We start from the raw sequence: 528496 nt of genomic DNA, 5'->3' as shown, positions 1-528496 counted from the left end.
AACCACAGGGTATTAGCGCCTCGGTTTAACAAAGCCCAGCTACAAACCAGCTGACACGCTGCTGTCAGCACACTCCTCACACTTCAGAGGGGGAAGCACAGTTATTTTTGTAGAATAAAAACCATACAACATACTATGGATAGACTTGAGTGAGGACTGAAGATAAAAAGAGGACTACAGCTTAAGGGAAGCTGGCACCCAGCTGGGGAGCAGCCTGGACCTTCCTGCCATGCTCCACCACCACGACACAGCTCAGCATCTCACGGGGTTGGATTTGTGTCCATAGAATCCCACACTGGTTTGGGTTGGAAGGGATCTTAAAGCCCATCCAGTCCCACCCCCTGCCATGGGCAGGGACACCTTCCACCAGCCCAGGTTGCTCCAAGCCCCGTCCAACCTGGCCTTGGACACTTCCAGGGATCCAGGGGCAGCCACAGCTTCTCTGGGCAACCTGTGCCAGGGCCTCCCCACCCTCAGAGTCAAGAATTCCTTCCCAATATCCCATCCAATCCCACCCTCTGGCAGTTTAAAAACATCACCCCTTGTCACTATCTGCCGGTTTACTTTGGAAACACTACAAGTTGAAACCTCCTGTTAACATTCCAAGCTCACACACCATCCCCTCCCATAGGCCCAAATTCTTCACACAGATCGGTCTGTGCTTGTTCTCACCTTGTTTGCCCCACAGGTGCCACTATCTTTGTTCTCCTTCACTATGTCCCTCCTCTTTTAGCCAGTTTATTCAAAGCTTTAGTTAAACAGTGTCACATAGAACCATCAAATCACCAAGGTTGGGAAAGACCTCCATGATCATCAAGTTCATGCCTTGAGGAGAACAGGTCATCTCCTATGCCAAGGTGCCTTGAATTCAGAACTGCCAATGAAGCATTGCCAGAAGCCACTTCAGAAAGGTTTTCCCTGTGGAAAGATGTTTTCTTCTCCACTGAGATCAGCCTAAGTGTTCTGGTCCAGAACAACAATTCCCACCTGGAAAGAGGCTTCCTTTCCAGGTTTCAAATCCCAAGTCAGGGCTGTTCAACTAGTCCTGAAAGAGAACCAATCCCTTTTTGTCTCCACCTGTACTGCCCCCAGCATCCCCTTGCAATGTAACACCAGAGTAGATTCTCTGCTTTCCTTATCCTCTGCCTTCCTTAGAAATCCAATTAAAGTTTTTCTTTGTACATCCCAGGAACAGCAAATGAAAGTCACAACAAATCTGTATGAGCAACCACTTGCATTTCCTTCTAATCCTTTGTTTTATTCTGAGCCTTGTGGAGGACACGTGTCACCAGATGGACACCACTGCCCAAACAGCTTGTCCAGCTGGCAGCAGGGCCTCCCTCACAGCTCCCCAGGAGAAGAGTGAAAACATCTCAAATCCCTTCCACTTCAGCACATTAACGCTTTCTGCTATGCTAAACATTTACACTTGGTAGGAGAGAGGAATCCAGGTGGGAATCCTGCACAAACACAGGACAGGAGTTCCCCAGCACTTCAGCTGTGAGCTCAAGGAGGAGCAAGAGGCAGAGCCCAGACTGGAAGCAAGTTCTTGTATTTTGTCACTGTCATAGCCACTAAAAACTAAACCTGCTGACACCCAGCAGAGCAGTGTCCCAGCTCCTCCAGTATGCCACTGGCTCAAGTCATTCCACCAAAAGCAGTTATTTGTTATTACTACTAGAGAGTGCCAAAACAGACTAAAGAGCTTGGTAGAGTTGTCATATCCATGTGCTCTGGCTCAAGTGAGGAGCTCAGTCTCCTATGGAAAAACACATTAAGACTGACAGCTCGTTCCTATTCACAGGAAGAGATCCAACTTAAATCCTAAGAACTGAGTTTACTGACACAGGCTACAACAGATCCAGCTACTGCCTGTGCTAAAGTACAAATTCATTGGGTATGATCAGTGCTGAGCACAGGATGGCCAGAACAGAGCTTGGCTTTCCCCTTTATTCCTCCCCTTCTTTCCTCACCTTATTTTCCCCCTATAGGCACATACCAGAGTCCCACTGAACACTCCATTCCCCTTCTGCAGGCTAAGGGATCGTGGCCAATGTATAATAGGGAAAGGCTTTCGTGTCTAAAAGCAGATTAAAAGTCTCTCCTTCTCTCTGGCTTGGGCACACCACTAATCAGAGCTCACTGTCCCTGCCTCGTTTATTAACCATTAGTGCCAGCTTGGCCACCATTACTTATAACAATTCAGGCCCATAAAAGTTAAAAAAAGGGTTTATGCTTGCCTGGGTGCAGAGGTTAAGTGATACAGTACTGAGCCCTGCTCACAACACATCTGACACAGGGCTTAAAAGTATTTCAGCACTGAACTCCAAATCTGAGCTGTGCCAGTGCTGGCCAAATCCTCCTAAGCCAGCTGGAAGTCAGTCTCTAGGTTTAGCAAAGGGTTAGTGAGGCTTCACAAAATAATGGCCATAAGTTTAACTGAACAAAACATATGGACTTAAAAAACCAGCACAAAATAATCCAATAATTACATCCCAGCAGGGAAAGATGTAATTTAATTCTGTTTGCACTGTTGAGAAATGAAAGCCTCAGCCTTTCTTGTTGACCTGATGATTCTGATTTAAAATCCACTTACTGAATACAATTAGTGAGACTACTGGGCACACTGGATGAGGTTTGATCAATACTTGCAACTTGTAATCAAGTGCTTGTACCCAGTTACTGGGGCCAATTCAATGATATGCCTGATACCACATTGTCAGCTAAGGAAAATTATTTGGTATTTAGACAAAAAATCTAAGAGCTGGGAGCCATTTGGGCTATAGTGCAATGGAGCACCTGCTCTGGTTGGGTTCATGGTGCTCATTGCAGGTATGGACACGTGTCACTTCAGTGCCTAAAGGGGCTCCAGGAGAGCTGGAGAGGGACTGGGACAAGGGCCTGGAGGGACAGGACAAGGGGGAATGGCTTCCCACTGACAAACAGGATATTGGGAAGGAATTCTTGACTGTGAGGGTGGGGAGGGGCTGGGATGGAATTCCCAGAGGAGCTGTGGCTGCCCCATCCCTGCAAGTGTCCAAGGCCAGGCTGGAGCAACCTGGGCTAGTGGAAGGTGTCCCTGCTTATAGCAGGGAGTGGTACTGGGTGATCTTTAAGGTCCCTTCCAACCCAAACCATCCTGTGATTCTCTAAGCACAGTAACTGCATGCTGTGCAACCTGATTAAAGTGCAGCTGCTTTTGCTGACAAATCCTGTACCTCAGCTCACAAATGCTGTGTATTTCTTATTTTTGTAAGTCTCTTGTTTAGATATATAGCTTAAGGATAATGCTTTTTGTTGAAGGATTTATTCTGAGCTCATCTTTCCTATTCTCAGTTAAAGAAAAAAATACTCCCGTAATTCTAATTGAGCTACATTAACCTCAAATTTTAAACTGCTTCAGATCACTATTCCTCAACAAGCATGTCATTAACACAGAGGCAACATGAGACTTTTCCATGGGATCATAGATTGGCTTGGTTTGGAAGGGACCTTAAAGCCCATCTCATTCCACCCCCTGCCATGGGCAGGGACACCTTCCCCTTTTGTTTTCTGTCAGCTGAAAAAAGCCCTACTCAGTTAAATTATGTTGTAAACCTTTCCCAAAAAGGTTTAATAATTTTTGAGAGCAAGAGGAAGCAAATAACAAACCTACCCTATCTTAGTCTAGGTTTACACACTTATCCTGCTTCAAAACCAACTCACCTCCGGGGAGCAAATCCCTGGGAATGGAGCAAGACCTAATTTTCAAATTCACTCCATCAGCAGCTTCTGTTCTGCGCTCGTAAAACAGAAACAGTTTTGGGGCAAAATAGATACCCAAGCTCCTTAGTATTTCAATGATTTCTGAGTAGCACTTGCAGACTCATCAGCTGGGTGCCATATGAATTGCAAATGACTGGGGGAAGGTGAGGAGGGAGGAATATAAATCCTGTTTCAAAGGTGTTCAGCCCCAATCCCCACTGAAGGCTTACAAAAATTGTTTGATTCAGCTGCACATGACCTATTTAATATGTTAATATTTGGGACCAGAATGGAGGTGGTATCACAGCTGATATAACACCCCTTTATCCTAAATATGAAGGGGGCTCTTCAGATGCTTAAAACAAAGTTTCTTTTCTGTATTTTACATCAGGCAAAAGCAGGGATTACAAAAATAGTAAGGCCAGGTTGTTCTCTGTGGTTGAAATCTCATGTAGAAAGGCAAAGATACTCCCTCCATGCCAAGGCAGTACCTGAGCACTTCCTGGGAAAGTGACCACACAGTAAGGAATTTTCCTGACACACATTCCCAGGAAGGTTCAGCTTTGAAGTGCAGCCTCCTTGCTGCAGAGATGCTGATGGATGACTATGTTAGTGAGGACCACAGAGCACACACCAGGCAACAGAGACACGAGGAGACACAGGCCTGACTCAAACTCCTCACCCTGCAGAAAAGGAACTTTGTGCAAACACAGATGTGGAAGAGCCATTCCAGCCCACAGTGACCAGCTGTCCAGGAACAACTGGGGAGGACTCACAGAACCATCATCTCCAACACAAGCACAGCAGACACAGACAGACCTAGGACACGCATAAAATCAGGCCACCCAGGTTCTCTCCCTAATGCTAGAAGTCCCCATGGAGCCTTACCTTCCCAGTTATTTCACTGCAAACCGCCACACTCATATTCCAGATATTTAAGTCATGCCAACACTGATTACGTTGGACCACCAGCTTCTTCCTGAAAGAAACCTGCAGGAAGTTTTAGATCCTAAGAAAGCAATCAAGGCAAACATTGCGACTGTGGAGATATAACTGCATCACTTCCATAGGGAAGGCATCCAGGAATAATTTCCCCAGGTCAGAAAGGTGCAGTCCTGCAGCTGCACACTATTACACTGATATCAACTACAGCAACATGCAATTAAGAGGAGAAGAGGTAAAAAAAAAAAAAGCTCTTGCTTAATAGGTTCACACCGATATTATTTACAAGTTATGTGGAAAGTTTATAAAAATAACTTGTATAAGTGAATTTGGGAAAGCTTGATCCTCTTACTGGAGGCAGGAGGTGGAATGATGACAAACAGCAGGATGCAAGGAACAAAATGAGCACAAGTGCAAAGCCAACAGCTGTTTGTTTCTTGCTCCTCTCCCCAGGACAGAAAATCGAGCTCATACCGTAAACAGAAAATGCTGAATGACAGAAAGGAGCACCACAGGCTGGAGCCCTATCCCAGGACAGCTGACCAGAACAGCCAGGCCCCTGCAATCACTCCAGCATTCCCAATCCTCTCTGAAGGCAGTGCTGTTCATAGCATAGCGTTTACTACAGCAAATATGTTGTGGGAAGGCTGCTGTTGAAATCAAGTCTTCAGTCTCAGAGGGAACAGACAAATGATTGTTTGGGAGATGCTATCTACCCCCTCTTCCCACCAGTTTCACCCTTGGGTGAAAAAAATTCCTTTTTCCCTCGGCTTGAGCCCACCAGTGAGTGGATCATCTGGTGTTAAATAGCTGCTGTTCTCTGCCACTCCCACACAGACTGACAATCACAGCGCAGAAAAGTCACCGCGGAACCTGTGACTGTCCCACCACTGGCAGAACACCCAGTCCTCAAAGCCAGAGATGAACAGAGATAATCCCTTCTCCGAGAAAAGGACACGGAACCGCAGGTGCCAGGTGCTCGCACAGGCTCAGAGCGCTCTTCACCTGAAAGGCGCTGTTTGAGTCACTTCTGGTAACCAGCTGTAATTAATTGTGGCCAATACAGACCCCGGCGAGTGTAAATGAGCCCTCCTAGCAGCATTTCACACTTCAGACCGGTAGCTTAGCAACAGGGGTAGAAGAGGAGTGAAAAACCGGAGATTATTGGTTTATTCAAGTATTGGGGAAGAGCCTCACGTGTTAACTGGTTGTTAACTGGGGAAAAAAAATAAACTCTGTCCTCATAGTTTCTAAATGGGGAGTGGGGGCAAAAATTTAGTTTGTTATTATGCTACTCTGTTTTTAATTGGCAATAAATTAATATTCCCCAAGGCAAGTCTGTTTTGCCCATGACTGATGGGTGAGGGATCTCCCTGCTCTTATCTGGACCCACAAGGTTTTTCACCTTGTTTTTTCTCCCCTGTCCTGCTCAGGGCAGAGAGTGACTGGCTTGGTGGGCACCCGGTGGCCAGCCAGGGTTCATCCAGCCCTGGTGAAAAGGAGGCTGCAGCAGATCAGAAACCAGATATTTTGCCTGGTACATTGGTTTATCAGCAAAATGGGCACTACTCCTACATCTGTAAGGGATTACCTGCCTCTCCTCAAAGGGCAGCTCATTGCACAAGAGAAGAGTTCGGCTAAAGATAAAAAAGCAGCTGCTTCCCCAGCCCTGGGGCAAGTCCTTGGCTGTGTTGGCAGCTCAGCATCCTACAGGGCTCATCTCCTGCAAGATTTGTACAGGAGATGCTGGGTTAGCAAAGTGCAGAGCTGTGCTGTGCCAACAGGGACAGACCAGCTGTGTGTGTCTCCCGGGGCAGAATCCCACACTGGGAAGCAAGTCTCAAAAAAAATGAAAATGATTAAAAGGAAAGGATAAAGGTATTTAAGCCCTGCTGTTTCATTTATAACAGACAAAAATCAGGGTACAGGGAAGATGGAAAACAGAGAGTAACTGGCCTGGCAAGGGTAAAATGCAGGAAAATAGTGTGCAAGGATCCCTGGCTATCAACTACCCTGCTCCAAACAGCCACCAGGACACTGAGCTTGGGACTTGCATGTCATTATCTGCCTGGTGCCTGAGCTGAGAATAAAAACTTACCAAAAATGCTCAGCTGCAGCCAAGTCTGAGCAAAGCCACTGCCCTGGCAGTGCAGTGTCAGAGCAATTCCATGTGTTTGTGAGGAGCCCTTTGTCCTCTTCACAGCCAGTTTCACCCTTTGTGCAGAGCAGTGAACCAAAGCCCACAGACAAATTTAATGCAGGACGAAAACGTGTTTGCCTGCGTGGTTTAGTCAGACTTCATTGCATCGTGTTTGGTTCCACTGGAGACAGAAGGATGCACTTGAGCTCCATCCAGTGTCTTCAGTTTTGCTAAATTTGGGAATACATGGCAAGAGTAGCATTTGTGCATCAGCACAAGCAAAAACCCAGAGATTCATTTTTCCTGAAACAGCTTGCATTGGTACAATATGTGCCACGAAAATACAGAAGGATGAAAATAATCTTAATTCCAGGAATTGTGCTACTCAGAAAGCCTTTCTCAGGCAATGTGCAATCACCCATCATACAGTCCTTGCTGCACGAGGTCTTGCCAAGTGGGTGCCTTTCCTCTTTGAGCTTATTTCCTCAGCCAGGGACCTCTGGGACTGATTTCCTCTGCTATCACCAGGGCAGCAAGGGCAAGCACTGCTGTTTTAGTGTTTTAGCATTTAGACAGCCTTCAGGGTTATTTTGTTGTCTCTACAATGCAGTCCAACTCTCTGAAAACACCTTAAAAAGAAATGCACACCCAGTGACAAAGCAGAGGATCTGTCACAAAACTGTTAGAGCAGGGGAGTCAGGCACGTAGTAAGTTATGAGTAAACATCCTGGAGCAAAAGGAAACCAACCACCCAACACAAACACTTTTGAATTGTGAACCAGCTTTAATGATACCTAAGTTATTCTGCTTCCAAACTTCCATCTGCAAGCAACTGGATGCTACAGTGCTCAGCACACTCAGCCATCAGTAGCTCTTCATCCACATCATCTGTGTTCAAGTTTCCAGTGCTACAAACCCTCACACTTTTTACAGCAAAAGATTCAAAACCTTTTGTTGCCCCTCTGGGGTCATGACCTGTTTGTGAAAGTAATTAATACAAAGGTCATCTCCAGAGATGTTTTGTCCTCTTAGGGTAAATTAGATTTTTGGAAGTGCCCCAGCAAAGCTACTGGAGGGGGGAAGGAATTGCAAAGTCACTACTCCTGTGTGCACAGTGAGGTGCCAACACTGAACTGAACCTCCATCCTTTCAACAACAGGATTCCTGACCAGTCCTTTCTTTCCTGACCAGCACACACTAAGCACCTCGAAACACACACTGGGACCAAAACACTCCTACAAGTCCTTCAGCCTGTTTGTCAGTACCACAGAAGCCCAGAACTGGGTTGGAAGGGGCCTTAAAAGATCTTCCAGTCCCACCCTGCCATGGGCAGGGACACCTTCCACTAGCCCAGATTGCTCCAAGCCCCATCCAACCTGGCCTTGGACACTTCCAGGGATCCAGGGGCAGCCACAGCTTCTCTGGACAACCTGTGCCAGGGCCTCACCACCCTCCCAGGGAAGGATTTCTTCCCAATAACCCATCTAAATCTACCCTTCTTCAGCTTGAAGCTATTCCTCCTTGTCCTACCATGATGCCCAATGCATTTCTGCACCAGCAAATTTTGCAAGCATGATGAGGATCATTAAATACCTTACCACAAGCAACCAGTGTAATTCCCAGAATATTGACTGGATGATGAAGTAGCATTATTACAGGAGACCTTAAACACAGGAAAATTAAAACATTGGACGGCTGTGAGAGACTCCTGTCATTAAAGGGCTTAGCAAGAACATCTATAGCACTTCTAAAATATGCTTACATGCCATAAATCACTGCCCCACAATGATACATGCACATTATATTCATAACAGCATAATTACAAGGCAATTACCATACAGCAGTAATTAAGGGGAAACCCTGTGTGCCATCCAAGGCAGCTACTTTGAAAGGGACTAAATATACAAGGAAAATATAATTAAGCAACAGAAGGTGAGTTGTTTCCTGATGATAATTACATTACTGGCTGTATTTTCAAGTAGGTCACTTCTAAAACAGACCAGTTCAGGGGAAGCTGAACTTGGGCAGGATTTTGACAGCCACATGAATCCTGGGGCCCAGGTGGTCATGGACTTACCAATCTCATTTGTTAAAAGCTTTAATGGCAAGTAGGTTTTGCCCCTTGGCAGACTTTTGGGCAGCTGCCTAATTTCTGTAATGGCCTAACACAGACCTCAGCCAAAAGCAGGACTCATTCCACATGGCTGAAGAGAACATCCAGCCCAGCAGAGTTGAACAGTACATGTAATTTTTTTCAGCTGAAGCAAAAGCTAATAGAGGTGAGAGGTGGCTACCTTTCTACACCTGACAATAAAACACACCTCAAATAAAATGTATTGAGGAGTAACCCATCAGCAGTGAGAGGAGAGGAGGGGTAGGGAAGTGTGTGTGCAGGGCTCAGGGTGGGTTTACACACAGCTCGAGCTGTGAGGATCTGCTCACTGGGGACACAGAGCCTGCCTGGGGACCACAGCTGAGCTCTCCAGCACTGGCATCAGAGGCACTGAAGAATTTAAGGACTTCACTTGGGACAACTCTCTTAAATGCCTTGGACTCCACCGAGCCTGGAGGTGGGGGAATGCAGTAATGAACCTGATTTCTCAGGTCATTCCTGTTACAGAAGCATTTTAACCTCTTTGGAGAAGCTGCAGCAACTGGTGAACTCCAAAGCTGAGCCTACAGCTCTATGGCTGGAGAGGGCTGACTGCTATTTTTATACTTGTTTTCCTGGGAAAAGCCATCATTTCACAAACAAGTTCAGCTAGAGCAATCATTGTATATTCATTCCCTGCTCCCTCAGAGGACACAGCTTCCAGGATCCTTCCCAAGAACAGCTCCAGCAAAGCACAGATGGGTGGCTCTGGAGTTACCCTTCCCCAGGCTGTCCAAGGCAGTGAGTTATCAAACACTAGTTGTTCTCTTCACTGTTATCACCTGATGGGTCACAGATGGCACAAAACATTATGGCATCCTGAATTTTGTGTGCCTTCATGCTGTTGTTTGTTCAAAAAAATTAATCTCAAAGGCTGCCAACCCCTGTCTTGCTCAGAATCACCTTTTCACCTTCTCACCATCTGCTGTCAGACCTCGAGGGCGAGTCCCAGTCTCAGCTGCAACTCACTGGGTTGCATCAAATTCGAAATCCTCCAGCACAAAATGTACCTCATTGCCACTGACACCTCCAGGAGAGGCAGCTCTTCACTGTCCTACCCACCACTTCCAGGAACATTGCAAAGAGAACATATTGCAGAGGTCTGTGTCCCTGGCCTGAGTCCACCTGCCATAAAGCCCAATCCATTAAAGTCTTTAAATTACAGTGGAAAATGTCCATTATCACCTGCATGTTCCACCCAGCCTGCCCTTGTTTGCTTTCCATGGCATCACAGGAATACAAAGCCACAAGAAATATCCCAAACATCCAGTCCAGACTCACCTGATCCACTGGCTCCCGAAAAGCTCATCAGGCAAGCTCAATCATTCCCCATTTCTCATTTAGTACCTCTTTGCTAGCACAGAAGACCCATCTCATTTATTTTGGGCCTCTGCAACTTGAAGAGCCACTTCAAATTCCCCTCTAGCCTCCAATACTTTTTTCATGCCAGTTAGACCAAAAAGAAACATTTATTGCATGCTAAATCAACAGAAAAAGGGGTGAAAGAAGAGATCTCAGCCCAGATTTCAGCACTGAACATGTCTTACATGGCCTTTTCTGTACAAAAAGCCCAGATAAACCCAAAAATCTGATTATGTAGATTATTCTCTCACGTCACACTCTCATACTCTTATGCATTTTAAGGCTTCCAACGTGCCTTTCAGAGAGCAAGGCTTGCATGAGTCCCTTGAGGGAGAGCTAGGAAGGAGGGGGGGAAAAAAACATGGATTTATCCTATCATTCATCAACCACCACAACCCCAGCAGGAAGCTGGGGGAGCCTGGCATTCTGCCACAAGACAGAGCCCAAAGAAAGCTGCTCTGCTTTTAAGCCAGCCACGTGGAAATTAAGCCTGAAACTGCAGTATGGTGAAAGCTGCTCTCTCAGCCCTGTTGCTCTGCTCTTAGAGCAGACCTGCTACACCGGGCTCCGAGGGGCCGGGGCACAGCTGGGGGGGGGCTCCTTGTGCCTGCTGAGAAATCACCCTGAACAGCAAGTCTGCCTGAAAATAGAGCTGATCACCCAAAAGGGAAACATGTGAAGCTGCAGCCAGACTAAGCAGCAGTATCACCTCCCCTGGATCCTGCAGGTGACACCTGAAGGACGGGGCCAGCCGGGAGCACCCGGACAAGCTCCAGTGGTGGGTCCATGGGAATCTCAGGAGGTTTAATGAGGCCAAGTGCTGGTGCTGAACCTGGGTCAGGACAACCCCTGGGATTAATCCAGGCTGGGGATGAACAGATGGAGAGCAGCCCTGAGGAGAAGGACTTGGGGGTACTGGTAGGTGAGAGGACAAGGACAGTTTGACAGAGGGCAGGGTTAGATGGGATAGTGGGAAGGAATTCTTCCCTGGGAGGGTGGGGAGGCCCTGGCACAGGTTGCCCAGAGAAGCTGTGGCTGCCCCTGGATCCCTGGAAGTGTCCAAGGCCAGGTTGGACGGGGCTTGGAGCAACTTGGGCTAGTGGAAGGTGTCCCTGTCCATGGCAGGGGGTTGGAATGGGATGGGTTTTAAGGTCCCTCCCAACCCAAACCATCTGTGATTACATGTGTGCTCCTCACTGTTCTCCAGCTGGCAGCTTCCCTGGTCTGTATTCAAGCTCCCAGGACCAGCTCTTAGAGCCTTCTCAGGTCTTACCAACTGGTCATTAGTACCCTTGGGACAGCTGAAAAGCCAGGTCCCTTCTCCCAAAGTGATGTGACACTCAGCAGCTTCACCAACACAGCAAAGGCCCAGTACCCTTGGACTTATAAGCATCGGCCTTGACTTTCTCCAGCCCTCAGTAAAAATATGGGAAACTGGTTTAGCCCTTTCTTACTAAGGACTTAGCAGTACTTGGCTGGCAGAATGAAATTCAGAGGCACATGAAATTCTGAGAATCCTTGGAAGAAAAATTTGTCTTTTCTAACGAGTCACTGGTCTGTTACCATTGCCAAAGGAAAGAAAGGGTGAGCCAAGTGCTGCTGTTACCCAGGACTACCCAAACAGCCCTGGGTTTGTAACCAAGGGGAGATCCAGCTGCACTGGAGGGGCTGCACTGCAGCACAGCAAAACCCAGCCCTGTCTGAACAACCACTCAGCCCCAGCCCCATTAGCACCTCAAATCTCAGGTAAAAGCCATGTCTCTGTGGTTAGGTGCTGGCTGGGGCACAGGACCCCACATTGGGAACCTACTTCAAGCACTGTGGAAAAGCTGAGCCAGGCATTTCTGTGCTCCACCTTCTTGTGGTTCAAGAGGGGGGAGAAATAACTCCCTTCCTGGAAGGTGAGAGCCATTAGCAACTGCAGGGACTGACTGCACCCACAGCAGTGTGACAGAGTGGGACTGCAGAGTACCTACTGCACTACCCTAATAGACATGAACAACGTTTCCCCCCATTTTTCTATACTTTTGTTCACACTTTGAACTCCCTCCAATCCTTCAAAGTTGCAGTTGAGTCACTTGTAGCAGTGAAAAAGTGACCTGAGCCTGAACACTTCTGCGCAGTGCCTTTAAGACTGATTTGTTTACCTGAAGCTGCCTTAAACTATGCAGGGTTCAACTTCAATTTGTTAGACTTGGCTAAAAGCCACCCTGTTCGCTATTGAAAGCAGGAGTGCTATAGAAAGTAAATGCCATCCTATTGTCTCCAGGGCTCTGCTAATCTCTTACCGAAAAAAAAAAAAGTTAAATAAGGAAAGAAATTGTATTTGCCAGTTACCTTCATACAGTGACATACTGTAACACCCGGGCTGCACTAAGGATTAAAACACTATTGCCAGGGACAATTTAGAGCACCACTGCACAATCAAAATAGGAGCACGGTGAAATAGGAGGATCGTGCCTAGAGGATTCTCACACACCTGTTTATTACTCTTTGTTTCCTGCAAAGGGAGGAGATCTCAGGGTGTCCTCCGGGTTTCACAGCCCCTCGTTTATGAAAGGCTCATGCTTTAAGCGGCATTTGGCACTGATTTCACTCGCTTCCTCCTCGTCCCCCTTGCCTTTTCCCTTGGATTGTTACTGCAGACTGAAAGGAGCGCAATCCCTGCCTTTTCCCAGAGCGTGTTCGCTGTTCAGACTGCCCGGCCCTCCCCCCTACTCAGCCCTTGCTCCGCGGAGCATCCCCCGCACCGCGATCCAAGCGCCGGGCTCTTTGCTGCTGCTTTCTCATCTTCCCACGCCGCGGGCTGCTATTGCATCTCCCCGGCCGGCTCCTCCTCTCCTCTTCTCACTCCCGTCCCTCTTTAAATTCACTTCAAGGCCAGCTTCCCTTCCTCGCTGCTGGGCTCACACAGCTGGGAGTGCAGTAAAGCAGGGGGAGGGAGCGGAGCAGGGAGCTTTTATTCAGCGATGCTTCCTTAACCAAGCAGCTGCTTTGAAGCCCCAAGGTCCAATTTCAGCTGCTGAAGTTGCCAGTAATAAAAAAACAGCTAAATATAACACTGCTTTCAGCTGGCAGGTTTGAGATAGGGGACTCCACGGTTAAAGCTCTTCAGCTGAAACCTGATCGGAATCTGTAAACACGTAACTCGGATGGAATAGTCAATAAGCACTTGCTGGGACACAGATTAGCAAGAAATTCGAGACCCCCGAGGAATCCCCCTCCTCTCCCTGGGGTACTCCAAGCCCTGTGCAAGGTGCCGTGGGTGGAGCCCAGGTGAGCAGCAGGGAGAGGGACACGGCTCGGAGCACCCTCAGCTCTGCTCCCCAGTGCCTGCTGGGTGTTCTGAGGGCTCACACACCTCCTGAGGGCAACATGGGGCATTTCAGAGAATCCCAGACTGCTTTGGGTTGGAAGGATCCCAAAGCTCAGCTCATTCTACCCCCTGCCATGGGCAGGGACACCTCCCACTAGCCCAGGTTGCTCCAAGCCCCGTCCAGCCTGACCTTGGACACTTCCAGGGATCCAGGGGCAGCCACAGCTTCTCTGAGCAACCTGTGCCAGGGCCTCCCCACCCTGTTCTGATGGGGAAAAATACAGCGGTACTGACTCCCCCAAGGCTTTTTAAAACCTAATCCCCCTTTTCCTCAGGTCTGTGAGCTCTCAGATGCTCTATACTAGGGTTTGGTCACAGGTCTGAGTTGGGGTAAAGGGTCAGGTAAAGTCCTTCCCCCAAAGACCTGGCTGTGGGTCTTGTGAAATGCAACTCTGCAAAGAAAGTTTGAGTGCCATGTCTTTGACAGCTATCAAAAAAAAACCCCAAAAAACAAACACCACACCTCCAGGTCACTACAGGCAAAATATCCCACTGAGATAAAAAACTAAACAGGAATAACAACTCTAAAAATAGCAATATTCAAGTTTACACTGTTGAACAACAGTATTTTCCACCCATTTAGGCAGAACAAATTCCCACCCTATCCAGTGTCCGAATTTACAGTTCCTGGTGGCCATTGATTCATCCAGCACTCCTCTTCCCTACTGCCTTCTCCTGGCCATTTCCTCGGAAAACAAATGTATTCTGCCCTGCTACAGCCCATCACTGGAACACACCACTCACAAAACATGCACTCAGTAGTTTCCTCTCTCCCTCTCTTTGCATGCACTCTCCTGACATGAGAAGGCTCTTTATGCATTAAAATGTTCTTAACACCATATCCAAGCTGCTTTGCAAACAATGCTTTTTATATAACTGGGGCTTGTCTTTTTTTCCTTGTTATTCCTAATGACTGCCGTGGTTGTAACTGGAAGGTACCATTTCATTCCTTTTCTGAAGAGACTGAAGGAGGCAGAGGGAGCTGATCCTTCCTCTCTGTTCAGTACCAGTGAGGCTACATCTGGAGAACTATTGGCTGTGGGCTCCCCTGTGCAAGATGCAGGTTAATGGGAGTAAATCCAGTTCAGGGCCAAAAAAATAAGGGAGGGACACGAGCATGTCTCGTATGAGAAGAGGCAGAGAGAGCTGGGGCAGGAGGGAACAGCTGGCAAACCTCACCCAAGCCCTCACCCAGCCCTCTCTGGGGCTGGAAATGCCAATAACATGGAGTTTATCTCCTCCTCCTCACTGGACTGGAATGCTGATTATCTGCAGCTTGTGATGTGCATTTCTCAGAGCTCCAACACATCCCTCCCCAAAGAGCTGGGGGAAAGGGATAAGTCAGCTTGCCTTGAGCAGCATCTGGATCAGCTCTGGACACGTGTGTGTGGGCAGAGATGATGCTGCACACTGGCTCAATTCATAAAGAAATGTGATTTAAATGACCTGAAAAGATGCTGGCCATAAACACGCCCTCGTTTGAAGGGGGAAGATTTGATGTGTCTGAAGGACAAATCCTTTCTCATTCCTGTTCCTTTCCAAATGCTGCCTGTGGCTGGTTCAGCTCTCCAGCTCAGCAGTGCTGGACCTGTGCCAGGTGTCACAGCAAGTGAGCTCAGCACCTGACCCAACTGCAGCTTCCTTCACTGCCTGGTGCAGGGGACACCATCTGAGCCTTCCACACGGTCTGGCTTGGCTTCATCAGTCTTATCTTACAGGTCCTGACCAGTAGCTTTGACCATTCAAGTGCTGCATTCTCACACCAGTCACTGCACTCCTGGAGCCAGTAGAGCTCACTAAGCTCTTTTTTTAAAGCTGAATAGAAGCAGCACAAAAAATATCCCCTTTTACTGGGAGTTGAAATTAAAGGTGTTCATCACATAGTCACGAAACGCAGTCAACTGACTGACAGTCGAGTGAAAAAATAAAATCAGTTTGGCTTTAAATCACAATTTAAAACCACTTTTTACCTAGGAGAGGTTTGAAAACACAAAAATTGGACTAATGTTACATCAGGAACCCCCATGATAAACAAAAGTTTAATTATGAAGAACAGAAAAAAATTGACTGTTGCTACTGCCAGATGCCACCCTTCCCAGTGCGTGACCAAACCAAAGGCCTGACAGCACCAACCTGCCATGAGAGATGATTCCTCTTCACAACTCTTATGATAAATCCAAATTATTAATTTCATCCAGAATGTAACACTGAGGGTTGTAAAGCATTGGAACACACTGCCCTCTGGGCAACAGCAGAATGGGTTAAGTACCAAGTGAATGTCCCAACAAGGATGGATTATTCAGCAAGGACCAAGTTAAACCTCTATTCACAGACTCCCCAACCCACAGCAGTTGAACTCAAATACATAAGAGCTCCAGCTGTCCCTTTAGGACATGACAACATCTCCTTGCTGGGAAAGGATGGCAAGCCCACCTTCCCTCAAACTGCAAGCAGTAGCCAGTCTTAAAGCCCCAATATGCTGCTGACCCTGGAAATAGGAGAGTCAGCTTGTCTTCTGTTCTGCCTGTTGCTGCACAGAGCTTGGAAGATTTATTCTCCGCAATAATGAACACAAACACAGCCCTCACTGCTTTCTTGGCAGCTTTATTAAAGCATTGCATGATTAAGTTAAACCATTTCATGTCAAGATTTACACCAACCCTAAAATAAGTAGTTTTGCTATGTATGACTTTTACCAAGCTTGGGGGAAACGTTCCCTAACCTGTAAACACAACTGCAGTTCAGAGCTCAGCGCTCACAGCCTCTGAACAGCAGAGGCTTGGCACCCCCGGGAGAGGGCTCTGCTTGGGGGTCTGGAAAAGCCATGTCCTAACAGATTGATTTCCAGAAGGGTTGTCTGACAGCTTCCCAACTCGGCTGTCCAGCTGAGTCCTTCTCCCCGCTCCTTCCTGCCCAGCTGCACTCTGGGCAGCAGTGACCGTGTGGCAACACCACAGCCCCTGGACCCGCTCGACGTTCTTGCCTCCAAGATGTCCATTTCTAGTCACAGAAATCCAAATCCAACCCAGGGTTTTTTTGGCCTCAGGATGATCCTGGAAGTCTTTGTTAGACTAACTTGAGCTTAGTTCCTAAGGCAAGCTCTAATGGGACATTCCAGGTACCCAAAAGCCAAGCAATGCCAGCTGGCACCTGGTTCTTCTCTGCGTCAAAAGAACCAGCCAAGTGAAAAACCAATGGCCAAGGCAAAGACAGGTTATTAGACCTTGTTAGATTATTGCACTGCCAGTCCCTTGAGTTCCCATGTGATTATTTTACAAGCTGAAACATCCAGGCACCAATAATTCTCCAAAAACAATTAGAGAGGCCTAGACTCAGCAGGAGGAAGTGACTTGTTTTCTTAAGCAGTTTTTAAAGGTACAGTCCATCTCTCGCAGGGATCTTTTCCCCTCCCTGTAGCTCAGAAGCTCAAGCTGCCCTTACAGATATCTCTGCTCAAGACTTTTCAGGTTACTTTACACATGGCAAGATTTTGCTCCTGCCACAGACAAGGAAACCAAACTTTGAGGTTACAGGTGAAAAACACCGGTTAAAGACACACCTCAAACTTTACTGAGCAAAAAAACTTCCAATAAGGAAAGGAAAAATCACAAATACTAGTCAGTGATTACCTGATTCAAAGGACGAAGGAACTTTGTTTGCCTGTGGAGAATATTCCAGAGCAAGAAACGTAAGGAGCTTATATTGGTCCCTTCTCACTGTGCAATGCCAGCAGAACAACCCTCACAAATGAGGCTGAACCCCCTCTCACCATCATTTCCAAATTACACACATGGCAAAGCAATGGGTAATTAATTAACTTATGTTTCAGAAACAGAAAATCCACCATGGCACCTACATCCAACTTCTTACCTCGGTGCGCTGATTAAAGAGCTGAGAGCTGTTTCCATCAGGTGTTTCATCATTCCAGCAATGCCATACTAGTGGTGTACGGGGAGGTGGAAAAGCTGATGGATCACAGGAGAAGGAAAACACAGCTCCCGGTGCTGTGGCCAAGTTCCCCAGGTTCCAATGCTGCAGGAGGTGCAGTGCCTCTTCCAGGAGGGCATTCCTGGCCAAAGCAGGCAAAACCAAGCAGACTTCAACAAAACAGGCTAAACCCTTCCAAGGCACTGAGCAGTCTTGCAGCTCTGAGGCTCAGAACGAGACACAAACCTGCCTTCCCGTCTGCACACTCCAGGCTGAATCAGAAATATCAAAGCAACTTCCAGTAGGGTCACTGGATCACCCCAAGAGCCTGGAGCCCTTCAGCACAGAGACCAAGGGAGCCCAGTATCTGGCCAGGGATGCCTCCAGCAGCATCCTGGAACAGCAGGCACAGGAAACCCATCCTCAGGCTCCTGTGCAGCACAGGAGGCAAACAAAGACATCAAACGGCCACATCCAGGTTTCAGGATGAGTAGCCCCCACTCCCCCCTTCATATCCCTGCCCAGATCTCAGCCCCATGCACCCTCTCAGCCCTATTTGATAGCCCTGCAGGGAGCCAGGCCCAGCTGGGGCAGAGCTGTGTCCTCAGAGCTGTGTCCTCAGAGCTGCCTTCCCCAGGGAGCTGTATCAGGAGCATCCCCCCAGGAGCACCAAGAGCCATCAGGTTCACTCTGGCTCCAGCAGGGAAGTGCCAAGAGAATATGGGAGCTGGATAAGCATAGCACCCACCACAACCATGGCAAGGGGACCTGGGGCAACCTTAGGTGGGTTGTTTCATTGGAGCATCTGGTTCCCAGCTTTGGAATAGTCTAACAGCAGTGCAGGGGCTGAGGGGACAGCTGGAGCTGTGTTGGGGGGGTTAGGTTGGGTATCAGGGAAAGGTTCTTCCCCCAGAGGGTGGTTGGCACTGACCAGGCTCCCCAGGGTTTGGTCACGGCCCCAAGGCTGCCAGAGCTCCAGGAGGGTTTGGACAACACCCTCAGGGACAGGGTGGGATTGTTGGGATGTCCTGGGCAGGGCCAGGAGCTGGACTGGTGATCCTTGTGGGTCCCTTCAGCTCAGGATATTCTGTGATTCCCTGATTCATTGACATATGAGCTTTGTGAGCAAAAAACAAATCAGTGCTCAGCACCCAAACTCCGTCATAAAAAAAGTGAAAATACAATTCTGCCTTTCAGATCTAATCTGCTCTTAACACAACCACTTCCTAACTTAATATTTGATAGCTTATGTTCCAAGAGAAGGACATGAAGAATCCTTGGGATTACACTGAGCTACGGTAATAACTTTTATTTAATAAATTCCCAATGAGCAACCCTACTGCAAGGTTCTTTTTATAGTTGTTGGCATTAAACATGTATGACCTGTCACCTCTGCAGTCAGTCTCAGTGTTATCTCTTTGCAGAGAAACACAATGGAGAACAACAACATTCCCTCTTCCACAGCCAAATAATTTTTAATCACCTTATCCGCAGGACCCCCATTGGTAATCTGTCCTCTGGGCCCTCCTGGTTCTTAAAGCAGAAGCTGATAGAGAATTCAATTAAAGTGCCCCCTAAGGATAACACATTCAATCACACTAAGTGAGGACAAGCATGCTCAGATGAAAAAGAAATTCCAGCCCCAAACTTCCAGTGGAAAGCCTTTGTCCTGGTGAGCAGAATACCACCAGTCTCATGAAGGAAAGAAAGGCTTTGGGTCTGGCCTTGGCAACAAAAAGCTGCGTTTGCAGGGCTTTGTTGTTGCTGAGTTTTCTTCCTTTTAGGATGACCTGCCACCTTAATCCAGGGAAGCCCAAAGGAGTCCTCGGGGTCAAACCTGCAGAAGATCAGTGCTGGGTCTGTTGCGCTGATTTGGTTTTCACCATCTGCTGAAGAATATGTAAATCCTGTATTCCACCACTTCCACTGCTCAGCTGCATCAAACATCATCCAGTTAGCACAGAAAAAAGCGTGGATTAAATTCCAACCCCTTTCGAAGGGCAAAATTCTCAAAGGAAAACTGTATTCAGACTAAGGCAAGTTGGGATTTTCTACTGTAGTAAGGCATTTATCATGGGGTCATAGAACATCCTGAGCTGGAAGGGACCAACAAGGATCATCCAGTCCAGCTCCTGGCCCTGCCCAGGACACCCCAGCAATCCCACTCTGTCCCTGAGGATGTTGTCCAAACACTCCTGGAGCTCTGGCAGCCTTGGAGCCGTGACCAAACCCTGGGGAGCCTGGTCAGTGCCAACCACCCTCTGGGGGAAGAACCTTTTCCTAATATCTACCCTAAACCTGCCCTGACACAGCTCCAGCCATTCAGCTCAGCTTCACCACTTCATCCTCAAGCACACGTTTAAAATACATTTTATCCTGTCACACCAACCTAAAATATGCAGGTGCTGGGTTAGAAACCCATCTTCCCAGACCATCGTGCTGTCAGCAGCTTCCATGCTGCATAAACACACCCAGGGACAACTGCTGAGTCACAGCAGCAGCATGAGATTATCCAAGGTTTGAGAAATCTGGATTTCAGAAGAGAAACCACTGCCTTGCTGTCAGTTATCAGGGGAAACAAAACACAGCATTGAGGGGAAAAAAAAAAAAAAGACAACAAAGCTAAACTGTTGGCTATGTTGGGTAACTTTTCCAGTCTTCCCAGCTTGTGATAGTGGCAGATGGCCCAGTCTGTAAATTAGCAGCTACCAGATGGGCCCCTTAAGTAGCTTTACTGCAGTAAATTGATTTGTTCGTGGATTTGGTATTAAAATGTCCTTCACTGTCTGGGTACTGTTTGGCCACAGAGCTGCAATTTCCACTTGACTGCAGGGAAGGCCAGAACCCCAAACACTCCTACTGGGCAGCTGCTTCTGCTCCATGTGGTGGCTGCTGGTGAGTCCCAGGCACCAGCTGGGTGAAGGTACTGGAGGTACTTGGGTGTGCCAGCAAGAGCCAGCACAGGCCAGAGAGGGCACAGGAGCTGGACTTGATGATCCTTGTGAGTCCCTTCCAGCTCAGATATTCTGTGATTCTACCACTTAATTCTGGCCACGGATGACAAATACAGACAACTTTGCAGTGAGGAGCTGGGGAAGGACACCCTGACCTGTTGGGGAAATGTCTGTTGGGTGGACACAACTATTTCAGGACAAAGTACTCATCGTTGTGGCTGAAAATGGGGGAGGAATTCAGCTTATCAGATACTTCAGGGCCACCCTTCTGTCTCTCTCCTTCTCCCCTCTATACCTTTCGCCTCTCCTCCGGCTATTTTCATGGAATCCCAAAATAGTTGGGGTTGGAAGGGACCTCTGGAGATCACCCAGTCCAACCCCCTGCCCAGGCAGGGGCACCTGGAGCAGGTGACACGTGTCCAGGTGGGTTTGGGATGTCTCCAGAGAGGGAGACTGCACACCCTCCCTGGGCAGCTGTTCCAGGGCTCTGCCACCTCCATGGGAAGAAGTTCTGCCTCGTGTTGAGGTGGAATTTGTTGTGTTTTAGTTTATGGCCACTGGTCCTCATCCTGTCACACTGGGCCACACGGAAAAGAGTCTGGCACCATCCTCTGATACCCCTTGGAGATATTTGTATGGATTGATGGATCCCCTCTTGGTCTTCCCTTCTCCAGACTAACCAGGCCCAGCTCCCTCAGTCTCTCCTCATAGAAGAGATGCTCCAGTCCCTCAACCATCTTGTGGCCTTTGTTGGACCCTCTCCAGTAGCTCCTTGTCTTTCCTGAGCTGTGCAGACCAGAACTGAACACAACACTGCAGATGTGGCCCCAGAGCCTTTGCTGAAGGTGCTTATGAACAGCATTTGCAGAGTTTTGACCTCTACTGTCTGTTTTGCTTTCACTTGTGTAGGGAGCACCCTGTGGCAGTATGTGCTGCCTCATTATTTGGGGTGAACTTTGCGCCCTGAAAGATGCCTTTATTTTGTACAACTAACCAGGATTTCTGCTTCTGTGTCAATATCTCAAAGATGATGGAATGACTGGAAAGAAAAGAAGGTCAATATGTGATTTTCCTCCATTTCATGACAGAGGCTGATAGCCAACATTTTCTAGGTTGGTTGTTATCCTTCCAGACCTCTGCTCAAGTAAGAGGAAATTGTCTCAGCAGTAGTGAGCCAGAAGCTAGAGACTGACATTTATTGAAATGAAATATTCCACATTCCTTACATTTCTTAATAAAACCACAAGCACTTCCATCTTCCTAGAGCTCCTTTGGCATGTCTTGGCATGATATCCTGTAAGACTCAGTCCCAAAAGCCTTTGCATACATTTTAGTTTGTGTCAAAGACTGGCAAACCATGACTTAATCCTCCCAATGGCCCTCTGCATCTGCAAGGGCTATAAAGTCACCAGGGAGGAGTGACAAGCAAAAAGAAATTACATTTCTGCAAGAGTACTGTCACCTGATGGTTTATAGTTCTAATATCTAGATATTATATATATAGCTGGCAAAAGAAACCAAAGTTTTCCTTCTCGAGCCTGGATAGTTAAATCATTTGTCAGCCTGAACGCTCAGCTTTCCTCAAGTTGCATTGCTGACAACAAGCAATGGAGGACATTGTTCCATCTCCCTTTTCCCTCCCTTTCCATTTCTCTTATTGTTTCAAAATAACTGCAAGTTAGATCTCCTGCCAAAGGTATGAGCAAATATTATTGTTCTTAATTATTATTAAATTCACTCAAACATCTTCACATGCCGTCCTCGGTCCTTAGTCCAACACTTACTGGTCAAACCCCTGAAAACACATGGAGGGAGCATCGATGTTGGGCATCAATGTCCACAAGATAGTTTTTGTTTTAGTGCCTGTGAATACATTTATAACCGAGGCAGGCAGCATCCAAACCCACTGCTGTGCTACAGACCATTACTGCTGGATTTTGTGTTTTTCTGCTGGAAGTGAGGCAAAAAGGTCATTTCTGAACAAGGTTTTTCCACGGGAATGTGCGGTGTAAAGGGCTTTGCACTCCAGCTGACGAGACCATTCAAATTCAGTGAGTCATGACTATTATACCCAAGCTAACACACAACTATTGCTCTCCAAAAAAGCCAGGTTTACAGCAAGATCAGTCCAAGGAAACCACGGGGTGCAAAGCCTGCTACATCAAGAGATGGAGGAAGTAAACCTTGGGCTCAGGGGAGCTCTGGGAATGACAAACAGCTCTCTCCCTTTTCTTCTTCAGCACTTCACCCAGTGTCTGCATATCTGGCACGTCACATCTTCCCCAGAGAACCAGTTGTTTTCTTTATTATCCCAGCAAATGGAGTTCTACCCTGAGAACCAAGACAGCTATTCCTACTGGAATGCAAAACAATCTGGCATTTTTCAGGATAAGGTTTATTGTTGGAGCTTCATTTCCTGTTGGTTATCCTGTTGGTTCCTTCTCCAGCTTTCCTCCTCTGATTCTCAGTTTGTCTTCAGCTTTTACCCATGACCTGGGCTGACCTGCCTTCTAACCCCTGTCTCTCAAACTGCTTGATAGTCGTGTCCTCCCGCTCACAAAGCTCAGGTCTCTTGGCAATGAAGCACACCAATTTGCATTTAACAATTTAAATAGCAGGAACAGAAGTCCGTGTTCCAGGAAATCTGTCTCTGCTGCTTGGGGCCCTGTCCCTGTCCTCATACAGACGAGTTTCTGCCTGCACTGCTCCTCCAGCGACAGCTCAGCTTTCTGCTGCCTTCCAGACCATCAATGCCTTTGCCACGGGAGCCTAAACTGATTTTTCTAGATACTTTTGTCAGCCAAGTGGCTTATCTGTGTGCTCTTACCCATCAGCTCACATGCCCAGGAGCTGCAGAGGGCAAGAAGTGGAGGGACGTGTTCCAGTCCCTCTTCATTGAAATAAAATACTGTATATGAGTAAATAAGTAACTGATATGCAGTGAAATAATCAATTATTGTTCAAAAAGGAAAGACTGCCCTTTAAACCTGACCAGTGCTCGTTATCCCACCTCACTGACAGCAACTGCCTATTCCTTCCTCCCCTTTCCCAGACACCAAAACCCCAGAATGCCCTTTTAGATGTTTTCAGAGCCAATAATTCTTCCCAATTCAAATCCTTCCTGAAGAGATAGAAGCAAAACCCTGCTGATAAGATTGCAGTCCAACCTGAGCACTCAGCTTAATCTCATTTGGGGATGCTCCCTCCATTTACCATCCACTCCACTTTGTTAGTGGGACGGTGACCTCCCCTTCCTGGGCCATGATTGAGATCATGGCTAGTCTGTCTTGAGAGCAAGGACAATACATTTATTCTTCTGTTCCCTGTTTTATTCTTGTCAAAACCCTTTCCCTCTGCATGCTGCACCATACAGGACTGTGGGACTTTGGTCCCTGGCAGTGTTTTCACTGGGAATCCACAAGGGCAATCCTTTATACACATTCCCAGTTTGCACAGACTTGGATTGGAAAGCCTACTTCACCCTTTGTTGCACTTTGAAGTGCAAGTAGCAAAAGGTACCCATGGAAGTGTTCTCTTCTTTATACCTCATCCTCCTGCAGCAGGTACAAAGTGTTGGAAAGCAGGCTTTGGCTTTTTCTGGTTTTGTGAATATTCTTTCTTTCTTCTTCTCATTTCCAGGCAGGTCAAACAGCTGAACAGCTTCTGGATTGTTATTTGTGCCAGGAGCAAGGGCTGTATGGACTCCTGCAGTTCATATACTGGACTGTTAAAGTGCATCACGAGAGCATGTTACACAAGCACACCTAGAAAGCCACTGATTGTGCACAGACAGGAGATAAAACCAGCCTGCACAGTGGGGCTGTGAACTGTGCCGGCGGGGTCACCCCACCCTGAACTGTGCAGCTTCTCTGAACCCCCAATGCCTGACCACCCTTTCCAGGAAGACATTGGCTTGAGGTGGTTTCCTCCTGTCCCTTGTTCCCTGGGAGCAGAGCCCAACCCTCCCTGGCTCCCCTCTCCTGTCAGGGAGTTGGGGAGAGTGAGAAGGTCCCCCCTGAGCCTCCTTTTCTCCAGATTTTCTTTCACCCTGGCTGAAGCCAGTGGTGCCTGTGGGGCTGGAAGCTGCACACCACATCCTAACCTTTGGCACAGCTTTGTCCTGTATGGCATTAGTGTCACTTGCACTAGTGAGAATGCTGGAGCTTGTGCAGAATTATCCATAAACTAATGCAGAATTGATCCCTGTTAAGTATCAACTCACAGCATTTAGGAGTATACAAAAAAATAAAGCACAATAGCCAAGTCACTTATTCTTCTCCTGCATAACCTACAAACTGCTTGATTCTGCTCTCCCAATGCCAAAGAAAGAGAAAATGTGTATCAGTGCATCTCCCCTCTGCAGAGGGAAGGGACAAAACATGAGCTATGAAAGTTATTATGAAGTTTGTAGTGTACTGAGCACTCCAGCTAAATAGCTCAACTGTTCAGTTACATTTCAACCCATTTTACTGCACTTTTTTCCCTTTTTTTTTTTTGAACAGTGAAGCAATCAAGGCTTCAATAAGGCCTGGTCCCACCCTGAACTGATTCCCAGAGCCCAAGTATTTGGTTCACTCCTAGGCCAGGCCTGGGTTTGGCTCTGAGCTGTCAGAGGGCACTCAGAGCTGTGTCCCAGCCTCCAGCTGCAGGGGTAGGAGCTCTGTCCACCCGTGGCACACACACAGCACTGCAGAAAGAGGCCTTTCCGTGGAAAAGAGAAGGAAGCTGCTGTGGGAGAGCAAAGGAAGAGCAAAGAGAAGCCCATGCAGAGAGGTGGTGGTGATGGATGATCACAGAAGCAGAACAGAGCACGGCTCTGTCACGTTACCAATAAGCTACGACTGTGAGAAGGCTGGTTCTCTTTGCATGTTCCAGCTGCAGATCACTTGGGGACCCTTGGGTTCAGAAGCCTTAGTCACTCAGCTTTGCACTGCAAAGCTTACTACTGGTAATCGAGAAAAAACTTACTTAAAACTCTTGTTCTGTTCACCAAAGTGACATTTTCACGCCGGCTTTGCCTTTGGAGAAGGAAGTTTTCCTCACTGACCTTCCCTCAGACTGCAAACCTGCAACCAAGAGTCCAAAAGTTGAGCTGAGAGCAGAGTAAGTGCTAACCCTTAGTCATGAACACACGGCAGGTCCTGTTCAGAGCAAGGAAAAGCACCTTCATGTGAGGATCAGGGAGTGTGGGACACTTTAAAAACTTCAAGATAACAGTCTTGTGGTTAAATCAATACTCCCAAGCCTGGTGCACTGATAGTCACCTCTGCCAAGAAGACTATTCAAAGTTCTGCAAGATACTCAAATAGTAACCCTCGAGAAACATTGCACACCTTCAGGGGCTCACATTCTATTCAGTCACGAGTCTTCCATTTTTTCAAGGAGCCCCTCCAGGTCAGACATGTAGGGCAGAGCTGCACAGCCAGGATTACACAAGGGCACTAAAGGTTTACACTGCCCAGTCCAAGTAGGGTAAACTTATTACACCAGCTCAGGTGTTCCAGGAAAAATGCTGCAAAACATACACTGACTTCAACCAGCAACCTCTGCCACAGAGGGGGTCTTGACTCTCATGATTTGGCTGGAAGCAGCAAGGAGGCTTTACTTGGTAACTAGTTATTGGCATCCATTAACCAGTTTTTAGTCATATTCTTTATCCAGTTTAGCTTCTGTGCATGCTTAGAAAAAAGCTCAGAGTGAAACCCTGAGTCAGTCCCCTTCTAGTCGAAAATATTCTTTCCATACTGGTTTTTTCCATCCTACAAATAGTTAAGGTCCAGTTTTAGTATGTTGCCCTTACCACCTGAAGTGCTGCTTTGGCTTCTGGAGAGCCCAGGGTGTTGTCAGCTAAGCAAACAACACCCTCTCTCCCTCAGTGTGTTGGGGAAGGGTTCAGCCAGTGCTCTGTTGCACCATACACCATCTTCTTCCACAGCATTTGAAAACTGAAAAGCTTCTGCAGGGTAAAAAGAGACAAACCTCTGACTAAACTTCCAGTTCCAACTAAAAAAGGAGAAAAAGCACATAAAAGTGTGGAATAGTAAAGAAGAATCAAAAAGAAGCATCAAAAGCAGTGTGGGCAGAGGGCAGGGGGGGATTCTGCTCCTCTGCCCTGCTCAGGTGAGACCCCCCTGCAGAGCTGACTCCAACCCTGGGGAACAGCACAGGAGGGACATGGAGCTGCTGGAGAGAGTCCAGAGGAGACACCAAGATGAGCAGAGGGCTGGAGCAGCTCTGCTGGGAGGAGAGGCTGGGAGAGTTGGGATTGTTCAGGCTGGAGAAGGGAAACTTTGGGGTCACCTAATTGGGGCCTTCCAGTGCCTGAAAGAGCTGACAAGAAAGATGGAGAGAGACTATTGACAAGGGCCTGGAGGGACAGGACAAGGGGTAATGGCTTCAAACTGCCAGAGGGCAGGGATAGATGAGATATTGGGAAGGAAGTATCCCCTGGGAGGGTGGGGAGGCCCTGGCACAGGTTGCCCAGAGAAGCTGTGGCTGCCCCATCCCTGGAAGTGTCCAAGACCAGGTTGGACAGGGCTTGGAGCAACCTGGGACAGTGGAAGGTGTCTCTACCCATGGCAGAGGGGTGGAAGGAGATGAGCTTTCATATCCCTTCCAGCCCAAACCATTGTAGGATTCTATGGTTCTATGATTTCTGGAGGCATAAGACTGTCTGTAATATAAATGCTCAGTATCATATAAAGCCAACAAGTTACTCAAGCTCCCAGGCATTTATCACCAGATTTTTTATCCCTGCTGGGTACTAGTTCCAAAACATCAGCTGTCACTCCAGGGCTGCTCCCCGAGACTGACTGATAACCAGGCAGTTGCCCTTTAGCCATATCCATATTCCTCTGTTGACAAGGAACAGCAGGCAAGAGAGGAGCTCTTGACACTCGTGCCCTGACTCCTCCTGCTTTGCACAACTCCTCCTGCTTTGCATAAATCTGTGTATCACACAGATGGGAGGGGCAGCAGCCTGGAAGCTGTGACAGGACAGATTTTGGAACCTGCTGTATATCCACTTTCACTTAAAGCTTGAAGTTCTCAGGGCAAATAATGGGAGCTCCTTAGAGGTCACACTGAGTCGTTTCTCCCCTGCAGAAGACAGCTAAAGCATGGGTTTATGTTTAGTGACATTCTGTTTTTCATTAAAACCCAAATGAGTCTTAGTTTTCTTCTGTCAGATTGGGTAAGAAATACTCCCTGCTTCTTCCAGGCAAAGTAGTCATGCTGCCAGATTTAAGCCTTTCTTAATCTTCTCTGGGAATGAATTATACTGAGGAACCACTTGAACTCCTCTGAAACTACAATTTCCTTGCGTGGCAAGCAGCCCAATTCTATAAAAAGTATCAGTGTAAAGACAAATGCATTTGATGAAGGCTCCTGCTGATGTCAACGTGAGACACCAGCAAGGCTGACGGGTAAAAACCTGCCTGTGCAGCTGGAAATAAAGCCAGTTCTGTGTGGGATGAGTGTACAAAACCATGAAATACTGCCAGCTCCTCAGTGCTGTTTGCATCAGTTTAGTTTTCCACATAAGGCATTGACATTCTTCGTTTCAAAGTGATTTATAGCAGCATTAAGAATTTTTTTCACTGCTCTGTTTTGTTTGGAGCTTTTTGTTATCAGGGTTGGCACAGGATGCTTTCTGTGGGCTGGCAGACTTCTCCTCGCATTTAGGAGACGGAAACGCTTGGGAACACCTGGGAACAAGTTTCCTCTAGTCTTGAAAGAAAGAAGCATCATTTGGAGTGGTTTTAGGTAGATAAATGACGGTTTGGAGCCTTATTTCTCAGGCTGACCATCAGAGCATGTTTTGTCTGGAGTCAGGGACCCATCAGTGCAGGAATCACATCAGGGTCTGCCTGTGACAAGGCTTGTTGGTGGCAGTCTGTGCTTCCAGCTAACCTTTCAGCTGTGAAAGCATCTGCAGCTCCACTTCTCCCTCTCAGTAATGTGAGACTGATCTTCTCTTCATTCTCACACACATTTAAGGTAGCACATAGTCTGCAGTCCACGCCAAAACCAAAATAAATCTGTCAAAAAAATGGATGCCTTACAGCCCAGCAGTCTGGGTTTTCAGACTCTGATCAACATTCCAGTGAATCCCATTGCAAATGGAGATGTTAGCATTGGAATACTCAGGTTCCTGAACCACATTTTGAGAGGTTTGGTGGCACAAAACTCTGCAGGGCAGGGTTTAGCTGAACTGCTGTGGTTTTCATGAATCACGGTGCTGCCTCACCAACCAAGAATTCGAGCCAACCTCAGCTTCCCAAAGGGTTGCTAAAATGCTGGTTAGCATATTTAATAAAAGAAAAATACACCCTCAGGGGTCCTGAGCAACAGTCAATAACACCCACTGACAGTAACTGAGTGGCATTAGAGATCTTTTGGTCAAGGAACTCAACTAATGGCATTGACCACAGCAGGCAGAGGCTGCTGGGAGCTGCATTTGAGGGGAGCCTGGTAATGGAATCTTCAATGATTCTGCAATTGCTAAGGAAACACAAGCACTGAGTGATAAACCCTCTGAACTGAGTCAGTGTTTATGGCTCCCTGTACGAGAGAAAAAAGGACACACAGGAAATAGCCCTTATTTTGATAATAATGAAGGGTACAGTGGCATCCTAAACCTTACAAGAAGTCCAATGTGTTTCTTGACTTCAGCTTCAGGTAGAAGGGTTTCTGTACCTGAGGGTACCAGTGCAATTAAAGAAAATCTAGTTTGAAACTCTTTTGGCCATGACCTCCAGCAACTATGAACTCAAGCATGGTGATGTTGCACCACGTGAAAATAACTTGTTGCACCTTGTGAAACAACTTGTTCCGTCCAGTAAAACAACAATTAATATTACTGGAAGTGAAAACTCAGCTTTCTTGATATGCTGGCACTGAAAGCTGCTCTAGAAGGGCAGCATGTCATGGAGGCAATGCTTGACCTTAGAGCCTTCCTCTGAGTCAAACCTCACTGAGAAAAAAAGCCTGCAGAAGGCACAGATACACACACACACATAGAAGGAGGGTGCTAAAACCAGAATTAAGATGGCAGTTTTGCTCATTCAGAAATGCTGCCCAGGCTTGGTCCTTCCTTTCCCTCATTTCTCTCTGTCTCTCATCCCCCCTCCTTTGCCCATTCCGAGGGGCATTGTCAGCCTTGGGACAGCACTGACCATCCCCTCCACTGAGCTGCAGCTGCCACTCCCAGGCTACCTGGGGGCATTCCAGCAGCCACGGAGCCACATCCACACCAGGAGCTCCAGCTGCAGGAAGGGGTTCCAGCTTCCTTCCACACGACTTTCTGCAGAGACATCCTTGCTCCAGCAGCCCCGTGGCTGTGGTGGAAATCAGGGAGGGCTCTGCGTGGCCATAAACCCAATAAAATCCATCTGGGCATAAGTTCATATTTATTAGCATATCCAGAGCACAGTGGTACTTTAATTCCCTGATGGCTCCCAGGCTGCTGCATCTCACTGATGCATAAGCAGGCTTTCTGCTGCTATTATAAAACAAATTACCTCATGCATGAGCGGCCTTAATATCAGTTCACGCTCCAAGCTGTTCTGCTGTGCTGACATATGTACCCCCCTTCACCCTGCCTGCAAAAGGCACGCTGCCTTCGGAGGCCAGGGATCTGATAAAGCAGGAAAGGGATGACAAAACAGAGTGTACAACTTCAGCACTGATACATTGCCCATATTCTGCTCCCTTTGCTGTGGGAAACCCTGGTGTAAAAGGGGTTACTGGGCAAGCAAAAAGGCTTCAGTATCCCTCCTCCTGCTTTCCCATCCCACCCTCACATGGCAGGTGTTCCTCTGAGGCTGCATAGCTCTCTTCCCATTAAGACAGTTGTATCTGCAGAGGTAAATTTTGACCTGAGCAGCACTGGACACCTCAGCCAGTAAATAACCATGTCACAGAAGCACCAGCCACTGAAAGGGGAATATTATAAATAGAAATATTCCCTATAAGCGGCTTGTGACTAAGCTCACTTTTGAGCTAATAACTTCCCATGGAGATGAACTCTGCAGGAAAGCTCACAGAGCTATAAATACTCAGAATTCATTAACAGATCTTTTTTGTTGCAAACGTTCTTTTCTGGCTGTACATCGTGACACTGGTGCTCCCGACCCCTTCTCTCTTCAAAAGCTGCAATTGTCTAACCCCCACATCCGGCTGCTCTCCGAAATCCACGGGAAGAAAACATTGGGGCAGTTTGGAATATTAAGACCTTGTTCGAGCGCCAAAAAGAGGGAGAAAAAGAAAAATATGACAAGGAACAGATATTACGTCATGAGCATGTCTAAAGTTTCACACTCTTCATAAGTTTTCATATTTTCCTAATCTATGAAGGAAAAGGAATATGTTTTAAGGACCTGTGATTTTATTCTATAGGTTCTGAGGTAATGAGAACTGTGGATTTGTATTCCATTCCTGTCCCTACTGCCTGCCCAGATCCATTTCCCAGCACTGCTGAAGAGTCTGAGTGCTGACCAACGGGGATCATGGCAGGGGCAGATCCTACATGGAGATATTTTTGCTTCCAGGTGGTTACCCAGCATCAGGGATGCACATCAACGTTTAAATTTTTATTTAAATCACAGCAATATTTGCAACAGAATAGGCTCTCACTTGCAGGTATTCTCTTGCATCCCACACAGTGATGCTCCCTTGAGCAAGAGTTTGGCTTATCCTAGGCCAGCTTAAATCCTTTTAATTTTGTTACATAGGCATGACTCACAAGATCCTAAGATTTATTTTCTTATATTGTAAAAGCAGAGCAGGCCAATATCTTTTCCCCTGGCTGTCCAACCACTGTTCAAAATCACAAAGCAGTTTCTTCTGTCCCTGTTTATTTTTTTAATTCACTTCACTTACTGAAGGCTGGCAATGAGACCCATCCCTGCTGCCCCTGTTGCCATGTAGGTGTTTGGCAACAGCTCCCACACAGGGATTGTGGTATAATATTAATGAGCCCTTTATCATTCAGCTATAAAATCAGGGGCTTCGTGGTTGCTTGATAGCAGGGCAAATTTATGGACTCATGGAATGGTTTGGGTTGGGAGGGACATTAAAGCCCATCTTGTTCCACCCCTTGCCATGGGCAGGGGCACTTCCACTGGCCCAGGTTGCTCCAAGCCCCGAATTCTGCTCTTGCTTCACCCCTAAGAATAGTGCTGGTACAAAGGGAGGGCAGGAGTTCAGCTGTGCAATCCAAACTACTCAGGAGTCTCGTGGCATCCTAATATCTGCCCTTTTGCCGCACAGCATAATGTTTCCTACAGCTGTCTGCTCCAGACAAGACCAGCAGCTGTGGCTTGGCCATTTTCTCAGCTCAGGGAAACAACCTCCAGCCTGTCTTGTCCCTGACTCTGTTCCCAGTCAGCTGGGCTTTTCCCAGCCAGCTCCATCCCTGACTTGTAAATTTTAGTTCAGAAGTGCCAGTGCCACAGAATTTTAATTTGATCAGGCAGCACTTCAGCGCAGCCTGCTAGCACCTAAAGGTAAGGACAAGCTGCCAGATATCAGGCTAATTTTCAGGCATCTTTACTCTTGCTAAATAGGACACGTGTCGTAACATGAGCTTTAAGACTGGAATTCTTGGGATGTAAATGCATTAGCCAGTCCCAGGGCTGACAACCAGGGGTAAATCATGGTGAGGAGAGTCAGCAGCACGCTCTGAGCTGCTGCTTTGTTGAGCTATTACCCACCAAGGGAAGAGCATAATTATTTTTCCAGGCTTTCATGAAGCGAAGGCTGGATTTTTCCACCTTATCTAAAGGCTCATGCCTGTACTGTAACACGAACACAGGAACTACCAGACCTCTGTGTCCTGTGAGGCCTCTTCCTTTCATATATGTGACTTATTTCAGGACTGTAGGTGATGAGTGCTGCCCATGTTTGCCTGTCACTGTGTGTGTGAGCACAACAGGCAACTCACCAGGTAGCACTCACCCTCTTCTCTCTCTTTGCTTTGCAAAATCTACTTTTGCTTTCCAACCTGCTCATCGAATTTCAAATTTTAATTTAATTTCAAGCTCCTGCCATGGTTTGCACCCTCCTGCCATTGCCCAGGCTCGTAGCACTTGTGCACAGGGCAGGCACCTTGGCAGCTACAGCCCTGCAATTTGCCACAGATTGTCCTCCAGCCTCTAACCTGCCCTGGCATCTTTGAATACAACCAGCTTTTCCTCCTCCTGGAAAAAAAAAAAAAAAAAGGTCTGTGCAAACAATCTGCTCTTGGAACAGCTAATTTTCAACACTACTCTGGAACAGCTCTACAAAATTATCTTGGGCTCATGTGCCTCTTTGTGTCACCTACAATTATATTTATATTCCTTTTATATCCTCTCCTCATCAGCATCCAGTTGGTGGTACAGCACCCGTGGTTATCCTGATGTTTTCTGGTGATTCTTTCAGCAAATGTATCTCAAGTAAAGGCTGCCAGTTTGGAGGTGCTGTGATTTCATCTGGGACACACAGTCCCTCCTCACATGCTGAGCTGTTTTGTTTGCATCGTTCCACCCGCTCAGCACACAAACCAAGGTTCAAAATCAGTGGGGGACAGTAGAGAGTTGGTTGTCTCAGCTGCTAAAGGTGGGAGGTTTTCCCTAAAATCTGATCAAGTGCAGGTAGGGGCACTTGCAAGACCACCAAGGTCATTTTTAGAAGCATTGTGCAAGTACCCACCTAGCAAAGCTTTGGGTAAAGCTCGTGGCTGAACTCCTGCTCACTGGTTTACAACTCCCAGGGTGGTGAGTTAGGCAAGCTCACACCATCCCACTTTATTCCCTATTCTTTTTGGCCCTTGGCTTAAGTTATGGAAGTGCCATTACCTGAATACTGGTTTTACTAAAAACTCCTCCCAGTTCCAGCAGCTCTTCAGCTCTCAGCCTGTGCCTCCCTCCAGCTCCTGGCAGCCTCTCCGTGGTAAATTCAATTTGTCTGCGCCTTTCAGATGCTCAGGATTTCACTTCTCAAATCGTGCTCAGCACTGAGGATAAGAGGATGTTACAGACATTTCTCACTGAAGGTTTAACTTCAACAAAAGACTCGCTTCTATCCGTCTCTAATCAGGTTTTTGAAAACTATCTTTCAGGAGCGAGAAGCAGCTCTTTGAATTATCTTTTTTACAGTGGGAAGTTAATGAAAGTCCAAAATGTTCCCACTCATTTCATTATAGGAGCCTTCATTTGCATTCCATTGAGCTGAATCATAACTGAGCCTTACCCCCACACTGGGCATGCAGCCTACACAATTTACATGTGTGTTGGTAAAAGGCAAAAAAACCTTTGCCAGGCAAGTTTCCCAATTCATTTCTCATAATCTCTTCCTCAAGCGTCCAGTTTTTTCTGTGGCAGGTTAAAGGTAAAGGCTAATTTAGAATTACAGCTCACAAAGGCACAGGTTAAGGCAGTCAAACCTGGCTTTTTAAATTATTATTAGGTTTTAATGGGGAAAATAGGCATAATTACCCTCTACAGTTGTTCAGCCACACGTGGAAATGCTTTGCAAAAGTGGATGTCTAACTCTGCATGCAATTATACACTTAAATTTCCTCCAGTAATAATCACAGAATCATGGAATCACTGATTTGGGTTGGAAGGGACCTTAAAGCTCATCTTGTCCATGGGCAGGGACACCTTCCACCAGCCCAGGTTGCTCCAAGCCCCATCCAGCCTGGCCTTGGACACTTCCAGGGATCCAGGGGCAGCCACAGCTTCTCTGGGCAACCTGTGCCAGGGCCTCCCCACCCTCCCAGGGAAGAATCCCTTCCCAATATCCCACCTAACCCTGCCCCCCTTCATCTTAAGCCCATTCCAACAGGGCAATGATTGCTCAGCTCCAGGCTTCCTACCCAGTTTGAGGACCTGAAATGTTTAGCTGCGACTCCCAGCTCTGCACACGCTGTCTCAGATCCAATACTCCAAATTCTAATCCTTGTATAAATATCCATGGGCAGCAGCCAACTGGATTGTCACAGGAACAGACAGTGATGGAGGTGAGCCAGTTTTGAGATGTACCTGTGCCCGTACAGTCCAAGAGAAATCTTGAAAGATTTCTCTGGAGATGTTATTGATGCATCACAGAAAAAGTGATTCCAATTGTACAGCTTGAGCATCCCATAACCTGGTTTGGAAAATGACAGTTCTTGAAAATATATGTTGGGGAAGGACTTCAATGTCTCCATTTTTGAGCTCAGTCATGCAAAGCAGATACATGTAGAAATTTGTCAGGGCAATAAGCAGGTTTTGTAGGGGCTTTCAAGGATCTGTTTATGGATCTGGATTAGAAGCAGGTGCTTGTCACAGCCAATACTTAAATCTCAGCAGGTCAAACTTCCCTTTTTCCTTCCGAGTTTAGCAATGTTCCCCAAGGAAACAGAAGCATGACCCACACCCAAAGGCAGGATCCCTCTGTGACACATTAAGTGAGAAAATGAAGCAGGCTGTGATTTCTGGCTCCTGGAAGTACTGCCCATCTTCCCAAGTTAGGCATCATTGCACTAAAGATTCAGCTGTCAACAATGGTTAAACACTGAGAAAGAATTTGATCTTCTACAGCGGCTTTCACTTTTTACTGTTAATTATCAGCCTTTCTAATAATTGCCCCCCCCCCCCCCCAATAAGAGCATCTTCCCCCTCAGCCATACACAAAGCTTCCCACACCCAGGTCTGGAGAGCCCTTTCAGTCAGGGCTGGCCCTCTGGACCACTTATAATTTACAAGCTGCTGATGCCTCGTGGAGGGGTTACTAGAGGCCATCTGCCTAAAGAATTCCTGTTTATATTCCTCTTGCTTTATCCTTAGGAAAAACAGTTGCATAGAGGCAGAGGTATTTAAAGCTTGACCCATCCTCCCTCGTCCTGCTGGGAGCCATAATCTGTCTGTGCTATCTCAACTGATATTTGTGTAGCTGATTATGTCGTCCAAACAAGGGATTAGGGCCCTGGTTTGGGGAGGGAGCAGCACGAACAGAGGGTGTCTGAAGGGACAAGCTTTTTTTTGTTCCCAGTCAAATTCCCTGAACAAAAGGGAGAGAGAAGAAATGCATCTTGTATAAAGGGCAATTGTTTCCCAATGGAACATTTCATGTTTTTCCATTAAGCCTGAGCTGCTCTGGTTGTTATGGAATATTTTATGCACAGGTCCGTTAATGCCATGCCCAGCTCCAGCACTGTCTGCTCCAGGGAAACAAAGCCAGCACAGGCCAACCTTCTGGGGTTTGATCTTCTCCTTTCTCACACACAGGATGAGTCAGAATATTATCTTTTAGTTTTTATGGCTAATTTTGTGGAATATTCCCGTGTCTCTTGCCTGAAAGACAATTTCTCATATGAACTCCTTCAAATAAAGGGTGAAATGTGCCAGGCTTGGCTTCCTGGGCACTGACCCAAGGAATACCCTTTGGTCCATGACATAACCTTTGTCACACAACTTTAAAGTCTTTGGAAGACCAGACAGATTCAGGGAAAATATTATCTGACCCTATGGAGAAGGTAGGACAGGAAACATGCTCGTGGTCCACAAAGTCCCATGTGGCATTTAGGGTATTTATGGGAGGCAGAAGGGCCTCCCAGGAAACAAGCAGCTCCCATGAAAACTGGAGGTGGCAGCTGGCACAGCGCAGACGAGCTGCAGAACACTTTGCTCCAAAATGATGGGCAACAGAAGTTTTTATGTTCAAAAAAAGGCCACGGATAAATTCGTAGAAGAGAATTAGGACATGAAGGGCTTCTGAAGACAGACCTGTACATCTGGTTCAGGAATAGGACAATCCAAGGTTACTGCAGGGCAGGAGGGACCTTTGGAGGCCACCTGGGCCAAGGAGCCTCGCTCCCTGCCCAAGGCCAGGCCAGTTTCCAAGTTAGATTGAATTACTCAGGACTTGATCTGGTTTGAATTCTGAGCATCTCCAAGGATGGAGATTTCAGAGCCTCTCTCAGAAACTGACTGGGGCTTTGACCACTCCCTTTAGGAAGAACTCGTTTCTTTTTCCTATCCTTGTGGTCTTTGTACTCTCCAGCTGGCCAATGTCCTGGGGAGCTCTAGCACCCTTGATTTAACAAGAAGGCCATCCCAGTGTTCCTAACTATTGGAATTTCTGAGGCACTACACCATTTCAGTCATGTACCTCTGTTTCCTCCCAGGAAAGGATAAAATATGGGCTGTAGTTAATTCAGATTTGACTTAGGTAGTAATGCCAGAAGATTTCGTGCTGGAGTCTTTTAATGCCCTGTGTATACTGGCAAGTTATTCCAAATACTTGCTGCAGGAAGAAGTGAAACAAGAGATTTTTGACTCTTTAGGTCTGTTCAGCAAATTCAGTGGTGCAAGTTTGCCTGACAAAGCTGAAGTGGGATTCTCACTTACAAAGCATTTCTCTCGAGGTTCACATTACATGATAGCTGATACCACAAGTATTAGAGAATAAAAGCTGTGTTTTAGAAGTAATGATTTTTTGCCTTGAATGTTAATTAGTCCTGTTGTAGACACTGTAGCTCCAAGCAGAGTCTGTCTCCAACAGGATCCAGTGCAAACTCCCAGTTTGTCTCCAGAGTCAGCTGCTGGAATTGCTGCCCCAATGCTTGGAGTCCCAGTGCTTGGGGCATTATCACAACCCCCAAAGTATCAGCTCTGGCTACAAAACCTATTTTTCACGGCTTCTTAATCTACAGCTCTGGGTCAGAGAGGAGAGAAGCCAAGCCATTTCTCAGCTCTGCAAATGGACTGATTTAGGTCTATTTGAAGGCCTGCTGTGATTCTAAGAGGGACCAAATCCATTTCAAATTTAACCTTGCTGAAGCTGAAGTCCTTTTGGCCCAGAGTAGAGCTACCAGAGGGGGTTGTGGACTGTCCTGCTGAAATAGATAAGAAGGAAAATGAATGATGCTGTTTGGTAAGATATATTTTTAATTCCTTCTGAGTCCAAAACTACACAGTTGAAATGCAAGAAAATAATTTGAAAGAATGAAAAATTCAAGGCCAGGTTGGACGGGGCTTGGAGCAACCTGGGACAGTGGGAGGTGTCCCTGCCCATGGCAGGGGGTGGAATGAGATGGTCTTCAAGGTCCCTTACAACCCAAACTATTTTGTGCCTCTGTTGTTCTAATATTTGATCTCAGTCTTAGGTGGCTACAGCACGCTGAGAGAGGTTGGACTCCTCATGTTTTTTCTGGCATCAGGATCCCATAATGTTTTGCTCAGGATGGAGGTGTTATTTAACAGGACTGTGTGCCCTGCTGCTCTTTTCAAGGACAACAGCAGAACACAAGGCGAGTGAGGCATTATTGATGGTGTAAATCTTTATACAATCTGCAGATATTAAAACATCTACTTCCCACCAAGGAATTATAAAGTTCTTTTTTTACAATGCTGAGCTGCAACCAATTTAAGGCTCACCATAACAAGCTTGAATAATTAATTTCTTGCACACATCTCTAATGGGATGTTGCAAGTCTCAGATACACAGTTCACTATATCCCAGTAAGAAGGGCAAACAGGGAAAGTCATGGCAAGCCATTGCCCAAATCCATTGCATTAGTCACCACCGGTACCTAAATTTTAGGAAACCCAGGCTAATTGGGGTGGAACCAGTGCTGCTGTTACTGCCAACCCCCTCTGGCTTCATCTGCTCTAGGGTTTTTTTCTGGTTTTTAATCAATCAGTTGCGCAACAATCTCAAAGAAGCTGCACAATTTTGTGTTGCCCTCAGCTAAATGCACCTCCATGAGCTGTGTATCCTCAGAGCTGAGCTGACTGTGTCTCTGCTGCTGAGAAACCACTTGCAATCCTGAGCTTCCTGTGCTAATGCAACAGGCATGGTCCTGTAATTAAAAGGACATGCTGTCCAAAAACCAAATTACAGTGTGTTTGAGCTGTACTATTAGAAAACTCAGCAAGCCATTTGCACTGGAGATTAAAAACATTGCAGTTGTGGGAAAAAAAGCGTCCCAAAATGTATATTTGCCTGGAGATTTGAGATTCTGCCTTGTGCAGAATCAGCATCAGCATAATCCACCTAAACACAGTGAGCTCACCACTGGAAGTATCAACTCTCCACCACACAGTATTAACCCAGTGCCTGGAAATCTTATCAAATTAATTGCAAATCCACTGCTACACCACTGTATTTCCTCTCTTTTTAGACTTTCCCATGTTCTTGATTTCACAGGATTTGTCTAATGCTCTTGTGTTATGCTTCAGTCTCACAGAATTGCAACAGAATAATTCACTGGCAGCCAGATCCAACCACCAGATAAAGTCAATGCCAAGGAAGTATAAAGGTTTCTTTAGCAAACAGTTTCTGGTGAAGGGTCTTGGCTCTAATCGAGGCTTGAATCGGTTCTCCTTGCCTTTTAAGAGCCAGTCCGTTTTAGTCTAGAACAAATGCTTTCTTCGTCTTTGAGCTCAAACAACCACACAACAGAGAGGCAAGAGTGGAGCAGAGGCCAGTGTTACACTTGTGAAGGTACTTTGGGCACCAGGGTTGATTATATTATGAAAAACACAGTAACACGTTCAACCAAGTGCAGTGAAGTGACATTTATGTCACACAGGCTTTAGGCTGCCCCCACAGCCACTGGACCATGACTTCCCATGGCTGAGGAAGCCCCTTTTATAGGGAAAAGCAATGCCTTGGCACTGTATCTAATCAGGTGGGAAAGAGGCATGTGAAAGTTCTGCCTGCCAAAGTGGGAGAGGAGCCTGCAGGGAACGCTAAGAGACAGGTTGGCAAAGCACAGGGAGGGACTTGTTTGGCCTTGTGCTGCACCATCTGCTCAGCCTCCCAGAATAACAAAAAATCAGCTGCTCCTTTTCAGCCAGCAGTGTTCCCTCAGGTCACACTTCAGGTGTCACCTCAGCCACCTTTCCTACAGGAAAAGAGGTGCTCTGGTGTAACTGCAGAAAGCAGGCTCTGCACAGCAGCCAATAAAGGCATTGTGCAGCTTTGTCAGAAACCTCCCAGCCTGGCCACAGTAAATCCAGCACTTCAGTTATCACAGGGTTCAATTTAGCAATTACAGTCAGTGCAGCTGAAAAGGTTTGAGCAGATATGATTGTGCTTTTCCACTCCAAACACCAAAGTCAGGGAAACAGGGGAAGCCTTTAGTGAATGCTCAGCACTGAAAAATACTGGTTCTGCTCCCCAGGCAAACCTGCTCCTGCTCCATGGACTTGAATTTGGAATATGAACCCAAGTAAACATTTCACCACATCACTGTTTGCAAGGAAAAGCAGGGCAGAGACTGTGTATCTTCTTTTAAATGATTTCACTGGCAAAGGATGAGCAGTAGATTGGAAGATGTACCAAGTATGTGGCTGCAGCAGCCTTGAGTGGGAATCCCTGGAGCTCAGAGAAGGGAAGGGAATCCCCTGTTAGATGGGACCAAGCTGCAGTGCACAAACACAGCTGCAATGGCAGCTTATTGCACCTTCTGTCCAAAGAATGGAACGAGCTGAAAACTTCCTGATATGACCAAGTCAAATCATGAACATCTGAACCACCACTCCTAATTCTGTGTCTGATGGATCAAGTCTGTCCTGCTCCTACCTGACATTTATTCCAGTCACTTAGCTAAGACTAACCTTTCAGAAGCAGAACCATCCCAAATAGCAGACAATTACAGAAGAGGTTGTTTATACTGATTAGCAAAATATAACAACACACATCTTATAAGAATGAGCAGCCATCCAGCCTTTTCAGCAATAGAAATAATCACTGATTTGTGACTGAGCTGGCTTTGATGCTTCATTAACATATATGTGCCAGCTATGCATTTAATAGTTACTATAGAAGAGATAAGAAAAGCTGGTGGCTTTTTTGCAGTGAAGTGAAGGCTTTACTCACCAGAAAGATGTCACACTTGTACAGAAGCAAGTCTTGTCCTTCAAATACATTTAAATCAAAGTTAAAAGTTAAAGATTTTTTTTTTCTTGTTGCAATTCCATCACATCTATCCTCAGCTTTATCAGCTTATTTACCTTCATTACCCTGGGGCCACATACAGGTCAAACTCCTGGAGCCTGTGAAAGTACTGGAACAGACTTGTCAGGCATAAAAAGTTTGCAGTCTGCACTACCACAGCAGGACACCTGGAAAGGAGTATCCTGAGAGTGTCCAGCAAGGTGAAGTCACTCCCTGCTAGGGCACCAAGCTGCCTTCCTCACCTGCACAGTCCTCACAGATCTGCTCTGGCTTTACTTTATATTAAATTGTATTGTCTCTCTCATCTACTTCTCCTGCTTGTTGCTCCCTTAGTTTTAACACACATAATTCCTGCATCTTCCCAACTCACAACTGGGCCTTCTTGAAGGTTGCCCAGGGAAGCTGTGGCTGCCCCATCCCTGGAAGTGTCCAAGGCCAGGTTGGACGGGGCTTGGAGCAATCTGGGCTGGTGGAAGGTGTCCCTGCCCATGGCAGGGGGTGGCACTGGATGGGCTTTAAGGTCCTTCCAACCCAAACCAGTCTGGGATTCTGTGAGTCTATGAAGTCCCAAGGATCTGTGTGCAGACAACGTGCTTCATCCTGGTACCACTTCCATGATTAGGCAGTCCTGAGGATCAGGGGAAGGGGGGTGGCAAAGCTCACATCCTGCTTCCCAAAACCTGCTCTGCAGAGTCAGCAGCACCTCCAACTCGGAGGGAAACTGCCACAGTTGTGTTATCCAGCTTGGTGCCATGGTACATGAGTTTGTTGTATTGTAGCAGTGGCACCAGGGGAGGTGGAAAACGCAGCATTGCCATGAGGAGCCAACCGCCACATCCCACGAGCTCACGGGATCCTCTCCCATGCAGAAGGCAGGAAGGAGTGGGCAGAGGAATTTATGATGACGGATGACACTGAACAACTTCGAGTTGTTTCGAGTATGTTGCCTTTCCAAGTCCCCAAAGTGGCTGCACCTCCTACAGCTTCCCCGAGCCGGAATGCTGGGGTTCAGGAGTTCTTAGAAAATAGCAGTATTTGTGACAATCAGTCATATTAAATAAAAATACAACACCTGCATACATCTGCTTTTTAAGCACCACTCATAAGATCAAAGTGAATGGATGTTTCTGGTATGCCAGTTTTTCCATATGGAGATGGACAGTATATTCCTTTTAATTAAGCCTCGGGAGAAAAGCTGGTGAGGAACTCTGAGCACAGCTGAAGAGCAGCACTGCTATTTCGCTTCTAAAATCATCATCCATCACGCTGTTGCTCCATGTAAAAGCATTATGCTTAGCCATAGCTAAACTCATAAAATCCTTAATGGAATCTGCACAAAACGCCTTGTGCCTTTGAGAGAGTTCCTTTTTCAGTCTAATCAGTTTGGTTTGCTTATCCTTAAATTCAAATTTCAGTAACACGTTTATATTATATTTCTTCATGCATTTGAATCTGGCTCTAAAATATCATGCTCAGAAGTTTGCAAAGCTCATTGACATCAAATAGTAAATAAATCTTATTATACAGAGACAAATTAGTGTTGCTTTTCCCTAGCCAACACCAGCTTGGGGGGGAGTCTGCAATAGCTCAGTCCATTATTTCCAGAGTTCAGAGAGGACATCGAAGGTACAACACACCTACTATGTAAAATATTCTTAGAAACCTCTTGCTGCCACCACAGCTCCCACTATGAGGATATTCCTTTCATGTACATCCAGCAGGTAACACCAACAGTTGGTCTAAGCTTGACCTGAAAACATGCACGTGGAAATAAATATTAAGGGGAGTTGGTGTGAGAGAGTGGAAGAAAATACGGGCTGAGTCAGTCATTACAAAATTATTTGAGCTTTGTGGCATTTCCCCACATCAGCTCTAAACTCGTCAGTCAGGGTGGGATAATGCAAATTTGGAAGAAGGGCTCTCCCAGTGTGAGGGTCCCATAACAAACACATGCCTGATGGGATAAAAATATTGACTTCTCTCTGCCTCAAGCCTCTGCTGGAGTGGCTGAAGCTCAGCTGCTGCAGTGTTCTGGTGCTGCCTCTCGAGAATGAGATGCAGCCACATGAAATCAGGCAGCAACAGACCCAGGGGACTGTGCTGCACTTCACTTCCCAAATTGGGACCACCATCACCAAAATTATGCAGCAGTTTCCATCATTTATCACAGACAGGCATCTTCCTGGTTGTGTCAGAGGCTCATTGCAGTTTTCTTCTTCCTCGTGTTCTGGCCTTTCAGTCAGTGAATTTCTCAGAAAGGAGCTCGTGTGTTTTCTGCTGATGTAACAAATCCGTGGCAGTGGTATTTGCTGGGATAGTACATGGCAGGTTCTCAGCTGCCTGTGAGAAGGAAAGCCCCCCCGAGAATAGAGGTTAAATCCTCATGACAACCATATGGTTGTGGGAAATGACTTAAAAGTGTCTGAAGAGCAGGGGAGAGGTTTCACAGGCAGGGCTGTCAGCTGTGACAGTCCCATTCAGAGAGAGAAGAGTCACTGATTCCCAGACAAATAAATAGACAATACCCAGCATTTCAGGGGGAAACGGCCAGAAAAGACAGAATTTCTTCAATTCCTCAGTCCACCAAGACTCGGCCCATTTCATTCAAAAAGTGTCCTTTGAACTGTGATCGAAAGAGTCTGAGTGAAATTGTGACTAAATAAGTGATTGCTATGAATGGCTGCTTTGGTGTACAGTTAGACTGAAGCTGGCAGGTCCATTCCCAACAGAGTTTGTTAGAAATGGGTATTGCCAACATCCAGAAGAAAAAGGCAACTGCACTCAGGCAGAGTGGCCCCTGATGTGGATGACAGGTGTGCTCTTGAAACACGGTCATTTCTCATAAAGTTTTGAGTGCATGAATATACCCTGAGTAGCTTTACTTGTTAATCTGTCTTTAAAAGTGAGAGAAACTAGCCCTGCTTAGGAGACAGGCCTGCCAGCCAGGTTTAAGCCATGCTGACCACACCACAGCATTCCCATACGGCACATCAGACCCTGCTCACACCTCTCAAGCATCTTTATGGAACACAACACTGTTTCCTGACTCCCAAGAATAAACATTACTTCACTTAAATTAATAGATTCCTGTCTCCCTTTGAAGCCAGGGCAGACCTCTACTTGGGATATTCTATATGCATTGACTATTTAGAAATGAATTTCTGGGGTCCCCCCAGCAGGAAAGTCTCTCCTTCTGAAAAGGCACCAGCTGCACCATAAGTCAGCCCTTCCAGGGAACACAACAGCAGTCAAAACTCAGCTAAATGCAAACTAGACACCTAAAGAGAATGGAAACAAGGAGCAGGGTCAGAGGCTGAAGGAAGAGGTTTCCTTGTTCTGTAAGGACAGGGGAGTGGTTGTGCTTGAACAGTGAAAAGCAATTTTGAGCATAGCATGAAAGCTGATCAGCTGTTTTTTTTCCAGCACGCAGTATCCCATTCCATCTTCCAATCTGATGCTTCAGCAAACATAACTGGTGCTCCTAAATGTGTGGAAGTTTGTGCTTTACTGCTTCCCTACGTGGATGATCCACCCCAGGGGCAATCCTCTGGTGCCAATCAGATCTCTGATGTTCACATGCAGTAATGCAGCACGCCTAAATTTTCCTCAGGAATGCTGCAAAGGGCACAGGCACAGAGTAGTCTGGGATTCATGGGAGCATCCCTGCCCAGGGTGAGAGGTTGGAGTAAGGTGATCTTTAAAGATGGGCCCCTCCCAACCCCAACCATTCCATGATTCCATGATGATTCTCTGATCTTTCCTGCATCTGCAGTAGGCCATGGTGCAGTTTCAGCTGTGACATCCCAAGGCTGGGCACAGCAAACCCCTGACAGAGCACATCCAGATTTTGCTGATGGGCTCAGTGTGGGTAACAATCCCAGCTACATCAAAGGAATGTCATACCCAGGTTTCTCTCTGCAGCACTGCAGGTCACGCCCCACATTAGGGATCAGGATGAGCTCCATCGTGCTCTCTCAGTGTGGCAGATGGCTTTTTGGGAAGTGCTGGCGAGCTGCTTCTCTGTGAGAGCCAGCATCACAAACTAGTACCAGCTTTCCTTCCCTCTTTGTGAACAGCTTTTTAAGATTCTGCTTGGTAGCAAGTGTTAAATCACACCCTGTATGAATTTCCATAGGTCTGATGTGAGCAACTGCTCTGAGCCACAAGCTTGTTACCCGTCATATGTCTGCAGTGCCATTGCCTCCTGCTCCATCATATTGTGCCAAATGCCAGGGCTCAGTCCAAACACAACACCTTTCAGGCAGAGCAGTGTGGACTACGCTGGTTTTTGTCCTGGAAAGCCTTTCCCCAGCAGTCACCTTTTGAATTTCACATACTGTGACTCAAGTCAGGGCTTGGTGGAGTCTGTCAGAAGCAGAAACTAAGCCCTGAGCAGAACTGCAACAGGCACACGGCACAGGGAAACATATTGGGGAAGTCTGGTGTTTGCTCTCACACCTAAAAAACACTTCTTCATGCACCAGATTGGTGAAGAGTTACATCAACAGCAGAACTGGGAGGGAGAGGGGTGAGACAAAGAGTGGCACAGCTATGAGGATACACCCGTTTTTCTCCACACTTGCATTCCTAATGGAGTGTGACTGTGCCTTAATTTTGAGTCTTATGATTTTTCTGAACTCTCCTTCTGTTTTGCTCTTAAGTCCAAGAGCATGTATATGAGTACAAGATGTGTGCTTACAGCTGGCATTCACACTAATCTGTTCGAGTGTTTAATTGCTCCTGTGCTACTTCCACAGCCTCAGCCACCTTCATATTATGTTCATCAACTTGGAAACTGTTCGTCACTGTCATCTTGGACAGGGGTACTTTTTACTTTTCCAGGAGATATAGCCTTGAAAAACCTCCAAGTCTGTTGGATATACGATCAATAACCACCAGGCAATCTGGGCAGATTGCACCCATGATAAAGGATGAAATGTTAAGACATCTTGCAGTCAGGGTCTTGAAAAATGAACCTGGCATTTGTCTGGCTGTCTAGACAGCTGGGACAAAAAGGAGGAAAAAAAGAAAAGATTATCCCTTTGCATACAGCAAATCCTCCGTCTCCTCTTTGCATTTAGCCGTCCTTTGCGAGCTGATAATGGCCAAGGTGCTGGATAAATGGGACTTTATTACTGCCCTGCTTTCTCACTTCGGGGGTTCAGCTTTCACAGCCGTTGGCACAATGGGGCTCTGACACCGCGGGGTGAGGAGCTGCACCGAGCGCTCGGGGCTCGCTCCGGGCTGCCCGTGGAGACAGGGTGGTGGTGACAGGGACCTGCAACTGTAGCTATCAATTACTGATGAGGTTTCTGCTCACTTTTTGTCATGCTCATTTAGACCGGAGAGTGGAGGACCTGGATCATCTTACAAGGTACAGATGACTTGATTAATCCCCCGGCAGACTCGTGCAAACATTTTGCAGCACTCTGGCGTTCCTGTTCCTCTCCCAAGGCTGTGTCCTTACATTATCACACTTTTTGTCAGAGCAGCGGGGAGCTCACTGCATTCCTGGACATCACTGCATTCAGTCATTCACCCAGCTTGGATAATGATTTAGCTGTCCCAGTCAAAAAAGAACGAGGTGTGTAGGAACCAGAGTCCCAGTTCTTGCAGAGACCTGAGGAAAGAGCGGGTGTGTTTCTCAAAGGACAGCACCTAATTAAACTCCCGTGGAGATCCTCGTGTCCAGCGCACTGTTTGCCCGGGGACCTGTGTTTGGAAGCAGGTTATTAAGCTGAGGCACCTCTCAGTGAGGCAGGAAGGGCCGAGTACTGCTCCTTCTCAGAGTTTGCTCTTACCTGTGCTGAGCCCACTGCCTCCTGCAAGCCAGGCAGTCTCATTAAATGACATGCAGTGTTTGGTTAAGCACAAAAGCCACACGGCACTTCCCACGTTCAGGGCAGTGTAACTTAGATCAGGAGCAAGTCAGGGAACCTTCTAGAAGCAGCTCCACAGTCCGGTTGGCAGGATCCAGGCAGGTGCCCTCTGAAGGGGCAGAGTCACACGGCGTGTTAAGGACTGCAGTCAGCTCCTGGCCTTGTGGCACAGGGGAATCCTTGCTCCAGTACTGACACTAAATCCCACTCAAGAGAGCCATGGGAAGGGGTGGCAGCTTTACAGAACCTGGGTATCAGTTTGGAAAAGGCACCTGGGGTGGATTAAAGTACCACAAAGCATCAACATCTCTGGAGGGATTCAACAGAAGGACAGATTTTTCTGTACAAATCCCAGGCCATCCAGCACACGGAAAGGATGAGTCATTCTGACCTCCTACCCAGCATATTAAATATGTTCAGCCAGAGAATGAAAGCTCATTTCTTTTATCCATTCACCCCTCCAACTGACAAGGTCAGTCAAATGTCACTGTATGCTTCATCAGACAGAATGAGTTTAGCACAGTGCTGGAGTCCAAGTGTATATTTTTTATGTAGTGCATGCTTTTCTCTTTGGATGAGTTTAGAGTTCTGTTTTCAGCAAATTAGTACATCCTCCTGATTAGTGATGGCAAGCTGCATGTTGTAAAGCTTTAAACAGGCAAGGCTGTCCATTCTCTTGACCAATCCAAATTAATCAGCACCCAGCTTAACACTAAGACTGAGGAATAGTCATTGTCTTACAATGCCTTGGACATGCTCAGCAGCATTTCACTGCAACACCCACCACCTGGCCAGATCACAGAAAAGGTTAGTTCAGCCTAACAGCCTGCTTTGGTATGGCCAAAAGAAGTTGTCTAGCTAAGGGCACAAAAAGAATCACATCATGACAGCCCCAGCCACAACCAGCTTCAATTTATATACAGTTTTTGTTGGTATTTAGTGATTTACCTAAGAAATCTATGTGTGAAACAGCAACAAAAAAAGAAGCAGATCTACAGCTTTGCTTATCCTTCTTCTGAGCCCTTTCCATTCCTGCCATTGGATAGACATGTGATATTCAAATGTCCATGGACTCTGGATTTATGCAAAGCAGCACAGTATTTTGTTCAATTCCCTTTTCATGCTTGGTTGTCAGAGAGCTCACGTTTCCATAGAACTGCCCAACAGCTCATTTCAGGAGGCTAAATTGTCTGAAGGGAGCTCATTACATGAGAAGATTAAGAGCAGGTAAAGAAAGGAGGTGACCACACCAACAGATTGACCATGATTAGTGTAGGTTCAGCCTAATTGCCCACACGAACCAATTTTACCTATTTTCTAACGAAAACATTGGAATTTCTTCAGTTACTTGGCAGGAAATTTGCAACTGGGCTGCAGCACCAGGACTGCCAGTGCTAAGCAGACAAATGTAATGCCTGGTTAAAACCAACCAGAGCCTTCACTGACTAAGTTTAGGCCATGTTTAGAGAAAACTTTCTCTGGCAAAGTTTCAACAGTCTCCAAATCCACTGCTTTCAGGCTTAAAATTGTGTCCTCCCAACAGACTTTCCTGCAACAAAATCTACCTGTAAAAAAGCACCTGAGCATGTGGAACTCTCAAATAGCTTCTCCAGTTATTTTATTTCCTTTTTCATCCTTGCAAGGATATTGTACACCAGCTACCTGCAAGCAGTTTGCATGAGACGAGAAACTGTCCCAGAGCAAGAGCTCATGTGAAATACTGGGATGTTTTCTTTCTTTCAGCTGAGAGAGTTGAAGTCTAAAGTCTAATTCACCCAGATAAGGACTGGCCTGCAGGAGTTCATCATTAGCTTGTTTAGACCTGAGCCAGTCAACTTTTAACACATTTTTATGGTTTATTCTGACCAGTCAAATGCTGAAGTGAATGTCACCCCCCCGACTCTCCAGAAGATGCACCAGTGAAGCTTCTGCTGGGATTGGTCATACCCACTGGCACTAAGAACTCGAGTGTATTCTTTCTTCAAACAGCAGGTTAAAATGATGGAAAGAGGGTGGTGAGACACAGAAGCTGCTCTTCCATCATATGCATTGTGCCAAACTATTACAAATTTTCAGATGATTAATGAAGCCTGAGATCTGTGACCAACCCATAATTCTGTTACATCTTATTACATCATGGATAGGCAGGACTAAAAGTAGACCATTACTTTATGTCAGCATCAGTCATTCCCCAATATCTCTGTTAACCTCTGCTGCCAAATGACCTCTTCCTGGAAAATTAACCTCTTTGGAGCAAAAAGTCTTGTTCAGCCACATGCACAGTGAATTGTTCCCTGCCTCACACTTCTTTGGCCCCTCCTTTTCCCTTGCATGCCTTGCAAAGCACAGTTTGGCCATTGCTGGGACAGTGTCCTTTGTATCAATGCCCTGTTTCTGGTGCTGTTACACAGGTGCTTTGGAGCAGCTGAGGGAAGCTCAGAGCCCTTTTAGCAGGTTCAGAACAGTTCAGCAACAGGTCAAATGCACTTCTATACCACAGACGTCTCGAGTTTGGCTTTCCTTACACACAAAACATTTTACAGTGTTTTCCCTTTTTACATAGGGAAAACCCTGCTGTTACCCAGCAGTCCAGCAAAAGAAGACAACTCATCTTCCAGAATGAGACAACTCATCTTCCAGAGCCCAGTGCTCTGTGCCAGTGGCCATAACAGGCCAGACTCCCATGTGCCAGGTGATCCATAGCCTTGTGCAATGCAGGTTCCTAACCACTGGAATGCTGCAAGTTCATGTGTGCCGTGTTTTGTCCTTGCAAGCCCCAAACTGACCAATTTATGGCACAGCTTTGTCCTGAACACTTCCCAGAAACATCTGAAGTCCCTTTGAAAGGCTTCTATGCAGTTTAGAGGAACCAACAACTCCACTACATCTTTGTTTTAGTTACTGAAATAAGGGAACTCCAAGTCACCCCAAGACTGCTCACTCTTGCTTTCATAAATGAATTCACTGTTACAGAGGGACATTTTTCTGGGAAGTGACTCTTCCCTGTATTTCTTTGAAATGCTGTAATGCTGTTTTGATAATGGAGTTGCTTCACTTACTAAGTCCTTCCCAGTTGTTTCCCCATTTTCACTTAGAGGCACACTTCCTCTTGGTCTTGTTTTCACAAGATTTGAGATGCTACACTGTGCTTTCTGCTTCAGATTAGGCACCCAAAAAAGATCCGGCTGCCCTGACTACTGTACCATTTGAGGGATCCCACCCACAACCCTAGAGAAAAGGTTAGATCCTTCACTCTGCCCTGAACAGTCCATTTATCCACAGAATGCAGAACTCATGTGCAGTTGTTATCACTGCTGAGGCTGCTGATCCCTACATGCACCAGCCCAGCTAGAACTTTGGCCCCTGTCCCCCAAAGGTGGGCTCTCAGGACAGGAAAGCAATTTTTTCCATCCATGTAGGTTGTTCAGGTTGGCATCAGACAACCAAGTTTATGGGCAGGACTCGTACACCCTGGGAGCATGTTCTTAACTGAACTCACAAGTTTATTTGGACGTGAGAGCCATGAAGCAAAGCTCTCGATATGTGCAATTTAGCTTGGCATTGATAACCAGCATCCTGAAGGCCTTTTGCTTGAGATTTTACCTCTGTTAATTCCAACAACCCATGACTTGCACCTACATGATTTACACCGTTCCTAAAACCCAGTAATATTTATGTTCTTTAGAGCAAGATGCTTCTAACAAAACTACTGTCTTCCAATTAAACCTGTCTCTCTTCAGGAACAAAGTACAAAGATGAAATTAGCTTTTGAGGCTTCTGCCAAGTATTTCACGTTAGATAACCATTCCCCATCCATATTTCATGTTCTGCAAGGCAAAAGCAATTCCAGGTCTGTTTGGCATGCACAGCTCCAGCAGATGTGGACATGTGTTTGTCAGCTGTACGAGGAATGAGATTTCTTTCCTGTTTTCCAGGCTAAGACACAGAACTGCTGCTGCAATAGTTTATCTCAGCTTTCAGAGTACTCTGCCCCAATAGATACTTAACACTACAGGCCCCCCAAATTCTTCAGGGAATATTTAAAAGTCTGCTACACCTTTTTTTTATATCCAGTAGTGAAGAGATAAAACACAAATAAGCATTTACAGTTCTCAAGACAGTACATCTGAAGTGGTGCTACTGGAGACCACAGCAGAATGTTTTTCAATTCCTTTATTAGATTTTATGGTGGTTGATTTGACTTTAAACCTTTTTGGTGCAACCAGGAGTCTGCAGCCTTGTCTGGAGCAGGGAGGAGTCTGCAGTGGCAGCTTTAAACACTTCCCACACAGGTCATCAAAATTCAGCTGAGGGCCCAAGGGCAGTGAGGGTCGTACTTGTGACAGCTCAGATGGTTGAAAAGGAGCAAGGAAGAATCCATGCCTTACTTTCATCTTACTGCATCCAGCCCACTCTTTGGAAAACTAGTGCCAAACTCCCCTGTTTTTTGACCCTTCAGATCTGGGCTGTTGCATTCTGGATTGAACTGAGGCCCAAGGGCAGGGACTTGCCTCCATCCCAGCTCCCTGCCTGCAAAATGCAGCTCCACCATGCCTGTACTCTCCTCAAGTCGGTTGAGTTCAAGGAGACCTCAGTGTACATTTTATCTTGCATTTCAAAGTAGCGACACAAGTTGAAACTGTGGGCAGAGCTGAGGCTGAGCTTTGAGGCGTTGGGGCTTTGCAGGCTTTGAAAGCAGAGCATTCTGCACTGCAGACACGTGGTGGTTCCCTGCCTCAGGAACACTGTCAGGGACACGGGAGCTGTCCTGAAAGTGAGAACTTGGCGTTCTTTGAAGAGTGTTGCACCTCAGACTTCGACTTTAAATGAAGTGTTGTGCTTAAAATACCCAAGGCCTCTTCTGAAAGCTACTGAACCGCACTTGACCTCTTTTTTTTCACACTGTCCACCTTCAGATGTTGGCCAAGGGACCAGCTCGTCCCTCTCCAGGTGTCAGGAAAGCTGTAACAAATAACTCAAGGGCAGCAGGAGGGATGTAAGCAGCCTCTGCAAAGCAGAGGAAATCTTTTTCCGTCAGATAAAATACATCTGAGCCCATACATCTGAGTCCTGACACCAGTCTACAGATGCTTATTTTGGGAAAAAAATATATTAATCTTTGGTAACAGAAGGCTTTAAAATCTCATCCTCCAGCTTGCTTCAATGGTTGCACATGAGCTGATGAACAACAAGGATGCTGCTGAGAGGTCAGAACTGGGTGTAAATGACTTTATGCATTGGGTTTTGAAGAGAAGGATATAAATTATGCAGGGCAGGATCCATTGTAACTTCCAGCCACTTACATCCATGTGAAGAAGTGCTGTTTGCACAGAATTTCTGGCCTTTGCCAGAATGCCAATTCATTGTGGGTTGAATTAGTCTTCAGTGACATCAGACCTACACCTCAGGCTGAGCACCTTGACTAGGAGCATCCTACCCTCCCCAGACTGCAGCATGTCAGGAAGGCCCTCCTCACTCACCAGGGCAGGTGCCCAGCAGCTCCCAGCCTGAGCTCTCCCTACACCAGCTCGTGGCCTCAGCTCCACATTTCCCAGTGAGCTGGAAACAAGTGCAGCTGACACAGATCGGTCCAGGAAATCCCAAAGGAACCAGCACAGCAACTGCCATGCCAGAAGGAGGTTCCTCTACAGTTCACGTACTCAGTAGCTAATTTAAGCACATGAATATTTGTTCCAGGGGAACTCAAACCTCTTGTTTTTTCATAAAACAGTGAAATCAATAGGTTTTACAGCAGCCTCCTGCTCTCTCTCTGCTAAAGATGTGTGATTTAGGTACCCTTGGTTCAACCAAAGGTTGCCTCTTTGTTAGTGCTGACAATTCTCCCTGTCTCTAATAATTGCTGAACACTCTCCCAGAGCCTCACGGTGTTCAAAATATTACTGGGCATCAAGTTTCATTTCATGACACTTGTTCTCAAATTCTTCTTTTGCAAGTGATGGAAAGTTACACTGGAATGAAAAATCACACCCAGCTTAGTAAAAACAATCCCTAAAAAGCTTCGTTTTGTTCTGTGATAATGGGTCTGCAATGGGTACACAGGAAGGAGATTTTCCAGCTCAGTCTGCACTCAGAAGCAGGCAGCTGATGAGCAGGGTCCCATGGTGCCCTCGTGCTATGGAATACAAGTCTCGCCACCATAAGAAGATTGTTCAAAGCTTAGAATCCCAGAGAACATGTTTTTTTTATGTTAATGTTATGATACATAGCTGGTGAAGGGCTTTTGAACTGCAATTAATTACTGCAGAGGGAATAGCCTGGCTTTAGCAGCTGGGAATGTTTCCAGGACTCCACCATTAAGCCCAGTTTATGAACAGAACTAGGTCAGACAAACCTGGTCAAACCGTAAGCAAATGCGATGGTGGAAATGTGCCAGGAGCCCTTCCTCGTCTCCAGACAAAGAGCCCATGGGGTTTTATTACATTTTTATGAGGAAGCCGAAGCTACAGAAAGGGGGCATGCAAGGTGATGCACACGAGCAGTGAGTAGCAGGGCCTTTCCAGGGAATTCTTCCTGGGCTGTTGGCACAGCCTGCGCTGCAGCGGGGCCCTGCCTCTGCCGCGCTCCTCCAGCTGCACAAACGTGCCTTGTTATCAACCAGCTGTTAAGCAGCTCAAAGAACTGACACAGACACACAGTAAATCCCACCAGTTTCTATGGTGACCGTGTCCTAGATGTCCCCTTTGGGGACCCCCTTCTGACACAGCCATCAGGAATACTGCCCGCTGGGGACAAGGGGCTGATGGTGCTGCAAGTCATGCCAGGGGGAATTCCTCACTTGGGAAATCTGAGGGCATGGAGTTACTGCACCAGGTAAATCCCACCGATTTTGAAGCTAAAAGTTCCAAAGGAAAGCAAACTTGGGTGGTGCTGATGTCAAACACACGCAGGGAAATGCACCTTCAATAGAACTGCTGCCTTTGGTGTCCGGCGTGTCCGGCCAGGCCTGTTTGTAAGAAGGAGCAGGGCTGTGCTCCAGGTGTTCCTGCTGGGAGCCCGAGGGAACAGGCACTAAAGTGAGCAATTCTACATAGCCACAGAATTTGGTGATGCCTGGCAGCACTTTTCTTCTTGGACAGGCTGCCTATTGCACAGCTACAGTCAGTGCCAGCTGTTCTCTTCTCTGTAGCCAACAGGACCAGGGAAGTGATTGTCCCACTGCTGAGGCCCCTCCAGGGCTGTGTCCAGTTCTGGGCCCTCATGACAAGGACACGGAGGGGCTGGAGCATGTCCAGAGAAGGGAAGGGAGCTGGGAAGGGGCTGGAGCAGCAGGAGCAGCTGAGGGAGCTGGGGGGGCTCAGCCTGGAGCAAAGGAGGCTCAGGGGGGACCTTCTGGCTCTGCAACCCCCTGACAGGAGGGGGGAGCCAGGGGGGGTCGGGCTCTGCTGCCAGGGAACAAGGGACAGGAGGAGAGGGAACGGCCTCCAGCTGTGCTGGGGGGTTTAGATTGGATATCAGGAGGAATTTCTCCCTGGAAAGGGTGGTCAGGCCTTGGCAGGAGCTGCCCAGGGAGGTTTGGAGTGCTCATCCCTGGAGGTGTCCAAGGAAGGCCTGGCCGTGGCACTCAGTGCTCTGGGCTGGGGGACGAGGTGGGGATGGGGCACAGGTTGGACTTGATGATCCTGGAGGGCTTTTCCAACCTCAGTGATTCTGTGGCTCAGTGATTCTCCAGCTGCAGTCTGGCTGTGTTTCTGATGCACACACACACACATAAGTGCCAAGGGCAAAAGGAACAGGATTTCTCATCTGAAATGTAGGAAAGTACCATGATCAGCCGTGACTACCATCCTCAGCTTTGTTTCCAAGCTCTTTTACATCCCTTCACTGATTAGGAGTGGTTCACACCCCTCCTAACACCAAAGAAAACATTTTGCTTTCTTACCAGACAAATGATTTCAAGTTGCTATTTAAACTGTGCAATCTGTCACCAAAAATTCACTTTTTAGGGGATGCTGAGTTAGACAATTGTACAATGTCGTGCTCCTAAAATAAGTCACATGGGATCTTCACCAGCAAAGGTTTTCCCAACTGAGTTGTTTCGAGGTTACTGTGTCAATTTCTTGTCCTGTTTCCTCCTTCCTTGTCACTGGATGTCATAGCATACAACAGTGTTATTAGACATTAAGGTAATTGTTCTAAAGATGAGTTTGAATTAATCCAGAGTGACCTCCCCTGTGGCTTTTCTGCATTAAATCAATACCTCATGCCTGAAAGTTCAAAGGTAAGAATTGAGCCTACAATTTTCCATAACTTTTCAAGCCCTGTCAGCGTGCCACAGCTGAAGTGAGACCTGAGCTTAACATGGAATTATGTGGTGAATCAAATATTGATTCTCCGTCAAGAAGGTGACAACGGCAACAAGCTTAGAGACACCTTGAGTGTAATCATATTTAGCCATGATAAGAGCTCAATAAAGTGCTGAGTACCTTGGAACTGGCATATGAAGCTGTCACTGGATTTGCTCTGCTATAAAATTCAGGATGTTACTGAGCCCTGACTCAGGGGTACCAACTGAACAGGTCTTTTTAGTGTATATGAGTCGAGCCTTTGCTGCTATGAACCTGTCTGAGCCTTGGATAGCTTGGATAGAACTTAGGTCCTAAAACCGTCATCTGAAGGCGTTTATTTTAATTGTAAACGCTTTAAGTCTCTGCTTTAAAGTTAGCACACAGACTGTTATCAGCCTGAGCAAAGCCACAGCACAACTCCAGACCTGAACAATGACTTTGGTTTAATGCAAATCTGTCAGTATCGTAAATGGTTTTACAGTGGAACTTAGATCAACAAGGAGCCAAAACTTGGGCAGTTCGAGAGGTGGTTCATTTGAACATTTCAGAAAGTTTCTGGTTAGTGGAAATTCAAGTCCCTGGGGCTAGAATTGAGAAGTGACTCTAGGATTCCTTTCCCCATATGGTGAACACATAGTTACTGCTGGCTCACTGCTCTGCAGCACGGTGCCAGTATGTACCTCACTTCTGATTAGAAGACCCTCAAAGTAGGATAATTTGACCTTGCAAGGGATTTGATCTGTGCTCCCACCTCCAGAAAAGCAGGTTGCTTTTGCCATGCCACCTTTTTTTGAGCAGGTTTGGTGCAGAGCAGCATTTTCCCAGTTCTGACAGGAGCACTGGGGAATGAGCTCCAGCTTCCACAGCCGCTTGTTGTTGTGAGTCCATAATTAGTATTGTTTGAACTAGTTGGCATTTCTCCTAGAACAGATTTCACACTCCCTGAATGAGGTTAATTCATTAGTTACATTTGTTTCAAAGCCTCTTGAGCAATCTAATCACTCTGTAATAGTAACTGACTGACCCAAATATTTACCCAGTAAAATAACAGAATTTCATCCCAATTTGTTACAAGGGGAAGCTTAACCTATTTAAGTTTTTATATTCTCTACAGAGTATGGTAAAGATAATTCAGGAAAACTCGATGTTTCCATATGGGTTTGATTTCAGTTTTTATGGCAATATCAGTATTAGTAGGCACAAAGATGCATCTCTAACACTCTCTCTCCTGTATTTTTCCAGACACTCCCTGCATATTAAACAAAGCACTGCTCACACCAACAGTAATCACAGGAACAGCCAGGCCTTGGGACTGTGAACAGATACAGGAGCAGTCCCAGTTAAGTGAATTGTTGCTCACAACCATCAGCTATACTTCTCTTTTAACTTCCCCTGGATGGTTCAGGAGTCCTTATGTCCTCAGTTTTCCCAGTTAACCCCTTTCCTGTTAGGTCTCCAAATGAGCCCATGTGTTAAACTGCCTGTGATGTTTAATTTATATTAAATCCAGGCACAGATTGATGTGTGAATATTCAAGGATGCTTGAATATTTATTTTATTTCCCCCCCCCCTTCAACATTTCAGCTACTGGACTGGTAATTAAAGCTAGTGCTGCCTAATTCAGCTGAACATTTCATTCAGCCTTCCCATTCCAGCAATCAGGAAACAAGCTCCACTGTGTCCTACCACAGCATTAGAGGAAGGTACAGTGAGTGTTTAAATAGAATTCCATGAGAGTTCTCCATTCCCAAGACCTGTGCTTATGCATCACCTTAATGGATTGTGAACCCCGCCCTCAACTTCTCTGTGGAACTTTTGTACAGTCATATTTCCAGTAAGGTCAAACTCTGCTGCTTGTTTTCACTGACCCAGTTCCAAAAGCAGGATGTAATGGTCCATATGCCTTGAGTCCAAGTGCATCAATTGAGACTCCTCAGAATTCCTTCTGTAGAGTTTGGTGGGCAGACTGGGAATAGCGGGAAGAGGATAAGCCCTGTCATCTGATGGGAGCTAGGGCTGCTCAAGATGCTGATTCAGTGCTGCCTTCCAGTCACTGATACCTTCAAGGAACAGAGCACTGAAAGCAGAGGGAACCCATCCAGACTGGCTTTCTGTAGTCATGGCAGTGAGAGGATTTGCCAGCTGGGGAGGAGGAGGAGGAGGAAGCAGCACAGATGGAACTTGGCTACAGACCTGAGCACAGAACCAACCGCACAGGATCGTGCTGGGAACCTTCACCCTGGAAAGCTCAGAGAGGCAAACCAGTGACAGGAGGCTGTGTGGCACTGGGACCACTCTGTGCTTTACTGGAAGCCCATCAGCCCTTCCATCCTTGTGAAGCTGTCTGAGTTTCACGACCTCTCCAGATGAGCAGCAGTTTCGGCGTTCCCCTGGGCAGTGCCTGAGGTACCCATGTCCCAGACCAAAGAAAAACAAATCCAAATTCCTTACTGCTCACAGTAAAAGCCATTCCCTGCCAGTTCACATTAAGGCTGATGGAACACTTCAGATGCCAGACTCTCCTGAACAGAGTTTGAGAGCAAAGAGGTGTATCCAGCACTGCTCTGCACACCACCAGCAGCATTTCAGGCTAATCTCAGCTGCAAGCACAGCAAAATGCCACTTACTGTTACAGACTTATACGAGAATTCTACGTGAGCTGCAACAGTAGCTCATATTTGGCTGTGATTTTACAGAGCTTACATGAAAACTATTATGCAACAAAAAATCGGGGTAGAAAAAGCTTCACAGGAGGATGATAGATCAAAATATTACAAAAAGGCTTTATATTAATACAGGGGTTTAATGCTTCAGTTACTTGTGTGCTAGTAGGTGCATTCATTTGCAGTTGAGGCTACTCTGTGAGCTATTTTCCATGAATGTTAGAGCTGGAAGAACACAAAGCATATGGCAGCAGTGGAAACAATCAGCCCCACATACAGCAGAGGCTGCTGCCTGACTCTTGGCTCTGCTGCTCACTTTGGCATTTTCTGAAAAGAGAAGTAATATGAGATAGTGCCTCTGCTCCAGATCAGGATAGAGGGAGGAAAAGGGGAGAATTACACCTTTCATCCAGCTTTCTGCATATCTTTAGCTTATCCAAACAGTTTAGGTAAATGAAAGCAAAAATCCTCTTACGTTTCATAAATTTTTGTCATCAACATTAACACCCTAAATAGCACTTGCTAGTGGAAGCAGGGACTATATTATTCCTGCTATTTTTTTCCTTTATCCACTCAAGAGTTTCCTACCAGAATTAGAAAATAAAAATGAGAAAGCTAATACAAATTATACCAATTCCTGATGGGAAGGAAGAGGGAAGAAGACACAGGTATCTATGACCATGTCACCCTGAACTGTTTGAATGAGCAGAAGACAACTCTTGCAGAAGACAGCGTCCAGCACTGAGGAAGCTTCAGTCCCTCAGCTGGAATTAAACACTTCCCTGTCTGATGATCAGAATGGGAAGGTTTGCACTGATTATCTAGGGGAAAGTAAGCTCCTTTTGGTACCTCAAACAATCAGCTCCACTTTTGCTGGTTGCAGCTCTCCCCCCTGCAAGGGGAATTCCCCCTGAGGCCACCCCACACTGCTGACGCCCTGGGCTTGTGGTGACAGGATACTGTGTCGTGTCCTCCTTCCCCTCTGCTGTGTTCCACTGCCAAGGGCAGGGACACCTTCCCCTAGCCCAGGTTGTTCCAAGCCCTGTCCAGCCTGGCCTTGGACACTTTCAGGAAGAAGCTTAATGTCTGAGTGTCACTGGGACTATTTAAATATCAGGTACGAGTCACTGTGTGTTGCGTACACTGGCAGAAGCTGCTTCCCTCAGGCATAATGGCCCATGGAACACATGACAGAATTCTCTGGAGGTGACCAGTGGACACAGAACCACAGCCATTAACTGAGGGACCTGCCTGCAGCCTCCATTCAGCTCTGTTGGGTCACCATGGGCTTGCAAGGAAGACCTGGAACAGAGCATCAGCAGACGAGCCAGGGAGCAAGAGACCCCAAGTGCTGTTGCTCATGGCACAGTTAAGCAGTGTTTTTCATGATACTCCCGTTCTTCCTCTCCCCACCAAGCTGTTTAGGTTCAGTCATAGTTACCAGTTATAGCAGCAGAGCAGCTGTTTCCACCCTGGAGATCACATGATGGCATCACTCGCATTCCCAGACCTTCTTAAATAGAAACAAAACAAAGCCGTTCGGATTTTTTAATACAGATCAATGAATTTGATAATCACAGAATACCAGAATGGTTTGGGTTGGGAGGGACCTGAAAGCCCATCTCATTCCACCCCCTGCCACGGCCAGGGACACCTTTCACTAGCTCAGGTTGCTCCAAGCCCTGTCCAGCCTGGCCTTGGACACTTCCAGAGATTCCAGGGGCAGCCACAGCTTCTCTGGGCAACCTGTGCCAGGGCTCCCCTACCCTCACAGCCAGGAATTCCTTCCCAATATCCCATCTAAATCTACCCTCCTTCAGCTTAAAGCCATCCCCCCTGTCCTGTCCTGATGCCCAATTGCATTAAGTTTCCAAAAAGCTTTCCTACCCCTTCTGTCCTTCCCATCATTTCCAAGTAGCCAAGACTCAAGAAAAAGTACTCAAAATGATAAAATATTTTAAATCCACAAAAATGTAGTTAAGATAACATCAAATAAACAATTGAACTGAGAAAGGAGTGCAGTTGGTTGTCAGCCCTATCAGGCCAGAGCTCTATATCCAGTTAGGGATATCCAGCTGGGGGGGGAAATTATTGAAAGTATTGCATTCCTTGCTGTGCTGTCTGTCAGTAGAATGGGTGGATGCAGTTTTCCTGAGGCTGTCTTGGATCAAGCTGTTGCTATGCTGTTTGCTATATCGAAGTTTGCTCCACGTTTTACAGCTTGGGAGGTTAAATCCATAAAATATCGATCCTAAAGACGGGTTAATGGAGGTCAGTGCCTGACTCTGTGCACAGCTGGCTTGCAAAGGATACATCAACCCTGGCTCGTGCAATGACAAAAGTGCTTCTTACACCATGAGATAAACGAGGTATTTCTGACAATTTATGGAATTACAGCCTGGTTTGTGTTGGAAGGGACCTCAAAGATCATGCAATTCCAACCCCCCCTGCCATGGGCAGGGACACCTCCCACTAGCCCAGGTTGCTCAGAGCCCTCTCCAACCTGGCTTTGGACACTTCCAGGGATGGGGTGTCCATTCCAGGTATGGATAGCACACTTTGGGCACAATTCTCCTCACAGGGTCACTCACAGGGCTCCAGTGGACCCTGAGGGGGTAGATTCAGATGCTGCTTTCTCAGTGCAGTTGTTTATTTGATATTACCTGTAACCACATTTGATATTACCTGTAACCACATTTGATATTACCTGTAACCAACTGCACTCCTTTCTCAGTTCAATTGTTTATTTGATGTTATCTTAACTACGTTTTTGTGGGTTTAAAATATTTTATCATTTTGAGTACTTTTTCTTGAGTCTTGGCTACTTGGAAATGATGGGAAGGACAGAAGGGGTAGGAAAGCTTTTTGGAAACTTAATGCAATTGGGCATCAGGACAGGACAGGGGGGATGGCTTTAAGCTGAAGGAGGGTAGATTTAGATGGGATATTGGGAAGGAATTCTTGGCTGTGAGGGTAGGGGAGCCCTGGCACAGGTTGCCCAGAGAAGCTGTGGCTGCCCCTGGAATCTCTGGAAGTGTCCCAGGCCAGGTTGGACGGGGCTTGGAGCAACCTGGGCTGGTGGAAGGTGTCCCTGCCCATGGCAGGGGGTGGAATGAGATGAGCTTTCAGGTCCCTCCTAACCCAAACCATTCTGGGATTCCGTGATTATCAAATTCATTGGTCCGTATTAAAAAATCCGAACGGCTTTGTTTTGCTTCTGTTTAAGAAGGTCCTGCCGTCCCCTGGGGTTCCCCGGGGCGGGGTCGGTGTTTCCCACCCCGCCCCGCTCCTCTCCGAGACTACATTTCCCGGCGTGCCGCGGGCCTTGCGCGGTGACGTCACCTGGCGGTGGCGGGGGGCGTGGCCCGCGCGAGCGTGGAGCGGGGCGAGCGGGGAAGGACGCGGGGCGAGCGCGCGGGGGGCGCGAGGCCGAGGGGGGGCCCGGCCGGGCGGGGGGAGCGGGAGCGGGACCGGGAACGGGAACGGGACAGGGACAGGGACAGGGACGGGGAGCCGCGGGGGGCTGAGGAGGCGGCGGCCAGAGCTGGAGCGGGCGCGGGTCCGGGAGTGCGTCCTCGCTCCGTCCATGGGGCGGGGGGCGGCCGTGCCCCGCCCCGCCGGGCAGTGACAGCGGGCGGCGAGGCCGGGCCGCCGGGGCGGGGGGGTCCGGGCTCGCCCCCGGCCGCGGAGGGGCCGCGGCGGCCGCGCCATGAACTACCAGCAGCAGCTGGCGAACTCGGCCGCCATCCGCGCCGAGATCCAGCGCTTCGAGTCCGTGCACCCCAACATCTACTCCATCTACGAGCTGCTGGAGCGCGTGGAGGAGCCCGTGCTGCAGAACCAGATCCGCGAGCATGTCATCGCCATCGAAGGTGAGACGCGCCGGGGACGGGGGGCGAGCGGCGGGGGGTGCGCTGTGCCCCCCAAACCTTCCCCAGCCCGTGGGTCTGTTCCCCCAAACCTTCCCCAGCCCGTGGGTCTGTTCCCCCAAACCTCCCCCAGCCCGTGGGTCTGTTCCCCCAAACCTCCCCCAGCCCGTGGGTCTGTTCCCCCAAACCTCCCCCAGCCCGTGGGTCTGTTCCCCCAAACCTTCCCCAGCCCGTGGGTCTGTTCCCCCAAACCTTCCCCAGCCCGTGGGTCTGTTCCCCCAAACCTTCCCCAGCCCGTGGGTCTGTTCCCCCAAACCTTCCCCAGCCCGTGGGTCTGTCCCTTCCCAAACCTCTCCCAGTTCATGGTTCTGTCCCTTCCCAAACCTCTCCCAGTTCATGGTTCTGTCCCTTCCCAAACCTCTCCCAGTTCATGGTTCTGTCCCTTCCCAAACCTCTCCCAGCCCGTGGTTCTGTCCCTTCCCGAACCTCCCCCAGCCCGTGGTTCTGTCCCTTCCCGAACCTCTCCCAGCCCGTGGTTCTGTCCCTTCCCGAACCTCTCCCAGCCCGTGGTTCTGTCCCTTCCCGAACCTCTCCCAGCCCGTGGTTCTGTCCCTTCCCGAACCTCTCCCAGCCCATGGTTCTGTCCCTTCCCGAACCTCCCCCAGCCCGTGGTTCTGTTCCCCCCAAACCTTCCCCGGCCCGTGGTTCTGTTCCCCCCAAACCTTCCTCGGCCCGTGGTTCTGTTCCCCCCAAACCTCCCCCAGCCCGTGGTTCTGTTCCCCCCAAACCTCCCCCAGCCCGTGGTTCTGTTCCCCAAAACCTCCTCAAACAGCCCCTGGTTCTGTTACTTCCAAAGCCTCCCCCCACCCCATGGCCCTGCTCCCCCCCAGACCTTTCCCAGCCCCATGGCCCTTCTCCCCCCCGAAACCTCCTGCAGCCCGTGACCCTGCAACCCCCCAAACCTCCTCCAGCCCAAGGCTCTGCTCCCCCCTTCCCCACTATGTTCCTGCTTCTTCCCAGCCCACGGTTCTGTTTCTCCCCAAAACCTCCCCCAGCACATGTTCCCTGCACCCCTCTAAACCTCCCCCAGCCTGTGGTTCTGTGCCCCCCCAACCCCTTCCCAGCCCGTGGTTCTGTTCCCCCCCCAAACCCTTCCCAGCCCGTGGTTCTGTGTCCCCCCAAACCCTTCCCAGCCCGTGGTTCTGTGTCCCCCCAAACCCTTCCCAGCCCGTGGTTCTGTGTCCCCCCAAACCCTTCCCAGCCCGTGGTTCTGTGTCCCCCCAAACCCTTCCCAGCCCGTGGTTCTGTGTCCCCCCAAACCCTTCCCAGCCCGTGGTTCTGTGTCCCCCCAAACCCTTCCCAGCCCGTGGTTCTGTGTCCCCCCAAACCCTTCCCAGCCCGTGGTTCTGTGTCCCCCCAAACCCTTCCCAGCCCGTGGTTCTGTGTCCCCCCAAACCCTTCCCAGCCCGTGGTTCTGTGTCCCCCCAAGCCCTTCCCAGCCCGTGGTTCTGTGTCCCCCCAAACCCTTCCCAGCCCGTGGTTCTGTGTCCCCCCAAACCCTTCCCAGCCCGTGGTTCTGTGTCCCCCCAAGCCCTTCCCAGCCCGTGGTTCTGTGTCCCCCCAACCCCTTCCCAGCCCGTGGTTCTGTTCCCCTCCAAGCCCCCCGGGCCCGTGGCTCTGCTCTCTCCCCCGACCCCCTCGTTGGGAGCAGCCCCCGCTCGGGGCCACCCTCCCTTCCTCCACCCCCGTGGATTTTTCGGGGCCCGGGGGCTGTCTGAGCTCGGTGCCGTCGTTTCCCCGGCGCTGAATGCCCGGCGTGGCCCCTGGGTTGGGCTTTGCGGGATGCAGGAGTTGTGTTGGTACTTGCCCGCTGCCGCCGTGCGGGAGAGCCCTGGGCTGCTCCGAGCCGGGGCACGGGGAGAGAGAGGGTCGATGCTGGCTTTGCCTGCGGGAGGGCTCGGGAAAAGGCGGTTCTCCTCGGTGCTCCCTGCGGCATGTGATGGAGACGGCGTGGGTTGTGGCTCAGGGGTGTGCGGTGGGTAAACACGACGTGCAGCTGGGTTACAGAGCCCTGGCGGTGTGTGCAGTGGTGTAAAAACAGCTCGGGAGGCAAGATGGAGATAACAGCCTGTGAGCTCGGATTTATGAGCATCTATCCCCGCAGGAGCACCACGGAGGCTTGAACGGCTTAGGATGTGCAAAACGAGGGGAAAACCATCCGTGTAGGGGACTCTGCAGATATTTATCCTTAACTGTCGGTGCAGTTGAAAAGGGCAAACAGTATTGGCCAAGAACATGTGCTTTAAGGAGAAATTTCAGAGTTATTTTGCACGATAGCTCGCTGAGGTTCACATCGTGTGCTTTCCCAGTCGGAATATCCTGCTGCTGTTTTGGAAGGGATTCAGGGCAGCAGAGTACGAGGTACAGCAGCTGAAACAGAGCTGCCTAAACCATCTTGCGTTGGTGGCCTGGCTGGTCCTTAAATTATACGTAATCAAAAAGCCCTGATGGAAAAGCTGCTATGGAGATGTTTACTTGAAAGATTTGTTTGTGTGCCTCTTGAGCAGTGCAGCTTGAATAGACAGACAGCATGTTTATTGCTGGTAACATTTTGGGTTCAGTGTGTTTGTGGCGAGTCACTGAGGCTGGCAGTGCCTGTCACTTATTAAAGAACACAGTCCCCAGCTAAGCATCCACATCTGATCAAGTGTGGGGTAGAGATTTGTGCATGTTCTCTGTTTTAGTAGTCCCTACTGGAATTATGGTGTATGGGGTTTGGGAGAGTGCTTTGCCTTTTCTCCCTTCTTCTAAAGAGATAAAAACTTATGAATATGTATTGTGGCACGGGCACTGTACCTGTCTCTGTGCTGCTAGTGTTTGGATTTCTGCAGGATAGATGATGCCTTCAGCAGGACATTTTTTAAAGTGGTAATTGATACATGTTCATGTGGTAAAAATATGTTTCTTGAATAAGATGCTTGGGCTGTAGTGATGTGCCAAGTTTGTGTGGCAGTGGGAGGAGGATGTGAAGCACTGTATGTAGTTATCTCCTTAGCATGTGACTTGTGTTAGTCTTTCCATGTAGTGATGATTTCTGTTACCTAACTGTGGCTCAGCTCATTTATCAATCACAAAGACTTGAAAACCAAAATAGCAGCCTGCAAATGTTTCAAAAGCAGAACTGATGAGTAAAATCTTCACAGACAATTTGCTGTCTAACTTACATTGGACACTGAGTCGTGAGAGCAGGAGGAGCTCTGATTGATGGCAAAGATTTATCTAGAAAAGGAGTATATATTATGTCTTTTCTGTTCTGAGGGTTCTTCAACTAGCTCTTAAATATTAAAAGCTGCATGTAGTAAAAGCAACAACTCCTCATTCCTTTAGATTATAACTCCACCAGGTTGTATTTTTGATAAACCTCCTTTATCCAACTGTTTCTCACTGATGGCAGCTTTTAAATCTGTGTGCTAGTGCTGTTTAGTAAAAACAGACATTTGCTTAGCGGTGGTTGCATTCCGATTCTGCTGCAAAGAATTTAGTGTTGTTCTCACTCTCCCCAAATCACAAAACCTCTTGGACTCAAGGTGATTTAGGTTCCCTGGCAGGGAGGAATCACGGTGTGATTGGTGTGTGGCTGGTGTGAGAAAATATGGAGTAAGTTTTTGCTGAAATAGCTCCTTCCAGCACAAGGAGAGCTGTGCCCTGCAAAGAACAGAATGTAGTCTTGTTAGTTCAGGCTGCTTAAAACCCAAACTCCAACCAACACGTGCTCCTTGATCAGCTCACATTTAGCTCTCCTGCTTAGGAGAGGTTTGACAGCTCTGGAGAAGAACATGCTTGGAATCTAAAGAAATTTGGGACTCTTTCAGTGAAGGAGAGATGCTATTAATGCTTCTCAGAATTTTCTTTCCAGTGCAGAGTGGCACTCTCTTCCCGGCACTTTGGATTTTAATGGCCAGGAAAACCCTCTTTAGGTCTGGAATTCTGCTATAGCAGTGTCTGGACACCCTTGCTGGACCAATGAATATTAAAATAATGTGAAATTAAAACTCCCCTTTCAGCAGCAGCAGCAGTTCTTTATGTTCAAGTACACGAGTTCTGTCTAATCTGAAGAGAGCAACTGCTAAATTGGGTCTTAAATTGACATGTCGATATTTATTGCACAGAAGTTGCTTGCCTTGTATTCTTCTAATTTTCCTGTGATACTGGGTGAAACAGTTCTGGGTGATATTTTACTTCAGTAGTTTTTCCTCAGTGAATAAAAATGCTAAAAATCAGTTACTTTCAGGTTCTTGTCTGTCAGAGTTGCAAAGTCAGCAGTTTAAAAGCATATACTTCTGTGCTGTATTTTTTTATATGAAATTCATACTAAGTAGCCAAGCAGTTTTAGATGCTGTTATTCAGACTGTTATATTGGTTTTAGAACAGAGTAACTAATGTTACTAGTCTGTTGTACAGCCTTAACTGCAGTAAAATCTACCTTCACGTGGTCTGTTGTTCACAACATCAGTACTTCATCAACACAAAACATTGCTTATATCAAGTGTGTTGTGTGCTTAGGAACAGGGAGTGGAAAATAAGAATTGCTTTCAGTGGTTTTTAAGTTGGTGAAAGTATCTTGGGGTTTCCAGGTGTGATGGTCTGTAAGGGGAGGTAAAAGTCAGTTCCAGATTCTGTCATCCAGGCTGAGACCAGCACTGTATTGTTATGAAACTTTAAGAGTGATGGAAGACCAAGGAAAAAGGGTGAAAAAATTTAATTTTTAGTCCTTCATGAAAGGATTTTAAAACACTTTAGCCAAGATGACATCGACATTATTAGCAGTCTGTACTAATATACTTATTGCTAACATGCTGGTGCAGCAGGTGTTGAGCATCTGAAGTAGTTTGCTGTCCTCCACAGTGGCAAGCCCATCAAAATGGGAAATATCTTGGATCCTCTATGAGTAAAATAAAGTTTAAACAATCAGACTTAAGATACTGGCTTCATTTTGCCTTGTGAGCAATTTGAAGATGTTTCCTGTAGTGTCTGTGGGTCATTTTTATTCCCCCTCTCTAAATGAATAGGAAATCCGATTGTATGTATTTATTTATTAATTTAAGGGGAGGTTGTTGCTTTAATTGCTCTACCAGACATCCTGTAGTTGTGAGTTGCTGTGTGCATTTTGTGATTTTTGTACTTGTTCTTCTGTTAATAAAAAAAGGGTGTTGTAAATGGTAGTTTGAATTTTGAAATGATGATTATTAAGTGGGACTCAAGAAATAATCTAAGTCTTAGGGAAAATAAGGGATTGTACATTTGGAAGGTATTGCTCAGGGCGGTGCAAAGGTGCACTGGGGGAGTGGGTGGGTGGGAGAAAATGGCAGAAGGTACAAAGTGATTCTCCAAACATCCCTCTTGTTTCAGATTTCGGGAAGAGCACAACAGAACATGAGAATGTGCTTTTTTTTTTTTGTTTGTTTGTTTTTATGTTGGTTTACTGGGGGATTAAATTTGTGTGATTCAGACATAGGGAATCTGGCCACATTCCTGGAGCATCAGTGGCTAATATCAAAATGGAAAGACATTTCCTTTTAACTGGGAAGACAGTGTGTGAGTAAGCACCAAGACTCAAATGCTTGAGATTAACTGTTCTTGCACATTAAACTAAAAGTTCGGTTGGATAGTTGTGTCTTCTTACTTTTATCTTACCCAAGTTGAAGTGACTGTGCTTTCTGGCTTTAACTTATGTGTTTTGTTGCTATTTCTGCAAAAGCTGCAGGATAAAGTATCAGATGCTTTTGAGTGAGCGCATGAGAGTTACAGCTCAAGAGGAAAGCCTTGAGCCCTTAACTTCTGAGGAGAACAACTAATTCCCCCAGGCAAAGAAGGAGACCTGCTGTGGATCAGCTGATGTTGTTGGAACAACTGTGTTGTGAGGCTTTAGGTTTTCCAGGGAGTGTGCCGGGCTTCTCCCGGCGTTTGCTTTGGGGGATTAGCTGAGAGCAGCAATGCTGATCCCAGAGCCCAGGCTGCTGTGTATACACACCACTGCTCTGGTTTCTCTTCCAACTGGCAAATGGGTCTTACTCCCCAGGAAGAGGGGGCACTTGGCAATCCAGTGGATTGGCCCCTGGATTTGCTTTGGCTCAGCTCAGGCACTTGGGAGAAGGAAACACTTTGGAACACGGGTTACTGTGTTCATGTTGTGTGTTGTCCTGAGCTAAGTACAAGGTGGCAGTTGTGGCTTCTGGAAGGTGGTGCTCGAGCTGAGCGTCTTCACAAGACCTATTTTCCAGTTAGGTATCTTATCCAGCACTGGAGGTAGACCTGGTCTCAGTCTCAACTTGCCACCTGAAGGAAGAGATTTGTGTCTTGGATCATGTTGTGAAAACTGATATGGGAATATGAGATATGTCATTAATAGCTAATATTTAAGGGATGAACTTTTAACTGTCAGGCTCCAGGATGCTTGTAAGTGAAATAAAAAAAAAAAAAACCCACTTCTTTTTTGGCTAATGATAGGGGTTTGGAGTAATGCCAGGCAGTTGAACAGCTTCTCCCCAGACCTCAGGAATACTCTGTTCTCCACTGCATCACCGCTGGGAGTTGGATTTGTCCTTACCAATAAGCAAGGTGAATGGCAGTGCTGATATTTTTGGCAAGTCTTTGAAGAAAAGATAATGTAAGCTACAAAAAATCTCAGAACTCAGTTGCATCTCAACTGTGTGACCTTTTGCTGACAGTGCATTTCAGACCTCTCTTTCTGCAGTTGTTAGTTTTTGTGTGAAGGGTTTCCTTCGTGACCTTCGTACGCACGGCTTTCCATCGCTTGTGGAACAAATCTGAAATGATTGCTTAGTAATCTGCAGTGGATAAAGTTTTCTGTCCTGAGAGAGAAAGCATTGTATTAAATAGTTTTGGTAATCCTGACGTCTGTGGGAGTAAGAGATTTGTCTTCTGTTATTAGTTTTTGTCCTTGACTGCCTCCAAGCACTGTTTGTACTTCATGTCACCTGTGCTGGAGGGCAGCTGTGGCTCAACTTCTCTTTTGTATTACTGGTCCTCACACCATGAAATAGTTGAGCACAGACAGTGCCAGATATGGACAAGTGGAGATGCTGCTGATGTTGGATGTACAGACTTTTGTGATTTCTGTACCCTCAGGATTTAAATTCAGTTTCCTGGGTATCATCTCTGTGTGGAGAGAGAGGTACTCGTGGAGCACTGTGGGGAGGGTGAGCAGGTACCCTGCCCGAGCCAGGAGAACAGAGGGTGAAGGGCAAAGATCCCAAGCACTGGAGCACTGTCTCGAAGTCTCAGTTTGGTTTGGGAGTGGTGTGGTGGTACTGGGAGCATCCCTTTCCCAGCTGAGAGCACTGGTGTGATGAGTTGTACCTCTCTGGGAGAGCAGCTTGGCCTAGGTTCCTCCCCCTGTGCCTGGCCTTCACGGGGTGTAGATTTTTTTATTTGTTCTGGTTTTGTTTTCCTTTCTAAAGTCTAAATTCCTCCCTGGCACTGGTGAGGGCACCCGAAGTGCTCTGTGCAGCCCTGGGCTCCCCAGGACAAGGGAGACATGGGCATAGTTGAGAGAGCCCAACAGAGAGTCAAAACAAGAGTGGTTTGAACTTGGGGTTCTCTTATGTCTGTAAGGAAAGACTTTTCAACTACTTCTTAGTCCTCTGGACAGAGCTTTGGATCCGAAGTTGTTTGCAATTAATTTGTGCTGCTGTTGCAATAGTGACAAGGCTATAAATGCTGCATGAATCTTGTGACACACATTAGCAATCAGGTAACAGTGCTGTCTATGATTTCTTAGAAAGTTTGTCTTAAATTCCTAGTTCCAAGGTGGAAACAGCGAGGTTGTCAGGTTTCCTTGTTGGTAGCAAGTCTATTGTGGGCAACTGGCAGTTCCAAAGCCCTCTGGAAGTATTTAATATCTTTTTTTTTTTAAGTGGATGGAAGCAGATGTGTTACTTAATCAGTATGTGCACATTCAACCTCATTAATGCCATTTCAGGGTTCTGACTAATATATTTGGAGCCTGTGTAATGGTACAGATGAAAGGCTGTTAAGATGGCAGTGCATTTCTAAGCCAGGGAATGACTTGTTCTTTCACTTTTCTTTTTTATTGCTTAAAGAAGCTTCATTTAACCACTTCAGGAAGCAAGTACTAAAACCACAGGGTTGATGTGTGTGAAATGTGTAAATTTCAGTGTCTCCTCTAGTAACTTCATTAGTTTACATATTTGGATAAAGAATGTAAACGTTATGTTTAGACAGCTATTTTGTTTGGTAATTTCCCCTTCTGTGTGAAGAAAGATCCAGGCAAGCAAAGGGCCTCTGGAGGACACTGGATTTGAATGTGTAGCTTTAGCTGTATTGCTTTGTATTTGTGTTTGTCTGTGAGAAGCTTAAATATTTGATTTTTTTTGTTGTTGTTGTTATTTGTAAAGGGATTGAAGACCTGTTCATAGCCCAGACCAAATCAGTGCTCAACACAATTTAACTTGAAGCCTTGACTTGAACTCGGTAGTGCTTACATTTTCTATTAAACTAAAGCTGCAGGTGAAGTTCTTCCTGTTAGTAAATCTTCTGTTAATTTATGCCACTGTTTCTGTACTTTGCAACTGTATTTTTCAGTGACATAACCAGAAGAGCACAGACACAGCAAGCAGTCACTGGTGTGGGGTTTTATAGCATCACTGCTTTGTTACACAGATACAATGGGTTCCAATGTGAGATATCCAATCTCTTACAGTTCCAGCTTCCTGTGCTCAGGAGAGCAGCCAGGAATCCTGTCTTTGAGGTATCACAGCAACTGTGCTCTCCAGAGGAAATATGCTGAAAGCCTGGCAGGGGGGTGCCCAGGCAGCACTGGGGTAAATGGATCCCATTAACCTGGGAAGTGCTGGTGTGCCCAAGTTAACGCCTTGGGAACCAGGAGCTTTCTGCAGCCCTTGGTCCAACACCCAGGACAGGTGTCCCAGGGCCTTCCACCAGGAGGTGGCTGGCGTGGGAATTTGTAGGAACATGGAAAGCAAGCATAGCAGGATGATGGATTAGATGTTAGACTGCAGCTGCCTGTCTGAATAACTGGCTTTGCATATTTATGGATCTTACGAAATGTTTCATATTTGAAAGATAACTTGCACACAGAATATAGAATCATCAATATGCTTCTGTATTTTGTGCTGTCAGAGCCTGTTCCTCTCCATGGAGTCAGAGTTAGGTGGAGTGCAAGCCTTGAGGCCTGGAATAGTTAACAGGCATCTCTGATCAAACCTGCTTTGCTGGGATAATGAAGTTGATGAACTGAAGATACCCTCATTGATATGTATGTACCCAAAGGATGGAGTGGGGATGGCCAGTGTGTGGACAGATGGGGAATTTTGTGCCTGCTTAGAGTAATCTGGTTTTGGACTTGAAAGTTTCAGTGTGCATGTTGAAGAGATGTTATATATTTTCCTTTTTTTTTTTTTACCCCAGGATCCATGGAACCCTTTGTTACAGCTTCTCTGACAGCATGGAGCTGTGCCAGGGCAGGGTTAGGCTGGGTAGCATGGAAAGGTTCTTCCCCCAGAGTGTGGTTGGCACTGACCAGGCTCCTCAGGGTTTGGTCATTGCCCCAAGGCTGCCAGAGCTCCAGGAGCATTTGGACAACATCCTCAGGGACAGGATGGGATTGTTGGGGTGTCCTGGGCAGGGCCAGGAGTTGGACTGGATGGTCCCTTCCAGCTCAAGATATTCTGTGGTTCAGGAGGGTGACCTTGCTGCAAATGATCAGTGTTTTGATAGCTGCCATTTTTCATCCAGCAGTGAATTTCCTCAGAGATACCAGGCAAACTCAGGGAAACTCTCCTTAACTGAGGAAGTGTGGAAAGAGATTGAAATATCTGAGGCTGTGAAAAACACGACGTTGAAATACATCTCCAGGTCCAGGAAAGAATCTTAAATATACTTGCCCAGATCCTTAGTGAGCGAAATGTTGGAGCTTCGTAACTCCACAATGGAAAGGATCTAAGAGTCTTCTCAAAGCATAGAAACAATTGTGGCTTTACAGCTTAGATCTGCTGCTTTGAACTGGGTTAGCAGGTGCAAGTTGATGGAATGGCCCTTTTTCTGCCTGCCCTCTACACTGTTACAGCCAGGGTTAGTCATTCAGGGAAATTCCTGGAGGTGGTTTGAAGCTTGATGGTAATTTTAATGTCACAAAGGCAAAAATCAGGTCATCCATCAGCCTTCAAGTGGCAGCTGTAACACCAATGCAGTGAAGACAACCAACTATTGCAGTAGGAACTGATGGCACTTCTTGCCATGGACTAGGCTTAACAAATTACCTGTGTTGCCTGAAGAAGTTGAGCTGACTGCAGGATGCAAAGGATCTTGGCAACTAAGCCTTTAGTAGTGCTGGAATGGTAAGAAGGAGCAGTTGAGCTGCCACTGGATTCTTAGGTTTGAATATTGATGTCTTGTCTTTTGTAAACTTAATGTAATGGTATGAGTTTGGCTCCAGTTACCAAGTGCTTTGTGATGAGGAGAGAGGAGATAATAACTGATGCTTATGTCCTGTTAAACTTATGGTCGTTGTACAGCTCATCTGTAGAGCTTGAAGATGTTTATAATCAGGTAGAGGTGACAGGACATGACAAATTTAACCGGATAAGAACTAAGCAAAAGTCAGAGATGGGAGCAGTGCACGATCACTCAAGTGACACAGGGCTCAATATCTGCTGCTGTGGCTGCGGGGGGAGCTGGGTTATAAAGCAGGTGTGGAGATTTGAGAGAAAGATGGGCTCTGTATCTCTGGTTTGGATCACTCTTCAGCACTAAAACCAGAATGATAGAGTGGAAAATCCTAACAGATGCGGGCATTTGATTGTGAGAATTGTGATAAAACAGCTACAAATCATTTTGTTATGAATTGTACCATCTCTGTGTCTGGCCAGATGATGTTATTGGTTGTACTGCCAAGGGTACAATTGTCAACTATCAAAGCTAATAAATAATGACAGTGAAGGAAAATAATGTTCCTTTGCTGTCATGAACATAAAATCGATGATATAGTAGAGTTTAAAAATGCTTTTGTAGTAAAGCTTTGTTAGTATTTTCAATACACGCTAAAGAATTAATAGGATTATTTTCTTTCTACTGTGGATAAAGCTGAGTAATAGTTTTCCTTCAGCAAATTTGGTTTGGATTGCTGTTCAGGCTTGGGGTTGAAAGACTTCTGTGGGTTCCTGGGCCAGCTTCTGAGCCCCTGCACAGGGTGGTGACACGAACGATGGATGATGAAACTGTAAGAATGGACAGTGCTGCTGGTGTGCTCCGAATCCCACAAGGATCTGTGGCCGCGGGATCTATGGCCGCAGGATCTGCGGTGCAGCCTGAGTGCACGTGGGGCTTTGCTACTGTCCTTTATCACTTTTCCGTTCCCTGAACGTGAATCCCTCGTTTCACCCTTGGAGCTGACGAAATGCAAGCAGGGAGGAGCCCAAACAAGCCGTGGAGAACGATCCCTATACCCCGAGGCGACTCATCTATTTAGTCCCATTTCGTTACTTTTCTCATGCAAAATAAGAGGCTAATTTTAACCTGCATTAATTAAGCTTCAAAAGTGCCTCACCGCTCTGAGGTGTCAGCATTTAAGAGCACAGAGATGTGTATCAGTACGTGAGTTTATGGGTGGAGGGACCTGGCTGTTGACCTACCTTGAAAAATGACTTTAAGTAGGGATGTCGGTTGGTATGGGGGTGACAGTGGCAGCCAGGTGGCCAATATTTACAGCAGACGACTACCTTGATAACTACTTAATGCACATTAAAACTGGTATTTTAGCTGAGGGCAGGAGCCCTATGTCACTTCCAAAAAGACGTTACTTCTCTGGGAATATTTTCCTTACTGGAACATCTTTCTTGCTGCATAATAGGATTCAGTCAGAGGGTTGCTGGTTTGATTTATGATGCTAATTGGTGTGGTAGTTGATGTGAACTGCATGTACTAATTGCTCACTTGCTAATCCCCTCCAACTTATCTGACAAAAGCTTTTAACATGGAGCATTATATGTGTTTTAAAACAAACAACTGGAGGCCCCTCTTTAAGTGCCTAATCCAAGTGCCTGTCCATTTCAGTCACTGAAACGTTAAAGGGAAAATTCAGTGGCTTTCATGTAGTCTCATTGTTGTTCTTTTTGGTGTTTAAACAACTGCTGGAAAAATATTTTTCCAGAGCATGCTTTTTTTTTCCCCCCCTTAAGCTGGAAAATTACCGTTATCTATATGGTAATAATTTTTACATTGCTGTTTTCTATATGTGTGATAGTTGTCTGTGCAGTTTTAGATAATGAAAGACTTGCTGTGCCATTTGAATTGGTGTTGGTGGGAGTGCGGCAGAAACTACAGTGGGAAAACATAGGGAAAATAAAATAGGGACAATTCTTGCAGTGATGCTGAGATAATAATAAAGGTATTTTTACTGTCTGTGATCCTGGTAAAGGAAATGAGCATTGAGTATTTTACTTACTGTGCAAACCAATGAACTTTAATGTAAACCAGAGGGCTTTTATTTCTGGGCTGATAGGAAAAATCCTAATGTTAGATTATGGAATGCAATAGCCTAAAGAGATGACGTTTACCTTTCCTTAAATAAGGCAAGAGCTGTTCCAGGAGGAAGCTGATTATTCAGTTGTGCAGGCTCTGTGTGAGTGGGGAGGTTCTCTTTGCTTCTGTAACATTACATTAGACAAAATGAACATTAATCTATCTCCAAGTTAATATTTCAAGGTGATTTAGACCCTTTAATCATATCAGGTTTTCCAATTTGAGCCTTACTGGTTTACTTTCACAGCAAGTGCTGAAATGAGACTACAGACAGCTGAAAGAAATTAGTCAATTTGGAAGAAAAAACCCATTTAAATACAGGTGTTTGGCTGTGATTTGAACGTAGGCTGTCAACAGCAAGAGGCAAAATACCTCAGTGACCTAAAAAGTGCAAGTATGTCCCTTTAGGGATTACTTGATGTTAGGTAATGACACGCTATTAAAATTAAAGCTCACATCTATATCCCTTGATTTGCTAACTAGGCCAGAAGCTTTTTAAAAACTCGGCAGATAAATGGGGAAAATGAATTTTGCCAGAATTTATAGGGAGCAAGGTAGCCTACTGGTGGTGTTTCAGGTTATTGTTGTTTAAATTGGTATGTTAATAAGGTGTTGTACTCAGGCTGAGCCAGCTACCTGCTAGAAACTTGAGTACAAATATCATCGTCTCGGAAGAAAGCAACGCTGAAGCATCTTAGAAGTTGTCTGGTATCCCTTAATTCCAGTGCAAGGTGCAGTCAGAGGAGCCCTGTGCAGTGCTGAGCTGTTTGCCCTGGGCTCTCTGCCATTCTGCAGCTGCTCTGGGGTGGTTTTCATCCTGTTTCCCTCCTCAGCACAGGGGAACATTGCCTGCAAGGTGAGTGGTGATATTTGATAAAAGCTGTTGAGTGATGACACGTCAGGTGAATGAAACATGGATAAATAGTTCCAATTACAAACAGGGTAGATCTTTTGAAAACAAGACCATTGAGGCTGTAATTAAAAAAAAAACACAACCAAAAACAATTACCTGCTACAAACAGGTGTGGAATAGCTGTATAAATCTGTTTTTTGTGAATAATATGAGCTGTCTTACTGCCTCAGCACCAGTCTGTTTGCCTCTGTGAATATGTTGATCACATCAATCAAAAGGCTGTTCCTAAGTAGGTATGTGAGCTGAGACAGGACATTTATTGTCCTCGGGGGAACATATTCCCTGGACAGTGGTTTAGATGCAGGTTTCACTGGGAATAGTGTGTGGAGAACACTGCAGGGTGCCAGGAAAGCCCTCTGCTACCCTGTGACTCTGTGTAGTCAGGCTGATTCTTTTGTCCTTGGGGTGTCTGTTGGCTAATTCTAGTCCAGTCTTTTAAAGCAGAACATGAAATCTGGTCTTAGAAGATAGTGCAGAAGATAGTGCAACATCTGGAAGATGTTGCCTCTGCACTAGTGCTCGTGGCTCATTTGTTGGCATCCAGGGTGGGGTTTGTGTGTTGGATGCTGTGGCCAAGCTATTGCAGAAGCCATTCTACATCACATAGAGTGAGCTGAGAGCTCAGTGTGGTTGCTGCTGGTGCTGCAGTTAAATCAGTTACTAAACCAGTTTATATCCAGTGGGCTTGTCCTGAGCACAAAAAGCCAGAGTGGTTCCATTCCCAGGTGGAATTTGAATACATGGGAGCAGTCTGTGACAGAACTGTATTAGGTTTCATCCTCTCCTTGGGAAGGTGGACAAGCAGGAGCTTTGCTGATGAGTGATGTGAGATGCAAAATCATCACCTTGGGACAGAGTGTGGGATTTGGTTTTTAACCGTAACAGCTTGTAAGTAGTTCCTGTGAAGCTGTAAAAATGGATTTTAACGGTCAAGATAGCTACATACACTTGAGGTGAGGGGTAGTCAGGGGTTTCCTTACTTGCAAGAACCATTTTGTGCTGTGTTTGCCTCCAAGCAGCCCAAACAGGCCATTGAAACATTAGAATATAAAGGCTTCAGTGTACTTTGCTCTTATTCTAATAAACTTCTGGAGTGGTTGCAGGCTGTTGGCTTTTGGAAGTAAAAAGAAGCCAAATTCTCATAATACTCAAAGACCAGCAGCTGTTCTGGGAGACTTTGAGATATCTACTAAAGTGACATAACTGGAGAGAATTTTGAAGGCTTCTGGATTATCACTTCCATCTGCTGGGATGGGCTTTGATGCTGGACCTGGTTCTGCTTCTTGTTCTCTGTGACTGCCAATTTTCAGGCTGATTTCTGTATTTAGGCAGTTCTCTGAACTCTGTTAATAATGAGCAGCTGATTTAAAAGCAGAGATTTTTAACTACAAGTAAACTATGGCACTTGTTTGTGTCTTCCATCCACTTGTCAGGAAACGTATGAATTTGCAGTGAACTTTTAAGTGTTTAAATTAACAAGTAATGTATTTTCTGAAAAGAACCGTAAATCAAGTTATTTGTATTTATGTTGCAGTCAAGTGACAGGGGAGTATTTATTAGAAGGAATAGGTAAAGTACCTTGCTAATGACAAATTGTGATGTAAGATGAAATAACTGAGGTACAAAATCAGATCTGTAACATGGTGTTTCTCATGCAGTGTCTCAACTAGCTTGCATAAAAGGAAACAAACTGCTGTAACTTGTGCTGTGTGTTTACTCTTCAGGAGATGAGAGCTTTATGTTGACAAAGGACACAGGATTTGCTGTCATCTTCTAACATGTGGCTGATTACTAATCTTATGGAAATGATGTATGGAGCAGATGAGACCTGATTAATAATAAATAAAGTTGCTGCGGAGTCTTTTTGGGGAACAAAACTAAGCTTTTATTTGAATTCTCTTTAAACCCCTGCAGAGTAAAGCCTCCAAGTTAGTCAGGTAAGCAAAGCCTGTAACCTGAGGGTTATATTTCTCTGCTTCTTTGTGCCTCAGAATTACTGCAAACTCCATTCAACTGGAATTCAAAATGAGGTGATGTGCTGCTTGATTCCCAGGTTGGATTTAGCTGAAAATAGTACTAGAAAGTGAAAGGCTTGTGATAAAATGGAGCCACAGAGTATAAACTTGCTAAAAACAGGTTTAGATCTTGATGATCTTCTGAGAGTGTAGCTTTGGAGTGGGTGAGTCTGTGAGACTGCATGTGCTGTTGCAAAGCTGGTAGGTGTTGGAGGGCTGTTGGCTCCAGTCAGAGAGTTGCTGTCTTACACCTAAACCTCCTTTTCCTTAAGGAACAGCAGAAAGGTGGGAGGATGCACGGGAGCTCTTGCTCCTGAACTGCTCAACAGGCTATCAAATAACTTGCAGGCTCTAACAAACCTGAACCAGTTTCTCTGGGAGGGGTGTGTGTGTTCCCTTTATCTGCAGCTAATGCTGAAATGGAGTTGCTTGTGTGATCAGCAGTGGAAGGTTTTAATTCACCTTGCCAAAATGCTCTTATGTATCGTCTTTATGGCAGCTTTTCCTTTCTGTGCAAGTCCCAGCACCATTAGGGTTGTACTGCACACAAGGCCTGCAGCTCAACACCACTTTTGTTTTCAGCAGGAAGAAATTTATCATGCAAGAAAGTGCTGAATGAGGACACAGCACGGTCTGTTTGGTCTGGTTGGACGTGTGGGGGTCTGAGCTGAGCACAGTGGGGCACAGTTGCAGGTACTGCTCACTGCAGTGTCTGTGGCTTCCATAAGTATCCGTTGGTGTCTGCAGTTACTCAAAGGGAAAAGCAAGTTGGAGGTTGACTTTTGGGAAGGGTATATAGTGATAGGACAAGGGGGGATGGTATTAAAGAGGGTAGCTTTAGTTTTAAGGAAGAAGTTTTTTTACAGTGAGGGTGGGGAGGCCCTGGCACAGGTTGCCCAGAGAAGCTGTGGCTGCCCCTGGATCCCTGGAAGTGTCCAAGGCCAGGTTGGACGGGGCTTGGAGCAACCTGGGCTGGTGGAAGGTGTCCCTGCCCATGGCAGGGGGTGGAACGGGATGATGTTTTAAGATTCCCTCCAACCAAAACCATTCTGTGATATTAAGGAAAGGAAATCTGGTCTTCATTCTGATCTTGTGATTGACTCTCCAGAGTTGTTTCTTTTTTGGAAGATGGTGAAGTTGTCTGTTGGAGACTTGAGTGAAAGGGACAGTTTGTTGCAACTCGAGCCCCACTATAGTGGAGAATGAGGAATTTGTATAACTTGGTAAATATGAACTGTGTCCTAGGCTCGAGAGAAATGAGACAGACTTTGCTGAAGTCAAATTGTTTTATGCTGTTTGGTGTTGGCCACTTTGTATGGTATAATGTAAGTAATTTTACAATTAACGAATGACTGTGGCAATCTCTTTATGTTGAGATAATTGCAGCACTTACAGGAGCAATTTCTGGGGAAAGCATTCAATTAAGTTTTGCATTGGACAGTTGGCATTTTCTGGAAAAACAGTTCCTTTATCCCAGAGTTCAGGAGCGCTTGAGTCCCAAGTACATTTGACTGGGTCTCCCTCCCTGCACTCAATCCCTCCTCCCCTTGTTTGTCTGCACTACAAAATCCAACTGCTCTCTGTCTGCTGCTTTGCATCAGTGAGTGTGGAAAACCACACTGTGCTATGGAGAGGAGAATTCTGCCAACATAAACTTTCAATGGAGACATTTATCAGGAAATTTCATTGAATGAAAAAATAAGCTAATGGGGCAGCAGAGATCAGCCTTCTCATGTTGTCCTAATGCTTCCTTTTCCCTGGCTGCCCTGATGCCCAAGTGTTTGGGTAGTCTGATAACTGATGGCTGCAGATATGTTCCAATTAGAGCAGTAACCCTGCTCCAAACATACTCTTAAGGTTTTAGGAAATGTGATCTTGTATGTCAGTGAATAACACAGGATTTATATTTTCCGGTTTTCAGTACAAGTTAAATTTGCATCACAACTTGAAGCATTAAGTGCTTGTGAACAGAACGTGAGCAGAATGTCCAGTCAATAGGATGGCAGGGTAAATCCATGGGTTTTCTTTGCTGTAAAGGTAGTGGTGCTTAGAAGTTTGATTTTTACCTTATTCTCTCAATATTCAGGGTTCAAATCACTGAGTTTTTTTTTTAACTGTAAAAGTGCTCAGTGGAGATAAATGGTATAACTAACTGTAATATGCCTGCTCCAAATACTGTGCTGCATTTCTGTGAAGTCTCTTTCCATCTGGTTGTCTGGCTTTAGCCCTCGTAAAACTGGTGGTTTTCATGTTGTACTCTAAAATTCTAAATTCTAAACTCTCAGACAAATGTTGCAATGGTGAAAGACTTGTAAATTTTGACCAGAGTTCTCTGTGTTGCCAAACACAAGGTAATCTCATCTCTGACGTGGTGCTGTTGGATATTCAGAGTGTGCAAACAGGAGGAAGTTTTCTCTTGCAGAGTTTGTGTCCCTTGGAGCGTGAGTGACATCTGAGACAGATCTGTGGATACGATGTTATTGACTTTCTTCCGGGTAGCTGTTTAGTGTTTTGTTTTGTTGGGGGTTTTTTGAGAGCTGCTGTGGCTGTACCAGTTTTAAAAGCAGCTTTCAAGTTGTTCATTTAGATTTTCTGGCTTATATTGGTACTTTTTGCCTAGTACCTTCTGGAAATGGAAAACTGGCTTGGAGGTGTGAGTGGAACACCACGTGTGCTGCTTTGACAGTGCTGGGGAAGCCTCACTAAAGCAGTAACTTCATCAGTCTGTGTGTATCTTGAGTGATGAGCGTTGTTAGACATCAGTATCACTCCTCAGCAGTTCAGTAAAAAATGCTCTTCCCTATTAAATTTAACCGTCATCCAGAAGACTTAGGTGAGGTTTAATGAGAACACACTCTGACTTGCTGCTGGGGAGTGCTGGCCTTTTTTAAATGCATGCTGCTAGCAGCTCCTGCTAATTTTAGATCGCGTGTTCTTGAAATGCCAGTAGTAGCTGCATACTTACTAACACTGAAAATAAAGGGACTTTTCACTCCCTGGAAGATGTGTAAAAGCCATGGTATTATGCAGAAGTTCTGTGTTGAATTCTACCGTGGTCAAGGCTCAGGAATTCTTGACTGACTTGCCCTTGGGTTCAGTTTCAGTAACTGCCCAGGCTGTGCAAACTTCCAGCAGTGTAGCTGTGCCTGAATGTGTATTAAATGCAGCTCCTAATCCCGTGGGACAAGGGATCAGCACGTCAGAAGTGAACTCTGTGCTGGCATCCAGATGAAAATGTAGTGGGAATTAGTCTAACAAGTGAGTACGTCCTGGAAGTTGAACCATCTCACTGAAAGCTTATTTCAGGTCACAATAACTCACTGTTTGCCTGAAAGAATTTAGACTTTCATTTGTCTTGAACCACAGTGAAGAATTACATAGCAGGTTGCTATTGGTTTATGTCTGAAAAGAATTTTGAATGATTCCTGCTTGGGTGATGACACTGTTAGTGTGTAATGTGGCTAAAACAACTGTTGTCCGCATTACTACAGTTGCAGAACTTGACAGCTTTGCAGGGGGAGTATTTAATTTTTTTATTTTGTTTTTAGTGGAGACTTCTATTTCAAGACTGATAGTGAACAGGAAAGGATTGATGTCAAGAACAGAGCCACTGATAATGTCACTGAATAATTTGAAAGGGTGACAACAAGACAAGCTTGGTGAAAGGCCAACACAGTGGATTTGGAGCGTGTTTGCATGTCTTTTAGATCTCTTAATTCTGTGAGCTTGAGATGATACCAGGATGAACCCCTGCTCTGCTGTCCTGCAGGGGATAAGCAGCTGTGCACTCAAGGCTTGATCTTGATGGCAAGATCAAGAGCAGCTCAGTGCTACAACACCAGGTGACCATCATCTCTGGCACATGTATCAGTGTGACCTTGATAAGGGGAAGCCTTCTGGGGCTTTATACTGGAAGAGAGTAGGTTTAGATTGGATATTAGGAAGGAATTCTTGCCTGTGATAGGGTGCTGAGGCCCTAGCACAGGTTGCCCAGAGAAGCTGTGGCTACCCCATCCCTGGAAGTGTTCAAGGCCAGGTTGGACGGGGCTTGGAGCAACCTGGGCTAGTGGAAGGTGTCCCTGCCCATGGCAGAGGGGTGAAACTGGATGGGCTTTAAGGTCCCTTCCAACCCAAACCATTCTAGGATTAAGGTTTGCTCATCCCTATAATTGTGCTGTCTTCATTTGCCTTAAGGGGTCTCTGTGCTGGGCTTGTGGTAGGCCCAGGCTGTTTGCATGGGGGCAATGCCTGGAACCCCTCACCTTTCTCCAAGCTGAGCATTAAAGCCTTTATTAAACAAAAAACAAAAGCAAAAACTTGGAGCTGTTTTCAAAGGTTTTCTGCAAAGTGGGGATAATGCTCATAATCTTTATCTTGTGTGACAGAAATGTACCTGCTTGAAAAAGGAACTTGCTGCCTGTGTGGGGACGAGAAACGGGGGTAGCTGGGCTGCTTTCAGGAAGCCTTGGAAATTACGTTGTTCTCCTCATGGCAGGAGCTGAAGTGTCACTGTTTCTCCTGGTTTAAGTGGGATGTGGGTGGCAGCCCAGGCTGTTTGAGGACAGGGTGGGTAGGGCAGAGTGCTGCTCCTCAGAGCCAGGGCTGCAGCTGGGGGCCACTGCCTCTGATAATAGTCCTTATTTGTCACAGCGTTTAAGGTAAAGCTTTTCCTCAAGTTACATAAAAAGAAACACTTGCTGTTCAGAACTGTTTTTTATTCTTTTCTGTCCAGGACACAACAGAAGATTATCACCAGGTGTTTGTAAATAGACAGGCAGTGTGTACTGAATGCCTAAGTCTGATCAAGTGCTTGATCCTGTAATCACTTGCTGTGATTATCTTTACAAACAAATCTGCCAAATACCACGTTATTTCCTAGAAATACATAGCAAGCTATTGTGCTGGGCTGATGCTTGTTTGTCAACAGGAAAGGAAGTGTTTTCTCGTGGAAATATTTGATTTGGGCTGGAGGCCTGGTTGGGTTTGGTTGGTCTGTGGGCTTAGCCAGGTAGTCAGGGCACAGGAAGAGCTCTGGCTCATGTTCTGGCTGAGCTCTAGCACTGCAGAAGGCACCGTGTGTGGCTCAGGGCTGGAGCCGAGTTGGACACCTCCAGAAGCCTGTTGAGAAGGCAGAGGGGGCTCTGAGCTGTGTGTGCTGATCAGGGCAGCCATCGATCTCCCTCGGCTGCTGCTGCTACTCCGAGCTCATCTTTGTCTCCTCAGGTTTTGTGGATCTGCAGAATTCCTTCGCTCTTGAGCCATGTCTGAGATCGATTGTGACTGAGTCGCTTGGAGAAGGGTTTAAGCCAAACAGTGGTACTTCTTAGGACTTGGTCAGATGCCTGCTTGGCTGTAACTGTTGCAAGATGATAACTGCAATAATAAATATTTCAAAGAAACTGGATCTTACTGCGTTCTCTGAGCAGTTGTTATGAGAATGACTTAATTAGATTTCTGGGAATGAGATGACTTTGAGCAATTGAAGTGAAATATAATAAGTCACAATATCAGGAAAGTCCTGTACTGCTGTAACTGACTGGACTCGGAGGGGTTTATTTGTTTGTGTACCTTTCAGGAACGACAGAATCAGGCTAATATTTATTAAACCTTGGCCTAAGAGCAGTGGGAAGTACTATGGAAGAATGTCAGATGCATCCTTTAAACACTGGTTAATGCAATATAAGAAATGAGCCACGGGGCTGATACTCATATCTGAGTTAGTGTTTTCAGCTTATGCTTAGTATTAAAAAAGGAGTAACTGAGTGCCACTACCTTAATGATTGCTCTTTCCTGCTTGGAGGAACCTTCTAATGAGTTGCCTACCTCCTTAGCACTAATGGCTACTGATGGAGATGGACTGAGGTTCTCCAAAAGATCTCGAGGATGTTTTGGGCTTTTATTAGTGTTTATTTGCATGGAAGGGCAGATGATGAGCAGAGGACTCAAGTGGAGGTGGGTGGCTGTCCAAGCTAATAAACACACTTGGGAAAGTCATTAGGGTTTGTATGGGAGGGGGAAAGTGGGGTGCATCTGCAGCCACTGGCTAAGGAGTTTATTTAGTGTGAGAGATTAATTATTGAAGACAGATGTTCTTAGAGCATTGCAGCTCTATGCTAATGGAACAGGGGATGATTAACGTTTGTGTGTGGGTGGGGAGGAAATGCAAAAAACATCTTAAACTACTGGGAATTGTTGCTCCTGAGAGTAGGTTCCAGTGAGGGGAGCCTTCAGTTCAGCTTCAGTTTACCTTAAATTGAACAACCCAGTTGAATTCAGCCTTTGCTCGTCTTTTTGTGCCTCTCCTGCCTTTTTTTTGTTAGTGAATTTGTCATTCCTAACTAGAGACATCATGGAGTTGATCCAATATCTTCTCCAGATATGAACTCTGTTACAGGGAATTCCCCACGTTAGGATGGGGGAAGCACTATGAGGCGTGGGCTGTGGAAGCTATAATTGGCTGTGCTGAATTGAATATGGACCAATTAATCAAATACAATAATTTCACGAATTTCCAAATCCTTTCTCTGGCAAATTCCTGAATTTTGCATTTTGGTAGGTTTTGGAAATAGCAGCATTTATTATATTTCATAATAAACTAGATCTATCTCACTAGTTTGTTCTCATATTAAAAAACCAAAATGATATAAACTCCTTTTTGGATATCTCTTTATTCATGTTGGGGGTGAATTTCTTTGACAGGCTGCTTTGAGTGAGATGTGCTCTGGCAGGCAACTTCAAAAATAGAGCTCTGCTAACACCCAGGTTTTAGCATAACAATGGCTGATGGATGAGGACTGTGGTGAAACATTGACATGAAGCATAAGCCAGGATGGTGAGGAAAGAATCTATAGCATGTATAGATGTAAAGCAAGGGGGTTTAAGATGTAAAGAAAAATAATACAATTTCATGGAATCGTAGAATGTGAAGGGCTTGGAAGGGACCTTAAAGTTCATGCAGTGCCACCCCCTGCCATGGGCAGGGACACCTCTCACTAGCCCAGGTTGCCCCAAGCCCTGTGCAGCCTGGCCTTGGACGCTTCCAGGGCTGGGGCAACCACAGCTTCTCTGGGCAACCTGTGTTGTGTTGTGTGTGGAATAACACACAAGGAGATATCTATCTGTATATCTGCTATACCTGCTAAGCTTTTAGAAGGTCAGATGGGAGCTTTGGTAGTAAAAAGATAAAGACACAAAGTGAATTGTGTTGAGCAGTAGCCTAAGGCCCACAGGGACAGGGGCTCTGGAGGTTGCTCATTTTTGCCAGTGTGGTTGATTTAGGTCACTGTGAAAACCTGCAGTATTTTGAGGAGAAGCTGCCCAGTTCATGGCTGTGCGTTCTGTGGTTTGCCTCATATCCAAGGCCTCTGTGGGAATGAGGGTTGGAGATGTTGGCTACAAAAGCACTTGGAAAGTAGATCTCCAGACAAGCCCGTGGTTTCACTTTCACTCTGACTGATCTTTGGGGCTATAATGGCCCAGTGCAGCTACCTGTTCACTTGAACTGTGTGTTGTTTGAGCAGTGGGGGCACAGTTGATGTGAAAAAGCAAGATAATTTAAAATTTGAAATAGTTCATCCAGAATTCTTTCCTCGGAGGCCCTGGCACATGTTACCCAGAGAAGCTGTGGCTGCCCCTGGATCCCTGGAAGTGTCCAAGGCCAGGTTGGACAGGGCTTGGAGCAACCTGGGCTAGTGGAAGGTGTCCCTGCCCATGGCAGGGTGGGGGGAGCTTTAAGGTCCCTTCCAGTCCAAACCATTCGGGGATTCTGTGATAAATTGTCTGTCATAATTTGTGTGCTGAAAATGGAACAGAAAGCTTTGCTGTGAGGTGGGGAATGGGGAAGAACTGAAGCTGTTGCTCAAGGATTAGCCCTGCAGGTGTTTTCCTGTTGCTTAAACTGATCATCTGCTGCATCACCAACACTCAGCAAGCAGCCAAAGCAGTTAATATGCAATGCTGAGTAATAGATGAATTACATTTATCACATTAGAATAACGGGAAAACCTTTTAAGTAATGATGAAGACTTAATTCCATTGGGTTGGTTGAGAGCATAATGTTGGAACTATCAGCTATAAAATAATTCCAGCACGTAGGAATTAACTTCCTTAACTGATAATTAGTAACTAATGCTGGGAGAAATCGCTGTCTCATGCTTGCAAAAGTACAAATGGTTTACTTAAGTACTTAACAGATATAACTGAAAAAAATGTGTAGAGTGTTTAGACCTAGACCTCAAACAATTGTAAACTCTTCCATAGTTGATCATGACTATTTAAAATACATTAAGCTACATACTCATGGTGTTGCTAAACCCTTGCTAAAGGGTTCAAAGTTAACCAAATGGTGATAATTGTAGAGTAAATTGAAAATCCTCAAGTGGGTGAAAACACAGCATTTGCAGAACAGTTTCATCTGGAAATAGGTAGTAGCTCTGAGTCAATAAATATATTGACATGACTCTTATACTGCAGAAACTAAAAAGCCAAACTTGAACTATTAACCCTTGAATAAGGAGAAACTGAATGAGAGGGAAAAGGCTGTAGAATTATGTTAAGCTTATCTTCTTCTGTAAGTTGGCATATTCAGTGTCATCTGATTTATTTAACAAATATAGGTGTTCTGTACTTAAAGCTTCAGAAATGGCAGGCAATAAGAGTATTTCTTGGCTGGTATATTTTTTAAAAAACATGTAAATAGAGACTGCAGTCAGTCGTTGTGGAGTGGTACTGGATAATGTTGGTTATGCTGAAAAGAATCTGTGAGGCATTTGTAATCTGAGGAGTAAGTAAACAGAAGGCTAAACTCTGTGGGATCTCTGTATTAATTTTCTGATTGCAACAGGTAGATAACTTATAGCCTTGTGCAGTTGTAAGTAACTGAGGTCCAATTTTACCTTCTTGCTGTATATTACAGAATTAGTTCATAAAGTAGGATGCATGCATTTTCAAACTGAGCTCAAATCCCCACGAGCATCGTGCTGAGAATTAGAGGGAGAAGGGAATAGAAGAAAGCACCTAGGTAAGAGATTTTTGTAAGAAATAATAGAATATGGCTTTTGCTTTAGGTTATGTTGTGCTTTTAATGCTTTGCAGTTAGTCCTGTTTCTGGTCCCCTGTGTTCCACTTCAGAACATCTCAGGCATGCATAGGTTAAGCCCAGAAAGATGGAAGGAGCAATCAAGTTCTCTCCATGAGGAAGGACAAAGTGCAGGTGGTAAAAGTAGAGAAAATGCAATTCAGGAAGAGACTTGGCTTGATCTGCATTTTGCAGCCAAACCAATTAGTGCTGAATGTTAATGAAGCATCCCTGTTAACATCAATACAGTGTGGCTGATGCACAGTGAGCCTCAGTGATCCTGACTTTAGTAGCTGCTTCCATTTGCTCTTCAGAAAACTGGAAGACCCGGGCTTGGCTTGCCTGTTAGAGCTTTGGAAATGTGAGACTTTGCAAATATCAGTGGCTGTTCCAGTAAGGAGGAGGCTGTAATTACTTGAATGAAACTTGACCGACATATGAAGAAGAAGTGTCTGTTGAGGGCCTGTTGCCAAGTGTGGATTTGTACTTAAGCGGATATAATTACGTGGACTTTGTACTGGATTGTTTGACAGATTAAATTTCTATGATAGCGCGAGATAACAGGAGGTCACAGTCCAAGAATAAGGTTCTGGAGAATATGTATTCACAGCTGGGGTGCTAATCTGATTAATTGAAAGCAGACTCCATTCATGACAAATTCATGTTGTTGGATACAAGTGTCAGTGCCAGTTGTGAAGGCGGTGTGAGGTCTGTGCACTGAGAATGGTCTTTCGCAGCGGTGCTGGGAAAACTGAGTGGGGTCTCCACTTCCCAACATGCTTGGCTGCTTCTCCAAGCCTGAAACAGCCTCCTCAGTGTCTGATGGAGCCACAGCTGCCATGCAGTGTTTGGCTCAGGGGTTTGTGTGGGATTCTTTCCCCCTGTTATCGGGCTGAGAGCTCCATTGATCCCCGCAGCCCTTGGGCAGAGATGGAGTGCGGTGTAAATCTGTCTGGCCATGGCATTAAGGAAATAGGAGGTCTCACACGTGGGCTGTGGTCAGTGGTGCTGGGTATGGAGCACATGGACTCCCAGAGCAGCTGGTGTTCTATTTTCAGAAGCCCTGAGGAGCCGTGATCCCAAAGTGTTGATCTGCTGCCTCTTAGGTCAGCTCATGGGAGAACCCGGCGTGGGCACGGGGCAGCTGCAGCCTCTTCCTGCACACTGTGTGGAAACTCTGGCAACTGGGAGTTGTGCCTGTTATGTAAGAGGAACAAATGACTGCCTGGGATGATGTAAAAGGAGCTGTGTGTCTCGGGATGGCTGAAGGAGTCACCTCCAAGAGCTCCGCTCCTCTCTGACCCGAGTCCTGACGATGTGTTTGGACCAGCATCGATACATATAAGTGATTCCTGCACTTTGCTTTTTTGGAAAGGATGTTATTTGCTGCAAAGGAACTGGAAGGAGATGGCATTTCAGAAATAGGTATGATGATGTTTTCCAGCTTTCAGTGCAGTTTCTGTTCTGGAATAATGTCTTCGAGTGCTTTACCTATTTAGGAACAGGCATCTTATGACTGATTTTTAAGTAAGGCACTAATGAGGGATTGCTTGCAACACAAACAAGTCAATCTTGTCAGAATTATTCAGACAGGTACCTTGCAGCTGTATCTGAAGAAAATTCAGTCCTCTCTGTAGGTATTCAGCTCATGCCATTTGAAAGGGAGAAGTGTTTGGCGGAAAGAGATTTAATTTAAGAAACCTCATTAAGTGTATTGTGGGGTAGATGCAGTAATTCAATAAGCTGAAGTGATTCATGTGCATTCCTGATAATTTTTAAGAAGCTCTTGATGCAGTGCATGTAATTTTTTTTGTGTATAAGGTTTTGCTTGTGTAATTGATAACCTGGGGATGTGGCTGACGTGCAGACTGGACTCAGAGGCTTTCTGAAAAGCTTCAATGAGTATTGCTTTAGGTTGTGCACAAAGCAGTAGGGTTCTGTAAAGTCTTCTGAAAGCCTGGATAAGCAAACACTATTATAGTTATAGAGAAGCTCTGGAATGAAAACCCTGGAGGAACAGACTAATTTTCTATTAAAAACATCTGAAGGAAGGTAATGATCTGTAGAAGTGGAGTGTTTGGAAACAGTTAATTTAATTAATTAATGTGTCCTCTTTGCTCATCTGAAAAAAGCTTTTAGAAAGGACTGCAGACATCTGCAGTGCTTTTTAATATTTGATGGGCTGTACAGTTCCTTACAGAAAATTCATGACCCGCTCTATTTCTGTGAGGCTGATTCGGGGAGAGCATCAGTGAAAGAAGTCGGGTGGATTCCTTATCTTCCTATTACAATAGAGATACTGAAAGATTAGATCTGCTGCAGATTTACTTACTGTTTTCTTCTCATGTCTGTGAGCTCTGCATCAACAGATAATTTTTGGGGCTCTGGAACTGAATCATTGTTACCCAGGATGATTGTTCTGCTTATGTCTGGAATAAACACACTGGTAAGGCAGAGATTCACTGCTTGATGCCCTTGGGATTCCTGTTGCCAAAGGAAATATTGTAGGCCTTTAGCAAACATCCGAGGAGCAGCTCAGCATGACTTGTATATACAGGAAGAATTTCAGTGCAAGCAGATGCAACAAAATGAGTGCTGAATCTGGAAGATGCTTCAAAACAGGCTGCTTTCAGTTTGAGATGATCCTGGCAACCTGACCTTGTCTCAGTCCCTGGGTCCTGTAAGCTGCCCAGTTCCCTTGCCTTTCCTTGCCCTCTGGCAAAGGGGTCTTTATTAACAGTTGGTTTGTCCTCCTCACATTGACAAAACTACTTAGAAAAAGGTCAGATTCGAGTGGTGGCAGGGAGCTGTAGGAGCCCCCTGAAGACACTGTGATACGCTTTGGAAAAAAGAGAACACGCATTACCTGCTGAAATGTTTAAAAAAAGCTGTTTGTCCATGGAATTTTTTTTTCCCCTGAGTGAATATTAAGTTTCCACAGTAAAATCCTCACTTCTCAAAGCTGCTTAGTTGTTTTTGGTCCCCTGTTTATGGGTCTCTTGTGTAAACTGCTGTCACAAGATGCAATAAAGTTTTAGTTGTGGGGAATGTGAATTTTTGGCATTTCACATGACTGTGATATATCCTAGCTCAGTATATGGAGCTGTATTTCACTATTTTAAACTACCCAAAATCTTGTTAGTTTTAATTGTGTAGCTGGTGATGTCAGTTTTCCAATGCCTAACCAGTTGTCCATAGTCAGTTATGGAGAGTCATGAAAATGGGTTGTTTCTCCTCAGGCTGAGGTTTGGGAACATCAGCTGAGCATTCCTGGAGTTGTTCTGGTGAAGGTGTTCACAGAGCCATTGCAGAACTGCAGGATGGATTGCATTGGAAGGGACCTTACAGCCCATCCAGTCCCACCCCCTGCCATGGGCAGGAACACCTGCCACTATCCCAGGTTGCTCCAGCCTGGCCTTGGACACTCCCAGGGATCCAGGGGCAGTCACAGCTGCTCTGGGGAACCTGGGCCAGGGCCTCCCCACCCTCATGGGGAAGAATTCCTTCCCAGTATCCCATCCCATCCTGTTCCCTTTGTCCTGTCCCTCCATCCCTTTTCCAAAGTCCCTCTCCAGCTCTCTTGGAACCCCTTTAGGCACTGGAAGGGGCTCTGAGGTCACCCTGGAGCCTTCTCTTCTCCAGGCTGAACACCCCAATTCTGTAAGAAATCCTTGGAAGCTAAGTGTATGGATTCATGGCACAGCTGTAATGGCAGCAGCTTCTTCCCCTGACAGAGCCAAAATGAGCACATGGAATAGATCAGAATCTGGTAAACATATTTTTTTAGAGGAGAGGGGGTTACCAAAGTTTAGCAGGTTAAAGAACTGTGTTTGCAATGAAGAGTTCAAGCCCTGGTGTTACTCGTATGGTCTAAATGACTCTGAATTCAATTAATATCCTTATATTTTGCCATTAGGTAGGTAGGAAACAGCAAATCAAAACACTCTGCTGGCAGAACTGAGTGCTGGGGTTTCACTGTTCCTTCTCATGGAGTCAGTAAGGTTGGAAAAGACCTCCAAGACCATCAAGTCCAGTGTTTGGACCAAACACCACCTTGTCAGCTAGACCAGAGCATGAAGTGCCACGTCCAGAGGCAGTCTGACAAACTGGCATCAGTTTGAGCTTCTGTTTAGAAATCTTCTGTATGGAAAATGTCTGAAAATATAGTGGCAATAGTTAAGACTCTGTAATGCCTGAATGTTTGCTTAAATTAGTGGATAATAATGAAGATGAGATGTGATAGAAAGTTTGACATTAATGATGAATAAACTCCATCTTATATAATGAAAAAAACTGATGTCTCTGCTCTTGAGCATCTTAACTTGAGGTTTTTTCCTTTATGGAGTATCCACATTAAGAAATTGCATTTTTTGGGAGTTCAGATGTGTTGTAAGCCTCAGGCATATTGTTGTTATCTCAGGAGCAATGGGTGGAAATAAATGCAAGGGTGGTGATAATGAGCAGTGCTTGCTGTCTGCTGAGGGAGCTGATAATACACAAAATTCACCATTTGCTTCAAGTAGTCTCTTTGTGAAGACAAAGACATGGAAAGCTTTTATAAAACCAAAACAACAGCAGCAACAACTATTAAATAAATCTTACCCCCAGACTGCTCCATTTTCTGCTCTTGGCATTAAGCACTAATTAACTTCTGCACAATGTTAACTCAGCTGAGCTTGGTACCAGTCAAAACATGTTAGTTGTGTATCATTAATAACGTAAGAAAAAATTAGGCTCTTGGTAAATATAAATACATGCTGATAGCACTTCCTGTGTTTGGAAACACAGCCAATGTGATCCAGTGTCAGCTTTTATAAAAGTATGAGATATGGGGCTGGAGGATTTGCCTGATGCTCACCAGCTTCTTGTCAGTAAATGGAGCATTTTGTTTTTGCAGGGACTTTGGGGATTAACTGGAAGTGCTCATGTGCTGAGAACTGTGCATTAAGCTAAAGAAAGAGGAGGAGCTCTTCAATGAGAGAAACCACCTTCCAGTTTCATCAGTGTTTTTAATAAGCATGCTTAATGTTTAAAAGAAAATATAATTCTCATTGCTTGCGTGAATATAGAGGAAACTGCATACTTAGGGATGGAGCAGGATTGTTTCTACTGTGATTAGCAATATTCATAATGCTCTTACAAGGAGACTGGCAAGTGATTGATGGATTGATGGATATTTTCCTTCACCTGGACAGTATTTCTGTGAGCAGTGTCCATTGGCAGAACAGAGCAGTGAGATAAACACTGTGCAGTGGGCAGGTCATTCTGGATTAGTCGGTTCTACCTGTGCAGGGGAGAAGATGTAGATGTTGTTCAGGATCTCTAAAGGTGAAATGTTGATTCCTGTTTTGAATCATCTCCTTACCTGAGGGATAATGATGTCAGTTTGAGGATCTTTGCCTAAAGAGCATTTACCCCTGCTGCTCTCAGGACCTGAGCTAATAACGTGTTAAGAAAGTGAACACTTGGCCTTATTCTGTGTTCATTTTCAGTTGATCATGTGGGGTTTTACCTTTGCAGTACCCTCAGGTATGACCTTCTGTAAACAGGGATATGGCAAGTTAATGAACATTCACAGCTCGTGTACCAATAAAGGCAGGTTTGGGCGGTACATGAGGACTTCAAACTCCAATAATTCTGGTGACTTTTGGAAGCAGAAGGATGTTGAGGTGGGAGTTTGCTGTGCCACGTGTAAAAGGGAAGAAAAATCCATCTGAGTCCTGATTGTGAACTCCCAGCATGTTAAAAATGTGGGGTTTTGGGGAAAAAATGTGTACTTTAGTCAGAAGATGATGGCCATGTTGGTACTTTGATAAATGAAGAAATGGAAGCTGTTGAGTTGTGTTTAAAGTGAAGCAGATATTCCATGTATCTACAGATGAGGGGCTACTTCAGCTAAAAATCAAGCCATAATTCAGCAGCCAATTAATATATGACTGTAGAAATAATTACATCTTCAATTTATTTTAGAATAAGATAAATTGAAAGCTTTATTTTATTAATAAGCACCCACCTTCTAAATTTTCAGACTGCGTGAATGTTTTGCTTAAAGCAGCTTCTGCACAGGAAATGCATTTCTGGGAAAACCTCTGAGAGGGATCATACACATCCAAAACAGAGCTGTTTGATCTTGGTTCATGAGCTTTTTGATCTTGGTTCATGAGCTTTTTGCTGTGTGAGCTTTGATTCCCTAAAATAGCTGCATAATTAGTCGGCACTAAAGGGCAGCTTATCTGGACATACTGGAAAAAATGTGACACATCGTGTCCCCAACTCTTGGTATTTGTGAGTTGGTATAAAAGTGCAGTTTGTACTCAGTTTCCTCCGAGATTAGTGGGGATAAATCAGCCTGGGACTGAATATTTCAACCAGTATTAGTAAATCGGTGCGGCCTTTCCACTTCTTCTATGACTTTACTTTTTTCTCCTTTTTTTTTTTTGATTATGTTCCTCTTGTGAAATTTTTAATTTTTTCTTTGAGTGAATCTTAATTGTGAAGTAAAATTTCGTTTTTGTTTTTTTTTTTTAATGTCATACCTTGAAAATATTTTACTGCGTTTTAAAACTCAAATGCATCTGTGAAACGGGGGGGAATTTTAGAGACATCAGCCTGACTTACACAGTAAGTACTTAGTTCTCACAGAAACTGGGCTTAAATTTTGGAAAATCCTGATACTCGTCACATCCTCGCACCCAGATCAATCCAAGCTGGAAATATTTCCTTTTTTTTCGTTTGTTTGTTTTGTTTGGGTTTTTTTTTTGTTTGCTTGTTTTGGTTTTGCTTGGGTTTTGTTTGTTTGTTTTTGTTTAAATGCAGCCTGTTGGCATCCACATAAGGAAACTCAGACCTCTCTGGGGAATCCCAGGTTTCACTGACAACATTCAGATTTTCTCTTGAAAGCGGATTTCCATGATGGTAACGTTTCCCTCCGCTCCCCAAATTAAAAAACACAATTCAAAAGCCAGAGGAGCAGTTTGCCATGGTTCTCCACAGTGTTGTTCTGGATGTTGTTCAGTCCTGAGGCATCACTGCACCAGCAGTGTCTCAGAGAATTTTGTGGTGAACAGTGAACTGTCTTGGCTGGATCAGAGCATGTTTCCCTTGCTGGATTTCGAAGAACAGCTAAACCCCTGTTATTTATCATGAGATGAAAAGGTTTTGCATTTCATTTTGCCTTTAATGTCCAAGTTAAGTATGTTGCATGGAAAAAATAAGCTTATTCTGGGGCAGCTGTGCAAACTGAGTCAAATTTTGGAACTCAGTATGGTAAATCATCTGAAAATGCTTCAGAAAAGGTGTGATTTCTAAATTCAGTGCATGAAACACTGGAAGTTAACAGTAGTGTTTGTTCAGTTGTGTTCAGACTGAACCTTCATAGCACCACACCACAGAGAAATACTTGATTCACTGCTTACAAAAAGTGTTCTCATCAAATCACTCGTGGAAATCCTTGAAGCTGTAAGTTGAAAGAAGAAATGGAAATCTGCCTTGTAATATTACAAGTGAGGAGCTTTGAGACAACGTGGTGATTCTGAGTTGGTAAGAGTAAACATGTCAAGTAGCTCAGCATTGGCACTTGGTAAAATTGGTGGTGTTTTGCATACGATTTAAAATGTTGCCCCCTTCTGGTTACTGACAATTCTGAGAGCTGGGTATGGGGAGGACCACACTAAATTACATAAAAAGGACTACAAAAAAATACATAAATTACTGGGGAAAAAAGGAAGCATGGATTTTATTTTGCATTAGAATATAGTTTTGATGTCTTAAAATAATGTAATACTTTAAAAAGAAGAGCTGAATATAAGGGAAGTTTCCAGGCACATATAAAGATGACACCTAGTAAGAATTAATGTGGGGAAAGCAAGATTTAGGAGACTACCAGCTTCATTTAGTATTAAACATGTATTTTAATTTGTCTGACTTGTAGTGGGTTGTTTATTTTGTTGTTAACTTCTTTTAAAGGACTGTTTTGCAGGAGGAGTTGTGGCCGTGTGCAGGAATAGAGGCTGTGAGTGTGCTCCTGAGAGCTGGGATGCTGGTGCCAGTCCCGGAATTTTTTGAAATGGAAGCTGTTATTGCTCCTCTTACTGTTCTGCCCAATCCCTGGAAATGTCCAAGGCCAGGTTGGACAGGGCTTGGAGCAACCTGGTCTAGTGGAAGGTGTCCCTGCCCATGGCAGGGGGTGGAATGAGGTGGTTTGGGTCCTTCCAACCCAAACCAATCTGTGATTCCATGATTCTCCATAGGTAGCACTTGGCATTAAGTGTGTTCCTAGCCAGTGCTGGTTGTTGATGAAAATGTAAAGCTTTGCCTCACAGTCTACCCTAATACACATCTAGGATTGAGTGGAAATATCCAGCATAGTAAGGAAGGTGCCTGAACAGCTGTTCACAGCCAGACCCGGGCTTTGAATTAAGCAAGATAAATAAGGTGATGCTTGCTTGCAGATTATTAAAAAAATATATATATTTTGCAATAGCTCGTTTTTATGTCATAGCTTTTATGTTATAGCTGTAAAACTGCCTATGATTTCAGTTCCCAGGCAGAGAACTCCCAGCTGTAATTGGCAGTGCTGACATGGAGCTACACTGACTGGGTATCCCTACTCGGCAGTAGCAGCACCAGCAGCTTGGCAGGCTGGGGTTCATTTAGTGGGCTTTGGTCCTCACTTTGGGAAATGCAGCATCCAGAATTAAAAGGCCTAAGTCCTGAGTAAGGTCAGTAACATAAACTATATGTGCATTAGCAGGTAAGAACTTTGAAGGCTAATTGTGCTTTCCTGTTGGAAAATGAATGGAGGCTTAAGTGGTAAGAGAAGCTGTGGCTGCCCCTGGATCCTTGGAAGTGTCCAAGGCCAGGTTGGACGGGGCTTGGAACAACCTGGGCTAGTGGGAGGTGTCCCTGCCCGTGGCAGGGAGTGGAATGAGATGGGCTTTAAGGTCCCTTCCAACCCAAACCACTGTGATTCCATGATTTTATGTCCACTGTGTTACCACTAAAGGCTGAGGAGCCTCATATGAAATCACACTGATCTCTTAAGCTGATCTCTTACACTAAAAGCAAGTAGGAGAAGGTACCTCAGGCAGACTCCTGCTGTTAAGTTTCAATCCAAAGATAAATTTCATACACTGATAGGGAGGAATAAACTGTGGACATCAGGAAATAGTGGTGTGAGGTCTATAATGTGGTCAGTACCTTCAGCTGTTTGGAGTTGAATTGTTTGTGTTCTCTCACTTACTTAAATACCAATATTTCTGAAATTAACTTCTTTTAAAAAATGCTAATGAACGTGAAGTAGGTATGGAGGGTTTTCACATACAAGCAGCAGCTCTTGCCAGTAGATGGAGGTAATGAGATACACAACTCCAGATTCTCCAGTCCTTTGAAGGGGAGATAAAAGCCAAGTGATCCGCAGCAGAAGGAACAACTTGTAGTTTGCTTTTGCATTTTGTGGGACTTGTAGAAGAGATTAAGAAAGCCTGTTTCTAACAGGACCTGAACTCAGAAAACTACTGTGCAAGTATTCCTGCATCAGAGGGATTTTTCTGTTCTTTCTCCATTCTCTGCATGGTTTATGCGAGTAATTAGTATTCTTTCTAGAAGAGTGTTTTGGGGCTCTTCTAACAGTATGAGTCGTGATGAGAATTGATTCTCTCACAGCAGTTTTCTAGTTTACCTTTTGGTTTATAACATTTCATCCTGGTTTTTTAAATTAGATGAAGGAAGCTGGTTTGACTGAATCCAGGCTCCTGGTGTGCATGTCTGAGATTTGTGAGGGTCGATCTTGTGGGACAAGACTCAGAGACTTCTTTGCTGTGTCAAATCCTCCTGTTAACCTCAGAACCTACAAATTATAACCCCCTTTTGATAGCTGGCCATTATTAATCTAGCAAATGATAGTATTTGCAGGAGCATAGTGCTGCCCTTTGTCTACAGAGTATTACACTGTTTTTAAAGTCGGTTTTGAGAATGCCCCTATAAATTAAGTTTGCATGTTGCCATTCCCATGGCTGCTTTATATCCAAGAACATACTTGCAATCAGTTCTGTAACTGAAGAATTTTAAGTTGCATAGTTTTAGGAAGGCTTTCAAAGGGACCATAAGGCAACCTGATGCATAACAACTCTTCCATGTGCTGCACTGCTGGTTTTGGATTGGAAACCCTGAGATAATTCCACACTCACCTTGTCTTGCTACTGCACGGGATGAAACTTGAGCTTCTGAATCTCTCAGCCACTCGTTTTAATTAGAAAATTGCCCAGAGGTGTCAGAAATAGTGGTATTGAGTAAGTACCTGTTGCAGGACTTTAGCTTTGTGCTGTGTGAATGCGGTGGAGAGAGAGCTCAGATCCCTGTGCTCCAACTTTTAAACATCTCCATGAGAAGAACTGTGGAAGGTGTGGCTGACACTTAAAGCTTGCAGGCCAAGGTTGAACAAAACCAAAACAGAAACCCAGAGCTGGGAGATTTCAGGCAGCACCAGTGCAGTATGTTTGAACATTCCCAGCATGTTTTTGCTTAGTGAGATATGTGTGAGTTCAGAGGGCCTTTCTTAAAGGAAAAGTGCCTGGCTAAGGAAGTGTCATTTTTCCTGGAACTGTCACAAATTTCAGAGATGTTGGCACTAATTCTTTTTTCCTTATGTGCAAAAGTAGAACTTGCAGTAAACTCACTGTCATAGGGCCTTGTGGAAAGTTAGGACTCAAGGTGAACTGTTTCATGGCAATTATGCACTGCCTGTGGAATAAATGAACTTAATATAAGCAGTTTATGGGTCTGTATTTCTCCTATCCTCCTGTTTCCCATCAGTGGAAATAACTGTGAGCTTTCCAGAAGCTTGTTTGTGCAGAGCCATATGGAAAACAATGCCCTGGAAGGAGTGCTTGCTGATATGGAAATAGCATCTGGAGTCATTAGTTTGTGTGAGTAACTTTAACCCAGCAGGAAAAGATGTAATTGTGACTTGAGGATGCTGCTCTCTTGTCCTCTGTGTGTGTGTCAGGATGCTGGTGATGCTCGTGTTCTGTGGGTGTCTGGGGTTGCTGAAGCAAAGATACCTGTCTGACTTGCCTCTTTACATCAAAACCCAGAGCTGAAATGGATATTGTCAAAATAACCTCAGCTTCTGTATTTTGGGCTTGTTCCAGCTTCAGACATTCTATGAACAGCAATTTCATCCGCAAGACTTGTGTGCTTACAGTACCTATTAAACTTGTGAATTTGCAGTGATGAATTAGAAATGCAGAGTGTGTTGCCCATTGGTCTGAGACTGGCTAAGCCTGGTAGCAAATTGTATTTCTCGTGGCTGCTGAACAGTGCTGAGAAGCTCGTTGAAACGGCCCCTTGAATTTTAAACCCACGCTCTTTGATTCACACAAGGCCAGCAGTGAACTGCAAAGATCCAGCCCTGGACAGATGCAGGAGCTGAGCTCAATGGTTCTCTTCTCCTGCCTGGAGAGCGACAGGCAGCGTGTGCCATGGGAACAGTTGTGCCAATGTACCTTCCAGATCCGGCATTCCAGCCCCTGGTGTGTGCCAGGATTGTCAGCCGGATGTGCTGGGTCCTTTCTCCTCGGATTTGGGGGGGGAAGCTTGGAGAAGACAAATGGTGGCTGTTTGCAGGAGAGGATGTAATAGAACAGTCTCAAGGGAAGGGTCTTTGGCACACTGGTTTTAAAGGAAACCTGGTGTTTGGGGATGTGCTCAAGGATGTAAATGGTGGGAATGGGAAGATTTGGAAGACAGAAGGCAAAAAGGGGGAAGATTTGGGTTATGGCATTGGTTTCAAGTGCACTCCTGGTTTTTGGTGGCAGAGCAGGGACCTTGGCTTCTTTTGCATTTGCACCAACAGTTTTAAAAACGTTGTTTTGCTTATGTTTGCAAACTAATTTTCTTTGTGGCTGCTTGGCATGTGAATGCATATTTGAGTGATTTAGGGGACAACAGATCTCAGCTCCAATAAACCTGGAAAGTGAGCTGGCAGGGGTCAGTGCTGGTTTGCTCCCAGGTGCCAGCACTGTTGTGCTCACTGCAGACAGGAGGTAACCCCAGCTGTTATTCCCTGGCTATATCCTATTTCCCTTTGGCTGATATTTCCAGCCTGTATGTAGCTTTTCAGAAGGGCTGGTGGACATCAAATCCCAGTGCTTTTCAGAGATCCCCTGTGAGAAGTGTAGTTTGGTGGTTAAAATTACCAGTGTAGGATGTTTACAGATCCCTGGAGGACACGTTTTTGTTTCTTGTTGGCCTGGTAACTGCTCCTTGCTGGTTCTGGTTATAAATATCTCCAGGTTGGTGAGAGACAGGTGCTGTAAACAGATGTTCCTCCTTAACCATGGTTAAACAACCTTTACCTTCTCCCTCTAAAAAAAACCCCACTGTGTGTTTGCTGTGAAGAACAATGGGAAGAAATGTAAATATGCACTGAATGTATCGAAATTCTTCCTGAGGTGGAGTTGTGCTTTAAAATAGGCCTTGGGAGCAGAGCTGCTCTTTGTGTATATTAGATGTGTGATTCCTACCTTCAGGTCAGTGCTTGTTGATTAAAAAAGGGATAAGGACTTGGAGCACAAGGAAGAAGAATTCCCTGTATAGCAGGGCATAAGGGTTCATGCTGTATATATGAGAATAAAGAGATAAAAAATTGTGCAAAGAGTAGTTGCCTCCAAACCCTAGGTTTTGAGGCAAGAGATACTGTCCTGTGTCTAAGGGCTGGTTGTAATTTATTTTATTTGTTGCAGTAACTTCAGAAATTTCCGTAACTTTCAGTCAACTCAGATGTGTGAAAACTCCCTTGTGGTACCTTAAATCAGCTTATGAAGGGATGGGAATGAGCACCCCAATATTGGTGTGATAATCCTTATCCATTTTCCATCAGGAATGTCTTGTCTTCTGCGTCCTTGGGTTGGTGTTCAGTATTTGTAACCAGTGTTACAAATACTCCTGTTACCTGAAAATAATTCTATAGACACTTAAGGCTGGATTTAATACTAAAATGGAAAATACCATCTGCCTGCTTGGCAGGCACCTTCCTGGCTGTTGTGGGCATCAGTGTGAAGACACCTGTTGAGTTTGATGTTACTGACACTGGAGTATGAAATGGATCTTTGTTATGGTGTGGTGTTAGAGAAGGAGCAAGAGAGGTTTCACTCAGTTTTGATGAAGCTGTGGTTTCATCACTCAGGGCTGCTTTCTGTGGGGGAAGAAGGAGAAGAGATGGGGGAACCCCCCCTGCTGCAGTTTGGATGCTGCAGTTGGTGTGTTTGTCCAGGTGGGTGTTGGGTTTCCTGTTGCAGTCCCACTGCAGAGGACAGAAACAGGTCCAAAGCAGATGGGCATGGCAGGACTGTGTTCTGCTGTCCTTGTGTCTCCCATGTGCTGTCACTCAGGAACTCAAATGGGGATTAAGACCAAGAATTTTCTTTTCTGTCAGTGTGTCAAAAGAAAAGGAAGAAAAATGCCTGTATTCTCCAGGCTGTTACCATTTACCTTCAGGTTGTGTTGAAAGCATCTGTGTGCTATTACATGTGATGGGCAAACTTAGCAGCCAAGAGCTGCATCTTGTCCTGTGCAATGAGTGTTAGATTCGAGCTCAGTTCCTGCCTTTGTTTCCATGTGGTGGTTTTAAAACTGGGGCACAGATGCACCTTCAGCACATAATGCATATGCATAATCAAAAGCACTGGTTTGCAGTAAATAATTCATGTCAGCTGGGCCACTTGGTTCTGATAATGAGATCTCAGGGGCTCGGCTCTTTCCAGATGATATATGAAATATTTGCTGTTAGTCATTCACACTGACAACTACTTAGTTGCTAAAAGGATTTGTGTGTTGAAGGGAAGGAAATTCCTTAAGTTTTCTAGTTGTTTCTGTACTTTCTTGATGTCTCTTTTCCCTGTCTGCCTGAGCTCTGAGCAGCTCTGACTGGTAAGACTTGGAAGGATGAATGACTGCCACCCCTGAGTGAAAATCTCTAGGAACTGACACAGGTAGGGATATAAATCTAAATCATGCTGTTATTGACAACCTGCTCCTTACAAAATCCTTTTGGAAATCGTCTTTGAGAGGGAGGAAAGTTGATAGATATGTGGAAGGATGTTGGTATTTCATTACTTTCAGAGGGTCACAGAAATTTTGATGGAAAAACATGTGTTTACACACCCATTGAACCTTTTAGCAATATGGAGATTTGGTTAACTTTGTTCTTCCCTTTAGGCAAACTTCAGCAGGACAAATAAAGTCATGTGTGTGGGTCCCTTCCAACCCAGACCATCACAGAATTCTGCCCTAAGCCAGGATGGACTGGGTTGACCACTGCTACTGCTGCCTTGCACAATGAATGTCAGATTCTGTGGGTAGAATAGCAAACAGAACTGCTGTAGGTGCCCCACCCTATTATTTTGGTCACTAAAAATGCTATATTTTTATCAAAAGCTGTTATTAGTCAAAAATCTTCCTTAATGATGTGTTTTCTGGCACCCTTCCTTAGTGCACAGTGCTGCAGGAATCCTGACAGCTTCTGTAATTAATAGCAAATTAGCATATGACAGTGCGTTCTGCTGAACCTTAAACCATCTGCTCATGGCTCTTGGCTTGTCAGTCTCCTGTGCAGGGATCTGGGAGGGCATTCCAGAGGAGTTCTGTGGTTTTCCCTTCCAAAATGTTTAAAATTTACACCTCGTGAGGGGGCAGGGAGGTCAGTGTGGGGAAACCAGCTCTGGGGTTTGACCTGATAAGCAAAGGTGAGGTTCTGGAGGCTTCAAAGGTGGAGAGAACAAAACTGGTTTTGTTACAGATGCCAAGAGAGGTTGAGGATGTTCCATCCCTGGAAGTGTCCAAGGCCAGGTTGGACAGGGCTTGGAGCAACCTGGGCTAGTGGGAGGTGTCCCTGCCCGTGGCAGGGGGTGGAAAGAGATGGTCTTTAAGGTCCTTTCCAACCCAAACCGTTCTAGGGTTCTGTGACGTGCAGGATATTTGAGGGGACTCTGCTCAGCACCTGTAACTTGAAGGAGAAAAGCTGAAAACACACTTGATATGTCAGATTCACCTGTGCTGTAAAAAGATAAATTGCTTTTCTTGAATTTGGACATACCTTATGAGCTCCTCTGCTGCTTGTGTGCAGGTGGCTGCGTGGTTTGGCTTTTATAATGGTAAAAAATGAGCTGGAGGAGGGGTTGCTTCAGGAATAAAGACAAAGCTGGATGTGAAGGGGTAGCTCAATATATGTAAATATCTCATCTTTATTCTCGTAATTCAGTTAACTTGATAAGCTTCCATATTCTCCAAAGCCTTTATCAGTATTCCATATGTATGCTGATGATTATTCACTGTAAGTGTTGCTTTTGCAGCAGAGTAAGCCTGGTGGGAATGGTACAGGCACTGCTGCTAGAGAGAGGATTTTATCTGTGCTTCTGGCTTGAAAAAATTCCTGATTTTTATTTTCTTTTATTCCACATTCTTCCATTAAGACCTGTGCTATGGTAATTTCTGTATGAAAAATAATAATCCTTTAAAATACCTATATTTTTTTTACCAGAGCGAACTCTGGTGAGCGTGTACAGCAAGTGAAGCAAATTCAAAATCCCTCTGGTTCAGCTGTTTCCTACAGAGAATAAATTAAGAGAATAGGAACATGTTCTGTTTTCATGTGAGCTTAACATGGAGTGGTCATATGGGTTCCTGCAGAAGTGGGTCAAAGCTATTTTTGCTCTTTGCCTCCAGCCATTAAGAGAAAATATTGGACACCTGGCTCTGCAGTAGGCCAGGCATTCTCTGTCCATTTTAGTGTGCCTTCACCACCAGAAAATAAAAGCCCTTTCAGCTGCTGTCCTCATCTTGGAAGGACTGCAGCTTTAAAAACTGACGGACATGTTTGCACAAGCTGGTTTCTGCTTCAGTTAATGATGAAAATAAATTTTACTCCTAAGAGATAAGTGATAATTGAATTCATGGGTATTTTAGCTAAGGCTAAAAAAACATTCTAGGGATTTGGAAGTGGTATTTAGATTTAACATACAGCTGTGCTTACAGAGCAGGCACCCTGTGGAATATGCACACGACCTCAGAGCAGAACTAGGAGAACCTGAGCAAAATCATGTCAAGACTGTGACAGGAGCTCAATTGAGTTTTGTTAACATAACTTAAAATACAGCACAAGGCACTTGACTTCTGGCCATTCAGACTGGAACCAGACTCATCACCATGGAGGTCACCTGTGGTTTGGAAAGGGGCTGAGGGGTAACAGCACTTCAGCAGGAAATTTAAATGAAGACCACAGGCTTGCATGATGAGTATCCGAAGGGAATCTCCCAGATGGTTTTTGTTCTCTTTCCCCCCGCTGTTGGAATGATCCCTCAGCTTTGCATGGTTACACAGCCCATGTGCTGCAGCCATGTGGAGTCAGGGAATCGTTAAGGTTGGAAAAGCCCTCTAAGATCATCCAGGCCAACCCCTAACCCAGCACTGCCAAGGCCACCGCTGAGCCCTGTCCCCAAGAGCCACATCCACACGGCTTTGAAATCCCTCCAGGAGATTTAGGGCCTGTTGTTTCCCCCAGGAAATATGGTAACAATAGCGCATCCTACCTCAGAGGTAAATTCTGTTAGGAAGCAAATAGGTGTTAGTTTTTTTAATAACTCAAGCCTGTGGGATGAAACGACAGACCTGTGTTGTCTGATCCCTGCTTGGCCGTTCCCTGACCCTCTCCTGCAAGCACAATCTCCCACCATCTCTTACACTGACTTATTTGAACTCTGTTCACCTCCTGAGGTGCTCTGTGTGTTCCTTTGGATTGAATGCTCCTTTTCCACTGGTGTGGGCTGTTTAGGCTTGTTTTCCAAAAGCATAAAAATACAGAGAGTGTAAGTAATGTGGGAGGCTTACAAGCAGCACTGATAAATTGTATTATTCTTAACTTGTAAAGTTATAGTTGAATTCATGTGTAATTTTCAGAGGTTTTTGTACTTCTGTTGCTATGAAAGAACTATCAAGATGTAATTGCAATAAAAGCATTTATATTATCTTTAAGTACTGTCCACTTCAGGAGGTCAGCTGCTCATAGCAGTAATATTAGTCTGAAATAACTGGTTTAAAATCCAAGCTGTGCTGTGCTGCGCTGCTTTGCTTCCAAGCGTGTGTTCTCCAAGACACAGTGGATGTTTTATTTCACACATGACCCTCTGCATCCTGTCAGTGAATGTTCTATTCTGCCTCTATAGGAAAAGGGCTTGGATTTTCCAGATCTGGTTTTTCAGTTGATGTTTATTTCCCTTGATAGTCCTTTTCCTTTTGATAAGGTCATACACAGGGGTAATTTTTATTACAAAAAGTAGTTCTGTGGTGGTTCAGCTCTTGGGCCTCATGTTTTGTTTCTGAGGCACCTGTAGTTTGCCTCACTGACCTTCCAAACCTCAAGGTACCTTTTCGTTTCTTTTCTGTGGCAAGTAGTAAGACCTGTAGCAAACAAATCGGGAGTTCCTGGCACAGGGAGTCAGCTTTTGACCTTTGCAAGGTCGTGGTGATTCTTATTCAACTGAACAGATAGGACTGGAATTTTGTAGGGCCCCTGAAGTCTCCCTGGTTTGCAGTGGGTGATAGCAACTGCTTGGACCCAGAAAGGGAAAGTTACTCTTTATTCAGATGCCTGTGGGAAGATGTACATGTTAAATAAAAAGTGTGTTGATGCTCCCTGTACAGTTTTAATTTTACATTTTATATCCCGGGTTGAATTAAGGAGGGATTTTGGGTTTTGCTGGTTTTTTTGGAGTGACTATCCTGTGTTTTCTGTGTGACTATGGTTGTGTGGTTTTTTACATTTGAAGTCATTTCAGGAAGGAATTGGTCTGAACCACGTTTCCTTTGTTCTGTAGCAGGTATTAATTCCTGCATTATTCCACACTGGCAAATGCTTTAGTGGTATTAGGATGGGGGGAATGTTGTATTTAAATCCCATCTGGTGCTGAGCCGAGTGTGGCGAGGAAGGTCATTTTAGGTAACCCAAGGCACACATCCTACGCAGGATAAATGGTGCTGGTGACATGTTTTTTCCTTGTTGATGGTACTGTATCCTGGAAAGATGATAGCGGGTTTTATTTGGAAAGGGAAAGCACAGAAATGGCCGAGGTCCAAGGACAATTACAGCTGCAGAGGCATTTTAGTCTGCCAGTGGAATGAAATATTAGGAAGTCACGTTTGTTCTGGGAGCTGACCCCAGTTTGTTGGGGTGAGGAGTGTGTCTGCTCCGAGGGGGCTGGCAGGGGTGGGACTCACGCCCAGCACGGTGTCCACGGTGCAATTATTGCAGGTGTAAAGGCACGGGTTTGAAGGACTGGCTTTGATAATTGATGTTTTTAGCTCTTCAGTCTCTGGTGGCTCTGTGTAAACAGTGATTTGTCACAGTGCTGGGAGAAAATCCAGAGCAAAGCGTGAAGGCTGGGTCCTTCCCAGGCTGCTGTTGATATCCCAGCATGGATCAGCTGAACCTGACGGGGGGCTGGCAAAGTGTCTGGGCCACTGTGAATCAGAGCTTTGGAAGTAATCAGCTTTTCCTTACCTAGAAAACAGTGAAAAGTGTGAAATACAGCCTTTTCATGAGCCCAAATGTAGGCTTTCCAAAGCAGGAGCCCACATTCTCTTGGAACATACCTCCAAGTGTTGCACCACGCACTTTGGGCAGTTGTATTGCATTTAACTACGGTTTGGCCTGAATTTTACATGAACTGCTGTTGTTTCAGTGCAGAGGGGTTTTGGAGTCTGTCTGTTATTTGAGGCTATTTATTATTTGACAGTGACTTCTGAAACACAGGGTTCTATCTCCCCTCTCTAAGTGCACGTGCTTGGTTTGCCCATAATGCCCCCAATGTTAATGCTGCCCGTGTTTACAGCAGGGTGTTGGGGGAGTGTAAATAATTTTGAAGCAGCAGGAGTGACCTACTTCTTAGAAGCATTTGCCTTCTGGCTGTTTTGTGGGGTCTGTGGATTCCTAGATCCCTTCCATGGAAAGGCAATCTTCTTTCAGGTTTAATGCTGTACAAATGTAAAGAGAAGCGTAATTTCAAATGTTACGCAACTAAAATGCCGCTTGTTGGTACAGTTATTATTGTACAGAAGCAAGTGTGGCCTGAGTAATAACTGTGTAAACTGTGGGAATTACTTCTGTGAGCACAGGGAATAATTATAACCAAAATCTTTGTAGGGTAATATTTTCTTTACTGCTGCATTAGGTCACCACCATTTCTGTTTAAGAAAAGTGAGTTTCTATTTATTGCTTATTTGATGATATCTTTGCCAACACTATATTTCATGGCACAGACTTAGGACTTGCCTGGGCTGGATTATCAGAAAACACAGTTTTGGGTGGAGGTGATGTGTGATTCCCAGTTCTGTCAAAGCTCTGCTCTTCTTTCCCTCCATTAGTTCTTGCTTATCATCACTTCTTCCTGAGTTCATGCCATCGTTTCTGGGGATACTTTGCTATTTCATGTTTTAATGTGACTTTAGGTATGTTGTTCCTGGTGGGTTTAAGTGCGTAAGAAATTCCTGGGGTAGTCACCCATCCCTTCCACAACATTGTGGTCTGACAATGTGGATATTTGGTGAGTTTAAGAAGCTTGTATTTTAATAAGGATAACATTTTTTTTAAGAATGTAATTTACCAGGTTAAACTAGTGTAAGGGATGGAATGAGGACAGAATGAGGTGTTTGTCTAATGTAAAGCAATGGGGTTGAGGTACAAATTCCTGGTGTGTTAGAGGTTTAATTATATAGTAAAGAGATGGATAACGCTCAGTACACCTCAGAGTGCTGAGGTACATGGCTGAAATTGTGAAGTTGCCCTGAACAGGTCTCAAAGGGATAATTGTTTTTACTTGGATGAAACCTCAAACCATTAGCTCAAAGCAGGAGACAAGGTGAAGAGACTTTGTTAGCAAATCAGCCCCATGGGAGCAAGTCTTTGGCTTGGCTGTGGTTAGAATGATTTTCATTGCTGGGCATTAGAGACCATCTCCTTCCAGAAGGTGATGGGGTGGATGTCTTTGTCCAGGATGTGTTCAGGAAAGGGAAGGTCCCGATCTGGGTGTGCTGCCGCCATCCCTGCCATCTACTTTGTTCCCTGGGACCGTGGGGATTGCTGTGCTGCAGACCTGTGACACTCCAGCGCTGCTCCGGAGAGGGATGGGCTCCTTTCCAAGCTCGTTAGAGGAGCAGTACAGCTCTGCTCAGCTCTGCTCAGCTCTGCTCATTGAGGAGTCATATCCTTTCACCAGGACTCCCAGGAGGATGAAATCCTTCGAGACAGGGAAGCTCCCTGGATTACGATGATGCTTCTGATCTTTGAAATGGTGTGTTCCTGTACTCTTCAATATCTTAAATGGGTTTGAAGTGGGTCTGTTGACTCAATTTGCTTCTGAAAAATGGATCCCGTTTGTACCTTGTCTCCTCACAGTGACACCTCAGAAGGCACTGCAGCCTCAGCAGTGGGCAGGGGAACAAGGACATGACTTTGCATTCCTTCCAGGAGCAGAGTCTGAGGGCAGTTTTGTGGCATGACCTCTGTGCTGAGTCTGCCCCTGTGCCTGCTCTCTGTCTGTGGGTGTTCAGGGGGGTTGTTAAAGGTGATCTTTATGAGTCTCTTCAGATCTTTGGGCACAGGAGGCCAATCTTATCAGCCCTTGTTTTGCTTCCTTCCCTCCTGGCCCTCCCTCCAGTGCTGACCCAGGGCCTCCCAGCAGCAGCTCCTCCTTGTTTTCCCAGACTGGTGCATTTGTAATTGAATGTCTGAAGCAGAATTATGTGTTGCTCTGCTTTGCAATTGCTCCAGTATCATTTTCCTCTTGTTTTTCTCTAGTAAACAGTAAGAAAATCCATTTTTCTCAGTTTTTGGTGCCAGCTGTCTCCTGGTGGCTCAAAACTGTACTTGGAATTTATCTGGTTTGTGTATTGTCACGTAATTTTAACACTTAGATCTTTGCTATGCAGCACATCTCAAATCCTGGAATGCATCCTGGCCTAATAAATTGTTCCCTCAGTGATGTAGGAATATCTGGGACCCTTAACCATTGTTCATCACCTCATCTTGACATCTGTGTGTGGCCACGGGCACAGGGGAATATTTATTTTGGCCGACAGATCCTCAGATTTGCCTCCCAGCAAGTGCATGGCTTGGGCAAGCTTTTTATTCCTGATCAGTGTTTATCAACAGACATCAAATTCAATTGTCTTGCCTGTAGACAATGGAAGTGTCACTTTTGTCCCTTGTGGCTGAAGGAAGAGCCTTTCTGGAGGTACTGGAACGAATTAAAGAAACCCACCCAACTTCTGTTTGTTTGGTTTTTTTTTTTCCTACTTGAACATTTTGAGGATTTTATATCTTTAAGAAAGAACCATGATATTTTCCCTGCAGTTTGTTTTCTGCCTCTGCAAATACTTTAAAAATTAGCTTCGGACAGTGGGGATGTAGGTCTTGGAAAAAAAATAATTGCGGTGTTAGGTGACCATTTCTCTTCTGTCTGTGGGTATTATGAACAAAATGGGAAGCCAATCCATTAACCTTCAGTTAATGTTAGTTAAATTAGTTTAGTTATGGGAAGGGGAACCTGCAGAAATTAACTGTAGTAGAAAAGGCTTCTGAAGGGCTGGCTGGAAGGACAGGAAAAAAAATCGTTAATTTAGCTTAAAGTAGTTAAAATACCTGAAAATGAAATGAATGCTCCTGGACTTGGAAGTGGATAAGGAAGTGAAGAATTGGTTTCTGTTTGAACAATGGACAAGTAACTGAGGAAGTAATTTTATGGAGCTGATCTGTTCATCTGGCCTTGGTGGCTGTGGAATATTGTCACAAAATACCTGTGGGTGGGGAGGTCACAGTGCTCGTTGGTATTCCAGCAGGCACCTCAGTGCATCTGCCCTGCCCCTCACGTTGGCTGTAGCAGTGTTGGAACTGGAGGAGAATCTCAATTACTGTGCTGTTCTGGCATTGCAAAAACCTGCCTGGAAGGGGCTGATGGCGCAAAATGAAATACAAATCACTTTTACTGCCTGCTTTAAAAAAAATCCCGTAAGACTGGAAGTATTCCACTGTACCTGTGACCAAGTGATGCACTGGAACACGGTCCGGGGGGTGCTGGGTAAAATCATGGAATATTGCCAAAGAAATGAGGGTCGGATGGCAGGAGGTGCTGTAACAACCTTGGCAAGGATGGTTTAATGGGTGTTACCGTAGGGAAATAGTGAACAGAGGAAAACACGGGGGTCGGTGTTGCCCTGAGGAGGTAGTTTGAGTCACTTGGGAAATAGATTTTTCCATCTTTAACCAAACAGTCATATTTTGTTGTATACATTGCCTGGGAAAGTGGACCAGCAGTCGTTGTACCACTGATATAAATTGCTCCCAGTCATAGCAATCTTTGCTGCTTTAGAGTCTCTGATGCCTAAATTGAAAAACATAAACTAGAGGAATTTTTGCCTCAGCAGGTATATTACCAATTTGAAGGAAATAGATGCTTGGGTTGAAGCAGTTCCTTGCTAAGAGGCTTTTCTGTGTATCAAATACTGGAAACAAATACTTCCTGCAGTGGATTTCCTGGGAGACGAGCACGGTTCGATGTCACTGTGCTTGCACAGGGGTTTGACTTTACAGATGGATGTTTGGAGGGAGAGCACACAGAATACCTGCAGTATCTGTAGACATGCAGCTCTACAGCAGTGCTGGGTTAATGGCTGGGATCAGTCTGAGAGGTCTTTTCCAACCTTAATGATTCCAGGATTACAGAAGTACCTCGTGTAAAGCTTGGAAGGGGATTTTCAAGTGATGTCTTTTTCAGATAAATATAAACCGTGTTCTTGTGCTTTTCTGTGCTAAATATTGGTCAGAAATACTTAACTGTGATTATAGCTTTTCAGCAAGGTCAAGGTACACGATTTACACTCCACATGGGGGTTCAGTTGGTCTCTCTTGCTGCCTCAGCCAATCATTTTATTATCAGGGACCTGAAGCTGCTCACCAGGCAGTTGAGACACACTTGTCAGGTAAGTAAGGTCATCGTTCCTTAGTGTGACAGTGCAGCTTCCCAATATCCTGTTAATGAGGTGTTTCTGGAAAGGTTTGAGCCAACCCATGTCCTGCCCTGGGGGATTGATACAGCCTGAAGCTGCCATGCTCTGGCTGAAGACAGTCAAAAACCAGAACACGGCTGAAGCTTTTGGGTACATTTCTCCCAGTGATCACAGTGCTGTTGACAGTGTTAACAATGTGTGTCCAAAGCCTGTGTAACGCTGGTGGTTGCCCCCAAAATTCTGTGTGTGAGCAAACAAGTCTTACCTAGAAGCTGTCCAGTGCTATAGGGCTCCCATTTTCCTCTAAAAAGCTACAGGTGTTAGTGAGCCCCAGTAGTAAATATGATACAAGTGGTTTATGTTCCTGTCATGCCTTTGCCTCAACCCTTACATTCCTTTTTGTTTAATAATACTGCTTCTGCTGAGAACTTCAATAGCTTAGTCTTTCCAGCTCAGCCTGGGGAAAAAAGGTGCTTGAGGTATTTTGGTTTGCTTTCTGTCAATTATATTAATATCACTAATATCATCATACCAGAGAAGCTGTGGCTGCCCCATCCCTGGAAGTGCCCAAGGCCAGGTTGGACAGGGCTTGGAGCAGCCTGGGCTGGTGGAAGGTGTCCCTGCCCATGGCAGGGGGTGGAACTGGATGGGCTTCAACGTCCCTTCCAGCCCAAATCATTATTAATACTGTATTTTTTTTTAATTTATATATATCTGTGTATATATATACACATATGTATGTGTGTGTATATATATTTATATATATAAAAACTAATATTAATACTGACACAGATCATGTTTGATCTGGATCACTTGTTTAATTTTGGAACAACCAAAACATATTAATAGATTGGGCTGAAAGCAAGATTTGCCCAAATAAAACTCCAGCAGGAGTAGTGTGAACCCAGGGTTGCTTTGTTTTAGCCAGTAAAATTGCACGTTCTTCTTATGAGACATGAGGATGTGTTTTGTGTTGCCTTAAACATTTTTATGTGTCATACTGCAGCCATGTCATGAATCCTTGAATATTCCAAGTCAGCAGCTTTTTAACAAATGGTATCAGGCTTTTTGTAACACCTTACTTTCTCTTATATTTTAAATAAACCTGCAAATAGTTTTCCTTTTGAAGGAACTTGGGTTTTGCCCTCTTCACACACACTGTCTTGGTGAAGGGCTCTTCTGCCCTGCTGGGTTGCAGAGTAGCTTAAAAATGTCTTAGGACATGCTGGAGCCACAGAGGGATTTAGGACTGGTTTAGAGGGTATCCCGTCGTTAGCAGGATCTGGCTTTAATATGAAAACCCCTAAATGAATATCTAATCCTCTTCTTTTGGGGGATAGATGTTTTATCCTCGTTTTGAAACCCAGCCTCCCGCTATTGCAAATAACTGGGAAGTGATTTGCATGTGGAGCTGGATGCCTGCCAGGCATGGATCCAGGGATATACATTTCATTTTGGCAATTGGAAAACGCTGAGCTGGAGCCAGAGGGAACTTCCGAGTGCTTGGAGTTAGCAACGTGTGTTCTGATAATGTTAGTGTGGGTTTGCCTAAGTGAGGTCTTTTATTGTTAGTTCTCATGCTGAGTGAAACAAGATCTGCCAAGTACAAGAGGTTACATTCAGCAGCATAAAGGAAAATTCTCCTGGAAACAGGAAGTGTCTGTGGTCCCTCACCTCAGCCTGGGATTGCTCCTTCCTAGTGGCTGTGAGAACTGAAAGGCATGATTTCATTACTGCCAGAGGGCAGGTTAGATGGGATATTGGGAAGGAATTCTTCCCTGTGAGGGTGGGGAGGCCCTGGCACAGGTTGCCCAGAGAAACTGTGGCTGCCCCATCCCTGGAAGTGTCCAGAGGCAGGTTGGACGGGGCTTGGAGCAACCTGGGATTGTGGAAGGTTGCTCCGTGGCAGGGGGGTGGGACTAAATGATCTTTAAGGTCTCTTCCAACCCAAACCAGTTTCGGAAGTGATTCCTTTTCTGAAGGAAGACTGAAGGAGGCAGAGGAAGCTGATCCATCCTTCCTCTCTCCCCAGTACTAATGAGGCCACATCTGGAGTCCTGCCATTAATTGTGGGCTGCTTTGTGCAAGGGAGATATGGATTTCCTGGGACGGATTTGGTGCAGGACCAAAAGATGATGAAGAGAATGGAGCATCTTTCATGTGAGGAAAGGCTGAGAATGCTGAGACTGCTCAGCCTGGAGGAGAGAAGGCTTGGATTAGGAAACTCATCCACTTTAAGTTTCATTTACCTGTGAAATGTTCTGCTGGTTAGAAGCCAGAGTAAGTGTTCTGTTTATCACTTAAGCTTAAACACCTCAATGTATTTTTGACTAATAAAAGTTTATTTTGAAGCTTGTCACAAGAATCATGTGTTGATAGGAAGTGTGTATGTTTAGTTAATGCTCACCTCAGTGCTTGGGCACGTTAGGAGTGCCTTGAGTGCTTTCCAGTGTTATGTGCTACAGCCCTCAGAGTTGGTGTTTCTCCTCTGTACACAGTTAAACTGGAGGCTGATTCACAGTTTTTCCCAGATGGATAAGTGTGGTGGGAAATTCTGTGGGCTGGAGCAGATTGGAAAGATAAACTTCCTGGGTATCTCCTCTTGAGAAAAGTTTCCTTCTAAGTGAACATCTGTTCCCTGTCTCAACATTAACCTTTAGCATTGTATTTGCTGAGCAGTTAAATCATGAATAAGTCAAAACTACAAGATTTTTTCAGTCTTTCCATTGTGAATATAAATACTTAAAGCAATAGATGAACAAGGTTATAATTTGCTGTGAAGTAGGAATGTATATATTCAGTAACATTTTAGGCTCGATCTCTATATCTTGGAAAACACATGAGCTCTTGAAAGGAGCAGTGAACACTTCATCAGGTGTTTTTAAGCACCTGTGTAAAACCCTTCATGAATCAGCATTTTCAATACAGGAGAACTGCCAGTTGTGAGCCTCAGCTTTCACTCTGTCAGCAGGTCATTGAGGCCTGTGTGAAGAACAAACTCTGTGTTAAGCAACTGAAAGAATGTAAATATTTAGACAAATCACTTATTTTGCGTCCAGTTCTGTGGGCTCACAAAAATCTTCACGTTCTCAAGTTGGAGAGCAGTTTCACTTCCTGAAATTCCACTACCAAATGCGTGAAGTTGGGGAATCTCCATACTTAGAGATGTTTCAGACTGGAGGGAGTGTGGCCCGGGCCAGGCTGCCATGGTTGGAGCTGCTTGGAGCAGGGAAGGAGGTTTGATGGTGTTCAGAGGTCCTGTCCAACCTCACCTTCTCTGACTGTGTCAGAGGGGAGATGGTGGGCACAGCTTGTCTTTTAACTGGCTGGATCATGATATATTCTGCCAGGTGTCTTTAAAATTTTGGATATCAAGCCAGCAAGACTTAATGGCTTAATAAACAAAAGGTTAATTGGTATTAAGATGGCCCTTTGCCAACATAGCTGTGTGAAAACTTGTGGCACAGGGATTTGATGGTAATATTAGATCAACAGTTTTAGGTCTGATTAGGTAAATTTTTAGGAGTAACTCTGAGTTTATTCTGGGAATTGTCTTTGGGGTCTGTAGTGCTGATTGGAATAAGTGTTAGAAAATCCTAAGTCGATCTGTTTTTAAAATGAAACGGTCTTGTGGCATCCTCACAAAATAATGGTGCACAAGGGGAGTGACCTGGAAGTGCTGGTAGTTGTATGAACCTGATTTTTCTTGTGACTCACAGTCACAATTCATGTTTTACTTGGAAAGTACTTGAAACTTCAACTAGTTAAGGAAAGCTGTCGTGGAACTTGTTGCAGGGATACAAGCTTGGCAGTCCCTGAGGTTGCAGTGTTGGGGATGATCAATACCTTAGGTTTATTAATTTTGCTAATGGATGAGTTATGTCTTGGAATTACTCCTTGTGTGATACAACTGAAACTGCTTTTTGTGGAAGGATGACTCTTTTACGTGGTTCTGTTCCCTAGTGATTAAACAAGCCAGTGCATCACAGGGGAGTGTCCAAGCTTTTTCACAGTAGGAACTGGTTTTCTTTGCAGAAAATGGTGCAGCTGAGTAATTAGGATTTTTCTGTGGGCAAATAGAAGAGAGTAAAGGGGGTAGGCTGCTTTGAAGCATGAGGGCATACCTGTGTTACATGTTCAGTCAAACCCAGGCGTGGTGTCCCTGCTCCAGAGCTGGTCTAACACTTGTGTTTTCTGGGGAGAAATGGAGAGAGATCAGGCACAGAGGGGGACGAGAGAAGTACTCCGTGAAAACTGGAACAGTTTGGGGGTTACCTGTAGCCAAAACACTCGGTACTGGTGTTCCAAAGCTAAGGGATGCAAGTTCTCCCTTTCTCAGTGCTTTGCTCACTGGGAGGTGCTGGGAACTCAACCCAGGAGCCTTTCACATGGGGAGCACATGGAGTGACCTCTGATTCCACACAGTAATATCTGGGGTTTGATGTAAAGCCCCTTTAGTTCTGCTACCCAGCAGTTGTTTGTTTTTGCTTCCAAAATATTTAAAGAAGACGGTTCAGTGTCTTTTAAGAATGTTATTTTGAACATGGTTCTTCTCCTCTGTAAGTGATATTCCAGTATAAAATATGATTTAGGCTTATTAATGTATGATTACTTGTATCAGGAGGCATTGTTTAAATATCACTACGGCTTCAATGGGATTTTTTTCATGTAACATTAATATGTTATGAATAGTCCTGTTTTGTTTTCTTAAGCTTGAACCTTCATCCAGTGTGGCCTTGTTATGAGGGGGAAAGTCTCTCCAATTGCTTTATTCTCTTTGGAAGATTTTGCACTTTGTTGTACCACAGAGAATGTTAAGAAGGGGGCAGGTACGAGTTTCTTTTCCTTATATAAATACTCAAATTTTGAGGCATTTTCATTTGATATGAAACTTAGAATAGCAAAACTATATTTGACCAATTCTGAAACCTTCACCTGCACAGGAAGATTCAGGTAGGGGAGCCTGCAGGAGGTTATCTAGTGTAGCCTCCTGCACAAGGCAAGGTCAGGCCGAAACCTGTGTAAAACCTGTGCTATTTGTGACCTACAGCTGGAAAAAACCCCTGAGTCATCTTTGACACAGTTTTCTGGAATTGATTTTCCACCCTCTAGCCTTCCTCTGCTCTCACCCCATCCCTGGTGTTTTGCAAGCAGAAAGCTGCTTCAGGTTTTCCCTCCCATGCATAAACAGGGATCTCCATGAAAACTGAGGCTGGAGGAGGAATGAAACCCCCGTGAGGTCCAGCTGGCCCAGGCAGGAGCTGGAGACTGAGCTGTAGGTTTGACACTGAAGGACTGCCAAGGTACCTCTCCCTGTCTGTTTTCCTGACTCCTTTGAATGGGATCCTTATCTCCCCTGAGAGCAGCTGGAGGCAAGGAAGGGGGGATTGCTGGGGATTTCCCAGCCTTTTCTGCCTCGGCCACCAGGTGCTTCTTCCCAGTTGCTCCAGGAAAAGCCCCATCTGTCAGTGGGGGGTCAGAGGTGACAGGTCCAGGGTGACAGCAAAGCCTGTGACTCCCCACACCCACTGAGCATCTTGGCAACTCGGACCTGCCAAATTCAGTCAAAGACTGGGCAGGGATTGTTTTCCCAATACTCCCAAGTACTACCTGGCTTTTCACCAAGGCTGAAGGTCCCTGGATTTGTTACTGTCTCCATTTCTGAGGGCCAGTCTTTGCCCACCTGATGTTTTGGCCTCTGCCTGGCAGATGAGTCCCTACATCTCTTGCTGAGCAGAACATCTGCTGCAGGTGACTGTCTGCCTTCAGCGTGATCTCCCCCCTCTGCTTCCAACCAAACTCACCTCAAAGACGAATTTTCACCTTAAAAAATGCCAAATACACTGTGTGGTTTGGGTAATCTCAGCAGCAGCTTATTGAATCCTGATTAATCAGTCCTGCTTTTTGTGCTCTTTAGCTCCTCCAGTCAGAGGAGCTGCAGCCACCAACCTGGCTGTAAAATCCAAATTTTAGATCACCCTCTTGAGAGCACATAATGTTTTTCTTTGGTATTAATTGCAAAGACAGGTTTGCTTCAGGTTCTTCACGTTAAGGACATTGTGGCTGGTGAAGAAATACCAGGGAAACTAATGTGGTTAAAGCAGTTTTGCACAGAAAAATTGCTTCTTACCAAGGTGCAGTCGGCAGCCTTCTGTATCCTCACTCTTTTTTGGACAGAAGGACATAATTCAGTCAATTTTCTTTCCATTACATGAAACCAGAATTGTTTTAACTTGTAAAATATCCCAAATCCAGTTGGAACTCTTCACCTGGCAGTTTCCTCCTTGATGTGCAGCTGTCACAGTCTTTCTCTCCTGAGAATATTCCTCATGGTATTGCCTTCCCAGTTCCAGTGAACAAGGAAAAGGCACAGGTCAGAATTATTTATGCCAACTGTTCAAACTGAGTGTTCTGGAACTCAATATTTCTTCAGAAGATCTATGTCTCCTACTTTAATACTAATTCCCCTAGTCCACTGAATTTCAGATCACGTCCCAGTTTGAATTAAGAAGAGTTTTTGACAGGTAAAACATGCTTTTAAATATACCTCTGCTTGATAACCTTTCTTAGGGCATTTGGGTCTCAAACATTATTCAAAAGCATTCTGATCATAGAACTCGTAACTTTGCAAGTTAATTGAAATACCAAACATCTTTAAGTGTCCAAATAGAAGAAACTGATAAATCTTCAAACAAATTTACCCAGTTAATCTATTTTTCACTGAGCTAGTGAAGACTGGTGATATATTTTTTCTTCTTTTTTTTTTCCTTCCTAGAAATCTTGTTTTGAATACTTTTTTTTAGATACTTGCAATTAGGAAGGGAAAAGGGGAAGTTTTATCAGTGCTTCCCCATTCTGGCTGTGCATACAGCCCAAATCTGAGACTTGATAATATTTCATAGGGAATCTTAGAATTCCAGAAAGGTCTGAGTGGAAAGGGACCTGAAAGCTCATCCAGTTCTACCCCCTGCCACGGGCAGGGACACCTTCCCCTGTCCCAGGGTGCTCCAAGCCCTGTCCAGCCTGGCCTTGGACACTTCCAGGGATCCAGGGGCAGCCACAGCTTCTCTGGGCAACCTGTGCCAGGGCCTCAGCACCCTCACAGCCAGCAGTTCCTTCCCAATATCCCATCTAACTCTGCCCTCTGGCAGTGAGAAGCCATTCCCCCTTGTCCTGTCCCTCCCTCCCTTGTCCCCAGTCCCTCTCCAGCTCTCCTGGAGCCCCTTTAGGCCCTGGAAGGGGCTCTCAGCTCTCCCTGGAGCCTTCTCTTCTCCAGGTGAACCCCCCCAGCTCTCCCAGCCTGGCTCCAGAGCAGAGGGGCTCCAGCCCTGGGAGCATCTCCAGGGCCTCCTCTGGACTCTCCAGCAGCTCCACATCCCTGTAATGCTGGAGGTCAGCACTGCAGGTGGGGCCTTCAACACGTTTTACAGTCTCTGCTGTTAACACAGCTCTCTGTACTAAGCACCCTGAATAAGCTGGCATAACCTATGAACTATTAATGCAGCGTGAGATGAGTCTGAGAGTGACTGTAGAAGGCATGGAGAGGAGTGTGCTGCATATTTGGGTCAGAAGTAGTTACTGACTGTCTCTCGTGGCATTCCCTGGTGAAGTAACAGCATCTAATGTTCATGTGCTAAACTTCTGCCTGCCTAGTTGTAAGGTATAATCCTGGGAAGTTGGGCTGTATAATAAAAAATGGGAATCGTAGTGCAAGCAGTTGTGTGTGATTTAACATTTCTACAGAATGGTTATTGGGATCAAGAGGGTATAAATAGTCCAATTAAGAATTTCCTCTGGCAGTCATTAGCTGCCAGTATTTGGTTTCACATGTGCCAAGACCCAGCTATTTGACTTGGACATGAAAGCCATTGTAGAATTTGAAGGAGCATACTCAAAAATCCCTTTCTGATAAGAAAGGAAGGGAAAATAAAGCCATTCATTGTATTGCAAGGTGGACACGACTTGAATCTCTGAATAAATTTTTGACCCAGTGCATTCTCTCTGCTCAGGAAGGCAAACACATCATCTGTTCAGCTTTCATCTGTTATGACTAATCTTAATTTTTAAAGCAGCCTTTTAATCTTCAGCTTCAAAACCTGTGTTCTCTTTGTTTTCTCATACTTGCAGGATCTTCAGGACTCAGGTTCACAAAGCTTGTTCCACACTGAGGTCATTAATTCAAGAGACTGTAAGACAGAATTAATTTCTGCTAAATAATCCAAATCATTAGCAAATGCTGTGACTTCAAGCTGAAAGAAGAGTTCAAAATAGGAGCAGCAGAGTATTTCAGTTTTCCACAATTCTTTGTTTTGATAAGAAATTTCCTCCACCCCCCTGTCTTGGGGTATAAATGGAAGGATGCACTGGTAGCATCATCCTCATGCAGAGATTTGTATAAGCCAGTCTTCAAATATACATTGAGGGCAGTGGTCTGAGGCACCAAATATAGATAGTGGTGGTCATTAGCATGTTTTTCTAATCATAGTGGAATCACAGCATCATTTAAGGTTGGAAAAGTGCTCTAAGGTCAGGGTTGGTTCTGTACAACCCTGTCCTCCAGCAAGTAGGAACCAACAGGTAACACAGACTAAACTGGCCTTTACTGGGAACTGAGACATCATTCAATAGTTAGATGCTCACTAAATCTGAAGGAACATTCCTTTGTTTCTGTGGCATTTGCTGGAACGGAGTTTGGATATGGCACTGCTTTTTCACTCAAGGGTTTTTGCATCATCAGCTTTACCTCTGCCTGGTCTGTGTCAGGACTTACAGGCAGTGCTGGGAGAACCATTCCAGCTATAATTCAGTTTACATGGCAGAATTTCAAAGTTCTATTAAATCAAAGTATTTGTCACATGGAATTACAGAATTTCCACATAAAACCAGAGGTGTTCTGGGAAATTTCCTCATCGTGGCTGTAGGGGAGAGCCTGGAGCAGCTGTAGGAACTCTGGCATTGTCAAATTGTTCATCACTGTCAGCTGACTGAGAGAAACCTCCATGGTATTCAAGTATTTACAACAAAATAGGCTGAAGTTGCCCTTTAAAATAGTCAGTGTATTTTGTGTGTTGTCAGCAGATGTGTCAGTAAAAGAATCCAGGATGAAATCAGTCACAAAATGAGTAGGCTTTGCTATTTGGAAGTAATCTTTAACTACAGCCTTTCCTTCTCCTCATTTGGTCTGGAATAGATACAATATCTAGAGAACAGTACTGTTATGTCAGGTGTTAATAACAAAAAATAGCTCCTGGCTTCCTGTTGGAATTCCTCTAATTCGGTTCCTTTCTGTGTGATTTCTTCTTTTTGGAGTGATTTTGATGGTGTGCCCGAGGCCTGAGGGATGGGGCTGAGCAGTGTCTGTAAGGGCCGCTCATTGCTGGGCTGTTTGCAGCATGTGAGACTTTGACAGCAACCTCGATTGATTCTTCCATGTTCAATAATGTGTTCATTCCAATGGTATTTCCTGAGCAGCTGGGCTTGCTTAGCTTTGGAGCTAAAACAGCAACAGCAAGGAAGTGAATTTTCCAGCCCCTTTCCCCCCCCCTTTATTTTTTTTTGCGTGTTAGAAAATTATGTTAATTTTTTTCTGTTCTGTTAATGGAATGGCATGGAAACCATTGGAATAACAGGGGAGGGCAGGAGCAGAAGTGGAGGACAGAGAGGAAACGGCACGTTTTGTACTCCTGTGTGTGGTGAAAGGGCTGGTTTCCGGAATTAGCTTCTCCTTTCAGAACCAGTCTAATCAAAATTCATATAGAGCTGCGTTTCCTGCTGGTCTCTGAGTTAATAAGTGCTTCTGTTTCAGGCAGATCTCCTCAAGTGGCAAAGGATGAGTTTTCTGCCTTAGAACTATTGGGTAGTTCTTCAGATAAGAGCCACACTGTCCATTGAAATGCTCCTTAACAGAAATGTGATGTAAAAAATGTATGTGAGATGGTGTATCTGTAAGGGAGGATTTGTGTGCTGTCTTAGTGCATTCAGACAAACCTACAGATTTCAAAAGGTGCTGTAGGAAATGTCTTCCATCAATGGAAAATGCTGTTCTTCAGATTTAAATCATGTGTTCAAGTAGTGTCTTTGTCAATTGATTAGAGACAGGCTGAACATACAGAAGTTTGGCACATGGAAGGAATCCTTCCCTGGGAGGGTGGGGAGGCCCTGGCACAGGTTGCCCAGAGAAGCTGTGGCTGCCCCTGGATCCCTGGAAGTGTCCAAGGCCAGGTTGGACGGGGCTTGGAGCAACCTGGGCTGGTGGAAGGTGTCCCTGTCCATGGCAGGGGATGAGACTGGATGAGATTTAAGGTCCCTTCCAATGCAAACCAGTCTGGGATTCTGTGATTCTAAATCTGTCCTGAGTGCTGGTATTTAATATCATTTCCCAGCTGATCAAAACTGGTGGTTTGGATCTGTGCCTCCTGCACCCATCACCTGCTTAACAGTCCTGCAGAAATGGGGGGAAAGAGCTGAGCCCCTGCACCTTCCCTGACTGCTGTCTCCTGTTGCACCTTGGTAGTTGCTTGTACATCCAAGTAGCAGTAATCTGCAACAGGAATTAATTTCTGGTCTAATTCCAGCCTCCCCTTCTCTTCCCTTCTTCCCCATGCACGGTGGTGCATCCATTCTGCAGGCAGGTGTGCAGGTGTAGCTGTTGGGTGAAGACAGGCTGGAGCAACCTGGGTAGGAACTGAACCTGTTTGGGTTTGCTGCTTTACAGGGTTTGTTTTACTGTTTGTCCTTAGTGCCCCTTGGGTCAGTATGTTGTTTGCAGGAAAGTAACTACCCAAAACTAAGGTCTTTATATTCGTTAAGCTTTTTTGGCTTCTTATCTTGAGGATGACTTGAAAACACTGAATAGTTTTTCACATCACATCATCTTTACTCCTGTACTGCGTTTTTGAAGAGAGAAGCTTTAAGAAGTTTGGGTGTTGCTTAAAAGCTTTTACAGACGTCAGGATTTGTTCAGTTCCAAAGGCACTGAGCAGCCTTTCAATGCAAGGATTGCATAAGATGGGGGGGCTTATTGAGTGCAGCACCTGGGGGGCAGAGCTCGGAGCAGTTTCCATCTGCTTTGTGCTGAATCAGAAATGCTTGTGTAACTCCAGACAAAGTCAGAGGCCTGGCATGACCTTGATTTATACCTGCAAAACACACCATAGAGATGGTCTGTGTAACTGGAGAGAGAAATAGTTCTGGAGATTATCACAGAATCTCAGCCTGGTTTGAATGGGAAAGAACCCCAGAGCTCATCCTGTTCCACCCCCTGCCATGGGCAGGGACACCTTCCACTAACCCAGGTTGCTCCAAGCCCTGTCCAGCCTGGCCTTGGACACTTCCAGGGATCCAGGGGCAGCCACAGCTTCTCTGGGTGACCTGTGCCAGGGCCTCCCCACCCTCCCAGCGAAGGAATTCCTTCCCAATATCCCATCTAACCCTGCCCTCTGGCAGTGGGAAGCCATTCCCCCTTGTCCCGTCACTCCAGGCCCTTGTCCCAAGTCCCTCTCCAGCTTTCCTAAAGCCCCTTTAGGCACTGGAAGGGGCTCTCAGATATCCCTGGAGCCTTCTTATGTTTGAGTGAAAGGAGCTCTCCCTTTCTGAAGCTGTAAAAGGGAGTGGAAATCTGTACCGCAGGCTTCTCTTCCCTGGGGTATGTTCAGTGTGGGACTGTGGAACGCTGTGTCCAGGACAGTACCTGCAGTCAAACACCAGAGCTGAGAGTCGTCCATCTGTTATCCACCTCTAGATGAGAGCACACCATCCTCCCCTTTCTGTCCCTGTTCCTTCCTTCCTTCATTTTCTTGCCTGCAGGTAAAAACTCAAACACATGATCCATGTCATGACACCTGCCTTTGCAGAGCAGTGCTGAAGTGAGGCACACCCTGGTGCAGTGTGTGTCACTGGCCAGCACTGCAGCACTGCTCACTTCATAGATGGCTGTGGCAGTACCAGAGGTCATGGCACATCCCTCTTTCTTACGCTGGTGGGCTGAAGTTCATGCTTTTACAGTAGTCCATAAAGACATAAACCTCTGAATCCACAGCACTCCAGCGTGCCCAGGCTGGGTGCAGATTGTACCCTGACCGTAAACACTCACCCGGGTTTTGTTAATGACAAACTCACAGCCCTCCAGTATTTGTGAGCTGAAAGTTTAGCCCAAAGTGGGGGTTTCTTTTGAGCTCTGATGTGCTGTTTGCCTCACTGCAGTGCAGTCTCTTCCAGTGTGTAAGTGATCTGAGGTGAAAAACAACCTGCCTAAAAATGAGGAACGCTGGGAGAGCTGTCAGGCATCTGGGAATCTTCCTGCTTGGGGGGTGCTGAAATACTGTAGGTAATGAGCAAAATCCTGAGGCTGAGGGACTGGAAGTGTGTATTTGTGCTGCCTGTCAGAGTATTTTACTGTGCACGAGAAGGGGATTAATGGAAATGTGCGATAGCCTGAGTTAGAGAGCACTTAGCTTGTAGAAAAAAAGGAAAAATATCCAAAATGAGGATTTCTTGAAACTTGTCCTGCTTCCTATCAAGACAAACATGGCTTTATGTTACTATTATTATACACATATTTATTATTTATTAATAAGTATGTGTATTTAAAATGAGATTCTGAAGTGCCATTGTATACAAACTGAAGTGACACAATATACAGACTTAGTCCCCTTCACTTAAAATGGGAAGATTAATCTCACAGACTTAATACTCTGGATTCCTCTTTGTTTAGTGAGAAGAAAACTTAGGACAGTTCTGGTAATTGAGTAGAAATTCAGCTGCAGTCAGGTGTGTTGTTTTGTTTTTAAGGTTAGGAGCACATATTATATTAATTTTAACAGCTCCATCAGCTTGGGAGCAGAAATCAAAAGGATGATCTTAGTCACACAGAAAAACTCAAGACTTTCTATGCTCTTTCCCTTTAAAATATGGGGTTTGTTCTGTTCTTTAAATTGCAGTGATGAAATCTGCTATGCTTGGGCATCAGAAATATGTTGTTAATTATATGCAACTTGGAATTTGCTTGAAGTTGTCCAGTAAGAGAATTTTTTTAAAATAGTGTTTTAGGCATGTATTAGGGTACAAAAAAATCATAATTGATTGAAGTCTGATTTTACCATTTGCTGTTCACTCATCTCTAATGAATGGATATGAGTCAAAAGGTATTTCATTCTTGTATTTATATTCTAAAATAATATATCCTCATGAAATGAGAGCCTTATAGGCTATGAAGGACATAACTGATGTGAAAGGAAGGACTGTAATCTGTGCTTAGAAATGAAAGTATTGTGAACTGAACTATCCCATGTGCTGTAAAATATCCCTGGCACTAAGGCACGTGGCCTTCCTGGAGCAGCAATGCCAACCTTTGGAGGCATAATCTTTAAGGTCCCCTCCAACCCAACCCATCCTGTGCTTCTGTGGGGATATTTCAGTGTTAGGGGCTTTGACTGACCTGTCTGTGACCTCATTTCCCCCTGACGTGTAAATATTTTGTATCTCTCCCGGTGAAAGAAAAACAAACAATTGAGTTGCATGTTTACTACACATCCCATCGCCCTCATTCCCTTCCTGCTCGGCATCCAGTGGTTTTAGGACAGGAGTGTGATTTCCTTGTGCTGACAGTAAGATCATTATTGATGGCAAATGCTGACTTCTTGCTGGTAGCCCCTATTCTGTGCTTTGTTGTGAGATGTCTTAGCAAAGATTTGCCTGCAGTGAATTCAGGCCTGTGTAATGGACGAGTGCAGAGTGACAGAAGAACACAGATCAGTGGCTTAATGCAAACCCCGTGGCTTGAGAGAGCCCTGGAGTTTGGGCTCTGTGTTGCTGGTCCCCTCCAGCACAATGTTGTTCTGGTCCAGATGCCTTCCCTTGTTTGCTGGTTGAACACTGATGTGTGATGACAAACAGCGGATGGAGCTCGGTCTCTCTGGTAGGGAAAAGTGAAATCACGTCCAAAGTGCTGTAAGAATCGCTCAGGTGACCTGGTTTTGTCTTCCACAATCAGTTTGTCAAAGGCACAACTACTTGGAGTGATACTGTGTGTCTGGAATTCAACCTGCAGTGACTTTAAGGTCTGCTTTTCTTACAGAGGAAAAAAAAAAAAGACATCGAGGGCAGTGAAGATTTGAGTGACTTGTTGTCAGGTAAAAACCCAAACAGGAATTGTGTGCCCCTAAAGGTTTTGGCAAACCTGTCTAGGCTGTCTCAGGATGGAAATTTTAATGCTGAGATGCGACTGATGTATTTGAGGCATTTCATAGAATTTTTAAGGTCGGAAAAGACCTTTAAGATTATCAAGTCCTCCTTGTCTGGGCTTTTATATTTGAATAGTGACCATGTTGGATCTGCTGGTGAAATGTGAAACTCTGCCAAGGAATTAAGAAACAGGAATTAAAGAATTATTGAAGAGTCTTTTTGCAAAGAGTTCTTGGGAAAAGAGAAAATGCAAAGCCTTTTTTTTCCATCACTTGGAACGACAGAAATAGCCTTTGCTCTATTAAATCAGTACCAGTAATATCAGTGGCTCACAGTGACCTTGCTTTAAAGTTGTTGGAGGGCAGGAATGTTTTCTCCGCCAGCGTGGCCATTTCTGCAGTTGTTCACATTGAGCAGGCAGTGCTGTGTGCTGGGGATGTGTCAGCAGTGATGTGAAACTCAGCTCAAGAACATCACTCAGGATGGGCATCAGTGAATGTTGCACTTGCTGGGCTCCCTGTGCACTTGTTCTGTTCATATGAGTTTTGCTTGAAGCATTTTAAAGATGTATTTGAGACGCCCGTGTTTCACCGTGTTGATTAAATGATGGGGTTCATTGCTGAGAATTGTGAGCCTCTAAATTTTCGTAGAGGGCTTTTCCTGTGTGGAATGTCTGTGCATTTTCAGGCATCAGGCTGGGTTGTGCTAGTTTGCTGGCAGCGTTGAGCTCCCTGCGTGAAAAATCAAAATGCTACATTCCAAAAATCAAAATATTTTATTCCACATATTGAATTGGCTTTACGTTGTCTCTAGAGGTGCACTGGGATCTGGTTTGTTGCTGATGAAGGTCTTCCAAGTAGTGTAAATAGGCTTGACCTCGGCAGTGGAGTAAAAAGTGGCAAGTCTGACCCTTTAATGGCCACGTGGATGGAGGATTTCCATGGTTCCACTTTTCAGTGTGGCTGCCTCGGAGGGACAGTAAGACTTTGTCAAGGAAAATACTTTGGGGGCATTTCATGCACCTGGCAGAAGTCACAGAGCACTGAGCAGTTCTGGAGGTGGGGGGGATGAGTGGAGGGTATAACCTGTGTCAGAGCCTTTCAGGGCCCCGTATTTATTGTGCACGGGTGTCCTGCTCTGCCTCCAGTGCCTGCGGAGTGAAAGGTGAGCGGGAGCCGCTGCCGAGGGCCCTTCAGGACACATGGCGTGGGCTTGGAGCCAAAGGACTTGTTTGGGTTGGCTGCCGTGGCTTCTGGCTGCTCTTGTCCCAGGGCCTGAGGGACTTCTCCTGTTCTGGGAGCGGATCTGTGCTAATTGCAGGACGGGAGGAGCGGCCGGGCCGGAGGGAGCTGCTGGATCCTTGGATCCCAGCCCGGCCGGGGTGGGCGCAGTCGAGCGATGCTGCCCTGGGCTGCGGGCACAGCCCCGGCAGCTCAGGAATTCCACGGGCATCTGGGAGCTCTGAGGGAACACTAAACACCGCATCCCTTACTGCGAGTTCTGTCCCTGCTCCGAGATAACCCGGGGTTATTTGAACAACGAACGGCAGGTTTGGTTTCTTAGGGCTGGTGTAGCTCCTCTGTCCAGGAGTGAAGAGGGGTGGCCTTTGGACCACCAGGGGATGATGGTCTTTGGACCACCAGGGGATGATGGTCTTTGGACCACCAGGGGATGATGGTCTTTGGACCGGGAGCACAGGCGGCTGCGTTACAACCAGTCCCCTTCACAAGAAGCCCGAGAAGAAGTTGCAGGGTGGTAAGCTGTGCTGAGTAGCAGCAGAGCGACCTCGGAGCCCGCCTTGCTCCCCGCAGGAGAGCTGCTGCAGCATCTGGAGGCGGTGCCGGGTGTCCGCGCTCCCAGCGCGGCGTGAGCGGGGCGGGATGCGGGCAAGGGGGTGGGATGCTCCAGAGAGGGCCGGAGGAATGTGCCGGCGATTTGTCTGCGCTTAAAAGTGGCTCCTCTGGAGGGGTCTGTCATCCCGGGAGGATGAAAAATGGTTGATCCCGCTCCGGGTGAGGAGCCTGCGCTCCCCGCGCGGCGCGCTGGAAAGCGCGGCCTGGATCGGGATGCGGGATGCGATCGGCGAGCCCGCGCACCGCCCTGCCTGTGGGGGCCGAGGGCTGCTGGGTTTGCGGATTTGACTCTTAGGAATAAATTGTTGTTCCTGTTATCCTCATTAGACTCTTTTTTGATAACAAATCTTCCCTCCCGCCCTCCCTTTCCCCCCTGCCTCCCCTTTGGAAATACCTATTGGAAACTACCTTTTGCATGTGAGAGGAATGGAAAAATCTGCTAACATTCTGTGATAGGAAACAAGCATTTAGAAAGAGCTGGAAGCTGTTTTCAGGATGGTCAGGTGAGACCTCGTAGAATCCCAGACTGATTTGGGTTGGAAGGGCCATTAAAGATCATGTCATTCCATCCCCCTGCCATAGGCAGGGACACCTTCCACTAGAACATGTTGTTCCAAGCTCTGTGTTCTTAAGACTTTCTCTCCAGAGCTGGCCTTGGTCAGGTATGTGCTGGAGATACATGTACAAATCCATTCCATGATGAATAGAGTAATGATGAATAATCAATGTTAATTAGTCGGTGTTAAAGACAACAGCATCTGTCATCTGGAGGAATGAGTTAAATCGGGAATTCCCGGTGTTCCAACTGGTAATGGAACAGTGGTGTGTGTCGTGGGAATCCAGTGTCATCAGCCAACTAATGTGTGTAGGGGCTGGCACCCAGAGCATCCTTCCTGTGAGAGTACAACCTCCCACCTGGAAATGCTCCTGAGGGCATGTCCTGCCCAGCTCATGGTCTGGAGCTGTTCTTCTCTGGAGGGCTGGCCAGTCCCTGGCACAGCTGCCCAGGGCAGTGGTGGAGTCACCAGCCCTGGGGGATTTCAAACATGTAGATGTGGCACTTGGGGCCATGGGTTAGTGGTGGCCTTGGCAGTGCTTTCCTTTTTACCCCTTTATTGCTTCTGGCCCTCACTGGCACTGTTGGAGGGTGTTTGCCTGTAGGCTTGGAAGGGGTGTGCGAGGCAGCCGAAGGGAGTTTTTGAATCTTGACTTTGAAAAGGATGTTACGTGTGGAAACTACAAACCTTATTCCTAATGTTGCTTGACTTCTGTCTGCCATCCTGGCTTACAAATGACTTTATTTTAGTGGACATTTACTGGTTGATCACTACCTGAGCATCCCTGGAACTGGCCTGTAGAGAACTGGCAAGCTGGGTGTGATAGGAGTGTGTGTCACACCCTCTTCCAGCTGTGTACAAGAGCCAGGTTCTGATGAAACCACTGCTTGGGAAGGGTACAGCAGGTTGGTTTTTGCATGACTAACCATGTACTAATGTGGCTTTTTAATTGTGCAAGGTGTTTGTGGTGAAAACAGTTGTTAAGGATGGTCACAGACCAAAAAATGAATCAATTCTGGGTAATTTTGACTATTTTTAAGGAGGGAGTGTGACCTCAGTTCATCCTGCATGCAGAATCTGAGCCTCAAACCCCAGGTTGGTCTGAGTCTTGGTCCGAGTTGGTGGGCACTGTGTGCTTTGCCTGTTTGTGGGTCTGGATCAATCCTGGATCTTGTTAGTGCATATAAATACCTCAGAGAGGTCAGAGGATGGTGCCAGACTCTTTTCTGTGGGGCCCAGTGATAGGACGAGGAGCAATGGCCATAAACTAAAACACAAAAAGTTCCACCTCAACAGGAGGAAGAACTTCTTTCCATGGAGGTGGCAAAGCCCTGGAACAGCTTTCCCACGGAGAGTGTGGAGTCTCCTCTCTGGAGACATCCCAAACCCACCTGGACATGCTCCGGCGCCACCTGCTCCAGGTGTCCCTGCCTTGGCAGGGGCATTGATGATCTCCAGAGGTCCCTTCCAGCCGTATCGGTTCTGTGGCTGCGCTGCTGCGGGGCAGGGCGAGGTGCTGCTGCGGGGCAGGGCGAGGTGCTGCTGCGGGGCAGGGCGAGGTGCAGCCCCAGCGCTGCCCCTCAGCCGGTGGATGCAGCAGAGGGACTCCGCGGGCGCCTTTTCCCGGTGCCGGGAGCGCGCCCTCCTCCCGCTCCCGGCGGGCGGGACTCCAGTCCGGCGCTTGGGCGGTCCCGGCTGGCGCGGCCGAGCCGAGCCCCGCCGAGCCGAGCTGAGCCGAGCCGATCCGCGCTGGCCGCCCCGGGGCGTGCGCCGGGCGCTCGGGCACCGCCGGCACCGCTGCGAGCGGACCTGCCCGCCCGGCCCGGGCTGCTGGGAACGGCGCCGATGGGAATCGGATTTACCCGGCGGAGCGGCGAGCACCAGGAGGCGAGATCCGCAGCCGAGCCGCCGCGCCGTAAACAATGAGCTCGGCGGCGGCGGCTGCGGCTCCCGTGCCGTGAGCGCCGAGCCGGGACCCGCGGGCGGAGGATGCGCGCCTGGATGGGAGCCGTGCCCGGGAGGGCGCTGCCAGGGGCGCCGGCCGGCGGGGAGCGCAGCCGGAGCCCGGCCTGACCCCGCCGCAGAGCGGGGTGTGACACCGGAGCGTCTTTTATTTATTTATTTTATTATTTTTTAATCGGGTTGCAGTGGTTGGTGGCTCCGCGTTCCCAGCCGCCTGCGTCTCTCCATCCATCCGCCCCTCCATTCATCCATCCGTCCGCCCATCCATCCCTGCGGTGATGCCCGCGGTGGCCGCCGCCGCCTGAAGGGCAGAGCCATGTACCTCCTGGACAGCAACGAGCCGCCGGCCGCCGCCTCCTCCCCCGAGAGGATGCAGCGGGGCACCCCGCAGAGGAAGACGGTGTACCGCATCTCCGTGACCATGGTGAAGAAGGAGCTGCTGGGGCCGGAGAGCGGCCGCGCCGGCCCCGAGCTGCCCCGGCGCGGGAGGAGCCGCCCGCCCGGCTCCTCCAGCCTCACCAGGGCCGGGCTGCTGCTGCTGGAGGAGGAGGAGGACGAGGAGGAGGAGGGCGGCGAGGAGCGCGACAGGGTCCCGAGCCCCTGCGGCTTCCGCACCTTCCGGACGCTGAGCACGGGGCAGCTGGAGCTGGGCCGGCTCAAGGTGCCGCGGAGAGCGGGGCCGCCCGTGCCCGGGGGACCGCCTGTGCTCGGGGGCCCGCGGGGCAGCGCCGCGCCCGGAGCAGCCGCGGCCGCATCCCCCGGCGGGCAGCAGCAGCAGCAGCAGGAGGAGGAGGAGGGCGAGAAGGACGGGCGGCCCGGGGAGAAGGCGGCGGGGGAGCGGGGGCACAGCCCGCGGCGGCAGCCGGGGCTGCTGCGGCGGAGCTTCAGCTTCAGGCACTGGAGCGGCGCGGGGGAGCCGGCCCGGGTGCGGCGGCACAGCAGCTCCGGGAGCCTGCCCGGGCCGCCGCCGCCCTCCCCGCCCGCCGCGCTGCCCGCAGAGCCCCCCGAGAAGCGCAACACGCTGGACGTGGGCGAGGTGCTGAGCCAGGGGGACCCGCTGTCCCGGCTGGAGCGCTGGGAGCGCAGCAAGAGCAAGAACCGGACCCTGGATAACAGCGACCTGCAGCGGCTCTCGGAGCGCCTGGGCCGGGAGGGCCCGGCCGCCGGCACCGAGCACCGGCTCCTGCGCTTCTTCAGCGGCATCTTCGCCCGCAGGGACGGCCCCGCCGCGCTCTTCGGCAGCCCCCACGGCCGCTCCCCCCGCAGCAGCTTCTCCCGGTCCAGGGCTTACTTTAGCAGCCTCAGGAGAGCCGCCGTGGACATGCAGTCCAGCTCCGAGAGCATCAACGGGTCCCCCCACAAAGGTGCCCGTCCCTGTCTCACCTGGGTGGTTGGGCAGCTCGGGGAGTGGGTGATGGGGTCAAGGGGCCGTGGTGTGAGAGGAGAGGGAGGGAGATGCACTAGGGTATGTGAGGGTGGGGAGGCCTTGGCACAGGTTGCCCAGAGAAGCTGTGGCTGCCCCTGGATCCCTGGAAGTGTCCAAGGCCAGGTTGGACGGGGCTTGGAGCAACCTGGGCTAGTGGAAGGTGTCCCTGCCCATGGCAGGGGGTGGAACGGGATGCGCTTTCAGGTTCCTTCCCACCCAAAACATTCCATGATTCTATGGCTTTATGGGCACAATGTGTTTTGGAGCCCATGGTAGCGCAGCTCTGCTGAGGGCAGATCAGGCTGTGTGAGCCTCCTGGACCAAAAATCCTTCTCTGGGTTATTGAGTGTGTGTTCCAGGACAGCTGAGTGAGACAAGTGTAGCTCTCTTAATTACAGAATAGAAGCTGAACTCCAGTGCTGCTGTATATATAGGTCACTGGGTGGCCCAGTGCAGCGCAGCACTGAGACCTTCTCCTTTTGGAAAGACTTCTGTAATCCAAAAAATGGGTTATGTTGGTCTGAAATGTGCCTGCTGGAGAAGTAAGTGACTACTGGTGTAAATGTCTTATGAATTGTAAACCTTTATTGCAGCAAAAGAGCTTAAACTGAGTTTGATATTTTTAAAAAAGCACAAAAACCTAGAAGCCACGGTCTTGGAGTTATTTTATTATTTGAGTTATCTTATGTAGCTGTGAACTGATCTTTGACTAGCCAAGGCATTGCTAGTGCAAGGTGGGAATCAGACTGGGAATTCTAGGGTTTGTGAATCCCTCAGACACAAGAAAAACTTGAAAAATAACCTTACTGTGGGCTGGAAGTGAAGAGCTGACGAGCTGCTTTCTGTAAGGATGTGGAAGGATCACGGTATCGCTGACTGGGACGTGTCAAACCAGAAATGCTGGTTGTGGAGCTCCAGTGAGAGACGGCGCTTTCTCGTAGCTGTGCTTTCACATCTTTAATAGGCATCTGTGATGAAACGTTTAACTGGCAATTACAGTCGCCTTTGAGCACCCAGCGCTTATCAGGTGGCAAATGATCTGTAAGTCGCTGCTTTTCTAAAAATACAGCTCTCAATTAGAAAGATTAAGCTTTTCTGAAGGCACAGGTAGAGCCGAGGATGGTGTGGAGCTGGGCCCAGGTGGTTTGCTGGAGGAAGCAGAAGCCAGCCCCTGACAGATCCAGGGCTCCTGCTGCGAGTGGAGCGTGCCCGGAGTTTGAGGCACAAGGAGCAGAGCCAAATATTTAGCCCTGGTAACTGAGGACTGGAAGGTTTTATTGATGCAGAGGCATTCATGTGGGCTTATAATAATCTTGACGGAAATTGTGGTCTGACCTTGGGTAAAGTTCAAGGTAACCACAACAGAGAATTACTTCACAGGACTCCTTATGCCTGTCCTGTGCCAACTCAGACTGTTCCTCTCCTCCAAGAGCACCAGGTCAGGTACTCACACAGTATCCCCCAGTCCTATCAGCCTGGGAGGAGGCTTCAGTTAATCAGTAACTGTTGGTACACAGCAGTAAGATGGGCCTGAGAGGTTCTTTCTGTACATGGCAGTACCAAATTTGTCTGGTGCAAGGAAGCTTTGAGGCTTGTGTTCCAGAAAATGCCTGCTGGGACCAGCAGTGTGGCTGCAGGTTGACAGCAGCGTTGCAGGCTTGTGTTCTGGGTTAGCAGGCCTGGCTGCTCTGCTTCCTTCTCCTTTTCTGCAGAAAATCACGGCTTAGAAAAATGCCTGTGCACAGTTCCAGCTGCTGCTCGTTGGTGACCTTCACAAAGCCAACCTTAAACTAATTTAATTTCTTCTATTATGTCTTAAGAAAAAAGTTTAATTAGATAATCACAGGCACACAGGTGGAACCTTACCTTCATCATGTTGAACAGTTTCACCTGTGTAACCAGATGAAAAAAGATTTGCTACTTGAAGCTCCCCCTGAGCTGGTGAGGCCCTGGCACAGGTTGCCCGGAGAAGCTGTGGCTGCCCCATCCCTGGAAGAGTTCAAGGCCAGGTTAGATGGGGCTTGGAGCAACCTGGGCTAGTGGAAGGTGTCCCTGCCCATGGCAGGGGGTGGAATGAGATGAGTTTTAAGGTTTCTTCCAACCCAAATCATCAGTGATTCTGAACTTATTTCCCTTCTGCTGTTGGTATTCTGCATGTTTGGTGCTCTGCACGAGTTACTTGAGTTTGTACTTTACATATAAAACCTGCCCAAAGTCTGCAGAGAAAGTAGAAGTTTTAAAAAATGTAGCTTATTGCCTTTTCAACTTGAAACATTCACCCAGATATTGCAGTATCTGCTTGTGTGATATTTCCTGAAAAGGAAATACCTACCCCAGTCAGGTGCAGTATACTTTTGAACAAGCTGAAGTTACGGGGCTTTTAAGCAGATGAGTAAGAATTTTTCAACCTACATGTTTTTGATGTTACTGAATTTGACTTGGACTGTGAAGTGGGTGAAGGTTGATTTGGGGTGGAATTATTCCTCATACTGTCTAGTAAACCACCTCTGGTCATCAGGCATTTTCCTTTTCCACTTGCAAAGCCCATTTGCTCTGGCCTTGTTGTCTTGAGTCCCTTGCAAGCAGCAGTTCCCAAAAGCTTTGCAAGGGGAAGCAAGGGATTCATCTATTTGAATGAAGAAAGTTTTTCTATATCCGCCGCCATCATCCCCAAAGGCAAAAAGAGAAATTTCCATAAAATTCAAGTCAGAGAAGATTTTTGCCTTAAACTGTTTAGGAGAACTCGTCAAGGGAATTGTTGTTCCTCATCTAGACTCTTTTCTCCTCCAAGTCTTTGTGATTCTTTCATGGTGAGAGGAACTCTTGGTGCTCTGGAAGAAGAGGAGGAGGATGTCTTTGGGCTGGTGGGATGTGTTAAAATAGTTTCTTTTTCAGTGGTTCTCAGTTGTTGCTTTTGTTTTGAGATAAGTTTGTATGAATAACCCCTCTTTAGGATATACTAAGCAGATCTGGGTATCAAAACTGTTGACTACCAAAAGAGTATCATCATCATATGATAAACTCCTCTTTTGAGGTTTTTTCCCCTGAGGTTTTAGAGGAGTTGGTTTTAAGCTCTTATCTCAAATTCTTTGCAGCTCAGAGCTGTGGGAAGCAGGGGGAAGCTGCTGAGTGATCTCTGTTGGAGGCCTCCAGCCTTCCCTTGCAAAGCTTCGCTTGAGATAATTCCTGTTAGTTCTGTGTCATCTGCCCTGGTCACTGCTGTGCTCCTGGCATTCCCAGGGCAGCCCAGGAAGCTTGCTGTGCACTCATGTGGACGAGTGGGCACAGACTTGGAGCACATGGAACTGGAGCAGTAAGATGCAAATGTGTTGGAACTGGTCCTGTGGGGTTCCCTGTTCGGTAGCTGAAGGTTTTATCATGAGAAGAGTTGGAAGAGTCTCTTTCAACACTGGAGAGTCCCTTTTTTTCATGGACTGAAAACGGGCTAGGACTTGTTTAGCCCTTGCAACTGTTGTGAGTGTTGTCCAGAGGTTGTTATGAAGATAAAACCTAGCAGATAAATAGATTGCAGTTGGGGTTAAGCATTTTCAAGCATTGTCTAAGAGGGTTTTTTACCATTATTTATTGGGTAGGTCTTGTGTCAAGCCAAATGAATGCCAGCTGTACTCACAGAGCCAGATGATTAAGATCTGCACTGGTATTAAGGTCACTGGCTGAATTAGAGAATGAGATGGATTAATGTTTGCACAATATTGAAGTGTGTGCCAGCTGCCAGCAGCCGGGGTCTTTGTTGTTCTCTTAAAATTGAAAAGAAATGTAGAATTTTAATGTTTCTATAAAATTGACAGTTAAATGCCTGATGGCAGTAATGGGTAACTTCCTTGGGAAGTATCACTGAATACTTCTGTGGAGTGTTGTGCGGGCGTTCATCTCCATTGCCTCTCAAACTAAACTCTGTAAATTAAATTAGTTTACTCTTGTTTTGCCAGAGTTACTGGGTTTACCACTGGGGTAACGATGTGTTTATCTAATGAGGCTTATGCAGATGACCAAGGCAGGAGTGGAGCCAGGTGGGGGTCTGCTCCCAGGGAACAAGGGACAGGAGGAGAGGGAATGGCCTCAAGCTGTGCCGAGGGAGGTCAGGTTGGACATCAGGAAGAATTTCTCTCTGGAAAGGGTGGTCAGGCCTTGGCAGGGGCTGCCCAGGGAGGTTTGGAGTCCCCATCCCTGGAGGTGTCCAAGGAAGGACTGGACATAGCACTCAGTACCCTGGGCTGGGGGATGAGGTGGGCACTGGGCACAGGTTGATCTTGGAGGTCTTTTCCAACCTTAATCGTTCTGCAATTCTAAGAAGGACAGAATTACTCTGGAATTGTTTCCTAATCCTGGTGAGTCTAGAGTTAATGATGGAGCAGCATCTGGTTTCCCAGAGGTGGAGTCTGTATGTGGTGTGGGAGATGAGCTTTTTCCTCAGACCAAAGGAAGATTTTAAGTTGCTCATAGCTGCTGCATGACTTTACTGCGCTTCTTTACTGGATGTAGTGGTCACTTTGCCCTAGAAAATAAAATCACTGGCACCAGATACTGAACTCTTACTCTTTCTAGTAGTTAAGGAGCCAGAACTTGTTGTCACTGTATTTCACAAAGCACAATTTCCAAGCAGCATAAGCTCGTTAGCAGGGCTGCATCCAGACCTTGGATTCCTGGATCACCTCTGAGGAACCACTTGGGTGTATTTGCATGAGCAGTTTGGCTCTTTGCTGCAGAGCAGGGCTGATTTCAATACTACAGCTCTGGTGACCACCAGTAGTGGAGCACTGATTGCCCAAGTGCAACTCTGCAGTTGCCAAATGAGGGGTGTGAAATGCTGGTGAAATGGCGTGTGCTGGGGTTTGCTTTGGCACGGCCAGAACCTTAGAAATCGATACTTGGAAAGCAGAGAACACGTGTTTTAAATGCCTGCATATTCCTTTCCACTTGGAGCTGCATAGGATTTAACAAGAAATCATTAATGCAGACTGTGAACGTCCTGGTGTTGCTTTTGATAAGTGGTGTTGGGATTTCCCCATGGCAACTGCAGTAAACACACAGTGACAGGCGGTGTCTGCCAGGAACCACAGAATGGCTTGTTTCATGTGCGAGGAGAAAGAAATGTCAGGATATTGAACTGTGCAACTGTCATCTATTTTGTTCATGAAAAGCATCCAACATAAAGCTATTATTTTGATGGAAGTTGAAAATGGGGCGTTTGATGATTTTGATGTTTCAGGCTGGAACGTAATGACAGTGTGTGACAAATACTGGTGCTTTATTGACAAAATAATACCAAATGTTTCCTTACAGCAATGCAGGCGACTGATGCCAGCACGAGAATCAGCAGACAGTGCACTGCAGCTTCTCATAATCTTTCTTTTACTAATCACAGAAGACATTAATGGTGGGCCTTGCTATTTGTTGTTCTTCATTGGTTCCCTCTGGGGATAAGGAGGGAGGCGAGGCAGAGGGACCTGTGCTGCAGCTGTTGGGCTGCAGGAACAGCTGGAATGGCTTTGGAAGGGGCGGGAGGGACTCAGGGACATGTTTGTCCTGAGAGTCAGTTTGTGCATCAGTTTGCAAACCTCCATGGGAGTCGTTTGGAGGGATATTTATGCAGTGGGTTCACTTACATCAATGTTTAACCCCATGGTACTTGTTCTCCCGTGTTCTGGGTTACTCTGGGGCTGCCCAGACGAAGATGTAAAGGTCACTTGTCTGAAGTGATAACCCAGAGTAAATCTCTCTGTGCATTGAGATGTTACAGCAAAGCCCTTGTGAGGATCTGGCTGTAATGTCAGATACAGTCCCTGGGATTTATGAGGTAGGCACAGCTGTATTTCCTGGCTGTAAATGTTCCATGTGGGTGGTATCCAAAGTGTATCTCATTGCTTTAAGGGATGTTACATCTAAATTATCTGAGACCCATTATTTGTACCTTCATTTTCGCGAGCTTATAGATAGAATTATTAAATTAAATATAAAGACTCAGCAATGTCAGTTCTAGTAACTTTGTTTTTTAGATGAGTTGATGTCGTCTCTCAACTCCTGAGCTTGGGGAGGTTCATTTCAGCCCTAGAGACACTTGTTAAGAAATAAATTCGAAGTTCCTTGGGAAGGTCCCAGTGTTAGCAAAGGGTTCTTGTTCTTCACAGCTCCCATTTTGTGAATGAAGCCTCACAGCAGAGGCTTCCTCCTTGGAAGTGTTAGATGCTCATGTTTTGCAATATAGATATGAGGGGAGCTGAAATACTGTGCTGACTGCTGCCAGCTCCTGGTGCTTCCGAGTTATTTATAATCCCTCTTTATTTGTTTGCATGTATTTGTCAGCTTGTCTGGCTGGTTTGATAGAGAATCTGGCTTCCTAAAAAGACTGTTTTGCTTGTGTTGGACTTGGTGTGTACATAAATATACATGTGTGGGGTTTGAGAAGAGGATTCTTCATCTTACTGCCATGTATTAAACATGAGGGAAAACTCTCCTAGAAGTGGGTGCTGAACCACTCGGTGCAGTTGTATTGCATTTTACTTATAGGGATGTGTAAGGCATCTATGGAGCTACCTCACTCCTGAGTCTCTCTGCTGCTTCTGTGGGTGCAGGTGTTGTTTGGGTGTTGAAGTCAATGAGTTACTCTTTCACTACTAAGTGGCACTGCTTTTTTTGGAGGTTGAACCCTGAAAAGTCAGCAGGGGCCCTTAACCCTGCTAAATGCTGCTGTTAGGAGCATTCTTGCAGAGGTGATGCTCTCCCTCCTCCCCACACTAAAGGCTCCCAAAGCCTTCTTTGGGATGAGCATTGGAATGACACAGTGCCTGAAGCATCTCCTGCTCTTCCAGGGCTGGTGCTGGGTTTGTGTCCGGGGTGAATTGCCTGGGAAACTGGGATGTTGACCCAACTGTTCCTGAAGCAGCATCCTAATTCAGAAGCTCCTCTGTTCAGAGATACAGAAATATTTGTGTTGGCAAGGCAACAGCTTTTCTGTCTCGACCTCTGCGTCCTGCAGGGAAAAATCTGATTTTGTGCTTGCAGAGGATACAAGGTTTAACTTTTCTGCAGTCTTAATTTCTGTAGCTCTTAAGATTGACTGTGCATGCTCTTCACAGTTTTCAGGGGATTTTGCTTAGGCCTTGGAGAGAAATTTTAATTTTATTTTTTCTTCCTAACCCTATTTGGGGTGAATAATCACCTATTTTGCCACGTCCTTGGCTGCAGATTGTTGGTATCCTTGCTCAGGCTGCTCTTTCTTTTGGTCCAGTATGGCAGGTCCTTACTGGCTGTCACTGGTATCCTTCTCACTGTGAGGATCCTCTTGTCCCCTCCTCTTTGGCTGGCCCGTGTCTCCATTAAAGTGCTTACTTATGATTCCTGTCTTAAAGTTTACTTCTGGTTTTCTTTCTAGTCCTTTACAGAGGACCTTGTCGTCCCAAGTATTGCCATGGTAGAACATAAATAGAGAAAGTAATTTTTTCCAGCCATTCCCATGATTTTGTACACTGACTCACATTTCCATTCCTTGAAGATGAAAGTGTTGTTTCTCACTAAACAGCTGAAGGAACCAAAGTCTTGTTATCCAGTGACAATGCTCAGGAAGGGACAGCAGGTTGTCCTACCTGTTTCTGGAGGTGCTTCAAGTTTCAGTGACTCCAAATCTGTCCAACCTGGCCTTGGACACTTCCAGGGATGGGGCAGCCACAGCTTCTTGGGGCAACCTGTGCCAGGGCCTCCTGACCCTCCCAGGGAAGGATTCCTTCCCAGTATCCAATGGAAATCTCTCCTGTTTCCGTTTAAAACTGTTCCCTCTTGTCCCATCACACTCTACCCACGTAAAAAGTTACTCTCCCTTTTTTTGTAAGCCCCCTTTAAATACTGAAAGGCTGCAATGAGGTATCCCCAGACCCTTCTTTCATCCTTGCTTGTTCAATTTGTCAGTGAAGACTTTGTTTTAATAAGATGCTGTTCATTTCTGCCCTCAGTAGAAGGTGTTATTGTTGGTTCTGTGGCGTTGGCCACGAAGTTCCTCAGATTCCCAGCATGGTGTTGGGCAGACTTGCACTATTCAGGAGTTAACTAGAGGAGTTTCCAATTCCACCTGGGGTTATGCAGGGTTGTTTCCCAAGGGTCAAAGGAAGAAGAAAACACTAAAAGACTCTTTCTGAAAAACGTGTTTTAAAAACTGTGGTTGAAAGTCCCGGGGAGTGAAGGGCCTCTTTCAGCTTCTCAGTGCACTGTCTCTGTGGGGTCACCTGGGTGTCACTGAAATGCTTTTAAATGCGAGCAGTTCTGGCCAAAATATGTTATTTTTGTACCTGATTTTAATCTCTGAAAAGTATCTGAGCATGTCTTGTGTCTGCAAAATTCTGAGCTGTTTTTGAGTTAGCTGAAAAGTCAGTGTTTAGGGCAGATGATGGTATTTGAGATTAGAATGTGTCTTTGGATGAAGAGCTGAACCTCAGGTTCTGGGTGAGGTGGGGATGGGGCCTTTAGGAGGGGACTGAAGTTCTCTGAAAAAAATCCTGATTTTCACTTTAGATACCTGCAGAGCTTCCTGGGTGATTCAGGGTGAGGTTATTTGAGCATGATAGGCTCTGAAAAGAGCAGGTCGAGATCAGATTAGGGAGATCTATGTTTGACTGTGTGTGAGGATGTGTAAGCAGCTTGATTCTTGCTGTACTGTACCAGAGGCATGGAAGTGCTGGGGGTGTGTTCAGCTGCACTGAGAACTTGTGGGAATCCTTCCCTTTTGCCCCTTCTTATCTCCTGGTCTTGTGAACATAAAGGGTGGGGAGTGAAAAGCGAAATCCTGGAGTTGATTTGCTTTATGTTCAGACTTAAACATTCCTGAGATTATTGCTACCTTTTAGTATTTCCACCTGCTTTACCTCTTCACTCCCTGCAGAGCCTCAGGTGTGCCTTGGACTGCTGTCTGAGAGTGAATCACCTGCTAATGCAGTTGACCTCCAGCCCTTTGAACTCACTCTATTTTTAACCTGAAGCAGGAGGAGAATTCATGCTAAGCAGAGGCTGATCAGACAGTTGTCTAAAGACTTGTTTGTCTAACAGCTCTCTTCCTTCAGGAGCTGATACCGTGGAAGGGCTCCTTCTGAAAAGCACTGCCAGAGATTGCCAATTAAAAAATTAAATATTTATGTATATTGTGTGTATGTATATATTATATTCATGTATATAGTCATGGAATCTAAATTTTTTTTGGCTCAGTTGTGCCTGTCACATAAAAGCGCAGTGGCTGCTGGTTTATAATGATGCTGTAAAACTGTATATTTTCTAGTTTGACAGGTGGCTTCCCTCAGTTTAACTGTGATTTAGCTATCAGAGGTCCTGGACAGACGTGCTGCTTCTGTCCTAAGTTGGCTGTGCTGTGTCTCCTTGCCCTCAGTTCTGTGTGTTTCTGCCTCAATGGCCAAGTTACACTTCAGTGGTTGAGCTAAAATCAAGAGATCTCTGCAGGGGTTCTCTCAGTCCATGTAAGGCCAGTTCATAACCCCACATGCCCTTCCCAGCCTCACAGCTTACTGGCAGAAACAAATAATCTGCCCTTCAAGGGCAGTGGGGATTAAAGTACAGGCCTGTGTTTGTGAGCATCTTTCAGTAGGTGCTTCTTGATGTGCATAGAGGTTTCTTAGACTCAGAGCATTCCTGAGCCAGATCCTCTTGGGCAGATAAGCAGGATGCCAGTACCACTCATGATTTTTTTTCCAGATTCTCCCAGCAAGTGTAGCAGCAATATTTTTATTGTCCTTTATTTAAGGAGAGAACCTTTCTGTTGGATGTCTTTCACCGAGCTGTCCGTGGGCAGTGTTCAGCTGATCCATTTGGAACCCATCCTGATTTGGATGTGGTGAAACAGCAGTGCTTGACTGGAGGGACCTTTGTGTCCTTCTGAATCCAGTCTGAGGGTTTACAGGGAATGAGGAGCTGCTGATGTTTGCCTGGAGACTGGACAACCTGTTAGTTCTGTTTATTATCCCTTTCCTTCCACTTCTTCCCAGCCCAGTTCCATAACTGAGCTGTCCATCCCTGTTGGCAGCAGGAAGAAGGTGATGCTGATGTCCCTGCCTCACACAACCACTGCAACATCTGCAGAACACACGTGACTGTTCCTCACTGCCCTCAGGGCTCCTGGTGGTACATGGGAACATCTGGGAAGCAGGACTTCTCTGGGATCAGTTGGTAGGGGGAATGTAGAGCTGCATTTAAAATGAGAGGCTCCTGAACAAAGTGGGATTTAGTTGCTGTGTTAATTACAGTTTTGCTCTGGGTAACTGCTAAGTGATGCTCTGTCAACTCCTTTCTATGATTCTTTATGATTCTGTCTCTTCTTTCTTTGTGCCTTTTCTCATCAAAATGGAGGTGCCATTGTGCTTGTGGATCACAGACTTCCAGTCACAGGTGTTGGTATTTCACACTGGATCACTGCAACATTACTGGGTCAGCATTAAATCCCTGCAGGCCCTGCATGTGCCTGTGGGCACATTGTGGGCTGTCACCTGGAATCCTTTAGTTCAGGTGACTTGGAAGAGAAATGAGCACACTGAAGGAAATGGTTCTTGGAGTCTCTCCTGGAAGTTTCTTTAGCAGGAGCACAGGCCACGCATGTTGGGGATGGCTGTAGTAACCAAGAAGGGGTGTTGGGGTGAAGCCCCTCTTCTTTCTACTTGGAGTGTGCTCCTGTCACAGCTTGCCTTAACCTCTACCCTTGCAAAGTATGTAAGGAATTGACTGATAACAAATCCCTTTCCATCCCCAAATAAAGAAGAAATCGAGTGTGATCTGAGTGTGCAGGCTCTAGCTTGTATTTTTCGGGTGCCCAGGTTAAGGATCAGTTGTAGTCAGTGCAGTGTTGCCTATATATAGTCCAGATGAAGTGTGGAGACACACTGGTTTTGTGTGGAAGTACTGCTGATGGAAAACTGCTTTGGTGTTGGGGATTTGACAGCGTGTGGTGGTGATGGAGCTGGTTACTGTGTAGTGGTGACCTGCAGGATGTGTGTGATGCTGTTTGCACGAGCACAAGGCCTCAGACCCCTTTGCTGTGCTGTGGTTTCCCCCAGGCCGGTGTCTGTCCCCGAACGCTGCGCTGCTGGTGAGGTTGTGCTGCAGGGGTGTGCTGGGGCTCCTGACTGGGCTCTGAGTGTCTCCTACTCCCTCTCGGCTTCTCCAGCCCTATCTGTGTCCAGCCTCCTTCACCAGCCCACTCAGGGCTGCCACTGCTGCAGCTGGGGAATAAAACAAGAGGAGTTTAACTCTTCCTTCCCTCGGGCAGCAGAGAGAGGGATGCGTTGCCAGCCACGCCCGAGTGAGCTCTGCAGACCCTGTGACAGCAGGGTTACGTGGCTCAGGCTCCAAATAAAAAGCTCATTTCTCTCTGGACTCGATCCGAGTTCCTTTCCTGCAGAATAATCCCAGGAATGTGTCACTGCAGTCGTCACAAACGCTGCTGGCCTTTGCTGTTTACATGTGCTGGCCCCTGTCCTCCAGCTCCAGCAGCACCATCGGCCCTCGGGGGAGGAGGCTGGGAGGGTTTCTTGCAGTAAAAACTGAGCAGAAATCACAGCAAAACCATGAAATATATATTTTCCCTATTAAAGTTAATAAAAATGGAATGCTGTATATTTTTTTCAGTCATTCACAGGGTGAGCTTTAATAAAGGCTTGACTAACAAGCTGTGGGTGCTGGGAGGGAGCTCAAGGAGCTTCATGTAACCTCCACATGGGGCTTCCCAGGTACACCAGGGCTCACACTACTGTAGTTTAGCTTATCTTGTCAGCTCTTTACAGCCAACCTCAGAGGATGTTTTTTAGTGAATTCCCTTTTTTCAATGTTCTGGCATTTTTGGGGGGGTTACGTATGATTTACTTACATATATATTAGAACGTAGTTTTTATATGATGTATAAATACATTAAAATGAAGTCTGGTTGTAGTGTCTTTGTTTCAGGCACATTCCTGTGCGTATTTAATAATTTTATGGATGTGTCTGGGCTGGTGAGCTGTGTGATAGGAGTTCAGAATCAGGCTGTGCCCTCTCTCTCTCTCTCTCTCTCTGGGCTGGGTAGATTTGAGTTAAAAAAGCGCTTGTGTTTAATTCCAACTCATGAAATCACTTACAGTGAATTTCACCACCTTTATTTCTTAATGTTTGCTTAGTGGAATATGCACCCAGCAGGCCAAACCTAGGAAAATGTGATTGCAGAAGCAATAAGATCAGCTGGGTGTTGGAATAAGCAGCCTTGTAGCACACTCACTTCTTTTTCACTTTAATGTCTTGTTTTTTCCAGTGTATGACTTGTGCTCAAAACCTTGGGCCTCAAGTGGTTGTGAGGCTTTTGCTGTTTTGTTGGGGGTTTCAGGAGTGTCTCTGGGATGCTGCAACTGGGATGTGAGCTGGAGACTGTTTGTGTAAATGCAGTTGGAATGGCAGACCTGCTTTTGAAGTCTTTGAGTTTCTGGTCACCTGAATTTTCAGGAATGAATTAGGATTGTTCAGCCTGGAGAGGAGAAGGCTTCAGGGAGACCTGAGAGTCCCTTCCAGTGCCTAAAGGGGCTCCAAGAGAGCTGGAGAGGGACTGGGGACAAGGGATGGAGAGACAGGACAAGGGGGAATGGCTTCCCACTGCCAGAGGGCAGGGATAGATGGGATAGTGGGAAGGAATTCTTCCCTGGGAGGGTGGGGAGGCCCTGGCACAGGTTGCCCAGAGAAGCTGTGGCTGCCCCTGGATCCCTGGAAGTGTCCAAGGCCAGGCTGGACAGGGCTTGGAGCAACCTGGGATGATGGGAGGTGTCCCTGCCCATGGCAGGGGGTGGGACTGGGTGTTCTTTAAGGTCCCTTTAAGGTGCTTTCTGCAGCTCCAGGAGGTTTCCAGCCCTGTGGGGGCTTCCCACTAATTGACATCCCAGCCATCTCACTGGAGCTGTACAGATGTGTCCAGCATGTTCTAGCCCTGCTCTTAGGACAGCAAATGTGAAGAAGGAAACCCAAAATTCAAGTTCTCAGTAGACTCTTGAGCTGTTTGTAGTTTTTCTACCTCAGCATGCTATGAATCACTTCTGGGAATAATTTGGGAATTACTGAGAAGAACTTCAACAGCCCTGAAATTGCTGCAAGGAGAAAACATACTGTGCTGAAGGAGCCTTGAAAGAATGGCATCGTGTTTCTCATTTATTGGTGCTGTGTTTGGGGGAAGGTGGGGGATTTTGTGGTGTGTTGTTCCTCAGCTCAGGTTTAGGTATTGCTCAAGAATCTGCTGTAACAGCTCCAGGGGCTCGCTCTGACTGGGATTTTCTGGCCTGGGACTTTTCCTGCAGCGTTATGGCATCTTTAATGTGAGTGTTTGTCCATAATGCCAGAAGATGTTCATGTTTTGGGATGGATGGTCAACTTTGTGAGGATCTCATTGACAAATGCTTCATGGTAACTTCAATATGCTTAATGCTCACTGTGTATCTCTGTTAGGTGTGACACTAATTACAGGGTTTTGAATGCAGTGTCTGCATCAAAGTGTTGGAGACTTCTATTGCTTGTTCTTTGGCTTATGCAGAAAATCTTGTAATTGCTAATCTGATTCATCTTGGACATTTTATTCCCCAAAGTTCCAATTCTTAAACTGTGATTTCCAACAGTTCCTTTTGAAATTCAGCAGAAAACTTCATTTTAAAAAAAATATTAAGGACTGTAGTGACTTTTCTATATAATTTAAACGATGAAGTGCCTGACTCTGCAGAGTTTAGCTGTCTGAATTCAGCTTTCAACTTCAATATGGTTTCTTTTTTCTCCAGGTGGAAACTCTCCCTTCTTTAGTTGCATCAGCTGCCCTTGGGCTGCAGGTCTCCCATCATTCTGGAGGCAAATTTTTCTTGTAGCATCCTTTTAGATGCATGGGAACATGGTGGCAGAACTGGAGTTTTTGTGTTGTTTGTTGTTTTCTCTCCCTGTCTTCTGTCATAACTTCCACTCATATTTCTCTGGGCTTCATGAGCAGTGAAGGTGCAAGTCCAGGCCTGATGGGCAGCAGGAGATGGTGAGGCCTGAAGGTACCAGGAGAGCACAGTGATCTGTATTTACCAGTGTCCTGTGTGCTGCCATGCTCAGGGCATTCCCCCAGGGAGCTGTTGGTGCAGGAACAGGAGCCTTGGTGGTGGTGGGAACGAGCACAACAGGTGGGGAATGCTTGGGAAGGACGGAGGGACAGGCTTTGGGAACCAGGGCATCTGAAGAGATGATCAAACCTGGGGGTACTTGAAGGGCAGATGAAACCCTGGTGGGCAGGCAAGTCAGATATTTTAAGGTTTCAGTGCTACAGCACTTGGAGTGGTCAGAGATTTTCAGTTCTTGGTGTTAGGTGTGACCTTGAGGTGTTTAATTCAGAGGTGCAATTTTCAGCATGAAATCCATGGTGGGTTTCTTATGGCATTTATCTCAGGCTTTTCCTTTGTGGAGACTGCTCTGGACAGAGATTTTTTCATTCAGTAATTCTTTAAGAGCCCTCTTAGTGCCTCCTGGCTTTTTTAGTGGGCAAAAGCTCATCTAAAAAACCCATAATGTAACTCTTCCCAAGATAATTTTGTTATTCTTCTTGTGTATCACGATGCCTAAAGCCATTTAATAGTTAACATAGTTTGAGTTATTTCTTTTCCAGCATAGCCTTGGTATAATTTCCCATGATAATTGCTTGGCTGTTACAGAGGACAGACACGTCTGGTTGTAAATAGACACCTTGCTTAGCTGGGTAGGGTAGGGTTGGATGGCATCTTGGAGGTCTTTTCCAATGGTTCTGTGATTCCAGCAGCTCTGCAGGCATTTGGTGACGTGTCTTCAGGGGGTTTGGGGTGGAACAGGGCTCGCTGAACGTGCCCAGGTGTGATGCTGAGCAGGGTCAGTTGGGAGTCACCCTACAAGAAGCACCTGGGCAGTGTTGGCCTCCGGCTGGGGAGGCAGCATTTCGGGGGCCTGGAGGCAGCAGGGATGCAAGGGCTGCATGGAGGAGGGCAGCTTGATCCCAGGAAAGGTAATGATTCCAGTTCTTTCATGAAAACATCTGTTTTCTTTTATGAAAGTGATGTTTTCTTCTATAAAAGCTTGTGTTCGGACTTTAATTTTGTAATGCAAGCTGGCAAGGTGGGTCCTGTGTCAGACTGCTGTGAGCCATTTCACCCTGTTCTTGGCCTCATATGGGTTCTGTAGGTGCTCCCAGAGGGAAGGGCAGCATGGTGTGATATCCTTATTCCATTAGGTTTCCCAATGAATGCACCAGTCCCAAGTGATATGTAAATGCTGTGCCCTTGCACTGGAGGCTGGCACAAGGCAGATAAAGTGAGCAAATAGTCCTGGGATATTCATCTTACTGTCTGAGTAAGAGGAAAATGAATTGGACAATAGGGATTATCTGAAATCCATATTCTTTTACCTTTTTCATTGTATGTTTTGGAGGAATAGTTTGGGTGGGGCTCTGAGCAACCTGGACTGGTGGAAGGTGTCCCTGCCCCTGGCAGGGGCTTGGAATTGGTTGATCTTTAAGGTCCTTTGCAACACAAAAATAACTGGAAGTTGTTAAGCTGGAACTGTGTTTTTAGATAAATAAGAGCTCCTAGAACTATTCATCCTGCTGTTACTTTATAGTGGATATTCTGTTGTATACTCAGGTGGACCTTGTCAGATCCTTAACTGTGCTCTCCAATTTGCACGATGTGGTGGAACCCCTTGGGTGAGTCAGCAGAGATGTGGGTGGTTCTGGGCCTGGGAGGAGACACTTCCACAGGTGATAAAGGTGAAGTGTTAGTTGGAGGCAGCTGATTTGTATCAGGAGTTACCTCTGGCCTGCATTACATGGGCTGGAGACTTGGATTTCAGGTGTTGGGGATCACCCAAATCACCTATTACAGAACGAGTTGGGTTTTCTTGGCTGCCTTTTGTTGGTTTTTAGGATATTAAATGTTTTATTTATCTATAAATGTGGAAAAGCATTACAGTGTTGTGGAATAGGGAGATTTCACTGCTGGGAATACCTTAATTCTGCCATATACAAAGGTCTGTCCCCTTATTCTCCTGCATATAATAAGCACATCTGCTTAATCTGAAGATTTCTGTATTAAACTGGCTTTGGATTTCCCTAAACACAATATACAGAGCAAGAGACACCTCAGTTTCCCAGCTCTGCTCTCCCTGAGGAACAATTTGATGCCATTTTGCTAATCCTGGGCTTAGATGACTTGAGCACTAGAGGAGAAGGAAATCTGGAATGTGGTTGGAACAGCGTTACAGGCGTGATCTTGGACTGAGTTTCAAGCAGGAACTTGTTGGCTTCTTAGAAAAGCAGTGAACTCTCACCAGGGAAGTGAGATTTTCATACCTTTGAGAACACGGTTTCCTAGAGCAAGGTGAAGACAGTTAACTTGGAAATACTTGTTTTTCTTTTGGCTTCAGACCCTTTCCCTTTCCCCTGTGTCTGTCCCTGCTAAGTTCCAGCTTTTATTTTATAAACAGTATTATTTGTTGACAGGTAAACCCCCCTCACCAAGTGGAAAGGTCAGCAGAGGCTGGTTAAAATGAGCCAGGTTTATTAAAATAAGATACATCTATTGAAGCTGTTCCATCCCTGGAAGTGTCCAAGGCCAGGTTGGACGGGGCTTGGAGCAACCTGGGCTATGGAAGGTGTCCCTGCCCATGGCAGGGGGTGGGATGAGATGGGCTTTAAGGTCCCTTCCAACCCCCAAACCAGTCTGTGGTGACTGTGAAAATTCACTGGCTGCTCAACAGGGAATGAAAACCTTGGTCATGGAATAGAAATTCCAGTGTTGCTGAGATTTCATTTATGCAAATGTCCTGTGATATTTCAAATAAAGTTATGCAAAGAAACCCCCTTCCTGGACAGAGCTTATAATGATGCTTTAAGGGTAGTTGGTTTTCCTTGCTCGGCCTCAGTACAAATGTTGGAAGGACTGAGGGCTAAAAATACCTTGTTAACCCACAGCAGTGGCTTGTGTTGGCCTTCCTGGAGCAACGAATCCCTTTAATTAGTAAGACACTGAAGTTTATTTTGGGGTTTGCTTTGTTTTCACTCTGGGATGTGAACTCTTATGTACTGTAGCTTAAAAAAATTCAAATCCTGTAGCTCTGCCGGGGTTGGCTCCAGCTGTTGGCAGCAGCTGCAGCCTGCACTGGGAAAAGCTAAAGCCCTTTAAACGGGGAGGAGGAGCCAGGAATTGTTTTGATGTGCAGCAGTAGCTGCCTCGATGTGCTGGCCACACGTCTGTGTATGTGGGATCCCAAAGGCAGCTCGAGTTCCCCTCGGAGAGCAGCTTTTGGGAGCACCGTGGGAGGTGGGACAGGAATTGTCAGCCTTGTTTTCACAGTGAAAAATCAGCAGAAAATTGGGGTCAATATGCTGAGCCCAATGTCATCGTTGCTGTGCCTGACAGAAAGGGTGGTCAAAATATTGGACACCCCTGATCTCAAATTGCTGTGGTTTAAGCTCTCCTGTGCCCTGCTCTGCTCTGCCAGAGGGTGGTGTGGGGGGACCCCAGGGCGTTTTCACAGCACAGGTGTGGTTTGCAGAATCTGAGGGAAGTCTCCAGGTGGAAAAAATGGAGAAATTGCCATTTTTGCACCCAGAAGATGAAGCTTGCAGCGTGTCTGGTTGGTTGGCACGGCCATGGCCATCACAAGGCTCCAAAGAACAGCTTCACACGGGGGCAGAGCTGATCAGGGGATAACTGGCCTCTAGAATTCCTTTCTCACCTTGTGAAAAGGCAGTAGGAGGTTATGGCATTAAAAGGGAACAGGATTTGAAGAGAGAGAAATTCTTTAAGTGTTTAGATGCAGGGATTTAGCAGGAGTCTGTTTTCAGCCTGGCTTCTAGAGTATGTTGTAGGTCAGGATGCACAAGAGAACTTGTGCAAAAATAGATTATTCCTTTCCAAATTCTCCTTTAATAAGGGTAATTTGCATGTTGTACAGTAGTGAGTGCAACAAGCATCAGAGCCAGGACTGTAGGAAAGAGGTGCTGGTCTCTTAGGTGAGCAAAATAGTTTTCTGATTCTTGAGCTGTGCGTGGGCTTCTCTAAAGATACCATTTCTAGTGCAGTGCTTTGAGTGTAAAGTACGTGCCTGAGGTGATGGGAACCTGATGAAGCTTGGAAAACACACTTAAGTTTCTTGGCTTGTCCCAGGAAACACAAATAAGAACGTAGCCAGAGGGCAGGATTTTTGCAGAGACCCACAACAGTTTGATTCCTGAATGAGTGTTTTTAAAAAATGTTGTATTACCAGTTTTAGCAAAGCTAAAGGTTCAGCTTTATAAGCCTCAAATGGAGAAGGATTAGTAAGGTGGTGCTTGCAATGGTTCTGTCTCGATTTAGATCTCAGATGTTGCACTGATTGTTGAGGGGGTGTAGGATGGACTGTGAGGCCTCTCCAGGAGGGTGGAGGGTGAGCTGGGACACACTTCCAGGAGGGCAAAGGTGAAGGAGCGAGAGCTGCCGCACCTTGGGATCCCAGAGGTTGATTTCCTCACTTCTGGCTTCCTACAAACTTGCAGCTTTATCTGCCAGTGAGAGTTGTTGAAAGAGGCTTTGTGTTACAGTCACTGAGTCTAAAGTTCATCTGACCAATATTTTGAGTTTCCAAAATAAATACTTGCACGGGTCCAGTGTTTTTTGAAATGCCTGGTGATAGCAGGTGCTTTTTAAATAGGAAGTTGGGGAAGGAAACTCTTTGCTAATGGAGCATTTAGTCACACATTACCTTTATGAACTGTTATGTTTTAGGCAGTTTTCATGTAAAAGGTGCTGCCAGCCCTGAGCCCTTCCCTCCTTGCTTGACTTTCTCTCAGCTCCAGGACCTGGTCCCTTGCTCAGCTGTGCAGTGATAATTCCCAGGTTTTTAGGGGTGCTCTAATGGATCTGTGATGGTTTAATGTTTTGATGGATAACACTCTCTTAAGCAGCGTGTTCAATCCTTATTACAGGAAACTAAAAACTAATTGGGCAGGTGAAGCACCTGAGCTGAGTGTCTGCACTGTTTTGTGTGCTGCCAAAGCTGAGTCTGGGCATTCCCATGGGGAAGGAGACAGGGCAGGGAGAGCATCCAGGGCATCTACCTGTACTGGGAAGTGCCAGGGGACCCTCTCCTCACCCGTGAGGTCAGAGAGACAGTCCCATCCACACAGACACAGAGCAGGTGTTCCCAGGACCTGCTCCCACCCCAGTTTCCCGCTCCAGGTTCTCCATCTTGGCCCCCAGGGAATAAACCTTTCTCTCTTAGCAGGTCTGTGCACCCTGGAAATAAAGTGGGGCCCCTTTGCAGTGTTTCCTTGTTGCTGTAACCAAGGCTTGTGTGTTGGTTGCAGCTCAGCATTAATTCCCTTGGAGAGCAAGCCTTGGATTGCAGGAACTTTTTTTTGACGTTTGACAAAAGCCTTGTTTAAACAAGTTAGATGTGCATCAGGCTAATAAATATAAACCTTCTCAGATTATTCCTGCTGGGCCGTTCTCTGGAGAACAGTGTCTCATTTGTGTGTTTTCCACTGATCATCTCCAAATCTTGCATGGGTGATATCAAGTTAGGGAAAGTGGATTTAGGATTGCATATGGTATAGTCAGGGAAAAAGAGGCTCTGTTTTGACAACCAGCATAGCAATCTGGGAGACATGACTCCAGTTCTAAAAAATGTTTTCAGAAATGTGTTGCATAAACAAGTCATCATTTCCCTTGTGGAGAGGGGAGCTGTTTTTGGAGATGTACTTCTGTACAAACACGCTGGGCCCGCTCTCTGGAGCCTCAAATAAAAGCCCATCTGAATGATCAGATGATGCCAGAGCACAGCTTTTGGTGGACAAGCAAGGAAGTTAGGCCACGAGTGGATGTGTAAGTCACTGAAGTTGGATACTGTCTGTTTTGGCACCTGTGTGCTGTGGCTGCACCACATGGTCCAGGGCAGCAAGGAATAAAGAATCCTCAGTCACACCATCACCTGTGGTCTCATGCGCAGGTTCCCTGAGAAGGGAGAGCATTTAGGGATGGGGAGAGTATGGGTTTAACTGAGTTACTGGATCACACCCATTAAACTGCACTGACTTCATCGTGGCTGCTGGGGTGTGATGAGAGGCAGAGTTTGCCTCTGTCCACATTAATCACACTCAGAGTGTGCAAGCACCAAGCTGGAATGGAGAGTAATAATCCCCATCTGTAGATGGATGGGTAAATGAGGCACTGAGGAAGGGCAGGCTCTGCTTTTATGGGGGAAATCATACCTCTTGTTTAATGGAGTTCTGTAGGGGAAATCTGTTCATTTTGGTGACTGCGAGAATTTCTCTACCTGAAGACTTGAGCTGAGCTGCCATCAGATAAGAGGGAGGGTCCTCTTGTGTATAAAACCTTTTTAAAATAAGAAAATCATATATAGGAATAAATGATTTTTCCCATTGAAAAAAACCCCAGCAGCAAACCTTGGAGGAATCTGCTGCAGCCTCTTCAGGTTAAGATATTGATAAATGCCCTGGGAAACTGAAAAGCAGATTGTGCAGAGCTCCAGGCGAACCTTAGGGTGGTTGGTGATGGATATCCTGGAGGATTGAACTTGCTGGGGGTGGCTGGGGAGGGTGGCACGGGCAGAGGACAGGCCTGACTCGTGTCACAGCTCTGAATGAGCTGTAAGTGTGGGCAGAGATCTTGGCTCTGCAGGGCTCAAAGCAGAGAGGAGAGAACAGAGTGAGTTGTCCTGTCTCTTAGTGCTCTGATCTAGTTGACAAGGAGGTGATCAGTCAAAGGTTGGACTTGGTGATCTAAGAGGTCTTTTCCAAACTAAAGGATTCTGTGATCCTGTTTCCATTAAAAAGGCCTAGTGTGGCCATCTCAGGAGGCTTTGGGGGGTGATGGTGGACCTCACATCTGGAAATAAGTATAGGAGAGCAAAAAGGGGTGTTAGAAAGACAGTGTTTGGTCCAGGCAGGAGCCTCCCACTGAGCAGTGGGGCAGCCTGGGGAGGGAAAGGCGAGAGGGGTCATCGTGAGAGAGGAGGAGAAGGTAAAGATGGAGTCACTCTGGTTTATCCCTTCCTGCCTAAGGATTAAGAAGTGTGTTGTGAAACTAGTAAGAGGCAGATTGAAACCCAGCCCAATAGTTTTCCCCTTTGTTATAATCCGAAAGACAACTGAGCTGTGAGTCCCTGCAGGACCCTGGCAGTGTGAGCCCTGAGCAGGGAGCACAGCAGGGAGTGCAGTACTGGGGGGTTGTGTCTGTGGGGAAGGGCTGCTCCTGCCTGAACTGAACTGCTTGTTCACTCACAGCGTGGTTGGACTTGGAAGGGACCTTAAAGCTCATCTCATTCCACCCTCCTGCCGTGGGCAGGGACACCTTCCACCAGCCCAGGTTGCTCCAAGCCCCATCCAGTGTGGCCCTGGACACTTCCAGGGATGGGGCAGCCACAGCTTCTCTGGGAATTCCATCCCAGTCCCTCCCCACCCTCCCAGGGAAGAATTCCTTCCCAATATCCCATCTAACCTTGCCCTCTGGCAGTGGAAAGCCTTGTCCTATTACTGCAGGTCCCTGTAAATTTTTAGTCTGGGGTTTGGTGTTTGCCAGTCTTAAGAGTTTGTGCTTTTGTCACCGTTTTATGAAGCGTGACTTGATAGTCCCTTTATCTCCTTTCCCCCCAGAGCTTGCTGTGGTTTTGCTCATTTACCACAACCTGCTTCACGTTCTGCTGATTAAATTTGGGTGATGCTCAGGTGTTACCCCAGCACAGACCCTTCTGTGCAGTCCCAGTGGTGGAAATCCTGAGCAGGCTGACTCACGGTATACTTGGGTTTTATTGAGTATTGTTACTAAAGCTGTGTCAGGGAAGTTTTGTTGGATCTCAGGCAAAGGTTCTTCCCCCAGAGGGTGGTTGGGCACTGACCAGGCTCCCCAGGGCAGTGGGCACAGCCCAAAGGCTGCCAGAGCTCAGGGAGCATTTGGATGATCCTCTTGGGTGCACGGTGTGACTCTGGGGGATGGGCCTGGGCAGGGCCAGGAGCTGGACTGGATGGTCTTTGTGGGTCCCTTCCAGCTCAGGATATTCCCTGATACTGTGTTCTTCTCAGCTAAGTAGGCACCGAGTTCCCCTTGTTAATTTTTTGCCTATCTGAAAAGATGAAAGTCTTTTCAGCCTGTCGAGCAAAGAGTCTCAGTCACTTTTTTGCATCTCTGCTGTGACTTTGTGACTTTTCTTTCTGCCTTGCCAGACAAAATCTGTTTCCATATTGGTTTAAAATTTTCTTTTTCCTCCAATTCATCTTTTTTAATTTGTCCTTTGCCACCGATTCTTCTTGTGCCAGCTGTAGGAGCTGTCCCTTTTCATCTTTGATGCTTCACAGGAAGGTTCCTCATTAATATTCAGTTTTGGATAAGAAAGGCTAATTCCCTGTTTGTCCCTGTGGTTGGGAAACGCAGCGTGGGCTACGATTGCTCTCATTTTGGGTGCTTTGGACATCTTTGCTGGGACACGGTTCACTCCTGGGTTTTCCCTCCTGCTGTTCTGAGTGTGGCTGGAACAGCTCAAACTCTTATCTCCAGGTTTTCACTGAGTTACACAGGGATAATCTTTCCTGTGCTGGCACTGCCCTTCCCCTGGGACAGGAGGTGGTGGAAAACAGACCTCACCTTTGACACTGCCCTGCTTTTAGGTAGACCCACCAAAACAAGGCATTTACTAAACATTACATCTCCAATGCCTTCTTTTTCTTCCTGGACTCCAACACTGCTGTAATTGTGTGTTTACCTCCATTTCTCTGAGGCTTTGGTGCTTACAAAAATGCAGTTTATTGCCTGAAAAAAAGATGCGTTATTCCATTGCACGGCAGAGATGATAATTTCCTTCCCCAGTTTTATTGGAGCAGGGGGCAGTTTTATTACAGTGATGCTTTCATTTTCTCTGTGTCAGCTTTCTGTATTCCTTTCAAGCTCTTGGTGGGGTTGGCATTGCCCTGTTGGAAAAGGGGTGTCACTTTTCTCCTGGGGGTGAGGATGAGTATTAAGAAATGTGCACTGTACTGGAATTGAGCTGGAATCCTGATGGTCCCACTCAGAACATCCCTTGTTGATGTGTATTTTGCTTCTCCCAACGAGAGTTGTCTCAAGAGAAAACTGTGTTTCATCTCTGGGATAATAATTTCTCTTACACCAACTCTGTGTCAGCTCCAGGACCCGACCCGCTGGGAAAACACAGGGAAGGGGAAGGTTTTCTTATTAAGTATGTAATTTATTTTTCCTTGTAAACCACTTAGAGCTGAAATAATAGTGTGTTTGGTTTTGGGATTTTTGAGGGGCTGTTTTGGGGGGGTGGGGAGGGCTAAGATGACAAGTCGTGGTTGGAGCTACATTATATTTACGGACAAAACAAATAATTTGGTGGTGTTAGATGTAAAACTTCAAACATGAGACTGGTCTTGGGAGTATACTTGCATACGTTATCCATCATTCTGTGCTGTTTTAGGGAGTGTGGGGTTACCCCAGCTCTGGGAGCTGAGGAAATAACGCCTCTGCACCCACCCAAAAACTATGTTGAACAGTGTTGAGTGAGTGTGGCTGTGAGAGAGATGAGGGGCAATACTGGCAGCAGCTAAAACCCTCTCAATATCAGCAATTTAAAAGTTCCAGACAGAACCCAAGTGCCGTGTGAGAGCCCAGCAGTGAATTTTGGGAAAGGCTGGCTCCTGGCTGTGGAGGGTGTGCAGCTCTTTGCATCCTGGTCCTCCCTTTGTTTCCATGGCAGCACAAAGGATAACGCTGCTGCAGCTGCCAGCTGCTGTTGGAACAGAGATTAGGGGTTTGACCTAAATATCTGTTTAATACAGGTCTCAGTTACAGGGGAAGGTTTTTCAGATGTCAGAGATCTGCAGGGCTCTGACGAGGCTGGGCTGAGGTGCCTGATGCCCTAAAGGTGCTGAGCTTAAAGCTGTTCTCCCGTTTACAGTTAGCAGGTGGGGATGGCCAGGAATAAATCTGTCCAGTGTCAAACATTTATGTTGGAACTGCGGGATTTTATCCATCCTGACAACGTTGGGAGGGAGGGGAGGAGCCTTAAACTGGCAGCTGCCCCAATCCCTCTACCTTTAAAGCTGTAGCTGAGTTGCTCCGTGGCAGTTTTTGTGACTCCTCTGCAGTGTGTGTGCATTAATGCTGGTAACCAGGTGTAAACACAGTGCTGGGCAGTGCTGGGATGTGATTCCCAGAGCCTGGCTGGGGCTCCCACCCGGAGCTGGAGGGAGGAGGGCTTGGAGGGGACAGGGCCACCCTGCAGTGCTGCTTTTTGCTTAAACCGCCTTAGAATTATAAATGACAGCTGCAATTCAAGAAAGAAAAAGGGGACTGTTAGGAATTACTGCTGCAACTACCCATCTCCTAACTGGCATACGGTGTGAAGCCAGATAATCCATAATTCTAATCAAACTGAGTGAGGAAGGAAGAAACCTTAAATTATCCTGATACTGCTGAATTGCTTTTCTAAGTGTTTTGTTTGTTATTGCTTTGTAGCTATTGTTTGGTGTAATAGAACATATAAACAGGGAGAATCCATATGAAAAACTGGGGGTTTTGTTTTTGTTTTTTTTAAACAGGTCTGAGATAAATGAGAAAATTTACAGAATCCCAGAATGGTTTGGTTTGGAAGGGACCTTAAAGCTCATCCCATTCCACCCCCTGCCTTGGGCAGGGACACCTTCCACTGGAGCAGGTTGCTCAGAGCCCCATATAAGATACAAAAAGGGCCTTTTGGAATGTGGCACACTCTTCCAAATAATATTTTATGCAAAACTTAGAAATAAACATGTCGGGATGTTTTTCTGCTGTTTTCTGTTGGAACTGAGTCGGTGCTTTGACTTGGAGTGAAGGGGGCTGGGTTGGGAGGATGTGCTGTGAGATTACCCCTCCTGAAAAATGCATGTTTGAGGAGTATCACAAGTCTCAACCCAAAAGCTGCATATTTCCCTCTTTGCTAAGAAAATTAGCACAGGAGCTCTGGGAAGTATGTCCTGAAAGTGCTGCTTTGATACGGCTCCAAGAAAGACGTGTGGCCCCGTGTGCATCCTCATGGGCAAGTGGGAGCTTGTAGGAATATTTTCTGTACCTTTTCACTCTCAGGTTTTTATTTCAAAGTCAGAAGTAACTCTAAATATTGCTTGTAATGCAGAAATTATTGAAGGGGGAGCAGGGTGTGATGTGGCTGTTGGTACTTTTAACTTCATTCATGTGTTTTTGAGGGCTCCCGTTCTTAGCAAAAAGGATCTTTTGCTGAGTGTTTCCAGAGAAATCCCATGGCTTTCCTATTTTTTATTTATTTATAGCTTTTCCTCATTTAAAAGGACAGCAAAGGAATGTTGGGATTGCCTGAGGGAAGCTCTTGCTAAGAAGCTTTCCAAGAATTGTGGAAGATTTCAATCTTTTCATGTTGTCCTGCAGAGACATCTGCCCGCCCTTCCCTCATCCCTCCTTTTGGTCAGGTTTGCCACTGGGTTTTCATCTGGATCAGAGGCAGAGAAAGCTGTGAGAGATTTGGGGGGAAAAAAAGGGCGAAACGAGGTTAGTGGCACAAGGGCTGGTGGGGGAGAGGCTGCTGTGCTGGCACTGCCCATGGGGGGCTGCTGGGATGGTTTTGAGCCAGCTTAGGCTCTCCTAAAATATTAATCAACAGACAGACTATTGGCTTGCGGGGGTTCTTTGAGCAGAGGGGCCTGAAGGCTGGAGAGGGTGACGTAAATCTAATTGGCCCCAGTTAAGACTGTTGACTCTGAGGTCTGATTAACTGCCTTGCTGCAACTGCCCGTGGCAGGAAAGTGAGTTGATTTAGGAGAGGGCTTCCAGCATTCAAATTCAAGGATAGGATGAAATGGACTGCTGGACACTGGGCAGGCTGGGGCTGTGGTTATTTCCAGAAAGGCTGTGAAACCCCTCCAGTTTTCATGTGTGACTTCGCTCCCCTCTTCCAAATGATGGGCGTTGTCTCTCTTTAACTTTGTTCTGCGAATATTTAGTTTTTAGTGATAATTCCTGGCTTTGAAGAAGTAAATTTTTCTGTTTGAAAATTTTGAGGAGGGCTTTTCTGGAAGCTATCTGCTGTTCTGTGCCTTGGAGTGCATAGACCTGGCCAAGAATGGCCACCAACCCCTGAGATTTTACCCCAACACGTGTTACCCCATCCCTGGAAGTGTCCAAGGCCAGGTTGAACGGGGCTTGGAACAACCTGAATAGTGGAAGGTGTCCCTGCCCATGGCAGAGGTGGAATGGGATGAACTTTAAGGTCCCTGCCAACCTTCTGGGATTCATGGGGAACCAAAATAGAGCATACATCTCATTCTTAGTACTGGAACTGAGATAGAAGGTTCCTCTGGGTGGAGCTGAGTTACTAAACTGAGGTTTTAAAATAACCAAGGATCTTGTTGGAGTTTGTGCTTTAATGCAGTGATGTGGAAGTGGAACTGAGAAGCTCTGAATGTGGTGGTGGACATGAAAAAAAAACAAAGACCATGTTGGGGAAAAGTAAACCTGGCAAGGAGAATGCAATTTAAATGATCTTGGTGCCTGCTTTAAAAAGACACGAGTGACACTGTGAGTGTGTGGTGCTTTTGATCACTGATGCAGAAGTTAAATGAGCAGCACATGCAACTGTGATTAATTATTGACAGAAGTCATTCCTTTCATATGTACAGTCTGGAGTGAGACATGAAGGTTGAGTTCTCTTGAATTCCAGAGTTGGGCAGTAATGCAAACAGTCAACTTCATACATGTGGTTCTATTTATTATGCAAATCTCTTCCAATATGTTTAAATCCACATGTGGTAGTTGGGGGTAGTTTGGTGCTTCAGCAGAGGATTTTTGTGGACTTCACGATTTGGGCTTTGCCTGCTCCAGTGTGAGGGATCCAGTGTTTGGGTCATGCTGTAGCTGTAAGTTAATTTCCTTTATTTAGGAAGAAAAGGCACTTCCCTGGGCTTGTTTGTGATGTTCTGTCTATAAGTATTTGACCTTTTCACCTGAACTTCCATGGGGTTTGGGATTAATTTGGAATAAATCACTCCTTCCTGAGGAATTCCTCTGAGAACTAGCTTGGTCAGTGGGTAGTTCAGTGTCCATCCCAGTGAGGGCACACAAACCTCATTGTGTTTCATTGCCTCTCCTCCCTGACTTGTGCTTTGGGAATGTACACATCTTCCAAAATAATATTTAAAGTGTCAGGGCTTCTGATATTCTTGTCACCTTTGTGCATCTGCCCCTTTGCCTTGGGAGATGTTTCTGCACTTCTCCCAAGTTGGTAGCAGCTCCTCATCTATTTTGAATTTTCTGTGGTGATGAAATCCAGTGCTCCTTTTTTATTGAAGCTTGTTGACATTAATAGAGGGCTCTCATTTTGTTTCACACACATAAACCTCCACGAGTCAGGGATAATACTTGCCCTGAGACTGATGGTTTTCCTTGACTCCTGAGAATCTGCAGAGGAGCTGAAACCTCCTTGTGTTGTTTGGCCTTGGCTGGTCCTCCCACTGCTTAGTCTTGCAGATAAAATGGGATTTTTCTGTTTATCCATCTTTTGCAGTAATGAGGGAAGGAATGATGCATGCACGGGTATGGGGGAAGGAGAAACAGGTCTGTTCAAATCATGCCATGTGGACATATTGATATATAAAAATGTTTAGTTCTAGAATTGTCAGGAAAAACTGTTTTGGAACAGAGCTGTGGAATGTAAATGGTAGTTGGGGTTATGAAGAGGAATGCAGGGTAGAATCATGGAATCATGGGATGGTTTGGGGTGGAAGGGACGTTAAAGGGACCATCTCATCCCACCCCCTGCCATGGGCAGGGACACTTCCCACTAGCCCAGGCTGCTCCAAGCCCCGTCCAACCTGGCCTTGGACACTTCCAGGGATCTGGGGGCAGCCACAGCTTCCCAAATCCACAGTAGCTCAGGACAAACCAGGAGGAAGAGTAGTTCCTGTCAGGACCTAATAGCCAATCTAAAGCTCCCCAGTCCACTGCCCACTGTAAGGAAAAATATTCCTTCCCTCAGGAAGGGAGGAAAACATCTCGCCCAAGCTGTGTCCCTTTGGATGCCCGAGTCCTGAGGCTCCTACAGCAGGTCCCACTGCAGTGTTCCCAAATGGAAATTGCTGCTTGTTTGTGATTTTCACCTGGGCATGGTACAGAAAGAATCTTCCCGTGGCCTCAGGTTCTGATGGAATGGGATATTTCAGGTCATGGAACAGGAGCCAAATGACCCCAAGTGTCTTGTCTTGCACCTGGGATGCCAGAGGTTAACCTGAGTCTTCAGAGCATTTTAATCTGAGCCTTTGGTTTTCCTTCTCCTTCCAGTGGGTGTGTGGGAGGCAGCTCCAATCTGCAATCCACCAAAAATGCTGATTATTTTCCCTGTGTTTTCATACAAACATACATGTCCCACTGTACAGCGTCAGTTCACAGCTGAAATACAAAGCCATGTGTTAAATATAACTGGGGAAGGCTTCCAAATTCCTGGCTGATGGGTCTTTTTGTAATATTGAAGCAAAAGTAATTTATTTATTAATAGAAATAGACTGGAAAATACAGGTTTGCTTTGAGATTGTTTTCAGTTGGTCACTGGGAAAGCTTGGATAGTCTTTTAAGTTAGGATAGGGAATTGCCTCCAGATTCTTTATTCTCCAGATGAAAAGATCAAATGAAAGAGCCTTTTCCCTCAGCTGATGGGTGTGTTGGAGGGGGAGCAGTGACTTGCAGAACCTTTGCTCCCCTGAGGACAGCGTGGCCAGTTGTAGCTTTCTGCCTGTTACTTCCTGTGGCATTAGGAATTGTTTGGAATGCCAGGACTCTCTGTGCTGTTTAATTCCTGTACAGTGGGAGCTGTTTTGCTGTTTAATTCCTGTACAGTGGGAGCTGTTTTGCTGTTTAATTCCTGTACAGTGGGAGCTGTTTTGCTGTTTAATTCCTGTACAGTGGGAGCTGTTTTGCTGTTTAATTCCTGTACAGTGGGAGCTGTTTTGCTGTTTAATTCCTGAACAGTGGGAGCTGTTTTGCTGTTTAATTCCTGTACAGTGGGAGCTGTTCTGCTGTTTAATTCCTGAACAGTGGGAGCTGTTTTGCTGTTTAATTCCTGTACAGTGGGAGCTGTTCTGCTGTTTAATTCCTGTACAGTGGGAGCTGTTCTGCTGTTTTATTCCTGTACAGTTGGAGCTGTTCTACTGTTTAATTCCTGTACAGTTGGAGCTGTTCTACTGTTTAATTCCTGTACAGTGGGAGATGTTTTGCTGTTTAATTCCTGTACAGTTGGAGCTGTTCTGCTCGGGAGGAGCATCCTGTGTGTGTGGCACAGACACTCAGCTGGTTTGCCTGGCTCTGGGGGGGCTTTGATCAATATTCAGATTGGATTTGTATCAGAAACACCAGACTCTGTTTGCTTGCAGTTGGCCAGACCTTTATGGAAGGAGCAAAATGATGTTTGGAGCTAGAAAAATAGAGCCTTATTTCTGTCCTCCCTGTGGGATTGCCAGTGAGGCTGGACCTGGGTGCAACCCTAAGGAATTGATTTCTGTTGGGAGAAGCGATGAACTTAATTCACCATTCTTCAAGAAATCAACCCCTGCCCCCAGTAGTTCTGATTGAATTCTAAAGTAAATGGCTCTGTGGTTTATTTCTGTCTGGGTTGTACTACAGAAAAATAGCCTGGTTTATGAATAAAGAGATGTTTTCCCCTCCCTGGGCAGGGATGTTCCCAGCGACTCTGCTGGCTGCAGTTGTTGACATTAAGTGTGATGTGCAGTAGAAAATAACATGTTTTAGAACCAGCAAATTTTCTCATTTACCTGTGGAGAGGATGGTGGCAGCTGCAGTCGCTGATGTTTAAGTGTGACAAGGAGCCCAAGGCTTTTCCTGTAGGGAAGGAATGTGTCGAGGTGGATGGGAAATGGTTTAACCCTGGATACACTGGAAGAGTCTTTGTGGAACCCCGAAGGCCTGGAAGCAGTTTGGGCTTGCAAATGCTGGGGCACATGAGACAGGTGGACTCACTGCTGAGGGCAGGTCTGTGTGGAATGGGCACTTCTGGGATTCTGGATTTTTTTATATGATTTGTCCAAACCCCTGGTGTTTGTCAAGTTGGACTGTCAAGTCTCCTGAGATCAGGGTGAATTTTGGTCAGCCAGAGCCTTGGCATAAAATTGTGTGCAGCAGACCACTAAATGTCATTATCCTGACATTGAGAATGTTCTCCTCTTTCACAGATGCCTTTGTAAATAGCCAGGAATGGACACTGAGCCGATCCGTCCCGGAGCTGAAAGTGGTGAGTTTGTGTTTACTTCTGGCTTGGAAAACATCCTGAAAATGTTACACACAAGTGTGAATCTTCCACACTTCATTAAATCTACTGTTGGGGAAAAAACATAGAAAGGAATTTTAATCAGTAAAGCATTTTTCTTCTACACAAATATGATAAAATCCCGGGATGGTTTGGGTTGGAAGGGACCTTAAAAATCATCTTGTTCCACCGGCAGGGACACCCTCCACTAGCCCAGATTGCTCCAAGCCCTGTCCAGCCTGGCCTTGGACACTTCCAGGGAAGGGTCTGTCTTTATGTATCTTCAGTTTTTATAATCACACTTCAAAGATCTCTCTGTATTTTATTGCTGTTGCAACTTGTCTGGCTCCATGAACCAGCTTCCAGGGGAGGTCTGACACGTCTGTAAGAGGGGGGTGGAAGTTTGCAGCTGATACATAAAGGTCCTTTTGTCTTACCGTAATAATTTTTCATCATTTTTTCAAGGGCCAAATGTCTTCTCTCCCTCTCTTGAAAGACTTTACCTGAATTAATACCGAATTTAAAAAAAAAAAATATTTTGAAGGTTCATTTAGTGAATCAAAACCTACATTTTACTGTAACAGTGAGCAGTGATTTAATAGCTACTTACAATAACTTCCCTGGGCTGAGCTGTTTTCATGTAGGTGAAAGAAAAGGCAAAAATAACACAGGCAGACTGGGGGAGTTTCTCAGATTTGCCCTTTTAAGAGAAGTGAACATGGAGGCTGAGATGAGACCTCCTGGTAGTGGGAATTAAACCAGCAGCTCAGAGCTACTGAGGCTCCATCACTGGGGTGTAATTTTGAAGACAAACACGTCCCTAAATACCTCACAGAAGTAAAACTCTAAAGAATTTGGGACTAGAAGGTGTTGGTTGGGTAGGAGTCCAGCACTGTGGTGGCTTATTCTGAGGAGGATCTACAGAGGATTTCCTTGCAAATCCCTTCCCCTTCTCTGAGCCCTGCTAACTCACAGCACGCCCCAAGGCACCTGGGCTTGCAGGTGGGACCCAAGCTGTGTTACTGCCTGTTGTAACACAACACAAACAAGTCCCAGGCACCAGATGATGGTCTCAGGGTATGTTTTTCTCTTGTGACAGCCTGGCTGCATCGAGTACTTGTCCTGGGTATTTTGCCCCCGTGGTGTCTGAAGCAGGGGTAGGAAAACAGATTGCAGCTGCCGAGAATTGATTAGCAGTGGTCAGCATGCACAGGATGGCTGTGCCAGGGTGAAAGCAGAACTCTGACCATTACAGAAGTCATAATTGGATTAGAGCACTGCAAATTGTGCATTCCAGCAGCACCAGCTGTGCTCCAGCAGGGAGGGCAGATTGGGAACTCCAGCTGAAACGTGCTCTGCCTTTGCTGCCCGTCTGTCCTTGGGGAGCAGTCGTGGCTGTGAGTCCATCTCTGGGTCATTCCCTGCCTTCCAACCTCATTCTGGGAGCTCACTGATGGCTGAGGAAGGAAAGGGCCATGTGAAAGCCAGACCTGCTGCTCCAGCAGTGCAGGTGTGGGGATCAGACTTGGTATGGCAGGGTTAGGAAGGAGCCCCAGCTTTCCCCTCTTGAGCAGGATGTGGGGAATAGCTCACTGGGAGAGGTGGTCTTCTCTGCAGAGGCTGGGAGGTCCTGAAGTTGAGGGGTTGGTTGATTTTTATTTTTGAGTTATTTATACAGTGGCTGCTGTTGTACACTTTGGGCTCTGCAGAATTTTAAAGGGAATAGAAACTGCTCTGGGAGAGCAGGGGAAGCACCCAGGGCTGCAATAAAGGAAGGATTATATTTCAACATGTCTTTGAGCAAAGAACACCAGTCTTTGCCTCTGCCTCCTGTTTTAGCAATACACTCAGGGCTTGGTTTCTTTCCAGTGTTCAGAAGGATTTTCAAGGTCAGGTTGGACGGGGCTTGGAGCAACCTGGGCTAGTGGGAGGTGTCCCTGCCCCTGGCAGGGGGTGGCACTGGGTGGGCTTTAAGGTCTCTTCCAACCCAACCCATTCTGGGATCCTGTGGTTGGTTTGTGCTGATCAGATACTTCCATGGAGTTTTACCAAGGATTTTGATGCTTCTCTGATGGTCAAGAGCGTGGGGAGAACCCAGTACCTTTGGTATTCCTGGATCCCATGTATCCAAAAGTAAGATAGGGATATGTTAAGGGATAGGAATAAATATGAGGGGTCTTTCTGGATAAAATCACTTAATATCTTGCAAAAAAGTACACAAAGTGCAGTCAGGGCAGCTTTCAAATGCCAAGTGCTGTCAGTATGTTTAAGCTTTTTTCCCAACAGGCTTTAGTAGGATGTGGGCACAGTGGTTTGGCTTCGTTTTACAGCGTGTCTGGCACTTGCAGATAAATGATTCAGTGTTGCACAAGTCATAAGTGACAAGAGCACTGAGTTGTAGCTGAATTTTCTCCTTTCTGAACTGGGTTAGGGTGGTATTTTTGTGCCCTAACATGCTTGTCATAACTTTGTGCATTTCAGACATATCCATAAATAAATAGAGATGACTGAGGGGGGGTGTGTGTATAAAATATGGGAGAGGGGAATATGACTGCTGTGAAAACATGCTGGCATGTTTGTCATACTGTGGGGGATCAGCCTTAAGTATTAATACTGATGAAGAGAGAAACTGGATTAGAAGTCGGATTTTTTTTCTGGTGTAAAACTTATTGCTCCTGGTTTTTAGGAGCAATTGACTGGGAGACCTGGAGCTGTGATGCCAAGCCCTGCACTGAACAAGAGAAGGACAGTTCTCTTAGATTTTCATGTCATGTACCGGTTTGATCCCTGGTAGGAAAGAGGTGGTGCCTTGTAGGTTCTGAGGTGGGATCTGAAGGAATCCTGTTTTGCCAGGTGAGGAGAAGGCAGATCTCACCTGAGTGCTTTCTGAAGGAGCTGTCTAGGGAGAAAATAAAACTGTTGATGCAAATGTAGATTTTACAGATGTGTTTGCAACCTGGTCTAGTGGAAGGTGTCCCTGCCCATGGCAGGGGAGTAGAATGGGAGGAGTTTTAAGGTCTCTTCCAACCCAAACCAGTCTGGGATTCTGTATGAAATAGTGTTTTTTTCACTGAAATACATGTTCCTCCTCCTGATCACAGTGCTTTTGGCATCATTTTGCAGCATTATAATATCCAAATGCTCTTGTGGCCAGGCATTGTGGATCCCTATGAGGAGGAATGTATCAGAGAACCCGAAGTGATGTAAAATGATGTATTCTGATGGGACCTTTGGGATACTTAAAAGAAAAAGAAAAGTTGTATTCTCAAATCAGTTGATGTCTTTCAAATATTTGGGGTCTCTCAATAGAATAAGTTACTCCCATCCATGGCCAAAGTATGTAGGTTGTTCACTCTCACTGGACCCCAAGTTGATGCTTTTCTGTTTTTCCTGGCAGTTAAAATTTTGACCCAAGTCTAATATAAAATAATGTTAATTTCCATACACACGGGACTTGTAAGCGATTTTTGATATGAAGGGTGTTCTTAGGGTTTAGAATTAAGGAAATGGAGTAGAGACTGTGCAATAATGTGTAACTTGTTCCTGCTGCCTCGGTCAGTTTGGCAATCTTGGGCCCATCAGCAGAGTTCATCTTGTCTCCAGGGATCTTATGTTCTGAACCTTTGGGGAGGGTCAAGTAAACATGTGAGAACAGAGTAGGCTTGGTTTGTTTTACAGGGTGAAGTAAGTTCCCATCTCCTCCCCCAGAAACCGAGTGTCCTCAGCACTGTGTGCCCTTTTATAGCAACAGAAAATGCAAATCTCCACATCTTTTGGAATATGAGCACCTCCAGGAGGAAAACTCCTGTGCTGTTGGGCTGCTTTCTGTTAGTTCTGCCTGGGTTTGAAAAACAAATGCCAGTGAACCAGCTCAGCAGAAAACTCCTGTGAGCTTTTAGGGTCAAGTGCTGCTGGTGGTTGTCAGATGTTCCCAGGCAAGTGTTGGGCGTGGATGGTTTGAGTTGGGAACGTCTTGGGTAGAGTCAGGAACTTCAACACATCCTGGTGGAGACCTGAGAGCCCCTTCCAGTGCCTAAAGGGGCTCCAAGAGAGCTGGAGAGGGGCTTGGGACAAGGGATGCAGTGATAGGACAAGGGGGAATAGCTTCCCAGTGCCAGAGGGCAGGGATAGATGGGATAGTGGGAAGGAATTCCTCCCTGTGAGGGTGGGGAGGGCCTGGGCTGGAATTCCCAAAGAAACTGTGGCTTCCCCTGGATCCCTGGAAGTGTCCAAGGCCAGGTTGGAGCTACCTGGGCTAGTGGGAGGTGTCCCTGCCCATGGCAGGGGGTGGGATGGATGATATTTAAGGTCTCTTCCAGCCCAAACCATCCTGTGCTGGTGGATGTGCCAAGATGAGTCTGCCCACAGCCACAGATATCCCGTGTGCTTAGTGGTGAGTCAGTGGGAATCACAGTGTGCAGCCTCCAGGGGTGTTCCCAGCGTGAAAGCTCAGTGCTGTGTTTGTTTCCCAGTGAAGAGGTGCCAGGCTCCTCCCTGAGGTCTCTGTGTTCCCTGGTGTCTCGTGGGCAGCTGAGCACAGGAGTGCTGTGGGCAGAGTTCCCGTGTCAGCTTTGCTGTAAACTCTGTCTTGCCATCTGTGGGACTGTTCCAGTGGTGTGGGCTTTCTCCTCGAGCGCTGAGATGTTATTTCAAGGTTCTCATGGAACGTTCTGCATTTCCCAGGGATTAATGCACTGGGTTTCTGTTCCCTCTGTGTCTCCAGGGGATCGTGGGTAACCTGGCCAGCGGCAAGTCCGCGCTCGTGCACCGGTACCTGACGGGCACCTACGTCCAGGAGGAGTCACCCGAAGGTACGTGCTCTGCACACCTCACCTCTGCTCTGCCCCCACGGGCTGCATCTGTACCCATTTTAATCATGCAGAAATGAATTAGCAAAGGATCTCATTTGCTGTTTCAGAATTCATGGAGATTTCTCCTGTAGTTCTCCAGACTGAGCTCAGTGTGCACGATGATATAATCGGAGCTGTTCCATGGCTCCGGAGCATCCTTAAATGCTTTGGCCCCCAGGATGTGTCCTTATGGGAAACTCGGTCCTGGTGGAGAGGAGCTGACTGCTCTCAGTGGTGCTGCTGCTTTCAGTAGGGCTGTTGAGAGCCACAGTCACTGTCTGTAGTACAGGATTTCTGCAGAATTGGGATTTGGGGAGAATAAAACAACTTCACGAGCTTAAACTAAAGATATAATTTGTTCCTTGTTTAATGTATTAAGTATTTAGTCTTTTTTTTAATGTTCTCATAGCATAGTAAATGAATTTGTACGCTGTAGTGTTTAACATTAATCCAAAAATATCAAAGCATAGCACCTTATCAAGGTGTGTCTTACAATAAATACTTTTTTTTGATTATTTTTCTTTATCTGTTCTCCTTATGAACTTTTAAATCCAACTCTGAGACACTGAATTTCTGGTTCCTTCTTTTCCTTACTGGCTGTTCCATTCTTTGCAGATATGGATGCAGGTAACTATACATTGTCTCCATGGCAGCTCTCCTTTGGAAGGGACAGACGGTGGTTTCTGTACTAGAGCATTTTCCCCTTGTTTTGTGTATCATTTTGAGTTGTTTCCTTTTGATTTCAAGTCTTTAGTACATCTCACTGTTTTTGTCTCTTGCTGTAGTTGTCTCCTCAGCAGTAGTTTGTAGCCTCATGCATCTCTGATAACATTTGTTCCTAATTAACTCTTACCAAAGGAAGCTGTTCAGCTCAACAGTTGACGTTTTAACAGCCTGGAATTGTAGTTAAAGTGGGAGGAGAGGGAAAGGGAGGGATGGACAAGGCTTTTCTGTGTGGTATTGCAGCAACAGTGAAGGCTTCCAGTTTCTAAGTTTGCCTGAAATGCTTTTGCTGCTTTGTAGCTAGAACTGATAATTGATAATGATTGATAATAATAATGGAGCCTCTCCCCAAAGCTACGTGTAGATCCTGGTTCTGGATGCTGAGAGTGAGAAATGGTGATGTGAGGGGCAGATCCACCCATTTACAGGGACCCTTCAGCAAAAATCACTATCTCAGTGTCTCTGCACGAACAGAAAATATTTTGGGCTGTTTTCTCCTTGCAAGACTCCGATCTATTGGCTGTTCCCAGGGCTGGCAGTCCTCTCCTCCTGTAGGATGAATATTTTGGGTGGTATTCCTTGGGAGTGTTGCCATCTGTCCTCTTTGTCTTGAAGGATTTTTATTTACAGTGACGTTCTGACTGTTTTTCCTGGAAGGATTAGATGACAAAAGCAGTGTCAAATCATTTCTTTGCACGTAAGTGTAGCTGACAAGCCTCACTAATGACACTGCTGCATTTCATTAGCAGGAGGAAAACTGGAATAATTAAGAGCTTTAATTCGCCTTGTGTGAGGGATAAGGGAAGATTTTGTAATCAAGTTAATACTGAAGGAGATGCAACCCGTATAAACCATCCTTAGTATTACCTGTAGTGGTGATTTGTGAGTGTTTTCGTTCTTTGTCATAGAATCTCAGGATGGTGTGGGTTTGGAAGGACCTTAAAGCCCCCCCAGTCCCACCCCCTGCCCTGGGCAGGGACACCCTCCCTAGATCAGGTTGCTCCAAGCCCTGTCCAGCCTGGCCTTGGACACTTGCAGGTCATCCAGGCACAGTCCCACACAGCATGCAAAGTGTCATCCTTTACCTTGGAGACCCCCCTTTTCCTCCTCTGAGGGATGGTAAATGTGCTGGGTTGTTCAGCTGCTAAAGAAGGGATGGATATGGGACATTGAGGTGTCAGCTGCTTGATTAGGGAAGAAAACCCCAAGTTCCCTGACTGTGACTGGCTTCCTGACAGCTCAGTTTGTCAGGGCATCATGCAGTGAGTACCCCGTGGGTAAAGTCATGGCTCTTGCTCCACGTGGAGGTGGTAATTAGGGTCAGGGACTGCTCTTTGTGCTCTCCTTGGCTCCAGTTGCCATGAAACCGTCCCTCAACCAGCCAGGTCCCAGGTCTCCTGGAGCCCTTGGAGGCAGCTGCAGCGTTCCAGTAAATGAATTTTATGTGAAAGTGGTTTCAAGTTTCCTGCAGCTCTTTAAGGTGAGATATTTCTCTTGCTGCCCGACACCACCTCCCCTCCAAGAGGAGGACTCAGTTAAGGGGTAAAGCAGTTTTCTCTCACTGTCTGGCCTAACTTTGATTTCTGTTCAGAACTTCTGTTCTGTTAGTCCCTGGTGTGTTCATAGCATGAAAACCTTTGTTGTCTCAAAGTATAAGAGTTTGTTAGGAAGAAAGTTTGCTTTTAGACTCTTGCTTTGCATATTTAGGATGCAAATAACTGTACTCCTGTGTGACACATTTAAAATCAGATGGATTTGGATGTAAGGAACGAAGTGATGTGTTACCCTGCAGTGAGTGGGAATCTCAGGAGTCTGGGACTTCCAGGTTTTTTTCTGTGATGGTACAACAAGGAAGTGATGGGAAATAGGGAATCCTAGTGACTTGTTATCTTCCAAGTATCTTCCAAGTGATTGGAACAAACACTCCTGCTGCTGTGTGTGTGACATGCTGAAACAAGAGATGGTGTGTGAAGCCTGGGGTCTTTCTTTTCCCCCAACTAAAATGGAATTGTGCCTGTAGGAACAGAGTGAACCCAGGGCCAGGTGTGGAATTTGAGGCTGGGTTCTTTGCAGACCAAGGTGAGCTGAAGTTGACAGGAATAGGGAGTGTCAGGAGATTCTGTTGCTCTTTGGGCTTTGTTTCCAAAAAGCCACCGAGGTGTGAAACATGACTTAAAGGCTTTTCCACACCTCTGCTATGTCTGTGAATATGTTAAGTTGTATTATTATTATCTCAGTACTTTTTTTCCAGTGAGTGTAATAAAAAAAAAAAGGCAAATAAATTGTCCAAGATGTCTCAGCTGGGATGAGGAAAAAGGAGGGGTTTTTTCCCTTCATGTACTTTGGGGTATATTTAAGATTTATTTTTTTTTCCTTGTGGAGTAAATAGGTTCTGTGTTTCCAAAGGCATAAAACCCATCCAGCATCCTGACTCGAGGCAGCAAGTAGCTGTTGCAGTCAGTGAGGTTTCATCTCCTGTGTGTGTGGAGGAACTTGTAATAAAAATTAAATTTTCCCCCAGTAAGAGGTACAAAATAAAGCCTTTAATGGTGTTCTCCAGAAAGCTGTGAGCATTTACTTTCTCTCCAAATTTGACCTAAAGATAATTTTATACTATTGCAGCTTTCACCAAATAACTTTTTTCAGTAGCACAGTGAACAGTGTATCACTTGAATAGCAGGAATGGTTGTGAAATGGTCATAAAATAGCAGGAATGGTCATGGTGGTTATTATTAAAATGCTAAACCAAGTGTCACCTTCAGCCTTCCCTTTGAAGAATGTAGTGGAAGCATCACGAAAACAAGTTCCCAGCCTGTAACAAAAACATGTATCAACAATCTTAGAGGTCTTTTCCAACCTAAAGGATTCTGATTCTACATAGAAATTACATCTTGGGGGATGGATGTCCATGTCTTTCAATTTATTGTCTCTAGTAACTATTTCTGTGCCATTCTTCCCCAGCAAAGGGTAATTATGCAAGGAGGATCGAGGCAGACTGCTTTAAAATTTCAGCTGCTTTCTTCCCATCCTCTTAAGAGATTTTGTCTGGTTACAGACTCTTACACAATATCTGTGCAGAAAGTTCAAGCACAATCTATTAACTGGGATGACCCTCCAGGTGGCTTCAGCCAGGTCTGATGCTTCCCTTGCTGGGGTGAATCCAAGAATGGAGCTGCTTCTGGGAAAAAAGAAATGTTAAAAAAGGACCAGGCCCAGCTGGACAGGGCTTGGTGCAACGTGGGATAGTAGGAGGTCCCTTCCAAGCCAAACCCTTTGGGATTCTGAGATCCCTTGGGCCTCCCAGTTTGGTGTTTTGGGATGAATAGAACATGGGAGCTGCAGCAGAATTGGGCAGTTTTCCCTTCTGTAGCTCTGGCTCTTGTTCCCTTCTCCCTGTGATTCATGTAATCCTTCCTGCTGGGAACAATTAGGTTCCTAAGGTTGCCAGTCTCTTTACAGAAGCCACTGGCTATTTTTATCCAGTTAATATTTTTTCAAATAAGTAGGAAGGCCATATTTAGTAAACACCCCAATTTGATCTCTCCTGAATAAAGAGAGGATGTGCCCCAGACTAATCTGTGCTCTCTGTTCTCAGCAAGCAGCTGGCTGAAATGCAAATGAAGAGCAGGGAAATGTGTCCCCTGAGGGTGTATTTAGGTGCTTTTCTTGGAAACTCTTGCTCTTTCATTCATGATTTTTTGGAATTCCAGAAAATGACCATCATCCACGGTTATATACTGACATCATGCCTGTTTATGTGCTTGTACAGGGAGATTTTGCAAGAATGCCAAGTGCATATGAGTTCAAAAAAACCACATTAACCTTAAAGTCACGTTTTGAAGTTCTTGAGCTACAAAACACAGGGAAGCTGGAATTTTCCACTTTGATTTCAGTGTTTACAAGCGTTTTGTTTACAGATCCTTTCAATGTTTCACGAGCTCCTGCAGCACTTTGAGGCAGCTGAAGGTACCTGAGTAGTTTTCCTGTGTGTAAACCCAGACATGTGCAGGGGACAGGGATGACTTGAGACACGTGTTTCAAAATTACCTATTTCCAGTTCTTTGTCTTCCATTCTTTTCAAACGGGATTGGCTGATTATTTTTATTTGGCATTTCATGCTGACACCCAGATATAAAACAACACTTGTCTCTTTTTGATCCTTTTAAAGTGCTGCTGCAGTGGGCTCTCCTGGGCTTTTGGAGCCTTTCAGGCTTAGCATAAAAGACACAAAATGTTTATGTATTCTGCCCCCTCCCCTCTGGAGCCCTTCCCTCTCCCCCTCTTCCTCCTGGGACTGCCTGTGTGGGTTGGAGAATCCTTTGAAAACCTCTCTGTTCCAGCCATGGGGTTGGCAACTGTTTCAAGTGTCACACAAATAAGGAACTCTGGTAATTAAAGGAAGAACTCAAGAATTTGCTCTTTTCCTGGGCAGAAGGTGCTGAAGAAGCAGTTTCCTACAAGGGGCTTCCCTTTTTGAGCTCCTTAAGGTGATGTCTTTAACATGTTGCACCTTGAATACTCCAAGGTTTGGATGAGTGACGTCTTTAGGATTTGTGCCCTTCTCCTAAAAGGCTTCTTGGAATGTTGTGTCCCCGGTTAAAACTGTAATGCAGATTTGTAGCTGCTCTTAATAGCAGTATAAGTGGCTTCTCCCAAGTAACAAGCAATAGGACAAGGGGAAATGTCCTCAACCTGTGCCAGGGAAGGTTAAATTGGATATTAGGGGAAATTTCTTCACCAAAAGTGTTGTCGAGCATCAGAACAGGCTGCCCAGGGCAGGGGTGGAGTCACCATCCCTGGAAGTGTTCCAAAAACGTGGATGTGGCACTTGGGGACATGGTTTAGTGGTGGCTTTGGCAGTGCTGGGTCAGTTGTTGGACTTAATCTTGGAAGGCTTCTCCAACCTCACTGAGTGTGTGATTCCAAGATTCCAGCTCTCCAGTTTTCCCTGCTTTCTGCTGCTGAGTCAGCAGCCAGTTTGGAGTGGCTGTTGCTGGAAGAAGGACCTCCCTCCCACTTTATTTTTCAAATATTACTCCTGGGTGTATTTCTGAATGTAGCCCATTATATCACTCTTGATCCCAAAGCCAAATCTTAGTGTGTTCTTTGAACATGTTTCTTGTTCAGCTTGTATTTAATTTCTCAGTTAAATGAATTAAATTTCCGCCTTCCTTTAAATCTGTTGTTGTTTTGGGAGGTTGTATCAGAAGACAGGGAATGGGAGGGAGCTCATTTTATTCACAGTGTGATGAATTCTCATGATGTCACTGTGTTAGTACCCATTTTAGGGAGGACAGATTATAGTATGATCACAGCTAAGTCCAGTTCTAACTTCAGGTTACTATTTGTGATGTGAAACTGTAATGAAAGGACAGTATTACAGAAGCTGGCTATAAACTATGTATAAAAAGCAAAGAGATATTTAAAAAAAGAGAGGTAAAAAAGGGCTTGGAATCTGTGGTTCAGTGCTTTTAGGAGTTAAGTTTTTGGCCTATCTTGGTTATGCTGTTTAGGGTTCGTTAGTAATTAGGTTAAAATCTTTGAAATTATGTTGGAAGTTTGTGAAGTCAAGCAGAAATTTTGAGCAGCTGAATTATGTGTTAGATTAAAAAGGTGTAGGGTGGGTTTTTCTGGAAGATGAAATGTGTGATAAGGCAACTTTTAAAGAACTGCAGCAAAAAAGAGCACGGGGCTGACTCTGTGAGGAGCTTTGTTTGGAAAGTGCTGGTTTGGGGTGTCAACTTTTAAAACTTAAAAAGTCTGGTGATGGAGACAGGTAGGAGTGTACTAAAGTGGTGTCACATCCTGCCCAGAGAAGCTGACTCTGGGTTTTGTTTGTCTCCAGCTGGCTTGATAAAAATAAGCTTTTAAAATTAGACTTGCAGTGTGTATACAGTTAGTGGGTGTGATGTGTAAGTAACACTCTGCACCTGCTGTCAGTGAAATACACTTATTTTTCTTACTGGGTATTTTCTAGGCACACCTTTTTGGTCCTTATCTTCCACGTGGTGCCCTACCCAGACTGTACAGGCTGAGGTTGGGATGGTGACACGGGCTAGGACAAGGAATTCCCAGCTGCTTCTCTGCACTGCCAGAGGGATTTTCCATCCTGCCCCATCTCTCTGCAGGGAGTTGGTCCCTCCATTTGGCCCCGTGATGCTGCTTTTGTTTTTCCCCTCTATTTTTCCAACTCGTTATGGTCACGTTGAAGTACAATCCAATTTTCTAAGATAATTGCAGTCCCTCCTGCTTCATTATCTAGAAATTAAGAAGCCTGTATTACTTCCATCTTCCAGGCTGTTAATAAGCTGCGTGTGTGAGGGGTGAAGCTCCCGCAGAAACTTGCTTTGGTATCATCCTTCATTTTTCAGAGGAGTCACTTGATGAGGACAGGGTGGTTTTACCTCTGTGTCTGCACTCACAGGGCAGTGGTTTTATTCTAATTGGCTTAACACAGTCTGCACTGAGGGCAGGAAGCTTTATAGTGAAAGTAGCACATGCACTGCTCTGCTCCCCTCTCCATGGAATGAAGGAAATGTAATTGCTCCAAGGCTGCCTCTGGTGTTGTCTCATTTAGCTTGGGGGTTAATTGGTCCCTTCCTCTCCCTCTGTTTGAGATATAACATTGGATCTAATCTCGGCCTGTTCACCATGGAATCACAGAATGGGTTGGAAGGGACCTCAAAGCTCATCCAGTCCCACACCCTGCCATGGTCAAGGACACCTTCCACTAGCCCAGGTGGCTCCAAGCCCTGTCCAGCCTGGCCTTGGATGGCCAGAGGATGAAGTTTGCTGTACTTTTGGCTTCTCCTTTTGCCACGCTGTTCTTGCAGAGAGAGACTCTGCTGGGGAATTATTCCCTCCCTGCACCCAAATGTCTCTTAACTGCATTTGTGTGCAACAACGTGGGGTTGGCTGCAATAAATGCTCTCTCCATACTGGCCTGTGAAACACCACGGGGTTTTGGGGGTTCCTATTTCTTTAGATGCTTGTTGCAGCTGTTTAAGGTTAATGGGAGGCACTGCTGCCTATGTCCTGCCCACTGGCTGGTGTTGAGCCAAGAGTGGGTGGCAGCAGGATGTCACTCTGTCCCTTATTTCCTGAAGTTGGCAGTGCCAGTCAGGTGGGTCAGGGCTGCACTGCTCTACCAGTTACAGCCTCTGCTGCTTGGAATTGAGACCACAGACCTCTGAAAAATAGCATTCAGCATTACTGCCTCTATTTGTCCTCAGCATGGAACCTCCCACCTCTCCATTTTCCATCTAACCCCTATTAAATGGCATTAAATTTGGCCTCTGATTCTGTGCAGGACCAGAAGTTGGACTTTGATGATCCTTGTGGGTCCCTTCCAACTCTGAATATTCTGTGATTCTGTGCAACTTGAGTAGCTAATTTCATTTATTTATTTATTTATTTTAAATATAAGCTGTTTTGCTGAGTCCTTAAAAGCTTAAAGTTGAGTTGATCTCCTTTGAAATCACCACCAGGTTCTGGGGACCCTTGGGGGGAGGGGGGGGCATTGAAAATACACCAGTGATTATATCTCAAAATTAAGTTGGTAAATGTCATTGCAGCTGCTTCTGAAATTCCAACAGTAAGCCCTTTTTCCACAGAATTGCAAGGTCATGTATCAGTGCTTCCATGCCAGTTTTTATGCAAAGAAAAGGTGGTCTGTATGCTGTGATACTGCATCACACATGGTGCCTGTGGGGGTACCTTGCTGTACTTGGGTATGGCTTCATACTTCAGGAGACCTATCCATGTATCTCCCGAACTGTATCCTAGACCTGCTGGGAGAAGCAGATGGTGGGGTTTGAAGGGCTCGATCTAGGTTGCTTTTGTTGGTTTTTTGGGTTTTTTTTACCCAGGTGCTCTCCTGGGAACCCGTTGCAGGGATCTGCTTGCAGACTTAGTCTCACATGAGAGTGGTGGTTCCCCAGTCTTTGCACTTCTGTGGTTAAACGCTCATCCCAGCTCAACCACATGTAAATTTAGTTTTAATCCTTCTTGTAGGGTTTGAATCCTTGTAGTAATGTGCTTTTTGGGGAAAACATTTTTAAAGTCGTTTGTTTGAATAAAAATCTCGGAGTAGCAAACTAGAAGGCCACTAGGTTTGAATGGAGGTTTTCTTAACGTGTTTCCCTGAAGAGGAGCCTGATTCTTGGCACTCTTTCCCATCTTCTGAGGAAGAAAAAGGGAGAGAGTGTGCTTGTGTAAGACAACTGGCTGCTGCTGTCAGAATGCACGTGTCATTGGGAATATGAAATCCAGGCTTCAGAGCTGCTGCAGTCCCACCTCCTGTCTCGCCCTGCCAGAGTAGACGTTCAGCTGCCGCCTGGGTTTGTTTGTGGCCAGCCCCCCGAATTTATCTTTCCCATATGGCCAAATATCTTCATCCCCGTGGCAATGTGCTTGAGTGGAGAGCCTGGTGAGTGCAGTGGGGCCTGGGGATAGGGGATGAAAATCAGCAGCTGCTCCGCTGAGCAATTCCGCAGCAGACCAGCTCCCAGCCAGGCTGTCAGAGCTGGATTAAAGCCTTCAGCCCTGGAATTCCCCATGTAACAGCCAGCTTTTGTAATATACAGCACCTTTGATTACAAATGTATGCTGTGTTTACAGTTAATATCAATTCTTCCTGGATAATTTTTGCCCTAGCGCTGGTTCTGAGCACTAACCTAGAGAGCGTCGTGCATGAAAATGAGATTAGGAGGCTTTTGTTGATCCCCCCAGCCCCGTGCTCTGATTTGTGCTGGGGCTTCAGGCCAGGCTGTAAATTGCTGATGCACAGGATTTATTCAGCTTTATATTGATCAAAGCTGTATATTTATGTGAGGTGTTTTATAGCAGGAATCTGGGCAGATGCACCTGGGAGAGCGGGTGGTTGATGGTGTTCTCAGAAGTCCCACTCCCTGTGCTGGTGGCTTTGGGCACAGCAGTGATGTTTGCCTGCTGCAAGATCAGGTACACATTTGTGTGAATGGATGACGTTCTAGCCCTGGAAAACTGGGAATAACGTGCTTTCCTGTGCCTGTGGTGCCCTGGCAGGAGCGGTGCAGGTCCCTGGAGCCGTGCTGCAGGCTGCCTGTGTCCCTGTGACCTCCCAGGTACATCTGCGAGCTGGGAAATCCCCTCATTAAAAAGCTGCATGTATAACAACACTGATGGGACTAGAGCAGAGCGAGTGCCTCCCATGGGAATAGTGCTGTGGGTTTGGAGCTCCTCCTTTAAACTGAGAAGGTCATTTCTTTGTTCTCAGTGTCGCTGGTTCAGGCAGTAATTCGTGGCTCCATCACACACAGGGATGTTCAGGAGAGCACAGGCCTGTCGTGTAGCTGTGGGAGACGTCCTGACATATTTACAGGCTGCTGTAATTCAGTATTTGAACTGGCTGATCTCTCTGATTCCTCTTTGCCTCTGGTGCTTTACAAACTCCAGAGATGTAAGTTTTTAAGAATAATGGCCGTGGTGCTGTCCAAACTGAACCATCCCAGAATCACTGCCCTGGCCCTGCTTTGGTTTCCCCAAACCAGTGATGGGTCTCATCAAGGCTCGAGTCAAAGGCAGAGTCAGTTTATTGTTTGCCTTAATCCTGCAGTCACAGATATCTGCAGGGTACAGCCTTGCTCTGTATATTCTTCACTGTTTATGCCTTTGTTTGTGTAAATTCTTGATATTGAGAGAGCTTCTCTCAGTCTCTGTGCTGTGCAGCTCCTAATTTTGTGGTGTGCTCATGAAAAGGGCTCCATAATGCTGTAGACACAGAAGTTGTTAGGGATGCATCCTGCTGTGAGCTGAGATTTGCATAAAATGATTCTTACTTGAGGGACGAGCATGAGTTTGCTGTTACATTTCTGGATCTTCAGATTTGATTTGAAATATTTAGTACAGAATGGAAATGCAGGTCATTCTTTTAAAGAGTTTGGTTGGGGGGTATTAAATTTAAACTATTTATCATGAAATACCTAAACCCAAAGAGAAATGGAGGATGTGTGAGGATGTGACTGTTCCAGCTAATGAGCAGATCCAGCTTTTAAGGATGAAGAAGCCACTTGAGTAGATTTGAACTGACTGTGTGACAGTCCTGGTGAAGTGGGACAGCATGTCAAGATCTGAATTTAATAGTGGAAATAACAATATGTTGGGGTTGTGCCAAGCTCCACACGCAGTGCTTTGGGGGAGGGCACGGAGCAGGTCCACAAGCCTGGTCATTTAGTGTGGATTCCTGTAGGAAAAGAGCTGCTGGATAGCTTGAGACGGTATTTTTTAGACATAGTACCCTTCTGCAAGTTGCTCTCACCACCCAAATCAGTAGTGACCAAGAAGAATAAATCTTAGTGCTCACATTTGATCAGGGCATATGCACTTGAATATTTTTCAATTCTCTGCCGAAGTGTTTTATTTCACCTTGTCTGTGCCTTCTCTGAAGATACAGTGAGACTTGCAAGGCGTCCTGTTGACCAGGGGAGTAATAAGTTGGCTCTGAACCACATGCAGTTCGTGGTATTTCATAATTATCTGGGTGAACTTTCAGTGCTCAAAAAAAGGAAATAGGAAATGGCAATTAGGCAGAACTTTCACTCTCCAATCACGTCTATACTGCCTTGCCATTGTTACTTACAGCTTTCAAGAGCCTCCCTGGAGGGCTCTATATTAAGTAATTCATCTTGTTTAACACTTCAGTGTGAAGCACGTGCAATTAATTGACAACATATAGAAATAATGGTCTGATTAATAGAAATCCAGTTCCTGGGAGCCGAGACTGGTTTTCCTTTACAAGCATTACGGTTGATTGTTCTTTTCAACTTCACTAATGATATATATTTATCTGCCACTGGATCTGTGAAGGCAAAATTGAAATCCAGTTTGTGAGTGAAATGAAAATCTCTATGTAGCTCTCCTGCTCCTGTGCCGTTAAACAACCAGAAATGTGATAGTCCTAATTGTTGCATGTTTAGTAGGGCTAATAGAATAATAATGATAGGGTAGCTTTATAAAGAAAAGGTTTTTAAAAAACCCCAAACCCACAAACAGCAACAACAAAAAAAACACAGCAGAAAACCACAACCACCAGCCCCATTCTTACATCTTTTATTAAACACAAAGTGTGTTTAAAGATACTTAAATATTGCACAGAGCTGAACTGTGAATTGATCTTGGTTTGAGAGCTGCTGTTGTGGTTGGGCTGGGGAATGGTGGGTTTAAGGCAATGTGGTGTTCCCCTAAGGCAGCAATTTTCGTGCAAATTGTTGTGTTTTGAGGCTCAGCATTACCCTGTGTTTGCTGACTTACTCGCCTACCACGTGTTTAAAGGTGGTGTTTTGGTAGTGTGACAAGTTCTAAGGTGTGTGGTTGGGAATTAGGGTTCAAATTAGAAACAATTCCAGTTTAAAAAAATAGGGATGAAGGAAGAGGTTTAGGGTGTGTTGATAAGAAGTGTTTTATCAGCGTGAACAGCTCAGCTGTGAGGTTGGGTCTCACTAAGCAGGAGGCCTTGGGGACTGTGGGTCTTAGGTGGGGACTTAAGAGTGGGTTTGCTTCCAGGAGAGGAGCCTAAATGCCTCCCAAGTACTTAGGCCACGTTTGCTAATCCTGGCTTTGGCTTGGTCACACCAGCAGCCCTCAATGGGATTTGTCATTTTGAAGGGAGACAGCAGAGTGCCCAAAATAGGCTTTTAGCCCCCAAGGAGGCAATTCCAAGCCTGCCCTGGGGTCAGGCCTGGAGTCCCCCGAGCCAGGGGAGGGAGGAGGGGAGGAGCAGGAGCAGGTGCCTCGGCTTTGGGGTCGGTGCCTTTGGTGTTCAAAGCACCCAGTGCTCTGCATCTCCCTGAACAGCAGGGGCAGGGCTGGGATGTGCTGGAAGGCTCCAACTCCACTCTTTATCTGGCTGTGCAGAGCAGGTCTGGGATCCATCCTGAGTCAGCAGCACGACCTTCTCTGTTAGTTTAGCACATCTCTGCAGAGGTACCACCATTGTAGCTTCTTTGTCTAACATGTGTCTGGTATTTTCCCCTAACTGTGGTGTTTGAATATAGAACACTCATTTCCATAACCTCCCATGTGTGCTCTAAGAACTGGGCTTCCCTTGAGGAAATGCTGATCCCCACAGGAAACCGATTTGGGTTATAATAGGCAACACTGTTTGTATACAAAACTGTCCCATGTTTACCTTTCCTAGAGATACTTTTCTCACTGTTACATAAAACAAGGGTGATACATACGGTGTTCCAACCATATGTATGAAAACCAGGGACACCTGACTTGGGAGTTATTGTTTGTAACGTAGTCGTTGGCTTTTCTCCACATTATCCTTATTACTTACATAGATATATATAAAAAAATATATCTGTATGTATATATAAAAGAGGCATGTACATGCCTTACCTTTCTTAAGTAATTCCTATGTGTGTGCATATAAACTAAGCTTACATTACAGTACTTGGTTAATTGCAAAAGACCTTAAGGACCCTATTTTTCCACAAGTGAAGCCTTTTTCTGTGGTGTGTGTTGTGCCTTTGCTGTCTCTAACGAGCTGCTTTGTGTGACAGGTGGGAGATTCAAGAAGGAGATAGTAGTTGATGGACAAAGCTACCTGCTGCTGATTAGAGATGAAGGAGGCCCTCCGGAGGCTCAGGTGAGCATCTCTGAGAGCCTTGGCAGCCTGAAGCCTCGCTTTCCCTGCTTTTAAAAACCTTCCTTCAAAAGAACTGGCTTTGCTTTGTTCTGCCCTGGGTCCCTCTCATCCTTCTGCTGGGAAAATTCCTGCATCGCCCTCAGGTGAAAAAGATTTTATTCAGAAAATGTTTGGGATTTCAATTACAGTGCATTAAAGAGTCTGGGCAGAAAATATTTGGTATTACGAGTAAAACTGTGTAAATGAGGATATACAGTTAATGTCTCTTGAAAGCCCAATCCGTGTGTTTCCCCTGGTGACAAAATTGTGTGTTACAGTCAAGTTCTCTTCCGATTTTAAAGCTCTGAATTGTTAAAATAGGAGGTAGGCATGCACACAGTGACACACATACTTGTGTCCAAATCTTTGCATTCCCTGCTACTTCTGTATTTTGCTGTTTAAGACTCAACTTGGCAAGTTCCAGTTCAGCACTGCTGAGTTCCTGGGTTTCTGACTGGGAATTCTGTGTGTGCTGTGTTACCTCCTTCTCTCACAGCAGGTGACATGTCAGGAGTTAATAGAATTACAGAAGGGTTTGTGTTGGAAGGGACCTCAAAGCTCATCCAGTTCCACCCCCTACCATAGGCAGGGACACCTTCCACTAGCCCAGGTTGCTCCAAGCCCCGTCCAACCTGGCCTTGGACACTTCCAGGGATGGGGCAGCCACAGCTTCTCTGGGCAACCTGTGCCAGGGCCTCCCCACCCTGCCAGGGAAGGATTCCTTCCCGCTATCCCATCTAACCCTGCCCTGTGGGAGAGGGAAGCCATTCCCTGTGTCCTGTCCCCTGTGCCATTGCTTAAATCAGCACAGACCCAGCGTGTCTGCAGGCACTGTCCTTGTCCTGGACATCTTCCTCCTCCTCTCCTTACCTGGGCACCCACAGTTTCCCAAGTGTGTTGGCTGCTGCTGTCCTTGCTTTGCTGGGCTGTTCAGGGCTGGATCAGCTTCCAAACAAGCAATAATTGAGCATCAGGAGCAGCTGAAGGGGAGCGGTGCCAGCAGCAGCAGCTCGGGTTTCACTGCACCACTTTAGCTGCAGGAGGGGAAGGTGCCCGGACAAAGGGGAAGAGAAAGGAGGTGGAGGAAATGGAGACCAAGAGAGACATCCTGGAAGGAAGTTAAAAGACAAAAAAATGAGTGTTGCTGGCACATCTGCAGCCCTGTCAGCAGGAGCCTACAAGGAGTGCTCTGTTTGGGGCTGGGAGGGATTTGGCTGAAGCTCCCCACAGTTTACAGGCCTTGGTGCTTAGAGAACATTCACTCATCTAAAAACATGAATACTGGAGGTGTTAAGGTACACACAGCAATGGGAAATGTTTTTCTGCCCAGAGAATTGGGTTTTCAGAGTTTCTCAGCTAAGTGCAGACTAATGAACAGGTACAGGGTGTGCTTTGGATCTGTGTGAGGTAAACTTGGGGGGTTAATTACTATTGTCTGGTGGAAGGTGTCCCTGCCCATGGCAGGGGGTGGAACAGGATGAGCTTTCAAGTCCCTTCCAACCCAAACCATTCTGTGGTTCTTCTGTGGCTCAGATTTGTTCTTCAGCAAGTCATAAGGATGGAGAGGTTTAAGGTGTCAGTGCTGTTTCACCTTTCAGCAAATGGGTTTCACAGGTAAATCTCCTTTGGAGTTTTTGGGTATAATCTCAGGTCTCATGTGTACTGAAAGTCTTCAATCTGTTTATTAATTCCTGGAATGAAAAGTTCATTTCTGGGTTCATGAATAATTGGGATAGAGTTACGACTTCCTAAGGAGGATAAGTTTATATTATAATACGGAAGTATGTAATAACTTACTGAACTGGCGCTGGGCCAGGGAGATTTCCCCAGGTTGCTTCCCCCTTCTTTTTGCCAGGAAGGGACAGAAAACAAACTCCCCTGAAGACTCACTTTGTGGGTCTATGATCTCTCTTTTCTTTGTCTAAGATAAAATTGCTCAAAGATTAAAATAATTCCATTTCCTGTTCTAAAACCCAATTAACATAGTAACTGACCTATAACAGGCTGTTGCATGCTATTTTCTTGAAATGTAAAGATTATTTTTTTTTTTTAATATAATTTGGTTTTGAGCTTTCCTTGAACTACCAGCTCTGCTCACACACAGTCCTAACTCTGAGGATGGATTTGTGTTACAGCAGCTGACCTATCCTTATTTCAAGCCATTCCCTGCACAGTGCTGTGGATAAGATAAGACATCCAGCATTTCCAGACCTCGTGTGTTTCCCAAAATTCCTTGGGTTTTTAGTACGGCAGGTCTGATATCAACGAAGGTGAAGCTTTATTTCAACATAAAAAGAGAAATAAGAAATTACTGGAAATATTCTGTGTCTGGAGGAACTGCATTGTATAAATCTGTGGATGTTTTAAAATTATCTTCATTAGAAGGCTGCTGCTGCACACTGAGCAAATACTCAGAAGGATTAGGGAGACTTTAAGGATATTGTAGTTGTAGGGAGGAGTTCTTGGCATGATAGTGCTGAGTCCAGTCAGAGACAACTATTTATAGTGAGACCCAAACCCACAGTAACGCTGCTGTCTCTAGTTCCTCTGGTTACATCTGCTGGGTTGAACAGTTCAGATTTCCCAATGTGGTGGTTGACCTTATCGTGGCAGTAACTGTGCTGTGTGTCACCAGTCCTGTCCTTACCCTCTGGAACGTTGGCTTCCTGACTGTCTTGAAAACCTCAAACCATTTCTGGCTGTTTTTACACCATAACAGACGAGGTGGTGTTTGGTGTCCATACAAGGCAGTCCTGAATATGCAGAACCTTTCCCCAGTGAACCTCCTTGCAGCCCTCTCTGTTCAGCATCCCCCCAGTGTCCCTGACACATAGTAATGACACAAAGAGCATGAAAATGCCCATGGCTGAAGCTTCTTTCCGTTGCTCTAAATTTGGGTAGGAATGGAGTCACTTAGGCAAAAATAAAGGCAGTGAGGTAAGCTTAACTTCAGTCTTTTCTTGATGTCCTGTGTATGTTCACTGTTAAGTTAAATGTCTTTAAACAATCTTATTTCACTTGTGAGCTGAAACCTTCTCACTTGCATGGTCACCTGAGGGCACCATGCCTTGGCCTGTTCACCTGCATGTCTCTTAGCAGGCTGCTGATGCTCCCCCTCTGAAAGCAGAACGAGGCATTCGGTGCTGTTGGCTCAATGGAGAGTGTAAAGAACTGGAAATCTCAAATTACTGGGTTTGGGTACTGGTCAAGATGTGAGAATTCCTAACAAGGCCTGTCCTGGCAACATGAGCATGCATGCATGGAAATCCCAGGGGGTATACCACACTAAATCACGTGCCTGGACATAAGTGTTACACATCTAAAATGCACAGGTTCGGAAATCTGGGCCTGCCGTGTTTTCTGGGGATCAAACCCAATGTGCACTGATAGTAGTTGAGCTTGTAGTATCAGACCCCAGTGAGGAAGGGATGCTGTTGTGAGTGTGGGGAAAAATTTGGTGCCTCCCAGACCCCCCTTCCCTGCAGAGTGAGGACATTCATCATTTTAGAAGCTGATACCACTTTTAAGGCTTTGGTTATTGTCACTAAGTTTCTCTGCTGTGTATTTCCCACCAAGGAAGGTAAGAATGTTTCTCCTTTTCTTTTTTTCTCTTTTCCCCTCTGTGCTGCTGTTCTCACAGTCTGCCCTCTCTGGTTTCCTCCTGCAGTTTGCCATGTGGGTGGATGCTGTTATCTTTGTCTTCAGCCTGGAGGATGAAGTCAGCTTCCAGACCGTGTACCACTACTACAGCCGGATGGCCAACTATCGCAACACTAGTGAGATCCCCATGGTCCTGGTGGGAACACAGGGTAAGGGCAGGCTTCATTCCCAGGCCTGGTTTTCTGACCACAGGGACTGTCCCAGGCTGGCAAAGCCACGTCCTGTCATTTCCCCTTTGCAGCAGGGCCGGGGCACTGTGAGGACTGGTTTGAGGTGGGAGACAGAAGTCCTGGCTGCACTCTGGGAGAGGGGGTGTGGGGCTTCAGCAGGGATGAGAGAGGGGGGATTTAGGTCAGATACTGGAAGGAATTCTTCCCTGGGAGGGTAGGGAGGCCCTGGCACAGGTTGCCCAGAGAAGCTGGGGCTGCCCCATCCCTGGAAGTGTCCAAGGCCAGGTTGGACAGGGCTTGGAGCAACCTGGGCTAGTGGAAGGTGTCCCTGCCCATGGCAGGGGGTGGAATAGGATGAACTTTGAGATCCCTTCCAACCCAAGTTATTCCAGGATGTTATGACTTAGAAGGAGATTTTAAATAGTATTTTCAGTCCTTGCTGGTCCCAGTGGTTTTCTTGCTCGGCAGGGACGTGCTCACGTTGAATTTGGGCAGGTGCATCAGTTGTGTAACTAAGGTCAGAAGTCCAGTTTCCATGTGCTTGGCAGTCTAGAAGTGTTCAACACCTTGGCATTGCTAAGAGGCAAACGGATCAGGGGTGGAAAACCTGCAGCAGCACGTTGGGAAGCAGAACTGAACCATGTCCCCATGCAGTGCCTCCAGGAGGCCTCTGTGTATCAAACAGAACTGCAGTTTTTTGCCACCTGAGACAGGCTCCCCCCTCAGTTTTTCCACAATTCCTTCTGAAGCAGCAGCTAACCACAGCTGTCCTACAGGGAAATGTGGCAAGGGAATGGTACTTACAATCTTTCAGTGTCTTTGGCATTTGAGTTGTCTTTTGGGCATTCCCTGCCTTGCTTTGCCAGTGCATCCCTTACTATTTCACCAGTTTCCCGTGCCGTGGTTGGTTTGCTGCGTGGAGTAGACGCACGAGAGTTGGGGCTGCTCTGCTCCTGGCCATGGAGATCACAGAGCTGTGGAATCATTAGGGTTGGAAAAGCCCACTAAGATCGAGTCCAGCCATTAACCCAGCACTGCCAAGGCCACCAGTAACCTGTGTCCCCAAGTGCCACATCCACATGTTTTCTGAACACCTTCAGGGACGGTGACTCCACCACCTCCCTGGGCAGCCTGTGCCAGGGATTGACAACCCTTTTGGTGAAGAGATTTTTCCTAATATCCAACCTGAACCTCCCCTGGCACAGCTTGAGGCAGTTTCCTCTCATCCTGTGGGTTGGGAGCAGAACCTGAGCCCCACCTGGCTCCACCCAGCTCCCTCAGCCGCTCCTCACTCCTTTTGAGTTCCTTCCCTCTGGAAGATCTCTTTCCAAGTCTGTCACCAGGTTACTGTGCGGTGTTAGAGGGAGAACACAAGTGTCAGGAGTTGTTCTGGGAGGTTCAATTTTGGCCATCTTCCTCTTTGGTCTGTGCCAGTTGGTTTGGTTGTGTGGAAGCTTTTTGCTGCTTTCTCAGCCTGCTTTTTGTCAGCCCTGTGGTCAGGGAGCACTTTGCCTCGCTCTGCCTCCCGCGGAGCGGTGACAGCCTGGAAGGAGCAATCACAACCCAGCTGCAGGGTGGAAACAGATGATGAGAAGTGAAAGGGGAAGTAGGGAGACAAAAAGCCTTAGGACAGCAGAACCCACACCGAAAAGCAGAAAGGAGCTGCTTTGAAGGGCCGCGCTGTCGGCGTGGAGCTGGAGCTGGAAAGGCGAAGGGGAAACGTTTCTCTGAGCTGTTTTCCTTTGTGCCCTGCTGACTCCTTGGGGTATGGTTTCCCATCTCCTTCCCGTTATTACCAGGAAGGAATTAGTTTTTTTTCAAAGTTCACTTTCTGTTGCAGCACTGATACAAAGGGGATTTTTAAAAATACTGCTAATTCTGAGAGCAAGCACCAGGACAAAAATACAGCTTTTTGGCTGTACTTGACAGTCAAACAGTGCAGTGCAATGCAACATATGAAATACATAAATATACCTGTTAAAAATACATTTGAAATATACTTATTTGATGTTACAGAATGGTTTGGGTTGGAGGGGATCTTAAAGATAATCTCATCCCAACCCCCTGCCATGGGCAGGGACACCTTCCACTATCCCAGATTGCTCCAAGCCCCCTCCAGCCTGGACTCCTTGGTTTTGACTGGTATTCTTGAAATGAGACACGAGATGAAATCTCTTCCAAATCTCTTGCCTGATGCTTTCAGATGTTCTCCCCTGACTTCTGAAGCCAGCTCAGTGCCGCAGCCTGACCAGAACAACAAGGCAAACTTTTCCAAGCCCTGGTGTTCCTTATCAATTCCTTTCTGATTAAATGTTTTCAGCGCCCTCTGCTGAAAAAAAAAGTGTCTGTTACTTTTTCCAAGTAACTGCTTTATTTGTGTTCCGTGGATCTGATGAGAAGGTAATGATACCATCAGCTGAGGGACGGTCCTGTCATGCCCAGGGCCGAGCTGCAAATCCAGCCTTGCAATAGGCACTGACTTCATGCTTAGGAGCAGGGGTTTAGGACAGCTTTTTGGGCAGCTGTAAATGCTGAAATTGGTGCCTGTCATAGAATCCCAGAATAGTTTGGGTTGGCAAGACCTTAGAGCCCATCTTATTCCACTCCCTGCCATGGGCAGGGACACCTTCCACTAGCCCAGGTTGGTCCAAACCCTGTCCATCCTGGCCTTGGACACTTCCAGGGATGGGACAACTTCAATAGCTATATCTGTTTCTATTTTAATTGTAATACATCAGCACAGTTTTAATTGCCTCTCCTGAAAATGTTCTGTTTTTTAAAAGCACATCATGTTTTGTGCTTCACATAGTAGTTACTTGTTAGGAACTGATACTTACAGGAGGCCTGACAATCATTTGACATGTTTGTAGTAATCACCCACTTGTTTTGCTAAGTATGTTTTACATCAGATCTCATGTTATTTCCTGTTACTGTATATATTTTTGCAACTGCTGACCTAAATATATGTATTTAAGGTAAACAAAAAGCATTGGAGGTTTTTCCCCTGGTTTTTGGAATCGGCGTGCTGGTGATTTTAGTAAGGAGGTGTAACATTAGTGATGTGAACCCCTGGCATCTCTAAAAATTCTGAAATTCTCATGGTTTGTACTTAAATTGGTTGTTTGGGGTGCTGGTCATTATAAGAGGAAACAGCCTCATGCTGTGCCAGGGGAGGTTTAGATTGGACATTAGGGGAAATTTCTTCATGGAAGGGGTTGTAAAGCATTGGAAGGGGCTGCCAAGAGCAGTGGAGTCACTGTCCCTGGAAGTGTTCCAAAAACGTGGGGGTGTGGCACTTGGGGGCCATGGTTTAGTGGTGAACATGGTGGTGGTGCTGGGCTGATGGTTGGACTTGATGAACTTAAAGGTCTTTTCCAACCTTAACGATTCTATGACTTTGACTGACAAGATGATGTTTTCAGATGATATTTAATCCCTCTTTTTCCCTGCTGTTGCTGCAGATGCCATAAGCTCCACTAACCCCCGGGTCATCGATGATGCCAGAGCCAGGAAGTTGTCAAATGACCTCAAGAGATGCACCTACTATGAGACCTGTGCCACGTACGGGCTCAACGTGGAGAGAGTCTTCCATGACGGTACACGAGACCTTTTTCACCCAGTATATCACTCAGTCTTTAAATAACCACCTGTGTCTGATAGCTCACGTATTGGCCTGTTTGCCAAGCCTTCATTAATGTTTAAATGCTTATTTTTAGGGACTTTGTTACATTATCTGGAGTGGAAGGCTCCTCGTGCTGAGCACAGCACACTGACGCTGATGTTTTCCCTACCAGCACCCTTAGTCTTAAGCATCTATTTTTAACTTTTATTTAATTTTCAGTTTTCTTTGGCACTTGCTTTATTTTAGCAGAGTTTTCTTTGATTTGATTTAGTGCTTGTGGAGAAGCTCTTTGTGCAGAGTAGTTGAAAATTAAATTGTATGTTTGAATAATACCATGGTATTCATGGAGTGTTAGAAGTTGAGAGGTGGATAGTTGGCTTTGAACTGACGAGAAGGTAGATTGGAAATTGGGAAGAAATCCTTCCCTGGGAGGGTGGGGAGGCCCTGGCACAGGTTGCCCAGAGAAGCTGTGGCTGCCCCTGGATCCCTGGAAGTGTCCAAGGCCAGGTTGGACGGGGCTTGGAGCAACCTGGACTAGTGGAATGTGGTGGAATGAGATGAGCTTTAAGGTCCCTTCCAACCCAAACTATGCTGTGATTCCATGAGAGCCTCGTGCAGGGGCTTTGGTGATCCTTGTGGGCCCCTCCCAACTCGGGGTGTTGTGTGATTCCCTGATCCTCAGGTTGGAGCGTGGCTGCATGAGATGGGCTCTGTGCCCCCTCTAGTGGAATTTCCACCAGGAGGCTTTGCCGGCTGAACGTGTCAGCCCCTCATCTCAGCAGTTTGTCTGTGCCTGAAAACCTTCTTAATTAAGTGTAAATGTTTCTCAGAGCTCCTTAGTTCTATGGGTTGGTTTGGTGTCAGTTGTTCATTGCAGATTCCTGCACTGTCTGGGGTTGTGTGAGGCAGTTTCCCCTCAGCACCCAGCAGAGCTGTGTACAAAGGCCTCTCAAATAGAAAGGCAAACATTTCATATTTTACATGGAATAAAAAGGCAAAACATCCTACTGTCTGCATGGGGGGAAATAGCAAATCATTGTAATTTTTGCATGGGGAAAAAACAAACAAACAAAACATCCTGATTTTACATGGAAAATTCTGATGTGCACTGCAGTAGTTTAATTCCAAATAAGATGTTTTTACTTGTCCTTTTGATCAGATTTCAAGCAGATTTGAAGCTTCATCTTTGTGCTTTGCTCCCTGTTTTCTCTTGAACTAGTTGCAAAAATTACTGTTTTCGCTGCCTAGATTTTCTGTATTGATTAGGAGTTTCCAACAGCCATTAGGGGTTTTTGTTGTTAGCACATTTATTTTGGAGCACTAGCTATAGTTAGATTTTTAATTACATATTCCAAGTCGTGGTGTTTGTGGCTCTTTCTGCTGTCTGCTCCTCTTTTTTTTTTTTTTTTTTTTCTTTATCAGGGACCTTTTGAGAGAAGTCTCTTGGCACAAAGCTAGTGGGATAAACTTGTAAGCTTCCAGGGGGCTTATTTGTCTCTCTGCTAAATTTAGTAGTAAGTAGAAAGAATTGACAGAGCTCATGTGTTTAAGAAATATCAAGGTTTTGTTTTACCTACATGGCAGGCAATCAACTCTTTAATATTGGCCAACTAATAGGATTAGAAATGCTTCTGTGTAAATGGGTTACACTTGCCAGACATGTCTGGGACCGGATCCAATTCCTGAGAATTTTTGCTGGTTATTTCAGCAGCAAACAAAGCAACTTCTTAACCCCATTAAATGAGGGGGTGTGAATGAGCAGTGCAAGCTGCTAATAGGGAGCACTGATTAAATGACACTTGGTTTGTGGAACTTCAGAGTTGAGCAGCCTGGGCTAGTGGAAGGTGTCCCTGCCCATGGCGGGGGGTGGAATGGGATGAACTTTGAGGTCCTTTCAAACCATTCTGTGATGTGACCTGAAAAAAACCCTTCTTGATGTAAATATTGTCAATGAACTAGGAAAAGAAGGGACAATGAGAGGAGGGGTAGTCCAAGTAGGAGTCTTCACATAGTGTGTTCTTAAGCAATTCCTATTATTTTGAGGAAACTGTAAGTCGGGGCCAGAGCCTTCCTGAATTATCTGAGGTTTTCAGCAAGCTTGGGAGGGGTACAGGCAATTATTGCATTTCATTAATAGCTGAATGGATAAGACAGCTGGAGGTTTTTTATTGTGTAATTCAGGAAAAAGAGATGTTGACAACTTAGTAGCTGTTTGCAAGACATGGAGCTATTACACCTATTAAGATGTCTTCTGTGTATTGAAATTATGTTTAGACTTTTCTCCCAGCTGGATAGGATTTAGGTATAGGATTTAATCAGTGTTTATTGTACTCCAGGGTAGGTGATGCTTGGTGATTATATCCTCCAGGTGTTTCTTTGGTGGGTCTGTGAGGGTATTTCAGTATGTTGCCTGAGGTCCCTCAGCTTTTGGTGGCTTGTAGCTTTGTGGAACACTTCAATTCCTTTGAATTTTTAGAATAAGGATGCAATAGGCAGGCTGGGTTTGGTTTAGTCACATTACCTTTAGTGCTCTTATTTTGCACTCAGTGACTCCCATTTGATGTTTTTAAATGAAGTTGAACTCTGTGCAGTGTTTTCCATCACCTCTGATTTACGACAGAATTTATGTTCTGAGTGCACACTGTTCTTCCTCCCCATTCTGTTTTTCAGGAACCCTGAGTTGGTAAATCTGAAACTGGCTGTGAACTGCCATTGTCCAAACCCTGTTACCAACCCAGAGGCTTTTCTTTAGCACACAGTTAGTGGACTGTGACACCAGTTCCTAGTTTAGGCTGTTTTACAAGCTTTTTCTAAAATGTAGGTTCTTTTCCTGTTTGTGCTGTTCCTTGCTGTGATGCAGACCTACCTTTCAGAGGATGGAATTGGAAATGGCATTGAAGGGCCTTTTACTCCTTTGTTGCACACACGTTAGAAATTAAAACACTAATTTTTCCCCTGCAAGCAGCCACTGAACTGTTCGTGGTCGTCTGTTATGATTCTTGTCTTTATAACTCACTTCCTGTTTTCCCCACAGCTGAGTGGTAAAATAATTTAACTTGAATGATTATTGTTAGCATGAAAACGCTACTTTATTCTTGAGTTAAATCCAAATAAATCGTTCCCAACGCTCCATTACAGCTGATAAGCTCAGTATTGATTGTAGCAGAGACAGAATCATAGAATCACTGGGATTGGAAAAGACCTCCAAGATCGTAGAGTCCAATGAATGCTGCTGAAGTGAAACAGGATTTTGACCATTTTAGAGGGTGTTTCTTAGCCTTCAGCCTTGTCCCACTTGGGTCTAATATCAGATACTGTTGGAATTTGCAGCTGCATGAGCAGGTCCTGAATTTCAGGCTGAAATGAAAAAGAAAACTTCCAGGTTCCGGGGGATTAGTGTGGTAACATGCCCAGGCATGGAAGAAAATAAATTCTTATTTAGTTTGTGGTGTTTGGAGTTGTTGAATGGGGAAAATGTGTTTAAAAAAGAAGATAAATGCCAATAAGATCAGTTTTTCTTCAGATTTCCCAATTAAGAATTAGTGGATTTTTTCCCCCTGCTTATCAGAACGGATTTTATCAATGCCATTGGAAATGATTATTTTAATATTTCTTGTCAGCACAGTATTGTAATGACTGTGTACTGCCCCAGGATGCCTTTTTAATGATTTTAGCCTTCTTGAATTAGCTTGATGTACCATTAATGCATGAGAATTGCTTTTATTTCTGTTCATCATGTATCCATAATTACTCATCCCTCCCTGCTTCACGTTCAGATTTTCTCTGACCCATTTAACTGTGTGCTCTGTGATTCTCTGACTTCACAGAGAAGCAGACCTTCAAATATTTAGAGGATAAAATATTACCATCAGCATGGCTTGGCATTGTGGGGTGTGAAACAAAAGGGTTTGGGTCTAACTTTGATTCAGAGTTGAGTCCAGCCAAGGAAGTTTTATGGCTGGTTGTAACACACAGATTTTGAAATTAAACTGCCCAAAATAGCAATAAAATAGTGACTATTGAGGCAGGAGTTGCAGGTGTGTGATGGCAGCTGCCTCACAATGCCGTTAGCTCTGGTGCTGGGCTACTCTCATTATTTTTGGATGCTTTACTTACAAATTAACTAAGTTTTTTAAGGAATGTTCTACTCCGTGTAAAAATTTACTGGAAATATTCTATTTTCAGTGCAAATAACATTTATAATGTGGTGGACAAAGGTGTCTGAAAGGGGAACCTTGAGGTACCGATTCTCCATTAGGGATGGGAGCTGACAAATGGATCCTGGTACAGCCGGAGCACAGGGAAGGGCTGTCACTTGCCATCAGCATCATCGAGTCAGCCTTTATAGATGTGTTTTCATTAGGAAATGTTAATCAGCCTAATGGGAAGCACATAAAGTCTCGGTCCATCCTGACAGCTGTTTTGGGAAGAGGCAACGTTCACTCGGGCCCTGGATGTGGCCGGGGGGGATTGTCCGCTTGGCAGGCAGGAGGCTGTGGCTGGGGGGACCCCAGTGAGGGGCAGAGCTGGGGAGAACCTCCTTTGGTTCCAGGAATTCCTCGGATTTGGGTTTGGTGCAGCATCTGGAGTGATGTGCTGGGGCTCAGGGCTGGGCTGGAGCAGCTGCTGACACAGGGACAGCCTCCGTGCGGCAAAACCACCGGGAAAACACCAGCTGGGGTGCTTGAGTCCGAATAGCTGTGTTTTACTCTTCTGTGGTTTGTTTATTGTTTGTTTGGGGGTTTTTTTTAGTAAGAAAAAGACTGGGGGGATGTAGTTTTCCCCCGGGTGTTGAGGCTTAGCCGGGAGCCACAAGCGCTGGGGCCGCGTTCGGTTCGAGGCCCCGCTGGTTTTAATCCCCGGTTCAATTCGAGGCCCCGCCGGCGCCTCCAGGAGCGTTGGAATTTAACGTTAATTCCAATTCACGTTGGGATTTGGATCCCGGGAGCGGCCGCCAGGGAGCGCCGGAGCCCCGGCGTGACCGACCCGGAGCATTCCAACACTTCCCTGGTGAAATATATGCTGGAACAATCCCGATGGGAATATGGAAACGCACCGGCCCGACCCGCCTTGTTCTGTGCCGTCTGCTGCTGTGTGGGTGCTTTGTCCTGAGCCTACTCCAGCGGGAAACTTTTGCACATACACTTACTTTGCCCTGCTTGCAACTCTTTGTGCCATTAATAAATGAGATGATTTAGTTTGGAAACAAGAATTTCGCTCCAGCGGCTTTTTCAGCAGTTTTTGTTCACCCGGACTTACCTCCCCAGCCGTGCTGGTTCCAGTTCCCCTCTCGGCTCCGTACCCGTAAATGACACGTTCACCAGCTCTGGTGTCATCAGTCAGGCTTCACATGGTCACAGGAAGGCTTTGTGTTAATTAGCAGGTGAAATTATTCGATATCTGAAATTTATGTAATGCAGAAGGGCATGAAAGGGGCTTTAAAAACTGAGCAATGCCTGGAGAAGCAGGAGCACGAAGAAGCCTTCATTCATCCTTGGCCTGCAAAATGAGTCCAAATCCTTGGATTTGTGTTTTCTGATTGACTAACTGAATGTCACACTTTGTACATCAGCATTTAAGATGTTTTTCTGCTGTCCCTGGGGACTTACAAGGTCTCAGTGTGTTTTCTCTCGTGCTTGGCAGCTGTTTGATGTTAAAGCTGTGGTTTTGGTGGGACTCGCATAGACTTCACCTTTTTGCCGATTTTTGTGAAAATTGTAGCAACTTAATAGGCTTTGGGGTCTTTTTAGCCTTGTGCTGCTCCATCAGGTTTCTCCAACCCTGCAACCAGATTCAGAAGCATGTGGAAGAAAGAAAAGAAAGAGATCTTCCAATGACTTGTCTCCGTCCGTTTTTCCTTATTCTTGGAATTAATGGTGGGATGAGGAGCTATAGTCCAATGTGTGGCATTTAAGAAGGGCTGTAATTAGCACAGAGGAGTTAAATGATGTAATACTAATAAAAGTTCCAGAGAGGTTTAGTTTTTAGCTGTGGTAAGTGTGTCATTGACTAGGTGACTTGTAGGAAACAGTAACCTCTGCAGAACTTTTCATGTGACTTTTAAATTTTATAGGGGTAATTTTATGGCACTTCCTTTAAGTCTTAATATTAAGTGTATGCAGTAAGGCACATTATTGAAACCTGGAGCAGAGTGGGTGACAGCTGTTAAATTTTTTGAAGAGTACAATAATTGCAAGACCAAATTCACCGTACAGATTCTTTACTAAAAGGAAACAAGAACACTGATACATCTCATCTAAATGTGAAAGAGTTAAGGTTTCCTGTACTGATGATTCAGAGTTGGTCCAGTTTGTATTCTTTATTACAAACTATAATTGAAACTCCAGGGCAGGAAACACAAAGTTTGTTTGGGGGTCGGTTGTTGGGGTTTTTTTGGTAATAGACCTGAGAGGCAGAATCAGTCTATTTGTTAGGCTCATCTATGTTGTGTTTGAGAGCTAAAACATTAAAAGCACATTCATGGGGTGCCTGGCAAGCAAGTAGGAATTGTTTTCCATTAACAACAGAAACAGAAGTGAAAAATTCTGGAAGGAGGAGAAAGTCTGAAAATTCCTTGTTGTTTCAGATCTCTGCCTTTTCTCCAGCTGGTGTGAACTTGGAGATTTTGTTTCTGATGTGTTCTGCCTCACCTACTTATGCACTCAGCACTGTGATTAAAATGTGAATCTGGTTATTGTCCCACCATATGAATTTGTCCTTCACCATGTGATAAATGCCTGTTGATCATGTATGTGTCAGTCAGGTCTGTGTTGCTCCTGTAGATGAAATTTTAGTTCTGTGTGCTGGTGTGGACCACTCTTGGATTGTCTTGCATGTGCAGAGCCTTATTCTCAGCAGGGAAAACAGAAGAAGCAGAATAGAAATAAGTCATGAATAAGTGTTGTCACGCTGCAGTTCCTGGAGGAGCTGGTGACAGAAGCTGAAAAGAGCAGTGACAATTTCTGCAGCTCTTTTGGAGCCAAGTGACCTGAACAGCAAACTGATGGCCCAGCGAGTGACACGGGAACAGCACTGCTGCCAGCAGGGCTGGGGCGTGGCCAAGTGGGAGGATTTAAAAATAAATAAAATGAAATACTACTTGGTGGGGGTAGCTCTTAGCTCGAGGATTCTTTTAGCAACTGCAAAAGCAGGGCTAATAATACCAGCTGTGATAGAACTGAGAGTTAGGTAAGGGCCAGAAAGGGCTTCAGCAGAGCAGGAGCTCTTCAAAGTGCCAGCTTATGTTTGCTTTATTACAGCAACAGCCTTTTCCTTCTTTGCATCTGTTTTGTCCCTAAGCAGTCTGTCTGACCCGTGGCTCATGTGCTGCTTTTTGGGGGGTGTTCTACCTTGCCAGCAGGTCTCTGTCGCTCTTCTGGTTTGATCACTTAATCTGACTTCTTTTTTTTTTCCTTAATTTTTTAACTGACAAGTCTTAGAGCATGTTCACACCTCATCTGCTGCCTTACACTGTGTTCTGTGCAGCTTCCCCAGCGAGGTCTCACATGCAGAGGGCAGCGTGAAATGTCTAAAGTTCTTTAATGTCTAAAGTTCTTTAATTATCCTCAATACATGTTCGCCCTGGTGATTGGCTTTAACTGTCCTTTGTGGATTTCTCTTTAAATTTGTTAGCAGAAAATGACTGTGCTGGTTTAATATTGGTGAATGAAAGCTTAAGGGCTAACACGGAGGGTGTTTTGTCCGAAGACAGACGGGGGAAAATGCCGTTTCTGTAACTTGAGTCTGTTCTGGGTGTGTTTAGGAACATTTATTGAGGAGAAGATCGGGCTTTTCCCCCCTTACAATAAAGAAATGCTTTTGTCTGAGCTATCAAACACTTAAAACTGGTGTAACAAACATAATCCTTTTGTAACCTTCTCTGTTGTGTAAGAAACCCATTTCCAACATCAAAGTTGATTATTAGCATAGCTGGCTCTTCAGAAGCCGTTTCCAAATGCATTGCAAATCGCTCCCTTCGAGCTAATCCATATGCAAATGGCACTGGGCCCTTTGCCTGGCCGGGATTAGTGTTGTGTATCCACGGGTAAAAGCCTCCTGGATGGATGGGGGCAGTGTCTGGAGTAAGGCAGGAGTGAGTGTTGGCTTGTGTCTTTGGAACTCCTACACCAGAGAACTTCCAGCGCTGCCACCCTTTGTAATACATGGGGTTTTTTTCTTCCTCATTCTCTGTAAAGTAGAGATTCTTTAATTATATATCATTGACGTTTCAAGTGGAGGTTTGATCTGATGTGGTTGTTGCCAGTGGTAAGTCCCTGGTGTTGCAGAAGGCAACTCGTGCTCACTAAAGCTGGAACTTTTGCCTTTTCCCTCCTAGAAGGAAGCATTTCATCAATCCTGTCACGTGATTTTCGTCAAAAGTCAATGCAAAGTGATTTTTTTTTCCGTAAACTACTCGTTTTATTCCAGTTTTTAGAGCGGGTGGGATTGGCCTTGTTGTTGGCCAGTCTTAAACAGTGAGTCCCTTAATGAGCAGCTTCACTTGGTGCCAGTCATTAAGGCTGGGCAACCCCACCAGTTTGGGGTATTTTGAGGTGCTGATTAAGGGATATAAACTGTATCTGGATGCAGTTTTGGGCTGGGATAGCTGTTGGCATTGGGCATCCCAAATCTTTTGCTGGGGATGAAAATATTCCTTGAACATATGGAAGCTTGTTGTCCTGTTTTTATATGGTAGCTTTAATGCTGCCTGGTGCTTTGGGACAGCACAGTCTTTAAAGCAGGTGGTTGTTCCCAGCTCTTTCCTTTCTTAGTTGCTGGAGTTGTGTGGGTGCACGTGCCCAAAGCAGCAAGGCTGGGATCTGTTGTGGCATTGGGTCAGTATTTTGTGGAAAAGGGGGAATGCAGCATAATGTGTATTGTACAATTCAAGAGATGAGTCTGCTTTTGAATAGCCTCTCTTTATTCTGGTTATTTCATTAGTATTGTCCTTCCAGAGGTACCAGTCTCCCTGTGATCCACATGGACTTGTTTTAGCAATGCATTAGCTGCACTTTGTGTAGGAGGTAGGCTGGAGAGTTAGTTGGGAGATGGATGGGACTGCATGGGCTGCCTCAGTTAGGAAAATTATCCTGACTATTAATGTGAGTCTTGGGCACAGGGGCTGAACTGGATTTGTTAAGGGATTGGGGAAACTGGGGCCTCCATCACACTTGTTGATGTGGCACGTGGGCACGTGGTTGGTGGTGGCCTTGGCAGTGCTGGGGTGATGGCTGGGCTCCATTTTAGGGGACTTTCCCAACCTTAATGACTGTGTGATTCCTGATGGGTCCCCTGACAGTCAGCACTGTGACTTCACCTTATCTGCTGATAATTGATCACTAATGTAATGTGGCCAAGTTATTTGCTGTTGTTTGGGGTTTTTTCTCTTGATTTTTTTTTTCCTGCTGATTTATAGCCCTTGACTGAAAGTTTCCTGTAACTTCCAACACTTGGAATTAGATTTTTGATGCAATCTTAACACAGATAGAAACAGAAAGGAGGTTTTTTAGAGCATGTTTCAGTCATCTGTGTCAAGTGCATTCCCTCAGGAACATCCATGCGGTGCTGGTTTATCACCTGTGGGAGCTTTAATTCAGGATAAAGGATTATTATAAAGCTAAGACTAGAATGTGAATGGTTTTGTTAATAAATATTGGGGGGGGGTTATTTCAGCATAAAGCACCCAAGATACTGCTGTGTGTCAGGAACCTTCTGCAGTGTCTCATCTTTTGAAAAGGCTGAAAGTGGCTTTCGGAGTAAAAAAACCCCAATTTTAAATGTAGGCAAAGGTTTGTTTTTCTTCAAGCTCCGTTTGCACTTAATGAAGGGCCGTTATTGACAGATGCTGAAGAAATATTTTTTCCCATAGAAAATTGGATTTTGGGCATAAAACTTGTTAATGTTAATAAAGACAGGTCATTACTGGTTTCAAGTCAGATATGCAAACTCCACGAGATGGAGTGCACTGGTGGCACTGCTGTTGGTGCTACTTTTGTGTGAAAAAAGCCCGTGTGAGGAGTAAATCAGCTGAGTTTAGCACATGTACAATGGGCTGGCTCCCATCATTTATGCCCCTCCTGATGGCTGATGTGCTCGCTTGTGTCTTAGGCAGCGTAATTTACAGGCTCCAGGAAAGGTATGTTTAGATTTAAGCTGTGCAATAGTGTAACTAATGAGAAATATAGGAAATTTATAGCACTCGATGATTGATTGGCTAAGTACCTAGACATTAATTGAAATCTGAGGACTCCCAGCTGTCTTTCAGTTAAAAAAAGAAGGAAAAAAGAAAGTCTTTTCGGGCAAGCGAAACTGTTGCTTCATAGTATTTTGAAAGTGCTTTCCATGTTCGTGGAGAATGTGGTTGGGATGAAAAGGTGGGAGGAAAGGCTCTTAGGGTTTTTTGGGTAACTAGGGTGTATCTCCTAGTCACCTGCAGGCACAGGTTGAGCTGCACCTATGGCAGTGTCACTTGGCTCCTTGTTCTACAATCTGGGTGTGACTTCCGTTGTCTTTCCCTGGGATTTTGGCCCCAGTTCCAGATGGAAACTTGGCTGTAGTCAGCACTTTGTGCTGATTTCTCCTGTCCCTGTTTAGCAGAGAGGCACTCAGGCCTAACTGTTGTGTGACAGATGATCTGGATCGATCCTTGCCATTAATCTCTCCGCTAACGACGCCGTTGAACTGGTCATCCCCACGGAGAGAGCACAGCTTCCTCCTCTGCTGCCACTCTGTAAATGCACCATTCTGGCTGAAGCTCAGTCTTGTGAAAATGTCTAAATTTTCCCATTAAGTGCTTAAAAAGTAATAAAACTAGAGCCATTAGCCTTCACTCGTCAGATCTGTATCAAGAGAAATATTCTTGGGCGCCATAAATCTGATCAAGTGTTCGACATTTATATCATTTGACTTCATTCTCTGGAAATGGACCTTTGAAGGTAAATTGCATTAAGTAGGGCAGTTTAAATTTTTAATACAATCTTATTGTAACTGTTAGCAAATGATTAAAGTGCAAAGGGGGGGCTTATGTGTTTTGGGAGATTTATGGGAAATGCTGTATGATGCTACTGCTCCGGCAGGAAACTGCTTTTGTGACAGCTGGATGTGCAGAAACCCTCAAAACCGAAGGATTTGGCCTTTGGTGACAGAGGAGATGGCTTCCTGTCTGCTGTTGGATTGTGGAGTGTGTTTTTGGAGTGGGGTTTATCCCACTGCAAGTGAAGCAGAGCTCTTGGTAACACAAAGCTTAACTTTTTCTAACAGGTATTTGTGTGTCTGAGAGGTGGATTTTGATGGCTCAGTGGAAAACGAGCTCCTGGGTTCAGGTGATTGATTTAATCTCATTTAGATCCTTGGTGGTTTGTTTTTCTTTAAACTAACCAGAACATTCTATATCTTGATTTTAATGGTGAACAGTGTATCTAAGTTGTGCTTCAGAAGCAGTGATGTACTTGTGCACCTTTTGGATGTTGCTGTAGTAAACCTGGTTTCTCTTTGTGGTTTTTTGGTTTTTTTTTTGGTGGAGAATATTTACATCTTGGGGAATAATACCCATATTTCAAGTCAGGAAAGTGATATTTGTTCAAATTCTATAGTGAATATAATGGTTTTTTGAGGTATTCCAGGAGTCAGATTAAAAGGGACAGAGCTGTCAGGGGTTTCTCTGCTCCTCTGATATGCCCAGAAATTTTCTAATGAAAGCATGGATAGCCCCTCTACACGTAAATCTACAGTTTGGAGCAATATTATCATGTTTGAGTCACACACTGACAGGGTCAGTGTGATGGTTGGAAAACAGGAAGAAAATAACAGTTTAGGGGTTGATTAAACACAAGCATTACAGCAACTCTGCCTGTGTGAAGTTTGGTGTTAAAAACATGGGAAGAGAAAAGAACCAAGTCTTTAACAGGAGAGTTAAATTAATCCATGGATTATTTCAAATAGGTACAAGTGGCTGAAAATGGATTTGGAACAGTGTGGTGACCATTGACTCTACACTGTGCTTTCCATCCTCTGTGAAAGGGGTGCCAAATCCTGCCCCAAAACCAGCTTGTTTGTAAGTGAGGCAAGTTTGGCTGGTGTTTCAGGGCTGCTGCAGTACTTATATGTATAATTACTGTTTTCAAGGTACTGTTTCCATTCTGCCACGCTGGGCACAGGGCCCTCGTTTTGGGACTGGCTCTGCCTGAGTGATCTTGAGGTGCAGTTGCACTTTTGGGTTCAGAGACTTTGAGTTATTAGGCAACAATTTTAAGTGATATTGGTAGGGTTGTTTTTGGGTTTTTTTAATCATTGATTATTCTGGATTTTTGGTGGGCTTTTTCAATTCCAGGAGAGTTAAAAGAACTGTGTGAATGAGACATGAGTTAAGTTGAATTAGATTCAGTAAATGTGCATAAGTTTTATTTCTTTCTGGAAGGATGGATAAACCTGAGATGCAGTGATATATAATCAGCAGCTCTCTGTCATTTTGTGTCCTTGTCTCCATGCTCACTGGATGTGCCTGAATCTTTAGAAAGCAGAGATGTTCTTTATAAAAGCAGTAGTGTGTTAGTGTGCATCAAAAATAAGCTTTCCATGAAGCTACTCCAGAGTGTTGAGTGTGAAATTACTTACCAAGGTGGTGAAATCCTTAAGCATTGTATCATTTTATGTTATTTAAATCTGTGTTTTGAGCCGGTTAATAAATGATTCTGTGTTTTGACACAGAATTCAATACATACAATGACATTATCCTGAAGAATTTTATTCTTAAAGATGGTTAAAAACCCAGTTGTTTCCTTTAGGGTCATTTTATAAAAGACAATCATTGCATTGGAATCTTTTCAGTTTGGTTTTCTTTTTCTTCTTTTTTTCATCTTTTTTTTTTTTTCCCCTTCTATTTAAAATCATACCTTTGTGTGGGATATAACAGGATTTATGACTTGATTCCATCCTAATGGAAAGATTAAGAGAATTTCATGATGTACTGGTGAGGTAAATCCACGTGCAGAAGTCTTTTCCTGTGTGTCAGACAGTGTTTGCCTTGTAAATCCTTGAGCCATATTCTTGTACTTGCAACACAGTTCAAGTAGTGAAGAAAACATAGGTTTGTTTTTTTAAATTTCTTCAGATGCCTTCCAGTGGATTTATTGGCATATTTGCTTATCTAGTCTTGGAAGGCAGTGATTTGCATCAGTTAGGAGTAAGTGATGTGCAATGTTAATCATAGTTACCTGTGGAGGGAAAAATATATGTTGGCATTGATTAAAGATATTTAATACTGAGTCTTATTTATAGCTGTATTTTCATACCTGATAAAACAAGAAAAGTTATTTCACAGAGCCAGAACTGAAATGTGTATTTTGTGAAGGATCACACCCCCTCCCCCCAAAATAGCAGTAAGGTGTAGTTTTAAAATTATTTTTGAGAAGAATTGTATTCAAGTCTTCTAGAAACATGAACACTGAACTAGCCCATTGTAGCTGAACTTGGTTGTGAACGGTGGTGATCATGAAACAGTATTTTTTGGTATAAAATTTATGTGTTTGTTCATATATTTCTTCTTTACTTGTATTATGAAATGGCCTAATAGTTCTTGGAAATAATCTCTGCCTGAGGAGTTGGAAATTGGGTTTAGCTGTATAGCTGGGAGTCCTGGCAGTTTTTTTCATCCCAGAATTAGCACGAGTAGACTCGACTCTGTCCCATCCTGAGGGACCTGTTCATTACAGTTGGCACTGAAGTCCCTCAGTAATCTGAGCAATCCCACAGTCACTTCATTTCCAGCAGATTACCAGCCCTACAGAGCAATGGAGACATCCATGAAGATAAATGTATTTTAATATGAGATTAAGGGAATTCAGGTAGGAATTGGCTCCTGTGTTAAAATATGACTTCCAATTTTGGGAGCAACTTTGAAGCTCTCACTGGATTAATATCAAATAAATTTTTGTCTACTTGTAGCTTTCTGTTACAGCAGATGCCACAAGGAGGACAGTGCTTTAATTGGAGTCTCCTCTCTCAGCACATAGCATTCATTCACAGCTACTTTTGATTTTTTGACTTTGTCCTGTGAACCTTCTGAATGCTTTTGGTGCCTTGCCCTGCAGCTCTGTTGTTTCTGTCAGTCAGTCTGACCCGTGGTGCTGTGCAGGGTCTCAGGGAAGTACCTGCACACTGTTTTCCACCCTTCTTGCTTGTGCTGTAAAGTGGAACAGAGGTTTATGTTGTGTGTTGGTGTCCAGGGAGAGCAGTAACTACCTCCCCAGCTGTGGGTTTACATCACCCTGTTTCTGCAGGGAAAAGTAGCTTAAGACATTCCTGACTGAATTAGCCAGAAATTCACTGGATAAATTGCTATACCCAAACCCCTATACCCAAAGCACTGCTATACCCAAAGCACTGGAAGTGCCCAGCACTCATTTCTCTCTTACACCTGGCACGTGGGATACCGAACTCTCCTTTTCAGCACAGAATATAGAAGTTGTTTAGCCTAAAAAACAAATGGAATTTAAAATAATGGGCACAACAACCTTAATAGTGGCTTCTGCCAGGAATGTTTCCTTTTTGGAAGTGTCTTTGGTTAGTGCTTGCTCTGAGGGTTGTTACTGCTTTGTCTGTCGTGTGTAATTGTGGAGTATATTTGTTTGTACTGAACACTTACCCATACTGTAAATGTGGGATGTTCAGCTGAAATGCAGCTGCTGTAGAAGCGTAAGCTGATGTATATCTTAACCTCTTCCCCTTTCCCTCTCCTCCTCCCTGCCAGGTTCTGTTGAGGTTACTGGGTTGCACTGAGCTTAATACTCCGTGGGCTTGTAGGCAAAGAGCTCTTGGTGGGCTGTAAAATCATCTGATCCCAACCGTTGTGAACTCAGAGATGCCACGAGTTTGCAAAAAGAATTCAAATTTACCCTGGAGTTTCAAAAAGCCAGCCTTGGTTTTTCAGAGATCTGGCTCTCGGTGTTTGCAAGAGCATTTGGGGGTCATTTAAAACTAACTTTTTACCTTTTACATGGGTGGTATGAGTTGAACAGAGACTTTCCAGGTAATAAAATGCTGTTTGTCAGTCAGAGTGATCTGTGAGGAGGGGGGAGAGTTGTTTAAGGTGAAAGCTGATCTTTGTGTAACTTCCAGTTTTGGGTTGGTTTTTTTTCCCCAGCAGTTAAAACAGGTGTTCATGAGTGCTTATCCCTTCTGCTGTTTTCTGGTCAGCCATGAGCATTCCAGCTTCAGCTGAAAACTGCCTTCTGTCTGTCAATAATGAAGGAAAATTCACTGCATTCCCATCTTTTGCAAAAGTGACAGGTTTTAACTGAACCCAGTGTTTACTCATACTTGGACATGCAGTGGTGATAAATGGTCTTACACATGTTTTTGTGAGAAACCAGTTTTGGTTTAAATTAGTGGTAATTGGAGAAGAGTGTTTGCATCTCCTAAATATGTAACAGCTGATAACTGAGTGAAGAAATATGTCCAGATGTTATGGATATTGTATGCCTTTTAGTGTTTCAAGTGTTCCTTGGTCAAAAATAACAGCGTGAGGAGCACAGGAATAACTCTGTTCACTGCCCTTTGGGAAGGAAAAGTGACCACGTTGTTGATCCCTCTGGATGTTTGCCAGGATCCATCTGAAAGCCAGGGAGAGATCAGGTCTCAGCCTAGGTGAGGTCTCCCTCAGCTCATCTCCTGTGTGTTACAGAAGCCCCTGAGAGGGCCAGATGAGGCAGCCCTTCCCTGTGGCTTGACCCCCTCGCAGGGAGGATTTTCCCCCCAGGCTCTGCCTTTCTTGTCCCTTTCTCCAGGTGCAGATGGGCCGGGGGTGGTTCGGATGCAGCTCCCCTGAGCTGGAGCGTGGCAGGGTTGCTGTGGAGCTCCAGGATGCCAGAACCCCGGGCTCTCCTGCTCAGTGGAACAGCTCTCCCAGCAAACCCTCCAGCAGGGATTAGGGGAGTGAGGGATGCTTGGTTTGAGTGGTTTGACCGACAGACCGGGATGAAAGTGGCAGGGAGCGGGAAGGTTAATTTTGGTTTGGTGCACTGGGTCAGGCATGGAAGAAGAGCCATTCAAGCCCAGGGCTTTCTCTCCCAACCTGGACATCTTGTTCATCTTGCAGATCAGGAATTTCACATGCTTTTAATTACCAAAACCTTAAAGCAAAATACAGCTCCTGGTCGTTCTGGCTTGTGGAATTCAATTTAAATGTGTGAGAAATAAGCATCAGACTTCCCCAAAGCCCAGATATTTGCAAAATATCAATTCTCCTTGTTTACAAACCTGTGGCATATCCCTGTTTATTTGTAAAGAGTCCTTGACTTTGCACGTAAATTTCGTTTGGCTTTTTGTATTACAGAAAGATGTATTACAATAAAAATCTACCTCAAATTGATAGCTTAATTATATGTAAAAGTACAGAGGGTTCAATTGAGTTTTAAAAATAGCTGAAATGCTTGTCACTATCTTGATTATTTTTGTTATCTGCCATAGATTAAGTCAGTATTCTTCTGTTTTAGAAACATCTTTTAGCAACTATTAAATGGAAATACTGAATTCAGAAGCGGATTTGGGATGAGACAGAACCTGAAAGCTCTGGGGCAAAAATATTTCTGCTTTCTTGCATTTTTTTATTCACTTTATGAAACAGCATTTGGTTTAATTGAGTGACTCCTCTGGACTGACATTTGTTACAAGGTGATGAATTGTAGAATCACAAGATCATTTCAGTTGGAAAAGCCCTCCAAGGCGGTCGAGTTCAACCCTTAACCCAGCCCTGCCAAGCCCAGCACTAAACCATGTCCCCAGATGCCACATCCACGTGTTTTTTGAACACTTCCAGGGATGGTGACGGGCAATAAAGGAGGAGTTGAGAGCTGGAGAGGGACTTGGATGAGGGGGAATGGCTTCCCGCTGCCAGAGGACAGGGCTAGGTGGGATATGGGGAAGGAATTCCTTCCCTGGGAGGGTGGGGAGGCCCTGGCACAGGTTGCCCAGAGAAGCTGTGGCTGCCCCTGGATCCCTGGAAGTGTCCAAGGCTGGGTTGGCCGGGGCTTGGAGCAACCTGGTTCTTTACTCGTGTTTGGGTCAATGAGTTCAGCCTGTCTTGGGCTTCCTTCCCCTGTGCCTTCCCAGAGGGATTATTTGATCAGACTGTGTTCTGTGTGTTTTATGTGATGCTACAAACCCCCTGTATTCAGATGGAAGGGAAGAGGTAAATGTTTTCCTTGACTAATTAGCTCTCCCATGTGAGAGCAGGAGCTTCTGCAGACAAGGTAGCTTTCATTCATGTGTGCTTATAATTCAGTTTTGGTCTTAATTTAGGTCTTTACCGCATATGATGAAGACAAACCCACGTGCATATGTTAAAATGTGACCTTTGGTTTGCTCTCTGCATTCACTAATGTGTTTCAAAATATTTTAATATATGGCTTCCCGGGCTCCAGATCAATAACCCAATGGGTCTGAAATGACAGAGTGCTACGATATTCCTCTGTAATTTAAACATGATTAGCTGATGAAGGTTATGATCAATATGCCAGGGGAAGATAAATTAATTGATATCATCCTTTCAGGATGATAAGAGGTCTATTGGAGGTGGGATGTAACTAATGAAGCTGCTTCTTCATATATATGAGCCATTTTTTATTCAATGTATTCTCACTAAATCATGGTTATGCCATCGTTCATTTACATGAAAAACATAAGCCACGGACCACTTTGTTATTAAAATTGCATTTGTTTGAGGAGAAACTGTGCTTACACTATCTCTGCCCATGCTGTAATGTAGTGAGGAAAAATAATCTTGGAATTTACATAATTATCTTTATGAACAAGACAGACTGACTTCTCTTGGCTTAATTGCACCAAGTTTCTGTGTGACTTTTTAAGGAGATGCCAATAATTGTCACTAGTTTTGGTGGAGGCTCAGTTCTTTTATGATGAGTCTGCTAGGCCATGCATAGAGATGTTAATGACTGAGCCCTGTATCTGTTTGATAAATGCTGCTTCTCCTCACACACTGACGAAAATTTCTTAATAAATTGCAGAGCAAATGAGGCATTTTTCCAGCTGTGCTGCTGCTGCTGCTAAGGAATAAAAGCTAAAACTAGTAATCATGGTGTAGCTTTTCACTGAAGATTAGACTGGGATGTGATGTGTGGCACCACCAATCCAGGTGTTGTGGGTATCCAGGGACAGTCAGTTTTTGGAGCAGGATTTGGCAGTGGAAGCCCCTGTTTGTGTGCTGTGCACATGCCCTGTGTCCCACGTGTGCTGTCCTTACCTACCTGGGTGTTTTGTCTCCCTGTAGTTGCTCAGAAGATCGTGTCAACCAAGAAGAAGCAGCAGCTCTCGATCGGACCCTGCAAGTCTCTGCCCAACTCTCCGAGCCACTCCTCCGTGTGTTCTGCCCAGGTCTCTGCCGTGCACATCAGCCAGGTACACACTGTCACAAGTGCTTGGAAAAGGAACTGACTGGTTACTTTTTTCCATCTGATGTGTTTAATGCCATTTAAAGTGCTCTTTTTGCTGCCTTTTTTTTTTTTTTTTAGTGCTATCAGTGATCCACAGTACGAAGCAATATTTTAAGTTATTTTTTTTTAAACTGGTTTGATGTTGTTTCAAGAAACAAAAGAGTAAAACAAACCAGTTTGGCTTTAAAGCCATCTTTGATGGTCCAGATTGATGTCAGCAGCCTGCAGGTCTGAGCAGACCCATTGTTAAATCTGCAGGATTTGCTGTGCTGTGGCTGTGGTGGTTCCTCCCGCTCAGCTGTGTGCTGAGCTGGTATATCCCAGTGGGGTGTGTGCTACAGCTGTACATTCTGATGATACCTTGATGGTATTTTTAGAAACATACATTGGTTAACACCAATATTTTCTAACTTGCACAGGTTTTTACCCACGTGTGTTGCACACTCCCTGTGTTTCCCCTGTGATCCTCTTCCTCAGTGTCTTTGTTTTCTAGTGTCAAGTGATAATCTCTGTGCACATCCCCAGCTGGGATGGGTATGAACTGAATGATACCAGGTACCCCAGCCCTCCTGGGGTGGTTTTCAGTCTAAACTCAGTAGATGCCAGTGTCTTCTAAGGTGATGTTGCAGCCTTGAGCCACCCACGTGAGGTTTTGTTTTACCTGTGAACCTTTCTCCCACACAGAGCATCTGCTTTTTGGCAAAAAGCAAAAACTTCTGCCATTGATTTGTAACCCTAAAGATGCAGATGCCAGTCTGTTCCTAGAGTTCTTTGCTGTGAGTTATTCTGCCTCAGCCTGAGTCCTGATACTGACCTCAGACTGGGGCTGGCTTTTGTTGATGAGCCAAAAGAGGATGCTGGAGTTCAGCCCCCCTTTCTAAAGCAGGTGCTGAGGCTCTTCAGAAGAACTCTGGCACCTTCTGGGGAAGTACAAGTTCCCATATGGGACAGATTGTCCCTTTTCTTGCCATATGTGACCTCCGCCACGTTTCCTCAGCTGCTGTCTCTGGCCAGCTCGGGGCTCACCCTCTCTGTGGAGTGCTTTCCTTGTTAATGAAGCCCTTTTGGATGAAGAACATCAAATATTCAGTGCTCACCGGTTTGCTACCCAAGTCCAATACCAAATTCTAGACGAATGCTTTACCTACACAGCAAACTTTCTGCCAGTGATAAGGGCTGGGAAAGCCAAGGCAGGGTAGCTCTTGTGATAAGGATCCCTAAATTCTGTTTCAGTAAAACCGAAATGATGTTCTTTACTGCCTCTGCTGCTGTCATAATTATCTAACAGGGCAATTGCATCACCAGTCACAGAAGTCTGTCTTCTGAGACTGATGTCATGCCTAAAAGTAGAGGCCACAAATCTGTTTCATGTCTTCTCTCCTTTGTGCTGCACTTAAAGGCAGTATGACCTTGTTTAAGGAAAGGAAGTTGAATCCTTATCCTAGACTTAAAAGAACTTTGCAACTGCAATTCCAAGTTTAAGATGATCTGGGGCAAGATTTGCCATCTCTGATCTTGGCTGGAAGACTGGCTGGTGTCTTGCCCTTTGGAACATCTCTTCTGGTGTAATGATGTTCCTCTGAAGACTTCCTCCATGGATCAAACCCGTTGTGGTTGCAGTGCCCTGCCACTCACATTCTCCATGGGGCAAGGGCCTTCACAGGCAGTGCTTACACACAGCTCTTCACATGGAGTCAGACATTGTTCCATCTCTGGTTGGATCATCCTGGGGATCCAGCTCCTGCAAACTGTCCAGATGACTCTGCAGTCAAAAGCTGAGGCTTTAGAGAAAGGAAAAAAAGAAATACCAAATGTCACCTTACCCAGGCTAGTCCTTAGCATACCTTGGAGGAAGTTCTAAGGCTTAATACCAACCAGGGCTTCTCCACCCAGTAGTTTGCCGGGTTGGACAGGGCTCAGAGCAACCTGGGATAGTGGGAGGTGTCCCTGCCTATGCCGGGGGGTGGAATAAGATGAGCTTTAAGGTCCCTTCCAACCCAAGCCATTCTGTGACTCTGTGAAAGACTTGTTTGTACATTTGGATGCATTTCTGTACTGGTGTCCAGTGGTCCAAGGTGGTGAACACCTGAGTCACATCCCCTTCCAGAAAACGCTCTCAGGTATGTCTGTGTGTACTTCCAGACACCTGTTTCACAGAATAAGATGCTTCCTGTTCCATAGGCACAGTCCACTTGCCTTTGCAGTAGATTCTGCTTTGTTTTCCTCCTGACTTCTAACACACATCTGTCAGTCAAGGTGAGGGTTTTACTGGGAAACCCTTGATACCCAAGGTCAGCAACCCTCGGTGCACCTTCTTCAGACACACCCGTGGCCTTCCAGGGCAGCACAGAATGCATGCAAAGGATCTTGGTCCTGTCTTTTGTGGTGGACAGAACTGTTGTATACTCTGCCAACAAGAAGAAGGATGGTGCAGCATCATGTACATTCTGCTGGGAAACAGCGAATCTGTCTGATGCAGTAAGTGCTCCACTCACAGCTCACCAGCTGGCTTTTTGGAACACTCCAACAGGTAGACTGAGTTGTTGGGAGAGGAAGAAGTATTGTGTAGTGGATTGAAGGCTCCTTACTGGCCTCAGGGCATCTTGGACTAGGTCTTTAATTTCCTTTTTGCACGCTGAGGGAATACAAACCAGTCCCATGTGTTTCTGTGTGCTTTGCATCTCCACCCCACCTGTCATTCCCCCCACCTGCTGCCTCTTGCCAGTTTTTCTGGACATGATGTGCTTGTAAGCTGTACCAAATCTTATTTCAGAGCAGCAGAGTACCTTTGCCATCACAAATCCCCACAGGCATTCCTTTTCCCTAAACTCACCCCTAGACTGGAGGAGTTGTCCTTCACACCTGACGTATCAGGAAGGCATTTTTAAGATATTAACTTAAAAAAGAGTAGTGTCGATATCCAACAGTTCCCAGGGGCTCTTTGCTCTGCCCAGCCCCTGGAAGTGGAGATCATCTGGTTCCAAGAACCACGAGGCTGCCCAGGTGGGCACCACCTTTGGGCCTCAGAGCCTTCTGTGTCAGGGGCCCTGGATAATGTGTTGAGTAGTTACCTGGAGCTGGGCTTGGGTTTGGAGTTCATGCTGTTTTAAAAACATCTGGAAAATCCCTTGGCACAACACCTCTAGTTGCTGTTAGTGTGAAAGATTCCAGGCCCCTCTCCAGACAAATTGATGCTGTGGACACTCCAGCAAGGAAGCCCCAGCAGTGTGAGCTTACCTGAGAAGTACGGTTCTGAAGGTAAAAATGGAAGGATTATTTAGTAGAAGTAATTCCTTGAAATCTGCAGCCTGCATGCATTTTCACACTTGCTGGCTTTCCTGGAGTTCAGCTGTTTATGTTCTGCTGTGAGAGGAGGTTGAAATGGCCCCGTGTTTCCACATCTGCCTGCACTACGTGTGTTCCACTGTGACGGAGGGACCTTAAACATTGCACCACCTGTGCTCTGGGCTTCACAGCATTCCCTCAGTGCTGAGTGCTAAAGTCACCTGCAAAATTGTTACAGAGCCGTAGGGTTGGAAAAGCCCTCTAAGATCCTCAAGTCCAGATGTTCCCCCAGCACTGCCAAGGCCACCACTGACCCATGTCCCCAGGTGCCACATCCACAGGGCTTTTAAACACCCCTGTCCTGGGCAGCTGTGCCAGGGCCTGACCACCCTTTTGGTGAAGAAATTTTCCTTAATATCCAACCTGACCCTCCCCTGGCACAGCTGGAGGCCGTTCCCTCTCCTCCTGTCCCTTGTTCCCTGGGAGCAGAGCCCAACTCCCCCCCCAGCTCCCCCCTCCTGTCAGGGGGTTGCAGAGCCAGAAGGTCCCCCCTGAGCCTCCTTTTCTCCAGGCTGAGCCCCCCCAGCTCCCTCAGCTGCTCCTGCTGCTCCAGCCCCTTCCCAGCTCCGTTCCCTTCCCTGGATACGCTCCAGCCCCTCAGTGTTCATACATGTGGACTGCAGTGTCAGGAATTGTGTTTCTCTCTCCCAGGAGATTTGCATTTATCTTGTCACTCTCCCAGGAGATTTGCATTATTCCTGGGAAGGGTGTGGAGCTTAATGTCCACTGTACTAAGCTGCACCTCAGCTGTTGCTTGCACACAACCTTGCTCCCTGCTACCTGTTGCAGACCTGTAGAGATGCATTATTTATGCTTGCACTGTACCTCCATCAAGTTTTTACTTCAGTATGATTGTCTGAATATGCAAATGAAACTACTAAAAGCCAAGTGCAGTCAACTTGATGATCCATTGTTTTATTGTACATGAGACCTGATTATGGATAAGCACTAAACAGTAGGGAATAATTATCTTATTTATAATAGGGGCCATTTGGGATGAAATGTTCTGTTGCAGTGTTTTGGGCACTTGAGAAGAGACTACATTGCTTAAGTAGCTGTTCCTTCTGCCTTTTCATGGAGTTGCAAAATGAAAACTGGAGGAAGAATGTTAATATGTTTAATAACATTGCCATATACATCACAATCCTCTTGGATTGACAGGGTTATTTTTAAGTAATCTAATATTTATTTAAAACAAGCATTTTAGATTGTTCCCTGTGAGGGTGGGGAGACCCTGGCACAGGTTGCCCAGAGAAGCTGTGGCTGCCCCTGGATCCCTGGAAGTGTCCAAGGCCAGGTTGGACGGGGCTTGGAGCAACCTGGGCTAGTGGAAGGTGTCCCTGCCCATGGCAGGGGGTGGCACTGAATGGGCTTTAAGGTCCCTTTCAATCCACACCATCCTGTGGTTCTATAAATATGCTTTCCATGTCTTTGTGTTTTTCATTGTTCCAACCAGTGGCTTATTTTGAAATCAGCTCAGAATTTTATTTACAAAGCTGGAAATCAAGCAAGGTTGGTTTGGGTCAAAAGAAACATTTCCTGCAGGGCTTCTTTTATAGGACCTGTCTGTATAGGAATGTGTGTCTTTGGGGCCTAGAATGCCCAACATGTAGGTGTTTTCCTTTGGGAGTTACTCACTCTTGGAAAATAAATCATAATAAATCCAGGGGACAGCTCCAAAAAGTATAAAATGACACTGTAAGATGATGAAGGATTAAGAAGATAAAATTTTCAAGAATCCCTCATTTTCTCTACCAGGGAAATAGGCACTTAGAGTAGAAATCTGGTAATCTTAGTTAAAAAACACAAGGCTTCTGTGTCACCCTCCTCATGTCCACTGGTTTGAGAACAAGGGAAGGCAGATGTGGGATAATTCAGATCCCTTCTTCCCAAGTTGTCCTGCTCGTCTCTCCAGCATTACCATTCTCTCTTAGGACACTAAAAAGGATCATTCCAACTATTTCAACTCCTTTGTTTTACACACTCGGGCCATCTCCAAATTCTGCTGCTGCTTCCTCTGGCACTTGAGAATGTTGTAGAAAAATCTCTCTTCAGACCCTCTGTTGCTTTCAGTGCCCTCAGCTCTGGCTTTCTGACAGCCACACTTCTCCAGTTTGGTCAGAATGAAGGGAAAATGAAATTTAATGTCCTCTTTATATGTGTATGTTTTTATTTAAAGAGGAGAAAGGAGAACTTGCTCCATCAAAAGCCATTTGCAGGGTTGTCAGTCACGTTTTGTCATGCAGAGATGAGCTGAGGAACATGTTATTCCAGAGGAACAGTGACCTTCAGAAGGTGGTGTTCCTGCATTTCCATCTGCTCTGGTTGGCCCTTCAGCCCAAACACGAGCTGATTGTCTCATGCCTCTTCCTCCTTATCCTTTACTCCTTGAGTTTAAAAAGGGCAATTTGGAAAGCTGGAAAAATCAGAAGAGGATCTGAAACATGAAAAGAGACTTCAGCTGGGTGGTATAAGGGATTGTCTCCTACATGGTTCTCCTTCAGAGGTAGTCTTGACTGCTTGGAATTCTGATCCTGATCCATATGCTGACCCCCAGGGAGTGTAGGAGAAGTCCCATCAGGCATCCTTCTCCTCAGCCATTCTGGAAATACTGCCACACTATCTTTCCTCATTCCTCTAGGAAACTTGGCTGCTTTACAGATGTTCTTTCTGTGTCTTGTGTGCATCCCAGACCTTTATTTCCCCCAGAATTTACATGTTACATGTTGTCCAGCCCCTTCATCCACTGCTACTCCTCCACTGGGCAGAATTTCCCCTCCTTGACCTGCCCCATTCCCCCCTCAGCACATACAGTATGTCCTCAATGGGTATAATTGGATCTGATAGGGAAAAATTGACCCTTTTGTCTTTCCTGATTACTTCCACTTTTAGTACTCATGTTATGTGTAATAATCTTTTTTTAACTTAAGACTTTGTTCTTAATCACCTTTTGGTCCTTTCCATTCTATCCAGTTTCCTCACCATCCTGCTTTTAGTAATTTCTTACCTCAGTTCATTAATTGTTTTATAGGCTCAATGCTTTATTTCTTTCAGGACCAAGATGTAACATTGCATTTCCTGCTACTTTGAATAAATTGGAATATCTTCCTTCTAAAATTTTGTGTCTCTTGACCAGTGACCTCAGCAAATCCTGTGGAGCTGGATTTAATGATCCTTGTGGGTCCCTTCCAGCTCAGGAGATTCTGTGATTCCTTACACGTGTTGGGATCTATCTGACCCCATAGTAGCCATTTTACAATGCTGAATTCTTTTCATTTTCTTGATGAGCTCTCAGTAATCTGATGTCTCCAGGCTAGGACTAACTCGTTATGCAGCTCCATGGCACTGGGTATTTTCTCTTGGGTTAGAGTCAGAGTAGTAATTTTGAAGTAGAAAACCAGATTTTCAAGATGTTCCCCAAGGTTTTGCGTACTCGTACACTAGAAAACAAATGAAACTGGTGGCACCCAGTGAAGGTTACACTGTGTAGAATGAAAATGTGCCTGCTGTGTAAACAGAGCTATCTTAAGTGTTCAAAAAGTAATGGCAGGGAAAATATGTAAAGGCTTGGAATACAAATGTGTGCAGGAATGTGTGGAACAGTGGCAGTAGGGCAGCCCCGTGTTCCTGAGCCCCGGCTGCTCTTGCATAAATCAGGAGTAAATAAGATACGGCTGTGGATTGTAATCTCTTGAAAGCAGTGTATCACTGTTTAAAACTCACTTTAATCCTTGCAGACCAGTAATGGAGGAGGGAGTTTAAGTGATTATTCCTCCTCTGTCCCATCAACTCCAAGCACCAGCCAGAAGGAGCTGCGGATTGATGTTCCTCCCACTGCCAACACTCCAACTCCTGTCCGTAAACAGTCCAAGCGCCGATCCAACCTCTTCACGGTGAGTGAGCCAAGGGAGGGACTGCTGCTGAGCTGTACCTGCTGCTGTGGAGGTGGCCTGAGCTTCAGCCCTCTGGAGCTGGGCTGGTCTAACCCACACAGGAGTGTTGAGATGGATCTGTGGGCTTGGAAACGAAACCGTTTTGTGGTGAACGTTGGGTGGGTCTGTTTGAGGCTCGAATGGGAATTCAGTACAGGGGGTACACAGGAGGGCATTCCCTGGGAACACAGGCTGGGAGAGCTGAGCCTGGACAAGAGAAGGCTCCAGGGAGACCTTAGAGCCCCTTCAGGTGCCTAAAGGGGCTTCAGGAGAGCTGGAGAGGGACTTGGGACAAGGGCCTGGAGTGGAAGGTCAGGACAAGGGGGAATGGCTTCCCACTGCCAGAGGGTAGGATTAGATGGGATATTGGGAAGGAATTCTTTCCCTGGGAGGGTGGGGAGGCCCTGGCACAGGTTGCCCAGAGAAGCTGTGGCTGCCCCTGGATCCCTGGAACTGTCCAAGGGCAGGTTGGACAGGGCTTGGAGCAACCTGGGCTAGTGGAAGGTGTCCCAGCCCACGACAGGGGGTGGCACTGGATGAGCTTTAAGGTCCCTTCCAACCCAAACCATTCTATAACTACCCCATGCTACTTTTACTACTATACAGAATCAACCCACTTTTCTTTTCTAGAGTTAAAAAAAGATGGTGGAGAGTAAAATATCTTGGGGTTTTTTTTCTTCCCAAACTACCTGGTTTTTGCTTCACTGAGAGGCAAAAAAAAAAAAAAAGTACCGGTGCAATATGAGAGATCTTTGTTATGCAGAAGTAGTTTGGGAAGTGATAATGAAGCCTTGAGTGATGATTCCCGTAGTTTAGCAGTCTTGCTGAAAGCTCTGGGATGGTGTTGAGTGTGTAATTGTGGTTTGTAAGCAGTTCTTTGACAATTAACATGCTTTATGGCAAACTCACAGTCCCTGGGGGGCTCACGACCAAGTCCTTTGGTGATTGAAGGTGCACATTAGTTGAGCTTAGAAAGCCACAGCCCCCCTGTCATCACAAAGAGTTGATATATTTTATTCCAGAGGTGCTGCCATGTTCACTTCCCACATACAAAAAGGATAAAACCATTTCCTCACACTCTAAACAAAACCTGGGCTCTTGGCCTTTATGGAGTAGAAAGTTTCGGTGCCGTTTCGGAGCACGGAGTGACAGCACAGAGCCCCCGGGATCCTGTGTCCATCCCAGCAGGGCCATTTGGATGTGAAATGGGATCCTTGGCTCCCCCAAAGGAGAGAAAATCACGCAGTTTGTGTTTGGGTGCCAAGCACTGAAGTGAGTGGCGTGTGAAGAGGTGCCCCCAGCGTGGACAGCGGTGTTTGAGCGCGGTGCTGTGGGTTCTTCCCGTCGCTGGGAATACTCCGGAGTTCCCAACCCCACTAGGTGTCAGTGTGAGCCCAGAAACCAGCCCAGGCAGAGCTCTGGACAGGGCTGGGAGCCACCGCGTCCCTCAAAAGCAGCGGGCTGAAGGATGAACTAAACACTGTCAGGGCTCTAGGGGTGGTGTTGACACTGGAGAATTTGGGGCTGTTTTAGTCTGGAGCAAGTGTAAATTTGAGGAAGTGAATCACAGAAAAGATTTGAGAAGAATGTTAAGTCAACCGTGAAAAAACAGACCAAAGCTCTGGTCTGTGGTAATTAATAACATAGTGAGAGCCAAATTTACTAGGACGAGAGGGTGTTGAGAGTTGTCCCAGTATCAGATAGCTGGGTGAAAACTGGAGCAAAAAAACAAGTGTCATGGAAAAATAATGATCATAATTTGACTTTTCAGAATTAGTTCTGACTTTTAAATCTGGGTGTGTTGAAGGCTTGTGTAGTGAGTTGCCCTGTAGTCTCTGTCCTGAAGTACTGAACACCCACCCTGCTGCAACCCAGGTTTTGTGCCCTATCAGCCAGGTGATGACCTGGGATTATTTACTTGAATAAACAGATGACCAGTATTTTCTGTGTAGCTATGAACAGAGTACATAATCAAAATATTTAACTCTGGATTTCTTGCTGTGCTTCTCTTCCCAGCCTGGAACTTGCTTATGCCTTTATCACTTACAGAATCAAATGTATTTCTGTTTAATAATTGCAAGTTACCCCTTGTTATCTAGCACAGGTAATTTGTTTAGTGACCTACAGATCTTTTAGTGTTGGAAGAAAATTGTGATAAGTAGAAAACAGATATGATTTCTGTTAATGACAGTTTTTGAGTTGGAATAGTGTTTGAGAATTTTAAGCACGTTCACGTTAAGTGTGTTAAATGCAGCATCTGATGTTTTTGGCTTTGATTATTAATGTTTGTTGTAAAGCTATTGTTGCAGCAGCTGATTTTTCACTTAGGTGATAGATCAAATATTAGCAGAAGTGTTAATGTCCTTTTTTTTGGGCAGTGTGTTAACAGGGATCACTAAATAATAGTGTATAGGGCAGGTGGAGATTTAAACTGCATCTGTGGGGTCCACTTCAGCAAGGAACTGATTGTAAGTATGTCTGATCCTGTGTGGGGTGAGGGAATTTCTGGGACAGTAAAGTGCATCTCCCTTCCCATATTCAGTATTACCTCTCTTATATATTTACAGAATTGCAGGAGTTTTTTCATACTTAAACTCTCTGTCTCAGTGTCTACTATTAGAGGTCAGGATTCTTACTTTTGGGGTGCTCTGCACTGCTGATCTGGGTCTGGTTGGGCCCAAACTCAGATGCTTTATCCCTCTGGAACTAAATCTCACTCCACAGCCCATACTTGGGTCAAGTTTTACACTGATTAAGTCTGTGTATGAATTCCAGTGCAAAGGGGAAATCAATCAACCGATATTCGTGCAGGTGTCTTCATTTTTCCAGACTTCTTCTGGTTCTCTGGCATGAAGTTTTAAACAGAGCCATTTAACATGTAGATGTACCATCAGAAAAAGCCCTAACAAGTGTTGATCCAGTGTGGTGTGGAGTCTGGTTTTTTTATGCTGTGGGATGTGAGATGTATTGTGTGTGTCGTGGGTACAAAAGCATAAAAGCTCAGACCAGATCTTTGTTTCACTGTGCGATTTGTCTTTATAAGTAGCAGAGCCTGCTAAGATTCTCCTCTGGAAAATGTGATTACAAGCAGCTAGAATAGAATTTGCCTAACAGAAAACCCTGTGTTTCTATACTTTTGCCATTGGACAATGTTTTACACATAGATATTTCCCCTCCACGTGCAAGTGTGTTATTTCCAGATGCAGTTACTTGCACGGAAGGGAAGACAGGGTGATTTAAAACCAAAAAGTGAAAACGAGCACGTAGATATTCAGCTTGCATTTCAGAGGCAGGCTCCTTTCTCTTTAAAAAAATGGGATAAAAAAGAAACATTCAAGTTGACAACTCCCCTCCCAGGGATTTGGATACCTTCACTGAGATTCTTTACAATGTCGCTTACGGGCTCTTTGCCCCATTGAAGCTTTGTTTTGCCTCGTATTCTTGGGAAGTGGCACTTTCAGAGTCAGAAATCTGTCTTGAAGGACGGGGAACAATAGTTATCCTGCACATTGGATTTCATCCCTCCCACTTGTTTTGCTTTCTTTCATTTATTCTTTGTTTAATTCCCCGGCACGTCATTCCATTGCCCCGATCCATAGTAACTGGTGAGAGGAGCCCGTTCCCGGCGGAGCGGGGAAGGCAGCACGGGATCCCCGCTGGGTAAATGTGTTCTTAGAATGCTGCTACTTGAAGTCTTGCTCCGTGGATTCCCCCTCCCCTTCCCTCCTCTCCCGCCCGAAGGCAGCTGCTCCGGGGGTTTGTTCTTCCTTCCACTTCTCCGTGGAATATGGAAAATGGGTATTAGCGACGCACCGTCCTCATTGTCCTCCCGATTTCAGTGTTTCGAACATCTCTTTCTGCTGAAAATGAGAAGCATCGCCCCGGTTTTCATTAACTCCCCATTGTGGCACTGGACATCACAAATGGGCTCCTTTCATGTATCATCTCCCGAGCTGAAAAGCACATGAAAATGTTTTCTCATTTTCAATATTGTGTGAGTAATGTTCCTATTGGAAAGTAATGGAGTGAAGTTGTCACTTGTCAGTTCAGTTATTAAGGAGGATGACTCTCAGGTCTTCTTTTTGTAATAAAATAAATCTGTCAAAATCATTACGTCCGTGTGTTCTTTGGCAATAACGGGCTGCAATCTGAATATCTGCTGAAAATCCCATAGAACTCGATAAAGTCGGGGGGTGAGCACTGTGACCCTACTCCTGCAGCAGCTCCAGCCTTATGCAACGCCAGGAGAAAGCAATTCCAGTTTAAACATCGATTGAATTCACCTCATGCTGATTTTTTGCCCACATTGTGTTCGAATAACTTTTTCCAGCATCAATCCCCACCTTTTCTTGCAGTTCCAACTTTCTAACCATCCCAAAGTAGAAAGAACTAATAAGTTAAAGTCAATGTGATCAAAACCAGCATCGTAAAATTGTATTTCTAAATAGTTGATAAGGTTTCTAAGAACCACACGGGTGTGAGTTAAATGTATGCATGGATATATTCAACTTTTTTAATGAGGAGATAGAACTTTCATTCCTCATCGGAGCTACTGTTGGAAACTTCAGAAACGTGTCCTCTGATCTGCTGGGTCTTCAGACACTGAAAGTGTAACTCTTTAAACCCAAATACATCTCAAACTAGTGGATGGTTGAAATTTATGGGTGGTATCTTATTTATTCAGATTTTAGGACGGTCTCGTATTTGTGTAGATTCATCTCACGGCTTTCGAGTCTATATTTAGGTGTGAAATTATATTTTAATTGCTTGGAAAAAAAGGGGAAAAAAAAAAAAAGCAGCATCCTCCGTGTGAACCTGCTGCATTTAATGGAGCACAAACTTTCTTTTTGCTCTGCAGTCTCGGAAAGGGAGTGACCCAGACAAAGAGAAGAAGGTCCTGGAGAGCAGAACAGACAGCATTGGAAGCGGCCGCGCAATCCCAATTAAACAGGTAATGCCGAAACACTCGGGTTTTTTTGTGCCGCTTCCCAGAGTTGGGAGCCACACCTCGGGTCTCACACGCTCCGGCGGCGGGGCCCGCGCGCCCGGCTCCGTTTGATGTGCTCCGGTGATGAATGTGGAAGTCACTCACTTGACATCAATTAGGAGAGGTTCCTGTGTGTATTAAAATAGGATCATTAGAATAAGAAGAGGGAAAATGTGACAACAGGCCTAATGAAGTGCAGTCTGCCGGCCTGCATATGGAGCGCGTTTCCAGGCTGGGCTGCCTTCAAAGCCGCCTTTGTAGCGGGCTTTGATTGGGCCGAGTGCTGCCGGGCTCAGGGTGAATCACATCGCTCCACAAGAGCCCCTTGTGATGGAGCAAGAGCCTGATGTGGCCCTAATTTGCTGCCGCAGACGGACATCTGAACGCGGGGCCAGGCTGGTCCGCGCCGGCGAGGCAATTAGTGCCGGTAATCACGGCCGGTGTGTCAGCTGCGCGCGCCTGTTTGTAATTTGCTAATGAAGGAATTGTAACTTTGATTAGGTTCAGTTTCATTTAGACCTTATTATATAAGAGAACGTTTACAGCTGTAATGGGTGGCCTTAATTAAACTTTCTCATTACACAACAGGGCTTGGATTGGAGGATTTGTTTTGGTCTGTTTTGCTGGCCCGGGCGCGCTTTCATTAGCCCAGAACGCTAAATTGGAGCTGTGAACGCTCCTTTGAAAGGCAAAAGCAAGGCCAGTGTTAAATAGCAAGTGTCTGGGGAATGAGGTGATTTGCTTTCTCAAATGCAGTGACACCAAGTCCACGTGGTTGATATTTGCCTCACGAATAGTTTCTCTGTTAGTGTTTGCAAGTATTTACTGAGTTGCCTTGCTGGAGAGAGGTGCTCAGGGAAGGGAGCTGATTTCCTTCCCACACGGTTTCTCCAGGTGTTCTGGTGCCTGTCCTCCCCTCCAGAGGCTCACTTGCCTCTCCTAATCTTTCCTCAGTGCCTACCAGGTAGCCCTAGGTCTCCCGTGTGAAGGTGACTTTACATATTTTGGGGTGTTTCATGGTGTGAGGGGGAGATGATTTTGTACCCTTAACTATCAGCAGTGATTTTTCTTCTTCCAGTCGTTTCAAAAGACCTTTTGGGACCATCAGGCAGCAAAAATGCTGTGGTGTGTGAATCTCTAGTAGGCAGATTTTAATCAAGCACGCTGCAATCCAGAAGAGCGGTTTGAAAGCAGAAAAGCTCAGTATTTGGCTCTGCATCCGGGGGAGGAGAGCTGCAATTTTATTTTCCTACAGTGTTGATATGGTACAGGATGGGTTAGACCGGCTGGAATTCTTTTGGGGAATGCTAATTAAACAGAAGTGCAGCTGAGAGTGACAAACTGAGGAATACATGTGCCAATATCCCAGGCATATGTACTGTTCTTTTCTGAAATGCTGTTGTATGGAATGAATCTGATTAAAAATGAACTCGTAGGAAGAGCAGTGTAAGATAAACATTTGTAAGTGTGATTGCACCACAATGCAATGCTGGAATGAAGTACCCCTCCAATCTCTCGAATTTCTATTAGGAGAAATTCTCCCTGCAACCCTACTTGTATCCTAAATATGACCAATCTTTTGGGAATGCGTACTGCTTGTTATTAATTATATTAATCCCAGTTGTGGTGATTCCATTTTGTCACGTACAAGCAATTATCAGCGCAGATTTGACGCGTGTTGTCAGCAGACCCGTCCTGTTGTCAGGGTTCGGGGAGGTTGGGTGGTTTGCAGTGCTGTGGGATGGCTGTTCCATGTGGGATTTCACATTGTTCTTGGATGCCAAGGGAAGGGATTTGGGGAGGGCTTGTGGGTAGAAGTGGCCCAGGTTCTGCTGCGATGCGGCTGCTCCTGGTGGGCTCTACAGGTGCCACATGTGCAGGCGTTTCTCTGAGGCCGCAGAAACTCCTGCTGGAAGAGGGGCTGGCTCTTATTTCACGTGCCTTAACTGCAAATAAGGTGGAGGGATGTGAAAGGGAACTTCTTGACTTAAAAGTTTTAGCATGTTGTGCTTTTTAGGGTGGGAACCCCCTTCCATCATGACACGTTTTCTCTGACAAATGGTCAGGGAATCACAGAATCATTTAGGTTGGAAGAGCCCTCTTAGATCAGAGTCCTGCCATTCCCCTGGCACTGCCAGGGCCATCACTAACCCTTGTCCCCAAGTGCCACATCCACAGGGCTGTTGGAGCCCTCCAGGGATGGGGACTCCACCACTGCCCTGGCCAGTTCCAACACCTCACCTCCCTTTGCATGAAGACGTTTTTTCCCAATATCCAATCTAAGCCTTCCCTGACACAACTTGAGGCCATTTCCTCTTGTCTTGTCTCTTGTTACTTGGGAATAGGAAGGGAAGTGATGTTTCATGAAGCTGAATACAGACTGTAACATTGACAGGAGAATGATCTTATTGCATCACTGAAAGACTTGTCCTTCTAATGCTTCATCACCCTGTTTTCCAGGGTTTGTTCCCTGCTGGCCTGAAAAAAAGGAACTTATGGTTGGAACTCATATATACTGGATTTTGTGTTCTCAGTTCACTGCTACTTGAAATAACTGTAATTACCAAAAAACAGGAGGGGAATAGAAAAGAGAAGAGTCTTGCTATTCTGCTGTTGAAATCAGTGGCTTTTGGTTATTCAGTGTATTTTGTGGTGCCTCTGGGTTGTTCTTACCTACCCAGGGTCTCCCAAAAATGAGAAACACTATTTCCCAAATAAAACTAAACATAAAAAAAAAAAAACCAAAACAAATAAAAAAATTCTGCAAAACAAAACCAACCAACCCCAAACCAAAAAATAAAAAACAACGAAACAGAAACAACAAATCCACAACCCAAAACACACTCAAACAAAAGACCCAAACAAACAAGAAAACCCCAGCCAAAGCAAGTCCCTTGGAGAGGGGGAATGTTCTGGTTTTGAGGAAAGAAATGAAATCTCTCCCAGCACTAGAGAGGCACAGGGAGGGGGGAGGAAGAGCTGATATTAGCTGAGTAGTTTTGTGTGTGATGGGGAAAGCACAGAATAAATGCAGGGGAAAATCAGTTCTCTGGGAGGTGCAGTAAATGTGCTTATGAGAAGTTTGTCCTTAGCTACAGTTTTTTCATGGATCAGGTCTGTGTTGCTGCTGCTGAACAGCCAGCTCTGCTGGAATGCAGAGCTGCTGCTCGTTCTGTGTTACAGCCTTTCTGGGCCCCAGGTGCCGACCTGCACAGGGGCTTTTGGTCAAAATAAGCCAAGAGCTGCAACCTCCTCCTGCATTCCTGTTCCTGGTCCCTCATCCCCAGGAGTTTGAGGGCAATCCCTGAGAGTTTGGGAGAGTTTGGATGGTGCCCTGAGCAACCTGGTCTAGTGGAAGATGTCCCTCCTGCCTGTGGCAGGGGCTTGGAACTGGATCATCTCTAAGATCCCTTGCAAACCAAACAATTCCAGAATTCTGTGAATAGGTCAAACTGTGAATGGCACATTTCCTTCCAAGGAAACACCTCGTTCCTTCAGGGCTTACCCTTAACTGAGAGCAGTCTGGTTAAAAACAGTTAGTGTTCTTATTCTCTCTGTCCTTTCCACATGTTAAAATTGACTTTTCACTGCAGTGCTAAATGTGGTTTTATTGGCCTAAGCCCTATAAAACTGTCCCAAGGAACCTTCCTGCTCCCAGCAGAACCCCACAATGTAGGCACTGAAAATAGGCGTGTTTTTAGAATGTGGCTGCTCAGTCCTGCCAAAGTACTCTTAAGGCCAGTGAAATTTTGGGAAGGCAAGGGGAGGTACCAATACCTTGTGCATGCACAGCCATAGCAGCAGTTTTGGAGAACTGTGGATGCCAGATTTCTTCCAAAACCACAAAAATTCCCAACTAAATTACCGGTACAAATCAAATGGAGTCAGAAAATGTCTGGAACAATATTAGCTCAGAGTTAAAATCCATAGAAAGTTCTGTGCTTCTGAGAAAGAGGCACTTAAAATATTTGTTATTTTTTTGTAGCACTGCTGATACTATTCTTAGAGTGAGTGATTTGCTGTGGTTGGAGAATCCTCCCTTCAAACCCATTTATTCTGGAAATGAAGACTCATTCCTGGGTGCCAGAGTGAATATTTTGAAGAATATTTTGAGGCACACATTAGTGTGCACAGTTTAGGGGACCAGACTTTCTAGAATGGGGGGGGGGAGTTGTAAGTTTTTTGAAAAAGAACTTTGGGTTTTGTGGGTTTGGGAAATCTTTATCAGTAGGGCATATTCAAATTTAGAAAGAAAAAAAAAGGCACAAGAAAAATAAAAGCAAGAAGCTCAGCTCAGCGGTGAGGGGGCTTGTCATGTATTAATTTTTCATTGCTGTGGAGAATTGTACATACATAATCACTTGATTGCAGTGGGAGTTAGCGAGCTCCTATGGTGTCATTTGCATAAATCTTGTTAAGTCAATGGCAGTTAATGAAGTACAAATGAGCCTGGAGAAGGTGACATGCAAATCGTGGGTGGCAGATGGGAGGTCTGTTTTTGGGATGGCAGCTGTGTGCTCTTTCTTTTTTTTTTATGATTTTTTTTTCCTCTGCTGCCCCCATCCCCCAGATTGGAGTGTAAATAAATACATAAGAGCTGGCCTTGACTTTCTGCTTCCAGCCCTTCTTCTCTTTGCCCTTTGCACTTAATCACAGATGCTCGTATCATTATATACTCCAGCTATATAACCTTGACTGCTCTTTTACCAAAAACTGGTCAAAATAGGTGTTTGATAGGTTGGTTCAACCCTTGGCTTACCCAGGGAGGTGCTGCACCTCCTGTGCCCCCAGATTCCTGCACCCTTTAGGTATAACAAACTTGAAGCCTGGATTAGAAATAAATGTTCTAGTGGTTAATGTTACATTGATGACACAGTGAAAAATTTGCCATCCATGACTTGCAAAGGTGAACTTCAGAATCCATTCCCTTCCCTCAGTTTGCAAATGGCTGGATTAATGGAGAAAGTGGAATATCTTATTCAGGCTTTACTTTTAGGTGATATTTCAGATGACCTTCTTTGCCTGCCAGCTTGGCATATTTAAGCACATTAAAGTAATCTTAATGAAATTAGGTATTTTTTCTTTTCTTTTACTCTGAACTAAAAATGGCAAATATTTTTAGGTCAAGGCGTGGGGGTGGCATCACTGATGTGCTTTTCACAAAAAAGGGGTCTGATTCCTGTACACACAAGTTGCAGTTTTACTTCAAGATGGGCATAAACAGAACTAGAACTTCTCAATGTACGTCTGAATCTTGTAAAAAAAAATCATTAAACTTGGCAAAGATAACTGTTTTGAAAATGTTTTCAGCAAATGTCAAACTGGGCATAAAAAACCTGTCACTTGTCTTCACTTCCCTACAGGTGTAGGACAGTCTTGCCTCTGCTTCACTAGAGCTTTTCTACTTGCTGACCCCCTTTCTGGTCATTTTTAGCTCTAGTTGGGGTGTTCACAGCAGCAGTTACACAATTCCTGTGCTGTGTTACCTCGGTCCTTCCCACTGAACCGGAGAGGACATCCCACCTGGAACCTGTTTTCCCTTAAAATACCCAGAGCTGTCTGTCCAGCTGTGGGAGCATTTCAGCAAGCACGGTGCTGTCTTGGAAACAGGTTTGGAAAAGGGATCATCTGCCATGTCTAGTCAGGCAGAGTGATGTCCTTAGTCATCCTCATACCAGGAGAGCCCTGTAGTGCTCGGGGCAAGTGTCACATCCGAGACTCGCCGTCCTCATGAGCAGTAAATGCTCTTTGCAGCAGCTTTCCTGGCTGCAAATGTTTACTTGGAGTCTACCAAAGGAGAGAACAAATAAGCAATGATCTTAGCAGCTATTCTGGCTTAATTCATCTGACTTGACAGGGTGAAAAAACCGATCTGGAAGAGCAGAGTGGACAGATGATGCTACAACCAGTAGTGCCAGGGCTCATCTCATGGCTTCTCTTTCCTGTCTGTGTTCAAAATCAGGTTGTGTTTTGAGATAAAAATGGCTAATGCAGGTAAGGACCACGAGCATTTCAGAAGAAGAATGGCAGCAAACATCTGGAGGGCACACAGAGCCCAGGATTTACTTGCCTTCGTTATCCCTGTGTCTTGCTGCACAGAACCCTTTGATTCACTAACAGACCCAACCCCTTGTGGACACCTTCCACTAGCCCAGGTTGCTCCAAGCCCCGTCCAACCTGGCTTTGGACACTTCCAGGGATGGGGCAGCCACAGCTTCTCTGGGCAGCCTGTGCCAGGATCTCCCCACCCTCCCAGGGAAGAATTCCTTCCCACTGTCCCCTCTAACCTGCCCTCTGGCAGTGGGAAGCCATTCCTCTTGTCCTGTCACTCCAGGCTCTTGTGAAAAATCCCTTTCCATCTTTCCTGTCGGCTCCTTCAGGTTCTGGAAGGAGCATCCACCAAAACTACTTCAGCTTTGTTTTTTTTTGCTTACTGATGCTCAGGCTTTGTAGAGAGTTGTTTGCAAGCACCAGTGTCTCCAGGGAGTGGCTTTCCCAAACTCTGAGAGGATGTGATTTACCAGGAACTGGCAGATGACATGGTTTGATTTATTTATCTCTAGCGTGAGGTGTAATTTCCTCTGTCACACGTCTGTCTAATCACAGTAATCAGTCTCCAGATCAGCTTGTGCAAACACCAGGCTATGGTTTGGAGCCAAATACTCTTAGTGCTGAAATCTTCTGTGTAATTCCTCCGCAATTGTTTATAATCAGAACATACACATTTTGCTGTGCTTTTTTTAATTAGCTGATTACTAGTTATAAAATGTTTTGTACTCGCTGTGGTTCTCTAAATTGTTAACTGGTCGCTACCAGTATAATTAAATATTTCAGAGCACTTGGCTGTGGTTGCATTGAACTGTGAAGAAATAATGTTATATAGCCAATCAAAAAGAGATACTTGTAAACTCATTTAAAGCGTCAGAGTGTGTTAGGACTATCATGGTGATGCTTATTGCAGGAGAAATTAAAGATACAGTTTTGTGCTAAGAGGCAATACAGAAATTAGTTCCTGAATTAGTTGTTAATTGATTTGGTAATTCCCTGGGGTCTGCATGCTCTTTTTTCCTTTTTCGTTGTTGCATTCAGTTAACAGTGACTATTCCCAGTGCACTTGAAATATTTTTTCCAATTAGATCAAATGTGCCCTTACATCAGAGGAGCGGCCTCGGCTCCACGTACCTGCCTGGAATAATGTTTGATTTGGCTGCCAAAGCTGGGTCTGTGGGTTTCTCCTGTTGATGAGTTTCAGAGACCATCCCAAGAAAAGCTGCAGTCCTAAGAGTTTGGAATGAAATAGCATTAAAAAGCTCTCTTGGAGGTGTGGAGCCCCAGGTGTTGCCCTTGCCCAAGGATAAGGTTTGCAGTCCAAGGGCATGGCCCTTGCTGCCCCTTGGCCACAGCAGGCAGGCCTGGGCACGAGCCTCAGCCCCTCTGACTGAGGCAATTCCTCTTTTTCCTTGCTGTCCATCAGGTCTGTCCCACTGGATCCATCCAGCTGCTTCCTCCTGCTTTCTGGAGTCCAGGTCTGGTTTCCCTTCCTGAGATAGCTGAGGATTGCAGGATACAGATGGAGTTTGGCTCTCTCGCTTATAAGAATTGAATTTCTAATATATATTTTATATATATATATTCTAATATATATTAGAATTGGTCTCCTAATATTTTTAGAGTCTCTAAAATATGAATTTTCTGTTTTGCATCCTATAAAAGGTCTTTATTTTATCTCTAAATACCTGGGACTGTCATACAGTGATAGTCCTGGGCGTGCCAAGACCAAGGTGAGCAGCCTCCACCTGCTCCACAGGTGCATTTAAAGATCCATAAATGAGATAATATTAATAACCTTTTCAGAGAAATTAACTTCCTGTCTTTTTTTTGCTTTCCCATGGCTGTGACTTGGAGCTAACAGGAGCCTCTGGTCCTTGTAGTGGAAGGAAGCTGGTGGTTTGTGGATGAATGGACTGGTTTTTCATTGGAGGGAGATTTGCTTCATAACTCTTCCCAGCTCAAAAATTTGTCTTTGTGGTGCGTTTGATATGATGGTAAACACGCTGTTCTACTTGTTACTGAATTTTACTTAGGAATAAGTAAATGGAGTGTATTGAAATGGTTATTAGTGTTGATTTTGGCAGGGGGCACACAGTTTCAGAAATAATATTCCATTTACTTGTGTGACCCAGCCTTCACAGTGAGCAAAGGAGAACAGTGCCCTGTAGGGCACTGATGGAAAGTCATGGGGTCAAGCAAATTTAAAAAAAAAAAGGAATATTTTATGTTTCCTTAATGTGTTACATTGATGTTAATGCCATAAGAGCTCATAGATTTCTGCCAGCAAGAGTCATTGAGTTTCATTCTCTTTATTTATTTATTTATTTTAAATCCTACCCTAAAGTAATTCTCTGATTGTTTCTTAAAAGAGATAAGGACAAATTCCTGGGTTTGACCAACAGCAGATGGTTTGTAGCTGACACATCAGGTGTGGTTATAACTCTTGCTCATTGCTACGAGTCAGGAGGAGATATTCCAGCTTTTGTTTGGAATAGAATTTTGATTGGGTTAAGCATCCTTGGAGAGACTGTGGAAACAAGGAGGAGGAGATGCCAGAAGATGTATCAGCCTCTGTAGAAATAGAAAGGCAGGAGCTTCCATTATCTAAAATACCAATATTTTAAAGAGGGGGGGAGATGAATATCTATTGTATAAGAGGAGCAGATGCTGCTCTTTAGGATAAACCAGTCAAGGATCTGTTTTCCAGTGCCCTGTTCATAAGAGAAGTGAGGGAATATTTGTTTTTTCTGAGACTCTACCATGAACATGTTGTTTTGCCCAGGGCTTGATGCCAGCAGAGAACAGGCTCCCCCAGCTCCCGTGGTTTCAGCCCCTGTAACAGTGCAGTGAGCAGGGCTGGGGCCTGCAGGAAGGAAGCAGGGCTTTCTGCTCTTTTCAAACTGCAAAGAATTTAATACATTTGGGATGTTCTCATCCTGTTTTGTGTGCAGGACTGCAAATCCTGGAGTGCCTGTCAGACAGAACGTGGGGAAGAGGTGTCAGAGTACTTTGGGGGAGAGGAGGAGGGAATGAGGGAGAGCAATGTAGGTATCAAAGAGACCATCAGTAAAGAAAGCCATAATACTACTTTAAAAAATGTATCAGAATTTCTCAGTGCTGAAGTGGTGCAATATATCCCAGAGGCACCTCTGTGCCATGTGCAGAGACTGACAGCACTGAGGGATCTCCACTGGTGCCCCCAGGCCACCAGCTGGCCCCTGGCCAGAGCCTTTGACTCTAGGTGGTCGAGATGATCATGTCTGGATGCTGTAGGAAATGCTTACAAGATGCAGTCTCTTTATTTGAGCCACCTGCATCTATCCAGGTAATTAAACCCAAAACAATGGCATCAGTCAGTGGCTGTGTGGTTATATAACCATAGAAACACAGAATATCCTGAGCTGAAGGGACCCACAAAGACCATCCAGTCCCGCTCCTGGCCCTGCCCAGGACACCCCAGCAATCCCATCCTGTCCCTGAGGGTGTTGTCCAAATGCTCCATGAGCTCTGGCAGCCTTGGGGCTGTGATCAGACCCTGGGGAGCCTGGGCAGTGCCCAACCACCCTCTGGGGGAAGAACCTTTTTGTGACATCCAGCTAACCCCCCCCTGAGCTCCCAAAACTCCCTGCAGTCCATTGGGTTGGCAGTGGCTCAGTGCTGGCACGGAGGGAGATCTCCAAATTGGCTGGTGGTCAGACACTGGAGAGCAGGAATAATGGGCTTTTCCTTATTTTTAGTGGATGAGATCTGGAATCACAGAATGGTTTGGGTTGGAAGGGGCCTTTAAAGATCACGTAGACCAACCCCCAAATGAACCCCTTCCACCAGACCAGCTGCCCCACGCCCCATCCAGCCTGATGGGGAAGCTCCTTCGAGGGAACAGTGGGATAATGCCTTTGTTTGGAGGAGCTGCCGTGTGTGGGAGGTGAATCCATGTGCATCTGGAATGGCTTTTGTGACTGACTGGAGCTCTTCCTCCGAGGGCATGAGGAATTAGTCCGGAGCAGTGACATAAGAAGATTAAGTGGGAAGCTTATGACAGTTAGCAAGAGAGGCTGCCTGCTAGACTGGGGTTGACACAGTGATTATTAATATGTTGTAAAGATGTTTTGGGGATTCCACCATATTTGTATGGTTGCCAGCAAAACGTTGACAGTTGCATTGTGGTTAATAAATTCATTTAGATTTATAAGCATTGTTTACAGAACCTGTTCGCCTGCTGAAACTCTAACAGCATCTGTTCCTTGGTACTAATTAACTGCTAATTACGAATGAGCTTTGTGTGTTTGTCAGTATAACTGGCTCATGCATTTTGTAAGGAACATTAACAAATTGATTTACATAGTGGCAAAGCAATCAAAAGAGTAAACTGAACAGCACGCAGTTAAAGCCCTTTAGCCTCAGTTTTTGAAGGAAGCAAACTTTGGGCATTCTGAATATTTTCCTCATTCTTTTGGCTCCCTTTTAACTGTGTGAGAAATGTGTGTGAATCTGAGTCGGGAAGGGGGGGTGGTCCAGAATCCCTGGTGTCTGGTTTTATTCTGTGGTGGTTTTGTGTTTGTTGTTTAATTTTAAAGTATTGGTGCTGTTGCCATGTAACACGTGTGAGGAAATGTTTATCCACAGTATAAGTGATGGCAGCAAATTAAAAATAATAAATGGCATGAAGGAGGAATATTGCTTGCGGGGGAGCAGGGGGTGTTTGAAACTTTGGCACTCTGACTGTTTTGGTTTGTTTGGTTTGGATCTTTGAAATATCCACTATGAAAACCCTTCCACCTTTGTTTAAATACTGTTTTCTCTAATCCTGCTTTTATTCTTTGAAAGTCCTCTGACTGCAATAATTATCAGCACATCTTTAGGACAGTTTCAGCAGCCAGGCCAAATGTTGGCACTTACATATTTTGAATTTAAAGGTAAAATTTGAATTTAAAGGGAATAATTGGCACAGGTTGGCCAGAGAAGCTGTGGCTGCTCCTGGATCCCTGGAAGTGTCCCAGGCCAGGCTGGATGGAGCTTGGAGCCACCTGGGCTAGTGGAAGGTGTCCCTGCCCATGGCAGGGAATGGGATGAGGTGGGCTTTCAGATTCCTTCTAACCCAAACCATTCTGGGATTCTGTAATTCAGTGGTGCAATTCTTAAAAAAAAAAATATCTCAATTTATTTTGCATGAGTTAAAACAAGGAGAAAAATCATTTAACTGAGCGTTGTGTTTACTGTAAAGGATCCTTCATGTCATGGTGAATTGGAGATGAGTGACATGATTAAATGAAACCATCATCTGTATTATATTTCACTTACAGTTGTCCTAAAGCTGTAAAGCTTGAAGTGAGTCTTGTAACTAGAACTGGGGAGAAGACAAAAGCAATGCAAACACACACTGCAGGGTTTAGTTTTCCTGAGCAGAAAACTGTTCTAGTGAGGAACAGACACAGTGGTTTATGTGGACTAAAACTTGCCAGAAAAGCTGAATTACTTTTTTGATAGAATTTCAAACAAAGTGCATAAAGGAAACATAACAGATGTCAAATATTTGGATTTTAGTAAAGCATTTTGATACAGTCCTGCTGCATCTTAATTGAGAGTTGATCCAAATGCGTTTGGCTGAAAACTGCCGTGTGGATTGAATCTGGTCTGGAGGGGCACAAACAAAGCCTAAAACCAGACCATGGTCTGAGCAGGCTGGAAGGGGCTGAGCTTTGTTCTGCTCTGGGGACAGTGCCACGTGTCTGCTGGAAAAGTGTAAATTCAACCTTGTTTAAAAGAACCACGAAAACAGGGGCAGTGGGGCACAGTGAACTGGAACGGGAGATGGACTTGGGCTAACCTGGGTTAAAACCACCTGCTCAAACTCCTGGTTTAACCCAAGCCTGGGAGGTGTTTTGCCTATTCTGGATACCTCACCAGGACACTTTTCCAGTGACTCCCAGGGACAGGAACCTGTCTAGAAATCCTTCCCTGTGAGGGTGGTGAGGCCCTGGCACAGGTTGCCCAGAGAAGCTGTGACTGCCCCAAATCCCTGGAAGTGTCCAAGGCCAGGTTGGACGGGGCTTGGAGCAACCTGGGCGAGTGGAAGGTGTCCCTGCCCATGGCAGGGGGTGGGACTGGATGGGCTTTAAGGTCCCTTCCAACCCAAACCATTCCCTGATTTCAGAATTAGTACTAAGAGAAAGCTTCTGGACTTTGGGGACTGTCAGTCTGTGGAATGTTCCCTATAAGGAAAAATAAAAGCTTAGTGATTTGGCTTTTCTTTAAAAAAGAAGGGGTGGATTTTCTTTTAAAATCCTGTTGAGACAGTGAGATTGTGTAGGTAAGTCTGAGCACTGAGTACATTTCTTTCCTCTACATAACTAATATGAGTCTTTGTCACAAAAGAAAAATACCAAGACATACCATTTGTGAAAGGGTTTATAGTACAGTATATCACCCTATTATGAATGACAGGATTTAAATGGTTGGGTAGAGAACTGGAGAACTGCTACAAATCAAGTAGCTGGATTAACATCTAATGCTCTCTTCTCGTGTGAATATTTCAGGGAGGGAATTAGGAAATCTTTGAGTGTAAGAGGTATTAGAAGGAATAATAAAATAGCAAAGGAAGTGGTTGAATTGTTTAGAAACTGCTGTTTGAAGTGAGCAATGCACTGGAATGGAGGAGGATTGAAGAGCAGGGATTGCTTAAGGTGGCAGGTACCATCACTTTAGTTATCAAAATTTTACAGGCTCTTTCATGGCCAAATTAAAAATCAAAACAACATTTTTTGTGGAGAGAGATGCACTGGAAATCCTTGAGCTTTGAGCAGACTGGGTGAAAACTCTTCTCAGTAAATATGGAGATACGCACAGTTGGTTTGCTTCATGTTAAGTACTCAAGTCTGATTCTGAAAATACAGCATTGCCTGTGAAAGTGGATTTTTTTTTTTTTTGTGAGAGCTGGGTGTCCTGGAGCCAGGTAGATGTTCATATTTCCAGTGCCATGGTGGGCAGGTGAGCTGCACAACCCCTTCCTGCTGGGGCAGGAGAGAGGTGCACCCATGCAGTGTAGCCAGCATTCTGAGAACTGACATTCTGGGTTTGTTGAAGCTCATGCAAGGCAAAGAACTGCTCCAGAGCACGTTCTGAATTGGCCCTTTGCACAGTAAATGCTGCTGTGAATTGGTAGTTCGTGGCAATACTGTATTTGTAGCTGAGAAATAATAGGGGCATGATCACTGTTGGTGCTTTAGTCTTGCAGCACAGTGATTTCTCTAAGTAATTCCTGATACAGATTAAGTCACACTTAGTTCAAATTAAGTGGCAGTTTTTAATGCTTATGTGATGTGAAACAAGAGGTTTCTTGCCTGTTTATGGAGCAAAAAGATTCCAAGCTCCCTGTTTCTGCAGCGGGCGAAGGCAGACAAAAGTGAGGAGCTTTGAAGGTAAGAGAAGAGGGGAAAGAGTGCCAGTGTGGTGGATAACAGAACTGGAGGGACAGAGCTCAGATGGAAAATTGTGCTGCTGCGAGAAGCCAGGTGAGAGCGAGTATTGAATGAAGACTGAAGGAAATGGGAAGTGAGAATAAAAACCAGGTGACATTTTCAATAACATTAGAAATCTTCCAGTAAAAAGAGAAGCAAAGTACTTTATTCTCCTTAGCTGGTCCTCCACTGTCCCAGGTTGCTCCAAGCCCCGTCCAGCCTGGCCTTGGACACTTCCAGGGATCCAGGGACAGCCACAGCTTCTCTGGGCAACCTGTGCCAGGGCCTCCCCACCCTCCCAGGGAAGGATTTCTTCCCGATATCCAAACATGTTGCAATTCTTGCATCCCAAATGAGAGAATAAACAAGATGCTCCACGAGCAGGGAAGCCACAGGTGGTGGGTTTTTTCTGTGTGGTTCCTCTCTGAGGTGTTGATCTCCCGTGAGCTCAACCCTCCACACAGCATCTCCAGTCCTCCCACCAGCGGTGTTCCCTAAACCTGTGGGCTGAGAGCCTTGTTAAAAGAAAAAAAAAAAAGTGAGTTTTTTTCACTTTGCCTTGTGTGAGGGGTAGGAAACAATATGTGCCTCCTCTGCATTCTCTGCCAGAGGTTGGAGGGACAGGAGTTGGAAATGGATCTGGATAGTTGCACCTGCTTTCTGTTTCCTTTAATTATCCATCCATACTATGTCTACCCCTCATTAAGGGGGATTGTGTCTTCGTGCTGCCTGTGAAGAGCTGTCCCCATTAAACTGGTTAAAATAGCAAGACATTAATGTGCCTCTGCCCTTTTTCCTGGGCTGGGTAAAGAATAATGGATCAGCACAAACTACTCGAAGATACCACAGTTTAAATACTTTAGCCATGCCTTGTCTATACCTATCTGACCAGTTTTCTCCCAGCTTCTAGGCTGGGAGTAGCATTGCTGCCCAAGAAATGTGGCTTTCCTGGTTATTTAGATTTGGGATTAGTTCCCTTTCAGCTGAAAGGGATCCCAGTGGCGGCGTTCGCCAGAGCTCCAACGAAAAAGGACTTTGTTCTCTGCTATGTTAAATTGGCTGGTTAATTCTGGTGTTATTTACCCTGTAATTCATTAGTTTTACTCTACCATTGGCAGCTGACAGGCTGTAATTTCATGCCTTGCAATAAAAGATGTCTCATAATCTGCTTCATTTAGCAGCAAGAGAATTTAATGAAATTAACTGCAGTCCTAATTATGCCAGTGAATACTAAAGACTGCTATCAAGTTTCCTCAAAAAAGGACAAGGTCCACCTTATGAAGGATTTAGAATATAATTTCCTGGGAAAAGTTGCAAATGTCTTCTTCTATTGGCCAACAAGGGCCAATTACAAGAGCTGATATGACTTTAATGAACTAGTTTGTTCTGAGGATATCTCACAAGGAATAATAATTTTTTATTTTTGAGCAAGTTTTTAGAGGTTTCTCTCCTCAGAATAGCTGATGTATGAGAATTTGATATTTTGGTTCTGTTTGGAAGACTTTTCCCATGTCTTTTGTGGTGCCTTATGCTGAGCCTGAGCAACGCCAGGAGGTGGCTTGGGTGCCACGTGCTTCAGGTGTGGGGTGGGGACAGTGGGGCTTGAGGGTCTTAACCCACGAGAATCAGGGAATTTGTCCTCACATTCATTGGAAGTTCATTGACATAAACACCACAATTGACAAGAAATAGGAAAACTCACAAAGGAACACGACTGACCAGGTTGGACGGGGCTTGGAGCAACCTGGGCTAGTGGGAGGTGTCCCTGCCTGTGGCAGTGGGTGGCATTGGATGAGCCTTAAGGTCCCTCCCAAACTATTCCATTAATCAATAAAGGATTGATCCTGAGGAGCATTCCAAGTGCTGGGGAAACTCTGAGGCTCCTCTTTGCGATTTTTCTCCAGGGTTTCTACTGATAAATCCTTTTTTTTTTTTTTTTTTGGTGCATATCCACGACTCTGTATTAAAAAGACCTTTCTCTATTAGCTGGCAGGGTTTTCCTGATTTCCATTCCAAAGTATTGGTTGATGTATTTGCCAAATGTGCTCTAACTGCCTCCTAAGCACCGCCACACTTCGACAACATGATGTGAAATGTAACCGCCAGTTTATGGCTTAAATGATGTTAAATGTAGTTAATTGGAAAAACTTTTAACTGCAGAGAATTTCCCTGTGAATAGCCTTCATAATAACCACCCCACTATAAACCACAAAATGCTTTGCTCACAAGGACAACGGGACTATAAAGGTGAAGTGTATTGATCAAATTACCTGAGATAATAAACTTCGGATGAATAACTCCTCTATTGATGAATGGGAGAAGTCTTCTTTTTTCCCTAATCTTCTCAGTGTGATGGGAAGGCAATTGAGGGAACAGTATTGCAGAGAGTGGTTGTTTTGAGCAGAGTTTATATTTTTAAGTTAAAGAGCTGTGTGAAATTGTTGATGGAAAATGGCACCGGATTTTTTTTTTTACTGTTTCTGTTTCTTTTTTTTTTTTTTTTTTTTAAAGCTGTAATTTCTTGAAAGTACAGTCATCTTCCTTCAGATAAAAAGTTATAGGACTACATAAAAGTGAAAATGTGTGGGGAAAGAGCCTCAAAATGGTCGGTGTTTGCAGCAGCTTGCAAAGCTGCATAAAGGGTGAGCAGTGAACTCCTCTGTAGGGAGGTCAGAACACAGCTGGATTTGGGCACTGGATGTGCTCCTGTCAAAACAGGGAGGAGTTCAGGGCTCTGGAAAAGGGGGAGAAGTGTGGTGGAAGGGGGCTCAGGAGCAAATGAGATGCTCTGTTTTCTCTCAGCACATCCTCATTCCTGTGTGGGGATTTCACGAGTGTGTTACAATGAAGGGAAAGACAGGGAAGGTGATGGGTGTGTCTGCCTTTCCCAACAGCTTGAGCTTGGGATTTGACCCGACATGGCAGCTACCTTGGCAACTTGAGACAAGTAACTTGCAATAAAACTAATGCAGAGCTTTTTTTATATATATATCAGAATGCAAACAGAAAATTCTCTATTTTTATTCAGTGTACATTTATCCCATCATTGCATTTATGAGTGAAGGATAAAATGAGAGCTGAAGGAAATGGGATTCCTTTAAAAACCTTGTTGATGGAACAGGGGGCTTGGGACTAGATGGTCTTTTAGACCCCCTCCAACCCAAACCATTCTGTGATTTTGGAACAGCTTCAGAATCGTTGGTCAAAGTGAGCAGAGGCAGTACAAGGTAACTCAGATGTGGTGGTTTGTGCCACCAACTAAAAACCACTGGAATTTCAGAAGAACCACGAGGATCTGTTCAAGTGTCATTGTCACAGGACAAGCTTTAAAACTATTGACCTAAAAGGAAGATGTACCTATTTCAGGGCAATGGACTCAACCATAAAAGGCAATAATATGAAATACTAAAATAGCAGTTAAGTTTGAAAGTGGTTGTGGTGAGGGAAAGCAGGGAGTTGATACTCAGAACAGCCAGAGAAGCTCAGGATGGGTAATGTTTTTGTTTGGCATGCTGCCTAAAAGATAACCAAAGCTGAGCTGGCTGCCCCAGGGGGTTATGGTGTTCAAGAGTTTTTATTTTCAGGTTTTTAAAGGCTCCATCAAAACAGATAGCCTTTAGTTACAGCTGAATTTGTCCATGTGATACACTTTAAAATCATTAGACACACAATTTGAATTGAAGCTGTTAAATTGTGGAGGAAAAATATCCACGTCTGAAGTTCGTAGAAGAACAGATTTTTATCCTCTTAGGGAAGTCTTGAAAGATTGAGCTGAACAAGGTGGGATATAAGGAAGGTCTTGGGTATCAGCAGGACAAACGAGGAAGGGAACCAGAGGCAGGAACACATTTCAGGAAAGCATCATAGGAGCAAAGTGAACCATTGGACCATTAATTCAAGTCCAGAAACATAAGTGTTAGTAAAATAAATCCTTTTAATAATAAGGTTTAATAATTACATTTTAATAAGTTAATAACCAAGACCAAATAATAATAATCGTCAAATAATAACAATCGAGGCCAGAGTATTAGTTCTATGTAATAATAATCATGTCTTTGCAGTGAAGAGCTTAAATAACGTGTATCAGCCAGTCTTGTTGTTGTACTGTGGTATTCTGATTTTATTTGGTGCATACAAAGTATGGGCAAATGACCTGAAAGGCCTCACACCTTGAATGAGCCAAAACGTTGTGTCATAAACAGACTTCACAGGGATTTGGAATAGGACTTAGTGTGAGAAACAGACACGAAGCTGGGATCCCTCATTGTACATGGCAGAAGAAATTATTCTCTGTAAAGCATCCCGTGAGCGTGGTCACCTTGTTGTTTCATGTAAATACGGATAGATGGGGATACAGACTCGCCTGTGAAAAATATAAATAAAGAACATTATCCTGTAGAAATGGAAAGGCCAGAACTGAGGGCAACCAAAGTGAAACAGGGATTTGAGACTATCCCTGCATTGAAAAGGTGGGAGCGAGACAGGTCTGCAGGCTTTGGAAAGAGATTAAGAGGAGCCTCCTTTGAATGGCGAGGATTGATTCCACAGGGATGTTTGAGCACGAGGCACGGGGGCAAGAACCTGAGCTGGAGGAGAGGCCAAGCACGGCAGGAACAGGGCTGGGATCTGAATAGTGATAAAACAGACATTTCTAGTGTGTTCCATGCAAAATTCAGTGTGGGTTATTAGCAAGCGTGGGCTCGGCTGAGGGTTTTTAGAGTTCAGCCCTTGTCGTGATTCATTTTCCCTGGTTACCGTCGTGATTCATTTTCCCTGGTTACCCTCAAACTTTGGAAGAATAACGTTTAGTTGATATATACCTCTGAGCACCAAACTCTTAGCGCCCAAAATTAAAAGCTGGATTGAAAATGTGAGCTAGATCAGAAGCCCGGGGAGGCAGCAAGTTGGCCGTGAAAGGGGGCTTTGATGTCCCTAATGCCTATTGTTTAATGCCGGGCTCTGCTTTCAAATGCCAATGCACAGCATGGAGGCCTGGCCCTCCCATGGCGCCACAGAGGGTGCGTTGGGTGGTGGGGGAAAGAAAGGAGGAATCTTCCATCCTGCCAGCACAAAGTTGACGGGGAGGAAGGCTTTTGGAGATCTTTTTTTAAGGAATTGCGTGGCAAAGTGTGCAAAGCTGGGTGCTGTGCGTGCGGGTGTGCAAGGGAAAGTTAGCAGTCAGTCAGGTTTTATCTCTTAATGAATAGAGACTGCTGAAGTAAGGGTTAGGTAATTGAGTTTATAATTAATTAGCCATAACCCTCATCAGATAAAGCAGTTGTCGAGATTTTTTTTTATCTCCTTTCTCTCCCCAGGGCCTGCCCTTCTTTGTCCTTGCGCTGACAGCCAGCACTTATCTCAGGCCTTCTCCAGGCCTGTGCCCATCAACCCCTCCTCCCTTGGGCCGGGCTTTGGTGGTCAGCAGGACCCTGTATTGTCCTGCCCGGCTCCCAATCAGCCTGGCTGTCCTGCCGGGATGATGAATTAGCAGTAGGAGTTGACGTGGAGGTGAACTCCAGATCGGGCTCCCGATAGCTCCCCAGCAGCCTCTGTGTGTTCGTCACTGTCCCGGCGCTGATCCGCCACTGACACCTCCCAACAAAGAGCTTAAAGAGGGAGATTGAGCAAAAGAAATGGGGCACTTCTCCAGAAAGTTGGGAGGCTTACAAAGAGCCCTTAATTTCTTCCGCTGTGCGATTCACCTCGACAATACCAGGAAAAGAAATTAGATTTTACGCTGTTTCTTTTGGTGGTCTTATCTCCCTTATATTGTGGGTTGAACTGGTTTGCTTGCAGTAGGGAGAGAAAATTTAGACCCCTATCTTAAAAGCATCAAGATTGTAAAAGGTGTCCAGTCTCTGCCTGTTGAGCTGGATGAAGGAGATTTGGGTGTCAAATTTATCCTCCCTCAAAGCAGCATCCTTTTAGGGATGCATCGGAGGAAAGGAGCTTTCTTGATGTGTTTGCAGCAGGCTCGTGGCACTGAGCTGGGTTTACAGACAGGTTTACCTGCTGGAGGAGAACAAGGTTCAGAAACAAGCATGAGGGTTTTCCCTTCATCTGGAATTTCTGAGTTGGAGATGAAGACTCCTGTGTCTTACAGTATTGACTCCAGACTCTGAATGGGCACTGAGTCTCCTTAATCTGAGCAGCAGCACTAGGAAAGTCTCTCAATGCAAGAAAGCCTTGATTCTTTTTGGAAACACATAAAACATTGTTTTTGTGTGTTCTCTCCAGTAAACTGGTGAAGTTTTCCTTTTTCCTTGGCATTTCAGCAGCAATATACATTTTTAGTTTGAGTTCAGTTCTTCTTGGACTCAAGCTTCCCTGGGCACACGTACAGCTTTCTAGGTCCTCCCAAAAGTTAAATCAGCAAAACATCAGTTAACCTCTTCTTGAGATGACAGTGTAACTGCATCCAAGACATTCCTGATGGCAGGACAAACCTGTTCCATTTTGGAATGGCGGCTTGGTTGTCCCAGTGGGTTGTACAGCCCAGCAGCTGCTGTTGCTGTGGTGCTTGTGGTTTTTGAAGCCCTTCAGTTGTGCAAGTTATTTATTTTATACAAGCACAGAAAGCAAATTTTTTAAACTACTAATTAATTGGAAGAGTAAAGGAAGTGAGTAAAGGAAGTCTCCTGTTTGAGACAGGAGAAATTCCCATTAGAGATGCAAAAGCAATTTTTTTCCCCTGCCAAATTCAAATACTGGAGCAAATATCTAAAGGGGCTGTGAAATCTCCACCTTTGGAGACAGCTGCAAGAGTGGCACTGACACTTGTGGAACAGTGGTGCCATGTATGTTTGTATTTCAGTGAATTTAGCAGTTCAAATTGGAGGAGGAGGTTGCTGGAGGCTCACGTGGATTTTCCTACGTGCAGCTCCTTGGAGTGACTGTGTTTGTGCCTTGCACAGGGAGCAGAGAGCCTTCTGTCCCCCAGAGAGACACTCAACTGGGTGTTTTCGAGGTGAGAGAGCCCAACCATGAATGGAGTGGAAGGGAAGAAGATGATGATCACCCCTGATGCAGGAACTGCACCAAAGGGTTCTCCATGTCGAGGATTTGGGTTTCAAATGAACATCAACCTTGGATGATGTTCCCTCAAGCAGAGGGGATAACTAAGTGCACGTTACTTTTAATTCTGGGAAACAGTGGAGGGGAAAAAGCTTTTGCTTTAGGTTTGAGTCTGAAATGTCACATGCTGGGAAATTCTATCCTTGAACAATTTTTTTTAAAGCAAAGCTGGCAGTGTCATCTGGAAAACTGGTGTGGATTAATAGGATGGATTCAGCAGGGTTGGTCAAGTGTTTACATGTTTGGGTTTGTGAGAGAAGGAAATTCTGCTTGTTTAGTTTTTACTGGATTTTTTTTAGCACTAGTGTATTGCAAATATATATATTATATATATAAAAAACCATCCTAAATTTATGTATAGACCTTATAATACAATACATATCAACGTGGTTAATGTATTTGTGCTTCCAAGCTTTTTTCTTTTGAACAGTGCACATTTTATTCTCTTAATACCCATTTGCCTATAGGTGTTGGAGATAACTGTGTGTGTAGTAGATGAACTCGGTTTCAGCCTTTTTAGTTGCTGTTGGTAAAGGAAATTATGGGCTTTGTACCTAAAGGAATGTTTAAATGAGGTTTTAGCTGTGATCTTCAAGTGTTCAGATCTTCAGAAGCAAGTGGAGTGTGTTACAGGACGTGGTAGAGAATATCCATATTTAAATCAATACTGAGATTTACTGATGCTAAATAGAGAAGTAAGGAGGTAAGAAATAATATTTTGTAGCCTTCAAAAAGTTGGGAAATAGGCTCATGGATTGGGATAAGGAGAGAGAGAGATCATTCACCATCTGGGCAAAACAGACTCAACTTGGGGAAAAAATAATGTTATTTATTACCAAATAAGTCAGTAGTGAAAAAATAAAATCAAATCTTAAAAAAAAAAAACAAACCACATTGCCCCACCCCTCCCTTCTTCTCAGCCTCAACTTCACTCCCAAGTTTCTCTTTCTTCCTCACAAGGAAGAGGGAGATGGGGAATGGGGCTGTGACCAGTTCATCACATGCCTCTGCTGCTCCTTCCTCCTCGGGGAGAGGAATCCTCATACTCTTCCCTGCTCCAGTGTGGGTCCATCCCATGGAGACAGTCCCCCACAAGCTTCTCTTTCCCATGGACTGCAGTTCTTCAGGAACTGCTCCTGTGTGGGTCCCTTCCACAGGGTCAGTGTTTTTGCTAATTGCCAGTGACAGCAACATCATTGTTTGGTGTGTCTGTGAGTATGGGAGGATGTTTCTGAAAGGCTGGGCAAGAGTCAGGAATGCAATTGTGGTTGGAAAGACTGGAGTTTCTCTGCAGTTAGGAATCTGAGGGCTTTTGAGGTGTTCAGACTTGCAGAGAAGCAGTTTAAGGGCAGTGATAAGAGAGCAAAACCTTCTCTTTCCTGGATAAATTTGCAGGATTAATTTCAATTATGACTTATTTGCAAATTTGTTCAGTGGGTAGGAAACAAAGAGAGTGGGATTTTCCCCTGGGAGGTGTCATGGAAAGCTGTGATTTCCTGGGCCACGTCCGTGCTTTCTTTCCCCACTCCGGTGCTTCCAGAGCAGGGATTGATGGGCCCCTCTCCCTTCAGGAGTTTGCTAAATTGATTTTATCATTGCTTTTTGTCACTTTTCTAGAAGTAACATGGAAGTGCCACCGAAAGGGTCCGACTGACGAACCCGAGCGCGGGGTGTTGAAGTTGGTCAGACTGGTGTCAGCAGCAGCCATAATTGACAAATAATACCCCTCATAAATACTGCCAGGCTTTTCAATTAGTTTTCATCTCAAATTCAGGATGCAAAATGATGGCCTGTCAACTGACAATGGATGACAAAAATTAATAAATTGTCTTCTAAATAGTATGGACACTTAAGAAAAATTGGGCAGCCAATTTAGCACAGCATGAACAGGGGGGAACCTTTTGTACTGTTGCCGTGCCACTAATGTTGTCTGGGTCTTTATTAATGGTGCTTGGCTGCTGCTGACAGTTTTGTTGCTACTGGCAACTTTCTTCATTAAAATTAAAGCCAGCGTCAAATCCCATTAGCTGCACTCTGGGTACCTTGCATTTTTATTTTTATATAGATATATTTATTTTTTTTTGTCTTTACAAACACGTTCTTTATCGATAGAAAGTTGGGAAAGGTGGTTAAAAATTAGTCTTTCGTCTCATGCGTGGCTGATTGCTTAACTAAATAATGGATTATAGGGGGTTTTTTGAGGGAGGTTTCCTCCACCATGCTACAGCATGTCTAGTCTACAGCCAAGTAACTGTGCAGAGAAATCCATAAATGAGCTTTATAAATTGCCTGTTCTGAACGCTGTTCTCCTGTATTGCCTGCGAGCTGGTTGGTTCTGGGATACTCATAAAACAACCGTCGCCTCTGGAGGAGAGCAGCTCACTTGTGGGGTGTTCTTCTGCTGCCTCTTCCACTGAAATATTAATGAGGTTCAATAGCTGCTTAATACTGAGGGATCAACATGTGTGAGAGGCAGCTCTTGGAGGGAAAATACACTGGGTATATCTTTACCTGATTTTGGAGAGGATCTTTGTTCCTGGAAGCATCTGTAGAGTTTCTGCTTTAACAAGTCCTGGATTGACTCCTTAAGCTGAAGGAGAGCAGTGTTAGGTGGATATTGGGAAGGAATTGTTCCCTGGGAGGGTGGGGAGGCCCTGGCACAGGTTGCCCAGAGAAGCTGTGGCTGCCCCTGGATCCCTGGAAGTGTCCAAGGCCAGGCTGGACGGGGCTTGGAGCAACCTGGGCTAGTGGAAGGTGTCCCTGCCCATGGCAGGGGGTGGAGCTGGATGGGCTTTAAGATCCCTGCCAACCCAAACCATTCTGGGATTTTACGTCTCTGATGGTTTGGGTTTCCTTCTCTCTAATGGATTGGGTTTGCATCCCAAGTACACAGTGGGCAGAGAGAGGCAGGACAAAGTCTTCAGCTGAAACCTTCATTTTGCTCTTATGATCCCAAAAATGCCCTTGGATTCAGGAGTTGGGGTGGTTGAGCTTGTGTCCAGGCTTTGAAGGAGTAGCACCTTGAATCTGCAGGCTGCAGTGTGAGGCAGGATGAGTTCCTGTGAGGCAGGATGAGTTCCATGCAGAAATCCAGCAAGTAACTCCAGATGTTTGTATCTTCTGACACCCTCTTTTCATAGCAGTATGAATAGAGCAAGTGCTGAACAGGAAATGCCAGTGAGACGTGCCCTGGAATGGTTGTGCTGGGGAATGATCTTAGGTGGTAAGTGAAAAACAATTAGCAGTTCAAATGGTCTTTGAAACTGGTGCACTTTACAGCAGTTTTTTGGCTGAAAGATGTGCTGTGTGGCTCAAATTTCACTTCCAATTCAGCTGAATTGTGTGTTGAATGACCCTCTTGCTCTCAAGAACGAGTATTTTATAGAAATGAAATAAACTGGTGTCATGGAAGTAGCATCAATCTAATAAATCCAAGCTGTGCTTTAGCTCTTCTGCTAAATTTTCCCAGTTTAAAAAATAAATAAAAAAAAAAAAGGCATCAGTAGTTAATTGTTGACTGAAGCTTAATATCTGTTGAGGCAAATGAGCCATGAAATATTGTGCACAGGAAGTATTGTATCTGGAGTGAGTTTAACATTAAAACAATATTGCAGTTTTGAACCTGCTGACACAATATGCAGAATCCTTTATTTTGAAATCGCCCTGATTGATGCGAAGCTCGGGGAGTGTGGCAGGGGAGGAGTCAGTGCTGTACATAAAGCAAAGCAGACCCAGACAAAACCAGCCTTTATTTTTCTCGGAACCACCCTCTGGGGGAAGAACCTTTTCCTGATGTCCAGGCTAAACCTCCCCTGACACAGCTTCATATATTAAAAAATATTCAGTATAGATGAAGCAAGTGAAGAGGTTGTGGGTGGCTTGTGGGAGCCGAAGAGGTTCCTTTCTCCTCCACTAGGCCTTGAGTTGGTCTTTGAGGAAAGGTGAAAACCCCCAGACCCTTGTTTTCTGTCTGCTGATCAGCAAAAGTCATCTGAGGTGCTCCTTACTGAGGTTTTTTCTAGGGAAAGTTTACACCCAATAACACACAGGTCTTCTCCTAAAGCACCCAACAGTCCTTGGCCAGTACTGGAAGGGTTTTGAGTGAGTTAGCTACACATTTTTATATATTTCCAGCTGAAGCCGGAGCGATTTTGTTTGCAGATGATAAAGTACAGGTTGATTCATCAAGAAGAAAACGAAGGCAGTTGTGTATGTTCTGGAAAGGATTATTTAAAAAGATGTGTCTCTGCTGCCCCAAGCAGATAAATCACCATTTTTATGAGCTGTTCAGCTCAGTGTCTACTCAGATGTCGAGCAAGTAGCAAAGGGATGTGGTCCTAGCTGTCTCTTTATACAGTTGTCTTGTGTGTCTGGGCATGTTCTGCATTTATCTAAGTATTTCCCTTGTCTTGAAGATGAAGTTTGCATTTTTTTGCAGCTTTTTTAAGGATACGAAACATAATTTCGTGAACTGAAGGAAATAGGATTAAACTCAGTTATGTCATACTTGACTCACCCCTTGGAATGGGTCACCCCTTTGAGCCCATTAATCTGCTGCTGTGGCTGCCCTGACTCACCTTCTGTTGCCTCACGAAGCTGCAGGTGTGTGAAAGCCTGAGGGGAATGGAGTATAAAGCCTTTCTAAACGAGTTTCCCAGGACAGACGTAGCACTGGTGATCCCTCCCTGAGCTAAGCACAGTTGCTGCTGCTTCTTCTTGGATCTTTGGGGCAGTTGGAATGCCAGGACATGGGCACATCTTCCCTCAAATCCATCTGTGCATCCCTAAGCCGGTGAGGAGATGAGGAGAGACGTTGCACTGGCTGAGTTTGGGGTTATTGGTGCCTTTTGGGGTGTTTCCCTGGCTCTGAAGCAGCTCTGTGTCTGCAAGATGTTAATCCCACATGTGCCATTTCCCTTGGCAGGCAAGGTGAGTCTGTTGAAGGGGATGAAGGAATGTTTTGAAGGTTCCTTACTCTTTTTGCTGCTAATGTTGAGAGGATAATGCTCAACATACAGTCACTGCATCTCTGAAGGACTGTACCCTGCATTCCTGTTCCTCTGGGTGAACTGGACATCCCGGGTACATAAACGGTAACACACATATATCCTGCATTTTCCTTTTTTTCCTCCTGGTCTAGGAGAGGTTTGAGGAAAGAGAATGGGGTGGGTGTATGGAGGAGTGATGGAGCATCGTGATGGGCCCTAAGCAACCTGGGCTAGTGGAAGGTGTCTCTGCCCATGGCAGGGGGTTGGGACAGGATGAGTTTTAAGGTCCCTTCCAGCCCAGACCATTCCATGATTTTGTGGTCTTTGAGTGTGGGACCAGTTCAGTGTGTCCTGGCAGACAGGTCCCATCATGAAGCAGTGCAGGGAGTGTCACCTCCTGTTCAGCAAGTGTCTGTAGTGGGGTCATTGGTGCTCATGGTCCTTGACTGGAGTACAAGTTGTAAAGGTAAAGAAAAATGAGGCAATTAGGAAATACTGTTAATCAGAATAATGAAGATGGTGCCCTTCTACTGGAAAGGAAGGAGAAAAGATACTTCCTACCTTGCCCCTACCAAAAGTTTGAGGGCCAGAAGTGTAACTGTTCAGCGAAATTAATTTTTCATTCAGAACGCTCCCTTTGATTAAAGAAAATTAAATATAAATTTAAAAATCCCATCGTAGAGCAGGGTTTCTGAGGATGGTTGGCAAAGACCTTTTTGGTCCCAAAATTTCCCAACATGAAGTGTGAATCCTTTCTGCACAATAACATGAACACAGTTTAAGGGAAAAAAAGGAACACACACACACACACTTTTTTTTTTCCCCCTGCCAGCGTTCCTGGGTTTGTTATTCAGTCGCTGCTGTATTAAATTGGATTTTGTGTCCATCATTATTAAAATGTGAAGTGTGTCGGTCACAAAGCATACATTTCAGGGCAGTTAGCTGAATAATTCTTTTCTTTATTATCCCAAATTACTGCTGAGCTCTGGAGAGGTGAGCAGTTTAGCCAATTATTGCCATTTGAGCTGGATTTGTGGGTGATTAGCTCCTGGTCGAATTCAGTCCTGGCAAGGGCTTTGAAGCCTTGGCTTGTGTGATTTTCACAGCGGTGAGGTAGGAATAGACACGGCTAATGACAGGAAGGTCGCGTGGGTGAGGTGACCTGCGAGGGGGGGGCCCGGGTTTAGCAAATAGGGCATCCACAATAACAAGTGTGTCACTAACCCCGCCGTGCATAATCGGAGTTTTATAGGATTGTTGGAGATGCTGACAGCTCAATTAAAGTGTAACCCTTTGTACCAGATACCCCGGCAGAACGACAGAAATATTACCAACAAAAAAGGGAGGGGGCCACAAGGGAACTGGTTAAAGATCCAGGGTTCTTTTTCTTTCCCCCCTTCATCGGAGCCTGCACAGAACAAGCTGCAAAAAGCATCCATTTGTGAAATAATAGGTTGTCCAGGGGAGGGGTATGGTGCCAAACATGGCTACAAAAAAAAAGCTGCTCTTAAGTGGTCTTCCTGATGTTTCTATGGAAACACTATAGTGTCAGGAGAGAAAGTTAAAATTGGGTTTTAAGCTTTTCATGGTTTTTCTCCCCTTCCACCCACCCCCCCCCCACCAAACCCCTACTTGATATGAAATGTGATAAAGAGAATTTCAGGGTCCAGGGAATGGAAGGTGGATTGTCTCCCTAGAAGTTGTAATGTCTGCACCATAATTCCTTATTTTGTGTCACCCACCCAACTCTCAACACCCAGCATTTGTTTCTTAAGGGAAATAACTGTTTTGTTTCCTCTTTTTCATGCCTGACCCTTCAGCCATTTCCCTGGCCACGAACATTTCTGCTGCTGGAGCCTTTCCCAAATTAACTGTGCCACTCAGTCTGCTCACACCGAATGCGCTTCCCAGCGTTGTTTTTCCTTGGAGTTCAGTTTGAGGAGCGGTGTTTGTGCTTGGTGTGGATGCAGGGTTCGTTTGTGGCCGTGCAAGAGGCAGGAGTTGAGCCGGAGCCCTTGGCATCGGAGCCCTTGGCATCCTGCTCCCTGGGGCAGGAGGAGGATGATTTGCATCGCGGTGCATTTTGCATCAGCGCTGAGACGGTGTCAGGGAAACCACAGCTGCCAGTGCCAAGGGGTTAATAAACCGACTCCTGCACGTTATTAAGGGCTGGGATTTTTTTGTTGTGTTTTTTTAACAGTCCAGGGTAAGCAGAAGAAGCCTCAGAAGGCAACACGGGCAGAAACTACGGCAAGGCAGGAAAATATCTTGACTTGCTGGGTGCTGTGCCCTGTTCCGAGTGGTAAACCAGGGTTAGAGTGAGAGACGTGCCAGTCTTTTAAATACCTGTTCTACTCCATAGGGAGGACATATAGGAACTGAAGAGTTTGCATTGTATAAAGTCTAATGTAGCTCAAGGGAAGAGTGCCCTGTTCCCAAAGCTGCCAATCGAGGGAGAACTCAAGAAGTCTGAGGCACGTGATGGGATTGTTGGGGTGGCCTGTGCAGGGCCAGGAGTTGGACTGGATGATCCTTGTGGGTCCCTTCCAGCTCTGGATAGCCTGCAATTCCAAGTCTCCTGCTGTGCTGAGTGTCTCTGTCCTTCAGCCACGTGTCCCATGTTGTCTTTTGCCACAACTGTTGTGAGAACTTCCCGTAAAATCATTTGCTGCCTGTCAGAGGAACTGTGAGCAATCATTAATCAAGGCCGGGCTGGACAGGGCTTGGAGCAACCTGGGCTAGTGGAAGGTGTCCCTGCCCGTGGCAGGGGGTGGAATGAGATGAGCTTTAAGGTCCCTTCCAACCCAAACCAGTCTGGGATTAAAATGAAAAATGCAGTAACAGTGAGCACTAAGTTTGTTCTTCCCATTTACCATCTCCCTCGCGCTGATGTTCCACGCAGGAATTTGGTAGCTGTCCTTTGTTGGAGGTGACAGTTGCTGGGGCTGTGATGCACTGTAAGACTTGCTTCATCAGCACTGGGATTTTTTCAGTACATCTTTCTAATTTTCCTTCGTAGCTTGTGTGCAGAGAGCTTGGAAAATAATGAGTTGGAGGTTGATTGTCCTTCAAGTTTGAGCAAAGCCATTATCTTTTGCTACAAGTTAGATGTTAGATCCTCTCTGTTCTTTGTCTCCAGATGGAAATCGTGGCTGATCAGCCTCAGCATTAGGTAACCATTCATGGTGTAATTACCTGCTGCACAGAGTTACTGCCTTGTGTTTAGGGAATGTTAAAAGAGAATTGGGTGCAATGTTCTGATTTCATTTTGTCCTAAAAGTGCATAACATAAATTTGCATAGTTTCCTCTGTGTGGAAGCATCTTTGACTTTGTAGTGAAACTGCTGCCACTGTAGAGTCAGATTTTATGGAAAGGAGGGGGGAGACTTTCCCTGTGCCTGGATGCAGTTAAGAATATTTGGGGGTTTTAGGGATTTTTTTTGCAATGTTATAGTTAGATACTGAAGTTGGAGAATATTTGAGGTTGCCTGTTCTCACATGTCTTCAGAGCCACTCCAGTTTCTTGTAGCTTTTATTTTGTGGTTCAGTTGATCCCCAGTTGTGCCCTGTTACTGTAGGAGATCATAGAATCCCACATTGGTTTGGCTTGGAAGGGACCTTAAGGCCCATCCCGTTCCACCCCCTGCCATGGGCAGGGACACCTTCCACTAGCCCAGGCTGCTCCAAGCCCCGTCCAGCCTGGCCTGGGACACTCCCAGGGATGGGGCAGCCACAGCTTCTCTGGGCAACCTGTGCCAGGGCCTCCCCACCCTCCCAGGGAAGGATTCCTTCCCAGTATCCCATCTATCCCTGCCCTCTGGCAGTGGGAAGCCATTCCCCCGCTGTCCTGTCACTCCAGGCCCTTGTCCAAAGTGCCTCTCCCTCTTTTATAAGCCCCCTTTAGGTACTGGAAGAGAGAGGGATATTTGCTACGGGTTTCCAAGTGTAAAAACAGCTTCATATCTCACTGACCACAAGACCAAGGAGCATTCCCTTAAATTCCTGGGGAAGGAAAGACCTAACTTCGTGAAACAGCAAAAACAAGTTACTTTTGTATGGAAGGATTCCAAATACATTGGGAATCTTCAGCAGTTTATTTCCTAGAGGGTTAGTTGCATACTTTGGTGTCTGCTCAGATTTCATTGTTGAAGTGAGAGCAACCTGGTCTACTGGATGGTGTCCCTGCCCATGGCAGAGGGTGGAATGAGCTGAGCTTTAAGGTCCTTTCCAACCTGAACCATTCTGGGATTCTGTGATGTGATGACTGCCATGAGCTTAAATGGACTCTAATGCTGGAAACCTGTTACAGTTAAATCTTCTGGAAGCAAGAAATAACAGTTAAGAATTACTCTCTTGTTTATTATTAGGATGAACTAGACTGGTCCCAGTGGTGCTGGACAGACTGTGCAGAGTTGGCTGGTCATGCAGTCCTGGAGGATTCAGCAGCATTTGTTGCCCGTGTTACTGCATTTAAAGGAAATGTTTTGTTGTCCAAAATTTGTATGTAACATTTAGTTTGTGATCCTGGCTGAGTGGCTGCCCTTGGACTTACTTGAGGGAAGATTTTTCTGATGAGCTGAGTTTTTCTTTTGTGAACAGGATGCACATGATTCCTAGAAAATTCCTAGCAGTGCTGGCTGCTGATCATGGCTGTGAGAACTACAGTCCTGAGTGGAAAATTAGGAATTTACACTGTTAATGACTAAGTGTGAGATTACCTGTTTCGTTGTGTCAGAACAGCAGCAGGGTAACAGTGTGGGGTGGGCTAAAAATCAGGGAAGGGAAGAAAGGAGAGGCTGGCAGAAGTTCACACCACAGCCGTGGCAGTGGGATGAACTTCTGAAAGAAATTAGACACCATTAGAGCCACAGAATGGTTTGGGTTGGATGGGACCCTAAAGATCATCTAGTTCCAACCACCAGCCTTGGGAGTACCGTGTTTCCTTTTCCTGAAGGTCCAGTCTTGGTTCTGCTTCCTTCAGAGGCCATTTTCAGGGCTTCTCACCTACCAGCATCTTCGATGGGGCATGAAGCCACTTCGGGAGGTCACTTTTTAAAGTGCTGCTAATTTGCTGTTTAAGACGCCGCATATTTCCACAGAACAAATGTGTGGTTGTTTCCCAGGGGTGCTGGTTTGTGCTCTGAGCTGGCAGGGTTGGCAGCGTCTGCAGCAGCCGTGTTTTGCGAGCTCAGGTGAGCCGGGTGTGTTGTGTGTGGTGCTCCCTTGGCTGGAGTTGGGGTGTTGTTTTTTATCCACCTTGACTCCAATCAATGCAGCGCTGGCGGCCTTTCATTAGCTGCTGCTGCTCCCACGGAGCTGTTGGGATGCAGAGCCACTGGGATGCAGAGCCACTGGCAGTCTGTAACTCGTGCGGGTGCCCCCGAGCTCAGCGGCGTAAGCTGATTGACTCAGTTAAGGCCCCAGCCTCTAACAGCAAATGCAATCAATAAATCTTTGTTGGTAAATAATTGCTATCGAACAGAGTTTTAATATAAATTTATGAGTGGTGTTTTATCACAGCTTGAGGCTACAGCAAGCCACTGAGTGATGGATTTCAGATCACACTTACATTCATTACATTAACTTTGTAAGTTATTTAAAGCTTGTACACTTAACATTGCTTTTGGCTTGCAATGACCTCCTGGGAGTAGACGTAGCACACACATTACTAATAAAGAGCTGGTGGAACGTCCAGGCAGCTCCTCTGTTTGCTTTGTGTTCCTCCAGCAAAACCTGGGGAGGGAGGTCCGTGCACTCCAGTTGGAGCCCTTTTCCTCTGGCTCCTTAAAAATACAAGCTGGAGGAGTCTGGTAGGAGAAGCCATTCCTCTGTTAGACACAGAATTGCAATTTTGGAGGGAAGGTGGTAAAAAAAAAAAAAGAAGTGTGAAATTGTTCCCGGTTTGTGTGGAAATTGGAGGTGTTAAATTCTCAGTGTTGAGGCTGGAGGCTTTGGGTCAGCTACACCCGACTGCAGATGGAAGACTGAGAAATGAAAGGTTTCATACAAATTAGGAAAAACGATGTTATCAATTAATAACAACTCGAGGCAGAGATTATTTAGACCAAAAAAATTGGGTATTTGGAAGTAGGAGATTGCCTGGGTCTCTTACTGCTCAGCTTGGGGACCAAAGGTGGGGTTTGCAGTGTGTTCTGTGTACGTGGGGACCTGTTTGGTGGGGACTGGGGACATGCCCAAGCTGCCTCTCAGTTGCCTCAGAGGTACCAGAGGTCGGTGGGAACCTGTGGAACTCATTTCCCAGGCACGGTATCTGATGTGACTTAGACATAAAGTGACTGAAGCAAAGGGCTTTTTCTTTAAAGGAACATTTCTTTGTCATATCAGGGCCTTTTTTTTTTTTTAAATTTGGTTAATGTTAAAGTGCATTTATAACTGATATAACTCCGATTCTAAGACCATTTCTCCAGATCATTCTATAAAATTATCACAAATTGGTGGCCCTGGGGGGAAAAATGTGGTTTATATGGGCTACTTCACTTTATAACACCAAGTTCTTGTATTCAGAGCAGTTTCCTCTCCAGGTACTTTAAGATACCTTTAATTCTCACATAATGTGAAAATTAATCTGTTTGCTAAAGGAATGCCTGAAGGAAATGGATTGGGAAGCCTGGTTTGTTAGTTAGGCACACAAATAGGTACATCATTCATATCTAATGGTGATCTGGATGTTTTTTTACATCAAGCACAGAATTCCACTTTAAAAGTATGGTGAAACCTCATTTTGAATAAATTTCTTCATTCAGATCCATAGCTAGAATGTCAAAATTCACACCTAGATAGTGGCAAAGCTTCTGTGGACTAAAAATCATGACCGTGTTAGGTTTTTACTATTTATTGAGTTTATAATGGCATGAATTGATAATTATGGAAGTAATTACAAGTTGTCTGTATGGCAAAGGGACAGTTAAAAGGTGTGAAGTATATAAACTTTAATTTGTTCGAAACTTAAAAAAAAGAAAAAAAAAAGGCAGAGGGGGGGGAAAAAAAGATCACCATTGTGTTCCTTACTGCTTTTTTCACCATTAAAAGGTCTGAAGAACAAACCAGTGCAGGGAAGGTGTAATTTTTGATCCCCACAGCACAGCACTAACTAGAATTGGGTCCCCCTGAACGGCAGCGAACGTGCTGCAGGTGAGGTATGAAAGATGGGAAAGGTGAAGCCACGGATCACCTCCTATAGACAAACAGGCGAGTCAAAGGCAGAAACAAGCTTTCATTTTTTAATAGAAGAAAACAACGTCTGTCCCCACTGGCACACGGTAATTGGGCTGTGCCGCAGGAGCTTCTGTGAGGAGGCGGTGCAGGAGCCCCATTCTCCTTGAAAAAGTTCCAGTTGTGGCAAGGAACAGCACAGGAGAATGAAGACGTGATCCCCAGACAGCCGGAGAGTTGGGAGTTTGTGTCGCCGTGTAATTCAGGGACCCAGCACGAGCTTCTCTCCACGGTCCCAGGCATGGGTTGAGTTGGGAAGGGTTCCTCGCTCAAGTTGTGTCCCAGGTGCCTGGCCAGGAGCAGGCAGGTGTGAGGGGGACTTTTCCACTGGGGTCATCCCTGATGTTGCACAGGGAGAGTTGTTAGGTTGTATGGAGAGTGGTGAGGGACTTCAGCTGGAAGCTGTAACATCTGGAATTCTGCTTGCTCTGGAGGACTTCTGCTTGGGCAGAGCTGGCCTGTGTCCCCTCTTGGCTTTGGGATCAGCTCTGCAGAGACTTCATAAAGCTGCAGGTTTAATGGGAAAACAAACAGCAGAACTTGCTGTCAGGGCTTTAGCCTGCTTGGACAAGAACAGCTCTGTGGCAGTTGGAAGTACCGTGCTTTGTAAGGCATCTTTCTGTGTTCTGACTTCCCTTTATTTTAATTGCCTTGGCAAATGAGAAGGGAAAAACTCAATTTATGGGGATTAGAGAACTGAAGTTTGTGTTGGTTTAGATTCCTGGTTATGATTCAATGAAGTGTCTGCTGGTATCCCTGGCACTAGTGTATCTGTGTCCATAGTGTCTCCACGTGGACATTCCAGTAAGACTTTCCGTGACCAGAGTACTGTATGATTCCTTAGGAATGCCTTCTGGCTTGGTGTTGGACAGCTTTTCCTCCTAAATGGCAAACAGTGAAGCTGCTGATGGAGGCAACGTGCCTCATGGGAGGGGCAGGGGAGGACGAGTAACTGCAGGGGAAGGTGTATCTGAAAATGCTGGCAATGGTGTCTCTTGCTGTGTCTTAAGTAGGTGTGCATTGACCAGAGAATATTTAACCTTTCCTCTCTCCCCCTCCCAGGGAATGCTGCTGAAGAGGAGTGGCAAGTCTCTGAACAAGGAGTGGAAGAAGAAGTACGTGACGTTGTGTGACAACGGGGTGCTGACCTACCACCCGAGCTTACACGTGAGTACACCGTGTCTGGGGTGTTCAGCAGCACCAGGCCCCCAGCAAGCACTGTCAGACAGGGATTTCTTCAGCCCCCTTTGGTGGGGGAACTTCTTTCTCTCTCTTCATTCCCCTCCCTCTCAAAGAACCATAATCTGAAATAAAACTCCCTGGTGCAAGTCTGAGAACAGTCCAGTTCCTCTGAATCCCCTGGGAATGAGGCTCCCTTGCGTCCCAAGAGGCAGCTGAAACAGTCTAAGTCTTTATTTTCTTCTGGTTCTTTTATGGACTTATTGTTGATCCCAGGATTAAAAAACAGAAGCCTTTTATAAGAAAAAGTTTCCTAGATGTAGTAAAGAGTGAGGAGAGGTCTTAGTCAGTGTGCAGTGGTTGTGGTTTATTCAGGAGTAGTTCTGAGCAGCCTTTTGGAAATGACTTAGCTATTAAGACATGTTCTACACAGCTTTTCCATGTTGAGACATCTGTTGTTGTCCCAAGGATGCTGTCAGTCCCTCTCAGTGCCTGTGGCACAATCCCTGGGTATGGATTTGGGGATGGAATGAGCACAGGGATCTGACCCAGGACCCCAAAACCCATGGTGTGACCCTCACTAAGGTCTTTATAATCGTATCTGGTCTTATGTTTTATCATCATGAGTGGCCACTCATAACATTTTTAGGGCCAGTTGTTGCTAAACCTGTTGGCGACATTTTGAGCTCCCGGGCAATTTTCCATTAAGGAGTGAAAATCAAGGTTTGGATCAGATGCCTTTTTTATAAGCTCTGAGGGTTACAGACCTGCACCTGGGACTGGCAGGAAACTTTTGCATCGGATGGGTGGTTCTGAGGAGCATGGAACCATGGAATCATTTAGGTTGGAAAAGGCCTCTGAGATCATCGAGTCCAACCATTAACCCAGCACTGCCGAAGCACCACTACTAAACCATGTCCCCAGGTGTCACATCTACGTGTCTGGCCACACGGATGCTGTGCCTGCACCACTGTGCTGTTCCCTGACTGTGGAATATTAGCACTTTCTCTGGCTTGACACAGGATTTCGTAGTCTCAGGTCCTACCAGAACAATGTTTTGCTCTAGTTTCTGAGGATAGGTCTATGTCTCTTAAAAACTGTTTAGTAAATTAGATGACAAGTAGCTTCCAGGCAGGTTCCCTCAGAACCCCTTTTCCCTCAGCCCCTGTGTTCTGGAGCAAGGTTTTCAATACTCCTTTGTGGGATGTAGTTCAAGTCTTTTCTGTCTGATTTGGCCCCTCTTAGTGCCTCTAAATGTGCGTAATTCTGCCGTGAAGTAGTGCTGGAATACCCAAATCCTCTATTGGCGTTGCTCCCAGAAGGGGGAGGCACAGGCACTGTGTGTCTTTGGGGCAGTCCCCACGGAGCTCCCGCCGGAGTTTCCCTGGGATTGTGTTGGCCAGCTCTGTGTCATCAGGAGGAGGCAAGGTGCCATTGTCTGGCCCCTTCCTGGTGTTGTGGAAGGGCTCTATTGTTCCTGGCAGTGCCATGCACGTGTTAGTTTTTCATTGCTCTTGCAGACAATAGAGAACTTCTTCTCCACAGGCTTCCCTGGAGCTGCAGCATCTCCCCCAGAGTGAGAATCCATTGAGGTTACACGTAATTACTTTGAGATTAGAGGTAAATCCATCGGAGGTTAGGGAGAATCCATTTAAAGGAGAAGTAATTACTGGGCTGTAATTGTTTCCCTCCATCCCCCACCATGCCCCCCCAGCCCAAGAAGGTGGTACAGGGCTCTGTCTCCCTGCGTGAGTCAGAGGGGTTTGTAATGTAACCACAGATATTTAACTCAGTCACACCCCAGTACAGTTTGTGCTAAACTTTGTAGGCAGGAGTGTCACCATTTCCTCTCGGGCATTGCCAGGTGAATGTTTTTTCCCCCAAACAGGACTCTGATAATGTGTTTCTGGTTTGGGTTTGCAAGTTTTTTGTGTATCGGTAATTCTTTTGTTGCTTTTTTGCACAGCAAAGCCAAAGAAACTGCTGAATTTTTAGTAGTGTACTTACACTGCTGTTTGGGATAATTTCTTATGTTGTTTTGAGAAATCAGGGCCTTATTCCTACCAACTATCCCATTAAATAGCAGTGAAGCAAAGAGCTTTTGCTAACCATCTGAAGTCAGTTTCCTAAGCTTCTATAAAGCCTGGCTCTATTCTGACCACTTAGATTTGGGTTGTTTCAAATGTGCAGGCTATTTTAGTTAATCAAAATCTTGCCATTTTAATTCCAGAGTGAATTTTTAATTGGAGCGAAAGGTGGGCCTCTAGTGGTGGCAGGAGAAGTAAATTTGGAAGGTAATTTAGTCTGTCCAGCCTGTGGTTTGAGTCAGAACATAACACCTGCGTTGGGAGGACCAGTTTCAATATTTAATGGCTGAGAGCAAGCACTGTATTAAATATTGCTGGAGGTTTGGCCACAGGTGGATCAGTTGTCTCTGTCAGATCGGTCAGTGGCGGCTGAGGCACGAAGGAGAGTTCTTAGCCTAGAAAATATGTATTGCAGGAATCAGGAGTGACATCCTCCTTGAAAGGACTGGCTACAGAATGAAAGGTTCTGGGGTGGGGAGTGAAAAATCAAATGAGGCCCTTTCTTGCAGAGGAGGTGTCCCTGGGAGGGTCAGGCCTGTTTGGCAGGGCAGCGCGTTGAAATGAGGGCGGCATTGTGCCAGCTAAATGAGGGACTGCTGATGCCACCAGGTTGATGTTTGACACAATAGCTCAATCCCTATCCTTTCTTTTCAAGGAAGTGGGGGGAGAGGAAAACGGGAAAGAAAAATATATGTACATAAGCACCCTACTGTTTTCTGACTTGGTCATGTCAGGTTTTTTCAAGAGCCTCAAACCTTCCCGTCCCTGGGGAGGCTGAGGAGCTCTGCCGACAGAAAATGGTGGGGATAATGAGAGAGAACTTTGACCCTCGGGCTTCAAAGTTCACCAGAGCTCCCTATTCATCTTGGGCTTCTGGAGCAGAGCCGTGGAGGGGATGACTAAAATTCTGGCCGGCAAATTCCACGTCAGCCTCCCCAAAGGGTCCCGGGGGAATTTGTTGCGGCATCTCTTGGCTTTTAATGGCAGAATGCCATGAGCGAGGGCTCCCGGAATGTATTCACCAGGATACCTGCTGGGCAGCACTGCTGCTTTACCTCAGCTTCTCCTGATGAATAGCTGAGCGTGCTTCACCACTGTCTGTCTGCCAGAGGTTGCCATCGTGCCACAGGGCAGCAGGTGACGAAGCTTTGGCTGTGGATGTCCATTTTCTGCTCTCGTATCTTCATCATCATTATCTCTGCCCCTCATTTATGAAAGGAAGAAAGGGGGGAAAAAAGGCTGAAACCAGCCTTTTTGGTAAGAGCAGTTTACCCCTTTATATATTGTCTGGTTTAGATTTGATTTCAGATAAAAGCACAGTGCTTTTCAAATAAAAGCTTCCTCCTTGTGGGGGAAGAACAGCTTCTTAAATGGGTGAGAAGGAAGGTGTCATGCCCATCTAGAACACACCTGGTACATAAACCCCTTGTGTCTACACAGCAAGATTGGTGTTTGCTTGCTGCAGTCTTTAACCTTCCTCCTCACTGGTCTGGGGATTGTAACTGTGATCCAGGGGGAAAAATATATCTTTATTTCCTTGAAAGGTGTGCAGATTCACCTGGTCTGCCCGATTCATCCAACAGGAGCCACAGTTCCAAACCCTTCCTTAAATGCAGTGCTGGCTGGGTGAGCAGCATGAGCCCCCTCGGAGGGAGCACCAGCAGTGCTGTTCTATCCCCAGATATACGGGATGCTTTGTTTTAAAAAGGCAGCATTTCAGCCTGGTAAGGAGTCAGATCCAACAGCAGGTTAAATTTTGTGCAGGAGCTTCAACAATAAATTATATGGACGCATCCTCTCAGAAAACCCTAAAAAACCCCAGACCCTGTAAAATTCTTTTAAGACTTCAGGTGTCATTTGAGCTTTCTTTGCTTGGCCATTTCCTCCAGGAAAAGTGGTCTCGGTGAGCAATGGGAGGCTGTTGACAATGTCCTCTGTGCGGGTATCTGAAGTGTTGTGGCTCCATTCACTTTCCTCAGGTCCCACAATACTCAGTGTTTTTCTCAGAGCTGCAGTTGACATCTTGGGTTGTTATCAGCTCTTATATGATTTTCCCGAATTATTTGGGAACAGAAAGCCTGCTTGCAAATCAAGTATTCCAACTCTCCTCATGTTTCAGAGAGCAGTGTGGTGGCCACTCGGCACTGGGAGCTGGGTCCAGCCTTCCCAGCCAGGAATATCTCCCCCCCAGCTGTCGTTTCAGCTCAGCCTTGTTTCCAGGGCTGCGTTACCTCAAGCAGTTCAGTAGCTCCCAAGTGTGTTGTTTGTGTTGCTTGAATAGAAATATTCGTGCCCTTACATATTTCTAGAATACCATCCCGTGTGCCTGTTTTTTCCCCCCTGGTTTTGCTTCCCAGGAATGTAAAGCTGGATATTAGCTGGCTCTGGAAGCCCTTCTAGCTGACCTTTCCTATCAACAGCTAATCCTCAGATTAGGCTTTGGTAAACATAGACTTGGACTGACAAAAAGAGGTGTCCAGGGCCAGGTTGGACAGGGCTTGGAGCAACCTGCTCTAGGGGAAGGTGTCCCTGCCCATGGCAGGGGGTAGAACGAGATGAGCTTTGAGATCTCTTCCAACCCAAACCATTCCGTAATTCTGTGATATTTTTCACATAAGATGTAGCTCTGCCTCCTGAAAGAACAGTAAGCAAAGCAAATGCTGCAGAGCTACAGTTTGAGTATTGATGAAGATAAATCAGGAGCACGTGTAAGTGTTTATTGTAGTTACTATTGTGTCCATTAACATGCCTACAACATTGGTTAGGATAGAAAAAATGAATGATAGGCACGGTTACAAAATCTGTATATAGTAATTGCTGATTACCATGGTGGTGATGAGATGGTCACCACAACTTGCATTCTTCCTAGAAGCCTTTTCCTCAAAGCCATATTCAGAGCAACATTCTCCTTTCTAACAGTATTACTTACATTTCCCAGAGCTTTCCTTTCTTGATTATTACATGTTTTGTTTATATATGATTTATGTGGCTTCTAGCAATAAGTAGAGGATAACCAACCTTTATGGAAAAAATAGGTGCTAATCATGCTGCTGTCACTTTTTTGAGGGTAAAGATACCAAACCTGAAACAGCAGAAGAGGCATCTGTGAAGTGGTGTGGCTGTACAGATCTCTCGGTCCCGTTAGAACTTCCTGGAAAGCTTCTTTATTATCTTCATGAGAAAGATGTAATGGAGTGAAGATCAGCTTGGGAGAAAAATGTAAAACTGAAGATCTTAGAATCACAGAATCTCCTGAGTTGGGAGGGACCTACAAGGTTTGTCCGTTCCAGCTCTCATTCCCAGTCTGTCTGTACATCCAGGGTTGTCCCATCCCAGGTGCAGAATCCAGCACTTGTCTTTGTTAAACTTCATGGGGTTGGCGATGGCCCATCTCTGATGTGTTGAGGTCTCTCTGCCCTGGAGGGAGCCGACAGTCAAAAATGTGGCAACCACAGCACTGCTGTGGCAGAGCTGTGCAAACTTGGAGCAAACACACATTTCAGCATCACATCCGTCTGCTCTCTCTTCAGAAAGTCAAGGAAAATTCTTGGGATCAGAATGAGTTGCAATTTAAATGGCAAAAGCCAAGCCATTAATTAGTCAGGGGTGTTTATAAGATGAGAGCTTCCTGTCCAGCCGAGCGAACTGCTGTGGGTGTAAATGCTTCATAAATTACTCAGGATGGTAAAACTCTGGTTTGTCTTTTACAGCAGCTCTCTTTACAAAGGCTTAATGAGAGGCAAAGTGCAGAGGGAAGAATTTTCTTAAAATTTTATGAAAATGAGTGATCCATTTACAGAAAGACCAGTGTTTTGTTGCTGTTGTGTTCCAAGTGTTGCCCCGGCTTCATCCCCTGCCCCCGAAACATTGATGGAGCAGATTAAACACCGCAGTATAGATATAGGCAATGCTTTTTATTACTGAAATTTAATGTTCTTGATTCCCAATGTGAATAAAACAGATTGGTGATGACCTTCTTTTTGTCAGGACACAGCGCTTTAGGGTGATCAGTGGTTTCCAGAATGCCTTTTCATTCCTCTGTTCTCCTCAGAAAATAACATTTCATTGCTTTTCTTAATCTTAACTATGTATTATGAAGCTGAGTGGCATTACCCCCGTGTTTATATGCGAGGGGGGGCTGGCTAATTCCCCAGCACCATTTGATGAGTATATTCCACCGTGGCTCGTAACCCGGCGGTCGGTCCCGTGGCTCGGGTCCTTCCTGGGAAGCAGGAGGGTGAGGGCTTGGGAGACTTTTGTTTTTTCTGAGGTGTGCCTGTGGCCCCAAATGGAAACCAATCAAGGAGCGATTTATGTTCATTAAGGGCTTGTCAAAACTGAAAAATTTTCTAATCAACAGCAGTGTGGCGGCAGCCCCTCCATGGCTGGGAGTGTCGCCTCGGCGGCAGCGGCTATTTGCCTGTTACAACTCTAGGCTAGGAATCCACTGATGATTACATTAGGCTAAGCTGCGAAGTAAATGAACCATGGCTTATTTAGGTGCAACTAGCTTCAGTGTAGTCCTGCCCCGCAGGGCACTTTATAGCATTTTATGGCTTTAAAATTAGTGTAGCTTCCCATTTGCTGCAGGGTGCTGCATGTTATGCCTTTGAACTCAATAAGCAAAGGGAAGGGGGCCTTTTGTTTTTTTTCTTCTCCCCCCTCCCTTCCTTTTCTTCTTTTTGCAGTTTAGCAATTTTGTTTTGCATCTTTTCCAGACGGTGTTTCGCCATAAAAATGTCTGACTGCCACAGAGAGGCACAAAAGTCAGGGCTCCTTCCGTTTCCTGCTCTGCTCCCGTTTCAGGGGGAAGAGGGTTTGGTTGTTGCTGATGAGGGTGAACAATAGCTTTTGTGGGTCCTATAAGTCATCTCACAGGATTGGAATTGTCTTTCAAAAAATACGCCGCACGCAGTCTTTAAAACGTCATCCAGAGGTGCAACCATAAACTTTCTTTTCCATAATAATTTTTATTGCACCTCAGATCAGGAAACACTATTTCAGCCTCAGTAAGTGGAGCCTTAGGAGTGTTATGCCCAATTGAATGGTGGGGGGAAACTGCCGTGAAGTGCAGGTGTTTTTTATAGAATCATGGAATGGTTGGGGATGGAAGGGACAGTAAAGCTCATCTCATTCCACTCTCTGCCTTGGGCAGGGACACCTTCCACTAGACCAGGTTGTTCAGAGCCCCGTCCAACCTGGCCTTGGACACTTCTAGGAATGGGGAAGAAGCTCATCAAAAGCACGGTGTAAACCAGGGACAGAACTGGGAAGGATTCTAGGCCTGGACCTGTTCCTAGTGTTGGAAAAACAAGCTTCTGAGAGATTTGAATAGCTGAAAAGGAAAAAAAATATGTGATATTCATAGCTGTGTACTGTTATAGCCACGGAAAGTCACTGCTCTCAGAGGGTCTCTCCTTTCATATGTTGTGGGAGAAACGTGTGGGGAGACCCTGTAGGAGGGAGCAGGTAGTTTTTTAAATTTCAGTGTTATGACACATGGCAATGCCCAGGTGGGTGGTTTCAGTGTGAGCTTTGAAACCCTTTCATCCAGTGCCATGATGTGAAACCTTTTTGATATCCATGTTTTCGATAACTAACCTGAGCCATGCCTTTAACCTAAGGATGGGCCTAGGGAGCAACCATGCTCTGTTGATAGGACAACGGGGGATGGCTTCAGCTGAGGGAGGGTAGATTTCGATTGGATATTAGGAGGAAATCCTTCCCTGGGAGGGTGGGGAGGCCCTGGCACAGGTTGCCCAGAGAAGCTCTGGCTGCCCCTGGATCCCTGGAAGTGTCCAAGACCAGGTTGGACGAGGCTTGGAGCAACCTGGGCTAGTGGAAGGTGTCCCTGCCCATGGAAGGGGTTGGAAAGGGAAGGTCTCCTTAAGGTCCCTTGCAACCCAAACCATTTGTTGATGATAATTCTATGCTGCCACATGCTCAGTGGTCCTTTAGCGAGGTATTTGAGATGGCTGGGATAGACCTGAACGATGTGAGTTTGTGTCCCAGCTTCACGGCAGCAGCCCTAAGTGTGGCTGTGGAAGTGGAGATGTTTGCCTGCTGTCTGTCTTCTGGGCTGGAACCACCAGGTAGCCTGGGTTCAGCTCGTGGCCCTCGGTGGAGTGTCTTCTCCAGCTCTGAGGGCCGTCAGAAGTCACTGCGGTGTGTGGCAGCAAATTTAACAACCGCTGGTGTTCGGAAACAAAAGGGGCCCCGAAATAGCAGTGACTGTTTTTGGTGGGTCTGTTTAGAAAACATGATCATACCCCTTTGCTCAATTTGCATGTCTGAAAGGCTTCTGCGCAGTTAATTGGTGAAATTAATTTCTGCTGTTGTAAACAGAGAGCTGTATTAAGAGCAGAACTGAAGTAATTTTACTTTACATTATTCTGTGTCATGGCACATCGTTTCTTTCTTACTCAAGGCAATTCATTTCGTAGTGCTGTCAAGTGATACTTGGTGTCATCTTCAGTCAATGCGGCGGTTTTGATTTTCCCCTGATGTTTTAGCAGTTTGTTTAGTCCCGTAGACAATGGTCAATGGCCTTGAGTAGTCAAATTAACACCTCGGCGGCACCGCACGGGAGCCGCTGCCGGTGACCTGGGGATGAAAAGCGATGGGAATCGAGGCGGGGAGCGCGTTTTGGGGGATCATTGATGGATCGGTGCGCGCTGGCGGCGGCGGCATCGCCCCGCAGCTGACTAAGATGGAGCTGCCCGTTCGTGCTGACCGCGGGGCATCCCCTGCGCGGGGACGGAGCCCGGCTGAGGGGCCGCGGCCTGCCCGGAGCCGGAGAACGCTCCGATCCCATCGCTCCGGCTCCTGCCCGCCCTGGGAGCCGCGGACGCCGCTGATCTGATTCCTCGCCCGCCGTTCCTGGAGGGAGCTCCGGGGCCCTGCCGGCTGTGTCCCCCCGCCGGGGAGCCCTGTGAGGCAGAGCTGTTGTCAGCGAGCCCCGGTCCCCCCGCCACAGCCCGCGATTGCTGGCAGGTTCCTCTCACTGCACCTCATTTGCATCTGGGACATCAATTAGCATGTTTGTTGAGGCTAATTGAATGAAACTCAATCATAGCTCTTAATTGCTTGACTATGTGAAAAGAAATCACATTAATGCAGCTAATTAAGTGTATGGCGATAGATGCAACATAATTAGGAGCGAAATGTAAAAAACAAGCGATGGCGAAGGTGTGGGGACCAGGGCACCAGCTTCTCCTCTCAGCCACATGTTTGGGGAGGGGTCCCTCTCCTTTGCTGCTTGATTTATTTTTTTTTATTTTATTTTTTTCCCCCTGCCTTGCTGAGTGATGAACACGGACAAGTTGAGAAGAAAAATGCAAATGGATTCACAATTACTACTTTTTCAAGCTGTTGAGGGGCAGAAGATGGCACGTCTGGGGTGGCCCACTGTTGAGTGGGCTCTAGGGACTTGTTAAGTGCTGTTTAAAAGTACTTGGCTTTGAATTACCCTCATGCCTTGTTAAAGGGTTTTTTCCCCTTTTTTCTCGGATCAGCATTTTCTACGACTAACATCTCGGGGAGTTATCTCTGTACCATTTGCATATCAAAATCTGGCTTGCTGTCTTCTCTTTAACACAGCATATTCCAGATGACAGCAAGACCCTCATCTGTTCTAATCTGATCAAACCCTCCATTGCGCTTCTGAAGCCGCCACATTATTTTGTAGTTTGAAGTTCTATTCCCCGAGCGGGGATCTGACGGAGCTCCCTCCGCCGGCTGGGAATGTGGGCCTGGCCCCCCTCCTCGGGGGGGGATGCACAGATTATCGCTATGCATCCTGCACACAATGAAAGAGCCTTTATTATTTACATTTGATATATCCCCATAAATATTTAAGCTGACATTAATACCTACGTGGCATCTGTTGTGCTCGGGCACTTTGGTCTAATAACGGTGTGGCTGCAGCGCATTTATTTTCTGTTTGCCAACATTCACTTGCTCTCTCAAATGGTTTATAGCTCACCTTAAGCCTGGTTCAATCCCAATTAAAAGGGCTTTAATAACGCCCTGTCACATCTCACGAGCTGGCAGGGAAGTCGTACATACCTTTCATCTGAAGAATCTGGAATAAACACCTCCTTCTGCAGTGGAAGTGGAGCACTCTGTGGTTGTACATGAAATAAAACATGTCTATTAGAAAAGAGCACGTGCCGAGTTTTAGTCACTCTCTGATTAAGCCTCATTTTAGAGCCCATAAGCAATAAATGCTCAATTATCTTCTGCTTATTGTATTTTAATTTGCGAAGAACTGACACCGAACAAGAAAGTTCCGCCAACTTGGTAATTTATGGATGAAACGCTTTTGTTCGTCTCCGTCTAACACCTAGTAAAGGAATTTTCCTTAATGGATTGCCTTTGTTTCTTTTGGCAGCAGAGCTCTGCATCCTCTCCCCAGGAATTGCTCAGGCCCCACCTTTTACTGTTAATACTTCTCAGCTAGGGAGAAATAAGCTGGTGTGATGGCTTAGTCTGGGGGGTTTATCACAGATTACTGTTAACTGGGAAGAAATTCATGCTGGTCCCAGGTTTTTGATGGATTTTGAGCAGAATATATAATTTGCATTGTAAAAGCTGCCAAAGGTGAAAGAATCTTGATGAGGGAGCTGATTGTTCCCTGTACTGTGGCAGCATTGATACAGGTTTGGGGTGCACTCAGGAGTTTTCGTGTGAAATGGGTGCTCTGGTGGTGTCCAGGGACACCTTCCACTAGCCCAGGTTGCTCCAAGCCCCATCCAAGCTGACCTTGGACACTTCCAGGGATGGGGCAGCCACAGCTTCTCTGGGCAACCCAGATGTCTTTTTGTGCAGTGATCTTGTCCCTTTTCACCCTTGATTTTGCTCTCCTGTGTGTCCCCTCTTGCATGTCCTCTGTTAGACACCATCTCTTTTGTTTCTTTTAGTGCCCTCATAGTTGTTCCCGTTTCAGGCACTTTTTCTGGAATGTGAGTAACCATAACCTTGTGTACCAGGAAATGAGAACTTTGGTGTCTTGTGGTGTCATTCACCATCTCTCCTGGAAATATCTCTGCTGAATGTATCACAGGATTGCAGCTTCAGTGCCTGTCTGACCTTAATCAATTGCTTTCTGATAAAAACACCATTTTTATATGTCCATTTGCTCTTACGTTTCTTTCCCCATTTGGGCTTTCCAAACAGGAATTAGCAAAAGCCTTTTCCATGTCTGGCTCCCAGCTTTTAGTGTTTCCTCTAATCAGAAGCAATTTGCATGGGTTTTTCCTTTCTGTGATTTCTTGTGTGGGTGGAGGAAGGGTCTCATATACTAAGGAAGCAAAGTTGGAATTGGCCAAACCTTACCTGCTGGTGCCCTTTTGTGCCTGCTGAGCCACTTCAGCCAAATTTGAGGAAGAGATAAGGGCAGAGAGGAGACACAAGTAAATGTGCTCGTGAGGGACACTCAGCTTAGTCATCTCTGTTTGGGACCTTCTAGCTGGTGAACTCCTACATGTAGCTCAAACCAGACTCCAGCTGGTAGTTTGAGGGTGTAGTAGAAAGCTCCAGACTTTTGGGATTAATTGTAGTAGCAAGGGATTATCAAAAAAATGGAAGGAAGGGGAAAACCATACGGTGGGTGCTGTCAGTGGATGTAGGGCCAAAGTCTTACGGAACCAGGTTTGTTAATTCTGTCGTTTATAGAACTCCCTGTTTGATGTTGGGGTTTGGGTCTCTCTTCCCTCTTGCCAGGACTATATGCAGAACGTTCATGGGAAAGAAATCGACTTGCTGAGAACCACTGTGAAGGTCCCTGGGAAGAGGCCACCCCGAGCCACGTCAGCCTGTGCACCCATTTCCAGCCCCAAAACCAACGGCCTCTCCAAGGACATGAGCAGTTTACACATCTCGCCAAATTCAGGTAAGAGAGCACCGTGCTAGGGAAAAAATGGGAAAAAACAGCATTTCCAGTGCCCGCAGGCAGTTGTTGTGTGTGACTCGGGTGGGGATGATGTCTGGGAGTAGTGTCCAAGGCCAGGTTGGACGGGGCTTGGAGCAACCTGGGATAGAGGAAGGTGTCCATGCCCGTGGCAGGGGAGTTGGAACTATGTGGTCTTTAAGGTCCCTTCCAATCCAAACTATTCCATGATTCTGTGATTTACAAATCCGCTCATGTGGAACTTTTCAAGCCCTGGCTGCTGGTCTGTCCTGCACAAGAGGTTCTGAAGAGCCTTCAATGTCTGTCATTGTATATTTGTTACCTTATACTTGCCAAAACCCTACCTACTTTCACAGAAATTAACAAAGAATTGATGATCTATTAGGTCTAGTACTTAGGAAAAACAAATGCTGTATGATTTGAAGGGGCTCTTTATGGCTTCCTGGTGGGATCCACAGCCCTTCTTTCCGCTTTTAGAAGGATTCGTAATTTTGGACTTTCCAAGAGCAAGATTCTTCTGTAGAAAGCTGTTCTAATTAGTTTATGGAAGTAGTTTATAGCTCCTTGAGAGCTCTAAACAAAGAAGTTTATTGTTCCCTGAAGTACTTGTCCATACAGCTGAGTGGATTTTAAAAAATTACATTAAGAGAAAACATTTGTGACAGTTTATCTTGTGAAATGTGCAGCTTATACAAAACTCCTAATGGTCTAGTGGAAGTTCTGTCAGCATGTTTGGGATGGTGTCCATAAAGTGCTGAGTGCCTTTTGCATTTATGATGAACACAGACCCCTCCAGCATGTGCCAAAAGCCATCCACACACACTCCTGTCCCTGTGCAGCACCCACTGGGAGCAGCAGCCGTGGGAAGGAGCTCGGTGAGCTGGATGTTCAGGAGTCTTCACTGTAATGATGGTGGTTTCCTGATGCCTCACAGAATCCCAGAGTGGGTTGGGTTGGAAGGGACTTCAAAGATCATCTCATTCCAACCCCCAGAGCTTCAAGTCAAGGTGTAATTCCCCGTGTGTTTGCAGTGTGTGTTCCCCTGTATTAGGAGAAAATGGAGAAGTTTGATCTCTTCCAAATGGGAATGCTGCTGGTTGAGATGGATTTTGGAAGTGGTGCCACTGAGCAGACACCCCTGCAGTTTGCTCTTTAATTTAGATGGCTGGGTGCAGGGAGTGCTTTTGTTTTTCAATATATTTTGTAATTTAAGGAAGAAAAGTGCTGGGCAGAGTCAATAAAGCAGGGGTAAGATGTTCCAATTAGAGATTTCTGCTTTTAAGTCATTTGAACACAGGCAAAAATTACTTGATTGCTCCAGAGAGGTACGTTTTTAAAAACATATTGAGAGATATGTGATAAAATAAATTTATAGCATGGAATTTTCATGGTTTTGCTTATGCTTAGATTGGCAGGTCAGAGGGAGGCTTTCCATGACAGTGCAGAGCAGACAGCTCTCCCTGGCAGGGGTGGGAGCACCGTGTGTATGTCCTGGCCAGCCTGAGGTTTGATCACACTGAGGCAAATGCATCAGTCCAGAAAGTGCAAATGCTGGAAAACAGCTCTACTTTTAGATAGTGGGTTTCAAATAACGCTGTGGGAGCAGTTGAAGCTTCTGTCCTCTCTCTTGGTTTCTTCATCACGTTGCTTAGAAATACTGAAAGACTTTGCTGGTTTTGATGTCTGGTCAGCATCTGCTGCTTGTTACTGGATTAAAAGCAAACATAAAAAGTAACTGCTCATCAGGAAAGTATTACTTAAAAAAACCCAAAGAAATGAAAATGAAATTAAGAAAGTAGTAGGACACACTGGATCTGGGAAGTCCCTGCCAGCAGCTCAGCTCTGCATCACTCCATGTGTCCCTCCCAATGGTCTCGTGTTCAGGTGAGGCCTGAAGAGCTGCATTGCAGAGAGGGATTTTAAAATAGGGGAATATTAATACTGTAAAAAAAAGACACTGTCCCAGGTTGTGCCTGGTTTGCTAGTCTGAACCTTGCTGTGGTCAGGTATTTTGGTCACAGCTGCTGTTGGGTGGGAGCCCTGTAGGTACTCGGTGCTCGGTTCTGGAGCACCAGGAGGGTGTCTGATGTATCTGCAGTTACCTGTCATGCAGCTAAAGACACCTGCAAATTACCCCTTGCAGACTGTGCTGCTGTCTCAGAGCTTTTCCTGGGAAAATGTTGTCTTCAGCTTGTGTAGGGTTTGAAAATTGATTACAGGGTTGAACTTGTTACTGGTTTTTCACAGGGAGGTTTCTGTACTCGGATCTGTGCATGGATGAGGCTTGAACCACACAGAAAGAATCAGCACTTGCTATTTTTAGTTTTAGGCCTATAAATTCACTATACTCTCACTGTTGCACGTTACCTCTTCCCCAAAGCAGTCACATAGTGCTTCTATTAAATGATGTCTTCATTTAAAGACATTGATGGTCAGTTAAACGCTGTTTGGAAGCTGCCCCTTAAGGATGGATGTCAGTGCCAACTTGGCCAACAGATCTATAGATTAGGTGCCTGTTGGATTGCCTATGACTGACATGTTCTAAATTAATTTTTCATGAGTGCTCAGCAGATAGTTTTCTCTGGCTCTTAGTGGAATTTCTTGTAATTCATCTTTCCCAAGGTGCTTCCCATAGCATTGCTATGAGCAGGGTAGAAGGATTGAGGCTCCTCAGGGTGATGCTGTGAATTCAGGAGGGGCAAACTCAGTTATTTGGCAATCCAAGTTGTGACAGCCAAGCAGGAGGTGCAAGGTTTGCTGTTAGGTTTAATTGCCATAGGGGTCACACGCAGAAGGTGAAGTTTAAAAGCCTGTCATTCCTAGCACATGGAATTTTGTCATGCTTTCTGGCATTTCTGATCTGAACATGGTTGTTTTTCTGGTTTTAAAGACTTTGACAAGCAGACATATAATAACCATCTCTCAGTGGCAGTTATCCCAGTCCATAAATGTTTTCATCCCAAACAAAACAGGTGTCTCTGGGTAATAATCATCTTATCAACAAAAGCCAAGTTCCAGTCCTTGAGAATTTCCATTTCAGAGATGTAAAAAAATGAAGATCTTTATGAGAATAGATGAAGAGAAAAAACCTCCAGATCTTTACTCTTTCTGCTGGGTTTCCACTGACACAAGAGCTGGGAATATTCTTTTCCCTTGGCATCAGGTCATAGTGATGGAAGGTACACATGGTCATAGTCATGGCAGGACACTGTCCAGACTGAAGTGAAACAGCATTAGGGAAAAGGAGTGTTTTGGGTGCTCTGTCACAAAGCAGATGAATGACTAGAAGGTGAGGCTGCTCTGCTGCTGCAAAGCCAGACACTGCCTGGGAAAAGGTTGACTTTTAGTTGAAAACTGGCCTCTGGGCTTTCTTGGAGATGCAGTTTGGGGTTTATCCTGAAAGAACTGGGATTCTGTGTGGCAGCTTCTCCCAGAAAATAAAGAGAGATGCGGTGTTGTTTTAGTTGTGTTACCTAGGTTATATCTAGGCTTACTAACCATGGCTTTAGGAAAGGTCCCTGTTCTTGTAAACTAACTTGGTGGGAATCTGTGAGCTGGGGAAAATAGATGTTTATTCCCTTTAATCTAAAACTGTGTTACTTTTCTGGTATCCTAGTGATGCTTAAGTAACTGAAATTTAAATTAAATTTATGTGGCACTGAGCATCATTCTGTTGATGCAGCTCAGTTGGAAGTCCTTCAGAAAAGGCTAACTCTTGGACTTGCTCAGTTCCAACCTTCTCTAATAGTGCAGCAGGGCCAGAGTCCTGTCCATCCCACTGGCCAGTCTCTTCTGGAAGCTGACTCAGCTCTTGCTGACTTTGGAGCAGAAGTTGGGTCCAGGTTTCATTTACTCCCAAGTTGGGTTGGCTTTGAGCTGATTGACCTGAAGGTGAACTTGTTCCCGAAATCCCTCCCAGGAGTCATTTATTTCTTCTCCCCTCCAAACAACCCAAAGCCTGAGCTGCAGCAAGAGCCGCTGATGTAGAAAGTTCACGTCTAAAAATAGCTTATGGTGTAGAGATAAATAGTTTCCTGATTAACACTTCATTTAAATAATTTGGTGCTATTAAATTTCCTTACAGTAGTGACTGTACGGTATGTGAAGTATCCCAAAATGTGTGAGTTCCAGGCCGTCGTTAAGGGTGCTGAACGTTGTTATCTGCTAACTCTGGGTGACATTTCAGATGCCACAGGAACAGCAGCTTCACATTCTTATCAGTGTGAGTTTTCTGGCTGTTATTAATTGTGATCATCTATCAAATCATCGGTGGTTTTTGTAGACCCTACAATAATTTTTTTTTTAATTGGAGGGCACTGTGAGGATTCAGGTGTTGTGATCAGGCTGGTGATGAGTAAAAATGTTTACCAAGGCAGTTGCTCCACAGCCTGTAGATCGTGGGTGCCTTTGCAGACAAATGCTGAACTGAGTCCTAAATTCTTGAATGTGCTCTGAATTCTTTACTTGGAGGTGCCTGACGTTGTGTACTGGGGCGGTGTGGACTCGACAAAGCCAGGTTTGCTCTGGTGTGGTTCCCCCAAGTTGGTTGTTGGGAGGTATTTGTCACTAATTTTGCAGTCTGACGAGGTACGTGAGGCGATTGGATTGAACGTGAAACGTGGGGTTTATGGATTTGCCACAGACCACAAATACAAGTTTGTGATTTACTTTTGTCATTAATCACCCGAGTCAATTTTCCATTTGGTTGGGTTTGCTGTTAGTTCAGTGATACACAGCTGCAGCAAATGGAAGGAGAAGTTGTCGGTTTGCTCGTTTCCGAGGAAAAAAAGCCCAATTTGAAGCGTATCCGAGATTTCCCTTTCATCCCACTAGAGGGGGATCCCTCAAGGTCATCTTCTCCCGTTCCTGTGGACTAGGATTTGCTCTTTCCAGAACTAGAGAGCAAGAAACTTTCACTGTGAGTACCCTATGTTCCTCAATAATGGGGGGAAAGGAGCAGGGCACGTGTTAGCCTTAATAAAATAAGTATTTGATAAAATAACTGCATTTGTTAAATATTGGGGGGAAAAAAGAGTTTGCTTAGGTTTTCTCTCTAGGGAAGGAGGGGAAAAAGGAACTGTTTGAGGATCCTTTTGTAGAGGTGGGCAGAGGGTGCCGGTCCCCGGTGATGATGAGGTGGGTTGAGGGCAGGAATGTGTCGGGGAGCCTCAGGAGGGTGACAGACAAGCTGCAGTCGGTGCTGCTCAGCCCGTGCCTGTTTCCCTCCGGTTGATTTTCATGCCTCCATGGCACCGTATCCTCAATAAAATCCCAGCTCTGCCCTGTCCACCTGGTGCAATCCTGCCGACTCCTGACGGCTGCTCCGGGTGGTACCACCTGGTTGGAGGTTCAGACCTTCGCGGGGTTGTTCGCTCTTTTCCCCCCGGTGATTTGAAGATATTAAAGCCATCAGGAGGGTTGAAGCTGATTTACTAAACGGGGAAAAAAAATTCACAAATGTGTTTGGAGTATTGAACTGCCGTTGACATCTAAAGTCCCAACCATGCTGTTTTCCTCCACACTCCAGCAATCAGGACATCCAGCAAACCCATAAAAAACCAAACTAATAGCATGAATATTCAGTGACCTAGAATACTAATTATTGTCATGAATATTAATGTGATCGGACTTGCTTTTTCCTCTTCTCTTTCTATCTGGCTCTTTTTTTTTTTTTCCCCTCTATTTTTTTTTTTTCCACTCAGCCGGCTCTAAAGATGGACCATAATGAGAGCATTTAAGAGAGAGAGCGCTCTCCGCCGTGACAGGGACCGGGGTAATAAGGAGAGCTTGATTAACGTGGTGCACTTGGGGGAGAGATGAGAAGATTCACGTGGGCCTGTTGTGGGGGAGGCAATGAGGCACCGGCGGCTGTGTTGCTGCTCCCTCAGATTAATGAGGCCTAAGAGTGCATTAGGAACAGTGACAAAGGTTTGATCTAATGGGCTCAGTCATTTTTCCTTTGAGTGACAGACGCACAGAAGTAATTGGCTGTGCAGAATGGCAGCTCATTGGCAGTACTTAAGGATACATTATCCCCGTTGTGTGGCCCGCAGAGGCTGTTTATCAAAACTGCTCACACTGCAGACATGCATTCACTTAGCTGCTGTTACAGTGGCAATAGCTATAAAAAGAAAAAAAAGTCATCTCACATTCATAGCTATTGTCTCTTTTGCGAAAATAAAGTTTCTTTGTTCCGTTTCCTTAAGAGGCAGGAGGATATGGGAATGCCAGCAGTCGTCCCTCCCCATCCTGGAGAGGCTCTGGATGCAGCTCGCGGGGTTTGGGGAGGGTTGTAGCTCGTGGGAAGCTCCCAGAGTTGGTTCAGTTAATCCTGACAGTGCAGGTGAGACCCACCACCCCCTCTCCGGTGCCGTGATTAACAACTTCCACGGGCAGTTGATGGGATTAGGAAGCATTTTACATCCCTGGCCTCAGGCCCCCGCACAGGCTCTGCTGTAGTGTCAGCAGCATCACACCTGCAAAGGGTTTGATTCTGTGCTGTTATTTTTTGCAAAGTTCAATTCATGGTTCTTAAGAGGAATCACAACCAAGTAAGAGCAGTACAAAGTAGAGCTTTTGCCCGTGTAAAACCTCTGGGTCTTAAAGCTGCAGTCCTTGAACAAGCAGGTAACCTCAGTCAGGACTTGCCCAGAAAGCCAAGCAAACCTTATTTATTACTTTTATTTGTTAAAACTACTGCCAGGAAAGGAAAACACACTTTGATCCCAGCAAAATAAATAGTCGGGGATCTTGAGCAGGAGCCCGCGGTGAAGATCTTGGGTTTAACTTTCTTTTAGAAGAGATGTCTCCTCTGATGACTTAATTTTCCTCCACACTTGCTGTGTGGCTTTGGCATGCTCTGAGAATAATAGCTTTCCTCGTTATACTCCCAGCACCACGTCCTTCACTGCCAGGATATTTCTTGGCACTGCCTTGTTTGTTCATTAGTATTGACCCCGCTCGGTCTGTGCGCTGCTAATCGAGCCTGGGTTGTGGGGATGGAGATGGAAGGGCTTCCTCTGTGAATAGCTGCTTATCCTCAGGAATTTTGGGCAGTAAATAGATGCTTCTGGGGGAAAAAAAATCTTAAAAATAAGTAGAACCCACAAGCGAGTTGCCTGGTACGGAACTGAAAACGATTGCCAGCGTGTTGAAGGAGAGTTTTAACACTGGAACCACTGTGGTTTGGAAAGATTTAGGATCACAGAGCGGTTTGGGTTGGAAGGGCCCTGAAGGATCATCTAGTTCCAACCCTCCCTCTCACTCTTTCTTGTTCCATGTACGAGTAAGCTCAAGATATTTTAAATCCCTGCTCAACCCAGGGCAGAGACAATGTGCCTGAAACAGAATCCATGGCAATGCTTCAGGGAATTTACCCACTGAAGAAGTTGGCTATGGAAGTTGGAGCCCTGGTCCCACAGCTGATCTTCTGAGAACGTGGCCAGGCAGTGCTCTGACACCTGGGCAGTGCCTCCCTTCCAGTGCAGGCTGACTCTCCTCAGCTGGAGAGGAAAGGAGCTGGAAGTAGCTGTTTTCCCAGATTTCAGTGCAGCTTCAAATCTCCAGAGTGGGTGAGGAAAGGAGGATCCCCCTGGAAAAGATGGATGCTGAGGCAGCAAACTGAAGGAACCCAGAAGAGCCATCCCCAAATTTTCCTGGTCCCAAGGGTCGTGTCTGTAGGTGAAGCAGAGGCAGAAGGTACAGCGGGGATGATCAGACATTCCTCAGGAAGGGTTTGTCCACTGGAAAGATTTCTGCACAGCTCTGGGAATTAACTCCTGAGCAGGATACAGAGGGCAGGGGAAGGGAATGCTTCCCATCCTTTTGCAGCCAGCAAGGGGGCCTCTCCCTTTCCCTTTACACCCTAATGCCTGAAAAGGCTCGAGGGAGCAGTGCTGGGTGTGGGTTGGGAATGGGCATCCAACAGCCCATGTAACCTACTTGACAGTGCCTTTTGCTGAATTAGAGGGCATTTCAAGAATAGGCAGAATTCCTGCAACACAGATTGACCCAACATGATTTGAAACAATTAACCCTCTGATATCAAGAGTCAGGATTTCCTGACCCACAACTCTAATGTATTTTTCATTAGTTCTAACAGCTGGTGAGCGCAGCCCTCTGGCCTTAAGAGGTTTATTTCCCTTTTTCTTCCCTTTTTTTTTTTTTTCGTGAGAGAAACTCGTTGTGAACATGAAGAGCTTGGCACAAATAAAACATGACCATGGAGAAAGCATAGCAGTGGGCTGCAGTTTGTCTGATTCAGTCTTTCTGTGCAGCCTCTCTGCGGGTCTCGCACGCCGCTGCTTCATGGAAAAATGCAGTTCTGCTTCATGGCTCTTGCAGTGTCTGCTGGTCTCATAAATCCAAGAGTGTATTAGTTGCACTCAGGAATGTAAGTTCTTGCAGCTGATTTGTTTGGGAGGAATCACAGCTGTGTCTGCAGCGGGAAATGAAGATCACTGTGTGTGGAAGTCGCTGTGTCTCAGTTCTTAGGGCGCAGTGAGCTGTGCTGGCTGTGCAGGTGTGATTACTGGCTGCTGGAGTTGGTGAAGGCTTGGAGTGATGTGTCTGTTGAGGTAACCTGTGCTGCCCAGCGGTGATTCACTATACTGAGTTAAAAAAACAGCAAAAGAGGGATTGCTGCCATGCTGCCCACAGAACTGTTCCGTTGCAGGAGCAGCCTGACAAAAACTCTGAGTGATTTGTGGTTTGTGGGACAAGTTACTGCGTGTATGTAAGAGAACATTTATATCAACCTCAACTGCTTATTTTATTACAATTTTTGTAATAGAGCCTTTATCTTCTGTCTTTTACTGACCAGATCCACCCTTAACATCTTGCACCCTGTGTTTGTATAAATCTTTGTTATTTTCATAACATTTCTAAGGACTGTAACCTGACCTTGCATTTATGGTTTGTTGTTTTGCAAATCCGAAACAACTGAGTAGGAAGAGTCAAAGTGGCTCCTTTCTTTTTGGGAAATGGAGACACGTTCTGCCCCCAGGGTGTGTGTTTCTCTCAGCCTCTCATTACCTACGTACATGGCTTAATTCCTCTCGTGCCCAGTCTCGCCTTCACTTGCTCTTTGCAGTGATTTATGCTGAATAAATGGGGATATAAATTGGATTTTGTGTGAGCACGCTCACTCTTCTTAGAGACACTTCTGCTGAGCATTGGCCAAACCTGGAAATTACCTCGAATCTTAATTTGGAAGGGTTTTGTGGAACTTAATTGTCTGAACGTTTTGTAAGCGCGATCATAACGGGGTGTTTTATAACATCAGAAAAGATAGTTTTAATAAAGCTGTCTAGAGCTAGAAAGAGGAATTCTTCCTTTGATGCTCCTTTGGTAGATGAAAACATTTTTGTTCAATAGGAGACCAACATCTTTTTTTTTTGCTCATTTGAGACAAGTTCTGGCAACATACTGATATTCATTCAAATATAAATGCCATATTCCCTTTGAAATGCAAATTGTTTAAAGAAAAATAGCATATGGTAGAGGTAAGTACCTTTTCAAATCAGCTCCCACACTTTAGGGATGTGAGTACAGCTAAAATTATTCTTTGGAAAGAATCTGGAGCCTTTGACACATTGAAGCTTGAACTAATCAAGGCTTCCCAGTAAGCATATACACATATCCATATCAAGGAAACAGTGCTGAGAATACATGGATTAGCATAGTAATTTAACTGCCCCCTGCTAATCAACTTAAGCAACCAGCTGATGCATTTAGGATGTATCTGAAGAGACAACTCTTTCACAGCTCCAGAATGGACCAGGTAACTGTCCAGGAGATTGGGGTTAATGTGAAGATGGGTGTCTGTCTGTCTGTGAGAGAGAGGTGTGCTTATGTGCGTACAGATGGGGGGCAAGAGATGCAGGATGCATCTTGCAGGAGCTCAGTGTAAAGGCTTCATGTGCCTAACCCAATATACAGGCTTCTTTTCACAGAATCATCGAATCCCAGAGTGGTTTGGGTTGGAGGGACCTTTAAATCTTCTCTAGTCCCTGGGCAGGGGCACCCTCAGCATTTTCACTGGGTGCTGCTGGACTCCTCTTTGGAACAACTCTGCTGGTGAGGCTTTATCTGTGAGGAAAATGAAAGGGCATTTGCCAGGTCTGGGGTGGGGTTTGCCTGTTGTAGGTGGGAAGAGCTGTGGGACTGTGCTGTAGGAGCTGTGTGTGGAATGCACTGTGTGCAGGAGCAGGGGCTGCCTTTCAGTGCTCCTTGCTCTGGGGTACAGCATTGGTGCCTGGTGGGGCGGTGGGATACGTGTCCTGGGTGTGCTGCGCTTTGTGGAAAAATTAGCAATGGATAGGGAAATAATGACATTTAAATAAGGTTGTAAATAATGAGTTTGGGCTGGAGCTGAACACGTTGAGGAGAGGGAGAGGAAAGGACACACTGTTTTCTGTTATCTGGCCCTTCTGATATCTACCCATGGATTCTGGCTTGAGGGTCTGACATATCATGAAAATATACACCTCCCAGCACCTGGACAGAGTGGAAATTCATCCTGAGTAAATGTTATTGGAAGGGTTGCAGGGCTACCAGACTATGGCAGTAGGAAGGACAGATCTGAGTTAGTGGCATCTCTGCTCAGTAAAGTGTTACGTGATGGCACTTGGCACCTATTTTGTACTTGCAGCCCTCACCCTTCAGAAAGGTGAAGTGAAAGGAAAAACCTTCTTTGTTTTGCAGAATAAGTCACTTCTCAACAGGTTCATAGCATAAGGTGAGGTTGGAGTTTCATCAGATGGGATTAAGGTGAAAGTAAAGCTTTTGCTGCTGACATGGTGGTGTAGAAGTCAAAGATATTCTCGTTTTAAGGTTTTGCTTTTGCATCATGGTTAGAAAGTGGAGGCTTGTGTTCCAAAGCTTGTGGACTGGGTGAAGATGTCAGTGTAGAAATTTCATTGCTTATGTTGTGTCTGTGTTGGCCTAAATCTCGAGTTTCTAGAGTGCATTTGGCCTCAAGCTCTGTCATTCCCATCAGCCACTCCCTTTCATTTGGTGGATCATCAAAATAACTTAATAAGGTTTATACTTTTTCTGGATTTTAAAAAACAGAGGAAAAGGGCATTTCAAAATGAGCATCAGCAGCATCATGGAGGTTTTGGAAGGAGATATTTTTTTAGGAGATCTCAAAATATATGTACTGTCAGCTCCTGTTTCCATTTTCTATTGTGATTTTAAAGTGCTGAGCTACAATTCAATCCTCTGCTCCGGACTCTCATGCCTTGGGAGGTCCCAGCATAGTTCCAAAATCCACTTTAGACTTCGCATAGTTAAACAAATTGGTTTTTCTGTCTGTATTTCATATCAGAGATGCCACACAGAAGTTCTCGAGGCTGAGTAAGTTCACTGAAGACACAGATACCGTGATGGATCTGTGTTAAGGACTAAGTCTTAAGGATTTAGTCTTGGGAAAGGGGAGGAGAGAAAGGGACAATTATGCCAACTCTAATAAACACAAAGTAGTTCACTAAGCTCTGCTGTCTTCCCAAAGGCTGCTCTGGGAAAAGACATAATGATAGAACTGGGAGTCAGGAGATCTGGGTTTTATTTTCAAGTCTGCCACAATCTTCCTTTGTGGCCCTGGGTCATTTAACCTCTGAAAAATGGGGGAAATGATAGCAGATAATTAACAACCTCACATGAGCATTGAAAATTAATTCATTAATTTTTCTGAACTCATCAGTAGAAGGTGCAATGGAAATGCAAAGTGTGAGGGTATGTTATAAAATTGTGTCTGTTCCTTTCCCTCTACATGTGTTTTTCAAGAGTATTTTTCAATCCATAGAAGACCTGTGGGGCACCTTTTGAGAGCCTGCCATGAGGAAGGAAACTAGCACTGTGAATTCTTTGTAGCCCTATAATATGCAAGACCTGTGCTGGGAATGGAGTAAAATGTGCTCAGAAGCCAAAACTGTGGAGAGCAGACTTTGGCCCATAGCAGGTTGTGAGCAAGACCATCAGGAACCTGAGTTTATGGAAAGGTTTTAATTGTTTCTGCTCTAAAATTTAGTCACTCTTCTCCCGTTTTGTGGTGAGAAACCTGTCCCTGTCGCTCCCCCTCACACACACCTCCCAGCATTTTAAGGTCCTCTTCCTCAGTGATGGTGAAAACACAGAATTATTTCCAGTGTTTATTGGGTAGAGGCTGTTATTTGTGTCTCCCCTTTTGTGTCACAGGCCTTCAGGTGGAGTTGTGATGGGTGTGTTCTGTGGGGCAGGACACAGGAATGACACCTGCAGTCAGTCCAGTGTGTGCTTTTTGTCATGGTACTGGTTTAAGATTAAAAGCCCAAATATGTTTTTGCTTGGTCTCACAATTCTAGGAGTCATTTTCTCCCCTTGGTTTCACTTGGGGGAAAGACTTGTGTGAGATATTATTTAGAGGTAGATTCTTTTAAACTCTTTGAGTTGGCTTGGTTGTCCCACCTCAGTTGCTTGTATGAAGAATGGTTTTCAGGAGTAAATTAATTTTTTGTGCACAGTTTCTTTCGTAACAAGCAGAGAAACCTCTACAGAAAGTGACTGGTGGCAGGGTGGTGAAAGATCGTGTTTTCAATGAACAGAACGAGCTGAAATGGTGATAATTCAGGCTCTTTAGTCAGAGGTTCTGAGCTAGGTTGCTGAAGTGGGTGGTGGCCCAAAGCCCTGCTGGCAGGGCCGTTGTGCCGAGGCCTTCAGGGAGGGTTCTGTGGCGTAACCTCTGCGTGTGCTCTGTTAAGATACAGCCGTCCATCCTCGTGCAAATCCGTGCTGTGTTCTCTATTGACACGATTTGTTTTCCATTTGTGCCTAGGGAACGTGACTACTAGCACATCTGTGTCTCAGATGGCCAGTGGCATCAGTCTGGTGTCCTTCAACAGCCGCCCGGACGGGTTGCACCAGCGCTCCTACTCGGTCTCCAGTGCAGATCAGTGGAGCGAGGCAACAGTCATTGCAAACTCTGGCATTAGCAGTGGTAAGAAACCTGGAGCTGGGGGGGGAATACGTGCTTTGGGGTGAAGGGGGAGTTTGGTGCTTTGCTTTTATTTCAAAAGGAAAGAATGCACTGATGCAGCCCGGTGTTGGTGCTGCTGCGCTGCTGGGGGTCAGGCTGGGAGCATGTGAGGGGGAAAGAGAAAGGAGATGAAAGACAATGGATCGATGCAGTGCTCTTTTTTTCAAGGCCAGGGACTGACAGGACAAGGGGGAAAGGCTTTAAACAGGCAGAGAGCAGGGTTGGTTGGGATATTGGGAAGAAATCCTTCCCTGTGAGGGTGGGGAGGCCCTGGCACAGGTTGCCCAGAGAAGCTGTGGCTGCCCCTGGATCCCTGGAAGTGTCCAAGGCCAGGTTGGATGGGGCTTGGAGCAATCTGGGCTAGTGGAAGGTGTCCCTGCCCATGGCAGGGGGTGGAGCTGGATGGGCTTTAAGGTCCCTTCCCACCCAAACCATTCTGGGATTCTGTGATAATGCACCTAAAATTAAAATTAAGCGTTATTAGAATTACGTTAGCTCTTCCTGTTGAAAAAAGAATCGTTAGAAGGGTTTGGGTGGGAAGGGAACTTGAAGATCATCTCATTCCACCCCCTGCCACGGGCAGGGACACCTTCCACTAGCCCAGGTTGCTCCCAGCCCTGTCCAACCTGGCCTTGGACACTTCCAGGGATCCAGGGGCAGCCACATGTTGTATGTTGTTGGCTTGATATTTTGATTTCCTTACCCTGTGGTGGGCATTAGCAGTAGGTGTTAGTATTAAGTAGGTATTAGCAGTAAATGATCCTCCAGATATTTTCATCCACGTGTCCTTTCTCTGCTGTGCTCTCACTCTAATCCCTGCATTCCTCTGGCATAGCTGTAGAGTTTCCTCAGTGCAGCATATGAAAATATTAAAAGGAGCAAACACTATTCCAGATGGTGCTTTGGAATTACTACAATGCAGCAGTGAGACAGGGGTGTTTGTTTTCTGAAGGGTAGATGTGATATTTGGTGTCTCTGGCCTCGAAGGAGTGTCTGGGAAGGGCAGGGCTGTAATGCTGGTCACCTGTGGGTGACCTGATGCAAATTAGAGCATCCTTGGAGCAGCCAGGTGGGTGGGCTGGGGCTCAGGTGTGCAGCAGAGATGGTTCATACCAGCAGGGCACACGTGTCTGGGAGAGTGGGGTTTAAAGGGCGGGTGAGGAAACCTTGGAAAGAATATGGATAGCAGGGAGAAATGTGACTAAGACAGGAGGAAGGGAAGGAAAGCTGGTTCTGATGGCTGTCCCTAAATTGAGGAGAGTTAGGGGAATATGAGAACTATTGCACATGTCCCATACATACATACCTATAGGTATACATATATTCTAGAATCATAGAATATTAGGGGGTTGGAATGGACCTTCAGGACCATCTAGTCTCAACCCCACTGCCATGGGCAGGGACACCTCCCACTATCCCAGTGTGCTCAAGGCCTTATCCAGCCTGGCCTTGGACACTTCCAGGGATGGGGCAGCCACAGCTTCTCTGGGCAGCCTGTGCCAGTGTGTAATGTGTGTAAGGTTTGAATCTGGGTATACCCCTGATTGCGTCTCTGGGGTTTTAAGCAGCTCTGAACAGCTTTTCAGTGCCACCTTATGAGAACAGAGGGGTTAAAGTCACCATTACCTTGTTTCTGAGTGGCATTAGCTATCCAAGTCCTAGTTACTGAAGCACGTGCATTTCTGGAGCTGTAAACATGTGGGCAGCACCTTCAGGAGAGTGACACCTGCATTAAAATAGTCCAGATTTTGGCTAAGAATTTTCTAAAGCAAGCAGGCTTGATTGGAGCCTCACTGAAAGGCAGAGATGCTGTAAAATCAATTAAATGCTTCAGCCCTGTTCTTTTGTGTGTCCACCCAGCTCTCCTGCTCCTCTGGAGCAGGGCAGGCAGCGCTGCCCTGCTTGGGTGCTGAACTGCTTTCCCAGTTAAGGCTGTATATTTTCTTTCCTGAGCTGCTTTGTTGTTTTAATCCAGCCCCATTCTGCCTCCCTTCTGAAAGGTTAGGCCAAAGTTTGTGCCTGTTTTTTTTTTTTTTTTTTGCACCCTTCTTTTCTCCTGTAGGTTCTCAAAGGCAGGCTGGGCAGTGTTGGGTGCTGGCTCTGGCAGGAGAGCAGGCAGAGGGTGCAGTGAGCAGTGCTGTGCAGGCAGGGGAGCAGTGCTGTCCCCGTGCCAGAGGGAGCAGCTGAGGCTGCAGCAGAGAAAAGCCTTCAAAATGCAGAATTCACTGAATTCCCACAAGCGGCGTGGAAACAGAATGGTAGAAAGCAGAAACAGCACCTAAATTCCTGCCTTTTCCCAGCCCCTTCTTTTGGTAATGCTGTGTTTGCTGGACTTGTCTTTTGCTCCTGCTGCTGAGCTGGAGCTGGTTCCCAGTCCCTGGTGAAGGGAACCTTTTCTCCTCCCCAGCTCTGCACTCCCACGGATGTGCAGTGCCTTCTTCTGACTTGACACTCATGGCTCAGGAGAGACAACAGCTAGAATTATCTAGGAAATATTTATTTTCAAATTGCAGGTGACTGGAGGGTACTTATGAATAACCTGGCTGGAATAATTTCTTGCAGACGTTCCAATATTAAAAAAAAAAAAAAAGAAAAAAAATTTTTAAAAATATTGCTTTATAAATAAGAGGGAAAGTTGGACTAACAATGAGTTTTAGGCAACTAAGGGTCAGCAGAATCAGAAGTATTATGATAAAGCTGCTGCAGAACCTCAAGAATAATTGATTGCTCTCAGTGTATCATCTTTGGATAAGCTCAGAAATGTCCTTTATGTTGGCAAGTTGACGCATGAAAAACCCTTTTTAATTTCAGGGGTTTTTTTCTCCATTAAAAGATTTTTGAATTTTAGTCATAAAAAGCTAATACTGTGAAAGCAGCAGGTACAGTGAGAAGCTAAGCATCTTTTGGAATTCAAATGCCAATGTACTGGAGGATATCCTGCTTATTGTCACATGGTTTTATTGTAGACAAAATAACATATTGGGATTCAATTTTTCTCTGCACCTTTTTTTCACATTAAATTAATACTTTGTGTGGCTCCGGAGAACTTTTCAAAGTCTTCCAAACCAGACCTTTGGTTTCCTGGGGCTTCTGTCTTTCAAGCAGCTGTGAACATCTCCTAATTAGATAAATTACTTTGTAGTGGGCAGAGCCACAAAACAGGAGGTGCTGGTTAAATTAAAGGGGAAAAATAGAAAAATCCATTCTCTGAAATGGAATGCCCCACTGCTTTATGACTATTACTGTGGTAAGGTTTTACATTTAAGTACCTGAGGTTTAAAATTAAATGTCTAATATAATTTGGCGCTGGTAACGTGAAGCCTGTGACTGCCCTTGGAGAAAATCCTGACAGCTTAGTTTGGTGCTTAAATTGCTGTCTCTGGCTGGTGAGTGGCTCGTGAGGCTGGATCAGTGTTTAGCTGAATCCCACCTGCTGTTCAGCATCATTTGCAATGCAGCAACATATTTGCCTCAGAAACTCCCGAAATTTCCAAAGGCTGTTCCAGCAGCACATGAAAAATTAATTCTTTTTGCTTTTTTCTTCCCCCTGTACTCTTGTAAGTACTTGACAGAAGTAATTTTAGCAGCGGGAGAGAATAAAAACTGGGGGCAGTAAATCCCTGTCCAGGAACCTCTTGTGTGGATTCTTTATGGACCCAGAATTGATCTACGTGTCAGATCCTGATGTAGTTTCAACTGTTTATCACCCTAATGGTGTTAGAGAGACCATGAGCATCAACTTATAATCCTCCATGAAAGAAATTGGTGTTTGCAGTCAATGAAGGAGCAGCTCAGCTTTATTGATAGATTTAGAACAATTACTGCTGCTCCAGCTATTGGCTGAGAGGTTTTCCTGGATCCTGCTGGAAGCCTGCCATGTTTTGTCTTTGATAAAGCTTTTCCTTGATGGATTTTTTTTAGTCCACAGAGAATTATCTGTAGTTACTCATTGCTGGGGAACAGGAGGGTTACCTGGTCTCATCTGTGACCTGTTTGGGCGGTGAAGTTTGTTTCAACAATGTGCATCCCATGATTCCTCCTCTGCAAATTCAGCTCTTATTTCCATAAAATCACAGAATTGTTAAGGTTGGAAAAGCCCTCCCAGCCCATGGTGTCCCCTCTGTGCCTGATCCCTGCCTTGTCCCCCAGCCCAGAGCACTGAGTGCCACTTCCAGTCATTCCTTGGACACCTGCAGGGGTGGGGACTCCACCACCTCCCTGGGCAGCCCCTGCCAAGGCCTGACCACCCTTTCCAGGAATAAATTCCTCCTGGTGTCCAACCTGAGCCTCCCCTGGCACACTGCAGTAGAATCATGGACAGCCACTGTTGTCTGTTCTGCACTTCACAGTTTGTGCATCTCTAAAGAGCTTGTGAGACAGACCCTCAAACTTGCCATCAGAGCTTTTTTTTTGGTGACAGAAACCACAAAAATGAGTTTCGTGAGACTTCACTCACAGAAGACCAAGGATGTTATTTCCTACCTGGGGATGAAGCAGCAGCTTGTTCATTCTCCTTTTAAATGTCAGGTTTTATAGATTGGCTTCCAAGGCTGTGTCCTGAGAGTACGAGAGGGAAGGATTCCTTCCTTAAAGACCCAATATTGAGCTGTTCTGGCAGAGCTCTGCAAACAGCACTTTGCATGGGACAGGGATTTCTCTCCTCCAGACTTGTAAATTGTCATTTGAATTCTAGCATGATGTAAAATTCTGCAATAAATCAAATATCTGTTTAAATATCATCCACTTAGGCTTTATCACTGTACAATTGCTTGTACGGGCCATTTGAGCTCAGCTGTAATTTATGGAAGTTGTAATACCTGGTGTCTTTTGAGTTTCTAACAGTTTGGTGCTCGGGTTTATTGATGTAAAATTGAGTTCTCACTGTGCCGTGGGGTGTGAGAGGTCATTGGAGTGTTGATATTAATGCAGACCTTGCAACTTGCCTTACTTGTCTGATCCTGAGCCCTTGGAACGATTTAATGATGGAACCTTCTGCTGTGTTTTGGAAAAGAAAACAGTTCAGCTTGAATCCGACACCAGAAGAGTGAACCATTTAGAGTTGTTGTAGTTTCAGATTGTTGACTAGGATCAATTATGTAATTTCAAATAGATTATCGAATTTCAGAATTATTTGTGTTCAGTGTATACAGATGGTTTGGGTCAGGTCCTTTTTAAGTCAGGAAATCATGACTGAAAAGCAAATACAAAGTCATTTTCACCTTTTCTTTTTCCTAGCTGCTCTAGGGTTTCCTGCAGTTCCTAATATTTAGTATAGTAAAATTCACTGTGTATAAGACAGTGTATGTGCATGTAGTTTACATTGCCATTAAAACAGGAAGGGAAAGGGAACATTCATCCGCTTTTCATGCCCTTTTGTGATCAACATACAAATTGCTTCTGGCAAATAGTTCCAGAGGGAAACTTTGTCAGTTCAGCTGGGGAAACTCTGCTAACAACAACTTATTATTGCCTTTGCTTTGTCAACATACCTTGAGGAAACTCGGGTTCTAGAGCACCACTTTTTAGCAGTTTCTGGAAAACCATCCCCTTTCAGCATGAGGTTGTGTACTGAGGAGCTCTCAGGATTAAAATTTAGTTGACATCCTTGGCAAGCTCTGACCTGAAATAGCCCAGTCAACTAGAAATATTTAAAAATTCCATGAAGCAATGTCCAAGGAATAAGAAACTGTTATTTTCTCAGATTTGCCAATCCCGCAGGATTTTAGGTTTCAGATAATTTGACATTGGCAACCTGATGCTCATCTTCATGTTGTTCACAGCCCGAAGTGCCAAATGCCTGTCAGTAAATTATTTCTGTGACTAACTTAACTCTTTGAGTGGAACTATAATGTTTACTTATGGATGCTTAAATACATATTTTACACTTAGCTTTGCTTAGGATTTGCAGTGAGGTAGGGATGCAAATGGCATGTTCCTTGTGATAGGGGAAAAAAAAGATTATTTCTTTTTTGTGTTGTTGATTAATCTGACTTGATTGTCAAGCAGTGTTCAGTAAATAAGTGCTTTTTCTGCCTGTAGCTGGGCCTGGTTGTCACACCTCTGTTATCTCCACTCAGGAGAAGGGAAGGGAAAAAAAACTCAAAGCAGAGCAATTTACTTTTATTTTTGGAGCATAAACTTTACCTTGACAGGGCAGTGAGGAGAAAAATGTTGTCTTCATCAGCTCTTTAAGCTCATGGCTGGGAGACACTGTCCAAAAGTCAGGACTTCTCAAGTAAGGAAGGTGGAACCCTTATGTCAGGTTTAATACTGATGATTGTACCCCTGGACAGGGAAGTTCTTTATCAGGGTATCAGGGAGGCAATCCTGAAATTTCTTTTGTATTTAAAAGAGAGTTTAATCTTCCCAAGGTTTTTATTTCTGTGTTTATAGTTTAAAGTTGCTTTAATCTGAAATGTTTGCAGTAATTGCAAGGAAATAAGTGCATGAGCCGGATTCACACAAAATCTTGCAGGAGTTTATGGACTTTGAAAAATTGAGTCATGTTTGGAGAGAGGAGTATAAATCAAGATACTCGTTCTCAAGTAAGCATAGAGGAAGGACATAATACTGCAAGAGCAGAATGTGACACTTTATGAACTACTCTGATACAAATAATGTGGCTTAAGAATCTCATAAACCCAGTGCATTCCGTATTTAAGGGCTCTGTAAGGAAGACTTAAAGGAGGGAAGAGTAAAAAGTGTACTGATTCCCAACTCAGTGCACTTTTATTTTTTCTAAATATTTTTATCTCAATTTAAATAATCTAATTTTATATAATAATATAAATTCTAAATTTACATGAAGTTTAGTAGTGTTTTAAACACAACGTTGAGAAAGTAAAGAATTAATGTATAACCACCATGGGAGCAGTTCCTGATTTCAGGATTTTTTTCTTTGTACAGCTGCACTTTGGAAGTTCAAATAGGTGCTTGCAATAATTACATTTCTTGTTAAATGTGCAGTGCCTTGTTCTGCAGGGTCTGGATGAAGTGTGTGCAAGAAATGCACGCGATGCTTTTATTTCTTCTCCGGCTTGATGAAGTTTCTGTTCCGATTAAGAACAGGGCAGGTGTCTCATCAGGCACAGCTCTTGGCAGGCTCGGATTCTTTCCAGTCCAGATCACAGAGCGAGGGGTCCAGGGATGTTGTGTATTCCTTACCTATGGAATCCAACACTTCAAAGCTGCTTCACAGTGTCTGCGGTTCAGGAGTGAAAGGAGCCTCTGTGTTCAATCCGAGCCCGGCCACAACCTGCTGATTGTTGGGGGACAGCTGGAGCGCAGAGACCCGGCCTTCCCCAGGTGGGGCAGCAGCTCCTTTCAAGTCTCCAGGCCCTTCATTTGTCACAGTTGATCTCATCCCTCCATTCAGCCTTGGCTGTGCCACCCACGGGCCGGGTCGATGAGGAGGATCCAGTTTACGAGGGGCTTTTCTGCCGCCTGGGTTTTGTGAGGGCAAAGGGAGGGCCCGGGCTTTGGGTGTCTGAGCCCTCAAAAGAGCTGGCAGGAGCCAGAAAGAGGCTTGATTAAATTGGAAAATTAAAAAGAAAGTTTGGTGATGACATTTATGCCATCTGACACCTATAAAGGGCAGCAAACACAGAGCTTCCTGTTTTAAAGGCTTCACTTTTCAGCTCTAGGTTTCTGCAATAGGAAAAGGTTTGATTTTGCCTTTGATTAAGAGTGTTCTTGGTGTTACTTCCGTTATTTCTTTTCCCTTCTGACACTGGTGCTCATGGCACATGTTACCAGGAAAGCCTTAGCTTTTTCCTGCCTAGCATGGTGCAATTAGCAGCCAATTTGCTATACAGCAATTATTCAGCCTTAATTGGAAAATGTTAATAGCGAAAGTCTCTTGATTTTATTTTTTCTTTTTTTTTTTACTCCGAAACACTGATATTAGGGCTTGTCACTGCAGTCTCATGGACTGACAGTGGAGAGTTTCCTAACCTCTTCTCAATTACCGAGTGGGTTTGATGCTTGAAGTTATCCACAGGTTATACAGACTGAAGGTTAAAGTACAGGAGTAGAGACGAGACGTCTTTCTGGCTCTGAGCATCTCTTTGAAGAGAGTCAGTTCTTCCTCTCTGTCTTACTTTGCCTATCTTGAAACACAAGGTAAATATTTTAGTAGGAAGTGATTCAGTAAGCCATGGGGTCATTATTTTCCAAGTGCCTCGAGACCTCAGGGCTCTATTTCAGAGCACAGTGTTGTTAAATTAGGGTTTTTAGTGCAATTAGGAGACAATGCTGAGGGTTAGATCAGGGTGGAGCTATGCCCCTCTCTGTGTAATTGAGGTGAATTTATTATGCACATTGTTTTGTCCAAGGATGTAAAATAGGATTTGTCACACACAGCTGTGTGCACTTGACCCCAGTGCAGCTTGTTCATCCCAGGTGTGTTCTGGTGTGCTCCAGGTGTTTGTTTGCTCACACACCAACTGGTGGCAGTGCAGGGTGACACCATTAAGAATCACATCCTCTCCACAGAGCTGATGCTGCCCAGTGAAAACCTTCTGCCAGAAGGATTGGAGGCTTGCCTTGTGCATCCTTGTAGGTCTGTTCAGCAGGAGCCATGAAGTGGAGTTTGCCTTGGGATGTGGTGGCATCCTGCAGCATCCCAGGCTCGCATCTCTTTCTGGTTTGTTGTCCTTATGTGTTCAAACAACTTGTCAGGTTTGATCTTTCCACAGGGCACGTTCACATGCAGCGCAAAGGAGAGGGATGCAAAGGTGGAATGGGGGATAAGATAAATTAGCAAGCTGTGCCCACTCGGGGAGTGGTTTATGTCATCTCTGCTCCCGACCTAAACCTGCTGTAGGCAAGATGTGCAGAGGAGAGATGAACATCTCATTCCCAGTTCCTGTTCTGAGGTTGCAGGTCCTGTAAAATACGGTCTTTGCTTTGCTTGTCACCATCTTGGCAGCACAGGAGGGTCGCTTGGGAATAGAAGTGTCCTCTCCTTCTGTAATTTTCTCCTGGATACAAGGAGCTTACTCAATAAGGAGGCTTTGAAAGGGAGTTAACAGGGCATGGTTGCTTCTTTTCTTGCTGGCAGTCCTTCGAGTTCCAGGGAGCAGGATGCTGCTTCTCCAGCACTGTAATGTGTTATTCCTTAGGAGGTAAAATGTGCTTTTGTGGGGGTTTTTTAAACACTACATTGCATTTTTGCTTTCATGCTTCCTTTGTGATGGCCAAACATTGTGTGTGGGTAGGGAGTGAGCTAGAGATAACTTTGTCTTAATGAGTGTCTTACTATCTCCAGAATTATTTTGAAGCCTTCCAGTATCTGTGCCTGACCATTATGAGGCTGACTTTCTCTCCCTAGCCTGTGGGTGATGTCCCTCACTTGTCACAAAGTGATGAGGCAGTGGGGAGGGAGCACTGCTGTCAGTCCAGACATGCCTTGAGGTGAGGTGCAATGCCAGACCCTCCAAAAGCAGGGAGATCCCTGTTTGGTTTTTTGGTTGTTTTTTTTTTTGGTCAGGAAGGAAGCTTTGTTTTCCTTCTTTAATTGAAATTGCTCTAAGAGGGAAGGAGGCAGCGACTCGGGCGTTCAGGGGGGCTCTCTATAGCTGACAGGGCAGCTCTGTGATTTACGGCTGGAAAGATGGGAGATGCCGAGGAAAGAGAGTGCTCCCGAGGCTCTTTGATCTCCATCCCCCAGTTCTGCTCAGAGCTTCCTTTAATTTGGCTCCGTGCAGCAGGTTCATTTAAGCCCTCGGTGGCTCGAGTGTCCAAGCTGAGCTCAGCTCAACGATGGCCGATGCGCCTGGTTCCTGCCCAAGGTGTGAGCTCCGTGTGCTTGACAAATACATGCCTTTTTTTTTTTTATCCTGGAGGCTGTAATCTCGTGCCACCCCTTCCCCCCCGCTCCTGAGTGTTTGTTACATCCGCAGACTTGTGCCAAGCTGCAGGTCTGTCAGGATTTTAATGTCAGTGCTGTACATCCGTGCCTGGCTCCAGCCTTCCGCAGTCATTGTGCGATTGCAGCATCCCTTTAACTTCGGTTTGAGGCAGAGGAGGAAGATAAAGAACTTGATAGAACATTTATGGTAATAGCTGTAAAGGGAAGCTGTAGAGCAGCGGATTTCACAGCCAGAAAAATCTCGGCTCGGGGAAATGGGTCTGAAATACAACTACAGATGGTTTTCGTCTCTTGCTTCCCCTGTTTAAATAAAAGGATTGCTTTTCTCACCTTTATTTAAAACACATGTGTAGAAGATGAAAGTGTCCAGCTATTTTTTTATTATTCAGTCCACCAGCTACCGACATCTTTGCCTTATTTCATTTCAGCACTAATGGCATAGTGAAAGTTCTGAAACACCCTCTTTGGATCCAGCCTTCCTTGGGTCGCAGCAAAGATTCCTGCTGCAGGCAGAGCTGTTGCTGTTGTTTTCGTCATCAGCACTTTCTTTCTCCTCTTGAACCTGGTGCTATTAATTGTGTTGCTGCTTCTGCTCTTTAATTGATCCCATTCACCGCTCCCGCTTTTGTAACGTCTGACTTCTTGTCACTTCGGCAAATCAAAAACCCAAATTAATCAATCTCCAGCCACTTGAGAATAAGGCCATGTTGGGGAGCTGGGCTTGACAAAAAAGTCTAATTTCACTTTGAAAGCCTGTTGGAAAATTTTAACAAGAAGATGCAAGAAAAATGTAAACCAGATCAAGCTCGACTTTGGTCTGCGGAGAATAGCGTCACCTGTTGAGTTTGTTTCAAGTTTTTGTAAATAGGTGATTTGACAAAAATATGAAATAAATCAAAAGACACGAAGATAGAAGGGGTCAGAATATCCTTGGTTCCACTGCAGATGGTTACACAGGAGAGAGGGTTGTGTCTGTGTGAGAGAGAATAGGAACGGTGGGCCAACGACGACGCTCCGCTCTTGGACTTTTGTATCCCAGCCTTTGTGCTGTGCTATTCCCGTACCTTACATGTTGTCTCTTTTCCTGCTTTTTGCACCCCCAGCTCCTTTACCCTGGCCTGGGGTGCTCATACTGGCTTATTATCCCTTGTTTCCTTGGCCTGCTTGGTTCCAGTGCTGGCATCTTCTGCAGCACTGCTGGGCAGGTGCTGCAGGTGGGGAAGGGGAAATGGCTTCGAGTCATATCTGGGATGGGCTTGGTGCAGATAATTGGGAATTTGGGATGCACAGTAGTTGTTATTCTGTGCCAGGGCACGAAGGAAGTACAAGCTGGGTTTGGATGGGGTTTCAGACAGGTGAGGGTTGGGATTGTTCAGCCTGGAGAAGAGGAGGCTCCGAGGAGACCGTAGAGCATCTTCCAATGCCGAAGGAGGATCCAGGAGAGCCAGAAGGGGATGTTGGACAAGGGCTTGGAATGACAGGACAAGGAGGAATGGCTTTACACTGCCAGAGGGCAGGGTAAGATGGGACAGAATTCTTCCCTGGAAGGGTGCTGAGGCCCTGGCACAGGTTGCCCAGAGAAGCTGTGGCTGCCCCATCCCTGGAAGTGTCCAAGGCCAGGTTGGATGGGGCTTGGAGCAACCTGGGCTAGTGGAAGGTGTCCCTGCCCATGGCAGGGTGGAATGGCATGAGCTTTGAGGTCCCTTCCAAACCAAACCAAACCATTCTGTGATTCCATGATGATTCTGTGACTTTCTTAATCTTTTCAAATCCAGGACTCTGGCAGTGTCCTTACGGGGCACGAATGGAGTTGTCTTTGAGATCCTCCCTTCTGCCTCTCCTTTCTTGTGCCACAGTTTGTCCTACTTGAAGGGAATTTTTTGTATGGCCATGATTAGAAGGTGGATCTTGAAGAGAGGCAGACATGGGACTTGCTTTCTGGAGTAAAAGCTGCATTGCCTGTTTGTTTTGCTTTGTAATTTCTAGCAAATGAGAGCTGGATTTGCACAAGCCGAATCTCTGTCTTATCTCAGGTGTCATATGCACTTGTAGAGAAAAATCACTACATGAACAAGAGGGTGGTGTGGTTCTGTATATCCCATCTCTTCGTAGTTTAAGAGCTTTGGTCATGAAGTGTCACTTGTTGCTCCTGGATGTGGAGTCCATATGGATTTCCCATCCCTGGAAGTGTCCAAGGCCATGTTGGAGGGGGCTTGGAGCAACCTGGGCTGCTGGGAGGTGTCCCTACCCATGGCAGGGGGTGGGACTGGATGAGCTTTGAGGTCCTTCCAGCACAAATGATTCTATGATTCTGTGACATGGCTCATGTCATCTCTCCCTTGCAGCTGAGGGAGTTAGTGACTGTGTTGGTAAGGAGAGGAGGGCAGGCAAGGGAGGAAGGCTCCCTGCCTACTGGGAGAGGGCATGGGCCTGTCTAGCTCTCTCCTGTAGGTCACAGACAGCAGCAGATGTGGGCTGAAACATGAGGATGCTCTGTTTTGGAGGAGAGGATGTTTTTCAGGGAGGTGTTATTGCACATCACTTCAAAACACGGCCCAGCAGTTGCAGAACCGAGGATGTACCGGTCAGGACAACCCCAGCTCCGTGGCAAGGGGAGAGTTTTGTCCTTAATGTCGTATAATAGAGCTCTGCACCCTGCAAATGATGACCATCATCAAGGGAAGCTGTGCCCGTACAGTCCATCAAAAGCCTCAGAGCTAATGATGGGCTGGGCAGATAATCGGGGGAGAGTTAATTGTAAGGTTCGATATGGCATCTTGTCAGCAGAGATAAGTTGTCACGTTTTCCACTTGAGCTGAAACTAAATGATTGTAAAATAAGTTATGAGTGTCCTTGGGCCTGTCTGCCAGAATGATGGCTAAGAATACATTCCTGGCCCATCAGTCTCAAGCAGCCCGCTTGATATTTATGCGAGCTGAATGTTATTTTATTCCCCCTCTAGTCATGCTTGTCAGCCTCCCGAGTGAAAAGTGAAACTGCTGCTTTGACTCATACTTCAAGTATTGAAGCTCGGAGAGGCTGCAGATTGTTATTATTATTACTAGTATTATATATTTTTTCGGGTGTGTGTTGAACATTGATGCCCGATTGGGAAGAACTAATGGCTGACATTGAACGTGCGGGATGGCTGGAAAACAGCCCATCCCAGCCCAGTGAAACGCAGCTTATGAGTTCCAGTGCCTCTGTCAAAGCTGGTTGAGATGGGGAGTAATGAGGCGCTTGCTTTTTTAATTTGCCATGCCTTTTCCTTGCCTTTTTTTTTTTCCCTTCTTCCCCCCCCCCATATTTAATAGTGCCGGCAGTGGCCGTCTGTTCTCAGGCGTGGTAATTGATACCAAATAAAATGCATTATTTGTATTCAGTCAGGAGGATGAAATTGCATTCAGCGGGCTGAAGCCTGAACTCATTTACAGTTTCCCGAAGCCCGGGCTTTCAGGAGCCCTCTTTTCAATTTGAAGAATCCCTTGTCAGGCAGGAGAAGGAGTGGGAAATGGGAGAGCGCAGCGTGTGAGCCCCAGCGCCTTTTGATTGCTCATATTTTAAACCAGGGGGATGTTAAATAACTCCCATCTTCAAAGGGTGGTCTGGGAAGCCGGGGATCCGGGGCAGGGGGGCACCAGCAGTGTGGGCTCGGCACCGTTTAGGAGCTGCTGGCCAAGGGGCAGGGAGAGCGCCGGGCTCTCACTTCGGAGCCGTTGGACCCAAGGACGGCAGGTTGTTACCTGGAGAGGGCTGTGGGTGAGGAGGATTCACCAGAGGAGGTCACTTCTTCAGCTCTGGTACGGCCCTCGCTCCTCAGGGCTCACGAGCAGGTTTTGTTGGGGTAATTTATGGGCTCGGAATTAGACGGAGCCACGGGGAGCGTATGGACCTACCGTCACCTTTGTAAACAGAATGTGTTCTGTGGGTTTGCGTCAGGTTTGTGGTTTCTTCAGTGTTTTATGGGTCCAGGGCATCGTGGTTGATGCTGCAGTTGCATGAGGTGAGCACAGATGGGTTTAATTCTTTCTAAAGTGAAAGATGAGAATGAGGGGGGGGAAGTGAAGCATTTTAAATCATAGAATCACAGAATGGCCTGGGTTGGAAGGGACCTTAAAGCTCATCTTGTTCCCCACCTCCTGCCATGGGCAGGGACACCTTCCACTAGCCCAGGTTGTTCCAAGCCCCCTCCAACCTGGCCTTGGACACTTCCAGGGATGGGGCAGCCACAGCTTCTCTGGGCAGCCTGTACCAGGGCCTCAGCACCGATGAAGACATCGATTAGCACTGGTCCCAGTACGGGTGCCCAAGGACAGCACTGATCACTGACATCCATCAGGACTCTGAGAAGCTGTGTTAGATGTGAGCAAACCTTCCTGGCTGGTGTGCTCTGCTGTCTCTCCATGATATTTAGGTATTTTCTGGATTTTCACAAGCAGATGGAAATCAGTGAGATGCCTTTTGGTGCCACAACCAGGTCCCTTTCTCACCAGTCTTGACTCAACACAGGAATTTTCACATAATTACTGCAAAGAAGGGGGTTTTGTGAGGGGAATTTCTCCTCCTTTTTAAGTATCAACATAGGAAACCTTCAGAATCAAACTGGAGGTCAGTATTTAGGATAGAAGTAACACCCAGTTGCATCCATGGTCATGCTGGCATCCTCTTCTGCATCTGCTCTTCCTTCGGTGTCAGGGAGCCAAAGGGATCCGTGTCCCCTTGGCCAGGAGTATCTGGAGCACTGCTGTGGGTTCTCATCAGGGTTTGCATTGGCATGGAGACAGCAAACCCCCCAGGAGAGCCACTGTCACCATTTATGGGTCAAATCCTTAGAATCTCCTATACAGATATACAGTAAATGCATTGCCATGATTCCCTTCTGGGGTTAAATACCTGAGGACTGGTTCAATCTGGTGGATGTAGGGAAAAGAATAAATATCCTTAATAAAAGGATTAATGTTTGATTTGGTCTCTCTTGCCAGGCAATTAGCTACATAATTTATCCCCCACTAATAACTTACAGCACAACTGTGCTTGGGGGGTAATTAGTAAATAAACTTTATTATGAGAGAGAAAATAAAATCCAAACAAGTTGTTTTTTATGAAATAGGCAGCTGTGTGGGAATTTAACTGTACAAAAAAAAAAAAAATAACCAAAAGCTGCTTTTTAAATAATCTTTGTCTTGATATTTTTCTGATATATTAATTAATCTTAAGTGAAATGCTGATAGTGCACATAAGCTTTATATTAAGGATTTTTGTTCTTTTCCATGTGTCCGTGATTCTGAAACCAATCATCAAGTATTTAACCCCAAAAGGCAATCATGGGACTGTATTTACTGAATATCTGTATAGGAGATTTTAAGGATTTGACCTATAAATGCAGTCCTGGAATTGCACCGAAGTGCAATACAGTACTTAAGCAAGGTTCTGAAAATGCCTTCACTTTCCATAGTAGCAAACACTTTCCTTAAAGTGTAGGCTTTATGTGAAGTTTTATAATTAAAATCACAACCAGACCAGTAATTAAACAAAAATCATGTTACCAACCTTGAGGGAAAATCCTGGATTAAGGTTGCTCGAGTATTTACTGTGTGAAAGGACCCAGTTGGAGAAATTTCAAGTACATCTAAATTTCCTAAATTTGAGTTAAATTTGGCTGTTTGTTTTGTGATTGCAAACAAGAACTAGTCAAAGATAAGCTGTTGGTGTATGACCAACCATTCCATGGGCCAGGGAAGAGACTGTGGGTCTCTGCTCATGAGAGGGGGGTGTCGTCTACCTTTAATTTTGATCTGGTTGAGTGAACTAATGGGTGGGCGAGGGGAGAAAATGACTCTCATTAAGTCTTAAAATGGTTGGATGTTGGGCTACCAGAGCTAATACAGCAGGAAACTGAACACACTAAAGATGGGCTTATTCTCTTTGCTTGGCAGCAGGTAGGAATTGACCCTTTATTGCAGTTGTCACTGTACCGGGTGCACGTTGGTCACCTTGTTTGCCCACCTTGTTTGCCATCACCTGCTTTTCGGTGTGTCTGATACTGATGACCGTAGGTGCATCCAGAGGATGCTGGGGCACCTCTGGTCCGTTATGTATTAAAATGTTCAGGTGTTACAGGAGTTAATTTGAGGATCAGGAAGATCTTTGTGAGAAGGAGCAATTGGAAGGAATAAAGAGCTTTCCCGTTGTTTTTGGCATTCCTGCTCGGCTCCTTCAAAAATCAATACTGAGTCCTGTCGATGGAGTAGGACTTGAATCAGCACTTCAGCCACGTTGCTTTTTTTGTACTGTTTTGAGCAAATAATGGATGTTGTTGGGAGCCTTTGGAAGTCACCGAGCTCAAGAACAGAGCTGCTGGCAGATGCCAGGGGGTCGTACCTCGGATTGTAGCAATCATTCATGTAAATTACGCAGTGGTTTTAGTTCCCTCTCCTTGTCTTCCCCCACCCCACTGCAGATACGGGCCTAGGAGACTCTGTGTGTTCCAGCCCCAGCATATCCAGTACGACGAGCCCCAAGCTGGACCCCCCCCCCTTCCCCTCACGCCAACAGAAAGAAGCACCGGCGGAAGAAAAGCACAAGCAACTTCAAAGCTGACGGGATCTCGGGCACAGCTGAGGGTAAGTCTGCTCCCTGGGGCAGGGCTCCACTCCAACAACACCATGGCAAGGGCTGCTGGTCACTCAGCTCCACCGTCGGCTCCGGTTCCAGAAGGTAAAAGGGAATTGTGCTGCAGTGGAGAAATTAAAGGCTGAGCGTTTAATGATGGAGCTGAATCGTCTGAGGCATCACGATGGTGAATTCACCCGCCTGAAACGTGTTTGGAAAGGGCTTTTGTAATAAATAAGAGTCCCCAAGTTAAAGTGGAGCATCATTAGGTATAAAGGCAAGGAAGAGGCAAACTTGGAAGGTTAACAAGGAAGAAAAATTCGGGTTCGCTCCGTAGATCGTGTTAGAACTTGTGTATTTTTTCAGTATTATTAAATCTTGTGTTGTCACATCTCCTAAGGCACATCCTGAGCTCTAGAATCACCAACACTTCTGATGCCTCTTATTGTTTGAATATTCAGCTGCTCATGGAAAGCTTGTGTTATTTGAGGATAAAAGGGAAAAGGGGAGAGTTTAAATGTTTGGGTTCTTTTTTTTTTCAGAGCCAGAAAGCAAAAGGCAAAAAGAACTTCTTTTTTTCCTTTAGTTTAGCTTACTGTTTCCAATGTGAACACTGCTCTAGCTGTTCAATGCCCTTCTGAAGGGGTAACAATGTGTACAGGAGCCAGGTATGATATAAAACATGCTTGTAGCTTTAGAAAAGAAGAAAAGAAACATGCCAGGATTCAACCCAAAAGAGCTCCAGAAAAAAAGGATGAACAAGGGTAGTTGGAAGGCTCAGAAACTGGGGAGTCAACACATGAGGAGAGATGAAAAACGGAGACAATGGAATAACATTGTGGGAAAAGGGGAGTGTTGAGTAAGAAAAAGATGTGGTTGTAAGCATGGGAGAGTAAAAAACAGCTAATTCAGTATCAAAGGGGGTTGGAACAAGTTCTGAAAAAAAGATGACAATTGCAGACAGCTGAAGAGACATTAAAAATAGATGTGATAATAGTATACAACTGAGAAGGGGCATGTTAACTACTACTTAGTCATCCTTATTTTCCATTTATTTAATTTCTCAATTGCACTTCTCTCACATCCGGAATTTATTTCCCCAGCTATCTATACAAATCCTTTTTTTAAAAAGCCATCAGCTTTTTTTCATAACAGCCCCTGTTGTGTTCTCTTTCCAGTCATTTAACTATCTTTGCTGTTAGTTTCCCCCTAGTTTATGGCCTGAAGCCAAATTTTAGTTCAACCTTTCATTTTTAATTTACTTTTTTTTTTTTTTAAACAAGCCCTTTTACACCACTTATTTTCATACCTCAATGGCAAGTTACAGAGGGGATTTTTCAGAGCAATCACCATTGGTCCAAGACTATTTTGTTGAAGTCAATGTGAATCAAGACCAGCTGGATATCAAGAGCCTTTGAAAACCTCTTTCTGAGTAGTTAATGGGTGTATGTTTTCTTTCTCCTGGGGAGATTATTTTCACAAGTCACTGGAGCTGGAACCTGTGTGGTCCTGGGCTGTAGGGAGGGGGGGTCTGCAGTTGTGAATCTTGTCCCTGATGTCCCTGTTCTCGTTGGAGTGGGCAGCACATCCCTCATCCTCCTCTGTTTGCCCTTCCTCTTCTCCTTGTCTTCCAGCATCACACCATGTTAGTCAGAAATCCTTTTGCAATAACTCAACAAAATGGTCCCCTCTCATATGAGTGGGATAAATGTGCTTCCAGAAGGGCTGACAGGCAGCAACTAAGACAGACATAGGGAGCCTTGAAAGTGGTAGAATCTTTTAGGTTGGAAAAGCCCTCTAATTGTTCCCCCAGCGATGCCACGTCACTAAACCATGTCCCCAGATGTCACATCTGCGGGTCTTTTAAATCCCTCCAGGGATGGGGACTCCACCCTGGGCAGCCCTTTCCAATGGTGACCACCCTTTCCAACAAGAAATTCCTCCTGATGCCCAACCTGACCCTCCCCTGGCACAGCCTGAGGCCGTTCCCTCTCCTCCTGTCCCTTGTTCCCTGGGAGCAGAGCCCGACTCCCCCCCTGGCTCCCCCCTCCTGTCAGGGACTTGCAGAGCCAGAAGGTCCCCCCTGAGCCTCCTTTTCTCCAGGCTGAGCCCTCCCAGCTCCCTCAGCTGCTCCTGCTGCTCCAGCCCCTTCCCCACCTCTGTTCCCTTCTCTGGATGTGCTCCAACAGTGAGTGCCAGCACTTGCTTGTACAATTTTCATAGCTCTGCATGAGCCCATCAGCTTCCTCTGACCTGCCTCCTCTCACATGTCTTCTGAGATGAGCACTCTGTGGTGTTTGGGGCCTGCAGTTGTGTCTTGGGTGGGCTGCAGTGGTTGTTAAGTTCTTTATTTTTGTAACATCTCCTTTCAAACACAGCCCAGCGAAAAGCAGCGGTTTGGCCACGAGAACACGTGGTGTTCTGGGCATCCTTCAGCACACAGCTCATCTTCGTGGTCCTTGAGTGCTCAGCAAGGCTGGGAGGAGGTGGCTGACAGCGAGGACGGCCTGTCAGCGGGGGCTGAGGGAGGAGGCAATGAGCCGTGCTCGAGCTCCTGTCCTTCCAGGAGAAGGGCATCTCACAAAGAGTGATGGTGGCTGTAGATTCCCAGTAAGTAACAAGACTCACAAAGCCTGGGGGTTGCTCTCTCCAAACCCTGGCATGTGGGCACGCAGCCTTTGTGTTTTCTGGGACTTGTGTTGGTGCAAGCCAGAATCACAGAGCCACTGGGGTTGGAAAAGCCCTCTAAGATCCTCGAGTCCACTGTTAACCCAGCCCTGCCAGGGCCACCACTGACCCGTGACCCTGGGAAGGTACATTTGGTATGTTTGTGGTTGTCCAGACACTGTTCATATCCCTGAGCTTGCTGTGATGTTGTGTGATGGGAATAACTCCAGTCCTGGGACAAGCTGTGTCACAAGCCAGTCTGCTGCTGGTGGGGCGTGTCCCACATGGTTCAGGCTGTTACGGGTTTTTCTCCAAGTAGTTGAATGGAGCTGTGCCAGGGCAGGGTCAGGTTGGATCTCAGGAAAAGGTTCTTCCCCCAGAGGGTGGTTGGGCACTGACCAGGCTCCCCAGGGTCACGGCCCCAAGGCTGCCAGAGCTCCAGGAGCGTTTGGACAACACCCTCAGGGACAGGGTGGGATTGTTGGGGTGTCCTAGGCAGGGCCAGGGTTTGGACTGGCTGGTCCTTGTGAGTCCTTTCCAACTCAGAATATTCTATGATTTTCACATCTGTCTTGTACTTCAAAGCAGTTTTCAGTTCAGTAGTTCAACCTTTCCTCAGGAAAAGGCTGATTTCCTTGTTCCCCAGCATGCAGCTACAAATCTGTCCAGTGACCTAAAAGATTCCCTTTTGGATTTTTCTTCCCCCGCACTTGCCGTGAGCATAGATTTAAACCCTCAAGGAGGGTTTGAAGAGCACAAATCCAAGTTAAGCAGTCAAAGATGTCAAAGATGTTCTGGGAGATGCACGTTGTGCCTTGGCAACTTTGATCAAGTGCTTGAGATGCAGCAGGTGACTTGCTGAAAATGGGCTACAGGAGCCCGTGGTGATAATTGTGGGAGATCCATGTCTTCCTTCCTTCTGGAAATGCTGAGCTCGGCGCTCAGAGGAGGAGGATCCTCCTGCAGTCGCTGATCTCAGGTGGGTACAATGGATCAGAGTCAAGTGATGGGGGTAATTCTAGATTTTATGTCGCCTTCCTTTGGCTCCGGGCACGTTTCAAGTGTCAGCTTTCAAACAGGAATTCTGGGTTCCTTCATTTTTGTCTGTACCAAAGCTGAGGTGTTCAATGAGGTTTAAATCTGGTCTTCAGCAAACTCGAGCATTTTTACTGCACTTTGCAGTCTTTTTTTCTCCTCCTTGAACGTGCCTGCTTTGATCATTGACCTCTGCCCAAGTATTCAGATATCACGATGATGGACACTGAGCTCAGGGTGATTCACCAATTCCAAGGACTGATGCTCATCCCTTTTATGCCCTTCCATAAAGGTCATGCTGATTCTTCTTTCTCCACACTATCTGCACATGCACAGCCCTCTCTTTCTGGGATGGATTCTTTCATCTCACTTGGTTTGTCTTTCTACAGGTTTTCTTAGACAATGGTCACAGCAACAAAAATACTAAAGCAACTGTGCTGCAGTTGGATGAAAATTAAAATTCAGTTCCTATATTGGAAAATCAGATTCTTGTGAAATTTTTTTTTCCAGCGCAGTGAAACCCGGGGAGAAGTTTTTTAGTTCTCTGTACAGAACTTGTCACTGAAAAAAGTCCCTCGGTGTTTTTGAGGGTAACAGCAGGAATGCTTACATTAGGCAAGGTGCCAGCAACCAGCAGGTTTTTTTTTCCCACCATGCTGCCTAAACTTGCTCGGAGCAGGATTAGACAGTGCTGTGTTTCAAAGAGGAATAGCTGCTCAGAACCTGATCTGTTTTGGTACCCTTGTGCTGCTGCAGTTACTGGAACAGCCAGTGATAATAGGAAAGATTTTCAGCTTGAAAACAAGTAGAAAAATTGAAAAGCTTTCTTGGAAATACTCTTCACAGAAAGACCTTTCCCAGTGTTTATTTTTCTTACTCTTATTAGTTTTAAAGCTTCATAGCTAAGCCAGCTTGAACCTGCCTTCCCTCCATCCACCACTGAGATTTTAGGAGCTGCAGAAAGCCCAAGGTGTGTCTGTCTTTTGATGTTGGGATCATCTGTGCCCTGCAAGCCTTCCACTGACTAAGAGCTCTGGCCCATGGGGCCAGTGTTGCTGTGGGGCCAGCCTGGCCACATCCAGGTGGATGGGAACATCCCCTCCTTCCCTCAGGGAGACCACAGAATCCCAGAATGGTTTGGGCTGGGAGGGACCTTAAAGCTTGTTCCATGGGCAGAGACACCTTCCACTAGCCCAGGTTGCTCCAAGCCCCGTCCAACCTGGCCTTGGACACTTCCAGGGATCCAGGGGCAGCCACAGCTTCTCTGGAAAACCTGTGCCAGGACCTCCCCACCCTCCCAGGGAGGGATTTCTGTCCTCTCAGCGTCGTGGGCTGAACACCCCCAGCTCCCTGTTCCCAGGCACGCAGGTGGAGTTGGGAGGCAGGGCCTGGTGGCAGAGTAGTAAATGTCATCAGCAACTTTCCAAACTCCATGTTTTCTCTGAAATCCATGCTCTTCTTCATCACTTGTTTCTAAAGAACTTTTGAAGGACCTTTTATGTTTCTTTTTAGAACTGTTTTCTTAACACGAAGGTGTTTTTCTCTGCCCCTTGTGAAGTATTTGCCTTTCCTGGTGCTTTGCTGCTCTGTGCAGTCTCTCCCCAACTCCAGGTTTACACTCTTTCAGCTAAGGACGAACCCCAGTTTACTGAGAAATCCTATTTTTTTTGTATTTTCCTGGGGTGAACTGGTAAAGGTATTTAAAAACCTCTTGTTCTTCACACCCATGTTTTGTAAAGCTGAAGCTGTTCAGCTGTTCCCAGTCTCAGGGAGCACTGAAGATGAGCTCTGATTAAGTGTGAAATTAGAATATAGAAATTAGAAAATAGAAATTGTTTTCTGTGGGTGGAAGAACGGGGTTTAGTCACAATTCTCATTTTTAGTCACAGTTCTCATTTTTAGTCACAATTCTCATTTTTAGTCACAATTCTCATTTTAGCAGTAAACAAAAGCATCCCTGCTTTCATCTGGTTTGTCACTGTGTCCCTTCCAGCCCTCCCAAAACCAGAAGGACAACATGAGTTAGAAAATGCAGTTAGTTCTCTCTGTAACAGAGAAATTTGACAATTTTAAATGAATGAATCAGAAGCACTATAACTGATCACCGAAATGCAGCATGGAAAAGCCTCTGTGCATTTTCCCTGCAGCCTCTCACCCTCAGCTTTCCTGAGCATCCTGGTGATTTACCTGCTGCCATTGTATCCTGAAGTGATTTAAACATTCTTGGCTCCGTGCACGGTCTCCTCCACACAATTTTAACATACATTTCCTTAGGTGCAGTGTGGTAAGTGCTGTGGCCAGACTGAACTAAAAAAACTCCATTTCTCTAAGCATGTGTTAAAAAAAAAAAAAAGGGTTAATTGGGATTTTTGGAAATTTAATGGAAACACTTCAAAGAGCAAAAGTATTTTGGGAGAGTAGAGTCTTCCTTTGACAGATGGACTTGACATTGTTAATGTTAATACTTATTTATAATAAGCTGAATTAAGCACCGTGATGAAGGAGGAGATTTTTACTTGCTGCTCTTATTATATATATTTAATTTTTTTGGCTTTTTATGGTCTGTCAGAAGCCTCCTGACATTGTCAGAGGACAGCATGTTCACAAACCTTTCCAGCACAAAAAGTCCCAGCATTGTCACACCCTTTTTCTCTGCAAGGAAGATGCGAAATGTATATCTTGACCTGCAGCAAGGGCAAAACTACTCAGCTTTTAAAGAGTTTGTAACCTTTGGAATCGAATCTATTGCATGTCAGGATCCTTGTGTGTATTGTGTTGCTTGAAGTTATGCCCAGAACTAAGCTGCCACCAAAACTTCCTCAAATAAAAGCTGTTTCCAGTCCTTTGGAGGATAATTAAGTGTAGGCTGTGGTGGTAAAGGCAAACAGGTGCTGCCCATGTAGGAGCACCACAAAAATTATCCCTGGTGATCTTGTCATTCCAATTATTGTAGCTAGTCCTTGTAAATCAACTATCAATAATTACAGCCTGCCAGGTAGTGGGGTTGGGGTACAGCAGGAACACAAAGTCTGGAGATGAGTCAGGAGGGGAAAACAGTCATTCCTTTAATTATATCCCTGCCCATTTGTTTTGCAGTTGTACTCTCCTGAAATTGGTAAGAGAGATCTTAAGCTTTTCCCCTCTAAAAAAATTAAAACCCCCAAATGCAGCCTCATGTCATACAGAAGAGGAGTATATTCTTGTATTTCTGTGCATGTTGGGATGGATGGTTTAGTGAGAACAGGTTTTGTTTCCATTTCTGGTCTCTTTACATGTCTGAATTTGTAGAAAGTAAATGTTCCATAGTTTTAAAAAATATTCAGTGTATCAAGTGAGACTGATATCATTTAGACTGGAACACTGAATGAAGCAAAGCAGCATTTATTGGAGCTGGAGGGTTGGCAGGATAAGCAGAATACTGGGGGTTGAGGGTTTTTTAATAGGTTTGTGATTCATTTAGGGTTACTGCTGAATTCTCTTCATATGGATTTGGTTGTGTCATTCTTGTAGTCCTGCTGTGCCTGAAACACATTTTGCTAAATTTCATACTGGACACAAAAAAAACCTTAACTGACTAAACCCGGAGTTTAACGAGCTTGCTTTTAGTGAGATTTTGGGAGTGTGGTTTGATAAGTACATCCTGATTTTGTGGATATCTTAGAAGAGTTATAAGCCTTCCCTGATCTAGCTGTAGCTGCTTTTAGGTAAAAATTTCTTTTTTAAAAAAAAAAAAAAAGGACAAAACCAAACACATGTTAGCGTTTAGTTGGCATTAAAGATGAGCAAAATACCTTGCTATATTTTCTTCTGTCTGCAAAAGAACTTAAAAAACCCCAGCCAACAATATGTGCCTGTATTTGTTGTCTGTAATACCAGATGCTTGTTTGAGGGAGGTTATCACCTATTCCCTGTCAAAACACTCTTTGGCTGTAATTCCACTCATCATCTGTGACTCCGTTCGCTGCCTCGTAGGAGACTCAGCCCCGGCCGATGGCTGTGAGAAACAGGAGGGCAGAAATTAATAAAATGCAGCCCCAACCTTCAGAGCCTGACTTTCAACCAAGGCATAAAGGTCACTGGTTGGGAATCCTTCAGCCTCGGCCGGCACAGCCTGCCCGACATGAAAGGGCTGGGGCTGAAAGACGCTTTATGTTGATGCTGAGGAGTGAAAGACAAGGGAGGTGAAGCTCATCTATTGTTTTAACCTACTTCATTGCAGGCTAAACAAGTTGAAAGATCCCTTCTTCCCTTTCAAAGCTCCCTTAGCTCAGGGTCGGAAGAGGCTGCGGGTCCCGCCTACCTGGTTGAGAGGAGAAGTGTCGCAGTGGTGGTCAGCGGGAAGGGGGCTCTGGGAAGGAGCAGTCCCAGGATTGCACACACCGGCACATCTGGAGAGTGGCAGGAAGAGAACGCTTCTTTTTTTTCTACATTTCCCTAAAAATTAGCCCCGCTCGTAGTGCGCTGAGCACTGTGACCTCAGAGGGTACACTGTGCATCCTCAGTGCCAGTGCTGTGCTGGGATTTGGCCTCATTTTTTGGAGAAGAAAGAAGTTTTAAGTAGCTTTGTAATTGAATGAAAACAAGTGACACCTTAGCATTTTACTGGCTTCAGGTGATTAGTGTCCTTGGCAGTGTGTTGTCAGCCTGAGACAGAGACCTTGGGTATGGAAAAGGTTCCTGATGTCCACAAGATGATGTTTACAAGGTAGCAAGAAGTAAAATATTAAATAATTAAGTTATTTTAAATTTTTTACAAAATTAAATGTCATAAAATATTAATCCTCCTGGAAAAGTTAGTTCTGTTTTGTTACTTGAATAAGGATGTCTAATCTAGAAGTTCCATTTTTCCAGAGCATAAGACCACATAATTTCCTTCTGAATCTGTATACCCAAGTTAAGATGAAATGAAAATGAAATGGTTGTGGATTATAAAGCTGTAGTCAATGAAAATACTAAAGTAAGGTCATTGTGTTCAGTATAACTTTGTCCTCCTGTCCACCACATACCTGACCTCGTGAGGCAAAGTGTCACAGTTTAGATCAACAAGCTGTTTTGGTGTAGAAGGAAGACTTAGTTTTTGAGGGGTGCCTGTGCACTTGGACTCATCAGCTCAGAGGGACAGTGGGAAGCAGCTTCCTTTGAAGAGTGGAAGTCCTAAGTAATTGCCTTCAGAAGCCCTGATTGTGAAGGTTTGCCATGGGTAGCTCAAACCTGGAATTCAAGGGGGAATGTGTCAGTAGGTCTGATCTACCCTGGGGTTATGAACGTGCTCTTGGCTGAAAAGAACTCACGATCAAGAGGTGCACAAACACTCTGTATTCTGCCATTGCAGACAGATGGTTCTGCTCCATTTTAATGCTGGTGGGATTATTTTGCAGCTCTCTTAGACTTTCAGATTTAATAATAATCTATAGATCAAGAATTATTTTTGATCAAGAACATTTTTCCCCTTTTCATTTTGAGTCTTTGTCAGAATGTTTGTGGTGCCTTTCAAAAAGCAGTTCCAAACAAAACTGAGGAGGTAATGATACGTATGAACAGTTGTACTAAATACATTGCTGAGTAGGCATATATTGGCTTTAAACTGAAGGAGTAAGTTTAGAAAGGATATTAGGAAGGAATTCTTCCCTGTGATGGGGGTGGCACAGGTTGCCCAGAGAAGCTGTGGCTGCCCCAGCCCTGGAAGTGTCCAAGGCCAGGTAGGACGGGGCTTGGAGCAACCTGGGCTAGTGGTAGGTGTCCCTGCCCATGGCAGGGGGTGGGACTGGATGGGCTTTGAGGTCCCTTCCAACCCAACCCATTTGTTGATGATAATTCCGTGCTGCCAAATTCAGCGAGCAGACACTCGGTGTCTTCCCGTCTAAGTCCCTGCAGATCCACGTGCCCTGGGTGAGTTTTCAGCGTCAAGTTTGCTGCATGTTTATTTTGTACCCTGTGCTTTCATCTCCTGTTTTCTGTCCCTCCACCTTTCTCCTCACAGACCCGTTACTCGTGATAGATGTTATGCATCGTATGTAGTGTGCGACTGCAGGAAGCAGTAGGTAAAAAGAAAACTTGAGCAGGCCTCATCATTGACATTTTCCACCACTTCCCCCCTCTCCAAAAAAGGGAAAAAAAATTAATAGAGGTTTCTTTTGTGAGCGTGAGCTGGAGAAAATTGGCCATTTGTCTGTGAGGTAATAGGCTTTGGGATAATATGAAAATCTGTCAAATGATTAAATTCAATGACATTAAATCACAATTCATGAAAGGAGAATACTGCACAGTTTAATTCTATTTAATTTTTGAGGGGGGGGGAAAGCCCTTAAAAAAAATTTGTTTGAGTTTCTCTTGAGCTGATTTCTCTGTGCTCCTTCTTAAAAGTGCCTTTCTAGTTGCCACACAGTGATGTGATCATTATCTGTCACCTCGTCGCCTTGCTGCCTCAACACGCAGTAAAATACAAAAAAAAAAAAAAAAAGAGGGGGGGGGAAAGGAAGACCAGAGGAGCTTGTGAAGTATGACTTCCTATCCCAAGACTCATTGCCTGCGATTCGTACCGCTTGACAGTAATGATCTTATTACAGTACTCTGGACCTTGAAGAGATTTCATGAGGAGAGCGGGAGGACGAGCCTCCGTGTAATCAAGTGGCGCTGAATATTCCACGCGGTTTTGATCACACACTGATTGGGCACAGTTTTAGCCCATCTTCTAGTCAATTATGCATGGCCCCTCGTGCTCCTGTGATAGTCAGAAACATTGATGGCTGTTGTCTGGGGGGGCTGGCAGCCAGCCAGGGGTTTGAAGTGCAGTCATTCCGGGAGAAGTGCTTTTTAGTTGGAATTGATTACCTTTCTTTGGGTTTTTGCTTAATGGCAAAACTGTATTGGAGAGGGCTTCAGGTGAAAAATGGCCGTATTAGCCATTTAGAGGAGCTGAACTCCTAGTCAATTTTTAGCTTTCCCCTGTTTCCATCTAATTTATATTTAATGATGTACCGTTTGATAATATTTAAGATATTTCATTTCCAGTTGCTGCTGAGCACACATGTTGAGCACATGTCAAATGACAGCGGATCGGTATTCAGGTTTTAGGAATTAATCCAGTTTAACCTTCAGGCTGCCAGAACGTGTCTTTTTTGGCACCTGTGCCAGGAAACATTGGGTTTGTCTGCAGGTGGTACAAAGCTGACGTTCCCAAGCAGAGCCAGGGCTGTTGTCATCCCGTAATGAGGATAAATCCGGGTGCTTTTAAAGAAGCAAAGGGTCGGTAGCTGGGTCCTTCATTCAGATTCTCTTGACTCAGAGGCTGATTAGGCTGCTGGTAATTCCTCCCCTATAAAAATGTCCCATCTTCCTTCATTCAGATCCCTTCAAATGAAAATAAAATCGTTAAAGCCGTTCGTATTGAACTCCCGAGCACCAGATAAGGAAATACGTAATTGTCAGTTATGCTTCTTGTTCTGGTCTCTCACATTTGAATATCCTACAGTATCTAATCTTTGGATGCATGTGCAGTTTAAGGAGGCTGGAGCAGGACTTTAGGCTGAAGTACAGCGTATTATTATTATCCCTTCATCAAATGAAGACCTTATGCTTGGAATGTGCTGTATTGGCGGTGAAAAGATGCAGTGAAAATATTCTGGTATCACCCCAAGTTGTTTTTTTTCCACTAATCAGTATTATTTTTTCTCTTCCTGCCTGAAATCTGTGCAGTCCTGTAGGCTGTCAGCCTTTTCTGAATGTGTTTTTACCACTAAATGCCTCCCTCATGGTACTACCCCTCTTCTACTACTTCCCTGTTATTTGGATTGTGAGTGGGTTTTTTTCCCCTAAAATCAATCCTATGCTGGCCAGTCCTACCCCTTAAAAAGCAGCTTTAATTTTTTTTTTTTAATTCTTTCTTTAGGATCAGTTCTCACCTCCCACATAGGGGCCAGACCAGAATTAAGAGCAAAACAGCAGAAGTCTTGGTGTTTTTTTTCTCTCTGAAACAGAGCTGTTGGGTTTTCTTGCAGTCATTTCGGGTTCAGCTATTGTCTGAAATGCCACATCCTAGTCCGGGGGGACTTACATGTATTTTGTGGTAATGTTTTACTACTTCTAGGCAGCCCACAAGAGCTGTGGGAATGTTTTTTCCCCTCCTTTGTGAGAGCAGCTCCTCTGAGTGTGTGTGTGTGCTCGATCCCTGTGCCAGCTGCTCCTCAGCCTCCTCCTGCCCATGCTGAGGGGGGAGTTCTTGAGTCTGGGGCCCCTTGGTGCATCTTTGGGAGGTTTTGAACCAAACCTGTAGTGCCCAAGTCATAATAAACCAGAAGGTCCATGGGCAGCTCTGAATTTTCCATATTTGACTCCATGAAGAAGGTAAAGGCCTTGGAAAGGAAAACTTTTAAGGGTGGGGGGGAAGGAAATTTCTCCATTTTTGACTCTGATGACTTTCTTTGAGTGTGGACTCTGTTATTTGAGGCTGCTATCAACACTGCCTCTGGGAATATGTACTTTTCCCAAAGGATTCTTCATCTAGGAGCTGGAAGGAGACAGTGATGGAACAGATTCCTCAGTAGCAGATGATACCTTACAAGTATCTCCTTTTTAGCAGCGTGACTTCTGCAGTGACATCACCAGCTCCTGGGAGACTCAGTAAATCACAGCAAATCTCCCACTTGAATGGGGTGCTGCAGTGTGGGAAACATCTATGTGCTTTTTAAAAAAAAATCCTGTTTGTTAGGATGTGATTCTGCCCCGGGAGGCCGCAGAGGCTCTCCCAGGGGAGGTGGTGTGGCCCCCGTGTTGGCCTCGCTGGGGTTTTCAGGCCAACACGGCATTGACTTGACTTTGACTTCCTTCCCCAGTGCTCTGAATCCGTCTTTTTAATCTGGGCAGGACGAGCTGCAGTTTGTGGTGATGGATTACAAAGTGTTTCTGCCTCTGCTTCATTTGACAAGGAATTGGCAGCTCCCTCCAAGACAGTTTCAGCTCCCTCTTATTTCTCCTCTCCCAAGCTCCCCCTTTTGGGTCTTCAGTGGGTGCTCAGTGTGCAGTTGTCTTGCAGGCTAGAATTTCAAGGGAAAAATAGGGGGGAAAAAGGACGTTTTAGTATTTAAATCCTCATTTGAAAACTGTTAGTGATGGTGACAGGTTTGTGATAATAATAAAAGCTGGGGCTTTTCAGCCAAGGTGATACTTGGTAGTGGTAAAGAAAACACCAAAGGGATTCAGCCAATTTCCAGGCAACTTGAATGCTTTAACCATCATATTTATACAGAAAAGTACAGTTCAGCATTTACTTAACCTGAAAATTGGAAGCAATCCTATTGCATTGGGCTTAATATCAGCACTGTCACACACATAATCACTTTTTGGTTGGGTGCTGCCAGTCAGTGGGCTGGGAATGGTCAGATAGAAAGAACTTCTTGCCTTTTTTTAAAATAACAAACTCAGATTTTATGGTGAGACATGGTGTTTATCACAGGAATGGTGTAGCAGTCTGAGCTTGGAAAGGTGGATGTAGTGGAGGAAATCTGACAGTACTCACCCAGTGGACTAGTATGTCGATTTTTGCTCTTCAGTGATGATTTAGAAAGATTTCTGCAGTCTCTGGAGGTGTCTCTCACCCACTAGTATTAATTAAATTATGTTTCTTTTAGAGTCATGGAATGGTTAGGATTGTAAGGGACCTTAAAACTCATCTAGCTTTGGATGATGTTTGTTTCAGGGAAACGCTGACATTCCAGTTATTACTAGGAAAGTATTTAGAATACGAAGTTTTCCAAGATATTTTCCATTTCCAGTGACTCATTCCCTTGGGCTCACAGTACCTCCTTGCCATACTTCATCTACTGTGGCACAGGAACATGGGGGGTCTTTCTAACACAGTTTTACCCAGCTGGAAGGATCAGCCACAACCAGTAAGATGAGCTGGGAGGTTTTACAGGCTGACATTCCTATTCTGACTTCAGCTGCAAGTTACTGGCTCCAGGGTGTGAAGGGGAAATACTCTGCATGTGGACATGTCAGCATCGTGTGTGATCTGATGCAGCCTCACAAGGGGTGTGGTCTTGTGCCCTGTAGCATGAGATGGTCTTTAAAGTCCTTTCCAACCCAAACCCTTCTGTAACTGCATGAAATAACAAATGTACATTTTCATCCTAAAACTAAGAACTCATCAGTGACAGATAGTCCCCATTCAGAGAGCTTTAAAAGATCACCAAGGATTCCTGAAGAATTATTTTCAGAAAATCCCCACTTGCCAGGCAACATACCTGAGTTTCATAGAATACTTAAGAGGCCTCGGTGTTTAATTAAATTAGAACAAACCTAATTGTAATAAATCATAGATTAATATGTGCCTAATGTTTTTAATAAGAGGGTAAAATGTAAGTTAATACTCACCAGGTTACATAAAGACTCTGGTGTGAAGATCCAGAGTGATTATAAGGAGAATGTGAAAATTGATTAATTTTTAGTGATTTGTCTTCTGTAATCCTTCTCTCTCAGTGTCTCTGTATACAATTAGATACCAGTTTGTTGAGACAAAGCTCGTTACTAATTAGGTCACCATTTCTTATATTTAACCTTTGGATCCCAGATGTGAAGTGAGGAGGTGAGCTTTGTTAACAGACTGTTAGTGTCCCATGGAGGAATGGGATGTACTGGAATGGTGGGGAGGTTTTCCACTGTGGAAAAGGAGACCTGGGCTTCAGCTTATGGTGTGATCTTAGGCACTGTTTTATTTTATCTTATTTTATTTTTTAACAGTTGACTAATAGAGCAGGTATACATAGAATCCCAGAGTCATAGAGCATCAGGATCTGCTGCTACAAAATTATATATAGCAAAGGTTTTAAGTGCAGTACTCTGGTTTATTACTAACTAAAGAGTACCAGGTATGCTCAGAACTGTTATGACATGAAAAAATAACCGCGGAGGAGGTTGGAAGTAGAGTTTTGCTTTTGTTTTAACTGTACTGATGAATACCTGCTGCCTTTATTCATAAAAATACCAATATAGTTCATCAGTTTTTTCTTTAAGTTGTGGATGTTATTGAAAAGCTGTTCCCAGGGGAACAGCTGACAACACTTAGAAAATACTTGTGAATAATCAATCTATTCATAATGAACTCTTTAATCACAAATAATCTGTTTGTAATGAACCTTGCTGCTTCTCCACATGCAAAATATCCCAACAGCTCCTTCCCCAGCTCGATGGCATTGCAGCTGGTAAGGGCAGAGGCAGGTTGGCTCCGGTGGAAACACTGATTTTGTGCAGGTTATTTCCATAGAGAAGACTGGTGGCAAAGAAGGACAGAAAATACCTGGGAAAGGCAATTTTACTTCTAAATGGGATGATTTTCAAAGGTTTTCAGGTTGTCTGTTGTAGCTCCACAAACCAAAGGAGAGGTTGTGTCTTCTGCACGTCGTGTGAAGTCAGTACAGTCATCGTACAAGGAAACTCTGCTTTATGGTTCACTGAAGTATTTCACCATCTGCAATTCCTTATACCAGTGAAGAGGATAAAGTTTCCTTCTTCTGGCCAGAAATAGTTCTTTCAGGCTTTTTATTTCCTCCACAGCCTCTGACTGGAGGAGATGTTCCTGTTACATGTCGTCAGGTCCCATAATTTGTCCTAATGCTACTCAATGGATCGTCTAGAAAACGTAAAGGGACGCTGTCGAGGCTGTTAGGCACAAAGTTTAACCTGCCACACTTCGGAAAAAAAGAAGGAGAGTTTGACATATACTGTCCCCCAGAGCCAGAATAAAATCCAAGAGGAATTTCTGAGCAATGCAGGAGCCACCACGTTGAGTCTCTTTAAGTCTTTCCTTGTCAAATCATTCTGGGCTTTGGTCCTGCTTGGAGGAGGGCATTGGATATACAAGAAACATTAAGAGGGTTCTTGTTCATTCCAGTTGTGAAGCAGAGTAGATCATGGAGACCCTGCAAAGTACAAAAGGGTTCTGTCATTTCATTCAGTGTGCTGGAGCCTGAGATTTTGACTGGCAAATCTGAAATGAAATTTTTTTTATGCCTTTTTTTTCCCCTCAAGAAGCTTTGTGGAAAGAGGAGATGGAGATTTTTACCTGTAAGGGTAAAAGTAAAGGGTACTGCCAAAACACCCTACAACCTCTGTAATGGTCATGTAAGTCAGAAGTCCAGCTGCTTTTGCAAGGGGGTGGGAGGAATGGACTAGATTGAAATGAGAACTGGGGAAATGCTGAGAGATTAACTAGAAAAACTCTCCTTTAAATCCCTGTTTATATCTCAGCTGTATGGCTCTGGGGACAGGTTTCATTATTTCCCCTCCATTTTGGGGGTGAAACTGCTTCCCTGAGCTACATCAGTCGGTGGGATGACGTCCTCCCCCAGTTACAGTAACCTGGGAGTTCCCATCAGTTACTCAGGAGTTTTGGTACCTGCAGTGTATGCCCATTTCAAACAGGAAAAGCTGACTCGGTTGGTTACAGCATTTTTCAGGGATATGTATCCTCTCAGTGACATTAAGACTTCCCTGAAGACAGTGTTTTATTGGTCTGGAGGAAACCCAACAGGTCAATGTCTGGTTGATGGCTCTGACTTTGTCATGAGCTTGATATTACCTGTGATTGCACCTTGCTTTTGGCTTTTCATGCTTAGTTTCTTTACCAAACCCATTTGTTCTTGCCCACCCAACAGGCAGTCTTTCAATTGTGTGCACATGCAGATACACCCCCTAAAAGAAATAATCTCTATCAACCTTCACTGTAGTTGATGGCACAGTGTTTTGGCAGTAGTTTTGTACCACTGTGTCATGGGGTTTTTATGCCACCAATTACTCCAACTACCTGCACATTAACACCACATGGAAGGGAGAGAGAGCCTGTGCTTCCTTTTGGAGAGCTGATTGATGGGTTAGAAAAATACAGCAGTGCCATGCAAATCCCTCACAAGGCCTGGGAGATGCAGAGTAAGTAACTGGGCAATAAGTGGTGTGCTGGAAGCTGAGGTGTGGTACAAGAGAAGCTGAACTCCTCTGCCTTGAGCAAACACATCAAAGTTCTCTTCATTAATACAGATATATGTACACAAGCTCAAAGCTTTTAACACATTTTCTGTAATCCTGAGCAACAGTGACAGAAGCTGTGTGGGTTGGACGTAATTAGGTGAAGAATGTGGAAATGTTTAGGAAGGGTGAAGTGCACAGGCCTTACAGTTCTGCACTCCAAAGGGTGCCTGTGTTCTAAAAAGCACTGTGCTTGAGGGGGGAAGTGCAGGAAACAAGGTAGGGAAGTGTCAGTGGGAAGGATAGCGAAGGTGATGAATATGAATCAGTAGATGGAAAATGTCTTGGCTGATAAAGGAAATTAAGGATATTAGAAAGATATCAAGAAAGATCTTTAAAAATGATATTTAAAAAGAATTGGTGGTCTGTAGAATGTGAGGTGTGCAAGGTTGAGGAAAGAGGAATTCCTTAAACTCATCAGCACCAAATAAATTCTAGCCATGGTACGACTCCAATGCCTGATGAAAGACTATAACAGTGAATCCTGATTTCAGAAAGGAAAACCAAGAAATTTGCTGTCACTGAGAAAAAGAGATAAGAACTCAGCTCACCTTAATTTTGTGCTTCTAAACAGTTACGTGTCAGCTAAACTTCCTCTACAGTGTGTTTTATTTATTGATTTATTACTTATATCTGCACAACCAGATTAGCTGTGGGCAGGAGTCCTACAAAGTTGACTTAAGAGCTTTCTAATCAACTGTCATGTAATTTTGAAGGGTTCTTGTAGCAGTGAGAACTGGAAAAAAATGGATATTATGCTTGTAGCTGAAAAGAGGGAAGGGATCCTGAAGAATCTGTGTATTATTTAACCTCACATTGGTCTGGTGTGAAATAATGGGAAGGCTGATATGTGATACGGTTAGAAAGTGATTTCCACTGGCAGAGTAACAGAGCTGTCCAAATCTCTTACAGGAGATTGTCAAGTGATAAAAAGCTGAGCAATTTTTAATGCCACATTATCACAGTTATCTTTCAGGAGCAAGTACACTGAGTTAGTCCTCAGATCACAGGAAGCAGCTAATGGGTGCCCATCATCCAGCCCCAGGGAGGAGTTAACTTTTGGGGTTTGTTTTCAGCTGCGTGCTCTTTGGTGTTCTGGGTGATTTTTTTTTTCCTTGATTCCCATGGTAGTCATCTTCCTACTCCATCCACATTTCTCCTGCTAGTGGGAATGCAGCCTGGAAGACTTTTACCTCTCCAGGGGTCTTCTAAGCCTTCTGGAGAAAATTCTGATTGCTGCTCCTGGTTTGTCAGCTCCCTCCTCCTCCTCTCCTGTGAATGTTCTCCTGTGTGCACGTGCAAACCGAGCTTCTGTCTTCCTGTGGCCAACCCAGAGATTGATCTGCTGGGGCTTTGTATTCCCTATCCAGGTTTAGCTGAGATATTGGGAAGGAATTCTTCCCTGGGAGGGTGGGGAGGCCCTGGCACAGGTTGCCCAGAGAAGCTGTGGCTGCCCCATCCCTGGAAGTGTCCAAGGCCAGGTTGGACGAGGCTTGGAGCAACCTGGGCTAGTGAAAGGTGTCCCTGCCCATGGCAGGGGGTTGGAACAGGGTGAGCTTTAATGTTCCTCCCAACCCAAAGCATTCTGGGATTCTGTGATTGCTATTTCCCTTCCATGTCAGTGTGACAGAAAAATGCCATCCTTAGCTCCTTGAGTGTCACTGAAGTGTGTGATCTGGTCTTCACATTTTGACTTTCTCAATTGCTGCAGCATTTTTTTTCCTGGCCTTGATGACTGTGGAATCTGTTATCTCCATCCAAAAGGTGCTGCACTTTTACCAGCTGATGTCTGTTTGTGTGAACCTCAGCATCTGTTTATTACACTTTTCTTCCTTCATGAGTTAAATGCAGGGGATCAAAATACCTCACCCTTGGCCTCCTACAGCCTAAAAAATCTTGCAACTTGCCAAGGGCTGCTCTGCATTGAGGCCTATAATATATACAAATAGTGGAGAAGGCAATGAGAACTTGCCTGTGTGGGCTGTAATCCAAATGGACCCTTCAAGTGCTATGTAACCTTTAAATATCATATGTGACCCTTTGGCATCCCTGTAAAAGCTGGTTTTTATTGTGGCTTAGCTGGATTGTAATACGCTGTTTATTTTAAATTTCACTTTTTTAACAGCAGAATGAGATGAGGAACTACAACCAGTACTGCTTGTGAACCTGCCTGTAAATCTGAGGAGGCTGTGTGGGGTTTAGTTAGTGGTTCACAAAGTATGAGTTACAGCTCTGAACGTACCAGTCCGACTGCATCACGTGAATACAGAAATCTCTGGTCCATCACTTTGTTCAGTTGGCAGAATTGGCTTTTATTCTCCCCCTGTGTGGTTGTTTTCTTTTTCTTAGAGTCGTAGAATCACAGAGTGGCTTGAGTTGGAAAGAGACCTTAAAGACTATGTAGTTCCAACCACCCCCTTCATTAAAGAGAAGTGGGCATTGGTTTTATAGAAGTGGATTTTTGTTTTTTAAGAAAAATAACACATGGGAATAAAGCAAACTCAAGGAAGCTCAGCACTGGGATTTGCTGCTTTTGAAAGGCTGGCTTGATAAAATAGGTTTGACTTCTGCAGGGAGTGGGATAATACCAAGAGGACCAATGAGATGAAGCTGTTCTTGATGGGCTGCTTGTAAATATAAAGCCCTGTTCATTTCTCAAGGGAGGGAAATCCTGTCTCCTCCCTTTAAAGCTGCCCCATCCCTGTCTCCTGTCCAAGGGGAAGATGGGATTTGCAGTACACGGTGTGGGGAGGGATATTCTGCTGCACCATACCAGTTGTGACAGCTCTGTGTGACTCTGCAGTTCGGCTTTTGCCATCAGGGAAGATCCATAAACAACGTGGAGCTTTGTGGAATCATTAATGCCGTGCTCGTATTGATGATTTCATTTCTGCACTGGAGGAGCAGGGCTGGTCCCTCCTGCTGCAAGGCTGCAGCTTCCCTGCTTTATGATGATACTCCTCTTTCCTTTTTCTTCCTCCCCCCTACCAAAAAAAAAAACCAAAAAAAAAACCCACAACATCGGGTAAATTGATTTGGGGCTCAGCCTTGACAGAATCCCAGCCTTCGGGCCCTGGCGCCGGCGTGGCCGCGGCGCGAGCGCTTCCTGATTATTTGGATGCTCCGGCGGAGGCTGCCACATCAGACTAGGAGGTGTGCAGAGATTAACTGGTGTCTGTCTGACCATTTGTCATACAAATAACAGTGCCAGTAGAGTGAAATACTATAAATCACTTTTTTCCAGGATTGAAACCTTTTATCAGTTGTGTCACTTCCATTATTCAGTAAGCGATTAGTAACGGCCATTGTGGTTGAGCCAGTTAGTAGTTAACACCTCGGAGCTGTGGCTTGTAAGGGAGCCTGTGACACCGGGTTCTGATGTAAATTCAGGATTTAATATTTACCTTCCCAGGCCCAGTGCAGTTGTTCCTGGGGGTTTTGCTGGAAGGTGGAAGGCAGCGCGGCTTCTTAATTCCTTGCTCGCTCAGGCGGCCACGTGGTGTTTGTGTGTCCCTGCCAGAACACACCGTGCTTCAAACATGCAAATGTCAAATTGCAACCTCCTTTTTCCGACCTCATTCCAGAGCTAATCACAGCATCTCCCCGGGGATTTTCTGCAACTGCAGCTTTGGAAAAAAAAGTCGAATTACAGGAATGATAACCTTCACGTAAGAGCAGCCGCAGAGAGGCACGAGTTAACCCTGAGCTTGTGGGATTTGTACAAAGCAGCATCCGGGCAGATGTTGGGTAATGGCACAACCATTGGCTGAGCAGAGAGTGTGGGAAGATTATGTTGGCTTCTTTGTAAACTATGTGTGAAAATTCCATGCTGCTTTATCCCATTGCCTGCTTTGAGCAAGCTATTTGATTTTAATTTTTCAGGCTTCAAGGAGTCCTAAAATGGAAATTTATAGATTTTTGGGTTGGAAGGGACCTCAAAGACCATCCAGTTCCAACTCCCTGCCATGGGCATGGACACCTCCCACTAGACCAGGGTGCTGAGGTTGTCCTCCTTGCACTGTAGGTCCCAACATCTGCAGGTCTGCATTTTCTAATGCAGTCAAGGGAAGGACCTGGAAGTTGCCTTCTCTGTCAGTGCAGGATGATGTGGAACCTGAGGTAAAAAGGGCCTTCAGGGGTTTTTTTCCAACCTGAATGATTCCAAGGGGACCATCCTGTTTTAGCACAAGCTTTCAGGTTTATAGAGAAACAATCATTAAAGGTGGCTCAGTAGTTTGTAGGAAAAGACCTTGACACAATAAATCTCTCCAATAGTTTCTCCAGCAAGGAATCCCTATGTTAACATGGGACTGAGTAACATGCTGAACTATTAAGCACCTAATTCTGGAAGACTGGCTCCTGTTTGTTTTTACACGTGATGAAAATTAACAAAGAATTTATGTTCTATATGTAAAGCTGCAGTGGGAAGCGGTGCTGTGTCTGCTCACATATGGATGTGATTCCCCCAGAACAAACAGAAGGGGGCTGTGTGTGCATGTTCCTCATCTGTGCCCGTGCTGGAGGGCAAACTGCTAATGAGCCTGGATCAGGGCTGGGTCTCTGCAAAGGATGATATGATAGGATCATGGAATGGTTTGTGTGGAGAGGGACCTTAAAGGGGCCATCTCATTCCACCCCCTGCCATGGGCAGGGACACCTTCCACTAGCCCAGGTTACTCCAAGCCCTGCCCAACCTGGCTTGGACACTTCAGGGATGGGGAGTCACAACCTCTCTGGGCAGCAGCTGAGCCCCTTTGATCCATGAGATGCCTTATGGACAGTCTTTCCCAGAATGGTGGAGCACAAGGTGTTCTTTTGCCTGGCCTCAGGTGACTTGTGTTGTTGAGCAGGGTTTGGATCCTCTACCGAAGTTACCTTGTCTGTGCTTTATGGTCTGGTGTGTCTGGTGGTCCTGAGGAGCTGACAGGGACAGCACCTGCTTTTTCAGGAGGGGAAACAGCTTGTGGCATCTTTTTGTTTAAGTTTTTGTTTGCCTACTGTGAGCTTACCTTTTACAGTAGGGTGGATGTTATGGATTTAATAGGTGAGAAAATGGTGAGAAAGATGGGAGAGGGTAGGAATGGAAATTCCCATTTCTGTTCCATGTTCCAATTCCTTTTAACTAAGTAAAAGCTGGAATGCCAAAGTGGCAATGGTGCCTAGTGTACCTTTCTGCTGTCTTAAAAGAAACAGATGACTTACAAGCCTCCTTTGTTATCAGAGGGTAGTGCAAAGTCCCCTTTATTTATTTTAAAATAATTGTAATAAATGCTGAGCAAAATAAATGCAAGATAAGCAATATACCCAGGTCTTTGAAAAAATCAAACACTTCATCATCTGTATCTACAAAAAATCTCAAGTAAATGAGACCTTGTAAGAATTTCATAAATATTGGTCCTGCCCATGTCCTGGCTCAGCTTTCCCTTGTTTCTTTTAAGATACCTTGGCAAGAAGGTGCTGTGGAGCTCGTTGATATGCAGAGAGCACCTTCCCATCCCACTTCATATGTAAATATTTTTATCTTCAAACAAGTTACAGATTTTCTACCACCTAAAAAACCCCCAAACATGCTCTTTTTGGCATTAGTTCCACCCAGTTATACTAGTTATGGTAGTATATTTTATTTCTAGTTTGCAGTGTTTCCACTCTGACACCTGATATACATTGGAACAGAAATTTTGTAGCCAAAAACTGTGGGAAATTTCAAGATGCCTGCACTGAGTATATCCTTTAAAAGTGAGCAGTGAGGAGCAGCAGAAGCTCTTTCTGTTGTTCTGTAGCTGGTTTCTTGACAGTAATTGCTGGCACCAGCAGCCAAACGTGGCAGCTTCGTGTTCCAAGGGAGAAGGGTGCAGGCAGTGCATCCTTGCTGAAGGGATTCCAGTGCCCCTCGTTTGTCAGCCTGTGACGGGCGAGCGTCGGCTCCTTGTCCACGGATGGTCCGAGACACGGATCAATCCATTGTGCCAGGAAGGCACTGCTTCCTGGGGTGAGCAGGGAAGTGTCTCTGTTCCCACAGTCAGTACTGTGTCTGGGCAAATAACCCCACACAACCCCTCTGTGTCCCACTCCTGCTCCACTAATCTTCCTTTCCTCAGTGTGCCTGGATTCCTCACCCACACTCTTCTTTCCTCTTCAGGGATGCTTTTTCCTGCTGTCCATCCAAATACACTGAGTTGGATATAGTGATGGTGCATTTTGCGTGGTATAATTATTCATTACAAGAGATTGTTCAAGACAACCTTTAAAAGGTCCCTTCCCACCCAAGCCATTCCACGGTAGTGGGAGCTTTGCCAATAAGGATCTCAAAACCCGAGTGCTTTTGGTGTCACATCAGGGTTTGTTGTCACAGGTGCCGTTCTGGCCAGGTGTAGTGGTCTGAAGAAGCCTCTGTCAGTCTCCCCTTGCATCCTGGGGTCATATTTAGCTGCAAGGTGCAGGGTTGGGAAGTGCTTCCTCACCGGCTCTGGTTTCCGGTGGCATCCCAGGTGGTGGTGTCACCTGAGCTCTGATGATACCAATTACAGGCATGGCAGTGATCTTAAAATCTGGATAATTGGGTAGAAATTCAAATACCTTTGAAATTCCAGAAGGGCCGATAACTTGGATCAAATGGAAGGGGATGCCCAGTGAAGTGATGAAGTCACCATTCCTGGAAGTGTTCAGTAGATGAGAGGATGTGGCATTTTGCAGTATGGTTCAGTGGTATTTGGTTGAAGGTTGGAGCTGATGATCTTGGTGGTCTTTTCCAACCATGACGATTCTGTGATTCTGTGAAATCTAATACTGTAGCCCAGAGAAAAGGGAATTTAGTACCACAAAAGAAGTATAACAGGAGTAGTTCATATTTAGCATTTGAGGCTTAGATATAATAAAGTGCTTTGTTGTAAGCCAAGAATAAGCCAAGGTGTGCTGGACACTTGCTTAGCTTGTGGATAGCTCTGGTAATTAATGCATGATGATTATAGGTTATTCTTGTCATATTTCCAGGTGTAAAAGATATGATATAAGCAATGGAATGGAGTTTCAAGGCCTGCTTGTGCTGTAGCTGGCTTCACTCCTCTGAAGTAGATTAATATGGATCTATTTGAATATAAATATTAAAGTGCAATTAAGACAAATAGGTAATTTTCAATCAGCACGTTTGGGGTGGTTTTTACATGTGAATTACTGGAGTCGGGCAGCTGGGCTGTACAGAAAACTGTCATGCAGCATTAGAAGTGAAAAAATCAGCAATGATCTTGACAAACCACGTTTTGTCAGGGCAATGTTTTCGTTTCCTCTGCAGGAAAAGCTCTTTACGGTTGGTTTTTTTTTTATTATTTTTAGTCCAGACGCGTCCGAAAAAAAAAAAAAGCAGTGGCAGAGTGACAAACTGATTGTCCTAATTCCATAATAGCTCAGCTGGCCTCGTGGAGTCAACCCAAACTGGAGGAGCTAACCCTGGGAAGGGGTTGTTTTGCAGGGCTGGAGCTGGAGCTGGTGGTCCATTGATCACAGCCAGGCCCTCACAGCCCCTTCCGTGGCAGGGGGAGGCTCATTAAATAATTACACCTTTGATTAGCTGCTTCAACTGCTCGTTGCCTTTGAAATATGATAGTATAATCTAAAGCTTTTATTAAAAGACAATTTTTCTAGGTGGTTGAGAAGGGATTTTTTTTGTGTGTGTGTGGAGAAAAGGGGCCATAATTTTCTGCTTCACGATAATGAAAAACTGAGAGAAATGTTTCCAATTACCATTTAGTTTTGTCAATTCAAATCTTGTATGTTTATAGTGTATTGGAAAGGCAGTGAAGTCGTTTAGTGGGTCCTTTACCTATTGCAGAAGTTTTGATGGAGAAATATTGCAAGGAGGAAAAAAAAAAAAATTAAAAACATTTTTTAGGAATGTTTAATTAGAGTAACTTTTTTCCCCTGTCACGAGCAGAAGTATGAATGTGTTTTCATTTTTTTTTCCCTTCATTTGGAATGTTCAAAGCTGAATAGAAGCCAAACGTAATTAACTATTAATAGGATTTGAAGTATTACTTTTAGAGTGTTTTCTGGGTTTAAAATAGAGCGCTGGGAAGGATTTCAGTTCTGGAAGAAAGAGGGGGGTTTTTTTGTACCAGACAGAGAATTTTACTTGTGTTTGGAGAAATGTCTGTAACTCAGCACTTTTAGTAATTTACTTTACTAATTTACTTTACATCAGCTTGTTTTTTGAGTATTCTGGAGTCCAGAAAGAGCATATTTAGGACTGTTACCATATGAAATACTTGTTGTCTCTTGGATCCGTTTTTTTAGCCCTCTGGGATGTATATCTTGGTAACATCCATGCACCAAACAGGTGTGTTTGGAAACTTTAGAGTCATATTCATGTTTTCTTTGGAAATCTGGGTTAATAGATAAGCTGTACATATTTGTTAGAAATTATAAAAAATTGGTGGACACATTTATCATCCCTTCCTGTGGCAGGGGTTGGATAAGGGGGTTGGAATGAGAAGGGCTCAAAGGCCCCTTCCAACCCAAACCATCTGAGAATCCTGTGATTTTGTGATTTTATGATTCTGTGATTTTTAAGTTCTGTACACTTTGTGGTTTGATTATTTTTATTTTAAAATTTAGGTGTTGGACGGGTCTAGAAACACAATGTTTCCAGTTTATTTTACTTTTTAAATGTTGTATATTAGATGTGCCTGGGGTTTGGGCTGCCTTTTTTTTAACCCTTTTGGAGGAATTTTTGTCATTGCTTTCACATAGGGTGAGACAATGTCAAGCCCTTTCACAGTCTCAGAAACGAGTTTCCATGGGCTGAGAATCTCCTGAGTTGCATCTTAATGGAACTCAAAGAGTGTGGTGGTGTTGGGCAAACTCCTGTTCTGCTGATCAGCAAGGGTGAAACTGTAGATATTAAGAGTCTCCTAAGAGTAAAAGCATATTTCTGCTTATCAAAATATATAAAGAACTGAATTAGTGCAGATTTAAAGGGGTTAATATGAGGTTTTGTTGAGTATAGTACGTTGAGCATCCTCAGAGAACTTCCCTGGTACCAAACAGATGGATCCTCAGATCACATGTGGGTACATCCCTTCTACAAACATCTGCTGCTTTTAGAAAGAATGGTACATGGTCATGGTGGTAGTAACATATTTACTACAAAACCTAATCAAAACAGGACAAGTAGAGTCATTAACAGAGAATAAATAGCAGGCCTGTTAAAGAAAGCAGGGGGATGGTCACAGCTGGGAAGTTACTGTCTGCACAAATACTAAGAGAGGGGGTGATTGGGAGTGATCAAGTTTAACTGATTCCCAGTTACTCCATATCTTGGCAAAAGGTTCTACTGAAGCCTGGTGTTCTTCTGTGATACCAACATGCCTGTTTTCACTCTAAGATATGAGGCTATTTTACATGCAGAGTGTGTGTTAAGTGGGTATAGTTCAGCTCACAGTGGAGTCCTCAAAAACATCAGCAAAGGGAGACCTCTCTGTGTCTCCAGATCCAGCTGGATTTCCTCCCAGAGCTGCATTGTCATGGACTCCATTGTCATGGAGAGACCCAACAGGTTTCATCTCCCACTAGATTTAAGTATCTTCTGCTTGGATTCAGTGTTTAGGGCTCTCTTCTGATTGTTTTTGGATGTTCAAAGACCTGCAGAGCCATCAAGTAACCTGTACAGCTCCCACTTCAAAGCGTGTGCATCACAGTCCCTGTCTCACAAATGGAAAAACTGCAGCTCAGGACATAGAAAGCTGAAATAAGGGAGTGGAATTGCCTCTGGAAAAGCACAGTGAGCCCAGTCAGTGCCTACCAAGTCATGGCAAAGGCCTCCATGATCTCCAGGCTCTGTGTGCTCTGCAGCCTTTCCCCCTTTGCAGCAACCAGTCTGTAGCAGTTCTTCACCTCACAAGTGTCCTGGTGTATTTGATTTAAGCAGTTTAAGGTTCTTTGTAGGAAAACCACAGCAGAAAACACTTCTGACCCTTCCAAATTTGTATGAGTCTTTTTCAGGTTGGACATCAGGAAAAACTCTTCGCTGAAAGGGTGGTCAGGCATTGGAAAGGGGTGCCCAGGGCAGTGGAGGGGTCACCATCCCTGGCAGTGCTCAAAAACTGAGTGGATGTGGCACTTGGTGATATGGGTGTATATAGCTAAATTCATTCCAGGTATTTGATGTTTGAGAGAGGTGTGTTTCTGGTTTTTTTCTGGAATCTCTAGTTAGAGACACTTCTTAGTGGCTTTTTTGGAAGAAAACACACTTCCAGGAGATACTTCAAATCAATCTGCCTTAAGGATCTTTCTAATTAGTGAGTTTTGCTGTTACATAATGGAGTATTTCTTACAGCTTTTTCTTGGTAACCAGTTGGGGTTGATTTGATTGTTTAAGTGTGTATATGATATAAATAATAGATGTAGATATAATATAGATATAATATGGATATAGATATATAGATATATAGAGTCGGCAACAGGAGCTTTTGTTGAATTAACTTTGGACCCAGCAAGTGAACCCAGACTGGAGAGGCTGAATATCCTGTGATATAAGTGAAAGCCAAACCAGGCAAATAATGACCTGTGGTGCCTGTTCCAGCCTTGTTGGTTGGTAACAACACTGTCATTCCAAAGGCAGGCAGGGTAGGAGGCTCCACTGGGCCCTGGCACATCAGTCACCCCGCAGAGGCTGCGCTTGGCAGTGCCCAGACCCTCCTGCTGATAATCCTGTTGAATCCTCAAAGCCAGGAGAGCACCTGGAGCAAACAGGCTGGAGCCTAATCAGTGGGAAGGGACACACTGGGATGTATCAGGACCTCAGCATCACTGTGGGAAAAGTCCATTTGTTTAAAGAGAAGGGAAAGACCTGACACCTACCACATTAAAATGGATTATTTCATCAATAGGTTAATAGAAAACCAGGCTGAGAGTTCGCTCCTGCTCACACAGCCAGACTCAAACATGCCATTAAAGTGTGAAAAATGGAAAAGGGACTGGGAAAGGGTCTCTGTGCACTGCAGACCGTCTTCCCTTCAGAGGGTGCCAAACCTCGATTTTGCCTATTTATATGTAAATGTTTTAGAGGAAAAACAAGTTCTCTGCTGGGCAATTGTGCCTCTGTAGGTGCTGAGACTTGTTAAAATGAAAGGTTTTTTTCAGCTTGAAGGATGCACCCAGTGAAAACACTTTCAGATTTGATGATGTCACTGCGAATCCAGTCCTCCTTTTCAGTATATGACATAAAAGCCTGCAGATGGCTTTATTAAAACCTCATATGGCTTAACAGCCTTAGCTCTTCAGCTGAAAACCGGGCTTTTTGTTAAAGATTGGAATGACTTCACGTCACTGTTCCTTTTCCCTGGAAGCAGCCGTTTGGTCTGACTTTTGTGGGGCATTCAAAAAGTTCCCTCATAAATACAGAAAGAAAATTTTAAAATTATTGCATCCCAGCACTTGGTATGTTGTGTGATGTCTCTGTCATCCCAAAGGGTGAGGAGCATCTGTGGTGGGAGAGGGGAGGGTCTAAGGTCCCTGAGGAGACCTCTGAGATGGTTGAGTCCAACCATTAACCCAGCACCACTGTGTTCACCACCAAACCAGGTCCCCAGGGGCCACAGTCACACTTGCAGGGATGCTAATCCCACCACTTCCCTGGTTTTTTAGTTGCTGGCAGTGCCAGCAGTGTCCTGGTGTACTTGGATGTTTCATGCAATTGCTGTCTGATGAATCCCAGCCTAAACATATTTTTGATTGAACGTCCTTCTCATGCTGGGATTTCACTCTTGAGGCAAAACACGTCGATTTTAAAGAGGGTGAAAATGTGCTCTCCCCTAATGAGCACAGGAGTGGAGTGTTTTTGAGCAATATTTTCTGCTAATTGTGAAACAGCAGCCGGGAGCTCAGAGAATCTCAAAGTTTGAGTCAATTCTAATAAAATGGGGATGTTACTGTTCTGTGTAAAGGATCGATTTTTTTTTTGTTTGTTTCCAAATAAACACCTTGATTTTGCAGTGATTTGCCAGGGGGGGAAGGAAAGGAGGACCACAAACATTGATTGCATCAATGTCTGCTTGACACTCTTCAGAATAATTAGGTGATACCCAGAGAAGCTCTGGCTGCCCCAGCCCTGGATGGGGCCAAGTTGGACGGGGCTTGGAGCAACCTGGGCTAGTGAAAGGTGTTCCTGCCCGTGGCAGGGGGTGGGACTGGATGGGCTTTAAGGTCCATCCAGCCCAGGCCATCCTGTGATTCTGTGATGATTTTAATGTCTCTGAGCTCAGCACTACAAATAGCATTTGTTGTTAGGAGGATTCAAGGTCATTACATCATCACTTCAATTTTTAAAGGTGATGATGTAAAAAGGAGGTTTAAGGGTGAACTCCAGGCACCAAGTGATCCCTACAGGCTTTTGGAGGAAAAGGAGCTCTTGTCAGGCTGTTCTGTCATGAATTAAATTGCATTTTACAGTAGCTGTTTTGTCTAGTCTTGTATCCTTTGCACAAATACTTCCTGCCTTTTTTTACTTCTCCTGGTCTGTTTTTGTCTATTCCAATAGCAGATCCATTTAATCTTGTCATGTCACGTTGTAGAGACTGAAAGAAAAATCCCTCTCAAGAGTTTTTCTGTCTGGGCCGTGGATTGGAGAGGCTGAGTGGTCCTGTGTGCATTTTCTGTGTGGAGCTCTTCACTTGTTAACAGGCTCGTGCTTGTATTTTACTTCACATGCTTTTTGATGTTTCTTTTCTCCCCTTTTTCATTGATTTTCTTTCTTTCTTTTTTTTTTTTTTTGGTCCCCTTCTTTTTCTTTATTTTTATTCTCTTTTTTTTCTCTTCCCCTCCTGCTCTCTGGACGCAGCCAAACGCAAAGCTTGGAAACTAAACCGTGTTGGTAGCCTGCGAAATATATACAGCAGCAGCAGCACCAACACCGAAGGTAACAAACCCACCCGTCCCAGATGGAAACCTCCTCTCTTCCCCCTTTTTTTAAACCCTCTTCTCCAAAACTTCGTGCTCCTTGCCTCTGTCCCCTCCCCAGTGTGGGCATGGAAGTGAGCTTTGCCCCGAGCATGCCTGTCCCACCCGTGTTTGCAGAGTCATTCCACCTGGGCTTTCCGTCTCTCTGGTTGTGCCTTTTACTTTGCCATTCGTGTTCCTTTCAGCTTTACTTAAATCTTGACCTTTCCCTCTAGTCGTGGAGTGGTGATGTTTAAATTACTTCAGGAACCCATTTTGTCCTTTTATTTATTTTTTTTTTCCAGGAGATACATATATATTTTCCCTTTCTCCGTGTGGGCACTCAATGTAATATTTCCCAAGTTATTACAGTTTTTAAAAGTGTTAGTATCAGGTGTAATGATCTGTAGCCAAATACAATAGTGTGCCGTGACATTTAAGTAACAATCTTAATTTGTTTTGTGCAAGCCTTCTCCATAATGCTCTTTGCAGCTCTGATCCAGAGGCGAGACAGTGCCGGGTCATTTGCATGTGCTGCTCTTGCTTGTAAATTCTGGATATTGTTGTATTTCTAAAGGTCACCCGGTGCCAAAGTTCACAAATTGACTTACATTGCTTTTTTCCCACCCAAGACAGCCCGTCATGCCTTTTGTATAATAGCACATGGAATTTTATATATTTATTTCCCCCTCCCCACACCTCCACCTTCATTTGAACAACACAATTATAAACTGCCTTTTTATATATATATATATTTTTTTTTATTATTACAAATGTCAAAGGTCAGAATTACTTGGAAACCAGGCAAGGAGAGGGGGTCAAAAAAACACTCCAGCACCACCATCTCCAGCAGCATGAAAGAGGGATGGTGTAAGAAACAGGGAATGCAAAATAGGTCACAACTCAGTAATCTCGCTGGAAGGGAGGGGGATTTTTTTTTCTCTTCACTTAAGTGCAAACCAAATGGGTCAAGTAATGGCGAGCGCCTGCCCTAACACTAATTGACTTATTTTGGAATGATTATAACTGTAATATTTTTCTTAATGTCACTGTTTTCTGGGCTGTTGATTTTAGTGATTGCCAAGCGGTGGCATTAAATCTCTTGTAAATTTTAAATTGCGAGCTATTTCTGTAAACAAGTCCCTCTGTTCACATCCTGGTCATTAACCTTTGGTGATTTATATCACCCTCCTTCTTTTGCACAATTACAGCTAGTTGCTCTCCCTGCCAAACAAAGTGTGTGCAGGAAACAAAACTGGGATTTTATTCCAGCTTGTTAAGGCAGCTTTTCTAAAGTATAATTTTATTTTGTTTCTCAGTCTAAACATAAAATTATTACCTTTCAGAGCTGTGAAACTTTTTTGTTCCTTTTCTTTTCAATACAAAATGAGAGAAAATGATTGTCAGATAGTCATAAGATTTGATTGGGGTTTTTTTCCCCCACTTTCCTCTTTAGTAATTTTTAATTTTCCCTATAGTTGCTGGGTTTTATCTCCCAGCCAAATTTTTCTTCTAATCAGCATATTTGTTGTTCCAGGTTTACTGCTTGAGAAGCTTGTGATTTTATATCTACCTGTTACTAAATCGCAGCAGGGAAACAAATATATAGAATTCCCTTGTGTTTCACAGACAAAGGTTTTTTTTAGGGCATGTCTATTTTCAGGGGTCTTTTATCTTACTCATCAAACTAAGTATCAAAGGCACCGTGGTATGGGAATGGGGTCCTGCTGGCCATGGCCCAAGGAGTTTTGAGACATAGAATGAAATTCTAAAATTAGGCAAATGAATCTTTATTTGGATGTTTTCTCCCCCCTAAAACCTGCAGGTTCAGAGTTCTCCATAGCTTTGAGCTGGTACATCAGCCCCTGTGTGAGAGCTGCAGTGGTGAGACGGGCACAAGTCGAGTTAATGAGCATTGTGGGCATTAAAGCCACGTGCTTCCATAATTGTGCCTTCAGAAAAGAGAACGAGGATGGGAAGTGACAGTCCAGGATAACAAATCTGCTCTGGTGCTCAGCTCGGGTTTGCTCAGTTGCACCTATTTACACACCAAAAATATTTCCATCCCTACAGTCCGGGTTCTAAAGGCTTGGAGCAGAAAGCAGCCTCTCAGGTGATTTTTGTCGCTATTTTTAGGTATTCTGGGTGCTTCTGGGTAGCCAGTCTCAGGTTAGGGTGGAGAACTGTGCAGCTCAGCTGTGCTGAGGGGTGTCAGGGTGCCCAGCCTGGTGACATCCTGGAGCATCCTCCGTCCGTGGGGCTCCTCCCTCTTGGCTGTTGGACAGCAAAAGCAGTGCCGTGGGTGGGCAAGGGGGGGATTTTCACAGGGTGTAAGATCCCTGAAGGACTCTACCTTCTGAGGGCACTACAGAATCCTTTAGGTTGGAAAAGCCCTCTAGGATCATCAAGTCCCCCCTGTGCCCCATCCCCACCTCATCCCCCAGCCCAGAGCACTGAGTGCCACAGCCAGTCCTTCCTTGGACACCTCCAGGGTGGGGACTCCAAACCTCCCTGGGCAGCCCCTGCCAAGGCCTGACCACCCTTTCCAGGGAGAAATTCTTCCTGATGCCCTGAACCTCCTGTGGCACAGCTTGAGACTTGTCCTCTTGTCCTGTCACTTGTTCCCTGGGAAACAACACCAACCCCACCTGGCTCCACCCTCCTGTCAGGTGGAAAGGAGGTAAAAATTCCACAGCTCTGTCCTCCATCAGTTTTTATCATTGCAAGAAATCTTACTCTCGTGAATTTTAGGATTTTCCTAAACTCTTAGTTTTCAGATCCAGGTTTTTTCTATAGGAAGCCACTGACAAGTGAAAAGCTCCCTATTGCAGGCAGCCAGGCTTTAAGCAATCCTTTGATTCTCCAGGGGGGGAAAATATCTAGTATCAGTGAGTTATGCTTGAAACAAACCCCACTCTGGTGTTAAGACCTGCTGGAATCACTTGCACCTGCTATCATTGTAGTACTATTAAAATACAGAATTATTTCTCTGTATCAACAGACTGAGGCCGGGTTGGACAGGGCTTGGAGCAGCCTGGGCTAGGGGAAGGTGTCCCTGCCCATGGCAGGGGGTGGAATGAGGTGAGCTTTAAGGTCCCTTCCCACCCAAACTAGTCTGGGATTCTGTGATTTTATGATTTTGCAGCAGAGTGGAAAGGATCATCTTTATGGAGTTTAATGCCTGTGCTCTGCATGCTGTGGTTTAACCTGCATAAAGATATTAAATCTTCATTTTTCCACTCTTCTCAGTTACATATGTGATTTTAAACAGTGCTGGGTCAGATTTGCCAGGCACTGATGGGCAACCTTTAGTTTGGATATTCATGAAGCCCCAACCTCCCTTTGGTTTCAGAGTTAGTGATGCCTTCACTGCCATGGTGCTGTGCCTGTGCAGGAAGTTACATCCTGCATAAACTGAATTTTTAAAGTTTTTTAGAAGTCTTGGCACCCAAATAAAACAACAAGTCCGTATGGTAGAGGGGTTCAGTGCCTTTCATCACCAGTTTGTCACTCGTGGGTAGCAATATAAAACAGTATAAAATTCTTCCAGTGGAACACAACCTTTATCAAGAGCTGTGGGCGAGCAAAAGCAGAGCTCTATTGTCCTGATAGGGTTGATTTTCAAAACTAATTAGATTTAGACACTGGGTTTGGAAAGGGGAGAGAAGTATTAGCATAGCCATGCCCAGTGGGACATGGCACAAATATTTCCTTAATTGAGGCTGCTAATAAACATACATCTGCCAAGCTAGGGGGGTAATTTACACTGGGTGGCAAAAGGTGAGGAGAGTTAACGTTACACAGGATGTAAATAACACAAACTGTGTGTTGTAAACATCTCACAGTGCGTGGCAGGGCACCTCAGCAGCTCCTGCTTGCCACCCTTTTGAAAGGGTGGAGGGTTATGAGGATGGTGCTTGAGCAGAAGAGATTTTTGCGAGAGGGAGGAGGGTGTGATGAAAAGGGAGCTGAACCGGGTCTGGGTGTTACTGGAGGCAGGCATGAGTAGCATTCCAGCTGGAACCTCAGCCCTCCAAGGGCCTTCAGGGGTGTTTGAAATGCACCACTGAGAATCTTCTGGTGCTGCACTTCTTGTTTCTGGGAAGTGTTTGCTGAGGGAGTGGCATCGCCCACCGGACGTGCGTGGTGAGTTACTGTTGATCAGCACCAGCACCCCCTGATGACAACTACCTTGGGCAAAGTCTGGTTGCCTTGGAAGCCAGAATATTTATTTATTTATTTATTTATTTTTATTTCTGATTCTGGCAAAATATTGCCAGATGCCTATGAGAAATGCCCTAAGCCTGGCGAGTCTCTGATTTATACCCATGAAAATGGTTGGAGTTGATGATCTTGGAGGTCTTTTCCAGCCTGAATGGTGCTGTTGCTTTATGATCCTGTGAAAAATAGGAATATTTTTTTGTTTAAAAGCTGACTTTTGGGATGGGTGTAATGGGTGTACTTTCTCACTGTACAGTGCCTGGCAGAGAAGAGCCTTTGCCTTCTCTTGGCTTTCAGTGCTGAAAGGTTGGACCAGGTGATCCTTGAGGTCCCTTCCAGTCTGATACTCGATGATTTTGTGACTTTGAACTGTGCTTGTTCAAACACTGGTGCAAGGTGTCTGTGGCTATTTATACAGTTCTTAATATTGAGAATAAAATAGGTTGGAAGTGGGAATTGATATCAAACTGATTCCTGCACGTCCTTTAGAACAGCTTTTGCCGGGTACCAGGAGGGGTCACCACTTCTGGACACGTGTTTTCCCTACATTTTCATCGACTTAATTGAGTTCTCTGGAACAAGTTATAGACTAATTGTATCCTGTGGTAATTTTCAGTGTAGTTTTCTAAATCTGATCTCTGTCACACACCACAAACACAGGCAGTGGGGCTGTGCCTAAATGTTTGTTTTCTCTTGCACAATCCTTTGCTTCTCAGAAATTGTGTCTCTGGTTTTCCAGAAGTGGGTGGGCTGTGGCAATGTCTGGCTTTTGGCAGAGCAAAATAAATCTGAATTCAGGTTAAATGCAGTAACTTTACTATGGAAAGATTATGGTGAAAAGAGTATCATGGAATCCCAGAATGGTTTGGGTTGGAAGGGACCTCAAAGCTCATCCAGTCCCACCCCTACCATGGGCAGGGACACCTCCCACTAGCCCAGGTTGCTCCAAGCCCCGTCCAACCTGGCCTTGGACACTTCCAGGGATCCAGGGGCAGCCACAGCTTCTCTGGGCAGCCTGTGCCAGGGCCTCCCCACCCTTACGTGCAGCATCACCAGTGCTATTGTGTAACTTTTCGGAAGTGCTGTGGTGCCTCTGGTGGTCTGGGGGTTTTCCTAAAATTCATGGAGTGCACTCCCACTTCCACTAACAGAAAATAAATCCCTTATGCTTTAGGTTCTGTGTCATCACAGTCTCAGGGTTTTGGCTCATTTCCCATCCCAGCCACCCCTCCCACTCTAAAAAAAAGGCAAAACAAACAACAACAACAACAACATTTTAGATATCTCCCATTGGTAATAACTTCCAAATGGAAGTCAGTGGCAGCTGGTTCTTCACACTTTAACCCTTCCTCTGCTGCCCTTTCAGGAAATAATTGATGACTGATTGGCCCATTAACCTTTTTTTAAAAAAAAAAAAAGTTTGACAGCATGAACTTGTGTAATGAGGAGGGATTCCTGGTAAAATCAGGCTGATGGCTGAGTTGCTTGCCCCTGAGGATGCAGAATTAGCCCCGTGGGACCTCGTCTGCATAGAAACTGGACACAATTAGTGTAATATCCGGTGTTATTAATGTAGTTTGGAGTAATTGGGCAGGTTGATTTCGACAGGTTGATGGTGCTAAAATACTATTATAGTGGACCTTTCCATGAATAACTGTTAAACATGGAAAACTGTTTAATAAAATTTTGTGATTGGGCTCACAGGGATTTAAATAGCACAACCTATAATTTGACTGAAGAGTAAAACTGAACAATTTCTTCCTGCTGCCTGGATTCTCCTGTTTCCGTGTGCAGTGGTTAAGGTTGTACAGGTTTGCTCCCTGTCTTTTGTAGGCGTTGCCTGGGGGTGACATGGAGCAGGCAGTGCTGATTTGTTTCACAGTGGAGCTAAGGAAAAACAAATTGGTGTGTTTAAGCAGGGAAGGTGTAGGGAAGGTGTGTTCAACTGGCACAGCTTTTTAGGGACCGTGGAGTCCAGCCATTAACACGGCACCACCGGATTCACCACTGAACCACGTCCCCAGGTGCCACACTCACGTGCCTTTCAAACACCTCCAGGGATGGGGACTCCACCACCTCCCTGGGCAACCCCTGCCAGGGCCTGACCACCCTTTCCAGGGAGAAATTCTTCCTGATGTCCAGCCTGAGCCTCCCCTGGCACAGCCTGAGGCCGTTCCCTCTCCTCCTGTCCCTTGTTCCCTGGCAGCAGAGCCCGACCCCCCCCCCGGCTCCCCCCTCCTGTCAGGGGGTTGCAGAGCCAGAAGGTCCCCCCTGAGCCTCCTTTTCTCCAGGCTGAGCCCCCCCAGCTCCCTCAGCTGCTCCTGCTGCTCCAGACCCTTCCCCAGCTCCGTTCCCTTCCCTGGACACGCTCCAGGACCAGTATCTCGCCAGGACAAACCAGCTTCCTATGTTTGATCACCATTATTCAGTGGGAGATCAGAGGATTCAGTGATGCTGAGCTTGGTTGTGCATAACTCCTTCAAGGTTTGGAATCCTAATGCTGGGACGTCGCCTCAGACTTAAAAGCAGGATGGATTGGTGCAGGAGTGGTGCAGAGACACTCCAATATACACCATGTATGCTGTTGAGTGTTAGTTATATAGTTATATTCAAGTTGTTGCTCTTTGGGAGGTCAGCCTTGCCAGTCCACTGGAGAAGTCCCTCTCATTGTCCTTTTCTGGGTCTGCATCCCTACAGAGTCTTGTGCCTGCGTAAAAAAGAGGAAGCGTGGGGAATTTTTACCTAGAGGTGGAAAAATGACCATCTTGTCTAGCAGGCAGCTCCTGCAGCTTGTACCAGGCCTTTGGCTTACAGGGGAGTGGCGTGGTGGGTGATCAGGTGTAGAAGAGCTTAACTGTGTGATCCTGCAGGAGACAGAGCACAGGACCAAACAGAATTTCATTTATGGTGCAGGTAGTTCCTCTTACATCTTCCTCAGGAACAGGAGAGCTCTGTTTGATGAATGAGGCTTTTCCCACGATCTATTAGTAACATTTTGGGTAATGATTCTACCTGTTTGTTTGTAACAGAGTGTTGCTAAAATAGAAAAGCAGTTGTAGCTGTACAGCTGGATCGTTCACGTTTGGCCCAAGGGAACGGCTGGAGTTATGTCAGGGGGAATTTAGGTTGGATCTCAGGGAAAGGTTCTTCCCCCAGAGGGTGGTTGGCACTGCCCAAGCTCCCCAGGGTTTGGTCACGGCCCCAAGGCTGCCAGAGCTCCAGGAGTGTTTGGACAACACCCTCAGGGACAGGGTGGGATTGTTGGGGTGTCCTGGACAGGGCCAGGAGTTGGACCCTGTGGGTCCCTTTCAGCTCAACATATTCTGGGGTTCTATGATTTCTTTTCCCACTTATTCCACACACTTTCTTAGTAAAACTGCTGCTTCAGGTGCTCTCCTGAACCTGAAAATAAACTTCGACTCCACGTTTATTCCCACCTCAAGGTGCAAAGTAACCTTCTGCTAGCATGGAGTTTATCCAAGCAAACCCCACAGATTGGGAAGACGACTGGCAGTGGCAGCAGTGCTGCCTTTAGAGCTTGTGCTGGATTTGTCCCTTGTCTGTGCCTGCCTGGGGATGACGAGGGAACAGGGTAGTTCGTGCCTCTGAATATATAATAAGTCATTACCAGACAAAATGCTCTTTCTAAAGCTCGTTATGGCTGATGTTCACCAGAGTTTTGTGCTCTTATTATTCTTTTCTTTCATGCTTCATGCGAGCCCTTCCCAATTCCACTTGCTCTGTTTTCAGCTTCCTTGATTTTTTAATTTGCCTTTGGTGTCCCATGTGTAGGTAGAGTGTGTGTCCATTTATTTCAGTTCTGCTGGTATTTTCTTGTGCTGCTCCTCTGGCCTGAATACTTGTCCTTATCCTGCAGTAGCCCTAAGGATATTTCTCTGACCCTCTCTGCTGGCTGCTCAGATCATTTTCTCATCTCCCATATCGAACGTGAATGTTGAATAGGTTGAACTGATTTTAATCCTGTATTATATCCCAGTGATTATTATTATTATCCCAGTATTTATGCTGTGGAGGAGAAAATGTAGGCATCTCTTTAATATATCTGTGCATGTAAAAACTGCTTGAAAGAAGAGGGTAAATTGTTAAATTTTCTGTATTGTCAGCTCTTTATAGTCCATTCATCTTTTGTTTTGTGGCTTTGATTTTTACATTATGTAGCTCTTAGCACCTCAGGTTTAAATCTAAATAGTGCTTGTTGGCCACTTAATGTTTGAGAAGGGTACAGACTTGACACCAAACTCACAAACAGACCCAGGAACTCAGTATTTTCCCAAACCAGGGCTTTATCTACATAACATTTGGAGGGAAAAAGCAGCAGACCCAAACGTTGTTTCCTGGTGCCTTGTGCAGGGATCCAGGCTCAAACCTCAGCCCTGTGTTTGTGTGGTCTGGAATCCCAGGATGGTTTGGGCTGGAAGGGACCTCAAAGCCCATCCAGTGCCACCCCCTGCCATGGGCAGGGACACCTTCCACTAGCCCAGGTTGCTCCAAGCCCCGTCCAACCTGGCCTTGGACACTTCCAGGGCTGGGGCAGCCACAGCCTCTCTGGGCAACCTGTGCCAGGGCCTCCCCACCCTCCCAGGGAAGGATTCCTTCCCAATATCCCACCTAACCCTGCCCTCTTTCAGTTTAAAGCTGTTACGTTATATTGCAGAAATTCTCATCAACCAAGATTGTTTAAGCTAATTGTCAATATCCTTAACTCAGTCTCTTCTACCTATTGTGTTTTTTTTTGTTCAGAACAAGAAGAAAACTTTGAGTTCATCATCGTGTCTCTCACCGGCCAGACTTGGCACTTTGAAGCCACCACGTACGAGGAAAGGGACGCCTGGGTCCAAGCCATAGAGAGTCAGATCTTGGCCAGTTTACAGTCGTGTGAGAGCAGCAAGAACAAGGTATGGTGCACAGAGTAACACTGAGAATAACTGAGGGATCTTGGTTTGGCTTTCAGCATTCAGATGAAAGCAAAATCAAGAACTCTGAATTTTAAACCTGTACTCCTGGAGGAATGCTTGTGTTACACCCACAGCAGAGCTGGGGCTTTCTGAGGGAAACATGGCCTTAGAGGAGCAGGTTTCCACCTTGAAATGCTTTTGTATGATGGCAGGAGGGATTTGTTCTCCTTTCCTGGCAAAATAAATGTTTAAAATCTGAGACATCTTCAGCCAGTGCTCATGTTTGGGAGAACATCTTAAGTCAACGTGTCTGCAAACGCTTCACAGTTAGAGTGCAAGGTGCTGAGTGGTGGTTGAGGGAGAGAAATGGGCAATAACTGTTCAGACCTGTAGATCCTTTAATATTACCCACCTAACAGTTGTCTTTCATGATTTTATATTGCAAGGAGGAGACTCATATTGTGAATTTAATGCCTGTTTTCCTTGCCCTGAGGCACCAGAGTAGATCAAACACCAGTCATTACCATCACCACAATATAATTTGCTTCCCATTGTCTTTTAAAAAGTGTATTTATTTCCAATATGCATTACTAAGGTGGAGGAAAATCACAGTGTGCACGTTTTCTTGCTTTTTGTGGATTCACACATTCTGATGTGTGTTAGGGGAGCACAGAACAGGAATTTTGCACCTTAACACCTGCATAGAAATATTGATACAAAAGAGGATAAAGAGTGGCTGGGAAGTGGCTCAGAGAGACTCTCAAAACATGTCAGAAGAGCTGGCTGGAACAGCAAAGGGCAGGTTTAGGAGGTATCCCATGGAGGAGGTATCTCCACCTGCAAGACCTGGTCCTTGTCCTGCTTGAATCACTTTGTCTCCAAGAGTCCAGCCCTTGGTGCAGGTCACAGTTGGCTTCTCAGAGAGCCCTCCAGACACTTCAGCTGGGTAGAGCTGAACTGCTGAACAGCTGTGTGTTGTGACAGCCTCCCCAGGTCCAGGTAGAGGTCACGGGCAGGTCATCATGGAGAGAATTCAAATGGGAGCCGTCGGGTGAAATCTTGACCTTTTCATGATAAAAAGGTTTCAGCTGCTTTTGCAAACCACCCCTTAGTCTTCATTAGCAAGAGCATGCACATCAATAAAAAAAATTGATCTCAGGAAATACCGCTCTTATTTATCTCCAGAAGCAAACCTGCACTGTGACTGCTGTTCTTGGGAAGGGGGCTCATTTCCACGCTCGATTTTCCTCTGTGCTGTCTCCCCACTTGTTAGAATCCAGGCTGGAGCCCCCAGAAGCCTTGGAGGTGCCAAAAGATCACTATTTCTTGAGAGGCAAACCCAAGACTTGAGGTTTCTTGCTCACATTCCTTCGACCTTGCTCTGCCCTGTGGGTTTGCTGCCGTTGTGTCTCCTCCCTGTGCTGGGTCCTGGTTGCTGATGCCTTTCCTTCCCTCTCCTTTCCTTCCCTCTGCAGTCCCGCCTGACCAGTCAGAACGAGGCCATGGCCCTGCAGTCCATCAGGAACATCAGAGGCAATTCCCACTGCGTGGACTGTGAAGCACAGAGTAAGTACAGCCACTGACTTGAGCAGACCGACCTCTCTTCCTTGACCAAGACCCTCCTTGGCCCAGACTCGTGTGAACACCCACCAGAGGCTTTGCCTTTTCCTGTATTACATCCCAGATGCTGTTTGCATGTTCCTTCTTCATTATGGAGCTTGCTTAATCAGACTTGTTTGATGTTAATTTGTACCTAATATATGCTGCATCAGATGCATCCTAATTTTTTCCCCTCGTTGTTTCACGTGCCACTCTAAATGTCAGCATTTCTGTACTCTCCTTTGAGGATAAAGAGAAAAGTTTGCTTTTTGACATCAGTTACTTCCATTTTCCTCCTTCGAGGGCATGTGTGCCATGGTAATATTTTCAAAGAGGCAGAGCTTGATTGGTCTTCCTTTGGTTTGGTTTTTAGGGTTACTTGTCAGAAGAAACCAAAGTCATTGCTCATTATATCTGGATACTAGAAAACTGATTTGAGATTATTTTTTTCTTCCCCTTTGTGTTTCTTTCTCTTTTTTTTTTTTATTTTCTAAAACATATACTTAGTGTTCAGAAGAGTGTTCTTGAGAATACTTTGAGCTGTGGTTCACCTCACTAACCCTGGCTCAGGTCATTATTCTGGTGCTCTTTAGTTCCAGGGGTTTGCAACAAAGCCACAAAAAGGAAGTTCTCTTGCTCTAAAGCAATTAGTTGTGGGAGCTGAAGGATTGAGAACTTGTGCATTTTTATTTCTTTGATATTTGGAAGTGAGAACTTTTCTTGCAATTTTTGCACATGTTTAAAATGGGAAAATATTCATTTATTTGGGGGGATATATATATATATATATGTATTTTATTAAGATTTGCTGTTTAGGGTTTTGCCTCCTGGTCTAAGCCATTCTAAGACATCCCAGTTTAAAATGGACATTCATACACCAGTGCAAGTGCTTTTGCACAGTTTGGTCTTTATGTTCCACTCGAGGTGACCCAGCACATGATAAACAAGGGGCAGTGTTGGTTTGGCTGGTATTTTAACACCCACAGCCCAAAGCCACTCTTATTTATCAGTGTTCTTTCACACAGGTCTGGTGGTCGTTGAGATTTGCACCAGGGCTTTGATGTAGTGCAGGTAGAAGGCAGGTGAGGTGGTGGAGGAGAGGGATGGGGTCTGTGAGTGCCCTGCATGTATATTTAGCTCATTTGAAATACTCCCTGCTGCCTGAGGGCAGAGCAGGGGGGCAGTGGAGCTCATTCCTGCTCCAGCCTGGCTCTTCAGCTGTGGGTGGCATTTTCCTAGACCCTGCTAACTAGATATATAATATTTTATATTTATATATTTTATAACTGTATATGTTTCTAATATAAATATGTTGTAAATAATATTTCTGATAATTTTATGTCAACATATTTTATAAATATATACGTATGGGGGTTATAATTTATATATCTAACGTGCAGTCCCTTCACTGCAGACAACTTCCCACACCCACACACATCCTCCTGATGCATCTGTGGTCCATCTCAGCTCTGCCCAGAATCCAGCTATCCCCAGTCAGGCACATATCCCAGGATTTATGCAACCAGGCTGGATGTTTAATCAGGAAAATGACTGTGCAAGGAAGCAGCACTGGTTATTTTTTCATTTTTCTCTTTGTCCCCCTTGCAGCCAGGCTGGGTCTCAGCCAGGCTCTCCGTGGGTCAGGCTGGCCACCCGTCCGTGGTGCCAGCAGGAGGGACGTGCCAGGAACACGTTGTAGGGAAAGGGCAGGGTGGCACAGCCCCTTCTGGCCATGCTCTGTGGTGCAGCTTTTGAAGGGGGATGATTTTGGAATCCTGACTGGAACTGTTTGTGTTCTTAGAGATGATTTGCACCCTCATCTTGCCACTTGACCTTCCTGATTTTAAGGCCGCAGTCGTTCCTTTGGAAAAATGTGAGATATTTCCAAAGCAATGTATTTTAAAATGTAAACACACACACAGAGGAGGTGAACCTCAGCCTGCTGCTTTTTCTGCAGGGCTTTGCTTTATTCCCTTTTCTCCCTTCCTGCCCTGCCTGGCATGTCCTCACCCCCAAAAGCCCCAGCTCTCCCGTGGAACACTTACAGAGTTTGCATCTCCACAGAGCCAGATGTTTGGGAGCAAAGGAATATGAGATGTTGCCATCTCTCAGCTCTGTTCAAGAGCCATCAATCTTCCACTTCAGAATTCTCATCCTTCCTCTTTCTAGAGCTCTTTGCCTTTTTAGCACTTTGTGCAGCACTTTGTTTCCCCGGGGAATTTCTGCCTTGTTGGATGTTATTCCAGCAGCAGCTGTGTGCTGCCAGCACCCCAGCCCTTTGGCAGCTTCCAGCTAAAGTTAGTCAAAGTTCTTATTTCTAACATTCCCATCCTAGAGCAAGAGGTGAGGCTAAGTGCTCTTTGGGTGCTGCAGTTTTTGCCCAACATCTGATTTCATATTTCAGAAGGAAACTGGTGGTGCCTTTTCCCAGAGTACTCTCTCTGTCTAGAGAAGCCACTGAAGAGAATTAAATTGCTTTGGCAAACCCAGCTAATTTTTCTGGATTTTGGCTCTTCCAGTCTTACAGAGATGAGAGGATAAATATGAGTCACTCTTTCGAGGTACCTGGAAAACATGGAACATCAGGTCTTTGCTGCTGCAGAGGAAAATAGGGAGGCCTTAAAAACAGAGTCTCATCATGAGTTTGCCAGCCCAGGAGTCTCATCACTTACTCTGGGGTATTTTGTGTTTAAGAGCCAAACCCCAAAGTAATAATCTGGACAATCCTGTCCTACCCATCACAAGATGCAGTTTTATGTGCAGAACAGGAGAAAACCCAAACCTCTCAAGGAATAGGAAAGTTACAGACTTTTCTCTCTCTGCTGTGACTTGAGATGCCTTCACCCCTGCTGCTTCTTTCCCTGGCTCGTCTGCTCCTCCCTTCAGGGATTCTCTCTGCTCAGCCCATCTGACACCTGCTGAACTCAGATTTAGCATGGCAAAGCCTTTCACCAGCCTCCTGGGATCCAGAGGGGTGAAGGAGACAGTGGGAGGGGTTATTCTCCCAAAAGAGCTTTTGCCTGCAAATGATCAGTGTGATTGAGGTGCAAGGCACAGTGGGGAGGAGGCTTTTAGGGAGGGAGAGAGCCAAACATTTTGGAGAATATGGACAGCTGAATGTTGTTGTCTGGATATATTCAGTGATGCTAAAACCCTCATATTTTGATTGACAAATTGTGAATAAGTAAGAGAGGGGAAAGTAGCTTTATAACAGGTCTGGCTGTACTGAGGGGGCTTTTTCTTCCTTTTACCATCAAACCTGGATGTCCATCCTGGAGCAGAGCCTGCCCTGTGCTTGTAAGTGTTGTGAGCATCCTCCAGTTCAGAGTTACTCTTGGCATCAGCAGGAAAAGGGAGCTGGTTTTGGATCATCTTCTTAAAAGAAAAAAACCCATGTTGAATAGTTAGAGCTTGTTAACCATGTGCAGATTCTTTGGTATAAATTGGTGAGAATAGTTTAACTTCTGTAACAAATTCAACCCTTGCCTTTCCCCATTTGCCACCTTCACACTCAGCTGTGTGTTGTCAGATTGTTGAAATTTAAAACAGTGGCTGGGTGACATTTCTTGGTTATGGCTTTGGGGACTCCTTCAGTGCTGCCAGCTGGGAGGACCCTTCCAACCCAAACCATTCTGTGATGCCCTGAAGTAGGTGAATATTTAAAGAATTTATTCAGTACAAAATACACTGGATATGCTTCAAGCTGACAGGTATTTGGGAGGGAGGTCAGGTCCTTAACATCAGTTCTGTCAGAATAATTGGAATAATATAAACCACTATTTTATTCTCTTGCTTCATTCTGAGTTCATGCCTCTTAGAGCTCATTGCACTTCTGATTTTTGTGAGGATAACCCTGACCCTTGTAGGTCAGGGATTTCATTCTGAGTCACAGGTTGCAAATTTTAAATTATTATCTGCAGTGTTTAAGTTTATACCAACAAATTGCTGTTTTTTCAGATTGTTTCCCCCATTGGCAGAACAACACTGGAAGTGACCTGAAGAATTATGCAGGAAAGGACTTTGTCCTGGTTGTCACACCAAAAGCTTAGAAAGCATGGCAGGAGTTCAGTCTCACCTTATTTTTTGGAGATGTGGAATGCTGTATGTGTATAATATAGATGTTATATTATCTATAGTATGAGACTTGTTATGGACAGAAACTTTAGAACAAAAGATGTGTTTTTTTGCTCAACTGCAATGAGATGGGGAATTTTTCTTGTTGGGGATGTTTTTGGATTTCTGTGGACTGACTGAAAAATGTCAGTCCATGAATCAAAGTCCCACAGTGAAATGTGGGACTTTTTAATTAAAATTCCCTGCTTTCCCTTCCTGTTTTTTGTCCAAACATGACGTGACGAAGAACTACGAAACGTTTTGTTTCCATGTATTTTGGCTGCCAAAAATAACTTTTCAATTTTGGGTTGCACAAAGTTAAAATGAGTCTTTGGATTAAATATTCCTGGAAGGAAGGTAATGCTGGAAATTCATTTTCTGTCAGCTCTAAATTTTATTTAGATAGGAGTAAGAATTGCCTACCCTCTTAGTTAATTACCATTTTCCTGCTTGGCATTTGGGATAGTCCTTTGGGATGCACAGGCATGAAGAGAAGATCTGATAGCAGGGGAGAGAAAAAAACAACAAACATTCCTCTCATGTGTCTTCAGTTGCATTTGTGAAAGTGAATGTTTGTTGGAGAGAGGGTGATTCCTGCAAATCTGGATTAAAATCACACAGAGCAGTGGCAAAAGAGTTGAACCATGCTGGGAAATGGAATTTCCCATCTTGCCTCAGGTTTCTCCCAGCCCTGTTGTTTGTGGGGTTATTCTAGGTGGGTGGAATCCTTCTGGCTCAAACACTAAAAGTGGGGTTGTTCCAAGTGTCCCGTTTCCATCTTAGTGCTGATCTTGGAGATGGAAACACCCCCCAGAGTGTGTCAGGTATAAGAGCCACGTGTGGCTGATGATATAGGTGGGTGTTGAGGCAGTTGATGTGATTGGCAAGAGAGAATTTTGTTGTTGTTGTTGTTCCTTTTTTTTTTTTTGAGTTTTTTGTTCTTTTTTTTTTTTTCTCTTTTTCCCCTTGTAATTGGCTCTGAGCAGCTTGGGATCCCCAGGGAGGGCCTTTCTCCACTGCTTCACCACCCGCTGCCCATCACTGCACTTATATTTCTTTGTTTCTCCTTTTCTCTCTAATTCATAGTTTTTCTTTTGACTGGAGGTGGAGTGATACGTCTTTTGAGACACCCCACTTTTTGTTTCTTTTTTACTCCTCGAGGGTTTCTCAGAAGGGTTGGGATCTCCACTGGCATCTCCACTGACCCCACTCCAGCCCTCCCAGCTGCGCTTTCGGACAAGACGCCCCTGGAGCCGAGCTCTTTATCCACAAGCAGCGTTCTGTTGGCTGTTTCACTGTCCTAATCGCTCGTGTCCCTCCTCCTGCAGACCCTGACTGGGCCAGCCTGAACCTGGGAGCCCTCATCTGCATCGAATGCTCAGGTATCCACCGCAACCTCGGCACGCACCTGTCGCGGGTGCGCTCCCTGGACCTGGACGACTGGCCCATCGAGCTCATCAAGGTGATGTCGGCCATCGGCAACGAGCTGGCCAACAGTGTGTGGGAGGAGAACAGCCAAGGCCACATGAAGCCCTCCTCAGACTCCTCAAGGTGGGTTTGCTCGGCCCGTCTCGCCCTGGTGGGCAGGGAGGAGGGGGGGGGGTGATGCTGCTGTTTTTGAAACTCTCCCTCGCCATGTGCCTTGTGCAAATGCTGAGGTACATCTTCACTGCGTGCCCAGGAAGAGCAGGTGTCCGAGTGGGGGTGTCAGAAGTCGAGTGACCCCGTTCCTTTTTCCCCCTTGTGGAGGTTTCCTCAGTAGCTCGGTGATGTTTTTGTTCAGTGACTGACCGACAAACCAGTGGGAGATGGAAACCTCCCGCCTGGTTCTTCCTCAGCCTAAATTACCCTGTCCTCTGTCTCTTTGTCTCTCTCGGCCACAAAGTTCCTGGCTCTTGGACCATCACTTTATGATTAATAATCTGCCTTCAGAAGTTCAAGCTCACTCAGGAATTTGTACCTGGCTGTCAGGTCTCTGGGTTCTCCTCACGGATGTTCAAAGTCCTGCTCACTATGGACTTGATTACTACTTTTTATGTGATATGTGTGAAACCATGAGCTGGTGGAGGGGTTGTTTCCTGTGAGAACAGCATTTTACTTACGTCCTGTAGCTCCACACAGTGAAAATCTGTCTGTGATCCGTTGTCCTACCAAAACCTAAAGGTTTTTGTGCTTAATTTATCTGCTCAGTGTCAAAGAAAGATGTTTTGGAAATGCTTTGGTGGTTTCAGTAGATCTGAGGTGGCTGGCTATAACATACTGGCTCGGGGTTCAGGCAGGACAAAGACCTGCTGGGCCAGCCTGCACAGCTGGGCCAGGCTTTGCAGTTGGCTTCTGAAGGCTGTGACAGGGGTCTGAGCAGGAGCTCTGGGGGGCTCCATCCCAGGATGGAGGTTCAGCTCTCGGTGTTGCCTCCTGCACACGGGAGAGCTCGGCGGGAATTCTGTCTTGGCTTTGTCCACCTGTATCCCAGGATCCTGCTTTTTCCAGGTGAAATGGCAAGTGAACCTGGGCCCCCTCCCACGGTGCAGGAGTAGGTTTTTACTGATGTGTGTGATCAAGTCAACTGTTTCTTGTTGCCTTCTTTCGTTAGCCCTGAAAAATGAATTTGTGGTGCCACCTTTGGTTCATCTTCGAGAATGAAGCCACTACATTAATCAGGCTACTTAGATGAATCACTGCATATAGAAGTGCTCAGGGAGACCTAAGGAGAGGGTTTGTTCAGACATAAAGGGGATTCCTGCTGTAGGTGTGTGTTTTATTAGACAGGTAACATAATGATTTCATCAGGTACAGTGTAATCCAGAGTTCTCATATTCTTGCATCTGACAAATAACGTGTTGCTCCTTACTGTTGAGAGGAGCTGGAGAGATGCCTCAGTTCTAAATACTTGCAAGGAAAAGGCTTATGCTCAATTGGTATTTTATTAAAAAAAAAAAGAAAGATTGCATTATTTTAGTAGTCATACAATAAACATCATGAAAAATCTAAAATCCGTGTGACTGTGATAAAAAGAGCACCATCCATTTGAATTAAGTAATTCATTTGGGATTGAGTTTTACTTACAGAAAATCAACTTTATTCTCCTTGTATTTCATGCTCAGGGCTTATTTTAATTCTCCTGCTTTGTTTCTGTACATCTTCGTGGTTATAGTCAGCTGCTTCTGATTGTCACTGACACCACTGCACTTTCTTTCCTGCACTGTAACATTTTGGGACAAAAAGATTCGTTTTATAAATAGGAATTTCCAGCTCTGTGTTCAAGTGCACAGTTGTGTGATGGAAGAGGTGCTAGAAGAAGTAGAATTAAGATGATGTGAAAATTTTCCCACCAAGCAATTGTAATCTTGCTTTGCTGCTTCCATCCTTCTGCTGTTTGCAGCAGGGACTGAAATGAGATTTTTCACGTAAATACCACAAAGCTCTGCTTCTTCCAAGTGTGTGCCTCCTTTTGTGCTTTACTTTGGTCTCTGCCAGCATCACAATCCTTCTGTCTGAGCTGTGGCAAGAAAGTAAGTTCGAGTTGTTCGGGTAGAAGTTGTGTGTGCCATTTTCTCAGTGCTGTTTGGAGTTTGGCATGAGGAATCCCGTTGGAAGCAGCTAAAGTGGACCTGAAAGGAGGGTTTAACAACCCCTCTTTTTTTGTTGTTGGGGATTGAAGGGGAGAGAGGCAACTGAAGCTGAGAGGCTGGGGGAAGAGGCAAGAAAGTAAGTGAGAAGAAATAATTTGGGGAGCTGAGATTTGGAGTTCCAGTGGAGAAGGGATAGAGGGAGACCAAGGATGTTTGGAGATTAGGGAAGACGGAAGCGTTTAGCAAAGCCCCTTCTGAAGGGGAAGAAAGCTGGGAGCTAGTGCTGGGGGGCTCCAAGAGAGCTGGGGAGGGACTTTGGGCAAGGGCCTGGAGTGACAGGACACAGGGAATGGCTTCCCACTGCCAGAGGGCAGGGTTACATGGGATACTGGAAAGGAATTCTTGGCTGTGAGGGTGGGGAGGCCCTGGCACAGGTTGCCCAGAGAAGCTGTGGCTGCCCCATCCCTGGAAGTGTCCAAGGCCAGGTTGGACAGGGCTTGGAGCAACCTGGGCTAGTGGAAGGTGTCCCTGCCCATGGCAGGGGTGGAATGAGATGAGGTCCCTTCCAACCCAAACCATTCTGGAATTCTGTAAGCAGATTTCCAGGTCGTTTGGTGCCTCCAGATCAAAAGCAACACCTTGGATGGCCTCGAGCATTGACCTGGGAGGTTTTGGGAGCACAGGTGTGGTGGGATCCCCAAGGAAGCCGTGTGGGGTAAAGCAGCAGGACGAGGCAGAGGTCGGGCTGAGGGTGTTGGTGTGATCCCAGGGAAGAAGGGGGAATAAGCAGCAGAAAAAGTTGGTGAGGCAGCAGAAAACCTAAGCACGTGTGGATGCTGAGTATGAAAGGGAACGGGGACCAGCTGGCCCTGAGCAGGGGTGTCCGTGGGTCCATGACTAGGTCAGCTTTGGAAAGCTGGTAATTGGTTCCAGCAATTACCAGAGCCCTGAGAGCCGCTGCTCAAACTTCAGGAGCCCTGTGACAAATTGGAGCTGACTGCTGGTGCAGGAGTATCGACTTCCCATTTCCAAACAGGGGCATCATTAGTCAAGAAAAGCATCTTTTAATTACTCACAGGAAGAAAAAAAGAGAAAGGAGGGAAAGAAAGGAAACAGATCTCTCAGTATGGATCGTGCAACAACCACCAGGTTTTTTTGTGAGTGTATTCAATATTAAATTTACTGTCTTGGCGGGGGGGGAGCGGGCAGAGTTTGCCTGCAGTCCCTCCCTCGGTAACGCGGGTTTAATTTGGAGTGAGAAGTCAAATTAGAGTAAATCAATGTTGCGACAATTAACCGGGGCTGGGGATGAGATCAGGACTCTCCTCTAATTGCTGTTGATACTGTTTGAGCACACTCTGCCAGCGATGCTTTGCAGTGGGGTGGCACACGAGCGTCCCAGTGGGGCAGCGCTGCTCGGGGAACGTTGGAGAGGTGGGGAAGCCGAGCTGGGGACTCTGTGCCGTGTGTGACCTGGGCCTTCTGCACTGGTGTGTCAGTCTCCTACAGGTATTTGCCTTCCTCCTGGACACACCTCGCAGGTTTTGCTTTCTCCACCTTACTGTTCCTACCCACGTGGATTCTGTTTGCAGACTTGGTTGCCACCATCGACTTCCTGAGATGTTGTTGGCCTTTTCCAAAGGGGACAAGCTGCCACCATCCCCCTGCCCACTCCAGGAGACAATTATCTTCTCCCTCTTCCTCTGAGCTCCCAAGGTGTCCATCTCTGTCTCACTGGGATGATGTGTCACCTCCACCAGCTGGAAGCTGCTGGGCAAGCGGAGGGAAGGCAGGGTCATGTCCAGGCACCTTGCTTCTTCTTTTCCTACTCAAGTGATGCCAGATATCTGCATTAGCTACCCTAAAGGGCTAACCTTAAGTGCAAACCTTAAAAGGCTCCACCATTTTGGTATCTTTTTAAGAATATTCATAAATAGGACAAACACCCAATTCCATTAAAACTGTATTTTTTGAGTGATGGGTGGCAGAAGCCCAGGCGTGGTTTTAAGCTCTGCTCTTTAGCTGGAGCATCTGCAGCAGTCGTGCTTGGGTTTGTTTGCACAGCAGTCTCCCTGTTTGTTCTGGGTACCAAAGGTGGTAAGAAAATCCAGTGCTGGCTGAGCAGTGTGGAGTTGGGAGCCAGCAGTGCCGGGAATTGCCTTTCACCTTCCGCTGTGAGATCCAGTTTGATCCCTCGCTCGCTAATGAACTGAATTTAATGGTGTCGAGAAAACATTATGCAGCTCGACTGTATTTAGGTGAGTTTTACAGTCCTGCACTAAAGCCTGGCTTGCTGTTCCAAGGCTGAGCTGCTTTCTGGGGTATAACTGATGAAAAATATTAGACCGTGTCTTCTGTGAAAAAAATTGACCCATACCGTCTTTTTTCGCAAAAATAATTAATCCTTTATTATAGACAGTGCAAATAAAGGGCAGGCCCTGGGAAACGGGGTACTTGGGATCCCAAAATCGTATCCTGGGTCTGGTGAGGATGCCTCATCTCTGGCTCCTTTTGGAGCTGCTGTTATGGTCCTGTTGGTCTTGGATTCCTGGCATAAGGCGGCAGCGTCACAAACGGGGCCTGGGGGAGCATCGGGACCTCTCTGTCCGCATTGTCAGCTCGGGTTTCTTGGCGGTTCTTGGCCTGATGAGGTCAGTGTTTTGTGCCTTTTCAATGCTCCTCCACGCTTGACACCTTTCCCGTTTCAGGGGTGGGGGAAGGGGGTTTTTAAAAATAAATTAAAAAAAAAAAAAAAAAAAAAAAAAAAGGAAGATTTTATTGTGAAGGGCTGACCAGAACCCATCTGCAGTTGGGTGGCATCTGCTCCCCACATGTCACTTCCCTCATTAACAAGCAATTGAATTAATTAAATGCTACTCAGAACACGCATAACAAGCTACCGGCAGTGTCCAAATTAGCACTGATAATCAAGGATGATTTCCTTTATTATCCTGCTAAGTGGTGTGCAGGCTCTGATCTCCCTGTCTGCCCTCATCTATTTACATACCCCCAGCTTCTGCCTTTAGAAGCCGAGGTTATCTTACCTAGTTAATTTGCCACGATCACCAAGCATGGCGGATTGATATTCCTGCCTCTGCTGAAGCAAACCCCCTCCTTTCTCCCCCTTTTCCTTCCTCCCCAAGCCTGGTCCTTTGTATCTCAAGCTCACTGATAAATTAAAAGCCACCCCTGTGGTCTCTCAAGTGAGTAATAGAGGCAGAAATTTCATTTTGCAACTGGCTGATTTAATGATCCAAAGGGTAATTAATGGCCTGATTATCTTAATGTTAAATATGTCCGGCAGCAATTACTGTGACCTCCCGCTTGTCAAGGTCCAGGCTATGCTCTTCTTTCAATTAAGTTCTCTGGGGCTTAATGGTATGAATAAACTCCTCTGATTCTATCATTCCGGACTCTGAGATTTAAGCGAGCTGGGGGCTCGTTTGGAGTTTTAATCAGCCCGTCTTCTACTTGAGCGATCAGAGTTAACAATTATAACAAGGACAGTTTAACTTTCTTTCTTCCCCCCCTCCCCTTTCTACTTCTTTATATTTTTTTTTTTATTATTTTTTTTTTTGAGCGCTCGGAGGGGATTTTGTTGGCGGCAGCGGCAGCTTTGCTGGGCCAGTCTCTCCCTATATAAATTATCATGTGAATGCCGCTGTTTTTCCATTTGACAGGCTTAATTAATTGGCAGGAGCGCCCGAAAATGACAGTGCCACTAATTGCAACTCCAAGTGCATTTCTGTCATTGCAGCACGCTTGTCACAGGCAGGGCCCGCTCCTCTCCACGCCGGGAATGTGGGGACGGTTCCCATTCCGGGTCTCACGTCTGGGCCGGGGACGTGATGGGATGTGATGGCCCAAGATGTGCCCGTGGGTTCTCCAGGCACGCAGTTTGTGTGCAAGAGTGACATTTACTGCCAGTAGAGTTTAGACAGCTGGGCTTCTGCCGACCCAGCAGCTGCTCGGGGACTTAAGGTTTGACTTAAAGGTTTCACTTAAGGTGTTTCGGCAAGTCCCGTGAACAGGGGAGGTTTTGGGAAGGAATTAAGAAGAGGAATTAAAATAAAAATACACCAGCAAAGCCCAAGAGTTGTAACTCACTCCTGGTCTTTCTGGTGGCTGAACTCCACCGAGCAACATAGCTCCCAGTGAGCTGGAGTTCTATTAGCTGTCTTTTGGACAGCAGATATTTCATAAAGGTAATGAGGAAACTGTATAAATTATTAGTTACGGTGGTATTGCGTTTTCAAACACGGGCATAAATAAAAAGACTGATTCATTGCTGCCAGTAAACTCAAAGCTCCCCCCTGTACAGCTGTAAAAGTGAACCAATTCTCACGTGCTGGATCGTGGGCTTCCAGATTGGAGTCACTGCATTGCTTTGCAATCGAATTAAAAAGATAAGAATAAAATTTGTCACTTACCAGTAGCTTCCAGGAAATGCATCTAATAGGAATGACTAAGTGAGGCAAATGGAATGTCAGCTGGGGTGGCTGCTGGTCAGACTTGACCCTTTGGAGGCCTGGCAAGCTCAGATGCAGCACTCCAGAGATGCAGGTTAGTGCACTGTGTTTTACTGTCCTTGTAGCTGCCTGGCAGACCTTGTCATCCAGGAGCTGATCCGGGAAAGCACTGGTGCCTGTACAGGCATGGGAGATGCCTGGATGATTAAAAATCAAAACAAAACAACCACAACAACACAAAACCCTCGACCCGGGTTGTCCAAGTTAATGAGCGCTTTAGATAAAATGCTCCCCGGTTCAACTGCACGTTCCTTGTGTGCAAGTCTGCCTTTGATAAAAGCTCAAACACTTCTTAAACAGAAGCCTGGCTTGCAATAATTATTATAATCCTTATTTTCCTCATTGGTGGTGAAAGAGAAACCTGCAAAGGAAGTGTTTCTGTCTCCTTCAGCTGTGTATTAGAGCATTTGTGAAAAAGCAGAGGTGTAAAAACCACAATATTGTTGTTCTTTTCAATCTAAATAGCATCGGAACCACTTTATGAAATCCTTGGGAGTGTCCAAGGCCAGGTTGGATGGGGCTTGGAGCAACCCAGGCTAGTGGAAGGTGTCCCTGCCTGTGGCAGGGGGTAGAACAAGATGAGCTTTAGGGTCCTTCCAACCCAAACCATTCCATGATTCTCTCATGAGCAGTGGGCCAGAGGCAATGGCCAAGCTTTGGATACTGAAGCCGAATAGAAGGGAAGGGCCTTCAAGGAGCTTTCCTTTCAAACAAAAGGAAGAGAAAGGCAACAGTCCCTATTTTAGCAGGTTTTTGCCATTTTCATACAATTGCAGAGGCATTTGGGTTTCTTCCCTGACACGTCATTCCCAGGAGTTGTGGAAATCACTGACCCCTTGTTTTCAAAGGTAGTTTTCAGTGTCAGTGGAAAAAACCAAGAAACCCCCTCTGGGCACACCCAGAATGACTCAAGGAAAGATGCCCTTGGGTGTGTTAACCTTCCAGACCAGAGCTTTTGGGGGACATCCTGCCTCTGGAGGTCTCTGCAGCAGGGCAGGTGATAGGGACTGAAATGCTTTACCTTGGGGGTGCAGTCAGCTCCAGGTACCTTTATTCAGCTGAGATTCTTCACAACTCCTGGCTGGTTTTGGCTGCCATGCTGAAAAGCACCAGGTTAAGCTGAAATGCCCTAAATAAGAAGTTGATGAGCTTGTTACACTTTGGAAAATCTAGGGTTTGTGTTCAGGACTCGGGCAAGGAGGATTTCTTTGTGTTGTATGAGCAGTGATGAGATAGGGAAAAGAGTATTCCTAAGTCAATAATCAGCTGTACAAAAAGTGATATTTTTTTTGTTGTTTGCTAGAATAAGAACCAGTCCAGTGGGTGAGTGCCTGTTGTGAAGGGCTCAAAACCGTGTAGGATCTTGGCTCCAAACTTAATTTCTGGTTTAAATATGGCCTGATTATTTCTCTTTTTGTCTTAGTTCTCTCCCAGATACCTGGCAGAGCTAGGGAGCATCTCAGATTTGAAGATGAACGTGTTTTCACTGGACTTCACATCTGCTTGGCCAAAAGCTACTTGAAAAGGTCAACTCAGAACATACTAATAGAGAGAGAACCATCACAGTGTTTATTAGAAACTACTTGGGCCACTGTTTAACTGTGGCACTGCAACAGGAGCATGGAAGAGCAGAAAGATTCATTTCCAGTGGGAAAAAACCTGGATATTTTATTTGTGAATTGGTGGGAGATGTGGCTCACACCAAGCTAATGACCAAAGGCCAGTACAGCTGAAAAGGAATCAGATGTCAGCCACTGTGGGTTAGTCTTGCCCCAGAAAAGTCCTTGATTTTTTTGTAAGCATTTAGAAAGAAAACAGAAGGGAGATCAGAGACTAAAACAGGACATTTTGGAGAGGAGTACATCTCTGTTAACTAGGCTTTCTTGAACCCATTTTTTATCATTTACATGCTCAAATGTGTGCATGCACACATCTGCTACTCCACAGCACCTGAGGAATAGGTATGGAGAGTTTAATCTTAAATCTGGCAAGCTAAAAGCAACTGAAAAATGAAGTCTGCTGTCTAAAGGATTGGGCAGCCTTGCCAAGGTCCTCTTTGCCCTCACTCTCTTTCACAGTAACTATTTTATCAGTTATTTCCAAAAGGAAAAGCACTGAACACTTGTGTTGCTGTTGAAATTCAGCTGTTTGTGAGGCTGAAACTTGTAATCATAAAAAGACCAAAATAAAACCGTTGAGGAAAAAAATGCCAAAAGCATCAGCTATTAGGGGATCCCCTGGGTCAGATCCAGAGGCTCATCTGTGAGTACTTTGGGAATTACTGTGAGCTGAGCACTTGCTGCTGCTGAGAAACTCAACAGAACTGCTGACAGGGGAAACATCCAGGAGGAGAGGAAATATTCTGTTTTGTTAGATAGAAATCTTAGGTAAAATATTTTCTTTTCCTTTGGAGCTTTTCTGTGTAGTTGGTGTTTGACCTGTTCTTTGCATTCCTCCAGCCCTGAGGTCACATCTTCCTCTCTGTACATCAGCTCTCCACAAACATAAAGCAGTTTGACTAAACATAATTCAAATTGCTTTCCGTGTGTGGCATAAGTTACCGTAAAGCCAGTTTATTCCTGGTTTGTGCTGCTGAGCCTTTGTTATATAAATTCTTTTTACTGTTTCTACACAGGTTTTCTGGTGTTAAGAGATATATAAACTCCTTGTGGTTAAACATGAGGACAGGCTGTCACTGGATAGGCTGAGGGGGAGGGAGGTGGTCCTCAGGTTACCTTTTCCCAGGTGGGGTGTTCCAGGAAGGTTGCATTCACAGGCAGCAGTCACTAGTGGTAGTTGTCACTAGTGGCAGTGGTCAGCCTGTGCTGGTTTTGCCCCTCTCAGCCCTCGGGGGCTGTTTGAATGGCTCATGGGTTTGTTTCAGCTCCTGGGGAGGGAAGAGCGTAGCTAAAGCCACGGTGGGGATGCTGAGCAGTACTTTAGGAACAGGCAGTGCTCCTGGTGGCTTTGCTGGCCAGTGACACGAGGCACAGAAGCAGCAGCATCCCTTTGCTTTGGTCGTGGCTACAGAACCCGCAGGGCTCCCTGACAGTAACTGTGACCAACTTTCTTTTGTGCTTTTTTCCCTTTTTTCCCCCCTTTGTTTAAGACTGAGCTTTGTTTCTGGCTCTGCAGGAAGCTGGTAGCCTATGGCAAGGGACTGGGGAGAGGAGACTTCAGTAAGATAACTAAATGAAAAGGGCAGCAGTGAAAAGATGGTGCTGGCTTTTGACTGGACTGAAACTTGAGATACACGAGCCCGAATGCAGGTTCCCCACAGCTCTCACATATCCTCAGTTCCTCAGAGATAATGCTCTTACTGCTGCATTTTTCCATGTCAGGGTGCTGGGGGGTGGGGGCACTGAAAGAGTGACCAGGAGAAATCAGACATTCAAATAATTAAATAGCAGGTTAAAATGTGTGGAGGTGAGCACAGGTGAGGGATGGGAGGCAGGAGTCAGAGGGAGATGAAATGTCTCCCCGTGCCTATTAACGAGGTCGTGCAGACAGGGCCGAGTCCTGTGGCTGAAGCATTTTTTGTGTGAGTCTGTGAGAGGTTGGGGAGCTGGAAGAACCATCCCTTGGTAATTGGGGAGCCTCAAAAGGTGCAGATGGGACAGGCTTCAAAAAGCCTTCGTGCTGAACAGATGATTATGTCATGGCCTAGAAATCTTCCAGCTAACTTTGCTTTTCCCCCAGAAGATTTACATTTTCCTTGTTTCATCCGGGTCAGAATTTCTTAAGGGATGTTTTTACTGTATTTTCACTTCTCAACAGCACCAGCCAGGCTTGGGAAACTGAGGTGCACACACAATGAAATCACAGCCCCATCAATGCTTTTTAGACTCCTCTGCAGGTGGAAAGAACAGGATTGTGTCACTGTGTGCTAAAACTGAAGGATGTCTTATGAAAATGATATCCAGAAGTTGCCTTTTTTCCTTTCTCATCTCAAGAAGCCAAAATTTGCAGCCCTAATCCTTCGCTAATGATACTTGTGTGTGCTCCTGTCTGAGCCCCTCCAGACCAGATCTGCTTTGGCCACTTGTGCAGCTCCCACAGCTCAGACCAGTCATAAACAGATACCTGAGATTGCTTGGATTCACCTGTTCCATTCAGGCAAAGAGGAGGAAAGGAGAAAAGCAGCTACAGAAATTAACTGGCGTTACTCATTAGGACTTCCAGTCTAGGCAAAAAGTTAAAATATTATTATTTTAAATAATATTATTTAACGTAGTATTTAAAATAAATATGATTATTTAAAAATATTATTGCAGTTGCAATTCTGAGTGATAGAACTGCAGTTTTGGTTTCTTTGTGAAGCCCCTGGCCTGTGGCTCATCAGCCCCAGGATGGGTCCCACAGAGTGGAGCTGGAACAGGGGTGTGCTGGTGCCTCCACAAAATATATTTGGAGGCTGGATAAACTCAGCAGCCAAATGCAGAGTACCTATTTTGTGTGTTAAAAATCAGTCACCAACATTTTGGGTCTTTTTTTAAGGACACTGTGTGTTTTGCAGGGGGTCTTGGGGTGTGTGGAGGAGCAGACAAGGCCTAGGGTTGTGCAGGATGTGTGATGGGAATGGCCCAAGTGAAATGAAAGTGTCCAGAAAGTAACTCTTCTGATAAAGTTTTGGGACTCCTGAAATTAATGTATGTCCAACTCTGATGTTTTAGCTGGTGTTTGTTGTCACATTTGCATTTTTGGGGTGTCATACAGCTCGTTGGATATCAATGTATGTGTTAAGATGGGGAATAAGAGAGAGAGGAGAACGAGAGGTGTCATGGGGGATGTCACAGTAAGACAAGGAAAATACCCTTCACCCTCAAACATGATATTTTATAAGAGGGAAGTGCATGTGACATCCTGGGGGAGAGAGGTTTGGGTTGTATTTTTAACAGCCAGGAGGTGACAGACCATTTCACTGCCATAGTGGGACATACAGGAAACATATATTTACAAGCACAGAGTTTATCAAGCACATTTATCAAGAATCTATCAAGCATATGTATAATATCCTTGATAAATTCAAGATAATGTGTAAAATACACAAACTGTGAAATATTTTGTATGTGTATGTAGTGCCCTTTCACTATTAGTTCAACATTCAGTGAAAATGATTTCAGTGCTTTAAAAAAATAAGTATTTTCTGGAACATGCAGGTTTTATTGAGGAGTACATCGGATAACAGTTTGAAAAGCATGTAAATAAATCTTGGCTTATCTGGGTATGTGAAGGGGGTGTGTTTTGGACCTCAGTTGAAAACCTGAGCTTTCTCTAAGCCAGAACTACAGCAGCAGTGAAAGTGAATTACTCACAGTAATTCAGCGTGATACAGGGATGGAGGTGTGGGCATGTTATGGCTGTAACTTGGCAAAATAGAAAGGGAACTGGGGAGAAGAATGGTAAGAAATATTTCAAGTCTTCAGTGAGGTTCTTCAGAAGGAGATGCTTTAGGAGCTTAATGCAATTATAATGACTGGGGGGGGATAGAGGGGTTTTCAGGCATTTGGAGGTGATGTCCTTGGAAAAATGGTTTCTTGTAGTTCAAGCAAGTGTTCCCAGGAGTAGGGGATGGACTGGGGAGGAGGTGTTTGGACTGGTTGCTTTAAGCTGTGCAGTTCTCTCCCAGGGAAAGCAGTGAATCCCACCCCTAGGAAACATGGGATGTGGGGAAAGGCAGGGGATTGAATGATCTCTATGGCCCTTGCTTTCTGGATTCACTGAATCTCTGATCAGGAACCTCACAGCATCCAGCAGCTCCAGCAGATTGTAAAGTGTTTCTTCCCGTTGAGTCCTCCAGCACTCCAGAAGACTGCAGAGATCAGCTGAAATCAGGATCTGATTCCAGTGCTCTTCCCTCCCCTGTCCCCTGCTCCCCTCCTGCATCCGCTGGATGTCCATTTCTGTAAGTTTTCCCTTCAGAACAAACCTATCATTTTTCACCACAGGATATTTACAGCTTCAATCAGTGCCAAATTCAATTGGCTTCTGATCTCATCGCTGGAAGTTATAGATGCAGATATTATTTGCACTGTGGTTAATTATGGAGCAATCAAACTTTGGCTTTTCCACTGTAATTTCCTCTGCCAGCTAATTTAATTAATCACCCCCAGCTCAGCTCTTCCAGCTGCGACCGGCAGGGTCATTAATTAGACATGTGGTGGTAGCTCATAGACCAGTTCCTGTTAAGGGGCTGCTGCCCACTTGATCTCTGAGGGAACAATAGCTTTTTTCCAAGCATCCAGGCAGGATTCGAGGTAGCTGCCAGGTTACTGTGTTCCTCAGATGTGATTCCCAAAAGCAAACAGGGGGATTGCTGGGACTGCCAGTGCTCAGCGCACGGGTTCAGCAAGGCAGGGCTGGGGTCAGATGCCCACCAAGATGCAATTTAGGGTCTGACCCAGCAGTTCTCAGTGGTCCATCCCTTATGGTCTGATCGAGGAGCTAAGAAATAAATGCTCAGGAACATGGTGGAGCTCCTTCTGACTGTTGGTGGGAGCTGCCTGCCATTTGTCACATGGAAAATGTTTTAATTGCCAGATCACAGCGATAAGAGGAACATATTTTTTTTCACTACAAAGCTGTGCAAAATAACCAGCCAGGTCTGTCACACTGCTTGGATCTCAGAATAATCAGTAATTTCTTTTTCTTCTACGTGGAAGAACCTTTTACAGTAGACAAAGTGGGTTGATAGCTTACAGCTTAAGAATCTCATCCTAAGCACTGTCAGCAGAGGACAAGTGGTTTGGGACACTTGCCCTAACAGCCCTGGAAAGTCCAAGCATTTTGCAGGGAAGGCAAGAGATCCTTAGTCCTTGCTCTTGCATGGTCTCTTTGAATAGCCTGGAATAACAAACCCTGCCATTGGATTCCACTGTGCATCTGAAATATGGATTCATAGAGTCATTAAGGTTGGAAAAGCCCTCCAGGATCATTGAGTTAACCCAGCACTGCCAGGTCCACCACTGAACCATGTCCCTAAACATCCCACCTAAGCATCAAAGCCTCCTCCAAATCCACCATGTTCTCAGACTGCAAGTTGTAAGGATCCTTCATTTTATTACCAGGATCTTCTTTGTCCTCCTTGGAGTGCCAGCAAAGCCACTGGTGTTCCCATCACACCACATGGTGGATCTTGGAGGAGGTAAACTAGAAAAGCTGAAGATCATCAGGATCCTTGTAGCTTTTGGGCAGCTTTTTCAACCACACAGCTGGTTTTACTGCCCTTTGATTTCAAACCTGTTGCAAAGCTGTCATTTCTAATCAGTGCCTCCTCTACCAGCCATGGATTGCTGATGGATTGCTTAGAGTCTCCCCCACTTCTTTCCAGAATAGACAAACTCTGCTCAAGACAACTGTTTTAATCATCTTGGCTCACAAAGCCTCCTTTCAGCCTCTTCTGTCCAAAACATCCATCAACCCCGCCCAGCAATAGTAAACTGAAAATGAAAAAATCAGTTCTCTTCACAGCTTAACTGTAACTGGCTTTTTTAATAGCAAAACAGTGCTGTGGGCTCAGAGCAGCTCCCTTTTCTGAAGGAGAAGGTGCTTCTGATGCAACCCTCCCTTCAAGTGCATCGTTTTTCTTCCTCGTATCTCTCAGAAGGTTCCCTTAGTCTGAACTGTTTGGGGAAGATGCTTTCAATACAAAGTCCCTGCGCAGTCAGGGAGGGCTTTGGGGATTTTCACAAGAGACGCAGCTCAGCAGCTGTTTCAGAGTGGAGGGGTCACATCTGCTCCTGCCATCACAGGGAGATTGTTGACGTGTTATTGCCACCGAAGCCCCGAATCAGAGGGATTTGTAATTGGTAAGAAGACAGGTTGTCACTTCAGAGGAGCTCTGCACCTTGCCTGGCAGCAAAAGGTAGACCTCGTACTAGACATCAGTGCTGCCTTCAGCAGGCAGCAGCCACATCCCCGTGCTGGGGCTGCTCCTGTGGGAAACCTGCTCAGCTTGAAGTCTCTTAGCTGGGAATGCTGCTGCTGGAAGGGAATGGGGCCCACGGAGTGGGAATATATAGAAAGAGCATATATACTCTATATATAGAGAGAGAGAATCATAGAATCATTAAGATTGGGAAAGACCTCCAAGGTCAAGTCCAACCTTACATGGAACATATATATTCTAGCTTTATGGGATACATGTATATATATATATATATACATATATTAAAAAAATAGCTTAAATCTTAAAAAGATACTTCTAAATAATTTGCCACCCAAAACTAGAACAACTGCCAGCATTAACTAGCAGATAATCTGCCATGAAGACCTGAATCTGGAACCATCCCCATTCCTCTCTGAAGAAAGGCAGCATCCAAAATTCCTAAAATAGCCAGCAGTGTTCTATAGGCAAGCTGGAAAATTAGTTTTTGCCCTGCAAAAATTGGAATTGCACTTGGTCCTGATCAGCAGATTTCAATCACCCAGCACTGCTTCACCTACTTGTGTCACTTGGTTTTGTTTTATTTGAGCAATAAATACCTTAAATCTTCTCAGAGCTATTTCATGTCTTCTGTGGAGACTCATGATAGTCCCGCCAGGCATTCACCAAGGCTCCCGATGAACCACCACATGAACTATTCCTCTGCTCCTTATCAATCAAAACAGTTTACTTAGAACTTTACTTTTTCCTCCTGAAGTAATCAAAATCTGATATTCCACAGATTGCAGGAAATTGTCACTGCTGTATTCTGTGCTAATCCATCACGTGAAACAGGCATAATTTGGGCATCAGAAGAGCATTAAACGTTTAAATAAGCAAGAGAGTCCATTAACTGCTCCAGATGACGGGGCAGACAAATGTTTGGATCACAGGTACGCTGGGAATCGTGGCACAGACCTTACAGAGCAATGGGGCATCCCCAGTGTGCAACAGGCTCCAGGCTTTCTTGTTCTTTGGGATATCCCTCAAATACTCAAAAGAAATGCTTAGGCCAGCAGGAGGAAATGAAAGTTTTAAGCTTAAACTTCATTTAAGCTCTTTGTGGAAGACAGTCCAGGAGGTGGTTAAAGTATCCATCACTTTCTTGTAGCCCTGTTTTCCTCTGTTCGAGCTGCCAAGAGCTTTCAGGAGTAGCTTGTCTGTTAATGATGAGAGAGCAGGAAAAGGCCATTTTTGTGCTGTGGAGTTGAGCAAAACATACTCCTTTGCCATCTTCAGTTTTTGAATTAACTGCTGTGATAGTAAATGTGGTGGGCAGGCCCTGTGTGATGAGACTGCGTGGTGTGGATGTGTGTGTGAGATGTTTCATGAGGCTCTGAGCAACCTGGTCTAGTGGAAGGTGAACCTGCCCATGGCAGGGGGTTGGAATGAGATGGTCTTAAAGGTCCCTTCTTACCCAACTCATTCTGTTGTTCCTGAGAAGTGCTGGGGAACCTGAGTCCACCTTAAACTACGAAAAGTAGTGAGGAGACTTCTCACAGTCACATCCCAGCCAGAGAGGTGGCTGCTCTGTTTATGAAACACCAGTTCCAGTGGACTGGGGAGAAAATCCTCCACAGAGAGGCAGTGGATGTGGGATTTCTTGTGCCTTTATTCTATAGCAAGGAGCCAATCCAAAAGTCTCCTTGTTGGGGGAATTATGTTCTTCTGGCAGGTATTTTGATCCCCTTGTGACTGGACAAAGCATCAGCGAAGTAGATGTTGAGTCGCTCTGGATCACAGATGTGGTTTGTGTGCTCACAGCCCCCAGTTCTGTCCTCTCCTCTTTGAGTCAAGTTGTGTTTTAAACCAATTTCCCCTTCTAGTGGTAATTCTTTGTGCACCATTTCCCTTTGCTTGGCATCGTAAAGCAACCTCTGGTTTTCAAGGGAACAAACACTCCCGTGATCAAGGGAGTTGGGGGTGTCCTGCACCAATCCAGGGGCACGTCTGCCCTGCCAAATAACAAAAGACCCATTGTAATTAGAGTGTGAGCCTTCCTTTTAAAGGGTGACTGGCGAGGGGAAATTACCAAGACTGGAGACAGTAATTAGCAGCCACTGCAAACAGCAGATCAAGCTGTCCATACCAATATCCCAGAGGAAGGTGCCCCAGGAGCAGGGAGAGGGGCTGGATTCAAGCCCTCTGAGCTGCAGAAGGTGCTGACTGTGGCTGTAGGCTTTGCTGCTGTTAGAAGCTCTCCTGCTGTAAACACAGCCCAGCCAGCCTCGTCTCAGAAGGATCCTTAAAACCTTCCTCTTCTCCCCTTCCACCGCTTCAGAAACACAGCGGCTGACAGTCCAAATGTTTGAAATAATTGGATTCTGCATTCTAATTCATCTGTAAAGTATTCGTTGATTAAATTAGCCTAATAGATATTATTTCTTACATGACTGCATAATTTCATCCTGATTGGATCACTATGGCACTAACGAGTCCCCCCATTTACCATTGACTCAAGAATCACAGAAGGCTGCAGATAACTATCATCTTGTTTCCATTTTTTTTCCTTTCCCAGGCTAAAAGTTAAACTGATTTATACTAAAAAGGCACACAGCCAATGCTCAGGTACATCTGTATTTTAGTCTTTGAGACCAGTGTTAGAATGGAAAAAATATTGGTTTATATAATCTCAGACCCTCTCTTGTTTACTCAGTAGTTTGTTCAGAAGCAGAAAGATTAACTGACCATTTAAATTCCTTTGGGGGGGGAATGGAGATATTTTTAAATAAAATACTTTTTATTATCTCATCAAAACAGATAGGCACAGTGCAAATGAACCTCGTAAGGGCTTGCACACATTCAAAGAAATGAAAATACTCAGGATAATGTTTCAACAGAAGTGCTTTTAGCCTCTATTAGTCAGATTTTTTTCTTCGAGCTGCAATTTGAGTGTAACCAAGAGAAAGCAAGAAGAAAACAAAATCGTGGTTGGTTTCACGCTGAATGAGAGCAGATTTTTTTTTCCTAAGGAAGAAGGAGCTCCCCTGGAGTCCCTCTCCCCTGGCGTAGGGGTGACAGGCTCACGCTCCTCCAGCTCTCCCTGTGCAGTGGGGCTTTGTTGGGAAGGGGTTAACAGCACGATTGGCTTCTTCCCCTGCCCCAGTGGCTGGAAACAGCTGGTGGGTTTTGTGTTGCGCCGCTGAACTGAGCAGTCCAAAGAAGTTTTTGGCAAACACTCGGCCTGCCCAGGACAAGAAGAGGTGGGTCAAGCCAGGAAACCGTTTTCATGAGCAAACGGGGGAAACAATGCCCCGCTCAGCAGGGACAGAAGGGAGACCCGCTCCCGCTGAATAGCTCCCCAAAAAAACCTGGCTCAAAAGGAGGAAGGCCCATTCGCTTCTGGGAATCCAATAAATTGTTTCAGGAAGTGAAAGTCTGTCCAGGCTAATGGAGCCGTGATTGACAGGTGGTTCTCATTACGGCGCCCATCAGGGGACAAAGTGAATTCCAATGTTATTTAAGAGGTTAAGTAGAAATAAGATGCAGGTGACAGCCCAGGGCTTGATGCATCACACTGCTCTTCCTATGCTGTGGGGTTTTTGTGAAGAGCCTCCACAAAATTTAAAATGAGCGAGGGCAGGGGCAGTTTGGGAAGCAAAATTTGGTCCTACTGTGACTTCAGAGGAGCTTACCTGGCTGGGGAGCAGGGAGGTGAAGGTTGCTTTGGGAATTCCCGCATTAGAGAGTTCCTGTTCTTTAAGTTCTTGTCATGTGGGTGTTATGTCTGTGCTCAGTGAGGTGAGCTTCCAGCATGGAGTGCCATATCCCAAATGCCGTTGGACATCCCAGCGCAGGAGCAGGAGAACAAAGCACTGTGAAAGTTTACGGTTGTTTGTTCTTCGGGGCACGAGCTCAGAAGATTCCAGAGCCCCCACAAGCACATCCCATAGCGCTCTGAGCCAAAACAACCTCAGCCATTGGACGTTTGTCTTCTCCTGTGCTTGTGCTGTGGCAGCTGACAAGCAAATCACAAAGTGTTGACCTTAATTAGAATGAATTTGAAGTAATTTGGAAGTGAAATATGTGGAGGCCACCTGGGGTTGGGTCAGGTTGCGTTGGTCACGGCCCCAAGGCTGCCAGAGCTCAAGGAGTGTTTGGACAACGCTCTCAAGGACTTGGTGGGATTATTGGGGTGTCTGTGCAAGGCCAGGAGTTGGGCTCAGTGATCCTTGGGGATCCCTTCCAAGTGTGGATATTCCATGATTCTGTGACAAGTTTCTGGATGCGCTTCTCCAAGGTCTGAACCTGGCTTGAGAAGGAAAGGAAAATGCATTCCTGGTCACTCGGGTTCCCGGGTGTTACTGAGGCATCTTTGTGCTGCCACAGGTTATAAAGCTGAAACTAAAGGCTGTTTCTGGCCTTGTTCAGCAAGAAATGAAGGCCAAAAAGAACATCCAAAATACAATATTGCTTGCATAGACTGTGAGCACCAAGGTGCAGTTTTAGCTGTGGCCAGAGGTTTGAAAGTAGATCTGTACATATGCTGAAGATGCTAAACCCAGACAGACTGTTTATTTCTGCATTTTTCCTTTTTCTGAATGCCCAGACAAGCAGCATCGGGTGTCTTAGCACTTGTGGATGTGGTGGGGTGGGAAGCTGAGGGATCTGCTCTGATTCCTGGTATTGACAGGATCTTCCATGGTGCGTGGTCAGGTACAAGGATGTAATTTCACCGAGGGGTTGTGAGTGACGGTGAAACTCCCAGGTATGACGTGTGTAATAAATCTGGCTGGATGCAGAATTAATGTGATATTCACAATGATTATTTACCATTGGAGGCTCAGACGTGGCTGCGTACGAGAAGCAAATAGCTCTGCACAAGGAAGGGCGCCCAGAGGAGAGAAGGAAAATACCTGCTTGCATTGTTTCACAAGTGCATTCCCAGGTAATACTAATGAAAATTGCACTTTAAATGCAGGATTGATTTGTGATGAGATCAGCCCTAAAGAGTACATTTGTGGAATGATAACCTGATTGGTGGTGCTGCCTCTTGAAGGGCTGAAGGGGTCTAATTGGCATATAACGCACTATAAATTTATTAGCAGCCTCTGCTTCCCCATTGGTGGACCTTCCCCTGCTAACCACCAGGAAATTACCAATTTTCAGGAGTTAGTCACTCAAGTCGCGCCGCGTCTGGCTTTTGAAAAGAAGTCTCTGTCATAAATCCTGGCTCGGGGAACGGGTCACTCGTGGAGTGGGCACCGGAGCACCCTGTGTTTGCTGCTCCACTTGTGCCTCCCTGGCTCGTCCCTGTGTCCCAGCTTCTTGCCACAAACCCAAGTTACACAAAGACCATTAGGAGGGAACTAATCAGTTTGGCAGCCCTTGGGCTGCAGCTGCCACAGACCAGAAATCACAGTTTTTTCAGTTCACGTTCAGGGCTTTGATGGTTCTTATGGATACATTCAGCCCCGGGGCACCTCGGGCAGGAGAGGACATACCCACTATTCATTTTTTTTCAGGAGCACAATAGGAATATTCAGGAGCCGATGTAATTATTTCAGCGACTTTGCTTTTAAGATTGAGTCACAAATTAGAAAATAATATTCACATGTTTCTTCTAATTGGTAACAGATTAGGGATATTTTATCTTTTTAAAATAATTTCCAAATGTGACCCAAAGAGGGTTTTGCAGGGAAGTAGCTGGCAGAGAGAAGGCACTTACACACCAACAGCACTTGGGCAAGAGGCTTTAATTCTTTAATTCTGGCTTTAATTGAGCTTTGAGATCCCTGCACACCTCTCTCTGAGTTGCTGTCGAAGTGGAACTTGCTGTCACTTTTGGCAGGTGGCTCCAGTGCGGATTTTCTTTGCTGTCAGGTTTTATGTGGGTTTCCCACTGTTAAGCACCAACCTTATGGCTTGTAAATCATAAAGGCCTAAAGGTTTGCAAGTGATTAATAGGCAGAGGTGTGCAATTAGAAATGCCTCAGCAGGACCTGAGCACTCCAATATCTGCTGAAAGCCAAGTCCATCTGTAATCCCACTTTTCGGGGCACATTTGGGCAACCCCATCATTGCACAAACAAACAAAAAAAAGTCTTGGTATCTCATTTTTTAGGTGCAGGGGAACCTCATGGATTTCTGTGGGTGTTCACTGCTGAGGATTTCTAAAGCCTTTCTTAGTTACTCAAGTCAATTTTTCATTCACTTTGTTTTTTCAGAAACATGAGTGGCTCTACCAACAACCTTTTTTTAACTAATTATCGTTTGTGGTTGGAGAAAGGCATCAAACACCTGCAGCCCAGTAGAACTGAGGTGGAGGGGAGTCCCTTTGCTTGCTGAACAGAGGGAATACCTCAGGTCCAACTTGCCATGAAAGGCATCACTTTTACTAAATAAAAATAGCCATTAATAAGTGCGACTCACAGAAGAGTCTGATGACATGAACAATTCCTGTAGAACCCTTGTCATCAGTGAAATGTAAGAGACAGCCAGAGCAGCTGAAGAAGTAATCAATAGAGGTGGTGTAGTGGAACAGGCGTGTCAGCCAAGAAGGGAGGATATGTCAGAGAGGAAGAGGAGGGTATGGGACGTGTATCCCAGGCAATGAGCAATAGCACAAGGGGAAATGGCCCCAGGTGGTGCCAGGGGAGGTTAAGGTTGGATATTACGAAAAATTTCTTTCCTGAAAGGGTGGTCAGGCATTGGAAGGGGCTACCCAGGGAGGTGTTGGTGTCACCATCCCTGGAAGTGTTTGGGAAAGGACTGGAAGTGGCATAGTTTAGTGGAAGTGCCATAGTTTAGTGGGCATGGTAGTATTTGGTTGAAGACTGGACTTGATGATCTTGGAGGTCTTTTCCAGCCTTAGCAATTCTGTGATTCTTGAATTGCAGGTGAGGAGACACTGGAAGGTGAGCAGAGCAGAAGGTGTAGGGTTCCAAGTCATCTGGGAAGAGTTGGACAGTGGAGAGGTCCCTGTAGCATCAACGTGTGTCCCAGAAATGCTGCCCATGGTCCCCAGCCCTCAGACCTCCCACTGCAAACACTGCTGCCTCCCACTGCTGACTTGTGCAGAGCAGGCAGTTGTTTTTATTTGCTTGCTGCTCCAAATGCGTTTTTCTTCACAGTCTATGCTCTAATACAATGTTTATTACTTGTATTTTCTCTTTTATGTCTTACATAAATTCAGTGTAATGTTGGAGAGTGTTTTTTTCCAAATACTCCAAAGAGTGTCATCTTATTGCTTCTGCTGGAATTAAGGTAATATTAAAGCCCCCTGAAAGGGCTTTTGTTTTTCCTTGTAAACCAAACTGTAGGAGTTATTGGTAGCAAAGGATCAAAATTGTCAAGTAAATTTTGGGAGGTCTTTGTGCAGCGTTGTGATCAGCCCCTCCTCTTCCAGTTTCTGATCCTCAGGTGAAGATTGGCTTCTCCTGGAGCCCACAACACATTTTTTTCCATTTGCAGTTGAACTTGATGATCTTAGAGGTCGTTTCCAACCTTAATGATTCTATGACTGAAGCCACCTTTGTGTGCTGAGCAAGCCCTCATCTGAGCTCTCTTTAGCCTGCTCTACACGTTTGTCACCCTTTGGGCAGCCCTTGGAGGGGTTTCCCCCCCCTCAGTGTTTAGAAGGCACTGGTGCACTCCTAGTTCTGCCTCTTCTCCACTTTCCAGCAGGATTTGCAGAGGAGAAGCTCCATTTCTCCTCTCTGCTCTGTTTGTGCTGGGATCTGTTCCAAGGCAGATCACATCAGCTGTGTCACAGTGTCCTTAATGTGCCGTGATGGTTGGGGCAGGGGAGGAGCCGTGGGGCTGAGGGACATCCCTGTTTCCTGCCACCTCCCTCCACCCCTCACCTGGCACAGATTGTTGAGATTTATGCACTGAAATGTTTGGGTACTGTACAAGAGGATTTTCATATTTTTTCCTTTTAAAAAAAAAAGAAAGGAAAAAAGTATGTAATGATTTCTTGAGTTCTGTTTAAAGTGCTAGTGCATTAAGTATAGCCTTCCTATAGGAGAAAGTTAGTGTAAACAAATTGCAAATTAATGGAATCTTCTAACCTGAGTGACTGTATATCAAATTGCAAATTGAAATTTCCAGTCTGTGTTTAGGTACTGGCACAATGCAATTTGATTTATACACTTAAGACATCAGGTTAAGTCTGGTTACACATGAATAATGAAATACATTAGGTGCATATTTCCAATTACTATTCCCTGCATATATATATTTATTACTAAAACAAGCAAGAAGCAAATATACTCCTTGGTTTTAGCATTTCTATGCAACTGTTGTAGAGCAGCTTTTGGCTCTTTTTAGGTAACACTGGTGGTGTGCCTGAGTGTGACCACCCAAGAAATGGAAGCAACCCACTCATGTCTAGACCCACACAGTGATAACTCACTTATTAGCCTTTTTGTTTTTTGGTTTTTTTTTTGGTGGGTTACATTTTACATGGCTGGCGTGTTGTACCTGCATGCCAGAGGAATCAGATCATGAACTCAGCAGTTTTCCTGTTGGTCAGCAGAGGGTGGGTGTGAGGGAGCTGTTGTTCGTGGCGGTTGTATTGCAGGTTCTCATGAGGTCTCCCTTGCACACCTCAGCAGAAATCCAGCTTTCCCCACTCTTCACGTTGCTTTTTTAATTATTTTCTCCAAGCTGCATGTTTAAAATTGTAGAATCCCAGAATGGTTTGGGTTGGGAGGGACCTTAAAGCTCATCCAGTCCCACCCCTGCCATGGGCAGGGACACCTTCCTCTAACCCAGGTTGCTCCAAGCCCTGTCCAACCTGGCCTTGGACACTTCCAGGGATGGGGCAGCCACAGCTTCTCTGGGCAACCTGTGCCAGAGCCTCACCACCCTCACAGCCAAGAATTCCTTCCCAATATCCCATCTAACCCTGCCCTCTGGCAGTGGGAAGCCATTCCCCCTTGTCCTGTCCCTCCAGGCCCTTGCAAGAAGTCCGACATCTTTGTTTGTCAGCTCCCTTCAGGCACTGGAAGGCCACAGTTAGGTCACCACTGGGCCTTCTCTTTCCAGGCTGAACAATCCCAGTTCTCCCAGCCTTTCCTCATAGGAGAGGTGCTCCAGCCCTCTAATCATCTTCGTGGCCTCCTCTGGACAATGGGGAGCTCTAAAGCCTTAGGGTTCATCATTGTTTGGGGTTTTCCCTCTGAAATACTGCTGGCAATGCTGTTTAAAAAATTTGGGGCATATAGGGTTAGTGGGAAAGTACAATTTGTGGCATTCTTCAAGCTTTTTATATCATCTCTGAGGACTGTTTTCATTTCACGTATTTGCACAGAACAAAAAGCTTGGATTTGTATTGAGAAAAGACTTAACCAGCTTACAGGGCTTGCAGTTGTCACCTTTAGGATCTTTATTCTCAGCTTAATAAGCCTTTTCTTAGTACCCACAGTATCCCCCACCATTATGTGTCACATAGTTTTTGCTTAACTTCATACGGAATAAACCTCGGGTGTGATATATTTTATCGAGGTACCTTAAAAATTATTAGATGGAGTGTCACGCAATGAAAACATAAGTTGACTGCAATTTTCTGTGATATATCAGAGCCCACAGTTGCAGGATATTTATCTAGAAAGCCTGGAGTAAGTAAACCTTGATGTCTTGGCCAGGCTGGCCATTAATGTTGGGCAGTAATAAATCCTGCGGGTGTATTAACACTTGAAGGAGAGGTGCTGGTTACTCTGTGGCATCACTGGAGGGGTAACATGGAGGTGCAGAAAAAGCAGCTGCTTTGGAGCTGTTTTGGAGGGGATGCTGTCAGGAGAGAGGGAAAAAGGTGGAGAAGCTCCACTGAATCTGAATTACGACGATACTGGTGAGTGTAAGGCAAGGTGTGATTAATTTGAGAAGCACATTCAGCTCTGCACGTGTGAGTGATCTCTGTCCCTCATGCACAGTAGGGTTTTATTTCCCTTAAACACACAGCTACGAAAAGAAAACTGGAAAATGGAATAGTAGAGCTAATGGTGAAGAAGGTCCTGGGCTGTGGGCTCCAGAAAACAGGGCCCTGACAGTGCAAGGTGCTGCTGGTGGGAAACCACCTTTATTTCACAGAATCCCAGAATGGTTTGGGCTGGAAGGGACCTTAAAGCCCATCCAGTCCCACCTCCTGCCATGGGCAGGGACACCTCCCACTAGACCAGGTTGCTCCAAGCCCCATCCAACCTGGCCTTGAACACTTGTAGGGATTTGTGCCTTTTGGTGCTGGTGTTTTGGTTTGGTTTGGTTGAATAGGACTGACAGTAGGAGAAGTAACCTGAATCTGGCATGTTTATGCAGCATTGAATTGTCTTTCTCTGTCTCTCGGACAAAAGTCTGCAGGTTGAAGAGTGGGTTGAACACAGTCCACAGCCAGACAAATTCCCCATCAGACAGTAATGAAATCATTTCCAAGCTGGGTTACTGCACTGCTCACTGGAGGCAGCCCTGGAGCAGAGTCCAAGGCAAGACACGGGTTGGCTGATCTGTGGCTTTCCTGTGGGGCTGGTCTTCGTCCGTCAGGGATGTTTAACTTGTAAGAAGTAATAAGCTTAATAGGTTGACTTTATTTAATTATTAATGATCCCTTTCTGTCCTTACAGCTCATAAAACACCCTGTAGGTTGGCAAAACACTCATAATATTGATCAGGAGCCAGAGAGATATTTATTCCCTCTTTGCCCCAGCGTGCATAAATCGTGGGCCTTTTCCCGGGCGGGCGGGATTTACAGTGGTCTGTTTCTGAAGAGCTTTTCCGTAATTAAGGAATAAATACCCTTCGGTCTTTGTTTGCTGTCTGGAGCCCTCTTGTTTGCCAGGGACCTGCATATCCCTGGTGGGCTTGTGCACTCTCCCCCTTAGCAACGCGACCGGGCAGAGAAGGCATGCGGGCTCGAACCACTCAGCTGCTAAGCACTGGCTGAGCAATACACCGGGGTCTTCTCCTGCAGAGAGAGGAAGCCCCTGTGTTTTCTCAGCATATTGTTCCCAGCTCCTCTTCCATGCCTCTCCTCCCAGTTCCTGCTTTGCTCGGGGCAGGAAGACACTTTGGAAATTCCTTGCTGCTAGCCCTTTCTTCTCGCCCTCGCTTCTTCTCCCCCCTTCGCTGTTGCAATTAAAAACATCAGGAACCCTTCCCAACATTTCAATCCCGTCCCTCCCTCCCCGATGTTTTTCTTTTACCCATCCCAACGTTGCATCCCTATCAGGATCATCACAAAGGGGGCTGTTTAAATGGGAAGCCCCAGCACAACCAGCTGCCCAGCACTGGCCATTAGGTGATGGCTTCTTGCAAGCTGGACCACGAAGCTAATGACACATTCTGGGGCTCTTCCAGGAGTTTGGGAGGTACAGGGGGTTAGATTTACTTCATTTTCTTGGAAGAGACACATTAACCTTGTCAGCTGGCCAACAGGAGAGAATATTTGGCAGTGCTGTTGCTGAGCTGGCCAGGTTACTACGGCGTTGAACGGTTGTACTTCAGTGAGCAACCAAAAATGGCAACACACGGGCACAGCACCTGCACAGCCACACTGGAGAGAACATTTAGAGGCCTCCTGTGTTACAGAATTAGTTTCTTTAGGAAGTGAAAGAAACTAATGTGGAGGTTTTATCCTCCACAGAGGTGTGGAGGATAAAACTTCACTTCAAAATGCCTGCACCAAGCCTGCACAGTATTTCAGGTGGTGGGAAATCAGTGCTCTTCCATGATAAATACCTGCTGTCCATTGTCTTTTTGATTCAACCTTCAAAAATCGATCCAGCTTTTTAACAAACAGTGGGTAATTCTGGGTACTGAGCGAGTGACACAACATTTTTGTCACCCTTGGTACTGCTCTGGCAACAACAAGGCTGCTCTTGTGCTGGAGCTGTGGAATTTTGATGGCAAGTTCTCGGGGTCCCCATCCACATGATGTCCATCCACACAATCAATTCTGGGTCGCTGTAACAACATGACTTTTTTTTCTACCCTGCAAATCATTTTGGTGCTTGCCTTTCATGCCTCCTCACCAAACATATGTGAGGGACCACGGAAGTGAAGGCAGAGGTGAACAGGAGTGAGGAGGAGTAAGGATGGAGGGTGGGTACCAGCAGCACGAGGCTCCTGGTTGGATTTGTTGGGTGTAAAACTCAATGTGTTCTGTGGGGCTGAGGTTTGTAGGACATGGGCTCCTCAGGGAGCAACTCCAGTGCAAACCACAGGTGGGGAATGCAGTGCAGCTCCTGGAGCGAAGCTGTGCTGGAAGCAAATCTGCTTTTTCTATCCTCTGATGCTCCCTAGTTAGCCCTCCCCCTTCCCAGGGCCCGGTATTTATGTTTCCAGATAATAATGATGTGGTGTGGCTGGCAGAGTAATTTAAATAATTGGACATTATCTTGAGAAGCAAGCACCTAATTAGATCAAAATAAACTGAGAACTGAAATTTTCATCTGTTTCTAATAACCCTTTACCTATGTACAGTATTGCTGCCACTACAGAGATTTCATTATTCACACCACTCTGTGTACTTGGAGCTCACTGGTGATGGAGACTCCTGGAAGAGCAGAGAGCTTGGAGGGCTTTGGCCAAGGCTCAGTGACTCATTCCTGGTTCCCCAGAGTATTTTGCCCCTTGTATTTGCCTCTTGTGTAACCAGTGAGGTTTGGAGTTTGTATCAGCCAGCTGGGTTAGAATGCAGAACTTTAGAGATAAAAGGCTCAAAGGAAGTCTTGGAACTCTGTTCTTAATTTCTCTAAGTTTATCTAGGAGGTTATAATCTATTAATTTTAATACAAATGAGGGAGAGGCAGTTCAGATGTTCTCCAGCATTGGGTAAATCATCGGGACCATCTGAGTGCATGGAGGTGTTGCCTCTCCTGCACACCAGCTCTTAATTTGGTCCTGAGAAAAGGACTCCGCTGTTGAAAGTTCACTCAAAGAGTCTTGTTTTGGCTTTGACAACTACAGCTGAAAATCTCTGGTGCTGAGGGGGTGGTTTGGAGTTGCCAGGATTACAGCTAAGGGAAGAAAATGAGGGAAATGTTTACTAGCCTTTATTTTTAGGGATTGGTTTGGTGTCTTTCTCTTGATGAGTTGCTCTTCCTCACACTTCCTTGTACTCTTACTCAGTTGATTTATTTAAAGGTATGTCAGTGCTGGCTGAAATGAAACACTGTGCCTCCTCTTCCTGCTTATTGCTGACCGCTCCAATAATTCATTTTTTAGCTCATTAACTAAGAGGGGATGTGAGCAGTGGTCCTCCAGGGAGCTGCAATGAGGTTAAGTGATCTACTGCTGACAACTCTGCTCTTGGACTGGCCTTCCTTGGGGGAAATGAAACCTCGACCAAGACAAGCTGTGGATCCCAGAAGTGAAATTGGGGCATCAGAGCAACAATTACAGTATTTATGTCTTGTTGTCAGGATTTGGGAGATGAATGCCAGCGGCGGAGCTGCAGCTGTCTCCCGGGAAAGTCCCCAGGACTTCCCATCCAAATTAAATGGTGTGTGCCAGAGATGGAGGGAGGATGTTTGTGGGCCTTGGCTTTCTAGATGCTCATTGGAAAACAGCCCCTCTATGTTTTGGCTCTCCGTGAGGCCTGGGTGAGTCTGCTTCTCCTGCTGCCTCTGATAAGGTTTAGTTTTCTGCCCTAAAATCTAAATGCTGTGTCTTTCTTGTGCCCAGTTTGTGCTGTTGAATAAGGTCTCACTCAGTAGCTGATGTCAGTGACATGCTGCCCCAAATGTCTGGGGCTTTTGAATCACCTTTATTTTGATTTGTGGTGTTTGCTGTGTTCCCACCACAACCCTTGCTGTGACTCCAAAGGTGGAATTGGGCCTTAACAAATGGAGCCTTTTGGTGCCCTGCGTGGTGAAGAAAAATCAGGTAGGTTTTCTGAAAAGGGAAACTGGGGTGAGGTGAAATAACCACGTGCAAAGGTTGGAGTTTTAGGTGAATGTAGCCCCATGTCACAGCCTGCTGCTGGTGGCGGGGCCCTGCGCTGGCCTCGGCATCTCCTGAGGGATTCCATGTCTCCTTGGCTGTTCCCAGGCTCTGCACCACATTTCCTCTGGTTAAGGGATTCATCCTGACCAGAGCACACAGTTAATGCAGAGCAGTTATGGTGACTTGATCATGCTGGGGAGTGCCTTAAGGAGGGACCACTTGCATCGTCTCCATCCCTAATGCTGGTGCCATTATTTTCCACTTCCTGTTCCATTTATTTTTAAAGGGTTTTCTCTTCTTCCCCCAGCCTTTTGAGACAGTAGGATAAACCTGGGGGGGGCTGGAGCATCTTTATCCCTCTTTCTTGAAGCCTCCCAAGGGCATCAGGATTGCCCGTGCGACACACGGCAAATGAGAAATTCGTGCCAGTGAATTCGTAAACCAGCAGCCTAAAGCTTGGAAAGCTTCTGCCTGAACTAAGCTTTTCTTCTCTGTATTTTAGTGCATATCACAGCGTCACTGTTACACTTTGAGGTGAATTGTGATTGGAAGTGGGAGACTTGTGTCAAACAGCTTGGTTTCTAAACAAAAAAAGGGCTTTTTTTGGAGCCCTGGTGATCACAACAGCCCGTGCTCTGACAGGAGCCAAAACTTCCTATCACTGAAAAGATGGTCTGGGGGAAAAGGGGATTCATTTGCAGATTCTTGGCTAAAAAAAATCAATCGAGTAGGTGTTTGAGGTATATTTTGCCTTTAGGATGTATGGACATAGGAGAAATAAATGGCCAAAGCCCTGCTGTGAGCTGCTGTGGGTGAACAGCACAGGTTGAATCACTTCACTTTCCAATGTGGCACGTTTTAAACACGTAGTGGATGTATTGATTATACTTTCAATACCTCTGTGTATGTTAAAAATCACACGAGATGTTTGCTAAACATCCCTGAAGATGATCTAGGTGGATACCGGAAGCAGACCTGCTGCAAGAATGCCCGTTTTATTGTAGATAATTGCATGTTCCTTTTTCCTTTTCGTGGCACTTAGTTCTGGTTTGTGTTTTTACCTTAAAAAAGTACAAATAGAAAACCCATGAATTAAAGATTCTGATAACAGAACTGCTTTTCTTCCTCCCCTCCATCTGGAATACCTGCAATGATACTCTGGTTATCAGATCCTGCCATCAAAGGTTAATTTGCAACTCCCCAAACGGGTTGCTGGGGGGGGGAGGTTGGTGTGTCTTTAGCTTGCAGGAGTCATTCAGAGGTTTGATGTAAAAGAGCACTCTCTGTGTTAATTTTCTGTTTGCACTTTTGCTCTGAATAAAAGCCCCGGACCTGTTTTAGGATAAATTGTGGTCGGGGTAGGGAAGCACAAGCTTTGGGAAGCTGTGCCTGAAAGCATCCAGGCAGGTCAAAGCAAGGTCACTCCACATGTCCCAGGAAATGATGCAAAACTAATCCAGATTTGCTGGTGGAAGGAGCTGTTTACATAAGTATTTAAAAACAGATTAGGGCTAACCTGACACTAGATTACTGGGAGCAGTGTAAACACGGCTGAAAGGCGTAAACAGAGCTTGGCCTTTTGTACTCCAGGGGAGAGAATCTGTCACCAGGACCAGGGTCCTGGCTCAGGTGATGTGTATGGCTCTCACAGGCTGGACAGATTACCTGAGGTACCTCTAAATGGGACTTTGTCTGGGGCTGGATCTCTCACATCCTATAATTGTATGCTAATTTTTTTAATGGCAGCTGGAGGGACTTGTTTGTAGTCCTTGTTCTCCTGTAACTTGAGAGCACCCAGAAAGCTTTTGATAGTTCTTTGATATATCAGGAGGCAAAGGCGCTTCAAAGGCTTGGTTTGGTGGTTTGAATTTTGGAAAAACAAACAGAGGAACCATCCATATGCCTTTGGAAACGTTGCTGAACTTGGAGAAGGACAAAGCACCCCTGTTTGGTTACTTCTGCTCTGAGATACAAAAATTGGATGTATTTTGTGCAATGTATTTTTCCAGCCCAACCTTAAGGTGGAACCAGGCTGTCTGTGTGTCTTTGGTCTTTGTGACAGTGAGGGCTCTTGCACTGACCTCTTGCCAGCCCAGGGGTTTTTTAAGACCTCCTGGCTGTTGTGACCTTACAGCCCTGTGGGCACAGCATCCATCCAGGAGGATCTTGGGCACTGCAGTAACACGGCTCAGTAACAATAAGTGCTGCTGCAAACACAAGGTTTGGGTGAGCTGTTTCTGTGAGGGCTTTCTTGCCAAAAATTCACAGGGGGAAATAACCACCTCGTTGGTTAAGCACCGTTTGCTGTGGCACCAGGTGAGAGTGACCCGTCTCCTCTGGCTTCTCTAGGGAAGAAAAGGAGCTCTGGATACGTGCGAAGTACGAGCAGAAGCTCTTCCTTGCCCCGCTGCAGTGCCTGGAGCTTTCTCTGGGCCAGCACCTCCTGAGGGCCACAGCCGAGGAGGACCTGCGGACGGTGATCCTGCTCCTGGCCCACGGCACTCGGGAGGAGGTGAACGAGACCTGCGGAGACGGTGACGGGCGCACGGCCCTGCACCTGGCCTGCCGGAAAGGGAACGTGGTGTTGGTGCAGCTCCTCATCTGGGTAAGTGCCGGTGGGCAGGGTGGGCTTTGTCTGTGTCCCTCAGCAGGACGCCCCTCACCTGCTCCTTGGGGCTTCACGAAGAGGTTGTGCTGACACAGGGCATTCCTCACTGCACGCTCTCAAAGGGCAGCACCAGGGTAATAAGGTATGTTTGTGCCTGTCTCCTCCTTGATGGAAAGGGAAGGAGAGCGTAGGAAATGAGGAAGGAGAGACTCCCTTAGCTCGGAATACCTCTGGGACGGATTTTGTTCCACATGTGAGACCCCCTTCCCATAGCAACCTTTATATGTCTGGCTCAGTGCTGCTGTGCTCACGTTGTCGGGCTGGTATCCTGCCCGCTCCCTCTCCTCCCTGTCCCCATCCTCCCTTAAATCCAAATCTGTCCCTCCCAAACCTGCTCCTTCCTATTCCGCTGCTCCGTTGGCACCACAGCTTCCCACAGCCCCCGTGTCCTTCCCGCAGTACGGCGTGGACGTGATGGCGCGCGACGCCCACGGGAACACGGCGCTGGCCTACGCCCGCCAGGCCTCCAGCCAGGAGTGCATCGACGTGCTCCTGCAGTACGGCTGCCCCGACGAGCGCTTCGTCCTCATGGCCACCCCCAACCTGTCCAGGAAGAACAACAACCGGAACAACAGCGGCGGCAGGATGCCCACCATCATCTGAGGAGCTCCCTCGTGCATTCGCTGAGTTACATCCGCAGCCTCACATCCCTCCATCCCCATCACGGCTCCGCTCTGTGAGTCTGGTAACTCTCCTTTTCCCTTTTCCCTTCGGTGCACCCCTGTCCCATCCGGAACGCGGAGAGCGCGAGGGGATGCGGAGGAGCCCGGGGGGCTGCCGGGAAGGCCGTTGTTTCAGTGACAGCTCCGCAAGGACGGGGACGAGCGGGCGAGGGCGCGCGGGTTGAGCGGGACACGCCACGCGTGGCACCGGGACCATGGGAGCGCGGCCGCCCCGGAGCAGGGACACGGAGCAGGGACACGGAGCAGGGACACGCGGCCTCCCGGCGTGAGGGAAGGGCGGAGGGAGAGGCGAGCGAGAGGAGGAGGAAGGAGAGCCGGTGACTTCCCGTGACTGACAGTTAAGCACATCAGTACATTTCACCTCTGCCGAGCGCCGCGCCTGGATTCCATTCTCTTCTCTGAAGAGCTTGACGGCATAAATCAGAAGCAAGCACAGAGTTTGTCAGGTTTGAAGCTCCTATGATGGTATGTGTCAAATCAGTTGTAGCTAATCTGTCCGGGGAGAATACTGGCTTCATTACACTTGTATAGTTGAGTTCTTCCAGCATTACCGCTGTTTAATAGAACATGATTAGTCATCACGGAGAAAAAAGCATATTAGCTGAGGAGGTAGTTACATGGCACGCTTCGGTGATTGCTTGGATGTGATTGCAATATTCTTAGAAGCATCATATTATCTCAGACATGTTCTTTCAAGCCCTTGGAGCCCTCCTTTCTAAATTCACTGTCATAATTTAGTATCTGTTTAATTTTTCAGTCCAAAGAGAGGAAATGAGTTGCTGAGTGTTATTTGACTGCAGTCTCCTTGGTGTAAAAACAAAATGGAAAAAATAAATAAGAGTAACTCCGAAACACAAAAAGGAATAATGAATAGCGCTATGGAAAAAAACATTTCAAGTACATTTAGTGAAATTAATAAACGCATTAAAGGCTAATATTTTTTTTTTCAGCCAGCAGAAATAGGTTCTGTCATTTTGCCAAGGTAAATTGTGTTGAGTTTTTGGTCACTCCTGTGATGCATTGCCTAACTTATACAGATTTTTGTATTGTGTCTCTAGATTCTATGTATGTAAAATCTATTTGAATTTTAAAAAAACATAAATATACATTGGATTTTTTTTTTTTTGTACAGAAAATGACATCTCTGTTAATTTATAAACTGTAATGGATGTGAACTAAATAATGTGCAACTAGTTAGGATCTGTGGGCTACAGGTCATTGTACATCGATAATATCCCCAGCAGTGACTCTCGTTTCCAAAGCCTGCGAGGAACATATCAGGAGGAGATCAGGGCACACTTGGCATGGAAAAAAAAAAAAAAGTGTGTGAGACCTTTTAGAAAGGAAAAAGAGGCTGTTTCTTAGCGCTGTAAATATATTTTAGCCCAGAAGTCAGGAAGCTTTCACAAGCCAAGACAAAAAGCCGTGTTGTGGCCGGGGGAAGATCAGGTTTGATTAAGCTCAGAATTGATAGCCTTCAGCGGGCAGGGCACGGCTGAGCTCCACTCCCAACCTGGCTGCTTTCGGCAAGAAAAATGGCTTGTGAAAGTAGCCTGGACAGTTCATTTGAATCCCAGGTTTTAATACTTGATTGGATTATTTTGGTCTTACCAGGCAGATCCCAGCTTCTGCCGTTTTCCCAGTAGTGGGATTCTGGCACAGGGAAGCAGCTTGCAGGGGTTTTGGCAGGCAGAAAAGTGATTTTTTTTTTTTTTTTTTGAAGTGGCATACGGCAGTGTGAAGATGGGGGAAGGGTATATCACGGAGAGAGTTGAAAACTCAACTGAATTCTGTGGCAAAGGAGCAATTATGTGAAGGCAGTGAGGTGCACACAGCATAGTAATTTGCAAATCTACCTGCTCGGATGTCTTTCCCAAGCCTTCGGTGGTGCTCTTCCTTGGGGCTCTGGATTTCACTCAGCACACAGTGGCAGGAGCGTGGCAGTTGCCGAGTAAACTCCATGTGGACAAAATGCAAAGGGAAAAAACATGATCTGGTTGTCTTAAGGAAAAAAAAAAAACAAACAGAAAATTATGGATTTGATGTAAATTATTAGATTGTGGTAGAAAAACAAGCCTCAAGGTGGAAGCACAGGAATATTGACCAGCTTCTCCTCTTTGGAGGTGTCCTCCTTTTGTACTTTGTTACTATATAGACCCTTGATGCTTTCTGGGGAGGGAATCTTCCTTTGCCCAGCCTAGGCTGGCTGAGGCAGAGCAAGGACACAGCTGAGTCCCTTCAGACTGGGATAATTTTAAACATTTATTTTTTTTTTAATTAAGGAAAGGTGTCTGTTGTAATTGCTATTTCTCCATCATTCCTGTGCAGCTCCCTGATCTTTGGTACTTACAGGTGGTCCTTCGGCGACGGGACCACCCACCCAACGTGCAGCTGACGGGGGTGCTGTGAACCCACTGCGTCTTGGTGCTCATGAGCTTTATATCCCTGCAGGGAAACCCGGCAGGGATTCGGGAATGGCGATCCCAGAGGTGCTAGAGCTGCCTGCTGTTCCCCTGGGAGCATCAAGGGCATTTATTTGTATCCAAAAACCAAGTTCAGCGTTCCAAACCCACAGAAGGCAGATCTGCCGCCGCTGAGTTCTCAGTGCATGTTCCATTTCAGAGCTGGTTTTTTCCAAACTAAAGTTATTTTCTGTACATAGTTTAATGCTCTCTTTGGGCCACCTCCCTCTTACAAAGCTGAGAGTGATGTTTGGGAAACAAGGGCAACCAGGCTGTCATGCAGATTTCGGGTATATCAGTTATATGCTCCTTTCATAAAAATTTTCTGAGGGCGACCCTTGAAAAAACACAGAATGTTTTTAAGAAAGGAAATTCCAGTGTATTCCAGGAAAAATTAGATATCCAGGCTAGCCAACTAATATTTTAATTGAGCGGTAACACAGTTGTTTTTAACCTAAGCGTGTTTTTCCCTTGGAGGTGTAAAAGTGTAACTATGTTGGAGTGGTGTAGGAATATGTGATGGCTTCCCCAGACACATGGGGAGGATTCATGGTGGTGGATGCGGCAGCAGCAGGAAATCATAGAATATCCTGAGTTGGAAGGGACCCGCTGGGTGAGATCACCCAGCGCTGTCTGTCCAGGTCAGGAGACACCTTTCCTGCCACGACAGCTGGTGACGCTGCACCACGGGAGGACAGACGAGGGTCTGTGCCTTGTGTTGGCACAGCATCCCCCGTTCAAATAGGTTTGGTTGGAAGGCTGGCAGGAGTGTTGTGGCACCTCCTGAGCTGGTGGGACACTTGGCAAGGAAGTAGGGCCAGCGTAGGCTCCATCCCCTTCTTGCACAAGGGGGGAGAGGAGGGGAAAGCCCTTCCCACCAGAGCTGAGAGCAAGGATGGAGGAAGCTCTCCTTGGCTGGATCCCAGTGGGGCTTGGCTTTGGGAGCTCCACGTGCTGTACAGGGAGTGTGTTTGCACTTTGCAGAGGATGTTCTCGGAGCTATCCAGGTGCAGAATCAGGCAGTTTGTGCAGCACTTGGGGTCCTGCAGGGATTGCCATTCCTCCTGCTTTTGCCCTGTTAACCCAGCCCTTTTCTGCTCGTGCTCTCACCTTTAGCCCCTCACTGCTTTCCTGGAACCCACTTGCCAGGCTGTTCACACCCTTTGAGCGTGTTATGGACAAATTACACCCAAATTGCCACCCAGTCCGTAAGAAACCCCAGCAGAAACCTGTCAGCTGAAGCTGTTTTCTCGGCAGTGTGGTGTTCATTGCATCCCCCATTTAACCCTTCCCAGCATCCCAGATACCTTTAAGTCCCCCTTCCTCTGCACTTTATCCACAACAGCTAAAACACTAGAAGCGAGTCAGCTGTTCTGTCACCATCAGCACCTTCCTTCTATTTTTAGCTAATTGCTGTCGAACAGTGGGGATGAGTCGGATGTGTCATATCTGGCATCTGAACCTGGATATTGCTGAGGAGGGTTCACTTCTCCTCGCTCTTTATGAAGAAATAAGATCCAGCCAGGGTCCTGCAGAGATTTGGCCAAGGGCTCCCATTACCACATTTCTAATTTTATTGGTAAAAGGGGGCATTAAAAAAAAAAAAATATTTTTGAGAACTTGGTTATGAATTAGGTGCTGCTTGGAAAGCCAGGCGAGCTCCTGGAAGGTGAGAGAGGATTTTCAAGCATTTGGGCATAGTGTATAATAACCATGTAAACATTAATATTGTTTAATTTGCCATCTTGTCCCCGTTTCCCTAAATTACGTGTGTTAGTGCAAAAAGAAAAAAGCTTTAGCGGCACTTGGAGATTTCCCTTGGCCAGAGGAAGCTGAGTCACGTAGGGAGAGGAGTAGAGGTGGGAATGCAGGTACGGGCTTAGAAATGATCTCCAGCACTGTAATGTAGTGTAATTAGATTATATGGGGTTGGAATAGCTTCATCTTTTATATTTGTATGGAGATTGGGAAAATGAAGTAATTTGTAGTTTCTAGTATAAAGTAGTAATAGTGGAGACAAGCACAGATTTCACAAGGGGGTCCCGAAGGGGCCCTTTCCAAACGTCTCGGGGAGCCGCCTTTGCACCTTAACAGGGATGGTTATTGGGTTTTGTTAGTTGGTCACTGATGAAATGGTCCTTGTCAGTGGTGGGACTCAAGGGAAAGGAGGGGAGCATTGGGGACCAAACCTGGGGCAGCTTGGCTGGGCAGGGGACAACTTGTCCATCCTCATCTCACAGTCAAGCATCTTCCTCCCCCCTCCAGAGGCAGCTACAGCGATTCCTGAGTGGGATGTCCAGCTGCTGGTCTTGGATCCTCAGTTACACATCTTCCGTTCTTGGTGATTTGTGGGTAAAATTTGTTGCGTAGAAAACCCGTTTTTGGATGTTCTTGTGTTTGCGGCACAGTAGGAGAAAATAAAAACACTTCAGATTAAAGTTCTTTCCGAGGTAGAAAAACACTAAACCACCCTAAATTAAGAGGTTCTGCAGAGAGTTTTGAGTTCTGAAATTCTAAACTACCAAAAAGCAGGTTGGTTTGAATGGTTTTATTAGAAAAGAATCTCCTGTTTGAAAAAATAATAGGGGCCATAGAGCAAAATTTTAAAAGTTGTAGGTGGGTGTATTTGTTGATTTAGGGTGCTCTAGGTTTTGCTTTGTTGTTTGGCATGGGCCAGTTTTTGGAGTAAGTATCGGGTGGTCTCATCTCAGGACAGTTTACCTTGAGTTGACTGAATCTGTCTCACACTTTAAGGGGAGGTTCAGAGGGTTTCAGCCAGGATTTTTGGGAGCTGTGAATAGTTCATGTTTTTGAGAGGGGAATTGCATGATCTTTGAAAATAACAGGTTGTTTTGGAGGTTCTTTTAGAGCCATCTTCAGCCCCAAATCACCAAGCATGTTTCTGGTCATCTTGGCCCCATGTTTCATTTCAGGGTGACAGCAGTATGTGGGTGAATTAACTCCCGTCATTTACCACTGTTCCTGGAATGTTTGGGGGGGGGGGGAGGAGTTCTGCTTGTGGATGGATAAAATAAAAATGTTTCAGTGCATTTCAGCAGTTTTAAGCTCTTCATCTCTGTATGTGTGCCCATCTCCCAGATCCCTGGGGCACATTCCAGCGGTAGCGGTTGGTTCTGTTGGCAGGCAGAGCTTCAGCTTTCCCCTGGCCATCAACTCCTGGATGTGTGTTTAGCTTCCAGTAGTTAAGGACTGACTGTTCTGCAGTGCTTCAGAGCTAGTGATTTTTACCTGTGTGTTCTGTACAAAATGTGAAGGGAGGGTGGGTGGGGGATGCTTTCGGGGGTCTCACGGCATGCGTTGCTCGCTGGCAGTGAATGCACCATCAGCTCTTTTGTGTACGCCCCGTTTCCCAGAACCCATCGCTGTGGGTTTGGTGCTGTTTCTGAGAACTGAGGAAGCTGAAAACACTTCCCTGGTCCTCGTGAATTACAAGGTACAGGGTGTAAAACCCCTCAAACAAACCAGGTCGCGTCTGGTCTGTGCTGAAGGAAAACCTCAAGCTCGTGCAGGACCCAGGAAGGGGTTTGGTGCTGAATGGGCGTCGTTATTTGGCAACTGGATCCCAAATGCAGGGGTTGAGTTGAGTGGGTGAAGTGCAGTCAAGGTGTTCTGAGCCCTAAGGTGAAGGTGGTCTGTCACTAACCACACTTGGTGTGTACGTGTGTGCCTGGATGTGCTCTCCACACTGCTGGTGGTTACTGTGGGAATGTGGTGCACACATCAGCCACAATCCATGGCTGGAGCCGCCTTTTCAGTCGGATGTTTCCAAACAGGCAAATTTCCCAGTTTGAGTCAGACCAGCCATTCCCAAGAGTGCAGGGGGCAGGGTGGGGGGCACCAGCTGGAGAGATGCAGGAATGGGAGGTACAGGCTTAGTGCAGCTCAGGACTCACACAGAGACCTGCCTCAGAGGTTTTCCAAAAATCCAGCTCCTTCAGACAGCAACACCGAACTTGAACTTGGTCCCTAGGACTGGAGCAGGCCCCCTTGGCTGAGAGGAGAAATCCCAGCTTGCCAGCCCCGGGGGTGGGAAACACCAGGGAAGGAGATTCTGAAGTTGAAAAGGACAGAGCGTTGCAGCTCAGAGGCCCTTTTTTTATATAAATTTGCTTGAAACTCAGCCTTCTGGCTGACTTTGAGCATGGGACCTGCTGCCCTCCTGTGGGTGAGTCAGCGATGCTTTGGGTCCTGCTGCTTTCTGGGGCCGTTGGGGGTGGCAGTGGGGAGATGTTTCTGATGGGCTGTCTCCGGCCCCAGGGGCAGCTGCTCCCTCCACGTGTTCTTGGCCGTCACTCTCTGGCCTCCAGACTTTGCCATGTGGGAGCCACAAACCACATCTGAAGCTCACTGAGGCTTTGCCTGTGCTGAGTAGTCCAGGAACAGTAGTCCTGTCAGGGAGAATCCGTGGGGAGAGAGAGGGCAGGTCTGGCAGGACAGGAAGGGGCTGTGGTAGGGACATGGCTGAGTGTGTGGAAACGATGGGAGGGTCATTCATTTTCCCCTCCTTCTATTACTTTGAAATGCTGTTGAAGTCCCCACAAGCATTTTTTCTGAGTATCCAGAAATTCAGCTGGATTCTCCATTGAATCTACTGGGCTCCTTTTGCTGATCCATGGGGGAAATTGGACATCCCCATCCTCTGAAAGCACACGGCCCTTTGCTCTGTGGAAGTACCAAGTTTCCAGGGCTCCAGATGCATTCGGCCCAGCTCTCTTTTACTGTGTCAATGTCAAGAGCACCTTTCACTTGTAGACACGTAGGTGGTGCACAGACTGAAGGGTTATTTGGGTTAGGAGTGTCTTCTCAAACACCAGGGACTTGTTTTATGTAAGTATTGCCTTTGGACTTGGATTGGAATTGCCAGGAGCTTGACAGTGCAGCTCCTGCTGCCTTAAACCTCTCGGCTTCAGTGGGGTCTGAGCGTGTCCCAAATGCCTTGCCCTTGTCTGAGGCAGAACAGCTCTGAGCTGGCAGAGTTAGGCTGTGTCCTGACCTCTCTGAAGGCAGGGTTTGGCCCCTGGTCCCAGCCAGGTCGTGGTTTGAGGTTCAATCTAACGGGCACCTTTATTTCGGGAAGCGGACGCGTAAACTGTTCTCTTTTCCTTTATTCCTGAATAACCTGTGACCGCCTGCAAAGGCTGGATTTTGCATTCAGCCCCCAAGTCTTTCAGGTTTTTCTGCTTTGTGATGTTTGTCTTTCCGGTTGGGATGGGGAGAAGAGCCCAGGTGAGTAGGGACACCCGAGACCTCTGCTTGGGGTAGGGGCAGGAGGTCCCTAGCACGTGGCAGGCTTTAGAGCAAGTTTGGGGTTGTTGTTTTATTTTTGTTTTCTGTTTCTGTAAATAATAATGTATAAATGATGACAAGACAGTGTGGAAATTCTAAAAAAAAAAAAAAAAAAGAAAAAAAGTCTTTTGTTGTTGTTTTTATATTACCTCATTCAGCAAGTTTGTTTTACAATGACTCAATGATGCTTTATTTATATTGTTTGTACTGTAATTAAACCGATTGACAAACATTTCACTTTGCTTGTTGTTTCCTATGATTTGGGTTTGATTAAGTATGCCAGTTTGTATTATGTTCCCCTTTCCTCTCTCTCTCTCTCCCCAACACATTGAGATTTTTTGTGTCAGCTGTACAGTATTCTGAATAATTAAAAAAAAATAACAGAAAAAAAAACAACAAAGAACAAAAAGTTGTAAAGTACTGCAGAGAGAGGCTGCTATATTATATAGGTCTCTTTCTAATAAAGACAAGAAAACTTGTTGGTCGCAGCTTGTTCTTTGCTTGAGTCTTCCTCGTGTTATTGAGCTACACCTGCCCTGGCCCTGCTTCCTCCCCCTGTTAATGATGAGATCCTGTCACTCCTGCCAGTAATAAAGATGAAGGATTATCCCAGACCTGGGATGTCAGAAGAGCCAGTAATGGTGCAAATTGATAAATTAAAAAGCAATAAGTCAATGGTGTATATGTAAGAGTTCTGAAAGTGCTTGTGAAGTGAATGACAGATCTCCCAGCCAAAAATATGTGAGCTTTCATTAAAAACAGTTATTCTCCCCGAGGAAGAGAGAGTAGTAAATGTTGCACCTTGGCTTTAAGAGTCTCTGGAGGTGATCCAAGGAATTAGGCCAGTAACGGTTACATCTGTATCTGCTAAATTGGTTGAAATGATCATTTAAAGTAAGAATAATAAAACATCTTTAAGGTCATGATATGGTATGGTCTAATCACTTCTTTGAAGGGAAATCATGGCTCTCCACTAGGCTCCTCGGAGCAAGTCCTTTAAAGCCCTGAACAATGGGCAAGTGATGGACGTTTATTTACAGCTTCAGAGGTCTTGTCCCAGGTGCATCCCGAGAGGGAACCGGGAATCTCAATAGGCTCAAGGAGAAGACAAACTATTGTCCTGATGCAGATGGTTGAAGGTGGGATGGGGAGGGAAGCAAGAGGTGATGGGTTTTCACTGGAGCACACTGGGAACTCTCCAGAGGGGTCCCTGCCTGGGCCATCGTGCCCCAGGGTGTTGGCAGTAGGATTTGTCATCCCAGTGGCTGGAGAAGGAAATTACATAAGGGTGAGGGAGCTGTGTGGGATCAAGGTGGGTGTATGGAGAGTAGCAGGAAAAATTCAGTAAACCTGCATTAACTGGGGGTTAAATAATGTGCCCTGGCATGGAGAAAAGAAATGTAAGATTTAAAGATCTGTAAGGACACCATGGAGTGAGACAACCAATGCTGTGGTTTGGCTCCCTGTACTTGTCTCACCTCACACAAAACAGAGAAATTAGGAATGTTCAGGGATGAGTAGAGGCAGGAAAAGTGTGGAATTTCCCTCAGAAAGAGACCCAAAGTGGGGGAATATGATAAAAGCAGACGAGAAGAGGAGAAGCAGCAGACTGGGGATGTCTCTTTTCCTGGCCTTGCACCCAACACTGTGCACGGGCTGATGGCACCAAAAGGCAGCACGGTCCAAACCAACTGAGATGGACAAGATGTGCCACAGGACCTCAGTGCAGCAGGATCTTGCACAAGAGAAGACCTGGCCAAGGCTGGACAGGTGAGTTTGCACCTCCATACTCTGAGTGGGACTGCCACAGGGTGGGATCTGGGGTTTGGGGCTTTATCTTTAACTCCTGCTTGTGCCTCGGCCTAAATGTGTTCATTCCTCAGGTTATTGCCCATCCCACTCAGTCTCCCACCCGCTGTCAGCTCTGTCCTGTCACATGGGCATTTGGCTGGGGTTTGGAGGAACTTCCCTGTTTCTTTTTCTGCTGCTCAGTTCTCCCAAGTGCTACAGGGAGGCTGTAGCAGCACTGTGAGGGATGAAAAACAACAGGACTGCTTGGGGATGTTGGGGTTTTACTTTTTTTTTTTTTGGGGGGGGGGGGGTCACATGGTTGTTTTGTCAAGCAGCAGCCACATTCCTTTGTTCCTGAAAGGTTTTCCCACCCCGTTCCAGCCCGTCCAACGCAGGAGGTGGGTGCTTTGTGCTCTCCCCTCTGGGTTTGAAATGTGAACTTCGAACGTGGGAGAACTTGTTTTGGATTCCCCCTGGGTGTAAAGCTGTAGTAGAGCTCTTTTTTTAGGAATCATCTGTCCCTCCCCTCCTTTGCTCTCCCAAAGGGGTGTGGGTTTTGATTTTGTGATGGGCATGGCTGGCTGCTCTCTCTCTCTGTAACAACCCTCCTAAGATCTGGCTTCTCCTGGAAGATCCTGGTGCCGAGGGATGGTGGAGCAGATTTAAGGATGTCTTTCATGCCCACATTTCTCACCTTACCCTAAGCCCACCTCCAGGTACCCCTGAAACACTCTCAGCTGGTGGCATTCACTGATACCTTGGAAGAAAAGAAAATATCCTACGGCAAAGCAACAGGGGTCAGAAAGAGGTTTTGAAGGAAAACTATTGATTCCCATAATGGGAGTAGGGGGAACATCCAACATCCACTTTTTTTTTTTTTTTAAATGAGAAAAAGCAGTTTCTAAAACCACCAGACTGTTGGTCTGCCACAAGGCCTCGCTGTTAACTCTGATGGGTGCTGGGAGCACCAGCTCAAGAAACCTTCTCCAGAGCCCAGAAGCACATCACTCATGCCCAGAGTCACTCCAGGACTCGGTGGCAGGAGCTGGAAGAGGTGTCCAGAGATGCTGCTCAGACACTTGGTGCTACCCTGATGGGGAAAAACCCAGTAGAACGTTGGGCTGGGGAGCAGGATGTCCCCACAAAGCTTTTCTAAGCCCAGCCCCGCCTGCTTTGAAGCTCCTCCTTCTGCCCTTTTTCCTGTTTCTGTGACGGATCTCAGGCAGGGGATTGCAGGAAGAAGCAGGCAATGTGGTTTTTTCTCTGGTGAGGCATCACAATTCCCACCTGAGCATTGCCCAGGACATGACTTTGGGGAATCATTTAGGTTGGAAAAGACCTTTAAGATCATTGAATCCAAACATAAAGAGAGAGCACAGCCTGCAGTAGTTACCAGGAGGGCGCACTGGGGAAACGTGGCTGCTCCTGTAAAACCACTCGATGTGCAGTCGGAAAACCACCAGCCCAGGGCAGGCTGGGAATCCCACCAGGCAGTCATTGATCTCGCCTAATGTCCAGTAAAGCCTTAATTGCCCAATAAATGCAGTCACAGTAACCACAGTTGATGTGCCAGCAATTAGCACTTCTTTATTTGCATTCTGCCCCCACCGATCTCCACTTCCGACTTCCAGGTCTGTTTGGTTTTCAGCTGGAGAGACTCCCTGGGTTTCCAAAGGGAGGAAGAGGAGAGCTCGAGTGGTGGGAGAGAGGTGATGCTGAGCCTCGTGGCAGGAGGGATGCAGAACCCCCTGCGGGGCTTTCCCGGTCCTCAAGGATTGATGTTGGGCTTCCAGGGAATGCACCAAGCCTGGGATGTGCTCAAGCCTTTTGGTGCTGCTGACACCAAGGGCATGCTTGTTGTTCAGCTGAAGAGAATCTCCTGATCATCTTTTGCAGCAGAAAATGGTCATTTTGGTGCTGGAGCAAACAATTCACATCATTTTGGAGGATTAGTGGAAATCAAAGGCCAGGAATTTTGATCTAATGAAGCAAGGGCTGGGATTCCAAGCAGCCTCAAGCTGCCAGAGCAAGGATGAGGCAGAGGGAAAAGCATCCTGCCTGATGCCCTCTGGCAGCTGCCAGGGTGAGGAGATGCAGCAGGAGGGAGAGAGGGGGTTCCCAAGTGCCAAAACACCTCATCCTGCAATGCTGCCAGTGCCGGCTGGACACTTGCTTTGAAATCCCACCTCTGCTTTGGGCCATGCAGAGAACGTTGCATCTACTTTGCAGGCAAAATGAAACCACTGAGAGCCCTTGGCTTCTGTGCTGGGATGAAGATGTCCATCAGCGTTTTGGTTTGGTCCCCGAGCGCTGCCTGGGCGTGGGAGGGAAAAGCTGCACATTGCCTTGGGAAAGGGGGGGGAAGCAGCCTGTCCCAGCCAGAAATTAGAATACAGCCAGCCCTGTGTCTACCCCTCTGAACAGACTGTCTTTGGAGGTGTCCTACAGGTTTTTGGGAATCTGGGGACTGGCAAGGGACTGTGCTGCCAGCCAGCCTGGTAAGTGGCACAGAACAGGGCTGTGCCCCGAACAGGAGCCCAGGAGAGCAGGGGCACACCAAAGGCTGCCGGGCGTCACCCCCGATGGAGGAGCCTCTCCGGCTGCTGCTGAGGCAACTGGATTTCAGTACCACCTTCCTTCCCACCCCCAGCACGCTCCCCTCCTCCTCCTCCTCCCCACCAGAGATGCAGCAGCCACAGCTCCCGCTCTGCAGATCCAACTGGTAATGGCCGGGCTGATTGACTGCAGATTTCCCTGTAACTGAGCTTAATTAGCAAGCTAATCAGGTCTGGAGTTGGTTCCAATTTATTTATTGGCTGATGGCTGCCACTAATCGGCCTGGCCAGTTAATACTGGCAGCGCTGAGGTTTGTGCCAGGTGAACAAATACATCAGGATTCCATCCTTTCCAGCACTGGGGGCTGGCAGCCAGAGCCGGGATGTGGGCAGGGTGGTATCCACAGCATCCCCTCCCCGTGAGGTGAGCGAAGGGCTGAGCACTGTGCCCAGCTCAGACCAGCTCTGGCTCACCAGGAGGATGATGTTTTCAGGCAAGGATAGAAAGGCAGCGTGTTCTTTGCAGATGACAGAGCTCAAACACCCAAAATAGTCCTCGTGGCGGGGCCGAGGCATCCAAAGGCAGTGTCGTCCGTGGGTCACCTTCAGAAGAGGTGACCCGGGGCAGGCCTCTTACAACTTGCACTTCTTAGTTCCCTCCAGCTGCGCAAGAGATTTAAAAGAAGATTTTATTTTGCTTAAAAAAAAAAAAAAAAAAAAAAAGGGAATTGTTCTGGATTTTTCTTTTCCCCTGGAATTGCTGGGAAAATGCTGTTAGTGTTCCCTGGATGCTGGAGCATCTCTGAGCTGCTGGGGGATCTTTTGAGTGGAGGCAAGGAGAAAGGAGAGCATCAGTGGTGTGGCAGAGCCTGTCTCTCTCCCACGTGTTGGGGAGCCAGGGAAGGAGGATTTAAAGCATGAGGAAAAACTCCCTTCCTTGGCTGCTGGCCCTCCAGGTGTCCCACCAATTTCTGGCTGTGGGACAGAGACGTGTGTGGGATGGCAACAAGCAAAGGAAGGAAGGGAATGGGATTTCCACGCCTTCATTCCCTGCTGTAGTGAGGAAGCAAAGAGAAGGGAGGCAGGATGGAAAGGAAGACATGGCAAAACAGCTGGAGAAGGCACTTGTGTGGCAGAAACCCACTCTTGGCTAAAGCACCTCTTCCCTGAAGGCATCCAGACCCGAGCTGACAACCTGGAGAGCAGAGAGACTCTCTGTGCCTTGTTAGCTGGCTCTGATCTGTGATGCTTCTCCATATTTTAAGCAAAAAAAGAAGGAAAAAAAGGCCCTGTTCCTAATGTGAGTCTGCCTGGCTGGAGCTGCCAGCACCGACTCCCGTGCTGCCATCCATCCTCCTTTTGCTTCAAGGGCCCTTCAGTGCTGGGATTTTCTCCCTGGGAAGGCACTTTTGGGCAATAATCGAGTCATTTCTGAATCTCCTCTCTCTGATAAACCAGGAGGCAGGTGGGTGTCAGAGCACTGGATGTTCTGAGGAGCTGCAGACCCTCTCTGGACCTGGTGCCTTGGTGACAAGGGGTGACAATTCCAGCGTAGGACTTCCTCAGTGCCAACAACGAGCGGGGCCACGTGGAGCATCCTGTTCTATCCATGGACACCCCACCCCTGGAAGTGTCCAAGGCCAGGTTGGACAGACCTTGGAGCAACCTGGGCTAGTGGAACGTGTCCCTGCCCGTGGCAGGGGGTGGGATGAGATGGGCTTTGAGGTTCCTCTCCACCCAAACCATTCTGGGATTCTCAGGAATTGGGGGGCATCCTGCCCTGGGGCTTTCAGGTGCTGGAGTTCATCCATGCCAGGCAGGGAGCTGGGGAATCATGGGCTGGGTGAAGCCAGAACCCCCCCAAGGCAGGGGATGCTAGTGGCACTGGGTGAGCGGAGGAAGGAGGGTGGGTTTCATGGCTGCAGCTCTGAAATCTCTTCTGGAGAGGGTTATTAGAGGGAGTAATTGGGATCACCTTACTTTACAAATGTTACTTTGCAGAATGAGGCAGGAAGACAGATCGATCTCAACTATTATTCATTAAGGAAAGTCCTTTATAAATCCCAAATTAACAATTTCTCTTAGAGAGAGACTTCCCATTACCCTTCTTTCACGGGAACTTATTGCCGCTTTGGAAATGGGGAAATATGAAAATAATTGGGGAGGGGCGAGAAATAGCAGCCATGGGCTTAGGAGCTGAGCATCTGTTTAAAAAAAAAATACAGCTGTGTGTCTAAAAAATGACCATTAGCCCAATTCAGAGGGGCAATGTTTTTGACAGATACTGTTAGACCAGGGCCATAACGACGACGTTCAGAAAAGCCCAAGTGGCTTCTTAGCAATGAAGGGGCTATTTGTAAATGTTCAGGGCTCCACGACACAGCCACAGGTGGGGAGGGGCTGCAGAAGGTCTCTGCTCTCACCCCTCCTCTCTGTGCAAAGAGATGAGTGATGGGGATGGGGGCAGAAGCTGCTGTTACTGGTTGGACTGGGGGACTCTTTGCACTGGTCCTTGCCATTGGGGCTGCACAGTGATTTAAGTATTTAGGGGGTGTTGCTGCATACTGAGGGTCTGTCCTGGTGTTTGGGGAGGGGAGAGGGAGTTTCATCCCAAACTCTTTCGGTTTTTTGGGTGAAAAACACCAAGAAAAAGATGTGTTTGTTGGTTTTTTTTTTCAAGTAGTGGGAGAAAACCAAAGAGTTATTGCTACTTAAAAACTCTTAGGTGCCTTCCAGGTTTGGAGCAGGACATTGAATTTAAGCAGGAGGGTAACCTGGTGATTTTTATAGAGGACTTAGGGGGTAGGCTATGTATTTCATAAGGTGCATTCTCCTAGCTGCCAAAATTTAGGGTGATGGGACATGCCCTGGGGATGCTTCAGCGGTGTGTGCAAAAGGATTTAGGGTTAAGAGATGTTGCTGTTGCCCAGAGAAATCCACTGGTTTGTTTGGGTTGAGGTTGCCAGCAAAAAAAAAGCAATCACTTAAGTTGTATATCCGTGCCCTGGCTCCTTTTGGTTGTTGTGGGAAAACCAGCCGGGGAGGCAGATGTCTCTCAAAGGGATTTTGGGGCCATACCCACCTTTTCCCACAATCTTCCTGAAACTGGATGCTTTTACAGCAAGAATAGACTTCTTGAACAGCATCACAAGTGGAAGGACAACTGCAAAGATTTCTGTTCAAACTCAGGCAGATGCAGTTTTTGCCACTCCAAGTTATGTTAACTTAAAAAAAAAAAAAAATCACTGCTCATGCCCCTTTTGGGGAGGCCATTTTTGGGATGTTGGTACCTTTTAGAGCAGATTGGGGGCTCCAGGCACTTGGCATCACACATTCACGCTGCAAGCTCCAGCTCCGTCCTGTTGATCACACTCTCCTAGAAAATTATAAATGGGAGTCCCCGGCTTGTCTTTTGCTCCGTTAATTAATAGGATTTGAGCATTAAAACTGCTCCCCCGGAGTCGGCGACCGGCCCTTTGCCACCCACTCAGGCCCCTTGCCACCAATTCGCTCATCCTGGCAGGTCAGCGTAAACACCCCATATTTTACTGCCAGTTTTAGATGATTCCCCTGCCTTGCAATTATTTTCCCGGGGGACGGCGAGGGATTAATTCCAGGCACCCGTTCCCCCGCACATGGTGCCGTGCCCTCGCTCCGAGGCGGCGCGGAGCATCCGTGCCCTGGCAGCGGAGAATTCCAGCCGCCGCTCCCAGGTCCGTCCGCCCGCTGACGAGGAGCACGTCGCGGAGCCGGCTCTGCGCTCCTGTTCCTGCGCTCCCTCCATCCATACCAAGGGTGAAGGGCTCGCTGGACACGGCCCCGCGGGCACAGAGGGAACCCGGGCACCGGCGGGGGGGCTCAGGGGGCTGCACTGGGGGGCTCAGCCCCGCCGGGATCGTGGGCAGCCCCGGCTCGGGCACGCTCGGCATCGCAGCGAGGGAACGAGGCTGGTCGTTCCCAGGGATTTTTCCCACATCGGGTTGTTTGTAGCAGGCGGCACTCGGGGGCCTTCGTGCCCCACAGGAGGTTGCCCGTATCCCGAGGGGGTTTGCCTGTAGCTAAAATCTATACAGGTTTTGTAGAATTCCGTGTGGGTTCTATAGAATCGTTTTGGTTTTAGCTAAAATATCCCTTTCTGCATGATTTTATCTACGTGACTTAATCTGCTGCCGGAGTTGGGAGTCGGGGCACAGAGGAAACACCGTGTTTTAATTTGGGGCTGAGACGCCGGGAGCTAAAGCAGGGGTTTAAAATCCACGTGGCTCCATAAGGAAAAAATACCCAAACAAACAAAAAAACAACAACGACAAGATAAAAATAGACTTCATCCATCCTTTCTCCAACAGGCCCGCTCGGAAAGGCGGCCTTTTGCTTCTCCTCTTCCCAGGCTGAGGCCCGGGGAAAGTTTGGGCGAGTAAGTTTGCGGAGCCGGAGGGAGGGCGGCACAGATCGATTGGCGCGTTTAATAGGATCAGGTCAGTGTAATCCTGTTTTAGCCATTGTAATTCAGGCAGCCAAGGAGACCTCAAACTATAGGGGAAGGGGCTTTTAAAACCTCAGCGGTCCTGCCACAAAGCCAGAGGCTGGGGCCGGGACAAAAGCGGGAGAGAGGATGAAGTGGCTTGAAATAAATAGATTAAGGCTCTCTATGGGCCGGGCGTAGCGGGAGGGAGAAAAGAGCAAGCGAGGGGCGGGCGAGCGTCCCGCGGCCGCGGGAGGGGACAGAAGGGACCGGCACCCACGGGGGACACGGGCCGGCCGGGCTGAGCATCCCCTCCCGCCGTGGGGCGGCCGGGCCGGGCCCCGGGGGGGTCCCTCCGTCCCCCCTCCCCGATCCCCACCGCGCGGGTTTCCGAAGGCTCGGGATAGGCAATCAATTTTTATGATGCAATTTATAATTCATACAGGTTGTCTTCGTACATATGGTGTTGCTTTTGTGTGTCAGGGTGCCGGGTGCTTTATGACGGTGACGGCGGGGGTTTGCATCGGCGGCCACTTCCCGGCCCCCTCGCTCTCCTCGGCGGGGATGGAGATGGATAATGGATACGGCCCCATGGAGGCGCGGGGCGGGGGGGGGCTGATCCCGTAAGACAGCGACTCCTGAGGGGTGGGTGACTCTTCCAGGGGGCAACCTTCCCCCATTGAGGATGCCCCGTCCTCGGCAGGCATATTCCCAGGGATATTCCCAGGGGGTGCAGACCCCCAGCCCCTCTCTCCAGAGGTTGGTGTCAGCCCCACTGCAGGGGATGCTCTGCAAGGAGGCTCCCAGGGGATAACCCCGCCCGAGGGGGGGTTCGACGCCCCCCGCCCGGGCACAAAAGGATCCTTGTCAGCGGGGCAGCCGCACCCCCGGGGGCAGGAGGGGCAGGTAAAGGCACAAAGCGCAGCCCGGCCAGTCCCAGCTGAAATAATTAAACCAATTAAGTCAGTACAAACAGAAACGAGGCGGAAGGCAGGGCTGTCCCCTCCGAGGAAGAGGAGCTCCCCCCGCCTGTCCTGCCGTGAGTTTGCCCGGTCTCTGCGCAGCCCTGGCATGCGGTGAGTTTGCCGGGTCACTGCGGCGAGGGAGTGAGAGGAGGGGGATTTAGAAGCTGTGATGTCTTATTTAAGAGCGAGGCAGCGTCCACCTAGCCCCGCTGGAGAGGGGTCGCCTCCTCCAGTCGCCGCAGCCCAGTGCTGTGAACAGCAGCGGCTTAAAAAAAATAAATCTAGATGTATTTTAAAAAGGGGTTTTGGTAAGGCTGGCTGGAGCTGAGGAGCACGGGAGCAGGGCAGCTTCCCTTCCCCTACCACTCTGTGCTGTGCGAAGCGGGCCGGCATCGCTGCCGCGCTCCCCGAGCACCGCAATTATTTGATCTGCAGATGTAAGAGGAATTTATTGTAACAACAAATATAGTGATGTCAAAACCCAACCTTGGATTAAAGCCGGCAGCCAAAGGGGAAGTGTATTAATTTCAAACAGCATCAGAGGCCAGTGCCTATTAGGACGAGCTATTCTTCAGACCCCCCCATCAGAATTAATCATTGGGAGTTAATTTGAAGCTCAGACAAGTTGCTGTTAATTTAGTGCAGGGAGGACGGGATGGAATAAAAAGCTGAGGTGCTGGCCGGGCCTCCTGGGTCTCATTAATCAGCGAGCTGAGACGGCCTGGCTTGATTACAATTTGCAAAAAAATTCATTAGAGCCTGGGCGATTGACAATTTTTCTCTCTGCCTGTGATCTGACTCATTAGGCAGCCAAATGAAAGCCATGATGATGGTGATGATGACAGCTATCAACCCCCTCGCTTGTTTATCTCCTTCTCCTCCGGCCCCCGGCCCGGGGCTCCCCCCTCCAGCCCCGAAGCCCCACTCCCGGGATAAGGGGGGAGCAATGGGGGACCCCAACCCGCGGAGTAAATAACTTTCCAGTGCCTGGGGCAGACGCCGGCTTGGAGGGGGAGAGATGCCCGGGGGGGGTACAGGGGTGAGGAGCAGCTGCTCCTCCCTAAAATACAGCCCACCCCGCCCCGTGGGGGGGTACAGCCGGTGGGGGGGAGTGCACCCCGTGTGGGGGGGTGCACGGCAGCGCTGCCCCCCGCCCGGGCCGGCTCCGGGCGCTGTGCTGGCCGAGCAGCGTCCCCTCTGCGCCGAAAGCGAACCGAAATAAATTCAAATAGTGCATTAAGGGAAATTTTAAAAGCGCTCCGAAGAGGAGCAACGCTGGGAAACCTCGGAGGGGGGACACGGGTGGGTTTGTCCCACGCGTGTCCCAGCTCCCCGCTCCCTCCCGCGGAAAAACGAAACCAAAAATTTTGATTAATAACAGGGGTTTTTTAGAGCAGCGGGCAGTGGCGGCGGCTGCCGTAAAGGTTGGAATCGCCCGTGATTTTCCGCCGGTCCCCGCGTGTCCGCGGCTGGCCGTGGGGCCGGCTGCGATGCTGCCCGGGACCGGGCCGTTCTGGGGGGCGGCTGGTGGGAACGGGGACCCCCCACGCTGCACCCCCGGAGCCGCCGCCAACCCCCTCTGACCCAAACAAAACAATAACAATTATTATGATAAATAAATGATGAGGCGCGAAGGCTACAAGTGATGTGGCCCAGCCAAACGTGGGTTTACTCACCGGAGCCCGTCCCGGGAGCGAATGACCCCTCCCCGGGTTAATTTTAACAGATTCCCCCGGAACCCCGTTTTCTTCGGGAAATTTTAACTCCAAATCGCCGCCACCGCCAATGACACGGTGTCACCGGCACGGATGCAGCCGGGATACGGGAAATGGGGGGGGGGGGGAGGAACCCACAAACGGGATGAAAAGGATGCGGGAAGTGGGGGACGCGGGACCCTTCGGCCCCGATTCCCCCCCGGCGCAACGAGAGCGGACGCTGGGCTGGAGGGGCGGCTGAACCTCCGAACACGGGGCTGGAGACCCGCTGGCTGCCGGGGGAGGCTGTGGGGGTGCTCCTACCCCCCCCTTCCCCCACACACACACCCGAGGCCATCCCCGTTTGGTCACACTAAACGCCTTTTTTTTCCAGCTTTTCCATCCCGCACAAAAAAAAAAAAAAAAAGAAAAAAAAAAAAGAAGAAACTTTTTCGCCCGTCTCCCCCCTCCCCGACAATAAACGTGGCTTCGGGGAAAAAAAAAAAAAAGGCGAGAGCAGCATCGCTCCGGCAGCGCAGGAGGGGGAAAAAAAAATCAGCTCAACGCCAAATCCTGGACAGAACAGCCGGGGGCTGGAGGGCTTTTTTTTTTTTTGTCTTTTTTTTTTTTTTTTAAGTCTTTGTTTCTTTGTCGGTTTTTATTCACAAGACTTAGTTTGCTTTTAAATTTCATAACTTATAAGGAAATAAGCTACATTGAAATAAATTAAACACAATAGAGAAGATCGTGCTGCTTTTTTTTTTTTTTTTTTCCTTTTTTATCCCCCCTCCCTCTCTTTCTCTCTCTCTCTTTCTTTTAAACATGGCTTGGTAGAATAGGCAAACCAAATCGACAGAAAGCCAGGCAAAAAATAGATTTCAAAACTCGTCCCCCAGTGCCTGCCACTCAGCCATCGGCAACAAAACTAAACAATAAAAAAGGCATGAAATGAAACTCTTAGTTTTCTTTCCGTGTTTTTTTTTTTTTGTTGTGTTTTGTTTGTTTGTTTTGTTCTCTTGTCTTTTGTATTTTTTACCTTTCGCCCCCGATAAGAAAGACAACCCAAAAGATGGCTAAAGCCGCTGCGGGTTTCGCTGGGGATGCTCTGGCGAGGGGGATCCAGCGCCGACACCACACCACATCCACGGTCCCAGCCGCAGCCGAGGCAGCGTGAGCGGGTCCAGAGCGAGGCAGCGGGATAATAAATATCTGTGTGTGTGTGTCTCTTCCGGCGTTTGATATTCCTGCTCCGAACCAAAGCAGTTTCCAAGCCTCCTTCCCTCGCAGACTCTCGCTGGACTCGGTAAGTGGAAAGTTTCGCTTTATAATTCGCTCGTGGCAAGGATTTGCCAAGCGCTCGCCTGGGGTTTTTTTCTTGTTGGCTGGTTTTTTTGTTTATTTAAGGGTTTGATTTTTTATTTTTTTTTTTTGCTTCTCTTATTTTTATTTTTGTTCGGGTGGGCTGCTTTTAAACCCCGATTTGGAAACTTTTCCCTTAAAAACTCGTGGCTCTGAGTGTAGGGAGAGATCAGGGTCGGGCTTGCTCCAGTTGCTGATGCTGACTCCTGATCGCAAACCTGCTGACGTGCACCGGGATGGGGACCACGATCTTAGGGTTTCGGGAAGGTTCCCCTGTCTTGGAGTTGGCATTGCCCGCCTTGACCCGTTTCCATTTTGCCCGTCTGTTCTGGAACCAGATTTTCACCTGCACCTCGCTGAGTTTGAGGGCGTGAGCGATCTGGGACCTCTCCGTCAGGGACAGGTACTTTTTGCAGTGAAACTCCTTTTCCAGCTCCAGCAGCTGCTCGCTGGTGAAGGCTGTTCGCCTCCGCCGGTTTTTGCCCGTGGATGTGGTGTTGGTGGAATTGGGGGGGTTCTGGGTGTTTTCCTCCAGCACGTTGCCAGAGTCCTCTTCCTTGTGAGCCGCCTGGCCGGTGATGTTGTCGTCCGAGCTATAGTCTAGATCGCTGTCCATGGAGAAACTTTCCTCCTTGCCTTTCGCATCCTCTTCTGCTTTGGGGTCCTCCTTGCCCTGGCCCCGGAGAGCCCCGGCTGGAAGCGAAGCAGAGGCCTTTCGTTAGCATCGGGTACCCTCCGTGCCGCGGCCGCCGCGCCGCCCCCCCCCCCCCGCCCTGCAGCTCCATCCCCCGAAAATTGATGGCTTTGGGAATTTTTTTTTTCCCCGGCGGATCTTTCGGTCGGGTTTTATTCTATTGATAGTTTTTCGAGCGGCGGGAGCTCGAACCTCCCTTCTCCTCCTCCCTTCTCCTCGGCCCAGCGGCCCCCCGGGGCCAGCCCTGTCTCCTCCCGGGGGTCCCTGCAGTCCCCCAGCCCCTCCAGCCCGCCCGGCCGGGGTGATGCGCGGAGCGGGCAGCGGGTCCCCGATTCCCCCCCGCCGGCATCGGCGCTCACTCACCGAGGGAAGCCTGGACGGCGTCGGCGGCGGGGAAGGGCAGGAGGGCTCCGTCCTTCCCCAGGAAGGCTTTGCCATCGTCGCCGCCGCCGTCCGGGGGTATCCCTTCGGCTTTCTCGAAGTTCCCCGGGGGTGCGAACTTCCTGGCGGCCTCCTGGTGCTGCGGGGAGGCGGGGAAGGTGCCGGGCAGCGTGGCCATGAGGGTGGAGGTGAGGGCCATGCCCTGGGCCAGGCTGGAGCAGAAGCCGGTGGGCAGGCTGGGCAGCTGGTGGTGGTGGGGGTGCGCGGGGGGCAGCGCGGGCTGCAGAGCGCCCTGCGGCAGCGCCGGCGGCGGCGGCGGCGGCGGCGGCAGCACCACGGGCCGGTAGGGCATGAACATGGGGTAGCCGGTGTAGACGAAGTGGCCGGGGGCGGGCGGCGGGGGGCTGCCGATGAGCGAGTCGATGCTGAAGGCCGTGCTGCTTCCCAGCGGGCGCTGCATCATCATCAGCGAGGGCTGGAAAGCCGCGCTCATGCCGGAGCGGCGGCGGGAGCGAGCGGGCGAGCGATCACCTTCCTCCTCCTCCTCCTCCTCCTCCTCCTCCTCCTCCTCCTCGGCGTGCGCGTCCCGCTCGGCGCGGGGCCGAGCCGGGGCGGAGCGGGGCCGCGGCCCGACAGCCCGACAGCCCGGGGCCGCCCGCGCTCCGGGGCCGCCCCGCCCGCAGCGCCCGCGCCCCGCGGAGCCGCCGCGCTCTGCCCGCCCGCGCCGCGCGGCCCATTCACATTTTGGCCGCCTGGGAACCCGGCCCGCCCCACGTGGCCGCCGCCGCCGCTCGCCATTGGCGGAGCGGGCGGAGCGGGCGGGGCCGGCAGGGGAGGCCACGCCCCTCGCCCCGCCCCCGCCCCCCCGGCCCATTCACGCTGGCCCGGACGGGGCGGCCCGGGCGGGACCTGCGCGGGTCCTCGGGCCGTGGGACATTCCCCGTCACACGCACCACTTCGGTGCTTCCAAAGCATTAAACCCTCCCTTTTTTAATTTTTTTTTCCCCCGAAAAAACCTCTTTTTTTCTTTTTTTTTTTTTTTTTTTTTCAATTCACGCTCCCCCCACTCCTTTTTTCCCCCCCTCTTTTTTTTTTTTTTTTTTGAAAAGCCCCCAAATAGGCTCCATGTGGTTCTGGGTAAAGTCAGCCCCTGGCTTGGCTTTGAAATTGCTTCTGCAATTATGTAAAAGAGCCATTCAGCAACACGGCGGAATTAAAAGCGATGGAGGGCTGCTCCCTTTTCTCCGGCGAGCTTCTCATGTTGGCCGGCTCAAAGCCTTTTCCAACACGACGTCTTTGGCGAGGACAAAAGCTGGGACACAAAAAAAAAAGGGGGAAAAAGGAAAAAAAAAAAAAAGCCCCCAAACTTGTAAATTGAACGTCAAGGGAACTTTACACAATTTCAAAGGCCATAAATAATGATAAAGGGACCAGGCGAGGAGGCAAACCCAGGCAATTAATGGAGGTTCCCAAGCAAAGATCAAGTGGTTTGGAAAATAAAATTAAATGCAAAAAAAAAAAAAGGGAGGGGGAGAAAAAAAGAGAAAGGAGGGGAGTTGGCTGGGGGTGGGATCCCTCCTGCCTCTGGGAAGTTGAAGTCTTCCTGGGACAATAGTGCTGGCTTTGCCCCTGGGCTTGGCTTTGGGGGGTTCTGCAGACAAGCCCTGACTTAAAGTGGCTTTTGGCAGGGGGGTGGGTCCCCCAAAACCAGGGGTCAACAGGCGATCCCTGTCCTGCCTGGCCTGTCTGCTTGGGAAGCTCTTACTGATCCACAACTCCTTTCTAGCTAATGGATGCTCCCGTTTTCCAGGGGAGGATGGAAGATGTCAGGCTGGGTGCTGTGCATTGCAGGAGGAAGGTGACCTGCCCACGGCAGTGGCTGGTGGGTGCTAAGGATTGGGAAAACCCTACTCTGTCCCCCAAATCCTACCCCTCCAGGCCCCCAAAAGCTCAGAGGCACACGGGGTGAGGGTGATCCCTCCAGCACTGGCACAGCTGTGCATCCCAAAGGACACCCCCCTCGAGCTTCTACCACCCCCCCCCCAGAAGTTCCCTTTGTGGTTTGTCCTCTGGAAAGGGGTATCACAACCTCCCTGCCAGCCCTCAGCAAGTGGCATTTGCAGTCCTCCCAAAAACCCCTTTCCCTGCTCATTCCTGCCACTGAAGCTCGTTGGCTTCCTGAAACGGGGGGCTGGGGCTGCCCCCCGACCCATGCCCGGATATCTGAGTCAGTTTATCCCTCCACATCTCCAGCCAACATCTGAAAGCGTTCTTTTCTTGGCAGAAACTATTAGAGGGGGGTTATTGCTTTTGGGCCTCGGCGCAGTTGTGCCGGCCAGTCCTGCCTGTGGCTCCCCTTCCCTGTCTCGGTGCGGCTTTTGGGGTTCCGAGCCCGGCTGGTCCCCCCGGCATGAATTCTGGGGTTCCCCCTGGCATGAATTCTGGGGTTCCCCCTTCCCCAGTGCTGCACTTCTGCCAGAGAAACCAATTTTCCCAGAGGTATGGCACGTGGGACAGGGTAGATGGCCACGGAAGCAGCTGCTGCTGGGGATGAGGGGGCTGTGTGGTGTGTGCGCGCAAACACTTTTGGGGCCCGTCTCTGACTTCAGGGGACTGGGAGAAGTTTACTTATCCAGCTCATTTCCATATGTCCAGACTCCCCTCTCAGAGGCCACCATATGTGCAGCAGTGCAGCGCTCGGGGCTTTTCCCAGCACGGCTGGATCTCCCCTGTGGGTGCCTCGGAGCCGCGCGTGTGGTTGTTTCTCTCCCGTGTTTTTCCCTTTTCCCCCTCCTCGGGATCCATCAGGCATCACCCGATCACAGCCCTCTCCTGCCTCCCTCTCCTTCCATCCACCACGGATGGAGCTGAGCTAAACTCTCCAGCCTCCCAAATCAGCAGCATCCCTGCTCGTTCCCAAACCAACCCGAGCGGGCTGGAAAGCCGTGCGGAGAAGCAAAGCTTTCGTTCGAATAGAAAAGCGAGTGAGAGAGGGGGGGAAAAAAATCATCTCTTTTCAGGAACCCACGTTAGATTGCGGAAAGGGGAGAGATAATTAGGCACGGTAATCCGGCAGGGCATGGAAATGTGTACCAACGCCCAGCTCCTGCAGCTGTTTGTATTGTCAGCCCCCTTCAAAATTTGCCCACAAACAAGTGCCTTTGCAAGACGGGAGCATTATTTCGGGCAAGAATAGGCTTTTTGTTCGGCACATAATTAGCTGATTTTTCTCCCGGAGAAAAACGTCGGCGATCTCTGATTGTCGGAGGAGCAACCGGAGCGTGATTGTGCCTGGGAAGTGTAGCAGGCGTGAGGGAGGCAAGGGGCAGGGCAGAGCAGGCAGGGGAGCCCCTGGAGGGACCCCCGCTGCCACGGGGACACGCCAGGAGCCTTTCTCAAGGGGTCTAAATCTAAATCAATACTTTGGAGGGTCATGCTTGGCTGGGGAGGAGCCCCTTTTCCCCCTGGGCAGCCTGGCTGGGCCGTGGTGTGGGTGCAGAGCAGGTCCCACATGGACCCAAGCTTGAAATGTGGCACTCAAATGCTGCTGCAGGAGGCTCCCGAGTCACCTGGATTAGGGAATGCTGAAGAGCAGGTGCCTTCCAGCAGGTTTTGTCCCAAAAAACCTTCTCAGGAGAGGAGCAGCAGATACGTGGAGGCATCTTTGAACTGGGCAGATTTTGGGGGGGGGGGGTGTGTGTCTGTGACTCTCGTGGTCTCTTGGCTGAGGAAAAATAGTGTGGGCTAAATAAACCCCCAAATCGGGCTGGGGAGGGGTGAAGCTTTTTGGAGTGAAGAAGGGAAAGAAGGGAGCCATGAAGGAAGAGGAGAAGTGGGATGTGCTTGAGCCCTTCCATGTGGGAATCCATAGGGTGGCAGAGGTCAGAGCATCCCTCCACCTGGGCTGGGGAGCCAATGGCTGCTCCCAGCCCTTTGGGCACCTCCAGGCTGTTGGCAGGGAGCTGTGCTGGGGGTTTCCATGGACCACATGGGATGGTGTCCTCCCATGGGGCTTTCGGGGGGCTGTGCTGGCAAGGAGCATTATTTGGAGGAGGGTCTGTGCTGCTGCTGGTCCCCGAGGTCAGTGAGGAGGGGTGGGGGGCAGCTCTGTTTTCCAGCAGATGTTAATACCACTGACTTTATCAAAGCCAAAACTCAGGCTTGCAAAGGCTCTGCCGAGCTAATTCTTGCATCCGCTGGGGAAATTTTAATTGCGTGGGAAATGTCACCAAAATCATCTCACCCTGCTGAGCTTTTAAAGTGATTTTTTTTTCCTGGGAAAGGGAGCTGAGCAAGAGGGGAGACCGTGAGCAGAACTACCCCCCAAAAAATCCGTGTATATTTAACCATGCAGGGATTAGGTGTGAGCACTGAATTAGGGATGCAGCCAGGGCTCTCCATCCTACCCCCGTCATCTCTGCGGGGAAGGTAGATGCGGTTTTGTGCGTGGCTCAGGGTTCATTTCAGCGGTTTTGGGCTGCGGGAGCTGGGAGTAAGAGGGATGGAGACGTGGGAGGGCAGGATTTGCCCCTTGGCTGTGGGAACAGGGATGCACATGGAAGCGCGCCCGCCGCGGGATGAGACCCCCGCCCCACGCGTGCCCGCCGGGAACCCCCTCCCGCCTCCCCCTCCCTTCTCAAGCGGGGGAAAAAAAGGCAAACCAAAACAAAAAACAACCCCCAAACCCCTCATTCGTCGCTTAATCCCATTAACTCCTTCGCGTGTTCCCATTTGAACTCTCGCCAGCCCCCCCCGCCCCCGCAGGGTCCCCGCACCGCGGCTCAGTCGCGGATCCGGAGGGGAGGGGTTCCCCTCCTGGGGGGGTCTCCCAAAACTTCCCCCCAGCACCGGGGATGTGCCACTTCCTATTGTCGGTTTATTTTTTTTCTATGTGTTTTTTCTCCCTTTCCCCCCCCTCTTTTCCCCCTTCCCCCCCCCTCCCCCTTTTCCCCCCCATTTTTCCCCTTCCGTCCCCCCCCCCTTTCCCTTTCTTTCTTTTTTTTTTTTTTTTTTTTTAACAAACTCGAAGGCGCTCGGGATTTTGGGGTAAAAAAAAAAAATAGGATAAGAGGGTAAAAATAACACCGTGCAGGTAAAAAGAAAAAAAGGGGAAGAAAAAAAAAAAGAGAGAAAAATTTTGACTTCCATAATCCCGGCTCATATCCCAAAATTCGTTCGGATAAGGGGAAGTAGGCTATTTTAAAAATTATTTTAAATGGATACATATTTAAATAACCGGAGTCCAAATATTTTAAGAGCCTTAAAGGAGACCTTAATCAAATGCATGGCTACGGAGAGATTAGTGGTGGCAAACCCCACGCACTCTCATTCCCGGCTTTTCGTGGAATCGAGTTGAGAAATCCGGCAGTTTAAAAAAAAAAATCCCGAATAAAAGTCTAAAATATTCCCAGGTCAGAGGGGCACCGTCTCATTAAAACCAGCGCGGTCCTGAAACTGCACTGCAGACATTAAAGTGCAGTATTTTTCAATTAGAGCTGACGAATTCAATCAAAATTCCATAGATTAGGATGAAATGAGGCATGGGTCATTTACAGGGGAATTTAATTGCAGAGCCATTAGACAAATAGTATATTTGCCATTCTCACATTATCCATCATTTTAGACATCAATAGAAGGAACAGCATCTTTACTAATACAGCAGCACTTCCCAATCTCTGCCTGTAAACACTCCCTTTCCCCATAGCTCCTGATTATATCTGATTTCATTTAAAGCCATGGGGGATTATAAATGTTCCTGCAATCAGGTTCATTAGGACTTCAAAAATCTCATTTCTGATTTGTATTGCTTTGCGGATCACCCAGTGCAGCCTGCTTTTTTTAAAAAAATAAATAAATAAAAAAAATAAAAAACCCCAAACGCTGTTTCATTACCGGGGCCACTTCGGGGTTTGATTATCACCCTGAGGAGCCCGTTTTCAGATTGTGGGAGGTAAACCCGGCTTCCCACTGGGTTCACCCACCCTCCCTCCATCCCCGCAGCATCCCCGGAGCGGGCTCGATCCTGCTCCAGAGGGTCCCGAGTGTGGGGAAGAACACGCGACGGGACGGCAAAACCTTTTTTTTGGGGGGGGGTGGGAGGGTGTGCATCACTCCTTAATTCTCCCCAGCTCCTTGCAAACAGAGAGGTGTGTGCATCATGGCGGGAAATTCCCATTATTTGGAAATTATTCTGCAGCTGGACCATCGGTGGTTTAATGCTGCAGAGTGGGAAAACGAGCAGGAGTAGCCCCACCACACACACACGCACAAAAAAAAAAAAAAAAAATCCTCGAGGAGAGAAGGTCTCTGACATTTTTTTCCTTAATAGCTGCATAATATTAAACGTCTTTCATAGAACAGGCACATCCAGATAGATTTAAAAAAAAAAAAAAAGAAAGAAAAATAAAGAAAAAAACCCAGAAAAGCCTTCATTTCCCCCAAATGTATGGCGTGCACAGCGCTGTGTTAGCTGCCTCAGTAATTTAATTGGAATGAAACGTGAAAAATGTGTCATTTTTTGAAGAATTTATGCATCGCTTCCTGGAAATCTCATTGTCTTAACTAGCAGCCTACTGTGTTCTGTTTAGCAGGCATAATCGCATTTTTATGTGTCTCCGTATTAGAAGTTAATGTGACCTCCCGTCTTTAGCTGCTGGAAAATAATAATAATAAAAAAAATAATAAAAACGATCCTTTCCTCGTAACATCTGCATCAAAACAAGGCGCCGGCAGGAGGGGAAAAAGAATAAAACAACCCCCCCCATGTATTTGGTGTGTGTATATATATTTAAATATATATAGCCAAACGCTTCTTTACCCGCCCGCCAAACTTATCAGCCCAAGCCCGGAGCATCATCCCACCCGGAGCATCATCATCATCCCACCCGGAGCATCATCATCATCCCACCCGGAGCATCACCACCATCCCACCCGGAGCATCACCACCATCCCACCCGGAGCATCATCACCATCACCCCGCCCGGAGCATCCCCCGCCGCCGCGCTCCCCGCGCCGCCGGCAGAACGGCTGGAACCGGGTGGGAAGAAGCCCCCTAAGCCCCCGAAAGCCGTTTTCCGAGGGTTTTCCCCGGTTCGTTCCCCCTTTGCCGGGTGTTTTTGGGGGGTCCCGCCCGGGGTCCCCCCGCCGGCCGTGCCCAGCGCGCCCCCTGCGGGCCGCGGGGAGCCGCGCACCGGCCCACGCGTGTCCCCCTCCCGCGGCCTCTCCGGGCCCCAGAACCGCCTCGTTTCCTCCCTCGGACGTGCATTTCCCCCCTCACCGGCTGTGGAGAGAGGTCATGTGGGATTTGGGATTCTGGGGGGAGGATGTGGTCGCCCGGTGGGACTCTGTCTCCATGCAAAAGTGCCCGATACGGATGTAAAACGTGTCATTCTTCCCGCTCCGGGCACCGCACAGAAGATCAAAGAGGCACCAAAATTTAGATTGGGCTGGTTCAAACTCGACCAGGATGGGTTTTTCCCCTAAATCCCCTTCAATTCCCACCCCCTGCTCCAGCCACCAAAACAAACCATAAAGTCAAAGAGCCACTAAAGCCAAGAGGTGCCAGGTCTGAAGGGGTCTCAGGCATTCCCACGGCAGGGCACCAAAGACTGGGAACACGGGGTGGGCTTGGCAGTGCAGTTGCCCATCCATATACAACTGAAACGGTGAGGGATGCTGCGGAAGCAGCAGGTGGAAGCTGGAGGAGGGAGGAATTTCTTTTTCCTCCCCATTTCCACACTCCACAGGCAGCAGCTCTGGGAGCCAGGGATGCTGCCTGCATCCCATACACAAGCCACAATAGCGCGAGGTGCTGGTGCAAAGTCCAGCCAAACATGCAAAATGAGGTATTCATATATATATAAAAAGACCCCAAACGAGTGTAATTAAGCAGTGGAAGGATTTGGTGAGTGCTGTGGCAGAGCTGCTGGCATGAGCACAGCTGTTCTTCCAAGGGACACACAGGTGCACACGCTTTGGTTCAGCAGGAATTAATCTGGGGAGGCTGAGGGTCTGGGAAAAACAAACCCTTGCTCCTCCCGCTGCCTTTGGCTGAGTCACTGTGGGAAATGAAAGCCCAAACTCCTGCCACTGGGTTTTCCAACCCTTTCATGTGCCAGCCTGGGAACAGTGATAGGTATGGTGGGTATGGCAGGTGTTGGTGCATTCTGTGGAGTGCTGGAAGCCAGGACATACAGGGGGCTGTGTCACGCCCTCCAGTGTGGAATAACCAGCACTTTCTTGGTGCCTTCTACATAAAAAAATAGATTTTTTTGGTCTATTTTAAGGTTTATATTAATGCCTCTGTATATTGCATCCTGCTAAGGGCTTCCACGCTGCACCTCTGTTGCCAGTGCTGCTTGTGTGAGGTTTATCCAAGGGGATTTGATGCCCATGTGGGCTGATGGGAGTGACCTGCTTGCCTTTGCACACCTGAGTAGCCCCCCTGCTTTGCAGGGATCCTCTATAATGAGCATTATTCATATCTGCAGCTGGCTCCCAACAGCTACTAATCATTTTATTACTCTTTATAATCTATTTAAAGCACAATTAGAGAAAAAAATCTATACAAAGTTACAGGCGAAAGCACGTTTTAGTTGCATTATAAATCCCTGGAAAGCAGCCATCTCTCACGGAAGCGGCGCTCCCTGGCTCGGCTGGCGGGAACGGAGGCTGCCCCGCTCCGTGCAGGGAAGGCAGGGCTGCACTTGGACGTGGATCTGCTCCTTCAGAGCACGACTCCTTGGGGCTCCAGCAGCAGGTATTCCCGCAGAGCCTTGGGCACGGGCAGCAGAGGGATGAGGCTGTGGCACCTGCTGCCGAGGTTCTCCCGGATGGCGGAGCGGCACAAGTGCTGCAGGCACCGCACGGCGCCCGCCAGCTGGAACAGGGACTTGTAGAACGGCTGGTGCTGCTGCAAAGAGAGGAGGAACAGGGGCAGCACTTTAGTTTTTTCCTGATTACCAAGCAAGCTGGAGGTATTCTAGGATAAAGACTGAAGGGAAGGAGGTAAGGAACCCACGTGTGCCTGGGCGTTAAGGGGTCCATGCACTGACACGGCCCCGCAAGCAAGGGCTGGGTGAGGGATTCCCCTGTGGAAGCACGTGGAGAAAGCTGGCCTCGTGGGGAGGGTGCCCTCATGGTCACTGGCAGCATCATCCCGGCGGGAAGCCCTTGGAGAAGAGACCCTGTTTCTCAGACAGGGAAACCATCATGGATGGTGCCAGAGCGGGCTGGCCAGACCTGTTGCTTGTCCAGGAACGAGCTTTTTCAAATCAAAATGAGTCTTGTGGGCTCCTGCTGGGCAGTGCTCTGGCTCCAGGGTCACTTCCATATGCTGGGAGTGGATTTTACTGCAGGCTGGGCGGGGATGCAGGTTTTGATGTTGATGGAGCTAAAGGGATGCGAACCTGGATGAATCAGGTGTGCCGTGGTGCTCTGGGGACTATTCCAATTTTTTTTTCCCCATCCAAGTGAAGTTTGATGGGGAAAGAAACCCCTCTCTGTGGGTAACCCCCCTTCTTGGGCCTCAGCCATCCTCGCCAAAGCCCAGCGCTGTCTCACCTGGAACACCTCCTCTGGCACGGCCTCGGCCCACTCCTGGGAGACAGGGATTTGTGAGTAGGAATTGAAGAGGACTTCGATGACCTCTGGCACAGCTGCACAGGACCTCAGCACCTACCCATGGGCAAAGGGAGGGTCACACAGAGGGGCAGGTCCCAGAGGGGAGAACATTCACCTTGTCAGGATGAGGTGGTATTAGGGATTCTCCTGGCACATTTTGGAGATCTTTCCCCATTTGGGAAGACCTGCCTTGCTGAGGCACTTGTTCCTCTGGATGCAGCCCTTGCTTCTTGTTTGCATTTTTGGCTGGTGAGTAGCAAGCCAGGATAATATTTTCTTTATTGTTTGATGTAAAATCGATGGAAAGCAGAGCCATGAGGCAGCTGCACTGGCGGCTGATGTACCAAGCCTGTCTCTGATATTCCCCAGGCAGGAAAACATCCTCCTTGCCGACCCCTGAGAGCCGTGCTGGCTCCACCCTGCCCTTTGCCCTGCCAGCTCCACCCGCTGCCACACCACGACGAGGTTTCACTTCCATCATTCCCAGCAGCACCAGCAGCCCCCGCGCACCACTGCCTGCTCCCCTGCCTGGACTGGGAGGCCCTCCCAAACTCCCACACCCCATCCTTTTATTTCCCAAAGCACCCCGACCCCAACAGGGAAATCCCACGCGCACAGGGGCCGTTTTGGGGCCGGTACCTTGACGAAGGCAGGGGGCCATATCCTCTGGGAGCCGTGGTTGAGCAGCAGCTGGACGGTGAGGTGTGGCTGCCGCCGGGCCCTGGAGGCCGCGCTCTGCAGGGCGAGGCCCAGCGGGCTCAGGCCGTCGTAGTCGATGGCGTTGACGTCGGCCCCGCGCAGCAGCAGGAACCGCGCCAGGCCGGCGTGGGCCGCCCCGCACGCCTTGTGCAGGGGGCTCCTCCGCGCCTCGTCCCGCGCGTCCACGTGGGCGCCGTGGGCCACCAGCAGCCGGCACAGCTCCAGGCGGTCCTGGCCGTCCCCGGGAGCCGTGGCGCAGAGGACACCCAGGGCCGTCTCCCCCCGCGCGCTGCGCGCGTCCACGTGGGCTCCGCGCCGCAGGTAGAGCCGCGCGTGGTCGCTGAGGCCGTGCCGGGCGGCCACGTGCAGAGCCGTCTCCCCGCACGCCGTGCTCGGCAGGTCCACGGCGGCCCCGTGTCTCAGCAGCAGCCTGGCACACCTGCACGGAGAGGGGAGGCTGAGGGGGCACCGCCAGGGTGGGCTGGAGAGGGAACCATGAGGGGTGACGGGGGGAGACGGTGTGGGGTGAGGGTGGAGGCCGTGCCAGAGCTGGTGCTGTGGCACTCGAGGGTTTTGGGAGGGAACAGCAGAGGCTGGGGGCGGTGACACTGTGTCCTGGTGCCCTCCACAGTGGGGGCAAGGGTGGTTTGGGCGATGTGTCCCTCTTGCCCTTGGCCAGCAACATTCATGAATGGTCATCCTTGACCGCCTTGACTGTCCTTGACCACCTTGACCAGATTGACTACCCTTGACCACTTTGACCATCTTTGACCACTTTGACCATTCTTGACCACCTTGACCCCCCCTGGCCCACCAGGGTCCCACCCTCCTAGGCCCACTTGCTCGGGTATAAAAATGGATTCTCCTCCTTTTAACGGACCCAAAGAGTTGTGTTGGGCTCCTGCCCCAGAGAGGACTGGAGGGTTGTGTTTCACAGAATCATAGACTATCCTGAATTGGAAGGGACCCACAAGGATCATGGAGTTGAAGTCCCGGTCCTGGTTTTCTGCCTGAAAAGAAACACCTGTGCACATGGTTTAACTCTGCAGGAATGAGTTTTGGTGGCTTGATTGGCACCCGGTGATGAAGGAGCAGCAGCACCTGCAGTTCCCAGGAGGACTAAACCAAGGCAAGCAATGCCCCCTCTAACATCACCGTGCCTGGGTGCAAAGAGGGGCCGCGGCTGCTGCAAAGTGGGGACACCAGTTCCCATCAGAGCCTTCTGCCTGCATCCTTCTGACAGTGGACGGGGGTTACAGACGGCTGGTATGCCCTGATGGGGGGTTATTTTATTTTTTTCGGTGCGTGTGTGAGTAAACGGATGTGATCGGGCAGTCTGAATGAATCAAAGTGACTGCTCCCTCTCCTGCCGGGAGCCGCCGGGGCCGGCGCGGCTCAATGTCACCGCCCGGGCAGGGCTGTCGGCAGCCGGGGTCACTCGCGCGGCGCTGAGCTCGTTGCTGTGGCACAGAGGGGGGGATTTTTGGAGGGGGTAGACGCACGTGCCAGCTAAGCTGGACCTTGAATACGTGCGAGCTCGTGTTTCCCAAGAGATGCTGCCAGGGAGGTGAGGAGAGCTATCCTTTGGGAAGCCTCAGCAGTGGCTGGCTGGAGTCTAGGGAGGAGTACAAGCCTTTAAACCCTCTCTGTCTCTTTAATTTTCCTCTAATAAGCTTTTCTTTTAGCCCAGGTGTCACCAGAGCCCTGAGTGAAATTCTGGGCTGACACAGAAGCAAAAGGAGGGGGAGCTGAGGGGGGAGGGAAGTCCCAGCTTGATACTTCCAGTAGCAGGGATAGGAAAGAAGAGGAGCCCCAGGGAGGAAGGATGGCACCAGGATATTGTTTGTTTTTCCTGGCACAGATGAATGTTACCATATGTGGGGACAATGACAATAATAAAATAATGATATAATAATAATAATAATACATTTGACTCTTTGTGGACCTGCAGCATCACCTCCCCCATGATTTGATGGGAGCTGGTGAGACATCCACTGTCCTTGTCAGTGCAGGATCTACAAATACCTCCTTGGGCTCATTTTTTTGTGCTTATCAAGCCTGAGTTTGCCAGGAAAATAATTTCTGCAGGATCTGTGGGGCCAGGTTGCTCCTGCAGCCTGGGCAGGTGTAATGCTCCCAGATGTGCCAGCCTTTGCTGGCCCTCACCAGAGGCATCCGCTGTGGATGGTCTCTGCTGGGGATGTGATTGTGGGTGAGCTGATCAAGGTGGGGTTGTGCCAGCCCCAAAATCACCAGACCCTTACTTTACAATTCCCTTTTCACTCTATAAGAGGCTGAATCCCGTTCTCAAGCAATGGTTTGTCTCACTGAGGGTTTTGTGGGGGCTTGCTGTCTGCTGCTGGTGGGTACAACTTTGTCAGTGGGGATCTGTTATTAGAGCAAATCACTCAGTCACTCCATCACATTTACTGGTCTTGTCCATCCTTGTCAGCAGGGAATTTGTAGCCCTAATTATAATGATTCTCTTGGGACCTCTCCAGATTAGCTCAATCCTAATGTCACAGGTAGCTCTGGCACCCTAATAATGGCACCTAATAAAAATAATGTATTCAAGGGAAAAATAAGGGATGGTTCTGCAGGGAAAAATGGAAAAAACTCCATTTCTGACTTGGCTGCAAAAATGCAGCTGCCAGGTGCATGAGGAAAAATCCCCTTTTGTTCTATGTTTTTGTAATAGCTCACACTTAAAACACCCCTGCTCCTTCCCAGGCAAGGAGGTGGCTGTGCCCAGAGCATAAGCATCACCCTGGTTTTGGAGAGTGCCCAGGCTGAAGATTTCCACCTGCATGAGTAAGACAGTGGAATATTCTTCTGCCCTTAATTTCCAGGTGAAGGGTGGTACAACGTGGATTGGCAAAGCCAGGAGCTGTATCCAGCCCCTCCAGCCCAGCATTCTCCCTGTGCCACGGGGTTTTCCCTTGCAGGGCATTCAATACAGGGAGATTGATTCCTCTTGACCTCCTGCTAGACATCCCAAATGTTCTTCTGTGGAAATGCCATCCTTTCCAGGTGCTGCTTAACTGAGGGGTTATTCTTTTTGGTTATCAAGTTCAAAGTCCAACTTGTTGGAAGAAACCCAAGTCAGTTTATATTTCGAATTTTCCCCCTGGATGCTCCTCCCTAGGCAAAGAGGGAATGTTTGTGAGGAACTATAAATATGAGGTGATCTCTTCCGGTGGATGGAAAGGGTGCCTCCTGCTTGGATGTCAGGGCATGAGCAGATTCTGGGTGGATGCTCTTTTTAACCTTTAAAATCTCTCTGCATGAATTCAGATGCTCTAACACTTCACCAGCATTTCTGACTTCTTTGTGTTTTTTGCCATCAGAGTAGACTAAAAACCCTTTAGATAAGGCCTAGTGATGTCTTGATGCTTTTTTAAGGGCTCCTCTCCAATTTTCTGGGAATACTGAAAGAATATACTTAGTCTGGTTTTGGGTTTAGCTCAGCAGAAATTCAGAGGCACAGTGGCAAAGCAAGCAAGCAAGCTTGTTTTCCATCCAGCCTGATACCTAATTTTGACTTAAACTCACTTCCAAGCCCTTCCCAACTCATTTGCAGGTGATGGGTAACACATCTGCATGTCTCCTTGCTTGGGCAAGTTAGGTTAAAGTAAATTTGTGGTGACTGGCGTTGGTTTGCTTTGTGCTGAGCTCCTGGCTCAAATAAACAGGAGAAAATTATTTGGGTTTGATTTTCCTTCTCCACCCATCCATAGAGCTCCTGCCTGTAGCTCAGGTGGAGATGAAAAATACCCAGGCTGTGAAAGTGGGATTTAGCTTTAAATGGGATGCTACGAATGACCAGCAGGAGGAGCAGGAGGTTGGGGCAGCGGAGCCTGAAGGAAAATTCCTGTCCCAAGGACCCACTCAGATGCCCAGTTTTCTTAAGGAAAAGCCTCCAGTTTTTTTTCCCCCCTCTCCCTGGGGTCGGAGCAGGGCTCGTCTGTAAGAACCCTCGTGTTGTCGCACCTGCAGGGAGCAGGATCAGCCCTGTCCCTGCTTTTGGGCTCCTTGTTTCTTGCTCAGGACCCAGGAAGGAGCTGGTTTTCCCCAGTGGAAGGATGACTTCCCAAAACAATGGCTCCAAATGCTCCGAGTTTTGTGTTTAGCAAGGCTGAACAGAGCAGAGGATGAGGTTTAGCCGTAGATGATGCTAAATGCTGATTTTTCAAATCTCTGGTTTTTTTTATTTGTAGTAATGCTTATTTCCCGCAGCCAGAAGGAACAGTGGGTCTAGGATGGTGCTGGAATAGCTGGAGAGTGCCACGGAGCTGGTCCACCAGGTCTGTACCCATCTCCCTGGTGTCTGGGAGCCTTATCTTGACCATGTTGCCTTTTTAGGTACCTGCTTTCCTGCTTGGCTCCCGTTTGCTGCCAATTCCTCCCATGATGAGCTTCCCTCACCCAACACTCCCCCTAAGCAAACCCTACCCTGTCTCTGGCAGCTCTTGTGCTCGCTTCCTACCCCATCAATCCTTGTACAGAGCCCCTTGGACTGGCCTCCTGCCTGGACTCATCCCACCATTTATGTCCCATCCCTCAGTGCTGGAGGCTCAGAGCAGGAAGATCACTCTGGTTTCAACTCCCAGGGTGGAGTGAAAGCTTGAAGAGGTGAATGCTCAGCCCTAAGCCCGGGTTGCCTGGAGGTAGGTGTGACATCCTTTCCCATCCCTTGGCTTGGCTGAGCCCTCTTCCCTCTGTGGAAGGCTGGATTTCTGTCCAGGTGGGCTCTCCCTGGTCTCACGGGAAACCTGGGATGTTCAGGGAGATTCCCAGATCTGAAAGAGGACTCCACAGACGTGGTGGTGTCTGGCATCCCTTCCTCAGTGGGCACCGTGATGGGAGGCGGGAGCCACGTCCTGCATCCCTGCCATGTGCCTTCCCACCACCCCACGCCTGCTCTTCCCTCCCTGGCACCGCCGAGACTCTTCCTCTCCCCCTCAATTATTTTTATTTTATTTTTTTTCGGGGTGCCAATAAAGGCAGACTCCTTTAATCATCCCAGCTTTAAGAGGGAAAAGGGAGAGCGCCGGGGAGAGAGTGCAGTGAATTTAGAGACTCATCTTACCCCACCATGTTAATTATCTCGGCTGTAAAAAAGAGGTCAAGGAGAGGAACTCTACTAAATAGGCCGACGTTGGCATGAACAGCTCCTAAAGTGAAGAAGGTAAGACTGAACTTTACTGGAACTTTTTTTTCCATCTCTTCAAAAAGCTCCTAGATTAAAGCTCTGATATCCTTTTTGTTGAAATCTCATGGATTCTGAAGCTCAAATGGCTGGAAGGAAGCCCAGATAATTTTTTTTATCCCAGTCACTGAGAGGCTCAAAGGTTTTAAGTCCTGCCCCCATGGTGAATTGCCGAGTATATGGGAATACAGAAGAACCTGGCACATAGGTGTTCTGGCCATTGTTATCGAGAGGGAGAAAAATAAAATAGCTCTCTATGTAGGTCAATGACCTGCTCTTTATTGTCAGTAAAAAATTAAGGATGACCTAAAATCTACTACTCGACGAAAAAAATAATAAAATAAAAAAAAAGAAGGCGAGGTAAAGTAGTCTCCCCCTAATCAAAGAGGAAATGTTTGTGTTACCTAAAGCTTGACCTCCTCAGTCTCTAACTTTAGCAAAGTCTTTGCGACTGAAAAGCAGTGGTCGAAACCTCAAAACCTGTCTGAAATGTCTATTAATTTTTGATCTTTCAAGGGAGTTGGCTTAGTTATTGCAGAAGCCCCTGTAGCGCCGGGCGTAGTTAAGGGTCTCTCAGCATTTCCATTATAAAGCCCCAATATTCAAGGGCTTTATAACTCAGCTGTTTCCACGTTGGCTCTGTCTGATCCCTGTGTTGCCATGTGCTGCCTCACCTGCCATCCCCCTCCAGCTTCCAGGGGAACAGAACATGCAAATCGGTGGCAATGTGGCTCATTTTTTATAGAGATACAGATTTTTTTTTCCCAAGGTTGGAATCAGCTGGCCAAAACCAGGACAACTGGACCTCTGTGGGCCATGGGGTCCTCTCCACACACCAGTTGGTTTGGTTTCCCCATCCCTTTGGGGGGAGAGCAGACTGGTGAAGCCTAAAATCATGGAATCACAGGGAATTTATGATGGCTTGGAGTACGGAGACTGAATCTTTAAGGTCTAAAGGGAGCTCAGGTGAAGGAATTAAAGCCAGCTCCTTCTTAACAATGAGGGCTTCTTGTACCATCCTCCCTTATTTATCCTGCTCCTTCCAACCCTCATCACACCAAGGATGTGTTTGATTCACCCTTAGATTTTTGGCTGAATCAAAACTTGATTAATACTTGATTTTTGGCCATCTTGCAGAGACTCTTATTTACAAGATGGGATCAAGATATTTACATCTGCAAATCTGCAGATCTTTTCCTCTCTGGCTGCTTTCCTTCTTCAGAGCACTTTCCCTGTGACCTGGCCCGTGATGTGTTGGATCTGCAGTGGGAACTTTGCTTTCACCATCTGTTGCCTGAAGGGGAGAGGACTGAAGCCAGGGTGGCTTTCCATGGAAGCTGACAGGTGATGGAATTCACTACGGCCCTAAGCAGTTCCATCAGGACATCAAGTGACTGAGCTCTTTATAAAAAAAAAAGGAAAAGCACAGGAGGTTGGGATGATGTGTGCCCCATGACTGGAACCATCCTGAGCATCTCCTGGGGAGAGTGTGCTGGACCTGGGATGTGGAACATACTGATTGCAGGACAAATAGGACAGAGGAGGGAGCAAAGGCACATGAGGCTGGGTTGCTCCTGTCCGTGGGAAGGAGACTTGGGCTGTACAGCAAGCCTGGCACTAAAATGTCCTTTTTTTGTCTCTGCTGATGCAGCTGGAACATGTGGGAACATTTGGGAAGCCTTACCACGAATCATGGCATCTTTCTTTCACCCCATGGGCAACACCGCTGGGGTGTGTGAATGGAGCCCCAGAGTGGTTTTGGGTTGGAAGGGACCTTAAAGCTCATCCAGTCCCACCCCCCACCATGGGCAGGGACACCTTCCACCAGCCTAGGTTGCTCCGAGCCCCGTCCAACTGGGCCCTGAGGATTTCCAGGCACGGCATCAGCGGGGGGTGCTGATGGGAGCCCCGCTCCTTACCCCAGGGAGTCCCGGGTGGTGCAGAGGTGCAGCGGGGCCAGCCCCTCCTCGCTGCGCAGGTTGGGGTCGGCCCGGTACTCCAGCAGCAGCTCCACGCAGTCGGTGTGTGCCCCCCGGCAGGCCTCGTGCAGGGGTCCCTGCGTGCCCGGGGCCAGGTCAGGGTGGGCGCGGCGGCGGAGCAGGTGTCGCAGGGCGGCGGGGTGGCCGTGGTGGGCGGCCAGGCACAGCGGGCTGCTCCGCTCCCAGCGCCGCTCCAGCGCCCACAGCCCTGCGGGGGCACGGACCGGGGTCACCTCGGGCTGCCACCCCCTGCCCGCCAGCCCTGGGGCTGGGCCGGCTCCACACCCCGCTCTGCCCGCTGTTCCCTCCTCTCCCGGGCAGCTTTGGGCGCTCCAGAGGGCCTCGTGACACCCGGGGGCTGCTCGGACCGAGACTGGCAAGAGGGGAAGCAAAATTCCCTGGGTGTGTGCATGTCCAGGGCTGGGTAAGCCAACATCCTGACTGCCTGGGACACACCCTGCGTGCCTAAAAGGCAGCTCACCGATTCCCCAGGGAGAGAAAAGCACCCAAGGCACCCAAGCTGGGTGGGAGCATGTTGGGAGGGTGATGCGGGGCTGGGCATGGGATGTGTTGGGTTTGGGCACAGCTAGAGTGAGGTGTTGCATTTCCCAGCAGCTCTGGGACCATCAGTAATCTACTGAGCATGATGCTCTGGGAGCACCTGGGACTTTGAGCAGCATCTCAGCGGGGAAGGCACCAGGTACCACTAACCTGGGAACATCTTATTCCTTCCCCATAGGACCAGGCTGCTCTTCCTGAGCCACTCCACGAGGAATTTGAGCTGTGACCCCTCTTGCAAACATTCCCAAGCCACAGAGTGTCTAATCCCAATCTGAAAAAATCATGTGGATGCACAGATTTTACACTTCCCTGCCCCTCTGGTGGGTTAGTATATGCGGAAGAGAAGGAAATATTAAAAATGATGAATATTTATGGTTAAAATTGCAGGCACGGCCAGCTAACCAGGAACCAGCCACCTCAGGAACACTTAAGGCACTTAAATGTGCCATAGCTCTTCTATTTAGGGTTAGTAAATACCCATTTTAAAGTTTTTTCTGGCCTGACCTTTAAAGGAAAAGTACCTGAGAGTCCATAAGACGCTTGGCTTTTCACCTGCCACTCCAGCTCATTTTTACTGATCTCAAAAACCAGGTTGACATCTTGATGGTATTGGTCGGTCAGGACCTCGAGGCTCCTCAGGTCTCCCGTGACCAGGGCTGTGTAAAACCTGGTGACAGGAACATGAGCTGTTAAAGGATGCTCCGAATCCAACTGGGAGGAAATCCGCAGCTTTCCTATTGCAGGTCCTGGTGAGTCGCCCATTCCAGTGCTTCCCGTGTGTGCAGGTCCTGGCTGGGAGGATAGACAGGCTTATATAGTTCATTGTTTCCGTCCTCCCGGGCTCATTGTCTAATTATAATCCAGTTAAGGCTCTATTGTGTCATATTTATAACTCCAGCAGGGTGGGATGCTGATGGGCAGGGGGTACGATGAGGGTCAGGCGGTCACCAGGCCCTGCTGCAGCAGCACCTCTTGGATTAAATTGCAGTTTATTTGCAGGATGCAGGAAAACGGTGCCTGGTGTTTAGGGAAGCAAAAAAACAAACAAAGAAGTTGAGTCAGCTGCTGTCTGCCCCTCCCCATATAACGTTATTTGTGTCTTCTGACCTCTGGGAAGTGGTTTTTTTCTCTGCTTAATGCTCTTTTTTTTTTCTTTAAGGTGCTCATATGCTTTTCCAGTCTTGGGGTTGCTATATGGAAAAATCTGAGCAACGTGTTACTGGCCCAGCCTGGAATTCTGGGGTGACATTGCAGGTATGTAAAGACCAGCAAGGTACAAATCCTCCTGGGGCTTTGGCAGGGGAAGTTGCTCTCCCAGACAGTGCCTTGTATAGGAGAGGGAAAGCACCCAGACTCTCCTGCCATTTGATGCCAGCAGAGCATTCCCAGCTCCTGCTGCCCTGCAGCTTGTGGCTCCTTCCCACAAGGTCACGGGAGAAATCCATGGTGGGGACGAGAATAGAGCTTGGCATCTCGTGACTTGGAGGCTCTGGATGACACAACCTCCCCTTCCCAGCCTTCCCACCCACCTCTCTGCAGAGGCCCAAGCAGGTTTTGGGAAGACACTAAACCAGAGGCGGAGGGACTGCTGGAATGCTGCGTGGTTCCCTCCATATGGAGTCAGCCTGAGGCTGGAAGAAATGTTTGGGACCTTGCTGGTGATCCTGAGCATCTCTGTGCCAACCCCAGGCCAGCATACCCGTGCTGCCAGAGCCACGTGAGGTTTCTCTCGGGGTTTCCCTGGCATGGCTGCGGTGATATCCATCTCTGCCTCTGGAAACTGTGGGAAGTGCATGGAGCCACAAAAACCCCACAGTGTGTCCATCCAGGACAGGGTTGTGCTGAGCCAGAGGGGTCTGACTGGGGATTTTTGGTGAAGAACCCCCTGCCTTGAGGTCCCTATTCACAGGAAGCAGCATTGGGAGCTAATTTGAGATCAGCCTAAGTGGTCTTCCCTATTTTTTCCTCCCTTCCCCTTGATCTCAAGGCTGGCATTCCCACCTGGCTGTCCGCAACAGCTCGGTCGGTTTGTAGCCTTCAAACTCCCTCATTTTTCTCTCTGCCTGTACCACTTGTTGCTATTCTGCTACATCCAGCCTTTCTGTACCCATTCCCCCTTCTAGTATTAGCTAAGCCACCTCCTCAAGTCACTGCTCTGGTATGAAAGACATCCTCTGGGATGTTTTATCCCCCAGGGTCCTTCAGCTAGCACGGGATGTTTGGAGACCCAGGGAGCGGCACAGACAGGGATCGTTTTCCTCAGGAACTTGTCCTGGGTTGTGTTTCCACAGCCCTGCCTTGCTTTTCCTCTCCTCTGACTAACAACCCTATAATATTTTCGAGGTGATGGATAGGAATCTTGCCTTCATATGTCCTGTTCATACCAGAGGATCACCCTCCCACGGCAGGGATCACCTCCGTGGCTGTATTTAGCAGGGAGCCCAGACCTCCTCGGTCAAACCCGGGCTAATTTTGCTAGGGAAGTGTGCATGTATGTGTCTGGCATTAAACTGCCATTGAGAGTGTGCTGAAACACCCTGTGGCCCTTCTCACCAACCCTTTAATCAGCATCGATTTACACATATCACATCTTGGGTCAGGGTAACGACAGGATTAACAGCGTTGCTGAGGGAGGGGGTTAAAAATAGTCTGGGCCGGCAAGAGTAGAGAGAAACAGTCCCCTTGGAGCTGAGTGGCACATAAACCCTCACCAGCCTGGGTTCCTGCCAGCTGAGCCAAGTGCTGTTTCCACCCAGGAGTGGAGAGTGATGTCAGGATGAAGCAATATTGCTGTGGATTTAATGGGAATGTGTCTGCACAGGCAGCTGTGCTTTACTGCAGAGAGGAGATGGCACCCAGGACACCTGTGGGGCACCCTGGGGCTGGCCAGGAGTTGGGGGAGAAGGTCCCTGGTGGGGTTTAGAAGAAAAATGGGGGGGATTCAACTGCTTATAAACTACTTGTTGCCTTTAGGCAGCAATTTTGGGTGGTGGAGAGAGGCTGGAAGCCCTCAAGCCTTTCCCCTGCCACTGGTGAGCTGCACAGCCTTGGGCACATCACCTGGGCTCACAGCATTCCCGAGGGTCGAAGGATATTAAATGTTTAATATTTAAACATTTCCCTGCAACAAATTAAGCCTGGGATCATCCTGCTGTGTCCTTCCTTCAGAAGGGATGCTCCTGCACAGCCCAGAGCCCCAGATATGGGTGAGGATGAGCACTTTGTTAGTGGTGGCCTTGCACTCATTAATCTCTAATGCGGGGGGAGCATCTGAACCTTCTCCCTGCATTCCACTGTTTGCAGAGCACACCTCATTTAACAAAACATTAAGCATTTCCCTTCCTCAGATTAAGTGTATCTATTAATAATGACTTAAATTGTCTGCGCTGGCTTCACATTACAAGGAAAGCTCATTCCTGGCACATGCAAGAGCACGAAACACAGCAGCAAAACGGCTTCAGTACCAGCTTGTTCCCCAGGCTCAGCTGCCACTGCACTTAGTCCTCGCTCCAGGAAGATCTCAGCCTGTAGTAACTGACCCTGCTGGTTCCAAACACCCATGAGGCTGCCTTACACCATGCGGTGAGTGCAGGTGTGCCCATGGGCACAGCTCCTGGCATCACTGCCTCCATTTACGGCTGCCCTCTGGCAGTGGGGAACGGCATCAGTATGATTTTTCCAGGGAAATTTCCAGTGTGGTGCGGGAGCCTGAGGCTGGCAGCCTGTGGCACTGCCTCCTCAACCTAAAGCTTGTACCCCTTCTTAATAACCCCCTGCCCCCCATAATTCAGATGGGGTCCTTGTGATGGCTGTGTCCCCCTGGCACCCTGTGGCTGTGGGACTGAGAGGTGTCCAGGCAGGTGGCAATGCCACCACGCCACAAGATGAGCCATCACTGCCCAAGCCTACCTGGGAGGGGTGTGAGGGTGCCTCTCCTGGGTGATGCTCGCTCATCCTCCCTGGATCACCATCCCTGTCTGGGTGTGAGGTCCAGTTTCCTCTCTCTGAGCCAGGTGCCACCTTGCAAACAGCCAGCCTGTCCCTGACTCGTCCCCACATTTATATTTCCAGCTCTGTGTGACAACACTGCCCAGTTATGTGGCTGGGGCAGGCCATGGGATGAAGGACTGCCAGGACACACGTCCCTGTGCCTGGGGAGAGGGGAGTCACACTTTGTACCTCCCCTAAAAATACTTCTGCAGGTGCAATTGCATGAGCAGAGATGTTTGGGCTGCTGCTGCTCAGCTTTTCTTTGGGAACTGCTGCCCGGTGAAATATAAACTTGTCCCGAGGCTGCATTGATTTTGTCCAGTTTTTATTGGAAATTAGATAATATTTAAACATTTCCCTTTAACAGCTCTATATAATATGGAAAGGGTCTGTGCTACGCTAGTTTATAGTGGCCCTTCTTTGTCAGATGTAAATAATTCAATGAAAAAAGCCTCCAAATTCTTTCCAGTTCTCATAACTGTGCACAATTTTCCTCCCCCTCCTTTCCCATCAATTATACAAATAAAAAAAAAAATAGCCCTTAGCTTCACTAAAAATACAAGGCTTCCCTTCTCCCCACCTCCCTGCTGAAGAGCTGCAGCTGTGTCAATTATCCCCTGGGAATTCAATCCTGGGGCACATCCTCTTCTAAAGCAAAGGGGAGCCCTCCCAGTTATTTAACCGCTGAGTTATGTGCTCATGGAATGTCACCCTATGTGCCAGCCTGGAAAACTAGCTCGGACTAACCCTCCATCATGTGCCTCCCTTAAATTATGAGGCCAGGGGATGGCATTTACTAATTAGCAGCTCAAAGCAGGGAGACAGGGTTATTTTTAGCAGTCACACTGTAAGGTGGCTGTTTCGGGGGCTGGAAAAGTTGTGGGGTTTATTTTCCCTTTATCCTGACATATTCGAGCCCCTTTGACAAAAGAAGGTACTGTGCTGCAAAAGGCTCTGGGTGAGTGGCATGACTGGGTGCAGACATGAAGATTTCATAGAATCCTGGAATAGTTTGGCTTGGAAGCCCATCCCATTCCACCCCCTGCCATGGGCAGGGACACCTTCCACTAGCCCGGGTTGCTCCAAGCCCTGTCCAACCTGGCCTTGGACACTTCCAGGGATGGGGCAGCCACAGCTTCTCTGGGCAACCTGTGCCAGTGCCTCAGCACCCCAAAAAGTGCTAGCAGGACTGTGTGGGTGTTCCTGTTGGTGAACTGAGACAGGGGATGGCTCAGCATCCCTGCTGTGGGTTTGCTCTCCGTTTAGCCAGCGCTGCAGTTGATGCTCTCCCACAGCTGCTGCTGCAGGGGGTGACTCCCACCCTTGCCAGGTGACCTGTGGGTCCCACCACGGCATCCCATGGGGGACTGTGGTCCTGGGGAAGAGGAGAGAGAATGTGATTACAGAGGAGGAAAGTGGAGGGGGAAGGTGGAAGGGAGTAGAGGCTCCCTGCAGGGTCCATAACACAGGATTCCCTCCTGGGATGGGAGACACCAAGGGTATGACGTGCCACGTGTCACCACCACCACTCTCAGGCCGCCCACCTAAAAAGGGTCTTCTACATGGTTACAGGGTGAGGAGACAGAGCTGGGCACCTCAGGACTCAGACCTCAGTCCTTTTCCCCATATTGATTGAAACTGAAGCAGATTCTCCCCATTCCCTGGCTGGAATTCCACTAGGACCAGCACTGTGAGCGCAGTGGGAGGTAGAAGCAGAGGAACTGGATGGCACCACGGGCTTCAACAAGCCCTTCACTTGGTTTCTTGCCGTCCTGTGCTGTTTTGCTCCTGAGCATAATTAGTTTTTGACACCTGAAAGTGTAAGGTAGCTGTGGAAGTTATTTATGGAAAGTTATGGAGATAATTACTTGCCCTCTGGGATGCAGGAGAACAAACTCAGCTATCTCTTGTTGCCCATATCCATTTCTGGGGGATTGATTTATTCCTCAGCCGTGGACAGATCCGAACTATGCGTGTCAACGTTAATTAGTGGGGACTCTGCCCGACTCATTCAGGCTCCGACCTCTCCTGGTGCAGCTGCACTTAACGACAGAGCCATCTGGTTTGCTCGGCTCTGCCCCCATTCCTGCCCCCTCTTCCCATCACTTGTGGGGCACGGGCTGGAAACACGCCTTGGAAATTACAGGTTGGGATGAGGCAGCCGGTTCTCGGGGCCCGGCTGCGGCACCTGGGCCATCCATCACCCCGCTGAGCTGTCAGCACATCGCCCGCTGCCAGCCCTGCCCTCCCTGAGCTCAGCCCTGCCCTGGGCGTGGGGGTGCTTTGGCAGCCAAAGAGGGGGGCCGGGACCTGGGGCTGCCCCTGTTATCTCTGTTAGCAGGTAGAGCGGGACATCCCTGCAGGGGGGTGGGATGTCATCGGTAGGTCAGAGACATCCCGGAATTGAGAGCTTTGTGGTGGTGACTGAGCTGGGGTGGCTTTGTAAGTCTAAAATGAAATGGCTCAGGGCAGGATCCTGCTTTAGGGCTCTGGGTGGGCCAGAAAGGACACTGTAAGGACTGGGGAGGTTTTGGGGCCATGTGTGTCCACACCCGTGACCCTCCAGCCCACCCCAATGGCAGAGGAGGGGCTGTTCCCCGCTGCGTGTTCTCAGGTTAACATGTGGGGACACCACTCCAGCACAGGCTTCCATCGGGCTTGGAAAAGACCACACCGAGGCCCCAAATGTCAGGCTGGCCCGAAGCATTTTAGCATTTCTCCCTGCCCGTCATCCCCTCGCTGCCTAAGAGGCTTTTTGGGAGCTGAGGGGCTGCATTTAGGATGGAGCCGCCTGAGTGCACCGTTAGTTAGAACAATGATGGGTGTAACTTCCCAAACTTTGTGCCGATTGAGGATAATGGCTTTGCTGGCCGCAGGCTCGTTTGCATGATTCCCGTCTCCTGCTAATCTCCCGGCCTGTTCACTGCTCCAATCACTCCCGCGGAGAGGACGGGATAGGACCCAGCCCTTAACCTCTCCTCAGGCTTTCACCGGGGCTTGGCCCATCCAGTCTTAATGGCTGATGCCTAGATTTTCATTGCTCTCCAAATCGTTTTTCTTGGCGTTTTTTTCCTTTTTGTTTCAGCCCATTCTCTTTCCCTTCTACCTTTTTGTTTGTTTGTTTGTGTGTGTTTTTGGTTGTTTTTCTCCCTGGAGTTTGATCTCGAGTTATTTTTACTTAGAAAGCCAAAGTCCCACTCCACGAAGGAGCCCTTGGGTGGGCAGGTTCAGAACACCAGGAGCTGGGACAAACAATGATGCGCCTGGGATGGAAATGTCCGTCCTTGCCCCACATGGCTGCTCCACTCGTGGCTGTTCATCACAAGGCCTTTCCTCCTTTCCATGAGCAGGTCAGCGGGGCAGCAGGGACCTTGCAGAGATCCCCACATCCCTCAGGAGTTCGATCGCTTGCGATCGTAATGATTTTTCCTCTCGAAAGTGCACATCTGGAAGGAAACCTCTGGGAAAGGCTTTACCCAGTGCTAGACCCAGCTGAGGTGCTGTGACAGCCCGATGTGGGCGCTGGGACCCCACCCGGGACACTGCGAGAGAAAATGCTGGATGAGCAACACCTGAGCCCCCGTGCCCCGCCTGCCCTCGGCCCCGGGCACCGGGGGGGTTCGTCCTGCTTAGGGGCACCAGGTGATCCGAGTTCCCCATTTGGGGTGACCTGCTGAGGGGCACCAGGTGATCCGAGTTCCCCATTTGGGGTGATCTGCAGAGGGGCACCAGGTGATCCGAGTTCCCCATTGCGGGTGATTCCCCGGATTTTTGGGTGATAAGAGGCGAAGCGGCAGTGGCTCTGTTTTCCTCCTGGTGACTACACACGGATCTATCCCTGCAGAGGCTGTGACCGTTCAAGGACGAGAAGGTGAGTTCCTTATGGGTGTTTTTGCAAATTGTAGGTACCTGGTTCTCGTTTGCAGGGTTTCCCAGGTCCGGTTCCTCGCTTGCTGTTGCTTGTTTAGGGCCCTGGTGCTGCAGTTGTCTGTGCTGTGAGCCCCTTCACCCCCTTCCCATGTTTCCATTAATCCCTGCCCTGCTCCTGGTTCTCTTTTCCCTGCCTGGGAGGTGCGGCGGGGCAAGAGCCTAAAACAAGGGAGCGGGAAGAGGACGTTGGGAAATGCCTTTTGTCTTGCTGCTGGCTTGGAGCTGCCCTCCTGGGAAGGGAACAGCCCTAGTTTGGGCTTCTCTCCCCCTTTGCTTCTGGCAAGGCCTTTAGTTATCTCATTAACGATGAATTTTGTTAGTTTGAGCAACTTAAAAATTTTTAAGGAGAGTCAAGAGCTGTAAGAAACTGTGTGGTTGTGGTTTCGGTTTTGCTTGAAGAGGTGCAGAAGAGATTAGGGGTAGGATAAGTCACTTTTCAGAGGACTAGGAAAGTGGGGAAAGGTGTGGGGTTTGCCTTTTCTGTGCTTTGGCTTTAAGGCTGCCGGGCAAGTGGGAGCAGAGCCTGGCAGTGCCCTGCGCTGGGATGGCACCTGGTTCGGGGGATCTGGGAGTGGAGTGGGAACATTTCCCTGCTCCCGTGCTGACACGTGCTCTCCTATTTTCCCTGCTGCGCCAAGAAATGGGACTCCAGCCGAGGGCTGGAACGACGGCGGCTGCTTTTGGTGCTTTTGCAGGAGGCAGTGGCAGCCGAAAAGGGGCTGGTGCTGGATTGCTCTGCAAAAGAAAGAGCCCCTTTTCCGAAGTGTCCTCCCAGAGTAGCATCCTTTTGTCACGGAGCTTTTGGGAATTAGCCAGAGGCGTGTGGGCACTGTGCAGGTTGTACCAGGTGTTAGTGGCGGTCCCTGAGAAGCATCCCAGGGTCCGGCTGGAGAAACCCCCTCTCCTTATGGAGGGCAGCCCCACGGACACTGTGAACAGGAGCCCGAAATGATTTGGGGATTTTGCAGCTTGTTATCTTAGGTGTACGGTCTGTTGTGGTTTTTTTTTTTTTAATCCCAGCAAGAAATAATCCTCTTTTTCTTGTCGGAATAGAAATGGCTTGATGCCACGAGGCAAAAAATAAAAGGTAGCTCTAGCCGGTGCTGCGATGATTTGCAAGGCTAGTGAGAGACTACAGAAGGCATTTTCAAATAGACTCCAATATTTTCAGTGCTTGAAGAGGGCCCGACTACATGACACCTTTTTTGAAGCCCTGATTTACAATGGACCCAGGCTGAGCACATTATAATTTGCTGCGCGAAGTTCCAAAGTCGCACTACTTTCAATAATGAGGAGAGAAACCCTAATACGATGAGACTTTTCTCTTTTTTTGGGGGTTATTGTGTTTAATGAAAAGCTAAAAATGTGCTAATGTGTAAGTCCTGTTGTGGTAGTGGCGTCGGAGGCTTTTGAAATGCGTTACTGACTTGGGGAGTATTAAGGAAAAATGACATTTTGCTACTAGCAGAAAAGTCAATTATAATGTTTCCACACTTTAGAAAATTGCTGATGCAGGATGGGAGTTAATAGAACAGTCAGCTTCACTTTGTGTTACCGGATTTGCGGGATTTTGCTGAGAAATGTCGGTATGTTTTTTAATTCTGATGGCAACTTAAATAATAAAGCTCCCACAGGTGCTGTGTGGTGGGGACTCGTCTCGCTGAGGGCATGCTGGAAGGAGATGTGTTCCCTTGGGTTGTTCCCACCTGGAGCTGGTCTGTTTGCCAGCCTGGCGTGATGCAGACTGTCCAGAAGCAGGGAAAGTCGGCAAAAATAAAGATTTAGGGGCATTTTACAGTCAGGCTGATCCTCTCCCTGGCGGTGGAGGAGCAGGTGCCACAGCGCCGAGCGCAGTGCGATCTGTTCGCAGCACTTCGCAAAAGACCCTTAACTTATTAAAAACCATTTAAAGCAAGAAACGGGAGGAAATAGCTGTCCTTGCTCACTGTGCTCTCGATGGAGCTTTCCCCCATCTCTCGGAGAAGAAAAGAGCAATAAACTTTTTCTGAGCTCCTGCGGGAAAGGAGGGTGGGAGCTCTGGGAGACCCAGCGTTGTTGCCAGAGAGTTTTGGTGCTGGAGGAGTTGCTTTCAGGAAGGCAGGGGCACTGCGCATCTCTGAATTGGTACAGGCCAGGAGGCAGAAGAGCTCATGAAGAGCTGGCAGGGATCAGAGCCAAGGGCTGGCACTGCTGTTCATGGGAGCTGCTGATTAAAGGGCTTTGGCATGAACCAGGGACCTAATAATACCCGAGGCAATCTGTGGGAGCACTGACTGCATGGCAGCTGCATCCCTGGGAGCTCACTGCCAGGAGGGAGACGTGTCTCCTGTGTGGATGCCAACAGGAGTGGTGCCTGGGGTCTGCAGAGAGACTGGTGTGGCTCTTCCCTGGGTTGTTGGTGGGTGCTGTAGGGTAGTGTGGAGCTGAGGCCCCTCTTCCAGGTGTTTCAAAGGGGGTTCCTGCTTGGTGTGGTTAAAGCAGAAAGATGGGGACTGAGCATGAAGACTTGTAAAAAGTCGTGTCATACGTAGTTCTCCTGGGTTTGGAGGAAGCAATTAAGCCAATTAATTTATTGGTAAATTATCTTATGATGAAGTACAAAATAACTGCAATGAAACGCTGACATTCACATTAATACCGAATTAGTTACTGTATTATGACTGTTCTTACAATGAATGCCCAGTAATTTAATAGTAATGGGACATTTCAATAATTTAGCTGATAATTCTCTAGATCACTTACATATATAAATGAGCATGACAGCTTCTTCTCTCAACTTTGCTGGTGCTGCTGGATTACCTCCCACCAGGAGGCAAAGCAGCCTGGCCTCCCTTTCTGCTGTCCCTCAAAACTCACCTGGAAACTAAGTAGGGATCAGGGTGTAGCCAAGGGAATTTTCCTCCTCTATCAGATTCTGAGGTTGCTGTGGCTGGTGTTGGAGAGGTGCTGGAGATCCACCCAGGGCCACTTAATGGAGTAATTCAGGCACTGACACTGAAACTACTGTGTCTTGGCTCTACTTGATGCAGCTGCTTCATTTTTCAAGTAGCTGCACTTTCTGAATGAATAATTATAAATAGCATTAAAATTGCTCCTCATTCTTCCCTCTACATCCCTGTGAGAGGATTCTCCTAAGGAGACCAAGGGCTTGGCACCCACAGAGGGCTGAGGTTTTCTGCTTTATAGAATCCCAGAATACTTTGGGTTGGAAAGGACCTTAAAGATCATATCATTGCAACCCAATGCCATGGGCATGGACACCTTTCACTATCCCAGGTTGCCTCACCATCCTTTATTATCACTTTATTGTCACCTCTTGCACCCACAGAGCTTTTTGTAGATCCCCCAACCGTGGCTTCCAGATCCCCATGGAAAAAAAGAAATACAGTTTACTCTGCAAACACCAACCATTGCAAGCTACACCCACAGGATAAAGTGCCCAGTGCTTTTTCCCATACACTGGTGAACAGGGGAGGAAAGCTGCAGGTCTGTGCCCTGGGAGCACGCCTGGGATGGCAGGAGGTTCACATCCCTCCTGGATGGGGTCGGAGTCATGCCCTGCAGATGGATGGTGCCAGTCAGTGCATTACTTTGCTATTGAGATTGCCCTGAACCTGCTGAAATATGAATTAATGGGCTTGCTTACGTCCCACCTAAATGTGGCCTTTTCATCACATCCCATTGTGCTGTCAGAGCTGTTGTGCAGAGGAGTGTTCCACTGTCGGCAAGATTGAGGACAGAATTATCCAAATTAGTTTGCTTGTGGATGAGAGCAGAGATGAGGCTTTGTAACACAAACCCTGCCTCCTCTGTGGAGAGCCTGGCTTTTCTCCTCAAGGATGAAGTTGAAAGTACCTTGTGTTATAAAATTGGGATGTGCTGCTAAGTTTGGGGAGCAGTAGCCAGCCCCAAGGAAGTGTCTGCTAGGAAAGAATAAGGGAAGGAGAGCCAAAGTTTGTAGCTGCTCTGTGGCAAGCGACTAAATCCGGGGGCTGGCAGCTCATGGGGTCCCTTGTGTGGGTTGTGTGGGGCCTCCAGCAGCTGGAGTACTGCTGGGATGGCTGCAGGACCTGTGTGCACCGAAAATGCCTTGAGGAGTTGTACGTGATGAGCATTTTCTCTCTCATCACTTGGGTCTCCTTGGTAGGGCTGGAGAGGCAGCCTCGAGGTTGGAAGGGTGAAATTGTGGGGAGCAAAATTCAGTCAGAGGACCACAGAAAGCCCAGACTGGAGTGGCTCTGTCCCACATGCTGTGGTAGCATGGCAGCCTATTCTTCCCACAGGGAGAAAATTCCCTTTATTAACCAGACCCATCCAATTCCCTCCACTGTGTGCAATGATATGAGTGCTTGAATTGTTTTCTGTGCAGTTAGTTACTTCTAAGAATCCCCCCCGACCTCTTTTCCTCAGGCATTTCTGTTTCCAAGAGCATCTTTTCCCATTGTATTTCCTCTTAGGAGAGGGTCAATGCCATCCTCTTCCCAGCAGCTTCCTACAGCAGTGCTGCCCTTCTTGTACCTCCCAGCCTGTCCATATGGGCATAGAGAGGTCCTTTGGCTCCCTGGGGATGGTGGGCCTTGTGTTTCCAGGTAAACAGGTATTGCCAGTTCTTTGTTGTCAGGTCCACACAGGAATGTTGTGATCAGGAGTGAAAACAGGGATTTGTGACTCTTTTTTATAAAAATCCTGGTGAATGTGATCCTGTGCTTGCCATAAGGGTGGTGCTGTCTCCATCAGTGACGTGTAGGGTTTCCCAAAGCTGTAGGATGTCCTGAGCACTGCTTACAAATAGTTTGCCTCCAAAATTGCTGATTTGTGAGCAAACAAGGTACATTAAGCAACAAATACATTGCAAACAAGATAACCAGGCATTGTCTTCTATAGCAAAATAGGTTCTCAGGACATCCACCCAAATGAACTTGGCTTTTGTTCTGCTTATTCATGTTCTCTGGTAACACCCACAAACATGAATTTGTCCAGGCTAAGGCATCAAAAGGTGAAAGTGCTGGTCCTCGTGCAGCTGTGTAAATATTCAGCTTGTGGTAGACTGCATTAAGTGTCTCCTAATCCATCCCAATTAAAAAGCAGTCTTTATAGCTGTAATAGTTTTATTGGGAACTGTAATGTGTTAGACCTACAGATACAGAAAGCAGTTAGTTTTATAAAGCATATAGGATATTAAAATAATGAAAGGCATTAATGTGACATCAATTTTTAAGGAGAGTTACTTGCTGAAATAAATGAGTGTAGCCTAAAAGTTGATGGCATGTTACAGTCCTGAGTAATGAACCCTCCTGCCCCCTAAAATCTCTTAGAATAAATAATACTTGAGAAGCCAGTGGTCGTTAACTCTTTATCCTCTGAGAGCTACATGTCACATTGATGTCTCTTTGGATTTTTTTAAACATTTTAAAATTCATTCAGAAAGGAATTTTCTTTCCTGGAATACCTATAACTTGAGGTGCATTATTCTTCCGTGTCTGTTTTCCTAATGTCTTCCCCTTCCCCATGAAGTAGAGCTGTGACTAGAGTTGCCAGATGCAAAAATCTTGAAGTTACTTTTTCCCTTTTCCTTTCTTTGCTTTTCCATCTTCAGCTTCCCTTTCTGCCAGTGCTGTGCTCCAGGCTCTCCCCAGGGGTGTCTTTGCATACCAAGCCTGGAGAATCAAAAAGCATGTGAGTGTTTTAATAAAATTATTAAAAAAAAAAAAAAGTAAGACCACTTAAATGTTTTACTGATATAATGGAGCATTCCTTAAACAACCCAAATCTCTTAAAATCCAAGCTGCCTTGTAGAGAAGCTGAAATTAAATCCTCAGATCTCCTGAGAGCGTTATTGTTCCAAGAAGTTCAGCAGCTGATGGAACCAAGGCTCATTAACAGCAATACTTAGCTGGGCCATTTGTGTTGCTGTAGTTACGGAAATGTTAGAACTTCCACGATCAACCCTATTTCCAGGGAATACAGCTCTTGTCAAAACTCCCCTTGCTCTGAACTTGGCAACAGCCAGATCACACACACTTCTCGTGGCTCTGCAAATCGATCCAGACAGTTTTGATTTCAGTGAGGGAGCTTAAGAAGCAAAACAAACCCCGAACATTAAAAACCTGTTTATTGCTTTCAGATGCCTGTTCACAGGCCTGTGACTTGTAAATGGTTTTGGTAGAGTTGCTCTGCAAACTTGCCAAGCTCCTGGACTGTAATGTCAGTGAGGCAGCCCTAGGCCACGTGAAAATAATGTGAAGTGAAGGAGAAGGTGATGCTTTAAAGTTAGCAGTGGGTAGGAATTACTCTTCCCCTGTACAGGAACCTTTCTCAACAAAGCCCTGCCTACACCAGAGATGAAAATGCCACCAAGTGTTGACATGATTGATAAAATGCGTTCCTACTTGACCACAGGCCACTATTTAATGTCACAACTGTGTCTCCTCTGCCCTTCACTTGGGCCCTTGCCATCTTCAACTTCCCTACCAATGTGGCATCCTGTAAATGTGGCCTTTTCTGTACGATCCATCCAAAATGCTGCCTCCAGCTCAAGCCTGGTAAGGCAGTCTGTAGGGATTGGCCCTGTCCACTTGCCCAGTGTGTGTTACAGGCTGCAGCAAGAGAAGCAGTTGGGAGAGGAGGTACTGGGAGGGTATAGGGATGAAAACCCCCTTATGTTCCTCTCCTGGCCTCAGACAGTCCTTCTTGGTGCCAGGCTTCTCAAAGGCTTCCTCTGGATTCCAGAAAGGGCTAATGATGGGCATCCTGCAGATTAAATACTGTCAGCAGGTGCCTGCCAGGAGTCCAGTGTCCAGCTGGCTTCTGGGCAGCCCTAACACTGCCACCTCTGCCCTAATTATCAGGATTAGCTGAGTACCCCTGCTCCAAAAACCCTGTCCCCAGTGATAAAACCATCATCCCACTTCTTGGGTGTCCACATCTAGATGTCCACAGTCTCTGGAATGGTTTTTCTTATGTATTTTAAGTAATATAAGTATTGCCCAGAGAAGTTGTGAACACCACGTCCCTGGAAGTGTCCAAGGCCAGATCAGATGGGGCTTGGAGCAACCTGGGCTAGTGGAAGGTGACCCTGCCAAGGGCAGGGAGTGGCACTGGATGAGCTTTCAGGTCCCTTCCAGCCCAAATCATTCTGTGATTTTGTTCCAGCCACTGCCAGGCTGAACTAGTGTGGTAGTTGGCTCTGCCTCTTCAGGACTACAATTATTTCTGTGTAAAGATTTGTATCAACCACCCTGGTGCACTAATTTATAATTTCAAAAAATGTGGATGTATAATTGGGCCAGAAATTTGAGTAAATGGAATGAAGAAATCACATTAACACAAATTTTGCATTATTTATATTCATTTTGGAACACTGGCAGAATATAAATGTCAAACAGGGAGATTCATGCTTCCAGGGAAAAGGAATCAGAGATTCATCACAGGGCTAATCTTCACTTTGAATACAGTGTTTTAGCTGCCCCACTTCAATAAGGGACAGAGCAAAGCAAGGGAAAAGGTCCAGAAATGGCAGTGATTAGAAGCTTGGGAAGAGGGGCTTTTGTGTGAGGAGAGATGGAGATATTGGAGTTAATTAATGCACGAGGCCATTTTGACAACCCTCTTCCCCTGTGCCATCGTGCAGGTGCTGGGGCAAGGTAACACGACATTTAAGGGAAACAAAATTCCAACAGAGAAAAGGAAATACTGTCTGAAGGGCTGTAATTAGTGCAAGGAGAGGATTGCCCTGGGACACTGGGGACAGTATCATTTTAACTCTGTTCAGAATGAAGTGCTGCCTGTACGCTTCGTGCTGTACAAAACAGGCAGTGGGATAATATTTTCAAGTTAAACTCACACTAAATACTTGCTCTCATGTTTCAGGATACAAATGGATTACTATTTGGAGCTGGGAATGATAGAGTGGTGTTTTTTTTTTCCTTTCCTCAACACTGAACCATCAGCCTTTCCCTGAGGAAGGATATTGGTTTAGATAGGAAGCATGAGGGGGGAGGCTAAAAAAAAGAGTAGTTTGCCAAATATCACAAATGCTGCCTGTGTTGAGTGAGCCAAATGGCTCTAAATGGAAATGGGAAAGTATTCAGCAGGGCTGGGAGAAATGTGCACTGTCATTAGGTCAGCAGTGGAAGAAGCCTGGGACAAAGATTTTAGAAAATGCATCTTGTTTGTTGTGCCCTGGGGATTCCAACCCAGAGGGGATTCAAGGAGCAGCAGGACAAGGAAACCTTTCAGCCAGGAAAAAAGGAGGGTTTATAAGTGGATCTGGGTAGAAGTTATGGGGGATACGGGACTGGGGTCTCTTTTGGGGTCTCCTGACTGCAGTATGGGTCCTATCCCATTTAAAGCCCTTGGTGTGGGCTGCCTGCAGTTCCTTGGTGCACAGCAGGGTTTTCTGTTCAGAGGCCAAGGCTTTTACTAGTGTTTAGGAGGCTTGAAGGGCCTCAGTCAAGCATAGTGCCATTTTTCTGGGGAGTCAGTGCTGTGTGTTGCACACCACCAGCTTGTTCAAGTCCAGCTCAGCTGCCCCTAAGCTACACTGAAGCCACTATTGCAAATGAATTATAGACCTGTACTTAAGCCTGATAAACTGTTCCCATCCACGGGAAAAACAAAAGCAACACAGTGAAAGCAGAGCTCACCACTCCATAAAGATAATCCTGGTCTGGGGAAAGTAAGAGAAATCATTGCTGCTACACGTGGAAAAAGGAGCTGTTTGCAGGGTGATCCATTTATATTTGAGGTATGTGTAGAATCATAGAGCCACAGAACGGTTTGGGTTGGAAGGGACTTTAAAGATCATCTATTTCCAAACCCCTTCCATGGGCAGGGACACCTCCCACCAGCCCAGGTTGCTCTGAGCCCCGTCCAACCTGGCCTTGGACACTTCCAGGAATCCAGGGTCAGCCACAGCTTCTTTGAGCAGCCCGTGCCAGTGAATATAATACCCCTCAAATGCACTAGATTTTTCCTTCAAGGTTTTATAACCCTGAGGGTAGGAAGAGAGGGATGGAGCTTGAGGCAGAAACTAATTCTTTTAAACCTTGAAATGAAAACTCCTGTAAGAAAATTCTTGTTTGAAACGGTTTCAAAGTAGGATTTGGATCTTGATCCCTGTGTGGAACACCCTGGAGACACTGCATGTCCAGGAGTTTTGCCTTCTTGAGGTGATGTACCCAGGCTTACTGTGAGCACCTCAGCTCTGGCAGGAGAAGGAGCAGTGCATGGTACTGATGGCACCTGTGTGATTTATCTGTGCTCGGGAAGGCCCCTCTGCCCAACTGAGCTGGGTGCCAGCAGCAGGTTCACCAAAGCAGTGCTCAGGTGTGCTGCCATAGCAATGAGTGCTTGGGCACATCCCAGATTGGGGGAGTTGGGTGTTTGGTGCCCTTGAGCCATCCATCATCATTCCAGTAGCGATGTGCAGAATGAGCAGGTCTCCACATCAGCTGTGGCTGGATGAGGACACGACACAGACAGTAAAGGACAATTAACAGAGCTCTGAAAGTCACCTCAAATGTTTCCTGCTCCTCTTTGTACACTGGGATGTGTCTGGCTAGAGAAGTTGCAAACTCCACAGTCCTCAGTGGCTTCCTGGACATCTGCAGGAGCCTCAGCTCGCTCAGGACAGTCTGTACCACGTCCAGGATTTGTCCCTGGGTGAAGCCATCGGACACCTGGGCCAGGCAGCTCAGGTTCTCCAGGCTGGAGAAGGCTCCACCATTCTGCAGGATGAAGTGCTTCCATAAAGCTGCTCATCAGGACATGGGAAAGGAGAGAATGTCAAAGACACAAAGTTAAGGAAAGCAGGAGTAATAAAGATTTGATTTTTGAAACTGGAACAGGAAAATAAGGGCCATCAGTCAGGAAAGCCAAGATTCAAATTTTTCTTGTTAGCTGTTTATTCCATCTCTGGTTTTATAGCACAGAGGCTTTTAGGCACATGTGTTCTTAAACCACTACTGATCATTTGTTGGCTACCAGTCAGTAGTTTTCAGAAAGTCATTAAAGGCACATAAAGTGAAGTGGATATGCATCTAAAGATAGAAATGCTTGTGTGTGCACACAGAACTTAGTGTTCCCATTTGGATGTGCAGAACGAATTACCTTTATTAACAGCCTGTTTTTATTTCCCTGACCCTGATCACAGGTTGCTCTTGCTGAAGGATACTATGGGGATTCCATGTGTCCTTTGGAAGCCAAAGGCTCCCACTTCTGTAGGCTCCTGTTGCAAGGGCCAGGTGTAAATTTCTGTGGTTGGCATTTTGCTTGTTACTTGAAAGGTGAACCTTTTAAGTGTCTTTTAGCTGTGAACCTCTGTGACATGAAGATTTCCTTAATGGCTGTGAAGTGGTTGAGATTTTGCTTCTAGAAAAATAGGAATACAACCATCTTTTGGTTTATTTTATGTAAAGTAAGGGTCTGTTTGAGAGAAACTTAGTAAAACTCTGCCATCTCCCCAGGCTTTCCTTTAAAGCGTTATATGAGAACATTTGGGGGAAAAAAGAATCATTAGGAATTACAAGAATTATTAATAATTAAGAATATTGAGTGCTTGAATACTCTTGTGTAGTATGAAAATGCTGGGTGGGAGGTTAATGGTGCTGGATGCTGGAGCAGTTGTGTTGGACCAAACCTGCTTTATCCTCCCTTCGACTGCAGCGTCGATGCCACGGGCTCGAGCCCATAACTATTGACAGCTCTGCACTGCATTTTTCACTCAAGCAAATTGTGGTCTTCCACTTGAATTACATTTGTGCTCAATAAGTATTGGCTGAATCAGTAATTCATAAAAGAGGAATTGATGCACACAACACCAAGCACTACTCGTATGCAGCCATATATTGTGTGCTGCAGCCCCTGGTGCAGGTATGATCCTGTGTAGTACAAGGCACTGACTTGCTGGGTGATTAATAGCAAGAAATCAGTATAGGATTGTGAATCTTCCAGTTTAATGATTTTCATTACGTGTTTACTGTTTCCACTGAGCACAGATTGGAGTATTGTGGCTGTAACAAAAGGGAGGGTTGTAGCAGACAAGTAGCTGTGCACTGTGGCTACGAGTATTTGTTATGTCATTATCTTTCTGTCAAAACAAGTCTCTTCTCAAATTGGGTGTCAGGCACCGAAAATTGACAGCATTGTAAGGTGAGGATCATATTTCCATTGAACTTCAGGGAAGGCTGGAGCTAAAGAACAAGCCAGGCACTGTCTTAACTTGGACAAGGTCACAGAAGTAAAGCTACAAATTTAATCTCCTTTAAAATGCCACAAGTTAACTTTTTGGGGCATTCTTAGGTGTGCAGTTTAAATCCCTTTAGCTGGCTCTTCTTCTGACTCCAAATTAGTGGTGACACTCCCAGAATGTGACAGTTCAGTGCCCAGAAGTGAACACAGCTAAATTCAGCTGCTATCACCTCCTTCTCTAGGTTTTATTCATGTCCCTTATCTGTCAGCAATTTATCAGAGCTGTAACCCAACATGAAACACATGTTCTCTTGCTCGGAGACCATTTCCCATCCACACTAGGAAAATCAGTGAGCCGGGGAGAGATTTACAGTGTGCTGGGCAGCCAAACCCTGCCTTGAGCTTGCCCAAACGTGCATCACCTCAGTACCTTGGCTGTCCCTGTGACATACAGGATGGAACTGGACTGCACAAGGCATTTGTAGGATTTTTGCAACAAGGTGACTGTGAGGACAGAACAATGTTGTAATCAAGGTACAATTGTGTAACAATGTCCCTGAATCAAATGTGTTTTCCTTTACTCTGTTTTCCCCCTGGGACAGGATCTGTCAGAGCAGTGGCATGAAGGGAGTGTTTTCCTAGATGTGGGATACTTATATTAGAAGTGCATCATTAAGAGTCCTAACCTGAAGTTTAGTTGTCATTCTGAATAGCCCAAAAGCTTTCATCCATATTTCAGACTAAACTTAAACAGCCCTTCTGCTCATAAGTTACCTCATCCAGGCTCCTTATTACACAGAAAAGTGCATTAAACCACATGATACCAGTGACTAAACCACAGGAAAAAAACCCTATATTTCTGGGAACAAAAGCCCTTCCACCAGTCACTTGTGAAGGATGTGGACAAACTACCATTTTTCAAGTAGTAATTGATTCACATTATTAAGCTTAATTTGGAGCATTTCTTCCTAGTCAATACTGAGCTATTGCAGACTTGAAGGTGATTAAAATCTGAAAACCAATTTGCATTTCTAGAAGTTCTTTTTCTTGCTCTTTAAATTGGTCTAATAAAAGCCACTGTTTCTCCTACAAGCTTTAAGTCTCAGTAAATGGGGCACTTAGTGAATTTGTCAGAATTTGGGAGGGCCTGTCTATCACTGCAAACATTTGATAGACCAGACATACAAAATCTTGGATGCCTCTACAAATTCTCTTGTGATCTGTAAGCACAAAAAATGGAATTTGATAGTGACAAGATTTAGTGTTCTAGACGTGGGTCTGTTTCGGAGAGGCCCAGAAGTCTGTTGTTTAGAGTAGGGAAACAGAAATTCAGAACTCTGGTGTAAACAAAAACAAAAAAAACCCAAACAAACAAAAAAAAAGGTAAGAAAAGGATCTTCTCCTTCATACAGGGGAAAACCAGCTCAGGCTGAACTTGATGTACTCTAAACTCATGGAAAAATGTTAATCACTGCTGAACAGTGTTTTAAACTCTTCTCCCAACTACCACTTTTATTATTTCCTCTTTGGGGTAGCCTGTATTGATTTAAACCCAAATTTTCAGGAATTGAGATGCACCCCAGGGGTATGACTTGAGTTTAAGGTCAGTTCTGAGGATAACCAGACAAAGCAAGCATGGATTTTAAACAGCAGCAGTAACCACCAGGGTGACTTGAAATACTTGCCAAATCTTGACATGTAGTCAGGTGCAGGAATCAGGATGATTTTTTGGTAAACTTTGCAGAAAGGTCCAATATTGGCCTCGAAGGGCCGGGCAGTGGTTCCCACCAGCAGCATTCTGTCCTTTGGTTTCAGAGCCTTCAGGAACTGGGGCAGCATCTTGCCCAGCCGCTTGGAATCCGCCTGCAGCGTGTAAATGAACAAAAAGGAGGAAAGAGGGGTTACTGGCTGTGGCAGCTCGGAGTTACAGGTGAAGTTGCACGTGCTGCCCATAACAGGATTTGGGGTTTCTGTAGCAGTCCAGCTGCATCTGGTACAAGCAGAGCAGATATGAACCCAAGCAGGGTAATCCTGCCTTCTCCAAGCCAGGTGAACCCGTGACTTCTGATCCACTCGTGGGTGGTCGTGCAATTGAAAGGCAGGAAGGAAACAACTCATTTAAAGAAAGAAATCCTCATCTCCAGTTCAAGGAGAAATATTGCAGGGACCTGCACACCTGATGAACCTTAACAGGTAGAAGAATTGTAACTTAGTCTGTAATCCTCCCAGCTCCTGGAGGTTACGGTTTCCTGACTCCTACCCATGGTTTAAATGGGGAAAATAAACTCTCCCATTTTTGCAGTGTTTTTTAACTCACTGGGGCTCTGAGAACACAAGTTCTTTGCAATAAATAACTACTTGACTTTATAACGTGTATTTAACTACTAGTTACAGAACAGAGGAGTACTGAGCAAAACTTGGATAGTTATATTTGATAATGTTCAAGTGAATATTGGTTGGAGAAGCCTAATCAAAGAAAGCTGTAAGTGAATAACTGGGTGAGGATCATGCAGCTGAGAAGCCCAAGGACTTGGAAGCCTCTTTTAAAAAATGAGGCTTAACATCCAAGTCACCAACACTCACTTGAGAACTTTACTCTCTAGATCACCTTATGATTTATTTATTTATTTATTTTAAAATATATTTGCCAATATAGGAGGCAGTTCCCTGAAAAACTAGAAGTTCCGTGTCAGATCAGTCTTCCTTATCATTCATAAGGAAGCCACTGTGTCCTGCAAACCCTCTCAGATGAGAGGCAATAATTTACATTGCAGGTAGAATTTTTCTTTGCAATTTTTCTGTTTATCTGCACTGACAGACAGCTGCAGTAAAGGAGAAAAAGCTCTGCTCTTCGGAGAGAAAGCTACAGAGGATGGAAAATAGGGACATCAACAAAAAAACCCCACAAGTTTTTGGGTAGAGTTGCTGCTACATTCTACCTTAGAAGTTTTAGCCAGCATTGCCACCTTTGCTCTGTCAGGGAGATCTGGTCATATCAGTGACTGAAATGTGGATTTGCTTCGTTTTTAACATGTTTTATTACCGCTCAAATTACTCTCTGTGATTTATATTCTCTGTATTTATAAGTACCTGTTGCTACTTATAAGTTCAAGCTTTCCTTATGTTCCTGTGTATTGGAAGGAAACACAAAGGTTCTCCAAGGAATCAGTATGAATAGAAAAGTTGGAATCATCAAATTATTTTAGGTTTGGGGGGGGGGTAGAGGAATCCCATTTCACTGCAATGACTTATAGAAGATAATAGTTGCTTCAAGTGAGACCTGGTGTTTTCTGAGCTTGCAGTATGTTTTCTTCTGGAATAAATCCTGGCTCTAATGGGAGATGCAGAGAATTTCTAAAGCTATTGTCTGACTCCTATTCCACTCTAAGGTGTGAAAATAAGTCCTAATTTATCCTCAGCAATTGTAACTTTTTCTTTCCTGGGTGACAAATTATATTTATGGATCCCTTCTGATCTGGAGTTTGTTACAACACATGTTGATCAGCTCATAGAAATCTTGATTTTAAAGTTTTACATGTAGGAAAGTGGGGTGAATTGTGAAGGTGACCCCCCTGTTTATGTAGGGGTGGCTGAACTGCAGCTGGGTTTACCATAATGTGTTTGATGTTCCATCTGGTTTGCATCCTTTGGGGAGAACTGGAGATGGGCTTCTTTTCCACTGAGTTTTAGATGAATTGAAGGCTTTGTACCAGGTTCTCAGTCACGGTGGCAGATGTGTCACACTGGGAGGAGCAGCTCTGGCCTCTGAGGGCTGAGCTTAGTTCATCTTGGACAGGGCTTAGAGCAGCCTGGGATAGTGGAAGGTGTCCCTGATAGTGGAAGGTGTCCCTGCCCATGGCAGGGAGTGGAGCTGGATGAGCTTTAAGGTCCCTTCACCCCAAACCATTCTACAACTCTCCTAATTCCTAGTGCTCCTAAGGATGTCATCCCCAGACTGCCAGTTAACCTCTGCCTCTCCCTCCAGTTTCATGCTCTCTCCTCCAAATATTGGTTGTGCTGTGGGTGTTTGGATATGAGTGGTTCCAAGCCTGGAGCCATCTACTCCCACCAAGGCAAGAGACCTTTTGTTGAACACTTGTAGGTCTTGGGATGTGACAACAGGGCCAGAGGTGACACCCTGGGCTCTGAGGTGGGCAGGATAAGAAGTTTTTTCCACATTGAGAAGGATCATGAGTACCCTAGGCCATCTTTGGACCCTAATCTTAAACTTAATCCCCATCTGCACTTGGTGTCAAGGTTTGAGCCCAAGAGAAAGGCTCCTTCTCATTATGGGGACCACTAAGGACATCAGTCACTGCACACCCATCCCCTGACACAGCCCTTGCAGGAGGAACAGCCTCATCCAAGGTGACACTGTTGTCCTTCCAAAATACAGCCTTGTGACCACCCCACAGCCTAAACGTACAGAAAAAAGGTTCAATTTTTCATAGAGCTCTAAAAGCAAAATATTTTGCAGGCAACAGGAATGCAATCAGGATTTTGGGTGACTCACTCCCTGCTGTGGTGGGTTTGCTGCTGTGACTATCGTGTGGTGCTTTCATTTCCCTTCTAGTGGGGAAGATGCACCAGAGAGGGAGGAATGGAGGCAATGGCATTAGGACTCCAGGGAGCCCAAAGAAAATAATCTGTAAATGTAACTATTTAATATAGGCTCTTTGTTTTTGTAGTGGAAATTTATCCTTGTTACTTTATTGTTCACTTTGGCTCCATCCAATTTCTAAAATTAATAGAGCTGAACAATTTAAGCTCATCTTAACTTTTAGCTTCTTGCCTCGTTTTTTGAAATTCTCCATTATTCTCTTTTACTTTTCAGTGCACTGATGAGCAGTGACTGGACTATTTTTAAATAAAGCAAGAATATGTGGAGGAGAGAAATGTGACCTCTTGGGGGTTCTTAAGAAGTCACAAGACTCTCTAAAAAGAGGAAAAAAAGTGTTAGTGAGACAAGGTATTATCAAGCAAGCTTTGGCAGGTCTGGTCATAGTGGTATGTGCTAAGCTAAGAAATTCACTTGTCCCTTTGTGTGGGATGTAATGCAATGGGAGAAATTATCTGCACTGAAATAAAGGAGCCACTCACCTCTTCCTCTCCCTTCGGTGCCGCTTTAGAAAACATTTTCTCTGTGTCTCCAATCCACACGACTGAAGGCTGCAATTCCTTTCCAACCTGAGAGAAAATGGGGGAGAGAAGGCAGGAAGCTGATTAAAATGGCTACAATTTCGTACCTGGGAGCCCATCGTGATGCTTTTGAATCCGTATTTCAGCAGTTCAATTAGCCTGGTTTATTTTTTTCCAGGAGTGTTCAGCACTCATGGATAGAACTGGCTCTGCTCAGTAGCCTTGGCAAACCAAACCCTTCCTAGCTGGGAATTAACATTAAGAACCCACCCCCAAATGGATAATTTTGTCTGCCATGCTTATCTTTCATTTCTCAACCCCAATTCAGTTGCAGTTCTGCAAAGGGAAGCCTGGACTTGGAGTTCAGTGGCAAATGATGGTCTGCCAGCAGCTTTAGGCTGACTGTGGGATCCCACCCTGGTTTTCCAAGGGTGATAAGGATGGAGAGCCAGGCAAGACACTGCTGTAGCATGAGAGGTGAGGGTACTAATCTTCAAACAAAACAGGCTGGTATGCAGTGGTCTGGTTTAAAACCCAGCATTTAACTTGCAGTTAGCCCAGGATTTAACCCAGGAGCTGTTACATTTGGAGGGGGGTGTCTGCCCGTGGGTTCTCTGGCTCCAAAGTTGGAGGCACTATACCCCTGGTTCACAGCAGGATGGCAGCAATGCTACAGGCTTTTCCACATCCTGCACTCCTCCCCATTGCTATAGAAACGCCCGTGGTTTAGACATTCTGCTGCCAAATTTTAATCACTTCCCAGCGGCTCTCGGAGCCGCGTTAGTTTGCTCAGCAACAAAAGTGATGGCTCGAGGAGTCAACGGGTAACGAGAGAGAGAGAGAGAGCAAGACCATTCTTCTGTCCTGCCTTTTTTTGCTTTATTCCCTCTAGTTGAAACTGCTGCTTCCAGGAAGGGAGCTGACAAAATCGATAGGCTGTGTACATCAGAGCTCCTGTCTGATTGACAGCGCAGGAAGGATTAAGTTGTGAACGTGGTTTTTCACAGCACTGCGGTTCGTTTTTATGGATGTGTTTCAAAAGCACCAAACGTGTGTGTCTGCACAGTAAAAATGGATTTAAGACGGGGAAAAGAATGGCAGACGAGGCTGTTAAACTTGTTTGCTGTGCTGGTGATGGGGTGAAGTGGAAATAATGCCACCTTCAGCAAGTGACGCTTTATTTATGGTCACTTGTCAGTCCCAGAGTATGTCAAGTGATACCTCCAAGTTCACAACAGTTGAATTATAGAATCAGAGAACAGTTTGGGTTGGGATGGACTTTAAAGCTCATCCCACCCCCTGCCATGGGCAGGGACACCTTCCACTAGCCCAGGTTGCTCCAAGCCCCGCCCAACCTGGCCTTGGACACTTCCAGGGATGGGGCAGCCACAGCTTCTCTGGGCAACCTGTGCCAGGGCCTCCCCACCCTCCCAGGGAAGAATTCTTTCTCAGTATCCCATCTAACCCTGCCCTCTGGCAGTGGGAAGCCATTCCCTGTGTCCTGTCACTCCAGGTCTTTGGAAATAGTCTCTCCCCATCTTTCTTGTAGCTCCTTCAGGTCCTGGAAGGCCACAATTAGGTGACCCCAGAGCCTTCTCTTCTCCAGGCTGAACAGTCACAATTCTTCCAGCCTTTCCTCATAGCAGGTGCTCCACTCCTCTCATCAACTTGGTGGCCTCCTCTGGACTCTCTCCAACCAGCCTCTGTCTTTCCTGTGCATTGAGAAAAACTGAGCTTCTTCCGATGTTGGAAAGCAGGAATGCAAATATTTACTGCTAGTAATGAGCATTTAAAAAGTAAAACCAAGGTATCATAAAAGATAATACGAAAATACCGCAGAAACTGGTTTCTGTGTGGACTAGGCAATTCTGTGAATGTTTTTCTGCATGTACAGCTTGAAGGGTAACTTCTTCTGGGAGTGTACTGAGCACACAAACTGGAAATAAATGGCAGATTAAAACTGTACAGCAGTAATACCCGCCATTTTAAGGCCAGGTGCTGTTCCATCTATCTCCTATTTAGCTATTTCCAGGGGTATGTTTAGCACATTCCCAAGTCTCCACACATTCCTCTACACCTGCAGAGTCTGGGGACTTGAACTGAGCTGTGCAGCAGCTTTGGACTTGGATTTTCTGGCTGGGACACCTGTGGAAAATATGAGCCAGTCCTAGTGACTTGCACTTGCGGGTGAATTCTGTTTGCTCTGGATGTCTGTAAACAGGCTTGGAGACAGATGAGGAAAGAAACATAATGTGGTGGCAGATCATATGGCAGAGATGGGCTAAGTGATATTTTGGTGGAACTCGGAAAGAAAAAATACGTGTGTAGTTTAAGTTGTGGAAAGAAACCCACAATTTCTTAAAGAAGTGCATTTGCATTTTGTGCACAGACTGTGATGTGTGGGAGCTCTGACTCAGAGCCCTGTGCTGGCAGCTGCTAATGGATGGATTATCAGCTGGGGCTTTCTGATGTTCCTGATGGTGGCTTTTACCTCCTGAAATATAAGATAATCATTTTTCGCTCTTGCTCTGTGCCTGCTTGGAGAGGATGACAGGAGGGAGGGAGATGAGGCAGTGGGAGACTATTCTCCTTGAATCCAGCCTTTCCTCCTGGCGAGGTTTGAGCTGGGTGACTGGTGCCTGCTCAAGATCACACACACTGTGTGCACTCACTACCACCCCCATTATTTGGGTGCTTTCTCCACACTTTGTGGATTTGACCCTGCTAGTGCCTGTCTGCTGACAAGGGTTCCCTTTCCTGTGCCTTTGCTTCTGAGAGAGAACAGTCCCCTTCTGGTGTCTCTGCTTGGTGCGGGTGATGCAGCTGGATCACACCTGGGGAGCCACATAGCTGTTCTCATGGAACCATAGAATACTGTGAGCTGAAGGGAACCCCCAGGGATCATGGAGTCCCGCTCCTGGCCCTGCCCAGGACAGCCCAACAATCCCTAAGGATGTTGTCCAAATGCTCCTGGAGCTCTGGCAGCCTTGGGGCTGTGACACTGCCCTGGGGAGCCTGGTCAGTGCCTGTGTGTGATGCTGCAGTGGGATGTGATGGGCTGGAAGGTTATAAAGTCCATAAAAGCTGTTGGCAGGGGTTGAACTCTGCTTGTGCACTTCAAAGGGAGCCATGTGCTTTCGGTGGGGCCACCACAGGCAGGGAGGTGCAGATATTCCTTGTTGGGCTCTGGGATGGTTTCTGTGGTTAGCAGCCCTCTCAAATGCAGCCTGAAGTTTTACATCAGACTAGACTCTCATTTTGACTTTTAAGGAAGAATACTTGCTATTGTCATACCTGTCATCTTTTTTGTCCCCTTTATTCTCCCCTTAAGTGGAAATATATCCTCAATCTCAGCTCTTAGAGAATTTCCTGTGTTTTCTGTTTTGAGGCAAAGATCTAAATGTATAAAGTGGTCTGTATATATTTGTTGCCCAGAGAAGCTGTGGCTGCCCCATCCCTGGAAGTGCCCAAGGCCAGGTTGGATGGGGCTTGGAGCAACCTGGGTTAGAGGAAGGTGTCCCTGCCCATGGCAGGGGGTGGCACGAGATGAGCTTCCAAGGACCCTCCCAACCCAAACCAGTCTGTGATTCTATGATTTTTCTGTGTTGATAAACATTAATATGACCAAATCAACACACTGTGTTTGGGCCTGACTGTTTCCTATTTTAAAGACGGATCAGACACCCAGAATCCACTGGCATCTCATTTAAATTGTTGGCAGATACATAGCAGGCTGTGTATCCCCCTGTGAAAGTGCTTCATTTGAATTATCCATGGACAGTTTGAATCCATGGATAATTAAATGCACTGTACATAATTAATTTGTAATTGAAATTTTATTGGCTTTGCTGCAGTTCCACAATTTGTTGGAGCTGCCAGCAGATGGCTCCTTAACCCTTCTAATACCACACTGAGATTTGCTCTTCAGGAAAACCATTATGGATTAAAAACCCCACCCTCTCGTCCCACTGCCTGTCAACAGTCATCAAAGATCAAACAGCACTCTTGAAAGCCTTGGGTTAAACTTTTCAAACTCGAGAGCCAGAGTTTAACAGTTTAATTGTTACACTTGAAAATGCAGAAATCTGATTCTTGCCCAGCACATGTGCACAAGGCTCCTCCAAACATGAAGGATTTGATGGGATTTTTAAAAAAAGCCCAAGAATTTCTGGAAGCTCAAGTTACAGCTGAAAACTGCTCAGTGTCCTGTAGTTTATACACCCAGAAGTGCTTCTGAGCAGCAAAATGCTGAAACCTGTGATTAGACCTTGTCAGTGGGAGCCTCACCAGGTAAATATTCCAGTGCTGCAGTGATGATGCCACTGTATTCAGGTTTGTTAGGCAGATAATGACTGTGGATACTGTCTTCCAACAGGATGACTTTAATTTTTAAGTGTAAAGCTGCTTTCTCACAGAAATAACACTGGAAGTTTGAGCACTGGTGACATTTAACCCTGCAAGGGTCTAAGGATTCCAGCAGGCTGAGCTGCACCAGGTGAAAAGAATTGTTCTGGATGCCTGAAAAGAAAGACTGACTGTGCTGTTCCCAAATTTCAGCTGTAATGGAAGTCCTGTGTGGTATGGGAATGCTAAACACACAGACTTGTGTCACTACCAGGGTAAAGTGTGCCTGGTTCTTCAGACTGCCAGAAAAATGACCTGTCTGAAGGGGCAACACAGCACTGGTTGTGAACAAATGAACCTGATGCAGTGGGGAAAAAAAGTCATGGCAGACTTAAATTATGTTGCTTCTAAACACTGGGATTGTATCATTTAATCTTAAATAAATTCCATCGTGTTCCTTTTTTGGTATAACACTTGAATAGTCACCTCTGACTTGCTAAACAGCATAACCAAACAGCCTGATAAGAGTCCCCCAGCACTGATGGTGTTGGATACTTGTGCAGTTTGCTGCTCTGTAAAAGCCCTGGCTCCCTGGGGCAGCTGCACAGCACACCCTGAGCTGCTGAAACACATCCAGGGCTGCCCTGCTGGTATTTCCTCCTGGCCACCTCTTCCCCAACCTTTTAGCCTGGTCAGTGTTGCACTAATAACACTTTCCCATGTGTGCTTTGGGTACAATGTGCTCTGTGTGCTGCTGTGGCCCTGGTGCAGGGGGATGAAGCCCCTGAGAGGGGTTTTCTCCCTCTGTTAGTGATTAACCCCATGGCTGCCTTATTGCAGTGCTTGTCATTTTTATTGCCTTGCAGTTAAGGCTCATGAACTACCTGCATTTTTACACTTTTATGTCATGGAGTCATGCATTCTACCCTCTCTCCTCGATCCTTTCTGGGTTTGTTTTTGTTTCTATGCATCCTTCACTACCCTTCTTTGCATCTTTTATATGAACCATTGCTCCTCAGTGGTGTTTTATGGGAACACGGGAGAGCTGAGCCATTGCTTGGTACCAGCTGGCAGAGAGCTCCTCTCAGTTCAGGCTGGGAAATGGGGCTTAATTGAAATATTCCAGCACGTTTGGCTCACGCTTGAAGGATGAGTTTTGTTTTGGGGACTGTTGGGAAGCACTTCTGTGTTAGAGACAGATCCTCTCCTTTCACTCCGGAGCAGAGCTGACCTGGCAGGCGTTGCCGTGTCTTTATGGAGAACACAAGTGCTCAGGCTTGGAGTTTGCAGCCTCTTTCAATGGTTTTCCTATTCAATATCAATCTCCCTTACATTTCCTTTGAATAGGGAGATTGAAATGTTGGTGTTTTCCTGGTCTGTTATGAGAAGTCATTTCCTCCGTACCACACTGAAATGCCTGCCTTGAGGAGCACGCAATCCTCCCCTGGGTCAGGGCTGGTGTGTCTCTTTCAAGTCTCCTCCCCAAAATAAGGGAGGGGGGACAAAAAGAATTTGGCTCTTGCATCTGAAACAAATTAAAGTTTCATTTTTTCCCCGGTGCTATTCACTTGTTTAGGGTGTCTCACACGAAACGATGGCCAGCAGCCAACACTCAGTTATGGAAGGGAAACTTCCTAATGGTCATTTTGTGCTCTCCAGAGTTTCCTTTCATTACAGAAACTCTGTTGTTTGCAGATGTGACAGGTAATCAAAAGTGCAAGGTGACTTCACCTTTATCACAGAGCACCATTAATCCTCATTTGCTAAACCCTGGTGTTTAACGGTGGTTACGTGGGTCGTAAGATAACAGAGAAAGAACTGTCACGTTTCCTGTCAGTCACTTACAGCTTTAAGTGGAAGGGCTGAGTTCTGCTTGGCTAACTCCCTATAAAGGCAGTTCTGGGAAGCTGGAGTAGAAAGTTGCTTGACAACAAGTCACAGTTGCTGTTTCCCAAAAACCTGACCAGAAGTGTGTGATGATGGTGAATTTTCAGTGATCATGTGCACGCAGGGCACTCTAACGAGGAGCACTGAGAGCTGGGAATATTAAATACTTGTCTGCTGCAAAGTCCCAACTGCTCCCATGGCCTGTCTGCCACAGGTGACACTGTATAGTATAGTCTCACAACAATCCAAATATGTTTACTGCAGACTTTTTGTACTGTGGTAGAAAACAAACTTTCTGGGGGGCAAGTACCACTGTTCAGTTCCTCCCCCTCAAGCAATTTGTTTTCAATTTGTGTTGTCCTTGTGTTTGTAAATTCCTGTAAATCAGGAATGTATTCCTCCTAAACCTTTTCCCTCAATATATAAACAATTTTCCTTGTTGCAACTAGTCTGTTACCTCTTGTCCTGTTGTTGTGCACCTCTGGGAAAAGTCTGGCTCTGTTCTCTGTATTGTCCCATGAGGCCCCTGAAAACAGCAGACTCCCACAACTGGATTTGTCCAGCTTGTCCCATTGCTCCAGCCCCATCTCCCTGGACCTCCTTGTCAGTGCCTGTCTTGTAACAGGGTAGCCCAGTATTGAACATAGTGTCAGTTGTGGTCTCATAACTGCCAAATAACAGGGAATAATTAATTCCTTTGAGGTTGGCTAGTCTTGCTGATACAGGTCAGTATTTGGATGAGTTACTTCTGCATGGACACACTGCTGACTCGTGTTCAGCCTGCTGTCCTGAAGACCCCCCATCTTTCCTGCAAAGCTGATGTCTGCTTGGTGGGTACAGCCTGGTCCTCTTTGCTGTTGCATGGAATTGCTCCATCCCAGCTGCAGGAATATCATACTGGGTGGGAGCACTGGATGTTGTAATGAAGCAGGAGCTGATGGCAGAACAAATGGAGGGGATGGTTGTGGCAGGGACTTGAGGACCAGAGACAGGGAAATGAGGCACATTTGGCACTGTCAAGAGCAAACAAAGGTGGATTGTAACTGCAGAGAGTCTGTGGATGGAGAATTGTTTCCAGCCTGGTTCTGAGAACCTACAGAATCTGGGTTGAAATCAGCAGCAGATTGGACATATTGGTGGCTCAGCCATGGGGACAGAAGGTGATAGGGAGAGGGGAAACAACCAGAGGAACTGGGAATGGAAATGGAACACAGTGTTAAGACAGGCCAGTGCTGTGTCACAGAAATATAGACTGGCTTGGGTGGGAAGGGACCTTATAGACCATCCAGTGCCACCCCCTGCCATGGGCAGGGACACCTTCCACTAGCCCAGATTGCTCCAAGCCCCGTCCAACCTGGCCTTGGACACTTCCAGGGATCCAGGGGCAGCCACAGCTTCTCTGGGCAACCTGTGCCAGGGCCTCCCCACCCTCCCAGGGAGGAACTGAGCCTGCAGGGATGTATTCCTTGGAAAGGGAGACTGTGCTCTGCTGTTAAAGGAGCAGAGTTTGAAGTAGTGCTGCTGTTACAGCTGGAACAAGTCACCTTTTGATAAGCAAGTGCCTGGACAGCCCTTATTCCACATGATTGACTGTGAGCAACTTCCATCCCAGTAACTCAGGGAGGTTCACCCAAGTGTCATCGCTTCTTTTGTAAGAGAGAAAGGAGAGAAATCAGCTTGGACTGCTTCCTGTGATTTTGGGGAGGGGTTGCATAAGGTTTCCATTTCTTTTTAAGTAATGTGGAAAAATGTAAGGCTTTAGATATGCATATGTACATGATGTGTGTGTGTGTGTATACTTATCTATCAATATGTATAGATAGACATATACATTTTAGATATGTTCCAATTATTTTATATATTATATGTATGATAAAAAACTCCCTTACTGTCTTCATCTGGAACCTTCTCCAGGAGTAAAAAGATTGCCCTCCTTTCTCCTGTGCTTAAAGGTGTTGTGCTATAACTGGGACTGTGTTATAGGAAGGACAGTGTGTGCTGTGCCTGCAGCCAGAAATGAGCTTTGCCATTGATGAGGGCAGAGAAACAAAGTGGAGAAGGGTGAAATGGGCAGAGGAGAGGGAGTATGAGCTTAGCCTAAGGGCACTAACTCGTGTCAGGGAGTAGTGCCAGGCTCAGTGTTGGTGCTGCAGCATCAGAGGTGCCTGATCACAGCACTGTCACTCTTCCCTGGGCACTGCTCTGACCTGGGCTTTGGGGATTGCTTTGCTTTTAGCTGTGAAACATGTCCTTTCTGGGGATGGAGGCACCTGTCACAAAGTCTGCTGTAACACTGGATTTAATGGAATACATCTGATAAATCCCAGGCAAAGCCAATTTTAGTAGGCCTCTGGCACTGGAAAATTATTGCATTTGGCTTTTTCCTAGTGTATGTGCTGTGGTTGTTTTGTCTGGAAATATTTACCAGCTTCCTTCTGTAGCAGAAATGTTGAGGACTTAAAATGTGGAAGAAAGCCTGCCAGGAATAGTGCCTTTTTTTTTTTCTCTTCTGAAGAGAGTTTGGGATATGTCCTTCACAGTTCATACACCTTCTTTCATTTCCAGACTTCTCATACATTGCTGTTCCTGTAATCCTGAACTAGGATTCCTTCTTCTGAAAAGCTTGCTGATAGGTAAACAGAGAGCAGTACAGGGGAGAGAGTTCTTGTGCAGCAACAGTCCCAGAGAGGAAATTTCTGACCACCCCCAGCCCAGCATTTGATTAAATGCTGCATGACAAGCATTCCTGGCTGATGTGCATATAAACAGAGAACAGAATTTTCTTTATCTGTGATGCTTTTCATATTCAAGGTAACACAAAGCTCACAAAAATGTTAATGTGAAAAATATGGCTGCTCCGAGTGATTTCTCCAGGGGCAGTAAATCCTCTGCAGAGGTTCACACACTGCCTGTCAACAAGTGGTTTCACAGAATCCTTTAGGTTGAAAAAGACCTCTAAGACTGAGTCCCTCCTGTGCCCAATGCCCACCTTGTCCCCCAGCCCAGAGCACTGAATGCCACGTCCAGTCCTTCCTTGGACACCTCCAGGGCTGGGGACTCCAAACCTCCCTGGGCAGTTCATTCCAATGTTTAACAACCCTTTTTGTGAAGAAATTCCTGCTGATGTTTTGAACACTTGAAGGCAGGGAGGGAATTCTAAATTGGGTTGGCAGCCCTTTGGACCTTGAGCAGCTTTGCCCAAGGTGTGTATGGAGAAACTACAATTTAATTCCCTGTTTGTCCCACGAAAGAGCTGATGAACTGAACCAACTTTGTAGAGAACCCCCCAAGACATACAATACCTTGAGAACCATATGAAGCATCATTAGCAGGCCCTCCTTGCCCGGGTATTTCCCAGCAATGTTGGAAGGAGTTAAGTTGAAGAGGTTGGCTCCTGTTTCTGTGCAGATGGCATGGACCAACATTTTCTTTCCAACGCCAGCGGGTCCAGCCAGTAACACGGATTTCACCAAGGGAGCATTCTCATGGACCATTTGGGAACCTGTAAAAAGTCATAAGGCACTGTAATTGCTTTCATTTGAGTCTGCTATAAAGGTAAAGGAATGATTCTTCCTTTTTTATTCACCATAAATAATTTATAATGTGAATTAATTGTTTCCTCACTGTGGCACGTGTGCTCTTGAGTTCAGTTCTGTACAACCCTAGCTGTGTCCTCAGTGGATTTAATGTCCCTTATTTGTACCTTCTGATGGGCAAAATTCAGCTCTAAATCAATGTGAGCTAAAAGAAGGATTTTGAGACCAGTTGTTACCATGTGTTTTACTTTTTTTCTTTTGACTTCTGCCTTCACCTCCCTTTTGGGGGTAATTTTTCCTCTTTTACGTTACTGCTGTTCAGTGAGCACTGGAGACTTTGTCACTTAGGCTGGGTGTGCTCTAAAATCCTTCACTGCTGAGCACACCTAGGCTCACCTGCAGAGGACCCAGTGTTATTCCCTATTCTGGAATGTGGCAGGGGGATGTTGCAGCGCAGGGATGATGTATTTGCTCAGAGGAGGAGGATCCTTGTGTTCTCTTCAGTTTATTCAGGGAATGCCAGGGTTGCTGTGCTTCCCTTGCTGTGCCCACAGCAATGACTGCTCAGCATTTCTAAATCTGTCTCTGTGCCTGCTCCAGGTAAATTCATCCTGGGCTGTGGGGAACATGACTCATCATCTGGGAAGGCCCAGCAGAAATGCCAGTGTTGGGAAAACACAACCACAGACAGTTTTAGGAGGTCAACGGTGATGGAACTTGTCTTTCCTGCAGCTGTCACTGTATGAATTAGGGACAGGTGAACCTCCAGAACTGGAAGAAGCAGGGAATGTTAAATGCTTTATCCATGCCCACTGGTAGTTCAGTAACATCATTGCCTCTGTCTAAAAATGTCCTGTGCCAGCAGTGGTGGTGGTTACAATAATGAAAAATCTGTGTGAGCACCCACTGCTCCTGAGGGTCTCTGAGATTGGTGTCCCCCAGACTGGGGGGGAAATTGGCCCCAAAGGTGGTGGGTTGCAGAGGGAGCCCATGGCTTAGCCTGGAAAGGTGCTCTGGGTTCAGGGGGACAGCTGGGTAAGGATGGTATTTAAAACAAATCCAATCAGGCTGCCTCTCTGTGTGCTAATGCTTTAATGTCCCAAATAAATGACAGTGGGAGTGCAGAGATGAATGCCATTATTGCAGCACGGTCCAGGATGTAGTGAAGTTGTCAGCCACCCAGGCTTTATTAATATTTGGTCATTCCATACCAATCTATTACTATTACACATAGATTTATTACGAGGGGAGCAGCAGACTCCTCTGTGGTTAAAGATGAAGTATATCTTCTACTATTATTTCTCTTTTCAGCTGCTTATAATTTTCTTAATGCCATTTAAGCTGGGGCTTTCCTTGCCATCAAGTGACTATTTTGAGAGAAACTTTCACTTCTACAACACACAATTATATAATGATGAACTAATTTGGAAACCAATTAAGTATAATGTCATCCATAACATAGCATCCCAAAGGTGAAGCCATTCCTGTACCCTTTTTTGGCTCTTGTAATACCTTTTTTCCACTCAAAGGCACTTTCCAAACTGCTGTTGCCAATACCTTTTGTTTGTTTAACTAGTCCAGGGTCTCCTCTCCCTAGAATTTTTACCAATTTTATAAATGGCTGAAAATTTATGGGTTCTTTTAGTTCCTGCCTCAGGGGATGCCTTGGGGCTTGATTTTCCTAGATTAGATGATGCTAAAACATAACCTTGGAGGAGTTATGGACTGTGTGAGACACCACGTTGCCTTGTGCAGACAGGGAGAACTGCTGAGCTCCCTCAGCTGACTGTGGTCAAACTTGCAGCCAACCCCTGAGGGCTTACCCCAAACCAGCTGAGGGTGTTTTGGGCGGGAAGGACCCCGCCCAGGTTGAAGAAAGGTGCTGTTAGAATCCTGTTTGTTAGCTTGACTCTTCAGATGGAGCTGCAGGACAGCAGGAGCACTTGTACCTCCCTGAAGGGAATGAACCAGAGCTCCACGCTATTGCTCCGAGCTCTCCACGGCACACGGAGCTGCTCTGGGGATGTGGAGCCAGGGAGTGCCCGAGGAGAGCCTCAGAACACACAGGTACAGAACAGCCTGAGCTCTGGGTGTTGGAAGCTGTGCAAAGGGGAGGGAAAAGCAGAAGCTCTGTGTTTGCCAGGATGGGAGGCAGGGAGACACCGGCTATTTTGCCCTCCAAAGGGGATGAGCAGACAATGACAGCCTCGGGGAGCACTTGCCTAGTTAAAACCTCCCTGAAATCCAAACAGGAATGGAAAAGGGTGCAAGTGAAGTATTGAGTAGAGGCTGAAAAATCCAGTCAGGAATGGAAAAGGATGCAAGCAAAATATCAAGTAAAGGACCTTGAGACAGGCACTTCTCGCAATCACTAGAGTTTGGCTTAATGCCATTCCCAGGTAAAATATGGGATAGATTTTGCATTAAAAGCAAACAACCTGACCCAGCAAAGCCTTGTTAGATATTGGCTAAGTCTGGCATTAAAACTGAAAGGGCATTTACAAGTGTACTCTGTGAGGTACAGAATGGATTCAGACTAATTCCTTCAATGATTGCATTGTGCAGCACTGAGTAACACGAGTCAGCTTGTAAAAGGTAAATTGCAACCTTAGCCCTTCCCTTAACTTGATTAATTTTGATCACTGGAGCTTGTTTCAGCTATTATCTTCCCCAAGTGATTTCCTTTTTATGTGCTGCCATTCACAAACTGTTGCCATGCAAACAGGGATGGGATGGAGAGGCAATACCTGACCGTGCGCACTCCTTTATGCACTATTAAAATGATATGGCCTTCGCTCAGAAGGCTTAATTGAAAAACAATTAGACTGCAAACCGCTTCAGATTGCGACTAATCAAGCCCTGTCAAAGCCAGCAAAGATGCCTGTTTCTGCCAGGAAGCAAAGCCACCGTGTTTTTCCCTCCAGGAATTGCTGTGCTCTTACCTAAGGGCAATATTCCATACAGGGCCACCAGCTGCCTGACGTCAGGGGCTGAGGGCAAGGGCTGTGCCCCTGTCCCACGGAGGCTGCTCCTCAGACAGTCGTAGTTGCCTGCAGGGGGGAAGCAGGGGCTTAATAAATGAGACACTGAGTGGGTACAAAATGCATTTTTCAAGGAATGAGGGAGTGCCGTGGAGCACGGACAGAATGCGCTCCCAGCAAACCCGGGAATGCCCAGGGACAGGGACTCAAACGGGGCAACACTGCTGTGGAATGTGGCCCCAGAAAGGTGAACTGCAAGGGAAAATTTAAGTTAAACAGGCCGTGGACTTTCCCTTCCAGCCTAGGGAAGGCGTTCACAGCAGAGCAGTCGGTCTCGAGTAACCTTTTAGAGGAACTTTGTGGAGAGGAATCATTAGCAGCACCATAAATCACAGGGCTGGCAAAGCATTTCTGGATTTGGGATTTTGTGGGGCTGGAATCCCAGTGAACCACACGCTCTCCAAAGGGTTTCAGAAAGGGGGAGAAGCTGTTTTAACAAGCTTTTCCCTGGCTGTGTCCCAGCTCAGCTCCTCACTGTGTTGGATGTCTGAACGTGTCACCTCATTCGGTGGGGCTCTTTGCTTTGCAGTACACCTCTTTTTTGTTGTTTTTTTTTTTTTGTTCAAAAAAACCCCTCCACAAAACAACCCAAGAAAACTGAAAGTCCCTGATGTGAACTGAAAGGATTTAATCTTGCCTTGGCTCTTGTTACAGAGCTATAATCACATTGCTTGCCCTGTCAAAGCCCATATACGAGACGTGTCAGAGAACAAAGGTCCAGTAGAATGGGCCACAAGCAGGAAAACTAGTTGTGATGTAGTGAAGGATTATTTTTAGCATAAAATACATGCAATTATGGTGAATATTATTGAAAAAATAACAGCATATTATGTTTTATTGGGGATAAAAAAGGAGAGGACTAGAGCTCTCTGGAGCAGGGGTAAATTAGCAGCGGGTGAGAGAAAAAGTAGAGGTGTAATTTGGGGGCAAAAAGGAAGACAAGCCCTGGTGCAACTGCCCCCTCCCCTCTGAAGAATAAAATTCATTTCAGGTTTTATCTTTTATTTAAGGAGAAATCAAAAGAACTGGATAGGAATTAATCTTCACAGATTTAATTAGAAGGCATCAAAGGGTTTAATTGCAACTGAACATAAATCACAGTGGATATTCTCTGACTAATTTAGATAAGGTCACCAAGAAAATTAGTTCAGTGATGTCAGTTTGTCATAGAGGGGGGACATTTCAGTGCCTTTACTGGCTGTGTAGCACAATTCCACTCTTTGTCCTTTCCCCAGGAACTGGAAGTGACCTTCCTTAGGCTTCAGCCCTGTAAGGCTGAGCAAATGAGGACTTACTTCTCTGCAGGCTTTGGCTGTGTCCTGGGGCTCTTAAAGGGAGGTTTTTTGGATTTAAAAAAAAAAAAAAAGATAGTTCCAGCTTTAAATACCTTCTGTGTGGTGGTGTGGCAGCTCAAGAAGCATGAGTGAGTTTTGTGTTGGGAAGAGCTGGTTCTGGCAGTCTGGGCCTTCACCTGTGCAGGTGTAGGCAGCCAGATGACTTTAGGCTCTGCACTTCCATGCCCAGAATCTTCTGCTGGAAAGGGAATATTGCCAGGATAACTTGGAGCAGCCCTTGTGTTCCTCTGTGCTGCAAAGAAGCCAAAGCTTCAAACCTCAGGGTCAAGGGAAGATGGCCCAGAGCCATCTCTTCCTGTGTTGGATGTTACCAGCTGTTAACTGTTATCCACTGGTGAAGATGTGTTTAAAAACATCTATAGTGGGGAATGTTTGTTAGACCTCGATGGGTTGGGTGAACAAAAGAATAATGAAAATCTTCCTTTATTTTACTTCGCTTCAGGATCTTTAATGAGCATGAAACGGACGGGACACTTGTTAACTCAGCCTTCAACAGAATGAGCAAAGGCTCTGAAGGCTGAACTGGTGCTTCTAAGAGTTTATATACACATGGCATTTAGAGGGAATACAAGGGAATCTGGCTTTTCTGGCTGGGATGCATGTTGTACTAACAGCGAGGGGCATTGTTGCTTCTGGATGGTTTCAAATTCAAATTATGGCCTTTGAAACAATTAAATCTTGGGGTTTGATGTGGTTTTATTGAATGTCACCAAATACTTTTGGAGGTGGTGTCAGACCCCTCTGAAACCTGAAAATGTGGTTTGGGGCTTTTTTTAGCCCTTTTTTCTGTGTAGAGCATAGACAAGCATGTCTGACTGCAGCTGCAGGTAACAGAAACCAGGCAAGAGGACTGTGAAATGCAGAACTAGACAGAGACACATCTTACTCAAATCAGGGCCAGATACGCCTCAAAGCACTACTCAGAGTTCATGGGCAGTCAGGGAGGTGGAGGGAAGGGGGTGAGTCTTCTGTGCTGAATGAACAAAAGCTGGAGGGATGATTATTGCTGTTCTCTGGGAAATATTGTGGATGGATTATGACCCCTGGTCTGTTAGACTTACACTGTCTTTGCAATGCCTAGCCAGGGCTCCTCAAAGGATGTTGTTCTATCTCACAGTGGCTTGTCATGTCCAAACACATTCAAGGCTTGCAGGTGTCAGTGCCTGGAGAGAAGCCCCAGCTTTACAAACAGGTCCTGGTTTCAGGAGCAGAAGTGAAAGGCACTGAGCACTCTGCAGAAAGCCTTGATTTGCCTGCATGGCTTTAGACATTCAAGTGTGCAAGTCCTGAAAGTGCAATGACTCCTGAACTCCCCCTTGACTAGAAATAGGGGTCAGAGCCCATGGGAAGGCTGGAGGTTTGGTCAGATCAAACACCACAGTAGCTGTAAAGGGGGTACTTGACCAATGTAATCGGAGAGATTCACGGCCTGGGCTTTGATCAGCAATCCTCCTTCTGCAAGTTCCTGGTACAGGGAATCAATGGTCCTGTGGGCAAGAGACATCACTCAGAAATCGTAGGGAACTGGGAAGTAAAAGCTCAGTCCTCCCACAGCTGAACCAGCTTGAGAGTTATTTCTGCTTCCTCAGCCTTATAAATGTACTTTGTATCTCAGAGGTAAAGGTGATTAGTGCCACCAATGTGAAATCAATAAATACCATTTTCTGTGTTATGGCAAGGAATCTCTTTTATAACCTCACACACAGCATCTCTCCCTCTCTTGCTGACTCCATTTACCCATTTCCAGGTGATACAAGATCAGTTATGACTTGTGTAATAGACTCATTCATTAATATCAATTACTGGGAAATTATTTTTAAATTATACAATAATAGCAATCCTAACACTACTGTACCTATTCACTTAGCTCTCCAATTAGTAGTAATTCATTAATTCTTCTTGGAATTTATTGAGTTTGCAATAGACAGCCCCATCTCCCCAGGAACACACCGGGAATGACTCGATCAGAGCAACCAGTGATCCACCAACTGCAGTGTCAGGGTCATGATGGCCAAAGGAGGGCTGGGGGAAAAATGTGCAGTGGAAGTGTTGCCCCAGCCCTGGAAGTGTCCAAGGCCAGGTTGGACGGGGCTTGGAGCAACCTGGGCTAGTGGAAGGTGTCCCTGCCCACGGTAGGGGGTGGGATGGGATGAGCTTTAAGGTCCCTTCCAACCCAAACCACTCTGGGATTCTGTGAAACAGGCAAAGCTCTCCGGTGGAACAGTATCTTCCTGTCTCCGTTAGTGGCTGGAAGTAGCTCCCAGTAACTGAGGATTTAATACACTTACATTTGTGTGTGGTTTTCTATTGGTGTGGATGTTCTTTTGGAGTTCTAAGGATTAAATGCAATGTTTTTGGCACTAGGTTCTGCAGACAGATACTGCTTCAAGGATTGCATAAAATGAATAAGTCTGCTGGAAATTCTTGGTGTGTTGTTAGTATAAACAATACTGATTTCTATCTTTTTAGGTCTTGCACTGCTTTTGTATACTTTTCACATTCTTTTCCCTCAATATCTGACTTTTTTTTTTTTTGGTCTATCTCTCTGATCTTATTTGGGACATCCCAAATACTGTATGGCTATAGCAAAAATACTTAATAGTGCCTCTCATCTGGCTAATATAACTACAGGTATAATTTGAGGTCTGCAGCTTTTTTTCCATTTCAGCTGAGAAGTTTTATGTTTTTGCAGTGTTAGTGGCAGAATTAATAAAGCAGTAGTAACAAGCAAATCCAAAATTTAATGCACCTTCAACAACGTTGATTTTGCCACTCTGAATCTTACTTTCATTCTCAGTGGTTTTATGTTGGGAATGCATCATAAAACAGGCAGAAAGTAGAAAGGCACTAAGCTGGCAATCCTGTTGGGAGCATGGCTTCTACCTTTCCTGTCTCTACTATTTTTACTGTGCAAGTTTAATGACGCATGTCCCGAATTTCCCCCAGGTAAGTGTGATGTGACCAGCCTTTGACTAAATCTCCCTGTGCTCCCTCCCCTGTGCCAAAACAGAGATGAGCCTGAGCTTCTCTTGGTTATTTCTGAAATGCTCAGCAAGGAAGAGCAAAGCATGAAGCCAAAATGCCAGATAAACTCTGACTGAAAGTCAGCTACTAAACTGCTAATGTTTTTAACTGGCTGTATGTTAAGTTTACATACAAAGAAGCAGATATGTGCAAGAGTAACTTTATGCATCTTTGTTGGACTTTGGTACCGCTTTTTGAGAGGTCATGCTCTGCTATGGTCTGACATATGTATTTTATATATTTGCCTGGAGAGTTTTTTTATTAGAAATCATTGACTGGGTCTGTAGTGCCAGCACCCAAGTGATCAAGTCCAGGGCTCTCTGTGTGTGTCTGTACAAATGGATTTGTGGGGTGAATCCTCTGTGCTCCCCTGCAGGGACTGAGTGAGTTTGCCTTGGTGCTGTTCTCTCCTGGGAGCTGGCTCTGGGGCAGCAGGTCCCAGTGGTGAGATCTTTGTGTGTTGTGTGTACAGGTGAAAAATGGCTGGATTTTCAGTGAACGCATCACAAACTCATTGAAAATGTTGTGTCAGAAGGAGAAATCCTCCCAAATCCTCCAAATAAAATAAGGATGCTTAAAAGAGCAAGGGTACACAAGGAGTGGCTGGGTATACCAGAACTCTCATTGCTAAATCAGGCTGATTTATGACATGTATGCTGTACCTCAGCCATGAGGGGTGATTTATAGAGTACAGGGGCCTGTCTGCAGCCTCCCTTATCAGGCTGCAGCTGGGATGGAACATCTGACAGTCAGCAAACCTGCCAGGTGCTTCTGCACCTGCAGAGAGGATGGGGAAGAGGCACACAGGGTCAATATCCTGCCTAAATATTACATGTGCTTAGTTCTGCCAACTGGAATTAACCTGCCTGGAGTGGATGGAGACTGGTCCTGGTGGTGTGTCATTGAAGAATGGGGATTTTAATTTGTTTGTGTTGCTGCAGGTGAGGAAAACCAAGTTTGATAGCAAACCTACTGCAAACAGGGTGTCTCTTTACCTGTCAGGAGTTAGATCTCTCTCCATCTCAGGTATCTTCTTCTTTGCAGATGCCTTACCTGCCTGAGGACCACAAAACCAGGCAGGAATTAGTGATTATTAGCACTGATAGATATATTTGAATGTACTGGAGCAAAGTGAGGGCCAGAACAGACAGTGTTTATGTCTGAATGTGGCCCTTGTTACTGAGGGAACCCCAAGGGAAAAAATCATATCCTTAAACAGCATTCCCACTCCTTCCAGTGGAGACAACAGAGGAAAGAATCCCAGGGCCATTTTACTCCGAGGAAAAAGAAGACTTCTCTCCTTCCTTTTGATCGGATATTAGGCAAATTTTCTTTTACTGGCGCAGGTTGCTCAGGGCAGGGGTGGAGCCCCCATCCTTGGAGGGATTTAAAAGCCATGTGGATGTGGCACGTGGGGACATGGGTTAATGGTGGCCTTGGCAGTGCTGGGTTAAGGGTTGGACTCCATGAGCTGGGAAGGCTTTTCCAACCATAATGATTCTGTGATTCTTATTCTCTGATTCTTTGAGGAGCACAGCTCTGTGGGTGAGGGGGTATGGCCTTTACCCAAGAAGGAAGCAGGAAGGAACAGGGTGTGGGGTCCAAGTAGCTGCTCCAGAGACTGTTTATGTCTCTCTTTATATTGAAGTGAAACATATAAGCAGCTCCCCTAGGGGGAAAACCTCCTGAGACTCTGGCTCCCCTCCCAACCATTAGACATCCTCCTGCCTTCTCTTTCCTAATGCCTCAGGGAAGAAGCTTCAAGAGGTCAGAAAAAACACAACCTGCTCTTTTCATATTTTCACCACCCTTTCACTATGGAAAGTTTTTGACTTGTGTGACTGATTTCTTTACATGTTGCAAAAAAAACCTCATGGAAAGCATAAATAAGAGAGCTGTGACTCAAGACTGTCAAGCCCCCCCATTAATTACGGCTCACAAGCCATAAATATAGTTAGGGATAATTAGTAGTGGAGAGGGCATCGTTAATCCATGTTAGTGCCCACCACTGCTGCCTGTGCTTCGGTTCTGTGCAGCACTTCAGAACTCTTTCAGTGGAACTACTTATGCAGCACCATTTGTGCAGCAGGGGATTTCTTCAACAACTTAAATTTAAGCACATGCTTAAATGCTTAGTTGAACAAGACAGCTTATTCTTTCCAAAAGTTTATGTTCTCTTTCCTGGGAATACACTCGTTTACTTTATTTTTTTTTATGACAGTGAATACTTCTGCAGAGCCCTGGAGGCTGCCTTGTTGAGTTAAAAAATCCTACCCAATTATCTGGAAAATGCTGGGGTTTTTTTTCCAGAATGGATCAGCAGTCTTCAGAAATAGATCAATTTTAAGTTTTCAAGGATAGACACAGTGTAAATAACCTGTGGTTCAGTCACCTGTTACCGTTTATGATGCCACAAAGACAATCCAGATGGAAATGTAACCTAAGCCCAGTGCTGTGTGGGTCAGCTAACTGGGAAAAGGGGGAGTTTTCAAGTTTTGGGTTAGAATAATGCAAACAACTCTGTATTTGCAGAGCTATGCTGTGGGTTTTTTTATATAAATGAGTTTGGCAGCAAATACTCATCAGAATGTACCAGTGAGATTTTGTTTTAAAGAAAAGGAATGGGAAGAAGAATGCATGTGCCAGCTGTTTTAACAACTGAGGAGATATTGAGACTCACTGGTTTATTTTTGCTGTTCCTCCAGTTTTGTCTCTTTAACCTTTCTTTCAGCAAACCAGAAATTACATATCCTGGGGTCTGACTAGGAAGAAAAGCTTGTTTCTACCTATGTTAAGATGCTAAGCATATGTTGAATTTATTGGCCAACTGGTATTGTCCTCAAGGCAGCTTCACCAGTGAAGTAACTCAAGAGCAAAACAGAAATGAACTGTGCAGGGGGAAAATGTGTTTTCCTAATTAACATCAGCATTTGTGGGAAATCTGGCAAAGGCTGAGATGTGATAAGGGGGAATATGAATTGTAGACAATGGCTTGGCTCCAAAATGTCTTCTTGGGAATGGCTTTTATTTAGAAAATGATAATGTTTAATGAATGTGAACATGCTCGCCCTTTACAATGGAAATCTTGTTTCTCTGTCTGAAATGTCAGTCCAGCTCCTGTGTAGCCACCCTTTGACTCTTATTTTCTGCTTTGATGACTCCCGTGGAGTGAACTGCATTAGGTGGGAGCTGGCAGGTGACAGGACGGTCCCCGAGCTCAGTGTGGTGTCTTGTCTTGCTGTGTGGGCTCATGAAAATATTTTGAGTAGCTCAGAGATTGTTATGAGCGAACCAGACCTGATTTCAGAGCAGAGTGTCTGCTTCTGGAATGGCACCAGAAGGGAAAGGATATCCCAGTTGTCTCACTGAAGGAAACTGTCCCATGATGATCTGCAGGATCTGTGATCACACAAGTCCTGCTGCCATCAGCTGCCCACAGCTGCTGCTACTGAGGATCAGAAAGTCATAGAATGGCCTGGTTTGAAAGGGACCTCAAAGCCCATCTTGTTCCACCCCCTGCCATGGGCAGGGACACCTTCCAGCAGCCCAGGTTGCTCCAAGCCCCGTCCAACCTGGCCTTGGACACTTCCAGGGATAGGGCAACCACAGCTTCTCTGGGCAACCTGTGCCAGGGCCTCCCCACCCTCCCAGGGAAGGACTTATTTACTAATACCTCATCTAACCCTGCTCTCAGTTTGAAGCCATTTCTCCCTTGTCCCTACATGCTCTTGTGAAAAGTCCCTGTGTTTCTTGTAGGCTCCCTCCTGGAAAAGTAACAAAAGGCAAGCGATCCTGTGATTTAAGAGAAATAAGCAGCAGTTTATGCAGTTTTTAGTGGATTCCTTGGATCACGTGTGATGCTTAGATGAGAGGTGGTGAGCAAGTGCAGACTTGCACTGTGCGTGGGTTGAGAAGTCTTTTCTGGCAGTGCTGAGATAAAACAAGCAACTTTGGACACTTGTGCTGAGAAAGTCCTTAGACAAAGATGTTCCCACTGTTTAAGAAGCTCTTGCTAAATGAGGGGCTGTGATATGAAATCCCTGTTGGATTTAGGAACAGCATCCAGAGGTTACAGCCCTCACAGCTGGCTGAGAACCCTGGGTGCTAATCTGAACCAGCTACAGAAAATCCAACAGGGTTTGGGAATCACAGTCCTCAAACCCAGCCTTTCCTCAGGTCTGACCAACCTCATTCTCCATGGCTTTGCTTTTATCAAGTCTTGAGACTGATATCAATATTTTTGTCATAGCCATTTGTGGTTTTCTTTGTTCCTGCCCAGCTTCATCACAAAGGGATCTCCAGAGCTGTGTTGAGAGGCCAGCAAGGCCTATTTCAGAAGCAACTTTACACACTTGGGTTCTCATATCTCCTCTTTCTGCCTTTTTTTTGGGTTTTTTTTTTTTTTTTTCTGAATTGGGGCCATGCCTTTGTGTATGTGTGGGTGTGTTCATTTCCAACACATTGCTTTACCTGCAGTTGGATTGGCAACAAATCCCTGGGGGAGCAGAGCAGGAAAACCACCAAAATGGACTTGATAAAAAGCACTTTGATAAGCTCTTAAATGTAACTTCCAGGTCAGCAAGTGCCATATTCCTCACCAGGAGGCAATCTCCCTTCAGTCTTTCCTCAGCCTGGCCTCACACACGTGCTTACAGTGCCAGTTTGGTGATCTGTGGCCAGGCAGGGGAAAAGCTGCCACTGGGCACAGTGAAGCAAAATGTAATTTACAGCAGAGCTGAACCACTTTTCTTTGGTTGTGCTGCATCCTCATCCCCTCTCCTGTGACAGTCATTGGATCAGGAGCTACCTGGAATAATCAGAGTCCAGCACAACGTGTCTCTTAATGAGGACTCTGTGCATACATATAACATACCCTGTGCATATATATAACATACCCTGTGCATATATAACATCCCCTGGGTGTGCTCTGCCCTGTCAGTGCTGGGCTGTAAGGGGGTACAGTCTGTGGGGTGGGATGCTCCCAGCATAGAAGAAGGCACAGGACCTGTGCCTCAAATGACAGCAGTCACATGCTTGTTGCATATTAGGTGCAATCTAATTACTTTTTGGTATTTCCAGACCAGCCTATTGGTCTGGAGACCCACTTGTCATGAGAGGAGCAATTTGCCTTTTCACCCAAGGTCACTCTTCCACAAAGGTGGCAAATGGGATTCTTATCTTCAGAGGCAATAAGAGCACTCTTGGTGTAGGGTTAAGTGTCAGCTTTTAGCAGTAAGTGGTATTTGAAGGTTTGGGAGTCAGGGATAAAGCTCAGCCTAGAAATTGCAGTGCCTGGAAATAAAGGAGTGGCCGTGGATATGCCTGGAGCTGGTAAATTCTGTTTATCTAAGAGCTGAGGTGTCTGAAACACTGACTGGAAGGGAGAAATTACCTTCCTTGTGCTTTCCCTTTAGAGTCCAATTCCAAAATGCCCTTGCTGAATTCCCACAAAAGAGACTCTCAAACGGGATTTCAAACTCAGGTTACCTCCTGAGGGTCAGGCAGATTATTTTTTAACGTGGACTTGATGGAAATTTTCCGAGTTGTAAGGTACTTATCCTAAGATGTTCTTGAAAAGGCAGAGGACATTCACCCCCATTCCCTGGCAAAAAAAGCCCTGGTTCTACTGTGGTGTCTCCCTGCAAAGAAAGTAGAAGAAATTCCTCCTTAAAACAGAGGGAATGGCCAAATGTGGCACCAGGAGTTTGGAATGACTGTCCTTAGACACAAAATTCCCCTTGTAAGAGTTCTCTTAGAGAAATTACCCTTTCAGTGCCCATTTCTCACTGACAGAGTGCAGAAGAAGGTCTGATTTCTCTGAAGAATGTTGAATTCTCCTGAGAATGCTTTTCTATGCAGAATATCCCCGTTTTGGGGGGGAGGGATATGTTCTACATCACAGTCCAGACGTGCTCATGGCTCCAAGAAAAATCCACTGTTATTTCATGTTGTGCATAACTGGGGGGGAGACATGTGGGACCTAAGATGTGGTGACACATGCCTTGAAAAACTGGAGATTTTTTGCTGAATAATAAATTAATAAACTGCTCCTTCTGTCCTTATTAGTCAGACCAGTTTTTCCTAAAGCGAGTCTGAGGTCTGTGTGCACAGGTTGGTTATGCAGTGGGTTGGTTTATGTCTGAGATATTCATGCAAATATAATTGGAAAAAGCCTTTGCCAATGCTGATTGTAGATTTCAAAGAGTTCTGCACAGGGAAGATGTGTTTTGACTAACAACTGGATCCTTCCTTCCGTTCCCCACCCTTCAAATAGGACTGTTTTGGTTTGGGTGGGGTTTTTTTAGATAAAATCTTGAAGGAATTTGTATTATCTAATTAGTACCTCTTCCTCCTTTTCCCCCCTTCATTCTCTCAGGTTGCTGGCACAACTTGGGAAAACAAAAGTTAAATAGTCTCCTTCCACTCTAATCTGTTCCAACAGTATATTGAAGGAAAAAAAGTCCAGCCCAACCCCTAATATAAAGCTCTATAATTGCAGTGTGATGTTTTAAACAGGGCACTGACCATCTCATCTAAATGTGTCTACCCATGACAACTTTGGGAAGATTGTTGCAATATTTTGTCTGTATATTTTAAGCCTCCCTATTTTTGAAACAGGTTTAGGAATTCAGTTGGGATTGGTTTTCAGAGTTGCTTGAGTCTTTTGTTTTTGGGTTGTCCCTGCACAATGTTTGTCAGATGAAAGAGTATTTTTAAAGATAATTTGAGCAGAAGTCGAGCACCGGCAAATATTTTCATGCTAAAAGGATTATAGAAATGAAATACAACAGGAGATTAGGGTTGGCTGTTTGCCCTGAGGATTTGAAGTGGATCTGCTGATTGAATGTGGGGTCTGTAAGCTTTGAGTTATTTTGCACTGACATGATCTGTAGTTGAAAAGCTTGGGTAAGGAATTCAGGGAACCACGAGCTGTGGAATTCTTCATGTGGTAATGCTGTGGAACTAGATGTGAACATGACATGTGCTGTGTTTTGGTAGGTTTAACCTATTTATGTACCTAAATAAACTTGGTTTAATTGCAAATTCCCAAACCCTTCAATTGCAAGTAGTAACATAATGTGTACCTGTGATCTATGTGGTGTGAGAGAGAAATGAAAGGTTACACCAGAACACTCAAAGGGATTTTTTTTTTTGTGGACAGTTTTGAAACACATTAACCAGTCCTTATTTAGGAGGAAAACAGTCAGCAACCAGAAAAGTTACTGGCCTGATCCATCCAGATCCATGTCTTCCTTGGAAAACTGTATTAATCTGAACGGGTCACCTTAAAGAGAGGGATTGCTTGGATTGTCCTGTTTGGCTGTATCAGGGGATTTCAAGAGGGTGAAAATCTGATCCATCTTGTAATGGTTTATCTCTGGAACAGTTCAACTTGTCCTAAGCAATATTTATAAAAGTTAAAGAATAAGAGCTAAAGGAGAAGGCCTTGAAAATAGGCAGAGGTGAATAGATTTTTAAATGTTTCTGACTTGAGATTCACTCAATGTTTAGGGTGGACAGTTAGATGTTGGTATCTAAGAGGATACCAACTGGACACCACTGTTCCTGGGCAGAGAACTGAGACTGACCCTAAATTCTCCTGACTTGCTGCTCTTACCTTTTCAGCTTTTCCACCTTTTTTCTGAGTGCTGACCTTCTCTCCATCCACATGCAGTTTGAGATTCCTCAGTTTCTCTTCCATCAAATCAGCAACCTGTCCAGACAAACACAGTTGAGCCTTCCTCAGTTCTCTGTTCTGCCATCTCACCTCAGACAAATGTTCAGCTGAACAAGTGTTAAAGCAAAGAACAGGTAGAAGGGACTCTGGAAGGAGGGAGGGTCTGTGCCAGGGCCAGTTCTTACAGCTGGAGAGAAATATGCCCAGGTAATGCACATGATTAGTGTCCTCTCCCCATTGTAAGCACACCTGCACTCTGATCTCTTCCTCCACTTCTTCACGCTTCCCTTCTTTGATCAGCTCTGGGTCGTGATCCTGGAGAAAATCCGATTCGTTGTCTCTGTTCTGCCAAAAGACTGTTATCCAAAAGAAAGAAAAAAGGGGAAAAAGTTACAGAAGCCATTGGTTTTTCCAACTGCTGCTGGAGGCAAAAAATGGGTAGTTGTAGGCAGCTTTTATGAAATTATTAGCTGTGTGAAAGTAGCGGGCTCAAGGGACCCATACCAAGTTCAGAGCCCTGTTGTGTGTGTCAGGATCTGTAAATCTTGAGGTTAAGGTTTTTTGGTTCTTTTTTTGCCTTTGGCTGCAAAATGTTATCAGATTTCAAGAGGATAATGGGATCCTGAGGTTGTCATTTGGGGGTTGTGAAGCTGAATGCCCAGAGTGGTGTTGATCTTCAAGTACAGTCTCAGCCAAACCATATCGTGCCCGAGGTTGGCTTTACTTTTCTGTGTTTAACAGCACAGTGCTTAAATCTTTGCCATGAAGGAGGCACAAAGATGACTCCTGCCTTGAGGAGTGTGCTCTCCATGAGTGTCTCTTGTCTGGTATGATGGGGAACTTCCCTGGGGACCAAAGGAAGGGGTTTAATTTAAACCACCAAGTTCCCTTGGTCTCCCCTCTGCTCAGTTAAAACTGCTGCAAACTTGTGAGTTGGTCTTTTGTAGCAATCCCCAGGAGGCTGAAATGTGGGCCAGGGGCACTGGAATTGGTGTAAAAACCTGCACTGAACACATGGAAATGGGGGAGAGGGAGGGAGGGGACAGTGAGTGTGACAGAGCAGTAACCTGGAGCTCACCCACAAGTGATGCACGGCCCCGCAGAGGTTTCACTTTGAGGAATTTTAAACTTGATGCAGTAATTGAGAGGCAGACTAAGTGACTTCCAAAAGGAGACAAGACCCACCCAATACAGCAGCTTTATTTTGAAGTGTTGTGCAAAGGATAAGTAACAAGGAGACCCAATACACAGTCAAAGCAAGCCTGTGCAAACTGGTGATCAAAAATCCTATTTATGATGAAGTGCCTAGTGATCCCAAGACGCAGCTCTTTAGTTTTGTTGAGGCAAACTGCAATTTACTCTTTAGAAAGAAAACTAAATGAAGTCTCATGAGGTCAGTGCCTATCTGAGTTCATATTAGCAAAGTAACTTTTTTAATGGAAACGATCTTTTTCCCTACACTTCTTGTGTTAATTTGAAGGAAGACAATTCCTGTCTTGCTTTTCAAACCCTGACAGTATCTTCCTAAATGACAGCTCCTCTTCAGCAGTATGTGCTAATTCAGTTTCCAGATGATTTAAAGTGGCAGCTTTCCTCTCTAAGACATGGGCTGCTCCATGAATCTGTTTTGTAGAAGATACTCTTCCCTGTACTCTCTGCCTTGGCCAAGGCACTGTAAATTCAGGAAGGTTTCACAGGAGATCATTTGAGTTTTAGCCAAGTTAATACAAGACTGGCTGCTATTTCCATCCCCTACAAGTTTTCAGAGCCCAATTATGTGCAGAGCATTTGTGGTTTTATACACAGGGAAAAGTTTTTGCAGGTGAGTGGTGGTAAATTCATAACTGAAAATGGTGGAGGTGGAGAAGGACATCTGGATATTTGAGTAATGAAAGAAACTCAGAAGTATAGACATTAATTCCTTTAAATTATTTGCGGGTCATCAGGTGGCGTGGCAGATGTCCTGTAATATTTCAGGAGGAAAAGCTGGTTTGCCTTAGTTAAAAGGTACCTCCTCCAGCTTGGAATTCTAGCCTTGGGGAAAGGGGATGTTGCATAAGGAGTTATGTGAATTTTTAAACACTATCTTGGCTGGGTCAACAGGTTGCAAGTGCTATGTTTTCACTGGACTAGTAGGATTTAGGTATTTATTTTTGATAGAGGGATCCATAGATTTTTATTCTATTTTTTCATAATTGTTTGTTGTCATTTTGTAAATTGATTAGTGGTTAATACCCACTGCAGGCAAACCAGTGAGAGTCCCCACAGACCTTACCTGGCAATACCAAGTGTTATATCAGCCATGAGGTTAGAGGTGCCTAATTTTAGTAAAAAGATCAATAACTCAAAGGTGTTACATGCTCTGTTATTCTTTTACAGATCAACAGAATGTTTCAAAGTTAATTTTAAAGGGAGGTCAGGAGGCTAAAGATGTTATGTTTTCACTGGCTGGTGTTTTGTTACAGGCAGGGTCACCCAGCTCCAGGAGCTATTTCTGTGTGTGTGTGTATGCAGTGCAATTTATGTCACCTTTTCTAAAATAGTGGATGCTTATTTTGGGGTTATTTTAGATGCATAACTAGCTCAGGGCTCAAAAGGAACCCCAGTCCACCAACATGACTCCCAACATCAGCATCTCAGCTCTGCAGAGAAGTGGGTAATTCCAATGCCTCTGAATTTCAGAGACTACCCTGTGACTAATAATTGCAATATATTTATTTAAAGCACGAAGCTTTTCTTCAGAGGGCTCATTTCAATCTCCTGGCAAAAGAGTTTGAAACTTCTGGTGCCCAGCTAAAAATGTGTAATACTGACACACCTTAAAGGCTGGGCCATGGAGTATTTGGGTAGAACTCAAAAATATTCTCTGCCATGCTGAACAAGTCATAAATATCAACTGGGCATCTGTAAAATGGGAAAAACAGCACGTTGCTGCCTCACAGCACAGGGCACTGCAAAAATAACCCCCAGTGCAGGAAGGTAATGGTTCAGACTGCTCACATTTGCTCCACACAGACTCTTGCTAGTCCACTGTGAAAGAAGTCACACAAAGTGGCTGTTTCCAACAATACTATGTAAAATAAGTGTTTTAGAGCTTGGCAAATGTAGTTTAGCAACTAGAAAAACTGCCAAATACCGTTCTAGAAGAATAAAAGCCTTCATGAATTCCAGAGAGGTTTAGGCAGCAGTTCTGGCTTGGTAAAGGAGGAAAAAACATGGAGTGAAAGCTTGTAACTGAAATGGTTACATTTTTGTGAAAACTAAACTGTATATATAAATATTTAAGTAACCTAAGCATAAAGTATCAGTTTCAGGGAGTGGGAAGACTTTCTTAATTGTAAATGTTGTGTGTGTGGGACAAAACAAAGATGTTTGTGGTTTGGTCAGCTATTGTTTAGTAAACTTTGGACACCCTTAGTAGGGACTTCAGTGATTCCACTGTAGGCAGCTGATACAAACCTTTCTTAAGCAAGCTCCCTTCAATTCTGTTTTCAAGGTTTATGCACTAATAAATCTGAACTTCTGTGCAAATGCTGGTAGTGACTTATTTCCCCATAGGAACAGAGAAAGTTCCCAGTGCAGAAAGACCAAGCTCAAACTTATTTTTTTCTGCATGACCCTGCTACTGAAATAAAAGCAGGCTGCAATTAAAAATAAGAGAAATTACACTGTTTTGGTCAGATGTTGTTGTAGGTTTGATTCTGGAGGCTGTGACCAAAGAACTTTACCGTAAACATGGGTAGATTAAAAGTAAAATACTTTTGAACACCCCAGGTAGTGTTGTGTTTGTGTCCTGCAATAAATAGCATTAAGTGCTTGTGAATGAGGCAGGGGATTGTGCTGCAAGGAGGAATTAACAGCTGTTTACTAAAAATAAGTGTGGTTTCCAATAGACTTGGTTCACTAGGAGAAAGGGAGGGGAAAAAAAACCCACCTGAAGTTTAACTGCACAGCTCCAGACTGTCAGTGTGCCCAAGGCAGAACTGCAGGTATTCTTTGAAGCCTGCAAGAGTTCTCTCCACTCTGAGGGTTGCTGGTTGTGCTCTGTGCAGAAAATGTTTCGTTCTTATGTGCCTTTAGAGCTGGGGGAGTAGCTGTCAGCTCTGGCAGGATGGGCTGGAGAGGAGCGTGGGTGTTAAACTTGGAATGCCAAGCTCAGTCTGGAACTACCACAGAATGATGTGCCCGTGCCTGACCTACCTGAGCACGTTATCCCAGCAAGTGCTGCCAGTACCTAGTGGGAACCACAGTGTGCGCCCACTGCCTGGCTCCAGGTGCCCAGTTCAGGGGATGAACAGCAGTGAAGGCTCCACAGGCAGCTAATGGGCTGCTGAGCTGCCCTTTGGAGGCTTTGTGAGACTCACAGCACAGCAGACCCTCAGTTCAGAGCTCACTTCATGTGAAAATCTAGCACAGATAACCCCTGAAGTTACACATCTGCAGGGCTCAGAGCCAGTCCCACAGCCACTCATAAACCCCTGAGTTCTTACTGCTCAGGCAAGTTGTGAGATGTGGGACTCTGTTACTATTAAAGTGCCCTCTGTGGCACTCTCTGGGGTGTTGGGAAGCACAATTTAAAACCCCTGTGTCGAGGTTATAGCCAAACATGTTTCCTACAACGCCAACCCCTCCTGCCTTTTCCTTCATCCCAACACCCAGGGCCACCTTTGCTCCTTCACTGCCCTGGGGACTCACTGGGTGGGAATCCCAGTCTTGCAGTGGCTGGTTTTGAGCTCAGGTGCCATTTCATCCTGAGTGCACAGAAAAGCACAACTGATGCTCTTGGGCAGCCAGGGGAAGAAATGCAGATGAACTTGATCCTTACCTCGAACTCCCGCTGACTTCAGTGGGGTTCTGATGCAGCATTCAAGGGCAGAGTCTGGGATGAAAAGCTCCTTTTTAGCCATAAGGCTGCTCTCTGATTTATAACGTGTAAGAAAACCCTAATTGCTTCAAGTCAGAGGTCAGGCAAAGCTACTGGAGCATGTTTAGCACGTTGTGCACTTGTGTCTCCCCAGCCAGCACAAACCAGGCACAAAACTCGACGCCAGTAATTTGTCAGCAGGAAGGAATAATGGGGACTTTTCATGTGAGGAATTTTAGCAAGGCACTAACTCTGCAGAGTGGAGAGCAGAAAAGAGGTTTTTCCAAATCGTTGTAGAACAGAATCTCCATGAAATCCAGCAAAAATAAGCCCATTTCCAAGACAAGTGCATGACTTCCATGCTGTCTCCAGGCCTGGCACAAGTGATTGTTGACTCACTTGTGGTGGACATTGAAGACAAGTGTTTAGGAGATAAGCAGTTATCAAGTGGAGAGGAGAAGATAGAAGAGATCTGGAAAAGAACGTGGTTTTTTTTAAATTTTTATTGAGAAATCCCTACTTCTGGGTTCTTTCTTAATGTGAAAAACCAGCCAGTCTCCTGCCTGTGAGTCTGAGTTATATTTAAGTTTCACACACTTTACATAAAGCAAGTATATTGCTAGTTCTACAGCATTTTTCATGCCTCTGTTTGAAAAGATCCTCCTGTTAAAACATATAATCAAAATCAATTTTACTGGCTGGTGTAGATGAAGGAATCCATGGACAGACAGAGTTACAGGAGTATGAAAACATTGATGCTGAAGCTTGATCTACACTATCATGCTTTTGAATTATTAGCTATTCAGATATCATTTTTGTTGCCCTCTGAAAATCCAAAAATGCCTTCACATACATATTGAAGCACTTTGCTTCTAGACTGTTCATTTTCACCCACAGAAACATACCTTCCTGTACAATTAGCTCAATGATTTTGACAGATTCCCAAGAGTTTTCTGGAAGACTCCCTTCCTAAACACCATTTTTTAATGAAATGTCCTCATTTCTATGATGTTCTTACTTTGGGCAGCTGCTCACTTGACCTTGTATGAATGACATTCAGATTAAGTTGAACATTCCAGCTGTAATTGTTATCTTTTTCTACTGACCTTTGAATTGACTGCTTCCTTCCTCCAGTATTGAAAGGAAATTACTGGGACCCATTTTCCAGCCTTCATCCTCTACCTAGATTGGGGGGAAGGTGATAAGAAAAGCTGTTGAGAGCACAGTTCCATAGGATTATAGAATGGGTTGGAAGGGACCTGAAAGATCTATTTCTCCTGACTTTCTTGGGCAGGGACACCTTCCCCTGTCCCAGGTTGCTCCAAGCCCCGTCCAACCTGGCCTTGGACACTTCCAGGGATCCAGGGGCAGCCACAGCTTCTCTGGGCAACCTGTGCCAGGGCCTCCCCACCCTCCCAGGGAAGAATTCCTTCCCCATATTCCCCTAACCCTGCCCTCTGGCAATGGGAAGCCATTCCCTGTGTCCTGTCCCTCCATCCCTTGTCCCCAGTCCCTCTCCAGCTCTCCTGGAGCCCCTTTAGGCCCTGCAAGGGGCTCTCAGGTCTCCCTGGAGCCTTCTCTTCTCCAGGGGAACCCCCCCAGCTCTCCCAGCCTGGCTCCAGAGCAGAGGGGCTCCAGCCCTCAGAGCATCCCCATGAGCGAAGCACAGGGGGTGTAATTTTATCAACTGACCTACTGAAGGCACAAGAATTAAGCTTTGGTTTATTTGAAGACATAATGTAGGTGGGAGACCTTCAATATTTAAATGAAATTACTATTTTTTCAGTTACTCTGCCACTGTCATGTTCCTGAAGCAGTTTAATTTCATTGAACCAGTATTCCTGATGGAAAAAGTTGCCAGAAAATTCTCCAAGGTTTTTTATATTGTATCAGACATAGATCTCAAAATGTTAGTGAGGTAATAGTTGATAATGGGAAGTTAGATCACTGTTTGGGGAGGAGGTGAATGTGGATTTATGCAAGACAGCAAGAGGTGGATCAGGCTTTTGCCAAGTACTCTGTAAACTACTTGTTATCAACAAGACATAAAATGCAGCTCCTGGAATAACTAAGTCTAAACAACCCCCCTAAATATGTGCTGTAATTAGGTGCATATCTGCTACCTGCAGATACAGTTTCAGCTTGTTAAAGATCTGTTTTTAATTGAAGTAATTTTGCAGTAATTACAGTTTGGGTCAGGAAGGACATGCAAAATCTAAATGCATTTTTCACTTCTACTCTAAGCTTTATAGATAGCTTTGAAAGAAACTCAGGAGTTTCCTGACTGAACATGAAGAACTGTTTGGGTGAAGTATAAGCAAGAGTTTGAGGATTTGAGCTCAAATCCCCATTTACTCTCATGTATTCCCAGCTTTACAGGGTGTAGCATTTTGAGATTCATCCTTGGATCTTTTGCAGTAGGCAGGATCCATTCTTCTTACAGTTTTCCATGGTATTTTATAGAAAATGATTAAACCATGATGTTCTGAGAGGAAATACCGAGACGTGCTAACTGTTAACCCCCCCCCCAAAACAGCCTAAAATCCATGGTTAGCTTCTTAGTAGCATAGGACACATTAATGTTTCTTTTATTGTTATAAATAAACCAGTGGACCATTTTAGTCATTTGCTTCAGTGATTTTCATTGTGTCAACTGGACTGATTTGAATCAAGCCCCCTGTTTTGTGTCTAAAGGACAGCTGCAGGATGCTCTTCTCCCTCTTGCCTCAGTTAACAGCCTAAGAGTCAATAAAACAGGAACTTTTCCTCTGGAGCCAGTTCATGTAGTTTTTGATGTTCACTTAATTAATTCCATACTTGCTCTGTGTTAAATGTGTTAAAGCACCTTGAACCAACCATATATGTTTGAATCTAAGCAGAAACACGGAAATACGAGTCTGAATCTGTTTCTGAGGCTTTCCAAAGCCTAGTCCATCCCAGGTGATTGGCACCCAGCAGCAGGGAAAACTGACAGGAATTGACTCCACTGTGCATTTGTTTCCTATGGACATTTTCCTAAAGGCTTTCACTGAGGACAAAATGGGTCTCACTGTGAAGCATTTTTGGATGAAATTTAGGGATGTGCAGCCTTGCTCATGTTCAGTGAGACAAGCTGCAGCAGGTTCCTGGGTGAATCAGTCCACGCTGGTTCTGCTGTTGAAAAGAGGGATTATGTGGGGATGAAGTTGTGGGTTGTTTTCCTTAAGTGCCTAATGGGAAATCAAATCAGCACCTTGCAGAGAAAAGAAAGTGAAGTTGCTTTGATATCAAATACTCTTTGTAGAGATTGCTATCAGGCTTTTCAGAAATACTTAAATTTCCTTCTGGGATCAAACTTTTGTTTTCTTTAAGAATCGAAGTTGGGAGCAGAGCTTTTTTCCTGCCTGCATCCCTATGACTTATAGCCTGTACTTATTTTAATAAGAGTCCTGCTGTTAGAACTTTTCCAAATACTTCTCAACCGGTCTAAGATGCTATTTTTTTCTCCTGTCAGTGCTATAACCTTGGAGAGAATGTTCCCTTTGTTCTTTCTCAATGAACCATAGAGAACCTGATATAATGGCTCAGAATTTTACTTGACAGGACTTGTGATGGGTGAAGAGATGAGAATGACATGAAGTTATAAAACCCCAGAGCTCTGTGCTGTTACTTCACCCCATTTAAAAACAACCTTGCAGAGTCTGTGAGGGGACTGATACATTTTTGGTGTTGTTGGTTCTTACCTTCTGAAATGTGCAAGACCAAGAAGGAATCAAATTTATCCTGGGAAAGCCAGGTTTTTAAGCAGATGAGTGAATTGCCATCCAGTTTCAGGGGCTTGGGTTGGGTTTGGTGTTTTCAGTGTGCCTGAAATGTCTCACTCTGACTTATACTGAAGTGTCTGGAACAGCCTTTTTCATCCCTTGTGTGAGAGCAGAGGCATCCCAGGGGTTTGTTCTGGGCTGGCTGAGCTGGGAGGGAGCAGGACAAGGGCAGAGCTGCAGAGAGCCATGAGAGGACACCCTTGTGAACGCTTTCAAAAGGCTGGGGGATGTCTGAGATGCTGCAGCTTCTGAAGCTGTGAACGACAATGCTCTTTCAAGCCTCTAATTTCAAAAGCTTTTCTAAGCTATTGCCTTTTGTCTGATCTTCCCCATCGAGTTCTGCAGTGTCTGTGCTGATCTGAGGGGCTACACCACGAAGGGTCCCACAGAGCTGCACTCAGCCCTGGTACCAGTCACCAGAAGTCTCAGGGACAATAAATAAACAAGGTGGTGTCAGGGGTGTTTGGGGTGGGTCTGCAGGCACTACATTCCTTTCTCCTCTGTGGCTCCAACAGGTGGGCTCTGCTCTGCCACTGAGGCAGAATGAAGGGGCAGCAATAATCCCGTTCCACTGCTCGGGTGTGATGCCTTCACTAATGCAGTGACAGGGTCACCCTGAGGACAAGGGACTGAAAACCTGTGAGGCCAGCATTTAAAACGTGCTGTTTGCAGAGGAGCAGCCACTACCCCTCCTAGTCAGCACCAGGCCTAAAGAGTGTGGAGAGCATATTTATGTATGTGCTCCTTCAGCCTGCTGTGCATTTTCACTGACAAAGGGGAAAAAAACCCCACCCCAAACCCCCAAACACTGTTTTATATGACCCAAATAGTGTTTTCAACCAGCAAAAGATGCTAAGTTACAAATTCACAGTTAGGTATCTACCTCCCAGTTAAGTTGACTGTTTTCTCGGTTCATGTAATTTAGGTTCCTGGCTGGATGTTATGAGAGCTTTTGGCCATATTAATGGATGTTGTCCAAGAAAAGCATCTCTTTTTTTGATACATGTTTGTTCTAGGGTTAGGCCTTAAAATTAATTCGTGTAAAACTTGCAGTGCAGCTTTGCCCTAGAAAACTCACTCTTCTCCTCCACATATTCAGTGAGAGATTAATGACCCTTATTAAAAATATATATATTGTTTCAACTTTTGTTTATACTATAAAGTAAATGAGAAGAAGAAAATCTGCTGCTTCAGCAAAAGCCCACAATTTTTGTTGCATAGCTTGCCTTTGAAGGTGCCCTTTGGTCACTGCACTGCTTCACAGGTGCTTTTCTCTGTGAAGCTGCCCCTGAAATAATTTGGAAGTGTGTCTTCAGTGAAACCAGCCCTTTATATCAAAGATTTCAGGGAGTGTATTGTACATTAAGCGGTGTCTACTGTGATTTGAAGCAAAAGTAGCAGAGAATGTGGACTGAAAATGATGACTTATTAACAGGTTTGTGAAATACTGGCTGCAGTAAAAAAAAAGAGATGCTGCTGGTTAACACAATTTAAAAATTAGTCTGAAACCCACACAAGCTCTGAGGCGGGTTTCTGAATGAGACTAAGGCTCTCATTTCCTAATTCTGCAAGTGGGTGGCACAACTAACTCTCTGTACACACATTGGAAGTGGAAATGCCTGGTTAGATGGCCGGGCACCACTTTGTTACCTGACTTACTGTCTTGGCAATGCTGTCTAAGCCCTAATGTGTGCTTTTCCCTCATCTATGGCCATTCCTAAAATGTGAGAGGTAAAATTCAGTTCCCCTGAACCACCAAAGGCTGAGAGAGACTGGCCCCAGCCAGGTTTTGTCTTCTGAACCCGAGGCTGGAGCCTTGGTGACCAGGGAAATGCCAGTTACCAGCTCAGCCCATTCCAGGCTCCGCTTTGTCTCTCTCTCCATAACCCTCCTGTACTGCAGGAAGCCTTACTTTCTTTCCAGCTTTCTGTGGCTTTTTTTCTTTTGCCTGTTCCTTCTGTTCTTTTTCATTTTTCCCCTTTTGCTCTGCTTTCTCCGCCTCCTGTTTGGCAGCCAGTTCTTCAGCGACCTGGAAGAGACACACAGGGCTGTGAATTGCTGGTTGAGTGTTTTCCTGTGCCAGGTGTGTCAGACATGTGCTTGTAGGATTCTGGAACCCTCCACACTTTCAGCTTTCCAGTATTGGGGAAACACCACATCCCACAGGCTGCCCTCTGAATTCCAGAGGGGCTGACCATTACAGAGAAGCCCTTTCACTGAGGGCACTCCCACCTGCAAACCCCACCATAGGTGCTGCCTGTCCTATTAGCATTAGGAAAGAGGGGATTTCTGTGTCCCAAACCATGAGGGCTTTCACAGAGTAAGACCAACTCCTGAAACCACCCACAATATTCTAATTTAACAGCTTAAGGTTCCCTCTGGACTTGGACTCAGCTAATGAATCTGTGCTGGTGTTTCTAAGGCAGATTGATTTTTATAGGGATGGATTTTGAGAGGTTGCCCTGACTCGTGTCTGATTTCAATATGTGGCTAAAGACTGAGATTGTTCTAGTGGGTGAGAGAGATTGGATAGAGATATTGTGACAAACTCTGACAGATACATGTGGATAGCTTGTCACCCTTATCCCTCGTAACTGGGTACGGCTCCATCAATTCCATAACCTGAGTTCCTGGCCATTTATACTTTATTGCCTGAAAAAGGCAGAGGGTGGAATTTGCTGTTTCTCCCATTATCTTGTTTCCAGGCACTTTTCATTGTGTTCTCCTGTCCCTGAGAGGAATTTTAAGACCATTTACTGATAAGTGTAAATCAGAAAATCTCTGGCCATTGAAGTTTATTAATGGATCATTAATATTGGCAGTACCACGAGGGAGTAGAAAATAAAACATTTCCAACTGTAAGATGCGTTTCCTATAACAGTAAAAATATTTGTTTTCTGAAGGATGCCTTTCAGTGTACAGAAGGCTGGACACTGGAAGGGGACAATGACAACGTTACGCTTTGCAGCCAGTGCAATTCCATCAGTGGATGTCCCCAAGCATTTCAGTATCTTACATTTAATTAAATATGGTAATTTAAACCCCAAGCACTGTTCAGTCATATCTGGAGGTGATAAGCAGCGAAGCATTTCATTCCCTGGGAGAGATTAACAGATTGACTGGAGTTCAAAATAGGTTTTTAGTGTCCCAGCAGGCCTGTTGTATCCAAGACCAACAGAGCTACTCCGAGTGTATCCTTTCCTTAGTGCTAATACCCAGCTAGAAATCCAACCTTGTCACCTCCACCTCTGCCCTGCCTACAAAGGGTAACCATAACCAATCCCAGCACCTCGGTGGGTTTATCCAGCAGGGTACCTGTAAACACACAGCACTGACAAAAGGTTTTAATTTTCAGCAGTGTTTTTGCGTTCTAGGGGTGATATTTTAAGTGCATCCAGACTCCAACTGGAATGATTTGCTCTCATGTTTTTCTACAGATGGATGATACTGGAAGGGGTTATGTGGAGTTTCTGTTCTCATGAACCTGCTATGAAGGGACTGGAGAGCTGAACTGTCCTTTTCCTTCTGTCCTGCCTTCCTCAGTTTTGTTCTCCTGTGCAGCTTCCCCAGCTCTGCTTTCACCTCTGCTCTCAGCAGCTCTCTGATTCCAGAGGACTGGGAGCTTGGGGAAGCTGGCTGCGCATCTCACCTCCACTGCCTCCTTTATACTCTTTTATACAGAACCATTTCCCCTCCAGCTACAAGGAGATGCCTGAGGAATCCAACAAAAGAGGAGGAGAGAAAGGGAAGGGCAAGAAAAGGTTAGTTTGAGATACTAAGCAATTCACCCACATGATGATACAGTTGGGTTTTTTCCCCCTGAAGAAAGGGGAGATAGGAGCAGATGTCTTCCTAAATTGTTTTAGACTGCCCTTTTCTTTGCTAGGTTGCCTGTTTCTGAAACGATACTGAAAGCAGTCAGCAAACTCTTAATTTTGAGGAAGAGAACGTATTTCAGCAGGAGCAGATGAATTTTAGCCTCTGTGTATTTTTTCCTGGTCTTTCCTATTGTGCTAATGATGACTCTTCTCCAGCAACATTTTCTTCCAAGGCTGAAAAGACATTTCCCTTTAAATCCCACAATGACTTCTGTGTTCATACATCATTTTAAGTGTTTCCAAACTCTTGAAGTGTGAATCCCCATTTTTGGGAAAGAGATGGGCACTGAACCAGAGTGCAGCCTATGAATGGAACTGTCTGATGCTGGTTTAGATGAGCCAAATACAAGAAAACCTCCAGCTGCCAGCAGGACTCACTTATGTTCTGCTTTCCTCAGCCCCAGGAAGCCTGGTGTTGGCTCAGGTGAACTGATACTCGAGGCAGACGTTCTTCAAGAATAAGCCTCATTCCATGAAAGAAGACCTTACTTGAACTTCTTCCCTTTTAGCGTTGTGGACATGAAGGAAAAGCAGGGATAGAGTGAGTTTGGGAATGCTGGATCTCCAGCTGTGGCAGGTGAGAGCCAGCCTCAGAGCTTGGCTCTGAAACTGGTTTGAACAGAAACGCTTTATAGGCATAAAGCCTGATGTTCCTGCAGAGAAAAAGTTGTTCTCTTGGAGTATTAACTTACAGAAAGAGGGTATTGTGGAATCTAAGAAATGCTGCTTCTTTTAGAGATCAGGAGCAGATATTGTTGTCATCGTGGTAGGCCTGGGACTCTGTCCCATCTAAGCCAGCTGAGGGCCAGTGGTCTGGACTTGTTCCCTCTTACAGCTAAATCCATCTGAGTAGCTCTTCATAGAATCTTCTAAGTTGGAAAAAAACTCCTTTAAGATGACAGAGTCAACATTTTCGAGCATTGTTTACTTTCAAGTGTGCACCTGCAAGCAAAGCTTAAGCTGCAGAAACAACCCAAGCGATTTGTTTGTTGCAGGAAAGAATTCAAAATGTTGGGTGGGATTTCAGAGCTTTATAGGATCTTGCAAAACCTTACAGTTGGCTTTAACCCATCCATTGCAGCCCATGATTGAAGCATGCTCTGGGTTTTTTTCCACCTGACAGATGTTGCCCAAATGTAGTTTAACTCCCTAGTTAAACTCCCTCAGTCTCCTGCTTGTTTTCTGGCAAACACCTCCAAACATTGGTCTCCATTGAAGGTGTTTATGAAAATTCCAGGTTTTTTGCTTGGTGTGTGGTGGTGGTTTTTTAGGGAAGGTGGATTGCTGTCTGGAGCTGAATATATTTGCCTGTTGTGTAACTGAACAGAGACTGAGTACAGTTTCTCTCCTCCTCCAGTGTTAACTGGAAATAATCTGAATATTTGAAGTGCCCAGCGTCAGCTGATGGCACTGTGTGTTTAGCACTTGTGAAATCCAGCCTGATAATTCCTAAAAGGAGCATCAAGAATAGTGTGGAACAGAAATATAAAGGTGAGCATAGCTGTAGGCACCTATTTCTTGTACTGGAAAATATGCTTGGTGTATTCGCTGTCAGAATAAAAGCATATTTGCAAAATGCTGGATACAAAAAGTACAATTCCAGAGATTTGAGTCCTTCTCTGACACCTTTTTTTTTTTCCTGGTGGATTATTTAATATTGGAAATGAGAGGGAGTTGGGAGAGGGGGGAATACCTGCTAAATGGCAACTCTCTTGGCTTATTTTCATGGTGATGAGACTTAATGAACTACAGGAAAAGATTGTAATTTTGTTGGCAGCAGGATAAGGGCAAAGCTAAAAATTGTCACATCTGATGATTATCTGCAGAGCAAAACATAAAAAACCATTAGGGGTAGAAATCTGGAACAGATGTAGGGAGATTACACTGACGTCCTGGAATCTTAAATACTCTTGAAGAGTAAGTAAAGTAGAGAAAAGCTTCTTTTCAGTTAAAGGACAGTACTTATTTTTCTGACTAAAGCACCAAGTACTTTGCACTGGGATCTCTCTGGCACATCTTTTGGCCAGGTATTTGTGAAATGTCAGGGAAGCAGTTTGTGCAGAAGGCCAGCTGCGTTACAAAGTCAGCTAAGGTCAGAGTTGTCAAAGAATCAAGAAATATAGGATGTATAATAATGCAGCAATGGTTCATGAAGTGATTAATTTGTATTTTATTTTCCCCAAAGTGTCTTTACCCAAGTCTTATAAAATGCTCCCTTTTTACATACGGTTCACTCTTGATTTTTCATGGAGTTTAACTCAGGAGTAACCAACCCCTTCACAGAAGCTCATCTGTACCAGAGGTGAACCCCTGTCTGCCCTGGAGTCAAGGACAAAACTCCCATTAGCTTCAATGGGGCCAGGATTTCCTTTACTATGTTGCCCAGTAGACCAGTGAGGAGCAAACCCAGTGGCCTCAGGGATTTTTAATATGCAGCTGACTCAGTTGAATAAAAAATGTTTTACTTGTCTGACATTCAGGTAAAACCACGATTGTGCTGAACTTTCTTTTGCCAACTTCACTGTGCAGACCTGTCAAGGTTGTGACACACATTCTGTTGGCTAAGAAGGGAGAGAAAACAGGCGCCAAAATCGTTGAAAATCAGATAATTGCTGGTGAAAATTTGTTGGGAAAATAGACGCAGGGTTTTCCTTCCAGGATGAAGGAAAAACGGGCAGCAAAACAATCTTCAGACTTTTGGCTTCTCTTTCTTTATGCAAAGAGAAAGCAGATGCTCAGGAAAGACAGCAGAACAGCTGAAGGTGGCAATTCAAAGCTGGGAGCAGGACAGGGAGAGTAAATTCACAACCTGCCTCCACACCCAGAGTTGCTCGGTGTCATTTCTGGTGATGTTTTCTGTCCGAGTTGTGTTTATCCTTGTTGGTAGCAGGCCTAACTAGCATCACTCTCCCTAAGGCTCCTCCAGGAATAAGCCACACTTGCTGGGTGGCTCCTAGAGCAGCCAGCAAAGTCTTCCTGACTCTGACATGTGTTTCTGCTTTAGGAGCTGAAAATTAACGGAGTCTCCTTCACTCTGAACAACCCAGTGACTTAATGCTGAAGCCAGCAGGGCTGAGCTGAGCAGGCTCTGAGCTTGGCTAGAACCAGGAGCATGCCCTGAGCTCAGTTTTAGGCAGATACAGGTGTTTGGAGCAGTTTTCTTGCATTTTGTTGTAAGCAGCTGATGGTTAGTGTAGTGCTCTGTGCTGTGCCAGCCTGTATTTACACTGCCCCAACCACACACAGACTGCTGGCTCCAGGCTCCTCCCTGGCATTCCAGGGAGGACTGAATCTAGGATTCCCTGTCCCTGGAAGTGTTCAAGGCCAGGCTGTGGATGCAAACCTGGTCTAGTGGAAGGTGTCCCTGCCCATGGCAGGGAATGGAATGAGATGATCTTTAGGTCCCTTCCAACCCAAACCACTCTGGGATTCTGTGACAATCCTGTTGTACCATTCCTGTGTTAGATCCCCAGCTGCAGGCAGATCAGGTAACAGTCTCTCAGTAATGGAACTTTAAAGGACCACAGAATTCTGACTGTTTCATACTATGACTATTTTCATAGCCCACCAGTAGTCCCCACACCTGGTTCACACAGTGGCCAAACCCTGCTCCCCTGTGCAGGAATCCTCCTCCTTCCTGTTCTTAACTGCCCTCCCCAGACTCATCATCCTCTTGGATCATTGGGGTGGGCTCTGAGTGCCAACCACTGCCTCCAGCTGGGCTTAAACACTTCCCCTGTGTGACATCAGGATGATCTGAGGAAGAGATTATCAGCCACCTCTGTTAGCCAGAGAAACTGGGAGAGGGATTTACCAGGAAAAACAACTGAGTTCACTACAAGAATACATAAGATAAACTAAGATGCTTCCTTCACTTGGATGTTAGACTTGCTTAATGAATTTTGGCAGCAAATCAAGGCTTAGGCCTGCCTGCACAAGGAACTCTTCTCTCCTTAAAACTAAAATAATTGTTGCTGGGCTATGCTGATACTGAATGCAAACACACCGGAACCAATTTCAGCCTCTGGGGCAGCTTTGCTGACCTATTTTAAACCAAGGCTCTTTAACATGTAGTTATATTGATAGCTAGGACCAGTTTAACCATGTGGATTTTGCAACAGGAGAGTAATTCTTGGTAGCTGAGCCCTTTTCTGCACCTTCTACCACCTTGTCCATCACCTGAGCACCTTCAGTCATGACTAAGATCCTGAAATGGAACAGATTTTGGTACCCAACTTCTGTGGTTTACCCTGGAAAAAACACCATCCTTTCTCTTGCAGCAAAAAGCTTTCTAACCATAAGGTTCCTGGAGGGCTAGAGACACTGTTATGAAAATTTGCTACTTAAATAAACAGGTCTTGTGGCAATTCCTTCCTCAGTCTTAGTAATTTTTGTCATTAAAGGAGGAACAGTACCTGCTCTGGAGTTTTTTCAGAAAAAATAGCTTTTGACCCTCCTGCCTTCTCAGGGGGATAATCAGGAAATCTGCCTGTGATATGCCTGTGTGAGAAACAAAAGTGGAAAAGAAATCAAAATTCATAATCTTTCATCTGGTTGACAAAATAGATAGTGGGGGAAGCTTCTTATGGCAGTACCTTTTTGTTCAGTAAATTCATTAAAGCTGTTACCAACCCATGTCTTTTATCCCATGGCCCATCAAAAACTGGAAGTTCTTTGGGATTTCTTGGAACTGAACGTCACTTCATAGCTGAGAGATGGAGCTTGAAGCGTTTATCCCTGGAAGTGTCCAAGGCCAGGTTGGACGGGGCTTGGAGCAACCTGGGCTAGGGGAAGGTGTCCCTGCCCTTGTCACAGGGGTGGCACGGGATGAGCTTTGAGGTCCCTTCCAACCCAAGCCATTCTAGAATTCTGTGATTTCATGTTTATAGCTCTGCTCTCTGCTTTCAACATTCAGTTTTTTAAAGAAAGGGGATCTTATTTAAATCAGGTTTTAATCTACAAGCTTCAGATTGTATTTCCACGTGAGGATCTCCCCCCTCAAAAATTTCCAGTGCATTTGCACAAATAATTGGTGATGGGAGGTGGTGAGGGGGCAATAAGTGGCTTTGTGGTGAGTTTTCATGGATGGCACAGATAACACAGGGAGCTTCCAGAGTTTTCAGAAAGAGATTCAAAGATAGAAACAGTAACTGCACTCCAAAGGCCATTTATACTGATAAGACCCTTTAACTTCTTTTCTTTTTATCGCTCTATGGAATCTATCAGTGAGATTGTCTGTTTGTTTGGTAATATCAGGAAGGTTTTTCTGTTCCAAAGAAAATTCTGACGCTGCAGAAAAATCCTGGTGCTGCTCTCAAACAGCATGGTAATGTTTCCTCTAAATGAAATTAAATTTCCCTCGAGAAGAAAAGAGCTCAGAAAGGTCAATGTGATTCCTAAAAATTACCTTCATTTTTTTTAAAAACAACTGGTACCTTAAGGGACTTTTCTAGTCTACTGTTAAGCAGTGGACTCAGTTTTAAGCTGAGATCCTTGGAACAGAGCATCTGTCGTGTTTCTGTAGGACCACGTGTAGGGTTTGGATCCCTCACTGGTATTAAAGTAACAACAGTTACAAAGAATCAATAAGCATTTATCTGTTTGTAAGCTCTGACTTGCACATTCAACAGTTACTAGTTCCATGTGCAAACAGATGCAAATCTTTGGTCACTGCATCCCCAGAAACAAGCCTGCATCAACAGAGGGGTGTCGTTGTTAGTGGGGGGTTCTAAATCTAGTAAAAATGGGATTTGGGCCTCAAAAACCTGCATCATCTAGTTTATGTAATGTTAGCTCATGTTTCATTTTGTACAAACAGCCAGAAAATAGCTCAATTTTAAATGCTGCTGCAAGTCTGGTTTACAGTAACAAATTTTTCAAAACCTGGTACTAAAGCTGTTGTTACTTTAATGCCAGCTGGGAAAAAGGAAAGGCAATATCCACTGTGGGTGAGGAATCAGTTTGGAGTCTGCTCTCCACTGAATGTGGTATCAGGGCCAGCTTTCAATATTTATTAGTGTTACATTTGGTATTTGTACTCGTTTTTTCACTTTTAAATCACTTACAGCTCCTGGAGATGGAGGGGTTTGGAATTAGATGATCTTTAAGGTCCCTTCCAAGCCAACCACTCTGTGATTCTGTGATACCCTTTGGGAATGAGGACTGTGTATCTGGCTGCTGTAGAAATTCTACCATATTCTGAAATTTGGAAGTGGGTCCTGGTTTATAACCTGTCTTTTCTGTGTGGTTGTTCTGCTCCCAGCTGGTGCAGCTGTTCGGGGTGATGTGGTTGCTCTCACCCCTTTTGTAGCAGCTGCAGCAGGTGCTTTTGCTGATAAACAACTTGAGGTGAGGAGAAGACAATGCCCATCTTTTCACAGCAGTGGCAGAAGAGTGTCAGGTGTTTACTGACCAGTCAGGGATAGCTGCTTTTTTGTTGAGGGCAGTGCAGGGTGCTAATTGCCTTGGTCACCAGTGCCCCTGAGAGCACACAGTTCCCACATATTTTGACTGTGCTCATTTTTCACTGGTATCTGTTTTTTTCTTGCAGGACTTCATCCTGTCCAGTGTACTGTTGTTTAGCATATCAATCACTGCCTGATGGGCTGGGAGTGTGCTTAAATCTCATTTCCCTGTCCAGCCTCTTGTGAGTTTTCCTTTCCCTCCTTTAGGTTGAAATGGCTACGACTTCAATCTTGTAATGCCTGGGAACCATGCACATGCCCGACCTTGATAGGCAAATCCCTCCCTTTATGAAACCTTCTGAGCTAAGAGGTTAAACCAGGGATTCATTTGGCCTGTAAATCTGCCCAGGAAAATGCACTCATTGATCTTGCTGGTCAAAAGTCCACTTTAAACCTAATGAATCTCAATTTTCATTCTCCCTTCACTTTTTGGCAGCATCCTATCACAATGGGCTGTCTCATGCATTTGTCATAAGATGCTAATTTGGATTCAAATGGACCTAAACTCTTTGTGTGAGCTTGTTTTAGAGTTGTAAACACCAGGATAGAAGGAGCAGCCAGTGTGCACTCCGTGAAAAGCCAGAGAAGCTGTGGCTGCCCCAGCCCTGGAAGTGTCCAAGGCCAGGTTGGACAGGGTTTGGAGCAACCTGGGCTAGTGGAAGGTGTCCCTGCCCATGACAGGGGGTGGGACTGGATGAACTTTGAGGTTCCTTCCAACCCAAACCATTCTGGGATTCTATATTCCTATACCTTTGTCTTGTCAGATAAACTACACATCATCTACGGCTCCAGAGGGCCCCACCAGAGATGTTGCACATTGAGCAGCTCTGAAATTAGGACACTGTAGAACGATTTTGAGCTTGCTTTACAATAATAATTGTTCAAATAATTTTTAATTGCCCTCCCCTTTTGAAACTTCCTAGAAACAATGAAGTAGTCAAGATTAGAGGCAATAGTAGTGTAAGAAAATTAATCCAGATGATGTAAGAACTTGCTCCAAACTGGAGCCCCAGCAGGCTACTTTGTTTTGCTGGAAGTGTGGAGGAGACTTTCTGGTAGAAATTCTCCTTAGCCCCCGCAACATGGCACTAATGAGCTGTAAACCAAGACTTGGGGAAGGTGGAGCTGCAGAGCTTCCCATAGTCAAAAAATAGTCTGAAAATGGAACCGGGGGTAGAAAAGCACTATGCCAGCACCTGCACTGCTTGTTGAATTGCAGCTCCAGTCCCTGTAAGGCTTTAGCCCTGGCAGTGTGAATATCAGACTGGCTACACTGCTCTCTTGGTTGAGAGAAAAACCCAAAACTGCTTGGTCTGCATTTATTTTCAATATTCCCAGTGCCTTGGCCCTTCCTTTGCACAGCAGTCACTGTCTCTCTGTCCAGCTCACAGATTGCCCACAAAGTTCTAACACTCTGCTGCTTTCTCTGTGTGCACCGTGCAGAAACTGGTGGTCAGGAAAGCCTGGAAGTCTTGCTGCATGTTGATGGGGAGAGGAGAATTAAGCTTAAGCTCTTGATAACAGGAGTATTGGAGTGTGTAATATATTTGAGAGACATGGTACATGTCAGGAACACCTAGATCCCAGGCCAGTCAGAACTCTGTGAGTCTGGTACTTATTATTGTCTCAGCATTTGCAGGGGAAAAAAAAAAAATCCAGTTGTACTTTTCCAGCATCTCGTAAAAATGTGTAAACGCCAGAATTGGAAGAAGCAACTCTTATTTTCAATGTGATTGCTTCAGTGGGAGTGCTGACAATGTGTTAAGGACTGCAAGCAAAAGCAGAAGCAAATTGTCTTGGATTTCGTATGGAGGATGCAGGTCTAGTAAAACTCATTGCCTAAAGGAACAAATGAAATTTGTAAAAACTGTGGCTGCTTGGTAGGACTGGACTCGGTGGCTGAACAAGAAGTGAATAAGTTGAGATGGAAGGACAGGACTAGGAAAAAAACCTCCTCCTTGTGAGGAGCTGCAGCCTGGGCAAGCCCTTACAGACTCAGGACCCCCAAGAGCTGCAGGGAGCTGAGAGTGGTTCCTGTGGGTGACTTGTTGGGTGTTCCCAGGCCACTGCACAGCCCTGCTTTGGGAGCTCTGTCTGCAGAGCTGCAAATCAAACTGAGCAGGGTTGGAGTTCACAGCAGGCAAAATATCTTCCTTTGGGTCAGAACCACTGCTTTAACAGAGCTACTAGAGGTTTCTGGGCTGTGGAGGATGTTGTTGAGGAAGGGACCTTTCTAAAGTGTGGTGTGCGAGAAATCCATTACTTTTCTGGAAAGCAGTGAAATCCTGTCAACAGAAACAGAGCATGGGGTTGGAAAAGAGCTTTACAGAAAAGCTATGTAACTGGGATGAATGGGGGCCCTAAATCTGAATCAAACCAGCTCAACCAGAAGAGCAAGAGGATGAACAAGGATGGAGGGGTGAAAAGAGATTATCTTCCACTCCAGCTGAAAAAGAAAAAGGGGTGACGAGGTTTTTGCAGTTTCTTGATTTATATTGTGTTCTCTGATTCACTCTTACTGCTCCAAACCTGTTCCTCTTGCAATAACTCAGATCTGTCAAGTGTAGTTGAAAAGGAATGATCTTTTATGGTCTGCAGTGCAAACCCTTTTGTCTCTGATCATGTAGCAAAGAGTTCTGGCTCTTCTGGGCTCAATTTTTGTTATAGCATGCAGCCTGCATAAGTGTCCAAGTTTCATCCAGGTTCAAAGGGCTCTTTAATGTCTTCAAATCCCCACCAGATTGGTATGAATTGGTGTGATTGGCAGTCTCTGCTCAGCCCTGAGAGCTGTGACACCTCCATTCTGACCTATAAAATAAATTCCTTGTCTGAGAGATGACCCTACATTGCACTTGTCTCATCTGCTGCTTCCCCCCCTCCTTCTTTCAGGAGCTTCATAATTTTTTTTTAAAGTGTTTTCCCTCTATTGCACAGAGATGGTTATAGTTAAGGCCAAATATGGCTTTTGATTTATGAGAACACACCATTGATTTAAACATTTTGTCTGGTAATAGACTCAACAAGTTCCTACCTACTCTGTTCTCTGGCGTGGTTTTACATGTGTTATTCTTTCTTTTTGGCCATGGCTTCTCTAGCTAATTGCATAAAAGGCCTTGTCAGGAAAAATAAATTGTTCTTTGGAGGAACAAGAGTGTTTAACTCTTCTCAGGGTAAGAAAGGATAAGGGCTGTGTGCAGAAAAGAAGGCATGAATGATAGTGTGTGCTCTAAGTGGAGGGACAGAGGAGTGTTCTATGCAGAAAAGGGACAAAAACAAAGAGGGGGGAGCTCTTTAAAGAAATAACCCCCCTGTTGTTTTGTAGTTCTTGCCTGATTCTGTAATCCCACCTGATACGGGGTCTCTCAGACTACTTAAATAGCAGTGCTGGTTTATTTTAGGTATCTTTGCTGCTGCATTTTTTTATCCCTTTGTGTATGTGCTTTCTTTGGCTCTTTGAAAATCACTTCCAGAAAAAATAACCTAGGCAAATACAGAATTGATTATAAAGCAGGATTAATGTCCCCAGCATTCTTATCATCTTTAATGAGGTCGGACTCAGACGTGGTACAACTGATGTTTTATCTGAGGTCCTGATCCTCCAAGTTTTTGCCTCTATGTGTGATTGTTATGCATGGAAGTGGTTCAGTGGAGTGACTTGCAGGGAGGTGTGGTTGGATCAGAAACTTTATTGTTCTGGATAAATATTCAGCTTTAAAAATGTGAGGCCAACAATGTGCAAGGAGAAACATTCTCACGGAGGAACGAGAGCGCAAGGTTTGTGGGGAAAGGTGATATCCTTTATTATAGTAACTATCATAATTAGAATGGTCTTTTGGGTTCCCAATGCCTGCCTTAGATCTGAAATGGGAGAAGTGAACTTCAAAGCCAAGTAATAGTTGGGAACAGTCGTTGGAGGGGACAGACCAAAATGTGGAATGTGGTAATTCTCTCTGATGGTTTTATTACATGTAGTGTTACTGGCCAGGAAAGGTAGACCTTTGGCTGACCCAGTGCAGTGGTTCTTAAGCTTCTTGAGTTCTTGCAGTGAAACAGCCTGTTCTGCTTTGTCATAAAGTTATTACCTTTTCAAGGATCCTTCTGGTCTTCTAGAGATAGCAGTAGGTTATTAGTGTACTGGAAAATGGGAATCTCTGTTCCCCTTCACAGAGACCAAAGCATAAGCTTTCTGTGCCAGGACTCCTGGTTATTCTGATTCCTGCTGCAAACCATGAGGGTAAAAGATGGCTGGGTTTTTGTTTTGTGGTTTTGTTTTGGTTTTTTTTTTGTTTGGTTGGGTTTTTTTGGTTTTTTGTTTGTTTGTTTTGGTTTTTGTTTTTTTTTTTTTTTTGGTGGGGTTTTTTTTGTTCATTTTGGTTTCGGTTTGGTTTGTTTTTGACCTATTGGTACCTTCAAAATTCTGACAAATCATTCCTGGTTAAAAATGACAATAGTTTTTTTTCTCCTTGGAATAATTAGAGACATGGATGGTAGCACCACAAATCACTCCTAAGTTTTTAAATGAAAGTAAAAGGCAATATAGGCACAAATAATGTCAAGGAGAAACAAAAGGATTGATTGTTCCACTAGCTTAAATTTAAAGAAGCCCTGCAAAAATCAGAAGAAAAATGTGGCAATATCAACACTCACAAAATGTCCTGGTGCTCTGATTTTTGTCCCTTCACACATGCAAAAAATATTGTCCCAAGTTTTCTTAGAGCCCAAATCTGAATTAACTGAGGACTGGGAGAAATCACCTCCTGACTAATGTAACTGAACTACTTTGCAAAAGCTCATAATAACCCGTACTGAAAGCTTGGACAAACCCAGAGGACTACTAAATGTACCCAGCATGGCAGGGAATTGGAAAGGAGATTAAAGGGACTGGAAAGCAGATCCCCAAAAGGTTATTTAGAGTTCTTTTGCTTGACTCCTCCAATGCAGAACAGCCTTGGGCAGCACTGCTGGTAAACCTGGTGTGAGGCTCTGCAGTAACACTGACAGTATCTCCTGATGGAACCAAGGACAAAGGGTGTCCCATCCTTGCCCTTGGAGGGAAAACAGACATTCAACACTGCACCCATGCTTTGTGTTCCAGGCCTGAGGTTCTTTGAGTGTGTTTCCTTCTCTTTTGGCCTCGCTCATCCTCCCATGTTTATGGGATCTGGGAGCCAGGCTGTGCTCCTGGGAGCCAGGCTGTGCTCCTCGAGGGGCTGTCTCAAAAGATGAAGGCTGTTCCCCCTTGCTCACAGTCAGACTATCCCCAGGCTGATTTCCAGTGTCAGCTTCCTGTTGACTGTCTCCAGCCTTTGGAGGAATGTGGTGGGGAGTGGGTTGAGCAGCCCTTCCTGCGGAGGAAGCACTGCCCTCAGGGACTGCACTGGGTCTGGGGGACTTGGCTGATGGAATAACGAGTGCTCTGAAGCACACAACTCCCACTAAACTCTCATCTGTTTGGATTTTCTTATATCTTTCCATCCTCTTCAGAGCGAGGTCAGAAATACAGAAGCCGGCTCAGAGAAACGCCAGGTCAAATTCCCCCTGCGTTTACTGAATTCCTTACCTTTGGTCAGCTTATCCTGCCTTCATAAACACCCAGTCCTGACTCAAATTTGGCAATATTTCCAGTGCTTAGCATTAAACTTAAGAGACTGAAACAATTATGGGCAGTTTTAAGCAAGATTACTTTAACTCAGACTAGAAGCTTTGCGAGAATAGTTTTCCTGCAGAGTCAGCCAGAGGGAATCAACAGAACTTTATTAACACAATATGAATCCTGTAAAGAGGAAAATAAAGCATGCCATTTCTTGTAGCAAGGCCAGCCAAAAGAAATAACTTGCCCTCCAACATCACAAGTTTCCTTGGGATTTGGAGTGAAATGGAGTATAGAGAGCATTTTGTCTAGTGGGATTTGTTTATGAGAAATTCGAGTGATTGTTTTTGCTTCTTAGAAGTCAAGGTGTTAGTGGAACAAAATGCATCTCTGGAAGGGGAAGAAGGCTGTACACTGGGCATGGTTGCTTTAAACTGCTTTGCCACAGGCCATCACTTTGACCTGAAGATAATACTTTGGGGAGAGTTCAGAAATGGTGCCCTGGGCAGGTCACCCACCGGGAAAAGTGTCCCTTTTGCCCCAGCTCTCTGCTGCCTCTCCCACGATTTTGGCTTCCTCCTTGTTCTGAGATGGTTCTGCATATGGTGCATTTCTTCTGCCACCACCTGACTGTGAGAGGGAGCTGAAGTATTTCAAGGGTATTGGCTGATTAAAAGCTCCTGAAAGGACTGTGCTCTCCCTAACCCACTGCTCACGTGCTGGATGGAGAGTTCTGTGCATGCATAATAACTCAGCACACCTGGGGCATGGCAGACTCCCTGTGTGTGCTGTGCAGCACATACACCCTTTCTATCTGTCTGGAAAATTGGGGAATAAGAGTCTGAAACGAACAGAGAAGCTCTGCTTTGTTCTACCCTTATTTAAATACTGGGATGAAGACAGTACAACAACCCTGATGCAAGTGTGGGTAAAGGATGTGATTTTTATTGGGTTTGTAACTGATTGCATAATTTCAGTGTGATGAAGATGGGTAGATCTGAGGTGGCATTAAATAAAGGTGGCACCGCACACATTTCAGTATCTTAAGTCTATGGCATCAGTGAAGAAATACAGTCCAGTCTGGCATAACTTGTCTTATTTTTTGCTTCCCTGGATTAAAACGCTCTTCAGCCCCTCTGTCAGGGATGCTCTGACCTGCTGAGCATGTGATCAGCCTCTGGCAGGCCCCACAGTACTGCCTGGGAGAGGGGCTTGATCATTCCCTTCAGCCTGTCACAGCACTGGGCTCGTGGCACTGCCTGTGGTGCTGCCTTGAAAAGCACTTGTGATGCAGAAGGACAAATTCAGTGGGGAAGGAGAAGCTGAAAATGGCACCTAGGATGTTCCTAACTTTTAAAGAATGTAACTGAACTCTGCTTTGTCTTTCACTGCTCTAATTTTATATATGGATTCTGCAGCACTCAGTCTTTCCCCGGTCTTACACTGTGTACACCTGGTGGTGATTTATTGAAACAAGGCTGCACGAGCCAACTGGGATAAACATAGAAAAGTCAAGCACTGTGACTGCTTTCATATGCATGAAATTGCCTCAGATTTGTCATTAAATAGCTCATTGAAACACTCATGCAAACCACAGAGACCCAGATCTATAAGTGGACAAGGTCCTGGGGGTCCTGGTGGACAAGCTTGTCCATGACCACTGGAAATATTCCAGAATCATGTGGACACAGTCCTGTGCCATGTGCTCTGGGATCACCCTGCTTGGGCAGGGAGGTGGGACCAGATGGGACCCACTGTGGTCCCTTCCAGCCTGACCTATTCTTGGATTCTGTGCAGTGAAAGAAAAAGCAGAGTTTGGTTTCTGTGGTGCCTGCCAGAGGCTGCTCACATGCTCAGCAGGTCAGAGCATCCCTGACAGAGGGTCTGAAGAGCATTTTAATCCAGGGAAGCAAAAAATAAGACAAGTTATGCCAGACTGGACTGTATTTCAGACTCCTGGTCAGTGCTAATAACTGAAGAACTCACAAGCAAGAAAAATAATTTAGAATCTCCACTTTGGCAACCAAAAAGTGTGAGAAAAGAGAAGGAGAAACACTTCAGATGAGCTCAGCTATAAACCAGGGATGGTATTAAGAGCAGCCATTTATCAACAGTGTTAGCTCAAAAACCAGTTGTCTCTATAGTCCAAGAAACACACTGTAATGCTTTGAAATGCCAAGTTCCTTAACTCCTCACCCTTTTAGCTCTGTGAAAGGAAAACTGGAGTGCTGTGTTCCTGTACCTGTTTGGTGTGTCTCTGGTGTATGACCTATAGCCTCCTGAAATGGGCTGAAAATGTGGGGACTGATAAAGAATTGAATATCTTTTGTAGGCCTCTGGCATTGCCTCTCTAAATGCCTCAGTTCTTCTGCATGTGTTACTAGGTGGGATACACTCAGATTTAACCAATGATAAGCACAAAATGCAGCTTTTGTGCTATTGTTGATTTAAATAACGGATTAATAACGTGATTTTTAATAATTTCTTTGATAGGTGAAGCCAGTGCTGCAGAGGTTGCTGGCAACGTGGCAAAGAGGCTGGAGAACCAGGGATAGGGGATATTCTCTGTGAACTTGGAAGAAGCAAAGAGCCCAAGGATGGGTAACTTCCCCAAAGTGGTTGAGCAGGGAAGGTGGTGTGGGAAGTGCAGTTTGGAGGCTGAGACCTCCAGGGCAGGTTTACTCACCTGCCTAATCTTAGGGCTCTTTTGTATTGTTTTTCAGGACTAGAGCTGTAAATGTATTGCTTCACAGGCCTCTACAGAGCATCACTTGTTTGGAATGGACTTACTGTGGAACAGCAGAGCTCCCCCAGGCAAATGGAGAGATTAGGTTTGGACAGGGGTGGGATACAGGCACATATGTGGGAGAGGCCACAATCTGCTGCTCCCACCTTCACTCCTGCTCGTTCCCAGGCCCCCTGCAACTGCAAACCTTGCAATACATAACAAATAAAACCATGATTTCCCAGGAGGATGAAGGTGAAAGGATAATTTGGGCATAGTGTTACCCCTCTGCAGCAGCTCTGAGTGCTGAGCCAATGATGGGAAGCATATGTATGGAACAAGAAAGATGGCACAGCTTCAGCTCTGGAATGTGCCCCCTTGGAGCAATTGTATTTTGACTTGGAATACTTGGAGGACTCCTGCAGCTGCACAGACTGCAGCCTTTAACTTATAGCTGTGCTTTAAACCAGCAGCTTCAGAATTGGTTGCTGGATTAGATGCTTTCCAGAAAAGTCTGTAGGAAAGAGCCGGTCTCCCTGTGTGATGGAGAACACAAAGCAAGAGAGCAAACTTCCTTTCCAACCACCACTGACTCAGGAAGGCGCTCTGAGAAGAGAGAGGGAACTCTTTGAACAGATTAAAGGGTCATGCAGTCTCCTGCTATTACATAAATGCTTCAGTAAATACTAAGCCAGCTCTTTTATGGTTCTACACTCTTCGCTCAAGTCGCAGAATCATGGAATTGAGTTGGAAGGGACATCAAAGTTCATCTTGTTCTATGTCATGGGCAGGGACACCTCCCACTAGACCAGGTTGCTCAGAGCTCCATCCAGCCTGGCCTTGGACACTCCCAGGGATGGGGAAAGTCCAAGAAGATTGTATTTGGTACAAGATCTTACGGAGTTGGTACTATATTCATATCGTTATTTTGTACAAGTAGAGCCTGAGAAGAACCAGTAAACTCCCTTATATGCTATTAAATGGCTTCTTATTCGGCCTAGGGTGGTCCTAAGGTTGCCTGATGCAGCACACAAACCATAATTGCTAGGTGTGTTTAAAGTAAATTACTATAAATAATTAGAATTTCTGTTGTCTCTGCACAGGACTGAAATGCAGCACGACTTGAAAGGCCTGGACTCTGACCTGGATAATAAAAACAACCTGCTGGATGGAGTCTGACTAATCTCCCCCGTGCTGAAATTCCCAGTAAAACTGAAACACATTGGCACTGGACGGAATGGATGTGACTCAGGTTTCAGGCAAGTTCTTGTTCTGCCCAAAGAAATATTGTCTTCAAACCTTTTCAGCCTTAAGTCAAGATTCAATCCGAGTGTGGGACTGGGACAGACCAACTTCAACGTGAATTTTGTGCTAGGAAGAGTTTACCTTGGTGCTCACCTGAGGTTGATGGGATAACCTGTTTCTGTCACCTGTGCTCTCCTCCTCCCTCAATTCCTCATCACTTCTGCTTAACACACATTTTCAGTGTAAGCCTGGGATTTTCTTTGCTAGATTATGGAAGCCTCCTGGGTGAGGAACTAACTTGAAATTCAGCTCTTCAGTAACTTGCCAACAATGTGTTAAATAATCCTGTTGGTACACTGGAGCCACAGTGCCCTCAATCAGCCTTATATTCCATCAGACATTCTGCTGCTGTGGTCCCCAAAGTCTGAAAATCCCGCTGCCAGTGAAGCTGTATTTCAGAATTAAACATATCCCTCTTCTCTTGTGAGAGAGAATAACAGGCTGTCACCCACAGCCACATTTCCAGCCCTAACTTGCATGCCTTCATGGCCATAGTCACATCTGGCCCCTTGACAATAAGCTGTTTTTTCTGTATCACCTGAGCTTGCTGGCATAGACATTTAGGGACCTCTCTTTTGGCTTTGCCTTGGAAACACTTAATATTTTCTCTCAGTCTTTGGTTCTAACTGTTCCTGTTTTTCAGTTGAGGAGTTTTTTCCCCACTTGCATGACTCTTTCATCCCTCCTCTTCTGATTCTGCCTCTCCAGCTCCTCATGACTGTTTCTGCTATGCTTTTGCTCTGCTTGTGTCAGTCCATGCCACGGTTCTTTTTCTCTCCACTTACCTCCTTTATTCTTTACATTCTACAGAGCCAAGGCTGAAAATGTCTTTTTCACCTCCTCTTCTTGTTTCTCCAAAGAGATCCTTCAGTGGAACAAGGGCTGTAGCTTGGGAGCCACTGCTCTGTGCTTCGTGTTCATTTTTATTCTCCTTACTTCTAAGCTGTTCCTTAGTCTTTCTCTTCCCAGAATATCCATTAAACACCTCTCCTCTGCCAGCCACTGGCTCTTCAGCGCTTCTCCGTCCTCCTACCAGGCACCAGTGGGACTCCTGATTCTTTTTTGTTCTCTGCCTGTTTCTTGTTCCTGTATCCCAGCAGATCTTCATTTGCTGTGCTTGTTGGAAATGGGGAAGTGGGAAAATTGGTCCTTCCACCTGCTCTGTATTAACTCACAGGAGAAGATACCTCTCCCTATCACACTGGAGTGAAATAATAGCTGGGCTGGGTCTCTTCCTCTTCCCCTTGGGATTCATCCCCTTCTTTCCTTCTCATTGATTAGGACTCTGCTGTGTGAGTTAAACCAGGAATAGATCAGATGGTAGAGCAGGCTCCCCTGGGCCAAGCCTAGTAAGGTTCTAGCTGGATTCTTGGAACAGAAACCAGCTCTGAGGTGAAAATCAGACCCCAGTTATCAGCGTTAAACACCCCATTGGTCTGTTCCTGCCTTCATAAATCATGTCTGCTGCATTAGGACTCTGCTTGAGGAAGGAACAAAGGAGACCAGCAGCCTGACATACCCCCTGAGCAGGGCACATAGCACAGCACTGCCCAAAGAGAGCCCAGTCCTGCCCTCCAGACAGAGCTGTATTGTAACCAGCTGCTGGCAAGTGAGAGTCCCCGGATGGAAGTGATGCCTGTGTCTGTGGGAGTATCTATGACAACAAATAAACCTCATGTTTGGAAAGTGTCCTTGAGAATAGCAGTGGGGGGCTTGCTGAATTACGTCGGGAACACTTTGCATTCTCAGACTTTTAATTCCTAAGAATTATAGGGATGGGTATGAGGTACTTTAGGAAAATGAACTAATTAGTTACCAGATTCTTTTCTCGTGTGCAAATAGGCCAGCTCATACTAATGCTATTTACTTCAGCTGATTCCAGACTTTTAGACATATAAAGGAATGAATATTTTTAGGAGCTTTAATTCTAAGCAGGAGGCTTAGCCTCAAGGTCTATAGACTGTGGGTATCTTGGGTCACTTGCAGCCACTTGAAGAAGGTAGAAAAGCGAATCTAACCTCAATTTGTTGTAAGGGTTAGTTTTGCTTCTGTAGTGGTAGAAATCAAAAAGCAGGAAGCAAGTGAAGGCAGGAATCACCCTACAGAGCAGTGCTCAGGATGGGCATGTCTGCAAGAATGGGAGGATACGGGTCTATATAAAATATCTGGGAAACTTTGTACCAAAAATGGGACTGAGAAAGCGCAGTCCTGGCAGCATTGTGGGGGAAGGAGGTGCAGGACCTCCTTCCTCTCATCTCTCTGTGCCGTATTCCGGGCTGTGTCTCACGTGTGCTCAGGTATCTGCCTGCTCTCCTCCCTCTGGCATTCACCTTATCTTGGTGCTGCTCCTGCTCCAACAGCTGTGCCCTCTCTGCAGAGCCCTGACAGCACCAAACAGCTGCACTCATTTTCCACTTCTGGTTTTAGCACTTCCCCAGTGCTTCTGCCTCACACTGTCCATTACAAAGCTCTGTTTTTCAGCTGATCCTATGTTTGTCAAGCTATTAACCATTTGGACTGAAAGTTTAGGTGCTGACACTCAATTTACAATGTACAGGTCTGAAAATATTGGCTCCATTGATCCAGGTTTTTCCCAGATGGAGGATGGTTAAAGGCATAATTTTGGTTATGCTAAATAAATGTCTAACTAGAACCATCTTTCTGCTCACAAGATTTAGAACAAGGAATTTCATCTTTCCCTTTGGTCAACTTGCCTTTTGGAACAGAAGTGTCTTTGTTTGTCCCTGTAAAAATCCTATTTCCACAGGCTGAGCTTCGGACAATCTGCTCTACAGTCACCACAGTGTTTAGAGCTTTGCAGGTGAAAACTACAGAGACAGAAACTGGGACAGAAACTGGGGGGGGGGGGGAGGGCAGGTTAAGTCTTTTTGGGTAAAGTGATCGAGAAACAAGCAGATTGAGGAGAAAAGTGGAGGAGAAGCCTGGTCTGTAGAAGCACCATGCTCGTTATGGCTTTGTAATGTGTGGCTGTTGAGATCTGAACGAGCTTTTAATGTTGTTAATGCATAATTTATATGCAAATGTGGCAAGAGGTGTGCAATGCAAATCGTGCCTGATGAAGAGATGGATGTGTGCTTACAAATGTCTGAAGTTCTGAGCGTTCCTGCAAGAGATGCCTCATCACAGGCAGAAAGCCCAGAGTGCTATGTCACTGGAATAGTTTTCCCTGATTTTCCACTGCTTGGGGAACAAGACTATGTGCTTCTGCCTGGTTGTAGCACCCTTGAAAAAGTCCTGAAATCGATGAACTTGCTCCAAACCAACAATGTCATAATCTATGCATCCCCTTGGAAGTTGATGGGAGTCTGCTTAGAATGAGGACTGTTAAATAACATCGGGACCTGACCCTATTTTGAGTGACAAAGTCAGTAAGCAAAACCTCTCAGGGAAAGGTGAGATCAATCAGGGAAGATCCCTAATGACCTTGTGATTCAAGATATCTGAATGTCTATCTGGAGGGGAACAGCAGTGCTTGGAAAGCTGGTTAAGATGTGCTTATTGCAGCATTGCTCCACTTGGTGATTAAATAACAAGTCACCCTCGTGAACTATTATGTTGAAAACCCCTTGGGAAACTTGATTGGCACCTGTGATGTTTTAAGAATCTTCATTCCTTAAAAGTTTCAAACCTTTCATAGCTCAATGAGCAAAATCAAGGATCAGTAGCAGAGCCCTCTGCATGTGTTTTTAATCACTGCGTAGAGGTGGCAATCATAAATTGAAGTGTCAGCTCAAGGAGCACTACAAGACTGGAAAGACAACAGATCTCGGAGTTTGTGATGATTTAGAAAGCAGAACTAGTGATCTTATCAATGCCTCTCTGGAGGTGTGACACCAGGGTTCAACTGGTCTTACTGTCTCAGATACCTGCCACCAAGATTTATGGGTGTTTCACCAAGTATGAGAAATATATGGATCCAGGGGCTTCCGGCTGATCCCCCCCAAAGCCATCCAGCCACCTCCATTAATGTCAGCACTCCCGTAAATTTTTACTAGTAGGCAACTTCTGCCACTGCACAGAAGCTTCCAGAGGTGTCCCCTGCCTCCTGTAAATCCAGGAACACCCAATAAAGGAGATTAACTGCAGATGGACTTAATAACAGTTGTCCCTCCTTTGGAATTAGAGAGGTTCACACTTTTTTAAAGAGGCCAGTGTGGTGTTCCCGTTAGCAGGAAAGGACTGATGGGTTTTTTTGTTCTTGTTTTAAATGACTTTCGAGTTAGATAGTTGATTCCAGTCAACGGGAAAACAGGTTGCAGAACTGTGGGCTCCGCTCTCTCCCATCATAAACAAACAATCCTCTTGTTTCTGATAACTTATTCTCCCTCTGTTCACAGAAACCTTGTGGGTTATTTGCTTTGGTGCCCCCCTCCAGTGAGCCAGATGCATTTGTATTCCATTCCCTTGCTCCCTCCAGCCCTGAAGATGTTTGCCAAAATTAGTCAATAGATAACTACTCAGTGGAAGCTTAAAGAATGTGTTAGGAAAGGCTTGAACATTATCCATTAATGTTTACAGCTCCTAATTATGTTAATTAATCAGTCTTAGAGCCCAAAGGCAAGATTTCAGTTCCCACAGATGTAGTTTAACTCAGTGCCGTGGCTGCGTGCAGAGAGGAGCTCAGCACGCTCTGCCTGCCAGAATATTTATGCAGGGCCCTGGACAGGTTTTGCTGTGTTGTTCCTGCTGGATTTTGGAATTAGCTTTGACTGACTGTCTACATGAGGTACAGTCCAACATCTGGGAGCAGGCTGAGCCATGTTCAGGAAGATTGATGTTAAATGTGAGCCGTCCCTGCAGAACGGCCTTTTGGCAGGGGAGAAAGGCACTCAGAGAGCACTTTGCACCAGCACTAATTGTTATGATACAGAGATTACTGCCTTGGCAAAACCTGGAGTTGTTAGTTCTGTCAGAAAAGAGGTGAAACTAATGATAGGAAAACCCCCCCAGACGCTGCCTCTTGTATTACTGTCTTTGTGCTTTTGCAGGAGGACCAAGTATTTGGGCAGTAGAGGCCATCCCAGCCTGTGCCATCCTCTTTCAGAGCTTCATTGCCACAATTCAGAGCTTGTCTTTGCTCTCTTGAGGAAAAGGAGAAGATTTAGATGATAGACACAATGCAGACTGGCTGCAGGGGGACTCAGAAGGAGAAGCTACTTGTTTTGTGCTATTCCCTGAAGAATTCGTTGTGTTTAAGCTCTCAGTGTACAAAGTACCAGATGGCAGGAGAAGATGTATTCAACTCCAGTGAACAGATAAGGACAAGAGAAAACTGTGGTGTAGGTAGAGACCTCTTTCTAATGTAGAAATTATTAGAATTATTGTTATTTCTAAATTACTAGAAATAGTTTTAGCTCATCCTCATCTGGTGGAATTAGCAGACAACCACTAATTTATCCCCTCATGTCCTGATTTTTATGTTGGGCTCACGGCTGCTGCTTCTGCCTGGAAACTTTTACTCCCAAGTAGAAGGTGACATAGAAGTGGTTTTTGAGTGTGTGACAATCCTTTGGTGCTGACAGGGAAAACAAGCAATGGCAATATGGACTAGGGGAAAAGAGAGTGGTTCATCAGCTGCCTGTAAATGGCTCCTGTGGGCAGCAACTCCTGGCTGTGTGAATATCAAGTACCACATACCAGAGAGGCACTTTCTGGTGGGTTCCTACAGCAGAAATGCCCTTGAAGGAGTGGCAGAGGAGGGAATAAATTTTCCAGAGTAACAGTACGGAAAGAGGACTGCGATCAAGGGGCTGGTGATGTCTCAGGTTGTCTGCCAAGGACCCCCAGACTGGAGCTTGCTCTTTGAGAACTGTCTGCTGCAGTGGCTCATGGCACTAAAACTGGTCCTCCAGCAATTTTCCTATCAGCTGTTCCATATTTTCCATCAGCTGTTGCCATATTGTGTGGAGGCTGCAATCCAGGCTCCTTGGCTACTCAGAAAGCACTTCTGGCAGGTTGAGGGCACACATCTGATGAGCCAGATGGGACTGAAAACCAACAACACGGGTCTGGAGGGACTCAGAGGGACGATTCCTTGGAACCAGAGTGGAGGGGTCATGGGGAGGGAGTGCCTCTGCTTGTTACCACCGTGTCATCCCTCTCTGTCCTCTTGGCAAGGCTCTGGCTCTGACGGATTGCCTGGCAGCTTCCATGCACGCTGCCATTAACTCCATAAAGAGCAGTGTGTACAGAGTGTGAAATGTGATCCGACCTCTGCCTCACACCAATGAATACATTCCTTATTCTGCAGAATTTCAGTGCAAAACCTCTCTCTCTCTCCATTCATCTTCCTCCTGCCTCCTCCTTCCTCACACCCCCTGCTACCCAGGGAGTCCCACGAACGGGTGGATTGGCAGTAAACCCAGCTCAACAAAACAGCCTTGTGAAAAAAGGGAAATATAACATGATCACTTCCTATTTCTTTCTCTTTTCCTCTGCATCAAAGGCCGGGCTGGCTGTCAGGAATGTTCAAAATGAATAAATAAAGCACAGGAACCCTCTGTTTCAGGAGGAGTCTCATTCCCTCACCATAAAACTCAGCCAATTCTTTTTCTGACAGGACTGGAGTCAGCAGGCAGAGCAAGAAGATCGTTCAGAGCTAATCAGTAAAGTGTAAACCTATTATGAGAGCACATTTACCCCTGGTCGCCTCCTTCCTCCCAAAAAGCAATCCCCAAATCCGTGGGAATAACACCTAAGGCGCGTGAAGTGCTTGTACTGAGCTCCCCTGTTAGGAGGTCAGCCCTGCCACTGATGAAATGCTCCCCAGAGCTCCGAGCGGGGCCGCAGAAATCCTCCAAGACGTTCATGGCGCAATTTGCTGCAGCTGGAGGGCACGAGGCACATCCCAGCAGATCCTGTGCGTGAGGCTCTCCCCTGCGAGGCCGGGGGCCGTCTCTGCTAATAAAAACCTCATCTCGAGCTCTCGTCCTTCGTATTGATTTCTGCCAGAGAGGACTTGTCTTAGACAAGGATACTATTATATTTCTCTGTGTGATAAGGGGATCCTTCTCGCCTGTTTTTCCCCACCCCTTTTTTAATTCATTTTAGGGATGACTCCAAGAAGACTCGTAATTTGGGAACTGTTTTTATGCACAGTGAGTAAAGAGTGGAGAAGGCAATTTCACACCCTAAATGTGAAATTAGAGAAAAATGGGTTTGGTTTGGAATGGTGCAGGAAATTGGAGCTAAACCCCCAGCTATGCAATAGTTATATCTTAATATGAAACTCTGTTATTAATGTAATGGATGAAATCTGTGGGAGCCAAGTAATTAAAATCCAGACTCAAATGTGTATAATCATAGCAACTGTTAATTCTGGAACATTTGTAGTCCTTCTATACCAACCATAGCTTGAAAAAATAAAAAAAAAAAAAAAGGGAGGCCTGTAGGTATAGTGCAGGATGCTTTTAAAAAAGCTTTCAAAACAGTATCTTTTCTTTCTAACATGGTTGGACAAGGCCACATGGAAACCTAGAAAGCTTTATGTGAATAATTTGCAAGCCAAATAAGAGCAGCTCCACAGAAGCCAACCCAGATAAACAGAACGATGGATGGTAAGGCTGCAAAATGCAGGGTTATATCGGAATTATTTTGTCTTCCCTGCAGTAGGATTGATACAAGCAACAGGAACAATTTCATTTAATCTATTCCTTTGGGCTTTGCTTTCTTTTGCTTTTCTAGAACTTCTCTTCATAAGAAGCTGGTTTGGGTCTTGAAATGACTGAAGCCGTTCCCTTGTGCAAAGAAAGAGGTAAATATTTACCACAGTTCTTACAGGTTAAGAAATTTAACACGTGCTCATTGCTTTTGTAATCTGAGAGTAGCTGTGCTGAAAGACAATACCTGCTAATTGTATTTTTCTATCACATTCTTTTCTGAGTGAAGGATAAAATATGGAAGTTTGGGTTTATTTTCTCAGTATGCACAGCAAAATTTATTCAAAAGAATCTTTGTTCGCCTTTATCTGTTTCTTTAATAGAATATGGAAAATGGGAAACTGTCAAAAACCGTAGTTAAAGAATTATTTATAAGCTACATTTAGCTGCTGATCTTGTAGACTGGCTTAGGGGAGAGCCAAAATATATCCTGGCAGGTAATAATTAATGTAAACTTGGACACTTCAGACCTGTCCCACTGTTGAGCAGGACACGATTCCTGCTGGTTGTGCGGATCTCTGGTGTTTGCACCCGGACAGTTTGGCTCTGCAGGACACACACGCTCCCCTGGGGGAGAAATTTGCTGATTTTTTTGTTTTTTTTTTAAAAACCTATTTTGGATGCCAGTGGGTGTGTCTGTGGGGGAGATGATTTTGGTCACTTAGAGGCCTCCTGTGAAGAGCAGGGCGGCAGACAGCTCCTCTGATTCCTCGCAGCTCCATAAATCACTGCATCACTCAGCCAGAGTGGAATGAGCTGAAATACTGGGGGATGTCCAGCCTGTGCTGAAGCTGATGGCAACTCTCCCACTGGCTTCACTGGGGGTAGAATTTCATCTGCCACGCTACTAAATCACCAGAATAGCTTTTATCAATGAGATCTATCTAGTACTGGCTGGAACATTCCCATCATTGATTTTTAGGGATCATGATGGACAGTTAATATGAAAGAGAGTTAACAGGGAGTACAATGGGACTTGGAGCAACCTGGTGTAGTGGAAGGTGCTCCTGCCTGTGGTAGGGAGTTGGAATGAGATGGTCTTTAAGGTCCCTTCCAACCTAAACCATCCTGTGATTCTGTGATCAAACACACTGCTCTGACTGCAACAGGCTTGTCACTGCCCCTCTGCCATCAGCGGTGACCCCGCTCTCAGACGTACCACAGAACTGCACATCTTATCCATCTTCTATCAAAATGGTCTGAAAAAATGCTTAAAACCGCTTTTGGGTTGATTTTTTCAAAATATGAGGTTGTTTTGGATGGGTGGGTTATTGTCCAAGGTTGGAGGGGAGCTGTTTTCTCAGCCTGGCTCAGCTGCAGCAGAACACATCTGGCTAAAGGCTTACCCACAAGCACTCTTATAGAGTGTGTGGGTATATCTTTGTCCTATTTCACGTCATCCCTTGCTCAGGAAAAACACCCCCATAAAGCTATCCAAGATCAGTTAATATGGTGCTTATATTCAAACATCTGCTTTAATCTTTGTTAATTTTCAGGGCTAGATGAGATTCAAGACTACTGAACTTGATGAGATGGACCAGACAACTCAAAGGTTAGCTAAAGAACACCTTATAAGTTGTATAATCACGTATTTATATGCTGGGATACTGCCTATGTCTGCCTCTAGCCTTGAAGTCTCTCCTAAAGTTGGGCCCCTGGGCACACCTGGAATATAAATGTAGCGAGGAGGCCCCATTTCACTTGTAAGGGCTGCTAAAAGAAAGCTCAGCATTTACACTCCACCTTCCACCTTCAGAGTATTCCGTAGGTACACGAGGCTGAGGACTCACACACATCAGGCAGCGAGGGTTTTGATGAACTGCTCTCTCAGCCACCCCTCTCCACCTCCCTCGGTTGAACGATGGCTTTGGCTTCCTCCAAATGATCCTCTGGACGGCTTAGGCTCTTGGTTGGCTCTGCTGTTAAGTGATTTAACTTTTAATAATGTCTCATAACTGTCTTAAAAGAGGTTTATGGCTCAGCCTTATTCTCTAATCTCCTACAGAAACATTGTTATTGGTTCACACTATTTCAGTTAGTTCTCCTCAAGCTCTAGAGCGGAGTTAATTGGACACGACTGACCTACGTTAGGGAATGACTATTAGGTGAGTAATATTAAGCAAAGAGAATAAGATCTTTCTGTACCTCAGAACATGCTGGGAGCTGTGGGGAACAGCAGGAAATAGCAGCTCAAGAAGAGCAGGGTTGATTTAGGGAATGGGGAAGTGCTTTGCAATAACTGAAGTTGGTAAAACCAGCAGCTGTTTTAGAAAGAGAGTAAAAAAATACACTGGAGCCTTGAGTGTCTATAAGAGGCAAAAGTACAAGAAAGAAGAGAAATACATTGTGGCAGACCTGTGAGGGTGCTATTTTTGATCACTTTTTTAATCAAACTGCACTGTAGCACAGCTATCCAAACCCGATTAAAGGACTCAAGGAATAAACGGAGCAGGATTTCATCAGAAGGCATTTGTGTTTCCAACCGGAAACTGCATGCTGAAGGCAAGTCCAGCACACTGAAAAAACACTGAGTGATTAATGCATGTGACACTAGTCCACAAGACAAATATGAGCCCTGTAACATCACTGAGGAGTTCAAGGCACAAAGGCACTTTGCAGAGCAGACAAAACCTTGCTGCTAAATCCTGGAAGATTAAGGTGCTGCTTCCCAATTTGCTTTTACATACTAATCCACCAGATGAGGTAAATCCTGGGAAAAAATCAGCTATATTATAAAACCAGCCTATATTCCTTAGTAAAAGACTTTACAGTGTGACCATATGAAAACTGCCAGTCTCAAAACTTTGTTGGCTAAAGCCTGAGAGAACTATAGGTGTCAGCACTCGGTTTAAAGACGTGTAAGTATGTGCTTAACTCTACTGAGACGTGAAGTTTCACTGAGATCAGCAGCACTGCTTAAGTAAAGTTACATTTGGAGGAGTGTCTCGAAGGTCAGGCCTCAAGTACAAAACTACTTCAGATTCATGTGGGCTGCTGGATAATGCCAGCAGCAGGCACCTGGAGTGCAGTGCCAGTGACGTGATGTGATTTGCTATGGCAAATAATTACGCTTCTATCTCATGGAAGAGTGAGTTCTCTCTCTTAAACCTTAGGTATTCAGACAGGGAAGAAAGTCAGTGTTCCTGAAGTTTAGAGTGTGCTTCTTATAATTACACAGACTTGAGCCCAAGGTAATGTGCAAACTGAAGGTGTCCCCACTTTAATGATCCATGGCCAGGCATTCAGGGTGCACCTCTGATCCCTCCCAGGAGTGATGTCCTGCTCTGGTCTCCCCTGTCTGGAGTCCTGCAGCTTGGGGTCCTGGCTCTGCAGCTGGGGTAGAACCAGCTCCTCAGCTGGGACTGGGATCACTGCCTCGAGATGGATTTTGCAGCTTGTAGGAACTGCAAAATCAGGCAATGGACTTATTTAGATATAAGTGTTTCTCTCTGCTCACCGGCACTCCGTGAAGCACTGGCTGAGCTGATCCTGGAGTGTTTCCTTGATGTGGGGCCCCTCTGTTTCTTTCAGCTCGTCCTTGAAGGATACTTCGTCCTGTCTCTCCTGGACATCACTTTGCAGGGCCTTTACTTTCTCAGCAAACTTCTGAAAACTACTGGTTGCCTCTAAGTGAGGAGGCAGAGTCTGAAAACAACAAGAGGACAAAATAAAAGGTATGAATTAAAATAAACTTAATATTTACTGGAATGCCAGGCTGACAGTGAATCTCAGCTTAAGCCTTAATTTTCTTGCAGGAAGCCAGGAAAAAAAGGCCCTGTGCTCATAAAAGGTGCCTGGATGCACACAATGCTCTATTGTTGGTGTTTCAGCATTAATTAACAGCATTGCAATGTACAAAAACAGCCCTTCCAGCGTGGGATCCCGGGATCTCAGTGAGACAGGTGAGAAAGCTGCTGTTCTGCAAATGCCAGCTTTATCCATGTCAGAAGGGTGCCAGAGAGGTTTTTTAATTGAATTTTCAAATATTTGGACTTCCCATTGGTATTTTTTAATTAGCCAGTATTGTTTTTAATTTAGTCACTGCAATTTTTATATGCATTGCTTGGTCAGTGGTTTCCTGGTATTTTGTTGCAGCTGGTTGATTTCCTTTAGGAAATCAACTTCCCTTGAGGAACAACAACAACAACAAAAAAGGAATAAACAACCCCCCAAACACTGTAATAAAAACCACAACTCCCCAAGTTTCCCATGATTTGATAACCTTGGCAAGAAGGGCTTCTAAGCCAGTTGCAAGTCTTAGAATGATTTCTGCCTTGTGATTGATTTTACACATGTAGATTGAGGGAGAAAAATGAAAGTCTTTCTGGTATTCAAATACAGAAGCATGAAAAATGCCATCTGTGTGGGTGGGCTGAAACTTTGCATTTTTTAGCTTGCAAAGATTGATAAAGTTAAGATGTTCCTAGTGTTCTACGAGCTGTTAGTACCTTGTAAGTGTAGAGAAAAAAACATTTTAAAAATGAAGTTGTAAACTACCTTTGTGGTTTCTTTTTTAATTCTAGAACAAATTATTTTCCACATACTTGGGAATTACTAATCATATTGTGTGACAGTGTATGGCAAATTTAAGAAGGGAAAAGAGGAGAAAATAGGACAGTTTGGTTTTGTAGTATGTTTTTTTACTCCTCAAAGTTAGTGACTGACGTATAGATGGCTTTATGTTATAAAGAACATAAGCTCTTGGTTTGCATGGAAAAAAAAGTACATAATTCTGCTCTGGCCTTTCAACTTCAGAGCATATAGAAATTGTCCTTAATGGGCACATCTCAGACTAATTTAGTAATGCATTCTCTTTGCTCTGGTGACGTATTTCCTGGTGTGCTCCACGTCCTAATTCCAGAGGTCTCCCACAAAGACAAAAAAAAACCTCTCTTAAAGGTTTGGCCAGCTTATATTTATATAAGATCTGTTATTCGGTGTTTTTCCATGCTTCGACCAGGTTCCAAAAATCACTAACAAGTGCCAAGCAAACTTGGTTTCAGCAGGTCCCCCCTGGGATCACACACCATCCAAAGCAAGCTCAGAGGCCCCATTCAGGAAAGCAATTTACTGCCTTCCCTGCATCTGTGATGTGTGACTCGCACTCTGCTGAAGGAATTGGTCAAGGCCACCACTGAGAAAATATTCAGGAGGAAATAAGAGCAGCAGTGTGGTTTTGAAAGGTGGCTGCACATGTTCTCTTCCTCAACATGTGACCCAAAATGTCACCTTTCGCCCTGAGATGTTGCCTTGGCTCAATTCTCAGTTTCCACGGAAGTCGAGTGTTTCCAGTCTTCGCCCTCACCAGCACCTATTTACAAGTACAGCACTAAGTGTTAGCACTGTTGATTTGTATTTCACCATTGTCTGCCTCACTGGTATTAAATGAAGCCTAGGATGTGATGCTGCTTTCTCAGGGCTCATTTGGAAAGCAGAGGAGCACCCACACGGCCTCTTTTCCAGTCTGAGATCCAGGAACAAGATCCCTCGGGTGCTTTCCCACTGAGCTGTTTGTCTCTCTGCAGCAATCCTCACAGGACTGCTTTCCTGAGGAATTCCCACCAGAGGGGCACGGGGGTATCTCCAGCTTTAGGGAGGCTGCTCCACAGCTGATGGAGAAAGACAGGCCCCTCTACAGCTCATACCTGAAGGTTTAAGGGCGAAATGTCAGGAGATGGGTCACCAGGTGAACAACTTGTTAATACTGGGAAGGCTCAGCTCCCCCTCCACCTGAACGGCTGGATGTGTGGTCCCTCACTTCTCCTGCACAGGCTCTGGCACTCACCTGACCCTGCAGTGAACCGATTCTAAGTGGAAAATAATCCCTTCTGTCTTTTCTTCTGCTCAGGTTACTTGTCCCCTGGTATAAGGAGGTGACTCAGCCAGCCAAGGAGCAGCTGAGGGCCAGCATCACAGCAAGGGAAGCGATGGACAAGGGACCAGACCAACATGGAGAGCAGCAGCAGCAGAGACAGGAGGGCCCTCCTTGCCATCCAGGACCTTCCCTCCACTCAGCTCCTCCAAACTGCTCCCTACTGCATCCTGTGGGAGCCTTGGAAGATCAGCCCCTGTCACTGAGGATTTATTCAGCCTTTCATCAGTCCCAAAGCCAGACGAGGTAAGAGCTGTTTGAACTGGCAAGAACGTGCCCATGTGAGTAAGCTCAGGAGCAGGAAACTCTTAAGTGAATTAATACAGACCATATCTACAGCTGAGTCCAGAGTCATGAAGCTGCTGTGGGCACAGTCCAGGTAGCTCTAACCCAACTGGCTCAGATGCTGATAACAGCAAGGCCACAGAATATGTTCTGGTTGCCAAAATCCAGCCAATCCCCGAGTAAATATTTGTGCAGCTACCTGTACTGAGCACCATGCAGGTATCAGTTCATCTGCTGATAGGTGTGGAGAGCTGCACTCGGAGCCCTGAGGCTGAACTACAGACATAACCTGGCAGAGAAGCTTGTGAAAAGAAGCTCTGCTCTATTTACCCCTTGTAATTTTTTAAATTTTCTTTTCCAAAGACTGTTTTACTACAAGAAAAAAAAAAAAAGGAAGTAAGAGCTACTTCTACCAGTAAGTAAGACTCCAGCCACCCACCTTCAGTGTTTCACTGAAGGGAGGGATAAAGGAGAACAGGGGTAGTTGATAAAACTGTATTTTCCTTTGACTGTCTGTTTTTTCCAGTCCTACTGGTTTCTCATTTGGCACTGACACACTCCAGCTCCAGTGGGTGAGGGGAGCATGGAATGAGGAGCACAGCTGGCTGGGATGGATGAGCCCTGAGGGACTGGGGGCTGCCTGATGTGGAGCATATGAAATGCACCCTGGTTATGAGTGAAGGCCAGGAGGCCAACACTTGTCAGGAACACAAGGCTGGCTCCTGTTCTGGGGGAGCAGGAGGAGGCAGGCACTGAAGGGCAGTGAGGACATCATGCCATGGTTATTTGATTTTTTTTTTTTTTTTAAGCTAAACATCACAGGTGAACGTACAGCTGGCCTGACTTTTTATTCTGCTACTTTGAAATCAATGCACTTGGGTCCACAAAAAAAGGGACTTGAAGAAAACAAGGATGAGGAAACGTCAAAAGAACTTCTGTGTACTTAGTCTCAATTTCACTTGTTAGCCCATCTTAAAAACTGCTTCCTTGGGCTATAAGAACTGATCCAAGTGTACTTAAGAACAAGGAAAGGAATCAATTGGTAAAGTAGGGAGGGAATAATAAGAAGACATAGATAAAAGTAAGTGTGGAAGTGAATTTAGCAACAGAGCCTAAAAATAGACACTTGAGCAGCAGGAGCTGCTGAAGAGATATAACAAGATGTCCAGATGGTAGAATTGTTTTAGCTGTCAGTTCTCTACCAATTGTGAAGTATTTTCAGAGAAAATGATTTTCTTTTGTTGAGTAAAAGACAAATTGAGGAAAGAAAACAGAGTCCTCAGGCACCTAATGATGATATGGAATGTTTTAGACTCTTAAAACACTTGAAAAAAAAGAAAAAAACCCTATGAAATAGCATAAGAGATACCTTCCTGCTTTGCAACTGAAGAAAACCACTGTTAAACTTGTATTATTTTGTCCCCAGTGTTCTTGTTCTAATCCCAAAAGTATATCTCATCCCAAACCTCTGTGGCCTCAGAGTTTAACATATTCCTAACCCTGCCTCAGTGATGAGGAGACAGCTGCATGATCTGGGACTTCAAACTTTCAAAAGGAGACAGAGTCCCTGGGACAGCCCTGGTGGAGGTTCTGCTCTCTTGTCAGGGAGCAGAATTCAGAAGAAAATCTATCTGAAAAGGCTTTGGCTATCTGAAGATGCAAGAGAGAATAGGAAGTGAAAGGGCAGGAGGGATGGACGGTGTGGCAGGATGGATTCCAACAACGGTTCCCTGCTGACCAGTCTGTGACCTGGGCCTTGCAGTGTCACAGAACAGCTTTCCATGTGCCCCACATGCCTGTTCTGGAGCTCTGAGGAGCTCTAGGAGACAGCATGGTGAATGCCGCTTCCACAGCCCTCTATGCTTAATGTGCACGTTCAGACAAAAGCCAATTTATTTCAAACATCACTTCCCTCGGCGCCTCTAATGTTCCTGCTTCTGAATCAAAGGGAGGCATTCTCCAGTAAGATGCTAATAAATAGCTTTTCCTTGGGGGAAGAAGCATTTTCCCATCTTTAAGAAATTTCTTTGGCCATGTGAAATTCAAATTTGTTAACTTGCCCTACAAACAGCAACTCATTTAGAAACAAATTACAAATATTAGATGGAGACAGTGAACTTGATAATGCAATGATGCCACATCAGTTGTAGAATAATGCATCTTAATGAAGGCTTCCCATGTGAATAAACCATTATATTTACAAGCTTTTCACAGTTAATGACCCAGAACTGGATAACGAAACTCACATTTTTAGTGTGGTCCTCTGTCAGCAAAAGTATACATATTAATAATTGATGTTGCTGTAAAAATAGGACATAATATGAAGATTCCCGAGTTTGTGGGAAAATAGGACTACATGGTCCATTAACTTAAAAGGCTTATCTAATGTTTGATGGGCTTTGTCTTTAAAACCCTTGTTTAAATTAATAAGGCAAAATGGACATTTGTCTAAAAAAGAATTTTATTCCAACTCATCAGTCACAAGTATGCTGATGAGATTCTTCTGTTCTTTACTCGTCTCCCCTTATTCTCCCCAAAGAGGATCTGGGTTTTAGGGAAGCGGAAGACCCACCAGTAGAAGGAAGGAAGGAAGATGTTCCCTACAGCTCCCAGGTGAGCCAGTGTGATGAAGGGCCATGATGGGGGACTGGAGCACCTCCCTATGGAGACGGCTGAGAGAGTTGGGGCTGCTCAGCCTGGAGAAGAGAAGGTTGTGTGGAGACCTCAGAGCACCTTCCAGTGTCTGAAGGGGCTACATGGAAGCTGGAGAAGGACTCTGCATCAGGAACTGGAGTGACAAGAATGAGTTCGAACTGAAGCAGGGTGGATTTAGATCAGATAAACAGAAGAAATTCTTCCCTGTGAGGGTGGTGGGGCCCTGGCACAGGTTGCCCAGAGAAGCTGTGGCTGCCTCATCCCTGGAAGTGTCCAAGGCCAGGCTGGACGGGGCTTGGAGCAACCTGGGACAGTGGGAGGTGTCCCTGCCCATGGCAGGGGTGGGACTGGATGAGCTTTAAGGTCCTTTTCCACTCAAACCATTCTGGGATTCTGTGAAACTCTGGGTCCATTTTCCCTTTTCGACTCAGGACCCCAATCATTTTCCTGGCCTGAAGAACCTCCTTTGTGCTGAGTCAGCTGCCCCCCTCCCTCCCAGCCAGTTTATTGTTCATTATAAAGCACTTAGAGGTGTGCAGGCTGGCTGAGCACGCTTAGGGCTACCCTGGCACGGGGAGGAGGCCCCACGCTGTGGAACTAACTGCTCCTCAATTGTCCCATTACGCTTACGAGGGAGACAGTCTTCATGTCAGGGAAATAAATACATTTCATTTGCCTCTGCATTTTAAGGCTAACGCTCACATTATGCCTGAAAGGTAGATTTATTGCAGCTCTTACTGCTGGGTAGTTAATTTAGGACAGCTTCTTTTCCTAGACCTGGAACAGCAGAGCCAAAACACATGCTCCCTGGTTTTATGGGACATCAGGAAATGTTCTGCCCCAGCCAGTCCTGGCCATAACTGTAAGATTTGGCCAGGAGATGTACTGGTTGTGTAGCATTTTGCTGTAGGTTGCTGATTTTTGGTGCTAGTATAGTTTGCTTCTCTTGAGTAGAAACTTCATTTCCTAAGCAAAGTATTTCTAAAGTAGTTTTAGTAGTCACTTATTTTCATCAGTAGCAAAAGAGAGATTTTTTTTATTTTTTTTTTTATTTGGACTACACAGGCAAGTAACTCCTTAGTAGTAGACTAAAAGAATTTACTACCAAAGTAACCAGAGACTGTTCTTGACTTACAACTGTTATTCTCTAGTGGAAGGTGTCCTTGCCCATGGCAGGGGAGTGGAACAAGATGGGCTTTAAGACCCCTTTCAACCCAAACCATCCTGTGATTTCATGATATGATTCCACTGAATTTTAAACTGTGATCCAAACTGCATTTCAAAGTTTGATGTAGGATTTGGTTGTGTTCTTGCTTCATTATTTCCCCAGTGTAATTTGCCTGGCTGAGGGAAGAATGTGTTTTGAAGAGGTCTCTTGTCTCGCGAATCACAGAACGGTTTGGGTTGGAAGCACCTTAAAGCTCATCTCGTTCCAACCCCCCAAATGAAAATTGTATTAATGTAGGTTCCATGGTACACAAATAGTGATAGCCAAATCAATTATATGGCTGAATTCCTAAATTAGGCACAAAAAAGAAACAAGTAAGCAAAATATATTGCATTCATTAAAGCTTCCCTACTCTCTGATTCACTTCAATGGCTTTGCCAATTAAAGTAATTGTCATATGCGTTCAAACAAAGCATCTGTACTAGGAGGTCTTGTTAAAAAAATATTGAAAATGGCTGTTTTATTGACTTATGGAATATATATTTAGAAAAATATTGATACGTAGCATTTTGAAAGAAGATAAGAAAATCTGAAGTGGAGAAAACATTGACATTCGTGAGTTTCTATAATTCTGCTTGTGTTTATTTCTGATATTACACCTGGGCAATGCTGTTCAACTGGTACTAAAAAAGGCAAGTATGTTTTGGGCTCTGAAAGGCAGTGATTTCATTGTTAGTGTGAGTCCAGCCAATGAAAGCCAAATTATTTAGCTTGTTTCTTGCTTCCCAGAGTGTTTCTGTTTCAAAAATAAGGAGGTTAAAAATTCTTATTGAAAACAGGACAGATTAGTTATCGCTGCCTGGTGAAATAACAGATAACTTTGTGCTGACATCCAGGCTGCAAGTAAAGCAAAAGTCATTTTAATCTTATGCTTGGCAAAACCAGGCCTGATCAGTACCAGTGCTGGAACTGCTCACTCTTAAGAGCTGAAGAAATATTTTAAATTTCACTTTATGGAGTTTGCAGTTTGTTAAACTGTGTGTAATATTTATTTAGCCATAGTCTATAATGTTTACACAGAAAGCTATTCTGGGAAATGCTAATTTTTTTTTTCTGACTGGATGAAATGAATTATATTTATCAGGAATTCAAATAAGAAGGAATGTTTGGCAGACTGTTTTCTCAGATATAAATAAAAGTGTTATCTGAGACAACATGCCTAAATTAGGGTATGTTTAAAAGAGGTAAGAAGGAGAGAACAGCTTTTTATTTAAGACCACATGGATCCTTTCATGTGAAAAGGATCATAGAATCATGGAATGGTTTGGGTTGGAAAGGACCTTAAAGCTCACCCAGTCCCACTCCCTGTCATGGGCAGGGACACCTTCCACTAGCCCAAGTTGTTCCAAGCCCCATCCAACCTGGCCTTGGATACAGAGGAAGGAAGGATGGTGGAAATACTAAGCAAGAGCATGTGTCGCATCACTAAGTTTTTGGGAAGGGCTGGAATTAGGGAATAGTGCATTGTGAGCTGTGTAACTGTAAATCCAGAGGTATCTGTGAGACAAGGTGTTTGCTTCCATGTGTGCATGTCCAGAGCACACAGGACTCAGTCTTATGAATTGTTTAAGCATTTAAACTTGGCTCTGATGGGATTGATCACTTGTGCTCATCAAGTGAAAACGTGAGCAAGGGGGTATCCAGGCCTTGGGGGAACTCCTGCCTCAAAGCTGCAAAAGCAGGTCTGGTCCCTCAGCTGGGGCTTGTCTGGTGTTGCAGTATCTTTGGAAGTCTGATATTTTGTGAGAGGTGTATTTCTGAGGATCTTGAGGAGCAGGTGAGCCTGGTGTGTTGATGTGTGATGAGGAAAACCTGATGCTACAGTGGGAAGCCACGATGGCTCTGCATGGCTCATACATCCTGCTGAACTTTGGCCATCTGAGAAAAATGACATAAAGAACCACGGGGCTTGGTCCTACTAAAAGGTGCTTTTCTTAGGCTGTGTAATGTTTTCCTTCCCTTTTCTGAAGGGCTGTATTTCTGGATGTGCTGCTGGGACTGCAGTTGTTTTCCTGAGTGGAAGGAGAGGCTGTTCTGAGTCAGCCCAGCCCAGGTAAAAGAGGCTTGGGGAAAAACAGAGCAGAGCAGTGTAGGTGGGAGAGAGGGACCTTTTGTGTTCTTGCTTCCTCAGCTCCCCAGCCCATTCAGTGGGTTTAGGGGAAAGGAGTTTGATTTACTCTGGGTGGTGCAGAAACAACAAAATTCTCAGGGGGTTCAATAACAACTTTTACTTTCAAACTTTAGAACATTGCAATAGAATAAGGCACTTGGCAAACTTTAGCTTATCCAGACACAACAAGGCACTTAACAAGGCATTGACTGGAATTTCTTGGTCTGGTTTACAGTATATTTTGAGAACAAAAAGGTAGGGGAAGAAAGACAAGGGAAAAGGAAAGAGGAAGGTAGACAGGCACCACCCCAGGATTCAGCAGCTTTTAAATCCAGGGAAGGGGAGGGTGCCAAACATCACGTGTCACTGTCCTTTTATCTGTCCTGGTCCACTGTCTCTCAAACCCTTCTCCAGCTCCATTCCCTTCTCTGGACACACTCCAGCCCCTCAATGTCTTTCCTGAATGGAGGGGCCCAGAACTGGACACAGTGCTTGAGGTGTGGCCTCACCAGTGCCCAGCACAGAGGAAGAATCACTGCCCTGGTCCTGCTGCCACCTTATTCCTGATCCAGGCCAGGTGCCCTTGGTCTCTTGGCCTCCTGGGCACGCCTGGGCTCATGTTCTTCCCACCTGGTTGTTTCGATCCAGCCAACTGTTCCTCTGGTCTCCTACATCCTCCTACCCTGTCATAAATCAGTCTGATGGCAAGCTGTTTATCCTAACATTTTATGCTAAAACCAGCCTTTCCTCTTTGCAGTAGCCTGTGTTCTGAGATTATAAGTATAACTTCCTGCAGGGTCTGCCCTGTCAGGAGAGTCCTGCAGGGAGAGCGACGAGTGTGGATCCATTGTTAGGCTCGGGCTGTTCTGCACTACCCTGAGACAAAGCAGTTGCCAAAAACCAGTTCACACATCCAGTTACACCAGGCTGATAAGTAGCTTGCTCTGCAGCAAAATTAAACAATCCTAACAAGCTCTAAACGGGGTGTTTAGTGACAGGGAATTTATAAATTGCAGAAACAGACCCGTGGAAGTACATGCCAGTTTAAGAGCTGCAGAAATAGTAGGTTAAATGGAGCTGTACTGGTACAATAGAGCAAGGAAACGTAGGTTTGTTCAGACATCACGTGTGTGTTTTCAGACAGCTTAATGTGTTTTCTTGCCACATCAGTGTGGTCAGTGTGGCTGTGACACAGAGCTGTGCCTGGAGCAGTGCTTCTGGTGGTCGTGTGGAGCTGGCAGTAAACAGCACCATGGCAGGAATGTGGGGAAGAGCAGGAAACAGGTCAGGATACAGTTATCAAGATATATGTGCTCTTAGGAGGCTCACTGCTCTTCACAAATTAAACTGGTATATCAAAGTGTGATTTATCGGAGGTTTAGAAAAACATGTGCTGAGGGAATCGTGCTGTTTCTGCAATTAGGCTTTAATAAATAATAATAACAATAATGAGGCTTTACTTTAGAGCCAAGAAAAATCTCTGGAACATAGGCTTGTACTCTGTCATCAAGCTGAAGACGAAATAGAATCAAATTCCAGAAAAGATACGTAAATTTTTGTGAACCAAGTAGACAGTAAAGAAAATAATACTGAATTAAGCAAAACAGTGGACAATACTTGGGTTTTACACTTATTTTCCTAATTTTTAGGTTAACAAAACTGAATTTTCCCAGAAATCATTATTCAGAACTTCAAATGGACCAGCTCTTTTTGCAAAGCAGTTTTTATCTGAAAGTAACACAGACATTTTTAGAAAAGCCCTAATTGTAAGAGAAATTATATTTATTGCAACAAAAGTCAAGTCTCCTTTGGGATGGACTTGGGGTAATGGATGGCTGGGTCTTCTAATTTATCTAAGTCGTGCAGCATTAGAAAAGCAAATTCAACATATTTACACATGAAGATCTGTGGTCATTTTTCAGAGGCCTGACGTGACCATACATCAAAGGGACTTGACCTTTGGAGCTCGCTGCCTATCTATCAGTGGGAACCACTGTCTGCTTGCCACTCACTCCCTTTGGAGCCCATGGAAGGGAATGCAGCATGAAAAGTGCAGGGAAATATAAAAACACTAGAGAGACGAACAGATTCTTTTATTTTATTTAGAGGTATCCAGTTTTTCCCCCTACATCCTTTGATTATATACTTGATAAAGAGCAATGAGTCAGAGTGCAGAGTAGCAAACATCAATTCTCTTGCTCCTAAAATGGAAGTCAGGAAATGAACACACTAGATGTGTTTGGTTTTAATTCCCTCCTTCCCCATGATCATATAGATTATATTATGCTCCCCATGAACTGGCTGTTTACATCCCAGTTATCAGTTACTCCCACCACTGGCCACCATGGAACGAGGGCTTGGCTGTGAACCCTCCAATATCTGATGCCAGGTTTAGATTTCCTTCCTAAAGCTCAACAGAAACTGCCATGGGATTTGATAGGAAACAATCCCTCGTTTTTCAAAGGGTGTAATTTCTAACTCATTTTCAGCATATCTCAAGTATTCACCATTAGGTCTGCTCTGGTTAAAAATCTCTGGGAATTTTATCTTAAGCAGAGGCAGAACTGGCCCCCATGGCTCTGTTTAGCCATGTTTACTGTTAATGACCAGCAGATATTAAGGGCAATAATCCATAAGGTGTTATGTGTATTTAACATGGCAAAGCTTAGGAAAATGTATATTTTACTTTCTAAAGGTAACATTTTAAGGTTACTCCCAACTGTTGTGAGATCTTTGCTATAGGCACAATCAGTTTTCATAACCCTATAAGGTAGCCAAGGGTAATTCCATTGCTGGGCAAGAAAATCACCCAAATTGTCTGGGAGAAGAAGAAAGCATGTTTGAATTCAAAATTAAACTACCAGTTTATAAATTAATTATAAATTAATCATTTAAGAGCTGTAGAACTGGGGAAGGAACAGGTTCCTTCTGGGAAGGGTGCTTTGTTGTTTGTTTGTTTGTTTGTTTGTTTTCACTCTGTGCAATGTAACTGACCACGGACAGCTGTTCCCTGTGCTTTTGTAGTATGATGGGAGAAATAGTTTGATTATTTTTATATGGACTTAGAGAAATATTGATGTATTAATATGCCAGTTTTAATGTTTCTCTTCCCTATTCTTGACATACACAGTCAGTGACTTGCAAAGGGGTGGGATAAGAAGACTTGGCTGCTTTAATTAGATTGGATATCAGGAAAAATTTCTTTACTGAAAGGGCTGTCCAGCCCTGGCACAGCTGCCCAGAGCAGTGGTGGAGTCCCCATCCCTGGAGGGACTTAAAATCCATGTCATGTGGCACTTGGGGACATGGGTTAGTGGTGGCCTTGGCAGTGCTGCGTTAAGAGTTGGACTTGATGATCTTAGAGGGCTGTTCCAACCCTAAGGACTCTGTGAATTCTGCTCCAGAAACAAGGCAGCTCACGTGCCTTGAAGTCATGACTGAGAAGCTGATTAATAAAATTTCCTTGCTCTATCATGCCTGGGTCAAATTCCCTCAGACCTGGGGCACATTCTACCCAGCCTGTTTCCACATCTGCCACACACATTGGGCCATGTATAGACAGCACAAAACCATTCAGCATAAGACAAATTGTGCTACTCCTGTGCCATCTATCATTCCAGTTTAGTTCTGTATTCCTTAGAGACTCCTTTTAAAACAGAAAGAATCTTAGAAATTAATTTCTCGTCTTGTGCTGAATTTCGAAAGTCTGAAGAACAACCAGAGTGTGGCATTTTCTACTCTCTAGGCAGCACCACTTACGATCCCCAGGAATATCATTTCCTCTTCTCTCAGTTTCTCTGTTCTCTTGCGCTGGACGTATCCACGCCAAACCTGCATTGTAAACAAAGCTCTAATGAGATAAATGGGCCTTGCTACAGCTTCCTTTACTGGGGCAGGCACAGGAAAAAACAAATAGAGGAAGGAAAGGCACAATATACAATTGAAACTATTGCTTTTTAACAGGTTGCCATCTGATATTTTTTTAACAAATTCTGAGGTTTGTTATCCCTCACACTGGTATATCTTGCTTCTAAACAAAACACTGTCATGGTTTCATGAAGTGTTCAGACTTAATATTTCGACTGAGCTCTTGTTCTCATCAAGCTGAATTGCCCGAATTATTGGTGTGTAAGGACTCTTTCTGGAATTTATTACTGATCTCCCTTTGTCATCTTTTCAAGATATGGAATGAACTTCTTCCCTGGAGACCACAGGAAAAGGTATGAATTCTTAGAGGCACTGAATTCCAAGGGGAGGCCAGAAAGAGCAACTGAGGTCATAAAAATCAGAATGGAAAAACAACGTGTAGGTTATAAAGTCATCCTGCATTGCCAGTGCAGGACTGTTTCCACTGATCTCACATCTAGGGCCCTATCTCATTTTGTGAAGTGGTTTAAGTGATGTATTTTACCTTGCTGGATACTCTAAAAGTGGTAATTGCAGAACACTCCCCGTCCCCTGAGCTCTGTTTGTCTACAACTGTTCTTCCGAACAGAACATTGTCACTTGGGTTTGCCAGAATAGTTGTTAAATTAAAATTCACCTTTTGAATGCAAGTGGCAGCATCATCTGGACTGCGACCCGTCTGCTCCTCTTGTTTAGTTGTTCTTTTCTCTTCCAGGTAAATTTTCTTCATGAACCTCGCTCGACTGCGGCCCTGGCGAGCCCGTTCTGCCACCTGGATCAACTTGATGGCCTCTGGAAGTGTCATGGCCTCAACAGGTTTCTTCAACAACACAACCAGAAAGGGAGGAACAAAGAAAAGTAAGAGAGTTATAAGTTTTGTTAATTGCCTACCTCAATTAGCAAATGAAACAGCGAATGAACTACTTGTAGAAACTTTCTGAGATGAAAATACCCTGTCACAAACAGCAGACGCTCCTGTCTCAGGGCTACCTTGCAATATCTTGGAAGTTTGATATTTTGTGAGAGGTGTATTTCTGAGGATCTTGAGGAGCAGGTGAGCCTGGTGTGTTGATGTGTGATGAGGAAAACCTGATGCTACAGTGGGAAGCCACGATGGCTCTGCATGGCTCATACATCCTGCTGAACTTTGGCCATCTGAGAAAAATGACATAAAGAACCACGGGGCTTGGTCCTACTAAAAGGTGCTTTTCTTAGGCTGTGTAATGTTTTCCTTCCCTTTTCTGAAGGGCTGTGTTTCTGGATGTGCTGCTGGGACTGCAGTTGTTTTCCTGAGTGGAAGGAGAGGCTGTTCTGAGTCAGCCCAGCCCAGGCAGAAGAGGCTTGGGGAAAAACAGAGCAGAGCTGTGCAGGTGGAGAGACAGACTCCCCTTTCTCACTCCTGAGAACTCCAATGTTCTCCATGGAAAAGCTGAATTAGTGTCCTTTCTTGCTGTTACCGCTGGAGACAGTTCACATTTAATCCTTCCACACTATTGTGTGGCACTTACTGCTTTCAGCAGGGCTTTCTACGACAGGATTAGACAGAGGGACAAATGACGTGCAGAGCAGATTGCTCAGATTCACTCCACTGTTTTTGATTTATGGTGGACTGCCTGTAACAGCAGTGCCATGGACACTGGAGAATTCCATGGCCTGTTGCACAGCAGTGAGGATTTCCTGAGTGTCCAAGGCTGTGTGCAGGAGTGCTGACAACCCTCTAGCAATCCCAGCGGTCACTGAGCTGGAAGTGCAGCACAGGCACTGCACTCACGCTGTGGGAGATGATTTTATTCATGTCTATTGACTCCTCTGCCTCTGTGGCAGCCTGGCACGGGAGACCTGGATCCTGCCAGAGCCTGGTGCTCCCAGGTGAGCTGGTTGCACACTAGACAGCATTATCTATGATGGATGTCACATTGAACAGGGGCAAGAGCAAAACTGTGGGAAACTAAAAGGCTCCAGGATATAATGTGCCAAAACAGGATCTCCTCAAACCAACACCAGAGTGCCAGAAGAGCAGAGAACTCACCCAGAGCTCTCCTGGGGAGGCCAGGGGGGCTGCAGCTGCCCAGTAAAGCATCTGTGCTCTGTCTCTGCAGGCTCTGTCTGACTGGGGCTGTTTCTAGCCCTGGGAATTTTCCTTTCCTTATTTTGGGGAACCGACACACATAGTCTCTGGTGGAGAATTCACTGGTGGGGCAGTGCAGCAGTTTGACTAAGTGGTCCATCAGGACTGTCTCTTATGGCCATCACATCCATGAATCCAGGTTGTCCAGGCATGTTTATTTCAAGGGAACAGCAGGACCTGCTTGTAGGCAACATACCATTTCCAAAAGGTCAGAAGTATATCAAATCCAGACCAGCCTTCACTGGAGCACTCATGTACTTCTCTGTAATCACTTTTGCTCTGCCAAAACTCAATTTTCTACTCCTCCCAGCAGCTGCAGCTCTGTGGCTGCACGGCAGAAACTGCCCTCCCTGTTCAGGGTTGTAAATAACCGAGTGCCAACAGCTGTGCTGACCTGAACTCCCAGTTCTGCCTGCTCCAGTCAGGAATCCTGGTTCAGGAAAGCTTAAGCCCAGCCTCATTTCAGTAGGACTAATTACATGATGAGGGTTAGCTAGACAAATAAAGCACCTACTGAACTTGGCCAAAGTGCTGCCCTTTCTCTGACACTGTCACACAAAGCAGAGTCGAATGATTTCAGTCTTAACCAGACTCGGGATGTGACTGGATATTGCTAGACAGGAAAATCTGCTGTTACTTCTGTTGGTGCCTTATCTGTAAACAGACTATTACTTCCTAACTGCTATAAAAGTACTTCTCACTCCAGTGGCTCATGTGTTCAGACACGTGTGGCTATAAACGAAACAAATTAAGTACGATGTGTAGGTATGGGATACATTTACCTGCTCTTGCAAACCAGCATTCAGCAAAATCTCATCAAGGGTTTTCTCCCTCTGCTGCAGAACTTCCAGATTTTCTTCAATGAAATACTTTGGGATGGGTATTTCTATGTCTTCCTAGAAAAAGAAGAAAGGCAGGAGATACATTTTAGAGCTGCATTTAAATCACATTACCGATTAACTGAACACCTTTACAAAGCAATTAAATAGAACAGAGATTGTTGAGCGTTGGGGAATTTGACCTCTGTAACAGCTGCTGTTACTTTGCAATTACTTAAGGCCTAATTCAACAAAAACAAATAAATCAACCTGGTTTCTGAACCATGTGAGCCCAGAAATATTTCTTTTTATAATGGCTCAATTATATTATCAAATTGCTAAAATATTTGGCAGGGTTGCCGGAAATTTAAACATGATTTCCACCAAACTGAATAGCTCTGGTTGTGTGATCATCCCACTTCTTGTTTTAATCGACATGAAAAACAGATCCATTCTCTTGCACTTTTTTAACCATTACAAGGAACCAGAGCCTAATTCTTTTTGTCTACAGGTATTTTGACCTGTCAACAATCTGTCACTACCTGTGACTGAGATATCTCAGTCACTTCTTAAAATGAGGCATGACTAGAAGAGCCTGTCTTTACTAGTTTCCATCTTAAAAAAGATGTTACTGATTTACATTTTTTCTGATTCATCTCCTGTACAATTGCTGAGAAATGGCAAAAGACACAGAGAAGCAGACAAAAAGCTCCCCAAAAGTTAAGATGCTGCAGAGTGACACAACCTGTTCCTTGTATCATATTGAAGACTAGGCATAACTCTTCAAGAACAACTACTGGCAAGTATATTTCTTGAAGGGGGAACATGTCTTCATAGGTCTGGTTTATACTGGTCCATGTTCCCTATATTCTGTTTCAGGAATTCTTCAAGCAAATGATTTGCCCAGAAGGAGGGATGGGGGATACAGGCAGGAGTTACCTTGTCATGCTACTCAGGAGGAGTTGCACAGTCAAATTACGCAGTAGTTTGTCCCCAGGTGCTTGTGGAGCCCAGGACAGGTACAAGACCTGGTGCTGAGCTATCAGTTCTCCCTGATCTGTCTGCTGTGGAAACTGGTGGGCTCTGACCTGCTCAGGGAGACCTTTGAGTTGATCCTTGTAGCCTCAGTGCCAGCTGTGGTGTGGACAGGGAAGAGAAAAGCCCTTCTGCCTTGACCCAGGCACACGGTGAACGTGCTGCTTGTGAGCCCCAAGGCCTTCCAACTTCCAGAATATGTGGGGAAGGCTGTGGCCAAGGAAAACTGCCCCTGTGAACTACCAATTCCCAGATTCATTACTAATTCCCTCAGCAGCACACTGTGCAGACCAGGACATACCATAACAAAGCTTCCAAGTGGGACTGTGTTTATCCCTGATGGTTTTATCAGTGCAGAGGTCTGATCTGCTACGGTTTCTAAACATTTCTCTTGCTAAGCTCCCTGTTTGCACCTTCCAACACCCTTGATAGCTGATGGAAATGATTATACATTGTACTTTGAGTGCAAAGCACTGTGGGTAGATTTACAAATCTGGCCATTTTGAGGTGTAAGAAATCAAGGGGTTTGTCTGGACACCCTCACGTAGGGCTGACAGGTATCTCTGATGTCTAACCTGGCCTTTAATTACATGTAATTCTGGACTGTGACTTTTACTGACTGTAAAGATGAGATCAAAGCCATAATACCGAGGCTGAAAGGAGACTGCTTCTCTTCATAATCTCTCTTTGGGGCCCAGCACTGAAAAGATAGGCTTGGGATGTTTATCCTGAAGTCAAATTTGTGGCTGTTTAGCCACTCCTGGCTCCACACGGGGATTTGCGGATCCAAACACCTTCACAATTAGCCCAGGAAATGGAGCGACTGGATGTTGGAAGGCAACTGTGCAAAATACACGAGGTACAGAACTGGAGAAATATGAAGCTTGGCCTTACAGTGACATAACACAAAGTTTGCAATATCATCACATAAGATATAAAATGAGACAATTCTGTTGTGTTCTCTGCCTACAATTACGCTGGATTTTAGCCCACAATAATACAGGGAAAAGAAGGACTAGACGTACCCTTGAGATTCTTTGAGAAACAGGAGTTATTTGTCAAGTAATTTTGTTCCGTTACCAAGAATATGGGAATATTTTATAAAAAACATCAATCTGTTTTCTTATCGACTGCAAAATACATCTTCTTTGAAAAAAACCCCCTGAAATCTTTTCTTTTGTGGTAGGTAGGTATGTTATGCCTTCTTAAAATTAAGGTGTGGTGCAGGAATTTGAATTTATGCTTGTTTTTTAGTAGGTGTCAGGCAAGACTTTTCAGACTTGCCAATATTTTGCTGCAGGTGGATTTACTGCTAAGTCACAAAAACAGCAATCCTTAAGGATTTCAAAACATGATTTGAAGGATTAGTTTCCCCAGAGATGTTTATATTCTCTCGTAGTTGAAAACAGTTTAAAATAGTGATTAAAGCAGAAGGTAGAGCTGGTTAAAATTCATTGTGATTCCTATCCTAAATTTACAGTGTGGAGTGGCAAAAAGAAACATGTTTGCAAATCTCAGAAAATGTTGTAATGATATCAGGCAACTCATCTCAGAACTGGGACGGCGGAAAAAGCAGGAATCTGAGCTGGTTTTAACAGAGCAGTGGTACCTGAATGTGACAATAGATGGAGCTGTCTGCGAGAGAAGGAGCCACCTTTGCCAGCTGGTTTCTCCTGCTTTCAGAGCACACACAGCTCCAGCACTTTGCCTCGCTGTCACACTCGTGTTCCGTGGGCTGTCCGGGGCTGCTTCTCCATCAGGTGCTCCTCGACCCCGGGGCCCTGAACATGCTCCTGGCTCCTGCCTCCTTTACAGCCAGAGATTTGTCTCAAATGTTTCACTAGACTTGTCTGTGCAAGTCTCAGCATCACCTGTGACCTCTGGAAAAGGCCTGGCCAGGCTGAATTCACCTTGACACTAAGGGCAGACTGAGGTGGACTGTACCTTACTCAACAGTTCCTATTTTCTGTGTAATCCCACATGAAAATCTGTCAGAGTCAAGCTACTGACACCAAGAGCAAAGCAGTCAAAGTTAATCCTGCCAGAGGGCAGGGTTAGATGGGATATTGGGAAGGAATTCTTGGCTGTGAGGGTGGGGAGCCCAGAGAAGCTGCGGCTGCCCCATCCCTGGAAGTGTCCCAGGCCTGGAGGATTGAGCCTCATGAGAGGGGCAGACCTACCAGGGGGCGATTTAGCTCCATCAGGATGTCATCCAGGTCCTGGCACTCGGAGTTGTCCAGCTTCACCATCTCCATTTTAATCTCCAGGATGCGGCCCATGACGCCGTCCAGCACCGGCCGGATGGCCGCGCGCTTCTGCCGGTGGATGAGGTGGTCGTAGGCGGCCGCCAGGTTACGGAAGATTTCCATGTACTGGATGTAGGAAGTGGCCAACATCTTGGACACCTTCCCGAGGTTCGTCTCTGGCTGCAGGAACTCTCCCCTCTCTTTCTGGAGCAGGATGTCCAGGTCTTTCTGGGCGTCTGCCCACATCTTACAGTAAGTGCTGGTTGAAAAGAGGAGACTGTGTTAGCCTGACATGAAAGCAAGAGTTAGCACACGACGGTGCCAGGGCTCTGTGTGCGTGGAGTTCTCAAAAAACCAAACCTGGAAACGTGAGACATTACATTTATAAAGAGATTTTTAACTACAAAAGATTTGGAAAACCATTAGCAAAAGTTTCTCTTTTTACTGAAGTAAGCTTAAAAGCTTTTCAACTTCATGCTTAACACGCTTGAAGCATCCTTCAAATGCTTGAAATTACAACACCCAACAGTGCCAGGGGTTTTATTCAGTGGTGCTAATTGAGAAGATGTTTAATAGAAAAGATGTCTCCCCCCAAAGCCCTTTAAAATGGGGAAGGTCTGTTGGAGGCTTCTGCATGTTTGGGATGAGGACCAATTGATGTTTCTAAAGTTTGTGTTGCTGTTCTGCCTTTCTGCAGTGGCTGATTGCAGTTAACTGCAGGGTAAGGGTGAGGTTGGTGCCAATGCTAGAGCAAAGCTGTGGGTGTTATTTCAAATATTCAAATGAGGAAAATAATTTGATTTATTTCTATGGTAGCAACTGTTGCTCTCCAAGCAATTGCTTAACATCTGGTCCAGTGGCTACAGGATTAGGTGGCATGGAAGATGTCACCTAAGACCATCTTCATATCCAGAGGGCAACGATGCTGTTCACTTGGTAGTTTTGGTGGGAATAGGTGGAGCTCTGATGTGAGTGTGGACTGTCTACCAGTGGCTTTTTGTGAGAAAAGGAGATCAGTGCAGAATATCCTGGGAAATCAACCTAAAGGTGTAAGAAGTGAACTCTGGGCACTGAGGCTTTTATTCAGAGAAGGGCTCAAAGAGCAGGACTGTCATGGAAAGGTGCTATCACCTGTCGTAGGGATGACATTTTTAGGTCCTGCTCTCCTTTGTAACCTCTCTTTGCCAGGTGGAGACTCTTGGGTGTGATAGGTGTTAAAAATCTTACATCTTGGAAAGGCTTCTCTAGTAGCAGAGCTAAAAACTTCTTCTGCGCTGAGAATCAGTTATGTTGGGAGAAAACCAGTTCAATCATGCTGGCAGGTTTGCAGGAGGAGGGGAAAACAGTGGGAATGGGAACAGGGAAAGCTGAGTGTTGTTTGTTAGTCCTAGCAACAAAGGCCGTTGACCTCAGTGGTGCAATCTAGACCCATGCATGTGCTTAACCAAGTTATCACTTGCTGTTCCTAGAGCTTCTCGAAAAAAGGATGAGGACAGTAGAAGGCCCTGCCTTTATTAGATGAGCTTTCAGAGCAGACCTCGTGCTGCTCTGAGGGGGTGCTGGTGTGTTAATTCTGCCTGGAAAGCTGGCCAGCTGTTAAAATTGCTTGTGCTTCCTAGTAAATGCCTAAGTTGGAGTTCTGTCAGCTGATCTTATCATTCCAATCGCAGAGTACAGAATGACCTGAGGCCTGTGCTGCAAAAGGGACCTGTGGGATGGACAGGACAGACTCCAGCCCATGAGTGTGGGGTGTTCTGCACATCCTGGATGCTGACAGGGCTGTTGGGACTACTCGGAGCAGTTGGCAAAAACACCAATAACCTGAACCCTGCTATTGAATTTGCACCATTAACTTTGTAAAGTGTCTATTATGCTCTTCAGCTGATCTGGGTTTCTGCAGGATGCAGCTGGTCTTGCTTCTCCTAATGCTTCTGCAGCCCACCCAGGTCTTTCCCCTTCCTTTTTTCCCATTTCACTTACATCCTATTGCACCACCCGTATCACTCAATTGCAGTAATTAACCCAGGTGCAGGAGATAAGCAGAATAAACCCAGCAGAGTGGAAAAGATAGGCACAAACAAGGCCAGCAGTTAGGTGGGAGCTCTGCTGGGTGATCCATCGAGGTTCTGAACGCTTCCTCTGGAGCCAGGATACGGGAGGATGTGTGTTGGTGTGCGGGGTTTTCCACACGGGAGGAAACAGCACGGTGTTGTGCGTACTTTGCTGTGACTTCTCACAGGCAGTGGGGAGGTCATAAACCTTTGGGGGGGCCCAGCCCTGTGGGTTGTCCCCACAGCCACCCAGCTGATTTATGAGCCAGAGGTATCCATGAGCTGGAGCGTTTCCCAGGCAGGTTATTGCAGAGAGCCAACTGTGCCAAGAACCGACCTCGCCACCGTCCGCTCCCATTTACAATCATCTCCCTTTCTGCCTCCTCTGACTGAGGAATGTCAAGTGGTTCCTCCCGCTGAGCCAGCGAATATCCAGTCTCTTTTTATATTTTGAATGAGCTGTGGAGGGAGGAGGGGGCCGGGAGGGCATTAACATAAGGCACTACAGATAGAACGTAATTGCTTCCATAAAGCATTGCTTTAGCAGACAGGCACTGAGATGATTGCAAGCACGTTGCTGTGGGTCAGATGTTAAGACTGTGGACATTATGGTATGATTGTAGCTTTTGCAGCAGTTTTGTGTAAATGAGGGCAAAAGAAAGGACAGGCCCGCTGGAAAATGAAGTATTGAAGGAAAAGGTTGATGTGGAAGTGCTAAATTTTCAGCTGGGATAGGCTGATAGTCCCTGTGTACCTGTTGTGGTCAGGGTAACTGACACCATGGGGGGACCTGGCCCTAGGGCTGCAGTTTGTTAGGCATGTGATGGGGCCATCAGATACTTGATAACAGGACAGGGTAAGCAGAAAAGTGATTTGAGTGTTTCTTTGCTTCACCCTGATTAAAATCCTAGAGGATGCACGCAGAACTATTTGTTTCCCCTTCCCAGAACACGTTTAAAATACTTAGTTCAGGTTTTACTGGTGCCCAAATGGGAGCTCTCCCGGACTAGTTTGAAGGATCAGGTGTACTTGGTGTTTATAGCCATATCTGAGAGACTTGACAGAGCTGCTATGAACCAGAGGAGCCCTTCAGCTTTAGAGGCAAACGTGTGCAAGAGGAGTAAGGAGGAGTAACTTCAAGGTTATGCCTTAAAAACAAAGGAGAGGGCTGCCTTTCCTTGCCTGGCAGTCAGACAACGTGTGACCCAAGTCTCCATTTGAATTTTTGCCTATTTGCTCAGTGTCCCTTTGCATTAAGTTGTGAACTCCCTCTAAATTGCTTCCACACGCTGAAGGGGGAGGACAACACAGCCTTGAGTGTGCTGGCTTTATTTGCTGTTACTGCTTCATCTTGTAGGCTCGTTCCTGTTCTGTAATGAGCAGCTTCTGAGCTGTATCCAGTGGTATTGCATCCGAATTAGATGGGATTAGAGCATCTAACTAGTGCAGGTAACCAGCAGGACTGAGCTAACTTCCCTACTCAAGGCATAAGGTCATTAAATGCTGGAGAAGAAGGCTGTCTCCAGATATCTCCATGCATATAGCAGTGTAAGTAATGCTACAAATTGTCAGAGCAACTACAAAATAGGGGTGTTACGGGGAAAATAAGCAACACTGTAATGGGATGTGCAAAAAACACATTAAGTGACTTAACTCCAGAGCCCCCAGAGCGCTTTCTGGCGGCTTACAGCTTGGAGGGAAGGTCAAAGCTTTAACTCCTCACTTATGTCCCTTCTCTTCACTCCCACAATGTGGAAACAGAGCCTAAAGCACAGGTTTAAGAAGCCTCTTTTGCCATAGCATGATTGCTAGTTTGAATCTCACTTTTATTGCTCAAAAAATAAAGCTTCCTCATTTAGAGCGAAGCTTAGCAAGGTTTTTTTCTGTTCAAGTTATAGAGGTGTTTAAAATCCTGCCAAGTTACATATTGCCTCGTTTTAATTTTCCAGGGCCCTCTAACTCTGCGTGTTTGCTTGAGCCATCTCTCCCTACACTTGGACAAGTGTGCTGGTTTTGAGTGCAGCTGGGGTGAGCCTGCTCACTGGTGTCAAACTGGTTCTAGGGCTTAAAAACCTTGGAAGGATTTCTGCTGAGCATGCAAACTGTCCCTCAGACAGCTCTTGAGCTGAGAGTAGAATCTGGCATCAGTGGGGGTCACCTTTGTGTGGCTTTTCTTTCCCCCCCTCCTGAAGTGTTTTGGTGTTTTACTTGGCTGCCAAAGGGAATAGTGTCTCTGCTATTCCAGGACATGGCACAGTTTGCACTCCAAGCTGTGTCTGTCCCTGGATTTGTCTGTGGGCTGCTTTGATGCCTGTTTTTTCTGGGCTGTCCTCTGAGGACAGGAATATCTCTTGCTTTCACAGCCAGCCACGTTAATGCTGTAGCAGTGTAGTGCTGCATGGGCCCTACTTTTATTCTGAGAGATGAGCATCTATTAAGAGAGAGAAGGGAAAACATTTGACTCTGATTTGGCCCAGCTCTCGTCACCTAATCTGGAAGCTCCTGTGTGATTAAATGAGCCCTAAATCGTGTGTGTTAAACCATTTCAAAGAGCCCAGCACTTATCCACTACCATGCAGGACAAGTCAGCAGTCACCCAGAGAAGCAGAGGGGACAAAGAAGGGGGTCTAGTGATAAGGAAGTGTGTGCAGGGGCCAGTCCTCAGGGTCCCCTCCAGACACAGGTCAGTCATTGTGCTGAACCCTGGGCAAACACTGGGGAGGGAAACCCTGCCCTGCAGCCTCTGTAAAATAAAGAAACAAGAGACAAAGGTTGGGAGGGGAAAGTGAGGCCCCTAGAGGAAAAGGGGTTTGTACAAATGCTACTGCTTTTCTTTTTCTTTCTCTCTTTCTAAAAACACCAGACTTAGTCTAAAAACCAGACTGGCTGATCCAGGCCAGCAGTTAGCTGTTTCCCCACTACAGCCTGCTCGGGTATTGCAGGGTGATTGCTGGGCTAAAAATACTATAGGCCTAGACCTCTCTTTTCTCTTTTGTCTTATTATAGACAAACATTTTTGGGGGAGGACAGGTGCAGGCAGAAACAGATCAGTGTGGCCTTAGGACACAACCTGTGACTTCAAGAAGTGTTTGGACAATGCTCTCAGGCACGTGGTGGCATTCTTGTGGTGTGTCCTGTGCAGGGCCAGGAGTTGGACTCAATGACTCTGATGGGTCCCTTCCAACTCAGCATATTCTATGACTCCACGAACCAAATGGGCTGAAATGTTGTCTGAATTAATTCTTGATTTAAAAGCCTTTAGCCTGCAGTTCAGAGCAGTGCAGGCTCATGAGCCTGTTTAAGCCTGCCTTGCTCCTTAAATAAGATTAGTCTCACAATTATGCCAAACTTCTCAGCTGGTGGTGAATGTAACTCTGCCAGATGACTTTTTAAGCATGCTTGCTCTAGCCATGAAGTTTTACAGAGTTGGAAGCATTTAGGGAAAATAAAGGATAAACCTCAGCAGGCTTTGGTTGTGACAGGAGGAAAACACACAGCCTGCTGGCATTGTTACCGTGAACAGCTCTGTGCTTCTGTCATCTCCAATTTCAGTCTTGGGTCCTATGACAGAAGGACAATAAGGGACAAAGGATTTGTGTGGCAGAAATGTAATGGGAAACCGCAGGGAAGGCGAGGGAGCAGCTTCATGGAGCAGCAGCAGCAGCACCTCACCTCGGCAGGTCTGAGGCACCTGCTCCAGCCAGACTCCCAGGGCTGACAGGGAAAAGGGCTGTTCTCTTACAGGAGGACATGCCAAAGTGAATAAGTCTAAATTCTGGGTTGAACTTTGCTGTTGAGTGCTCCAAGGGTTGCCTTTCTGTCCCACAGGCTGCAGCTCCTGCCTGGGCTGGAGGCTGCCCTTCCCTCTGGGGTGAGCAGGACAATCCTGTCCTGGACAGCATGGCCAGCAGGTCAAGGGATGTGATTCCAACCCTCTGCTCAGGTGAGACCTCACCTGCAGAGCTGCCTCCAACTCTGGGATCCCCAGCACAGGAAGGACATGGAAGTGCTGGAGCGAGTTCAGAGGAGGCACCAAGAGAACTGGGATGGTTCAGCCTGGAGAAGGCTCCAGGGTGACCTAATTGTGGCCTTTCAGTACCTGAAGGGAGGTGACAGGAAAGATGGAGACTATTTACAGGGACCTGGAGTGACAGGACATGGGGGGAATGGCTTCAAACTGACAGTAGGTTTAGATTGGATAACAGGAAGAAATTCTTCCCTGTGAGGGTGGTGAGGCACTGGCACAGGTTGCCCAGAGAAGTTGTGGATGCCCTATCCCAAGCAGCATTTTCCTATAACACACTTTTCTCTGTGTGGCAATGAAGTTTATTTCAGCTTTAACCATCCTGGATGTGTAATTTTATTTTTTTTTCTTCCTCCCCCTCCCCTCCCCCCCCAAAAAGGAAAGAGCCATCACTCGTCTGGCTGCCTACAATTCCATGCACAAAGGGCAAGTGCTGTGTCTGGGTGCTGCTCTGCCTCTGCCCAGGAGCCAGGAGGCTTTCAGCTCAAAGTTAATCTACTCGGTTTCTTGATAACTGTGGCCTGTTTTCCACTGTTTCCTAGCACAGGTTCCTGCTGGGATATTTCCACTGACAAGGCTTGTTCCCAAAGGAGACAAAGTAATGCACGAGATCTTTCCCTACCTGCTCATTAAGATGAAGGTAAGCAGGGGAGGGAGCTGCAGCTTTAAGCCTTAGCTGTGATCAGTTTGATCCTGTCTCTGATTTCCTGCTTTAACATAACCAAGATGATGTGCTAATGCTCACCAGCGGTGGAAGGAGGGGCAAAGGTGGATCTGTGACTGTTTGGGAGATGTAGGAGAGAGAACACGCCAGGAATGCCCAGGAGGAAGCTCATAATTGTGGCGTTTGGATGGAATTTGAAGAATATGGCCTGGGGCCAGACACCGAATGAGGGGATAAAAAGAAATATTCAACAACAGCCCAATGGCTGAGTGAGGCTAGGGCCCCGTGGGAAGAAAATAGGATGTGATCACAACATAAGAAACTGCATCATAATGCAGCCATGGAGAGTGGGGGAGACAGGGGATTGGAAGTTGCACTGATGCTTTTTCATATTTTATTTTTTTCCACCTTAATTTTCTTTAGCTGAGGGATGTAACATAAAATACAGAGCTTTCCTTTGGTTGTTTCTGCTGGAAGCAGAAGGGGAGATGCTAAAGACCTTGTCTTAGATCAATATTTAACCAGTGAATTAATATAAATTCTATTTGTGACACGAGATTAAATTTTAAAGCGCTTTGATTGTTTAAAGCTCCTTGGTGGCAGTGGCAAATGTCTTGTAGGTGATTAAAACCTGGTAGGAATGGCAGCAGTGCCAAGACTCGGCTTTGAACTTGTCTGGACTAGGACTGTCAGGCAAAATAAGAAATTACTGGTCAAGATCCTACAGGTCAAGGAGATTGTAAACAAATTCATTAAAGAGGAGGAAACACAGCAGGAAAACATAAATGCAAAAGCATCTATGTAAATCTGGTGTTCAGTGTCTGGAGCAGAAGGTACATCTGTATGCAAATGCTGAGGGCTGAGTACTTTAGGAAGTGAGATATTCCAGCACTTTTTAATCGCCCTACAGCCAGTGGCTGTGCTCTCCTGGGCACTGTGACCGTCCCTGGAAAATGCCAAGCATGTCTGGACATGCTGACTTTTCCCTTGGCTGGCTGCTGGAGTTACTGACCCAAAGAGAATGTGGCTGTGTGCTCTCTGAGCATCCTGGCTCTGCCCCGAGACAAAGCTTGCTAAGGCAGTGGAATTAAACACTGCTGTGGGCTTTAGCCCACACCTCTGCTCGAATCACAGGGCCTTGAGGATGCTGAACATGCCTCAGAACTCCAGCTCAGGAAGAGCTTTGTGCTGTGCAGCATCTGTATTTCTGAAGTACCAAAGTTCTTTCTCACAAACCCCTTGCATTATCAGCTCTTTGCTTCACTGCCTTTGTGTAAGGAAGACTGTTCTAATTTTGTCACATGGCATTTAAAATACTTTGGAAATGGCCTCAAGTTGTGCCAGGGAAAGTTTATAGAATCACAGAATAGTTTGGGTTGGAAGGGACCTTAAAGCTCATCCAGTCCCACCCAGAGCCACGGGCAGGGACACCTTCCACTGTCCCAGGTTGCTCCAAGCCCCATCCAGCCTTGCCTTGGACACTTCCAGGGATGGGGCAGCCACAGCTTCTCTGGGCAACCTGTGCCAGGTCCTTCCCACCCTCACAGGGAAGGATTCCTTCCTAATTTCCAGTCTAGCCCTGCCCTCCTGCTTAAGGCCATTCCCCCTTGCCCTGTCACTCCCATGCCTATGTGAAAAGTCCTTCTCCAGTCTTCTGGTAAGCCCCCTTTAGATACTGGAAGGATCTAGGACAGACTGGATATTAAGAAGTATTTCTTCATGGAAAGGGTTGTCAGTCCCTGGCACAGGAATCCCCATCCCTGGAGGGATTTAAAAGCCACGTGGATGTGGTACTTGGGGACATGGGTTAGTGATGGCCTTGGCAGTGCTGGGGGAACAGTTGGACTCGATGATCTTAGAGGGTTTTTCCAACCTAGACAATTCTATGATTTATGGTTACAGCCAGGAAAACCTCACCACGTACAACTGTGTAAAAGTAGCCTGGGTAACTTACTTAAGAAGCAACTCAGACTTGTGTTTATGAAGGGCTGGGTTAGCCCAGCCATAAATCCTGTGCTGTGCACAGCTACAGCCTGATTACAGCAAACTGAGCCAAGCAGCATCAGTGTCCAGTTGGGGTCCCTTACCAGCACCACCACCTTGCTCAGAACAGAACTGGATACATGTTTTTGTCATGTGGTGTGAGATGTTTATCATGTTTATGTAGATTTGATGTTCAGTGCTGGCAGTGCAATAGGAAACGCTAAAGAGCCCCCTCTCTATTGAAATTAAACTGAGTTACAACAGTTGAATCACAAGTATTTTCCAGCTACACTCAGCCATGATTCAGACTTTGTAGGAATGACACGTTCTGAGATAACTTTCAGGAAGAGGTTGAGCACTACTTTTGTGGTTTTTTTTTTCTTTCTCTTTCCCCCCCCTTCTAAACAGTGCAATTTAGATAACTATCCATTATTTTGTAAACTTCCCTGAACTGACCCCATGGTAGTGTAAGGCATGACTTGTGCTGTTACAAGCCAAGTCCTGCACTGGATTCACCAGGAACCTGACCAAGCTGTCCTCAGACTCATGCCTGCTGAAAGCTGTGCTGTGGATGTGTGTCCTTGGACACAGCCCCCAGACAGTCTCTGCTGTACCCTTGGGGATGTTCTTTATTCCTTTCACTTCGCCTTTCTCTCCTGAGCCAAGGAGCATGGAAAAGGAAGCTGCGGGGCTGGAAAGCAGTGGAATTTGTGGTGGTATCTGGCTGAGGCTGCAAATGTGTTGAGGCAGGAGACTGGGTCAGAGGAGAAAAGGAGGCTCAGGGGAGACCTCATTGCCCTCTGCAGCTACCTGAAGGAGATTGTGGTGAGGTGGGGGTCAGCCTCTTTTCCCAGGCAGCCAGCTCTGGGACAAGGGGAAATGGCCTCAAGTTGAGCCAGAGGAGGTTAGATTGGATATAAGAAAAAAATTCTTCACTAAAAGAGTGGTTAAGCGTTGGAACAGGCTGCTGCCAAGGATGGTGGAGTCACCACAGCTGGAATTGTTCAGAAAACAAGTAGACATGGCACCCCCCAACGTGGTTTAGAGGGCATGGTGGTGGCATTTGGCTGATGATCTCGGCTTGATGATCTCGGAGGTCTTTTCTAGTCTTTATGATTCTATGAAACCCAAGGTGGAGGTGACAAGGAGAGCTGCTCTAGTTCTGAGGCTGGAAGTATGAGGGGTTTTAACCTGGCAAGGAGCTGGGAGTTTGGAAACATGATACTGAGCAAAAGAAACAGGAGGTTTTGATGCTGAGTAGGAGGATCATGGGAAAGAAGCCAGGAGGGGCTTTGCTCACAACCTGGTTTGGCAGCAGTTTGGATATGGTCAGGTTTGACCAGGTCAGAGCTTAGATGTGAAGGAGAGGAGCAGAAGAAGGTAGAAATTAACCCCTGAGCTGGTTTTTTTTTCCTAATGTACTTTTGCTTATTCAGCTTGAGCAAGCCACATCCAGCTCAGAACTGGGAATAAGAGCCTCCCCAAACTGAGCTGTGCCTGGGCTCTGTGCTGCTGGAGCTGGAGGATGATGCTGTGGGAGATGCTCACAGTTCAGCTCCCAGCACTGTAGCACAGCAATAATAATAACTCTTGCTTAATATGGGGGCTTGGACTCTGAGTTATGTTCCCAGAGAAACGAGCAGAGCTCCTCGCAGGCACTTTGATCCAGCCCCATCCTCAGTGTCTGCTTATTGCAAATGAACTTGGGAAGCTTTGCACTGTGCTGAGAGCACGAGGGGAGGAGAAAACCCTGATGTGTGAATCTGCCTGTAAGCGAGGAACCCTCTGTGCAAAGGGAATAACACTACTGGCATCCTGGCCTGGCTCAGGAACAGTGTGGCCGACAGCTCCAGGGAAGTGATTCTTGCCCTGTACTCAGCGCTGGTGAGGCCACCCCTGGAGTGCTGTGTCCAGCTCTGGGCCCTCAGCTCAGGAAGGACATGGAGGGGCTGGAGCAGGTCCAGAGGAGAGCAACGAGGCTGGGGAAGGGACTGGAGCACAAGTGCTGTGAGGAGAGGCTGAGGGAGCTGGGGCTGTTCAGCCTGGAGAAGAGGAGGCTCAGGGGAGACCTCCTCACTCTCTGCAGCTCCCGGTGGGGAGGTTGTAGCCAGCTGGGGGTTGGTCTCTTCTCCCAGGCAACTCTCAGTAAGACAAGAGGGCTCGGTCTTCAGCTGTGCCAGGGGAGGTTTAGGCTGGATATTAGGAAGCATTTCTTTACAGAGAGGGTGTTCAGCCATTGGAATGGGCTGCCCAGGGAAGGGGTGGATTCTCCATCCCTGGAGGTGTTTAAGGACAGACTGGATGTGGCATCAGTGCCATGGGCTGGGAACCGCAGCGGGGTTGAATCAAGGGTTGGACTTGATCTCGAAGGTCCCTTCCAACCCAGCTGATTCTATCGTTCTAAGATACTATTTGCCTACTTTTGCCGTTGTCGCGGTCGCTCCGGGGACGAATCCCGGCTCCCCCCGCCCCTCGGTGCCCGACCCCGGTAGAACCGGTTCTGCCTCCCCCTGGCCCCGCCGGGGCTCGGGCTGCTTCACCCACCCCCTCCCACCCCGGGGGGTTCGCCCCGCCCGCACCCCGCGGCCCGCGATACTCACGCCTGGGACATGCTGGGCAGCGACCCCGAGAGCCAGACCCCGAGCCCGACCCCAGAGCGGGGCACCCACACGGAGCGGGAGCCCGGTGCCGCCCGCGGGGCCGTTGCGGGGTCAGTCCCCGCCGTTACCGCGGAGACGGTGCGGGGGGAGCGATCGCGATCCCTCCCCGGCGCTGCCTCGGGGCTTGTCCGGGCAGCACAGGGAGTTTTAGGTTCCCCTCCCCCCGCACACTTGTTTTCCCTTTTTTTTTTTTCTTTTTTTTTTTTTTTCTTTTTTTCCATAGAGTCACGGATCGGTTTGGGTTGGAAGGGGCCTCGAAGCCCATCCCGTCCTGCCCTCCCTGCCAGGGACAGGGACACCTTCCGCTAGACCAGGTTGCTCCAAGCCCCGTCCAGCCTGGCCTTGGACACTTCCAGGGATGGATTTCTTCCGTATATCCGATCTAAATCCCTGTCTTTTAGATTAAACACCCTTTCCCTGCCGTTATGTTTGGGTTTTTTGCCTTGATAGTTTTGGGTTTTCTCCCCTTTATTTTCATTGTGTGTTCCCCCCCTCCAGTAGTTTCCTTTTCTGCCCCCTTTATTTTCCTTTTCCTATGTTTTCCTTTTCCCTCCTTCCTTATATTTTTCCTTTCCTTCCCCTTTTCTATATTCTCTTTTCCCCCCTTTTCTCCCCTTTCCTATCTTTTTCTTTTTTACCCCTTTCATATATTTTCTTTTTTTCCCTTTCCTCTACTTTTTCAATATTGTCTTTCTTCCCTTTTATCCCTCCACCCCCCCTCGATCCCTTTATTTCCTTTTCCCTCACAGGGGCTTGTCCCAGTTGCATTCACATTTTTCCTCCTTTCCCCCCCCCCCCTTATTTCTTTCCCACAAGTAGATATTGAGGCAACTTTCTGGTGGTTTT

General features: G+C 46.0%; 4 protein-coding genes and 2 long non-coding RNA genes across 8 annotated transcripts; 3 read left to right on the top strand and 3 right to left on the bottom strand.

Annotated features, from left to right (window-relative positions):
* Positions 1–60883: 60883 nt before the first annotated feature.
* Positions 60884–370884, top strand: AGAP1 (ArfGAP with GTPase domain, ankyrin repeat and PH domain 1). The gene is given in 20 exon segments (XM_032693386.1): positions 60884–61249; positions 159114–159172; positions 163911–163998; positions 177306–177391; positions 181098–181239; positions 184722–184856; positions 203166–203293; positions 210411–210566; positions 215464–215556; positions 249458–249562; positions 261385–261553; positions 274386–274547; positions 290918–290985; positions 290987–291080; positions 320618–320695; positions 329698–329852; positions 331328–331418; positions 336893–337115; positions 367823–368078; positions 368541–370884. Coding segments are annotated over 20 exon segments (2655 nt in total). The 5' UTR covers positions 60884–61086; the 3' UTR covers positions 368745–370884.
* LOC116789491 lies at positions 341718–358661 on the top strand. 2 transcript variants are annotated; one of them, XR_004358050.1, is made up of 4 exons: positions 341718–341787; positions 343573–343699; positions 356371–356477; positions 358429–358661. It is a non-coding gene; the product is annotated as an uncharacterized LOC116789491 (long non-coding RNA). The 2 variants fall into 2 exon arrangements; XR_004358051.1 differs by having other exon boundaries at positions 343570–343699.
* A 17930-nt stretch (positions 370885–388814) lies between the features above and the next one.
* On the bottom strand, positions 388815–391045 carry GBX2 (gastrulation brain homeobox 2). Its single transcript, XM_032693393.1, has 2 exons — positions 390477–391045; positions 388815–390112 (listed from the first exon to the last, which is right to left on the bottom strand). The coding sequence occupies exons 1-2, from the start codon at positions 390985–390987 to the stop codon at positions 389589–389591; spliced, it is 1035 nt and encodes a 344-aa protein (XP_032549284.1). The 5' UTR covers positions 390988–391045; the 3' UTR covers positions 388815–389588.
* A 7943-nt stretch (positions 391046–398988) lies between these two features.
* ASB18 (ankyrin repeat and SOCS box containing 18) lies at positions 398989–409355 on the bottom strand (the record flags this gene model as incomplete). Its single annotated transcript, XM_032693174.1, has 5 exons — positions 398989–399405; positions 400056–400169; positions 400755–401253; positions 407943–408210; positions 409085–409355. Coding segments are annotated over 5 exons (1338 nt in total), but the record flags the coding sequence as incomplete, so codon positions are not given.
* A 12218-nt stretch (positions 409356–421573) lies between these two features.
* On the bottom strand, positions 421574–527675 carry IQCA1 (IQ motif containing with AAA domain 1). Of its 2 annotated transcripts, XM_032693387.1 has the most exons (19): positions 527591–527675; positions 516203–516527; positions 512952–513065; positions 510679–510861; positions 509895–509966; positions 497443–497630; positions 474638–474722; positions 468257–468373; positions 463648–463723; positions 457927–458033; positions 457618–457713; positions 450995–451056; positions 448380–448462; positions 445522–445629; positions 442346–442545; positions 432774–432860; positions 429359–429536; positions 425999–426237; positions 421574–422140 (listed from the first exon to the last, which is right to left on the bottom strand). In XM_032693387.1, exons 1-19 carry the CDS (start codon positions 527599–527601, stop codon positions 422039–422041), a joined length of 2433 nt encoding a protein of 810 aa, XP_032549278.1. In that variant the 5' UTR covers positions 527602–527675; the 3' UTR covers positions 421574–422038. The 2 variants fall into 2 exon arrangements, with proteins under 2 accessions (XP_032549278.1, XP_032549280.1); XM_032693389.1 differs by lacking the exon at positions 468257–468373.
* LOC116789492 lies at positions 493866–495496 on the top strand. Its single transcript, XR_004358052.1, has 3 exons — positions 493866–493883; positions 494011–494080; positions 495482–495496. It is a non-coding gene; the product is annotated as an uncharacterized LOC116789492 (long non-coding RNA).
* Positions 527676–528496: the final 821 nt, after the last annotated feature.

This window comes from Chiroxiphia lanceolata, chromosome 7 (assembly GCF_009829145.1).
Source record: "Chiroxiphia lanceolata isolate bChiLan1 chromosome 7, bChiLan1.pri, whole genome shotgun sequence".
NCBI lineage: Eukaryota > Metazoa > Chordata > Aves > Passeriformes > Pipridae > Chiroxiphia > Chiroxiphia lanceolata.
This window is presented reverse-complemented; position numbering and strand designations above follow the sequence as displayed.

Excerpts from the sequence above, each read along its gene's own strand:
- GBX2 (XM_032693393.1), bottom strand. The coding sequence starts at position 390,987 with ATGAGCGCGGCTTTCCAGCCCTCGCTGATGATGATGCAGCGCCCGCTG. Across the intron at positions 390,113-390,476 it reads CGCCGTCCAGGCTTCCCTCG|CCGGGGCTCTCCGGGGCCAG; the intron begins GTGAGTGAGCGC and ends CTTCGCTTCCAG.
- IQCA1 (XM_032693387.1), bottom strand. Across the intron at positions 426,238-429,358 it reads TGACTACATGTCAAGATTTG|CTTTATGGAAGCACTTCATC; the intron begins GCAAGTATTTCA and ends CCTGATGAGCAG. Across the intron at positions 422,141-425,998 it reads AGGAGCAGGAAACATTTGAG|GCTTGGTATGCAAAGACACC; the intron begins GTGACTTTCAGA and ends TTGATTCTCCAG.